Below are 576,716 nucleotides of genomic sequence, written 5' to 3' on the forward strand. Positions count from 1 at the left end.
ACCTTCGATGCAGTTTTTCCGCCCTTTTGCAACTATGTATACACATATATTTCTGTTTACCTAAGCGTCAAAATTGATTTAAGAGACACCTGACGGATAAAAATAGAAGAATAATTCCGTCGGTTTATCGATGAAGATATTGTCGATATAGACGGTACCTATTTTATTCACTGTAGGTATCCACGAATGTACCGACAGATTTGACATTTACTCCAACTTTATATGAAGCACGTTAGAATAATAATGAAAGATACATATATGTATATAACGGGATGTTGCACAGTTATGGTTAGAGCTTTCACTTTTGGACGGCATAAATCTTCCCCGATGATCTCGTGTCGCGATGACAGGGCCAGAAAACCTCCTTATTGTATCCGGAACAGAGCCATACTTGAGAAATACGCCTGACAAGTTATAATACTCATGTTAAATATGTAGTCTAATCAATGTGCCAATCAAGTTCGCGAAAACATATGTTATTTCGCAAATTACAGCATAACTACATCCTGAGACCTTCGAGAGATTCTAGATAAATTTGCACAACAGTTGTTTCATTGGTCAAAAAACTATTACACAGAAACGTATGATTCATAAACTCAGAATAAATTATCAAATTTTATATATGTATACATATAATTTATATGTATATAATTTATTAAAAAATATATATATATATAATTTTGGATATTAAGAGATATGACTGAAACCAAAAATAACACAGTGCGAGTGGTGTTTGTATCTTTGTTGCTGGATCTTCTAGCATTTACAATGATATTGCCACTGCTTCCAGCTTTATTGGATCATTACAAAGAGATAGAAAATGGACATGGATTATACTCTACTACCTTGAGTTATATAAAAAGCATACAAGTGTATTTTGATGCACCGGATAAAGTCAGTACAGTTCTTTATGGAGGTTGGTAAATATATGAAATTTTCATTCAGAAGTAATATTGCACATATATCTCCCTAAAAGATACATTTTTGTGTGAGATATTAAATATATGATATATGATACAGTGAAGATGATATAAATTTCATTACAGGTTTTCTAGGCTCTATGTATTCCTTCTTGCAGTTCCTTGGATCACCAATCATAGGAGCATTATCTGATATTTATGGACGAAAACCTCTAATGCTTTTATGTCTAACAGGCATTTCATTTTCATATCTTTTATGGACATTCTCCACAAATTTCGGTATATTTGTATTGGCAAGATTCATGGGTGGTATCAGTAAAGGAAACATCAGTTTATCAATGGCCATTATCAGCGATGTCACTTGTCCAAAAACAAGAGGAAAAGCAATGGTAAAAAATGAATAGATAAACATAAAATGTAAAATAAATATTTATTTAAATTTATTTACTATTTATTATTTATTTAAATTTTCTTTTACTTTTTACAGGCACTTGTGGGAATAGCCTTCTCCATAGGTTTTGTGGTAGGACCCATAATAGGAGCGTTTTTCGCTTGGATTTCGAGTGGTAATAGGGAAGGCACATGGTATGTGACACCTGCCTTGTTTGCCTTTTTCCTGGCTTCGAGTGACTTATTTTTTGTTACTTATTATCTCAAAGAGAGTCTACAATTAAAATACAGAGCAACTACTCTAGCGAAAGGATTATCTGGGGCAATTTCATACATTAATCCTATAGACCTTTTCCAATTTAATGGAGTGTCCAGCTTGAGTCAACAAGGTATATATTTCTGGTATAAAAAGTAATTTATATGCCTCATATATATTTTCAAAATATTAATATTTTTATAACAATTATCAAATTGTAACATTTATATGTTGAATCATAAATAGTACAAGAATTAGAATTTTAGTGAGCTTTAATAGTTATATATTATGTATTATGTTATTTTTTTAGACCAACAAGATTTAAAAATACTGGGTCGAGCATACTTTATTTATTTATTTATCTATAGCGGCTTAGAATTCACTCTGACATTTTTGACACACCACACATTCGGATTTACAAGTATGCAACAAGGCTGGATGTTCCTTGGAATTGGATTGATTATGGCAATCTTACAGGGTGGTTGGGTGCGACATATCCCACCAAATAGAACAAAAGCTATAAGTGAATTGGTAAAGACGCCTAATTCATATAATTTTTTTTTCTAAATTTTCCGGTTTTAAATATTATATATAAATATCTTGTTATTCCAAATCTTTTTTTGTTATTTTAGGGTTTATGGCTAATAATTCCTGCATTTATATGCATCGGTATCTCTACTGATGTATCGGTCTTGTCTGCCGGAATTTTTCTTTTCGCAGTTTGTGAGCATTATGTTTATTTATTTATTGTCGTGATATTATAAATTATTCGAGTTTATCGTTAAGCGATGTCAATATCCAATAACATCGTAATAACTATATTTTGTTATTTATTACAGCCACTGCCATGGTTGTTACTTGTATGATGACTCTAGTAACGCGTATTGGACCTGAACATCAAAAAGGCGTAATTACTGGTACATTTCGTTCCCTCGGTGCGTTGGCTCGCGCTTGTGGACCTATTGTTGCATCTTCAGGTATCAAAGTGAATCAAATTCGGGCAAAAATATTTTTATTTCTCGTTTTCTCGAATACATTTAAGTTTCTATTTCAGCATTTTGGTGCATTGGAAGTACTTCGACCTATTTAATTGGCGCTGTATTTCTCACGTTACCGCCACTTATTTTGCACGGTATGCGTGTTTTATAATATTTGATACAAAATATTATTTTTTGTTTTTTTTATTTTAATGACTACTTGATCAACTTTTTATATTTTTATTATATATTATTGCCTTTGCTGCCTTGTAAAGATAATATATTAGCTTTATATGTAATAGTAGTATATATAATAATGTAATAATTAGATAGTTTTTGGACATCACACTGGATATTATATTTATATTTTACATATTTTATTTTATGTACAAAATTTATATATTTCTACAGAGAAAGAGATGCTTATATATTTACATATATTATCTATATATATAATTTTATGTAAAGTTGTAAAAAATATTTTGCAAAATTTTTATATATAAATTATACATTCCCTAGACTGGTCTGTATATATTATTATATGTAAAAAGTTACATCCTTAATTCTAAATCTTTTCCCATTACTTATAGTTGTACTTTCTATATATTTTTCTGAAATCCAAAGACGGAAGACGGATATTTTTTAAATTAATTACGCAGAAGATTGGAATCCCGCTGTCGTGATTTATCAATGAATATTACGTCGATAATAAGTTGTCCTTATCTGAAATTTCTTAGCTCCTCTGCGCGCGCTGATAGTAACGCGACTTATTGTCAGAATGAGCTCTGTTTGAAGCTCTGGTTGAGCGCTGCGGAAGTTTCGAAGCGTTTAATTGACCAGTTAAGAAGGAAGGGGTAAAGAACTTTTTTTTCTCTCGCATTAATAAGCCAATCGAACGCTTCGAAACTTTGGTTGCGCGTTAAACGTAAACTCAGCCTCAGTTTTATGCGCAGAAAGAAATAAGAAGAACAAGGAGAGCGGCCGAGAGGAACTGACCTGTCGTCGCTGTTTATCGATAAATCACATCCGCGCGCCAAGTGCGCATGTTCTCGTAGATCACGTGGTCAACCCACTCCTCGATTACCCCTCCACCGGCGCCATTTACGGTAGTAGATTCCGGGAATTTCGTCCGCTCCGTTCATTTTGTCATCACCCACGTCGCCTGTCGGACGCAGCGCTATTTGCAAGCGTGAAAGACGATTGGAGAACGGGACGACAGGCATTGGAGGACCGACGTCGTGGTAAGGAACATTTTTAGGAGAAGGGATCAGTTTCCAACCACATTATTGATGAATGCTGATGAATGCGAGAATGACCGCCTCCTATAATTGCTAAACTAATCTGCCATCGTTTCGCGGTTAAATTTCGGGATCTTTGCCTAAGCACAGCAGTTCGTCGAAAACCGCAGTTATACGGATACCAGGAAAAACAAAGAGGAACAAGAAGACAACGACAGGAGGTGGTGATAACGACTTTGGAGACGGCAAAAGCGGACGACGTCAAGCGGCGGCGGCGGCGGCGGCGGCGGCGACAAACACGCAATTGTGCGTGTTACCTCTCCGCCGGAGAGTGTTACGAAATCGAAGGGAGAGAAGGTGAGCGGATAAAGTCCATCGACTTTTTTTTAAATAGTTGTCAGTTGTCAGTAGTCATCGCGAACTTTTTGCTCGCTGCGTCTTCTCCATCTTTCTTCTTTTTCCCTCCCCCTCCCCCGTCCCATCCCTCTTCCTTGTTTCCGCTTCGCTCCCTCTTATCTACGCGTTACGCAGCGTGATATATATATATATATATATATATATATATATATGTATTTTTTTTTTCTCTCAGGAAAAAGCGATTTCGCACGCGACATAATCATGCTCGATTGTTCCGCGAATTTACGCTTCCGCGCGAGCCTCTATCTTATCGCGCAAAATCCGTACGTGTATCAATTTTCACACCATTCTTTTCTCGAAGCAGGTACCTCGTACGCAGCAAGCTATCACGGGAGTTAAAGCGCCGACGTGCCTTCCTATAAGCGTGTCGGCATCTAGTAAGGCGGCAAATAGTAAAGCACGATTCATAAGACGTTTCATTGATACATTTTTTTTATTTTTTTCCTCTTTTTTTTTTTTTTTTTTTTTTTTTTAACGATGCTTTACTCGTAAAGGACCATTTCATGACAATTGAAATCTCGAAAAAATAATAGAATGGGAATCAATCAGTTTGAGTGCTTATCGATTCGAAATTTTTGTGGCCGGATTAATATTTCCAGGATTTTTAAAACTTGAAAACAAATTTTTTTTTAACATTTTATGAAAAGTCACTCCAGGAGGAACAACGAAACTGTCAAAAACTTCTGATTGATTGATCTCATTATACTTTTCCGAAATTCCGGTTTCCGATTGTCATGGGATGACATCTTAATTCCAAGGAGAATAAAAATTTTATTTATCTCATTGAATGAGATAATTATATATATTATGTAATATGTACAATAGTGTTTTTTACAATATTAAATCAAATTTTAAGGTCAATTTTTAACACCAATATTTTTGCTGGTGAATTGCAGTTCTTCAATGCTAATATAAACTCAGTTTGGACAGTGTTTGAGGCTTCCTTGTTGCAACTTTCAATCATTAAACACTATAAGAATACATTTGAATACATAATAAAAATTGATTATTTAATCATTGTAATATAATAGATATTTTTTTTTAAAGAGAGAATAACATCATTATAAAGTATGTCATTGTGGGCGAGAGCACAACAATTGCCAGAGGAGTTACTTGAAGAAGTACGCTCTGTGTATACAGACAGTACATTTCCGATTGAAGTGCGACATTTTTTATCAGTATGGATAGAAGACAAACTACTGTAAGTGTAACATATAAATATTAAATTTATATGTAGATGCAGAGTGTTTATTCTTTTGGAAAAACATGAAAAATTTGGAATTTTAAGTGACTTTTCTTGTATGTGAAAAAAATCAGGAAACACTTATGCAATTTTATTTATGCATTCAGGAAATTTAAAAAAAAATTCTCTGATTTCTTTGATCATTTTGCTCTTATATTGCAAGCAGTAGCTAACAATAAGTGAAAATTATGTTTAAAATATATATATCCAATATCTTAACAAAATATTAAATATGCATATTTATTTTACAAAAGCTAATTAGTTTTTTTTTTTTTTTCCAGTACATTTACAAATCTTAAAATTTTAAGTGGTTCTGTATTTCTGCTTTGTATCAGTGAAAAATATAAGAAATATAAAATATATTTCTAATATATTAAAATAATAAATATTAAATAGAATAAATATATATTATATTTTGGTATCTCATATATTTTTTAATATTAGTACAACTTACCACTATCAGTCCTAAAACAATAAATTATTTTATAAATAAAACAGTAAATTATTCTATTTAGTTTGCATTGTACATATAAATACATATACTTTTTAACATTTATTTTTATAAAATTTTTAAAAATTTTATTTCTTTCAATTAATACTTTAATTATATTCTAGGAATATTCTAGAATCAGATATACATAATGATCAGTATATAGCTGATCTTATGGGATCTCTGATACAAGAGTTAGAACTAAAAGCAAATAATATCTCACACAGTGGGGATCTATTTTTGATGAAATTAAAATTGATAGAGGCTGCTAAACTATTTCGTGTAAGTTATGCATGTTTCTTTTCATATCTTCTTATATTAATCGATTCTCATATTGTCTTGTATAATTTAATCGAATTAAGAGAATGCTTATATTCTTAAATGATTATTACATATATTATATATTTACATTACAGCAAAAATATGGTGAAGATCCACGGAGGTTGTTTCAAACAATTAGGTATTGCTTAGGAACGGAAATGAAACTTGTTGCACAATCTGAAAATTTAGGAAATCCATTTATGAATAACGACAAACTGAGTATAATAAACGATTCAGTCACGGAAATAAAACAACAGTTCGCAATTTTACGGCAAGATGTACTTGAAAATGCGAGTTATATACGAAGGATCGAAGAAGAACAAGAAGCTTTTGCTATCCTTTATCATGATTGTACAAAGGTGAATGTTCAGTTGCAAAATCTTCTCACTGCTGTTCAGGCACAGAATCACCAAGGTATAGAGGTGGAAAAAAAACTCAAAAGGTAAAATAATCCCAATATTAACTATCAAGGCAGATTTTATAAAATATTTGTTACAAATTTTGTTATTAGATATTTTATATAGATTTATAAATATTAAATACAAACAAAAGTTCAAATTACAGACAAAAAGAACAGGGGGAACAAAATTTGACTCACAAAATCACTAGTATATTCAACTTACGTGTGGAATCAATCGATAAACTGAAAGATACAATTCATAAGTTGAGTATATTACAATCGAGAATCCTTGATGAGGAACTTATCAGGTAAAATGTTGACATGTAGAACATATGTGTTTATATATATATATATATATATATATATATATATATATATATATATATATGTGTGTATTTTGTCAAACTATGATTCTAATATTTTGCTCAGTTGGAAGAGAGATCAACAGTTAGCAGGCAATGGAGCAACTTTCACCAGCAATTTGGACATCATTCAAAACTGGTGCGAGAGTCTCGCTGATATAATCTGGCAAACTCGACAACACGTTAAAGAAGGGGAACGTCTGAAGCAAAAGCTCCAAACATGTGAACCGCAGACGATGCTGCAAAATATTTTTCCAACTTTAAACTCCCAAATTACGCAACTACTTAGTTCATTGGTTACAAGTACTTTTATCATTGAGAAACAGCCGCCGCAAGTTATGAAGACCAATACCCGTTTCACGAGCACGGTACGTCTTCTCGTCGGCACTAAATTGAACGTTCACATGACACCACCGCAAGTAAGAGCGAGCATAATCAGTGAATCGCAAGCGAATGCTTTGTTGAAGAATGACAAAATGAAGCATGGAGAAGCTAGTGGCGAGATTTTAAATAACACTGGTTCCATGGAATTTCATCAGGTTTGCGGGAACATTTAATATTAATTTAAATAAATGTAATAACAGGATGTCTACTCCAACAGGAGACTTATAGTATATAATATTATACTATAAATGTAATAACAGGATGTTTCCTTGGAAAAACATGAAAAATTTGGAAAACTCAGATTTTTTTTGTAACTGAAAAAATCAAGGGATTCTCACGAAATTTTATTCGGAAACTTGGAGAATTTAAAATGAAAAATGTGAAAAATATTTGTCAAATTTTTTTTTTTTTTTCAGTGCATTTGCAAATTATAACACTTGAAATCTTAACGACTCTGCGTTTTTTCTTTATATGCGGGAAAAGCATTAGAAAATGCATATAATAAAAAAATTTTATTACATTTTGGAAAGTTGCACCAAAAACTCTAAAAATTCCTAGCGGGGATTAGCAATTTATAATATACATAACGTGAACTATAGATTTCCAATCTATTCTAGCTGAAAATTTAATATTCTCTTTATCTAGAATTTTGAATAAAAATACTTAAAAGATCAAGAAAATTTTTTACAAAATGTGAGTAGACACTCTGAATAATATAAGTATAAAATAGATAATTGAAAATACATATATCATAATACATCTTTATTCTATACGTAATGCTATTTTGTATAGACGGCTGGACAACTTTCGGTGAGCTTTCGCAACATGCAGTTGAAAAAGATTAAGAGAGCCGAGAAAAAAGGCACAGAATCCGTGATGGACGAGAAATTTTCGTTGCTGTTTCAATCGCAATTCACTGTCGGTGGCGGCGAATTAGTATTCCAAGTTTGGACCCTGAGTCTACCTGTAGTCGTAATTGTACACGGGAATCAAGAACCGCATGCTTGGGCTACAGTTACCTGGGACAATGCTTTTTCCGAAGCGGGTAGAGTGCCATTTCTTGTACCTGATAAAGTACTATGGCACCAAGTAGCGGACGCCCTAAATATAAAGTTTCGCTCGGCTACCGGTCGCGCTTTGAACTCGGAACATCTGAAATTTCTTGCGGAGAAAGCATTCCGCGGTACCTTACCGCAAGATTTTGCGAATGCACCGCTAAGTTGGGCACAATTCTGTAAAGAACCATTGCCCGAGAGAAGCTTTACTTTCTGGGAATGGTTCTATGCTATTATGAAATTGACCAGAGAACATTTGAAAAATCCGTGGATGGATGGATGTATTCTTGGATTTGTCCGAAAGAAGAAAGCGGAAGAGATACTGTCAACTTGTCCGGCAGGCACCTTTTTGATGCGATTTTCCGACTCTGAACTTGGTGGTATTACTATCGCATGGGTTGGAGGTAAAATATCGAAACAAATAGTATTACGTGTAATTTACATACTGATAGGGATGATCATTAATTTCTTGTATTTTAATGTTTTCCCAGAGCAAAAGGACCAAGTTTTCATGTTGCAGCCATTTACAGGCAAAGACTTCGCCATTCGTAACTTGGCTGATCGCGTTTTCGATTTACAACACTTGTTGTATCTCTATCCAAGTCTTACTAAAGATGCAGCTTTTGGCAAATATGTTACGCCAGCTAGTGGTAGGTGTCGAATTTTATAGTGATTCAAATTATCTAATTAATTATGGAGTGAACCAATCAATAATAATTGATTGATTTTGGCAGAACAAGCACCGAGTATGTCAAGCAACGGGTATGTCAAGCCACAGTTAGTAACGCAGGTTCCACTTTGGAGCACAGGTGGCTTCGGTGGTCAAACGCCATCTCATTCCTCCATAACTGGTGTAAATAACAACAGTCAAGCTGTACCAAGCGGAAGCTATCCCGCCACCCCGCAGACCATGTTTCAAACGCATAGTCCCGATCCTTCTCTAAGAGACACACCATCTGTAGCATCAAGGTCAGTCCCTTGGGTAATATCCAATCGACAATCTTGACTAAATTTTTCAAATTGACTCCAATTGATAATCTAATTGATACCAAGATAGATATCTAGATATGCATTGAAGTGCATTCATATCTCGTTATCTTCTTTAAAAAAACAAAAAAACAAAAAAAAAACGAATCTCAGACTGCACAATATTTAGTAATGAACAAAAGTACATATATAGTAGATTTTTTTAATTAAACGTGCAGTTTTCACATACACGAGAGAAATAATTTTTCTTCAGTTTTCTTTAGTCAGATAATAAGAAAGATATTCTGCATTTTTCTTTTTTGATAAATCTTTTCGCCGCTTGTAGCATGATTTCTCGGAAGCCTTGCATTATTTGTATTTTATGAATAATAATTTAAGATAGAGAAATTTGATATCTTTGAACTGCTGCTTCAAAAGTGCGCAGTTGTGTAATTAAATACGTATCATTGTTGAAATCTTGTTTGTGAATTGTTCTTGTTTTATTAACATAGAAGATTTCATTTTTTCGTTTTATTTTATTTTATTAAAAATTAAAGTGTATTTTATGTATACCAGAATATGCAAAATTCTATCGAATATCGAGGATAATGACATGTGTGTGTGAGCTTACTTCAAAATACATAATTACTAAATTCGCAGAAAACAAGAATTGTAAAACATTCCTTGCAACTAGCTCACACTTTGCATATATCTGGATCTCCTATTGCTACAAATAGAAACCATCAGTATTTCTTCTTTCTTTTTCCTTTTTTTCGTAAAGATTTTTTGACATAAAGCTTTGTAGAGAAATGTAGTGGTAATTACGCGCATGCGCGGATACTTATTTGTAGACATTTTTATGGTATATTTAGTTTTATATAATTCAGCTACGACAGAAGAAATCAATATGCATCGAAATATACAAGTCATATTTAATTGATTTTGTAAATTATATTATATTGGAACAAAACAAAAACGATACTGGATTTTTCCTTGCTAGTCTTATCAAAAGAACACAAATAACGATTATTCATCAAAATACAATGAATATAATTCGATCGTTCAATCATGTTAAAATTGTTACTAGTATTCATTTGTTTGACAATTACTAAGCGGCAAAAAGAGCCAAAAAACCATAATTAAGACTAACTAAATTTATTATAATTATAAATTATTTATATAGTATGCATATTAATTACATACGTTTGAATTGTAAAGAATTTAAAAAAAAATGGATCAAAAAACGATCCGAAACGTACATAATTAATGCATAGTATGTGAATAATTTACATTATAACAAATTCGCGCCCTAATTACCGCATCTTGATTTTTTATTCGTTCTTTCTGTCGCTTAATAATCGTTATCACTTTGAAACTTTATTAATTTTACTATTAATTTTTTCTTTTTATTGTTATTATTATTGTATCTTCTCACGATGCATATATTTATTATTCATGTTAGTATTTTTGTCCAATAATTACAGTAATTGGACCAATTATCTATAAATTTAGTATTAAAGGGCATTGTATTAGATATTAGATCAGTGGCACACACAAAAACGTTAACAGCAAGCCATAAACAATAAATAAATCGATTAATCAAGCAGTAATGTCAAACAAATCAAAAATTGAAAATCGGCTTGCTTATTGTTTATAACTTACTGGTGACGTTTTTGTATGTGCTACTGACCTTAATTAAATATTAATTTATCAAACAGACACTGTCGTAGTATTTGATCATAAGAGAGTGAATATATATATATATATATATATATATATATATATATATATATATATATATATATATATACATATATATTCTATGTAATATTACAAATAAGTGCCTTTATATACAATTATATTTTAATTTTAGATATTGTTAGCAGTTAATACATTAAGTTGTATAATTGGTATTAAAAGTTCGATCTCTGTTTTCTACTCGAATTTTTATTATTGTTTATTTTTTGACATTAATGTATATGAAATAACTATAAAATATCTATATTGTACGAGTAATTAGATTTATAACAGAAAACTCAAATTTCTAAATAAACTTATGTAAAAAAATGAGAGGCTCTAATAAATAATATAAAACAAAAAGGAAACAGATTACGGAGAATCAAACGTAGAAAACAAAATGCGAATAATTATCTTTAACAAATTCCTTTGACTATCCAGACGTAAATATTTCCGTCTTCTTTCGGATCATCATTAATAACTATTAACAAAATATAATACATTTTTTATACAGAGAAATGTTACAAAATTAAAAATTGAATACATTTATATATATATATATATAATATATTAAAAATCATCTGCTCGGACCTTTAAACAATCTTAATGATTCTGACAAAAAGTAGCACACAAAAACACGGTTTTTTTATCGGTTCCGTTTGGTGCAATATTTTACAATCGCAACTACCTACATGTGTGTGATCTGTTTATATATATTATATATATTGCTAATATATATAGTATGACAACTGTCATTAAGATGTCTTCGACAGTTGTGTTCTTATCTCTTTGCGTTTTTTTTTTCTTTTTATAAACATATTATGTCTTTAGCAAAATTTTTGCAATGGCTTACTGTTGTAATTGTGAAGTATTGTATTTAGTGACTAGTGATTTACCTTTACCATGTTTATTTTCTGTCAATGTCGTTGGAATTGCTTGAAGAACAGAGCACACAATTTTAAACAGATTACATATGTATTCAATTTTTAATTTTTTAACGTTTCTCTGTATAATATTATTTGGTTAAGTTGTTAAAAATTGTCTGAAAAAGAGGGCCGAAACATTATCTATATAACTAAAGAAGTTTGTTCAAGATAATTATTCTCGCCCTGTTCTCTACGCTTGACTCTTATTAGTTCGTTTTCTTCTTAAAATTATCATGAAGATAAATACTTCATTTTAACAGATGCCACTGACAATCGATTTTTTTCTCTCTTTCAGCAATCCTCTATTTTTTTATTACGGTCTTTTTTTTATGAATCAACCTTTTTTCTAAACTATATTCTCTTTTTTATACTGTTTTTTACTACAGATTTATTTTTGATCACATAAGTATGTTACATAACAGCATATTTAACGGCATTTTCATTTGTGTATCGTTAAAAGTGGCATCTGTGGGAATGTTTTAGAATAGAGGAAATGCTCAGTTTTGATAATACGTATGTATGTAGATAGAATAAAAAATCGATTGTATTTCTATTGTTGTTTGAAACATTTCTATCATACAATTGTATATCTCAATTGTGGACCAATCAGAAATATCATTAATGCGTAATTAATTTTTCGACTGCCAAGTATTTTTCTATGACTTTTCGAATGCAGTGACTTATCATATTATGACTTAATATATAATATATATATATATATATTATAGTTTTTGTATTACGAATTTTTGCGCATTATTAGTTCGTAGTGTGCATATAGATAGATAGCGTGTACGACCGTAAACGTTTGTGTGTTAAAAGAAATGCACATTTATCACGAATGGAATAGAGAATAGACGAATGTCACAATTTTAGTATAACAATTGTGTCCGAGAAAGCCGGAGCAAGCCGGTACAACACCAACGAAAAATTTTATACTATCCTGCGAAATACAGCTCCAATCACTCGCAGCTGGCAATTGAGTAAAGTCGTTATTTGAACTCATCGAAATATAACATGTATTGTCATTTTGTTGCCTCGTGCTATGCATGAGTCACAAGGGATTGATGGAAAAAAAAAAAAAACAAATTACTCGCACGACTTCCTCTTTTGCTTTTTTCAAAAACAAAGTGACCGATCTACCATCTACTTCGGTTCGAACGGGGCTCTGTTTGTCATTTGTATTCCCCTTTTTGCCGTGTTGTACCGGCTATACCGGCTATAATCGGTCATCTCTAAAAAAAAAAAAAAAAAGTAGTAGATAGAAGTATAAGCACTTATCTCGCAAAAAGAAAGAAAAAAAGGAAATATGACAGAGGGAAAGAGATTTTTAAATTTCTGATAATTTATTACCAGCGGATTGCCAGTGATTGGGGATGTGTTTTGATCTGTGATAGTTACACTCCGGGTTTCGGCCAGTCAAACATCGGACAACCAAGCTCGGACTTGGACATGGAACTGATGCAACCGATCGATGAAAATCTCAACCTGGACCAGTTGAATAGTTTCACCTTTGATGCTTTCATGTCATACAACGGTATGAAGCCGCAATAAGAGGTATGCGAAATATATCCTTATCGTTTGAGAAAGGTCCGACGAATGATGATTGTCATAAAGCGCGATATTGATCTTTACCTTTCTTCGATCTCTGTCTGTTACGTTGCTTTACACAAATGCAAGTAGTTTACACAAATTGATGAAACAATAGGATATATATATATATATATACAGTGATGCGTAAATTATTATTTAGTGCAGGGAGAGAATCAATGTATTATAAAGTAAAATATGTAAATTACGTTATTTTTTTCTCTTTTTTTATAATAATACATAATTCATACTCATAATCATACAACACACAGTCATAATTACGAAAAAATTGGTTTTCTTATATTTTTAAAAAATTGTAAACAAGAGTTATTAGAACCTTGCTATTCACAGTCATCTTCTTTATTCTGAATTTCACATTATTTTGAATCATTTGGAATTTCCCTCTTGCGCTGTTCTCCCACTACGCATTCGTCATCTAATTATGCGTAGAACGAGAAAGCGAGAGAAAGACAAAACGCGGAATGATATTTTCGTTCTTGCATATGTGCCATTAGAGTGGAAGAAAATTGAGGGAAGATTCCAAAATAAAAGAAAAATTCGATCATTCCAGAATTAGAAGGGTATTCTATTACATGCATATATTTATATCTATATATACAGTGGGAAGCTCTCAATTGTACGATTCTTCATTCAATTTGTTGTAAGCAAATAAGCCTCCGATTCTTGATTGACTGATTCTAAAACTTCAATCATCTATTTAAACGCTTAAACTTTGATGCTGACAATGAGTAATTCTTGGAAATTAAATAAATGGTGTCATATTAGTGAAGAATGATTGAGCAACGTGTGCTTACAATCGGGAATCACTGTATATATTTATATAAAATAGTAATATATGTATCTGTTGATTATGCACACAAATAAATCGGGAATAAATGTAATAAAGTCTAAGGGTCTCTGCAAAAAATATGCTGATATGCTGATTATGCATAAATGTACGAATATGTATATGTATATATATATATATATATATATATATATATATATATATATATATTCGTATTTATTTTTACACAATATTTTGTTGAGACGAAAATCTTGTGTAAATTTTTTTTCTTTTGTAAATATAACTTTCTAAATCGAAAAACGGAGGACCCCTCGACGTTTGGTCAATGCTTTCTTTTTATTTCTTCTAATCTTTTATTTGTTACATATTTACATATAATGAATTTATGCTAGTGAGAAAGCGACCAAAAATTACTTCTTTATCTTCGTGCTACAGTTGACGTTTTGATGATATATATTTTTTATTGAATCTTTGTTTTCTCTTAAGTTCTTCATGACACTTCCATTTATCATTTAATAACATTAGCTTAAATTCTTGTAGAATATAAAGAAATCTACGTACAAAAATTGTTATTATCTACGATACAAGCGTTAAGAGAGCTTGTGTAATTATAAATACAATATAATTGCACACTTATATATAAGAATAGCAATTTAATTAATATCTATACATTGTATGGCATATATATATATATAAATTTATGTACATACATATATATATATATATAAAAGAATTATTTTTATTAAATGCTTATATCGTTTTGTAGAAAAAATATTAGCGAATAATCTTTAAAATGTGCTCATATTTTCTTTTTTTAATAATAATTCATACAATGTTTGATAGTCGCAAATTAATTTTTTACACCTTTAGAGAACTATAGAAGAAAACAAAGTTATTGTTACCTTCAAATTTAAATATGTTTAAGAATTAGATGTAGAAGCTAGATATTCACCGAAGAGATTTTGAGAGTACAAGAAATGTTAATTAAAGAAATAGACAATCATCTTCACATATACATGATCGCATAGCCAAGTTACAATTGAATGTGTATTTTGAACTTTTGAAAAAGGGTATCGGATAAAACAAAAAAAATCCAGTTAAAAATCCCTGGTATGTAGATGCGTTCGATTTGAGTTTTAAAACGAAAAGATCAGATCAAATCGTGAAGAGTGCATTGTAATAATTAATAATGTACAATTTGATACGATCTTTTAAGTGCCTTACTTCTTGTAGTGCCTTAGTTCTTTAAACCTTGTATTCTTAAATTTTTCGGCAAATTCTAGCCGGTTTAAGAAAATAAGTTTTAACATTTTTTTTTTAATTAGTTTTTATTTTATCCTAAGCGTTATCCTCGTAATATTAGATTATTATATATACATATATGATTTTACCGAGAAGACGACTCTTCGCGGGGATTCATATGTACATTATTTAGCAGATAATCTAATTTTTAGAGGAGAAAGAGAGAACGTATAAAGAGTATGGAGATGTATACAGAACAGACCTAATTTTAGACACATGTATACATATATATATCGTAAGCTTAAAGTTAACTTACTATGATTTATTTTCTTCCCTATATATATATATATATATATATATATATATATATATATATATGTATATGCGTGTCTCATGCATTATTAGCAGAACATTTGTCAATTATTACATATGTATCCCTAATGTGAAACACGAATCCGTCGCGAATAGAAATTATACATTTACACACACATACACAACGTCATCCTTATATTATTATATGTGTGTGAAAAAAATGTGTGTTTCGAGTAAATATAGACATTATCATCGTCTATTGATCTTTTTATCGAAGATTAGAGTTTATTTTATTATCGAGAATGACTATTAAGCGAGAAATAACTATTATATTATTGCTATGCACATTTCTTTGTTTATTATATTACTATACGTAAATTTGACATAACATGCATGTTTACGCAATAAAGTACGTTGTAAATCAATATACCGATTATTTATTACGGCATATTTAGAATAGAATTTATATTTAATATATTTAATATTTAGAATTATATCACATATGATTCTCGAAAAGCAAAATGTATAAACGCTTAATCTTGCTTTTTTATTCGTTTCTGATGTTAAATCATTTGAATCTTTTTGACATACTATGTAAAGAATTTCAGTTAACAATTTTAAATAAAACAATTATATGTTTTTTTTTCTTCGGAAAACTTAGTATAATCACAGAGAACATATATAGATATTTTTTAGAAGATTTATAAAGAAATTTGATTTTTTGTTTTACTCTAAAGTAATTTTATCTAATATATAAAAATAATGTCTTTGTCCTGAAAATAGGTCGTTAATGAAAATGATGTCTAACATATCAGCAAATATATATTGTATGTAATTCAAGAGCGTTTAAGATTCTGCTTTTGCTGGAGTAGACGCAGAGATGTCATCTTGCTCGTCGATTGGACACAAACATTCTACACACGCATGGTCCTCGACATAGTGACCCGGTGCGGGATAACTCATGTGATAAATCGTATCGCTGACCATCGGATGTTTGGGCGGCTGATATTTACTTTTCCGGGCCCACGGAAGTTCTTCTTTAGATTTCGACGTCCACGTCTGATATGATAATTTAGTTATCGTTTCGTAATCTATCTTCATTTCTGGCCTGTGAACAAGTACAAGGTGCATTGTAAGATTGACGTGACAATTTGCATTTGAATTATAACAGGCTCAATATGTCGTAAGAACAGAGTTTAAATTAGACATCTGTTATTTTTTTTTTTTTTTTTTTCAAAAGATTTCTTTTCCTGAGAGGAAAGAGCTTCTCATTAAAAGTTCTTTTTTTTACATTCTAGACATAGTTTGTAATTGTTTTTCTTAACGGTTGTTTATATGCTTTATCTCTTTTCACACGTCTTCTTCTTACTTGCGGTATTGCATAACTGCGGGCTTGAAACTGTGAACAGGTTTTATTACGTCGCATTTCACATAAGACAATCCAGTAGTCGTATCTCCCTCAAACGGTACGTCGACTGTGTGGATATTATCACATGGGATGATGAGGTCCGGACGCGATGTCATTTTCGCTACATATTCACGACGAGTCGTCGTCTCTGATTGCATTTTAGCTGTTATACCCTTAGGGCGCGATGGCACAAACGGCCTCCGCCTCTCGGCCCAGACTCGTTGATAGCTAAGCTGCAAGGTGACTCGCTTATTAAGAAAGTCGCACCAGGATAAAAATTATTATTAAAAATTATTATTTGTAGACATAATCGGGGAAGGAAGGAATCACCTTGTTAGTCGTATCGGTAGACATCTTTATGTCGGGGATAGAAAGACTGCCGCAGGGAATAAACGGTTCCATGCGTTCCGCAACACCCGGCAGATAACTCTCCTTGTAGATAGTTTCATCCGCGAATTTGGCACCATAAGGCAATACATATGCTGCCGTAGGAAGAAAAGGTTTTTCCATGGGAATCACGTCGTTCTGCAGGTAGCTCTCGGAATAGGTGGTTTTGTCACACATTGTAATATTCGGCGGTCTTAATAAAAATACTCGAATTAATTATGTTAATATTGTTTTTTTTATATTATACAGACACGTGTACAAAAAGAGAGAAAAAAGAATGAACGTACAGATGGAATATATTTTTATATAATTATAATATTATTTCATAGAGAATTTAATTTTTATTACTTTATATGTATATTCTCAAGAGAGATTTATTGATATTAGATATGAAGTCAGATATATTTGAATCAATATTTTTTTTTATACACAGACATAAACACGTTATAAAGAATAATTTATATTATTAGAATGCGTTCCGTTATTAATTTATTATTATGCAACGTATCACAAAATGTATAATATTCAGATTTATGCGCGGTATATATACTTATATGCCAGTTTCTGCGCCCAGGGATAGAGTTCCCTCTTATCAACGACAAAAGGCTGATAGCTCAACTTCTGTGTCGTTTCACTGAGCAGCGGCTGGTTCGATGGACAATATTTTATTATCGGCTTGAAACTGATTGCAGGTTCAACAGGTCCAGGAGAAATATACGATAGTCTCGTCATCGTTCTGTCATCCAAAGGCGCTGAACTTGTACGGATACTTCCACAAGGTATAATCATCTCCGACTTCTCAACATACTTTGGCGTATAATCGTAACGAACCGTTGTTACAGTTTCCATTCTACCCGGAGCTATTGTTCTAATAAATAAAATATATTTATTGTATGAGTGTAATTTGTAAAGTTAAAAAATTCAATTAATAATTATTTTCCTTAATTTTTTTCTTTAAATATTATTAATGAATATTAACTACATAATTAATTTTCTAAATAATAATGAATAATAATTCTAAGTAAAAATGATAGCTAATGATAGATCAAACTAATAATCTAATTAACAATAACTTATAATAGTTAAATATTATAAGTTAATTCTAACATCAAGCTAAAAAAGTTATGAGATATAAAAATTATTAATACTTATTATTAAATATTATTACTAATTATTTATAATAATAATAATTAATATAAAAGTAATATAATTAATATAATGCAACAATAAAAATAATGGGTATACTGGTAAATTATTATTAATTATCATTAATTAAATAATTAATTTTACTATTAATTCTAATACAAGGATAAAATTTAAGAATTATAATGTTAACCACATGTTCTTCATTACCAATTTATCTGGTCTTTATATTGATATCAAAAGCAGTCATCAATACATATATATTTTAATTTCTCTTTGTTATCGTAGAAGCTTAGATAGAAGTGAAGAAAAAAATTATATGTTACTAATTATTATTAATATATATCTTTGTTGTTATATTGCAATTTATAATAATTATTATTAATTGTAAATATTAATTCTAATTATATTAATTGTAATTATTCATTATAATTAATAACTTAATATTAATTATACATCTTTTTTATATTTATCTATCTTTTTTTACATTTGTTTTATATTAGTTTGTATTTTAATATTAAAATTTATAAGTCTTAATTATTGTTATTATATATATATATATAAAGATAAAAACAAAGATTAATAATAATAATTTTACATGTACAATCTCTTTTCTTCAAGTTTAGTTATTTTAATAGATCAAATATGAGTTATCTTGAAGAGTAAAGATGGTGGGAGGCTTCTATGATAATAAAGTGAAACTGATGAAGTATGCATAATATATTGATACTTCTAGTATCAGTCCAGATATACTGATGTTGAAGAGCACATTATCAACATTGTAATTACTTATTTTTATTTTCATATTAAAGTTAATAATAATTACATAAATAATAATGAATAATAATTTACCATTAGACCCGGATAGAAACAAAAAGATTAAAGAAACAATTATTGAATATATTATTAATTATTATTAATTAAATGAATTTTTTAATTAACTTTATTACATTTATGCAATACTTATAATTATTTATTAGAATGATAGCGCTCCGAATATAATGGAAACTGTAACCAGTTCATCTTTATTTTTAATAAATTCTGCATTAATGATAAATATTATTGACTGGCATGTTATGTAAATATGTAATTATTGTTACATTAATTATTATTACTATTATATTAATCATATTACTAATATATTAATTATTATTATTCTAAATAATTAGTAATAATGATAAGTAGTAATAATTTTTGTCTTTCATCTCTATTTTTTTAGCATGATGTTAAAATTAACTTATAGTAATTAATTATTTATATGTTATTAACTATTGTTAATTAGATGTTTATTAGTTTGATTTATCATTAGCTATCATTTATTAGTTAGAATTATCATTCATTATTATTTAGAAAATTAATTATATAATTAATATTCATTAGTAATAATTAATGAGTATAAGTTATTAATTTTATTGTTATTTGATTGATAATTAGTTAATTATTTATAGTATTAATGTTAATTGGTAATAAATTTTATCTTTAATTTTAGTTTTTATATTGAAATTAATAATTTTTAACGTATATGTATTATAATGAAATAAAAACCAGATGCCTTCATAAGTAAAAAGTGTAAAAAAATACAATACAAAAAATATATAATGCAACTTTGATATTCTTATTCGATAGATACATTCATCACGTCAAAAGTAATTTCTTTTGCACTCTGCAAATATATCGACGACGTAAAAAGATACAAGACACGTTCATCCTTTTCTGTTACCTACCTACGTTTAGGTATAATAGGCTCCGCTTTAACGATCTGCCGTACAGGTCTATAGGATAATTGATTAGTCGTCTCGTCAACAAATTTTCCGGTACTTCTTTGAAGACTGTGGACGGGCCGAATCGGTTGTGGTCGTACACAACGCGGATCAACATTCACATACGACAAATGATAAGTTGTACTGGTCTCGAGTTGTTTCGACGGCACTTTGTACAATCTCTCCGGTGCAAAGGACTTTGCACGTGGAGGCTGCATGTATCTTTTGGCATACTGCATACGCATATAAATATTATATAATAATCATAAATATAAGATAAACGATTGAATATATATTACAATATTCAATAATATTAATTAGTAACAATTTTAAATTATGAATATATATTGATGACTTTCTTGGCTGGACAATTTATCAATTAAAAATTAAATTGTTATAATGAAAAGTTATTCAACCTTGTACACGAAATATTAGTAGTAATAATGAATTTCAGCATTGTGTATAAAAATCATAGAGTTTGTAAGAAATAATTAAGTTTGCAAGATGAGATAAACATTACTTTAGCCTTGCATGGACATGTTATTCTTTTGCCAGATGATAAGGCTTTCCTCTTCGAACAAGAGGGCTCAACAACCTCCATATTGCAGTTTTGGATTCTCCTTTTTTTACCGTATCATATATATTTATATTTATGCAATGCACAACAGCATTAATATTCTTGTGCGTAAAAACGATATTGTAATAAATATCAAAACATTTAAAATAATATTATATATCTTGTAGAATCAAAGTTTCATAACATTGTGTAAAAATCTAATAAAATACGTTTGACATACAATATAGTACAGAAACTAACTTCGTGATATTCTCGCCGGAAAAATATATCGTCGAGGTCGAGACTTTCCTCGAGATATCAATTAAGGGTCTGTTTTTTATTACTGAACTAGCTATACATTAGTTCAGAGTTCAGAGGGTATCTTTTTCCCTCCATATTGGAAAAAGGTTACCGTCTGAACCAGGGTAACTAGTTCAGCAATAAAAAAACAAGAACTTAAGATTCAAATCGTACATGATCGTGCATGATTCTTTTTCTCTTTTCTCTCGTAGATAAAACGACGTATGTAATACAAAAAAGAAAACAGACAAGAATACAATATCATAAAAGTTTCACTAGAAACTCTATTTCGTCCATGTATTTCAGTAGCAATTTAATTTGTACTTAATGGTTAGAGCGTTGTTATATAATAAGGTGGAATTTTTCCATTCACCAATACACGTGTGACACCGACGTGTGTCACGAAAGATCACAGTTAAACTTTAAAAAATTGTATACAGCGTTTTAAGTATCTAATAATCGACACCTCTTGTGTGTGACAAATTAACGTCACATTTTGACGCGAAAGATGAAAAAAAAAATATCGTATATCCTCAAATATAGAATATAGGATATTTTTATTTTATCTTTCGACTTCTCTAATCATAGCTGTATGACATTAGTCGTTCTCTAGGCGTTGATCTATGCACTCTTTTCATTAATTGGCACAAGCAATGATGTGTATGTGGAAGACACGAGAGATGTACTTCAAGCGTGCAACTTGGCTTATGCCTTGTTCGTGAATAATATATTATCTATACTTAAACTTTAAACGCGCCTAATTTACACTTTTTTCACACATTAAGCGCATTAAAAGAATCTGTGATTTAACATTATATATATATGTATTTACTGTATACAATATATAGGGGTTGTACGAATATCTTATATCTCAATTAAAAACTGAGAGAAAAAAAGAGATTATAAATACAAGACAGCCTAAAAATGATAACCATCTCCTCCTGATCGATCTGCAGTCGTACAGAAATAAAACTTAAGAAAGAGAGGTAGAAGTGTGTAATAAGATAAACTTAGAAAAATAATTAATTACACATTATTCGTATGACGGGCAGGAGTTCCATCATCTGACTGACACTGAATCACAAACACTTGAGTTAACTCTGATCTTCAACACCAAGAGAAGAACGGACTCTTATTTTGGAAGCGCTGAGTAAACGTGTCAGAGAACGAAAACAATCTGGGAGCGCCGTTTCCTTTGGCCCTAGAATAAAATAACGCGTGTGAAATTGTGCGAGACAAGTATATTATGCATCTAATATAATATAATATAATATATTATAAACCTAATATATATTATAATTTGTCATATTTTTTGATAAATATAAATAAGAATATATACTTTTCCACGATTACAGCCGGCATTTGTACCAATTGTACAGGACTCTTGGCATCTTTCAGGGCCTGTTGTAAGTTCAAGATCTGGCCACGCATCACACTCATTTGCCTATCATAGTGGTGTCGATCAAAACCCTTATCTTGCTGAAATAGATAAATAAATTATACTTATTGTTGTATATAAGTGAGAAATACACATACGATAGAATAATCTTTTCAAATAGTAAATGTAACTTACTTTGAATAATTGATATAGATCGTCGCAAAGATCCTGTACAAAATTCTGATCCGAAAGTTGCGGCAGGACTAGCTCTCTCGTGACTTCGCTAAACGGTTGTTTCGCCTGGGTCAACCATGCCCAATGATAAGGATACGCCCGCCAAGAGTCCGGATGCTTGAAAGGAAAGGCCAGGCCATTGTCGATCGCAGCGATCTTCACCTCACCCTGTTCGGATCCGTTTTTGCTGACGCTAGTATCATACTTGATCAGCCAATTGTCATTACCTACGAGAGCGAGATTATCCTGTCGTGTGTACAAATAACAAAATACGATATAACTTAAAAAACAGCTCAATCAGCTTTACCTCTGTCTGTATTTCTGATGATATAATCCAGAATGACTAAACGTTCAAATTGAAGTTGAAACTCTCGACTTAGACGTACAGGCATGGATTCGCTTTCCCATCGCCTCAGCCAATAGTCGGCGTCCTTGTAGCCGTCCACAAAGACTTGGAAGGAACCGACCTTTGGCGGCAAACCGATGCGATTGAAGTGTGATCCCACTGTAGGAAACTGGTCCATGATAGCCTGTTTCATGCGTGCCTTCTGACGATCCAGGCGTGGATAATTGAAAACCTCGCTGACGAGTTTCACTACTCTAGTGTTCGGTACGACGCCGAGGCCTAGTTTGCGATCGACCAGACTCGCGCCCGCCTCGCTTAGGTATCCCTGGTTCGGGATTAAACAGCTCCTGCCGAAACAGCAAGGACAGCAGAGCTTGTGCATCCATTTCGTCCACTTTGGATTCAGCCTGCCATAAGGTTCCTCATCCTTTGGCTTAAATACACCTATTATTTTCTGATGAGAACAGTACAAGATTAGTAACACTTGTGTATCACTGGCTCCGTTAGAAGCTATAATGGAGTTAATAAACTCCTTACTTTTGCAAGAAGATTAGAAAAATATATCTTACCCCCGCAGGATTTTTGACAAAGTAACTACCGCTAGAACCCTGGTATATCCTCTCTGGATAAACCCCATTGTCTATTGCACACTCAGCCTGCCACACCAGTTCCGTGAACTGTGGATCATCTACAATACATACAATATATGTAATGCAACACTATCACGATTCTCAGAACGTCACTAAATTATGAGTCACAAACGAGTATTAAAGGACAACATTGCTATTTGCTAACTCCGTTAGGAGACCCAAGAACGTAGTTCGACGAACCTGGAAATCTGTTGAACGTAACATCGAGCTCCAAGCGACCGAGGAGAGGCTGGCTCTCCCGGTCGATCCCGGAGGAATCTATGACTAGGGTTTGGTCGTTGCTCAGACCGGGAATGAACTCGACGTCGGGCAGGAGGTCCGCCGATGGTGGCGGCGGCTGCGGCACCGGCGACTGTCGCTCGTTCTGCGACGATAGGCGCTGATGGTGGTTGCTAATGGACAAATCCACCAGCGCATCGGTCTCTACGAGAGTGACCGGGGGACTGGTGTTGTTCTGACTGTGGTACTCTCGATAAGGCACGTGCAATTGCCGCTGTTCGGAGTCGCTCATCACAGATTGATCCGCGATCAAAGCGGTCTCGCTCTCTCGCGGTTTCAACCGTCGCCGAAGTCGAGGTTCTTAACCTTTCACTTTTCGTCTCGACGGAACCCTGTCTATACCTTGCGACATTCCCGCGAGTATCTCCCTCGTTTGTCAGCGACGCGTGCTCGTCCTCGGTTCTTCCTCGATGTTGTAGTATCTCGTGCTTGTGTCAACGTATGAGAAATGCATCAGGATTCTATGCGTCTATGCGTCATCCGTATCGTATATACGTAGCGTAGACTAGCAGCACACGCAACCTGTAGTCATCGATGGTGACAGAGAAGGGGGTACTCGCTGTAATCTAATCCGATTAACCAAAATCTGGTCCGTCATCCCAACGACGGGCGCTATCAGCTGATAGGATTACCGCCATACTTGCGCGACGCGTATGCACTTTTTTCTCTCTCTCTCTCTCTTTCTTTCTTCCTCATTTTTCCTCCACCTCCTTTTCTTACATTATACGTGTGCATGTGCAATAATACACTGCGGTATAATATTCGCGACGTCATTGCGAAATTGCGATTGATCTCTAACCGCGCGAATTTTTTTAATGTCAAAGAATAAAAGGCCCGAATCCCTGAATAACTTTGCGAGAAGTGCGAGCGCACTCTGAAACCTGAATAAGTCGAAGATTATCTTCCGATGGACATGTGTGTTGGAAATATTGGAAAGGTTAAGGTTCTACGTGATAATGATTTTTTTTTCTCGAAATAATAAAAGCTGCAGGAGTTGCAGAAGGTTTCCGAGCAATTTTACGAAATACAAGCTTAATCGTTATTTGTTTTCTTTCGTCTACATTATATGTAAGGAAAAAGCTTGCTGTGTGAAGATTAAAGTTTATGTTTCAAAACACATAACAGTGAAATAAATATATATATCTAATGAAATTGTATAATAATATCACGTATTACATATAAATATTTAAATTGATAATAAAGAACTAACTAAAATTGTCTATACTTTTAAAAATTTACGTTAGCATGCATTTTCTTTTCCAAATATTTTAGAATAATTGAAAATATATTTGATACTAATATTATAAATTCCAATTTTGCCGAACATCTGCATTCTGTTAATTTTCCGAATCAGAGGGTACATGCAACAAAGACGATGTAGCGGAATTAAAGAGATTTTTTACTCTTTCATCACATTTATGCGTTGTTACACATCCAGATATCAAGCGACGTTTTCTTGGTGTTAAATTTAATCCTTCGTAGCTCGTGCTCGAGCTATACAATATATTTTCTGAAAGCAAATATGCTAATTTAGTTTTAAATCGCCAATCAAAATTTCAGCATGTTAAAGTATCGAAAATTGCAGAGAACCTCTGGAACGTTTTAGATTCAATTTAGAACGATGTGGCAATTGAAAATACAAGGACGACAGTGGTTTTCCCTTCAACAAAATCTCACATTTCTTAGAATGTGCACGAGGAGACAGCCATCCACTCATACTGCTCCAAGAACTTCTGAAGTCTGATAATGCTGTAGGCGAGTCATGAGATAGATGATGTTTGCCTGCGTACCTTTTAAATAGATCCTTATGTTTGCCTGGAAATTGTTAACAATTTTGTGACAAATGTGGATGCTCAGTTTTGAGAAACGATAAGATTTTAACAAACAACACCTTTTTCACTCAAAGATGAGCACAATTTTTCATGGAAAAGATTATCATCCATATATTCTTTCAAATTAAAATTAATTTTGGGAGATTGCAATAATATCTTATAATTTTCAGGTTGTAATGATTTGCTGATTACATCAGAATTCGTGTAAGCGTTTTCATTTTTTTGATAATCATATTGTTCTTCTCTATGTAGACTGTCAATTCTAGTATTCAAAGCAATAAACAACGTATGTAGCAATTTCATTTCTTCGCAAGTATTTTGAATAAATAATAAGCATGATGATAAATCTGGGAAATCAGCAGCGTTTATGTGAAATAACATTTGTACAGATGTCAGATAGAGCAATGTAAGTAAAGTGGAGAATGAAATAACAAAGCCATCCGTGTTTAAATTGATGATTGTATGCTTAAATTTAAAAAAAAATTTATAATTAGTATAATTTAGATTTCTATATGATTTCTATCTTACCTCTAATAAGAAATTATTGCATTTAATTTTGGGAAACTTATTTGCATCAAGCACTTCAGAATTTGTATTTATCCTCAGGATAAGTTTGTACAAATAATTGCAAGATTCTTCTATATCATTGAATTCTTTATTCTTTCTAGATATATATTGCACTTTCTCAAGAATGTTTTTTTTCCATACTGCAATGTAAGAGAAAGAATATTGTAAAAATTATTAATAAGATTATCTCTATAGAAATGTTTATTGAAAACTAACAACTTATGATGTTCATATCCTCTACATCTGTTAATCGTTTTTGAATTAATGGATGAACTGATGAATTAAGAGCTAGTCTTTCTATGTTTTCCTTCCTATCAAAGATCTCTGATTTGCGCACATTTAATATTTCAATCTTGTTGCTGAAATATATAATAATGCAATTATTAATTATATAAGCTGATCATCCCTTCTATTCATCGTACAAATAAAAATAATAAAAATTACTTGAGAAAGCTACTTGCAGTATCATGAATTCTCTGTGTTTCCTTATGAGTCTCTGTTATAATACTGTTTTTTTTAGTAATTACATTATTAAAGTATGTTATAGTTAAATGATCCATGATTGGACTTGGACGAGGTGCATTGCACAAGTCTTCTTGAGCTGAAGAATTCAATAGATAAATTATGATTGTATCAAAATATAGAGAGAGCTATGGTTTTATATATATATATATATATATATTCATTGTCACTTACATTCTCTTTTAATATAAGTTTTAAGCGTAACTTGCGATAGCTTCCACATGATAAGTAAAAACTTGGTACCTCCCGATTGGATCAAATGGGACAGCAATATTGTTGGAAAATTAATGTCGAGATTATCACGCGATACAATGGAAAGAAAATTTTTCATCTCGGCGCGATACGTTACTTCATCCCTTTTACACAAGATCGGCCATTTGACCATTTGATTAAAAAGTGTCGCGTCGTATACGTTTGACAGATAATGAGATACATGCAAAAATCCGGCCGTATTGGGTTTATCGAACATACCCTTTCGAGAGAAAAAGGATGCCCGTATTAAAAATTTGTTTAACTTTATATAAAATTAATAGAAAGAAATAAAAATTTCTTTCTACCATGTATTTTTCTCTACCTGTCTAAAATGTTGCTGAAATTCGATGGACGGGGGTTGCATTTGCGTGAGCAAAAATACATTTTTGTAGAACGAGGATCCAATGGTTCTAATATGACTTTCTTCTAATTTGTTCATTATAATATTATATACGTACAGATGAAAATTCAATTCGACTGTGTTTCATCGACGATGTTTATTTACACTGCATCTATTTTATACTGAAAAAATACTACTGGTTGACCTATATAAATTATTTTATCTCGAAAAATGTATTTGTTTAGCGATAATAATGATTCTATTATTATACCTGTGCTATATGATTAAAAAAAAAAACAATAAATATAAATAACGTAAAAAATAAACTTTAAGCCGTGATTACACTATAGGTTGCGGTTGGGGTTACTATTGGACATTGGGAACCAACCAATCACAGCAAAGGTTGCTAATCCAACTCCAATAATTTTTAGCTCTTTTTTTTTATAATCTCAATTTGTTTTTTTAATCTAAAAATAATTACATATACGTTTGTCTTTCTCAATTGGCTTCATCAGAGTGTAAAAAACACAATGCATAATGCAATTTTTAAATAACAATCGTAACTTTGGAATCTCCCTATCAGCATACATGTTCAAAAGAAAATGTTTCTAAGAGATCCACAGGATATTAAACATTCTATGGATTTTTTAAAAACATCTTTTGAACATGTGTGCTGTTAGGACTATTATTATATATATAACAACAAATGTATTAAAATGAAAAAAGATTTATGGTCAGCTAAAATAATATGTAATGAAATATATTAATAAACCTATTATATTTTCAATCCTTTAATATTTTCATTTTTTTTTTCAAATACACAATTATGGATCTAGCACGGACATGAACCAACCGATTGTTTTACCGATAAATGCATCTAATCATATAGTTCGGCCACTTTAAAAACGAATCCAGATGGCGTTAGCGTACTGCAAGGAAAAGCGTTATGTCAAAAACGGCGTGGCCCCTCTCAGACTTCTCTCTATCTACCGTGATTTCAAGTGATCTACAATCTACACTACAATTTCTATGGGAGTTTGTTGTTATGACTGTCACTGGTCGCTGATTTGCATGTGAAGAAGCCGATAACTCGCCGAGCTTATGTGGTTTTATATCAATTTTTTACTGAACAACTGATAATAGATAATGGCGTCCGGATTAGAGAGCTACATGAATCGTATCCTTTTTATATTGTTTACTTTTCAAATACACAAGACGTATAAATGTATTAACCTAAACTTAAACACTATCTAGATACGGTTTCCATTATCACGTCGGACGGTAGGAATTTTATCGTAAGTACATGAATTTTAATAAAAATCACGCAAGAATACGAATTTACATAATAAATTTAATAATAAATAGTCTATAATTGCCTTGAGTTTCACATAGAGATATTAACTCTTGATTACAATGAGCATAGTGTAGACTACAATGTCATATTTACAATGTTCTCTTGCATATTTGCATTACTAAACTTAATAATTCTTTTTTAATCTTTTACTTTACAATTATTTTATATTTTAAGAATTTAATCAATTACACATATACACTCTATGTAAACGAAATTTGATTATAAAGATACTTCATCTTCCATGTAATTACTAATCTGGCTTAATTTTAAATCAAATCCTAATTTTATTTTAGGGTACATTAAAAGGTTTTGATCAGACTATCAATATAATTCTTGATGAATCACATGAACGAGTATATAGTACAACACAAGGAGTGGAACAAGTTGTTTTGGGTTTACATATTATCAGAGGCGATAATGTGTTAGTATAATCTCTCGAAATAATTGTACAAGCAATAGCTTCAATAATCATTTTATAACGTGATTGTTTCTTTTATTAATACACCAATATTCACAATATAAATAGAAAAATAATTTTATTTTGCATTATTGTTTGTAAGAAAATAAATAATAGACATAAACATATTTGTAAAAAATATTACTTAATTATAGTCTCCTTTTTTCAGAGCGATAGTGGGAGAATTAGATGACGAAATGGATGCACGATTGGATCTATCAGCGATACGTGCTGATCCTCTAAGTTCCATTATACATTGATAAATGTACCTGGAGTTGCAGTTAAAATCGCCACTCATTCTCATTCGAAGTTTAAAGTAAAAGCAATCGAGTGCGCTAGGAAAAAAAAAGAACATAACTCTTCATACAAGTTGTATATCTTATCAAAATTTTCCATTTCTCATATATATAAGATATATATATATATATATATATATATATATATATATATATATATAAACATATACATATATACATGTATCATATAATTGTATTTCAAAAAATGCATAGAGTTTATATAGTAGTATTTACATTATTAAGATAAAGCAACGAGAAATTGAAACAATTGTCATTTGTACAAAAATCTTACTATATAATAGCAAACTTTATTCTTTACAAATGTAATTTTACTCTTTATCATAATGTAGCAATAGATGAAAATATAATTGCATCATAGATTAACATTGAATAACATCTAAATAATTCAATAAAGATTTAAATATTTTGTATTTATTTCTAAATTTATCCTAAAGAAAATATACGTACAACCCTAGAAGAATTATTCTGCTTTCTCGCAGAATGATTCAGAATTTATCATTATTATTTAAAGCTACACGCAAGTTTTGTAAGAAGAATTTAATGGAGGCGCAAAGTAATAGTTTACGTCGGAGATGCGCGAGAACGAGCATTATATATTATTTGGAGCAGAAAGAGACAATACAAGAATTTATATGTTTACGCAATTTTTTTTGTTTTTTAAATGTAAAAAAGTATCTCGTGTTATATGCAGCAAAATCCCTCTCGCGCGTTATATATAATTTCTTTACAAAATATTGTAATTCACATTAGAGTCTCTACAACTCCACATAGTATGGGTATAGACGGTGCGAATGTCAATGTACGAGTCGCTTAGTTTGCGAGTCGTACAGAGACAATGTATATGCAAAAATCGCAAGCACTCAGCGTGCCATTTGCATGGAAGACAAAGAGACTATCAACATCTCTACCATCGCGTTTGCTCCTTTTGTTTACTTTCGAATTATTTCGGCATTACTTACATGCTAAGTGTCTTTTCTTCATAGAGCCTATATTTATAAACTATAATGGATACGCATTGAATATATCTATAGCTATTTTTTATTTGACGGATTATATATTTCACTACGTGTTGAGAATTGTTTATGCGACAAATTACAATTAGAGTGATGGATGTGTTCAATACGGTTTTGAATGTTTTAAGACGCGCAGATTACCACACAAGTAAAAAATCGCGTGTATGAGCATTATATACAGTAAAGTTTTTCCCGCTATATTTATTAAAGAATTACGTACGATGCGAGCTATTGATTTTCTCCATCACTAGTTCGCAAGTTGCCGATCATAATCATTATTAATAGACTATAATCATTAGAACTTTCTTGAATAATCGTTACAGATTTAACCCTATATAAACAAAAGATGAATATAAAGATGAGAATGAATATTTATATATAATTATATATATTTACATAAATATTTATGTAATTTAAGAATAAATCTGTAGCGATAATAAATCTATAAATTTCATTGACACCATCGAAATAAAGTGGAAAGACTTCATAGTCGAACATGTTGCATGACTGCGTATATATACATACATACATACATACATACATACATACATACATACATACATACATACATACATACATATATATATATATATGTATACACACACACGCGCGCGCGCACTCTCTCTCTCTCTCTCTCTCTCTCTCTCTCACACACACACACACACACACACACACACACACACACACACACACACACACACACACACACACACACACACACACACACACACACACACACACACACACACACACACACACACACACACACTCACTCACACACCCACTCACACCCACGCACGCACGCACACACACACACACACACACACACACACACTCACACACACAGCTCGTGAGAATTATTATCAGGTGCTCACAATTTATGTATGTATATTTATTTCTTCTTCTGTTGTTTCTTTCAATTATTAGTCACTATATTGGTCCTATTCCGATTCCTCCGGCGAATACGACCACCACGCTGTCTATTGTTGCCCGGACCCCAATCATCGCCTATCGGACCAAAATTTGGTCCGTTCGAGCCATTTGGATTGAATCCCATCATGCTAGACTCACCAGTTCCGCCACCGCCAGGTCCTCCAAAATTATTGTAGCTATTAGCACAAGGATAAGGAGGGCCTCCATCGTAAGAAGGAACGGGTGCGGGTCCCAATAATCCAGCTCCGTTATTACGTTGCACGTTGAAACGTGGATCAAAATTCATTTGATTCTGAGAAGGCATCGGAACGGGGCCATTCATACCCATTCCACCGCCACCATGCGGCATGCCCATGGGCGGCGGCATGGGGCCGGGGTTCATCATGGGCCTCATTGGGCCCATATTCATCGGGTAATTTGGACCCATTGGGCCCATCATACCTTGTGGTGGGCCCGGCATGCCACCAGATGGTGGTCCGGGCATACCAGGCGGTCCCACTTGCATGCCCGGACCGAGACCCATATTGGGTCCCATCGCTTCCATCGGTTGCGGTTGCATTCCCTTGGAAGCATTGATCGCGTTTTGCGAAGATGACTGCTGATTGGAAGCGGCTGCCTCGAGCGTTTTCCGTCGCGGATCTGTACGAACGGTGCACTGCGGTGGTGATTTTGGTATTTCCTGCTTCATCTGTGGCGGTGGCGACATCGGTGAATCGGCCAACTCGGGTTGGACAATGCGGAAAATCTTACGAAGACGTGGGTCATACTTGACCTGTGCATCTTCTTTCGTTAGTTTGAGACCAGTATAGTCTGGCCTGGGTATATCCACCACGTAAACTTTGTATGGCATCGGCGGATGCGACGCGATACTCGCGTCGATCTCCGTACATGGTTTGTGCGCGGGCGCTGGTTTAAATGGTAAGCTTAATATTTGTCGCAGGTCCACGTCAGATTTTACACGAAGATCCGTATCACCGAACTCGCTGGTCTGAAAACGCTGCCGAAAGTCCATGTCCTGCCGCCTGAGATCCTGATCTGCCCTCGTCCGGAGATCAGTGTCCATATTCGCGTCCATTGCAGTGATACCGGAACTATAGATGCTCGTTTCCAGCCTAAGAGGCTTCTGTGATTCTCTCTTAACATCGGATATACTCGGACTGCTCGGCTTCTGTTCTATTTCTCGACGCTGCCTGGGATCTCGAGACATTCGCGGATCTCTTGACACAGGTGCAGCAACCGAACTTGGTCCTGGTGATAGTCTCGGATTAGATGACACCTCGCTGTCTGACTTGGGATCTTGTGTCGATTTAGTTTTGGATGCGATTTGGCTCGAGTTAGTTGCTTGTTGCGTTTTGTTACTCGTTGAGCTTTGAGCTTTTATAGTGGATAACAGCTTAGACACTTCGGCACTAATGTCGAACTTGCTCAAGTCGCCTAATTTATCCACGATAGCAGCCGGTTGGGGCATGTTGGACGCGGGTGGCGGGGACGGAAACTCTTCCTTGACAACGACGTTCTGATTTTTCTCGATGGGCTCGATTTCATCCTTTGAACTGTCCACTATAGTAAGATTACCGTCTTCATCGTCATCGTCATCGTCGTCCTCGTCGTCCGAGTACCAATCCTCAATAATTTGATCAGTACGTGTGCTGGAATCGTTATCCATGTTTTTGAAACTGTCCTGTGCTGCGCGTTGCTGTTGCTGTATTCGCATGAATAGCTCTTGCGCCTTTTTCGGCAAATGAGGCGGCACTGTTTCTTGTTCATCCGTACAGGAAAAGTAAATGTCGTGAGCTTGATCTCCTATTTTAAATATAAGTATGTAATAATTATTCTGTGCAATTTTATTTTATATCATATGTTTGAATACGTTTTTTGATCATTTACATTTATATACATATTTTTTAAAATTATATAAATGAAAATAAAGAAACGTGATATAAAAAATAAAAAATATTTCTAAAGAAAAAACAAAATTGAGATATAGAATAATAATAAGTATAAAGTTATTTTTTTTATTTTAAATCCTTTAATAAAATCGAAAAAAAATATATGTTATATATATATATATATATATATATATATATATATATATATATCTCGAACATATAACTGAAGAAAGAAAAGGTCACGTAATGTAATTACTCTTACTTTGTTCGTTATCGAGATGCTTTTCTTTTTCCTTATCTTCATCTTCAGTCGGTACTTCGATAACGAGTTCCGCTTCTTCGTCTTGATCACTCTCGTCATCGAGTTTATTTTTCGTAAGACTTGCCACTTTGTCAGCTATACTATAAACAGGTGGTGGTTTCTTTGCGTTCAGTAATTGCCTTAAGTCAACGTCTTTTCTCTTTTTCGGCTGTAAATTTATAAATAAATTATAATATATTAAAATATTCCACTTTTAATTAAAATTGTCTAGTAAAATTTATTTTATATATATATATATATATATATATATATATAATACTTGTTAATAATATAAATTTATATATAATATTATACCTCATCTAATATATCATCTGCTCCTACATCCTTTGTAAAATCTTCATTCGTGTTTTCTACACTTTTATTTAATTCTATATTTCTTTCACTATAGAAATCTGGTGCAACAGATTGCTTTTGTGCTTGTTGCTGTGTGGCTAAACCTAATGCAGCATTTGGAATTTGAAGACCAAGTTCATTTGCTGATTGTAGTAGCATAATATGCTCATAGGGAACTCTATCCTCATCCGAACCCCATCTCGTCTTCTTTCCGGAAGGTTTCCTCTCCCTCATGTTGGCTTGTTTTTGTAGATTTATTTGTTCTTCTATTTAGTCAAATAATTTTAAATTTAAATATAAGGATCGATAAATAAATACCAAAGCAAAATTAAAAATTTTTAATGACAAAAAAATGTATTAATTTTTCCTTGTATATAGTTACCTTTGTCCTCTTTTTCATCAGTTTTTTCTGTAGGTGCTGATAGATTCAATTCGAAAAGACTGGGAATCTTTTGATTTGTTGTATCTTGACCTTGGGCTAACGAACGTGCTGTATTATTTATCATTAACATTGCACCCTCTCTACTTAATCTTGGGAAATCACCAAGAATTTCCTTTGGTGCAGTTTCCAAGTGTTTCAAAAGAATACCCTTTACCTGAAATATAATACGTTTAAATAAAATATAGCAATAAATTTAAGCACGACTTGTTTTATTTTCATTATTCAATTTTTATATACAATTTAAACGTGTTTATATATATATTACAATATTTTATTGTAAAAAGATATGATAACGTAAATTATATGCAATTATAAAATTACATAAAACATACCTGTTCATTCAAAGGTTGATGCGAGAATTTACAATTGTCTCCCTGATTACATTTCAGACCAGTATGGAAGAACTTGCAAGGAAAATCGTGATGCATATACAGACATTTGTCACGTTTAGCACAACAATCCATAAGATAAAATTTGCACAATTCCATTTTTCTGGGTGGTAAAGCGTTATGCGAATATGGACAATCGTCTCCCCTATGACACTTTCCTTGCATGTAGTATACACAGATAGTATCTACTTCCTGCCCATGATCATTATTCTGCTGCCGACGACTATTTCGATCGTTTCGGATTTGATTCCGAGTTTTGTTTTTACCACCACGTTCATTTTTGCCACCGCGACGTCCTGTCATATAAAAGTGTTAGAAACACAATCGAATATAATACATAAATTATAAATTAAATAAATTTATTTTATATAATAAAAATAAGAATACGTATAGCATAAAATTATATAAACATAATTGAGAAAAGTAAAAATTAAAACTCTCTTTGTATACCTCCACTTCCTCCTCCATTTCCTCCACCTCCACCTCCACCACCTCCTCCTCCTCCTCCACGTCCAGTGCCGCGTTTGCTATCATTTTCTCTATGTCGATTTATATTAGGTCTTTCTTCATAATCCGAATTGCTGTCAAAATTTTCGTGCTCGTTTGTACGTCTGGGAGAATTATTATTTTCTTGAGAATCTTTTCTGATGGGTGAGGCTCCTCGTACAAAAAGCATTTCATCTTCATCCTCGTTGGTGTTCTCGTCGTCACTCAATTTTCGCTTCTGCAAAATGTCAAAGAAAAAATAATTAAAATATAAAAAAATAAGTAAAATTATAAAACAGGGATAATACTGAGCTTACATAGTTAAAAAAAAAAAAATAATCTCAGCAAGTCACAAAAATAAAATTTAATGCATTCGTATAATAAAATATGTTATCTCGGGTGTTACATACCTTTTGATCTTTATTTCGATCCTCTTCTTTCTCATCACGAACTCTTTTCCGAACTTTATTCCTATTATTTTTGTTCTTTGCTTTGGGTTCCTGATTTCTTGCTCCATCTTCTTCCATTGCAGCCTTGATGGCTTTTTCAACATCTCCAGCCCAATCTTCGGTTGGACTCTTATATTTCAAAAAGTGCTTACTAGTTGTCTGTGCAGACTGCTGCTTTTTATTCTTGTTAAACTTTGCATCAAAGTTTTTATTCTTTGCAGGATCTGACTTCGGTGTTGGTTTACTAGCCTCTGATGCATCATTTGCTGCAGGGACGACTGATTCGTCGTCTTCATCTGATGGAATTTCTCCATCTTCCAAATCGTTATCATTATTGCTGTACACATTAAAAAAAATTATTTTTAGAGTTATAAAAGTATTATAGAAATTTTTTTAAGTTACTCTTTATATTAATTTTTATTAGTAATAATTATGTATTTGTTTACAAATTATAAATGAAATATTTATACAGTTAATATATTTTAGACAATTTATCATGTCTAATATAATCACATAATTATGTATAAATTTAAATAACAAAATGTTTGAATTCAATGACTGCAACGAAGACAATACCATTTTTACAATTAAAAATTTTTCGCTACTTTCAGTATTTTTTATTCTAACAATAAGAGATATCAAATTATATATTATCTTTTGTTATATCTAAAAAATGCAAGTTTATATAATATTGTAAATTACATTATTATTGAAATATAATCTCTGCAATATATACAGAATATAATTGTAATTTTTTTATGCATAATACATTATTAAACAAATATGTCTCCAACATAAAAGATGCAATATTTTTTATTATTGTATGGTTCAATATCATTATACGAAGTAAAGATGACCAAGATCTGATGATGTTTTATCGATCATAAATATATTTTAAAAAATATATTTCTCGATCATTATAAAGAAAAATTGAGATACGATAATTACGATTCTTCTGCATCGAATCGAATTTCCCACGATTCATGAAGATAAAAGAAATTCTAAATAAATAAAAGAAAGAAATTCTTTAAACGCATTATCTCGTTATAATTCATAATAGCTTGTGGAAATATCGTGCGTATTGTTTTATTAATGTTCTAAAAGTGATGCCGGAGGGAAAATCATGAGGAGGAGGGACTCGTCATTATCGTCAAGGACGAATTGATAGCGTATCAATTCAGACTATAGACATATAGTCGACGGACTATATACGTCGTATGGTAGAATATTCCCTCGAGAAGAGAAACTCGACTCAAGCGGACTATAACGTGACAGCGTCTGAAGCTACTGATCGTGTCGAAAACGTCGGTTTAAGGAGGGGGGAAAAAAAGAGTAACCGCATGCGTATCAGCTCGAAACAAATTTGTACACCCGATAGAAACCGATCGATGACAATCTCCGAGAAAACACGTAGCTACCTACATATATGTTTATGTAAAAACACCGAATGAATCATACTTTTATGTACACATATAATCCGGTCGTGAAAAACAGATTTAAAAAAAAAAAAAACGAAAACAGAATAACAGATATCCTTATCAGTATCAACGAATCCAAACTCCAACTGACAAGCTTTAATTAACATGCTAATAATCAAAGATGTAAAATCTAATATTCTATATAATCACGACAGTGAATTATCGAAAATGTCAAAAGTTTCTCTGCTCTAAATAAAAAAAAAAAAAAAAAAAAAAAAAAATTCCTCACGATGGAAGAAAATCTACTTCGATTAAAGTACTTAATCGAAAGTAGTATAATTTCATTATAAGAGTAGACAGATATATTTAAGAATACCATAAGTATATGAATACTTGTGCAAAAAATTACTCTTACTCGCGACAAACGAATTTGCTCGGTTTTTTTTTTCTCTCGCACATCTCGGAGATTGAACTCACAGAGATCATACCGTGCTCACGATTCCTCCTTAAAACATATAATTATAAAATCATTTGTTGATTATCGATTAATTAAACTGAATCTGAATTTCTGTACAGAGATACGTCGCCGCGCAAAAGTGGCGGATCTCAGAATGAAAATAAAAGATTACCTTACCGCATTTCATCGGGTCATCATTATCATTTTATAATTAGCATCAGATCATGATCATCATCATTATCTTTCGTCATTACGACGAATCGTCATAATTATCATAGTATTATGCATCAAACTATCACATTTCCAACATTGTTGTCGTTGCAGCATTGTCGAGTTAAGGGTGACATTAAAGCCGATGACGCTGAACGGGGTCATTACGTCCAAAAGTTCTTCGCGTGTCGACTCTCGTTCATTGAAGGGTTTTTCTCTCTCTCTTTCTGTCCATCGTGTATGCGTTGCGTGCACATGTGCGTGACGCGCGTGTCTCATGTGTCAAAGGGGAAAAGACTAAAGGTCTCGCGAGCGTCTGATTGTTCCGGCGTGGGGAGCGTATATACAGAGTGACTCAGATCTACTACGCTTCATTTTCGTGACCTTTGCGTAAAATTTTGTTTCATAAAGTGTCAATTTTTGCAATTGTATATAACTGTATAATATATATCTATGATTTCTCTTTTCTTCATTTAATGTAATTTACTGATAATAATGTATTATATGCGAGTTCGGAAAGAATGAATTAAAAAAATTCATTCTTTCCGACAAGAATAAGATTTTATTTATTTTAATTACGACTGAATTTTATTTTATATAAACGAAGCATTGATTCACGCGTTCTTAATTTTTTTCGATATTTTTCTCATCTAATTATCCTTTATTACCGATCGATTTTAACATCCAAAATTATATCGGTGTTTCTGTCTCTTATTCCTTTCAAGGAATAATTATTTATTTTAATCGGAAAATTTAAAGCAAAGCGCAGTAGATTCGAGGTACCTGGTGCATGACACATGTTACTAGAGGAAGAATTGAAGGATAGGTGCATTTTTCCGACCTGTGCTTAGATACATTTATCATATATGCATGTAATCAGTCTCTGTCGTAAAGGAGGGAAGAAAAGCCAAAGGTTCCTATCTCGACCGGAAATGGATCGATTGATATTTCTATTATTTGCGTGCAACTGCGAATCGAAAATTCAAATAGAGATGTAATTTTACAAATTACATCTCTACAGTCGAAGACTATATACATTCGCGATATAAGGTTCCAAGTGTATATCATATCGCTTTTTTTTTTTTTTTTTTTCATAAATATTTGTCGCGATCCGAACTCATCTATCGAAATTCCATCGGTTTCTCTCTTAAATCTCGTCCCAGTAATTTTCTATAAATAAAAAAAGAAGGAAAGAGCAGAATTGTGCGCGCGCACTGATGCGACTCGCCCACCTGTTTCTTTCTCTCTCGCCAAAACTGCATCCGCGATCCAATTCTGAAAATAATCCGCCGGGACTCCCGTGGAATCGACTCGGAAATAATCGCGGCGTCATTTCTCTCGAATTCGTCATGAGACAACAGCCTTGATCTCTGTTCATCTCACGTTCTCTGTTTGGGAATCGACTCGATAATGTCATGAGAGAAAATAAAATGCACGAAAAGAATAATAATATATATATATATATATATATATATATATATATATATATATATATATATCCATTCCATTTCGCTTACCCACTTACCCAAATGAAAAGCTACGAGATAACGAGAAGAAACGTTCGGAATGTGTGTCGAAATCGAAAGAATGTTTCTTTTTTCCCCAGGTCTTGTAAAATCGGTCGGAACAGTGAGAGGACAGAGGGGGAGAAGGAAGAAACCCGAGAAAGAACACTGGCGGGGGGGGGGGGGAGGGGCAAGGTGAATGAAAGAATGTGGTGGGGGAGGGGGAGCGAAGAGTTACGTGTAACGAACTTTTTGTATATACGTGTGCATATGTATACGTGTATCCGTTTTTCGTACGAATTGTCAATGATGATAGTCACTCGCGAAATACTCCTTTCTCGTTTTCCGTTCCATTGGCGGTAGCGAATAAAAAGAGATACGTGTAATATTGTACATAGTATGTAGGAAGGCAAACCTTTGGATTAGAGTCTCAGCCGCGGGAACACTCTCTACTGCCATTTTCGTTTTCAGTTCCGCAGATCGATCACGATCTGTGCGGCTCTCTCGCTCTCGCTCTCGGTACCCCGAAGTGAACAAGTGAGTCAGTTTTCCTATATCAGCACTGCGGCCTCCCGATCGGCCGGGACGGCGATCATACGATCGATTCGACCGACCACACTCGACAGGTCTTTGCTCTGGCGGAATAAACGCGCTGTCCGAATATGAATGCTAGCATTTGTGAGAGAGCTTAATAAACGCTCTTCGTGTAGAAACGTACTCTACGAAAGACTACGTCTCCTTTTCTCTCCCTTTCTCCGTCGTGTCTCCGTCTTTCGTTTTATCACGCGATTGACAACCGCAACCGATTTTTCTTTCTACGTATCCCGAAAAAACAGAGTTACGCCCTTGTTACGGTCGTTTCTTTTAATAGCTTTTTTTCTCTCTTTCTTTATCACAAAAGGACCTTGAAGTTCTCTCAGCGGGATATTTTTCCCGGAAAGTTTCTCCTACCGAACTGAATAAATACGAATATTTTGCACTTTTGGCTGGCTTTTACCCTTTTTCTCTCTCTCTCTCTCTCTCTCTCCCTCGCCGAGAGGGCGGCGGATACGATTTTCACTATAATGCGAGATCTCTCCCTTGCGCGAGCGATCTCGCGATCTCTCTCTCCCAAAAAAACCCGCAACAAGCAGAATAGAATTCGGTCAGATCGCGCGATCCTCCTTTTCTCGTCGCGAGAACGACGTCATTCTGGCTGACGTGGCATATGGCTGACCCAGGCGACGAACGCTCGTCGTGGGCGTCTCTCTCTCCCGTGTAGCGATTATCTTTTTACCTACCCACCCTATCTGCCTGGCTTGTCCGCCCCCCCGCGTCGTCCGTTTTGTGTGTCTGAGTGTTACGTCGTTGCGTGTGCGACCTCGTGTGCGCGCGCGACGGTTGCGGCGAGCCCGTCGTGTCCGAAACGGAAGTGCGACGCGATGAAAATGGGAACGCGCTCGCGCGTGCGTACTCCTTGGAGATCTCGTCGGGGAAAAAAAAAAGAAAAAAAAAGAAAGAAAATGCAACGCTCCGATCGGAGAGGGAGAAAGAGAGAGAGAGAGAGAGAGAGAGAGAGGGAGAGAGAGAGAGAAAGACAGGAGTCCTCTTTCGCTCCCTCTTATCCCCCCAAGCCCCCCTTGATAACGATGCTTTCACTCCTGCGATTTTAACCGCACGATTCTTCGGCAACGACGATGGTTCCCTCTCCTCGAATTTAACGACGAACGTTTATTTTTCAGAGCGAGACAGAGATAGGGAGCGACGGATGTTTCAATGCACGCGACCCTTGTCGAGAGATCGATGAACGAGCGGGGTGAACAAAAACGAAATTCTCATGAAATCAAATATAAGACGTTCTGCATATATCACGGATGATTATTCTCGAAAACGCACCCTCCCCCTGTCAATTAATCAAAACGCGACAACGACAAACAACGAACGCGTGCTTCTCTTTCTCGCACGCGTCCCCGCGTCGTTCGGAGATTTAGATCTCTCAGCAAGAGCGGTATAAACAACATATGGATGCAGCGAAAAAACTTTAAAATTATTGTAGCCGCAAGCAAAGACGAAGAGTACGCGATCGGTCTGATGCGTATTTACAATTCAGCAGGTAGTATAAAAATGTAGCAGTCTATGACGATGAGCGAAACTTCGGATATCAAACTAAACATGGCCACATCTGGAACTATTCTGAGCCTCTGAACCAGACGCCCGTCACGGAAACCTTTCGATGGCGGCGACGAACAAGCTAGCAGCGGCTCAGGAGGGATAAAATGACGTTAGTCGGCCAATCGCGCCCTCCGCCAGTCAGTCACGTGATCGCGCGCCTATCGTCCCGCGGCTATTTCTTCTTCCGCTCGTCCCGCATCTCGTCGCTTCCCCTTCCTTCTCTCTCTCTCTCTCTCTCTCTTTCTCGCGTGCGATCTGCGATTTCTCTCGCCGAGACTGAGCCGCACAAAAGATTTCTCGATATTCGCTGCGATATAGTAGGAATGCTGTTATGCGGAACTCGTGCGAAAGGTGATGCGGCGGCTACTAACGGAGTTGAAAACGTTCGGTCCGCTTTAAATGCGGATGCGCGATTTGACGTCTTCGAGCGCGCGCGGGATAATGTCTTCTGAATAATGTATGAAGCTTATGTACGACGTTTACTTGCCATTAAATTATTTTTAAATATTAGTATTGATTATATGACGATATTACCTATCATTTAAATAAATTTTGTATGTGTAGGTTTTCCTTTTATATAATTAAAAAGATTAGCAAAAGTGCCTTGTAATGATAAATTTGTTTTCTCTTTGATTAGATAAGGCATCTATACATACACACGTGTGCAATAAAAAAAACAGCATTATTAAACTGTAAAATTGATAAAAGGAACAATTGCCAGGAGAATTATAATTTTAATAATTTAGTAAATAAGTTATATCAGTTTTTATATTTATATAAATATAATTTATATTTATATAAATTAAATATTTATTCTTAATTTTTTAACATCCTAGGTATTTTATTATTTCTATAAAAATTTATTTACACATACCTAGAGACATTAAAAAATAGTTATTTAATAAATTGCTTTTTATATATGTAATTTATCTATTTTTTTAAACATATTAAATGAAAAAATTTATGCAAAACATGAGGCACATTTATATCACACCAGATACTGTATCTGCATTTTGAAGCAAAAATGAATCATTTTGTTTCAGAATATATTTAGCAAGTTTTCTGCAGTTGACAAAAATTACATATATAAAAAAAATATTGTTCTCTTCTGACAAAAAAAAATTTATATCATATATATTTGAATGTAAATCCATTCTCTCATATTTTTATTTTTGGGAAAGACGATTATTGTAGCTTAATTTTGTATAAAAATCTCGAAAAATTAAAATTTTTCGCAGTTACAACATTTAATGCTATCACATTAACAGCTCTGATGAAAAATATAAATTTATCAAAATACTGTTGTAAAATATATTCTGAAACAAAATGCTAATAAATTATTAATCGGATCGGAATTATTTTACGTGTTCATGTGAGCGATGATGAAAAACGAATGAAATACCGCTAACCCAACATTGTCGTAACGGTATGTCCGGTAAATGTCGCGGATTATGCGAATGTCGCCATTCGGATAGATCGGAATTGCAGTCGGATTGCTCCGGTGGTCCCTTCACTTCGATTCCATTCACGCAACGTTTACATTTGAACCTAAATAAATAATAATATTACGCTCTTATCGAGAATCATTCTAAAATATTTAAAATCATGTTTTTACACTTACTTGTCATGTGTATCTGAAACAGTATTTTCTTCTAATTTGAATAAGTCGCGAAGATCGTTTATAGTGAAATGCCTTGCTACATCATCCTCTTGATCAACTACTGTCGAACTCAATGCTTTTTTATGAGCTTGTCTCTGAAATATTTTCTCTTCTATCGTCCCAGTCTGAAAAAAAATATAAAATATATATAAAATTATTTATGTAGATTATGATTCAAAAATAATTTTAGAAATTTAGAAAATAATTTTATTAACTTATTGGCTACCAATGTATGTGTAATTTGTTATTACTGACAGAAAGAAAACGATAGACAAAGCACGGCTTCTTCTGGCCATCTCTCCAAACTCGGGCCATCGCTTGGTCGTCATTTGCAGGATTCCAATCCGGATCGAACATGACGAGACGATTTGCACCGATAAGATTCAAGCCGCATCCACCGGCTTTTGAGCTTAGCATGAAGATGAAATCGCTGCTGCTGTCGCTATTAAAATTATCGACTACTTTCGATCTCTTCTTGATAGTCATCGTACCGTCGAGTCTCACATAATTGTAGGAACGTTTACTGCACAGTTTCTCGAATAAATCGAGAGTCTGTGTATAGTTAGAAACTAGTACTATTTTGTCGTTTGTTGTGGTTTTAATCGATGCCAACAAACAATCCAGAACCATAAGTTTGCCTGATAATTCTGGTAACAGCTGCCTGTAACAAAGATTCTGTCATTAAATATAATTCCATGGTATATTTTCACTTATTTCATAGCACAGTAACATTTAATCTTACTTTGTGGAGTAATGTGGTGGCAACAATTGTGCAGCTTTCTCAAATCCCTCTGCCTTTTCCATTATTTTATCATATATCAAGTCGGGATGATTGCACAGCTTTTTTAAAAGAGTTATGGCAGCTAGAGCTGATAAACGGCTTCCATTCTTTGGATTATCACTCTCTAAAATGGACAAAGATATAAAAAAAAAATTTTGTATATTTTATTACGTGCTATGTGGAGCTATTGCTCTTTATCCTAAAATTGTCAATTAAATGATTTTAGAAACGTACCTTCCATAGATTTTTTTATACTATCGCTCTGTATAAAGTTCTTGTAGAGACGAGTTTGAAGCTCTCCCATTTTTATGCATACTACAAGTTCATGCTTCAGTGGTAGATATTTGGAAAGTAAAGCGCTGGTACGTCTAATGAGACATTTATTAACGACTGATACCAACTCAGCCAAACGTTCCTGGGCGAGTTGACGCTGCCCGTCTGTTGCATCTGCATCTTGGCCACGTAATATGGGTATCTCATACTTTCTCCGAAATTCCTGAAAAAATAATTGAAATGATAAAGTTAGAATATATATATATATATATTTTCTTTTTAAATAAATTACATGTCAACTTTTATCGATATATATTCTATTTACCTGTGCAGTTCCTAATAATCCTTGATTAACAAAGTGTACGAGGGAAAAATATTCCAGAAGATCATTTTGTATAGGCGTTCCACTGAGCAACACTCTTCTCTTAGCTTTCAAACCCATCAAGGATTGATAGGTTTGATTTTCACAATTCTTTAAGCGATGACCCTCATCGCATAATACAAGGCCTACTTCATCTTGATGTAATACATGTGCATGCAAGCGAAATGTTTCATAACTTATAATTAGAATAGGAGTTACACATCTACCGCCGTAAGTTTTCATGAATCTGATAAGTTTTGTGTCAATCTCTGCTTTCTTTCCTCCATCAATAGCAAGCGTATTAACTATATTATTTAACCATTTGTTAATTTCATTGTACCAATTTTTCACTAAAGAGCTGGGTGCAACAATAATTGCTTTGTCTATTAATGGTTTAGTTTCCGGTCCTGTAGAAACATTTCTTTAATTGTATTATTTTCACCTTTTTTATTAATTTTTAAGAAGCTTCATATAGATACATTACCTTGCTTCAATAATGTCCATAACAGTGTTATACACTGCAATGTCTTCCCAAGACCCATTTCATCTGCCATAATACACCCGTATGCATTTTCTATACGTTTACCCGTTACACATTCATACATAAATTTCACGCCTTCACGTTGATGCGGCCTTAATACATTGCACAATATAGGATCTACGACTACGTGTACAAGTTGTTTACATCTGCAAAAATTATATACATAATGTAATTGTAATTTTATTTTAATAATTATACATATTATAATGGTTTCAATAAGAATACTTGAACATATGCTATATTTAGAAATGCATGTATTTATACATACGGATCAATTTTTAGTCTTTCATGTTCAGATAATTCTGGTGGTGAATAAACGATTAGTGCATTGGGTTCATCAGGATCATGCAATGGTCTACGTGGTCCTGACAGACGTAATCCAAGAACTCGTCCTGATAATCGATAACCAGGTACTGGTATTTTAAAAGGTTTGCTAAGAAGTTTTCTCACTCTTTCTTCCTAATTAATATCAAATATATATCAGATTTTTCTAGCAAAAATCAAACAAATAAGATCTGTTACAAATAAATTTACATGTTCGGATACTATTTTTTGCATTGTGTGGATGCCATCATCGGATAGAAGAACAGCTTTACGTTCTGATATCTGTATGTCTTTGACATTTTTGGAAACCCTTCTTTTTGTCTCTGGCGGACAATTTTCAGACAAAGTTATTGTTGCAATATCCTCTGGTATATCCAATAGTAAAGGACGTTTTCCTCGTTGACTGGGTGCCAGTGACCGATTCTTGAAACACACATAAAGAAGGAATATTATATTGTATTTTAAACTTTTCGTACAAGACAAGTGAATACTTCAATCAATTTTCTTTGGTAAATTTAATTAAGTTCGTTTTTATAAATTATAAATACAATATAAACACACGTAATGTGAATGACAATTTGATACTCCATATGCTGAAAGAAATCATTTTTCAGAAGATAATACTAATAAATGAAACGAAAATGTTTCTATAATTATTACCATTTCACTTTCAAATATTCATTTTGTTGATAAATTAACAAAATATCTTGTAATTTGTTGTCGAATACGAATATGGCGCGAACCGCTAAATAAAACGAATAAAACTAACCTATTTAATTGTGATCATTAACTATAAAACGATGCTAGATGTGACACAGCGTTGTATTTTTTTGTACGCTAATGGCGCTACGATAGTCATTAAGCGCCAAATTCAAATCAAATTTGATGACATTTTCTCCTCCTTAGTCGTTTCGAGAAAATTTCTTTTTAATATGCTACTTTTATTTATTTCAATCAATAATAAATACATATTAAATGTAAAAATTAGATGCTATTAAATGAAAATCTTTTCTTTGTTTACAAAAATCTGCAACCTTGAAAAGAAAATATTAAAAATTGCAAAGTATAAAAAATTATAAAATTAATATATATGTAATATATAATAATATATAATATTAAAAATCACAAAGTATAAAAAAATTATAAAATTAACATATATGAAAAAAAGAGATTATCTAATATTCTAAAATAAGACAATTAATCAAACAAAATAATTCATGGTAATAGATTAAATAGCATCACTTAAACAAACAAAGCGCTTCAAACAACAATTCTTCTTTAATTTTCTATTTCTAACATGTACATTTTGCATCTCGCAAGAATAATACATGGCATTGTTTTGCTTAAAACATTCTCTAGAAGTAACTGTACATATTGTGTTAAACGTTTATTTTTTCTGTTTCAGTTGATTCATCAAACGCATAAAGAATCTTATATATGTGAATTTTTTTCAATGGAATGTAGGGAACGCAAAAGTATAACGTGATCGTATAGATGTACTTCTCCATGCTTTTTGTCTACATTAATACTGAATGATATATTACACTTTACAATGGTCGCTTGGTGTGAGTGAACACTGTCGCTTTAAGCACGAGAAATATATGCGTCAAATGTTGAAATAATATATATTCACAGTGTTTATTATCTTCATGATGAATAACATGCGTAGTTTTGGATCTGCGACTTGTACATTTGCACACGCAAGATTCCGTAATAAATCTGTTATAATTTTCAATTTACTTTACATATCAATATCATTTATGCTATTTACTTTACCTCTCATTGCACAACATCAAAAACGTGTACGATCCTTGTAAGCTTGTAACATTAATATTTATAGCGCGTAAATAAGACGCGCTATATTCTTCCATTGTTTTTCCTTTTATTCAAGTGCATATTACACTGCTAAATCATTCTCTTTAATTATTTTCTTGTCACATTGTATCAACCTTTTTTGTAAATACACGAGAATAGAGGTGTTTATATTTCAATTAATGTCAATGAAAAGATATATCGAGCTTATACGCGATCTTCATCATTTAATTAGTAATTTGAACAAGCTTACACGTAAGGCGAGACACATAAATAAAAAGGCGATTAATGACGGGAATCCCTCGGATAGAATTCCGCAAGGGTGCTGGCCGGAATTCGCTTAAGCATCTCCTTGGGGAAGATTCGCAACAGTTGCCAGCCGATATCTAACGATTCAAAGACCGTACGGTTTTCGTAGCTACCCTGTGAAATAAAGTTCTTCTCGAATTTCGACAAGAATTCCAAGTACAATAGATCATCTGGCGTCAATGCCTCCTCTCCTACGACGGCTTTCATTGCCTGGACATCCTTTCCAATGGCATAGCAAGCATACTGAAAAGATATATTTATATAATTGTACAAAAATTATATTTGAAAACGATATATTTTAATTTAAATTATATATACATTTAAATTATATATATATTTCTTTTTTAATTATAATTAAAAGTTTTAAAAGTAATTATAGAAAAAAAAAGAAAGTAGAATATAATGTATAAAAAAGAATATATTAAAATATATCAAAATTCAATTTCGCAATTTAATAAGTTTGTATTTTTTTACAATTTAATATGATAACTTACCAGTTGATTAGATACATCAGAGTGATCTTTTCGTGTCATGCCTTCGCCAATGGCAGACTTCATGAGACGCGACAAGGACGGTAGTACGTTCACAGGTGGATAGATTTGCCTGTTGTGCAGCTGACGATCTACGTAGATCTGACCCTCGGTGATGTAACCAGTGAGATCGGGTATCGGGTGAGTAATATCGTCGTTGGGCATAGTGAGAATCGGAATCTGCGTAATGGAGCCGTTGCGGCCCTCTACACGACCGGCACGCTCATAGATGGTAGCCAGATCGGTGTACATGTAACCGGGGAAACCACGTCTACCCGGTACTTCTTCACGAGCGGCCGATACCTCACGCAACGCTTCGGCGTAAGAGGACATGTCCGTGAGAATGACCAGCACGTGTTTTTCGCACTGATACGCCAGGAATTCAGCCGCCGTCAAGGCCAGACGCGGTGTAATAATTCTTTCAATCGTCGGATCGTTGGCCAAATTCAAAAACAAGCATACGTTCTCCATAGAACCGTTCTCTTCAAAGTCCTGTTTGAAGAAACGTGCAGTCTCCATGTTAACACCCATAGCCGCAAATACGATGGCAAAGTTGTCCTCGTGTGAGTCAAGAACGGATTTACCAGGTACCTTTACAAGACCTGCTTGACGGCAAATTTGCGCGGCGATCTGTCACAAAATAAAAATTGAAGAATAAAATTTTGATTAAAAATATCGAAAAAGGAAAACTTTTATTTTAGAGAGTAAGATTCTATTTAGATGATTGGAGAAACTAATTGTGCGCGTAATTTAAGTAATACTGCGATACCTCGTTATGTGGTAGACCAGCAGCAGAGAAGATGGGAATCTTCTGACCACGAGCAATAGAGTTCATCACGTCGATGGCTGATATTCCAGTTTGAATCATTTCCTCTGGATAAATACGAGACCATGGATTAATAGGCTGTCCTTGAATATCCAAATAATCTTCTGCTAGGATTGGTGGGCCTTTGTCGATCGGTTTTCCTGATCCATTGAATACACGACCCAACATGTCCTCAGACACTGGGGTCCGCAGGATGTCACCGGTGAATTCGCAATGAGTGTTCTTCGCATCAATGCCTGATGTGCCCTCAAAAACTTGAACCACAGCTTTGGAACCAGAGACCTCCAATACTTGTCCAGAACGTAGAGAGCCATCAGCGAGTTTCAGTTGTACAATTTCAGCATACTTTGGGAACTTTACTTCATCCAATATTACCAATGGACCATTTACTCCAGATACTGTCTTATAAGCTGGAAGAAGCAAACAATAGTGTATTAATTACTGATTAGAACTGATATGTTTTTTTTATATTAATGGTTTTTAAATAAAATAAAATTTTAAATATTTAAAATAAAAAAATAGGAATATGTTAAAGAATTATATATTTTATACTGACTGATTTTTTTAAAGCTGATAATATCTTGAAATATATAATATTATATTTGTACTTTTCAAAAGTATCGTTAATTTTTTTTTGTTTTTTTTATATATATAAATAAGGAAATTGAGATGGTATATACGTACACTTGAATGCAATAAAAAAATACACTATATATATATTTTCCATTTAACATTTACGTTAACAAAATAAATTTTGTAAGAATAATATTTATCTACTTTCATAACTTCTAAAAAAACTTACAGTACCAATTTAATATGGTCAAAATTTTAGACAAATTATAAGACAATCATATTGTTCATCATTTATATATCTTTTGCACTATGTTATGTCATAATCTTCCAGATATTGTCGACGCAGGTTACGCCCGTAGACGAGAATATCATCAAATATTTAAATAACTGAGTTTTAAAACATCTCAGTGTCATTTCTATAATTCTGAATATTAATCGAGAAGTCATTTCAATATTTTCTAGAAACCTATAAAAGCAAAATTGCGTGTTTGTGCAAACTATTCGAGCGAACACGAATCGTCGTCTGCAGTCACATGACAAGCTCGGTCTCGAGAGTGACAAGTTCGACGGGGAGGTTCTCGGGGGGACAGTTTTCCATTCCTCATCGAGAAAATTCACGAGAAAAGCAAGATAATAAATGTTATCAATCAAGATTCTTTGCATACGAAAAAATCACTGAGAATTTCGAGGATCAGCTGATGCAGTCAGGAGGATCGATCAGATGCTACGCCCAATTGAGCCCCGAGTTCTCATCACAGATCTTCGTCGTCGAGGGTTACTTACTGAGACGGGGCTGCGCGATGAAGTCCCGGGACACGGCGAGCACATGTTCCTGGTTTGCCTGGTGATTGCTGATGCCTTTAGAATACATCTCGACTTATGGTTCTTCCGACAGTTCGCACTCGCACGTTATCCACTACTGTCACTACTCGCTCCGACGAATAGCAGAGGATACTAGCTGCGTCGAGAGAGACAGAGAGATGTATCGAGGAGGACAACTGGCGGAGGAGGGATGATCCGGGCGGCCGAATATCCACGAGCGCGGAAAATAATACGCGCAGAACGTCAAATATATAATGCGAGATGAGAGAGAATATTTTTTCTCGACGAAAAATTGCGTCTTGGAAAAAGTTACGCGTTCCTTGAAACGGTTTGCGAAAAAATTACAACGCGCGCGGGACACGCGAGAGAGAGAGAGAGAAGGATGGAAGACGAGGCACGTGCAATCACGTGGATTGGACTACGTGAATCGTTGAACGTTTGCTTCGAACGAAGCTCGAGGGAGGGAGCTATATTCGGCGCGTGGATAAAAATACACGAAATTGAGAAAAGTCGACAGGCGACAGGATTATTCACACAAAATTCAGGGTAATGTTCGTAATTTCTCGATATTCCTCGACATTGAATAATGGAAGATGTCGGCTTCTTTAATACGTGGCGACAATGCATTTGATGACGTTTGTGTTAATTGCGGGATAATATCGTGGAGAGAAAACTGTTCTCTTGGCGTTTATCTCATGTAAGTATATAATTTATTTAATCAATATCTTGAATGTGTAAATCGTGTCGATAATTTCTAAAATTATTGTTTCTATTACATAATATATAAAAATCTATGTTTATTTTTATTAACGTTTTGATAAATGTTTGAAAAATATAGATGAAAACTATTGATATACATATATGTATATATACAAGAGATAAGAGATGCAAGAATTAACCTGCAGTAGCCAGCAGGTGGCGTGATTGCCACAAGAAGTCAGGCACAGATCACACGGTACGACGGCTACGTTCATGCGGCTTCGTCTTCGCCGGTGACAGTTGCTCTGACAAGCGCAGGCGGCGGGCGGTGGGGCAGTGGTCGGTCACGTTTTCTGCGGGTAGGACGGTTTTTCTTGGCGCGAATCAGTCCATCCATCCACAGCAAGTGTACGAGAGCGAGCTGTTAGACTGTTCGACACAAAAAGCGATGGCGGCCCTCAAACGAATCACCAGCCTAACCCGGGCGCTCGCGACGGCGACATCCGCGTCGCGGCCTTGCTTCCAGCACGCCTCGAGAAAGACCTACTTCACGTATGTGAATGAACCATCCATGCCGATCCCTAATAAAGAGCCCTGTTGGCTGAAGACCGCCGACGAGGCTATCGAACAGGCTGAACTCGACTCAGGTAAATCGATGATGGTCTTTCTCAGCAAATGGAGCGACGCGATATTTCGTGGCTCTACCGAGTTTTATGACGGTTAATCCCATCAATTATTTTAATATTACGTAAATTTTATTTCCGTATCATGTTTATCTTATAAGTAAGACTATAACATAAGGAGACAGCAAATCGCTGAATCAGCCTTGTGCATAACATTATTTGTTGACGCAACGAAACCTTGATCATGAGCCTTCGTGATGATTTAACCGTCTTATTAACGGTTATTATTTCGTTATTGTAATGTTAAGATAAGCGTTCAAAGTTTCTCAATTTGAATAAATCATATTTTACTTATTTTTTTTTTACTCTAATAGGATTACTTTTTTGTATAACATTTAAATTATATTGTTTATCATTATTAATTTTTTTCGGATATATTTCATCACAGTGAAATATAGCCTCGAGTTCTTAACGATGATTAATGTAAATGGGACGATGGTTCATGTAAATGTCAAAGCACATAGGTATACGCAGTTGATCGTCTATTTGCGAGAGTGATTTCTATTAAATTGCACTTCCTCCAAGCTGCTTATCGTCCGCAATTGCATTAGATAAAGGCAATGTATGATACGAGGTGCTCTGCAAAGTTTCTAACATTATATATATTCTAGTTTTTGTAAACATTTATACAAATTCTTGTTTTTTGACTCAGAATCAGATACAAATTTTACCCAAACATTTTACAATAAACATTTTTTATATAGAATAATGTTGGTTACACATAGAATTACGTAAATCTAATTTTTATATTTGTAATTATATTCTACATTTTTTATATAAAAAAAAACAAAATATTTAAATCTTATCGTGCGCAAAATAATATTTCAATCTTAAGATAGATAAATGATTTGTACGTCGGTACATTTAGCGTAAGATTTAGCGCAAGGTACTCTTTGCAAAACTTTCAGCCGATTGATTTATATGTGGCCAAATTTCGCGCCCCGTCAAGACCCCACTTGCGAGATAATCGATTGCCAGTACTATAATCAAGAATATACATATAGCCAAATTGCCTTGAATTTTCAGCATTATTTTCGTACAATTGTCACAGTGAATTATTCATAAGCGCGGTGACATAAGTATGCTTGATGTTTTTCTAGCGATGTTTTTTTTCACGCATCGATATTTTGCAATATGTTTTAAAAAATGCTGTTTAAATAACAAGGATAATGATATATGTGCTTTAGATTATTGTTTGCAAAGTTTTTCCGATTTATTCATAATTTATATGCTGGGTAACATCAATACTTCTTCATATTTCCAATATCGATTGCTGTTTGAGTGTTTGATAAGATCGATTCAACACATACGATTATCATGTACTTAATTCATACTTTATTTGTCATAAAGAGAATGTCATTATGAAAGTCATTAAAACACTTGCTGATAAAGAAAACTGATAATCAACCGACATTCTTTGTTATTAATAACACATAATTTAAGTGAAGAAAAATTAATTTTAGTCTCTATTTATATTATTTATTAATATATAAAATTTATTTATATATAATCTAATTTTTGGGAGAAAAGCTACAAAAAACTTTTCAAATAATATAAATTCAATTCAAGTTGTAAAGTTAATTCATATTTATCCATGACACCGGTTTTCGTCCTTGATATATGAAATGATGTTGTAAGATGTCCTTGTTACTCTTAATGTTTCGTTTGATTCCCGTTAAGCTAAATGAGCTTTCTAATCTTATCTTTACGTTTGTCTTCTGATGCTTCTCATCGCTAAATTTACAAACGACTTCCTTGTCTTGTTCGAGCATCACAGTTTTATAATAATTTTCTAATATATTATATACAAATATATTTCGGATAGGACTGATAAAAAACTTCACAGCTGACAGTTGTGCAAACGATATTGAACGAGTGAATATACTACCAACATTGACCTCGATATGCAAATCTACGTATATATATATATATATATATACATCCGAAGTCCAACTTCTGTTTAAATATAGTCCACCATTACCATCGACTAAAATTTTGCCAACATAATAAACTAGATTATTTTCGATGAAAATTTTCACGATGTAAACATCTTTCCGATTTTCTTGTGATATTTTTATAGGTTTTTTTTGTATTTAAAAAAATTGTATGCACTTTTTATAAACGAATTAATTTGTAATTTTTATTTTTAATTTTTCCAATTTTTTTTATGATTCTTCTAAACTCGTGTACTAATAATTGAAACATATTGAATAATATAGATATGAGAGATATATGAAATGTCATATGTGCGATATCACATAACATTGCGTGTAACGATCGCATTTCGATAAGATTCGCAAAGTAACAATATTTTCTATTATACGGGAAAATAAAAATGTCTACGCTTTATTATTTTGGACTTTTTGTGCTTTAAAAATGTTTTTTAGAACATATGAATATTATAATATTTATATAATATTTATATATTTCTCTTCAACTATATTTTTAGTTATATAATACAAATTGAAAAAGCTATAACATTACAGCTATTACATTACAGTTATAATACGAGTAATATAAAAATTGTTATTTTGATGATTAATTTGATTGTAGTAATAATAATTTTGTAATTTTATATATCTTTTAAGTGCATCGAATAGTAATAAATATAATAATGTTGTAGTAATTTATATCCTCGCATTTAATAAGAATTCCGATAAAATGCATGTGGTAAGAACACCTGCATTCGTTAATTAAAGCTTATTTGGAAATAGATATATTTCCTCGCACGTAGATAACTTTAACATTTCATAATACATATATACTGCGTTACTGCCTGTAAAATTTTTAGGAATCTTATTTTACAGGCTAGATGAAAATACTAAAACCAAAATGTACTAGTCCATAATAAATGAATGAGATAAATATTATACGATATAAATATTATGAAATGTATTTGTATTTACCAACATTTATATACAGAATCATTGTGATAAACTATATAAACATTAGGCAATGTATGCTGTTATCTGCAATATGTTTTTGTATGATACATACTACGAAGTACAAAGTACAAGGTCCCCGAACTGTGTAGCTTCCTATCAGTGTGATGAAAAATAATTTTCCTTCTTGACTTTTGTAATGGCATATGATTATATGCATTAATAGTATCTGACGATAATATGATGCATACAAACATAATAATAATTTGAAGAAAATGAATTACTATTCTTTATGATTTATCACAAGAAAAGTATTATATATGATAAACCGCTATCATTCATGTACAAATTGTAACACGATTACAATGTAAAACTATGTATAGTAAATTTGATAATTTTAAATCCTCATTATGTTCGAGTTGTTTTAAGATATATATAGATATATTAATAGCTTAAGAAAGACAAGAGAGAGAAAAGATCTGGATGTATTCCTATTGAAAAAAATTAAATTAGATTTTAAGTTAGAAATAAATGAAATAGGAAAGGTAGGAAAAAAAAATTGGAAAAACTTTTCTTCAAAAAGTTTAAACTTGACGTGTGTAAATAGATTGTACAATGTTTTTTAATATTTAATATTAATTTAATATCGAACAATTCTCATCTCGACAAAAAACCTTAAGTTTACAAAATACCCTGTAAAGATATTTTTTTAACTCTCGATTCATTACATATTTACAGATCAGCAGGTGTACATCCAGGGCGCGGCAGCAACACCCGTCGAATTGTTAAGAGCTATGACGGATTATGGAGTACGATGCGATGTGAGAAACGTTCGTTTATATCATATGCATCTCGAGGGTGCGGCTCCATTCGCTAAACCAGAAAACGCCAGTACGTCATGGTTTACACTTGATTTACAATCTTCTGTCTTTCAAAATATCTGAATAACAACTCGTCACACTTAGCACGTTGTCTTACTATTCGCGCTCTTTTGCAGTCGCATGACTCGCTACCTAGTTTTGTCTCTATTTTAAAAGTCTACTTTATATAGTTTCTTACCTGTAGAGAATTTATAATTTGTTATATTTAAAAGTTTAAACTTTTATTTTTTTTAGTTGTAAAAGTTTTTAATTTTAACAGAAGCTTAATTTGTGAGATAGATACTAAGACTTTCATAAGTTGAATGTGAATTATATGAAATAAAATTACATTTTTTTTATCTGCAAAAAATTAATTTTAAATTAGTTAAAAAAAAAAATCCAAGAAAAGCTTGTATTATTTAAGTTTGCTTTTATGAACGTGTGTATCTTATAATGTGTTTACGTATTTGTGCAGAACATTTTAGATCTGTCAGCTTGTTCATTGGCGGCAACGTACGGTCCGCGGTGAATGCAGGCACCGCCGACTGCATTCCCATCTTCCTGCACGAAATCCCGCGTCTCTTCAAAGAAGGCTACCTGAAACCCGATATTTCACTCATCCACGTATCTCCGCCAGACAAGAAGGGTTATTGTTCCCTTGGCACCAGCGTAGACTCCGTTCGGTCCGCCGTGAGTCATTCCAAACGTATCGTAGGTAAATCTCGGAAAAATTTCGCGAATACCTACATTCTTCTTTATATGAAGGCAGAATTTAAAGAAGGGTTAATTTTTCGCAGCTTTAGTCAATAAACATATGCCCAGGACCTTTGGCGACGCTATTATTCACGAAAGCCATCTGGACTTCGCTGTAGAACATCATCAACCGTTACCGGTTCACCCGGTGAGCCCACCGTCTAAAGCTGAACAGCAGATCGGCAAGAACATCGCGGAGAATCTAGTAGTTGATGGCGCTACGTTACAGCTGGGTATCGGCAGTATACCTGACGCCGTACTGTCGTTGTTGGGCAATCATAAAGATCTGGGAATTCATAGCGAAATGTTCAGCGACGGCGTGGTGGATCTTGTGAATAAGGGTTGTATCACGAACAATCAAAAGACGATGCATCGAGGTCGGATCGTTGGTTCCTTTTGTGTGGGCTCGGAGAAACTTTATGATTTCATGCACAACAATCCCTTTATAGGTACGTCCGCGTCTGCACATATTTGAAATTATTATTGATATCAATAGTTTTAAGTTTCAATGGCTTACTTTTTTTTTATTTGTTTTTTACAGAAATGTTGGTTGTGGATTACGTCAATGATCCTAGAATAGTTGCCAAGCAGCCAAAGATGACGGCCATTAACTCGTGTATAGAAGTGGACATCACTGGTCAGATCTGCTCGGACAGCATTGGCACAAGAATGTATTCCGGTTTCGGTGGACAACTAGATTTCATTACGGGTGCTGCGATGAGCGAGGATCGACAAGGAAAACCGATCATAGCTCTTCAGTCGGTGACTTCTAAGGGTCACAGCAAAATACAGCCGGTTCTAACATTAGGTAAGTGAATAGATCTGTCGAAATAATCTTTTTTTTTCATAATTTCATGAATTCCACAATTGAACGATTGATGCAATATGAAAATAATTATATAAATCTTCAAGTGAAATAATGTCATTATATCATAATCCTGTAACTTTTGAAATTACTGCTAATTATGCTAAAGTACATACGAAACCTATGATGTAGAGAATTATAATACATATTAGTGATTTAACGTATTATAAAACTGTACATTAAGTTTTTTAATTTATATTATATTTACTGAATTTAAATATATTTATTTAATTGATATTTAATTAATTAATTATTTATTTAATTTATTTTATATTTACATTATATTTACATAAATTTGCGCGCATCCCAAATCTGGTTTTGGGTTAATTCACTTCTGTATTGATCCAACACGCTTATATGTACGAATCGTTATTTCGTCACGTTACGTTAACAGGTGCTGGAGTAGTCACTAATAGAGCAGTGGCACGATACGTCGTGACCGAGCAAGGAATTGCCTGCCTGTTTGGCAAAAGTCTTCAACAACGGGCGTACGAGTTGATTCAGGTGGCTCATCCCGATCACAGAGAGGCGCTCGAAAAGGCGGCGTTCGAACGTTTGAAAATGATGCCTGCGCCATAAGCTTGAAAACAACGTGACGAGGCAGGAAAATCATATTCAATAGCATTTTATAATCGGTCGTTCGCGTGTTTTAGTCGCGCGTATAACGGCCAACAATCAGAGAGTCATGTGGTGTCTTCTTCTTGTATGATATACGCGCTCTCTTGCCGGAAGACAATTTGTCGGCTTCCTAAAGTAAACGACAGATGATAAATAATGTGCTAACTAGATCGAGAATTTAATATGCTATAAATTGTAACATTACACATATATATAAGAAGAGTCCGTAATACAAAAGATTGTGCTCGTATTCATATATATAGATACTAATTAGATCATACGTATGTTTTATATTGTCAGAGAGAAAGAGATGTTTGTGCTTTTGAACACACAAAAAAAATGGCATTATTTGTGCCATTCCGAAAATGTGTATTAAGCATTTTTTATAGTAAATCTATCAACGTTCCTTTGTATAATTTCTTGTATGTTACAACTGTAACGAATTCGAAATACGAATATACAAAAGAAAAAAAATATATATAAAAGATAACGCTAATTGTTGATATTTTATTGTGCACAATATCCTTAATATATTTTTCTTTATATTAAAAGAAATGAAATAGTTATAGTGATTTGTATTTCTATTTATATTTGAAATATATTCGAATTACAAAAATTCAAATAGATTTAGTGTATCCGCCAATTGTATAAAACATTATCTCGAAAAATCGAACGCCGCCCAATCAGATGTTCAAACAACGGTTTGTGGAGATGGTAACCGATTCGTATCGTATTTGACATATACGCAAGATCAGCAAGATTTCTTTTATATTATGTGTCGTGTAAATTTTTATACGATCGTTATACACATTTATTGTCGTATTATCCACGAGAGCTTGTCACATGTGATCAGTTTCGGAACGATGAAAAGATGTTCCGAAATCTGAGATTGATCTTTGGCAAAATTCGACAAAATACAACAAAACCTTTTCATTTATGCGGACAGCGGTATTTGCAAAGTTTGAGGGAACCTTCTCAACCGTTAAAGCGATGTCCAAAATGGGTTTGTATAGAAGACGCGGTAAAAATTATAAATTCAGGTATTTATTACAGTTATTATAATTTATAATAGACCGATATTTAAATTCTGTGCTTTTTTTTGAAAAAATATGATAATCGTTTTATAAATTTCTTAATCAATTCTCAAATTCATTAGGAAAGAAATAGAAAAAGAATATATAACATTTTTAACTTAACTCAATTTTTTCTATTTTTTTATTGTGTGAATGAATGATAGCTTGGAATTTTTTTTTTAAATATCGCACATAAGTCGGATATATCAGAAAATTTCAAAAAATAATTTTTTCCACTAAATATTCAATAAATGTAAATTATTATGATGAGTGTGTTATATTATCATAAAGCAGATTTTCTTTGCAAACCCAATCACTTATCTTTCCAGAACATTTGGTTTTCATACAAGGTGGTGCGGCCACGCCGATGGAGCTCGTGCGTGCCATGACTGAGCACGGGGTATGCAATAATTTGCGTGGAGTCAGGTTGGTGCATATGAGCCTCGAGGGAGATACACCGTTTGTCAATCCCGAATTTGAGAGTACGGTATTCGCGTAATAGTCGCAATCCCCATCCTAAACACAATGTTCGATGATGAAAAATAACAGCTTGCGACGATGTTACATTAAAGAGCACTTCAGGTCCATCAGCCTGTACGTGGGTAGTAATGTCAGGGAAGCGGTGAACGAGGGACGAGCAGACTGCATCCCGGTATTCCTCCACGAAGTTCCGAGGTTGTTCTACGAGAAGAGAATCGTGCCGGACATCGCGCTGATCCACGTGAGCATGCCAGACGCACGTGGATTCTGCTCGCTCGGAGTCAGTGCGGATTGCACCCGTGCCGCGATTTGCACCGCCAAAGTTCTCATCGGTATCATTAATCAGCGAATCATTAATTATAACAGCAACGATAGAATAAGATATGATAACAAGATGAAAGATATCCTATCCTGATCCATCTGTTGGTCAAGGAGCATTTTGAAGGCGTCAATTAAAAAAAAATAATTTCTTTTATGTATAATCGTTAACTGTAGTATTAAATTATTAAAAAGTTGTTTCTTCTTTTTCCAGCGCAAGTAAACGAGCACATGCCAAGGTCCTTCGGCGACACGGTGATCCATTCGAGCCATTTTGACTGGGCAGTAAGACACGATTGTCCTTTACCTTGCGTGGTTTGTCCACCGCCCAGCGATCTTGAGCTCGAAATTGGCAAGATCATCGCGCAGCGCTTGATCGAAGACGGAGCGACGTTGCAGGTCGGTATCGGTAATATTCCCGACGCGGTACTCTGCGCCCTGGTCAATCACAAAGATTTGGGAATACACTCGGAGATTCTTTGCGACGCGATGGTCGACCTCGTCGAGCATGGTAACATCACAAACAGGTGCAAGACCAAACATAGAGGACGTATGGTCGGTTCTTTCGGTATCGGCACAAAACGATTATACGACTTCCTGCATAACAATCCATTTATCGGTAATTATCATAATGGATTTACCTTGATTGAAAGAAGGTATGACTGTTATTTTGCAATTGTAATTGTACCGTCTCATCGCTAGAGATGCTAGCGATCAATTACGTGAACGATCCTCGGGTGATTTCAATGCAACCAAAGATGACAGCCATTAACTCTTGCATCGAGATGGATCTCACCGGCCAGGTGTGCTCGGACAGTTTAGGTTGTAAGATGTATTCCGGTTTCGGCGGTCAGTTGGATTTTCTTCGAGGTGCAGCGATTAGTCAGGATGTTCGTGGAAAAGCCATCGTTGCGTTCCCCTCAGTCACCAGCAAAGGGGACAGTAAAATACAACCAGTGCTTAAACTCGGTACAATCTAGATTAGATTTGATTAGAAATTATCGCTTTGAATAAACTTTATTTTAGTACATAATTTTATTTGATGAAATAAAATTATGTATTAAAATAATTTAGTACATAATTATTTGATAAAATTGTGATATTTTAGTATATCTTGACGAATCTATTACAGGAGCTGGAGTGGTAATTACGAGAGCTCATGCACACTACATAGTTACAGAACACGGAGTGGCGAACCTCTTTGGTAAAACCTTACGACAAAGAGCGAATGCATTGATTCAAATTGCGCATCCAGATCATAGAGAATGCCTCGAAAAGGCCGCGTTCGAGCGCTTGAAATCTAATCCAACAAAATATCTGTAACGCTTATAATATGTAAATATATTCAAATTATGTGACAGTTCAAGTCTTGTATAAGTACATATACAAAAAGGGCAGAAATTCAAGCACATGTGTCTTAATTTAAGTTTGAGTCAAAAGTAAATTAATGTCATAAATTACTTTAAATATATATATTAGTTTTTACAACAAATGAGCTAAAATAATAAATTATCTTTGAAATATAACAAAATGTCCTAAATTAAGTAAATTTATGAGACTAATAAATATTTTTTAAAAGACTTTTACTGCGTTATAATTTAATAAATTTTATTGTCTTAATGTATAAATAGATTTTTGTCCAAAAATTTATTAAAAATACTGCAATCAGAAATTTACATTACATATTACATGACTGCAATATATATATATATATTATCAAGACATTGCAGTCATGTAATATGTAATGTAAATTTCTGATTGCAGTATGTATTTTTAATAAATTTTTGGAAAAAACAAATATATATATATATATATATATATATATATATATACATATATATCTTATTTAGAAATAAAACTAAACACGTTAGAAGTCTATATCTTCTGGTAGAGTTCCTTCTTTTCTTCTCTTCTCGACGTTCTCGTAATATTCTGAGAAATTTACGTAAGGCTTAATTCTGGCATTTCGATCCGTTATTCTAGCACCAGGTGGATACACGTCCGATGTTGTTGATGTTTCTGTCGTCGACGTGTCAAAGTTTTCGTCGGTGATGCCAGTGCTAGTACTCGAGAGATCTTCGTTGTCTGGTATGCTGATAGGCGCGGTTTGCACCACGGGATTAAATCTGACAGACTGACTGGTGGGACTTTTCAGAGCGTGCGACAGTGGAAAGTTGAAATTTCGCACCAGAAGAGTTATGTCGTCGCGTTTACTGGTGGTATTTTGCGTGTTGCTCATGTTTACATCATGGTGGATTCTCACAACTTTGTCAACTACTGCCTGGGCGACACCGGTTAAAGTTGATTGTACTCGAAACTGAAACAAGCAAAAGAGAATTAAATTTTACATGTAAAAACTTATTAATCTAACATTATTTAGAATATAGATATACTACCTGTTCGACGGCTATCAAAGCTAATTCTTTATTGACTTGATCAGTACCGGTTGCTTCCTCCAACGACTTGTACAGGCCGCGCGACATGAGCAATAGAAATCTGCAGGAATCGTCCAGCTCTATACTACCGTGAATTTCCGGTTCAGCAATGATCGGTTCCGCCACGGAATTTGCTAGCTCCTCAAACTCTCTGTATCCTCCCTTAACAAGATAGTTGCCAAGGCAGCGTGTGTTCTCCTGATTTCCAAGATGAGAACCTGTAAGATATTCCTATTTAAAATCTTTCTGACAGGATAAATGTTAGTAGAATGAGATATACCTTGCTTGATTGATTCAATGTCCAAACCTAGTTGAGATAATCGTAAAAGCTCGTCCTCGTTTCTCAAGTCATGGTCTACGCTCAATTGTACAACTCGTAAAACTTGATTGCTATCTGTTTTACACAACAGTGCCCTGCTGTCGCCGATATTCGCGACGTACAGTCTTCCTTTATAAACTAAGGCAACCACAGCGCTGGTCCCAGCAGACAATTCGCAATTTATTGCATTTAGTTTGTCAACCTGAAAAAAAAATAGATTGTAAACATTTAAAAAGAAGTGTAGTTGTGTATTAAATATTATATAAATATTAAATATCATACAGCTAACCAGATCTGGAAATTTTTGATAAGTCTCATAAGAATTCAGTCCATCAGGTATGTCAAATTGTAGACTAGCCCGTTCTGCTAATAAATCACCAATTGATTCTAAATATCCTTTTTCAACTGCTATGAATGCCTGTCTATAAAATAAATATTTTTCATATATAATTTATATTTATAACTATGACATATATGTATATGTATATATATATATATATATATATATATATATATGTATATATAACTGTAATATATTTAGCAATGTTACATTAATGTATTTAAATTGCTTCAGCATAAAATATGTATAAAATTTACATCTTTAAATCTATTTTTTTATATTTTACATGAATAGGATTCTTACCGAAGAACTTCCTTTACTTCTTCATCACTTGATTTGCCATTCAATTGTCCAAGTAGGATTTCTGCAGCCACTCTTTGCATAGCAAAATTGGCTGCCTTAGTGCCTTCATGACCATCAAATACTGCGTAAAGAAATGTAGAATCGTCATATCTACAATGAAAACTACGATCCTCAAATGGATGCTCCTCTTGTCGATATCCATCTTCTCGATAGATCTGATTAGTGGAAAAACCAACTCCTGAAATATCATTGAATCTCAATAACTTTTCTTATACTATATTTGTGTCATTATAACTTAATATACATATTCATCAAATAATAATAAATTTCACAATGTAAACAAATAAAAAATTTATTAACAGACTTATTTTTAAAAGACTATTTATTACTGTAATTAATTAGAAATGTATGTTCTTTATTATATATATAAATATTTTTTCCAACAAATTAATTCTGTGCCGAATCAATATTTCTAATTATGAATATCGATTTTAGATCATTATTATCAAAACATAATCAACTATAAAAATGTACGAACCAGACTGTTTGCAGACTGGCAAATCATCCGTCCAATTATACTGACTGTCTTGAAAGAGCATCGAAGCTGGACGTTCTGCTCCTGTGGACATTATATTTTCTCACTTCAAGTAGTAATCAACAACACTTGATAGAAATTATTCCGCGTAATTTTGAGATGAGAACATCGAATGAATTTGAAGAAGCGAAGCTTGTCTAATTATTAAACCAATAAAATGATGCTATGCGGTTACTTCATTGGCTGAATAGAATCTTAAGGCGATCTTAAATACATATAAGATCGGACTATGAATACCGACCTTAAAAAAAGATAAAAGTTCTTTAGTGCCGAACTGACTGCACTAGATTGCGCTAGTCCAGAAGTTATCTTTCTTTTTCCATATTGGAAGGAGAAAGATACCCTCTGAACGAGTGCAGTCAGCGCAGTCAGTTCAGCTAAAAAGAACAGATGGCGCAAACAGCGTGACAGCAGTAAAGTCACTAGATAGTGACTTTAGACAGTAGGAGCTTCTTTTTCCACGGTTTCTGAATTTTTCTGCCGTCGAGAAAAACGCAGATTTTTATTGTCAAGAAATTGATAAACAATAAAAAAATCAGAGAGTAATCAATACTAAAAATTTGACTATTTGGTACTTGGTGAAAATAATAAAAGTCAATAGTTGTTGATCGATATTCCAATGGACAACAACGAGCCTCTGATAAAGGTTAGTTAACCTAAATACATGTTGTCAATTCAAATTTGTTTTCTTGTACTTTCTTATATATATTTTATTGTCCCGTTTATGAACGCGAACAATGCATTTTAAAATAATAGATTTTTATTGTTTACTACTGGTTTCCACTGGTGGAAGCTATACTTTTTTATGTGCCACTGATGTAAGAGGAGTAACATGATTTGATTATACTTATTAATTTTTTATTTTTACTAAAAATAACGAATGGGTTTGAAATTTTTAATATACTTAAATATATATATAATTTTCTTGTGATATCAATATATATCAAACAACTATTCTTGATACAGAAATATAGAAGGGAAGAGAAAGAGGATAGTCTTGATACAGATGATGATTATGTGCCATACATATCTGTTAAACACCGTAAAAAGCAATTGCTTGCAAAATTGGGTAAACTCGGAGAACTAAAAGAGGAAGGTACCAATGGTGTTGGAAAGAGTAGCAGTGAGAATGAAAAAGATGATGGTGATAATGATGACGGGCAAGTTTGGGGGAGAAAATCTAATATTTCTCTTCTTGATCAACATACTGAATTGAAAAAATTAGCTGAAGGTATGATATTTTCTATGAATAAAGCTCATATAAATAAAGAAGCAATATAACCTAATTTAGAAAAATTATTAATTTCTTATTGTAATATTTTAGCTAAGAAGGAGAGTGCTATGGAAAAGCAATTGAAGGAGGAAGAGAAAATTTTAGAAAGCGTTGCTGAGAATAAAGCTTTAATGGGTGTGGCTGAATTGGCCAAGGGTATTCAATATACAGATCCTATCAAGACCAATTGGCAACCTCCAAGAGTAATACTTAGCTTTGGCGAGGCACGTCATGAAAGAGTACGAAGAAAGCTTAGAATACTTGTAGAGGGTGATGAAGTACCGCCACCTTTAAAGACTTTTAAAGAAATGAAATTTCATAAAGGAATCTTGTATGGATTGGAACAAAAAGGCATTATCAAGCCAACTCCTATTCAAGTTCAAGGAATACCTACAGTGTTAGTTTTCATGGTTCAATTCGTTTGTTTACAATGATATTGATATTGTCATGTCAATGAGTTACATATATTGAGCAAAAAATAAAATGTTATATAATTACAGGTTGTCTGGTCGCGACATGATTGGCATAGCTTCCACTGGTAGTGGCAAAACATTGGTGTTTGTTTTACCTATCATTGAATTTTGTTTGGAACAAGAACTCGACATGCCATTCATTAAGAAAGAAGGACCTTATGGTAAATATTTATGACAGTAAATAGATAGAGTGATATTTAATTGATAAATATCAATATTTCATATATATTACAAATCATATCACATATATGTTTAAATAGTGTTTATATTAACATTAATGTCTTTTAATTCATAGGTTTGATAATATGTCCTTCGAGAGAATTAGCTAAGCAAACATATGACATTATTCGACACTATACCAATAGTTTAAGGCAAGTGGACTGCCCAGAAATACGTTGCTGTTTGGCGATTGGAGGTGTACCAGTTTCGGAATCGTTAGCTATAATTAACAAGTTAATATTTTTTATTGTTATTTAATTTTCGATATTTTTGTTTCTGAAATAATGTGCCATATAAACATATAATATATATAATTTAAATTTTATATTTGCAGAGGCGTGCACATAATGGTAGCGACACCGGGACGACTGATGGATATGTTACATAAAAAGATGGTCACTTTAAGCGTCTGCCGTTACCTTTGCATGGATGAGGCAGATCGCATGATAGATATGGGATTTGAAGAGGATGTACGAACGATATTTTCATTTTTCAGGGTAATTATTATTTATCTCAAAATATATATATGCAAAAAATGTATCATTTCTTATTTAGTGTTAAAATAATAACTGAAATAATAATTGTTTAATGTATTGTGTGTTACAGGGACAGAGGCAAACGCTCTTATTTTCCGCTACTATGCCAAAGAGAATTCAAAATTTTGCGCGTTCGGCGTTGGTAAAACCTGTGACAATAAACGTCGGTCGTGCCGGTGCTGCATCAATGAACGTGATACAAGAAGTAGAGTATGTCAAACAAGAGGCTAAAATTGTTTACCTCTTGGAATGCCTACAAAAGACTGCACCGCCAGTTTTAATATTCGCGGAGAAGAAGCGCGATGTGGATGCTATCCACGAATATCTGCTTATAAAAGGAGTGGAAGCTGTCGCGATACACGGAGGAATAGGTATAGTTTTAAATATATTTCACAAGTAAAGAATATTTTTTTTACATATTAAATATATTAATGTATTAAACATGTTATATATTAACATATTAACATTTATTTTGGTTTTATATAGTATAATGCAATATAATTTTATGCTGAAAAATACTCTAGATTTACAAATAAATTGAATTAGTAATTTCAGAGAGAATATTGTTAAATATTGTTAAAATGAATTAAATATATTATATTCATATTTTTTTTATTAAACTCTTAGATCAAGAAGAAAGATCACGTTCAGTGGAAGCGTTTCGTGCGGGTCGAAAAGATGTGCTTGTCGCAACAGATGTCGCATCGAAAGGTCTTGATTTTGCTGATGTGCAACATGTTGTCAATTATGATATGCCGGATGACGTAGAGAATTATGGTAATATATCATGATATGCAAAATTATATTTCCAGACAAGAAATATGAGATAAATATTTAATGTATTACATACTTTTAGTGCACAGGATAGGACGAACTGGCCGTTCCGGACGTACTGGTATAGCGACGACTTTTATCAATAAAGCGAATGATGAATCAGTACTGCTTGACCTTAAACATCTGTTGATGGAAGCAAAGCAGAAGGTACCGCCGTTCTTGCTGGAACTTTGTTCGGAGAATGAAAAATACCTCAATCTAGGAGGTAAGATACTACATAGTAGACAATTTATCTGTTTTTTTTTTAAGTTGGTGTTTACTTCTTCTCTCGTCATTATTTACGCTGTTCATAATCTCGCAAACTTAAATATTTTTCTTGCTTTATTGCAGACGAACGCGGATGCAGTTATTGCGGTGGACTCGGACACAGGATTACAGAGTGTCCGAAACTGGAGGCTGTGCAGAACAAGCAGGCGTCCAATATCGGGCGTCGCGATTATTTGGCCAGTAATGCTGCTGATTATTAAATGAATATTAAACATGTGTTAAACAACACTTTTTATATATTTATTGTAAATATATGTAAATATTTTTTTGTAATATACATATGTAAAAATTCATTTCTATGATAATAAATGTGTTTCAATTAAAATAGCCACAGTAAAAAAACGTATTAAATAAAAAATATCTTAATCACTATAAAAATTTAATTTTATTTGGTATAAAAATTGCAGAAAAAAAGATTCTCTCGCCACTTTCAGAGGTTTGTTTATTTCGACTTAAAATATTCTACTTATCGTTTGCAACACTCGCGAACATTTTCTGTCTTATTTCACTTTTAATGAACAACAAAGATGAAATAATCACGAACGTGCTGAATACTGCTAACGTTAAGTGAAACGTGCCTTTAATGAGATGCATTTCGCAAGAGCGAAACAAAAGCTGCTACATCTGTCACTGGTGACTTTTTCACATAAACCCTTCAGGCCCGATATAATTCAAAATTTCTGTTAATAATGGCGAATTAATCTACCCGGCCTTAATCAAGCGCCGGGCGTATTATCCAGAATGGGCTATTAACATAGCAAGTTTTTGAAACATGAAAACATATTGGATCCCTTATTTGAGCGCCAAGGAAAATCGTCGAAAAAGCTTATTCTTCAGAGATTTAAAAAAAAAGATTTTAAAGAGGTTCTTAATTTTTTAAGTGCTAATCATTTGTCCTAATGTCATTATTTATTTTTAATTATCTTTTGGAATAACATTAAGCTATCCGAGAAGTTATAGCGCAAAGTGTCATAAGCTTTTCACCGTTTCTATTGTTAATAGGTATCAATATAAAGTGCGTTCAATTTTCTACACCTATTCTTGATGTAACAAGCTACTTTGCAGCCAACAAAATTATCGTTGCATGAATATATTTATTAAGAAAAAAGTTGTTTAGTTAAAATCTTCCATCGACGAGGCTATGACGATTAATAGAGAGAACTGTAGCATCTATATATTATATTTTTATATTGTAAAATAAAATTTGAATAAATTTTTTTTAAATATATAAAATTAAAAATATAAAAAATAGTTATGTATTACGTATTAATTTTATCGAATGTCAAGAATTATCTAATACCGACGAGGATCGACGATGGCGAGCCGGCCGCGACTCACGAAGACTGAGGCACTACGACAGGCGAAGAGTGCCGCTTTGGTAAGGGAGTATGAGCGGAAACAGGAACCGAAAAGGCAGCCTGTCATAGATCCTAGCAGAAGACCTCGTGGATATACCCCGGCTGAACCGAAGAAGGTCGAGTTCACCAGGCCAACCGTAACGAAGGCGATGATGGCACGAGTGAAACAGGCGGAGAAGTTCAAACAGGAGTACGAACGTAAACGTGAAGAAACGATGTCGCGAAGCATGCCGAGGAGGACACCCGCGCCGATCGGCGGTGATCCTAGGTGAATTTTCAGAATTGCGTTATTTAAGAAGAACTTTAAAAGAGCGATTTGGGACGGTCGTTTTTTTTTTGCACGCTGTATAAACATGCCTGGAACAAATTTTTATTTATAAAAAAAATTTAATACCTTAAACATTCTACAATTTTTTTTTACATATTCGTACCTGCATAGGTTTGGAAGAGAGAGGATACGACCCGCGAGAGTGTCGCCTGTCAGACCGGCGAGGAGGCCTACGCCGCTGGAGAGGAGAGACGTGCCGGAAAGACGGGTACCAGAACCACTTCCGGCTATTCCGAAAAGAACCAGAGAATTGGCGAGGTCCATGAATGCCCAGGTGATCCAAGCCGAACCGGTTGGCGAGGGTCCGATCGACAGTGTCGTGATACCGCCGAGGTCGGTGAGTGAGAATCGCACCACTATCGTCAGTATCCCGCAACCATCTGGTGTCGAGGCGCCGGTGTCCGAAGTGGCGAACCATTCCGTCAAAGTGATTAGGTGACTTCATTTGCATATCAATTGAAAAGTTTTTGGATAACTTTTACTTTTTTTAATTTTAATATAAAGCTTCTGAAAAAAATAAAAGAATTTACTTTGACACATAATTGATTCTAAAACTTGCTAAAAAATTAATGTTACACATATTTAATTAGACTAATAAAAAACAAACGTCTTTGATGATGCTAAATCTTTGATTTAAACATAGAGAATTTTATTCTTTCCGCAATAAGTAATTTCTATATATTTTTTAAAATGTATCTATTTGAATTATATGAATTAATGATGCAATGTGTTAATGGCGAATACTATTCGGTAGTGAGAGCCTTGACGAGCAAGATGCAGCGGAAGCAACTACGGTGCAGGGCAAATTGGAGGATTTGCAACAAGCGAGACGGGACTTTGTGATGGCAGTGGCAAATGTCGGTAGTAATGCTGTGCAACTTGCGGAGGAAGAGAGGCCTAGATACATATACAGGTTAAAATATTATAATATTACATGCAATTAATATAAATCAACTTAATGGAAAATTGATGGAAAATTTCTCGAGTTTTTGCAAATATTGGCGTTCGATTGTCTTCTCTTTGTTAGATCTCTTCTCTTTTGCGGTTCTACAAAGATTGTTCCGATAGAATATAATATATCCGCAAGAAACAATTTTTAAAAAATCTCTTTAAGAGTTCAATCAACTTTAATACAATTTTAAAAGATGATGAATTTAGATTTAAAAAAATATATAAATTAAATATATAAAAGACATCTAGAATAAAAATGAATGGTGCCAAGGAATCCTATAATATGCAAATTAACGGATGAAAAACGAGAAAGAAAGAGAAATTTTCCGAAAATGTTTTATCGCTTTTTTATTAATTATTTTATTAATAATTAAGACTTATGGTTGAAAATAATATCCACGTTTAATGCAGAGTCCCCGACATTGAAAGCGAAATGTTCCGCATCGAATACGGCCGGGAACATCCAAGTGTTGTGGCGGCTCGCGAGTTCGCTCAAAGAAGTATGGCTGGTATCAGGGCGCGCGAGGCAGCTCGTAGGACCGAACAGGAGTTCGAGAGAAGAGCTAGAGAGCCGTTAACGGAGGATCTGCTCTTAGATGTGCCTTTCGAGGAGGAGTTCTTACGCGAAGGTGACATATCCTGGGAGGAGGAAGAGGACATACCAGTCGTGTCCAAGATAAAACCTACTATGCGTGACATACCGAGACGCGAGGTGTCATACAGATATCCCATCTTCGATCCGGAGGAGCTCGAGAGGTTCTTCGACGTAGAACAGTATCCACCAAGTCCTCCACGTGGACCGCCACCCGGTCGTGAGCATCTGCCGCCGGATCTCTGGGAGCTGGAGGATCCTTGGGCCACGTGTGGAATCTGCCCGCAGCAGGACGAATCTGATCTCATCCGTTTCGAGAGTCCTTAATCCTTCAGTCCGCATCTTCGTCTGTAAACCTTTGGATGTTTCCGCTTCCGAGATTCTGGGATGTTCGAGGGAAGAGAATGGTGCGGCCAAACTCTTAAATAGATTAAAAGAAATCTTTTTTTGCATATATATATTATATTCTATTGCAATGATTTTTTTGCAGAAATGGAAAAGAGAAGAAATTTAATGAGAAGAAGACAGCCAATAGCAAAACATTTACAAAAATTTGAAATTCTCCATCGTTCTCTATATCCTTTCTTTATATTTTTCTATCTATTCTAATACTTCTTCATATCATATATAATATTTTATTATTAAAATCATACTTGTACAATTCAAATACTCTGTATAATAATAATATTTTAAAATGAAGTATTATATACTACATGTCTTCTACGCGTAGAATTAATTTTTTTATAAGTAAATTTTACTTTTATATTCTGTTATTTTTCAATTTCAAAGAATATATATTCGACACACATCAGAATGTTTAAAATTGACTGGAAAACATTCCGCAAATAAAAAAGAGACAATTGTCATAAAACCAGAAGATCAACGCATGTTCTTACTTTTATTATTTTTACCTCAATTTTCTGCTTCATGTCACTTATTATTGTCACATGTCATTCTACAAAAATGCCCAACAGACTTGTTATTTCAGAAATGAGAAAAGTGACGGTTCAATTTTGAAGGGTAGGTACGTTCTATTATTGCTCAAATAATACATTGACATTGACGATGATATCCTATCATTCTTTTGCGATGCGACTTATATTCCGAAGAATCTGATAGCATGTGCGTAATATGTGTCATTATATGGCGGTCTTTACCCCAGGAAAGTTCATACGAACTTTTTGCGAGAGTACAATACAACCGAATATTAATCGACTATTTTTGTCAAGCACGGGTCTTTGACTCTTTCAAAATTATCATAAAATATTATCATATTATATTTTAACACGCTTGATTTAATTAGTCAAATAAAACAATGACAATTTTTTTATCTATAAATGATCATACAACTTTATGTAACATATTTTATGGACATACACACACAATATTATACATAGATATTTTTATTATTATGCGATCATTGGAATGACAGGCAAAGAATTTTTAAAGATTGATGTTAAACTTTGCATTACATATTTTATCGTTAAATTCAGTACTTCATACTTGTACGATAATTATATATTTAAATAATCAATATTGATATTTCTAAACATTACAATATATACTGTTAATATACATATGTGCATACTGTATCCGCGGATCCAAAATTTAATTAATTTTTTTATAAATAAATTTTACTTTTTTATTTTTCCGTGATTTCTCAGAGTTTTTTAAATAATACGCACGATTCCAAAATATTTTCAAGCACCAGAAGGTCGAGTGTGTATTTCCGAAGGAGTGAAAATACGAAAAGTAAGTAAGTACTTTGCGTGATCACTGATTGATGTACACTTTAGATCTAACAATATACATCAATCAGTGCTGCTTACTTTTTCACATTTTCACTCCTTCAGAAATACACAATCGGCTCCCAGAAATGCTTAAACTAGACTGGAAAATATTCTGCAAACAAAGGAGAGATAATCGTCATAAAGCCAGAAGAGCAGCTGTTGCAGATCACACGATGCTTATTACTATAACACACCATTCTATAACATCTCCAACAGACTTGCTATTTCAGAGATGAAAAAAGTAACGGTTCAGTTTTGATGGGAAGTACACTCTATTATTGGTGAAATAATACATTGACATTGACGATGCCTGACATCCTATGATTTCTTCTAGCGATGCGATTTATATTCCGAAGAATCTGATAGCATGTGCGTGATACGTGCCATTATATGGTGGTCTTTTGACCGGGAAATAAAGATTCATCATGCTAGCGAACTTTTCGCGAGAGTACAATATCAACCGGCTATTGTTGTCAAGTTCGGGTCTTTGGCCGTTTCAAAGTAGGTTCGCGAAAATTTCATTGCAGACCTTTTCCTTTTTTCTCATAATAAGTTACAGTCCGTTCGAGGTAATGCGATCAATAATATTTTAATCTAAGATTTTTAGTTATTTATAACTTTAAATTTTCTTCTTGCGCTATTATCTATTTGATATACAATATATATATATACATTATACATATATTATCGTGTGTGTATTTCTGTATCATGAAATATCACAACATATTTCTATCATAAAATATTATCACAGTATATTTTGACATGCTTGATTTAATTAATCAAATAAAATTAATAAAACAATTTTTTAAATATAATTGCTTTTATATGTATAATTTTATGTAATTGATCATATAATAATTTTATATATTGTAAAACATATTTTATGGATACACAAATATTATACATAGATATTATTATTATATGATCATTGGGGCGATGGGCAAATGATTTTTGAAGGCTTTTATCAAATTGCTAACTTGGCTGCTTTTTTCGTGAGGATAGCAAATTCGATTTTGCACCGAGACAAGGTATGACATTGTTAAAACTACAAAGTCATTTTAATTTTTTTTTAAATATTTTTTTTTGTGTCTAGTAAATTAAATCGATTTTTCATTTTTCTTATATTTTATATTTATTTTATTTAACTTTTATTATATATTTATGATCAGTTGCAACAATTATATGAGGCCATGGATGAACATTGGAACATATTTACGAACGAAATAGAAGTTCAAATTTTGAAAGAATATTCTATGCTGTCACGAAACTTTACGAAATATTATTCAAGTTAGTATATCATATGTGATAATATTCTTGGAACAATAATTTTTTGTCGATAGGAAATACATATAGTAAATGTAATAGTTTAAAAAGTTTCATCATTTTAATACAATAAATTATATTGTCTAAACAGATATTTCATACTGAAAATTGACATATTTTGAGATAAATATTTAATAAAATTAGTGACATACATCTCGTTCTAGTCTAGATAAGAAAATAAAGATAATTTATTTTATAAATAGATATCATATTGAATGAGCAACGTGTTTGTCTTATAATATTTCAGTGCTAATGTACGGATTAATGTCAGGATTTATAGTGATACCGTTAACACCAATATTTTTGGATATTGTGTTGCCTCTTAACGAATCGCGTCCACGATTTCTCGCAATTGAAGTTGAATTTAGGCTGAATAAGAATGAGTATTTTTTGCCACTTTTCTGTTACACCACGATTTTAATTTTAGTGGGTATGAATATTGTGGTGAGTGTTGATGCGATGCATGTTACATGCACCGCTCACGCATGCAGTTTATTTGCAGCTGTTGGGTAGGTATATCGCAAATATAATTTTACATACACACACACACACACACTTTATATATATAGTACTGAGCTAAATAATTAATTATATACGTTAATTAAATTTATTAATTATGTATATGAATTAGTTTTATTATTAATTATATACGTATATGTAACATGAAATTAATTTTTTAGTGTATTATTTAATTAAACTTTTACTTATAATTAGATATTTTTAATAAGCATATAAATATCTTTAATAATAATAATAATTCAATGTATAATTATAATAATATATAATGTAAATTATATGTATTACATAATAATATACAATACAATATAAACCTTTTACACAATAATTTTCATTATACAAGTATGTCAAAACATTCATAATTTGCAGTAAGCACATTGAAAGCATAATATTAAAAACGGATAATAGTGATACAATGAGAGAACGTGGATATTATATGAATACGACATTTGATACGTCAAGAGAGGAAATGATATATCAAGTATACATAACTTGTTTAAAGAAACATCAACTTGCTATAGAGTAAGCTAATATATTAGTAATAACATATTAGTATTAATATTTGTAGAAATTGAGAGAGAGAGAGAGAGAGAGAGAGAGAGAGAGAGAGAGAGAGAGAGAGAGTGTATTACTAATATTATTTCTATCCTACAGGTTTGTTGATTTACTAGAATCGACATATCAAGGACTTTCATTATTTATATTAATTAGTGGTACTGGAATTTTCACTCTAACTTCAGTTCGAGTAAGTATTAACAACAAGTATAAATTATTCATTTATATGGGTTCTCATAAAATATAAATAAACAATCATACAAGATAATAAATCAAGAGACACGGTAGTGTTTTGTACACGTGTTGCGTTTAATGTAATTTAAAAACTATAAAAAGAATGATATAAACTGGAAAGTCTTAATAGTGCAGCGTAAGGGACTCTGTTGTATTTTTTACGAGTTTACCACCTCTACTGTAGAATTCAGAGCTGTGAAAATATATCGTTTCGCCCATACACCAAAAAAAAGTTTGTACTTGATTAATAAAAGATATGTAAAATACAATAACATGACGCACGAATACGACGGTTGAATTATGTAATATCGCGAGACGCGTAAGCGTGAGTATACTTATCCTACGACATTTTTGGTCCGGAATCTTCCCCTTAAACCTCTGATCCTACGACAAAAATTTGAGAGTGGGGGTATAATTCCCCTTTCGCAATTGTAGCATGAGAGGTATTTTTTGTCGTAGGATAAGAGGTTTCGTAGCATAAGAGGTCCGACTGTACATGTTTTTCGATACGCTGCGGGGCCGTTATCCCTACTCATGTTACGGAGGCCGGACTTGGCGCGCATGGAAGGGATGTATTGCACTATTGAGAATTTCCAGGCTAATTCTTAAAAATTTATCTTAAACCAGTTGTAAAAAAACATGTATTTTAATTTTAAAAAATTGTAATGATTAAAAAAAATTATGAAAATTTCCTACAAAAGTAATGATATCAAAAGTTCTGTGCCAATCTTTGAATTTCTATAGTCAAAGGTAAATTAAGGCCAATTAAGAATAAAAACGTATGAAATTTAAATAAAAACATTTTGATTGAAAAACTATTATACAATAATGGATAAAATAATTTTAATATTTTAATTTCTTACAAAAATAATATTAAAAATTAAAAACTGTAAATTAATACAAAATTGTTTAAATTTTAATTGAAAATATTTGGCGCTGCTATTTTAAAATATATATTAAATCACATAAAAATATAATTTAATTTAAAACTAAATTTAGTTTAACCATATCAACAGCTGTAAAATAAAATATAAAAAAATTACGAAATTCAATTAGCATATTGTTGTTCAGTTTAGCAGCGCCAAATTTTTTAAATTAAAATTAAACAAGTTTTATTTGGTATTAATTTTCAGAGTTTTAAATTTTTGGATAAATTTTTAAAAAGGTAAGTTTTACAAGATTATTGTATAATATACTGCTTGCCTTTTATATTCTTTATTTTTCGAAAGTTAATTTGTCAATTTTTAACTTTTCAGTTTACATTCATATTCTAATGTCAACTTTTTTCAGTTAAACCAAACTAATTTTATTCTGATCTTAAATTAATAATACAAAATTTCAATTCCTGCAATAAGTATGTATTTATTATTGAATTAATCTTCTTAACAAATTTTTCAATGCTTATAAAAGATATATGTCGAGAATGTATAAGGTGTATTCTAAATAAAATCTTACTAATTTTTATTTTAATAAAATTAGCCTTTATAACTAAAAATGTAATTATTTTTTGGATAATTACATAATATTATTAATATGTTATAGATGGTTTATGTATTAGACCAACTAGGAGACGCAGCAAGATTCATGTTTGTCATTATGGGAGCATTGATGACTATGTTGATTGGATGTTATTCCGGTCAGATATTAATGGACGAAAGCCAGAACGTATTTTATCAAGCGTAATAATTATTTTATACCTTAGTTACTTATAGATAAATTAATACGCGCGTATAAAATTTTTCTTTTAGAACAGATAATCATATAAGTAAATGAGAATTTTTATTAGTCATATATAAGACATCTCGAATATAAAACTTAATTCAACTTTTATAATTGATTAGATATCTTTATTACTAACAATAAGTAATTTAAAATACAATTGATACAGAAATATAACTTAGTTAGCTTACTTTAATTTTTGAAAAAATTAATTTATAAAAAATTTACTCATATCTAGATCTATCTTATGCATGACGCAACAACTAATTAAACTGTTCGCTTAGATGTAAAATCATCCTTTTGAAAATCCAATTAAAATTACTTATGGGACTTTTGTTTATAGATATGCGACAAAATGGTACGATTTCTCGCCTAGACTAAAATCTCTACTGATTATAATTCTTTATAGAAGCAATGTGCCGTGCGGATTAAAAGCAGGTAATATAGTTCCACTATCGATAGCGACTTATGCGGCGGTAAGTATAAAATTGTAAATTTATTTGTAGTATATTTATTTTCTATTTTATAAACTGTCCATATATATAAAAAACAACTTACGTATCTATATATTCGATTTAAGGTGGTACGGATGGGTATGTCTTACTTTACAGCGTTTTTATCACTTAAAGATTGATTATCGAAAATTCAACTCACCAATTTGTCTTTGATCTCATTAATAATATCTATCAAAGACAATAAAATTTAGTAAAGACATTTGTAGCTTCATTACGACTTCGATGTCATTTTATTGAGACAGTCATTTTTCTGCTGCACTTTTTTATAAATTGTGCAAAAAATAAATATTCCGAAAATATTTGAATTACTAAATGTAACTCATTGTCAGATATTTTATATTGAATGTAATGTAGTGTTAAAAAAGAACCAAGATGTAAATAGTTTTGCGCTGTTTTTCTGTAACTTTTATTCCTTTGTTATTCAACCTGACTTACTTCGAGTCTGTGTTTGTGTCCTTCATAATATTTAATAAATATTATCGGTATTTGATAGATTATCGGTAATCAGTTAAGTTCAATTAAGTTATATAAACTCGAAAATTTTTTATCAAATTTTGCGGCAGTGCTTCAAACATTGCAAACTCTATACATAAATATGTTTTTCTTGTGTTAACAGCATAGAGAAATAGAATATGAAATACAGAATTGAATTATAAAACTCACCAATTTAAATCTTTTTCCTCTGCAGTATTCTGCAATCTTCTTTTTCTCCTTCTTCAAAAGTGGAGAAGCTTCATCTTAAATACAAAAAAAGAGAGTAAAAAAACATATTAAAGAAAAGTAGAATTTATTTCACTTTCAATTCTTGAACAATTGTATAGAATTGAGACCTGTTTTTTAAATTGTTCAAAAATATTGACGATATAAAATGTTCACATATTTTATAATTATTATATAATTTCTCCAGATGTTTATATGCATTTATTATAAAATTTATCCTAAATTTTGGAATATTCGAGAGTATTTCGGAGAGAATGATGCGGCTAATCTTTTAAACAGTTTAAAAAAATCTTTTTTGTGCAGATATATTCGATAGGAACATTTTTTGCAGAAACTCAAAAGAAAGAAAAATCTAATAAGGGGAAGACAGCCGAACGCCAAACGTTTGTAAAAATTCGAGAAATTTTTCACCATTCTCTACAGCCTCTCTTTATACGATACTTCTTTATATTATGGTTTCACATCATATGTAATATTTTATCATTAAAATCATACTTGTACAGTATATTCACATGCTCTGTACAACATTTTTAAATATTATATATTACATTATATATAGCACTTCCGCGTCTAAAATTTAATTTATTTTTTATAAGTAAATTTTTCTGTTTTATTCGGTTATTTCTCAATTTTAAATAATATACACGACTTCAAAAAATATTTTTGAGCACCAGAAATGCTTAAACTTGACTGGAAATATTCTATAAACAAAGCAAAGACAAGCATCATAAAACCAGAAAATCAGCTGCGGCATATCAAACTATACTCTTATTACTATAACATACCATTCTGTAACATGCCCAATTGACTCGCTATTTCAGAAATAAGATAAGTGACAGTTTAGTTTTGATGGGGAGGTACATTCTATTATCTGTGAAATGATACATTGACGCTGACGATGCCTGACATCCTATAATTCCTTTGTGATGCGATTTATATTCCGAAGAATCTGATAGCATGTGCGTGATACGTGCCATTATATGGTGGTCTTTTGACCGGGAAATAAAGATTCATCATGCTAGCGAACTTTTCGCGAGAGTACAATATCAACCGGCTATTGTTGTCAAGTTCGGGTCTTTGGCCGTTTCAAAATAGGTTCGCGAGAATTTCATTGCAGACCATTTCCTTTTTGGTCCTAATAAGTTATAGTCCGTTCCAGGTAATGCGATCGACAATATTTTAATCTGAGATTTTTAGTATTTATTACTTTAAATTTTCTTCTTGCGCTATTATCTATTTGATATACAATATATATACATTATACATATATTATCGTGTGTATTTCTGTATCATGAAATATCACAATATATTTCTATCATAGAACATTATCACAGTATATTTTGACCTGCTTGATTTAATTTATTAAATAGAATTGTGAGACAATTTTTTAATTTAAATATAATTTTTTTTTATAATAAGTAATCATATAATAATTTTATGTATTGCGTAAAGACATTTACGTTTTGTGTAAAACATATTTTATGGACACACAATATTATATATAGATATTATTGTTATACGATTATTGGGGTAACGGGCAAATGGTTTTTGAAGGCTGTTTTCAAATTGCTAACTGGGCTGCTTTTTTCGTGAGGATAGTAAATTCGTTTGTGCACTATGACAAGGTATGATTAGAACTGCAAAGTCATTTTTCAATTAAAAAAAAATGTTTTTCCGTGTTTAATAAACTAAATCAATTTTTTATTTTAATTTAATTTTATATTTATTTAACTGTTATTATATATTTATGATCAGTTGCAACAATTATATGAGACGATGGATGAACATTGGAACATATTTACGAACGAAATAGAAGTTCAAATTTTGAAAGACTACTCTGTGCTGTCACGAAACTTTACGAAATATTATTTGAGTGAGTGTATCATGTGTGATAATATTCTTAGAACAATGTATTATCTATTGATAGAAAATATAGCAAATATAATATTTTTAAAATACTCATCATTTTAATAAAATAAATTAAATTTTCTGGGCAGATATTTGATACCGAAAATTGACATATTTTGAAATAAATAATATTTAATAAAATTAGTGACATATATTTCGTCCAACTCTTAAGAAAACGATCATAGTTTCTTTTGTAAATTGATATTATATTGAATGAACAATGTATTTTTGTCATGATATTTCAGCAATAATGTATAGTGGAGTTATCTCGGGATTTATAGTGGTACCGTTAATACCAGTGTTTTTGGATATCGTGTTGCCTGTTAACGAATCACGTGCACGATTCCTCGCGATTGAAATTGATGAATACAGGCTGAACAAGGATGAGTACTTTTTACTATTTTTCTGTTACACTAACAGTGTAATTGTAATGGGTATAAATATTGTGGTGGGTGTTGATGCGATGCATATTACGTGCACTGCTCATGCATGCAGTTTATTTGCAGCTGTTAGGTAGGTATATTGCAAATATAATTTTACGTACACAGACTTTATATATATATATATATATATATATATATATAATTAATTATTTAGCGCACTTTAAATTTTTACTTATAATTAGATATCTTTAGTAACACATAATTCAATATACAATTAATAATACATAATATAAATTACATAATATATAATATAATAAAATATAAAGCTTTTACAAAATAATTTGCATTATATGAGTATATAAAACATTCATAATTTGCAGTAAGCATATTGAAAGTTTAGTATTGAAAATAAATAAAAGCAGTAAAATGAGAGAATCTGGATATTACATGAGTATGACGTTTGATACGTCAAACGAGGAACTGATATATCGAGAATACATAACGTGTTTAAAGAAACATCAAATTGCTATAGAGTAAGCTAATATTTTGTAATAATATATTGCTATTACTATTTGTAGAAGCTGAGAGAGAAAGATGTGCTAATATTACGTATAAAATACAGTTTTGTTGATTTATTAGACTCGACATATCAAGGACTTTCATTATTTATATTAATTAGTGGTACTGGAATTTTCACTTTAACTTCAATTCGAGTAAGTATTAACAATAAGTAAAATTATTCATTTAGGAGATCTCATAAAATATAAATAAATGATCATGAAAGAGATAATAAGTCAAAAGCTACGAGGTTGTTTCTTACACGCGCTGCGTTTAATGTAATTTAAAACTATAAGAAGAAAATAATATAATCCCTAAGAACTTTAAAAAAAAATAAAAAAAGGGTACAAGTACACACATTAGTTGTAAAAAACACATATTTTAATTTAAAAAAGTTATGCAAAATTTTCTACAAAAGTAATAAAAGTTATGTGCTAATTAAGAATAAAGATTTATGAAATTTAAATAAAAACATTCATTAAAAAAACTATTGTACAATAATTGATAAAATAATTGTTTTAATTTTCTATAAAAATAATAATATTATAAATGAAAAACTAATTCAAAAATTAAAAATTGTAAATTAATAAAAAATAAAAAAATTTATTTTATTTTTATTTGAAAATATTTGGCGCTGCTAAATTTCAAAATATATAGTAAGATAAAACTTAAATTAAATTTAAAATTAAATTTAGTTTAATTATAAATTTACTTTAATCACATCAACAGTTGTAAAATAAAGAATTGAAACGTTGAAATTTCATTAGCATATTGTTGTTCAGTTTAGTAGAACTAAATTTTTTAAAATTAAAATTAAAAAATTTTTATTTGGTATTAATTTTCAGAGTTTTAAATTTTTGGATAACTTTTTAAAAAGGTAAATTTTTCGAGATTATTGTATAATAGGTACAACTTGGTTTTGATATTCTTTATTTTCCGGGAGTTAACCTGTTCGTTTTTTATTTTTCTTCAGTTTACATTATTATTCTTATTTTTTTTCGATTAAACTAAACTAATTTTATTCTGACCTTAAATAAATAATACAAAATTCCAATTCGTGCAATAGGCATGCATTTATCATTGAATTAATTTTCTTAACAAACTTTTCAATGTTCATAAAAGTTATATGTCGAGAATATATAACGAGAATATATATGTATAAATCTTACTAATTTTAATTTTAGTAAAATTAACATTTTTAACTAAAATGTAGTTATTTTTTCGTACATAAATTATATAAAATTTTTAATATATTATAGATGGTTTATGTATTAGATCAACTGAACTGGCAGGAAATGGCAAAATTTATATTTATTATTATGGGAGCATTGTTGACTCTGTTCATTGGATGTTATTCCGGTCAAATATTAATGGACGAAAGCCAGAACGTATTTTCTCAAGCGTAATAATTATTTTATACCTTGCCTACTTATAGATAGATTGATGCACGCCTATAAAATTTTTCTTTTGCAACAGAAAGTCATGTACATAATTGTTAGTCATCTATAAAATGTCTCGAATATAAAACTTAATTTAATTTATATAATTGATTAGATATCTTTATTACTAAGTAATTCAAAGTACAATTGATATAGAAATTATTTATAAGTTAGAATTTATTTTAATTTGTGAAAATATTAACTTGTAAAATATTTATTCACATCTATATCTATATTGTATTTTATGCCTGATGTAACAAATGATTTAATTGTGCGCGTAGATGTAAAAAATAATCCTTTTAAAAACGCAACTAAAATCGATTATGGGACTTTTGTTTATAGATATGCGACAAAATGGTACGATTTCTCGCCTAGACTAAAATCTTTACTGATTATAATTCTGTACAGAAGTAATGTACCGTGCGAATTAAAAGCAGGTAATATAGTTCCGTTATCGATAATGACTTATGCAGGGGTAAGTACAACTGTAAATTTATTTGCCGTGTATTTATGTTCTATTTTCAACTATATAATATATATACAGAACAACTTACGCATTTATATATTTAATTTAAGGTGGTACGAATGGGTGTATCTTACTTGACAGCGTTTTTATCACTCAAAAATTGATTATCGAAATTTCACTTCATCGATATGTCTTCGTTTCATCTTATTATTTATAAAACACAGTAAAGATATTAACGACTTCATTATAGCTTCGATAATATAATTTTATTTGAACAGTCACTTTTTCTCTGCATTTTTTTACGATTTTTGTAAAAAAATAAATCTTCTCGAAATATTTGAATTACTAAATGTTAGCTTTTAGATATTTTATATAAAAAATTAACATACTGAAAGGGAAGTAAAATGTAAGTAGTTTTGCATTGTTTTTCTGTAACTATTATTCCTTCGTTATGCAACCCGTTTTACTTCGAGTCTATAAATGTTACCGGTATATGATCGATTATCGATAATCAGTCAAGTTCAAAATTACGTTGCATAAACTCCAATATTTTTTATTAAATTTGGCAGCATCACTTAATAATAAAACATTGCAAACTCTATACATAAATATATGTTTTTCGTGTGTCAGCAGCGGAAGAAAAAATATGAAATACAGAATTGAATTATAAAACTCACCAATTCAAATATTTTCCCTCCCCGCAGTCTTCTGCAATCTTTCCTTTTCGCCTTCGAAAGTGTAGAAGCTTCATTCTAAATGCCAAAAAAAAGAAAAGAGCGTAAAAGAAACCGGACAAAGAAAAGAAAGTAGAATTTATTTCACTTAGCTCTACTTTCAATACTATTCTATAATTTTCTTGAATTCTTTTTTTTTTTTTTTTTTTTTTTGTATTCTCTTAAAACAAGCGTTACCTCGTATTAAACGATGAGCGTAGAGTAGGAAGATGTCAGAGGAGAAAAAAGCAGACACAGCAAGCAAGACGAGTCGCACTGTCACACTGTCGCACTGTCACTGTCGCACCGTCGCACACGCACAGCTGGCCGCTATACGCTACAGACAGGCGCTTTGTCTGCGCGCGCATTCTTCAATGGCGATCGCAAGTCGTGGTGTGGATCTGTTCTTGTGCGGTGCTGCTGGTCCTACGATTGTCTCGACGTATAATCGTCGAATCCGAGGAACCGGGTGCACGGTCCGTGAGCACGACGATAAGAGTCGAGCTCGATTTTCGTCGAAAACGTACAGCACATAGCCGGCAAGACGAAGCTCAAAATGCCACTGGTGAGTCCTCCGTCCTGTGCTTTCTCTCGTTTGGAAGCTTCCCGTATCCTGGCTGTCAAGTCATCAACCCCGATAACGCTCTTTCTTCCGCTCTTCTTTTGACAATTCCTTCCTCGAAAATGTCTTTTCTTGTCCGTCGGTTCGGTCCTTAATTGATGAGCGAGAATGCGATTGTTTGTCTTCTCGATTTTCGAGGTGAGACCTGGGTGCGGTTTTGTGGTTAGTTACAAGCAAAATAAAAGGAAATATGAGACTTTTCAAGAGAGAACTTGTGTGTGAAGATCCATGCTTTAATATTAAGTTGTATTTTGTCTACAACAAGATTTAAAAAGATTGTTAGGAGTATAATTTAAATAGGTCAATAAAGATAGAAAAGTATGTCAATGTATGCAAGCTGATGCTAATGTCAAATGACTAGTATCTTTATCAGCAATATGTGTACAATTATTAATACTTATTAGTTGATAGAAGCTAATGTAAAAAAGATATCAAGCATATATCATGATATCTGTGGGAAAAAGAGAATAAATTAACAGAATTTTTAAACAAAAAGATTTAAAAATAGGTTGTACGATGCATCAATATTACATTTTATTTTATAGAGCGCAAGTTCGAAGAAGTCATTATGCGTACTGCCTGAAGATGTTATTCACGAGAGAAAAGTACGTTAGTGTACAAAAGAATCTAATATCAACGTTATTAACGTTATAATCAAAATTATAAATTATATTTAGTAACATTATTATTATCGATACAAAAAATAATATGCAGCATTATTTTTAATATTTATTATTTATTAATATGAATAAGAATAAAAATTTAATATATATATATATATATATATATATATATATATATGTTATAATATATATGAAATATATAAATAGTAGACTACAAATTAATACTTAAATATTGATTTAATTTTATATTTCTAACATAGGATAAAAATGAAAATGGCTATATTATGTTTTTCAGAGTAATCATGCTGCCCTCACACCATTGGAAGATATGTCTGCGGGACGAGGGCAAGCAGGTGGAGGGCCTCCTCAGAACTGTCAGAAAGTTTTTATACAGCGTGATTACAGCGAAGGAACGATGGTTAAATTTCAAACGCGATTTCCGACAGAACTGGAAAGTAGAGTGAGTATTTCAAATGATTCAAATGTTTCAATCTTTATAATTATATAATCTCTAGTAATGCTCTAGGATTATAATGAAACTTGAAAATAAAAAAAAAAAAAAAAGCTGATCGAGAAATATTTATTACAACATATCTTTCGATTTAGCTGGACAGACAGTTGTTCGAGTACACGATTAATCAGTTGAACAACTACTTCGCGGAAGCAGAGCGTGCTAGCTGTTCCACCTACTGCGAGAGCTGCCTATATTGTCTCACGGGTTATCTGATAAGCATCTGTACTGAGACACATTATGAGAAATGTCTACGTAAAGTTGCCAAATTTGTCAGCGAGCAGAATGATCGGGTATACAAGCCACGTGGCCTCCTACTGACGGATCCAACGACCCGCGGGCTAAGGCTAATAGAGATCTCGGTACTGGATAGACCTGCGTCGTGACTGCATATTAGCCGATCCAGGGAGTTCTTCATGTGACCCCCCGCGCAGCACTTTGGACATTACCTCGTCAGAATCACGGACATGCACGCGCTCGTGAGTGCCTGTCGGCATGATTACGGGGCATACCGGTTAGTTTGAGCCGGTTGCGCAGTGTGCAGGAATCCTGCAAGGCTGGAGGGATTCAATGATGATATCTTGCAGGTCGCAGGTCGCTTAGGTGCATCTTGCACATTTAATCTTGCCGAATACACGTGCAATGAGCTGAAACTCTCTTGCTATCGGGTCGAACTTAGTCGTACTTAGTCCTAAAAATAAAATATCGTAAATAAACGATAAAATATGTGTGTGGAAACTTACAGGAAACAAAAGTATGTATTGCGAATGATTTGTGGAGATTTCATTGTCGTAGATTTACCTGTCAATCTAATTAGAATAACATGCTTACACAAAGTTGGCCTAATTGTGACGAGAGAGTCTCGCGTTCATTGGCGTTCGTGATGTCTCGATCTTAAACGGCAGCTTCTCGAAGAAGAGAAAGCATGCATCGAAGCGCGTGGATGTAAAACGAAGCCGTGGCACTTCTATAAGTTCAATTTTTCTATATGCGTACAGAACATGTAACATACGAAAGTATATATGAAGTGTATGTGGCGAATCAAAGATTGCGGAGGTGGAAAAAATAATCTCGTTGTTTACATTGCTAGATGTGATTAAACAATCAAATTGTTTATCGTGAGCCGCTATATTGATTCGTCATGTATACAATGGGGTCTACATATTTTTTTACTGTTCATTTATGACTTTATCGTATCATCTGCATTTAATTAACGAGACGTGAATGAAATGTGTGTTTGCGTGAATTATTTAATGAAAAGATGGCATTCGAGTTTAACGTCTATGGTGCGTGCGTGTTGTTCAGAGAGAGAGAGTCCACCGAAAAACCTAACCGAGAACTTTAATAAGTTACACTTTCGATGAACGCTCAAACGAATGATAATTCTTCTCATCTTCCGCGATGTATCTTCCATTGCGTTTATGTATCCACATGCAAGAAAACAAGTCTCATTTCGCATACTTAATTATATACATATATCGGTTGTGGTGTTTCGGCGCGAATGGATATCTCTCGACAACAAAAGAAGATAGAATTTGTTTGATATTACAAGCACACGTTGCGCTATCAGGGAAATCCGAGGATTGGCTAAAGAAAAAAAAATGCATAAACGCAAAGAGTAAATTACGAATTCAAATCGATTGGCATTGTGATCAAGGATAAGCCGAAACCATTTGCGATGCAACGCGAGATATTTTGTACGTCACTTTAATCCGCTCTCTTAGTGGAAATTGAACGCCCGTTGGCTGTCGTCGCCGATCTCCGTTCGCGAGTCCTCGAGATCCGCTCGTGATATACTGAATGTTTTCTCTACTTTGTTAATTAGTTGTAAATGATGATCTCAAACGATACAACGACGCAACACCATATCTACATTTACTTTCTCTTATTCGCACTTCGGGAGCCTAAAGTGTCGGAGCAACAAGTGCCATCAAGAACAACATATTTTTCTTTGGCGTGGCATTACTTGGTCAATATTATTCGTATAGATCACGAATCGAGTTTAGGTTGCGATTCTCGATTTATGATATTATCGCGGTATCGCATACAAATGGTGAACGATCTCTCTCATTTTTGGTCACAATGCGCGCGGAGCGCCTGTCTGACGTTGTAATGCGACGTATTGTTAAAAGAAAAGAAAAATCTTGCCAAATCAACGTGTCACTGCCTCGGCGTACGATTTCCTAGCGCGGACGAGCGTGTAGAAGAAGAAACGTACGAATTAGAGAGCATCGAAGAGAGAAAGAGAGAGAGAGAGAGAGAGAGAGAGAGAGAGAGGAACGACTGAAGGAGATGGATTTTTCCAAACGAAAGAAAGACGATTTTTCAAACAGGAAGCGACATTAGGAAAAGGTTTTTTTTTTGTTGCCCAATTCTTTTGCACGTCGCAATATCACGTACACGGTGCTCTGACTACATGCAACATACGCATGTTTGCATATAATGTATATATAGCGGATTAATCGTCGACACACGGAGTATAAAAAAAAAGAAGCAAATCGTTGTTTATACTTAATTTAATTTAGTAGGACCAATATTGGATTGAGATGATCCGTAAAATGTAAAGGACACCATCGTGTTACGAATGTAATTTCTAAATGTTTTAATAATTAAAACGGCGTAAGAGCTCATATATATTTTGTTTTGGAGGCTGTCTTTTAAAAATTTAATTCCCTATCGATAATTTATATGCATAATTACAGACTATAATGTATATACATATGTATATACATATTTATATATATATATATATATATATATATATATATATATATATAAATTAAAGATATTTATATAACATGATCTATATCATATATATATAATATAGATCCTTTTATATATATATATATATATATAAAATATATAAGTCTATATATCATTATATAATTTATATTTATAGTGGCATATTTAAAAAACCCGCCTGCAGTATTTGCAAAATTTACAGTTCGCTACGCCCTCTTAAACATCGTGACCAATGGAGAAAGCAGGTGGAGGCGCTTCGATACTTCGAGAATCGCAAGCGTCACTTTCTCAACGAACTTCAAATCGTAATCAGTAACGGAACGGGTCGCGGCGGATCGCAACGGATCTGTACATTTTCCGCGATCGTTATCGCTTAAAAGTGAATGTCGCGCGCGAAGAATTATCGGGAGTGTTTTATAAAGCGTTTGTAATGCGCGATCGTTATTATATATCAGTATCGCGATCTCGGTAACGCGGCGATCCGCCTCGATGTCGCGTATCATCTCACTGCGTTATTTTCCCGCCAAAGTGCAGAAATATGCTTGGATCATCGTTAGGTAAAGTGCCTTTATATTAAGTTGTAATTATTATATTCTTTTTTAATGATTCATTATTTCAATTGTTGCGATCGATTCGCTTGAAATATTTTAACTGCCTCGATATTCCGAGAATTGCAATATCGAATTTTCCGTAGAATCTTCGATCTGACAGTTAATATGCATGAAATTACCTGCCGTGAAAACGCGCGTGATTATTCGCTTCGTACTTTCCTCACGATTGTTACTGTTTGAAAGAGGATCTCTACGCGCAAAAGATTATCAAATATTTCTCGTAAAATGTTTTGATTTCGGTATCGTGATTTCAGCATCGAAATCCGTTCCTGTGTGTCGTCCTGCATGGAGTTCGTCAAGGTTGCTCAAAGTCGTCTTCAAATCACTTTCCCGTCAAAGTGCAGCCAAAGCACAATGAATGCACCAGGTATGTGTTATATTTCGACTCATATGTATTAAATTTTTCCATTTTGCGTGGCGCCAAACTTGAGCAGATACCCATTATTATGATCGGTAATATCAATAAGTCTTCTTTTCTGCGAAAGAACAGAAAAAATATTTGATGGTTTAAAAACGAAATTTTTAATAATATTTTATCTTTAATGCTTAGTTATAAACCGGCTAATAAATCAAACTCTTGAGAGATTCATTAATTATAATGATGAATTATGATTGATTAAAAAAATTAACAATTACTTTTTCATAATGATTTTTAACAGTATTTTCTTCAGCTAGTAATATAATTAGTTTTTTTTATTAAAATGGTGACAATAGAAACAAATTAATATTCCTAAGATAAATATTTTTAAATAATTTTTTTAGATTTTGCAATATTAAAATATTGCGTTTTTATTAAAATAATTATTTTCGAATAATATTCTGCTCAAAACAAGACTTTTAATAAGAATATAGCGCGTATTTATACGCAAATTATATTTGATAAATATTTATATTTAAAAATCGTATTTTTTTTTAAATCTTATGTTACTGTGTTCTTGAGGGGTTTAAAATAATTTGGTATATTCGAGCAGTTGTTTGAGCACATCCAGATTTTATTTGACCGTGTGCAACAATTTCTGATAGGCATATTGATTCGCAGCTATATCAAAAGACTAGAAACCAGTCTCGTTTTCGTGTTGCTTAACTCTCAGACTCATCCAAAAACGCTTGAGAAATTCTGTAGGAAGTAACACCGATTTCGTACGCGCAAATTTTCATCCGAGATATCTGTCATTTAATTTAATCGATAATAAACAAAAAAAAAAGAGAAAAAATTTTACCACGCATTGAAATTGCTTTGAGATCGGAGTCGCTCTCCGATCAGATAACACGCGTAATAATGAAATAACGGAAATACAAACGAATGAGCGAACGTAATATTCGCGTTTGTCGCGATCTCCCGAAAGGTCAATGTACAAAACTCGAATTGGAAATAATCGCGGTGGACTCGCGTTCATGCTTGCGTCACAGATTACGCACGTTTGCATGCGTGCATGCGTGTACGATTTAATCCTATCATTGCCTCCGTTTACAAGCGCTGATTAACCGCGATACCAAAGTGCCGCCGCTCGCTATGTACTCATATATAATTCGTTATGTACATATATATATGACGAGAGTTAATGATGAATATGCGATCGTGTTTGCAACTATAAGCCAGCTACAAGTTCCATAAAAGAAGATAAAATTTTTTTATTTTCTCACATACGAAATTGAAAATGTTGCGCGCATGTGCTTATACTTTTTTTTTTTTTTTTAAATATATTCTCTTTATATACTTTTATAAAATTTAAAATCGTTGAAATTTTTACGCTTAGAGTTAAAATTCTTTATCTACACGATCTTAAAACATTTTAATTCTACTTACTTCAGATTGCGTTTTTACAAAATTGTAAATGCGAAACTTTGCTACTTATGGAATTTAAAATATTTTAAACGCATTTACTTGAGATTTTTTTATTTACAAAATTTAAAGTGTTTTAAACTTATTTATTTTGCTGAAAAAAATTTTAAATACTCGAATTGATTTAAATTAAGAAATCAATTTGAGCAATTTTTATTTCAACCGTATTAATTTAACTCTCATCTTCATTATCGCGGAGATCGCTTTGCGAGGAGAGATCTGAAATAACCAAAGCAATTAAAAATTGCACTTCTTTATAATTTGAATTGCATATCGTGGAGCAGCGTGTCCGCGAGTCCGACTTTGCACGTCCTCGATCTGCAAAGCATGTCATCGATCCCTTCGCCCGCCGAGCAATACATATAGCCTAGAATATCATCGAGATGCGATACAAAAAGATTGTCAAAATTGAATTCTTCATCATTATCATTCGACGATGCCCAATGTGTTCACATGCACACATACAGCACACTCCCTCGCGCTCTACGGGATTGCGATTATGAGCAATGTCGTTGTGAGGTGCAACGACCGACCGTCAAGTTCTCTAACTACCTAGCCATCGACTAAATGTACATACACGTTTACGTAATACCGTGTCTATGTATTATCGCCTTAAAATCTACGGGCAACAGTCTTCTCGAGATCCGACTTTTTGTGAGACATCACTTCGGATATTCTTCTCTTTCCTCTTTTCTGTGTGATATTTTTTTTCCTTTTCTCCTTTTTTACTTTTTACGTTTGGTTCGTTGATTTTGTACCGCGAAAGTTTATCATTATTATTATTACTGCGGATTTTGATTCGTCATTTTTTACCTTTTGCCGGATAATGGCATAGAGAAAAATACGTCATAGTCAATATAAGATATCTTCGAATATGTGTTTCCTTTCTCAGATTGTTAATATTATGCATTTGCCTGTTACGTAATCTTATCTCTTTTTTTTTTGCGTACTAAATTTCACTTAATATAATGTCGAGTTCTTTTCTGAATATTTTGATTTGAATTTGTGTTCAATTCAATAAAAAAAAAATAATATCAAGATATTTAAATCTCTTTATTTTCGTACATATCATGAAGCGAGCAATTATGAAACCAATTTTGTTTAAATTAGATTATTTTTTTCTCATAAAAAAAATTTAAATTGTCTTATTTATTTCGGTTAATTATTTTTTTTTAATTATCTTTTTTTAGACATTAATTCTTTGAGACTTGTTGCTACTTTTTTTTCAACAATATGTCATCAATTTTTTCGGATCTAATTAAACTCGTTTTTTTCATGTTTTTGATTTTTATAAGTTGCGAAACTTATATTATCTCTTTTCACTGCTGCTTCTCTCTATTTTCTTATTTTGATCAATTTTAATCAATTTTACTTATCAAAACAATCATTTTTAAATTGCAAATATTGTAGTCGTGTATGACAATTTCTACACATATCAATGTTTTTTTCTCTCCTGATAATTTCCGAAAAGGATTCATTTCCCATAAATATTTCGCCGCTGCAAAAGTAGCTTAAATGTTATTTTAAATAACTTTTTGGCATTATTCATTCATCGTGAGTAGTTCAATTACGTTATTAGAGCAGGTTATCTTCTTAAGAGCGATTTCTAAGAAGTTCATCTTGAAGCTCTTTTCTCGTGAAAGTTACATTCATCCACGGATTATCTGTCAAAGTGCGTTTAGCTTTCATAATGGCATCGGGAGATTTCATTTTCCACGATCTGGAAGCTGCGACGTGTATTGAAATATTCATTTCAAGATACATATCATAAACCGTTCGATACGGCATCATTCAGGAATGCTTTCGAGCGTCGTTGAAGTTAGCCGTCAAATGAGCAGGCACAGTTTGTTCCGATTCTTTCGTTCCGGGAGCAACGCTTTCGATTTGCCGGCGTCCTCTGAGCTGCTTCTAGCGTAGAGAGACCTGCTGATACGATGTCGAACTCCTTTGCTCAATGTACGTCCACCCTTCCTCAACGAGGCGAATCTACCGAGAGTCGACTTTTCCGGCACTTGTTCCTTTCTGTCGGCATGAGCGCAATTTAACGTTGTAACCGTGAACTCGATATCTCTAGGTTCGTAAGAGACGAATTCTTCCACTGGTTCCTCGATTGTGTCGCGATCGATCCACGTCAGTCCCATCTCGACTTTTTCCGCCAAGTCCTGCCAGTGTTTCCGGTTTTCGATGGTACCCTCGTGAAGTGGCTTTATCCACGGGAATGTCTCCGACATGACCTTGTAGAGCGGTAGGCAAATGACATCGATGAAACCGACTTGCATCTGTGGTAATTCATCTCGCCTCTCACGGTCCATCATCGCCACCGGCTGTTGGTTGAGCTGTAAACGTTCTAGATCGCCTTGGTCGAAAAACTCGTCGGCTACCAGCTTCGCCACGCGATGCTGCACATCCCAGGGCTTTGCTATCGCGCTCACGTCGCACGCCGTCATCATCATACCACATAGTACTACGAAAGAACAGTCAAAATTAATTAGTCATATTTGATAAAGAAAAAGGTGGCAAACAAGTGAAATGTAAAATAAAGTATCAAGTGATCTTACGTTCTTTTTTCTCTTCGCTCTGCCAATCGAATTCGCCTTCATCGATCACCTCCATGAAACGATTCCTCTTCTTGAAGTACATCGCCAGATCGGTCGATAGAATAGCGCTCTCCACGACTTTCATCACACGTCTGTAGTCCTCCATTGATAGACTTTGAAAGATATTGTTGCTGTCGGAATTTAGAATCATGACGCACTGATCGAAGTGATGATGTTCCATCGTGCTGGTCGAGTAGAGGATCGCCAGTGGAGATTCCGTTTTCGTTTGGAATGCGTTGTTGGTACCGCGATGGTCCAGATCGTGACAGAGACAAGCGACCAGAAGGCCGAGAATTTCCAAATCGGTCATGAATTGCTCCATTTTGCCAGTCTTCAGCATCGCGAACATCGTTTGCGCGACGTTCAGCGCGTGCCGCCAATTATGATACTTCACTGGCCTGTCAAAAATAATTTCTACTTTCACAATTCTATTTAAAATCGTGCGTTTAGTATCTCTAAAAACATTGTTTTCAACGGTAAAATTAAATTTAGCACTAAAACTAAATTGAAATATATATGTATATATATATATTCACCTGTAATTCTTCTTTACACTGAGTATCCATCTGCACAGGACGTCGTACGGTATATGAAACTTCTGTATGAGATCGCACTGTTTGAACATCCTGATGGTGGCACGACACGTGTCGTCGTCGGTGAGATCGAAATCGATGAACGTGAAACTGTAGAGATTATATGTTTCCGCGGACGGTATGGTATCGGAGACGAGTCGCAAAGCGTCTTCGTTGTTGGCGGTCGCGTGATAGCTCAGACACTCAAGGGCCACCTTTTGTTTCGCCATCAGTTTGCACGCAGACTCGTACATTTGCGTATTATGAATGCCGAGACCACAGAAGATGGCGAACGCCTCGAATATCGATACATCCGAGTCGGTGAAAGACGTGCCGTTATCCTGCAAGGAATTTTTTTCATTGTCAATAATCGCGCATTTGCGATGATTCTTTTATCAGTTTCATCTTATATGATACTTGTACATTTATATATAATATATATATATATATATATATATATATATATTTATAATACATTCTTGAAATAGGAATATATGGTTTTTTACGAATCTATTTGGCAATATTTATATTAATAGCATAAATAATTAAATTATATATTTTTATTAATATACATATATATGTATCTACATAATTCTTTTTAATTTTTATATAATTTCAATTGCACGCGAAAATATGGAGATATATGCAGAAATTGTCGCTGTTTCATATAGCGATTTGCACACTCAAGTAACATATTATTCTAAAAAAAACCAGCAATGTAATAATCGTGTATATAGCATACAGATTAAGAATTATTAAGGATTAAATGCAAAGTATCTATAATACATGCAAATTATCAACAACAGATTATAATAGATTATTCAAGATGATTGTGGAGTATTATTTAGAAATTGAGAAGGAGATTATCAATTCAGACCTTGTTGATCAATTGAGCAACTCCGATAACGATTCTCTGTCCGTTAACGATCGGCATGCACAGGATACTCCTAATGGGATTTTTCCTGCTCTCCATTACGTCTTTCTTCAACCACGTGGCGACGTCACCAATGTTGAGAATCTGACCCGTCGCGGCGACGTATCTCGCGATTTGTCCCAAGGGACTCGATAGGTCATTGTTGCTTGGTCGATAGACTCGTGCTTCCTGCGTTTCGTTCTCCATCTCGAAGACCATGGTGAATTTGGTGTCTTCCGTCTGAGAAAAATAGAGATGTAATATAATATAGCGTCTTATATAAAAAAGAATATCTACTAATATTTTTTATTATTAATTTTATTTATCTTTTTTTTATCTCTTAATTTTCAAGTTATTTCATGTAAATGTATTCTAAATTTTATAATAAATTGTATTTAGCGAGAAACAAAATTAAAACCTTAAAGATTTTCTCTCAGAAAAAAAATCTATATATTTTGTCTGCTATTAGAAAGATTCAATTCTTAAATGAATTCGATTAATGTCACGAAAGTAAAGCGAAGAAACGGTAAAATCCGTTTAGTTCATCGAAGAATGCTGGAAAATAACTGTAAAATTTTTATTTTTATTTATATATATATCCTGGTTTGAAAACTTGATCGGATTACTCACGTGCTGTTGAAAAATGTCCTCCATGTCGATGTTGTTACTCTGAGCCGCCAGGAAAGAGAAAAAGATCATCAGACTTACGAATTCGAGTAACACGTGACGGTGCCACTCACCTCTCTTCTCGACAACGGTTTTCTGCTCTCTTGCACTGATTTCCCAGGCCGTTCGACGATTTTCTCGAGATGCCCCTAGAACACGAGACTTACCCTTAGCATCTTTTACTCTAGTGCTCTTTAATAGTCGCACGAGACATTTGATTAATCGAATATTATGTTCAATTAAACGTGTCTGTTTCCATTACACACATGTAGGTATATGTAGTTTGGTTCGAGAATCATTTTCTAAATTTTCTAATAATTCTATTACGATTCCACAATGACAAATATATTCCACATGGATTTAAAATCTCTTTCGCAAATAGAAAACACACTTACTGCCTCGCCGCAATCCAAGTCAAGTAAATAAACGGCGCATCTCTCACACTTGAGGAGCTCCTTCGCCTCGGTCATGATCTTCGTGACGAGACACTCGAGATTGTTTTGCTCCTCGAATATGTTTCTCGCCAGATTGAGGAGTATCTGATTGCGTCGGTATTCCTGCACGGACAGCTCGAACAGTTGCGCGTTCTGTATGCCGATACCGCAGAACGTAAGGTATCTATGACAATCGATACGTTAGATAAAATTAGATGCTCGATTGTATTAATAAACTCATCGATCGCGCGCGACGCCGATTATAATTGCGTATACGGCAATTACAACATAGTCTTGTAACTGGCCTTGCGTTATGCAATCAGTTATGCGAAAACATCGCTTTAAACGACTCTGTTCAAATGTTTGATGCTTGTTATTACAAGGGCAGTTACATATTTTCCACGGGTAATTCACATCTCTCTCATTTACCTTTGAAACACTTCGACGTCTCTGTCAGTAAATTCGTTGCTACCGTTTGTCTTGTTAATGATTTGAGCAACTCCGATCACGTCGCCCTCGTAATTGCAAATCGGCATCGACAGGATTAACGTTGTTTTATATCCGGTTCGCATGTCGATAGTGCTGTTGAATCTCGGATCCTGATAAATGTCAACAGAAATCTCTATTTTAATCTCAACAACATCGAAGGTGTAGGACTCATCGATTAATTGGCTGTTAAACAGAATTATTCAGAGAATTAATTGCCTGAGAGATTCCTTTTTATCGCTTGTAAAAATTGTAAGATTGAATCAGAAGATTTTAGTGGCTCAGGGTGAATCGATTAAACTCGAAGAATACATAAGATGAATGTGCGTGAGAAACCTTATAAGCATCCTTGATGTTGATAATCTCCTTGGTCTGTGCCACATAACCGGCGATACCGACTCCGAACGGTATTTTGATCTCCTCGTTCTTCGCCCGTTGAATGGCTTCCTCGAGTTCGGTGTCTTGCCTGACGTCAAACAATTTTGCCACGAGATACCGATCGTCCAGAGGTCCCTTCGCCAAAAATAGACTGCCGCGATCGGCATGAGTAAGTAGGCCGACATTTACCAAGATCTTGTGGCAGAGGATGTTTATGTCCAGTTCGTTCGCCACATCTCTTATTAGCTCCATAAACAGATCGCTCTCGTCCAGTTTGCCGAGCTCCTCGCGACGACCCATTAGCGAGCTGTGAGTCCTATGAGAAAATGTAGTAGGTATGTGATTCGTATAATTGCAAAACGAGTCTTGCGATAGGAGAAATTTAAAGAAAGAAATTATTGTAATATTAAATAATTACTTAACAGATTATTTTAATATAATACGATTTGATTGTGTAAATACACGAAGGTGTGAGACATTAAATATTACGATACATTATTTGATTATTACGGGTTACCTATTGGGACTTCTGCTGCGCTTCGCGGGTGAGCTCGAGGCCAACCATGTTTGAAAGAGATCGGATGTAACGCTGTTGCGTTTGCCCCGATTAATAAGATTTTCTTCTTGCTGCACGCGCGGCGCATTTGGTGTTATCGTTTGCAGCATGCACGTGCTCTGCAATCGTTGCCGAAGCTGAAGGCTTGCTTTCTCCCGCAGCCACGTTTCGGCTAGAGCGGGATTCGCCTCTAGATACCTTTGCCATTCAAGAATTTAATTATATAATGTATGTGTGTGAATTTACCTAACATACGTAAGATCTTGCTAACTCGAATCTCTATTTTTTATATGATTACTTATTTTTTTTTAAATATATTATATTAATGATAATATGATATTAATCAATATTTCTGCATTAATAAAAAATGAAACCTAATATGTTGACAACACTTGGTACATCTTTAACGTTAACATTTTTTAGAAAGCTTTAGAAATAATTAATTTAATTATATTAATAATATGTAAAAATAATAATATTTAATTAAGTAATAATATTGTCATTAGAGGGAGGGAGAAGGCAAGAATAATTTAATATAAATTAAGTACCTCCCAACTCTATCCATGGTAAGGTTGTCGTCCTCGTCGTACTCGTGTATGGTGTCCTGACAGCTGACCTTCTTGCTTCTACACAGCTTGGCGATCTCAATCTCCTTCACGTCAGTCTTTGTGCTTGTACTTAGAGATACTTTTGATTTTGGTCGCGCGGACGTTTTTAACTTTCCGGGACTATCGTCGATAGAATCGACATCTTCCGATTGCTCGGGATTGAACGAGCGCACTAAAGGACAGTCGTTTTTCTCCGGCGTCCTCTCGGACACCGGTTTCGTAGAGATCTTCATTGTCTCAAAATTCTCAAGATTGTTGTTGTGGTTTGCCTACAAAAGAACGAAATTGTCTGGTCGTATACTATAATATTTACTTTTAATCTTTAACATATAGTTGATTTGTGATATAAAAAGTATAAAAAAACAAAAGCCCCGGTTTCATAAGATACTTTTCAAAGAATCAGTTTCAAAGATATTCCACAAGTCAGTTTTTTCTTTAATTATTTTCCTCCTTAATTCTAATTATTTGGATATTATTATTTTTGTACATAATTTTTAGTGTTTTACAATATCAGAGCTTTTTTAAATAAAATTTAAATAATTAAAAAAAAAATAGTAATTTATTTAAATATTTGATCTATTTTTGTACAAAGTAAAATACATATATTTAAAGCGATACTTAAATATTTCTACCTTTTTATATGTTTGTTTTGACAATTCTTAATTATTAAAATATTCGGGCTCTGAATGTCTTTACTCAAGTATCGTCAAAACACAATTATATGATTATGACGACAAAGATATTAATGTAATTTGTTTAATTACTTCCGTGTCGGCAGCCTCCGACAACTCGTCATCCACTTCGTCTTCCGCTTCCATATCACCTTGAGCTTAATGTGACGTGCATCGAGCGCAATAGGAACGTTCAGTTATGTTTGTCGCGAGAGCGGTGCTAGTGAAAAGGCTTCACATCTCATCGTTTTCCGACGTTATCTTTGCGGGTCTTGAAAATTCCAATCTGAAAGCAATTCGTGGTTTCTTCGTGATGTGAAGTATTTTTTTTTATTCTTCTATTCTTATATATTTTATTTTATAATATCGTAATAATATTATTTTTTGTGACTTATCAACAGACAGACATAAATCGAATAACGTGATTTAAATTAATTTAAATAAATAAATAATTGAATAAACAATTCGCTATATTACACGCGATAACAAAGATTCAACCTAACCACATGATTGTTGTTGTTATAGCGCAAAGCCGCTATTTTATTTATAGACGAATGCTCTTCAACAATTCGTATCGATTTTTAATATATGAATATGTGTACAGAGTAATAATATGTAGAGAACTTAATTTTTTTTTTCATATCGCTTTGCGTTTGTTAATTAACATAATTTACGCTGATGTAATTCGCGATTTCTCTTTTGCGATGTGTCACTTCGAATAATCTAGACAAAATTTTATACGACTGTTGGAAAAATGCTTTAACACTTTATGATTACGCAAATGTTTTGGAACGTCGTCGTTTACATATTTCAAGGACCGACAAGAAGCGATTATATATAAATTTCATATTTCATGTACGAAATTTTTTATTTTTGTAATCGTATATACGACTTCTCTCTCCCTCATTAAATCTCCTCCCTCGCGCATTTTCGTTCTCTTTTACTTTTCTCCCTCTCTCGCGGACGGGAGGGCGGGATCGAAGGCAACGACCCACTGGGGAAATCCACGTCTAATCACTGAATTATGAAATTATGCGATTTAATATTCATGAAGAAGCCGCCCAGTCGCCGCCACCGCTGCCGCCGTCGTCTGCAATTCTCAACGAGAATAACCGCTTCGCATTAAGTCCCTTGTTAATACGTTTCCTGTCGATGATTATCCTTCCCGCGCGCATCTCTCGCTCTCGTAACTCCGACATTTTATCCGCTAAATTGGAACCGAGACTGCGGATAATTGGAATATTATGGCGACATGTGGATATGTAATATTGCGAATTTGTTATTATGTTCAAGCACATTGTGCGTCGTGATTATTTTTCTTAAGAAACGCGTCATATGAAATCATATTACATTTATAAATGAGCCATTATTATAATAATTAAAGTATGTATTACATTTGAATGTGCTTTGAATTTATCAAACTGTTATTTAATTTAATTTTTGAAAAACAAAAATTCATATATTTTTATATTTATGTACATGTAGGTATTTCTTCAAATTATATTTAAATGAAATTAAATAGAGTAGTTCGTGGCTTATTTGCGTCATAAACTTTGATCTAATAAAAGCCCTTTACCTGTAGTAACTTATAACTTTCGAAAGCTATTAGCGGATCACGTGTTACTATGTACCTTATGTTTATTATAATATGGTATATATCTCTATTTAATATTATTATATATTGAAGGGGCTATCGCAAGTTAATTTTCTCAAATTAATTTCGCAAGAAATATATTAAATTAAATATATACGTAATATTTTTAGATATATTATGTACTTTTCATACATTTCATATATTTAAGAATTCGTGAGGGAGATGAATTTTTTAATACGCGAATTTAATTGCTTACTTACACAATACCAAGAGTAAATACGGCAACTCGACCAGCGCAAACACAGCCACCTGCATTGCTCACCTGCGGTAAACCGTTCGCGACGATCGTCTTATAAATGCAGCACACCCGCGTGTCTGGCCCGAAATAGCCATCACTCCTGCGAAATGTCACTTGTGGTTTCTCGCTATACGTGAAAGCCGCTCGTCCCTTTTCACGTACAATCGCAAGTCCTTTGTTGACAACCACGAATCCGTGGAAGAGACATTATTTCAACGGGCCACGAAAAGTTTCTCACAGAGAAATCCGTCACTATTTATCTTGAAAATAAACATTATCGAACGCACGAATGTACACGCAAGTCGCACGTTTTTCCATTTTTATTGAAAATCTCCTTTCGTATTTCTATCGCCGCGTCGATATCCTTCTTTGCAAGCGCAACAAAGATTCGGTCGACTATTGTTTGTGACGTTTCTCTTCTCGTGCTTGCATGCGTCGCGGACGCAACGTGCTTCCAAAAGCGTTCAATCGCGATCGACCGAACGAAAGCTCGTCGAATGAAAGTACGACTGTCTCGTCGTTTGGCAAAATTTGGAGACGCGAAACGTCGCCGCGCGATCACGCAGACGCATACTCGTGACTCGCGTATTTTTTTTCACGTTCAAGTTCGTCGCCATTCGATATATCTGTCACGGCGTGTTCTCCATCGTTTTTCATTTTCGTCCGCAAAATCGACAATAAACGCAATCAATTTACAATCTTCCTACTTTATTGCATTATCTGTCTCTCGCATTCTTAATTCCTTTCTTTTATTTCTGTATTAATTATTTTTTCCAAGCGTATTACGGTTACGCGCGAAACTAATCGGCTGATTAGAACCCCTTTTTATTCTTTGTCAAAGTAGCTCATCAGATAGGCTCAGTGGTGATCACGCGTGATCGGTGTGAGCTCTAAACGAGAGGATCTCCGACCGCTTCCGGGAACGAGATCATCGCCTCCTCCGCACGCGGCTTCGATCGTCCCCACGTCGTCGGCCTCACAAATAGAAAAGCCCTTCCCCCGCGCCTTCCTCACGAGTTATTTATCGTAGAATCGCTCCGATCTCTCGCGCGGGACAGGATCAAGGCGCAATTCGATGACGCGCGATCATGAGCACGAAACCGCATCTACCGGTACATCTTCTTCGCAAACTGGTCTTCCTCGTTCGCATCCTTCTCTCGTCCACGGAATTGTTTGCGTAAGTAAAGACGAAACTCTTGGATCTTTGCGCTGGTCGACTGACAACCGACGTCTAGTGACAAGTCGATCTCGACGAGGTCTTTAATTCGCTCGACGGAGCGAAACGACTCACAACATCATCTCCTCGAAGAATCACCCCCTTTTAACGTCACGCTTTCAAGATCAGCTCGCTGACAACCTTGGCAATTTCTCCTCGCTCGAGACACTATCAGATCTTCATTCTAATTTCAGAGGACTTGTCCGGAACTTTCTCGGATAAGATTTCACAGAACCGGGAGTCTGAGTCTTGGGAGGATATCCCGGTTCCGAGACGATCTCGCGCAGCGCTAATCGCGTGACACGGCTGCGTTTTCGCGCCGGGACGCGACACGACGGTCCGGTCGGCGACTACGTCGAATGGCGTGCGTACCGGTCGAAAGCTCCGAGCTTACTGAAGTCTCCCTCTCGGCTCTCGGCTCTCGGCTCTCGGCTCTCGGCTCTCGGCTCTCGGCTCTCTCGGGTCAGGCGGACGCGGGTAGCGGGTATTCGAGGAGGAGAGCGGCTGGCTACGCGTTCGAGCCTCCCACGGTTTCTCCGCTCCGCGCGCGTCGTCCGCCGACCGTCTTGGGGTGTCCTATCGTCGCATCGAGCGCGCATCCGAGTGTTATCTAGGCGAATATAGTAGACGTCCGTCTACTCGCGGCTATATATCTCTCTATTGAGACACGTGATGTTTATCGTCGTGCGTGTAATACATACTCGCGGCACATAGTCTACCTTCTCCGCGGCATTCTCCGCGAGCTCTCCGCAACATCCACGCTTATCGTCTTCGTAAGGTAGCCACGCTCGATGTGCGCGTGTGCGCGGATGCTCACGGACGCTTATCTTCCACCAGCTGGTGTAGGTGGGAAGCTGCGCGCGCGCGTACATACGCGTGTATATACATCTCTCCGTACGCTGTATGTGTGTGCGCGCACGTGCGGCTGGGATACCGAGGAGATGTCTTCTCTCTCTCGCGCGTGTTCTCAACCCTCCGGGAAAGATCGATAGCGGCTGGCGGAGAGAGAGTATCCCGGACAAGGCAGGCAGGCAGGCAGGCAGGCAGGCAAGCAGGCAGGCAGGCAGGAGGGCAGGCAAGCAAGCAAGCAAGCAAGCAAGCAGGCAAGCAGGCAAGCAGGCAGGCAGGCAGGCAAGCAAGCAGGCAGGCAGGCAGCCAGCCCAGGCAGGCAAGCAGGCAAACGGCCAGGCCAGACAAGCAGCATGCCCTGTCGCCCTGCACGCGAGAGATTTTCGGCTTCGGAATTTCGCGAGCGCCGGCCGGCGCGGTGATATGCCGATGATGCCGCGCTCGATCGATCGACCCGCTTCCTTCTCGCTTACCCGCGCGCGCTTTGCGGAAGCTAACGAGCGCGGAAGCCCCCGATAATCGAACACCTGTGCCTATATAATGCGTGTTTCGAGATATTTCAACACATATCGACGCTACGCGTCGCTATTAATGCGATTAACGCACACGGGTATGTTGGATTCCAACCCTTCAACATTGACGCGAGGAATGATGACCACTTGAATGATATATTTTTGTAAAATTCAACTGCAGTGGCCGCAGTTACTGCACGATATCGCGTATTAATATTCGAGTGTCAAAATTAATGAGATACTCCTCTACACACGTGTATGCCCTTTGATATTCCATGTAATAATTGTACAGATCCTCTGTAATAGTCTCTTGAATGTTAGTTGTTCGTTTATCAATTTGCGATAGAAAATTCCTAGGCTCAATATTTCATCTTGCATTTATTTACGATAGATATATATTTCGATGAGAATTTCTTTTTAATTATAAACAATTGAAAATATATGAACCGGAGAAAAATAGAAAGAAATTCTCAAAATCTAGTCTAATTGGTACGAATTGCGACGTTAAAAGTAAATCTCACAAATTACGAAATCTTAATTAGTCCCGGTATTGTCGACGGAATAAGCATTGGTATGTTCTTTGTACTTGTATTGACTAACGACTATTGTGTCTTTGTCGCTCTTGGTATCGAATAATCATCCGGTATTACATGTAAACCCTTATCAATGCTAATTGGCAATCGTTTCGCGTTAATGTTTCACGTTTCATTATGCAACATACGTGTACGTCCACTAGATGAAAGTAAAATCGGATTACGTCAATGTTTCATATATAAGGTGTGTCGCGCATTTTGCTTTGTACATTTTTCACGTTGCAGTTGCTACTTTTATCTTTCTTCCAATTGCAAAAAATAAATTGCAACTCACCGGCCAAAGCATTATAATTTTCGATATCGAATACTTTGGTAAAGAAATTTCAAATCAACTTTTTGTCGAACTTGTGTCAAAAGATTAAAATTATCTTTTACACCTACTTAAATGTATTTAAATAATACACACATATTTAGTTTTTAAATGTAAATACATTTTTTATCTTTTGTACATACTTTAATTTTATAGATTTCTCAAAGTTTATCGGAAGCGATATTGTTTATGCATTTTTCAGAAAATTCAATTATGAAAAAATGCTTTTTCCAACACTCTGTACATGATATATGGTGTCTGATCCTTTTTCGTTGATACAATACTGACGCTTAACCGAAAACAAGTGTTCTTTCTTGAAGCAATATTGCATAAAATGTAATAAAGATTACACAGTTAAACACTGTTGCATAGTCTGGTCTCTTATCGTCTATTATATTATTATTACTGTTATCGGCAAGTTAAAATTTTTATCCTCACAAAGGTTTTAAAGTAATTATAGCAAGTAATGTAACATATTTTGCTCGTTTCTTTACAAAAATAGCTCGATGCAACGATGTTTTAATATTGTATTTTACAAGCTTAGTTTTTGTTACACATGACGATGTTATGTGAGATCTGTGTAACATAATGTCGCCGTCGAAATCCATGTGTTATTACACGGTTACATCGTACGTCTGTTTATACGAAATGAGAGACTAAATTACGTTTTTCTGTACTCCCATTTCTCGAGATCCTTTTTAGGACAATGTCGCCGATTGACTGTCCCGATTTAAAGCGCGAGTCCTCGTGAATAACAGACACACCGAGGTCATTTAGCTATTACGAGTCTGTTTTTGTTTTCCTCTTTTTATTATCCGCGCAATTTGTCATAATTTGATTTTAATTTCGATTCTAATTTTCTACGTAATATACGGAATTAATGCAACGGGATTGGATTGCTCTTCGTCACGTTATGGAAATCAATAGATAGCACAGAAAGGCTCGACAAAGTGTTCGTTTTCCAAAAGTTTACAAAATTTGATTATTGCTTGCAAAAAAGTTATACCAAAATATGTACTATTATTATAAATATTAAAATAAAAAAATAGCTCTGTCCTTGTTTTGTGACAACGCTATAATCTAAAAGTCAGATTTAATATCGCGTGAGAACACTTTGTAATACAAGTGGTATTGCAAGAGGAATAAATGAATAAAAATATAAAAAACAACATTTTTTTTACTTTAGGTTTAATATTGCTCTTATTTTGCAAATACACAGATTTACTATCTGTGCGCTTGTTTAGTAACGATTAATTTTTGCGTTGACATTTAAACGTTTTGCTATATTACTTTTTATCAATGTATTCATTGAGTAAGAAAACAAAAGGAGATATTTAAGTTTTCTTATATGATATTTTCTGTATTTTTTTTAAAACCGAGTTACGTTTTAAGAATAAAGATTTAAGCGAAACATTTTAGTCACGAAAAAGCATTTACGTAATAACAAAAGGAAATATTCTGATTAATTTGAACAATTTTAAAATACCGATGTGACACAAGATTCATTATTATTAAAGATAATATAAAAATGTAAAAGAGCTTTCGATTTTTTTCTTACAAAATTCTTATATTTAATACCTAAAAACATAAGATTTTTTGGAATGAATTATGACGTTTCTATCAAAATAACGATTCAATCATCTGGAACAATGGAACATAATACACACCTTGTGTCTCCTTAGTATTTTCTCAGCCTTTCTTTGACGATGATACCAGAGGAAAATTTGATATCCGGAAGATTCCGACTTTAATTTCGATTTGTGCGTGTCGACCGATCGAACCTGCGAAGTCGCGTATCATGGTAAAATACATATATATGACATAGTCGATGTAGGTGGACAAAATGTCAGGGACACCGATATCGCGCAGAAATGAAGGCAGAAAGGTCTCGTCCCGTTGGATTCCCGCCAGGGTTATGGTTTCGAAAATGAGATGAAAACGGAGAGAGAGAGAGAGAGAGAGAGAGAGAGAGAGAGAGAGAGAGAGAGAGAGAGAGAGAGAGAGAGAGAGAGAGAGAGAGAGAAAGAAAAATAACCGGACGAAAAAAAAACTCTAGAAGGACCATCGAGATTTGATGGGCCCTGAATGACTCGTTAGTGATGACGAGGAGAAAAAAAAAGTCGAGAGTCGCGCGGGCGGAGGACGGACGGGCATTAAATTTCGCTCAGGGTCGACGACGAGGGCTCTGGCACGCTTTATCGCGGGTTTTACTCCGCGATCTTTCATGCAACGCCGCGCCACTAATCTCTGCCACATCACCGAATACAAAGATGGAGGACCGGAATTGGGGCAGCGTGCGAGAGAGGAATGGATGTTTAAAGCTTGAAAAGGCTCCTTTACTGAAGGAAAAGATAATGAAGACATCGTTCGCGAAGGTTAAACGAGTACGATACATGTATATAGGAATTTACGTCGCAAGAAAACGTATGAGAAAATAGTTTTAAATGAAATAGCTCTTAATTTAATTTTGAAGCAAATAATAAATACGAGAGAATTTTGTATACAAATTATTTATAAAAAAAAAAAATATTCTACCTACGTATTATTATTTAAATAATTGTCCCAAATAATATATATATTAAGAAAATTATACAGGAAAAAAAATCGTCGTCTCTCGTCTACGCGATGATTATATCTCACAATATTTACCTTACCACGTTATCTCGGTGTTACTCCGAGTTTTGCGTCACGAGGCCCATCAACGTTTCGTCGTGCAAAGGCGGACGAAAATTACCGGATCATCGTCATGCTCCTCCATTAAATATACGTGACGTTTTTTCGTCCTTTAAGTTGTTGACTTTTCTTTGCGGTTGTTTTTCTTTTATCACGGTTTTCTTTACCTATCTCACTGCTAATGACGCACTCACTCTGTGCGACGCACTTTGCCTGACGCGTTTTATTTCGTGCGGAATTAGAGTCGCCCAGACACGATACACTATCGATTTTCTATCTATAGGGTACAATTTAACCAGCCTTAATTATTGACTCGCTGCGACGTTCGGAGAACCAGACGGGATTTGACTTCTTCGGTCAATTAGGAAAGTATGTCTATTATCAACATTTTGTATATATATATATATATATATATATATATATATATATATATATATATATGTGTGTGTATGTGTGATTGTAAACAGAGCAAAGCGTCAGCTCTTAAACAGTAACTAACAATGAATGGAGAAATAAATATCTATTTTGTAATGAACATTTCTATTATCCTTGAAGGGAAATTTGATGTTACAACAAAAGTGAAAAGGATTGTGAATTTGCAGATAAAATAAGAATAAGATATGACTTATGTACATACTTTAAGAAAGAAGAGACAGAATTGTATTACATTAATTATTATCTTCTCAATCTTTGATACGCAACGTCTGATGCACGAAAATTATTTTTGTTTATATTGTTTTTATTAATAAAATTGCTAATCCGTTTTATTATCTATTTTACAACAGAAATAGACATTCGTTTTTCTGGACTAGAGAATGATTACGTTAAGGAGAATGCTTGTTGTAATGATATACAATTTCGTAATAATAACTCAATATTGATTAATTGATTAATTCTACGTTATTAATAATTTAATATACTCTCTCACAAATTAGTGTACAAAGTTTCCAAGGAGGGGAACACTTCATTTTTAGAAAGGTTCATGTGCATACGCACATACGTCGTTTGCGGGATCGCATTTGGCTTCCCTCACGGCAACGGCGGAGGCGGCAGCGCGATTAATTGACCACCCCTGCTAATGACGATCGGCGTTGTTCACCGAATAAACCCCAGGGCGCAAAGTTATGCCCCATTTCGTCTCTTCTCGCGTCTTGTTCCTCGTTTAGAATTCCACCGACCGCCCTGCTCTATTTATGTTACTGCCTCCGATTTTCTCGAGGAAAACAACGGGGATTTATCTATGTGTTAGAACGATCAATATTTACGTTCTTTTATCGGACAAACCGAAAAATTATTAAGCTGTTCGGATAATATTCCGTACTTTCGATATCAGAAAAATAAAATCCAATTCAATTTATATACTGACAATAGAGCGCAGTGTTTAAGTTCACGAACAATAAATAACAATAAACGAAAGAGCAAGTTTATATTTTATAACAAATAATTCTACATTATCCTTGGAGAAATCTTACATCAGAAAGAAAGTGTGTATGTATATAGGTACGTGTATATTTTATATAAAATGTTCTCTGTCTCTCTCTTACGTGAATGTTGCTGTACAAAAAAATTTCGCACGCGCAAGTAAAATTTTTATCGCAGCAGAATAATACTTGAAACTTAAGCAGAAAAAATTCAAATATTCAAAGTGTAAAAATTTTGTAGACTGTCTTTTATACTTTTGCAGATGCAAGTAAATTTTTTTATTTTTCGATTTGTCAAAATTCCGCGCCTGAATTGAATTCTTAGAGTCGTATCATTCGATTTTGGACACAGTGACTCGTGAGACGCGCATTTATGAAGTACTATTACGATCTACGTAAACTAATGACGGGTCTCAATGCCTGTGGCAGATGGCGAGACCGTTAATGCAACGTAAATCAATTTCGCTGTAGATTGAGTGCATTAATAAGCTTTCAGAGGACTGCGTGACGTTCGATCGATCGATCGTCGTTTCTCATTATCGAAAGCGCGCGATTCTTGTCCATCTCGTGTATTCGCTGTATCTTGAATTCAGCGGATTCCTACCCTTCCATCCGAGGAACGTCGCTGTATCACGAATGACGGTCTCGGGGATGCTGTTCCATCAATAATTCACTTGGTTTAGTTACGATGAGGAGCCGGTTCTGCATGACCCGCTTAATTGGAAACACAATAACATTAGTAGACGCTAGCTCGAAGTGTCTAAAAGATGATTTAACGATATTTAACGCCACGCGGTTGTATTGAAACGGGAATAATGGCTCGCGAATAATTAGTTAATGAGCAATAAACACGATAATTACTTTGAATACGAAGAATAGAATTTTAACATGTATTAAGATTTACGAAACTTTTTTTAGATATATAATTGTTGCTAAATGAGTAAATCGCATTTACCGTCAAAGATCGTCGTCGGAATCGTGAAATCTTTCGTACGACACGATGGACTTTTGAAACGTATCGTAATCCTTCTTTTCTTCTTTCTTGCTCAACAACTTTCTCCGTTTCAATGTGAGATATATCAGCAATGGACAGTACGCTATGTTCACGATGCCCACAACTCGCATTACCCATGGGAATCCGATAGCTTTGACCATTTCGCTGCCCACGATGGGCCCTTGAAAAAAGATTGCGGTTTATATATTGTACATTTTTTATAATATTCTGCTTTTAATTACAAATAGAATCTAGCACACGTAAAGGCAGTTTTACACCTTGTACACATCATGCCTCTTCTCTTTATTTATTTTAGTTTTATTTCTAATCGACAAACATATTAATATATTACTCTACCTAAGGAGTAAGCTAAACTGACAGCTACTTGTTGAATGGAGTAAACGGGTCCGTAATTGCCATTTCGGTCTACTAAACTAGCCAGCAACGGTACGAGAGCTGCATCGGCGACGCCGATGCCCAAACCCATTGCCAGATGCGGGAATATCAATTGCGACATTGTATTGGCTGACGGGATAAGAATGGCGCTAACGCCGACCACAAACACAGCCAGAATCGCCACTTTACTGCGCCCGTAACGATATGCTATCACGCCAAAGAAGTTGGTCCCGATTAAGTAGCCCACGCTGTCTGGTATGAATACTGTGCCCAATTGCCATTTCTGCAAAAGAAATTAATTAAAAAGTTAATATTCTTTTTTATGAAAATTTATGGAACCGATGGTGTCGGTTTTAATTATCAAACGGTTTAATTAATATTCCAACTTTCCCCTCGCTTAATTTCAAGTCAACGTTAATTAATTTTAATCGTTGCTTAACCATTGATCATATTAATAACTATGTTGTAGACAGTAATAAAGTATCAGCTATACGCGATGATTTATGATTTATTAATCGAGCTTGATAAAACTTTTTTTCCACACATTTTTATTTTATATTTTATAAAATAATATGTAATTGTTTTTTTTTTGTGATTGTTTATACAAACCTTGGGTCTTATGTGGGTCTGAAGCCAAATGGGCAGACAAGGCTCTAGTATCGCTATCGGTGATGTCGAACACCAGATTGCACCGGAGATGATGAGGATATGTGGATTAGATAATAAATACATCCACGCTCTTTGTTGCTCGTTTGGCTGATATGTACGGAATAGGAAAATATAATGAAACAATTTAATAATATGTTTTGATTAAATCATTATTTTGAATTTTTAGCGTATATCGTAATGGCAATATTATTGAATTTTATTAAGTGATAAAAATCTCATACTCACTTCAGCGGCTATTTGAACGTCTAACATCAAGATTTGCAAACCTGTGAAATTAACACACTCAACATCATCAACAGTTTATTATAATCTCGCTCATAAAGAAATTATCTTCTTATTAATTATAAAATTTCGGAAAATTACTTACAAATTATTACAACGATGAAGCAAGACACTAATAGGAAAGGTGCCATCTTTCCCTCGAGATCGTAAAGCACAGAACCGATCGGATAACCCAGGAGAACACCCAGAGCGATACTGCCGAGGACGAAACCCATAATTTTGGATCTTTCGTCCTCCTTGGAATATTGAGAGGCGACCAGAGACATGCCGGAGACTGCTATACATGCCGAGGCTATACCTTGAACACTTCGAGCCAAGAACAATATCTCGTACGTTTGTCCAAAGGCGAACACTGCGATAACAACGGAGATACAAATCTTTTTGTGTTAATTTTGCGCCTTTTAACTATTTTTACACGTTTAAGTAACCGATAACAACATAAACGAACAATTAAAAATAACTGCATAATAAATTAAATCCTTAAGACTTAATAGAAATACTTATGGCGTTTGATGAATCGATTAAGATGTAATAAATTTAAAATTTTATCTTTTATTTTGATAACATCTTGCTTGAAGCAGAAACGAGAAAAGACTCCGATTATTCATCGGATGAAGACGCAAGTAAAAGTGTCGTCCGCTACTTACGTAAAGCAGCCAACAAGAGGCTCAGATTTCCCAGGAACAAGGGTCTGGCGTAGCCCAGAGTGCCGGTGAGGGTGCCCACGGCAGGATTCAAAATTAATTGGACCAGAGCCTTCGAGCTTAATAGTAATCCCACCCGACCGTTTTCGTCCTTCTCTGCGTTCGCGGTCGTGTTCGCGTCGAGTGTGCACAGGTAATCGGGAATAATCGGCACTGAAACATGTCGGAATCAGCAAATTGTCTGGAGACTCGTCTTTCTTTTTTTCATCTTAATTACCAACTACCGTCAACAGGACATTATCCAGGAGGAGACTGAGATAGACTATCACGACGATGATCGCGCGATTGTTTTTCAGATCGCTCAACGTCATCCTTGATCATCGATCTCGATGGATAGAGCAAAGAGAGATCGAAGACCAGAAGCCACTATATTTCGGCGGAAAATTCGACCAGAAATCAAAGATCTATTTTTGATTTTTGAAAAATTTATGTGTCGTAATCTGTCAATTTTCGATAATAAGAGACTCGCCTTGGCACATAATATTATTAAAAGAGCGCGAAAGAATAAGATATAAATAAAAATTTCAATTTTTAATGACTTAATAATTATTAAATTTTGAATATAGATTTTACGAAAAGAGAAAGATCGAAATACAAATTAACCAAATAAGGCTCCGTTATTCCAGAAGACTATATATTTATAGCAGTCTATTTTTTAGCCTATCTATTTAGGACGAATCTCTTTTTCAAACATCGAAAAAACTTTCTTGATTGATCCTCTCTCTTTCTCTCTCTCTCTCTCTCTTCCTCTCTTTTTGTCGGCCTGATAAGCGCACGTAATTCAAGTAGCTCCCCTCGTATTTCTCTTTTCTTTTTCTTTTTCGTCACTTGAAAGAAGGCTCTAAACGTGACTGGAAAGCGGACGAGTCTCGTGCGGGCTTTTATAGCCGCTTGAAGCTTGTCCTTGCGCAGAAGCTTTTTCATGGGGGGCTACACGAAGATTGGTCCGGATGGCGCATCCTTTCACGAACCGATGCACTTTTCGATTTATCTCCATTATAGTGGCTTATCGGTCGTCGCCAGCCGGTCTGATTTTAGCGGTTTTCATGGTGGTCTCATGATGTGGAAATAAACCATGGCGCACGTGGTCGTAAACCGTCAAAGAACGTCATCAATAGGATCGGTGAAGGGGCTGCGCGCGTGTGATAGAATTTTCGAGAGAATTACGTTTTTTTTTTTTTTTCATATATTTTTTTACGTATGTGCGTAAAATACGCGATTGCTCTAGATTAAAATTATTTATTACAAATTATTTTTATATCTTAGTCATTGTAAATTTCTCTTGAAATAAAATTCTATGGAATGAAAATGTATATGCAAGCTAAATATTATTTAATTGCAGCTTTATTTATTTGTGAAACAGTTTAATTTTTTCTTTATTATAATCCCAATATTATTGAATTGGATATTTTATATAATCAAAATGTATACATATTTTTTAAATGTATGTATATATTTTATGGTATCAATATTAATATCAATATCAATATATATCTGTATACATATTTTTTATATTGATTTTGATATTTTACGTATAACATATCCAATTTATTATTAAAACTTGAAACATACATGTTGGGGTAATATATATGCAAATTTCTTTATAAGACAAAATACAAATTATTTTATATTTGACATTAAAAAAATAGAAAAAGGTATAATAATTCATCCAAACGGCAAATTTTTCTCTCATACGTCACACTGCGGTGAACGCAAACTTCATTTTCGCGAGTCCCTTTGTTGTGTGTCCGCTATCTCGCTATCTCGTCATCGATATTCCCGCGGAGCATACACCTGTGCCCTGCTTGCGAAATTACGATCGACCATAATGCAATTTTGGCGTTGAGGTACATGCCAAATTGATTCTGCGCCGCACACGGCGCAGCTTTCCACTCATGTCTCTCCTCGCTTAATGTAACGAGGAACTTCCGTCGTCGAATTGGTTAGCAAACTCATCAATAATTACTGTAAACTTAAGTGTTTAGATTTAAAGTTATTAGAGAGGCTTTCAATGAATAATAAAAGTCACATCCTACTCTTTATTTACTTATAACTTTAATTTTTTAGAATTTTTTAAGTCTCGCAATTATTTAACAAAAAATCTGATTTAAATATTTATTTATTTAATTTATAACAATTTATAAATCTGTATAAATTTTTCATATAGCGCATCGAGATAAACATTAAATGAATTTAGCTCTATTACATAATATATTTATCTCAAAGGCGAGTAATTCTGCTGAGATCTTCATTTTCCCTTCGATCCTTTTGGTCTTCCTCGTTTTCTTCGTCCTCGTTCTCGTCCTCTTCATCGATCCTTTGCTCCCTTATCATATTTGTTGGACTGGCGTATCTCATGGGATAAATTTCATTGTATATTCTGAGAGTAGGTGAGGAATTATTTCTATCACAAATGGTTTCTACGTTGCTTTCTTCTCCCAGAACTACTCTCTGCGATCTATAGATCCTTGGCTGCGCGTAGATAACGTCATTGGATGCTACTTCAAGATTTTTTAGAGACTGGAAATTTACAGGATTTTAAAAACCTCTTCTCTATATTTAAGTTTGTAATATTTTTATATATAACTCAATAATTAATTATATGTAATTGTGTATAAGTTATTATTTTTCAATATTTTACGCAGAGAGATTTCGCATTTTTAAACATGTTATAAGAAAACAATGTTTTATCTTGTTTATCAGTTACTTATGAAAAAAATACATATCCGATTAAATTACCGTAATTTAATGATTATTCATACATACACACATACCTCGACGTATATTCGTGGCGCGATATGAGCAACATCAATTTCCTTCATTTCCGTCTGAAATCCATAATTACCATATCCAGACATTTCACGGGTTACATATGGATCTTCGCATCGATCGAGATGTTTCAAGCTCGGATTTGAATTGTCATGATAATCTGAATTTGTTGACACCTGTAAAATCTGATTTTCTTGAAACGGATGAACGTAGTCGTAGGAGGAACGTGACTGTAAAGTGGGAATTCTTTTATTACTGATAAAAAATAAATTATTATTTAAAATTTGTCGCATTATATACATATAATTAACTGTAAAAAATTAATTCAGTTTTTAATTAAAAATAAAATTGATAGCCGACAATTCACATGATTAATCGCAAGTATAAGAAATAAATTTTTTTTGTTTTATTAATTATTTTCAAAAATTAATAAAAACGTGTAATATTTTAACCTGCTTGATGATCGAATCGGTCAGTAGATTGATAGAATTGAATCTTTTCTCGTGACCTTTCCTTCTAGGTGAATGTGTGATTATGTAATAAATTTTTGGTATTAAAATACCGAGGATTATGGAGTAAGCCGTACCAATAATACCAAAGGAAACAATTGTGTCACGATATTCCGGCTGCATCAGCAGAAAACAAATCAGCCATACTATCCATGTTACCAGCAGACCGATGGATGTGCCAAAGAAGCATTTTCCTTCATAATAGTTGCGTTGTATTTTGGTGATGAAGCACGAAGCGACGAATAATAAAATTAATAGAAATATGTCATAGCCTGAAAATATATTAGAGATTGATTTTAAATAATTTTAGTAGATTATTTTGTAATATATAAAATAAAATAAAATATCAAAATCTAAGAAGATATAAAATACTAACAATAAGATAAATCAAATTATATTGAATTAGTTTAAAAAAAAAAAAAAAACAGAATACAATTTATTAGAAACTTAGAATTTATTGTAATCTTTCGAATAATATCACGACTTATTTAGACTCAAGGATTATATATATTATTATATTTTAAAATCAATAAAAAACGTACCTAGCAACGCGATAAAGATAGGACTTCTGATAACCACAGCCGAGTTTTTCGTGTTTAGAACGAAAAATATGACAGACACAGCAACTTGCACGCTGGACATGAAGAATGCCATGAGACTATGCAAGTATCCGTTGATGTGAATGACGAAAACGTCACTCTTGGACAAGGCCAGAAAGAATGCTTTCGAGAGCACGATCGAGAACGTAAAGCCGAACGCGAGAGTGGTGTGGAGGATTTTTTGAGCATTCAGATTTTCCGTGCCGAAATAATCATCCGTCATGCAGAAGGGCAACGCCGTCCACAGGGTAAACATATTGGTCAGGACGAGGACGATCGTGAAGGTTGGATTGCCATCTAAAGTCTCTCCCGTCACGAAGCGACGAACGATGAAGACCACGATGACGCAGCACGCAAACGTGCCGCACACGACGGCGATTAGGAAAATAGAAACGTAAACACTATTCTTCAGGACGTTTTTACCGATGATGTCTGTTGGAATATTAGATTAATCTTCAAGTTTACTGTACATACATTAGAGACATGATTTAATATTTCTGACGACTACTAATGTTAAGTAGATCTGAATTATAATTAAATATTGCGTGAAATTGATCAAAGTGACACATTAGATCTCCTACTTTTCATAATTTATTAAAATTTTAATCAATTATGAAACGTATACAGGAGATCTAATATCTATAATGTGCACAGTTAATCTATAATTATGATTATTAAAATTTTTAAAAAATAGATATCATATAGCATCTTACAGATCCTACATTACTATAGATTGTTACATATAATTTACATTTTTTTCTCTCGTCTATTTTTTATATTTCTCTGACAGCTAAATGAGCATCTCGTGAATTTTGTACAAAGCTTAAAAAAATTCATATTATATTTACATCATTTTTACCTTTCGTCATAACTTTTTGTTCGTTGGATCGTTTCTGGAAATTCGTGCAATTCTCGCAATTCTCGACGCGCTCCTCCAGACAGAGCCCCGGCATTCCGGACGTCATTTTCGTTGGAAGTACGCGCAATTCGGACACTTCGATCTCGTAGAGAGCGACGTCGACGAGCTCGTGCTGTGTCTTTATTGCAACCACGTATCTCACCGAGTACGACCTCAGTTGCAAAGCCTTGTAGACATCAAAATCGCGTATTTTCCGCTGCAATTGCGAACGAAATTGTGTCATAATGCAGTTTTCTTCGTGGTTCCCGTCATCGTCATCGTCGGTAGTGCAATTTCTCTTTTGACCTTCCTGGAGAATATCCATTAATTCAACAATGGCCTTGCCAATACCAAGGAGATATGGTGAGTGGTTCATGGAGTCTTCGTTCTTCTCTAGATGTTCGTTCACGTTTGAAAATTCATCGAGATCAAAGCCAGATGTTTTCGGTTTGATGACGTACGATCCGGGTGGTATGAGATCTGGAAAGTTTAAGAGACGTCGCCGACTCTTAATTTCGAAATTTATCATCTTATAATTTCATTTCTGATATACATTAACATTTAACACGTAGTCTACTTTTAATGGTTTCAATCACATTTGTGAAAGAGTAAGCTAAATAAGAAAAAAATCGTAACCATGCATTCGATAAACTCATATACTCAAATTTTAGCTTAGACTTTCAGTATTCGAGTATAGGATAATAATTTTTATTAAATATAAAAAAAAAAATTTCTGGAAGAAAAGATCTATATAAAACATAAATTTTTTTTTCGACGTATATTTATTCATTTATTAAAAGTTGCTTGTCACCTAAGTTCAAATTCACGCAAATTAATCTACTTAATTGCTCTAGCAACATCGGTTTACTTTAATTATAGTTTAATCGTTTCGTTGTTCTCGACTTAGCTATAATTGTGGACGGAAATAAAGGGTCGTTCAAACTAAGGCTAAGAAGTTTAGCGGCAAGAAACTGCCCTCTTAACTCTCAACTACTACGGTTAAACTTGAATAACGTAACTATTGTTACGAACCTGATCTCCGACTCGGACATTTAAACGTAGCAGTTGTAATTCAGCCAATGGTCGGCTCCTACATTTACAACAAATAGATAGCCACTCTCGTAGAATTATAGAGGTGTCGGAAAATAAAATTTTCGTTCCAACAAAATAAGGAAGAAATATTACACTCTCGCTTTATAAAATATTCGTGTAAGGATCAAACTGTTTCGTGCTTGCAATATCTCTATCGTCTCGTCTGTCGATACGTAAAATTACTTGCCATCAATATCCGAGTTATCGAGCGGCAGCAGGAGCCACGTTTTCCTTCTAATATCCTTCGAGTCCTCGCTTTCTCCCAGCCATCGTTGTATATCATCTCTCTCGCCGATCGCAACTATCACCGCTTCCAGGACGTTCTCGTTCCTGTCATCGTCGATGCGTTTGTCATGTCGCTTTACGCACACACCAACGTCTCTGGTGACTTCCAAGAAACGCTCGAGAACTGAATTTACGTTGGCGTGGATCAAATCGATGATCTTGTACCTGGTGCTCAGATAGTGCGCCAAGATATCGATCGTGGGCATCGTGAAATTCCTTTCCCCATAAGTGACGATCGGCAGATCGTCGTAATCGTGAAAAAAATTCACCATGGAACTGTACTGAGAGGGCACCAGTACACCCATTTCATAGTTCAACGCGCAATTTTGCTCGAATATCACTCTCAAGACTTGTTTGAACACTATAATCTTGTCGTGACATGTATCGAGTACTCTTACTCCTGCATAAAGAGTTAACGTATTTATTTACAAGAACTTGTAAAAGTACCATAAGTTACTATGATTCTAAAATGTATGAATAAATTATATCATAATTTTATATTGACGTTATATTATATCGAAATTATTTTATAACTCAAATATAGTAAATTTTTCAATTTCAATTTTACTTATAAAATATACTATAAAGAATACTAGTATATTTGATAAATAAAATTGAATACTATATTACTATATTTCTTATAATTCAATTTCGATATACATTAACATTTAATATAATTTTTAATAGTTGCAATTACATTGAAAGAATAGATAAATGAGAAAAAAATCATAACAATGCATTCGGAAATTAATAAATTTTTATTAAAATTTAAAAGACATATATGTTATAATTATTATTAATTTTTTATATAATGAACTTTAATTGATTACTGATAATTTTAGATTACTATATACATCATACTCTTACATGTATATGCAATACTATTACAATTAATTAGTTATTGCTTGATATAATTTATTTTTATGAATAAATGCAAAATAATGTAGTTTACTTACCTAATTTCACTCCTGGTATGTGATTATATTTGTTCAAAGTTTGCACCACATGTAGTGCCGTTGAGATTTGTTGGAGACCTTTGGATGACGATATATTGCAATATTGTCCGTAATTGGCGTCCACAAAGACTGATCAAATGTTAATGATTGTCATTAAAAGTTAGAAAAATTGTGAAAGTTTTCTTTTCAATCATTCTTTGAGTAAAATAAAAAACGTTTAAACAAAATTTTTTTAAATTTAAAATTTTTTTAATATATAACACGTATAAAAATGTACAGTTTGAATTTAAAGAGTGAGATTCACGAATTTATTATAAAAAAATAATTATAGTTTTCATTGCACACAAATAATCGCCAAAATTATTTGCCATTTATTAAAAATTCTACTTAGATATGTACTATTCCTTATTGTTCAAAAATTATGCTATCTGCTGCAAATAGAAGACTAATTCCATTGTAAATATAAATTATGCATAATAATTTTTAGATTCTGCTCAAATTGATTGGAATCTTATTAATTAACGACTTACCGGTTAAAATAGCATCACCCATGGTCTCCAATAACGTATTATTTTCAGAGCATAGAATTTGCTCGTTCTTGCTCAAAGTTAACAAGACGATACTTAACGAGAACGAAATTTTGATCAGCATATTATTCGTCATTATTTAATTTAAGTATAATTAAATAATCTGTGTATAAATTTCAGCAAGCAGAATATGTATTCGACATTCGCTTTCATACTTGACACGTTTTATTATCATCATTAGTCATTATTATATTGTCGTACATTAATGGATTCCTCTTATCTTATATGATTTATATAAATAGCGTAGTTAATACATATTATAAATAACTGTTTTAAAAATTCTTAGATTTAGATGATTTTTCAATGAATTTATAGACTATTAAACTTAATTATATTAGTAGGATCTTCTCGTTTAGACTGATAAATAAAAATATTAATAATTTTATATCGATCTATAAGATTTAAAAAAAAATACTCAACACATTAATCCGATATTTATTTCTTTTATATTATTCTTTATATTTTTTATTAACGTTATTCTGTGAGTTGTGTAATTAATTATTATGATATAGACAGTAATCATGATTCTGAATGACGTCATGTCAGATCACAAAGCGTCGTTTAGCACGCAGAGCATTCTTCACGAAAGTCTCATCCGCTCTCCCGGCCATTAATTTTGGTGGCATTTATTAAATCGCGTGACAAGCGCCACTTCGATGTTTAACAATCGGTACGTAATACACGTTCCCCTCCTCTGTCACCTTTGCTGTTCCAATTTTTACGATTATCATTACGAGAACGTCAGATCTCGCGCTCGATGACGGATTTAAAGCACCAGAAGTCTTAAGTCCGTTATCGATCTTCCCTCGGACAAAATTTTGCCGCTCGGAAAAATTTTATCCCTCGTAAACGCGATTCTTGTTCAAGACACTTGTAACTAATTATTATCCTTCGAACGACATCGTTGAAAAGTTTCATCCCTTGAGAAGTTTCGGTGTTTCGAACAATTTCATTAATCGAATACACGTTTTTATTAATAATTCTCGACGCTTTTGTCGAAAAATTTTTCCCCAAACAATTTTGGTCTCCGGGTGAAGGTCGTCACGCAAGAGATCGTCACGCGATTTTTTTTTCCACAACGCGCGGAATAAAAGTCGCTGCGACACTGTGCGAAGTCGACGGAAGCCGTACCCTTGTCGGACTATTCCTATATTTTTTTAAACGAATTATGTGATCGGTCACGTTGCCGTTTGACGCGACGTATAATTGACAGTCGGCTTCTTTTGAGATGCGAAGCACGCGTGAAAAAAAGTAGAAGTAAATTTCAAGATGAAATTTACTAAGTTTAATTTTCTTGTTACTTAATTTCATTATTATTGGTCGATTATCTACTACAATATATTTATATAATAATTATTATTATGAATATTTTAGTAATGCAAATTATTTATTTACTCTACGATAATTTTTATCGTCAAAATATTATTTTACGCTATGTAACTTGTTGCGATTTAAACCATAACATTTTTTATTTTAAAATCGCAAGAAGCTACATAGCGTAAAATAATGTTTTGATGATCAAATTCAATATTTGACTTCTCAAACTTTGATTCAATTATATTTTAATTCATAAGATTGTTTGTAAAATCGAGTCTCGAGAAAGAATCTCGATACAATAGACTGAAAATTGGTGAAACTTAACTTAATTTTCGTAAATACATTTTACGATATCGTTTCTTCATGATTATGTATTTAGTTTGTCTGTATGGGACTATATTATGACGGTTATTATAAATATTCCCTTTCAAGAAAATCTGTTTTTTTATAGAATGTTTTCAAGGAAAGCGCTTCCTTCGAATTCAATTACGTATACCAAATAATAATGGTTTTATAGATGCGATGTTAGAAATTTGAAAATTTTAATTTTTTCGTGCGTGCGTCAGATAATCGCGAGATTATTATCATAAATCTTGGATACGCTTCATTATTTGAATGTCCCTAATCGTCTTATATCATCAATAACGGTAATATTGCGACACCCTATATATAGGAATGAAATACAGATACCCTAGCTATATACCTGCGTACGAACACCTGCGAACAGGTAGCAGATAGACATAGTACTCGAGCGTGATGTCATAACGTGACTCTATTCTAGACCCGGTTTAGAATGTGAGCTCGGAATCCTCGATGTACCTGCGATAGTCCTTTTCCTACGAATAATTAATGTCGCGAGATTAGGCAATTTTTCTCAAGTGAGTGCCCAAAAAGGGACAAAAGAGGATAAAACGCTCGTCGAACCTCGGGTCAAACCGTCCTTTTCGAAAATTCATCTATTCGTCTAGGAGCTCTTCAGGAGCTCATCGGTCGCTATCGCGGGAATCTAGAGCGACGAGCGGTTCCACGTTCGCGGCCGGAACGTCTATAAATTCGGTCCTAGACTCCAAAACTTGAGATTCCGTACGCGGCCAGCATATCTACCGAGGAGGTGGCCAGCCGACCGGAGCGGCAAGCAGCTTCGATCTGCACATCCGGTTGCTTTTCGCTAGGCGCGCAGGTCTAGACGCCTATGAAACCGCAGACCAGGCTAGTAATTATCCCTGGCCGCTCCACGGTGCTCTGTAATTATCCGAAAAGTCGCGTGAATGGAGACGATAGGATTTAGAAAGCCGGGAATTCAATGGGCACGAAGAGTGCCCCTTCAAAGATTTACCGTCATTGAAGCATCGTCGAAGAGTCTGATTTTGGTATGAATTAAAAAGAAACACATAATATATGTATGTAATATATTAAAGAAATTTAAAGATTTGAAAGACGTAAATTGTAAAATATTAAAGATTGAATAGTTTTTAAACGATCCTTTATGTGATTATTAATACATTTTTTTAAATGTTTCTTGCAGTTTGTAGAATAAAATTCTTTAGCGTTAATATATAAGATACAGTTAATTAATAAAATAAGATTAGATCCAAATCATTATTCCTAATAGTAGTTTAAAAATAAAATAACATAGTAAAGATTACTTTTGCTTTCTTTAAATTTGTAATCTCTTCTAGAAATATTTGTCATAGAATATATTATAACAATATACTGCACATTCCTAAATATAAATTTTCAACAATTTTAAAACAACACTCAGATTTTTCTTTCATCATTCCAAGAATAATTTTTTAAATCTCACGTGCTGTATCTTGCATATTGTTTAAAATCTGCTTAAATTCATTCATAAAAAATTTATATACATTGTAAAATTATTTATTAAATTCATAATGCGTTCTCGCTTTTTGTGCGTCGTATCCACGCAGTCAACGCCAGTATTAATCTCACCCCGCAGCTAGAAAAATCCCCGCAATCGTGCGCAGCGTGTCAAGGACGTCCCATTATGCAACTGTGGACAGTTGCAAAAGTTTCTGTGTAAAGCAGACGGCAGATCGCCGCGTTGTTATCGAACGACATTTCGCCAACTTTGAATTCGGGATTCACCGCGACCTGGAAGTAAGAAAACTCCCCTTCACGAAATTTTCCGAATTCATTTCCGAAGAGCTCGCGACTTTATTCGCAACTTGATTCGAGGGGAGGACGGCTGGGAAAATTCTCTTTCGTCTCGTGTGAAAATAGCTTTATCACAACTGTACCTTGAGCGTGTAATGTCCTGGCTCGAGCTCGGAAATATCCACCCACTGGCAGTCGATATTATGCTTGTAAATGTCACTGCAATTAACAGAAATACCTTGGTCCCCGTAATTGGCGCATTTGTATCTAAAATAGCAACGACGTTTCAAATTATAAATTTTATTAATAGATTCACGGTTACGTATAATTATATAATTACAAACTAAAAAAAAAAGTTGATAAAATGAAACAAATTAAATATATTACAAATTTTGCGTAACGTGAAAAAGAGAGGTATTATGGATCATACACCATCAGGATTCTCACCTGGGTTGAATACCGGGCATACATTGATTGTCCTCGAGGCAGAAGGACGCTTTGTGGCCTTCGGCTACTTTATTACCGCTTGAATCGATTACATCGAAAGTGGCAAATACTTCCATCGAGTGATAATGCCTATGAAATATATCACAGTTTATTTATTCCTCTCTCGTAAAATTTTTCTCGTTAATTATGAAAAATATCACTGTTGAATTTTTAATTTTAATATTTTAACTGATCGATAAACAATTTGATTTAAAAAAAAAGGTCATTTATTATGAGATTTTCTCATTTTTTGTATTTTATTTTAAACAGAATATTTTACATTTTTCTAAAAATCTAACTGTTATAAACTATTAGATACAAATAATAAAAATAATTTGAATTATTTATTTTAGAGAATTTTCTTTCTTTTAATCTATAAAAAAATTTTTTGATTCTAATAATTAATCTTCTCTTTGTTTGACTCACTCTTACTACTTGTTAATGAGTAAGACTACTTGGTTTATTGATCGAAGATGATAACGACGATCACCTCTCGATCTTCAGCCGTTATCAATGGCGTCACTCACATGTGACACATGTGCCATTCCCACAGGTGTTTAGGCACAGACGGACGGAAGTCTGCGGTGCCGGCGTTCAAAATCCTCGCCGTGAAACGCAATAATCGTCTCGTCTCCAGATGCCAATTCTCGGATTCCTGTTGCACTTTATAGGCCTGCGAGGCCACGCAATTCTCCTCCATCGCGCACTGCAGCCAGTAGAGCTGACGGTCTTCAAGATGCGCGGTGCGCATCAGTTCGATGTGATCGAACACGAGATCGGCCATCTCCCGATGGCATATCACTCCCGCCACATTCTCCACCGACCCTGAAAAGTCGTGATAACGTCATTTTACATTAATTTTCTCGATACCGTAATTAATACGAATACGATAAAGTACTCGCCCTATAAAATGACTGTGTGTGTCACGTTACTTTTTATCACAAACATATGTTGGTATTTACTATATATGGCATATATTTAGAAAGAAATATTTTATATGATACTAGAGATAAAGAAAGATCGAGACAAGGCTTATTTCCATAAGAGATGGATTACGACATAGATTGGAAGGGACAGTTTGTTTCGCTTTGTTTACAGATTCACATTTTTTTCTCGCTTCTGTCACAACTGATTTCTCTCACGTAAATCTGATAGCAAAGAATCGACCTTCGCAAACTTCTTTCATTTTTCTCTTATATATATTTATGAAATATATGTCTTTTATAATTGAAATCTATATACAAACTGCTACTTAATTTCTAGGAAAACGTTATACTGTCATGTTATAAATAAACATTTATGATAAACTCATTTCTCATCAATTCTCATAATAATGCTGTTATATGTATGTCTCATGAATATATTACTGGTAACATTTTATAAATATCTTGTCACACAAAAATTGTGTCAGAGGTACCTGGACAATCTACAATCTTGTCGTGCAGGCATTCAGCCAGATTTTCCTCGTTTCCATTGCACTGTATTCCGCTGATCAACATCGGCATCGCTTCCCGATTGTTGAAAAAATTAGTCTGAATCGCGTCGGAAGCGTAACCGAGGCCCAATTGACGGCAAACCACAGCGGCTTCGAGAATGGACCAACTGTCGCCGCAGACGGTACTCCAATCTGAAATCGAGCGGCCGCATCAACGTATATCTCGCAGAGATTTCCACATGTCGAGTTTATAATCTTGTCGATGACGTTTAAGAGTTGCAAAAATTTAGAAATATCACATATTCTTTTTCGTTTTATTTTGGTAATTTAATAACGCGGTTAAAAAGTGCGACAGCGGTTGTAACTTGCAGGGAAAAACTTTTTCTTCTCTTTCATTTATGTAACCTTATCTTTTTAATTAATTATCCTCTTTTCGCGTTTTATTCAAGAGTCTCGGAAACTTTATATAATAGGTAAAGAGAAAGAGATTACTTAAAAAATATAATTAGAATTAATTTTTCCTTCTTCGTGGTTGTAATATATTTAAAATGTATTTTGCCGCGTTTACCTCCACCGCCCAATTTAATTTCCACTTGACCCTCGGAATGCATACGCCCTCCAGATAAGCGTAACGCTATGCCTTGCTGATACGAGTCCTTTATTTTGACTTTCGGTGATTCCTCCCGCGAGATCGATGACGATGACGCTTCTTCTTTTTCGTCGTGCAAGCAAATGACACCGGCAGCTTCGTCACTACCGCAATCGGAGACACCCCATCCGTCGAAACGACATTTCGCGATTTCGTCCTCGGATCCGTCGCAGTAAACGTTGTCCATCCAGTATCTTCCTTTGAAGAGTTTTTATAAAAATATAAAAAAATAGAAAATAAATATAAAAAAATTGTGCATTTCCACATTAATACATGCTTTCATTTTTAATTACATACAAGGACAAATAAATAGAGTAGAGAATAAAATAAACTAAATGAAAATGAGGTATAATACGGATGACATTATTACTACGGATTTTCAGAGAATAAAAAGGTTAACGCTATAAAGTTAGCGTTCGTGAGCGTCTGCAGATAAATTAAAGTAAATGAACAGCTTGTTATACATAGATCGTATTGCTCGTCTGAGTGATACATGCGAATGATTGCACTCGACCATGAAATTGAAAGACGGCAGTTTAAGATGAAAAGACAATAATGTCTCGTCTCACTTCTGGCCTGACCAAAGTGGCCGTATGTCGTCGCTTTAATTGCACCGTTGAAGCCTAATTGCTTGCAAACCACACGTGCTTCCAAGTCGTCCCATTCGTCGTCGCATATACCGCCCCACTTTCCGTCGTGAAGTATTTCCACGTTTCCTGCGCATATATAGCAATAAAATCTCGTGCTTGCATTTTTCCTGTTGCGGCGACTCGACTCAACAAAGAGGAAATGATCGATTTACAAACTTCCGACTTGCGGAAAGCATTATATTCCGATAACACAATATCAAGATGACATTTATAAAACGTTTTTAATATCTCACTAAAAGAAAAATTACATTTTAAATAAAATGACATATATTTTGCACTTTATATTATATTATAACTTTATATAAATACGTAATTTATATGCATAAATTTAAACTGTATATTTCCCTCTTCCTTCTAATATTATTTACATATATAAAATTAAATTTATATATTAATATTAATTATAATTTTATATATTTTCTATTAAAATTACATTATACATTCATGCTTATATATAATTTTAATTAATACAAATTAATTAAAAAAAAGATTATATTTCTTAATATTTCTTACATGAATATATTTATATTGCTAGAAATAATTTTTTTAATGTACATCATTATCAATGATTTTTAAAATCACTATCATATCGTATTGATTTTAACACTGGTTGCAACAAACTTTAGCTATATATATATATATAATAATAACCACATCGTATACCGAGATATGTTTGACTTCATAAAAATCGCGTTACACGGGGAGAAAATTGTGCGGAAAAACGTGACGAGCGTGTGGCCTTCTATCTTAATAATAACAATATACGCGGAGTAAAGCGGCAAACCGATCAGCGTCGCGGATCGCGACCCTATTTTACAGTCTGGTTTTACGGTGACCGTGCCATCCGGCGACCGATTCCCGGTATCGCATATACGCGTTGACAAATGGTCGTTGACATAAATCTTCCTCGAGTTGACCCCTTTTTAATCGTCATCGTGCATACGCGCGCGCGCGAGCTTGCACAGCCGTGCGATAAAACTCGCGCTTCGTTCTTTATCTTCGCGCACCTAAGAGAGCAAGAGAGAGAGGTAGAGCGAGATTTATAACCCGTTTATATTGCAGTCGCGTTTTATCGCGGGGAAAATATCAACCCCGAACGAGAGTCGAGCTTTTATCCCGGCCGGATTTACGAGACGAGATGCGTCGAGGAGCGACGCGCCGGTTTGCGGCGCACTGGTTGCGGTACGCAATCGATACACTCGCCGCATCGGTCTGTAGTGGTAAGAAAGATCGAGAGGATGCTGTACGTAATTGATTGGCGCATCAATTGATCCGACTTGAACAAATAAAATTCTCTTGTTCCGCTTAACTTTATGCGACACACGATGAAGCTTTTTTTTTTGTTCATACGATAGACTCTTCTCTCTGTCACTTTATTATTATGCTATTACTATTTATTATTTATTATGCGCGCAATAAATTATTAATAAATTGTAAATTATTAACTCTTCTCTTAACGATATTTTTTGTTGTCATTTTATTTTTCAAATTTCAAGAAAAAAATTTCGTTTAAAAATAGTTAACGGCATACCTTCGTAATCGCCATTTTCGCCTCCTATCAGCTTTAATGCTCCCTCTTGTTTTTTCAATTTTCGAAAATCTTTCTTTAACTTCTTGATTATGCGTATCTTCCTGTCGCGGTTACCGATCGAAGTGTCGTTGTTGCTTATGCAAAACTCAAGTATGAATAATAGCACTATCAAACTAAACACAATTCTTATCCATTGTAGTTGCACTCTCATTTTTCTTGCTTTATGAAATTTTAATGTTTCCAACTATGAAAACTAAACACAATTACTGCAATTTTCTACTTTCAACGAAAAAAAATTAATGTAGAAGAATTGTTAAAATTTTTGACGTGCATCATTCTTTTCAATAAGTATATCTATCACGAAACGCGTTATACAGGATGATGAAAAGTTACATATATTTTGACATTTTACTGAGAGATTACAAGGAGAGTTTCCTTTTGTTAGTGATTTGTAATTTATTTAATTTCACTTGTATTTTATATTTTAAAAAAATTTTACTGTAAAAACTAAAAAAATGTAAAAGAGAAGATGACACACGTTAAACCATATTTTTATTAAAAAAAACAAATCAATCGCGAAAAATTGCACAAGTATAATTTGTCTAATATTTATAATTTTGTCTCTGCACTCTGTATGTGTGTGTGTGTGTGTGTGTGTGTGTGTGTGTATGTGTATTGTGTGCATGTGCACGAAGAATATTTCGCAAACACTTTAATCACAGACTGTTGTCTCCTTACGGATCTTCGACGAGCCAAAAAGACGCATCGTATCGAATTAATGCACGCACATTTCGCATACGATTCCGCGGGCTCTACTGATCGGGCGACAGGCACGCAATGCGATGACTTAACGCACATACCGCGTCGGCTTATAAGATCATCAGCGATCCAGATGGCGGATTGCTTCTTTTTTCCGCGTCGATCTCTTCCCGAACGATTCATTAGCCTCGATGACCCGCTTAAGTCGACGCGATTAGAATAGCCATGATGATATCCAACTTTCGAAAGAGGATAGAACTTTGAGAAGAGGAAAATATCTTTCTCACGGTTTTCGGATCATCTCATAATCTTTCTTTTCTTATTCTCGTTGACATCCGATTAACTTGTCATACAGAAAGATATTAAACCATCAAAAAAGTCTCAAATGCATAATGTAGTTTTCTTTTTTTTATTTCGTGAATGTATATCGGTAAATATATAAATAATATTAAATAATATTTCAAAGAAATGACCATATTTCTTATACCGATCGTTATTGAGATTAAATAGTAATGATTTTAAATATATATTACTGGAAAGTTTCTTTGAGGCATTGAATGTAACTGGGGAGCGAACTCGTTCAACGAGTTAAATTTGAACATCAGCAGAATTAAAACTGGTACGTTAAAATTATTTTTCTTCGTTCTACGAATCTCTATCAAATTTCATTTCAAAGGAAAAGGTCAGCGTTGTTTATTAATCGAAACATTTTTAGGATTTACCGTTTCATTATGCATCCACTTGCACGCTGACGGAAGTTGCTTCCACCGATCTTCCTAATGAATGATATGATCTACCGTGATGATTGATACTGGCTTGTGTGCGGTTCGAATCGGCCGTTTATAACGTTTCGGTTCTCGAGCTTTGCGGAAACGCGAGGCATATTGCTTCGTCGTGCTTGTAGATGAAAATCAACTAGTTTAACCCTCAATTGCTACGGTTAAATTTGGGTAACTATGATGAGGTCATTTTAATTTCAACAATAAATTACGCTAATAGCGTTTGTATGCGTGTGCGTGCGTGTGTGTGTTGTGTGTGTGTGTATGTTTGTGTGGAAAGCAATTTTAACTTTCATTACTTACCTTTGGCAGAAAGGCTTTATATCTTTTATAAGAAGGAAAAAGAAAAAAAATAATTATTCATTTTGATAATCTTTGCAAAATTTCGCAATAGCTTTGACCCCGTTATATAGTACTCGCAAGTCGACACGTTTATGTATGCACTTATATTGCAACGGCTTTTCAAGATAGGATCTTTTATATGCCGCAATTTATCATCGCTTCAGTTTGAAGAACATTAAAATTTATAGATAAAAGAAAAAGAAAAAAAAATTAGATAAATGTAATAATTTGTAAAGTAACAATGTAGATTCTTCTATGTATTGTATATTGTTATTTTCGACAATTAATCAAAATTTAATCTATATTTTAATGTCATATATTAATTATCTGTGTTTAATAATACAAATTTGTAGTTATTTATTTGTAGTTATTTGTAGTTATTTGTAGTTTCTTTCTATTTTTTATCATAAGAATTTTCTTTCTCGAATTATGCCATCTAATCTTCCGGTATCGAATATTCTTATCGTGGATAAACGTTTTCATTCTACCTGATTTTCATTATCAGCAGTGGACTTTTCTGATAATTCCGAGAAAGTGAATAAGTGTACTCATGGATTTTTTTTCCCGATTCTTTGTTCTCCGATAAATCGAACACGAATTCGAGTGTCATCATTTATTGTCGAATAGAGAGGTAGTTTGATCTCTGAGAAAAAGTAGTTTAGAAAGCCTTCGGTGAGACGTGGTTCCCGTTATTCGATACGTCGGCTCCGTATCATTTATAATCATTGCGCAAACATCATCGAATAACACATTTATATGTTACCACACACAAATGGACGCCGTCGCGGAAAAATCGAAAAATATGCTACTGAACTAATCTAATTAAATCCCTTTGAGACATTCTAGCACTTGATGCATCATAAATGATCTCTTCAAGTTTTATTATTAATTTTGAATTAAAAACATTTAAATTAAAACAATAATTCTTTTATATTAAATATATTGTAATATATTTTTATACTGTATAAAAATAAGCTTTATTGATTAATTAATTACATTTATAAATTTAAATTTTATTTTATTTTACATTACATTTGAGATTATTGTTTTTAAAAATATTTTATTATATTTTACATCATATATTTACTTATTCAAAATGTATATATAAAGAATATCAGTATCTATGTATCAGGCATGATAAATCGAACGCGGAAGCAGATATATCTAAGAATTTTTTTTTATCTATGTTTCTCAATTGATTGTGTGGCTTCATCATCGTCATTGACTCGAGGTCGAGGTAAAAAAAAAAAAAAAAAAAATACATATAATTCATGTAACAGCCTGTGCTTTTGACACGCTTCATTCCGTGGCGTAATCGCACGAACGAACGCGTGGCAAAGTAATTATCGTGTGCTATTAGCGAAAACGGCCCACGGCTAAATTCTTGACATACTTCTGTCATGAAACTCGCCTCTAACATGGAGGGATGAAGAAACGAGGGGACGTTATCTCAATGTAAACAGTTTCGTGCGATCAAAAAAAGATTTTTTTTTTCTCATGTAGCATAAAAATAGTACCTAATCGTTTTCATCGTCAAAAGCTTGTCATTAAATCATTCGTTTTTATTCGTTAATTTTCTGTTTGATTTTTTTCAACAGACGATAATTAATTGTCTGTATAAAACAAAATGTAAAAGGTTGTTACATATATAATTGTGATAAAAAGATTAATATAATTTGTAACAATAATAATTATTTTAATAATTATGAGATTATTTTATGTTTTTTTTATCAAATTTAAAATTCGATAGTTGGTTCTGTAAAATATATAATATTTAATAATATTGGACACATTACGTATTACAAAGAAAGCACGCACACATCGATATGTCATATCTTAAAACAAATATTTGATTTACAATTACATATATAACGATTATCTTTTTATATCTGTATTTTTTATACTAATTAAATAATACTATTTATAATATGAAATTTCTATTATTGATAAATTTGTTTCTCTTTTTCTTGTCAACATATATTCTTATAAATACTAGAATTAAATGCAGATTTATCATTCGACGAATCAAAGACGAGCGAAAAAGTGTCACAGTGATGAATAAGTAAAAGTTTACTATATCGGCGCTCCCTGGCTGAATTATTAATGTCCAATCGATACAGGCACGAGCCTATTCGGCTGGTGTGAGGGCAATGTTGTGTGTGAATATCGGGTTGATGTAACAAAGAGTTGAATATGGAGAAGCGAAAGTGGAGCGCTTTTTTGTCGCGCCCACGACGACAATATGGACATCATAAATCGTGTGTATATGCAACGGCACGGATGCAGGTGTGGATGCAACAAGATTGACGTTCACCTTCTAATCGCATCGTCTCGCCGATGCACTCGATTAAGCACGCGATTGTCGTTCAACAGCTCGCCGATGTTCGATTTGTCCACTTGACGAGTAATTAATCATTAATTTAATAATTGCGCTCGATACGATCGAGAACAGGCACATGAACTAAAAGAACAATTAAACAAATCTTTAACTTTAGCTAACTAATTATACAATTTATTTTTATTTAATAATTATTTTTTTCAAATTGAGATATTTATACTCATAATTTTAAATTCTTATCATTATATTAGAATCGTTAGATTATATAATGAGAATAATCTATTAATAAAAAGTTAAAATGCATTTAAAATACAATTAAATGATTAAAAAGTTTTTCAAAAATTTCAAAGTTTATTTATATCGCGCATAGATAATGAAGAATTTATTTCGTTATATAAATCTTTCTTACGTTATTTATTGCATTAACTTCATGCAATGAAAAAGTCATTTACTTAAATTGAAAAATTTACGTTAATTTATTTCGTTGCATAAATCTTCCTCTGCGTTTGTATATTTATATAGAAAGTATAGATATAATTCATAGTATTTTTTTACGTTGACGGTCTTTGAAATAAAATATATCATTTTTATGCATCGTTTTTTTTATTCATTATTTATGCACAAATATGTGTCTAGACATTTTTGTGCAGTATTTATTATGTCGAATAACCGTAATCGTCGTTTTAATATTTCGCGAGGCTCTTTGAAATGTGAGCGATTTTTCAAAACAGTTAGTTACTTGTCTTTCATTCCTTGAATTCGCTGAGAAACTTTGAGAAAGATCTTGATTTCTTCCAGACATTCCAAGCGATTTGTCGCGCAAGCATTCCTTACTTCGCATTTCTTACATATCATTGCAGCCTTTAGTGGCTGCCATTATAACATCCCTAGTTTTATATTAAATCTTTTCAGAGTAAATGTAATAATATAAACAATATTAAAAAATTTTTATTATTTTATTTATATTTTTTTATAAATACTTAGATTCCGTCAGAAAGTATACGTTTGTCCATATAATAATTATTATTATCATTATATTCCTGCGCACGCATTATAATATAAAATTGTAATTAAGAATTTATTATTATATTAGAAGACAAATAAAATAATTATTACTACTTTTCATATTAAATAAAAAAAAATTATGTAATCATTACGAAAAGTTGATCAAAGTTCTCTTATGACAGTATAAAAAACATTGAGAAATATATTTAAAAAACTCGATTGAGAAACAATTACATACATTATGAAACCGTCAGTTGCATCGTTTTTTAAACTCATCTTACGATTGAATTTCGCGCGTCAGCCGAGTGGCGAACAATGGCGGCAACATCGAGCCGGTCGATACGAGGACGAGTCTAGGGACTCTACCACACCCAATCGCAGCGACTTGCCCGTCGCGCCATGTATATCTCACTCCCGTCCGTGCGCGAATAGCAGGGTCCCTCTACGCCGCGCGCTACGCTCTCCTTTCTCTCCCCTCTCCATCCCACCCGACTCTTCCCCCACCACTCGTCCCGACCGCGGGTACTTTGCGCCACGGCGCGGAGCGGCAGTCAGTCGGTTCTCATCCATCGTGCGGTCGAGTAGAGCGCGGTGACTTGGCGCGCGAGAGAGCGACAGAGAACGCGAGTTTACGCGATCGGACACAGTGACGAGCCGTCGTGCCTCGCAAGGCGTTCGTTCTATCGGTATCTCGCGTATCTATTGTAATCATGCTCGTGTCGCGTTGCGATTGATAATATCGCGTCGTGTCCGCGCGTCCCGGAAAGGAAGAAAGGCGCGTGTCTCTCGTTCTCTCTCTTTCGTCAAGGGGAGAGCGGGAAGGAAGGAGAAGAAGCGCGCCTCGTGGACCCCGTGCGGCGGATCGTGACCGCGAGACCGGAGGTGCGCGGACGGCCATTGTGCTTTCTTCGTGTTTCGCTGATACGACCGCGCGATGCTCCGCTTATCAATCGGTGTGTTTCTGTGTGTTGGCTACATCGGGTGAAATCTACGAAAGATAGAGAGAGAGAGAGAGAGAGACGTACGCGCCGGCTACTGCTGTCGGAGCTTTGTTGCCGCCTCTGCTAAACGTAACCTCCTTCCTCCCCCCCCCCCACTCGTCATCATAGTTCTCTTCTACTGTCTGCCAACAGCGAGGTAAGTGAGACAGACGAAGATTCGGGAGATTTTACGCCCGTCCTTGCATTCGTGTTCTTCAGGAATGGAGTGCGACGCGAAACTCGATCGGTAACGCGATGCCATTTCCCCTCTCCCTCCCTCTCTCTCTCTCTCTCTCTGTCTCTCTCTCTCTCTCCGACGTCTGCGTTGTTTCTTACTCCTTTTGACATCGCGCGGATGACACATTTTTTTCGCGGTTCGCCGGGTCACGTTTACTCCGCTTTACTACGCATCCAAGATGTACGATTCGATCGCGATAGTCGGCGTGACAGATCCCGAACCGGCGTCGAAGATTAGAAGGGTTGAGGGAGAAGAGAGGAAGGGAGAATGAAAGTTTACGTTTCGATCACAAGGGCGACTTCGGAGTAGATCGCTCTCGCGTTTCCCACGACGTACGCACAGACGCACGTTTCCCAAGTTCACGGTTGTTGTGTGCAAGGTGTTTGTCTCGGAGAAGCGTGATGAGAGAGAGACAGAGAGAGAGAGAGAGAGAGAGAGAGAGAATTGCATGTTAATTTCTGAATACTGGCGTAAATATCACGATGTTAACTTTGCTGGCGCAAAGTCATTTTTATTTTAATTATTACATTGAATATTAAAATTGAATATACAACAGATTTTTTTCTAATACATATACGAGTATTTTATTTACATATTCTGACATTAATATTCAAAATTGTCCGACAACTTAAAATTATTTATTATTTTCGAATTTCACGTGAAAATTATTTAAAAGTGTAGGGATTCTGTATTTTTATTCGGCAATAATGTAGAAAATGAAATAATTTATTGAAATCGATATCTTTATTATCACGATAACTTTTACAAAAGGTCATGTATAAAGTATCTCATGAATATTATCTTTTACGTTATATAATTTCTTTGAAGATAAATTTAAAGATTTCTAATAAAAATGTCGAAGAAGATTATATGTTATCAAATTTTTTCAAAATTACATACACGCAAATATTTTTATATTAAACATCTGTATAATTAAATTAAAACTTTATTAGCCCAACAATAGCCAATTAATTGAAAAATAATTTACTATTTATTTCTTTTCTGAAGTTTAGTTTGCTACAAGTTTCTAATGATTAATTACTCCAAAATTAATTACTTTAATTATTAATTATATACAGATCTCTCAACATTTTGACAGGAAAAATCCATTTTAATTGATTGTAAAATACGTAATAAAAAGGACACGCAGTAATCGATAAACACGTATTCTTCGCGACACTTGAATTTTTCGGGGATTCAAAAGGGTTAAACGCGGCATGTGTTCGATTCATGTGCGCGTTTTCTCTTCTATTTGCCGCCGACGAGAGCAAATAGCAGGCGTATTAAGCTGTCATTAGATACGATTCCCCGAGTGTTTGCTACGTAAAGAGAGAATCTGGTCGGATCTTTAGAGCGCGCGAGTCGAGAGAGTCGAATATTTCGCCAGTTGATAATCCTATTTATTGGTCGTGATTGTGCGATTAATTCGTCGTTCCATCTTCATTTATCTATCCACTTTATGCTGATTTACTAAGCGCAGACACATGCATGTGCATTGAGTAGAGAAATCCGCATAAACATATTAAAGTACAACGCGAAAGCGAACATTTAACACACTTGACACACTTTTTTTGAGAATATATTTATAAGAATTTATGCAAGATGTGTATCCTATATGTATATAAATTTTTTTAGATATAAAATAAATTCAAAATAGCACGAAAATATATAGATCAGCTATCTATTAGCAAATTTTTTTCTCTAAAATGTTATATAAATTTTCTTATATTAAATATCATTACATTGTGCGAAAAGAAATTTATATTAAGCATATTTCGGTAGAAATTTTCAATTCTCGCTTTTTCATACTTACGAAAAAAATTTGTTCACGAACAACTGGTTCGTTGCAGTTGCAACGATTTAAATAATAAATAAAAGAGTTTCCAGAGTTAAGACTTATTTATCTTCGCTGCACCTTTGATGTTAAATACAATTGTCGTGTTACGATGATATTTTTCAGCGACCCGTTGTTTGTCTGTGACGTATGTACATTATGAAACACGAGACGAGAATCAAGCGGGCAAAATACATTATAAATCGTAGTGCCCGAATGTTGTACACAAATTTGACTTTTATTCGGTGAGAAAGAGAGAGAGAGAGGAACGTGGATGAATCGAGAGAGAAAAGCGAGCTTCAGGGTCATCGAACGAGGCTTCTCGGGCGACAAGTAGAATATATATATGTATATATGTATGTCTGGTTGATGTGATCGGCGCATGACATGCTGGTGAAGGGAAAGAAGGGTTGTGTCTGTGTGTGTGTGTGTGTGTGTGTGTGTGTGTGTGTGTGTGTGTGTGTGTGAGAGAGAGAGAGAGAGAGAGAGAGAAGAGACAGGAACTTGTAATATTCATTTACATCCCAAAGTCCGCTCGCCGTCGCGTGTAGTACGGAAAAGCGTACTATATGTATGTGCTTCCACGCGCACGTGCCGGCCAGCCGGCCAGTTGTCAATGCAGAAGTATTTACTCTCCTCTGCGAACACATTGATACGTCGGATCACGTATGGATACATACGAAGTAAATCCCCCCCCCCGCTCTCTCTCTCTCTCTCTCTCTCTCTCTCTCTCTCTCTCTCTCTCTCTCTCTTCCCTTCTTCCAGTTTTCACTTTAAAGAGCGCGTAATTTATGACAGAATTCCGAATAATTTGATATATTTGATAATGTAAAGCGCAGAGAAAACATTTTGAGGAAAACGGAATTATAAAAGAAAGAATACACGCTATAGATAACTCATAGATATAAATATTATAACGAATGATTCAAGAATTTAATTACAGACGTATCTTGTATGCATTTTATATTATGTCGTCGTTTTGCAATGTAAAATTTTTTCTCTTCATCGTTGTGAGAAAAAAATATCGTAATAAAGTAACCGGATCTTGAATTAAGTATCTTCGTAGCTACGTACCATATGTTATTTTTATTTCGTATGACGTGAATATTACGTATGTAAATTTAATATCGCTAAATGTCGAATCATAATCGGATACGCTAGATAAGCCGCAAATGAGGAAAATAATCTTTCATGATTATATATTCCATCACGACCGGTCTTCGTCGTAAATTGCCGCCGAGTATAACGCTAATTTTCTGAACAACGAAACAAATCGTTGCACGATAATATTATCGTCTGTAAAGTAACATCCTAATAAAGTCCCCTCATCGGATGGCAGATTGCAAATTACGGACTGAAATCTGAGATAGCGGAACTTGAAACTTTCGTGTGATACGACGCGTGATTGAAATTGAACGTAGTTACGGAATATCACACGAAAATCGATACTACTTTCTCGGACATTGCTAACTAACACCAAAGTTAAAATATCGATGTCACATATATCCGTTATTATATCTCGAATACTGTATTTCAATATCGGCAAAATGTTCTTAACTGTCCTTGCTAATATAAATTGCGTGATGTAAAAAACTTGTCAGACGGATCTTTTTTTTACTAAAACTGCCACTGCAACGTAGAGTGTATTTGCAAGTTTTTAAACTTTCTAATAATAATTACCAAAATATAATTAATAATTATATAATTTCGTAATTTATATTTAAATTTTTAAATGCAGATTAATTTTGTATACTAGCAATAAATAAAAATATTTTACTCTCCACGAAATTTTCCAAACAAAAATATGTAGATTGAGCTGAACATGAAAGAAAAGAATTGCTATTTAATCATGTTCATTTATGTTTTGCGTATATTTAACGCAACTGAAACACACAATTGCGTTATATCGTAATCCTCGGTTGTCGCTTCGCGTTGAAGCGTGCAACTTTCGTCTAGCTTAAACTAATTTTGTAACGCGCACGTTGGTATATATCGAGCACTTGTCAGCCGAAAATAAAATAAGCTACATCTCGCGCACAACAATAGCATTCATTCAATGATTTTATTATTACATCGAGACGGTTCTTGTTCTTATGTCAGTCTGATATTTATTTACTTTAGCCAATTTTGTCTATCCAGAAAAAAATCTATGAGATTATACTTATCGCGATCTCTAAAAATACATTGAATTAAAAAGCTTAATTATTTTCAAGTACGTTAAAGAGAGCTGTCGAAAAAAAAATGTAGACGTAGATTTAGATAAGATACATAGTAGCGCAAGTTTTTAATGAAACCATCGTCTTTGCATTTTTGAAAGTTTGAAACTATATCTTTATATCTCGTGAACATTTGATTAATAATGTGAAACATTGCGATAATTTAAAATGTTTGTAATTTTTGATGGCAAGAGTCCCATTTCGTGCCGTGTAAAATTTGTACAGATAAATTTCGACTACAGTGACAGTGAGTGCTGACAATTTATCTTACTAAAAAAGCTTCGCGAAAAATTCGGGAAAATTCATCTTCCACGTGTTACGAATTATATCGGCGCGTTTGGACCGATGAAAAGGAAAGAGAGAGGGATGGCCGAGGTAATCCATAATCCAGACGAGGAAGGATATTGAAATATCGTACCGAGTAAAGGCCCATTGTGCAAGGACCCTTGGTCCGCGCGCCCCAATTTCAAGCCGATCGTAAACGTTTATTATTATCGTCTTCTGCGGAGAAATGCACGGCGTTCCTTCCTGTCGGCCAATAGCCATTTGCGCTGATACGGCGGAATTGCCTTTTCCATCCCCCTCGAATCTTCCTCTCGCGCTCTCTCTTCCTTCCCTCTTTTTCTCTTACACAACCATACGCGACTATACAATACCTGCAAATGCATAACACACGTATCATACACGTACATATACACTTACATGGTGTCCCGGATCAATCATACAGCCATTGACAAAATTATTAGGCATTCTTAAATTTTCCGTATTTCTTTGTAAATACTAAAAAGATTAAAAAATTTTAAGAAACTATTCATAGCACTTTAAAGCTGAAATTTCAAGCTTTAAAATGTTTTTTTAACTTTTCGCCCAGTATCGACAACATGTCTGAAAAATACAGATTTAGTTTCAAAATTATGTATCTCGGGCAAAAAAAATTGTAGGAAAGTTTAAAACAAAGCATTTTGTACCCAAAATGTTGTAGTTTATGGAACTGGACTTAAATTTTTCGAGAGAAATTTTTTTATCGAGTTGCAGAGTGTCAAAGATACAATAAAATTTTAAGAAACAAAACAATGTTCTTTTTTAAAGCACAGAACAAGGAAAATACAAAAATTTTTTAATGTACTGATAACGCATTAAAGTTGCTATCGGTAATTTATAAAATTTTTACAAAATTTAAGAGTGCCTAATAATTTTGTCAATGGCTGTACTTCTTTCGGCCTGCGGATACTTGGGCCAATTTTAAGCTTATCGAGAATTTGACGGGGTCTCGTTCTTTTAATGACGTTTTAATCTCTGTAAACCAGACTTCAATTTTTTTTTGCTGAAATAAAATCGATTTGAGAGTGTCTGAAAATTATTTATAATTTTCGAAAAGTTATATGTCTTTAATCGTTCATTATTTAAAATCGACATTTTTTGTAAAAGAAATAATCCACCCGCGAAATTAAACCGAATGATGTTGAAAATAAATTCGCTTTATCTGGGACATCCTATATATATGTATGAACATATCCGTTGTATTGCCTATGATACTGTCAATCACGTATAAACTGCATTACTGATTGACACAATGCGAACGCCTCTAATGCATATCAACGTCAGTAGCGCGTATTGTTCCGTCGTCGCCGTTATTGGCAATTTCTATTTCGCTGTGTATATATATATATATATATATATATATATATATATATCGCGAATGGGGGTGCACGCGAGCGAAACGACTACATCATTCTCGTGGTTTTAGCAGGCACGAAGATTTCAAAGGCGGCGACTCGTCGTTTCACTCTCCCTCTCCCTCTCTCTCTCTCTCTTTCTCTCTGATTTTTTTCTCTCCTCTTCCTTTTTTCCACGTTGGAATCGTTTTATCGCTTTCGCGGTGTTCAAATTGATTTATCATACCGATATACGCGTGTTTCTCGCCATATTTCAACATGCAAGCGCATCGAATTGCATCTTTCCCTCCCTCTTTATTCCTTCGCTTTGCATTTTATATAAATAAAACAGATTAAGTTTGCTACACGATGGAAAATATGATTAAAACCGACGACGACGATTTTGACGTAAATAAGTAAAATGAAGTGTTAATTGTATAAAAAGACCTTTAAAAAAAACGGTTATAAATGTATACGGTATTGCCTTAAGGCGGTTTCTTCTTCGATGAAGCAAACAGCAGTGAAATGGAATTATGTTTGAAAAGGCAATTAAACGAAATTGCGTTATGGATTGAACGGTTCTGAAAGGGAATGCGATCGTGCGATTAATAGCGCGATACTACGTTAGCGTGGCCGGGAATCCAGACACGCTTGACACGTTGCATCGTCGCATCGTCAATTTACAGTCGCGTATCGCGTATCTCGAACAATAGCACGAAAACCGCATCGCATTCCAGTGCGTGCATCGCAAGTGGTTAACACTCTTTGCCATTCAAAAACTATTCCGCCAATCACACATTTCTTCAAAAACAATTCTTCTTGCAACACGTAACGTGTTAAAGCGCGACGAGCCAGCGGCACGTCGTATATCGTTTAATTCCGTCACATTTAATGACGTGACTTACAGCTACGTTACAATGACAGATGATAAAATGCCTCCCTTTATAAGAGAATATCAAAATGATAGATAAAATAATACAGTTGCATAAAATAGAAAAAAAATATATAAAATTAATAAGTAAATAATAACGAGGCTCTCTCATAGACAATAAAATAAATTAATAATAATGGCAGTAGAGAGCAAAAGAATATCTCGCAAAACTTATGATGTAACTGAAGGTAATGTGGATTTAAGAATAAATTAAAAAATTTTTTCCGATATAATAAACTAAATAATTTGATGCAAAATTAATAATATAAATTTTTCAATATAATAATTTGCAATTTATTTCCTTTTTTTTTTTATTTATGTATATGATAGAAAGATTTGCCGTACGATTTGAAAAGCTGCTGTTTACGCTCAATCGTTTACGGTGTTATCGTTTAATCGTTCTTATTCCGAGGTTAAAAGCTCCAATTTAGGAGCGTCGCAAATTCCCCGCCTTTCTCGGATATTCGTCTAGCTTCGGGCGATTCGTTACGCGAGAATTAATCGAACCGGCTTCCAGCGAGACGGGCGCGATATCGAGAGAATTAAAAGGAAGAGCGTGTCTCGTCGGCCGGTCGGCTCGCGGATTAATTGGAAAGGACGGCGCGAGTTCAATTTGCGGCAGCGAGAGTCCATCTAATTCCACGGCGTTCTAATCCCCGCGTTTCCGCGGTTACTCGGAATTTATATCCCCCGCGATGCATATGTGTTTGTCTGTATGCATATGTGCGTGCGTGTGTGTGTCTATGGAAGCGGATCGCCCATTAAAAGCCTCGGCCGGATATGAATACGTGGAAATAACGCGTGTTCTGCGCGATGCTTATTAGATTACCGTCGTCGCGTTAGCCGCATCGTTATCTCCGTCTCTCTTCTCTCTGTCCCCCCCTTCTCCTCCTCGATGCACCTGTCCGCTGGCATCACCATTCACGCGTACGCACATGTGCGTCAGTGACAGCGATATCGCGCTAATGAATGCGCACGTCGATATTCCTGAATATATGCATTAGTAGATACGCTTATGAAGTTTATATATATTTTTCAGAGAATATTTATCTTGCGGACTTGGATGATGAGATATGATCCGGTTTGTGTTCGCTTTTAAATGTTAATTAAGAATTATTTTTATGAAACGTCGGTATTTTATATATATATATATATATTTTTTTTTGTACGCTGTATTTTTGCAAATATTATTTTCCCCTAAATGTCACATTTTTCAACTTTAAATATTGATTTAAGCTTTCGTAGATAAAGTAATATTTTGTATATAAATAAATAATGCCATTTATGAAAATAAATAATAATGCCTGTTATATTTTTATGTAACACAAACGTAATACTAATAGTATAACAAATAAATCGTAATGAAAATCGCATTAATATATTATGATCGGTTTGACTTTGCCGTACAAAATCTCCGCGTTCTCACAATGTAGGAAGCAATCGAATCTGTGTGATTGTTTTTCAGCATGCACGTGCACGGGAGCGAATCCACGAGGCGATGCGCACGAGTAACGCGTCGGTGAACGCGCGAGAGAAATGAAATGCGCGAGAGGAGCCATTAGGAATCCGCCGCCCTCGGCGAATGTCATTCACCCTTGGTGCTCACTGTAAGAAGAAGAAGAAGAAGAAGAAGAAGAAGACGAAGAAAAGGAGAAGAAGGAGAGGGAGAAAGAATCGCCGCGAAAGAAGAGCGACCGAAGAAGTGAGTGAAATCGTGCACGCGAGATCGGCATTCCCGCGTAATTCGTCGTCGTCGTCGAATCTCCGTGTTTCGGCGACCATCCAGTCAGTCAGTTAGCCAGCTAGCCAGCCAGCCAGCCAGCCGTCCGTTTTGGAGCCAGCGCGCGTTTCGTCGTCAGAAAAGTGAAAGGTACTTCGCCACACGTGGCGCCTTTCTCGAGCGAGCGCATCCCGGAGTATTCGCGCGATATTTTTGCGAGGTCACGTTAAAGAAACACACACACACACACACACACACACACACACACACACACACACACTCTCAGAGTCTTCCCATCGTCCATTAACGTCTCGATATAGCGCGCGCGCCTCTTGTTCTGCATCTATTCTGTAAAAGATAGCCTCTTGCCTTTGCGTGGTGACGTTGTCTCGCTAATGGTCGCGAATCTGAACGCAAGAATTCAAGAATTACTCTCGATTGACCGTTGTTTCTTGTACTTGTTTATAGTGCGATTCTGACTGCAACTGCAGATTAGCGAGGACACATTCTATCTTGATGACGGCGGTGAAAGAGCACGCTTGTCGATGCTCGCGAGATAGTATCGCTGCTCGGGGGAGGAATTGATGGAATGTTGGATTGAGGAAGAATCGACGATTGTGAGGATCGGGACGATTGCGGCCGATCGTTAATCGCGGCTCGACAGCTAGGATGATCGCGCGGAATCCGCCGATGACGAGCATCGATTATGCGATCAACGCATGTGACCAATCTGAGCGTCGAACGATCTAATTCTGTCGAATTGGGATATTTACTGGATCTACAAACGGCAATAAAGCTTCTTCCGCAGCCGCACGCAAAGCTATTCGATCGATTGACTTCGCCTATTAAGAGATAGAAGAGATCCTAGACTGATAAAATATCTACCGACTGATTAAACAGGATCCATCGTGGCGTCGGATTTACTCTGACATCATCGATTCCAACATCCGCTTCAAGATTGCTTTAATCTTGATCGAAAATCAGCACAGCTTCGTCTTTTACAAGATACATCTAAACTATCGTCGGTGCTGTTTTTTCTTCCTTTAATAGATGCAATCGAGGACACACGTCATTCAAAGAATTCTCCCAGGAATTGGATAAACTCCAAATGAGTTGATCTTGACGATCGATCGAGCTAAAAATCTTCTAACAAGCAAGTGAAATTGAGTTTCTTGCGTTAAGGCTCGATTAGTGATAAAGTTGCAACAAAGGTTCGAATTGAGATATATCGAGACATAATCGACGTCAGCTCCTCGCTCGTTGGTCCTCGGTAAAAGGGGACCGATCGTGGACTCTGGTGGTGTCCCGGGGCAGATGGGAGCTGGTCTGCTAGAACCCGGCAGGGTGATCAACCCCGTGCAACAGCAGCGACGACAATTGTACGAGCTCCCCGTCGACGTCATCTGCCGACGTCGTCGTCCACCACGAGGACTCTTCTTCTCCCATCCGATTCGGTCACCCAAATCCGATCAAGCTGGAATTGATGGAGTTGGAGAACATCGTCGCGAACACTGTGTACCTGAAAGCGAGAGAAGGTGAGTCTTGCCTTTATTGTTATTTATTTTTATTGCTACGTTTCAGATTTTTTTTACTTATATATTTATCAGCGGGAAATAACGCTTCGACACATTGATGATTCCAATCTGAATTAATTATCCTAACTCTAAATAATTAATTGTGTTGACAATCTTATTTAAATTTTCTTTTTTAATAAATGTTTAATGAGCTATCCCATCTAATAAATTAATAAATAAATTATATTGAACAATATTGAAAATAGATAAATATTACATAATTGTGAAATTTGTGAAATTTTTATATAAATGTACTCTTCCTATGACATATTAATATAATTAGCGATATGCGATTTTATTTATAACGCGCATAATAACGCCGAAAACTCTTAACTCTTGACTTTAACCGATTACACACTGAATTTACGAGTGTTCTAAATTTTATCGTTTTATCGTTTGAGATTATCATTGAGGGTGACGACTATGGGTGTTTATTATGTAGCTGCAAGAATCGTTTTATGACGTGTAATAATTAATAGTACGTCGCTTACAATGTGCGTCAAAAGTAGTTACTGAGTTCGGTCGGTTAGTGCATGCTAAACATACAATTTCGGTATCGTATACTTGCGTATATATAGTTCTTTTCGAAACACCCTGTACAGCGTTATTACTGAGTGTTCGCTTGGACGACATTTATTATGAGCGTAAAATCGCTCCGCAATTTTCGCCGCGAGATTGACCGTTCGGTTCTATAATACGCAACATTCATTTTCAATCGTTACTTTTGCGTCGTTTAACGCATCAAACTGCTATTATTATGAAGATTAACCATTGAACGCGTAATTCAACGTAAACAAGAATAAACATAATATTTTTATAATCGTAATTACACTTCTCGAGCAGATTTAAATATAATTTACGTCCATGGATTAAAATTTGTTCTTTTCTCACTTATCACTTTTATACCCTTACGTCACCATTAAAATACTTTCAATCAACATTAGAATAGCGAAAGAAACTTAGGCGGTTGGTATTTTCTATATTTTCTATACAAGGATAATTTGGATTATTGTTATTGATAAAAAATCCCCTGGAGACATTTATAACGTCATTAGTTGAAAGATGACAAGATTAACCATTGAACGCGTAATTCAAACAAGAATAAACATAATATTTTCAAAATCGTAATTACACTTCTCGAGTAGATTTAAATATAATTTATGTCCATGAATTAAAATTTGTTCTTTTGTCACTTATCACTTTTATACCTTTATATGTCACCATTAAAATACTTTCAATCAACATTAGAATAGCGAAAGAAACTTAGGCGGTTGGTATTTTCTATATTTTCTATACATGGATAATTTAGATTATTGTTATTGATAAAAAATCCCCTGGAGACGTTTATAACGTCATTAGTTGAAAGATGGCAAGATTAACCATTGAACGCGTAATTCAAAGAATAAACATAATATTTTCAAAATCGTAATTACACTTCTCGAGTAGATTTAAATATAATTTACGTCCATGGATTAAAATTTGTTCTTTTGTCACTTATCACTTTTATACCCTTACGTCACCATTAAAATACTTTCAATCAACATTAGAATAGCGAAAGAAACTTAGGCGGTTGGTATTTTCTATATTTTCTATACATGGATAATTTAGATTATTGTTATTGATAAAAAATCCCCTGGAGACGTTTATAACGTCATTATTTGAAAGATGGCAAGTTTTTGCAGTTGTCATTGCACATGTTTAGACACGATGCATTGGATGGAAGAGTGTCTGTCCGGCGATGGCATTTATGACGGCTTAGTGTAGGTGTCCGTGTTTTAATGCGCGCGTAAAAACGATCATGATGCTCGCGTCGACAGCTTAAGCGTCGTAACGCGAGCGATAGATCGAAGTAAAAAATCTTTACGGTGAAAGAGAGAATATCGTTTTTTTCACTTTTGCGCGACGCGTTTTAGTACACCTATTTCTCGTCAGGCGCCGGTAAAACGCCGAAATAAAATAAACCGGTTCTTATTTCTCTTTATCCCCATCAAAATTAATTTGTGCACCTACGTACATTTTTTATTTCCTTTTTATGAATATATATATATATATATATATATAGGCCATATAAATGCTTAATTTTTTTCTTTCTCTGAAGCTTATACAACAGAAAAGATTTAAGAGTTAAAGAAGTAATGAAAAAAATAAAATAAAATAGGATTTACAGGAAATAAGAAATTTGGAAAGATAAAAAAAAATTATAAATTGCAACACAAAAAAAAACTATGAGATTTGAAAAATTGAATAAAAATAAGAGAAATATTATCTATTCAATTTTTTTGGGATACAAAATTTATTTGTAAAATAAAAAATACATGTGACATATGGCAATAGGATAAATATTTATTAATTACAAAACGCAAAAAATCAAAAGGAAGCGATCTCAAGAATACAAATATGTCGTACTTAATTTGAGAAACTCTATATTAGTGACGTCCATGACAAACACGCGCTTTAACGTTGGCAAACTAAAAAGAAATTACTGTTTTGCGCGAGTCGATATCACTCGTCGTATAGTCAGTACTTTGATATACAAAACGAAGAAGAAAGGGAGAAAAAGTAAATTATATATGAAATATGCTGGCGATATTTTAACCACGCGTGTTTGTTTCAAAGTTTTTGTAAGTACAACTTTTTTACATCTTTTTTTCTTTGATATCAAAAAGATATATTTATAGTTGTAAAACTTACATTATATGTGTGAAAAAAATTTAAATTAATCGGAAAACATTTTAAAATAGTATTAGTTGATTATTTTCTATTTTTATGTAATTACAATTTAATGTATAATTAGAATAATTAAGACGGTTTTCTAGGCAATATTTACATTTATTTATTTATAGGAAATCAAAGATATAATAATAATTTAAGAAAGCGTTAAACTATGTATTAAATGCTTTAACGCATTTGATATAAAAACGGATGTTATGAATGATAAATAACTATTATTAATTTGAAATTTTATAGAAATAACGTCATAAAACTCATTTATGCAATAAAAAATATCATAATTATCTTGTGACGCTGATTAAAATCACTTGTTTTAATATGTATCGCGTATGACTTTTGTAACGTGTTTGATTTTTGCACATCATCTCGACTCGTACGATTTTTTTTTTATAATTCTGTCATTATAAAAAATTCTACATGAACGGTCGGTTTTCTTTACAATTAACAACATTTCGCGATTACTTGAGAAACTCGAGCTGACGAAAATAGCATCTCCCGCGCACCTCTGACGTGTACTCTAAAAAGGTAGGGACTCAAGAGATTTTTTTACAGGGTCAAATACTCGATTCGATTCTGTTGCCGTCTATTTTTAGCCTCGTCACAGGGTACAATGAACTTTCTCGCTGACAGGGAAACGTGACGTTTCACCTCTCGTTATGCTTCGCGCGCGTAACCCATCCCGCAGGATATGTCATATAAGTATAGGCATTTCAAAATTTCCCACGCTTTTTTTTCACGTGAGAATTCATAATTTAATTTTTTCTCTAAGGATGATTTTTTTTCTTTATACCACGAAATTTTTGATTATTATGAAAAAATTTGATTTGCAAGAAAACACAATTTTTGACGATTTCATTTTGTGTTCGAACAATTTTGTATTTGAGAAAAAAAATCTTCCGTTGGAAGAGAAAATCCAAAACTTTTTTAAGATTAAATTTTAAAACACTTTAACGGTGTCGGCTTAATTAAAGGAATTTAAAAAATTCCAAGTTAAATTTCGAGGATGAAAATAGATAATGGATTAATTTTTTTTCTTTTTTTTTTAATCTTTAAATGGATTTTATTTCAACGGAATTTAATTCGAGAGACTGAAAGCCCGAAGTCTCCGGGAGTTTTCGAATAAAATTTGCATAGAAATCATGATTACGTTCTCCTAACTTGACTGAGTTCCGTCGATCACCACAAATTACGATTGGCTGGCAACCAGTCGAGGGTTACCACCACCGACCGGCATTTAATTAGTAAATTACGAACGACGTCCTGTCGAAGAGAGTGCGAGCGCGCCATAGTCGGAAAGTAGGTAAATGGATTCGCGTGATAGCGAGAGAACCAATGGCGACTACATCAATAGCTTTGTAATCGCATCGCCTTGATAAACTTTACAAATGAAAGCCCCAGCAGGAGCCCCGACAGAGCCGCGAATTACGTAAATATATAGGAGAGCCGATAGTTAGAGGGGTAACGGGTTAATTAGCGGTCTATCGTCCTACATCGTATTCGGCGATGTAATTAACGGGGCGCTCGATCGACAAATGACTGTAATCAATCTGTTGCGTCGGTGAAAAACTTTCGAGCTTACGAAATCCCAATTTATCGCGCGGTCTCTTGTTGCGTTTGCGAAGCCGTCACCTCGTAACGTTTGCGTGTCGGGAGGTATGTCCCCGATGTTGTTAATCCCGGATTAACCCTGCAGGACACGGTGCGCCAGTTTTGCATACGTAAAGCTCGCATGTCAAAGTCTGATGGTGCCAATTAGAGTTCCGGCTTTCTTTTCACAAACTCTATTGGGATGGACACCTATGAAATCGCATTTGAACGGAACACGTTAACGCGTCCAATATTAGTGAATCTAATTTTTATTCCGAAGAGTTTATTTTCTTTGTCAGACATATTTTACGATTCTTGACAATAGACAGTTTTAGCATATTGCAGAAAAAGGAAAAGTTCAAATTTAATTTTGTAGTCGAATAAATCTGACGATCAATCAATCTATAAATGTGTATTTATGAATTTTTCATTATTTCTATGAAAAAGCTTCAATACATACAACATCTCTACAATGATACAATAGAAATGACACTTATGATACTTATAGATAAAATGTAATATTAAATGACAAAGTATAAAGTAATGATGAGACGATACATACATATATTGTACGATTGTTTGCGGGAAGATGCGTTTCATAAAATGGATATACACATATCGACGTTTGTATAATCGAAAGTTACGTTTCGGGTCGAGTTCCGGGAACCCCAATTATCATAATGATAGCAAAGTAGATACGCGCAATGCAATTATCATAAATGAAGCTACGAGTGTAGCTATCGCATACTGACATAATTACGTGATGACGATGAGACATGAGAAAATTCCACAACCGGAATGCGAGTTGTCGCGAATAAATTACCAGCTCGCAGTAATAACAACAACTATTTTAAATTAAAACGTAATGATGTAAATCGTGCTTGTGCTTGGTCGCGAATGTTGATAAAATGTAAAGCGAATGAGTAAATACATATTGAGATTATTTGCTGATGATATATCGCATATATATATATATATATATATATATATATATATATATATATATATGCAAACAATATGCGTGACGCGACGCGCTTACGTATTTTCTGTTAAAAATTTCAGAAAATTATTTCAATTAAAGAGCTGAAGCGAAAAAATTAGAATAAAAATGGAGTAAGTTCTTGATCAGTTTATTTTAACTATTTACAGTATTGTAAAATATTCTAACATTAAGTATACTTAGAATTATTAGAATATTTTGCAACATTACTTTTGGTTATATAATTCCATCAGATATCTTTTTTTTCTTTAGATTTCTTGAAGATATGCGCAAATAATCATGTATTTTATCTTCTATTCTTATGCAATTAATCAAATCGAATGCGGTTTTTTATTTCGCGGTATTAACACACGTTTATACATTGGTTGGACAATAATTGTATAAGTTGATACATTGTGAAAAAATAATTGTTTGCTAGAAATACGAGATGAAAATTGAACGGTGTGTTTGTTCAACATTTAAAACAAATTTTCAAGTTTTTATAATAATTAATATTGAAATAATTCGGAAAAATTAAGTTTCTACTTTTAAGATATAATTCCACGAAATTCATTTGTTGTCCTATTTCGATATAAATAAATTTTAATGATGTATAAATAATTTTTTAATAAATTTAAAAAAAAATAAAAATAAAAGATTAAAATAAATTTTAAATAAAATCTTGATTTAATCATAAAAAAAGTATATTTCCTATCATAACTCACATACTATTTTCACGAGTACTTTTCACGGATCGCATTTAACGATTGATGGCAAGATACGACAGATTCGTTCTGTAGGCAGGATGCAGCGCGTGCATTGGACAGGTCCTCGTTCCGCGCAATGCAATTCACACGCATCGGAGCACTGCGCCGCGTTTCCTCCCCCGTTTTCCTCCCTTTTCCTCCACCGATGTGGAAGAGAAGGTGGAGCTACGCGACCCCCGACTTCCGCTCGTTGGGGATCGAACGAGCGGGCCCGTGGTACGTCGACAAAGTACAGGGTGTCTCGAGGAGAGAGCATAAAATGATATACCCGGACACTCTATTTAACTCTCTCGAGTCGACTCGATCTTAACGAATATTTATTCGAGGCTTTGAGTGTCACTTTTTTTTCTTCTCTCGATTATGAATAATTTATCGGTGTACAATTCAATCTTTCTTTTTTTTTTTTCTTTTTTATTTCATCAAAGTGAGAAAAGTATAACTTCATTGTATTGTTAATATTTCTCATGGATAATTCATCGAATAATAAAAGTAAATTGAATTGGAGTTGAGTTTAACGTGGTTTAGTGTTATTGTTTGAATTTTCTCTATTTGACATTTCCGTTTATTATTCGTCAAAGTTTTCAATATATGTATTGTTAACTTGCGGACAAAATACGAAGTTTTTATTGTGACATATGGCGCTCTATGTAAGTGACTTTCTGTCAGATAATCTATTGTCTCGGTACACAATAGAGATATAGTTTTCTTGGAGTGACCTATACAATGAGGTGTTCACGAAAGCGAAAAACTTGAGACCTAGTATCCATGCATTTCTCCCTCGTACTTTTCTCTCCCGTTTTCCGTGTGCTTTTCGTTTTTCCGCACGATCGATACCGCCGTCGTCGCGCGGGGAATTTTGCGGGTTCCGCGATGAAGACTACGACGTCTTTTTATTCGTAACCGGAATTCGTTTAAATAAATGTATATAAATGTATAGAGTGTTTGGAAATTTACATGTTTTCATTAATTTCTTTCATTCGCGTATTGTGCAAATAATTTGCAATCGAGCGTTCATTTTTAAGTATGTTTAAAATTATTTCTTAAATTTGGGACTCTAATCAAAACTCACTTGGGACTAGATAAATTTTTGTCGCCCATTTTCATTTTGGAAATTAAATTCTCTAGATTCCCATTTGCTTATATGTATGTATCTACGATAACAAATATAAAAAATATTATATTAATATTTCTATATTTTGTAAAAATAAATTGATTGTCTGTTGATTAAAGAGTCCGTATAGAGGAGGAAATGTCTGCAAATAGACATTTTATGCGTTATAAAACTGGTTATTCTAAGAATTTATAATTCTCGATAATAAATCTTCTTCAAATTTGTTATGCTGCTTTTGTATTAGCATGATTATTCGATAATAAATCTTGTAATTTAATGATATAAAAAATGGTCATTATTGCTGCATATATTAATGCGGAATGTCACGTAGATTGCGCGTATTGCGTTATCTAACGTTATGATGTTTACGTCGAAAATATTAACAGATTTCTGTTTAATGTGCACAATAGTATTTTGCTGTCAGAACTTTCCATTGTAAATAACATTTTGCATATGAGTTGATTCATAGTTATCCACGGTTGAAAGAGGATGAAATATATATGAGAAGTTTAGTTTGCCGAAAGTCATTTTTTTGCTCGTTCATAACTGGAATAATATTGTTTTCTCTCTCTCGAAATATTGTAGTTAAATTTTAGTTTCAAAAAATCAATTATATTATATAGAGTGATAACAGAGATTTATTTATCGTATTTATTAAACAAACTGTACTCTTATTAAATTAGAATATGTGTTAAGGAAAATAAATTTAAGAAAATATATTAAATACAATAATTTATAGTTAAATATTTTATATATAAGGTCCTGAATTTTAGTAATTTATTATGATCCATTAGTATCATTTTATTAGATATATACGTAAAAGTGGCAGAATTAATTTTGTTAAGAAATAAAATGTGAAATTTTATACCGCGCGGTTTAAATGAAGAAACTTTTTTCAAATGGTTTTCACTGAAGGAAACGTAAAAATTATTATGTGTTCCGGTGATAAATTACATGAACAGCAAAATGGAATAACTTTTTTCTCGTTTAGCTTCTACCCTGACGGATTTCGAATTTAATGTCGTTTCGAATTCTTCGAAGTGCCGGGATAAATCTCGTAATGCTGATCCAATATGCCGTTATCTCTGTCTGAGTGAATTCTGTAACTGCCGGCACTTTACAATCCGGTATTTCGCTGTCCATCCACCGTGAAGACGTTTGCGAAGCCAGCACCTGATTCAGAATCGAATGGACGTAAAGACTGCGTAAATTTTCTTCTTAAATGCGTTTTTACGTATTTTTCGAAATAATTTCAGCGTGTATGAATAATTGATTAACTTATATTAAAAAAGATATTGAAACATTAATATTTAATGTGGGCATATTTTTTGCAAATATGTTTGATATTACACACACGTGTTGTGTGCTATAATGTTAACGTCGAAAAATTTTTGGCAAAATTTTATTCTACAAAATATAGAACAAATTTTTTTTTAAATACACGATTGTTTTTCCAGATTCCTATATTATTGGACAAAAATTACGATGATAGCGAATAAAGCAATAATTTTAGTTTATTTTTAATCTTTGAACGCTCGGGATCTATCAATATAACATACATTGGGGATTATTACAAATTCCGCTCGACCTTTAATTAATGGCTATCATATTGGTAAACCATGCGCGTATTCGTTTTTAATTAACGTACAGCGGCGCGAACATGGAAATTGGAAAATTTTTCCTTTTATCTACGCGATGATAAAATTTCCGATGAAAAATTTGAAATAGCTCGCAGTGATGCAAAAAAAATTGGTAGTGTCAAGAAATGAAATAGGAAATAAAATAAAGTTGTTTGATGATAAGACTTATTATTTTGTGTATTTCGTGATGCTTATATATTTTTTTAAAGTTTCCGTGTTTCTTTCTGCATAGGCGGTGGTGACAGCAACAAGGGCAAGAGTAAGAAATGGCGGAAGATACTTCAGTTCCCACATATTTCCCAATGCATCGGCCTAAAAGATAAACTGGGTGAGTTTTTAAAAGCAAAAATTTAAGACCATAGAAATAAGAGAAATAAAAAAAAAATTTTAGAGAAAGCTATTTATCCAAATAATATTTTGTTTAAGCACGATTTTCGTGCTTAAACAAAAATAAAAACAAAAACAATAAAAATAAAAACATCTTGTGTTCAAAATTCACTTATGTAGTAGGCTCGTGATTATTGAATCTCGATATGCAACATATACTACGCAGTAAAATGTGAAAAAATTGCAAGGAAATGAGACAATCGTTCGTTGCGTGTCCCGTTAACCTACTCTGATAAGACCCTGCCGACTAATCGAAACTTGCGGATGAATGCATCTCTCTTATATTCATATATATGTAAATAAGCCACTATTCTAAAATATTCAAGAAATTATTTTTTTTATATCATTATTTTAAATTATCTGTAATATTATAAATCTTTGGCAAATTATTTTGTAATCGATTATTATTTTATTATAGAATGTCGATACTTTTTTAAACAGAATGTTATTATTTTTTTCAATTATGACACTTTTGTAATTTAAACTTGAAATAAAATTAAATATGTAAAATATTTTTTTACTGAAAATAGATCTGTATTACTTTATAATGTAAAACTTATTATATTTGAAATCAAATTGTGAATTAAACTGAAATAATCAAATTATATTCAAATTAAATACTTCAAAGGCATTCAAGTTAATTTGAAATTACTTTTTATTGAGTGCCATATCTAGAAATATATGTTTTCATCATACTTTTGAAAAAAGATAATATAAAATATAAATCTTATTTTGGAAACGAGTTCTGCAGATTTACGTAATTTGTTTTTAAAAAGACCAGTATCTAAATAAAAAGTATATATATATAAAGTACAAATTGATTTCGTCGAAAATATTATATTATATAACTTTTTATACATTCAGGAATTGACCTTAGAATATAATTATCATAATTCGATGTCGAACAGACATCAGGTACGGCTATGTGGTGGATCAGCAGCCGATCGGGCGGCTGCTCTTTCGACAGTTCTGCCAGGACAAGAAACCAGCCTACCATCGTTACAACCTGTTTCTCGACGCGATTGAGAAATACGAGATCGAGCTAGATGAAAACCGCATCGAGCTAGCGAAGGAGTTGTTCGAACAATATCTGAAGCGGGAGGGTTCGGAAGTGGTCGACATCCTGAACGACTCCCTGATCTCGCAATGCGAGGAACGGCTCAGCACCGGCGGTAAGGAGCTCTTCGTCGAGGTCGCGCAGACCGTGAAGAACTTTCTTGCTGGCGAACCATTCTCAGCCTTCCTCAGCAGTTTCTACTTCTATAGGTAACAGATTAATAAATATATATTTGTAATCAATGAATAAGATAAATTTCCTTCGATAAAACTTTAACTTTGAAGACGAAAGTTATGGATAATGTTAGAGATCGTAAGGAAAATTTTTGAGAATTTCGAAAAAGTTTCTACATTCTGGAAGCATCTTTTCTATATATCTTTTCAGGTATCTCCAATGGAAATGGCTGGAGGCACAACCGGTGACGTACAAGACCTTCCGAATGTATCGGGTGCTAGGCAAGGGCGGTTTCGGTGAAGTCTGTGCTTGCCAAGTGCGCGCCACCGGTAAGATGTACGCGTGCAAGAAGTTAGAAAAGAAGCGCATCAAGAAGCGGAAGGGCGAATCGATGGTGCTGATCGAGAAGAACATCCTGCAGAAGATCAACTCTAAATTTGTCGTCTCGCTCGCGTACGCGTACGAGACAAAAGATGCGCTCTGTCTCGTGTTGACAATCATGAATGGCGGCGATCTCAAGTTCCACATTTACAACATGGGCGGTGAACCAGGTTTCGATATAAATCGCGCCCGATTCTACGCAGCCGAAGTGGTATGTGGCCTGGAGCACCTTCATCTTCAGGGTATTGTCTACAGAGACTGTAAACCGGAAAACATACTGCTGGATGATCACGGTCACGTGAGGATATCCGATCTCGGTCTTGCGGTCGAGATTACCGAGGGTGATATGGTGCGGGGTAGAGTTGGCACGGTAGGTTATATGGCGCCCGAAGTAATCGACAATGAGAAATACACCTTTTCACCGGACTGGTTCAGCTTCGGTTGCCTGTTATACGAGATGATTGAGGGTCAGGCACCGTTTCGTGCCCGTAAGGAGAAGGTCAAGCGCGAGGAGGTCGACAGACGAGTCAAGGAGGATCAGGAGAGGTACTCGCCCAAGTTCAGCGAGGACGCCAAGAGTCTATGTCAGCAACTGTTGAAGAAGAGTCCGAAGAACAGACTCGGCTGCAAGTGTGGCCGGCACGGGGCGAAGGAGGTGAAGCTTCATGGTTTTTTTCAGTGTTTGAACTGGAAGAGGGTCGAGGCCGGTATGTGGGAACCGCCATTTGTGCCGGACGTAAGTAGGTGTTGTGATCGATCGTTTTATTGATGTCGAAACTTTGTTTGTTTTTTCTTTTGCTTTACTCTTGTTACGCACATTTTTGCGTTTAATTGTTAGTTTACTTATCGTATGAAAGTTTAATTTTGATAATTACGCCAAATCGATATAATAATATTTATGATTATATACGAAATGGTTTTCGCTGATAATATAAAAATACTGATAATTTAAAAATGAATCAAAATCATAATTATTTTGTGCGTTATTGTTACAGCCTCGCGCAGTTTACGCCAAAGACGTTCTGGATATTGAGCAGTTCTCCACGGTAAAAGGTGTCAATTTAGACGCCACAGACGATACCTTTTATAGCAAGTTCAACACCGGCAGTGTGTCCATTCCATGGCAAAATGAGGTAAGTGATGCATCGTAGACATCGCACATTCGTATTGTAATCATCGATTATGAGACACGTTGTGCCTCATGAAGGCCTTTGACTCTTCTCATAAAAATAATATTGGTTCTACGCGACAATCAGCAGACGATCGCTTAACAAGATCTTTATTATACCGTGAATGTAAATTATGTTCTTTACGATCGCCCATGCGTGAATTTTTTGACAAATTTAAAAGATTATTCTTTTCATCGAGAAAATTTTAAAGACGAACGACGTTCATATATGTTTTTGTGAGCTTCGAAATTAAATAAAATATCAAGTTGAAATTTAAAGAAAAAAATGAAATACATGTAAATTTAAAGTCGCACAATTATAAAGTTTTGTTATCTAATTGTTGCTTTAGAAGATTCTCTGATTGCTTGAGAAAAAAGAAGAGTTCGTTTTACTTTCCGAAAATATTATACGCATTGCAACATCTGGAAAACGATGCAAACACTTGGATCAAAAAAATACGTAGCTTATAGCAAAGTGTTTTCCTACGTCAGAGGTAACGCAAGAGGCACTCGTTATCACTGGCATTATTCAGACTGGATGTATTTAAAGCTACGATGTTGCGTAGACGCGTTACACACGAGCCACCTTTAGCTTCTGCCGATCTTAAATCATTCACCACGTACCTCGCGAACTGAGATCGTTGAGCTGCAACCTCTGACGTGTTCGTCTTCGTTTCCTTTGCTTGCAGATGATAGAGACTGAGTGTTTTAAGGAGCTGAACGTACTAGGTCCTAACAACACACCCACCCCAGATTTATTGGTAAATCATACTCCGCCCAACAATGAGGACAGAGGCTGTTTTCCCTTTCGAAGAAAGGTAACTTTGTGTTTTACGAACCTTTGCAAATTTTTTTTAAACTTTTTTAAATCTAATTTTAAATAAAAAGAACGCAAAAGACATTTAAAAAATATATTGAATATCTTTAAATGTTTGAAAATATTTAGATTATTTTAAGTTTTCTTTATATACTTTTTACAATTACAGAATACTGAAAAGATAACTGAGAAATTGCAATGTTCTTTAAACATTTGGGGAAAATCTACTTTTTCACGTCCTAATAAAATTAATTTTTTATAAGTGCTGTAAAAATTATTAAAATGTTATTACAATGATACATGTATTACAATTTTACGCAGAGAAAACAGAGCGCTCGTACCAGGGAAGTCCCACTGTCGGAATGCTATTTGCAAGAGTTGTCGCAGACACAGAGCTCAGAAATGCCAGCCAGCTGATCCAGGATGAATGCAAGTAACAACCTGAATCGATCGACGTCGTCGCCGTTTCGACACTGTTGCCGCGGCTGACGACGACGTGTGTCCAGACGCTGCTGTTGCCAGCGGCTGCTGTGATAAGAGCAAGCCGATCTCTCTGATTTTTCCTCTCGACGGCATCCGACTTCGCGGTAACTGTTTACGAGCACGGATACACGGTTCGCTTAATAGGAAAATATTGCGACTGCGAACTCGAAGTGTCATGATTTCCGACACATTCTCTTGGATTCACTAGGTCCCATCTGAGATCAGCGCGACAAGACTTCGCGCGATTCTATACGCATATACGTCTACGCATATACATAGTCATACACGACTCACGCCAGTATTGTATACAGTCAGGTGGTAGGTATATATATTCGTTACCAAGTATAATCTTTCTCGGGTAGGACGGGCGTACTTTTGTGCGTACATCGACCTACTTTATTAAGCCTCGATGTGTCTCGATTCATGAATCACGGAGGATTCAAGACGACATGTGCATAGATGGTTATCTTAATCGGCACAATGAGATATATGTCATTTTCCGAATATACAAGGAAAATCTAATTTAAAAAATATATATCTTATTTCTTATTAACCGCGAAATGCTTGAAATTTTCAATCTCGAGTTTCGGCTGTAAATTTTAATTTTAAATTGAGAAGCAACTTAGGAAGGATGAAAAGAGCAAATACATTTAGATGTACAAAAATGTAAGCGAATACGCAATCATTTGCGTATGTAAAAATTTTTTATATGTACTTACGAAATTTTTTTTTAAATTGAGACCGCGTATATATATATATATATATATATATATAAATAATATATAAAATTAATTTATATGATACATTAATTTTTTTAAAAAGCGTTTTTCTCATCGCACTTACACAATATAACTTTATTTATTTAAATCGTTTGAGATATTTTCCGAAAATCTCGAAATATAATCGCTCGATCTAGTTTTTGGTCGACCCCGATATGCAGTTTGTAAGCTCGTATTGTCGGAAGCGATTAAACTAGATGGCCAAGAACTTTGAGTCGTAAACTTCAGAATACGCACGAATAGCTTTTATGATTTGATGAATATCGCGCTCGATAGGATCTGTGATGAAATTCGCGCGTTGGCCGAAATAGAATAAGAGAAGTGCGTAGACGAGCGATAACGCGAACGCGCACGTGAAACCGACAGGTCGTAAAAGAGCACGTGACTCGGCGCTCGCTCGTTCCCGTGGTGTATCGCGACGTTAAGCTACCAGTAAACGGACACCCGATACCACCGTGGAGCAAATAAACGCTCGCGTACACGCTCGTCCGTTTATAAACGTTAACTCGATACGTATATCTAGAGGTTGAAGGCACGTGCGTTTAATGTGAAAGGGAATTGATGGCGCCGGGAACGATATATTGATGCAATATTGCCACAAATGGTGACACCGAATAAATTTAATAAAATGACGAATAAAAATAAACTTAATTAAATGTTTTCAGTTGTTTCACGTTTTCGTGAAATAACAAGAATAAATGGTGTCTGCTCGGATGCCTTTAGCATTGTACGACATTGGTTTAACCGCGTGAACGGATTGTTATCGCTAATTCACGTAAACGAACAAATGTCCAGACAACAAGGAATGAAAGGTAATAAATGAAAATTAGTATAGTTTCGAGCGTTATGATCGAGCAACATTTGATATCCTTTAACAGTGTCTTTTTAAAACGTAATTATATAACAGTCGCGTCATCATTTCTCAGTATCTTTATTTTTTCAGACTTATTTTATCTCTTGAAAAAAGACACGAAAAATCTCTCATGATGAGTTAATTCCTAGTATTCAGATTGACCTGGATATAATTTTAATTTAATAATAAAATAAAGATTCTGATCAATTTTAAAGGAAAGTCGACTCTTGATCTCTCGAAGAATTAAAATTAGATTAAAATCGAAGATATCGGGCCAGTCTACTTATCAAAAGAAGATACTATATTAGAATATACCAAAGTTTTATTTTTATTATAAAATATCTTAGATCTTGGCAATTTATTTTCTGTCGTGTGGCAGATAAATCCTTGCGATGCTTCGATAACGTTGTCTGAGAAACGAGCGAGATTTTGCGAATTGCGCGACAGATCGTATTAACGACACACTTTTGGACAGTTTGCGAGCACTTTGGACGTTCTCCAATCGTGATTCGTGTGCCAACGATTGAAGTTCTTCGGCCATTACATATCTGGCAGATAGTTGTCGTGAGCTACTGTGCCGAGAATGTCGGGTAGCTTTTCTTTTAATATATCTCGTAAACTCAAATGCAAATGTCGATGCATTTGAAATTGCGCTTCTCATCTACCAATCTCATTGAGAATCTCTGTTACAGGAATTGGTATCGCCAACAGATTTATAAAACACATATAAAAAAATCACATAAGAAAATAATGTCACAAAATTTGATCGATATTAAAAATAATAGTAAAAATAGATTAAACATTTTTTTTAATTTTTATTTTAACATTTTCTAAGCATGTGAAATGTATTTATTTAACACGATAACGAAATTCTGTCATTTACATTATGACATCAATATTACATATTGAAAGATTGATTCAATGATTGAACACATAGTAATTAGTCTTGAAAATTTGTTATCAAACGTTACAGCTTTTCGCCGAGGAGCTACAAAAAGATAATTAGGCGAAATTATTAAATTAAGATAAATGTTTGAAGAGCTCATTCTAGATTTACAAGTGGCACAAAAAAAGTGTATAAGTAATTTCTTGTTCTTTCTTTTTTATTTGTAAATGAATTATTATAGAAAGAAAAATTACACAAATGAGATCGCACAAACAGGCTCACGCACACATATGCAAATTAGTGTGAATTAATTAACGAAAGGTATATTTTCGAGAATCACAAATTGCATCTAGCAATCGCCGAACAACACCCCAAACAAACTTCTTTTCATGGCTCTATATTGTCACGATAATTACTCTTTATGATTATACGTTGAAATAAGTAAGACTAATTTGCCGAGACCGAGACTGATTGAAGAGTGGAGGTCAAGTGTCTCTCGGTTAAGTATTAGGAGAGTAAATCATTCCTCATTTTATGTTCAGATATTTTCTCTTGACATACATATGTCGGATTTATGATATATTAAACATACACATTTGAAGGAAACATATTAAATATGTATTAATATATCATGTTTTCCAAAAATATCGAGAAAGACGTTATTTTCAAGAGAAAATTTTCCCTCATTTTTTTTTTTTTTTTTTTTTTGTATATGCAGGTAATTTAAAACATTAGCTTAAAAGCTGTCCTTCTGCAAATAAAAAATTGGAGATTTTTTTCTCTCACAACCCAGGGCATTATTTTTGACACGGCTGATAATTGACGTCCATTTTTTAACACGTATGTAATAGCGGACATTGAAATGATAGGGTATGTACATCTAGCAGAGAACAATGACTAGAGTGATTTAAGTTAACCGCTAATTAAATTTTCCCAACGTCGATTCTTATCACTGATACATAATTTACGTGATAAACATGTTATTCTATCGCATACACTGTAATGATTATGTCAACCGACTCGAGATCGATGTATGATAAAGCAGGTGTATGAAAAACCCTTCCCGTCAGATAAATCGCGAAATACGCACTCGCTCATGACGTACTGTTATACGACAGTTCTCTCATCGTCGACGCGGACGTGAAAGCATTACTATTCATCGTAATATAAGAGAAAGAGAAAAATTCTTTTTTTTCTTTAAACTTTGTTTAAAAAAATCTTAAAAAGAACTAATCTAAAAATTAATTTGCAGATCGATATATTATTTGTACAATAAATTGTAAATTAATTATATTTTTAATTTTATACATAAGAAATGGATCTTTATTTACTTTTTTTGTGGCAGGAGATATTTAAATTAATTAATTTAAAGTTGCTAGATAAAAATTCAATTCAACAATGTTCAATTTGCAAGTTTTTACGTAAAGATACAATAAATTTGTAATTATTTTGATTCTCTCCGCGTCGGCAACACACAAGCTCACACTTTAGAGTAGAGAATCTCTCAACGTTATCTTTCAACTGTGATTTCTCCAAGTGTCTCCTGTTTAATCCCGCTACATTGTTAATTTATGCCGAATAGTTTAGAAATATATTTTAAGGAGACGGATAAAGAGATCCGCATTGCAAGATCTGTTACAATCTACAGTGATTGTAGATTATGCAGTGTTCGACTATTATACATATATTCACAAAATACCAAATTATTTAAGAATTTTTCTAAGTAAATAAGCGCGTAACTTATTCATATACATATATATATATATATATATATATATGTATATACATATACATGTATATTTTTGCTTATGTATGTAAAGTAGATATAAATAGGTGTATATATATATATACATATGATAGACTGCTGAATATACTTTTGCAAATAGCATTCGCTTCTCCTGTACAATTCGAATTTAAATTGTTGCGTAAACATTTCATCGACGCAATTATATTATATAGGATATGGATTAGGTATTCTGTAAATTAAATCTCATCGACAGAGGAAGAATCTTACTTTGAAAATATCAGATTATATATAGCTCTTGTTGCCTGTACATAATTACATTTGCACTCAACTCTCTCGTCGAGCAAGCTCGAGGCCAAATGTTCTCTAGTGATGATGGATTAATTAATGAATAATAATGGAAAAAAAATGTTTGACTTAAGAAGATGGATATATCCTCCGCGTTAATATTTGTCGTACTACACGTAACATTTGTTAGTTCCATTCCATTTTGTCACGCGAGTCTTCGTCCTTACCTTTACAGGATACTGAAAGGATCCTGGAAGGTTAATTAAATGATAGCTAAATACCTGAGCAGATACGTTGTTTGTGCCAGTTTGTCATGTCTGTTGTACAAGAGAAATTATATTTTAAAACAGGCTGAAAGTATTAGAAAGCTCGCACTCGTTTTCAAAGACGATCAAAATCGATCGCTGCGAATGTGTGAAAAGTGAATTTTGTTTTTAATCTCACACGAGATGAGTGAAATTATCGCAATGATATATTTTAATTAGATTTGTCCGTATTGTTGGTTATAATTTCGATGACAGACAATGACAGATTCAAGTACCATATGGTCTTCAATATGCCAGTATAATTTAAAACTGATCGATATAGGTAGACAACGTATAGAAACAGTTCTTTTATTACGTTAGATTATTTTTATATCACAATCTCTCGGATATATATATATATATATATATATATATATATATATATATATATATATATTATTTTTCCTGTAAGATCTGTCCTATAATTTTATATGCAATGCGACCCAGTGAATAAAAAATGTGGGATCCCAAATTAGTATAAAAATAATAAATTGTCAAGCTTCGAGAATAAATATTGCTCGCGATTTTTCCGAGAATTTACGAGGATTTTCTTCGCGCGAATGATGACTTTGAACGATGATTTCGTGCATGATTTTTCATTCGCGTCCATCGTCGAAGGATTTATATAGGGGATAATATATATGAATAGCATAATATGCGTGAGGAGTCCGACAATTCTCTGTGTAAATACGTCAGTGATAGTAATATCGATAGAAACTGATTAAGCACGGGACACACAGACTAGTAGATACTTGTATATATTATATTAATATAAGGAGCGAATAAGATAAGTCGCCTGTATTCGCGAAACGGAGTTTCGCGCCGAAGCGACACTTATCGCTCTATCTCGTCTCCTCATTCATTTTTCCTCTCTCATCCTCGGCCTGTTACCGTGTCAACATCACCTGTAATAAACGCCTCGCTGCTTCAGTTGTGACGTTGTATTCATCATGCCAAGATAACGGAGCACCACTTTAGCGTTGATTGACTTATCGCGGTGGCATTAACACGTGTAATAGTAGTTATAGTAGCAGTGTATATAAGTAGCTGGGAAGGGGCAATCATCAAAAGAGCAAATGCAACATGAGATAATTGTGACACCGTGATGTTTTACACAGTGATAAAAATTGATAATTATAATACTATTGGAAAAAATGGTAGCAATTTCGTATTAAAAGGAACCGTGTTGCGCGTATTTTAATTTTAATTAGCTAATTTTTTCGCAATGCAACGTCACGCCCGAAACAAGTTTAGATCTTTACCATTATACGATAGCGGTGTTATTGTATAACGGGAGATTATCGCAATCAATTCGCTACAGAATTAGTATGTAATTATTATCGCGACGTCGTCCCACTGTAGATCATAGCGTATATTTATATATTTTAACAAGGCGAGTTTCAATAAACTCGCACACATACACGAAGGCGCGTTAGAGGCGTCTAGTTTAATCATTAATCGCGAGTTTTTCGCGTAAGCCCGTCGACCGAAGGACAAACTGTAGCAATATGAAAGCCTAATTAAGCGTCTTAAATTATTAATTAATGATGTATGCGCGCGCATGATTATTTGTACGCTTTGTATTCTTCCGATTTATCCGAACCGGCAAAAAAAAAAAAAAAAAAAAGAAGAGTGTATCGGATGAATAAACGTTGGTCAGTGATTAATTAATAATTTGACAGGCCAGGTATTAATTCGTTTTTATATACGTATATAGCGAAATCTTCATGAGACAGATTTCAACATTTTTTTTTATTATTATTACTGTGCGATCTAGCGATGTAAACAATTTAATGTTTTAAACTCGGATTTTTATTAGGTTTTAAGTAGGCAAACGATTCGTTACGCAAACGGACAATCCTGGAAAGGGAATCGAACGAGATAATGTAAAATAGTATTCTGTTCTACAAACGGAGAGAGCCAAATGAATATTTTCGTTTTTTACAACTTCGGATACGTTGTACAACCGCGCTGCGGAAAAAGAAAGATTATATAAATATTATAAATATATACATATATATATTATCGTGTGTAAGTTATAAATACGCGCGGGCCTACTGTATTTATAACTTATATGTTTATACATGCAAAATATATAGATACGTATATAACCAGACTCGTGATGTTGTTGTTGATTTTTCTGTCTTTATTGTTTACTTTTGTTTTCTATAGTTAAACTATATACTCGCATTTGTGAGAAAATCAAAACGGCGGTACTTTTTGATGAGTCCGTTTATTTCTTCCAGTCACGAGTGTGAGAGGGATGCATATAATTGATACACAGTTTTGTACACAATATATATATATATATATATATATATATATATATATATATATATGTATATTGTCACAGTTTGCTCTTTATATATATTTATATATTTTTTTCCTCTTTCCAACTTTTTTACGTGCTCAGATCCTAAGCTACAGTTATTTGTTAAATTCGTAATGCATTATTCGAGGAAATGATGCATTACTTTACACAATTCATTGTTATAATCGATAGGTCAATCTCGATCTAGCAAAATCGACCTAAACGCACACTCGTATTACAGGCTTTAACTTAAAAATTAATATAAAAAATGCACTCACATATTAATAATATTTTTCCTCACCCCTCTCTTTCTCTCGCGCGCGCTTTCTTTCTCTCTTTTTTTCACTTAATTATACCATCGATTAATTCATTGATGCGTTATTGTCACGAGTCAGAATGCCTGCTGGTATGTATCTGTTAATATTTAATATTTTTATCAAAATCGTGTTTACAACGATTATTTACAATTTAATTAAAAGCGCTAAATTTATTTTAACATCTGTAAAATTATTATTCCTATTCTCATTAATAATAATATTCATATGCACACTTTTTAATACGATTTTCAGTAATAATTATTATTGCCTCAGTAAAGGACAATAAAAACTAGCACATAGTTTTAAATATTAAAAACATAATCAATGTTTATTTAAATATATTATAGCTAAGAAAGTCTAACAGTCTTTACGTTATGTTATTCTCTACCTACAGGCATCCTGAGAAGCGTTGATGAATGTTTGTGATTCTCGAAACATGTTCCATAAAAGTATAGCTAAATGACGAAGAATTATATAATTATCACTTGCGACCAGTAATATCAACGATCCGTCTTTCTATTATGAAGAAACGGTCCAATTTCACAAAAGAAAATTATTGTCTTGAATGTCTCGAGAAAGATTACGTTCATAATAGTTATTTATATGTTATATCGCAAAAAAAAATTATGGAACGGTGTAATAATTGTAGGAACGATTTTATTAATTTTTTTGAACGTCCAAATTTTAAAACAGACGAATCGTCGAGCTGCTCTCTTAAATATGATACTGCGGTAACTAAAACTATGTAGGAAGTTAGGATGGCTCTTTTCAATTAGGCGAGATCCCGTCTTAAGAACACCCTGTAGAGAAAGCTTGGTCCTAGAACAATTTTACTACGATATGTGCAACGGTATCGTTTCTTGCGCTTAGATAGATTACCTTTTGCTCTGAGAAACAAAGTTCTAAGGATAATTATAAGGATGCAAAGTATAGTGCATACAATACTATATCTAATAAAAAAAAATCTTTCACCGAAGAGAACAAAGTGCTATTAAGAATGAAAATAACTAATCGCGGCGAAGCAGTCAAAATCGAAATTTCATCCAATGAATTTTGCTCCCCGGACACTTTAAAGCGTTATTATTTTTTTTTTTTTTATACCAAAATCTCGAGACTTTATTTAAGTATAATTACGTTTTGAGAGGCACAAACGCGCCCAAAGATCGAGTATTATACAAATTTCCTGTCAACCAAAACACATTTTTTTGCAATCGATGGCTGGAGCGAAACTTCTCTTTCTCCTTTCCTTTTTTTTTCTTTAATTCCTTTGTAATTAATTTTGAAGTAGATGAGGATTTCAGTGATTCAACAAACAATATAATCATATCGTGATGGTGAACGTTCATAAGTTCATGCGATTGATAATAATTTATTTGAAAATAAAAAATATATCATAATTAAAAAAGTATATTTTTATTTATTATTGGGGTTTGTCAAAAGTACGCATGAACTTACAGATTCACTTAATAATTATCATTTCGTGTTACCTTTCTTACTTTTTCATTCACCAAATTGCCTGTGCAAACGTCACTATTTCACTTTAATATGTATACGTTTTTTTTTTTCAGAAAACATTTCCTTCTGTGTGTTTCATTTTATTAAAATTATCGCTATTTATTCCTCTTTTCAAATAGCAAAAGACTAATATTTTTTTTTATCCTTCTTTAATCCCCATTTATCTTTTTTCTCATGCATCGAACCGTGCCGACCGACTTTATTCGATTGATCCATGTATGTACGTTTGCATTGAGCACATATACACATACGCGCGCACATATTCGCACACACACGCATTTTATCACCAGTGGCAGTAAAATGTAAAACTATTATGCGACGTTGACAATCAAGTGTCAGCGCGTAACAAATGCACTTTTAACTCTTCCGTTTTATAGAACCGCGACGGATTATTACAGTTAAATTAAAATTAGGAATTAACTTACAAACGGAAAAGACGAAAATGCAAGCACGTGTTTTAAAAAAGTACGTTTTTGTTGAAACGAAGAATTAAGTCTCTTCCACGTATATGCTCACAGATTTCTCTCTCTATTAGGGATGCAAGATATATTAACGATATATCAAAATATTCTACATTTTTTGCAATAAGACACGAGGACATCTTTGCAACAGTTATCGCATTAAACCTTCTTTTTTTCTAAAGCAAATTAATTAAGTCGTTAAATAAATAAGTTTTGTCAGTAAAATTCATAAAACAACATTATAAATAGACACATTTTTTATAAAATTGTCAACAAAAAGGACAAAAATATGTCAGAGAAATAAAAATATAGTTATTAGCATCTATATATAATCACAGTTTTTTCACATTATTCTCTTTTTAATAATTTAATTCTTCTAAGGCTCTTTCTCTTAAGATTGAAATTCGCGGCATATTTCGGCTCTTTTATTAATTAAAAAAAAAAAAACACTAATTTCTGCAAATATATCTTCTACGAATCTTCTACGATTAATATCGAATATACGAATATATCGATATCGTTTTTGGATATTTGCATCCCTAGCTTGACTATAAAAATAAACGAATCAATATGTGAATATCCCGTAAATATGGAATGTTTGCCGAACGATGGTAGATAATAGATTTCAAATTACAATTGCGCACGAATGCCAGAAAGTAACAAAGTTGAGATAACGCGAGGATCGCGATACACGTATAGCAAACATCGCCTATCGAAGGAACGCTATCGGACTAAAACTAACAGCTTAAACAGCGCTTAATTAATTAATTACAATGACGTTTTAATCGTTATCTCAACTTTCTGGCGCGCGCTCTGATCGGACTCTCTACAATTCGGCTCTTCCGTTCTAGTTCTAATGCAGTTTATCTCACGGAGAGAGATATAATCGCGATGAGATCACAATCGATTTTTTTTCCCCCCTTTTACCTAGAACGATATGTGTCTCGCGCGTAAACTATTTTGAACTATACACGCATCTTATAAACTTGAATTTTTGAATTAATAATGTACATGTGTGTTACATCTGTGTCACGTGGTATAATTTAGAATATAGTCTTCTGCTCACTTTAATAATTAGTCTAATTTGAGGAAGAAGGCTTGTGTAATAAAAACACGTAATTCATACACGTGTTTCTTATTTAAAATTCATTAAAAAGTGATTTTTTAAATAGTTAATTAAGTTAAATAATAAATAATTTTTTAAATAACTATAATTTTTAGAATTTTTACTGATAACGTGACATCGGTATCTGTTAACGCGAAGGATCAATCATAACGTATCTCAAAAGATATTTGACGTACGGATCTCTAACATATCTGAATTAATTAATTATTTTTGTTCTTTGTAAGTCTGGTTCGTTACTCGAATGAACCTTTGAACGTTATCTATTGCTTAGAAAAGTAACATTTACGTTACGATATCGTATATCATCTGTTTCATATCGACAATTAATACAATCTAATGACGATGTTGAGATTATATAATTAACTTATCTTTACATCAAAGCTCGAAATATTCTGTCACTGCAAACTCTCAAGCAAAAATATTTAATTTAAAAGCGTGCAATGTCATAGTATCGCGTATATCTCTTCGCCGTGGAACGAGAGACAACAGCCTTATTTCAAAACTTTGTAATCGAGCGGGTGGATCCTGATAGGAGTCCGTCAACAACGAGATCTGGATCTAAACGAGCTATACTTCGCACATAAATTTTTGACATTTTTTTTTATTCTTTCGACGCCCTGACACAATATGGCTGTCTCTTGTTGCCTAGGACACCGTTCGTTCACCCTCGAAGAGTTGAGAGAAAAATATAATCGATCTGTCGAACCGAGATCCGTCACCGATTGCGGTTCGAAGATCGACGAGAATCCTCCTCGAGTTTTTGTTCCGAAGAGAGCTCGTCATCGTCCTTTCGATCTCGATTCAGCTCGTCTTGACTGATTAAACCTGAGCGGGTTTCGATTTGCCAACCACCAGCATTATCTTTTGCAGAAACTTCGTCACGCTTACTGGAACAAGATGAGAGCGATACAGTTACAAACAGATTTACGGTAATCTAAAATCTTTGGATGCAAGTGCGGTTTTAGCAAAGAATTGTAATTAATCGATAGTGCAATCTGTTATTAGTTTGCTGGATATTTGAGTTGTTACAGCTTTGAGGGAGATACAATTGAATATATGTGTTGGCGTGTTTGTGTCTCGGTGTGTGAGATATGCGAAATCAAATGTCAACAATGTCCTGGTCAACTCAAGTGATGATGATTACACAATTAAACTATAAAGGGCTAAAAAATTTTTTGCAAATAAAATTTACGCCGTTTTAATGTTGGCTCGTGAGAGTATTTTGGAAAACAATACCTTTTTTTTCAATTCAAAGAAACATATATAGTACAAGAATAATTTGATTGAATTTAAGAATCAGTATTTCCGGCAAAAAAAATATTTTTATGAATTTAATAATATTGAAAAAAAAAACTAGAGAATTTTGAAGAAGAAATTCTTTCATCATTTTTAAATTACTCAGAATTTATTTAAAAATTCGGAAAAGTGTTATATATAAGAGATGTTTTGTTTTAAACACCGGATTATTTGATTGAATAATATCGCAATGTATTAAAAAATTGAGTTGCATTCTAAATTGAAGAAATGAAAAGCGGGATGAATAGATGACAAGTAAATATATTCTCCGCAAAGTTTTTTTTTTAAATAATAAAAAGGTTAATATATATAATATATAAAATTGACGATGGAGATAAAGATATTGAGCAATAAAATGTACAAAGGCTTAGTATAACGAGAGAAAATAATTGTGATTGAAACGTGCAAGGTGTACGACAGTGATTTCGAAAGACGAGAGAGGAATAGTAAAGACGTTCTTGTTGGATAAGATGACAGTGCCTAGAAGCAACGAAAACGGATGAATGCTTAAGCATGCGTGACATATGACAAGAGTAAAATTATGTTACAGTGTGTTTTGAACCTTTGTCTTTTGTGGTCCCACGACTACCATTAGCTTCTGCAAAGTTTTGGTGGTGACGCCTGCGGGAATAAATTAATTAAACAAAAACATATAGAAAAATGAAAAATTGCAAAATCACAAACTCGGTGAAAAATTGTTTAATTCTACATTAAAATGTTACGAGAACAAAAGAGACATAATAGCAGATTAGATAGTTTTCCTTCTTCTATTTTTCTTTTTAAGAAGATCATCTGATATTTATTACTGTTTCCAAAATCTGAAAATTTCTGTTGAATATCGCGCGTCATTAATTTATTTTATATCATGCGATCATATTATGTTTCTTGAACTCACCGACTGCTTTCTGGAAGAATTTCGGCTTATTCTTCCACGCGATAAACGCGAAGTAGACAGGTACAGAGGAGAGTATCATCAGACAGCCGTACCCTGGAAGATAGAATCTGTTACGTCAGATTCGAGAAAGGACGAATCATATGAAAGACATGACTTATTCTCGAAACACAAGTCTGACTTTAAGTATTTTCGAGTCGAACTTTGTCTTAGAAAAGTCAACGACCGAGAAGGTTGATTTTACTAGGTTTTTAGTAAGCCATTCATTTGACGGCTTTTTCTTTGGTAAAAGAACTAAATTCCTGACGTAACAAATCATTTTCGCGACGCGATTCGTCGATGACAGATCTTTACCTGTTTCAATAGGACTGGCATACATTGGAACTATGGTAACGAAGAGCGTGGCCAGGATGTAGAAGAACGGAAAGATGAGGTTCACCTTGATCGGCCTCTGCAAGTTCGGTTGGCTCCATCTGAGCCACGGAAGGCATAACACAGACACGCCTATGCTGAGCTACAAATCAAGTTAGAAAGCTATCTTTTAAATTGAAAATTTTAGAGATTGAAGAATTTAAATAGTTGAACTATTAATAAAAAAAATCTATATTATTATAACAAAAAAGATATCTTAAATTGAAACTATTATGATTTCAATGATATAAATGATTAAACTTTTTGAAAAATAACTAATTGAAAATTCAATATATTTTGCAGTTAAATAATAATTCTTTGTAGGAGTCACAAATATCATTTTTTTAAGTATTCAAAATTTAATAATTTATAACATATATGTCAAGAGATAAAAGTTTATATTTAAAATAAAAATATGCGTAAGAAAATTATTGAAAAAAGTAAATATATTTTGCAGTTAAATAATAATTCTTTGTAGGAGTCACAAATATCATTTTTTTAAGTATTCAAAATTTAATAATTAATAATTATATATATATGTCAAGAGATAAAAGTTTATATTTAAAATAAAAATATGCGTAAGCAAATTATTGAAAAAAATAAATAAATACATTGTATAAAAATTAACTATATATATATATATATATATATATATATTTGGTGAGAAGATTATTGTGAAATATATCCATCGATAAATTTAGATCGGCATAGCATGGCGTTACAAAACAATTATATTTTAATGTGGAGAGGCTTTTATGTGTATACAATAAGATACCATTTTGACAGTGAGTCAAAGTCAATTATCCCGAGTAGTATGAGTCAATTGGAAAATTATTATTCGTCCGGTCGAGCTAATGTAATTTCGCTGCGGCCATCAGGTGCACAAATTCGCGGTGATCATGCGATCGTAACAATGCGAGTTGCATCCTTGTGACGAAACATCATTTGGAGCTTTGCACAATGACGCTGAGAAAAATTGACCTGCTGATTCGCGTTGACGTTTAATTAAAATTCGAACACACAAATCATAACCGCGATAAAATAGTCGTCTCTTGGAAAGTGAAATTATTTTTTGAGACTTTGTATGTTCACTGTTTTAAGAGATAAAGAATGTAATCAACGAAAATTATTGTACGTACCCAAGTGGCGAAGCCGACGTAATTGATGAGAGCGGAGATGTTGGAAGAACATAGATACAGCATGGAGAGCAGCGCCTAGAAAAGATTGCAAACGAGTTTGCAATTAACGCTGTTTAATGTCTGTATAGTGGTCGCTATCTTGAATTCTGATAGCATTGCTTTGGCCATTCAATAACAAGTTCTACTATGTTTTTCTACATTGTTTTTTTGTTTGTCGACTCTAGCAGCAATCATGTTGGTTAACAGACGAAAAAGTCTTCTTATAATTTACACATATATGCAAAAATTTATATGCGACACGAAATTTATATTATTTCATAATCTCAAGGCACAAAGAAGAATAGATTCAATGTATTAGTTTACAAATTAATGACATAATTTTCAACAAGAATTAACAATTTTCGCACTAAGTTTCTTGAAAAATGATTGAATTTCTGATCTAGCAAGACGAAAATTTATTTATTTCTATTATGTTACATTGTAAAAAAATACATTATTAATATATTATTAATCGACATGATTGCTAGGTCTTCGATCGATTTATATCTTAGTGTCAGCAAATTTTATCTATCTCAAAGACGGATAAATAAGATGATATTTATATTTATATTTATGATTAGAAAGACGGTCAATTTTTACCATGCACAGTACGGCGGGTGTAGGCGTGAGCCTGGAAATTTGGATCATCGTCAATATCTCCGGCATTTGACCTTCACAGGCACCCGCGTAGAAGAGCCGTGAAGACGTGAGTAAAATACCGTTGACCGCGCCGAACGTGGACAGAGCCACAAAAACCGGTATCGTCCAAGCCATTACACCGAACAATCTGTTTGCGTATGTCTGCGGACAATAAGAGAAGTTCAAGAATTTTGAAGAGTAAGAGAATTATTTGAAAAAATTACATCGATCTATATATTAGAGTTTTATATACTATAAAATAAATAATTAATTGATATAAAGTAAATAATAAATTAATATAAATAAAAAATAGAGAAATATTTGGTTTTAAGAAGAGAAGAAGAAAGATTATTAGATCATATTATCTATAATATATGGTTATTAAAATAGATTAATGAATTATTGTAATTAAAAAGTAAAATCTAGTTTCCTTTATACTTTATTTATTTTGATGAAAGTTGAGAGGTTTATTCGTCTCAAATTTATTAGAAAAGCATATTTGCGATTAATTACCACTGCTACAGCTTCGCTACCGAGCACTTCCACGGGACTTAACGTCGTATAGAAGGCCATGTTCGTGAAGACGTAGACAACCGTAACCAGAGTGCACGAAACGCCAATCGCTTTTGGCAGATTTCTAAATAGACACACAATTATATAATGATTTTGTAGCAGTTATTATATTGCTAAATTATTATTGTTTAATTATAATTTGCTTCGCGTATTTGTTCTGTACGATATTTTCGAAAATTATCTCTCACCTCACGGGATCCTTTAATTCCTCGATTATGAAATTCAAGTAGTTCCAGCCGTTGTAAGCGAACAAGCCTGAATAAAAACTAAGAGCTATAGATGTGACTTCCGTGTTCGTATTGTCGAACGTGAAATGTTGCGTGTGTCCTGAGAAAAAAAAACGAGAGAAGAATATAAATTATTGTTTCATTAATTAGAATGTAAATAAGCGGGATACATAATTATATATGTCTCATATTCTTTCACTGGGCATAAAAATATTAATATAACTATGACATTCGACTATTCATGAATTTATTTGTTGCGACAAAATGTTTTAATTGACATTTTATTTTTCTATTTTATCAAGTGTTTTAGGACAATTTTTCCAGAAAGAGCCTGAGTGAAATTGCTGACTAAAAGCGAATGCATCATTTTGCGCAAGGTCGGTGAAATGTTTCATCAGAATCGAGGTGATTGTCGTATACACGCCACGGTCAAGGAACCATTTGGTTCGCTGAATAGTCTCATTTAAGCTATTCCTTGCACGCACACCGACTATACGTCGCATCGCCTGCGTATTTAACCCACCTTTTTGATTGGGTAAATTGTCTCGTCCGGCACAATGTGCAATGCTGAAAAGACGTCCAACTTCCGGTTAGACGGTCGATTCCTATTCTCCAATTTCACTCACATAAACGGACAACAAAGTTTCGTTTCCCGAGTGATTCGAGATATTAATTCACTTTGAACGAAAATTGAAACTTGAAAATATATTTTTTACAAGAGATTGAAATATTTCTCCATTGATGAGAAAATATTCAATTTTGATTTCACATCCAACTAGTTTTCGACCGGTTTATATCATTGCCTTACCTTTGGATTACGATTGATTTTTACGCAATGTTACTGCGATAATAGAACGGTTCGTTTTCTTACTTCTTTTATGTCCTTCGTGATTTTATCTTTTAATGTAATCCAATGACATGGCAAGAATATGAAAGGAGAGATAAAAAATACTGTTGGAAAAAAGTTTGAACGATCAGAATAGATAATCCTTCTACGGAAAGAAAGTCCTTTCTGACGCAAGATTGATTTCTTTTACTTGATCGAAAGTAGGTACATGAAAACTTTGTTGGTGTTACATTTTGTGAAATCATTTGTTACGAAACGAGAAAAATTTATGGTACAAAACAAGTACAAAAAGTTTTCAATGCAATCATGCGATACGGTGCCGACTAACATTGATTATTTAGTTGAGATTGTTAGAAATCGCACGTAAACTGCACGCGATCCTCTTGTACATCGGTGTCATTAACCCTTAATCACGTGACCCACTCTAGGCAGCCTATCCGTTTTGTATAATTAAATTATCGCGTGTACGCTTCGGAAATACTAGGTTATTGAAAATGATATTTTCTGTCTTTATGAGAAGGTTTCGCATATAATACTACATGAAAATTGATACAACAACATTCTGTTCTGAAATATAATTCTTTGCGAGAGTGCGAAAAATTATGTATCGCATTCTTTTAAATTATTATTTTGCGTTATATCTATATTTTGACACATCCATTTTCTTGTACCAACATTTTTCCCTACTTTTATTAATATTTTAAAATATACAGTTTTTTTTATATTTTTTTTTTCCATTAGTTTCTTCATTTTTTCTCGAACGCTCGAAATAGATTTTGCGAAATTTCGTTCTTTTCTTTGTTGATATGATAATTTAGGAATTTTCATCATAACGCATCCGAGGAAGTAATCTACGTATAAAAATAATTATTGATCTTAATAAATTAATTATTATAAATATTAAAATTGGATAATAAAGTAAATCAGTAAATATAATAATTCTAAAAAATCTGAAAATAATAATTATACCATACTCTGATAAAAAAATTAATGTAAATCCCCCGCTAAAATATTCGATATTAAATCCAGAAACTAATTCTAATTCCCCTTCAGTAAAATCTATGGGTCTTCGATTTAATTCTGCTAAAATTCTAAAATATAATAAAAATAAAGGATATAAAATAATTAAATATCAAACATAAACTTGATATTTATAAAAATCTAAAAATGAATATCTTTCCCTTATGATTAACAATAAACTTACCAGTGCAAAGCTGATAGGCTCCTGTGAAGATTATGACAAAAAGCGCGAGAAGTTTCGCATACGTGAAAATATCCTGCACTGTCGTCGCCCATTTAACGTCCCAGCAATTTATGAAAGCGAGAATACCTATAACATGAGTAGAACATTGTTCATTATCGTGTAAAATTAGAAAAAATTTTATATATATATTTATTTATTTTATTTTGTAAAAAAGATACTCGCGATTTATGTAATTGTAACAAAGGTAAAATTTAATTTAAATTATATATTACATCAATAAGAGTTGTAGTATGTATATTGATCCATTTTTTGCATGAATGACATCAAGTCACTTTAATTAAAAATTATGGATATAGTTGCGCGTGTCACCGAGTCCCACCTAATCCTATGTGCATCGTTTATTTTGAAATGTGTCTTGACGTTTTGTCATAATTTTATGATAATTAGAGTCTGTTATAGACTTTTAATGTGCCGACTTTAATAGAACCGGTTCAACAGATTTTTTTCGTTTTAGTTCTAACTGACACTAATTCAACAATCTAAGTCATCATGACAAAGAGGATAGAAACGATTGATCGATCTCTAGAAGAAAAATGTAATTTACGAGAAAAGTTTATAATTTTAAATATGCGATAATCTCTTTTCCATTGAAAACTTTACGGAAATTAAAATTGTGATAATGATTACGTTAATAGTTTCATATTAACGTAATTCGATAATAGTAAAATTTAATAATGACTTTTATATATATGTATGTATATGAAATTTTACGTCGATAATGTAAAGTTTTCATAGAAAAATTGTAATACCTACTTTACGGCCGCATGAAGCCATAGTATATACATATTTTAATAGGATAATTTCTGGGAGCCAGCAATGGATTCTCTATACGTTTTCATTCATGTTATTTGTTGTTCTGGCATAATAATGACAGCAGAAAGTTAAGTAAAAATTATTATAAATGACTTTTATTCCGAAAAGTGGACAGGCTAAAATGATTTCAATGGAATCAATAAAATTATGCTAAACAAATATGTAAAATGTGATATTTTTGAAATTTTTGATATTTGTATTTATTAATTATTTACAATCTATTTTGAAGGAGAGCGATTGAAGAGTCAAACGCGGATGGTCATGCGTCGGTTTCGCAGAAATTAAATTTTTCTACGAAACTGATTGGTGCACAGAACACAAATTTTTCTACTTGGTATTTACCAAGACTAATATTTATTAATTCTCATATTCGAGAATTTTAATAAACTTTCTTTACTCTTTTAAAAAGACGTAGGTGAGAAAAATATCGAGGCGAATTTATTAATTATACTCGATATTAGTACTTATTAATTACACTTTTACAGGGGTGCTTCAATCAAGATAAACTTTGCAGAACTCGTTCCACGTTTTCTTTCATTGTCAATGCTAAGAACGTTTAGATATTGAGATTAGATTTTTTACAAAAGAAAAATATTCCAATTATTAACCTTCGACGCCGCGACGTCACTTCAGAGCTGTAGCCTTGATGGGAACAAAAAGAAAAAAAAAATCGAGATAAACAGAGAGAAATAGAAATAGATAGAAAGAGAAAAAGAGGGATTGAGATACTGATGCAATATCTTGCAGAAATATCGCGAGACTTTCCGAGACTTTACGCCCTTTCCCCTTTGCGTGTCTTCCTCAGATTTCTCCCTCTCCTCTTCTTTCTCCCTTCGTTCATTCGTTTTGTCTTCCTTTTCGCGTCGTCATTTCCCCCCTACCGGCGAATTATGCTGTTGTGGCCAATTGTCACGTTATTAAATTACATTTGTTCACAATGAGGCGTGATTGCCATCGGGCTTTTGACTCGCGGGACTCCTCGAGCGTCTCGCATCGACATTTCTAGTCTGTCTGTGTCGATTGTCACTTTCCACTGACCGTCCATGTGACGCATGGCCATCCATGTGATCACGTGTCGGGTAATGTATGCATCTCATATGCATATACATTTAAGCTTTTTTCAAATAAAGTGTAAAAACTATTTAAGTCGTTGCTCTTAAAATTGAAACATTTTTATAGATACAGATTTAAATTAGTATTGATTAAAAAATGACAATTATATGTGTTATAAAATTGTAATTAGCTGCGGAAGAATTTTGCGGCTTATTTGTTAATAACTAGAATAAAGAAAAATAATAATTAGTTACAAAATGCATCGCGGATCGCGTTGCATCCAATACGAATCGATAAAGAGAGAATTTGTTTATGAGCGCCCTGGTCGTTGATCTTTATCACTTGTTAAAGTGGAATGGAAACGAATTGTCACTGATTCATATGAGAAAGACAAAATTAAATCGAATATATATTCTACATAATTATGTATGGCAAGATTTTGCATATTAATTAATGAGCTTGTTAATAAATTCCTTAATTGAATATTTTGAATTAACGGAATATTTTTCACAACTCTGTTTTACTTTGATATATAGTCATCAATATTAAATGATTATATAACAATAAATGAATCGGAAGAAATTTATTTTTATTTTAAACATTGATAATACATTGAACGATTAGATAATAATAAATAAATCGAAATTTCAAGAAATTTCTTTCAAGAGATGGAGATTCGTAAATTAAAGGTTTTTTTAAGAAGTTGAAGTTTGCTATAATTATTATAATTTATAATCTTCTTCAAGCTAGACATCCGACAGATCTTGTCAGTAAATATATAAAACGCGAGGCTCATTTATTCGCAAATGACATTCTCATTGATCGAATGCGTTCGCGCTCCATTCCTTTGCAGGAAAACCTATTCCTGGTTTATCGAACGATTTATCGAAAGAAGCAAATGGGGCTCTATATGCACGGCAAAATCTTTCATCATAGATGAGTTTTATGAATTGTTACCGCTGTGACTATTCGCTTTGCGTCTCGCAGTATTTTTCTTGCGTCTTTTTAAAGACGCAAGACTAATTTAAAATGCAATTTGTTTCTTGTCAAACAAGAAAATTAGAGCTACTCGTTTACAACTAACGATCAATTAATTTTGCAATTGCTCGAAATGTTTTCTCGAAGATTGCAAAAATTCTAAAGGAATGTATGAGAATGTATTTCTTGCGTTACGATCCAATATTCCAGAACTGCATCGTGCTAATATCTTAACATGTGAATGATATTAGAATCTCGAGACGTGCATAAATACCTCACGTTAATTACTGCTACTGTAAATCGATTTTCGCGATTTGGCAAACGGATTTTATTTAAGTCATGCGTTACATCTAATGCTATGACAATATTTAATTCAAAAAAATTGACATAAATAATATATTTAATATTTAATTTTTATAATTATTCCATATTCGAGATTACTTTTTTACTGTACATTTTGCGGAAAAAAGAAGCGAAATCGTATCTCTTGAGTAAATATTGCGTAAATAGACGGTCAGTGCTTCGTCAATGGTTTCTTGAAAAAGAGGGTAACCGCTGAAATGCGGTTACGTTTGCGTGTTTGTAAAGCGATCCCTCAGACGCAGGAGTGATATCGAAGCAAAAAAAGTGCGCAGTTAAACCACAAGCAAGGCGATAAGACCTGCTCGTGGTCGCATCTTTGTCCGCAGTTTGGCATTTGTCAAATATAAACTTTCTTTCAGTCTCTTCACGCAACACATATTCATCTTACATAAAGCAATCGTATTTCTGATAATTAATACAATTTAAATAGCTTATTGATTAACATTGTTAGTTAATTATTTACTGGTATATGTTATTAATATTAAATTTTATCGAAATACATTAATGCAAACATTACATTATATATTAATATATTTTTTTATATTATTTCTCTTTTTGATGATATTTGAATATTTTATGAATATTTATAATGCTTAATTAAAATGCGCATTTTATCGCTGACGCGAACGAAAAAGCGACACACGTTACAAATGTTACATCGCGAAAAGCACGTGCAAAATTGCGTGCGTCCTCGAATTTCCACGAGAATACGCCCTGTCTCGTGACACGATTGCTAGCTATTTATTTCTATTGACGACCTTGAACGAATTTTTTTATCATTAACGTAGGCATTCAGTCGCGCAGAGATTTCTCCGGCTTCATAGGCCGGTGGATATTGAAAATCATAATACAAGTATAATCGTCTATAATTTTCTTGTTGTATAGATGAGAAAAAATGTGAAATGTTATTATAGTCACATCGATAAAAAACATCGACAAAATACTCGGAATACTCGAGCTATTCGTCACTAAAGAGCTACATATGTCGTGAAAATATATTGGATAAAATGCAACATCTATCTTATGAAAAATTATTAATTCCATTGCTTAAAAATCCGAAAAATTTTCGCGTCTTTTAATAATTGTTAACAATTATTTTTAATTTAATTTAATTTTATTTCTGTTTTTTTCCAGTTTCTTTTTTTATTATTATATTTCAAAAAAGAAGATTATTTCTCTTGGGAAGACTTGTTATTTTAATCATCTTATTAGTAACTTATTAGGTTAATAACTGTGATTTATGTCTTGTTTGCCGAAAGGAAAGAATAATTGAATCCTCTTCTAGAAGATTAGTACAAAGGGAGCAAAACGTCAAGAACAAAATGTGGAACAGGAAAGCTTGTGACTGTTACATTATTGTCGATCTTCCTGTTCTGGAAATTCCTTACATACAGTCTGACAAATGCAGCAGCTGCAGACGAACGCGAGGGATACTTCTGATAAGAAATTATTTTTCTTTCTGCTTAAGAAAGAGCACTTTTCTTGCAACAAAACGTTCAATCGCACTTGCTCGCAAAAGCTCTTGACTCTAGCGGAATCAAGAAAGGATTGCAGAGTCTGTAATTATTTTTATTTTCTACATTAATAATTAATCTTTGCATTATGAATATTCGTAATTTCTTTCTATATTTAATTAAAAAGTAAATTTTTAATACGGAGATGAGATATTTGATCTAACGTTCTGCTCTCTCTAACATTAAAATATCTGCCGCATCATTATCATCCCAAAGAATCATTAAGACAAGAGTCAAGCTCCTTAAAGAAATGATATTCTACAAGACACGATTGCTGTGAGAAAGACGAATTTTCTACATACGGGTCACCTTGTCGGCCCGTTTGAAATCGTTAGTGTATTATGAACGGGCAAGCTAATAAAGTTCAATTCTCTCGGTCTTGGTATTGTATCACGATTATTCGTTATAGAGGATTGTGACATTGGTCTTATTTGATTGCAATTGCGTACGATAAATGTCTCAATGGATATAAGCTTAATTGCTGTTACATTGTGTTCCTTTACATGCGGATCACAAAATCCTCTTACAATCGCGCGATCAACAAAACACTATGTCGATTAATACGTCAATCTTGCGGACAGAGAAAGTTTCTATATACGTGTCATACTCGATTTATACGCTAACAGATAATATTATAAATATTTTTCCATTTTGTCAAATATAAAAGAAAATAATTAATTTAATTTTATATTAAATAACTATACATAATTTAGGAAATATTTATTAATTTTACCTTGTGTAGAATATAGATTGAAATTTTTATTTAATTATCCTCCCACGAATTTATTATAAAGAGATATAATATTCTTATATATTTTACATGTTTTATTCTTTAGATACATCGCGATAGAGAGTTTTAGAATTCTAAAAAAAAAAAAAAAAAAAAAAGTTTTGAGTCGTCTATTCGATTCAACAAAAGATATGATTTTTTGTCATCTACTTACATATGCAACAGACGGCGAGCATTCTTACGGAGTCATCTGGCGGAGAGCAGTCAGGGAAGAGCGGTTTGAGGACGTAGATGCTGAAAGTCAAGGCTACGATGGCCTGGCTACAAGGACGCACTATCATACACTCAACCCATAGTCTAACGAACGCCAGGAAAGGCCCGAAGGTTTCCATGATATACGCATAATCTGCGCCCGACTTCCTGATCATGCAGCCGAGCTCGGCATAGCAGTAAGCTCCTATCTATCAAAAAGAGAGAAAAAATGCGGAATTAATATTTAAGCGTACAGATATTTGTTATATTAAAACATGTGTTTATCAAAAGATTATATTTAGTATTTATATTAATTACTATTTAATAATTAATTAGTATTTATATTAATTTGCATTTGTACGTCTCTCTTCAGTTTAATAGCTCGGGCAGAGATGTTCCGGATAATAAAAAAGGTAAAAAAAAATATGTTGCTTAAATTCCAAAATTCGGAGCTATTAATTTATTTATATCTTCGGTATAAACTTTTTGTATTTAAAAACCTGTTGCACAATTTTCAAAGCTTGGTTACATGCCTGGTATAATAATAAAATAAATTAAATTTCTTATAGTTTTTTTATATTATATATTTTATAAGAGAAAGAAATAGATAATCGGCAATAATCGGGAGGAAATTAACTTTTGAAATAACGAGAAAAAAAATTAAAGATACCATGGAGTAAATCCCAGACGCCGTCCATACGAGAAGACTCGCGTTCACACTTCCGGTATACTTGAGTACTCCTGTAGGACTGACAAAAATGCCGGATCCGATGATGGAACCGACGATGACGGTGACACCGTTGAGAAGCGACATTTTTGCCTCCAGCTTGATTTCGTCGTTACCCTTTTCACTGGTAGGAACCGGGTCGTAGGGACCCTTCTCGCCATCTTTGATGCTCCCTGACTTTGACATTTTTTCTGAAATGTGCAACAAATAGTAAATTATTATTAAAATAAAAATTTATTATTAATAAAATTTATTGTTTATAATTTATTATTAAAATAAAACAATTTATTATTAATTTATTAAATATTTTTTTAGATTTGTATTAATTTAAGTTTTTATATGCAACAACATGAGGAAAAATGTTGCATTATAATGTAATAAAATAAATGTTTTTGCTAAAATAAAACGGATGCTACTAATAATAAAATTGTCACATATAATGGTCGTTAAATCTTTATGATATCGTTATTAATTTGTAATTTATAATTATTAAGAGATATTTACGTTAGTTTTCCATATCCGACATTTTAATAAGATAAAATTTGTTATTAATTATTAAATTCGAATTTTACTTTTTTTTTAAATCAAAGATGATAATTTATGCTGGGAAACTATGATGTAGATATGCTTTCATTATTAATAATACGCTACTATTGTACTTTTTTGTTTGTACGAATAAATAAGAATATATAGACGATTGTACAATAATATATGATTCTACAATATACATATATATATATATATATATATATATATATATATATATATATATATATATATTCTCCACAGTAATATTCATATAACTCGAAAATGCTCAAATTTTACTTTCGTGTTTTCACCGTCGTATTCGTCCATTGCTTTTATTTTAGATATTTATTCGATGTACACATATATCGTCATTACTCGGCAAAAAATAAGGTTTAAGGTACCAAAGAAAATGATTTAAAAACTCAGAATCAATAAACATGTAGAAAAATTTATTCTATGAAATCAACATGGTTTTAATTTTGCTCATATAGTTTTAAAATAACAAAAAAATCAATATAAAAATAAAAATAAAAACGCTTTCCAAATCTTAAAGCCTCAAGGTCTTATGTATGTATTCTAAATAGCTGTTGTTATTAGAAAGATAAATGTAAATAAAGTATATAGCAATGTGTTTATATATACCCAACCATAGTGATGATATACACAGTCATATTTCTAGAATTGTTGGATGATATTGACCTTAATATGTTATTGTAAAAAAGTTCAAATTATAGATAACGAACGTTATACATATATATATTATATAACGAACTTGATTGCTTAATTAAATTAATAATATATAATTAAAAATGGACGACATTGAATTGGCTCAGATAAGTCGTTTGCCAGAAAATTATCTTGAGGTATGCTGGCGTTGTTCCGAGGGTATGTAGTTTCTTTTTACAAAAACTAATTTAAATTCTCTTTATAAAAATACTTGTGGATTAAAGCTTTGAAATCTGTGTTATGTATTTTGTATTGTAAACATTTATGTATAATAGATTGTATACATATATCTATATATATATATATTATTTAATTATCATATAATATCATATATGACTGTACTTGGTAAGACATGACCAGATATTGACAAAATCCATATATGGCTAACTTTTTTTCCCAGGTAGATATATGCAAATAATAATTAAAGCTTGATAATAGAATTTCATCATTCTTCGATTAGTTTATAATTTATCACAATTTATAAAGTAAAAAAATAATAAATAAGAATATATCAAGAAACAAATAAAAATATAATTTCAACAATGTTGTAAATTTCTGCATTTGATTTTAATTATGATAAGTTTCGTTAGAAATATTAATTTTTCATTAAACGTGCGTATATAATACTAATATTATAACAGTGTTGCAGAGACAGGAATAGACGCTTTATTTGTCGATAAGTTTGTGAAGAGTTTTTTAAAATAACTGCGTGGATAGGAGCTTTCTTATTTTGCTTGTATTTGGGTTATTTCTTGATGTTGGAAGATTTACCTTTAATACTATATACAAACGATAATTTCTGGAATTTCAGAACATGCATGAACATTTCGGTTGGCATTTGCTTTTTATTAGGTTGTTTTTACTCGATTTGTATGATGGTGTACGGAATAATTTACTGGAGTAGCACGTATGTTCAATTAATTAACTATTATAACTTTTTACATTCAGATTTTCAATTATTAAACATACATTCATGAAGAACTCAATTTCGATAAATTTTCTTATACAATTTTTAGATAATAATTTATAAATCTAATTTTAACGACAAAGATTCTGAGAAATCTGAGAGTTAATTTTTTTTTTAGCAAAATAAATAAAATTAATTATACTTGATCATAAATTGTGCCGGAATTGTAAATGATTGCGAGAACAGAGTTCTTAACAAAATAAATTTCACAAAAAATCGACTCTTTTAACTAATTTTAAATCTACTTTTATTATAATTTATCATTATTATATTAATTATTATTGAAATTAAGAATTTATTATAAGATTGATTATGAAAATATTTAATGTTAATAATTATAAAATAATAAATACATACAATTACTTATTTTAATATTTTTACTAAGGCAACTCCAAATTGATAAAAAAGAAGCCTTAGACATAAATACTGAGACACTTTATCTGCTATCACACACAATAAAACAATTATATTCATCAAACAAAAAATATTCTAATTTTAATTATAAAAATACTAAAATATTTTAATAAGAATATATAACAGCATTACATAATAATAAATATAATAAAATAAATTATACTTATTTTCCTTTTATCTGTGTTTATAGATTGTATACACTTTGTCATCAATGGTATAAAAGCGGTCAATTTAAACTGAAAAAATGACGAAATAATGTTCACATTTAATAAATTTAAGTGTAAGTAAAATTTTATTATTTTTTCTATATTTTTTTAAACTATATTTATAGACTTTTCTATATTTATAGATTATAATGCAGTTATTACAAAGAAGACATAGAAAAATCATTTTTCTAAGATATATTACATTTCGATGATACATTAAGACGATTCGTTTCATCTTTTTGGAAATAGATGAGCGTAATATATGCGAATCTAAATTACAAGATTTCATTTTGGACATTAAAAAAAGATAATTAATATTAATATTAATATAAAATTTAAATGAAAATTATATTATAACTTATAAAGTTATATTATATAACTTATGTAATATAACTTTATAAGTTATGATATAAATTTTTAATATTTATAATATTATAAACATAATATAAATTTAATAATATTATAAATTTATAATATTATAAATATATTAATTTTAATAATCAAAAATTGCTTATTTTTGTATTTTTAAATATACTCATGCAGTTTATTTTGAATACAAAGATAATTTTAAAAATTTCTCTTTATGCATACCCACAAAAAGAAGTTGCATCTTTGACATAATTTTTATAAATATGTATTTTGCGTATCTAATATTGTCATTTACTTTGTAATTATATAAATTTGTATGCTATATAAAATAATAAAAAATATATATTCTTTATGTTTCTAACGTTAAGCGATATAAATATATATTTTATTTTCACGATAATTCTACAAATAAATATTGTAATAAATAAATAATAAATATAAATGTAATATACATTATTGATATAATTTTCATTACATGTTTATTAAAATAAAAAACAAATACACACACACACACACACACACACACACACATACAATCTATTACACATAAATGTTTACAATACAAAATACATAACACAGATTTCAAAGTTTTAATCCACAAGTACCTTTATATAAAGAGAGTTCAAATTAGTTTGTAAAAAGAAAATACATACCCTTGTAACAATAGTAGCATAGAAATACCTTAGAAGAATTCTCTAACAAGTGGTTTCTCTCACAATCAATTTCCATTTTTAATTATATATTATTAATTTAATTGAGCAATCAAGTTCGTTATATATAACTTAAACTTTTTTGCGGTAAACGGGTCAATATATAATATAATTCTCCAATATTTTCTATTTATTTAATATTATTTTCATACAAGAAATATAAAAAACACATATAGAAAAAGATATTAATGAATAAACAAAATATTTATTTTTATTGCATTAAACAATTCTATGGTTACAAAAAATATAAAATTATAAAATATATATCTATGAAAATATAAAAATTTAAGTATATACAATTATTTAAATTATGTCTGTTATAAAAAACATGTGATCACGTAGTATATCACGATAAATTTGTTACATCGTTAATATAGTAAATGTAAAAAATTCATTTCCGTTATTTTGTTTAACATTAATGTGAATTTATTTACACACATCTCTATTCATTGAAATAATTATTTAATACATAAAAAAAACAAGTATTTTTTTAATATATGCCGATTGATGTGTGCGATTATAACTGTATGATTATAAAAATATAAAATTAAACAAGTTTTTTTATAATTTATAAATATATCACATTAGTCGTGAAATAAATACAAGAGTATGTATTATCATAAGTATGTATTATCATAAAAATAATCTTATGAAAGGACTTGGTGTTATGCTATCAATTTTATTGTATTCTCATAAGCGTCGTTTTATTACCGAATAATTATTTTGATGAAAATTTAGTTGTGTCGATATTCGATAGATTGATGTACAGTGGGTATATATATATACATATATATATATATATATATATATATATGTGTGTGTGTAATTTGAAAACCACTGTGGTGAAATAACCGCAACGTATTTATACTTGTGTATACGTTGTATCAACTCAACTTTGTCAATGTCATAGAAAAATAATTGTGCGAGAACATCACGTGTGTACGAAATATATGCATCTATATGATTATTTAGATATTTAGATTTGTGTGGTATTGTTACTGTTATTGAAATTCACCAAGAATAGTAAATTGATGATCATAATGAGGCAGTTACATCCAGTCACGCAACAGTCAAACGTAAACTTCTATAAAATTCTTCTTTTTTTCTTGAATATTTTTTGTATGTTTTTTTTATGACAATTTTTGTATATTTATATTATTCACTTTATAATAGATTTTGTATAGATCTTGCAATTATTATTGAAAGAAAGTTGTTTTGTCAAATATAAAAGGGTATACTTTTAATTATATTTAATGAATTTTTTTTTTTGGTTAATTGTTTCGTATTATAATATTCAAAGCTTCACCGTTAAATTCATGTTTAATTAAACTTAAAATTATATTTATTAAAGTCCATTTTAAGTTAGGCATAATATTAAATAAAATTTAATCTCTTGTTTTTTTCTACTTTCAAAATGTAATTCGTTACGATTGCTTAATTTTTAATATCAAATAATTATTATATAATAGAATCTCAGCAGATTTTAATTTTAATAAATAAAAATTAATTTTAATAAAAAAAGTAATTTAATAAAAAAAATGTTCGATACATCTTGTATCTAAAACTGTCATATTTGAAAATCAACAGGTTTTACAGAATTATTTGCGATTCTCACAAAATCAAAAGAACGCAATTTATGACGTTAATGCGGTCATAAAAGAGAGAAATTCTTTTTCTGCGTCCTCGCGTTTTCTCTCATCCGTTCTAAATGATACATAGACAAGAAAAGCAAAACGAATGTATATAAATCACTATTCTACGTTTCGTGGCCAACGTTCTCTCTCGAAGGACTTTTCTTATCTTGAATAATGCATTCGCACAATTGCGCAAAGTGAACGACTTTTCGCAGCTAACAACATTGATTTATTCTCAGGGGAAAAAGGTCTTTCCATTGCGGGGGTGTACGTAAGGATGCGGAGAAGAATTCTTGCGCGTAGGAGGAACATCCCTTTTACTTCTCATTTCTCAGAAAACTCTTATAGCTCTTACAGCATCAGATATTTGCAACAAGTTTTGTCTTGCAATAAAATTCGCTGGATTTTCTCATCAATATTATCGCCAGGCGAGCGATTGCTTCGTTATAACATAATTTGCCATTAAAAATGTGTCGTTAATCAGTCTTCATTAAACAATTATGAAAGAATTTATGATCTACGCGAATCAACATGCGAGAGACAAAGCTTATATTTAAAAAGAAGAACGAGAGAATTGTTGAAAACTAGATTTCGCTGCATAAAATAATACTTATATTATTCTACAAGTGTCAAAATATATGATATATTACTATTTCGTAATATTAATTATATACTATTTTGTAATAATATATAATTATAATTATAATGTTCTCGATAGTTTGTTATTATGTAACAGTGTTATTATTATTATATACGATATATTGAGTGATCATTATTGCTTACGAATCTTGCGTAACTCTGTATCACTACAAAAATTGATTGTATCGTTATCACACTTCGCTATGGATACAACTTTATCATTTATTTACATGCTCCATCTTGTTTAATCAGTCAAATCAATGCTATATGTCACGGACGCAGTTGAAAGACTAACAGGAAAAGTGAGTTTCGAAGATCGTGAATTAATTCGGATTCCGCGTCACGCTATCACAGTTTTTATCAAGGACATGATCTCAACCAATCATATGGTACGATCGACGATACACGCTTTGCAATCACCTGTCGAACGACACATTTCGAGACGATGACAGATCTGTCACCTAGTGCGCTCCTCTCGCGAGCTCTTTAATCGTTTCTTATTTAATAATAAAATATCAAAAATCGCGTTTATCTTTTACCTTGATTATCTGATTTATTGATTATTGATTATCGTGTTAAGCCTTCTATAATATTTTAGTTCACACCTTGAATCTTTATCGATTGCTCAATTCTCCTTGTTTGCTCTAAACTGTATTCACTAGGTATTCAGATAAAAACTTGATCAGTTTTAGATCTAATATATATTCTTAAGTTTTAAATAATCTAATAATTTATGAGAAATATTTATTTATGTTTTTATGTATTCTGTAAAACAGAAAACGTTTGAGCAAGTAAAACATAGAAAATACATATTAGTACACAAATACGTTAGATTATGACACAGGAAATTATAATTAGAATCCTGTTTTGAATATTAAACATGAAAACAAGAAAAAAAAACATTAAACGTTCCTTATTTACGTTGTACAAGAGAAAAATATAAAATTAATTTAATAATTAATATAGTTATGTTAACTATATTATTGTTTTCAATTTTTATCTATATGTTTTGTGTTCTAAAAATTATATTTTTCTCATCACTAATACTTATCAATTAACAATTGAAACAGATTCTCATGTTTTACAGGTTGGATACTATTCTACAAATGTGAGAAATAACTGTGGCTGCATGGATTTTAGCAGCTTTGAAAGATACATTGAACAAATTTACGTAGCGGAAATATGTCGACAGAGGATAAGGTTAAATTGCTAAAGCGAATAAAATAGCAGACCCGTGAAGAAGATTGCAAAGCAACTCTTTCCGTAGATCCAACATCTGTACGCGAGGTAAGAATATATATCGCATTTTATTTCCAGAATTCTCTAAGTATATATTTTTTAAAGTAAAATTATTTGAACGCAAATGTATCGATTAATTTATATAAACAATATGTAATATGTTATCTTGATATACAATATTCATTTTACATATAAATTGTTCAAGCAAGTTATTAACTTTCTCAATATGTATCCAATTTTCTCTCTTCTAAATAAAAAATGAGATTATAGAAAATTAATAAACAGATTATGGGAAAAAACTGAAGGTTTACTAATAGACTTATAATGATCACACACATTTTTTACAGGATCATGTCATTTAGATAAATATTTAGTCTTTTTTAAAGCAAAATTGATGACAATTACTTGATAAAAAAAACCGATTAGAACTTGGTTTTCAATAATATTATATTTTCAGAATTAATTTCAAACTCATTAACGCTTGTTCTAAAGTCACTACAGTCCTAATATATCAATAATGAAAATCAAATCAGCGAAACGATTTCTAATCTCTGACAAGCACGTGGCCGTATCCTTAATTACATCGCATTTTGTTTCACTCGCGATGTGATGTGTCTATCGTGTGTCGTATTCACCGTGTCGAGTGTCAGTTGCAAACAAATCTTGCAGAGGTTTGCACATATACATTCTGCATGCTTCATTTTTTTTTTAAGATAATGAAAAGATCGAACGTAAATATTACGAAAATAAAATATAATACCATAATAATAAAATTATGAAATATGATAGAAGAGATTTAAAGTCGACATTTGTGTCTAATTTTCCTGATAATAATTATATACGTTTCGCCAAATAAAATCACCGTTTAATTACGTTAATAATTTTTCCCACTAATAATAATGTTTTATTAACATCTGTAAAAAAAGAGTTTCGCTTTCGTTATATAAACATTTATCGGTGGCGCAATTTTTTTGCGTATATGAATTCTAGCACGATGTTTCTACGCATAAATTTTTTGCACCGTTAGGACCCCCTTAGTCCAAATTCCCCCTTTGAGTTAGTCTGGTATTTGCACCGCTTCAGCTGTCCGAAACACACATATAACATATATTGCGCATACATATACAAATTGTCTGCCGCAATTCCTGCGTCGTTTCTCACCTGTATATATGTATGAGTATTCACGAACAAACGTTCGAAAAGGCGCTTTGTCCATGCCTTATGTTAGAGAAGCATTCTTTAGAGCCCTTCTTTCAATATACCGGTTCCTAATACCTGCCGATTTAAACCAGACAACTACTAGTTCTACGAAAACCGTCGTCGTCATATACAATTTTTAGTTATCGAAAGCTTTGTCGTTTTCTTTTCCTAATATTCTAATTTTTTTAATTTATCAAAATTTAAAAAAATGTAAAATACAACAATAGTATGTAAGTTCTAATCGTCATATTCTTTTTATAGATATTCCCAATTTTATATAATATTAATATAATATTAATCTACTGTTTTTTATGCAATTTTATATTTGAAAGCTTTTAATTTGCATCGCAGGAAGAAGGGGAGAGGAAAAAAAATAAAGTCGCACGCGAATGGAAATATGATAAATAAGAATTGCGCACGTGTGGCTTTATCAAATACGCTATATCTCAATTGCAGTTTTGGCATATGCTAAGTTTGCGACGAGCAATCATGGTACGTCTCGCCCCATGAAAGTCTCGCCAATGTTGCATCATTGCTTTATATCGATCCTAAACCAACCTCCGTGTCTGCTTGCGTGTAAGTCTAAAGTGAACTGTATTTAACGGCACCTGCCGCAAGAGCAAAGACACTGATGCCATCGATTTACCTCGTATGAAAGAAAATGACATACCGGCATCGCGATTTGAAAATGATGAATCACCTTCGATCTCCATTAATTCACTTTTTATACCATCTTATATATCCTGATATTAGATATATGTAAAGAACCAAAAATAGCTCAACCATAATGTATGTATCGATTTTCGCAATTATTTTAGAAGTCATAAACGAAATAACTTAAAATAAGAAGATTAATTTTAATTTGATTCTCATTAAATTTTAGTCAATTAAAAATTTCTATTAAAAACGATTATAAATATTTTTTATTTTCAAAAATATTTTTAGATTATCTTTAAAAAAAATTCGTTATTATTCAGAAAGGATTTATAAATAAAAGTTTTATATATTGAAAGCGAGATATATTAATGCTTTTTCAATACGGGATTTATTTTTACAATTATTAACAAAGAGTGAGATTATTAGAAATAATTATAAAGTGTATTTTTAGAATTACATGATATGTATTTGTAATTATAAAATTATCAACAAAGTCTCTGCTCTTATAAAATTAAAACTTGAATTATCTCGCTATTAATAAATGTTAATATCTATATGTAATGCGTGAAAAGTAAATTAATTTAATTTTTGCCATTAGGAATATTTTATTAAATGTAACTCTGTCTCTTAGAAAAAAATTTTGGACCACCTTTATATATCGTAAAATCGCGATAAGATTCTGCAAGATTTAAAACAAGCTGACGGCTGTATTTGTCAGGGAAAATACGGGCATGAAATACAAGAAAGCCAGCAGTTTTCGCACAATTTAATAAGCGATATTAAACGCACGACTTCCTGCGTATCGTTTTTGCTTCTCGAATACCATCGAATTTCATATACTCGAATACGCAATATTCGCACGACGTTTAAACGAAAGGGCCAGTTTGCAGTAACGGTAGCGGCTGACGAGAAAATCAATAAACCACGTGGGTCGCTGACCGGGTTTTCCCAATTTTCGCCCCTGTGATAATATCGCAAGATAACCGCACCGAATCGACTAAATAGAAGAAAATGCCTATTATTCGTCTTTCTCGTTGTTATTTATGGCAATAGAAAACTCGTGATGTTACGTGTGGATATATTGCGAAAAGAATTGAATAATACATTTATGAAAAAAAACAGATTATTAAGAAATTTTTCGCGAATGATAAAAATTCGAGTTTGCGTCGCTTTTATCATTGTTTAACCAACTTTTAATTGACAAAAGATATAGCGAGATAAGTATGGTAAAATTACCCCTGAAGATAATCTAACGTAGCTATCTGAGAGTAACATATGAGTAAATGTGTTATGTAACGTTTTAACTTTCCACATATCTCCGTTAAAGAGGTGAGAAAATTAAAATATTTTATATCTCACGATCGTGGTTACAAATAATTGAACAAAAAAAATATGTATAATAAAATAAATATGTATAAACAGTTTATTTTCATATAGCTACTGCGTTAGATTATCTTCTACACTCTTTATCTTATTCTATATCTTTCATCTTTTCATTAGAAATTTGAATAATTTACTCTCTAAATATTTAAAAAAAAAAACATGTGTTTTTCTGAATTTAAAATTTATTTCCTTGTGGCACTCTAAACTTTTTTTAATTTTAAGATCGATAACTAGAAGAATCTTCGAATTAAGAACTCGTTAGTATGTTTATAAAAAAGAAATAATAAATAAAATTCTGGCTTAAGGTTTTAAAAGCAAAAAAATTGTAAATTTTAATAGAATAATATTTTGTAATAGAGTAATAATTATGTCATAATGAGCACTACATATTTTACCTCCGACGTAAGAGATTGTAAATATTTGACGCTGCCACTGCGAAGTTCACTATTTATAATATACGATCGATATAACGTAGTTAACACGTGTTTCATCGAAACAAGCCGGCTTACACAAATTTACGAAAATTATTCGCAATTTTTGAAAGTATTTCGTTTTATCAAATTTGAGTCAAAAATTTAGATACATTTTATGTTATTGTTTATTAAATTAACTAGATGACATCCATTTAATCGACATAAAACTGCAGAATTATTTAATTTTATTCTCTAATAATTATTTTTTAATAATGACTACATGTATTTCTAGATATATATGTGTTATGCCTTTGCAGTAAGTTTCCAGAAGATAATATTTATAAAAAAAAAATTAACTTATGCGACTTTAATTGATTCACAAAAATATTATTAAATTAAAATAAGTTTTATTTTAATTAATTTTCTTAATAAAAAATTTGTATTCGCGGCTTTTGCGTCTCGTACACATATACATTATCTACACGATATCACTTAGTCTGATCCAACAGGATTCACCCCTTAACTTTCCCCATTCAAGCACACATAAAATCCATCCCTTACAAAACGCGCCCTCCGAAGACGGCCATACTGCGTGAAGCATGGAAGCGTTGAACGCGATTGTCACGTCACATTTTCGTTCATATTCCACCGATTGAATATCGCGAATATTGTAACCGTATCCGCGTATCCTATCCTATAGTTCAACGTTTTTTCACGGTAGCGAGAGATTCCGTGAGACTTTTCATTCAACATCGGGGTGTGCGAAATACACGCGGCGCGATATGGTTCTGCGTTTGTCGCGGTGTCACTTCTCACCTGTTCCGCGATTCCTCGCAGCAAGATCGTCGATGTAGATAGAAAAAAAAAAACAAGGAAATTCGCGCGCGTGTCACTACGCACTCAGAGAATCGATCTCAAACGCCGGCCATGGCGCGAATTCCTCTTCCGGAGTCACTGTTTCCCTCTTTCTCTTTCCTTCCTCTCCGATTAGATTCTAGCACAACTGCGAATATATTGCTCCCCGTTATTATTTTATTGTTGTTTTAATAACGACCTGTTATGAAAGTGTGAACGAAACCGAGCCTAGGTGGAAGTGTGCACGGTACGCTAGTCGGACTCTGAATGACTGTCGCTCCTCGTTTGCTCCGATCCGTAGCCCCGCGAGTACTCGTCGAGAGTGTGTGTGTGTGTGTGTGCATGAGCGTGAGGGAAATCCAGACGGTGCCACCCCCGGACGATGTATCGAGCGGTCTATCAGCCGCCCCTGATGTGGCGTTCTCTCTCCCCCTGACTTTAGAAGTAACTAAGGAAAATAAATGAGTAAATGAGAAAAGGATGTAGGATAAAAAAATTAAAAATTTTCAAGAGATACCTTGTTAAGGTTGCTGTAATCAAAATAAATCAGAGAATTATATCATACCTTTTCAATTAAAGTCGTGTATCTTAAACTCTTAGTTAAAAGAAATTAATAAAATTTTTTATTTTGACAGTAGCAAATATTTTTTCCAACGACTATTCACGTTTGTGTTTTAATATTAAACCGATGATAGCATTTTATAATGCTAGTTGAAATTTAATAAAAACTAGAACGATAATAAAATTCGTTGTTTTATATATATATAAAATTTTGATTTATATATTTCAAGGAAAATCTTGACTGAAAATATATGCTGTTTTTAATGTTTCTGTACATTTAGTTAAATCTCTTTATCACCAGATTCTTTGCACAAGTCAGTTGTTTGTATTTCAATAAAATGTACGGTTGCAGTTATATATCCCATTTTTGTGACTTTGCGAGCAACAAGTACATTATGTACATATGTGACGTTAATAATGCATGCTTGATTGTGAAATCTGATAACATCTACATCAACATGATTATAAGACAAGAGTTGACAAGAGTCAATATATTTCGAAAACAAGATAATAATTAAGTAAAATAGCGTAATACACACAAAGACAAGTGGCTTCTTTTACAATTCGGTTTAATTTTATCTGTTGTACGATCAATTCTTTCACGCGCAGAGTAGGACTTATTTATACAATTTTCTCGTTGAAAACACCACACATTGGGTTTTTTTTTTTCAAAGATTTTTACGCTATTGTATTTTACTAACTTTTTTTTAGATAAAAGGTTATAATTTCATACGATTAAATGTATTTGTTATATATATATATTTTATATATTTTGGTTCTCGAAAAAAGTTCGTGTGCTTTAATAATTATACATAAAAATTAATATTTTATTCCTAAAGGAAGCATCTATTTTATTATTAAGATAAACTCTGAAAATAAAAAACAAGTCTTTACACAAAAACATATAATATAATAATGCTCACGTTTGTTCATGCTGCTCGTTCATTCAGATTTTTTACGTATGAATTAAAAATCGACTTGACAGGCGCCTATGAAAATTACAGTTAACTTGATTTATTTAACGCGAAGCTCAATGCGACAGCGAGCGTGTCGAGGAGTAGTCAACGTGCGTTTGCTTCTCTAGTTTAATGGTCCCTTCATAGTTCATTAACTCTATAGTTCATTAAATTCGTGTGTTCCGTTTCTTTAGAGATAAAACATGATGACGTAAATTCAAATTTTGGTATATCGAAAGAAAAGTAATTTACAAGCAAGCGTCATTCATATTTTGCTGTGTTGTTCGTTAGAAACTACATTAACACAATTTGCGAGTAACGAGACTGAAAATTTCTCGAGAGAAAAATCTAGGATTAACGTCATTACGGATAAACGATACGTACCTTTTTCTCGCGGGGAATCATTTCTTCGATTTCTTTTCTCTTTTTATAACTCCCGTTAAAACTGATTTCGCTCGATGATGAAATATGTATATTGTTGTGTTGTACTCTCTTGTTGCATATGATGCAATAAATATTGCGTTTCATAACATTCTAAATTATTTCTGTTAAGCATTTCACACTACACATTTCCAGTCATATAATATATGTCTGAAATAAAAATACACGCATTATGCGACTTTGACGAATATATGTATACATATATATTAGAATTGCAATTTTTTTTATTTTGGTATAATAAAATATGTCATTTTATTTTAATTGTGAGATAGAGTTAAAGAAAGATGTCAATTTTATTCGACTTTTTCCGAGACACGGTAGTAACTTTGTTTTTATTTTGACAGATGTACTGCTTTATATTTCTGCATAAAATCGTTTTATTTTATTATTAAATACGAATCGCACACAATTTTATTTTTACATAACATCTCTGCTCTTTGTTTTTGCAACAGTGATAAATCGCAAAGATTAAATTATTATCTTTACATATTAAGTATACTTTGTTGAGGCACCATAATTAACATAACAATAAAAAATTAAAAGATCGATTCCACTCGCTTACAGGGACATAATCGTTTTACCTTGCCGAGAAGCGATCCTTCTTCGTTCCGATCTTCGTACATAATCATTTACCTTTCTAATATATTCCGCCTTTACTTGCCGATTAAATAAACTGTCGGAGAGAATCAAGAGATGTCTATAGATCAAATGATTAAGAAACTCAGTACAGCGTGATGATCGAATAATAATCGTGAGCATAACCCACCGCCCTTATCGCGTCTCTCATGTCAAACAAATAAATTATTCACAAATTGCACAATTTCGTTCCATCAATTTCATCGTTCCATCATCAGTGATTCTTTTGCCCTTACAAATGTCAGCGAGATTTTACATTTTTTAAGAGAGTATAATAAGACTTAATATACATTTTTTTGGGATATTTTTGTTCAAGATATTGTTTCGCTTTCAAATATTATATAAATATTTTATGAAATGTATTTCGAAAAAAGACAGACAGAGAGAGAGAGAGAGAGAGAGAGAGAGAGAGAGAGAGAGAGAGAGAAAGAGAGAAAATTATATATCCCCTATTAATTATATAATATAGAAAGGTCAATCAATATTTTTCGAAACGGTGTAATATTTAATCCTTATAATTCAAATATTTTTCTTCTATTGCATTTTTAGCAAGTTTGCAATCAATAATTATATAAATTGTATAAATATAAATAAGCGAAATGAATGGTCTTAATGTAAAAAGGAATCTGTCATTATTAAAAAGTTGTTTGTTATTAATTATTTATAACAAAGGAAAAAATATATTTCATTACTTATTGCAGCAGTATTAAAAATTGTTTTTCAAATTAATTAAATGTGAAAGTTCACACATCTAAAATTAAGCTAGAAAATCATTAATAGGTAAACAAAGAGAAATGGAATGTTCCAGGGGAAAAAACATTTTAAAGAATTGCATTCATTATATTTTCCTGTCCCTTTTTCAACTTGAGCATTGTGTCAATTTTTATTTTTATATCGCCCCACAATTGTTTTATGACCGATAGTTGACAGTTTACAAATTATTTCTGCGTAATAAATTGTAAACTATCAATATGACAACTATATTGTCACATAGAGAGACGATTACAAAGTATGCCCATTCTCAAAAATTAATTATCGATATTACTTTTATGATATTAAAACAATTTAATATTTACACAAAAAAATAAATGATTAATTTGTAATTATTGAAATAATTATAAATTACACATGAAATTTCTAATGTAACTATTATGCAGTAGATTAATAAAAAAATTTTCTGACATACAAATTTTATTTTTTCTTGTGTTAGTGAGTTTTTTACTTTTTAATTCTATATTTTATTATTTGTTAAATTAAAAATATAATGCATAAGCAAAAGTGACTCGCTTTTTTTCGTTTCTATTATTGAACAGAGAGAATGTCTACAATGATCATAAACTAATATTGTTACAGCAATTGAATAAATTATACTTCGCAAGAAAATAAATCGAATGCATTACGATACATTGGATGACGAAATATTATTCAAAAATTCGTAAGATATAGAATAACAAGAAAGAACAAGATAAAATCGATAATAATAATAATGTAATTATCTGCTTCCTTCACATAGCAATAATGTAATGCTTGAGCAAATATAGTCGCTAAACATTATTATATCGTTTTTGCAAGTATTAGAACAGATCATTGAATATGGAAATATACACAGTGATGAAAGAAAAGAAATGTGATAATAAGTACTCTCGGAGGTACTTTGCCACTCGATCAGAAACGTATTATTACTATGTAAATTCTTATACACTGATTATATATTGATTAATTTTGTATCGTATAACAAATTTTGCCTCTCAGATATTGATATCTATGTTAGCGAGCACATAATAACCGATTTTACTAACAAGTTATTAAATTAAAAAAAAAAAAAAAACGAACGTGTCGAGCGTTCTAATAAAAGACATATGTAAATGTCCTTGATATCATGGTTTGAATATTTCGGAGCAATCTGATATATGCGAGAATGGAATTTAGAGTAACCCCTTGCAGAATTAAGGACTCCTGTTGCGTAGGATGTCCTTCAGTGACGTCAGAGAATCAATAGTAAAAGGCGGAGGCAAAATATACTTGCGTCATCGTGATGACATAGCATCTCTTTCTCTCTCTATCTCTTTCTTTCTTCTTTCAAGGAATGCAAATAAAAGGGAAAATCAGGTTATCGCGTCGATTGAAATTATTTCTCGGAAATGTGGTGCTTTAACTTGGAAAACTTATTTACCCATTATAATTAGTAAATTAATAACTCTAATAATAATATTTATGATAATCAATAAACTTTCAGAAAAGTAATCCATTTTTTAAAATTATTTTTAGAACTTTTTTTTTTATCTATTTAGAAATTGTCTAAATTATTTTTATTTGTGCGTTTGATGTATATGCAAGATTAGTGCAAATATAAATTAACAGACTTGAATGTTAATTGTAATAAATCTAATTGAAATATTTTTGATCAGCTTACATAACAGCTACCATCGTAACGTCATACTTTAAATTTAAACGGCGATAAACGGCAATCTTATAGTTACTTTTCGTCGATAATGAAATAAGTAAACGAACGCGAATTTACTCGCCATCCGGTGAGTTATAACTGGGCGTAAAAAAATAAGAAGAAATTTAGTCAATCTCATATATACACATCTATTGTGATGGATAATAAATAATTGCACAATAATTCGAGAGGTAAACAGCCGAGAGAGAAATCAACTGGTATTAGATAAATCTAATGATGGTTAAATGTTACAAATAAATTATATTAATTTTCGAATTGATTTAGATTGTACAAAATTGAGAAAAATTATTATTTTAATAAAGATTAATTAAATATAGAATGTAATCAATTGAAACCGCTAATTTTTGGATGGTTTATGTTTATAAAATAGGCAATATACTTGAGCGATTCTAGCTTTCCTCTTAACGCGACAATTTTCTAATTTACGGTAAAGGTTGAATTCTCTCAAATAGGGCCAGCAATGTAATTATGTCGTTATCATTAAATTACTGACGCGACATATGGTTACGCAAAGTATGAATGTAGAATTTCGCACATTTAAAAATGATAATTTTTATATTAAATATTATCAAAGATCATATATTTTTGATAAAAGTGCCTACCTAATTATTTTTATAATGTTGGAAAATCTCATCTTTACGGAAAATTAAAATTGTATTCTTCCTCGAAATATATTTAATCTTATTAATTAATATTTAATTGTTATTCTATATCTAAATTACTTTTAATTTTGTAATTTAATATGTATATTATATCTGCGAAAATTTAATATCTATATTAATATCTATATTTTTAACTTGTCTGTTAAATTTACACGTATTAAATATTAAATTTATATGTTTGATTTTAAAATTTATACAAACACAATAAAATTTTCTTTTTTATTTAAACTTTTATTAACGTAATTCAATAATGTATTCAATAATTTTTTTGTAATGCTTTGTGAAATAATATCAAGAAGCGGTAAACACTTACTTTATGAAATTGTATCTGTTATAACTTGCAGAAGAATATCCCTCGTGCGGTTGTTGACGCGGAAATTTAATGCATTATTCCCGCGCATTTTATCGTTTCTCGCACAAGGCTCGAAAAATTCGGTCGTCAGTCACTACCGCGTATGATAACTTTATTTATTTATGAGGTCGTTCCGGGATCAATGACATAATAGATTAAAATGTAACGAAAGATAAACTATATCTTCCATATTCGCATCTTGGCAAATTGATTAATTAAGGAATATATATTAATCGTAAATATTATTTATTAATTGTAATATACTTTTTAGTCGTATTGCTGACTTTTTTCTAACAGTAATATTATGTTTCTATATTTGTCATATATTTGTAATCATAAAGCTGATCAGTTTGATATACGCAAACACGCGAGATAGATTTATGTACACTCGACGTCACTTACGCTTTAATACATTTAATATCTTTTAACACAATTTAAATGCATGTCAAAGAGGATATATATGGAAAATGCAAATATACGTTGATACGTGCATACATTTATATTTCTGATGGCGAGTGTACAATTCATAAAATCAGCAAATTGTTTAAACTTAAACAATAGTTTGTTTTTCAAATTTATTTATTATGTACATATTATAATAATATAATTGTGAAAAAATAGCGTGAAATATCTTACCTTATAAGGAGTATCACTTCTTAATAAATACTTTGATATTCGCATCATTTGTTCACATTGTTTGATGAGAGATGAAAAAAAATTACACAGATAGTTGTTTAAAATGAAAGCACAATGAAGGTGACAATACTAAAGGCTGATACAAATATTGACTTGTAGCGACATCTGTGCGACGGTGTCAAAGTTATTAACTGAAAAGGTGGCGCTGATTTCAGTCATAATTTGACAGCTTGAACGTCGGCATACTTCTGACACCTTCTGAGTTTTAAGTGTGACGGTTGAAGGTAACAGGTTATGTAAATAATATAAAAAATATATATATTTAAATAAATAAGGAATTAAATATCAAAAGAGAGTAATTTTTATTATATAATCAAAGATTGTATATAATTCTAACGATATATTGTAATTCTGTGCAAAATTTATGTAAATGAACTTTTTTATTCTATTTTTCTGTTGAACACATCTATTTTTTCTTATATTCTGTATATTATATCCATAATAGCGGAACGATATTAATTTTAATTACTAATAATAATATAATACTATAATAATAATTACTTTACTTTGCAGTAAAGTTTTTAATGATATTTTAGTATGAGATTTAGTTAATAATTTGTGAATAAAACCAATTATTTCAAAATAATTATAAATACTATATTTAATCACTAATGATACATCTTTACATAAAATATAGCTTTTGTTTCTATGTAAAATGTATTTTTTATGATTAACACGGAAATTAGAGAGGTAATTTAAGTATTTCCTCTTTTCTTTTTTTATAATTATATTTATCAATTCAATTTGTTTCAACACTATCTTTCTTCGGTAACATACTTTCAAGTTCACCCGACTCCTCCATCTCTTTCACTATGTCCAATCCACCGATTAGTTCTCCATTTAGATACAATTGCGGATACGTTGGCCAATTACTAAATTTTTTAAGTCCTTCTCTAACATCATTATCTTGTAATATATCAAACGACTTATAATCTGTATTGTAATTGTCTAAGATGGAAACAATTGTTCTGGAGAAACCACATCGCGGATTCGCAGGATTTCCCTTCATGAAGAGCATGCAAGGGGCTTGATTTATCAATTTCTTCAGTCTTTCCTCGAGAGATTCCTTTGTCTTATCCAACAACGGAGCATCTTCGTTATTCAAATGACTCTTAATTTTCTCTGTCAAGGCGCCAGCGTTGACACCATCCACTCTATCTACAATGTCACTGTTCTTCAGTAAAAGAACGGTAGGTACAACAGCTACTCCAGACTTTAGAGACACTTCGGGCATGTTCTCAGCTTCAATTTTTGCAAACTTGACATCCTTATACTGTTCCAACTTGGTCATCTCGTCCAGCACATCGTTCACTTGAGAACATTGCTGCGCCCATTGTGCGTAAAAGTGAACGACGCTAAGTTCCTTGCACCTAGCGCAACAAAAATACACTTGTAAAATTCACATCAAAGAACATCTGTCACATATTGATAAAATAATTATGCAACAGTGAATATGAAAATATGCTGATATTGAACTTCGATAAAGATAAATGCACGGAGTAAAAAAAATTACAAAATATTGTGAAACATATATGAGCTCTTTTAACGATTAAAAATCTGTAAAAAAAACACTGCACGAAATGTAATATATTATTATTATTTTTAGCGGCAACGTGTGAAAGGAGGTTATAAACTTTCCCTTGGTATTCCCTATTACTCACTTGACAAAGTCATCGAATTCTTGCTGCGTGGTCAACTCGGTGACAGCCATCGCGTCACCCTTTCCTCGTGGACTGCTTCTACTGCGATATCAGGCTGAAAAATAATCAGCGACAGATTATCGTCACGCAGATACTTGGCGAATACTCGGCGTCTACGCGACCTCCGCTATCGCACTCATGGCTGCAGAATTTTTCCATCTCCTTCGCGCAGTCGCAGTTATCGGAGTCTCACGGAAGGAGATTTTGGATAGGAATATGAATCCCCCGAGATATGTGAAGGAATTTACATATTCATCATCTGTAAGAAATTCGCATGTACTAGATATAAAGTTTCGTTTAAATAGATTTTCTCAAGTGACAGGTTGTTTTGTCAGCCGAAAATTTTGGAGTAGAATAATAAATTTCTTTTTCATCTCTATATCGAGAGTTTTTTTGCAGTATATCAAAATGTATTTTATTTTCTTATTTGTAGTTTCACTTTATGGGCTTTTAATATAAAAGGCAAATGATATAGAATTATTTTTTGCACGAATATTTGATGACAATTTAAAAAATTACATAAACATATTGCTATAATAAAAGTAAATAATCCTTCTGAAACAAAATTCAATTTCTCGATCTTTCGACTCCACAATAAACTAACATTTCATCTATCTCATAATTAAATTCTATATCATATTTATATATAGTTCGATATCTCTATCAAGGGAAAAAAGTTGACTCATCCAAATCGGGTCAATATCTGTCATCGGAATTAAAGTCGCAATTCGTAGAATATCCTATACTATAAATCGTAAGAAAAATCAAACACGCATTTTTCAAATATTTCGTGCGAAATTTGCAACATTGACATCATTTTTGCAGGAATGTGAAACGTGAACTTTTTTTAATCCGAGACACGGACCTGGCGCGCAGGTGCGCCACGAGAAAGTGACCAATCACACGGATAGCCGTCAACTCTCGGGAGGGTGGTGGGTGGTAGCTGTCAGCCAGGAGGATGGGGGGCGCTGTCTGTCAGACGACTGGTGCGGTCGCAAAAACAGCCGATACCCGATACAGATGCTGCCAGACGGCGAACGTGCACGTGTGACGGTTTTTTTTTCTCTTTTTTTTTTCCTTCACGAGTGCGATGTCCAAAAAGTCGCGGAGTGAAGCCCTCGACGACATCTCCGTCTGGAACACGGAAAAGGTGCTGTGTCTGCTACGCAAGGTGAGCCAAGTTTGTAACATTGTGAATATCGTGAACGATGATTGCATCGTGACTTGTTGGCCCTTACGTACCTTGTCGTACTTTACAAAGGTACAAACATAATCAGGTATCCAGGCGTGAGACAAGCAATACATATATGTAAATAGAAATGCACGAAAAAAATGTGAAAGATGTAGAAATAAGTGTTGAACGTAAATAGGACCACTGACTGTCAAAGGTGCGCCGCCGTCAATCGCGAGGAATGCCTGGGAACACCTAGACACGGCACGAAAGAGACGCGAGACGCACGTGTGTTAGCGGTAAATTACGTGTGTATTTATAGCGCAACGCGCTGTAGCTTGGAGAACGTCGCTGACTAAAAAAGCGCAGGCGATTTCCAGGATTTCCAGCGAAACGAGAATTTTTTCTTCAACGATTGAATTTTCAGTTTTCCTATCGGTTCTTCTCACTTGCAGCCTTTCATTTTACTCTGCGGAACAATAACTTTTCTTTTTTACCTATTGTCAAAGCAAGAATCCATTTATTATCTGTACAATCCATTTATTTTGCGTACAGAAAATGTAAGAGCCGTGATTAATGATCAACTGAATGAAAATTTTAATATTTCTCTGTTTTTAACAAATAGTTGTAAAATGTAATGAAATATATTTTGAAATGCAAATAAGAACATTTTGTAATTTCTCTCTCGTTATAAAATAATATACATATAATTACAAAACAATTGTAAAATGTTTAATATAAAAATTTACAAAAATATAAAGATTATATTATAAAGACTTATCTAATATGTATAATAATTTCTTTTCGTATATTACATTTGACATAATGAAAGCAATTTATTTCGGATTATCGAGAGTTAAGAAGACTTATTTTCCAAGAACGCGGCCGGCGAAAGGGACGTTTGCATTTCTTCGTGTTCTGGATTCTACGTAACTTTCTCGAATTCTTCGCAATTAAATGACGCTCCGTCGTTTCTAAACTGTCATTTTATTTTCCTCATTAATTTCCGAGTCACGAGAGAAAAATGTTACATTAATCGAAATCTCTAAAATAAGCATTTATGCAACTGAAAGACTACTGTTTATTTATTTTATTAAATCTCTTTATCTCACTTTGTTACATCAAAAGAATATTATTTATAAACTCGACGAATAAATCATACATATACATATTTTTTGTGTTTAGATATTTTCTGCTGACACATCATCACTATAATAATAATAACTTTAGTTGTTTCCTTTTTTTTATTAATTGTCACGCATATTATTCTTTTTTGACGTAAGAGATACCAACTTCTTTATCGTATATGTATGTGTTTACTCGTTATCAGCGCACCATACACATATCCTGTCGACTGAAAATATTTCCTCGTTTTACAGAATGGACTAGAGGAATGTTGTAACGCGGTGGCGAAACGGCAAATCGACGGCGATGAGCTGCTAGTAAGTGAATTATTATTACGAAAACGTCGGAGCAAGCGATTTCCCGGTTATGTCTCATTTGTCAGCTCGCGAGATGCCTCACTGGTTTTCCTGTCGATGACCCCTGCGTAGCTCTGAATGTACAGGGTGTCCTAAAAATGGAGCTGTGCCTTGCAGTAAAATCTTGCGCTTCACGTCATTCATAATTTATTATAATCGATCAATTTTATTAATCAAGAAAGTTATATTAACAGTAGTTAAAATACATTTTTTCCGCTGTAAATAATACACGCGGTTTTTTGTACATTGATTATTATTGAGGACTGATTATTTAATTTTTTAAAATATATTTTGATCTAGATTTGATAGTGGATTTCTAAATTACTTATTTTATACACATATTTCCATTTTTATACTTTATTTATGTAAGGCATTCAGCAATTCTTTTAACGTGATTGAAAGAAATAAAATTTTTAAATATTAAAAGGCAATAGAATTTCAAAATTTGTTATTTAAAAGAGAGCTCTTCTTAACGTCTATCAAATAAAATTTTATCAAGTTACTAAACATATATTCTAAAAATATATATTTCTTGATGCGTTTCGAAATCACTGACAAGATACAAACCAGCAATAATTATCTACCACTTCCATTGATAACGCGCTGCTGGTTGCTTTTTTTCCGGCTGCTATATTTCGACAGCAATATTTCGAGACGACCGATAGTGGCGCGTGCGCTCTAAACCGTGCCTTAATTAATTGTAATTATTCCAGCACTTGACAGATGGGAAGCTGGCTCTTTGGAAGAGTGACCTCACGCGTCCGCTGATAGGGTGAGAGAACCAGCTTTATTTCTGTCCGCATTATACTATATATGAATTTCTTCTGTTCTCTCTATTCCTCTTCGTGGAATCATGTCTCGTGCTCTTCATAGCATGTTTTTATTAACGATATCTGATTATTCAGTGTACCAATAGCTCCTTGTTCGTGTATATCGAGTCAATGAAAAGTATCGCGTTATATAATAAAATAACAGACTTTTATAATTATATGTTATTGTTTTATTTTATCTCTTTACATTTTAAAAATCTATTAGTATTTCTTGAAATAAATTTCCGCTAAAGTAAAAAACTGCTGACATATGATGAGACCAAGAATATGTATTATGTGGCTAATAATTTGATGAACTTTGCATTTTATAGAGAATATACTGATATTGTAAGAGTTCTGTTTGCGAGAATATTCGTTTCGCGCGACTACTTAATTACTTGATGACTGCATGTCGTGCATAATTCTGCCGCGTAAGTCGCGTACGACCATTCTATAACCGCGTTATGATTTAACTTTATGCAACATCCTATTCCATGCAAAATATTAATTATTATATTTTATCTTTCTGTGTGTCATTAAAAAAAAGTTAACATTTGATTATAACATTAACACTTTATAATATAAAATGTTTTTGTTAATTATTAATATTGAAAATTGTTGCAGAAAATTGTGGACTTTTGTGCAAGAATTGAACAAATCTCCGGAAAAATATCTAACAAATAAAATTACAGAAGCACAACAGAATGATGATCATTTGAGCGACACCGGTTCCTGGGGAACTGATTTCGACGATGAGATGACGGAAGAAAACAATTCCTTGGACGATACGCAAGAGCTTGTAAAACCGAGTTTGATCAAGAACAAACAGACTTTGTTTTTGCAGAACAATAGGATACCAATTAGTAGGATACCGATGCGATCGTCGAAGAAAATAGCACAACCGAAGGAGGAAGAAACTTATGCCAACTGCGAATCTTCCTGTCAAGACAAAGAGGAAAATATATATGCGAATTCTCAGGAGACGAACTTACTGCCGACAAGAAATATCTCGAGGTTGCATAGCCAGATGGAGAAAAAAACTTTGGCCGAGAAACTGAAGGAAGAGTTACAACGCAGGAACGACCAGCCAGTAAAGAAACCGGTGATTGGTCCGAAATCGGAGGCATTGTTATCGCGAAAAATCCGGATTACAGCTTCTGACAATAGACTCCCGCAGAAATCCTTTCTACACAATGCGCCAAAGACACAGCAACACATTCCTAATGATCAAAGCAAAGTGCAAAGTTAGTTGATTAAATTAACGTGTCGCGTTTACATGTTAATCCTCTCGGCATAGTTTCGCGATTCTCTTATCGATAATAACACGATGTTAATAAATATTGCATTGCTCGAATTCCTTTGCAAAAGATTAAACAAATGGCGATATCTGAGTATATATTATTTTGTTTATATATTATGAATCATGTGTGTCTCTAGGAAGGATGGCTGTGCCACCGCCGCCGGAGCCCAAAAAAAACAAGGACTACACATCTGTAGAGAAAAAAGGATCTGACAAGGAGTTATCAAAACCACCACCGGCTACCATAAGAAATTTCGATCTAGTGGCGAATTTGCCAGCGCGAACGGAGGAGAGCGAGGATGAGTATGAAACGTTCGACGAGAACATTGTCGAGCAAATACAGCAGAAAAGCGAAATCTCGCGGGTCGACAGTAAGCAATCGTTGCACAGTGGTCGTCAGGGTTCGGTTGAGAGCGTTTATAAACCGCCCAGTCACGAGGAAGAGGAGGAGGACTACGAGATTTATGAGTCTATTACAGAAACGGTAAGTTTTTATCAATGAACATGAAACTCTTTGAAATCATAAAGAGACTTGGTGAATTATTTATGCCATCATTGCGTTTAGCCGGAAGACAACGGAGGTTATTTGAGCCCCATTCAAAGGACAAATCATACTCAACAAGAACCGCCTCCCTTACCCGCCAAACCGTCGCCGACCCCACCGTTCTCGATTCTTCCTAATAGAACCAAATCGGATAAGTACAAAGGTATGTGTAATTTTTGACATTATGGTAACTATCGGCTTGTAATCTGCCACGTACAATTATTCTAAAAATATTATATAGTATAATATTAATGTATAAAGATACAATCTTAATTATTGGATATGGATATTATGTTAGTTCATTAGATTAAATTCTTATAACTATCGATTTAATTCTAAAATCGATTGGAAAACTTTATTTTTACTGGCTGATACTCTGCTCAACGAAGGACGAAGTGAGAAGCGATTAGATTCAAAGTATTTGCGCGAACGTGATTCGTTCTGTTGCTACGTCAAACGGAACAGATGGAATATTTAAATGAAACTAGCAAAACGTTGTCGAACATGCGGTCGGATGAATGAAAAAAAGTACAAGCTACTGTGGGCTTATGACAAGAGCGCAGAATCATTCGTAGGAACTTCTCACCAACATATGTTTGGCAAATGCTGCTTATCTTTGGTTCTCATGCAACCTGATACGCATTGCCATTGCAATATCGCGTGTAGTTGCGTACCAGCCACCGTCATTGATGAACCTGATTCTTATAAATTGTACTATTTGTCATAAAATCGAACAGTGTTTCGTCGCTGTTGAAATATATCACTGGCACAATTTTTCACGATGCTCGCAGTATTTTTCATACATGGAAATTGGAGCGAGTCCTTTTCAGTCGCGGGAAATGTTCGACTCGAGTGAGAAGAAACAGGATTTCGGTGAAGTGTTACGGCAACGAAAAAAAATGAATATTGCATTCTGTCTTTCATGATTGGTGTAATACATTTGTAGATCTATAAAATTTTACGAGAATAGAAGACAAAACGCTAGGACAACCGATAAAGTGTAAATTAATTTTTTAGACTGGGTATATTATTTCTTAATCAACGATTCGGACATGTCAAAAGATAAAGCGTACGTGTAAAAAAACCATGATAACGTGATTATTAAAAGAACAATAGAGAACGAAATACCAGGTAATGGAATGTGTTCCTGTTTTTATTTACGACTGAGCAAACAGCTCCTCGGTGGTCTGGGTACGCGTCTAGTCGATGAGGTCGCCGATATGATGGTGCGAATCAAGAGAGGTCTGTCTACGTGTTGTTATTCGCAGCCACCTGAGCCTCCAGGTATAAAACGATTAAATCGCGCATTCTTCAACGATATAGTGTCATTTATGTACTCTGAAGGTATGCAATATATGTGACTCACCCGCGGTAATAGAACATCTGTTCTTTTTTTGCTCGTCGAAGGTCATTGAACTCGGTCGAGAGACAGAAATAGATTTGGGAAATGAATCCTTTGCTTTCTGCATATACATCAATATCGTATAATATATATTGCAATTTAATTTCTTAATATAAAGCTATTATCAAAATATCTAAAATGTTTGTACTAAAATATTTATTTAATAATAAATTAATGTTTTTTTTTTATAGAAATATGTACATGAAAAGATATAAATTTTATCTTAACTTATTGTTAGATATATGTATAAATTATATTCATTCTAAAAATATGATCTTTTTTGTTTTTTTTTGAAAATTAGTCATATTATTAACAATTGTGATTTTTGTTATTTTTGCTTATAAAGAATTTGTATAGTATATTCGTATATTTATATAAAAACATTAGGCTACTGAAAATTTCATCTTTCTTTTGTGAAAGACATTTTTTATCAGCTGTTCTTTGTTGCTTGTTAGAGATCATTGACCCTTTTGATCGGATTTACACGTCGGAAGATATTCTTAAATGCTATTCGGATGCATTTATGTCTCATGCCGAGAGACCAACGGATTGACCAACATTCTTCTTTTTTCGCGATGATTTAAAAGACTCGCCCCAGAGACTTAAATCTCAGTTTCGTCAGACTTCTTACGACGATCGCGTCGCGTTCCTGGTATTAGCGCGGCTCCAGAAACTCGCAACTGCGTGTTTTTTTAATGAGATCACGAGGGGAGGATAAACGTTGATTATTATATAACAAAAATACATTTACGTTCATTTGAGTCTTACTAATTGTAATATAATATTGTTGTCAGACAATTGGAAATATTAATTGTAAAAAGAAATCCGTGAACAAGACATATTTGTACTATTGATATAGACATACTCGTGATCCGCCGAGAAATACAAATTCGCGATAATGACAAGTTTAATGAACGATACAAAGCGGAATATATCACTGAATACGGCAGTACGCAGACAAGCAAGTCTTTCAGAATGTTTGACACAGGCGGCCCTTACGCAAGCTCGACTTAATTTAGCAAGTTAGTAATCGGATCGATTTGTGTGTTTATGAAAAAACATCTCTATACAACAATTTAGAATTCATTTTCTCTTATTTATAATATTGAATTTATATTTCTCTTTATATCAATTTGTAATATTATCTATATTGTGTTTTCATTAACTATAAAATGTCTAGACCTATTTTTTATTGTAACAAATGTAAAAACTTTTTGATGTATAGCTGTTGAAAAAAATTGTGTATATCAATTTATAACATTCTTGTATGATGATCTTGATTTTCTTATATATTTACAGAACGATCACCGGATAAAAAATCAGCCACATTACCTCATGCTGGCAGTAACACTTCATTGTCAACCGAGAGAGCCACGCGACCGCTACCACCGCCGCCTGACAAACAATCTTTTGTAGACAAACCGTGGTACCATAATGTAACGAGGGAACAAGCGGCTATACTCATCAAAGAACGTACGTATTAGATAATTTTTTTTTTATGTCATGATTATGGAATATATTTTGCATCTATATAAAATTACATTCATATAAAATTTGCATCTATATAAAATAAAATATTTATGTATATAAAATTATAAAATTATTTAGGGATCTATTCTATTTATTATTCTATACGTGACTTTTAACGATGTTGTTATGTATCTATCACTGCACAGGTTTTTTTGTAATATAGCTGTGATATCGTTAAAAATTATAGAATAGATCCTAGTTTAAATATGAGCATTATAAAAATAGAAATGTATTATCTCTTGTCAAGATATTTTTATTTGTCCCTTTAAAATCTTTTCATAATAAAAATATCTCTTGTCAAGAAACTCTATCCTACTTTTCTTTACGGAAAGATAAAGAAAAGGTCAAATATAATAAGACATTTGATATGAAAAACAACTGATAAATATATAATAATATATATTTTCAGAAGGTACTTATAGTAACCCGCAAGATGGATATTTTTTATTGAGACCATCAACGACGAATTTTGGCAATCCCTTAGCCTTAGTCCTTTGGTATAAAGACAGGGTTTACAATGTTCCAGTTAGGAAGAGAACCGATAATAGGTATTTTATTTTAGTTATTGAATTTAATTGCTTTGTTAAAATATCTTTTGTCTAACTCCCTTTTCCCCTTTAAATGATTTGATAAATTTGTATGTAACCAACATTTTATAGGAATAGAAAATTAATTCTTTGTTTTATTTTGTTAATAAAAAATAATTCGTATGCAAAGATAGTTTTCATTAATTCATCATTATTAACAAAGTTATAAAAAAATATTAATTAAATTAATATAGAAGAGTATTTGTTAAATTGTTTAGATACGCACTGGGCTCGGCGAAAGTGAACGAGCTGTCTTTTTTGACAGTCGAAGAGATCGTGGCGTTTTACATGAAGGAGGAACTGATGCTCCACAGCGGCGGTGTGCAGACCGGAAGCACTAGATTGACTGACACTCCACCAAAATAATTTCCGTTATGATCAAGCTTACTGGAAATGGGAAGGAGAATTATTTGTTAATAATCTCGATGTATATAATTTTACGTGACATATCAATACTGCCGAGCAAATATTTTTGCTAGATATTGCAGCAGTATCGAAATGCGTAAATAGGTAGATTAATGGACGAACAAAATTTTAAACAAGGTGCCTTGTCGGCTGTCTTTACATATATTTAAAATAATATGTATATATTTAAATCGACTATAATCACATTTTGCACAAGACATTATTACTCTTGCTAAGACAAATTTTCTGATTCGATTTCTAGTTCGTCTACGATTTTTTTTAACAATTACATGTGCCTTCGATAAAGTGATATAAGTAAGCTCGATTATTGAGCAATTACGGATCTCTTGGAATATATTATATACATATTTTTTAATATATATATCAATTTTTTTATTATTAGTATACAGTATATATTTAGGGCTGATTTAGACTTTTAAGAAAATAATCTTTATAGAATAGAGAATATTTCTTTAATATTTCTAAAGATACTGTTGTGTGTATTGTTACTTTTCGTATCAGTATTTATGTATTTTTCTACAAAAATTGTAGTTAATGTCTCGTTCTTTAATCTATGACATCAAAGTATCTAGTGATCCATCATTCATGTGGATTATTTCTATGAGTCTTTTGGCTCATCGGAAAGTTAATGTGATGACATATGTGGATATATCTCAAGACTTAATTAAATCTTTTTTAGGAAACAAGATTAGTTTTCTTTTACATGCCTATGAATGAAACACGAAATATTACGAGTCTTATCGCTTTTTTCTTATAGAACTGTTTATATTCCTCGCGCTTTTCTTCCTCTCCGTTGCGTTAATCACGTTTACACATGATGCAGTTTTGTAAACATGAATCATCGCGCGCGCACATATTGTGATATCACTGTTATCTTACACGCTGACGAGAATAGGAACGATAATGTCGACTGACCACACCGGCTAAATTGATAAATAATTTCCAAAGTCATGACCGCGAGGTCTTCAGCAATAGTGATATATGTGAATTCAATCTCTGTGCAAAAACAGTCTTACGATCGATCGAGCTTAGATTGTGTAATGTGCATATGTTATTTTCAAGATGATTTCGTGCAGTTACATATTGTGGACGCCCCTGAACTTTGAACTGTTCTAATTGATAAAATTAAAATCGAACATTCTTTGCGCAATATTGCGTATAACAAGTTAATCAATATAAAGTTTTCTCGATTTGTATTTTAATGCTGTCTTCAATAGGAAATGGCTCAATATATATTTAAAAATAAAGTTTTAATAAGCTCAAGAAGAAAATATTTACATTAAATGAACTGGATATGATACATCACAAAACATTTTTATTGCAAAATAATTATTGGAAAATATTTAATTGATTTCGAGTGACCGATTCGAGTGTCATACATATCACTTAAACGATAATAATTTTTGTTTGATAACAAATCGCAAAAAATCTAGCACTTGATATTATATCCACATTAAATTTATTTTTTTTTTATTTTTTTATTTATTTAATTTATTTATTTATTAAACGGGAAGCAAGTCCCTTCGATACAATAATATATGTAATACATCAAAGACAGAACAAAAAGAAAATAAAATACAAAGAGAAAAGAAAATAAGCTATTTAAGATATCAGCTTAACAATAGATTGCTTGAATGAGTTTAAATATGGGCTAAAGAAATCAATATAATTAGTTAGTTCACGCATAGCAAGAAGGTTTAGAGGTTTAAACCTAAATTATTACATACAGACATTACAATCTTAATTTAAAAATTAACAGAGTCTCTAATTAATTTATAATAGATTTTAACGAAAATATTGCATTTGTTGCAAATTTTCGACATTATATATAAAAACAAAGCTTTAAATAAAAAATTCAACAAAATTCCTGAAACTATATATAATTATCCGAAAAATAGTATTCAAAAACTATCGACGCTTCAATATTATTATTAAATAAAGCGAGAAATCGAATCGAAATTCATGGAATAATTAATCTATTCCGAAACGCGATTCAAAGATACGACGATACGCGCGGGGAATTCTCTCCGCGGTCACGTGGGCGGGAGAATATCGCGATCTCTAGTTACATCGCGGCCGTGGCGTCGTAGGTCGTAGTATCTTTCTCGTGGTAACAGAAAGTGACAAGAATGGCACGAGGGGGAAGGAGAGCCGGCGGGATGAACGGGTTTTACGACGGATTCGTACGCACAGCGCATCGTCAACTGTCGTCAATTGACCGAGCCGTCAATTGAACGCGATCCGGTGGTCACTTAAGGAGCTTTTGTACGCGCCGATCTTGGAAAGGGCGTTGGACCGTGGAGAGGAGGTCGCCGTTTGCGGGTGAGAGATGATGATGCCGTGGACGATAAATAGTCGCGACTCGGTCCCCAGACCAACTGTTCACAAATGCAGATAAACAATGTTTTGACGTGAGTCAACGGGAGCAAAAGCGCAATTTGTGGCGCTCGAGGAGCGGGTGCTCGGGAGTGCGCGTGCGAGAGAGAGAGAGAGAGAGAGATATAGGAGAACGATGTTACTCCGCCTGCGTTAGATAAGACGTGCTAATCGCCGTTGGTAAGAACACCACCCCAGGAGCAATGGACGATGAACAGTCGGCGAGGGAGGCCACCAAGATCTGCGGTGTCTGCGGAGACCGCGCGCTCGGCTTCAACTTCAACGCTATCTCCTGCGAAAGCTGCAAGGCCTTCTTCAGGAGAAACGCGCTGAAGAATAAGGTGAATTTTCACTTTTTTTTTTTTTTGTTTTTTTTTGCCAAAGATTTAAAGTCTCAACAGGTTGATTTACTCTTGGAAACAAACTTGAAGAGATTGATTAATTAATGTGTTGAAAAACCTTCAATTTATAAATATAATTTTTTTGAGTTCTTGCAGGAATGAATTAGATTGTTACACTGAACTTTAATCATTTTGTAACTTCTACGTTCTCCTCTGAAGAATCTCATCAATCTCAATCTTGTATCATCAGTCCTAATATCAAGAAATTTTGAAATTTGGATTGGACAATTGGATTCTTATAAAAATTCTCAAAAGGATGATTCTACTATTGTAGAAGTTTTTTATTATCTATGAATGATTGCTTTATTAAGTTTGAAAATAGTATCTCTATATATTGAAGTTTATTGATTGGACTGATTAAGAATGATAAGACACTGATTTAAAATCTAATTGAAGACTCTGATATCTAAAGTTACTAGTAGGGAAATTTGTCTTTGCCGAAGATTTCACTTTTTTTTAAGCACTTTATATTTATTTAATAGAAAAAATTCCAATTTATATGTAAGATTAATCAAATGTGTAAAAAAACAAAAATATTAATATAAAAAATTAATTTCTCTGATTTATGCAAGTTTTGAAATTTATAAGTATTGTCAATAAATATATAAAATTGCATGAATTTAATATTTAACTGACATTTAAAAAAGATATATTTTCTCTTTGCAGGACTTTAGATGCCCCTTCACACAAAATTGTAATATTACACCTGTAACTAGACGCTTTTGTCAAAAATGCCGTCTAGACAAATGCTTCAGTATTGGTATGCGCAAGGAACACATTATGTCTGAAGAGGACAAAGTCCTAAAGCGTAAGAAGATCGAGAAGAATCGCGCCAAGAAACGATCTCAATCCGATAATGTCAAAGCATCAAAGATTAAAAAGGATTGTGTGGATGACTCTACATTGTCAGACACGTCGATATCGGTCAATTCGGTCGCGTCAGAAACGTATTTTTGGGATTCCGAAAGAAAATATACAGATCTGGACGGTAACAGGCAGAATATCGTCGAGAGTATGAGTCCAGTGACAGCAGCTAGCGTACCGAGTCCCTCGAGTCCACCAGAAAGCATGAATATTGCTGAAACGAAGACGTTGGACATGTTGAAGGAGTCTGCTCATGGTTCAAGATCTAATCTTGCGAGGTATGATCAATCTATGTTTTTTATGTAAAGAATGAGATAGAATCAATAAAAATTGAATTGAAACTATTCATTTGTTCATAGCCACGCGAGATCATTCGCTGACTTCAATGTAGCACCTCCGGACACAAGAAAGAATAAGACTGCACTATCAAATTTAAGAGAATACGAACAGGATTCGCTGGAATTAAGTTCCGAGTTTGTAGCTGTTAATAGCGAACCGCCAAGTTACAGTCCTCCGTTCGACAAAAACGCGCCCAGTTACTCCAAATTTGAGCAAAGTAACGAGCCAAATTCCTTAGTGTACGTCGATTGTGTATCGAACAGCAGGACGAGTCTCAATTTGAGTTCACAAGCACAACTCATGAAAGGGGAAACGATATGTCAGAAGCCGAAGGAGACATGTTCGAGCGGAAGCAATCTAGTCGCCAAGTTCAAACAAAATCCCAATCTGTTCACAAAGTTCATCAACAATCCAAATTTAGTCACCAAGATACTTCAAGATCAAAGGGTAATAATGAAGATTATAACGGATCCCGATATGGCTACATACTTGGCGACGGATCCGCATATCACGCAGTTTTTAGAGGAGAATGGCGCCACTGATATGAGCGACGGGCGTGGCAATGACAACAAAACAGGAAGTCAGTCTCAGAAAGAAGTTCCGCGGAATAATAATAGCTCGAGTAGTATCAATAGATATACGCCAAAATCTTCAAAAACTCACGTCGAAAATCCGATCCTGACACATCTGATTACGAATTGTAACACAGAAGAGTACGAAAATCAAAATTTAGGACCTAGTATGAGCACAGGTTGGAGTAAAAATACAGCCGATGTTACGAGAGATATTCCTCAAGAGGTTCCAAGGTATAAAATTATATTCAGCATATATAAAAATTATATTTATCAATGCTATGAAATGCTATGAAATGCTATGAAATTCACTGACTATTGAAATTGGATATCTGTTTCAGGATACCTATCGCTGCCAACTCTATAAAGTCTATCTTATGGAAAGCCATCAAATTGGAATATTCAACATCTAATATTGGTGGTAACCAAAGGGAATTGAATGACGCCGAAAGAGCGAAATTAAACGAGCTGATAGTTGCCAATAAAGCGTTATTAGCTCCATTAGACGATGACTTAACAAATTTGGTTGGCGAGGAATGTAAATTTAAGGTATAATGTTGCTGAAACTTTATATCTTTTATATAGAAGTGCACTTGATAAAGATGAGTAAGGCATATAATAGAAAATATCTGTTTACAGAATAATTTCGGACAATCTGATCCTATGTTATTGGACGTTATAAATTTAACTTCGATAGCGATTAGACGCTTGATAAAAATGTCGAAGAAAATAAATGCCTTCAAAAATATGTGTCAAGAGGATCAGTTGGCTCTGCTGAAAGGTGGTTGCACAGAAATGATGATTCTAAGATCAGCCATTAATTATGATCCAGATAAAGATATGTGGAAAATACCTCATAGCCAAGAGAGCATGTCCAATATCAAGGTTGACGTTCTGAAGGAAGCAAAGGGAAATTTATACGCGGAACACGCGAGATTCGTCAGAACATTTGATTCCCGATGGCGGGATGAAAACATCATTTTAATTTTAAGCGCGATCGCTTTATTTACTCCCGACAGACCAAGAGTCGTACACGATGATATTATTAAATTGGAACAGGTTAGTAAAAATCTTTAAATTCTAAAATGCATTAATTTATAGTATGATTATTTATGGCAATATCTCATAATTATCAAAAATTATTTTTTTTTGACTCTTTTACAACTTTGAGACATTTATGTATATCACAATAAATATAATAGAATTAAAATAATAGTCAATAATCAGTTCTCATAAAATAATAATAGAATTTTCTTTTATATTTTTCTTAGGATATAAAACAAATTTTAAAAGATTTTCGCGTTTGTATCATATTTTTCATATATTTCTTTCTTCTAGAATTCATACTATTATCTTCTCAGACGTTATCTGGAAAGCGTTTATCCTGGCTGTGAGGCCAAGTCCATGTTTCTCAAGTTAATACAGAAGATTTCCGAACTCCATAAATTAAATGACGAGGTTGTGGGAGTTTACTTGAATGTCAATCCATCCAGCGTAGAACCACTACTTATAGAAATATTCGACTTAAAGCACTGATAATTAGCTTATAGAGCTACGCATTTTCATTTTATCTATATAATGATAAAAGAAATTAAGAAACCGCCGAATTTTCATGCTGGATACATTCGTAGTAGTATTCTAAGTCAAAGAAATCGATCATTGTTTCAGAAATACGCGAAAATCTGATTACGATAAGTAAAATTCAATTTCTCTCCATTGCCTCTTTGTATAAATACATATAGCAATACAACTTTAAATATCTCTGAATGACAGAATGAAGACTCTATACATATATAAAAGACATAGAATATAAAAATAGTTTGATATAATATCAAAAAGTATGTAGAACCTACAACAGGAGAAAGTCAAGCCAATGTACAATATAGGCATCCTGTATAACGATAAATGGAAGATATCTGTGACAATTTAGTAGTAGTTCTTATTGTGGATCAATTTGAACAAATAATGTTGATTGAACATTATGAATGGGATAAAAATATCATAATCAATGATAGCAATATTTCGCTTCGTAATAGATCTATAGTGTTATATCAGTAAATAAACATATTCACAGAATATCCTTTAAATTTTATATCATTCTCTTCGCGTATCGAGAGGGAGTGTACAACGACAGCATAATAATTCCTAGGTGGCTGTTTCAAGCATGTTTTTTCTCGGGGGATAGTTAAATCTATATTAAAAATATATATTTTTTTTAACAATGTCAAATTTTACATTTTAAATAATTATATGTTATTTATATGACAAGGCCTGTGGATTCTCACAAATCTATATTATATGTATATATAAGATAATAAGTGTTGTTAAAAGTTTGTGCTTCGGAGGATGTATTGAGAAAATGAGATTTCAATGGAAATATGAATATATGAATTGTGAATATCTGAATATAATTATATATAGTATATTTGTGCGCATGTGTGTACGCATGTTATTGTTGCAATGTACGTACATGAGATAAATATTGTGATACATCCTGATATAAATATATTTTTCAAAGATATGTTGTGTGCCATATGTAATTTCACGTTGACGATGAAGTCCTTAAGATGCCCAAATAAAGTTTTTCTCATATATATCTGTTTAATTTGCCAATGATAATTGTTACGTCACTTACCAGATAAGCGATACATCTTCGGTTTCGTTAATCATCTGCGTTCATCCGTTGGTAGGAGGTCAAGAGCGTGCAAAATGAGGATTACTAATGCTAAGGCACAACCTCCCATGATTATTAGGCTGAAGAGACATATAAGCAAATACAGTACAATTTTAAGGATTAGAAAGAGAATCCATGATACGCAACTCCATGCTATATCCCAGATTGCTTTCAATCCCATTCTTTCAACACTGAAGTTTTATGCACATTTTGAAAGGAAACAAAGAAAATGACAGATTCACACGTCTTGATTACACTATGTGTGAAAAAAATTATTTGTTTCTTTGCTTAATATAGAAAAATTTACATTCATGATTTTATTACATTATTTTCATAATTTATGTACATATTTAATCAATATGTTTATAAATCTGTTATTTTTATAACACGATACTGTTATTATTATATTTTTTGCAGATTTATCTAGTTTATCATTTATATATTTATCTGATATTTGTGTATATGCGTCTGTATATATGTGTGTATGTCTTATAATCGCCAATTAGGAATTTGGATTTTTTTAAATTATCAATCATTTAGAGATAATCTGTTTGTAATTTCTGTGCAATATTTGGAGATAAAGCTTCTTTTAGCACCGAGTAAAAGATGTTCTTTTACATGATATAAAGTATAGTAATCATATAAAGTATAGTAATCATTTAGAACTAATCTGTTTGTAATTTCTGTGCAATATTTGGAGATAAAGCTTCTTTTAGCACCGAGTAAAAGATGTTCTTTTACATGATATAAAGTATACTTATTTATTTACATTTTATCATGTACTCTCTCCGTGAACATGAACGTTATCGGAAACTAGTGTATGATTTTTTAATTCTGTTGTTCGTGTTTCCGGAAAATTATCGCGGTTATAATGAAAGAAGATTTCGACGTTGCTATCGTATGGTTTGATGAATGGACAATTAATTTTCTCCGCAGCCAGATAGCAGGCGCCCAACGCCGACGTTGTTGTCAGACGCAACAGGCTCAACTCGTCCACGACGCGCCTGTTGTGAATTTCATTCGCGAAACCATTCTTCATAAATTTCCATGATTCGAACACAGATCCGACGCAGATCACTTTTAATCCACCGTGAGCCAACTTAAGATCCTAACAAAAACAGTTTATGATGAAATTATTGTGAAATTTTATACATATGAAAAATAAATCATTTAATCGTTACTAAAGTACTAACGTTGTGCGCTTTTTTCGAGAGAGCAATAATGTGCTTCGCCAGTAAACATGCAGCTTCCTCGAAAATCTTCAGGCATAAGGGATCGTCTCTCTCGCAACCGGTCGCGAGCTCTTTGGTAAAATTGGCGATGAAACTCTTGTCAAAGTTCGCATAGAAATACGGCAATATACTGTTTCTGTCGCTCATGTTGAAGTAATTTCTCATCGCCGGCCATACGTAACTTATGGGTTCCGGTGCTTCCGTTAAACCGTCGATATCATCGAATACGTATTTGCAAGCACGATGAGCGATCCAGTAAGCTTGAAAAATTAACAAGAGAAAGCAATTAATTATAAAGAATTATAAGGAATTTAACTATAAATTTATCTAGATTTAGATCTAATTGTACGTATGACAATTTTTTATCTGTAATAGATTTAATTTAATTTATTATTATTATTATTATTAAATGTGATTTATTTACTTTGAAATTTTTTCAAATACAAGGCAATGCAATTATTAAATATTTACAAATAAAAAAGCAAGAAAAAAAGAAAGATAAACAAGTCTATTGTATATTGAAATGCAAAGTATGTGACAATAAATTTTATCAGTGAATCTTTTACACATACAATGTCTTTTATATGTATGTATATCTCTGTACATATGTAAAAGACATTGAGAGATAATGTATCAGAAAGTGTTTCAATTTTTCGAAAAAAGAGATAAAGATCTTTAAATCAGATAACTACCAATGTTAATTTAGATGGTAGTATTACGTTCGAACAAAAGAGAAAAAATTTATTTAAAGAATTTTTATCTAAATTCAGAGAAGTAAATTTTATTCAAAAATTTTATTTTTTTTTCGTTTAAAATAAAGATCAGTTAAAATGTTAAGACTATTTGCTAATTTGAAATTTTTGCGCTTAATTTAAAAATTTATTTTTCATATTCTTGTTCTTTTTGCAATAAGAAAAAAATACGTACCACCTCCCTCATCGCCCATGATGTAGCCCCATCCTCCGCATTTATGAGTCTCTCCGTCGGGATTGATGAGTAAAGCATTACTACCAGTTCCGGCAATCAGTACAATTCCGCCTGATTCCAAGCCAGTTCGTAGACTACCAAGAGTATCCGAACTGACTACGTAATCCCTGGCAGAGTTTGGATGCTTTTGCACCAAAGTTTCCATGAGCCGATGATTAGTGGTTTCCTCCTCGCAACCACTTAAACTGAGCCCCTGTCAATGAAAGAAATAATTTTAAACTTTCTCTCTTTTTTTTTCTTTCAAAGAGCAGTTCAATATTAAAGTAACGTCAATTTTAAGGATAATCAGATTTAAAACTTTAAAACAGAAGCTAAAAAGTTATTATAAAAATAAGCTACATCTCGTTTATTTGAAAATCATCATTCTTGGCATTTTTTGCATGCTTACTCCATTTTTACCATTTTATAATTCTATTCACAATTAAAAAATATATATTTTATATTAGCATAATGTGTATATGTATAATAAAAAATAATTATCTATACTCACAACGCAATCTAAAGGAACGGATTCTGGTATACCTAGGTCTTGTTTACCCTTCTCGATCATTGCGCTGATTCTAGCAGCTGTCTCATCCATACCGAGTAACTAGAAAAAGCAAATCTTTTAAGTGAACGATAGTTTTCTCTAGAAAGAACAAAATGGCATTTCTTTAATTATTCATATTCTTTTATCTTAAAAGCGCTGTGAATTTAGTTTCGAAAATTTTATAAAAATTTTTTTGTTATTTTTCGCGGTATTATCGAGATTCATAATGTATCGTTTAACTGGATTCTTGGCACTTTAAAGATATAATAAATTAGCTCATTTTATATAATTCTTTTTATTTGTAATCACCCAATGATTTGTGTGCGGGCCTTTAACTTCTGTAAGTCGCGTACCTTTTCCATCGAGTATTACAAGAGTAGAATGAGTAGCACCTCTGAAAATTAATTATTTTATAATTAGATCTCTGTACATAAACATCTTTTAAACATTAAATAGTTTAAAAATTAAATTATGCGAATCGTAATTAAATATATTTCACCAAATTTCACGATTATACTTTCTAAATCTCTCTTCCTTTTCTCTCTCACACACTCTCACTCTACTATACGTATGTACAGTGTGATCATTTACATAATCATTTATATTTTCTTCTGTTTAATGACTCTATTATTCCCAAAGAACAAAAGTATCAAGAGTTATCTCGCTTCAGTAAGAGACGCATATGTGACTTTTATCAAAGTCCTCGACTCAATGAGTGTTATTAATTATTGACTGTTATCAATATTGACTGCTGTTATAACTTTCTTAAATCCTATCTTATTTTAGAAAATATTATTATTTTATTTATTACCAAAGATTATGTAAAAATTATGGAATATTATATGTGTAACAAAATAAGAAATTTAAAAAATATATATTAATATATATATAAATATATATATTTTACTCGTTTAATATTAAAGTCAAATTCCTAATTTTAATGTAAAATATTATTTTATATTGAATGAGATAGAAAAAGATATCGATTTTGTACTTTATATTTTTTTAATATTTTGATATAATCGACATATTAATTTCGTTTCTTATTTTACAGCATCGCAAACTGGTTATATTTCGACTTTTATTTTAATACACATTGGAAAGTAATAATTTTCACAATGAAAACATATTTTATTGTGAATTAGAATATAAATATATGTATATGTTTTTCAATATTTCTCAAAACAAATGTTTGCTTTAAATTTGTGTAATTTTGCTTTTTGATAAGATAATTTCTCTGAATGCAAATTTGATGATAAAAATGACATCAAATTTATTTATCTTGATTAAAGAAAGATAAATTATAATACTTTTTAAATAAACGTTAGCCTTTACGTTTTACGTAAATGATCAGTCAATCAATTAAAGTAATTAAATTAAAGTAACGAAAAGCAGTATATACATCATTTATTATATTTGCATCAGCAATATATATCATCTTAATTAATAATTAATTTCAAATCTAAACAACAAAAAATAAATTCGGCAAAAATTTTATATTGTTTTAAATATGTCATAGTGATAATAATTTCATTTACTTTACACAATAATTCGTGCTCATTTTCTTACAAAAAGATCACCTTCTTAAGGTATTATTTATCTCTCAAGATTTATTCAATCAATATCCATATGAACAATTGACAAAATTATATTTTCGAATATATAATTCGTAAATATTTATTTTTAATTTTAATCGTATATTTATTCATTTATATTAAAATGCAGTACAATTCTTCACTTTTAAAATAAAATACAATATATGTACAAATTATATATTAGATATATTATAAAATTATATAACTCAACAGATACACCTGGAAAATTTATCCTGAAGGAAAAGCTAAGTACTCAAACGACTTGTGACAATGTTGTAAAAACATCGCAACCGATTTTAATAATCGAACTTTTAATAATTTTAATATGTCACAAATAATTGGTCGCATCTTCGCGATTTTTCAATTTTATTTTGATAAGCGGTTCAGGTTAAAATCGATTAAAATATAATTGTGATTTCCCGTTGAGAATAGAGTGGAATCGTCTTTGTTTAATTTTATCCCGGCTCTTATTGCATCAAGCATTATATGATGTCCTTATCACCTTATCATATACCTCTTCATGTGTGAGATAACTGAATATTTCACCTTTTTTTCAGATTTTGAAGATATAAGCTGTGAGAAAAGAGTCGTGGCGAATCGATCTTATCAATCGATATTTATATAGTATCGTTGCGTATTCATTTTTATCATAATTTAGAAATACCGTTTAGAATGTCACAAGTGTGTGAGTTTGAGGAGAGATTTAATTAATTTCAGGATGTCTTAGATATGTATTTATTAATATCTGATTGATTACAGAATCGGACTTACCCCTCTACACCACCGATTCTAATATCCTCAGAATACTGCGCCTCTTTCTGCGCAAGGACCGCAGTTTCCTGTGTTAGATCTGCGGGCTCCATCATCTTTGTCTGCTCCCTCAAATCTCTGCGTAATTGATATTCATCTATAATTTTCTTTTGCTTCTTCGTCTTCTTGGTCTTCCTTTTTCCTGCCATTTTTCAAAATTTTTTTTTCAGATTCGTGCGACGAGAGCTTTATTGAAATTGTTTTCGGACGTTTTGTAGGAATTCGACAGGATCTGGATGAAATAGGATTAGTATTACGAGATAATTTTCAAAAAATGTATAATTCGTGAAATTTATCACTAGTTAACAATTTTATAAATAATAAATTAATCGAACAATTAAAAAAAAAATAACGTTCTAAATAGCATAATTTAAGATATACTTGAAATCGATTTGAACTTTTAGCCATTTCAACTTTTCTATCATCTTCACTATTTAATTTTTATGGAATAAAATTCAAACTGCACTGTCTAATGTGCATTTTAATCCAGCAACATTAATTGTTTCTAGCAATATTACAATTAAATCTAATTGTTAAAATTTACTGATTTAATAACGTATTGTCATTCAATCTGGAAATCAACAAATATAGAAGAAAAGTAGAAAATTCTTGGAAAAGAAAAATTAACAGATACTGCCTCCACAGCGTATCATTATGACATGGAAGAGATTTAACTTATAGTGTTTGTGAAAGTATGTGTGTGGGATGAGGGATACCAAAAATAACGAAGCAAAATTTAAGAAAACTATTATACAAAGATAAATTCTATAATTATTATTACGCACACGTATCCAATTTTTACATTAAAATCTCATAGTTTAAAAAGTCTTTAATCAATCTTTTTGTCCACGTGGAATTCGCACGTGTGCAAATGTCAATATTTTGTGACTCTATCTGCACATGTGCGAGCGATAATTAAATTATCCCCGAATTTGATATAAGACTAACGAGAACTTAAGCACATCAAATTAATCTAAATTAATTTAAATGTTAGATATATAGAAAATTGTAGAAAAATATTATTAATCTATATAATTGATATTTTTAAATTTAAAAACAACTTTTGTCTAATTTTTAATTTTATTTTATATTAATTGAAATTTCTCACGTTGCATGTAGATATATACATATACATATATATATATATATATATATATATATATATATATGTGTGTGTGTGTGTGTGTGTGTGTTTTTATAAAAGAGAAAATATAATTAAAAGAAAATATAATAAGCAAGTTGTAGAATAAAATGTGTATCGATATAACTCGATATAACTTGAAATAGTTTTTTTGAAAATTTTTCCCCCGACTTATTTCAAGCTGAAACAGATCGGCCAGGCTTGGTGAAAGGTATTTAATAAAATATTTGAGAAAAATCGTGCATTATGCTTGAAACCAGTTTGCCCCGATCAAAAATCTCGCGAAGGACACGTTCGATCCTCTCGCTTTCAAGCAAGGATTTCGAGTTCGCTAACTTACTATGAAATTCCCGCTCTTCCTCGGTGCCGAAGGTACAGGTTGGAAAAATGTTCAGTGGTCGGCGTACGTGCCGATAGTGAAAATTATTTCACGCGATTTGCAAAAATTCCGTGAGAAATTCTCTCTGAACGGAGTATCCAGCTGTAGGAATATTGACAGAAATAATTGCCGATCGATTCACGGTATAAAAGAAAACGATTGATGCACCGCGCGACCTGTTATACACTGTGGCACCGTTATTCCTGTCACTACTTTAGATGATTTTTCCTCCACTCCACTCCTTTCTAACGCATGCTAGATGTCGCACGTTTCTTGTGAAATGTCAAGCTACCGACTGAGGGTTGTAAGAAGGGATTGTTCACTCAACGGAAGAATAGATATGTTTTTATACGAAGAATTACAGATTATAAAGGAACCTTTTATTTATATAAATAATTAATTGTCCTCATCTTAATTGTAATAAATGAAAAGTAATTTTAGGACAATTATATGTACAAGAAACTTTGACTTTTACCTTTCATGTAGTTAATCAATTATATAAATACCTTAAAATTCATATTTTTTTTTTTTTTATAGTTTTTGAACTTTGGATTTAATGTAATTTAAATTAAATAATTTTTACCTTTTTTTTTGTTTAGTATATATATATTTTTACCTTTTTTTTTGTTTAGTAGAATATATATTTGTATATTTGTTTATTTATATATATGCACATTGTTAATACACTCTGTCTAATCCTTCAACTTCTTTCTTTTCGTCAATGTTTCCATTTATATTTATGCAGTTTATTCGCAACATTGTATGCTGTATTCTGTAGACTGAAAGAAATTAAGCGTATTATAAGACAAATAAGATAGGTAGCGAAAAAGAAATTTCAATATTCTCAGTATCTTACAATTTATACGGCGATATTGTTTCCTTGGTCGAAACCTAAAGCGAGTTTTCGTGTGAGATAGAGTTTTTTCAATAACTGTCGCGTCGATCGAAATCAATTCTCTGTTTAAGATCGGCCTTCCTACAAGAGTGAAATCGGTGCTGCCAACGAGCAACACTTTTTCCAGCTTCAGACGATCGCCTATATTTGGTGGCCAGAATCCTTCAATGATGATTATGTCATTTTCTGTCACTTTAAACTGTTTTCCGCATACTTGCACAACCGCAAACAAACGACCAGTCCTATTTGTTGCTATTTGATTATTGATTTCATTTGTTACATCTATTGATAAAAGAAAATAAAATACATTCAATTAAAATTTATCCTAAAAAAATATAAAAAAGTATATAACAGTTATATAAGTTATATACAAATATGCATATATATAAAATAATTTCTGTTAACAACCAGCGCATATTTTATCTTTTTCTTCATCCCATTCCTGGATCTCTGTTTGATAATCTGGGATTTTTCTCATCCATGGTGGTTTAATGGTTGTCCGGTGGGTCCGGTAGTCTGCTACAGGTATCTCCCATAATCTTAACTCTAAAACAAAATATTTGAAAAATTTTTTTTATATAAGTTAGTAAACATTTATCTTCTTGTCAACTTTATACCATGCAAAATTTAACTGAAAACTTTTGTGTACTTCTTCTTTTATATAGAAATTTTAATATAATAAATTGTATTAAAATAAAGAGATACACGTCAATATTAATTTGCTATTAATCGAAATTCAGTTTTATAAAATATTATAGAGAATGAATGAGAGGAGAAAGGTTATGTTTACGTCTAAATCCGACTGTACCATTTCTGCAGAGTTGTCAGATATAATTGCATCGAAATTACATACCCGGATAATATTGCTTGCAAATTGCGATCGGTGTCACTCTTCTCAAACAATTACTCGCCGCGTAATTAAAAAGTCTTGAAAAACTAAGTAGAGTTGCCATAGCGCATACAGATTGTTCGATAGTGTAAATAATTCTTCTTTTTTCTCACGTTTTATTTACATATAAAAATATCAGTAATTGATCTCGTACATAACAGTTTCTTGTCCGCAAATTTAAATGAAAATTAATGGAAATTATCATAAATACATCAAATCAGTAAACACACTTTATTCGAGAGGAAATGCACTTCACGGATCGCGGATGTTAAAGCCAATTGGCGGGAATATTCGAACAATCGTAATAACAATTCTTCCGATTTTTCCAAAAGATGGATTCCCGTAAATTTTAACAATAAATTAATTAATTAGTAGTGACTAGTTAATAATAAAATATTGATATATAATATATTATAATTACACTTCTTTCCTTGTGTCATCCGAGTTGCTATTTTTTTACATCACGCATGACATGTGACATATCGTTTAAATTCACGTCGCCCGCTCGCGCACGCGCATTTGACAGAATGATAGCGTGGCGCATGGCCAGTTTCCGGTTTAGCGGAGACCGGGGCGCACAAAGATGTCGTACGTGTTAAAGTCACTAGTGTATGTATGTACGCGACGATGATTGCTTGTCTGTCGAAGGTATAGGCTGGTATTCTAAGGCTGATTACAGCTAAAATTACGAAAAAATCAATCAATAACGAGCGTCCATTGACAGCGACGCCATCAATGGACGCTCGTTATTGATTGATTTTTACGATTACAGCTAAAATTACGATTACAGAATTTACGTGTTTCTGGCTTAAAGATCGCGGCATAAACTGAACGACGGCAAATTCAAATTCCTACCACGTGACCGCGTCGCGCGCCGCATCGGCGAAACTCGGAATTAATCGATCACGTGATCGCGCCGCGCCGGCGAGAAGCGATCACGTGGTCGACGAACTTTATCTCAGAGTGTAGTTGCTTGTCATGTTTGACCGTATCATCGCCGTAGTTGTGTGTACGATCAGTACGATCCGGTGATAGTGTATCGTCGCGTATCCTCGCAGGTTTGACCGTCCGATTCCGTGGAGATTTTCTCGTGCGGTGCTGAAATAGCGCGCGCGCGCGTGCGAGACAGACAGTCCGCAGTTATGCAGTTCTACAAAGACAAGCTGCTGTCGCCCGGCCAGCTGAAACGGCTGAGCGAGCACAAGTACAGTTGTACGAGCAAGAGCATCCTCGACGGCCTCCTGCAGCCCTGGTGGGACTGGCTGGTCAGCCAGGTGCCCTTATGGCTCGCCCCCAACCTCATCACCGTGCTCGGGCTCATCGTCAACATTGCCACCACTCTGATCCTCGTATACTACAGTCCGGACGCGAGAGCCGAGGTAGGCCGAAGTAGAGCCTAACCTACTTAGTGTAAAGAAACCCTTTAGCTCAAGGGATACGCTTGACGGATAAAAAAAAGTTTCCTCCACTGCACCCAGTGTTCCGTCATGTCCTCTGAGCATTGTCCTTTTTTATAACGCGATACTTCAATTGTTATGTTATCGGGAGTTGTATATGTGTAAGAGCACTTTTAAAAAAATTTTTTTTTCTTCTATAGATTGATGTTAAATTTTATAAACATTTTATGGCATTAATAGTAATATTCTGAGTATATATTCAAAGGGTAGATTGTTCAATAAGGTCACCACACTCCATACCGTACATAGGGGAATCTTAATTTTTTCAATCGGAGATAGAAAAAAGAGATATAAATATGTTTTATTATGTTTATACAAAATTGGATTAATTTATATCTCTACAAGTTTTACATGAAACAATTTGTAACAATACCAATGTTCTAAGTCACTGTTATAAATGAATATGCAAAATGTAATGTATGTGAATATATAATGAATCATCAATTGTTATTGCAGTGGACATGTGTTTGTGGTTTGTTCTTATGTAACTATCTGACTATATGTTATACTATAATACTGACAATGAGTGTCATCCCTCCTTCTCTCTCTCTCTCTCTCTCTCTCTCTCTCTCTATATATATATATATATATATATATATATATATGAATATTTCTAAATATATTTTAATCTTAAAATCATTAAAAAAACATAAAATATGTAATAATTCATATAATGTACATCCAAAAAATACTTTGTAACAATAATTGACTGACATTGTATTATTTTTCTAGCCACCCAGATGGGCATGTTTTCTATGCGCACTTGGTCTATTTATATATCAGAGTTTAGATGCTATAGACGGTAAACAGGCTAGAAGAACTGGCACGTCTACGCCATTGGGTGAATTGTTTGATCATGGATGTGATTCGATATCAACAGGTAGACAATATTGTTACACTGTTTGATATTTTTACTTTATCTCAAATATTTAAATAAATAATATTTGTTATATTTTTTCAGTGTTTGTTGCTTTGTCAGCGTGTATAGCAGTACAATTAGGATACTACTCAACATGGATGTTTTTCCAGTGTTTCTGTGCAATGACACTGTTCTACTGTGCCCATTGGCAAACTTACGTTTCAGGTACTTAAAACAAAAATAATGCAACATAGTTATTAAAGCTTTTGCATAATGTATTCAGTTATGTAGTAAAACTTGTTGCTTTAAATAGGTTCCTTGAGATTCGGTAAGGTGGATGTAACGGAAGCACAATTTTCTATCATAGCTATTCATCTGATTTCCGCTATCTTTGGCCCTCAGATCTGGATGCTGGAGGTTGTATCATTTTTAATTATGCTTTCTATGGCAAGAATATCTTGTAGTTGGTACATCACATTTTGTGTAACTTTCTAACATGATTATAGCTTGTTAATCTATTCATTTTATATTTTGCCTCTTTTAAAGTATAAAAATCATAAAAATCATATTTTTCATACACTCGTAAATTTTACTAACACAAAGTATTTTTTCAACTTCTCACAATCACGCTTATTATAGCTGCTTGCAGTATATAGGACGATTCAGTTTCTACAAAAATTTGTTTAGTAGTATCTTTTGTCGAAAACATAATTGAATGGTTCTATATATTCTAATTTAAAAAGTGCAACTCATGATACATAATAAGAGTATAAAGTTTTAATTTTGTTTTATATATATGTATATGTATCATGAGTTCTTTATTCTTGGTAAGTAAGCTCTTAATAGTTTATATTGATGTTTATAAAATACTGATTTTATTATGGAATATGTATAAAACAAGTAAGAGTATACATAACTCTCCCAAAATTTTATTCTCTTAAATTTTTATTACATTTGTTGAGTCCATAGAAGTAGTATGAAAAATTATTTTTTCTACTTAATCTATTTATCTTTTCTCTATTAAAATATGTTAAAAATCTACAATGAAAAAAAAATTGCATTGTTTATAATAAGATTCTTTATATGCTCCGAGTTTGATCTTTTACAATTTACATCTTACAGTATCTTTTTTTCATACACAATACATCAAATTCAAACAGAATATCTTACTAAATATTGACAAATTATACTTTGCGCTACTTTAAAAAAAACTTTTTTTTTTAACCAAAAGATTTTGTTTTAAAACCTAATCTCCATGCACACATATACTAAAATTGTAATGAAATTGTTAGACATTATTTTTTTTTACACAAGTTTAATAAGGGTATTTTTTGCAGATACCATTCTTAGATGGTTTTATGTTTAAGTATTTATTAGGAGTTATGACAGTGGTCTGTGCACTGGCAAATTTGTATTCCATATTTTCGGTGATTTTCACCGGAGGAGTGGGCAAGAATGGTTCCACTGTGGCTGTAAGTTCGTTAATTAGATTGTTCTTTTGTTGAACATGCAGAAATGGGAGCAGCATGGCATGAGGAGCGGCGCTAAGATTCTTTACTGCAAAATATTTACTGATTTTTAACACGCATTTTTACTTCCGTATCCCTTACTAAATTACACTCCTTCTATACCCTCGTTTTTAATAGCCCCAACATTTCCTCAATTTTCATAACGGACTGTATGTGCCATTATATGACCGGTAATTATATTTATTTCATATGTAAATTCGCATTTCTAAAATTTTCAACAAATCATGTGTTGTACAAAAATATGGAACTGTAAAAATTTCCGATAATGTAAAGGCTTTTTATTTTTCAATGTAAAAAGTAGACTTAGTTCTCTGTGGTTATTTTGATGTTTTATTTACGATGAAAAATCTCTTATCAATAAATTTTTTTATAAATGCATAACACAATGCTCTTTTGAAACAATTTCAAAAATTACACTGAAAATATTTTTAGAAATTTTAGGAAAATTACAAATTTACATATAATTATAGTTAAAAGATTTATGGAACAAATTAATAAAACTGATTTTGCAATATTTATTATATGTGATTATGATAAATAATTATATATTTCTATATATAAAATATAATATTTGTTTGCACATTTAAACATCTTTTATTACAACGAATCAATTAATGAATAATATTTTTCATACATATATTATTCATTAATTGATGGTTGTAATAAAAAAAATGTTTAAATGCACACGAATATTCCGCAAAAAATTTTATATTTTCAATAATGATTTATAACAAATATACATTACATTTTTTTTCACATTGTACTATAAAAAAGTGTGGTAGTATATAAGCACATATTTCTATATATATACCTATAGATATACCTATACTATATACATATTTTTATACATGTATATAATATGTCTATAGATAATATATACTGAGCCTGTGAAACTTTTGTGCATTAGGTATAACACAAAGAAAGCTAGTTCTTTTTTATGACGTATACTGAATATAAAAAAACTAAACATGCGCATATTGAATATATAAAAAGTAAAATAATCTTCAACATTCGTGATTCATCGTGCAATAATCAGCTGCTCCCTCGTGCTACATAATCTTTTATAGCATTGATAAAGAAAAAGCATATTTTATTTATATATTACATGCAGTAAATACGACCACAGATAGAACTAAGCCCATTCATAGCAGTACTGCGGCAATGGTATCAAGAGATACAACTTATAAAGATTTACATAAAATAAGTATAATAATTATATACTTATATATGCATACACGAGAGAACAATGTAACAAACAACTTTCATCACGAACGAAGATCTTGTGGCTTTGTTTAGATCCCTGTGCTCGGTGTAGGCACACTCAATAACTACGTAGCAGTGCTCTTTTATGCAGGCTACGTTCAGGTGTTCCTTGAATTCTGTAAAGTCTTTGAATCTGGTGGGATTGGAAAAAATGGTTCCACAATTGCAGTAAGTCCCCAAAAAATGGCGTTCACAATATAGAGCAATACATTCTTATATCTTTTGCCATTTTATATACAGTAGAAATGTTGTCTGTTTCCTATATTTTATCTCTTCTTGCTTGCTGTCCTATCTATCGACTTTTTATATCTGGCAAACTTACACATCGGGTGTACGGTTATTACTAAAATAATATCGATGTATGCCCTACCCGCATATTAAGCTACCAGAATGATTACATTTCAATATCTTGCACAATTTATATAAACGCTTTTATTTGTCTAATATATCAAAAGCTTAACATAGATAACATATATAAACTCTTTAAATAATTTCTTATATTAAAAAAAAAATATATATATATATTTTGTTACCTTACTAATTTAGATAAAAATTATTGATTTGGAAAAATGTCAAGCTGCTAATTTTTATGAGATTTTACAACGCTATATTTAATTATATATACGTGACAGAGATTTTAAATCACTGATTTCAATGAGCAGATTAATTTTATCTAAATTAAAGAATTATATTGTTCACATATGTGCGAACAGTTCATTGGAACTTGCTATATGTAATTTGTTTTTTTTTTTTTTTTTTTTTTTTAATAATTTTTTTTTATTACGAAGAGTAGCGATGCCTGCAAAGAAACGTATAGTGTGTGTACATTATTTGTCAAACAAGAATATAGCAAACACATTTGTGTATGATCGAATGCCGCACAGTGGTAGAGTTTTTAATCTCTTTGATTCTCTTCTCGAATCACGCGCAAAATTCGGGTCTCACGTCACTGTATATTATTCCTCGCACTTATCACGTTTTACATATTCCTGAAACAACAGCGAATTTTTTCACTCGCATCTTTATTTTTTATAGAGAAACCTCTACAAAAAGATATTATTATTTTCTTTTCATATTATATTGAGAGAATTATACAAAAGACTATACCTCTTCTTATACATATAGCATATCCCTTAATATAACAGAAAGAAAATTCTTTTTAAACTATCATAAGTAAACTTGCCACAGAAGAAACCTATTACTATATTTTCTGAATAACAAATAAAAAGGAGAATACTTTATATGAACATTTGTACACACAAAACAAATACAAAGTAGAATTACAGAAACCATAAAAGCGACGAGGGTATATCGATATCAATTATGAATATATTCTAATATGAGATTTATAGAAATTTTAATTATTTGTTTAACATTGTACATATTCCTGTTGTGTTTTATGGTAACATAATAAATTGCGATTGATTAACAAGATATTTAAAAATAAAATATGAAATTGTTTCAAAAGCGACCAACATATAGTTCTTGATTTGTAACTTGATGAATATTAGTGATTAACATGTCAAGGATTATGCCGAGTATTAGAAAGTCCTTGGTATGAGGGTGGCCTCTTTGACAACTCTAATCAAAAGATCTTTCGTGTCGCTTATACAGTTGCCATACACTGGCACAGAGGTGAAGGTGTTTCCGTTATGGGCTGCTGTGGCCATCGCTATTTTACTTGCACAGAGCAGCATATCCGTCATTCTCGCCGGTGGTGTCGGAAAAAATGGCTCCACCGTCGCAGTAAGTCAGCTGAAAAAGTAGTGGGATCACATTGTGTAGTGCACTTTTTTGTTCAGTACGTGATTTAGGCCCATTTAAATTAATAATGTATTTTACACACATATATATATATATATATATGTATAATCCTTGATTAGTAGATGACAAATATTGTATGAAAATAATAGTAGAATTTCATTCCTGTAGACGTGTATCACGATGGGCCTAAATCTAACAGCGACGTATAAAATTATTTATCAAAATTATTTTTTTCACACTTACGTTGATATTTGTTATACCACATTCTTCCTCGCAAAAATCTCCACATATATCCCTATCTTTTCGCTCCCTTCATCATATTTTGCAGCTGTACCGGAATATATATATAATTTTTGAAATTTAATTATATTTCCAAGTTTTACTCTAGGCCCAATTCTCTTGCATGTATGTTACAAAGCTGTAGAAAAAAAAATAGATAAAACAATAATGAAAAGAGTGCCATGTATCGCTATGTGCTATAATATTAATCTTATAATACATATTTAGATATTGCAAGTTTGATTTTTAATGTATGTAGTATATTTAATGTATATTGCATGCATCGGATGAAACTAATATATATTTTATATTGTAATGATACTTGAAACTATGCTTGTCCTATGATAACATTTTTACTTAATTTATTTTTTTATATATTTATCTGGTTCAATAATTTGGGTAAATACTATATTAATTTCTACATATATATTTTTTTTTAATTTAACATTGCTTAACACATCTTTCTTCCCTTATATTTGCAATAATTTTTTTTCTTGTTGAATGCACATGCAATAGTAATGTATTTGTGTTGACAATATTATAACTTTATTAATTGTATAGTGTTACATTATATTTTTATAAAGAAATCTTTTTTGAATATAAAGTAATATTGTGTAGAAATATGTATACATTTCGATTAATACATTTTTACATTAAATATATTTAAGCAATGCATAAGAATGTATATATATTTTTCTCGATTAATACAATCAAATATGCATTTAAGTAAGATAATTTTAGTATATATTTATATATATTATATATAGAGATGTAGAGATAACATATATTATCAGCAAATATTAATTTTAAAGACCTTTTTAATTAACAAGCTTATTTGATCAAAAACACTGTACTTTTTCGTTATTTTTTTACAAATCTAAAATAATTTTTGTGTATAATCTGCTTTAGAATTTTTCTGCATAAGATTAATTTTGTTTCAGGGAACGTCTGTCTTATCGCCAATAATACCATTTAGTTTCGTGATAGTACCAGCTTTTATAATATATAGAAAGAGTGCTGAGCACGTTTATGAAAATCATCCAGCCTTGTACATACTTGCGTTTGGGATGGTTGCGGCGAAAGTTACCAACAGATTAGTGGTACACATATCAGTATTATATATCGATCTTTTGTAAGTATTCATATAAATGTCATGTGTCTCATATATCTTATTTTTTCATCAGGTTGCCCATATGACCAAAAATGAGATGCAATATTTGGACAGTTCCCTGATTGGTCCAGCTATGCTGTTCCTCAATCAATATTTCAATTTTTTCATCAAGGAGTATTACGTTCTTTGGCTGTGTTTCGTAAGTCTCGCGTTTCTCATATCTGTTAATGATTCGATCCTACATCTTGATTTTTAAATAACGTACTATAAAATATATGTTTAGATCTGGGTTACTCTGGATCTCTTCCGGTATAGTGCTCAAGTGTGTCTTGAAATATGTGATCACATGAAGATCAAGTTATTCAGGATACCATGCGATCATCATGCAAGCATTACCCAGATTTCTAACGCCGCCGAGAAAAATGGTACTAATAGGTCGCAACGTAACAGATTGCATAAGAAACATCACTAGAGTCAACTGGTGATAATGAATGCTCTGTATGATTCGTCTGACGCGTGTGAATTGTATAAAGAAATTGTATTGTAACAAAGTATAAACTAACAAAGTATAATTAATATTTGACAAGTTCCGTGTATATAGATATTCGAATAGTACAGTTCATTTATTATCACGTTAATTTATGATCTGTCGCGTTTCGCAGACTAGTATAAATAACATTTGTGATTTAAGTTTTGATTGAACTGATTAGAGCAATTATCATAAACTTTCAGTACAATGTACTGTTCGTCAAAATAAGAAAATGTTGCTCGATCGTGTAATAAGAATAGCATCTCCGTACTCATATAAGACAAATTATCTGTATAGGAAGAAAGGCACGATGTATACCTAGATGAGGATGTTATAAATTATTATTTTTTTTTTTTTTTTTTTATATCAATTGCATTATTACTTATTAATCGAAAATTTTTTTAATATAAATAATTTATCTCTGATTTTGATATATGTACCTTCTTCAAAAATTATTGCTGTAGAAGATATTTTTGTTAGAACATAATAGAAATTATACCACAAAAGATAAAGATCAAAATGAAGACATTATTCATAAATAACTCTAGTCGTTGGAAAATTAAAGTCAGAGTGTTTTTTGAGTGCTAGATCATTAATTCACATATATATTTTTCTTTTATAATATAATGAGTTTTATGGAATTATTTTCATCATTTAACAACAATTTTATATAATGCGTTTTTAAAGATATCTTGATAAATTTTTTTACATTAATTTATGAAAGAATGCAATTAATATATTTGGAAATATAAATTTATTTGTGTCAACAAAAGTTGTAGAGAATATAAAAAAAGAATTTTTTCTTCAAGATATGATGTTTACCAAATATAACAAACTGGATAAATAATTTTTTTTTTTTTTTTTTTTTTTTCAAAATCCGTCTTGATGATGTGGAATGTGTGTCATGAACATTTTCTATTTCTGCTTTCATGCGTGTGTCCGTGTATTTGATAAAAAGGACAATTTAAAACGAAGATAGGATAAACTGAATTGTGTGAAATAAGTCAGAATATATAAAGAGGCTAAAGACAGTTGTAGCTTTGCACTAGATACGTTTGTTTACTTCTATATCATATGACAATAGATATAATTAAGAACAAATATTTTATTAAGAGCTTCTTTACGTAAGTGTCACACACATTCTGAGAGGTGCGCGTATATATATATATATATATTTTAAATATATTACGTACATTTAACATTTTACATGAAATGTTACAAGCAAATGGCAGATACATGCTTAATTATTATTTGTACATTATATTATGTATATGTGTAATTTTATTAGAATAATATTTCCTCTTGTGCTAAATGATAAGTAATTAAATTTTTATAACACTATTAAATTTATTAGATATATATACTGCAAACACTTGATATATAATAGATATTCAGAGTGTTACTATTTATAATTTTTCTATTGTATTATTCTTAAAGGAATGTTGTTTTAGAAAAACATAATATGACACAAAAAAGGAAGCGTTTCCTTGTTGACAAAATATCTCAACTGCGATATAGCTTTTTTTGAGATACATTAAAATGTATGATTTCCATTCTTTTAAATTTAAACAAAATGCGCGGTCGAAAATAATTTCAAAATTATTGTCCATGTTAAAGAATTGTTATTATTGTAAATGGATGAAGTAGAGCAGACAAATGATTACTCTAATTATAATTATATTTCTTTGAAGACAGTACTGTAAACATTATGTTGAAATGTAAGTCTATCAAACTGTTCTGTATTTCTCGAGTTTTTGTTTCTTCATTGTATTATATATATTCTGGATAAATGAATTTACACTGTGAGATATATTATTTTTCATTCTAGTTTAACCAGACTCGTTGGAAGTTTTTTTAGAAGAATCAATTTATTTTTTTAAGTCTCACTTTTTGACAAATTCAATGTTGCATCGCATCATATTCGAAAATTATGTTAAAATAAATTGTTAAATTAATTCGATGAAAATGTATCGGAAAAAAATAATTTTACATTTTTGGTGCTTTAGAAAAAGAAAAAAATTAGTGAAAATAAAAGAAACAAATATAAAATTATTATTATTTACAAAATATCACACAAAAAAGTTATTGTGTGCATGTTTTCTGCTCTTCTGCTTCATCTAAAATCTTGTAAGTCTTATTACTTGTGCAAAACTCGCTTAAGACGTAACATGAAAAGGTAATGTGATTATAATTGTGAGAATCTATTTGGGGGATCGATCAATTAAAATATAAATGTTTTCTTCTATATATTAGGAAAATGCATCACTGATATAAATCTTATGTATATCAGTATAATTATCGCTATATATTATGTGTGCACGTTACGAACAGTGAACTCTTTATCAGCTTCTTGCATGTTTCCAAATTATTTGCATGTGCTGTTTAATATTTTTTATGTTTATTTCTGAAGGATTAGTTTCAGAAATAAAAGAAAATTTATTCGTACAACTGCAAGATTTTAGAATTAATGCGTACAGCTTATTTTTTATGTTTAATATACATTGATCATTTTCCAGTAGGAAAAAAAATACTAAAACAAATTGCAACTGTTGATAAATTTTATGTTTGTGACAGTCTTAATTTTAGTCAATGTATGTCAAGATGAACAATGTGTATGTGACAATTATTTTAAATGTGATTATACATACAATGATAATTATAGTGCACGATAAAGTTTCTTTTTTGCATGGAAAGTTCTTCAATCAGAAGAGACTTTCTTCTTCTAGTATTACTAACAAATTGTCTGCTTTGTGTAAAAATACACGAAGGACTTTTTTGCATGGCTTTTTAATTTTTGTAGTATATTATGTGTTTTTTGCATGTTTTTCTGCCTGCTGCTTGGATTTTGTCTGCAAGTTTATTGTAAGAACGATATATGAAAGATTCCAGAAGTAACGTATATTATTGATACAATAGTGTTTAATATTTCCGTGTTTTTTGCAAAGAAGTCGAACATTTGATTAGATGAACGTATCTAGGATTGATATAGAAGCATTTAAGAAAAGAAAGGAATTTATGTTCTCCGATTTCATTGTATTTAAATGTTCCTTTTTCATCTCTTCATTATTTATATTTTTCGCAAAAATCGAGCTACGTGTTTTATCATATCAGAAAAATGTTTACGTAAATTATTTAAATCTTTGCACGTGTGAAAGCAATTTTGCAGTTTTATCGCGACATGTGAAAAATGGAGAACGTGAGTTTCATTTCTATACGCTTCAATTCTATCTATGTGAATTTTCAAGTCAGCCAAAGGGATATGGACATTTTTATATGGAAGGCATTTTTTTTAGCGGTCATCGATCAAACATGGTTTTTTGTATAAGGGTTTAAAACAAATAAACAATTTATACATATGCTCTAAATCGCATCGAAGGGAAATTATTTAAGGCATTATATGTATAAACCATTTTTGTGTTAAGCTTTTTTACAAAAAAAAAAAGAAAAATCATGTTTGATCGATGGCCGCTATAAAAAAAATGTCAAAAGTGCCTATATTCCTTTAAATATCTGTCAAAAATACTGTCAAAGGTATTAGGTATAGAAAGCATTAGGATATATATATGTGTCGTATGTTTGTATTCGTTTGTATGCATGATAAGTTTTGTTCACAGTTCACATGATGGTGGAGGAAGAGCCGCTATTAGACGAGGAATATCATCACGGATCTGATACGACCGTCGACCTCTGATATAAGCATTAATATTAATATTGTTAATTAGCCCTACACCCTTAGCGCTCCACACACGACTTAAAACGCAATAACGTCAAATTGATTGTAATAGGCGGAATAATAAAGCGTCGCGCTTGATTATCGTTTGATAATATTGCAAACGATAATCGCGGAAATACACGTGGACGATACACGAGGAATGATTTATCTATCTCGTGTTACGAATGTACGAGGCATGGCTTGCATTTAAAAAAAGCTTGCGTGGAAAAAAAGAGAAAGAGATCTCTCGTATCCTTTTTATAACGCAAATATTTTGTACATTATTTCAATAATGCGGACGAATATATATATATATATGCAGAGATGGTAATGAAATTTTTTGATGAAAACAGTACAAAAATGTTAGCAATACAATTGAATCGCCGTCGATGATAACGATAGGATTTCGACGTGTTTGTAACAATTGTACCGAGCTGCATTTACGAGTAAAATCACTTTTTTTTAAATTATGTTTGCGCTGTTACATAAGTATTACTTAAAAAATATTACTTAAAGTTGTATAGGAGCGAAAAGATATATTTCGTGCTTTCAAATAGATGCAAACTTTGAAATAGCGAATCTGAAGACTTGTATAGTGACGGAAATGTATGAATGAATTGTCGCGTTGATAGTTTGTCCAAAAAAAAGGACCTTTTGAATGTTTGAGATAAAATAATAATGATATATTTGGTCTCTTAAGGAAATTAAGTCTGATGAAATACGGAACATAAGACTAGATTAGATGGAAATAGTATCTTGACTAAATATTAAAACAATATTTGATTTGTTCGTCGTTTTAATATGATCGCTCGTAACGCAGGATTAATCTTCTTTTATGCAACGATGTAGACAGATAGAATTGTTAGAGAACCAGACATATATTTTATACAAAAATAATATACATAAAAAAAGTAACTCTAAAAGTTTACAGGAGATCGTTAAATATATGTATAAGTAAAAAAATTAACGAACACTACAGTATTATGAATGTTAATTATAGTTCGTAAGTTCTTTTGTGAATCTTTCTCTATATATATATCTTAATTTTATTTGTATGTGAAAACTTTTGTTTTTAGTCACAAAACTTAAATCTGACGGACATTAGATCTTTACTTATTTCTCATGAATGTTTAAGAAAGATTATTATCCTTCATTGGAAAAACAATGAAATATTTATAATGAAATCTGTGGTGTTCGCGCACAGCGTAAGATAAGATTGCTATCATGCTGTAAATGCAGACACTTTAAGATATTAATTTTATCTTAACGCATCATAACTTATTATCCATACGCTATTTAATAAAATTTATACGAACGTAATAACGAATTTTCTTTTAAAGATTTTCCTAAAAAAATATCCCAAGTTTGTGTAAAGAGAGATAGCTGAAGAGTATATTAATTTTTTTATTATATAGTTTCCAGTATAATCTATCTCGATAAATTTTAAATCTGGTGTATAGAGAAAAATATTTTATTCTTGCGACATTTATATTTAATTTCTTTTTTTCATATCTTATGCGAATTATATATTCGAATATATTAAATTAAAACAGAATCGTCGAGATAAATACATGTTTACTAAATCGCGGTTTGTTATTATTCGTCCGCGTTATTTGCATAAACTGCGGCTTTCGAAAAGAGGCCAAGAACCGCTCTCGTCTACAACCCTCCTTCAAAGAATTTTCCACGTGGAGCATTCTGGATACCAGTCGAAAGCAAACGTCAAAGACGGCAACCTTGTCCTTCGTCCTGCCTTCGGTCGGTCGCTTCTACGTATCGTCGGACTCGACCTAGTCGACGACGGCTGCAAGGTTCCGGCCCTGTTTCCATCCCCGCCCCCCTCGTCCGCCACGCACCCCCAGACATTTAGCTGAACCTGACGGGACGTATTGATCCGGCTGGTGACGACGCGCGAGTACGCCAACCGGGCCAAGGGACGTATTTCTGGATACGCAGGGCCGAATTAAGAAGCTTTAAACTTTTAAGCTGTTATAATTAAAGAAATTTAAATCAATATATATCGGAAACCAATAGAGATGATGCGTTTCCCAACTTAATGAGGTTGCCACAGCCCTCTGACACGTGTAGCTTAAATTTTTTTTATCGATTGGATGGGATTTAACATAGATTTAAAGGATGATTTGAATACGTGGGAGAACGAAAAAAAATGACATGTCGATGATTTAGAAATCTGTCAATCTGTTAAAATGTCAAGTAGAAAGGCGATATGAAATATTAACTAGCAATATATAAGAAACACGAGAAATATAATAATTTGTCGACTTTATTTAATCTTACGATTGGATTGAGATGGAATGTTCCTATAATAAAAATAACAAGAATTACGAAAAGTGAGATTATATTTCTATTTTCTTGTAAAAATAATAAATTTAAATTATTCTATAATTTTGCATTATAATTAATTCTGCAACGGGTGATTATTTAATTTTCTTAAGATAATTATATTTAAATTAAATTAAAAACTAAAGATTTATTATACATACTAGAATCATATGACAAAGATTATTGTTAAAATTCTTGATGTCATCGTTAACAAATTAATCGTCACTTTATTTATATCTTTTATATGAAACAAAAATCAGTGTAATTAAAAATATATACAAGATTATTGACGTCCGTATTTTTCTATATTTTATACGAAGTAATATACCGTTTGCATATTATACATTCTATATATCCTATACGAAAAAATCAATATGGTCTAATACGGTCTATATATATGTGGAAGAGAGTTCAAGGCAAATTCAGAGCTGAAAGCGTTGGCTTGTGGCCAACGCGCCCTGTTCATTAATCAGACACGCTTCGACGAGCTCAGGTGACAAAACGGAAGAAGATGCGCGACGATAATGCGGTTCGACGGAAAAAAAGAAAAAAAAACGTGCACGGAAATTCAGTTTCGGAGGAGCGGAATCGGGTAGTTTAGCGCCGTTACTGGAGGCCCAAGACGTCTGCGCCTGCCTGGCGAACCATCTCTGGCGAACGATCGGCGACGGCGCCGACGTCGGGACGGCTGCGGGATCTCCGGGGCGCGTCGGCCAGTGCGATATCGCCATTCGGCTGATGCGGGCGGAACATCGTCGTCGGCCTGTCGTTCGCATGGCGATCGGACGAGGACGTGCGGTGGTTCTCCACGTTAACGTGCGCTGCAAAATGTAAGTGGAAGCGACGAGAGAGAAAACGTTCTCCTTTTTCGTTCTTTTTTTTTTCGCGTCCGCGATTTGCGGACGGGAAATTATTTTTTAGAAACGGAGCTCGATCTAACGCGGAGCAATCTTGAGTTACTTTTTCCTCCACGAATTTTTAATGCGTCTTTTTCTTTCTTTTTCGTATTTGAAATCGATTGAAATTTGTGTGAGTTTAAAGAGCTTTCCCGAGTATCGAAAAAATAAAAGTAGTTTTTTTGATAGAGCTCGTTTATTAGTTTTCTCGATTAGTTCTTCTAATTTATCGATGCGATATTGCGTGGTTTCCGCAAATCAACTTTCGCAAATAATTAATTGAATTTTATCTATTTCCGCGCAAGTGAGTTAATCTCTTCGAAACAATCGATGTGTTTTTTTTTTCTTTCTGGATCGCGAGGTAAGAAATTACACATTTTCCATTAAAATTGTGTAAAATCGCGGTATTAAAAGCTTTTCTTGCTCTATCAAAAATTAAAGCAGATTTTTCCAAATTAATTAATCGAATTTTCTCCATGATTTTAAAGTTATTAAGATCGATGCGTATTTCGAGTCGATATTACGATCGAATTCACTTCGGAGTAGCAGCTCGACAAGGTCAGTACTATCGTGTACGTCTTATCAAAACAGGTTGGCCACAGATGGTAAACCATGCATTTAATATCGCAGCTGAGTACAAAACTTTCCGATCTCCGAGAGAAAATAATTCGTTGTTATTATTCGTGTCTTTGCACCTCTCGGCAACTCCATTCGTATTTCAGAAACATTGCGTAATTGTAACTAAAATGCGCTCGAGAAGTTTAACAATTTTACATAATGTTTGCATAATGAATTGTTCACTGTGATATTTGATTTAATAACAAACTTTTCTAAGAGATTTTCCACCTCGATCAATTGTATAGTCAATTTTATTGCCGTATTAAAACATTTCCTTCGCGTCAATATATCGATTTCGCTTATAGAATTTTCCAACTTGCATAATCTTTTAGATTAATGTGCAAAAGCTTCTACTTTTAATTATGAAATTGGAAACCTTTTTAGTGCTATCGATTTCGAGTATCGCAAATAAATTTATATATATATATATATATATATATATATATATATACATGAAAGCTATATATGGATATCTCTTTAAAATTGAAAAATTTAATGTCTGATTTAATGACATGATTTAAACTTTAAAATTGACTTTTTTAATTTCTTCATCATTCAATGCATTATTCTAAAATTGAAGGATTTACTACGATGTAGTTCACTTTTAGGAAAAATTGATTTTTAAACCGAACTTTCTCAACTCTCTTAAAATATTACTCTTAAACTTTTCTCAAATTTTTCTCATATAAAGCAAAATTAATTCACTGAATTCTCAAATTGATCGCCTCTCGTGCATCAAGGCGAATATCAGAGAAACGTCTGAAAAACGTTTAAATAACGAGAAAAACGGAAAAGGATCTAATCATCTCTAGCGAGTTTTTCAGTCAAGTGTAAAACGCTCGGAAAAGCGGAAAAGTTCTTTAACGTCGATTTTGCGTTGTAAAAGGCTTTAACGAACGTCAAGTCCGCGTACTGTTCCTGCCGTTAATCGCCTGTCGTGTCGACAGTACGATGTAATCACACGGAAATACGTGGCTTCGTGTGCACACATGACGTTCGCTTCCTCGCGTTATGCGGCGCGAAATATGAGCTCGATATCGCGAGAGAATTAAACGGGGCACCGGTCGCCGCGCGCATGCAATACCCGCACTCGCTCTCGACACGGTGACACAGATATCCTTTTGGGTCTTCGGAATCATCGATCTCTCCGAGTTGTCGTTCCGACTGCTGTCCTACGGTCCCTTCATTCCTCTGCGTTCTTCCTCAAGCTCCGTTTTCCCCTTGTGTTTCGGAAAACTTTCCGTCATTAAGAAAGTTAATTTATAATAAACGTGTCCCGCAGTTCTGAAATAATTATCCTAATGTAATTATATAGTTTTTAATTAATCTCGACCTTATTTTAGGGACATTTTATATATTGTGAAATTTAATTGTCTAAAGATATAGGATAAACTCGGGTAGGATGGCCATGGTTTTTTAAAATGTAAAGAACATACTTTTATTTTTATTATTTTTTAATAGTGTTTGGCAAATTATTTTCACTGAAGCTTAAATTATGAAATATTATCGAAATTAAAAGGAAAATATTTAATAGAAATTTTATATTATCAAAATAGTACAACTTAAGCGTTGGCCATCTTACCAACTTTTAAAGAACAGATGACCATAGTGACGGAAAGATGGCCATAATATTTATAAAAAAATAGTGAAAACGAAAATAAAAATTATAGGTCAATATAACAATTTACATATCTTTATAATATATCTAACGTCGATTACGGTATAGCTTAACTGTAATTTATTCGACGTTGGAACAGTTTTTAGTGGACACATGAAAAACTTTGCAGGTAGTAAAAATATGTTATTAGATTCATAATATCGTTATTTCGAACAATGTATGCACATAAACTACTGTAAATATCGATTATCTTTGATAATGACTAAAAAAGCTCACTAGCGATTATTGGAAAAATTACAGCCTATGGCCATCATATCCTAATTTACCCTAAGTAATAATCACCGGAAAGACATTTTCCTAAGAAATTATTGTCACTTTACTCAAAAGGTCCACTATTAAAGATAATGAGATAAAAAAGTGGGATATCTCTGGTATAAATTTACACAGATATCCTTTTGGGTCTTCGGAATCATCGATCTCTCGGAGTTGTCATTCCGACTGCTGTCCTACGGTCCCTTCATTCCTCTGCGTTCTTCCTCAAGCTCCGTTTTCCCCTTGTGTTTCGGAAAACTTTCCGTCATTAAGAAAGTTAATTTATAATAAACGTGTCCCGCAGTTCTGAAATAATTATCCTAATGTAATTATATAGTTTTTAATTAATCTCGACCTTATTTTAAGGACATTTTATATATTGTGAAATTTAATTGTCTAAAGATAAAAGTAATAATCACCGGCAAGACATTTTCCTAAGAAATTATTGTCGAACTTTAGTCGAAAGATCCACCATTAAAGATAATGAGACAAAAAAGTAGGACACCTCTGGTATAAATTTAATTCTCCTCGGGGGTGACAAAAGTTTAATCGTTTGAAAATGTTTTACAAATAGGAGAAACGAGAGAGAGCGTTAATTAACTGTGTAAATACCCGATTTATTTATTCGCAGGTGAAATAAATAAACGAGATAATGGTACAATCATGATTCAAGTTGAAAACGATCCTGAAGAGAGTTCAGCGGCTCGGCTGTTCTGTATATATTGTGTACAGCGGTGACACAGCTGTATATATATATATACATATATATATATATATATAAATCACAATCATGGATATACAGAAGAAGTTTCTGTGTCCCCGTTTGGTGGATTATCTCGCTATTGTGGGGATCAGAACGCCTGCTGCCTCTCGTCAGCCCGTACAGGTATAGTACACTTGGAAATAAGCTTTGCAAAATTTTACATCTACAAAAAATCGCGATTAATGTATAAAGTAAATCTGTATATTTATTTTCTTAAAAACCTGAAATATAAAAGAGAAATTTGATTAAAAAGAAAAGATAATATATAACAATCTTTTACTGTTCGATAGGTCCCGGAATTGCTACGCAGATATCCGGTGGAGGATCACAAGGATTTTCCTCTGCCTTTGGATATGGTTTATTTCTGCCAACCGGAAGGTTGCAGTAGCGTGGGACCGAAACGCACGGCCTTACGAGAGGCGACATCCTTCACCTTTACTCTTACTGATAAAGATTCAGGTTCGACATCTCTTCCATACATGCATATATACGTTGCATATATAAAATTGTCAAAGTCTATACATAAAGATTATTTGGAAAAAATGCAGGAAGAACGCGCTACGGGATCTGCGTGAATTTTTATCGACCTATGGAGAGGGCGGGGGTCGTAGCTGGTGGAGGAATTTCGCTCAAGAGGGAAAAATACAACACCACGTTTCGAAGGGAGAGCTGGAGGAAAAGTATGGAGAGAAGCACAGATTCTGCTTTTTCTAGGTGAAATGGCTTATAATTATTTGCTCCTTCTCAGTTTAATCTCTTCAATCGACTAAAGAAAAAATTAAAAAAAAAGTATAAAATTATAAAATTAAATTATTAATTTAATTATAAAAATTAAATAGTTCTGTTATATATCTTTGACACGTAATAACACTAAAATAAACAACAAGAAAGCCTTCCTAAAACTTGTAATCTAAAATTTAAAAAAGTTTGCATATTTTAAAAACGATTTAAGTGACTCGCGTGTATAATATCGATAGTTCGAGCGTTTCGTTTATAAGACTGTATCTCTAGCCGTTCGTTATAGCGACTATAGGAGCAGTGCGGTAGGTCCTAGTGATTCTGAGAGAGATTGCTCCAGCAGCAGAAGGGATTCCGATACCCCGCAAGTCCCCCATGCTCCGAGATTGGAATTCATCGCACCGAGCGGAGACAGCGAGAGCGGCGGCAGTCATTCCCCATCGCCACGTGCTTCTCGAAGACGTCAGGTCGATATTTTTTATCATCCTTAATCGATTAATGTATCTTGCGCATGAAATAACTTTTATTATTAATGTTTTATAATTATATATTATAAAAAGTTTTATTTAGAAAAAATAATTATTATTATGAAGAATAATTTATTTAAAAATTCTATCGTCTTAAAACAATTAGAGACAAGTTTTTATTTTTTCTTTAACCGATGCTCACAGAGTATTTTATAATATTTTCGACAGAGGGTTCGCAATCATTCCTTGACCTCGCTCTGCATCATTTCGCATCATCCGTTCTTCTCAATGTTCCGGGAATGTCTTTTCGTTTTGAAGAAGATCATCGACGCGTGCAACGAGAGTTTCTCACCGCAAAAAGTGGGAGCTTCTCGACAGACCAACAGGTATATTAAGATCTCACCTTATATATATATATATATATATATATATATATATATTTTGTGAAAATATTTACAATCCATTAAACGCAAAATCCTTTCTTACAGAGACACGGTATGGAGCGTTCTTACAGGCCAAGCTCTGGGGGATACGCCGTCCATCGTGCTTCATGACGTTCGAGAGATCGAGACGTGGATATTACGCTTGCTCAGTAGCCCTGTTCCTGTTCCGGCGAAGACACGCGTCGAGGTCGAGATAATATCGCCCAACTTGCAGCCTCCGTTGTGCTTCGCCTTGCCAGATCACACCAGGTTCACCCTAGTCGACTTTCCTCTGCATCTACCGTTAGAGCTACTCGGCGTCGACATATGTCTGAAGGTTCTCACGCTGATCCTCTTGGAGAATAAGGTACACGAACATATATAAATAATGGGAAAACATGAAAGGCACAAAGAGCTAGATGAGGGAGCGCAAATAAAAACAACGTTTTGTAGTAAAACAATCAGACTTTATTTTCAATTATTTTCAATTGAAAATAAAGTTTGATTGTTTTACTACAAAACGTTGTTTTTATTTGCGCTCCCTCATCTGGCGCTTTCATGTTTTCCCGTAATTTTAATTTGTGAGCCTTTCAGCCTTTATTACATATAAATAAAATATAAAAAGAATAAATATATCATTAACGTTGAAAAAATATATCATTGACCGTCTAATAAAATATGTACTTTGACATTATTATATATATCTAGTGAACGGATGAAACTCGTAATTGAAATTTAATTTTCAGATCGTACTTCAGTCTCGAGATTACAACGCTCTGTCTATGTCAGTCATGGCATTCGTCACGATGATCTACCCGTTAGAATACATGTTTCCCGCGATACCCTTGTTACCCACGTGCATGAGTTGCGCGGAACAATTACTGCTCGCGCCGACACCCTTCGTGATTGGCATACCCGCGTCCTTCCTGCTGTATAAAAAGAACTTTAGGATGCCTGATGATATTTGGCTTGTGGATTTGGATAGCAATAAAATAACGGCACCGAGTGCTTTGAGCGAAGACAGTCTACCGCCGTTGCCGGAACCGGAGGGTACCATCTTGAAGAATCATCTGAAACAGGTAATACAAGATCGTCTGCAGCGACTGACGATATAAGCTCTCTTAAACTTTCATAACTATAAAATGAAAACGAATATTAAACGAAGAATGAAACGTGTTTAATGACTTATTACCCTCATCGCAGGCAATGCAACTGATGGATCAAGTTGGCTCTGGTGTAAATATTTATTACAATTCTCAGTCCGCTTAATGGCATATTCTTTATTTCGTAGTTAGCGGCATGCATGATGTTATCACGTAAGAGTCGAATCGACTCTAGTAGCGCCACACGCCTTTACCAAAGTACTAGAATAAAAATTATAAATAATAGCAAATAGAAATAGCAATCGTAGAAAAAAAGATTTGCAGTTTCTCTTTTCGTTAAAAGTCGAAAATTTTTAGTCAATATTAGATAAAAAACATTATTTCGTAAATCGCCCTCACCGCTTTTTGTTCGTAGACTAGGTGGTTTAGTGGAAGTAGATTTAGAAATAAAACCGCAATAGAACAATGAGCGTCGCAATAAGCCGCAAGCGTTAATTCAATTTATTCACCATTTAATTAAATTTCCAGGCGATGGCCAGTCTGACAGGCCCACCATTGCTCCCTCAGGACATCTCGTCACGTCTCTCTTTTCAGGCACCAAGTAGGAGAGAGAGCGTTGCATCGCACCAGTCCACTTTAAGGTACAATTTAATTTTCTCATCTATTTAAATAGATATTAATATCAGAGTAACAATAAGATTATTAACGATAGAGTAAGTCAAATTGTAACTGTCGACGAATTTCATCTTTTTTTTTTTAATACAAAATTGTTAATCTATATATATATATAAATTATCTTTTATTAATTGCTTGTTTGAACATTTTAATAAAATCGATTATCTTACAGTGTAGCTTCGACGAAGCACAGACCGAGCGTCGATCAGTGCATGCACATTCAGCACATCCCGCTGAATTCGCCGAGCGTGAGCTCTTCGTCGAGTCCTCCTCGTCGGCCGTCGATGTCGCAAACGGTCGGTGGATCCGGGCCGGCCGGCCCGTATCCGCTGAAGGCGGTCGGACAAAGTCCGGCGCCCTTCAATCCGTTCATCTACGGAAACGATGTGGACTCGGTGGACATTGCCACGCGGGTCGCCATGGTGCGATTCTTCAATTCGCAGAACCTGCTGGCCAACTTTACCGAGCATACGCGCACCCTGCGGCTGTACCCCCGGCCGGTGGTCGCCTTCCAGATCAACTCGTTCCTTCGCTCGCGACCCAGGAAGAGTAGTTTCCTCAACAAGTTTGCGCGCACACAGGCGGTCGAGTTCCTGGCCGAGTGGTCTCTCACCCCGAGCAACGTGGCTTTCCTCCGGGTGCAGACAGGGGTGTTCGATCCCGCGCAGATCGGCGACAAGCCGCGCTGGTACGCGACCAATCTCGAACCGATCTACTTTCCCGTCTGGGACTCCAGTAGCTCCCTGGCGAACGCCTTGAAGGCGATGAGGGAGCACGAAAGCCAACCTACGGACGAGAGCGGCTCCGACTCAGAGGGTGCCGAAAGCACGAGTTCCTCCTATTCCTCCTTGAGCGATTTACTCTCTGAAATGGCCTCGTCTGATCTATCGCCAGGCAAGTATTTTAGGATGAAAGAGAAAAGGTTCTACTTGTCCTGCAATAAAATTTATAAATGATTTTATAAATTTTAATATTATAATACTTTTTAAAATGTACCTGTTTTGTATTATTTCATTTTTTTATCATATCAATACATGTGATATTGTATTGATATAAATGTTTGAAAATTATGCGGTTAAATATTTGAATATAATTTAAGATTTAGTATCGTAATTATTTATTGTATTTTTAAATGTTTAATTTTTTTTTTTTTTACGTAGGTTACAATTGTCCACAAATGAGCCAACCCCAACAAATGTCACTCTCGGTGGATCCGAAGAACGTCTACAATCCTCCGAGTTCCCTACAATATCCAGGAGTGGAAGAAGATTCGCCAGTACGACCCGAGAGTCCACCGAGCACTTCTTCTAGTCACAGCGATCTGAGCAGTCCGAGCTTTAACAGGGATTCCGAGCTTGAATTAAATCCGAAAGTTCACGAAAGCTCGCAGTCTACTAACGTAAGTGTATAAGTGTTTTTTCGCAATCTCTTTTGTCTCTCTCTCTCTCTCTCTCTCTCTCTTTCCTTCGCTATATGCACTACTTTTTATATGTTAATGATACTTTAAGGATAACTTATATATATGTAATCACATTGTGCAATCATATATATATATACATATATATATATACACACACGCGACAAATCTAAAAATCTAAAAATTAAAAGCAATTGATTTTCTTGATTATTGTTATAAGAAACACATAACAGTAAAATTTTATATCATTAAAAATTTTTAAGATTGATAATATTCATCATAATTTACATCGAAAGTAATTGGTTTTCTTTTTATATTACTAACAATAAATATTTTTTTTGATATCGTTAAAATAATTGGTAAACTTTTTTTACATCGGCGCACGTGATAGGTGGTTCCTATATGAAACCGATAAAAAGAAAGACACTGAAAAAAAAAAATACGTTATGATGATTTATAAATTAATGTCGGATTAGTATGCTAACGAATTACTTGATCATAGGATAAAGAGGAGGGTGGTAGCTTTGAGTCAGACTCCGCGTCGACAATAACACCGCGCACAATCCTGAGCGCGCAAAGTTCGGTAGGACAGTTCACAGGGATGGGATCTTTAAGCACTCAATCTTCGCTCAACGAAACTGAACGTCCTGCCGCTCCTCACAGGACCTCGCGTGTCAGTAGATATGTCACCCCTGTGAGTCTCATCTCCATGTTACCTTTAACTACTCTGTCATTCGAATGTCTCTACGCTCGAGTTTAACACTTCGGGTTGATGCATGATAGATGGATTGAACGGGAGGAATTTGTGAAAGTATGTGGAATGCTTGTCCTCGTCATCTCCTCTTCTTCTTACCTATTTTTCGTCAAGGATATATATCTGTTTGAAGAGAATGTCAGCTTCTCCATTCTTGATTTCTGTTTTATATCCAAAATTCGAGAATCGTTTGTGACTTATTTTTACATTTCTTTCCTCTTTCTAGACACCTTTACTTTTTTTTTTTTTTTTTTTTTTTTGCTGCATGCTCATCTTTGAAGAAACGAACGTACAGATCCCATTCATATTTGGCACTAAATGTAGTTTCATAAATTTTTTTTCTCTGATTTCTAGTTTGTGTATCGCACCATTTTTTTTTATCAGCTTGAATACACGATTTATTATATTGCACATTATTTTCTCTTTATTTCTTCAAGATATATTATTGCATATTGAGATAGTCGTACAATATTACACGTTTTTTCACATAAATGTCATTTACATAAAATATACAGATACATTTACATACATATTTTCTCATCTCTCTTCTAACGACACAGGTTCACGAATTTTAACTGTTATGTGTAAATTTAATTATATTATGAGTTAAATAAGTTAAATTTTCAGAAACACAATCGATATTCTCAATACATACACATACAAATATGATGCACTATTTAAATCACAGTAAAAATAATGACTTTCTTTATAGATATAAGTTATATCGTTAAGTACAGTATATTTTTTATCTAAGCTTGTACGCTTTAACGTGACGTCTTGTATTGAAGCATGACTAAACCTTATTGTTCCGTATTTTAAATATTAAGATATTACATATAAGTATTTCATAAGTTATGTATCAATTAATAAGTAACGTTCTAGAGAAAGAAAAGAAGCATTTCTATTAAAATAATTTTCGAGCCTTTTAAAATCCTACGTTTCTAGTTAAAACATTTTCTATTATATATAACACATAGTTTATATATTGATATTATTAATTTATATTAATAACAAAATATTTAAGATGTTACATGTATATGTATTTTTTACCGTCTTGCATTCTCTTTCATGTTGACGATATAAAAATTTTCTAGCTACAGGTGAGAAGAGATTCGCGTATTCGATTTTTTGAGAGAAGAATGTTCGTTTCTTCAAGAGAATAAAGAATAGTTGTGAATGCTCGCGTACTTTTTTCCAGGTACCACCTACCGGGCCGGGTTTACAACGTCAGCCGAGCGTCGGCAACGTCCTGGCGAGGGCCTCCAGCTTCAGCACCACCGGCGGACCTCTTCTTCCGCGACAAATAAGCGCCGTCACCGATCATCATCACGAAGCGTCGATGACGCTTCAGCTTCAACGTCAGTCGTCGGCCGGATCGCCGATCTCGCAGAAACAGAACGACAGTAGCACGGTGCAACGGCAAAACAGCGGTGGCAGCAGCACCAGCACCAGCACCACCGCCACCGGAAACGGTGTTCTCCGACAGGGTTCGCAGGGCTCTCTGTTCGAGCAGATCGCCAGCCAAGCCAAGGACTTGGTACGCGAGACGACGAGACAGAGCAGTCAGGACGGTCTACTCGCACACATGGACAAGGTATTTACAAGGAAGGCGTTTCATGATGATGAGATATCCTGGTGCTAGTGTTCGTTTTTTAGAATACTTTGTATCATTGATGACTATATCATAGTTGGATTTTTCTTGATGATATTTGTTTATTCGATTTACTCTCCACCGTAGCTCAAGCATCAGGCGAAAGAAAAAATTACGGAGGCAGGCGAGGATAGTCTGTTCGCGCCGCTGGAACAAGTATGTTTTCTTGTAACATTCTCCTCTATACAACGTTGATAAAATTAATGTATGCTTAATCGCGAATTTTTTGACATTCCGATTAGTTAACTCAACAAACTAAGAAAGCGATGGGCGAGGCCACCAAATCGGTGCAAGAAGCGTCCAAGACCGCGCTAGAGGCCAGCAAAACTGCAGCGGGTGTCAGTAAAAATACTTTGGACGATTTAACGTATGTTGGCAAGAGCACATTGGGAGACTTGACAAAAAGTGCCAAAGAAGTCGCCGCGAAGAAGGGTTTGCTCAAGGTACAGAAAAAAAATCTAAAATTTTAGATTTGTAGACTTGCATTTTTAAATGATACCGTAAAAAGAAAAATCTATCCAAGACATCTGTCCATGTAATTTGTTTATATTTAGGGTCTCGGAGAATCGCAGCAACAATCGCCAGTACATGCACCACCGTCTCCCAATATGACGCAGCAGCGAAAGGATTCGGTCAGCAATCAGCTGGTCGCGTCGGACACGCGGACTGGTGTCGGGCGGGATTTTTTCAGCAATATTAGTAGCGATCTAAACGGATTTGCCGCGCAGACCAGCAGTATGTTTAGCGATCTGTTTGGTACGTTCATATTTTTCTATCGAGAATTATACGATTCATTAATAATTAATAATTAAGAATAATTCTAAATTTATAGTACCATATATATGTTATGTGATAAAATATGGGATCTAGAGGAGAAAATATATATTTTTCTATAAAAAAAATTTATGTTAATTTCTTTGACTTCCTCCGTGCGATATAAATTTTAGCGTTATATGGTAGTCATTAACGGTTTAGTGCATCGAGAAAGAAAAACAATAAAATTGTATCAAACTTACAGGTAGCAAAAATAATTCTAATCGAGGCAGTAGCTTCTTCCCGCAGAATCAGAAATCGAAAGAGAAGATAAATCCGATTCTTGCACCATTTCCTAAAGGTACGAATAATGACATTTTTACGATTAATTTTTCAAATCTGAAAATAAAGTTTGCATACAGCATAGTATAAATATGTATATTGACAGTTGCAGGAAAAACGGGATTAGTTGAACGTTCTTCGTTAATAAAACATTCGTCGCATAAAGTTAATCAGGAAGACGCGCAGAGAATGCAAAACGCGGAACGTTCTAGCACAAATAGCGACAATCAAGCCTTCTTGAATGATGTACGTATTTAAATATTAACTATCGCATAATCATTCTATTTAATTTTAATTCTTCCGACGAATCTCTTTCAGGTGGTGACACAAGTGTTGGCCGGCGAAGGTATTGGTTGGCTCAAATTGAACAGATTGAAGAAGCTAATGGAGGATGAAAATTATAGAGATTTGGTCGTGACGAAGTTGAATAAGGGTCTAAATAGAAAAATTAGTCCGGATGATCATATTGATGATGTGGTAAATTTTTCATTTAATTTTTTACTTTTCAGACATATAAATTATTTAAAAGAGTACATTATCATTTGCTAAATTTATTCTCATACATATTAAATACTATTTGCTTTGCTTTAATCTTTCACAGCCCATATCGAAACCCGTGTATAAGGGAATGTTAAAGTGCCTTCAAGCAGTAACGAATGGTCTTGCACACACCTATAATAATTTCGGATTAGGCGGGATGGCCTCTGTCTTCCAAATGATGGAAATCGCTCACACGCATTACTGGAGCAAAGATCTGTCTGAAAGTGGTTTCGACAGTTCTTTGATGTCGCAGGTATATTAATTTTCAATAGGCATATATTTTATCCGTCTATAAATTATGTGATGTAAAAGAATTTAAAATTTATATTTATTTAAATTTTTGCATATATATTTAATAATGAGAGAAAATACACACTTGTATTTTACAGGCATCTAGTCCGTTCGGCAGTAGAGAAAACTTGAAATCACCGCAATCTCCAAATCCACCTGATTTTACAGATAGTACGCAAAAATCGGGTATGTATCTCTCTTTCTAAATACATAAGAAAATTTGTATTAATTTTTATTGCACTACTATAAGTGAGATGAATTATTTATTTCTGTTAAACTTTAAGACGAACATCGAACTTGTCGATTTAAAAATGCTTGACACGTAAATAAATGCATATTATAAATTGATAATGTTTTTTGGGAAACATCAGAACTGCCGCAAGTACATTTGGACATGCCACAAGCACCGCCGACGGGAGACACGAGTCAATCGACTACGGACATGTTTCTAGACATGTTTACGAAGAAGGGGAAATTTCTAAGCAAACTCACTTCGTTTGATTCGGAGGTAGAAAGAATTTCCAGTTCATATCTCAAACTATATTCAGATAATATTATTTTAATATTTATTTTAAGCTCCAGTTTCAAGTTGATGGATAGTCTTTTTATATAACAGGTGTTGCAATAATACCGGAAAGGCGCAATTGTTGAAACTGATATTATACACGCCTCCATCCTAAAACAGACGAGAAGAGTAACTCTTTTTTTTTTTTTTTTTTTTTTTTAATAGATGTATACGCTATCGGCTTGACAGCTTCTTTAGTGTGGTTCCTCCTACAACCAGTAACGAAAAAAAAACATAATAAATGTTTGACGTTTGATTGTAACGTGCAACGCACACGTGTCATGTGTTTTTTAGAGTGGGCGGGGTGGTGGAACGGGAAGCAGCGAAGCTTTATCCACAGATGGAGGTAGCATTATCACTAATCCTGCTTTTCGGCAAGCGCACCAAGCTTCCTTCCGAAGCACCGTGTCAGATAGCGAGGTCGAGCAAGGCAATGTAAATTATCTACTGAATTAGTTTTACATATAGTTGTACATTTATATAATTGTTATATCTATATATATATATATATATATCACGTAGAGCGCAATGCAACACAACGCTAATAGCATCGTCCATTCTCGTAAAATTAATCGATGACAGAGTTCAACTCGATGCATATAATCATTATTCAGATCGTGTAACTTTCATGTGACATGTATGTTGTATATTAGCAAAATTAATGAATAGTATGACACTCGAATGCTTAAGCACTTCAGGAAATAAGTTTAGAGTTCCTTAAGTTCCTTTGACACTCGGCCTATTCGGATGTGTAGTTGAGACTTGACGCAACATGAGCTTCTTGTAGTTCCGAACACTCGAGTCGCACCAATACCTTTCATTCATTAGACAGGAACACGAATGGACGCTGATAGACCGCATAGAGAATTGTTATCGAAGGGTAATGGTGACGTATCTCTCACTGCAATTTAAATTACAATCATATTTGAAAATAAATTTTCTTACATACGTGATACGCAACCAAGTGTCTCCATACCTAATCAAGTTACCCTTTGACCGTAGAGAGATGGCATTATGTCGCAAATAGTTGTGAATAAATTTCTAGCTTGAATGCCAATCGATCAAAGAGGTCGAGCAAAGAGATATTCTCTCTTTTTGAAAAATATATGTATTATTGCTTCATTAAAATTTTTATAGATTTCGATTAGAATCTTTATCCTTGTGACGACAATTAATGTCGTTCTTAACCGATTCTGTGATTCTAGTTTCCTCGGCAAGGTAAGCAGCGTTCCGGCAGCGTTTGGTCCAGCAAATCATCTCTGAGTACCGGATTCCGTTACCACGGCGGAAGTTTGATACCTACCACAACCTTACCGAGTCCAGAAACTGCGAGAACATATCTCTTCGAAGGTATACATTCTTTTTACAACCGGATAAAAATATCCCAAATGACATAGCAATCACGATTGTTTGCGAATATTTACAAAGTTGATCACTTTCTCGCGTATTAATAAATTTTGAAATCGAAACGGTTATCGTAATTTTTTTTTAGGTCTGCTTGGGAAGGACAGATCGTCCCTGTGGGACGAAATGCAATTCTGGGAGGACGCCTTTTTAGACGCTGTGTCGCAGGAACGCGACATGATGGGCATGGACCAAGGGCCTGGAGAGATGGTGGAGAGGTAAAAAGAATATTCATAAAATATTCGAAAATAAGACAACACAAATTTTGAACAATAAATAATAAGATCACATTTTTAATTCAAAATTAAAAATTAGAAAAATATAGTAAACTTTGATTTTATTTCATTTATGTTATGATATATTATAATATAATAATGTGACCACAAAAAGATAAAAAATTTAATATAAAAATTATTAATATTTATATTGATATTAATTTATTAATATAAAAATATTATTAAAAAATATTACACGATACAGATACAAGAGTTTAAGTGATAGCGAAAGACGAAGGTTGGAACACGAGGAAGATAGACTCTTGTGCACTCTGCTGCATAATCTTACCGCCGTTCTGGTGATGTTGAACGTCGACAAAGGGGAATTAAAGCGAAAAGTGCGCAGATTATTGGGCAAGAGTCACATCGGCCTCATCTACAGTCAGGAATTGAATCTACTTCTGGATCAAATAAATAATCTCGTAAGTGTCCTGTAAGCAACTGTCAACGAACTGTAAGCGACCAACCCGCGTTCTTCTTTTTCTCCCAGCACGGAAATGACATCGACCTGAAGCCTCTGACGTCACGACAAATGCACCGACAATCGTTCACTGTACATTCGGGGGACGATGCTGAGGGTGACCTACGGTTCCTCGAGGTCCGCCACGATGGTCTCGTGCTGAGATCGGTAAACGGTGTGATAGTTGAGCGCTGGTGGTACGAACGGGTGGTCAATATGACATATAGCCCGAAGAATAAGGTTTTATGTTTGTGGAGGAGAAGCGGCAACGATACGGAATTACACAAATATTACACCAAGAAGGTATGTCTCTAAAAAGAAAAAAATTTTCTTTTATTCTATATATATATATAACATTTCTGAATAATTTTAAAACATTTATTATCTGAGAACAGAATAAAAACTTAAAAAAATGTGTAAAATAAATTAATTTTTTTAATGTAAATTTTATAAAATTCCAAATATGTATAATTTTATTTTTAAATATAGGTAGAAAAGAAAAAAAAAAATATATATATATATATATATATATATATATATATATATATATATAATACTTCAAATTAGACGAAAGAAGAAAATCTAAGGATTGCACCTAGATGCTGTCTAGAAAATATCAGACATGTAATGAAGATGTAACGATCATTTTTCAGTGTAAGGATGTGTACTATTGCATAAAGGACGCTATGGAAAAGGCGGCGGCTCGCGGACGAGGCGCGAACGTGGGTTACGAACTCGGCGGCGAGTTTCCGGTGCAGGACATGCGAACGGGCGAGGGTGGACTTCTGCAGGTTTGCATGGAAGGCGTCGGTCTTCTCTTCGCGAACAGCAAGGTATGACTCGCACATTCGTATAAAAGTCGCACATTCCTCTTACGGCTGTGATTGCGGTGAGAGAAGAATCGAAAGTTCGGTTCTCTCTCTTTCTCTCTCTTTCTCTCGAGGATTGTGCAAACTCATTTATAAATATATTTATATATATATAGTTCTTTTATATTTTACGTCCAATTGTTTGTGTCATGTTGAACCGCATTTGATATCATATATATTTATTTAGGACTTTGATTTGATAATTATTATCATCTTTCGCGCGTTATAAAATACCATATTTCTCGATTATATATATAATGTATCTTCTCTGGCCGATGCTATCGTTTTACTTCTTTTTATCAATGCGTATAATATAACATATTTATTTCAGCCAGATCAAATATATGTCAGAGAATATATTATGTTACCACGAGCTATGAGTTCGTTCAAAAAAAAAAAAAAAAAAAAAAAAAAAAGAGAGAAAAAAATGTTGTTTGTTTAAGTTTAATAAATGCAATCACGAGGTAGCATTAATAATACCTCGATATATAACATTGCTCGATGCTGAATAAATATTAAAAAATGGGACATTTTTTATTAAAGAGAAAAAGAAATGTACAAACACGCGACAACGTTAAATCTCGTCGTTTCTGTACCTATTTTTACCATTCATATTCTCTCGATCATCGAATATATATTCTCTCTCTGTGTTTTTTTTTCATTATTGCATTGATGCAAGGACCACTCAATATTATCTCCCACTGCTATCCACTACAATCTGCTTAATTAATTTATATCTTTGTACTGTGATTTATCACGTGGTCCGTGATAGGACAAATCGAGCTCGTCGAAAGGTAGTTTGCCCGGCAAAAATATTCACTTGATTTATTCTCAAATTCATTAAAAAAAAAAAGGTTTATGTATGATATCAGGATTTTTTTTTCTTTATACCTCACGAGGAAATAATCCGTGAAAATTACATACTTTACGCGTATTTCTAACATAAATTTATATCGGTACAATTAGAGTGACTATATAGAAAAAATAAGAAGATATCAATTTCTCACTTCAATAAGAGAAACAGACACTACAAACATAACTATGTGCGTATACACAGGATGTTGCAACGATCGCGTGTTTTCTTTTAATTACAACAGATTTTTTTAATCACTAAGTTCAATTAATTCTCTGATAAAAGTATATTCATGCACCGGTTTATTAATTATACACGCTGAAGATAATGAAATGGTTTCTGCAAATTAAATCTGAATGTATTAATATAATTTTTGGATGCATTTATATTATAAATATATAAAACACTATTTTCAAATCAATAATGTCAATATTGAGATATCTCTAGTTTGTCTTGAAAAAGAAGAGATTGTAAAAATAATAAAAAATTGTCTAAAAATTGTCAATAGAAATTGTCGAATGAAAAATTAATTCAAAATTAATCAAGAAAACTGTAGTTTTGAAAGAAAGCACACTTAATCTGAGACACTCTGTATACACACGTCATGGTACCTCACCCGAATATGGTCCACCTAAGCTTTGCGCATTTATTTTATTTGCTTTTAATAAAAATATTCAATAAATTATTTAATTCGGACAAAAAATATGCCCCAATGATTAGTTATCTCGTGGATGGCAGGACAATCACAAATAACAACGAGTGGGCCCTATTGGGAATAGGATGATCCATATATTTACACGCACATAACGCATTTCATACACATATGTAACTCCTTCTCAACCGGAAGAAAAGTTATACTTGTCGCTAAATATTTCGGAAATTCTGAATAATCTCTGATTAATTTCTCGCGATTGAAATCACGATACCGATATTCTCTCGGTTATTTTACTAGATAATATATTGTGTTCAGGCGTTATATAATCAATGTTTTCTTGCATGGAAGCTCGATGTGCAGTTGCAGACTCTTTTATCTGTATATTATATATATAATTATATATATTATATTACATTTATATATATCATATTATACATTTATATATATATATAGGAAATAAGGTATAGGGCGATATATATATAAGATTGTCTTTTTTGAACACTATACTCCTATATCTTATCATTTGTATTGAATGTTGGATGCTATTATATTTTTTCCATAAGTCTAACAACTCTTTTATCTGTCGTGGTCATATATACGCGAGGAAAGTCTATTCGTGGCTCGAGATGAGAAACAAAAAAAAAAAACAAAAAAAAAAAAAAAAAAAAAGAAGAAGAAGAGAAGAGAAGAAGATGTGTAAAGTGCGACAAAAAAAAATATCGCGACCATACACAAATCACTGTTTACTCCGGCTGCTTATTACTTTATCGCGACCGATAAACGGATCGCGGATATCTCATTCTATGTATATACAATATTGGCAGAATCTCGCGCGAATAACGAAATATCCATGGGATATTACGCGCTCGGGATTCCGTATATATATCCATTCTCTGGATGATCGGGATGATAGACTTTTCTCAGCTTGGGGAACTTTTGAGATGGTCCTTGAACAATGAATATATATATACCTTGCTGTTTATCCGATTGGCCATGACGTTAGGTGATAAAATGTAGCTGTAATATCATCGTGTACAGCTCTATCTATCTATTCTATCTCTATCTCTATACTACATATATATATATATATACTATATCTTAACTGAGTGGATAAATGCTGTTACCAAGGGTTTTAATTTTCTGTTTTTCTGTTTTCTGTTTTCTTGTCCCGTCCATCGACATTGCCCTGCGCGGCTGGGCAAACAGGATTTCGAGGTATCAAATCACAATATAAGTCATTGTTTGTTATATAAATTCAGTATATATGACTATATAATATACTCAATGTTGGCCGTGTTCCGGAGATGCTTATTTATTTTTACCATTACTTTTGGCCGTATATTATTATTATTATTATTATTATATACCATTATATACTATATATATCTACCTACATTCTTAAATTGCATTCGAATTCACTGATCTGCTCTGTCTATATCTTTACTGTTTTTTCTACGATCGATCGGTGTTAGTTGTAATATATATATATACGTATATGTATCTCCGTTACGATATATATATATAGCGTAAAGCGCTGATACCTAAATTCAGGTATTCAGTAATGATCAATGAAATGCAGAACAGTGTTTGCCGCATATATATCAAAAGTCCGACAACATACTTTATATATTGTATATCGTTTAGATGAAATATTTGTAAGTAGTGTTTAGTGCAACTTGTAGAGCGATGTTCGATTTGCACACACAATGCAACTATATATATATCTATATAGCCTAATCACTCGTACATGAAAGTATACACAGTATCATTACGTCACGATCATCATTACAGCTTTTACGTATATTTACACATCGTATTTTTCGGTAATCGCGGATTAATACGTCGAGAAAAAGAATCAATTCCAATTTTTCGTTATCATTATCGCTCGAGACGCGATAATATGATGATGTTTGTCACAATTTCATTCGAAAATCGATAATGTAAAAGTGTATCCTGATTTTCTATCAAATTTCTGAAAATAATTCTACTCCGCGAATCTTTGCTTTATTTTTCTTTTTTAATTTCGATTTTGAATTGAACACAAAAAAAAAAAAAAAAAAAAGGAATTAGCGAATTGTAGTTTGCAAATAAAACATAATGTGTGTAAAAGTCGATCTGTGTGTTTGTGAGGGCAAAAGTGTGTTGTAAAATTTATGGCTCATAAAAAGCCAACTCTTTGTGTAAAATTTCAGAGTGCAACTATAAACTATATACTTTATAGCAATATATATATATACTCGCGTAGTACCTTTCACAATCAGACGTCAACTGTCTCTTTCTTTTACGTCGACCAGTAAAATCGGGGGTGATATTTCTCAACAGATGAAATTAGATGGTGTTACGCAAAATTCAATTGACCCACATAATTAGAAGGAATGAATTAAACACATTATTCGAGTTACAAATAATTCTTCCATAACACTGAATAATTAATCGCGAGAGAATCTGCCGTGCTTCTTTGCAGATTTATATTAAATAAATACGGTTGTAGAAAACAGTAATAAATAAAAGATCTGAAAACGTAAACAGCTCTTTGAAACTTCAGATTTAAATATACGCGTATATTTATTCGAAATAAATAAGACACAGTCGTATAAAATGTGCTACCCGATTTATACGCGGTCATAACACACTCGTATATCGCTCGGAATTTACCTACACACTGCTAGTTATGTATAGTAGAGCAATAGTTTTTTCCTCGTGCTGTCTAGTGATCGTTCGACATCGTATCAAAGGGGATCATCTCCGAGATCATCGTGACGAAAAAGCTCGCGGTAGCCTCAACCTTGTCGCCACGATATATTATTATTACACTTTTCTGGCATGGCACTGCTAACATAATGTTCCTTGTTTACGACCTTGTTTACGATTGTAACCGAGATTCTCCGATATACATCCCCCCCCCCTGACAAGAGTGAACATTCGTTATCATGATATCATCCCCCGTCATTCCCTTTTCTCGATCTCTACTAACACCCTGACCCCCCCCCACCCCCCCCCCCCCACGATCGATATATGTATATCACGACCGTGCATCATTGTCGATCGAACCACGTCCACGTCGGTCTGTATTAGATGATACAATTGCACATTTAGCAAGTTATCGACGCTAAGCAATCAGTGACATTTTACGATTGAGTTTAGGCCATCTCCAGAGTTGCCTGCCGCTATATTTCGCTGATGCGCCTGCTGCTGCTGCTGCTGCTGCTGCTGCTGTTTGTCGTCGCTGCTGCTTTGCCGCTAGTCTCTCGCTTACAAATTGAGATTATGACTACTAAATAATGCATGATGTCTTTGATACATATTTAGTGGTAGAATAAATTTTAGATTGCTTATACGTCGCTTTGGCTTTTTCATTTTTACAAAACTCAGCAGTCACTTTTCTGGTAGATTTTAATTCTCTTGTAATATCAATCTGCTTCATTAATCTACAATTGACATAAAAATACACCTGTCTCAATATATTTTTATATGGCATGATTGCTGTGATTACTCTATTTTATGTAAAAAAAAACTTGAATTTTTAAATATATTTTTCTTCAAACTTGATTCTTTTTCAAATATCGCATGTTATACTAATTTTGTTCTAATAATATTTCATTTTTTTCCGTTTTATAATCCATAAAATCTATTTTTCGAAGATTTTTATGCAAAAGCTGAGTTTTGTGAGAAAATATTATTTATTGCTCACTGCTAAATTTGCGATTAAAATGTAGCGAGATTAAGCATGCTGTTACGAAGAGATTGTATTGCTATCAAAAAGAAATGTACATTTGCATGTAAAAAAAAAAAATTAAGATTTCAGTTATCTATACAATTTCATTTCTTTCTACAGTTTGCAAACTCGTACATTTTTACACGTGTAATGAATGACATGTTTCGATTTGAATATATTATGCATTAAATGTAACATATATATCATAAAACGATGTTTGTCACACGTGGCTGTAGTCGCAGCGAGATTATTTTTTAATGCAGTCTCCGTTTTTACAGAGATCTTTCATTCTCACGGAGATAGTTCGAAAAAACAAAATTATATATATGTATACTTGAAATCAAAGACGCGAATATCAAGATAATTTAAAAAATTACGCAAAAGTATAAAAATGTAAATTATTATTTTATTATTATAAATTATAAAATTATGCAAGAGTTTAAATTTATTTAAAACGAAACATCCATATATTTATTAGGAAAATGGAAGAAATATTATTTTTTCGCAATAATGCTGTACGAGTATTGCTTGGCATTTAATCTATGCAAGTCATAATTATACCTGTCTCATAAACGACGTATAATAATAATGATTATTACTATTCTAGATGTGCTACAACTAAAACTAACTCAACTAATAACTTTTTGTTCGATGTACATCACCGTACTTAATATCTTATTAATGATAAATAAAAAGATAATTTTAAATTTTATATTTAAAAAAAAAGAACTAGATACTAAATAAAAGATATAATTTTTCTAAATAAAGAAAATTATATACAAGAGAGCGATATGCAATTTTATTACTATATAATTATTTATGCGTAATTTTGTACGGTGACGTACATTAAATAAGGCAAACAATATAGGTGCGATAGTACGTGAAATACACTTTTTGTGTGCAACACCCATCGAATGCGTCTAAATTCTGAATAAAAAAATTATCCGAAATTAAATAATGAAGAAATTTGCAATCATAAAATTTATAAATTTACGAAATCAATTTTATATAAATAATTCATTCGTAAGATTAGCGCTCGAAGGGTGAAATAGACGTTTGTCGTCGAATGAGCTTATCGTCACAATCTCTACAATAATCGTCGTCACGCCTTTTAAAGAGCTGTCTGCACACACACACTCACATACAATTGATATCGTTAGATCGGCGCATAACAATAAATTAAGCCATAGAGAATCGTCAGAAGTGTGCATGATCGAGTAGATCCAGATCCGTAATGCGCGAGGCGCAGAACACTAACGTAAACCGATTGTTATTTGCAGTTTTTTGTAAGACTCGATCATATCCGCAAGTGCTTTACTCAAAAGGATGGAATCTTTGTTTTGGAAGAATTCAGTAAGTGACACATCGAATATTGCTTCGATTCACATACGCTTTTACATACGCCGTAGAGATACCTCGTGAAAAATAGAGATTCACGATAGCGATTCACGCTTCCGCAAATTAAATTGTAGCCTCGATACGTCGATATGTTATCAAGCACCTTTCTGTTTCAGATCCTAAAACTAGACAAGTAATTCAACGTAAATATAAGTCGCAAATGGTGAGTACATATTTCATAATTTTTTTCTTTTTTTTACATAAATATAGAATAATCGTTTCGGAATAAAGAGAAAAAGAAAGATACTTGTTCTTAGAGGAAATAAAGTAGAATAAAATGTCTGCGTTTTTATGAAAACAAAATTGTAATTTAATTCTATCAAAGTCACATTTATTTTATTAATCGTATATAATAATACTTTAGAATACTTATGTCAAAGAGCACTTAATAAATACATAAAATATGATTAAATTATGTACAAGTACATTTTTGAATTTTTAATTGATTGAACATATCCAAACATGAATAATCTCAAATTGCGTTAAAAAAGAGTTAAGAGATACACATTTTATGTTATCACTTTTAATTTTTTTTTCCGCTTTTACCACACATCTGTAGCTTTGTGTATTGTGTGACAGGCTGAAGAGGCGATTCGCTGCTTGCATAGAATATTTTCTGTTGCATTTACTCTTCATAAACTCCCGTTGGAGAGTCGTCACAAACATAAGCGCGAAACTGACACCTCATGAAGCTCTTATTCCTAAGTTATTTATCATTTCTTATACTTCACGTAAGTTCTTTTTCAATTGTTTTAAATAAACCTTTACATTTTAATTTGCAGTTTTCTAAATTACGTTGAGGAGAAATTTTTATAAATCAACTTTTATTTTTGGACAATAATTTGGAATAATTTAAAATTTCTTTCAAACTTGAATAATATATACATAAAATTTAATATATGTATTTCTATTAATTTTTCCGAAAATAAATTAGGTCCGCGAAATTTTTTACACATTTTTTATAAAGAAATTGCGAATAATTTGCGTAATATTTATATAACGACGTAAAATATTCCTCCATAGGCATCTGATATCTGCTATGCTGTTCTGTGCGTATTTTCTTACGTGGCGGCTGGTTCGGAGCAACGAAAGCAACAACAAGGCCAACAGCAACACACACAACGCCAACAACAACAACAACAACAACAACAACAACAGCAGCAGCAGCAGCAGCAGCAGCAGCAGCAGCAGCAGCAGCAGCAGCAGCAGCAGCAGCAGCAGCAGCACACTTTGCATCCGAATGATCAACGTCATCAACAGCAGCAGCAGCAGCAGCACCATCAAGCTCGGCATCCCCATCAACAACAGAGACAAGAGCAACCCCAATCGAGCAATGTAACAACCCAAATGCACAGAAATACACAGCTGGACCCTTATCCCCGTCAACACTGACGCCGGCAAAGACACTCGCTTCCCTTCATTAGCATCCACGACAAAAATAGTTGCGCCCCTTACGCCTGTTTACCCTGGGTATAAGTGCGCTATCCTTCTCACAATTAATTTGGAAATTCGATCGAATGTGGGCAAAATAATGGTAACATTCTACTTTCTCAAAGAAATATATTTTCTTCTACTTTTTCTTCTTCAAAAAGGCGCCATATCAACGCTCTTCCTTTCCGGAAGTGAAATCACTTCGTGAAAAATTGTAATAATTAAAAAAACGTGAAAAAAATCATATCTATTCTCAGTTCAATTCGTTAATATTAGACTTACGGCGCAAATTTTTATTCGGAGTTAGTCTTGCGTAGTTAATGTGATAACTATTCTATTCTTGTATTCATTCGCGTACACGTGGACACGCGTGTATGCGTCACCTAAAGCAATTAAATACAATAACTATTCGTAATTGGCGGTACAATTTTATATAATATACGCCGCATATAGAGATCGTAATTATAATCGTTTTGCGATGGTAAAAAAAATATTTATTTTAGCTCGTATCTTGAAGCAAGAGTGGTTGATGTCGAGTGACAAACGCCAAATCGTGCGATTAACTCGCAAACTTTTTAATTACCGCGTACGAAATTACTCTTGTCATTTTTAGATATTTAAACTTTGTGACTGAAATATTAGATAATGTCAAGTGACTTTTATCCGTTTTCGCTATCTTTCCTTTCTTTACGTTTCTAATCGAATTTTTAGGTGATTTATATTCCTTTCGTCGACTGTACTGAATAAAATATCGCAATGTTAGGGAAAATCTGTTGTGCGTAAGATGTGTAGAAAAACATACTTATATCGTTCTATATCTCGAATAACTTGCACGGTAGTCATTCTTTTGTACGGTTTCGAATATGGAAAAAAAAAAGAATTTCCCTCGACAGCTCGTAGAGCTCGTTTTAGGGTACATGTAATGTTCCCAAAGTTCTAGGCATTATATGTAATATAATGTAATTCTGTAAAAAAAAAAAAAAAAAAAAAATGTTTTCGAAACCTAAGATGACACATTTCTGATACCGTGAAGATTTACATTCTGTGTTTTCTTACGATTAGAATTGTTGTAATTAAGTATCGGAAACTGCGTTAGCAACGAAATCGCGATCGCGATAGTCAGAATCAACATTAAGAATGCGAAGATATGTTTCTCACGAAAATTAATACTGTCCTTCTTTCTTTGTCGCATTTTTCGATATTTGTTATGTTAAATATGTATACACGTAAAAAAAGAAACAATATAAAAAGAAACGACAGACCAGCTTAGGAAAGATATATATACACTAGTCGCGAACTCAGCGTGAAATAACTGTAGCGTACGTTACATACAGATATCAGAAGAAATGATATATTTTCTTGTAACGTATAAGAAGCGTATAGATATTTGTAAAAAGGTATAGGATTTGTAAATAATAATTGGCGATATAGTAAGCGGTACGACCAGCATCAATTTTTATTTCTCGTCTTTTAATACGATTATACATATTAGAGCTCGTTCATCAGCTGAGTTGGAGAGAAGTGCATTTCTAAGAATAAAAGAGAGCGAGAGAAAGAGAGAGGATATGTTCTCTTCTAAATATCTGAAAAAAGAAAAACATATATACACGATCCTTGGTACCAAATTTGTCTAAATCCCGGTGTTTAGAAGTTTCGTCGTCGATGCCACGTTTAAACGATACGTCGATCGATCATAGTCATTCCGAGATATTTCACGGTTGTAAAAGAACTTTAGACCTCTAGAAGAGAAATTAATACCTCGCATTGTATCCAGCATTCATCCATGTAGACGCCTTATACCCAAAATATACTTGTAGCCAAATCAATATTAACCGATATTTATATTTACCTTCACCTAACTGCGATTAATTTGAATTTTTAACATAAATATAAATTTCTTACGTAGAAGAGAGACTACGTTTGAAGATTAGATTCGATTTTAACTGAACGATGTCGCATCGTGTCATTCAATAAATTCCAACAGGCTACACATATGTGGACGCATGTAATCCAATAATTAATGTCGACATTAATCATTCGTTAAACTCAATTAATAAATGCACGTGGAACATGTGTAAAGCGATAGCAGGAAGCGTTTGCATTTGTTTAAATTATATTTGTATATCATTTGCGCAATAATTATCTTTGTGACGAATCTAATTAATATTTCTAACGATAAGGAAAAATTAATTCATACATACTTAATTAGTTGAGGAATTAATCTTTAAACTCGCTAACAAGCATATTAATAAATATAAATAGAGCTAAAAAAAGTTAGCCAATAAACTGACAAATATATCAATTTATAAAAAATTGTCGATATAAATAAATTAATTAATTAGTAACTAAGTTGAATAAAATTTTCATATACAAAGCATAACGTCAATATAATAGATATTTAATGGACAAATATATTTTTTAAAGTATAAAAATTAATTACTTATCTCTTGTGACAACATAAAACAAACTGATGACAAATCCAGTTTGTTCACAATCAGATCAAACTCTCGTTTTATGTTTCTTGTAATAGTATCTATTCAGTAATACTATCTGATCTTTTATATCATCGGAAAGATTGAGATTCAATCTAACAAACGGATATAATCGTATTTGATCGAGGCCACGATGCCAGTTGCAAGGATTATTGAATTTCATACCTTACCTGTTTTATTTTTTCACTGATGTCTGGAACACACAAGCGCGATCTTATTACTCGAGGCTTGTGGTCTGTAGTCACCTCTCGAATCTCGTTGCATGAGGATGGAGCGATGGATTGGAAAGGTGGCTGTGGTTACCGGAGCCAGTGCTGGAATCGGTGCAGCAATCGCTCGAAGTCTCGTTAAACAAGGTAAATAAAAGAATTTTATATTAATTTTACATTAGACAACATTGTAAACAATTATTTCAATAAAATTTATAACAAAAATAAAATAAAATAAAATAAAATTTATAAAATAATAAATAAAGTTAATAATAATAAAATAATAATAATAATTTTTTTAATAATTAATAATTAATAAAATTTATTTATTAATTTCATTTTAATAAAATTTATTTCAATCAAGAGACAAATTTCAATTTGCTTTACAATTTCATCTCAACTTGTCGGCGCGAGATAATTTGTCATTTGCTAATTGAAAAATAATCGCATTATACTCATATGAAAATAAAATCTAATATTATTCGTCCTATTTGAAAAATAATGCGTTAAAAAAATGTTAATTCGAAATTATATATATAAAAAAAAAGATGAATTTTCTTTGATTTTTTAAAACACTTTTATGTTTTATCGCTTTATTGTCTACAGGTATGATAGTGGCGGGCTTCGCGAGAAGAGTGGAGAGAATTAAGGAAATTGCTGACAACTTGGAGGACTCTTCGGGAAAGCTCTATGCCGTAGAATGCGATGTCACTAAGGAGGACAGCGTAATCGCGGCATTCGCGCGAGTAAAGGATGAAATCGGACCGCTAAGCGTTATCATAAATAGCGCCGGTGTCACTAAGGAATCTTCGCTTATAGGTACCTGACAAAAAATTTTACATTCGAAAATAATGTATCTTTAAAAAAAAAAAATTACGTTTACTTTTAACATAAAAGCTACTTTGTCCAACTAATAGATAAGAATATAATAATTATTTTTTAAAGATATTAAAAGAGTAATTAAAAAAATTTTTTCATCATATAATGTTAGATATATGTTCGCAATTGTCATTTTTTTTAACACGATAGAAAACATTAATATATTTTTTACAGGCGGCACTTTGGAAGAGTGGCAGTCTGTATTCGATGTGAATGTTTTGGGACTCTGTCTCTGCACGCGTGAGGCTATTCGTACGATTCGTGAAACGACTGCCGAGGATGCCGTGGTGATTCACGTGAACAGTTTAGCCGCCGAGAGGATACCCTTCATACCGGGATTTAGTGTGTATCCAGGATCGAAACGTGCTGTCACCGGTCTTGCTCAGACCTTACGACATGAGCTTGCAGGCACGCATATACGAGTCACGGTAGGACATTCGATATATTAATAATTCTATATTATTTACATATAATATAATTATACATTATTAACATATAATGTATTATTAACAGAGATGGGAAAGTTACTTTTAAAAAGTTACTTAAAAAAAGAAGTAACTCGTTACTTTTTTAATGTTAAAACGAGATCAGAAATTAAATAAAAAATATACTTTTATAATATATTTTATTAAAAAAAACATTAATAATTAAAATATCAATAAATTTTTTTAAATTTCTTCTTTTAAATTTGTAAAATCATAAATAATAAGGAAAAAATTTTTAAACACTCAAAGTATAAATAAAAAAATTTTGGTTTGCATTAAATTTATAAATATAGTCAAATACACGATATATTTTTTGTATTTTCATAATTTTCTTTCAAACCTTTAACATAATAATTTTAAATTTATAATATGAAGATCTGTTGATAATTGAATATATGAAAATAGAAAATATAATATGTCATAGGAAATAGGTTCCAGATATAAAAAGTAACGATAAAAGTAACTGTTAAATTTGTTACCGTTATATATTAAAAAAATGTAATTACGTTACCGCTACAGTTACAGAAAAAAAAATAGTAACGTTATTACTTATAACTTAAATCTTAAATTACAAAAAAGTAACTGTAACGACGTTACAAATAACGCGTTACTTCCCAAACCTGATTATTAATATATTATATATTAGATATATATAATAAATGTATGTTTAAGTATCTTAAAATACATCTTTATTTAAAGAAAATTAAATACAAATTTTTCTCTCTCTTTGGTTATACTTACAATTTTTTTTATTACAGACCATCAGTCCCGGTTTAGTCGCGACCGATTTCATGGCCTCTTACAGCATGTTCTCACCGGAAGCAATGGGGATGATGCCGACTTTGGACCCAGACGATGTCGCGGCAGCAGTGATCTACGTGCTATCCAATCCTCCTCACGTTCTAGTATGTTTTCTGTATACGTTTCTAAAATGTACATGTGTCTTTGCGCTCATATTGTGCAAAAAAAAAAAAAAGAATGATCTTCTTCCTGCAGATACAAGATATCGTGCTGAGACCTCTGGGTGAATCGTGGTAATCAATTTTCAAGCCAATTATATGGATTACAAAAATAATTTATATATAAAATATTATATAATTGTAATCTAATAATTTTCTTTCCTTTTTGCAAGAGTGTTAATAAAAGGAAGTGGATTTACATTTATTATGGCTTTACCTTTTCTATTTCAAATTGCATCAATTATCCTGTGAGTTAATTAAATATAATATAAGAGTCACAGAAGAAAAGAAAAATCTAAGAAAATTAAAGAGATTCGGAGAATTCTTAGAAAGATGATGTTGACTTACTTGAATTTCCTCATCGGCGCACGACGAACTACATCTAGTACTTAATATACAAAGATTTGCCGAAGGAATGAGTCGATCGATTGGGGTGAAAAGATCTCTCTCTCCCACGTTCCTATCTTCCTCTTTGAAAATTCTGATGCAACACTTTTAACGAAGATATCGACTTATCGTTTTCTGCGACCTAACTGCGCCTTCTTCGAAAATACTTCGCGCATTTTCGTCAGCATATTATTTTGTGTATCTCATTCTTTTTATGTTTAAATAGCTTTATATTAAAATTTGACATTCTAAACAATTGAGTCTGTTAAGTCTTAGCATTATTTTATTTTATTTTTAATTTTGTAATTCTAGTACCGACGCAAAGTATATCTACAATTATTATGTCAAGCAAACATACACGGTAAAAAACATTTTGTATTTTTGTTGAAATTTTCTCGTGTAGAAATTTTTGTGTTAAATTGTTAACATACTCTTATGTTAATATAATAACATACTGTCGTTATTTTAACTTTTCTGCATTGAGTTAATATTCACCTAAGAGTTAAAACAACACAGTAACAAGTAAATCTTACACTAATTCACATTTTTGTGTTAATTTTTTACATATTATATTTTCCTTCTGTTAAATTAACATTAAAATTAGAATGGATAAATTGGGACACGAGAAATGTGTGAAATTTAACACAAAATTTTTTAGCGTGTAGGATTAATATTCAATATATATCTTATTATAATTTTTGTCACAACTAGCTGATTATACGAAAATTTCTCCGATACACTTTTCGCCATTTAATATATTAATATAAAATAAAAAGAAAACCCGATATCTTTAGGTGATGTAATTATTTCACTCCATTGCATAAATTATACGTCGACAAACAATATCTTTTAATTAATCGTCTTTTTTAAATAATAATTTGTTTCCGCGAGAGAACTCGCGTTAACAACATCCACGATACGCATTATCTGTAAGCGAGCGCGTGGCGATAGTCTTAAATATCACCCAGAAACTTGCACATCGAAAAAACAAGCGGTAATATCAATAGACAAATAATATGCAATATTCGCGCGGGAATACATCATCCAGAAAATATTCAAAGAACACAATGAACTATCGAGACGTCTGGTAGATTATGCGCGACCCCTTAATCGAAGGCCAGCTTTTCGGCGTGGTATAAAAAGGTGTCGTGGATACGGATTGGCATGCAGAAGCTTTCCGCTTTCTAGTGTGAACAGTATTTTTTTCTTCCTTTTCTCTCGTGATTCTTGCAGTCAGTGCAAATCCTCAACATGAATTCTCTGTTGAACAAGACCGCTCTCATCACCGACGCCACCGATGGAATTGGTAAGGCGATCTTAGAAGAGCTGATGTCGAAGGGACTCAAAGTCATCGGTCTCGCTCGTGATATGAATCAGCTGAAGGTATATATTTTTTAAATAAGCTATTAACAATGAAAAATCACATGAAAATTTAATGGAGGGTTATTATATAGAAGCAATGAGTGTATAAAACTCTTGTTAATTTTGTAGCTGCTCGCGGAAGAACTGAAAGGCAAACCCGGCAAGTTGTATCCCCTTCAATGCGACTTGAGTCTTCAGAACGACATCGAGGGCGCGTTGGAATGGATAGAGAAGAATTTGGGATCTGTGGATATTCTAATAAATAACGCAGCTATCAATCTCGATTGGTCTATCATCACCGGCGGAATTGAGGAGCTTAAGAAAACTCTTGACATTAATATAATCGGTTTAATGTGTATCACTAAGGGAATTTTACAATTAATGAAGAACAAGGGTAAATTTTAATTGTTTTTAGAGAGAAGCACGCAGACACATATGATATTAAATAACTTAAAAAAATTATTTTTATATCATATATAAATTAAATAATTTTAGGTATCGATAATGGTATCATCATTAATATCAACGACATATGCAGTCTCAAGAGCTTGCCTCTTGCTAATGATCGTCCCATTTCTCCGGCGTATGCTTCTAGTAAGTCTGCGTTAATTACGTTGACCGAATCTCTTCGTTTGGAATTGGCGCAAAACGGGTCCAACATCAAAATAATCGTAAGTAACTTCGAAAATTACATAACAATATAATAAAAAAAAAAAATAAATTAAAATTTTCTAATTTTATTATACACCATTAAAATAGTTTGGAGAGACCAAATATAAAATTTTTAATTTTTAAAACAGAATATTACAAAAATCATTAGTTGATAATTATAACTTTTGAAATTTCTGTGAGAATAAAAAAAAAATACTTTGGAGAAAAAATTATATCAGACAAGGCAATTATTTCAGCATCTCTTTTCAATTGATATTCGTAACGGTTTTTTATTTTCTTTACGACAGACTATATCCCTGGGTTTGGTAGACACCGAGCTTACCCAGCAGTGGCTTAAAGAGAATTCACGATTGGCTCTGAAACCAAAGAACGTGGTAGATACTCTCCTCTTCTTGTTGCAAAATCCGGAGAACATGCTTATTCAGCATCTCATTATTACACCCATTCGAGAAATTATTTGAGCGAATATCGGATAAAATCATTGCATATGACAAATATTGTAATATTGACAATGAGTATACATATCATTGAGTGACAAATAAAGCGCTTGCATTTTTGCAAATATAAATAATGTAAATGAATTTATTATATTAATCCTCTTAATAGATTAATTTTATATAGAAAAAAATATACTTTTCTTTTGAGTATACATCATTATCAAATTTCTGATTATTAATACGTATGAATATCATTTTGAAAATTTCGTATAAATATAAATGTACGCTTTTTTGTAGCTTTACATTTTTAAGAAATTTATTGATAACGAGTCAAAAAATAAGCAATATAAATAATTAAAATTTAAGATTAAAACTATGCCATAATGTTTATTTGAAGACATTCATGATATGTCTTTTGTCCATGTAAAATCTATAAAAATAATTCATACTCTAAATGCGGGATGCTATGTTTGACTGAATAAATTTCTTACACATGTCCGAGAGAAGATATATGAATCGCGAAAGTTGTTTATTCACAAATGATTGAAGGTGGATTTATACAAAATAATGCCATGTGTTTACATTGACGTATTTATTTCCAATTATTCCATTTACCAGTCTAGTAACAAAATCTATTTTATTATGTTAAGAAAAGGATTGCAAAAAAGCGATATACTTTGGGATAGTTCTATTTAATGAAAGTGTGAAGCGATCGGTGTTATATTTAGTGCCTAATTGTGAAGAAATATATCCTGTATAACGTAGCACACTTAGGGGTACATGATTTTGTACGGAATAATAAATAAAATCAGCGGATGATAAATTTGTAATTATGTAATTAGGTAGATGTGTATAAGAATAAAGATAACAATAGGAATTGTTATCAATTTCGGCAATCGGGTATTTGTGGATATATACACACTATGCGAGAACGTTATAGATTCGACGCTGTATATATGTTTCCTTATTATATATTTCACATTTGTATAACAATTAAATATAGAAGAACGATATAACGTAAGGAAAATAAGAAAAGAAATATGTTAATTCAACAAAAAATGCAAAACTGTTATCAACTAGTTGTTGCTATTGTTACAAAATTTGTCTTGCGTTACACACGACGAATTTCATAACAATGTGCATGAAGCTGAACACAGAAAAGATCGATTATTAAATGCAAACATATTTAAGACTTTTTCGAGGCACAGGCGTGTTACTAAATTGCGTTTGACTTGTTGATGACAAAAATGAAAATACGAATATAAGAATATTTTCGAAGAGAGCATGCAGAGAAATAAATATCGATAGTATATCTCAGGTATAAAGATGCTGTTTACAAATACCTTATGGCAAGCCACATCATCACATCCACGTGATTCATCTCTCCGTGAGAAAAATGACACATCCAATCTATATCTTGTTTCCCCGCTAAACACGAGTCCAAATTCCGTATCCGACCTAGGAGAGAAATCCGTGAACCCTATGAAGCGCGAACGATATATCCAAATCCACATCCTTATCCATATTGCGCATATCGTTCATCTTAATGAATCCGAGTGATCCGCTCGATACAATCCGATGAATACAGTGTAGGAAATTCTTTTATCCTTATTCAAAAATATCCGTCCATGCATACTATAATTTATCCCGTTTCCGAATCCTGTCAGCATCCTAATCCGGACATAATCCGGAATCCTGTCCGTCGTACCATTCGTATTCGAGTTCCTCTAAAACTATGGAGCCAGTTTCCGTCAAGATGACAGAGAGTTTGCTTTATACTCAAACGCGAATCCATAATCATCCTCTTGTTTATGCCAGTTAAATCCTGAAGACTCGCACTGTGGTTTATAATGTATGCGACAAAAAGAAATACACTTAACGAACACGATCGGTCGGAAAAGCGGCCGTTATCGCGAGATACGTCTTTTCTCTGACAATTAAATTTTAAATCGCCGATATTATTAAATATATGATATTAGGCGTGCAATAGTCTTTTCAAAGAATCACTTCCACCTTTGAAATTAACACTAAATGCGAATTATTTTACATGCATACACAAAAAAAAAAAAAAAAAGAAAAAAAAAGAAGAAAAAACTTAAGAAAATTGAGTCTAGTATTGAAATTATCTGTTGCATCAATAAGAGGATAAACATCGAAAATCCATCTTCAATATGAGTGATCCGAAAAATTAATCTTCTCTCACCAAAGTTCAAGAAACTTTGAAACTATAAACAAAATCCTTCCAACAGAATCCAGTTGCAGTTGACAATCCATTACTAGTTTGACTGTTCATATTATAAATGAATTAATAAACGCGACATATTTATTTATATTAATTAACATTACGCAGAAATAATACGCGCTCGAAGCACTTTATCCGAATAAGCACATAATATAATGAGGAAGTCCCACTCCCGTTATGTTTCTCGTTTAAAACAGCGACACACAAAAATGTCGAGCTTCAAACTGGGATTCTACTAGTTTCAAAAAGAAATATTAATGATTTTTCGCCTCCTCGTAATGGACTTGCCAACGTTTCCTGATTTCCTGCTCCGGCAATCGAGAATCCTTGAACAAATCATTTTTTCATCTCACTCTCCAAAATTCTCTCCTGATCCTGAATTTCCTCTTGAAAGTATCCCGTTTCGCTATTCTCATTTTCATCTATGTCTTTTAATCCTTTTATAATTTATGCTCTCCAAAACGCAATCCATCTCATCCCAACGTCAAGCGAATGTGTATTATATCCATCCAAGAAGTAAGATCGTGTTGATTTCAGTTTTTCATTCATTGTGTTACAATCCAATCCAATATACAAAAGAAGAAAAAATACATTAGTTTCTTATAAAATGTAAATTATAATAATAGACATATACAATTTATCAATGCAAATTTAATCTTCGTGATGTGATTAATGAGATATATAATATGCACATTATATATATATATATATATATATATACGGTGTATATATATATATATATATATATATATATATATATATATATATATACTGTATATATAATATACACAGATTTTTATGACAGAAGATTTTAAACATTATCAAGGAATACATTTATGTAATTCATAAAAAGTTTAAAAAATAATGTACATATAATAAAACAAATCACAAGATTAATTTGCAAAAATAAAATATATGATGATCAAATGTTTTCCTTTCACAAATGTGCAACTTTAGAATATATGTAGAATAACAGTTTTTAAAAATACATTTCTAATTACATAGTTTTGAAATGTAGAAAGGAAAACACGCAAACAGAAAAATGCGAAAGACGATATATAAATTAATAATTATTTCATCGCAATTCATATATCCGACAAAGTTAAAGACTATAAAATATCCACAGAATAAAAATAAATGAGCTAATTGAAAGGTACAAAATAATTTTTTTTTCTTCCAATGTAACATTAATTGGTTATTGAAGAAATATAAAACTAATGTCAGACATGATATTCATAAAGAGACAAGAAAATAGTTTTAATCTTCAAATTTGCACGATGTATATAACAAGAGTAGAAAAGTTGTCTAATTGTAAAATTTAAAACTGACGCGTATTATTGATGTTATTTTAACGTCTAAAATGTTGGCAGATCTTATGTTTGTTTTTATCGTCATGTCATTGTTAATATCAAGTGATCTTTTATTTGATTAACCGACAATTATGTTTCAATTTTCTATGTTCTGCAAATTTAAATAACTATGGTCAGTCGTCTTCTTTTACAAATATGATTTTATTTTTTATTTATTTATTATTCTTAACTTCCATGCATTTTCTTTTTTAACGGCTGAAATCCACAGGAGAGATTTTTTGCATTTGTTATAGAAATTGCTGAAGATCACTTAAGAGCATAATACATGCTTCCATTCAATTTTATCTATGTACTTCTATCTTCTATGTGAATTCCATTTATGCCTTGTCTATGCTTTATCATATCATATATAGCCGCTACTGATGATTCTAAAAAGAGATTATAAAACTATAACTTTGACAATCAATTAATAAGTCACATATGAGAAAAATATTATTTTACGCCTTAATTACTGCGTTTGACATTCAATTAGCCCGTTTCTCCAATTCTGTAGATATCATATATCTGTCTTGTGTATTATTTGTTTTAATTTGGATTTATTGTTAATGTGTCCAGATTATATAATGGGTATATTATATCGTATGTTTTCACACTGACGCGTGTTAAAGAATTCTAGATGAGTTAGATTTTTTCTTCTAAGAAATAAGATTTAAAGTAATATAACGCAAAATATAAAAATGACCTATAACACATTATTAATTAAAGATCACTCGTGTATCAAATATGTGTGTTATTTATAAAGCGAATTAGATTGATAATGTGATATCATAGCGAGGAGAATTTTACGCCAATATAATTATGTATATATATATATATATAGTATATAATAATAAACTCTGTCACATGCTCATATATTTCATTGTAGAGTATGTATGCGCGATATATTGTCATCACTACGCGTATTCGATCCGGAATTATTTTGATTCAAATGATAAATTAAAAGTGTAAACAATTCTGAGGTATTTATTTTGCATTATACATACAGAAATTATCTATTAAAGTCAATAATGTCAAAATCATATATGACAAATACAGCATGTTGTTTCTTTAAATTTATATACTTTTGTTACTGCCAAAGGCGCGTGTAGATGAGATGTATCAAATCATCTTCTCGAGATTAGATTTGTCGATAAATTGAAGAATTGAGTTCACAATATGAAAAAAACTCTAAAGCCTTCAAACAATTTATAATTAAGAAATAGAATGCATAATTTCTGTAACTGCATATTAACAAGAATTATTTAACTACATATGTAATACTATGAGAATGCAAGCAATGTTAAATATATAATATTTGTTAGTTTAGCAATGTATAGTATAAAAACATAAACAATATTCTTTTTAGTATAATTATCGTTGTTATAATATTAATAATTTAAAAAAATTTATGACAAGAGAAAAGCATCTTTTTAGCAGAGCTAAAATATCTTAATTTAAGCCCTATTTTACATTATATGTAAATACACTTGCATGTGCAAAAAGTTTACTTGCAACATATTTTGTTCTTATATACGTTTGTTGTTGTATGATAAAATTTGATGTCTGTCTGATAATATCAGGCAAAATTTTCCAAATTAATCTATATCAAGATAAACTTGATAAGATTATAACAAAGATTGATAACTTTGATTATAAAAGGATGTTAGAAACATAGAGTGAAAATAAAGAAAAAGTATCATATAATACATATGCAGTAATTACAAAAGGTTACAGTTATAAATAAGAAAATCTTTGTTAGGCGAGTTTTAAAATATAATGTTTTACTATGTAAGCTTCGGGTTTTGTATCCAAATACACCAAGATATTTTACAGGATGTGCTGATTTCAATGGGATCAATCATAGTTATTATTTTGTATTATGTATCTTAGTGAAAAGTGGCTCAGAATATGTTATTGTCAATTAAAAATATTCACAATAGATGTCAATAACACTAGTACTGCTTATATTATAGCTAAGTCAAAATACGGTAGTAGGTATGTTAAAGCTTCAAATTTAGTATTTTGCCAAAAGTTTTTCATTAATAATACTTCAAAATTGTTACACATTTCACAAGTAGTGATGACAAAACCAGTTGGCAAATATGTGGAGGAATGTATTTTTAAATGTAAAAGAATAATTCTAACAGTTTGGAAATAACCAGTAAAATAAATAATTACTGTTCACAAGCATGATTATTTTTGTGCAGATAATAAAATTCAATAGAATTATTGTATTAGGTAATCAATTTTAAAAATTCAATGTTAGAAAATTTTTATTAAAATGATAACTAAAAAGTGAAATAATTAAATTAGCTTGCTTCTAAGGTATATGTATATTTTAAAAACAAGAAACAAATAATGGCATATATGTATATATAATATATATATATATATATATATATATATATATGTACATATATGCCACACATACCAATATGCTTTTTTTCTAATTATATATCAAATACAATTTAATGAATAATTAATTAATTTAAACAATACGAAGAAATTAATCTGAATTTTTTTTTACAAAATCTATTTGAATCGGAAGAAGAAATTCTCATCGAGTAGAATTTAAATCAGCAATAATGAAATATAGTAAAGAGCAAAGGTAAACCTGTACTTATCATGTGAAACACATACGTACACACTAGTCGTATGAGCGAGATCTGGAGCGAGATCTTGATCGCGAGTAATTACGCCGCAACGGCGAGTAAGTAGGAGAGCCACGACGCCGCGGGCTGTAGCTTCGAGAACGGCTACGACCTCTTTCTCTGTCTTCGCTGCGTCCTCTATCGCCACCGTTATGATCTTCCTTCACACGAATATAAGCTACTTCGCCCTAAATCATGTTAAATCAAACGGTCAAAGAATATTAAGAGAACAAAGTACAATAATAGATTATACAAACACATAAAGGCAAAGCATGAAAGCATTAAAAAAATATAACACATTTAATATATATATATACAGGGTGTTCTCAGGTTAAATGGCCAAACTTGAAATATGAATTTAGGACCTTAAAACAAAAAAAATTTCCTCTGGAAGTATGCTCGCAAACGGGCGAGCACACTTCCAGAGGAAATTTTTTTTGTTTTAAGGTCCTAAATTCATATTTCAAGTTTGGCCATTTAACCTGAGAACACCTATATATACTAAAAATATATGCGTATTAAAATCGCATATTTTATATATATATATATATATATATATATATATATATTTTACATACATATTATATATTACATCATCTATATATGAAAATTATCATTTCAATGTAAAAGCAGCGATAAAAATAAAATTAAAGATAACATCAGCAGATCGTACCTCGTGCGATCTAAACCGTGAATCGTCTAATTTCTTCACGGCATACTTCATGTCGTCGTGCCGTAGAAATTCAACGACACCAGTACCGTCTTTATAAACGTCGGCGAAGCATACGTCACCGGCTTCGCGCATATGATCCTTGAGATCTTGCCAGCTTCCGGTTGGTGGCAGACCACTTACAAGCACTCTATACTGTGATCGTCGCGCTGGAGGACCTCGACCGCGGGAATTGCTCATTTCACCCCGGCCACCTCTACCGCTATCCCCAGCTCCGCGTCCACCGCGAAAATTATTGCTGGGGCCGCCACCACGTGGAAACTCGACTCTTAATCTATAACCATCATAGTCGTAACCGTCTCTTGCGTGTACTGCGTCTTCCGCATCTCTGAAAAACATACATATGTGCTTAGAATTTTCTTCTATTAATAATAAAGCTATTACGTAACTCTTAAGAGATCGCATATTTGTAAATTTTTTCACAATATAGGAAAATTAATAATTATGATAAATATCATGTGTATATATATATATATATGTACAAAAGCAATTATATTTATACAAAATATCAGTTAAAATTATACTGCAATGAATCATAGAATTGTATTCTATGTACAGGAAGTAAAGCCGAGATAAAATTTGATATATGTTGAAGACTTTTTTAAACAGATATCCTTCTCTGGTAAATAATAAAAGAAAATATCTGGTATTTTTCTATGAAAGGAATCTTATATCCTAAAATAGAAATAATTCTATTAGGTTTATAAAAATAATCATTTTTATTATTTGTTAAATTGTATATATATATATATATATATATATATATATATATATATATTGTTCCATAAATAAGAAGTGGATTTTTATTGTTCTTTCTCTGCAATAAAAAGCATAATTTCAAATGCAATGTCGTACATATAAAACGGTGAATCAAATAGTAATAGGTAGTATAATAAAAAATATTCTAGACATTCATATGTGTAATCTATATGCATACATGGTATAAATACATATATTTGTGTGTGTGTGTGTGTGTGTGTGTGTGTGTGTGTGTGTGTGTGTGTGTATATACGTGAATTTTTGGCGTGCATAATTTTCGCTAGACACTTACCTAGGATCATCGAATTCAACGAAAGCGAACGGTGGTCCTCGGCGATTTTTCAGGTCAACGAAAGTAACTTTACCAAACTTGTAGAAAAGATCTTGGATGTCCTTCGTACGAATATCGGGTGGTAAATTTCCCACGTATATTCTACACTCGTTCCTACCGCCGTGAGACATATCTATTTTCTCGCCGTACTGTGGGAGTACGGTGCTCGAATGTACACGAATGTGCCCGAAAAGGAATTCTTGTAAAAAGTAACGTAATTTCGGAAACGGAGTAAGTAAAATCTCATCCAACTCTTCTGCGCGTTCAGAGAAACAAACAAGATGGAGACACCGGGTAGTAGCGTGACTGAGCGTGAAATCCGTTGGTTCTTTACATCCGTGAACAGAGAGACGCCTGAAGGGCCAAGCCGCCGCTTTTCCCACGCTTTTTTCTTCTAGTATACTAGCGCCACCTAGATACACTTTGAAAGGTCGAACTACATGACCGCAAATTTTATCATGGTAAAAACAACCGATTGGTTCATGTCCGTACTAGATCCAAGTACACGAAAATATTGAAATGAGTTTATTATTATATTACACATTACACATTATATTATATACACATACATATTATATTTAGCTACGCGTAATCTTTTTTTCATTGTAATACATTATGGATAACAAACTAGATATATATACATCCATATTATTCAAATAATTATATTTTAAATTATAATTTATTATAATACAATTATATATATATATATATATATATATATATATATATATATATATATATATATATATATATATTATGCGTAAATTATTATTATTATAACTACAATTATATATATATATATATATATATATATATAATTGTAGTTATAATAATAATAATTTACGCATAATATAGTTATAATTGAATTTAAATTATCTATTAAAGATTCACTTCTTTTTAACTGAAAAAATATTACATCTACTGCAATAACAAAATGTTTATGAAATTATGCATGCTTACACTGTGGATATATGAAATCATAAATTGCTTAGGCTACAAAAAAGTGGTACAAAAGAAGAAACAAAGTAGAAAAAGAGCTATTAAAAGATGTAAATTATTTTATTTATGATCTGTGTGTATAGATATCAATAAAATACATAAGCTTATAAATACAATAGATTCATTGCATTGCATGAGTTTGTTATAACTGTTAAAAAATTATATAAATATTATTTATTTTCATAATAATTTGTATAGTTATATATATAATTATAAATTCTACGTGATAAAAGTTATATTTACATGTGATAAAATTCTTTATTAATGATTCATATATTTAATAACTAGACAGAATATTTCTAGACATGTCTTATTTTAGATATTAACAAACTTTAAGCATATGTAAAACAAGAATAATTATATTTCAAGTTGATATGTCTTTATATATAGCACCAACTACAGGACCTTTGTGATGTATAATACACTGTCTGAAATTGATATAATAACACAATTAATGTAAAAATATTCATTGATATAAATTTTTGTCTTAAATTATCGATATCAAGAATCAATTTACCTGCTCTCGTTTTGAAGCGATATGATCGGTGCCTTAGATTTAGGTTCTAATTTTGCAACTAAACCCGATATAGCTGCTACTAATCCTGCACTGTCACTTGAAGCATCACCTTTAACTGCAAAAGTTTTTTTTTATAATCTTGCACTCTGATTTTGTGAATTTTATATTTATAATTTTCTACAATTTCTTTGATGTTATGTTTATATAATTTTGCACTTATAATTTTAATAACTTATTACCTCCTAAACAAAGACCAGAATGATCTACTAAAATACAGCCAATGATGCCTTCCTTAGTATACCTGAAGAATTAATATTTATAGATATAATATTTATATAAATTAAATGATCAAAAAACAATTTACAAAATTTATATTTTGTTAAAATTATTTTGTTAGTTTAATATACAAGTTATATATATTTATTTTAACATATATATATGTACACCTTACATGTCATCCAACGTTTTAACCAAATTTCGCTCCATTTTCAATACTTTATCTCGACACTTGTGAAAAAAGCTGTTTCTGTTAAAAATGAGTACGTTTAGTTGGAAAATAATTGCGTTATCTCACAGATCTCACTTCGAAGTCACTCGTTATTTACGTTTATATGTTCAGCTAACCTTCGATGACAGTTCGTGATACGTGTATCACAAATACACAAATATATACACACATATAAATGTACCACGTGATCAGTCTCAGGCAATTTTGTATACCCTGCGTCTTTAATAAAGGCTGTTATGTATGGTAATTTGAACTTTGCTCTTCTCTTCCGTTGTATTATAAAACGTATTGTACAAATAAATTATGCACGAACGTTGAATTAATTCCCAAACATTTAGAAGAGGAATTATATCGTTATAACACGGTAAATTTCGTTGTATTTGTATATCGTATTTTATTTCATATTCTTGTTGTGCTGCTTATTTTGACAGTCGGTTCAGAAAAATAAAACAAATCTGTTTATACAATTAAAAAGAAAGAAAATAAAAGTTTACGCGATAAAAATTGTCGAAAAGATCATATCGCGTACGATTACGTTATCATTGTGCGACGCAGATATTTACAGGACACTCGGTATAATTTGTTATATATACGTACCACGCAACGGGGCCGACGTGACTTGTTCAGTGACAATCATGGCTGGTAAGTGAGAAGATGTGAATTTATTTGTTGCTGTTATTTCGTTGAAAAAAACATAAACTATTGAAGAGGATAGGCTTATTATTGCGGCGTCATTATGTTAAATCGATTTTTTGCCATAAAAAATATTTATTTGCGCTTTTACACTAACGGTATTCGAATTTAATGGAATTAAATTTATGAATGTTCTAATTGATGATAAAAGTTGCAACATGTGTGTGTATATAAAAAAATATATACTTAATATTCAAAGAAATTTATTGTTTATTAAGTTTTGGAAATATTTCATAGCTTAAAAATATGAATTGTTATTTAAATATTTTATCGAAAATTAAATTTATATATGAATAATGTTTTAAAATGATCACAAAAATGTTGCAATATAAAAACATAAATTTCAAAATTAAAAAGTTTCTGTTCTCTCTGTGTAAATCTGTTATTTTTTTTAAGGTTTATTACATATATAATTGACATTTTTACCTATACCAAATAAATATTAAATATTAAATGCAACATTAAAATAAAAATTAAAAGCAAATACTTATATAGATATTTTAAATATATAAAATTTAATTTAATTTTTTTTAATTTAATAATATTTACTTTAATAAAAAAATTATATAATAGCATAATTGTATATTTCCTTTTATTTATTTTTTCTTAATAAAAAGCTAACAAATAATTTTTTGTTATTTTAGGAGTAAATCCTTATAAGCATCTGCTAAAATCTATTACAATTGGACAAAAAGAATGTCAATATTTTGATATTGGCAGTTTTGGCACAAAATATGGTAAGATAAATTTCTTATTTATTAGTTTGCTATGTTTTATATCTACTGAATAAATTATAATATTTAATTTCTGTTATATAGACAGGCTGCCATTTTCCATTCGAGTTCTCTTGGAAAGTACTGTGCGTAATTGTGATGATTTTCAAGTAATGCAAAGTGATGTTGAGAAAGTTTTGGATTGGGAAAAAAATCAAGCCCTTCAAGATGGAGCTGAAGTGGCTTTTAAGCCAGCAAGAGTTATATTACAAGTAAAAAGCAAAATTTTTAGATTTTATTTAGCAACACATATAAGAAATATACTTATTGTTACTTATTGTTACTTATTATTACAAAAAGGATTTTACTGGAGTACCAGCAGTTGTGGATTTTGCTGCGATGAGAGATGCTGTGAAGAGACTTGGCGGTAATCCTGATAAGATTAATCCAATCTGTCCATCAGATCTTGTAATTGATCATTCGATACAAGTTGATTTTATAAGGAGGTATGGTGCACTGCTCTATCAAATATGTTTTGATCATTTTGTCAATAACGTTTTCTACAAAAAATAAAAAAAAAGGTTATCATGTATAAGAGCTTAAAGGTTTAATATTTCCACAACATTACGTAAGTAAGAACGTTTTACATAATACATTTGATAATATTGCAAAAAATGGAAGTAAAAAGCAAGAATATTGAACTCTATAATACCATACGTCATTAGATAATGTGATCAAAATAAATCTGAACATTTTTGTATGTTTTAGCTCTGATGCCTTAAAGAAGAATGAAGAACTTGAATTTGAGAGAAACAAGGAACGTTTTCTGTTCCTCAAATGGGGTGCAAAGGCATTTGAAAATATGTTAATTGTACCTCCTGGAAGTGGCATCGTGCATCAAGTGAATTTGGAATATTTGGCAAGAGTAGTATTTGATTTCAACAATCTTCTGTATCCTGACAGCGTAGTCGGTACTGATTCTCACACTACTATGGTGAATGGTCTTGGTGTGCTTGGGTGGGGAGTTGGTGGAATTGAAGCAGAGGCTGTTATGCTTGGTCAAGCAATTTCTATGTTAATACCAAAAGTTGTAGGATATAAATTGGAGGGTAAATTGAGTCAATATGCTACATCCACTGATCTTGTTCTTACAATTACAAAAGTAAGATTTCCCTTCAGTTAGTTAAAAGTAGTTAATAATAGAATTTAAGCTAACTTAGCTAATAAATAGAATTTTTTGGTTTTAATATATTATAGTTACATTTTATATAACTTCATTAATATTTACAATATTATATATTATCTTACATATTACAATATAATTTAATATATTTAATGGAGTTTTAATAAATTTTTAATAGATTTTTAATGGTTTACAATGAATATTTAATATTAATGTCATGATGACAAAACAATTAAAATATGCATATAATATCTTTATACATACTTATAGAATCTGCGGCAAGTTGGAGTGGTCGGAAAATTTGTTGAATTCTTTGGGCCGGGAGTAACGCAATTAAGTATCGCGGATCGTGCTACTATATCTAATATGTGTCCAGAATATGGCGCAACTGTAGGCTTCTTTGCAGTAGACGAACAAAGTTTGGCATATCTCACACAAACAGGTAACGTTTTTTGTATCCATGAAAGACATATTGATACAAAACGATTATTCCTATAGAATATTTTCCGCGTTATCTACATGTATTTTCTCTACAACAGGTCGATCCGAAGAACATATTAATAGAATTAAGAAGTATCTTAGAAGCGTACGCATGCTAAGGAATTATGACGACGCCAGTCAAGATCCAATCTTCTCCGAAATAGTCACTTTAGATTTGAGCACCGTAGTTTCAAGCGTCAGCGGACCTAAAAGACCGCACGATAGAGTTTCAGTATCCGACATGCAAATAGACTTCAGAAATTGCCTCGTAAACAAGGTCAGTGTTCTTAAATATTCCTGCATGAAAATATATATTGCACTATCAATTTCTACCTCACAATTTTTGTTTACTTAATAAGTGATATATATATATATATATATATATATATATATATATATATATATATATCATTTGTGTGTATATATATATATATATACACACACACACACACACGACAATATTACAAACTATCGACGATGTAAAATTACATTTACCAATTATACGCTTAGGAAAGATGATTAATTAGTACATGCGAGGGACGAATATTACCCAGTGACAATAAATATAAGCCAAACTAGGTTATATTCATCTCACTCATTGTACCTTTGTTCTGTTGATTATAATGTGAACGCTAGTCTTTATTTTCTCTTATTAGAAAGAAAAACTTATAACGAAGAGAAAAATGCAGAGAATGATGAAACATTTACTGTGATATGATTACCTTATTTTAACATATCATAGTAAAAGTTCCTTTGAACTCTGTCATCTAAAAATGTAAAATTAATTACTCGCAAAACAATCTGTAGAACTAGTACGAATTCAATATAATCAAACGTGTTTGCTTTCACATGCTCATTTTGACAGGATATTAACAATTTTTATATATCAACTTATACAATAAACATATGTTAGTAATACAATAAAATAAACTCGCGATAAAGAGGTATATCACATACATCAATGGTATTAATATTAAATTGCTGCTGGAAACGCACGTTATTCACACAATCGAATAATATTCCTGTATCTTGAACATTTAAGCTTTGTTGATCTAGCTTTATGATTTTTTAATTATTCAGCATATAGTTAGATCACCAAAGATAATTGAACAAGACGTGAGGTATCTTCCGAACGATGATTCTTCAGGTGAGACGATATCTCTTGCCATTAAAGACGAGTATATGATCTAGTCACAAATTCTCTGTGTATACTAGACCTATATTCGTCCCCATGTCAAGAATTTTGAGAAATACGGATGAGATGCTCCAAGGAAGTATTAGGAATCCAATATTGGATGCAATCATCACCCGGTGAAGGTTTTATCGCATCTTTACCGGATATGATCACATCCAACAATAGATACACGGAGAAGGCTTTTCTTTCTTCTCGATCCACTTGAAAAAATATTTTAAACTGACACTTTACATACATACAATGAATTTTTGAATAGCACAAAATTATACGAATTTTTCATTAAATTCTCTTTATATAGGGCATGAAGAAATCACTGATTTGAAATTTATGCATATAACGATCGTTGAGAGATGTTATGTTTAGAGGCGTAAAATAAAATCCCGATAAACTACAATATTTTCTAGATAAGACTACTTCAAATCGATTTAAGAAAATTACAAAGATGTATAAACTTACTTCGACCTTAAGTACTGCTCGATGTGTTGGTGGACGATTCATCTGTTCAACTGCTCTTTTTATTACACTTCGGCCCTTTTATACCACTAGAATGGGTCCTTACCCCTACCAGAAAGGTAGGCTTTTGCAATCTCCAATGAGTGTTTGAAATTGATTACTCACCAAATTACTGACAATGAGAAATCTTTACTGAAAATTGGAAAAAATGATATACTTTAAAAGTTTAAATAAATTTGAAAATTATGTTAATATTATATATTATATATCTTGCGCGCGCACACTTTTTTGCAACATTATATGTTACACGTTTATGTGAATTATTTTTACATTTACTAGATTTTTCTAGACAAAGTATAAAAATACAAGTGCCAACGTAATGTATAGTTGTACTAAATATTATATACAAATTTATTATATTTACTTCGCGATCACAGATTGAAAAAGATAGTCTTGTTCAGATTGATGGTCTTGATCCAGTAGATGAACCACGACGAATGATCGTTTAACGAATGGAAACAATACGTGTTTACGAGTGTTTAAGAACGTGTCGATCGATTTCTATTCAAAATGTTCAACATTGGCGTCGCGTTACATGGCCTATGACAGTCAGAACACTTGCCGAAGAAACTCATCCACATGAATCATAAGGCTAATGCTTTCTCTATGTGAAATTTAATTCTCTTCTTCGCAGTTAGACTTAGCTATCGAAAACGAAATCGTAGTTGATTAAAATCGATAAGAAACATATTTATGTATACTCTTCACTAATACATGGAAATATGTTAGTACATTATGATATACAATAGAAATAATGACAAATTTTTAAATTGATTTTACCATATCAGATTCGTCGAATTTGAATTTAACTCGAAGAAAATTAAATTTTGAAAATTTATAATTTTCTAAACGTCAAAAATATTATTTGTTCCTCAGTTAAATTTTTTATTTAAAATTTTTAAGTTTTTTTTTCTTTTATTAAAAATTTTTAAACTTGTTGAGAGGATGACTTTCTTCAATATTAAATAAATTTGAATTAAATTCTATCAAAGGACACATATCAAAATTTGATTTATTTTCCCTGGTTACATGTTATATATACGTAACACATGTGATAAATATAAAGATAAAATAATATGTAAAAATTAATTTTAATATTTCTAAAGGCAACAGCCTCTTCGTGTGAAAATAAGAGAAGTGTAAAAATATTTTTAAAATATGAATTATGTGATTTCGTTCATGTGTGCTTTTATATGTTTTCATTATTAAAAAAAAAAAAGGAAGTTTTATTTCTTTTTATTTTGCAGCTTTAAAATATGATATTTTCATTTCAATCATTAGATATATGTCATTATTTCGCGATCATAATGACTTTCGACATACTTGGAACACGCATATACGGTAAAATTGATTAGCTATCATCAGCAGCGTCATCGTTGTTTTCTAAAATCAGTAGTTAAATTAAGAAGAAGAGAAATTACAAGATTTTTTTTTTCAATCAAAATCAGTAAAATTAATAAATATCAGGCTATGTTATATTTTTATTTGCGGATTTTAAGAATTTTCTACTATATTACGTTTATGAAAGAATAATTGCATGTGGCAGGATAAAATCAACTTGAATTTCAAATTGAAATTATCAATATTTTTAGTACAGATTGCTGGACTCTTCTTGACACGCTACTCTATTTTTACCCTTTGGAACGTAAGAGGATGTGCGAATGTGACACTTGACAATTTATGAGGGAAAAAATAATTCGTACACGTACCGTTGATCGATCGATCCGTCCGCTTCGTCGGAGAAGACAAAAGTCTTTGATCGCACTTCGCATAAGTTCTGGAAGACGTATATTCAGACTCGCGTTGAAATTGCTGATACAACATCCTACTACGTTCGTTTTGCAAAGCTCACACATTTCATTGCAAACGAGCCATCGTTTGACATGCATGCTGGTATATAGAGGTAGCTCGGATTTCTCATTAAAGCACAATACCTCTAGAACCGATAAAGAAAAAAGATACATTTACGAAAACCGAATTTCGTTTGACAGATAAATTTTTATAAAATTTAGTTAGACATTAATAAATGCGATATACTATAATAATTATTCGATATACATAATTATGAATTAAAACAAGACACAATATATTTGTTTACATACACAGAAAAAAAGAATATTCTTACTTTGACAATATCTTTAGTTTCAAGATGTAAATCTTGAAATGAGATTATATTGTGTTGAACAAAGAAAATTTGCTTGGATGAAGACATTTTATATAGTTCAACCAAGAAAAATATATTCTTGTTATTTAAGAATAATTTTCTTGAATGGAGAGGAAAAAAATTCTTCTAAGAAGATTATAAATTGTTGCGTATATATGAAACAATGAACGCGTTCATATGAGTATATAAGTTTTGATTTGACACTTACTATTTTTCTGTGTAATTACACAAACTTTTTAAATTTGTTATTAGTATCTATATAGTGTTATGTATAATATCTGCCTCAAAATATTCTAACATACGGTTGTTATCTTTTTAATATTTAATAACATTTTTTTTATTTATTATTTTTTTACATCTAAAAAATAAAAGTCATCGAAGATCGTCGTTATTGAATCGTTTACGTGTTAAATATGCATACGGTCGTAGACCTCGTAATTGCTGAAAGATTATTGCGAACCCATACTGCTTCTTCAGCAAATCGTTTACCGGACACTGGATTTCCATATCACGACATTAAGTTCGCTCATTGAACCCCACCAAATTTGTAAGGTGAAATCACCAAACTGGGAACAATAACATGCTAAATAACAAGAAGTATTACTCACTGTTATTATTAGCTTACAGTTGTTTATAAATTTCGTGGTTTCTTCAAAAATTCATTTTTAAGGAGAATAAATTAAGAAACAAGTACAAAAGAGCTACGTGATAGAATATTAAATACTTTTAATAATTTATATCTGCTACGATGTGTTTCCTATTTATAATATTTTTGTTTAAAAGATATATTTTTTATTTAATTAGCATTATTTAACAACCATTGCTTATATTATTTAACTTGAATTTATGAATATTTGCTTATAATTTAACACAGAGATATAATTTAGTACAATTTTAATAAAGTCCGAATTTTTTTATATACAATCTTTAATATCTTTTTTTTATTCAGCTAGACATTTCTTTTAAATTTAGACTACATTAGTTTAGACGTTAATGAGCTTTCCATTAGATAAATTGATAAAAAATTAAATATTATTGTTAACAAGTTAAAATGGATTTTTTATCTTAAAATGATTGCATACTTAAATATAATGAAATTCTTAAAATTTGAAAAAAATGCTTAAAGCGACTATTTTTTTTAAATTGCAGGTAAGTTTCAAGGGCTATGGTTTAACACCGGCAAAGGTGAATACTGTTGGAAAATTTCAATTTGAAGAAAAAGAATACGAGTTGAAACATGGCTCGGTGGTCATCGCGGCGATTACCAGTTGTACAAATACTAGCAACCCGAGTGTTATGCTTGGAGCAGGTACTGAATTTTATATAAATTCTATCAGAAAAATTTAACAGAAATATATAGAAAACATTAAATATAAAAATTTAATACGATTGATATATTAACATTTTATAATTTATTACGTTTTGTATATTCTATGTTATATTTTTTTCTCGAAAATATCACTTTATAGAACATTTAGAATAGAATGATAATAAACGAAAATTTTCTTATATATACGAGAAAGAATATTTACTTTATTAATGTATTTTACGTGAAAACTCATTAGTAGCAATATTATTTAATCATGAAAATCATTCTTTTATTAAGATTATATGTAAAATAAAAATACTTACGACTAAAATTTAACATAAAAAATTCACTATTACATATGAATTAGGATATATTTATTTGTGCAGGTCTTCTTGCTAAAAAGGCGGTGGAAGCTGGTTTAAATGTCGAGCCGTACATAAAAACATCATTATCACCTGGGTCTGGAGTTGTGACTTATTATCTCGAGGAAAGCGGAGTGATTCCGTATTTGACAAAGTTAGGATTCGATATCGTGGGGTATGGATGTATGACTTGTATCGGAAACAGCGGTCCGCTTCCTGACGCTATAATTGAAACTATTGAAAAGGTAAGATATTTGACATGAACATAATTTCGTTTATGTTCCACTTAAAAGTATCAAGTTGACAGTTCTTTTCTTTTTCAATGAAAAATAAAATTCCGAAAAATACAAATAATTTTATAATTGTCAAATGAAATCAAAGTCGTATTTAAAAATCGCAATTGTAAATTTAATGATTTATTCGATTTGAAAAGAATCTATGAAATCTGTACAATATCTCGTCAACTCAAATAATTTATTTTACAAGTTTTATATGCTTTTGTTAAATATTTGTTTTGTCTGCAGAAAGAACTAATCTGCTGTGGAGTTCTATCAGGTAACAGAAATTTTGAAGGCAGAGTCCATCCGAACACTCGGGCGAATTATCTAGCATCTCCGCTTTTGGTAATAGCATATGCTATTGCCGGTACTGTGGATTTCGATTTTGAAAAGCAACCATTAGGTAAATGTTTTCAGAAATTATAAAAATATATACAAGAAATTTCGAGGGAAGAGTACTTTACAGAGTGTATATTTATATGTATGTATATATGATACATGTATGCGTTTAAGGTCACAAGTCTAATGGTACTCCGATATATTTGCGAGACATCTGGCCAACTAGGACGGAAATTCAAGCTGTAGAACAAAAATATGTCATTCCGGCTATGTTCAAAGAAGTTTACAGTAGAATTGAACAAGGCAGCAGCAATTGGGCGAATTTGGTAGCGCCTAGTGGCAAATTGTACCCTTGGGATGTTAGTTCAACATATATTAAAAACCCACCTTATTTCAAGGATTTACAAAAGGTCATTATATAATTATATAATTTATTGCATAAGTTTAGTGTCCAATCCACTTTCTTCAAAAAATTTAAAAGGACTTAAATTTAGGTTTTTTTCAATTTTTTGAGCTAGCTTTTTTTATTTCTTAACAATCCTTGTATATCTGAAGCACTATTCAAATATCTAATGTTAGTGTAAAAACTATTGGGATCTGTACATTAATAATATATAGTTGTAGAAATTTTGAAGATCGTTTCCTTGATATTTCTGTGTACTGAAACAATTGCAATTTCTTATCTCCTTTGGGCACGTTCGGGGAGACACTATATAGCGCTACCAGTGTCGTTCTATCTTTGTTACTCATTAAAAGTTGAACAAAGATAGAACGAAAGCTGGTAGCGCTATATAGTGTCTCCCCGAACACGCCCTTTATAAAGTAAAAAATATATCATTTTACAGGAGCTGCCTTTAATAAAATCAATTACAAAAGCGCGAGTGCTTGTGAACCTTGGAGATTCCGTTACGACCGATCACATTAGTCCAGCGGGTAGTATCGCGCGTAATTCGCCAGCGGCGAGATATCTATCGAATCGTGGGTGAGTTTGATGTACGATGGACACGAAAGACGTTTGAAAATTAGTTCAAATTTCTTAATATCATGTCTTTACTTCCAGCTTGACTCCGAAAGATTTCAATTCTTACGGTTCGCGTAGAGGGAACGACGAAGTGATGGTACGGGGCACATTCGCTAACATTCGTCTGATGAACAAATTCATCGGTAAAGCGGGACCACGAACGATCTACATTCCAACTAAAGAAGAGGTACAGCTCTCTATTTAGTTTCAATAATTTTGCTCGATTATTTACACTGCAACGTCGTTCGTTTTTTAATGTGACAGAACGATGATACATAAGCGTTAAACAATTCAAATAAACGAGATATAATTCATTAGAATTCTTTAAAAATATTTTTTTTAATAATTTTAGAATATGTATTATATTAAACGTATATTTATGTAATTTTTAAAATACACACAAATGATTTATGGAGAATTTATGTTATTTAGATGGACATATTTGACGCAGCCGAGAGATATATCAAAGATGGAATACCTTTGATTGCTTTAGTTGGTAAGGAATACGGATCTGGCTCTTCCAGGGATTGGGCCGCTAAAGGACCATATTTGCTTGGTATTCGAGCGGTCATAGCTGAATCGTACGAAAGAATACATAGGCAAGTTTCCCCCGAATTATTATATTTTTCCGATGAAATTTAACTATATTTTCATCGACTTGTTAAATATATTCTTTTTTTTTTTTTTTTTTTTTTTTTTTTTTTTTTTAAGAAAATATTTTCCGTATCGTAAGCAATATAATATAATCATAAATAATACAGTTTCCAACTCCATAAAAAAAGAGATTTAGTTATTTTACTTAAACGGTTTTGTTTATTTAATTTAAAATCGTTTATTCATTCATTCATTTTTTACTTGATTAATTATTCATTCATGTTTATTTATAGATCCAATCTTGTGGGTATGGGCATTGTTCCACTGGAATATCTTCCTGGAGAAACTGCAGAGTCATTAGGTTTAACAGGCTATGAGCAATACGACATTGCGCTTCCTGAGAATTGTCAACCTGGAGAAAAGATTACTGTGAGCACTGACGATGGCAAGAAGTTCGAAGTGATCGCACGATTCGACACAGAAGTTGATTTGACTTACTTCAAACACGGTGGTATTCTCAATTACATGATTAGAATGATGCTTTGATGAGATTTTCAAAAGGGAATATAAAAATGGCTTTTTTTTTTTAAATTACTTAACAAGAGATACTTAATATATTGGTTTTGGGATATAAAATATATCTCTTTAAGGAAGATTAAGATTTCATAAATGTGCGAAAGAAACATAGATAAGTATGCAGTACTTTATAAATGCTATTCTAACAAATGCCTACTTTTTTTCATCCAAAACGATCAACGTAATTATATTATTTTTATATAACGTGGGTAATTAATATATTCATTTCATAACATCCTAAATTTTCATTAATACTAATTATTTTAATTGGTTTTAATATTCGCTTATGCGAAGTTTATTACAATCGTCTTTGAAAAAATCACTGTAAGCCACGTTGTTCGAAAAATGAGTTCTTTTTTTTTTATATTTTATATAATAGTTATAGTACATAAACATGGGAAAATTATTGTCTTCGCTTTTGTGTATGTATCACAATAGTAATAAATTGTTGCAAAATTGTTGCAGTATAATTGCTCTCCATTTTTTATTATAGATATATTACGAAAATACAAAATATATCATTACAAAACTTTATATCAGAAATGATATCACTTCTTTATATAATTTTTTTACAAGGTATATAATACACAATTTAATTTCTAGAGAGATAGAAAGATAGTTTCATTTGTTATATTTTCTATATCTCTTGCAAATAGTATGTAATAAAACAGTTATAATAATTAATTAATACAATTGTTTGTAATTACATCTCACGAATGGCTGGCCTGACGAGAAACTTAACTTGACTAAATCTCGGTCCAGAGCACAATACAGATGACTGCTATCAAATTGTAGAGAATAAATCGGGCTGTTTGACATTTGCGAATTCATATAATATAACTAGAAATTTTAAAGAAATTTGTAATGATAACATATAAAATGCAAAAGGTGTATAATTGCAGTTTAAAACAAATAAGAACCTGAACGAAATTACGCATCCTTTGATCCCACAGAACAGCCGCACCACAATGCTGTGTTCCTGTAATTATATTGTATTGATAATCGGATGAAATACAATATAATCCTGCATCATTTGGATCCGCCCATGAGCCAACGCATTTCTCGATTCTGAAATCGTAATTATTAACATTCAGACTCACATAATTGCGAATATAACGAGTCGAGTGATACACATATTACCTCAAATCCCATTTTCGGACACATGTATCATAGCCACAGGTGAATAAAGTCTGTGGATTATCCCACACCATATCTAATATTCCAGCACCGTGTCTCCATGGATATCGTATTTCATCGAACATCGCATAACTGAAATCTCTCTATTAGCTTGTTGCACATTGTTCACTACACACCAAAATCATATTCAATCATACATCTCATAACACGATCAATTAACTTGCTATATTAATTTAAAATATTACCGTTTCAGTGTTTCAATATTGATTAAATGAAGTGGTGGAATGTTAGTAGTTCCAGACGAGCCAACTGCGAATTGCATTCCCGTGGGATCAATCGCAAGTGACTGCACTCTATCTATTTTATTCATGAAATCTATGCTAATCTCATTTTTATCGAAATTACTTTCTTCAATATCTACATTTTTTTGTATCTAAACAGAAACAAACACATTATGTTATAAAGTATCATTGCATTATATAAGCAAATCATTCCTTCATCTTACCTTTATCATACCATCAACTGAACCTGATATAATATTTTGTGACGTTGCACCTATGCCATTAATATCGCAAGAATGAACACACTTCAATATCTTTACAACACATGGATAGCTTTTCTTTGGTTCTACCCAATACTGTATATCACCGTTGCTAAAAAGAGTTTTTGCAAAAAATGTTATTATCGAAAAAGACAAAGTGCAAACAGTAACTGGATACACACCTATGACCACTTATAATGAAATTTTCACAGAGGACAAATTTGCAAATATCTACTCCACGTATTTTATTATAATAATTATAAAAGACAATATTATGATTTGGTTCTACATTAACTTTGTTCTTAAAATGATTCAAATTGCGTTTAACACCATAAAGCTGACTACCACCACTCCACCAAAGAGTGTCATTTGTCATTTGCAACCATGGCATCACTTTTACTTTATTTGATATTACAATATACTTGTGATATCTTCCATATTGCCAATTGTAAGATACAAGCCACATAGTACGCGGAGATAATATTGGATTACATCTAAAAAACAAAATAATTATATTCTTTAAGATATCCTTATATAAAATTGTCACAAGGATTGTATCCTTCCAAATTGTAAATAAAATACTAAAATGCATCTTATAAATATTCAATTATCAATATATAATAAAAAAAGGAGCTTAATATCAATATGTTAAGAACAGTTATGTTAATAAGAACAACAAAAGGAATAACACATAATCAAACTTTAAATTAAAAAATTATGTATTTTATTTTATTGTTATTATTAATAAATGTTACTTCCAAGTAACATTTATTAATAACAATGCAATTTATTACTTTGTTTAAATTCATAACTCTAATAGAGAAAGTTTTGATTTAAATAAAGATATGTCAATTTAATTAATCTTTATTTAATTACTATCTCTGTTATTATGTCACGTATAACCTGTAAAACGCACCTCTGACGAAATCTTTCTGACGTTTGATTCGTGACAAACAATCCTCTATTTTTTTTTATCCAGGCTGCATCCGACTGTACAATCTCATAAAATCGCTTGCATACTTCGCTGAGTCGCACCAAATCGAAAGCATCGCAATAATCAAAGATCATTAGCAACACTTCGTACGGCAAGATGTCCAAATGCAAAGTATCTGTCATTTTTTTTATATTATACGTTTCCACTTCTGTCTTTTTTTATTGCATCCACATTAGGAAGAAGTGTCTGCGATTTAATTTAATTGTTTCACACTATAATGTCTTTTTCTTTTTTCTTAAATACCTCCAATACATTTCGTCACACTTGATTATGTTTGACCCAGCGCGTGAACTATATTCTCGACTCTCGAATCTTGATCTTGCTCTGTCACGTGGCATGTCATGGTACACGTGACAAAAGCGGCACATATTTCAAAAGACACACACATCACAGATATGTCACCTCTCTTTGGTGTGCTATTACATATTATTACATTATTGCTTAGCAATTTATACAACAAAATTATATGTTCCATAAAGTCTGTATATATATTTTAAAAAATTTATTTTTTGCATTCCTGAGCTTTTCTCACACAATTTCGATAAAAAGTGAGATATTAAAGATACATTTTTCTAATTTTTTAAACTAATTTAAAAATTAATAATCAAGTTAATGCATATATATGTATAATAATAGTTTTTTAGTATCGTCAATTAAATAAAAAATTAATTTTATTATTTTAAATAATAAATTTTTATAAGAACATTTACACATCATCTTAATAATTGTAGATCGTATATAAATATCGTTTGTATTAAGTATCCTAATTTATTAAGATATGTAGAAATAAAATATAAAAAAGTAAATTTAAACTTTATCTTAAGATATTATATAATATATATTATATATATATGTATTGTACATGTAAGAAAATAAAATTCTTATTTTTTTAATATTAAATATTTATAAAAAAGTTGTATAAAACATTATGTTTCTGCTACAACACAATGTCTCTGTGCATCATCAGGTTTTCTCCATTCAACATTATTTCGTGTGTCTGCAATAAAAAACAAGGGTCTTTTTTAGTTTTTTCACCATAATCTACAGAAGTTACATCTTGGCGATTTAAAAATGATTTGCAATTCTTTACCTGGTGTTTTATGTTTTAAGTACAGAATATGAAGAATGAGATACATTAATGCGGAAAATGCTGCGAGTACTGAAAATATTCTTAAAGTGATTGCACCACCGACTTTCTTGTAGAAGATACCTCCTATTAAACTACCAACCGCGAATCCTGAAAAAAATTCAAATATTTCAAGAATTTTTATTAATTGCAAAAATATAAATCTATACTATTTTTGCAAAACAATTTTTTTTTACAAAAAAATAATTTTCGATGTATAACTGTAACGAATTCTTACCGAAGCCATCGTCCATCCCTGCCACAATTCCTTGAACGGTTGCTGATGTGCCGGGTGGTGATACTGCGCTCGCGTATGCTACTATTGTCGTGTAGCAGAGCGCGTATGATGGTCCTTGCATGAAAAATTCTACCGGAAGTACCCACCATGGTGTTGGCGCGAAAGATATTAATCCTAGACGCAGTGCGTAGCATAAAAAGCAGAATGTAAAGGTGTAACCATATCCAAACTTCTTCAATATTTTACCTGGAGAAAGAAGAAATTTGAGATTATATTTATAAGCGTAAAATACTTTCAATTGTACACTTATTAATATTATTTATGTAATTCCTAAACTTTATGATACAGAAAAATTTTTTATGTGTACCAGAAAACGAGAAGAATATTATTTCGCCACCGAGAGTCTCTGCGGCTACTATTAGACCCTCTATTAACTTAATTTCACCCATATATCCGGTTGCCATAGCAAGATCTTCTAAATACCTAGTTAAAAAACATTAAATAATAATTCTATTTGTATTTCTATCGAATTATGGGAAAATGCCCAAAAATACAATAATAGAAATAAAAGTTTACCAAAATAAAAAGTAAATCATGAAGCTATCAAGAATACCAGCGAGGGTAGCAAAACATAGAAATATAACGATAGGTTTTAATTTCAAAAGAGCACATACATCCTTCATTATACTTTTCGAACTTGACATGAGTGGCAGCTGTAAGAAAAACATATAATAAGAGATGAAAATAATATAATATAAATAAGTAAATATAATATAAATAAAACTATAAATATATAAACATATATATCAAATAATAATGTATAAAAAAATATAATATAAACAAAACTGTCTCTCTCTTCTTATATTATTTTTGCCACTTTTTTTTTTCTTAATTCATAATACAATTACCTCTAGTTTTCTGCAGCAAATTAAATCGACACAAGTAAATGCAAACACGAGAAGAAATGCTGGCGTATAAGTCTTATAGATTCCTCCTTGCGACCACAAATCTACTGTGTAGCCGGATAGAAATGCTGCGATACCAAAACCAATCGTACCCCATACTCGTTGTCTACCGTACCCCATTTGTCCACCTTCACCTGAAAGGATAAATAAATAAGTTGAGAAAAGCATTTCTCCCTTTTTCATAATATTCATGTATAAAACTGGACAGCTAAATTATTGCAAAATTACTTCAAATTATATGCAAATAATATTTTTATAAATATATACAAAAACTCTTACCTAATATGTCAAAACAAATTGCATCGCTTATACAATTGGAAACATTAAAACCAATGTTGCCAAGAGACATTAAGAGGACAAATCCCCAGAAAGTAATAGAAGTATATATACAATGAGTATCGTCGAAATCATGGCAGGTAACATTGCAATTATTTATTATCTTTTGATGACACAATGACGTTTCATTATTATTTAATAGACATGTAGTATCTGGTGAAATGAATGCTTCTCCTTTAACTGCATGAAAAGACACTTGTGTGGAAAAATTCGTATCCTTGCATGTCCAATAACACGTAGTATCTTTTGTACCGTTACACGATGCCATTGCTGAGGTATGCTAAATAAATAATAAATAATTTAAAACGTAGCTAAAAATGTTTGAATAGATTTATAAAAATAAATATATAAATTCATGTAATATTGAAATTTTTACTAAATAATGTTTCTTATAAGAATTCTACTATTATTGCGTTATTAATAAAAAATTGTATTGTAAAAAAATAAAAATTTACATAGTCCATATCGCAAGACGGCAAAGATGAACATGATATGTTTTGAAACTGATGATTCGGTAGCATTGGACCCGGCAGTATTGGTAGAAAGTACATCAAAATGTAACAACCACTCGTTACAGTAAGCAATGTTATAAATATCACTTTTCTCCAAGCGCGAAAATAGTCTACGACAAAGCCGAATGCTGATTTTGCGATCAGAAATAGAATAGGCAAAACCGCGGTTATGGAACCCATAATTAATGGCGAGACACCCAGTTGCTTGCCATACACTGGTAGAAACGGTAAAATAGGGCCCATAGCTAAAATTAGAAAAATAATTATTATTATCTTCTTGCAATATATTTAAAATAATAATTTATCAAACTATTAATAATTAATGTTTAATATCTTTAACGTTATTATAATATATACATTTCATAAATATAATACATATTCTGTCTATAATAAGTATATGATATATAAGATATATTATGAAGATCTTGAGTGTATATTTTATATTTTCATATTTTGTATAGTTATATATATAAATATATTCTTCTCATTATATAAATATATGTATCTCTTTATATTTTGTCATGAAGAAGACATGAAAAAAGTTTTAAATTAGATAAGAATTCTCTTAGTGGTAGTATATATAAAAGAAATATATTTACCTGCCATAAAAAAGAAATAGTGCGCCTTTACAGGCAATTGCTTATAATTGATTTTCATGATATTCAGATAAAAAAATAGATACTGGTATATCCAAAAAATTTTGTATCCTTATACTTTACACTTTTATGCAGATAAAAATATTAAATTGATGCAATCATGTTTACAATTTAATAGTAAAATAATATTACTCATACAGCACATGTCCATAAAAGTCTAAAAGCGACTTAAAGCTGTTTTATCGATCTTTAAGATATCTTTTAGCCTTTTTTATGCTGCTTAGGTTACCTGCAAAAATATCGTGTAAAAGGTATTTCCACAAGTATATTACACATTTTAGCAGAATGTTATAAACACATTTGGCATTTCCGCGAAAATTATATTTCATATAAGATTATATATTTCATAGAATATCGCGTGTGCATTTGAATTTGAATCGCCATTTATATCGCGATTTATATTGGAACTTCAAAAACTACAAACTTCAAACGCTTCCAAAATGGCGCCGCACGATGCTGCGATCAGCTGTTTGTTGTCATATCATTGACACACGCATTTTACGCATGATTCAATGTTTTTTTTTTTTTATAAGCACTCGTTCGCTTGTCGTACACTGTTGCTTGTTGATCAATCGTTACTCGAATATCAGTCTCCAGCCAGAAAGCTGTTGTTCGTCATTCGATAAATTCACCGTATTTATGCTGCAATCCAGCGCATCCAGCGCAAGAAGTTTGCCCCCGACAATTTTTCAGGCCTCTTAATCGTTTAACGAGCTGCATGCTAAAAGTGATACGACTATTAAATCGGAGAGTACCTATATATATATGTGTGTGTGTGTGTGTGTGATCGAAAATACACGCGTTTCTGCTGTCGCCTCCCCAGTTACACTTCTCGCACTTTCGGTACGTAAAAGATGAGACACGTGTATATATATTCGTCCTTTGGCGAGATAAAGAGAAAAGATGCACGGAGCAGAAGGTGCAGTCTCAAGTAAGCTGATTCTCTCGTACTGCTTTAATTAAATGTCACAATTTTCACTAACACTTCTAAAATCAACACATTTCTCGCGTCTGAATACTTAAATGCGTTGTATCAAAAATATACGCTTCAATAGAGCGAGTGCTATTACATAACTATGTCGGCGGCAAAATGAACCATGCATATGTAGCGGGACAGTCTTCTAAAGTTCAATTTCGAAATTATTAAGTATCAGACACATCCGTCTCATTATATAAAATATTATCTTATTTCAGTAAATAATGCATTTGAATAATAAACTGCTCGACACCGCATTTTCGATTCACTAAACATTGCATGTTGCAAAGTTTAATAAAAATACGATAATGTCAAATGTGACTCGTTTAAATTTATTTTTTAATCTTTATGCATATATTCTTTGTACGCGAAGTTGCGAAATTATCATAAAAGACAAAGTTATAATAAAGATCAATTCTAGATTTTACAAAAAAGAACTACAACTGCGAAACGTTTACTCGTGACTGAAACACCTTATCCTATTATATCTGTGGCAACTGCTCTCGCGTCATTATCTCCGAGAGCACGATAACGATGCAAAGTTATCTCGTCGATAGTAATAGCGATTTTCTATACTTTATCTTGCACAATATTGAAAATCATGTAATTTAAATTTTAATATACATATATATATATATATATATATATATATATATATATGTATTAGACATACATGCTATAATTATCTATTTAATTATATATATTTATCATTTGCTGATTTATATCACAGCAATATCGCCGGAGAAATCTTCTCGTCTGATATCGATATTATTCTGTTTAATTATCGATAATGCGGTGGAAAATCAGTTTTTATAAATAAGGACAATAATCTAATTACATTTTTATATGTTCTATTATCTTGCCTCTAATTCACTTGAAGGCCTTTTTAATTTCCTCGTCAGGTCACGTTGCAACGTAGGAAAGTCCGACTCTCGTATTAAATATTTACGTTATCTTCGCGATGATTAGCGCAGAGAAACGCTTGAATAATAATATCTTGGAGTATACGATTATATTCTGAATTGAGATAGATGTTACTTGATGCTCAACTCTTTAACAATGCATAATATATTATCATATAAGAGCGTATGGATGTTCTAGTCATAAATCTTATTTTTTTCAAGCTTTATGATATATCAATCTCTTCACAAATAAAGTGCATTCGTATGCGTACAGAAGCTAATATCAGAATCAAGGACATCTTATCTCACTGCTAATTATCGTGACTCATCATTATAATTGTCATAATTTCCCGCCTACTTCTCTATACCCATAAATAATCGGTCTTTGCATATTGTCTTATACATATTGTTCTGTTCATCTTGTCTCATCTGTTGATTTAATAATTCAATTAATTTATGTTCAATTAATAAATTGTTATTTAAATAAAAACTAGAAAAAAACAAGAATAACATGTATATTTCTAATAAATTATAAAAATATTTGCTTTTGTAAATATTTGTTTTTTTTTAAATTTTTGTATAATTGGATAATTTTTCTAAATATATATGTAATATGTAATAAAAAAATTATTTTTGTTATAGTAAGATAGATAAGATTATGTTCGAAGCTTTCTAAATAAGACCGCATATTAAGTATGTATAAAATAATAATTGGACAAATCCAATTATTATTTTATACATACTTAAAATGCGGTCTTATTTAGAAAGCTTCGAACATAATCTTATTTATCTTACTATAACAAAAATAATTTTTTGAAAGGCATATTTTGTACATAAGCACGTTCTGTTTTATAAATATGAGTTTAAAAAGCGTTTATAGTTTATATAGAGACTCTTTTCGATTAATTTAGAAGTAGGATAACGCATGTTCTTTATCATTATGTTGTAAAATTATGAGAATTTATAAATTTCAAATGAGAATAATTCGCGATATTACTAATAAATAGTATGAATTATGTATATGAACTATAATTACATTACTATTAAATAAGCAGTCTCATCTATTGAAAAAAAATCCATTGAAAAAGTGTATAAGGAAATAGGTATAAATTACGTACTTTTATCAATTATAAATCAATCGTAACAAGAAAAATATGAAATAATTCTTTAACCAGAAGCTTTTGTCTTTTTTTGTAACATGAATTTTTTTTCTTATGATTTACTTAGATTCTGTCATTATGTTCCAAATTTAATTATCTTAAGTGATAAATCAATTCCTCATCAAGTCTGTGAATTAAATTTCTCATACTCTGACAATGTGATAATAGAATAAATAAATAATAACATTTATTAGTTCATCTCTAAGCTAATACGTGTTTTAAAAATTCATATTTTTAAAAGTATCATACGCGCGCGAAAATCAGAAAGAGTAAACATAACGATTATAAAAAAAAAAAAAAACGTTTTTATAATCTCTCAGAAATATATACATTAAAAAGCAAAAAAAAACATTCAAAAATATAAGCTTTAACTTTCAAAACACTTCCTGTAAACAGCGTTATTCTATCTTGGTCTCTCATAAGCAATGTCACTTTCATAATATAACACGCGTCGTACGCATTATATAGAAGTTTCCCATCTCGATCTCTTTCTCTCCCACCAGATGCGTTAATGTGATTCCAGTTTCTTACACACACGCATATACAGACACTTGACGAAATCAGTCGGATCGGTTAGCATCAGCTGTGTACCAAGTCGCCGGACAGTCGGAAGTTTCGATCGGTCGTCACTCGTATGTGTTGTGAATTTTAAAGTTCAATGCAAATTTTTTTCTGCGAATACTTGATTGCATTGAATAAAATTCTCAAAGTCGGATTATTTTCTACAACTTAACTGAACGTATCTCAACTATTTTTTTTTTTTTTCCAAGAACAAGCACGATGATGAGCAACTAAGACGAGTGAAAAATTGCCGCTACCACATGTATAAGGAGAATCTCGATATAAAGTATGCAATGAAAGAAACTGTGATCATTTGTAGCCGTCTCTTAGAACGAGCATCGTGCGACGTTTTTCAAAAATGTTTCAAAACATTTAATAATTATTTAACAGTAAATATTCAATAATTTAGACATTTTCGAATATATTTTCAGAAGCTTAGAAATTTCAATACACGTGTTTAGTGATATAATGCATAAATACACACTAGAATAAAATTATAACGAAGTAAGTTTTGACTTTGAATTATAACTGACTGCAAATTACACAAGCTTAGTAAAACTTATAGATCGGTTTGGCCAGTTGTACAATAAGATATTCTTTGTCTGCAAAAAAATTTCAAGGTTAAAAAGCGAAAGTATACGATTCGTCGAGATATTTGGCGTCGACAAAGTGCATGTTCTTGTATTAAAAATCACGCTATTGCTCTTACTTACTTTTCAAAAATTATTGTTAATATTTTTTAAAATAATAATAATTGTGTAATAATAATTTGGTTTTACAAAAGTACAAAATGTCTTTAACACGAATATATATATATATATATATATATATATCCTTAAGAAAAGGCACTTACAATGTTTTGAATCGAAAACTGTTCAAAATATAATAATAGTTATAAATTTATCACTTAGATAGTGTGGATACAGTCAAATCTTATTGAAAATTGATATTATATAGAACGAAATTATTTTTTGAAAAAATAATTTTTCTAAATATATATCATATTTAATATAAAAAATTATTTTTGTTATAGTAACATAAATAAGATTATTAAAAGTTTTCTAAATAAAATAATTTTAAGCATGCATAGAATAATAATTTGTTAGAATCTGTGACATTTCGAATGTATGCATGCTGATTCAGGAAAATAACTCGGCGATAAGTTTATCGTAGTAAAACGTGATTACTTTACAGTCAGCTTTTATATGATAGCAATATGAATCTGGCAAATGTACATTCGTTAATCAGAAAAAACCTCTGTTCAAAGAATTATGTAGTAAAAAGATTTACCTATTCTCAAAAGGAATGGCGCCAAATCCGAGATCGATCATAGTTTTCCGCATGTTTCATTGGTTTATTTTCACGCTTGTCATCTTTGGAAACATTCACGGATCTGTCAATATCAATAACAAATGTAAGTAAAATTTAAATCGTGATAATATATTATTAGACAATAATTTATTTTACTAAAAATTTTTTAAAAGTATTTTTTATCGACGTATAAAAAGAAAAATATATTTCGAAATAATAATAAAGAATAATAATAATAAATAAATAATAAAAATATTAATAATAAGAGTGTGCCACGAGAAAAAGATTGTCAGTGTCATTGTTCAGTTAAACTGTAAATTGTAAAACTGCTAATTACGTCAAGCGAGTTATCGTTTCGTCATAAAAGGAAGTTGGAAGGTCGTATGGTTAACTATATTAGTTGACGCTTTCCGCGTTTTTTTTCACAAAGCAATTGTCGAAACAAAAATATTTTTCTTCAAAAAAAAAAAAAAATCTTTTAAAAGTTTTTACATACTAGTAAAATTGTATGCAAAATATTAATTCATAGGAAAAAAATATATGTAGAAATATCTGTAAAATGAAAATAATATAATTTTTATTATTTCAAAAAATGATGGCATACTAAAGAATACATCGTAACATTTTAGGGAGACTATGCGTAGTAAAAACAGAACACAATTCAAAAAGAATTATTTCACTTTGTACAAAACTGACTGATGAGACTCCAATAGCATGTGTCATAGAAACCGATAGGTAAGTATTACATATATAAAATTTTTTTGAATTTTTAGTTTTAATATTTGAAAGTTCTCTTTCTCGAGAAAAAGCCATATCTCCGTTGTTCCTTTTCTTCATCTATCAAGAATAACGATGATTGATTCCAATAATATTTCTTCCAATTAAAAAATAACTGTAATATTATACATATATAATAAAAAATACACATTATATATATAATAATAATATATGTCTTATATAAAAAATAATAAAACATACACATGATATACATGAATAACGATTACATCATCGATAGTATTTTGGGAGAATTGCAATTTTTTTTTATTCCTACAGATTTTTACGGAGATGTGACCTTTTTTAGAAAGACTTATTTTATGGTTCGATTAATTTTATTTTTTTTTATACGAGCAGACTTTTCATATACAAAAAATAATTCTAATTTAGGTTCGGCTGTATACATCGTATAATCAAGGGTGATGTCGATTTCACTGTATTGGAGCCAGAAGAACTTGTAGCAGTAAAAAACTACTACTTGTACAAAGTTTTAGTCATAAATGAATTAAAACTCATCCAACACGGTAATTAAGATAAAATTGTATGCAGAGTGTTTTAATGCGTTAAATTTCAAAGATTGATCTTTTGACAAATTTTTCAAATTTATCTTTTTTTTAATGAAAATGTCGAATCTTATAATTTTTTAGTTTTAATTAAAATTTAAAAAATTTTTGTTAAAACATAAGATTTATTCAAATGTAATTAAGTTATACATATTCTTGTACGTATTTACTCTCACACATGTTGAAAAAATTAATTACTATGGCATTATTATGCAGATTATCATTTCTAAAAGTATCCATATTTTAAATAAAATAATCATATTTTCAAAAAAGAGTTAGCCGACATTAACTTAATGTCAAAGTACAACAACCTTTTAAGTGAGACGCTTTTCTTTCAGAAGCGGAGAGTTTTCAAATAGTGGCCATAGCGCATAAAAATGTGCAACGCATATGGGACATTCAAGGCAAGCGATTATGTCATCCTGGCTTTAATAATATGGATACAGTTTTTTCAACGGTTAGTGAGCATTTTTTTCTACAACGCGAGCACGTTAAAATTATTGCTCTTACCTGGTGTATTATCTATCATATATTTCAGTATCTTGAGAACTTATTAATTCATAAAGAATGCGATTCCAACATGACGTTATTCGAGAACAGAATACACGCTTTGTCCAAATTCTTCGAAATGGCTTGTATCGCTGGTCTATGGTCGTCGGATGCGATATTTGATTATCAATTGAGTACGTAATTCTAAAAATATAAATACATATATTAAACTGTGGAAAGTGTAATTTTTAATAATTTTTTCGTATACATATATAAAGTTTTATTACGGTTTACAGAATCGAAATACAAGAATCTCTGTGCTGCGTGCGAAAATCCTTCCAGTTGTTACAACACCGATAAATATTATGGACGACAAGGTGCTCTATTATGTCTCACCGATAACGTGGGGGACGTCGCTTGGGTCAGATTGGACGACGCTCGCGTACACTTTAAGGTAAAGATCAGCTTATCATCCATATTCGAGCTCATTGTTCTTGACTAAGAAAAGAAAAAAAAAAACAATTCGTGTAATAACTTGGAAAGAATCAATCACGTCTGCTGATCTAAAAGAAATCTACGACGGATTGTAGCGCGGATTTCTCTAACGCAATGGTATTAACATCAGCCGTGGCTTGATGCAGGCCGAAATGATCGATACGCAGGATTACAAGTTTCTGTGTCCGGATGGTACTACAAAACCGCTTAAATTCGATGAACCATGCGGTTGGATATCGAAACCGTGGCCGGTCGTCATAGCTACAATGTAAGTGCAATTTATGTTTTCCTAATTTTAATTCACTTTGACACTTTGATACGCGAGATTGAAGAATCAATTATCAGTTATTTTAATTAATTTTTTTTTTACTTAATTTTCGTTAGGAAAAGTGCCGCAATGATTGCCCGCACGATAAATTCCAACACGACAAACTGCTGGAAAAACAACCTGTTGCAGCTAATGGAAAGTTATTATATCACTTTGACCAATGTAGACACACTGGAAGTACCATCCGATTACTTATCCCGATGTAATGTATATATACATCGAATAAAATCTACAATTTTTGTGCTTCACATATTTGAATAATATCAGTTTTTTTCTCTCTCGTGCTTTAGATAACATATATTAAATTAATGTAAATTTTTTAAATGTAAGTTTTTTTTTCGAATTGCACAAACAAGATTAATTCTTATTATCATTAAGAATTTATTAACAATTTAAAGATAGTTAATTATTAATTTGTCGTTTATTAACTAAAATTTGAGAAATTTCAGTAGATTTAGAGAAATAGAAATTAATTGATCTCTATTTCTTTGAATCTATCTTTAATTAAAGAATATTTGAATTGATATAAGATTTTCTAAAAAAAAATATTTAGGAATATATATTTATTTAGAAAGAGATGTAAAATACCTGATATTGTTTTAACGTGACTCATATCTTCCGATTACAGTTCCAAATTTCATGAGCGCTTATGACCGATCGGGTTGTCGTCCTTCGAGAGAAGTTCGATGGTGCGTGGTATCCAATCTCGAATGGAATAAATGCGACTCGTTGAGAGCCGCGTCCATCGTTTATGGTGTGGAACCGGGAATTTACTGTTTCCAAGAAAAGAGTAGAGAATTTTGCTTGAAGGCCATACAAAACAATCTCATGGACATCTTTCTTGCACAACCTGAAGAACTTCTCGAGGCTAGGCTGTAAGTGGAGATCATCCATGGGGAAATATGATAGATGAAAAGGGAAATAGCGTTTTCCCTTCATTTTTAGATTGCTTTTCTTGTAGGAAAGGTTTGAAGCCTATCGTCCACGCGATGAGTAACACAAAAGAGGAAGTGAACAGAATCGTGGCAGTTGTAAAAGTTAATTCCGTATTTATGACCATAAAGGATCTCAAAGGTGCCACAGCGGCCTTCACGAACTACAGAAGCATCGGTGCGACTATAAATATATTTATATTTACATATATATATATATATATATATATATATATATAAATTAGAACATAATTTTATATTTGATGTCAACCGAATTATTTTTAATTGTTTAATTATTGATGTCTTATCAGGCTGGAACGCTTTTGTGACATTGATAAGAAACATGTCCGCCGAAAATTGGGATTGTTCAGATGCGCAGGTTGTTGCAAATTTCTTCAAGAACAGTTGTGTTCTCAATTCGAAAAGCAACAAAGAACTTCCAGCTAATTTGCACTCTTTATGCAAAAAAGGTAAGATATGATGGATACATAGTCGCAATTAAATATAAATGATTATCAGTCATAAAAATATAAAGATATATAATGTACAGAGACACGTGATAGATCATCATATCTAATTTTTGCATAATTTGCTAAAAATGACACGTAATGTATGAGAGATGTAAATCTCGTATGATAAAATTGACACTTTTCTCTGAAGTTAATAAATCCAGTGTAATCACATAAAAACGATTATATTATACACACACATGTGAATAACAGAGAATAGAATCAAGATTATATACGATTTTTTGCAGATATGAAGCAAGCGAACGACGATTTAGAAGCCTTCGATTATTTGACTTCGAATATAGTCGATGTTGCCTTCGTTAATCTCAAGAACATAAAAAGCAAGATAGAAGCTGGTAAGTTACACTGATTAGTTCAGCTTATATTGATGTTCTCTGTATTATTTCTATATTTAACACATACCTCTTTTATAATATCGCAGGTGATTTTTATCACGAGAAAATTGATCATAGAAACATCAATCGGAAGCCCAAGTATAGAATATTAGGTCCTTCGATAGACACTTTGCAAGGAATTCCGTACTTGCTCGCTTGGACAACTCTTGGTTCGGTATAGTTCTTTTTTCTTTAAGAGTAATTTAATATTAGATGCGTTCTTTTCTTTTCTCTCTTTTCTTGTAATTTTGCTCATTAATTCGTATTTCTTCTGTCTTGATAGATAGTATCAAATGAGAATATCACAGATCTAAGACGCCAGGAGATCTATTCCGTACTGTTTGAAATGGATAAGTTGTTTGGGAAGAAACACAATGGACAGACACCTGCGTTCTTGTTGTACGGGCCTTACAACGGCAATCGCAGCATTATCTTTCCCGTAAGTTAAATTCAAAACACTGGAAATATAAAATTACGTAATTTAATACAACAAAAAATTTAAAAAGGTAAAATTGAAGCAATGACATTGCCGTAAAAAAATCGACAAAATTGTTTCAAACTCTAAAGCTCGCTCTTATGCTTTAGATATTTAAAGACAATAAATAAGTTGAAGCAATAATTACAAGAATTATTTTCGCCAGAGATGTACCCATTGTAATTTGCTACGACTCTGACTTTGATTGAGATTTGATTGGTAGGGTTCTCTGCTTAACGTTTCGGCTAATCGGCATCTTCGCACATACAGTCTAATGGACGTTCGAGGACGTCGAGCTTCTCCGAAAATCTTTCATTTCTCGCGCATCCGTAATATACGTAGCCCTTGTTGCAATACGCCCAGGGAAAGTGAGCGCACTTGAAGGATACGGACGGTATTCCTTCAGCGGTCACCGCGATCACGCCCACGTCGGGTTTCGGTGAAGACACGCCGACCTTTTCCTCGAAATCCCGTAATACCGCAGTGATCGCTTCATCAATCGACCTTGTCTTGCATCGCAATCGCTGTAGGATTCGCTGTGCTGGCGCGTATTTGTAGATAGCTTTGTCGCAACCCGAGACGGACACCGAGCCACTCTGATCGACGTAAATGCCGCAACCGATGGCTGTGCCAGTCGCGCTCACGCTTCCATACAGCTTTCCGACTTCTCCGGCCGTCGAGGTCCCGCTGGCGAGATGCTTTTTACGATCGTATGCCACTGCTCCGACCGCGCCGAGCTAATAATGTTCTTTTCGATATCATGTCTCACGAATAGCATAATTATAAGGTGAAAATATTTCTGTGTAATTAGAATGAAACGGTCACAACACAAAAATATTTCAAGTCCATAATTTGTCTAAAGAGACCTGTCTAAATTTCATATTTAAATTATATATTTTATATTTAAAATAGACAGAGAAAAACTCTTTCTTTTAAATAAATTATACTTTAGACTTTATGATTTAGAACAAGAGCAGATTAAATTTTTATTTTAGCAAAGAGTATCATGTTAGATACAAATTTAAGATACCATAAATTTTTGAAATTTAAAAAGATTCTCTTTATTACTTTTGCTTGAATATCTTATATATCTATGAATTTTAAAAAAATTATGAATTGAGTAACTTGTAAAATATCAGGCTCGATCATCGGAGATTCGTCTGATTTGATGATTGCGACCTCCGAGGATAAGCTTTTTTCCTCTTCTCCGTGTCTTTCGATTACACATCCTGGTATACATTCCTTCGTATCAGATTGTTTTTGGCCGTCTTGTAACATCTCTTGTGTCTTTCTCGTATCGTTCAATGTTTCTTACATTCGATATCATCAATTTTACAATTAATATTTTTTATATAGTTATTATATTGTTCCATTGTTCTTTATTTTTACCTTTATCTCTTTCTTCATGTAACGAGGTCTTTGAATCAAATGTTACGACCAATTGACCAGGCGACAAAATAGGAAGATTTGATTCCAAGGCGAACTTTTGCGCTCCTTCCTCGACTATCAATACGTGTTCCGTTTGTTGCAGGACTAATTTGGCTGCAAAAACGTTGAGCGTTTTGGACAGATCACTTTAGAGAGATAAACATTGAATTGTTGTGACAGACCTAACGTTATAGGATGCGTTATATTTCGAACGGCGCCTACGCAACCCACGCGTAAATCGTTTGTCATTATCGCAGCGTCCATCACGACCTCGCCGTTAACGTCTAAGGAACCTCCATACGCGCAATTAAAATATTTTTTATTCTCCATGTGACAAATCGCATGCTCGACAGCGTCCAGCGAACAGCATCCTTTAATTAGATTGCGATACGCTGCCACAGCAGCATTTTTCACCTGCATTCATTTGCCGCGCGTATATTGTATTTTTTTAAAAATATTTTATAAAACTTTTTCACATTGTTCGTTAAAATAATTTAACCTCGTCGAGCATAAATTTCCGTGCGTATCCAGGAATTTTCCCGGCACCTCCATGAACAATGACAACTGGATCCACTCGCGGTAATATTTTTTTCTTCTTTTTAATCTGCGTCTCGGCATCAATTCTGGCTAAGATCTCACTAATCCAGGAACAATAATCGCACATTATGTCAGTAATGGGTCTGCAATTTCAGAATTTTTATCGCTTTCAAATTTTCTACGAAAGAGTGTTTCCTGAAGAGTGTTTATTAAATATGTGAGGCAAACACACTGATAAATTTTGTTTAAATTTGAGATACCAAAGAATGCATCTTTTTATATATATATATATATATGTGTGTCATTTGCGAGAAAAAAAATTGCCGATGTTATTTTATTTTTTTTTATAAATGATAAATTATAAATTTGTTGTTGCAGGATGATACACGCCATTTAGAATTACATGGTCGTCAGGTACTGAGAGGACGCAATTATGACGAAATAGTGGAAGAGTTCATGAACCAGGAAGTTTGTAGTGCCGCGAGTACATGGCTCTCTCATTTTCTGGTATCTTTTTCCCTAAATATAATTGTTGTCATAATTCTAAGTTGATATCTTTGTTGAACTGTGAACAATGAACTGTACGCTCTCTAGGAACAAACAATATAATACAGAAAAAACAAACATATAATACAGAATAATCTGTTCTTGATGGTACAATCGACAAAAGGTTAAATTTACAAAAAAGAATAGATTTTTTTCTACACAAAGTTTTATATTTGAGAAAATGAAATTTTAAAAATATCTTTCCTCTGTTTTAAGCTTGTATAATTTTTAATGATGCATGTCATGAGTCGACAGATTTAACAAAACGATTAATAAATATAAAATTTGTTCATCTAAAAAGAGAAAAAGTATATATTCTTTTAATCTCGATATTGTAAGACAACTTTTATAATTTATAAGTATATTCATTTTGTATAATACATTTATAAATATTTATATTTATAAATATATATATATATTTATATTTATAAATATATATATATATTTATATTTATAATATATTTATAAATATTTATAAATTATATATGTTTATATTAAAAAGTAGCCAAAAATTATTCAAGCTCAAAAATAATAAAAGATATTATTTACTAATAATTGTTCAATTTTTCAAATAAATTTCCTCAAGAATATGAAAAAATTTATTCTATTTTTATAAAAATCAACTCATTTTCAGCTTATTTTTAGATAAAACTATTACTTTTTTGGTAATATCATCAATAATAGATTCGTAATGAAAAAAATGTGACATTAAATCATTTAGATTTAGACTGTATGTATAAAATATTATAGGTATCTCAACAATCTTATTATTTCAGTTAACCTTTTTCTTATATTTATATATTTGTATACAATATATAAGATAAAATTTAATAATGTATAAATGTGTTATAAATACTATTATCTATATTAGACGGCATATTTTCTCTGGACGGAATTGCGATGAAGAAAGATGTGTGTGCAAAAATCTCACTCGCTATTCAATTAATCTCTGTAGAGTGTACAAAATTCTACTTATTTTCAAACGTGCTTCAATGCAAACATTAGAAAAATTTAATTTCGTTAAGAATTACCAAAGATGATTGTTAATAGATACTGTCTTGTAAAATAATTAATTCCGAAATATGCGAGATTGTCCCTTGTCAAGTTAAAAATATCATTAAAAATGCGAGTTTATTTCAACTTGCATCGAAACAATACTTACCAATTATCTAATATCTAAATCATCTACATTTTAAGTGCACATATATAGTGGAAGTATAAAATCCATGAATCTATCCAATTCTTCTATTAATAATAATTGAAATTCTAAATGATCTTTCTCTCTTATTAGTGCCTTTCTATATACTTCTTCTTTCATGAGTTCATATTTATCTTTTTATGGAACCGAGACATATCGCGAAAACACGTTCAATTCTTGTAAAAATTCTTCTTTTTTCGAATAGTAGAAATCTTTTTTCAGTTTGTGCACCTCTACGTTACCAGATTCCGTGCCAAGAGCCTAAAAAGACATATTTCAAAATGTAAAATAGTACAGAAATTTCTTTCGAGTATGAACTCTCTCTATTTAAATTCACCAAGTATTGATTCATCATATCTTGATCCATTATGCAAGGAGACAGCTGCATGCTGCTTATCTTTCCCTCCTTTTGAATAGACAATGTATATATAGGGCAGATGTCACTCTTACTCAAGTCCCATACATGAATTCTATTAGATTTATAGCTTTGTTTATCGCACTATCTTATTTATTCATCTGTAATCTATTTTTTTTATTTGTGAAAAGAACTTACCGAGAATTATTGTCTAAGATGTATATAGTTAGCGGCTTCGTCTTTGACCATTGCAAAGTTTTAATTTTGTCCGTATACTGTTCATTTTTCAGTTGTATGATTGGTCTCTCCGTATTCAAGTAATGAAGTCGAATCGTTCCGTCATTACAACCAATCTAATTAAAATAAAAATCAGATTAGATTAGATAAGAATCAAATAAACTTTCAAAACTATAAACAGCAAACTAATTCTTACCCAGAAAAATGATTGACCAAAAGGACAGACATCGATGCAAGTTGAAGTACCGCATTCACCTGTAATATTTAATTATGTAATTGATAATTTTATCATGTTTTATTCGATGTAATAACAAAACTGCAACTCACTTATTTCAGTTGGTTTGTACATTAATGGATTAGTTTTGTTACCGATACAAGTAGCATGCAAAACATTAGTGCTGTTAGTTACGACATAAATATTATTTGTACTCGCGCTGTCTACATGTATATCGATAAATGTATTCATTCTAAAAGAAAATTGGACAATTAGAAACTTTGGGTATATATACCGAAAGAAATTTGCATATTTATATTATATTTACATCTCCTTATTTCTTCCTATTAAAGACATTTTCTGATTTTTTACAAGTCTTATGTTACCCCAGTGAGACAGTCCCAAATCATCGATATTTATACCCATATTATGTACAATACTCCATATTATGAGGTAACCATCCTCGTCTAAGCTACATATCTGTTAAATTTGTTAAAATAAGCGAAAGTAATAGAACTACATTTTCTAAAACTGCGGTTAATGACAGAGTAATAATAACCTGGATAGGAACAAACTTATTGCTCCTTTCTTTGGCAGAAGTGGTCTCAATCTTAGATTGCACGCGTATCGCAACAACTTGCGACGTGTGTGCGTCTAACTCTGTAATTCCTGTTGTCGTATAAGTGGGAGTTCTTATCACCCAATCCAACTCGTTAGCTTTATCTGTAATCTTCTGATGCCACATCTCATCATCCTTCAGATCCCAGAGGCTCAGTGATCTAGTTTTATTTTTTCATTTTTAAATTAATATAAAAAAAAATGTAAAAGCTTAAAAAAAATCAAGCCGCATACCCATCCTCCAGTCCAGCGAACACCATGTCATAATTCGTTAAATGAAAACAACAAGCAGTAATGGAGCATTGCGAATAGAATAATTTCTTCGGCATCGAAGGTTCGGAAATGTTCCAAATACATCCGATACAACAATCGGTAATGTAATCCTGTTTGCTTCTGGTTTCTATCTCCTGTAAAAGAAAAAAAATTGTTTTAAATTAATTATTGTAACCCTAGTTATTGTTTTAAATTAATTATTGTAACCATAGTAAATAATCTCACTTACCTCTTCTACGGGAGCATGTATAGTGAGCAGAATCTTATTTGAAACGTTCGAATAGTGTATAATTTTGACCGGCCTAGTAGCTAAGAACGTCACTGAATCTAAAGAGAGCTTTACAAAACCATCACTAAACGATAATCCATCTGTATCATTTTGAAAAACGGTACCACCATGTTCTTTCTCTTCCAGTAACGATAACATGACTGCGCCTGCGTGATTAAGAAAATCGTTCAACTGCAATACGTCATACGATGGCCGTAATGTAAAATTTGTATCATCCGACTCGTCCAAATCATTTCCAACACCATTTTGTTCCTGCAAAGTTTAATGAAAAATTTCAAATAATTTCGTGTTATTGAATTTATAGCGAATTCTAAAAATAGCAGAGAATAAATTATTACCATTTTAAATAAATTTATATCCCGTTTGTCACGTAATTCTTTTCTACAGGTTACAGGGAATTGTGTCCATTTATTCTTACTATGTATTTCATCCGTTTGTATCTCGATGTCCATATTATCGTCACCAGTTTGAGTAAATACCTGGTAAAATATAATTCATATTATAATATGTATATAATATGTAACAAAATATCAATTATAGCACTATGTGTTACATACTTGTTGAGTATTTAATTTTCCATAATTTCTTATAAATTCATCGTAAGGTATGGGACTGCACTCTAAAAGCGACCATTCCATAAAATCTAGTTTTATCATTTCCAATAATTCCTCGCCTCTGCTTCGAGGCTTTCGTAAATTCTATAAAAGAAAATTTGTCAGAATTCAGAAGTATATCAGTAAATTGTACAATAAATTCTTATAAATGTAGATTACCTCTTCACGTTGATTTTCTTTCGGTTTACGAAAATCGATAAATGGTATTTGCGACAATGGCGGGGATCTAGTAAAATCCTCGGAATGGCTATCCTCGAAACCTTCATCGGTAGACGATGGCAAAGATTTATTTTCCATCGGTCTGTCATCACTGCTCGAAAAATAAATGCGAATGCGTTAAATTGACCATACGTTTTTATTTTTCTCAAAACAGAACGACTTAGAAAAACATGCAACAAAATGCTAACACACAATAAGAAGCAAATAATAATAAACTTGCATAAATATTCATTTATTTGTCTTGATATTTGATTTTAGTTATCACAAACCTAAATGTTTTGCCAACTGGCTCTCTTAATTCCGGTAACGGAGGCGTGTTAGATTGATTTACGAGCATAGATTCTACTCGTGCTGCCCGTTTTCTCGCTTCTGCGAGATCATAATGTCCCGAATCGAGCATATGTTCCTCTTCGACTTTCACATGTTCCGTGCTCTTCTGCAATATATTTTTTAAAAATTGTATATTCTAATATATATATATATATATATATATATATATATATATATAATGTTATATATATATAGTTCACACATAGTATTCATACCTTCTCTCGGGAACGCAGTTCAATGGGTTCTAGATGAGACCTGCTTCCACTGCTATCTGACTTTTCGCTAATTAATGAAGTATCACTATCAGTGCATTCTTGAAAGTCTGATTCATAATCCTGAAAGAGTAGTATGACTTTAGCCTCGTAATTCAGTTTCAAGTGAGTATCTTCAAATTTTTTGAGTAAATTAATATACAATTTTAAAAGATTATTAAAATTAAAATTCTTCTATACAATTCTTTTTTCTTTTTACATTTTTTTACCTCAAAATCGTCTTCGTAATCGTACTCTGCCTCGTCCGAATCTGCTTGTGCATCGGTTGATATATTTTTCTTCTGCTCTATTTTCTCCGCTTTCTCTGGTCTCTTTACAGCACTATGCAGCATTCTTATCTCACTGGGACTCAGTGTTCTGGATTTCCTACGGTCTCTGGATGACAGTTGTGGTTTAGCTTGATCAGATACAGAAGAGTCTTGTAATTTTTCTTTATCTCTCGACGTTCGATGAACAGTAGTCTTCTCGTTAGATTTAATATTAAGCTTGCTCGTGATTGGCTTTGGCATATAAACTGTACTGACACCTCTTTTTTCTGTATATCCTGTTTGTTCTCTAGATTTCCTTTTCTTGGTTGTACTATCGTCGCTCGATTTAATAGTATTTTCAGATTTCGTCTTGAAGTTTGTACTCTTTTTTAATAAATGACTAGATGAAGCATTACGTGGACTAGATTTCAAAATTGAGGATGAAGAACTTTGTTTAACAGTCTTAACCTGAGAAGATCCAATAGATGGCTTACTACTACTTCTAATTGATTGTGTTTTATTTGTTATAGAATTTTGTAACAGTTTTGATCTGTCCCCATCTCCTCTGTGTTCAACAATTTGAGATTTTCTTAAAAGATTAGACTCCAATTTTTTCGACGTTTCCGCATTGTCTTCCTTGCTTGATAAAACTTTTGATCTTGAGCGTATACGTGTCTTAACTTCATTTTTAAGTTCAGTTTTCTTAGTAGCTCCCTAAAAAAAATGAAGCATTATATTACAACGGACATTTTGTTACATTTTGGACAAAAAAAAAATTTATTTTTACTTCAAATATATATATGTATATATTTTATATATATTTGAAATGTGAAAAAGAATTGTAGAAACTATATAAATTTTTAGACATTAGTTTCTAGATAATTTTTACATCATTGATATTCATAAAAATGTCAAAACAATGAGTCATGCGTTATAGATAATGAAAAGGATGAGCATAGTAAAGTTTAAAATGACAGTAAATATGAATCTATATTCTGCCTTATTATAATAATATTCTGTCGACGTTTACATAGCAAGAAATATCAATAATTTCGAGGTTGATGTATGTGTAAAGAGAAGCCTTGACCGTAAAATGTCAAACTCGCGCGATCACGATTAATAAAAAACACACAAAAGAATGCAATTTTCCGCTGTGATCGAGAACGTATATGACTCGATAATTTTGTTAATTTCTAAGTTTTCGATGCACTCACTTTATTGGACATTATGCAAATTGATCGGAGTTGACAATTGCGGGAGATCGTAGGGCAACCATGATGTAAACTAAAGCGACTACAGTGCTTCGAGAGAAAATTTCCGCAACTATTGACAATTAGTGTGATACCGACAAGTGGTAAAAATAATGTTCTTATTCCTTGAACTCAAATGATAATAAATTTTTCTTCTATTATCCTCGTATAATGAAATATATAATTATTGATGATATTACGCGCCTTTTATATTTCATTTTTATATTTTTTCTCTCTTCTTTCTTGTCATATTTGTACATAATATTTGATGTAGAAAATGAAAGTAGATTGAAAATAGAGAGAAAAAAAGAGAATAACGCGATTTTGTGACTACGTCGTTATAATAATTTACAGACCTAAATTTTTTGGTTCTCTTTTTGCCGGATTCTTCGTATAAAATATATAATTTTTAATTTATTGCAATATTATATTTTTTATATTTGATCATGACCAGAGGTCGGAAACTTTATCATCCTGAAAGCCACAGCCATCGTATTAAATTCAATCATGGATCCAGGTCAATTGCCAAAACTGTTATATATAAAAAAATACATTAGATTAAGAAATATATTTGTTTAGAAAAATGCATTTGTTTTTCTCTTATATGACTGTTATACTAAATAAATAATTTTCTAATAATTCCTGGCATAGCATTGAATAGCTGTAAAATTAAACAAAAATTTAATAAATAATTTAAATTTATATTATCATTAAATAGATCAGCTGTCTCGGCACCAATCGGCGAAGAATGTTTTTCTCAACAAGATATTAAGAGGTCAACGGTATTTGATTTAGTGTATAGATATTTACACAAATGTGCTGACAAAGAGAGGAAATTGAAGCGGCGAAACTGCGCGTGCAATAAATTTTATAAACAACATGCAAGAAAAAAAAATATTCATGAACGAACTGCATCGACGCTTGGGACAAATTTCAAAGACGAAATCTTTGATGAGCAGTATCAACCGAATAAATTAAAATTACTTTATAAAAGGACATCTAGAAGCTCGCGTCGAAAGAATATATTGCCGATTACACGAAAGCTGTCCGCGATGGTATACATATAAATTTTATCTAAATTATTTAAGAAATATAATAAATATATTAAATATATATGTAATTATAAAATCTTTAATTTATCTATAATAACTGAATAATCTCTTTCTTTCTCTTTCTTATTAAAAGAGAATATAATTTTGTAAAATTAAATTTTCTAAAAAAATGAAGAAAAAAAAAAAGAAAATGTGTAGAAAAAATTTTGCTAGATTGTTTAATCATTAACAGAATGATTTTTTTGCTTAGGACGAAGGCACGCAAAATTCTACGTACAAGAAGCGCTTTTATATGGTTTACAATCTGGATTGTTAATTCCTATTGATCGACATAGGAACATATTGTGTGTTTCACAAAAGTTAGGTATTTTCCTACCGAAAAATGTAAAAGATCGCGATCAATGATACAAGTATATTGTACGAAATTGGTAAATTTGATTGTAATAAATTTAATTATCACAACTATAACGTTTATTATAATTTTTTTATAATAATATTAATTTTCTTAATATATGTGTGAATTATTAAATATAACAGAAATACCTTTTATTATATAAAATAGAAAAGATATATTTTTATATCTATTTTATTCAAAATTTATATTTTGTATTTTTTTATTATCCATTATTTTATATATAATAAATTATATATAATATTCAATATTTTATGTAAAATTAAAAATTCAAACAGTAGTCATATTTATTTATAAGAATGTGAAAATATGAGTGTCGCAAAGAATTATTTTTATATTAATTTTGAGTTGTGTCTTTAAAAAGTTATAGAGAAATAAATTTTCACACATACATATGGGGAAAATAATGTTTAGAGAAATTTTTCAAGCTCTTAGAAATATATTTGATTAATACTTAACTTTCATTAACGATTATCGCGCTCTTCGTTCGCATTCTTGTCGACAGCGTCGGATCCATCTTTTCAATTCTCGTTCGCGTGCCGCATTCCTTCTGCGAGGAATTCGCATATTTAATTCCCTGTACGCACTATCTTCTATATCTTCGTCATCCTCTTCTACTCTTTCTTCATCCTCTTCATCTTTTTCTTCATCGTTTTCGGGACGCTGTCCATTCCGTTGATTCCTGATAACTACGCGAGTACGGTTCACACGAGGCCGTCTCCTCGAATGCTCGTCTTGGGTAACCCGAGTCACTCCGTTGGTATCACAAGTGCAATCCATCTCTTCCTCCGTAGTAGTTTCTTCGTTATTTTCATCCACGCGTTGCACTATTCGATCTTTTAATCGTGTTTTTTTCGCTTTTCTGACTGGAGTTGGTGACAGAGCTCTTACTCTAGAAGGCCCAGGAATCGGCTCTGCAAGTTCATCGCGTCGTTCTATCTCGTGTATTCCGGTGATATCACGTTGGCGACGATCGTTTCGAATATCCGAAGTATCGTTGCAATCACAAGAGGGTAATAATTCTTCAGTATCAAATTCTGTATCTCGATAATCCGCGTTATTTCTCTCGTTGGCTGATATTCTGGTTGAATGAAATTTCGGTTCTGTTATTGAATCTTCATCGCGATCGACGATAAATGTTCTTCCAAGAGAATTTTCGCGTGACACTCTCGCATCCTGCGGTGGTCCGTTTCCCCTAAGAAATCGCTCACAACGACATATACCGTTTCTATGATTATTCAGACTTTTCCGTCGTCTTGATGTGTCGTCTATCGTCGTTGATATACGACCTTTACAATCCCAGGAACAACCAGTCGGCTTTATCGCACTAACGACAGGACCAACCAAGTAATACTCATTGTTGAATAATTCCATGACGTATCTGTTACGAAGTCATAATTATGTTAACTCATTTTGGACAAAGATATTGTTAATTACGCAATACTTCAAAGTATAGCAAAAAAAATATTTATATGTTTAAATTTTCATAATTTTGATCTTAAATGAATTAAAAAATTTTATAAATAAAAACAAGTTATTAATTATGATTGTAAACGCGAAAAAAAGAAAATAATAATTTTCGAACCTTATATATATTTAATAATTATATTTTTTTTATTAATATTATTAAAGCATATAATCCTTATAGCATTTTGCGCCACTATTTAATGAAATAGATTTTTATTGTAATTTTCTGTAATTGTATCTTTTGAGCATTAAATTTTGATAAAATAATTTTGCATCGCACGGTACGAGTTTGCTGTATGTAATTAGCGTCATAAACGAAATCGGTCGATAGATGCATAACCTGGAAACAAGATAGACTGCGCAATAGTAGGGTAATTGCCTTGAAACGCGATCGCGTCCTCAGCACGCGAGAGACGCATCCTCTCCGCCTTTCTGACCTTCGGCTTTGACGAAGTTAATTCGCGCCGAAAACTAACCCTTGAGAACAGACCTGTCTCAGCGCAGTCCGCACCTGAGCATAAAGATCGCCATCGTGGCGATAATTCGCCCGGATGTAATTGACAATGTCATCGACGCTGGACGTGAACGGCTGGTCCACATCGCGCTGCAATAAACGCATCGCCTCTAAAACACGCAGCGAAAATCTCGTCGAATTTTCTACACCGCACTTGCATTGTCGGGATATCTGTAGCAAAAGAAATGTTTATCCAACACTTGTAACTCATTATTTTCTGCATAAGTATATTTGTTTTATATTTTATAATTTTTTAAATAAATTTATAACTATTTTTATAATTTTGTAACTGAATATAATAAATTGGCACAATTTTGAATTGATTAATATAATTAAAAAATATGATAAAGTTATTAAATTATTACACACACACATTAAATCTTTCTAAATTTAATGTATCATTTAGCAACATATAAAAAATTAACAAAGATTTATCAATCTTTAAATTGTAATTTTTGATTAAATAAAGTCTTGATAATTATTATAATTGTATTAATATTATATAAATAAAATTTTGAGATTCAAATAATTATTAAGTATATGAATGAAAAGAGTTTTTGTAATTTACTTCTTTAGGTGTATCTGGTTCCTCGCAATCTCTTGGACAATTTCCAGATCCCGTCGCACTGAAATCATTTTCTTGGTCCTCGTCAAGAATTTCATCAACTATGGCGTTGACTTTTTGTTCCATTTTTTTAGTATTCTTCATCGTCGATTTAATTGTTATTCGAAAGATTAATGAAAAATGTCACTTTTACAGGTTGAGATGTCTACATAGCTGAAAATTGTTATAAGCGAACGTTGAAAAATATTTAACTTCAAATTATTCTACAATTTTTATCAAAGAAAATTTTAAAGACTATCTGCGAAAGTTTAAAATACCATCGTTTTTTAGTATGCACTACGAATATATGAACTATGCATGATGGGGTTAAGGATGTCATGCCAATACAAATGACGGTTTCACGTATGTTTCATTAAATTTGAAGGATTTCAAAAAAGCGCGAGGAGAGAGAAGAGAGCCGTCTTCCGTGACTCGCAATCCTGGTATCGATTTGTAATCGAAATAACGCCACAGAGAAAGGTGCTGCGAGGTCAAGGGGCGTAAATAGGCGTAGGTGTAGAGAGAAAAAATAGGAGGAGCACCTGGGCGGCAGGGACGAGTGCATACGTGAAATATTAATAAGATGAGCAGTCAGTGAACGCGTGACTGTACTATACACGGAAGTACTTTTACATTGTCGGTACCTCGGACGGCTTCCTCGACTAGAGACCCGACTTCTCGCATTGTGTACGAGTTATGATAAAATTATTGCCGCTCTATATACGTGCGAACGGCATAGACGCAATAGATAGCGCGCCGACAATAGATACGATAATAACAAAATTACACACACATTGCTTTTTCATAATAATGATAATATCTGTAAATCGTTCGCCACAAGTTTATGAAAAAAATTTCTTCCTCGCTCCATCGCACACAATCCACGTAGTGCATATTATTGTACCATCATCGCGGATATTCCTTTATAAAATATGCATTAGAGAAACGAAAGAATTAAAAAAAAATTGCGAAAGTAGACAAATCTCTTATATAATATTGTTTAGTTATTTTAAATTAATATTATTATAGATACTTATTTTTTATAAATTCTCACAGAAATCGCTGCAATAAATAAAATATGATAAAATAGAGGTTGGAAAGAGAGAGAGAAAGAGAGAGAGAATTCTGATTTCTGATTCACAGAAAATAGGCTTGTTGTGCCGTTTCTATAATTATTCTGATTCTCCATTCTGACGTATTACTAAAAGTTCACAAATTATTCCTTGCTAATGAGCTTTACTAATGTGCTTCGTAAAAGTAGCACGATAAAATAAGATTACGCGGCTAGGGCGGGCGGAGACGAATCAAAGAAGAGGTAAGAGCCAAACCGCGGCAAATGGCGCTCCAACAGGCACCACGCTCCACTTTTTCCACGTTCGGCCGACGGTGGTGTGGGCGATTTCGTTTTTTATTGTTTCGCGCCGTTTCCGATAAGAACGACGAGAAGCGGGGCCCGCCAAGAATTACCTGGACGAGGTGCGCGCGAGGATAAAAACCGGTGCCAGCGCGGTAAGCCACAATTTGCCGACGGCCTGGGAACTGAAGGGCTGTAGATGGTCTGGCGTGCTCCAACGGGGGCAAATAGTCTAAATGATTAAGCCTCTCCGATCCCTTTTCCCCTTCCTCTGGTGTGGCTATTGCTTGGAGTACGTCGTTCGCTTGTGAGCGGCGATTTCTTTCTCGTCCATTAGTGTACTCTTTCGTATCTGCTGATTTACACTCCACTCATTTTACGAATGCTTTCATCTAGAAAAGTTTTTCTTTTAGATGACGGAAGACTCTTTAAATTGTAAATCATATAGCTTTTATCTAGACTCTTACCAGTGAGACCGCGTCGCACTCCATTCTGTTTCACAAGCGTACTTCTTTCTTCGATCGCAGGTAAGGTGCTTGTGTTGAACGCCGGCATTAAAGTCTACTCGATGTTTAGTCGAGGTCTACCGGTTTTAACTTTGTGTCTCCGATATCACCTAAAATTACAATTAATAAAACAATTTTCTTTTTTATAAAAGAAAAACGAAAGAGTGACATCAAAATATCTTTTTGTCTAGTATATTTTTTTCGCATAGTTTTAATCGCTTAGATCTCTCTATAATAATATATATATCAATTTAATAGATCTCTCTCTGATAATATATTATTTTTTGCGTAATATTTATTGTTTTAAAAATTAAACGTCGCATTAGACATCAATCGAATCAACTAAACGTAATTATTTGGTATATAAGACAAAAAACATAAAACAACAAGGCGATGAATTTTTCCGCCGAAATGCCGCTAATTAGTTAAGCCCTGATAACGATTCTGCGGTTCTGAGAGGGCGCGGAGCGGCGCGAGATTATAAATACCTCGAGCCACAAAAGTAAGAAAAGTTTAATCAGGACTTGGAGCGGGAGAGAAGAGGGGTAAAAAAGAGGAAGGGAAGGAAAGGGCGTCCTCGTGACGACTTGATGAGATAACTTTGCCCAAGTTGTGAAACAACGGGCGTCACGATACGTGACTTTGTGCGAGGGTGAAAGGAGAATTCATACTTCCTGTAGAGGGAGAGGGTGAAGGGGGACGCGGCACCGGTGAAACGAGACTAAGGAGTAGACACGCGACCTTCTTGGATACCGTCCTGTCCTGTTCCGTGGTGTACAACGACCAACTCGGTGCGTGAGAGGTTGCCTCCTTTTCGTGCGAGAAAGAAGCGGCCGCATTTCCGCGTGCGAAAACGCTCGTTAACTCTTCAGGATTGATACGGGACGTTGGTAGTACTCTACGTTACATTTTTCTAAAGTTTAGACAGTATTATTGCAAACATTAACACATCAAGCTTTAATATAAGAGTGTTAAAATTAATGCAATACTCTTTTATGTAGTTTTTGAGGTATTTGACATGTAACAAATGGCTTATTTTATATATTTAGTATATACAGTTATACATATGTATATTGTATAATACATATAATATTATATATTAAAAAATGCGAATTTTCATATAAATTAATTGAATTATACTGTTTCTCTAGGCTGTATTAAAATGTAGAAAACAATTTTGTTCAGAAATTTTCTTATTAAAAATTATATTGCTTTATACATTATTGCTTGGTATAATGTATTTGTTAGAAATTTAAAAACTAGTAACTGTGTTAAAAATAGTTACTTATATTTTACCCCTCAATTATCATCATACTATATGAATTTTAATTGATGTTTACTAAAAATATAAATTAAAAATAACTTTATATAACATCTTTTCACGGTTAAATCGATAAATATCAGACAATACAAAATAAAATAATGATAATCCTTCAGCAGAAGAACATATTAACATTCCAAGTACACTTAAATAAATGGTCTTCGCGAAATGAAAAATTATCGCACACGTGAATCCTTTATACCTGTGCACAAGTCTCCGGGACGTCGATTAGACCGATTACCGTCAGGACGCATCATGGGGTCGTTGGGGGTAGGTCCGGGGGTGCGTTTGCCAGCTCGCCGGCTCATCACGTGACGTGATGTCACGTTACCTGCTGGTCGTCGACAGGTGTTCGGGTTCGCACGACCAGGTCCGATCCCAGAACAAGAACTGTGCGCGGAAGCGCGGACGGTGTTATCAGCACAAATCCAGCCACATAATGATAACGAACAGATCCGAATAGGTGGGTGACAAGAAGCACGCTCGTATAATGTATACATTTCGATCGATATCTCCGCAAGAGTTGAATTTTATAAATAGAAGAGCGCATATATTTTTTCAAATCCTTTTGAAAAGACTTGATTAGATATCTGAAAAAAGAAAAAACAAAAAATTAGAAATTTCTATAAACAATTTTGTATTAAAAAATGTATATGTATAAAGTAGAAAAATTAGTCAATTGTCTATATAGACTAAGAGAGAGGAAAAGAAAAAAGTAATCTAAACGCACATTTAATCTTTCACACATGCTGAATTTACGAGGAAGAGACATATCGTATTATTTCAAAAAGCACCTGTAATTATGACGTCGTGGGATCACAACCACGTGGTCTCTTCCGCTCAAAGCTTACCGCTCTTCTCTCTCTCTCACTCGCTCTCTTTTTCTCTCTCTGCAGTAAATTAGATATTACGATATTAAATGACGTTATTTAATGCCATATGTGACCCCTGCCCGGAGTTATGGTGAACTTATATTACATAAACGATGTATGTACTGATCGCTTGCGATTCTCAATTCTTTTCGTTATCGTTAATATTATATATATTTCTATTTAAAAAAATATAATTAACACTAAATAGAAAAAAACGACTTAAAAACCTAAAAAAAATGTTAAGTTTAGGATGTGTTTGATTCAAAAATAAGAATTTAAATCTTGGTAAATATGTGCCTTATGCACTTATCAATTTCGCAGAAAAATTATTTTCTGCGAAATCGACACATTCATATCCGCGTTTCGCTCTCAATCGTTCAGTTTTCTAAGTTGCTTGTCTTTATGACGTTTTTTTTAAAACTTGTCTGGATAACGCAAGAGATATAAGAGGTATAATATATCATTCATAAAAGCGATCGCGAAGGTCAAAGGACGTAAAGCACCTGGAACACATCCGTGCAATACGATCACAAACACAAAGGTAATCGATCTCTTGACCATTAATCGGGGACTAGAGGATAATTACAGGACGGATGAGTTGCAACATTAATGAGAACGGCGAGTGGGGAGGGGAAGGAGAGCGATCTAATACAGCACGCCGCCAGCTAATTTGCTTCATAATAATTACGGACGGCGCATTAAACATTCATACGTAGGTGGGTAACGTGAAAGTGTCAGGTGTTGACTGTCCCAGAGGCACATTAGAAGGCACCTACGTACATATCTACGTAGCATGCCTATGTGATGGTCTATGCGAGACTGCGAGACGTGTATATACGTATAAACGCGTTCTCCTCGCATGTGCAAGACTCGCACCTGCATCGCCGCCCGAAGTCTCCCAGAAGGACGGAGGAAGATCGTAATTTCTGAAAATAGAGCGGCCGAAGAATCGCGTTAACTCGCTCGCAAAAGTTTCTAAATTCCATACCGATTCGATCAAACTTATGCCGCTGGTTCGACCTCGCGGCTTTTCTTTCTTCTCAAATAGCATGGTCTCGAGATTTTCCTTCACAACAGGAAGAGAGATCAGGAAGAGAAATGCCGTTTATAATTGACAATAAAAGATTTCTTTATCTACAATATGTTGCTTTTCTCTCGTAATTTATATTAAATTTCTTAAAATCTTGTGTAGTGCGCGCCATGTAATGTGTAGTATATTGTATACAAGTGTATTTTTTTATTCCTGAGGAAATTTATTTTAGAAATATAAAATAAAAGCATTTCTCTCCCTTTTCATATTAAATATGATAAAATATACATATGTACGATGAAAAATAATAAGTGGCAAATGACTTTAAAAATTATACATGTCATAAGAATTACAGATCGAGGCCGTAGATGTGTACGTATGATAAGTGTTAGCGATCAGTCATCGTGAGGCCGCGACGTGTACCATCGAGCGATGAACCACATGAATCGCAGATAATACTGGCGTAATGATTGAAAGATCAAAATCTCTCCGGTTACCTGAAATTGCAGGAGTGATCGTTATTTTTTCGCGGCAATGAATATTTTATATTGCGCTATAGCGCACCAGTACGCCTTCCTTCATTACAAACTATTTTTATATAATCCGCGTAAAGCATGTTTGTTTTTTAAATACGATTTTATATTTCAAAGTGGATTTTAATTTATGGAGACTTGACTCATTGATAGAAAAAAATTGTATAATATAAATATTAATTTATATTGCATTTATATAATTATTATTTATAAATAAAATAAATATTTTTTATTTGTATATAAAATTTGTTTTTCAAATACTAAATCAATGAATCAAACTGAATCTTACGAATCACAGGTCTGATTGACTTTGAATGCTTCAACGTCTCTCAAGAATATACGAAATAAATGAGGAATAATAATATAATAAATTATATTGTTATAAAAATAATGCATTAATATTAACATTAATTGAGACACATAATGAGAAGGCATTACAAGCTGTTGTCAGCTATCTGTTCGATGCGTCTTTTCACACATTGTCAGGAATATTCACGTGACCTGTTACATATATGTGCTGCGGTTTGTAGATTGACTTCGCGATACTTACAATCACTTTAGGATCGTAGAGATGACACATTGCGATTGGTCAGACGACTCGCACCCGCGTTCTCCCTTGACCATCAAGAGTTACGTCTGGCTGGTTGCCGCTAATGACACGGCAGCGAATCAACCTACGGCGCAGTCAGTGCGCATGTACCTGGAGGCGGGATATTCGTCGTCCCTGACGAATGGAATAGTCTTCGCGCGCGTACGTGGTTTTCGCGATGCTGCAACATGTGATACACAATGCAACGCGTCAAGCAGTCGGACTGAGTTGTTAGCTGATCGCCGCAGCAACGTAATATTCTTCAAGAGTTCGGAGTTTTTTCGGAAAAGTTTGTCTGAATCTTCGCAAGGAATTCATAGTATCGATGAATATTAAATCTTAAACTTCTGTATTCTTTTTTGTAATATATTCTTTGATGCGACGCAATAAGTGATCTGTGAACATTGAAAATATAACTATAAAATGTAGAATTCAAAATTCTATCGTTAAATTTATTAAATTATGTTTAATCACGTGAAATTCTTATATATAAATAGTGAGATAATACAATTGCAAATACAGTTTGCCACAGAAGAAACTTTATCGATAAAAAATTATCAAAGATATATTCATTAAATCTAAAATCCAATATTATTTAATATTTTTCATGTATGTGTGAAATATATATATATATTATATATATATATATAAATAATGAAATAAATTATCAAATAAAGTTAGAAGGAAGAGAGTTGCTGAGAATAGGTCTTTTAGTGTCATGATTGAGTACGAATACAATTATTAAAAAAAAAACATCATCTTTTAAAAGATTTAATGAAAGATGCGTGGTCGGCAACTATGTCACAGCCTATGCCTGAACCGGTTCTCAAGGTTTAAAAAATTATTATTTACGATTTAAGCAAATGAGATATATAATCTGATGTTATAATGTTTATACATCTTTCGGAGAGTAATAAGAAGTATTCACTGTTTGATCGGAAAGATGTGTGGAGTTTACCTTGATTCTGAATATTGAAGAGAATATTTCTCGAGCAATGAGTTCACACTCTCATGCGAGAACGATGTGCACCGGAAACGCAGTCTCTGGCGCATTCTCTGCGTTGCATCTCTTGCGAAGTTACAGTCTCTTCGCTCCAAATTCAGGTGCGTAAAGCGTCTGTCCCTTGATTAAAAAACAAGTCTTCATGTGTTCTGTTCATCACAGAAGTTACGACAGTTCTAGAATATTCTGAAATTAAATATATTTTGAATTTTAGTTTTCATATATTGTATCAAATTAAACAAATATTTGCAGTGATAAATTAATAAGATTACATATTCTTTGTTTTTGTATTGTTTTTGTCGATAATTTTGGAATACCCTGTATATAGTTTATTAGAATTTTATTTGTAATTGCATATAAACATCATCTATGTATATATTAATAAACATCATCTACATTATTAATTTATTGTGTAAACAATTAATAGAAATAAAATAGTTTTATATTGCTACTTGTATTTTTTTTAAATAAATTAATTTATATTTTATATTCTATTTATATCATTGTTTTACTTTTTCATGCGAGATAGAAAAATATTTAAAATATAGTATCATGCATGATTTGTCGCTTGCTTGCTTTCGTTATGCATAAGTGAGCAAGTTGACTGACATCTGGATTGATCTACAATAATTTCCAGTCCTCTCTTAACTCCTCCAGTAGCCGTGATCGTCTAGTGGTTAGGACCCTACGTTGTGGCCGTAGTAACCCAGGTTCGAATCCTGGTCACGGCAATGCAAGAGCATTGTCACGGTGGAGGTTTTTTTTTAATTCAATTTCTTTATATTTATTGAAATTTATACGTCTGTATATAATCGCAATTTTTTTTAGTGATAATAAAATTTATCTTATAATAATCATGTTATTATAAAAGTGACATGATCATTGTAATTCATATACAATATCATTTATATGTATATACATATAGTTGTAATAATTGTGCTAAAATTTTCTCATTATAAGCCAGTTATATTACAGGCTATAAATAATATTATTTATATACTTACATTTAAAATATATATGTTGAAATATACAAGTTGCATTCGTCTCATCGCCTATTTGATTTTTATGAAGATTTAGTATTTCTCATTAGCAGTTGTCTCATTTATAGCATTACCATTACATCGATCTTATTCCCTAAAAAATGTAACTGCCGCTTAAGCAATTAACGTCTAAGCGAATTTTACGACTTAACTGTACCAACTGCGGCAATTTGTACAGACGTTTGCAGTTTCGCACGAATCTCGACAAGTCGTTGTATTATCACGACATTCGGATTCCCATGTTTCATAGTCCGGTAGCACATACACTCATGTATATAGCCAGGTAAAGTAAAAGTTTCAGTTCTCGCTGGCGAAATTTCCAAGTGTCAAATAAATTTTCCATCGATCAAGCGAGTGAGCAAACTGTATTTCGTATAAAGCTAATTAATCCTGAAAGAAAGAGAGGAATAAATGAACAGTTAGCACATGTGAAATTTAATTTTGACAAAATATTAATGTTATTTAAAAAATTAATAAATAAATAGAAAAGCGTATATATATTATATAAAAATTAATTCTCTAATTCATTCCCTATAGCAAGAAAATACTGTTGCAGAAATAGATATAATTTTTACGTCTTTATTTCTTTACTATAAATGTTTTTTTATAAATTAATAATTTATATTTTTATTTATCTTTTTTATCATGACAAAAAAATTAAATGTACCCCTGGTGGGACTCGAACCCACAATCCCCGGTTTAGGAGACCGATGCCTTATCCATTAGGCCACAGGGGCGGTCGATAGGACGTTAGCTAAACTTTCTAGTCTTTATTCCCAGTGAGTCGATTCTTTTTTTTACAATATTTAACAATATAAAATAAACGAATGCTTATAATTAATTAAATGCATAATACCTGAAGAAAATTGATAAAATTCTTGTCTTCATTAGGAGATCTGTGTAGGTACGAAGCGTACCCGTCTCGGGATTATAGTTTCGTCGAACCGGATATTTTATCGAATTCCGTGGCAGTGGACTCTTCATCCTCACCGTTAACATCCTCTTCTTTGTCGACAACATTCTCACTTCCAGGAACTTTGCTTCAACCACCTTTTCTAACGGCGATGCCACCCTTGATGCAATCTCTGAGCGTACCTCAACCTTTTTCGACTTCCTCTTCGGGTAAGTTTTGCTTTAGCACGTTTGGCGGTCCTCCTTTTAAATAATTTTTCAATATGTTAAATATTTACATAGAGAGACATTTACTATTTACTTATTGATTAAGCGTACTGAGTCAATCGCCTCGGTAGCGCAGTAGGCAGCGCGTAAGTCTCATAATCTTAAGGTCGTGAGTTCGATCCTCACCCGGGGCAAATTTTTTTTTCCCTTTACTTCGTTAAAAATTATATCGATTACATGAAACTAAAACCGTGTAATTTTATCACCGATAATGAAACAGGTCCCATGAACCGTCACTTCACTACAAACGGCATAAACAATCTCCACAGAAGACCCAGAAGCGAAAAGAAACCTATTCCGGACGAGCAAAAAGACGAAAAATATTTCGAGAGACGTAAACGGAATAACCAGGCAGCAAAGAAGTCGCGAGATGCCCGCAAGATCAGAGAAGATCACGTAAGAATAAAATGATTTTTTTTAACATAAAGAGAACAACATGTTTAAAATTAACAATACCGGACGCGACGTAATAATAATAAATTCAATATTTTCGATTGATGCAGTTTTTGTGTACAAATATATAGTTTCATTATATATATATATATACATCTTTTTTGTTATTAATAAATATATATATATTTTAATATTTTATTAAATATATATATATTAAATATTTATATTTAATATATATATATATATTAAATATTTATATATTTATTTATTTATTATTTTTATACTTACACAGATTGCTCTAAGGGCAACGATGCTGGAGCACGAGAATGCGATTCTTAAGGCGCAGGTAGTGACCCTTCGGGAGGAAGCGCAATCATTGAGACACATGTTGATCAAGCAACACGTCCCAGCGATACAATCCATCGAACGATCGCTCTCCTCGATAACACCCGTAACACTCTCTCCCTCACACACCACGGCGAGTTTAGACTGTTAATTCCGCAAGTTTTTTTCCAACAGAAATGTGCGTAGAAATGTTCATATTCGAGACGAAGAAATCCGTGTGCATGAAATTCCATTAGCTATAAACACGCGAAAATGATCCTTACGCTTTTATTCGCGACACACAATACGAGGATATATCAAAATTACAATGTTTGATTTAGAAATTGTATCTAATTACTAGATGTTTTCTGTTATGCAAAGAATAAAAACCAATTAGCGATGTTAAAGATCAGGATCTTATCTAAGGGCCACAGTGTTGGATTAAATTATGATTAACTTAATCGGCAATTAATTCAACTGCAGAACAGTGTAAAATGGCCTATAATAAAATTGTTATATAATTTATTTTCTTAATCTAATCTTCCTTTCCATATATGTCAAATAAGAAAAAAATTAATAATTTTATTCACAAAAATATTAATGAATAATATTGACGATATATATGTATATTACTCTTACAGGCGTTTTAACAGGTTAAACGCCGATTAAGTTAATCATAAGTTATTTAAAATGGCTTTAAGACTTCGATATGGAAGTTATTTCTTGTTAGAATTACTATTAGTTATAATAAATGTAATTATTGTTGCTTGAATATTAATAAAAGAAAGATAATTCAAGATACCTACGCGCTTTAGAAAAGTAGTATAAGTACTTTTATACGAATGCGAAATGATCCTAAAAGTTCATTATTTTCTCGAGAGACATCTAACGATGCAATGGAATATTAAAAACAAGAATCGGTAAGTAAGATAATTATTAACCGGCAATCGATAAGTATGTAAAAATGACATTTGAGAAACGTGTACATTTTTTTACATTTTACTTAAAATAAAAAATGTAACGCATGTTTTGAAAATAAAAAGATAAAAAATCATGACGATATAAACTATAAGTAATAAATATCTACAAGTTACATGCATTTTACAAAGAAATTATAAATTATAAATTGTTTGTAAAAATTTTTCACTTTTTAATATTACAAAATATAATAATTTCGATTAGTTTAAATAATCAAATATATTACGTTAAACTATTATTTAAAGTACGCTTGACAAAGTTAATGTTAAAAAAAGATTAAAAATTAAGAACATATATTTACATATTGTATCTATAATTAACTTTAATCAATTGTAATTTTTCAGGAATATAATTTGTTTTTGCAGCAATTATGGTAAATAAAATACTATTTTCTATATTTCTACATACTATTTTTGTTAAAAAAAAATACTGAAAATTTCCGTAAAGAACATACTCTATAGTGAAAATATGATAAATGATATTGTATAACATAGTAATGGTGTGTATGTATGTATATGAAGATATATATATATAGTTTATACTCTTTATGATGAGGATATATATAGTTTATACAGATGTACTAAAAAAATTAAACGTCGCGTCACGCATCTTTAGTCTTGTTTACCGTATAAAAAGTACTTTAATTACAATACAATAAGAAACATTGCGAGTACATTTGTTGAATTATGTATATATAAACCTTTTCTCGGTATATGTATTACACTAGACTACTTATCAGTACAGGCTACATCTATGAGGAGAATGTAGACAGAGACATATAGAGATGATATAGACGGTTCTAAATAGGTAGAAATAGGTTTCTACATTTATTGAAAAAAAAAAAAAAAATTAGAGAGAGATACTGTGTGTTTATGCCTATTTGCTCGTGATCACATACGCACATGTGTGGAGCGTAAATTTACTAACTTTTGCCAACGTAGAGCTCTTAGAGCTGCAAAAAACAAATGTGTGGCTTCTAGCAACATTTTTACGACATTTTTACGTTGAACTTTACAATCGCACTCATTATCATAAGTATTAGCGGGGCCGAATTTTTACAATTGTCATTAATATTATCTCGGGACAACTTAAAGCGACATCCCGCACGATAAACGACTCGTCGTTTCATCGTGAGAAAATTTGTTTTCTAATTACATTTATATAGTGATATACATATATAATAATAATGTCATTTGTATGTTCAATTATTACTCTGTCAAAAGTAATAATTTCTTCTTCGTTTTTTTTATTTAGAATCGCTAATGATTATATTTATCTACGAAGGCATTATACATCCGTTTTTTTTTTTTTTTTTTTTTGAAAACACAAAATCGTTCACAAAGCGACCGCGTCCAAAAGACTACGCATCGAACCATCGCAATGGCAGTAATCGCGCACTTTGGATGATAACGCGAGATTAATCGACAAATCAATTGGCCGCTATCACAGTGGCGGGACCGGTGGCGGTTGCCGCCGCCGATGATGACGACGACGATGACTTCTTTTTCAACACGATATCCTTGATATTGAGATTGACCTTCTCCTTGTGCGGTGGCGGCACGGATTGCTGGCAGAATCTCTTGAAGTCCTCCAATTCACGCTCAAAGTCGTCCATGTCCCCGTCCATATCTCCTATATCTTTGGGCGTGAATACGCTCTCTGTAAAAGATACGTTCTAAATACTGGATACAAAACCAATAGCTCACCTGCGAGAGCAGCAATGAGTGGCAAAAACTGCCATGCATTTCTCTTTTTTCTTTCTTTTATTTGTATGAGTATGAATAAAGAAATAACTATATATATACAAAGTGTTCCATTTGAAATGTTTTCATTTAAAATTATAATAATAAATGACACATTAATAATATACAGGGTGTCTCGTAATTATCGGAACAACGCTCGTGAGCAGGTAGAGCGCGGTAAACTAAACATAATATCATTCGCTAAACGTTTTTAATTAATAGTTTAATTATTGCGCAAATCGCAAAATGGTAGAGGACTTTTATGTCCAGTTTACCACGCTTTATCTGCTCACGAACGTTGGTCCGTTAATTACCGGATACCCTGTATATTATAAATACGTAATATATATTATAAATATGTATCACCAGTTTAAATTACAGCAATCATATGGGACACTGTATATAGAAAATTGCATATAGAAAATTGAGAAAAACGAGGGACGTTACATATTTCGAATATCATTCAAACGTGAGATACACGCATTTTTTCAAAATATGAATACAAGGAACACGTCATTTAAATTCTTTTAAATTCTTCTAGATATGAATAATCTGCATAAACAGTTACTATTATATAGTACAAAAATTGTTGTTAATATTACATTTTTCTCGAGTTTCTATTATTACACAATTAGTTATTTCCTAAAACAAATTAAACAAAAAATTTTTTTAACTCATAAGTCTCTCTAAGCTTATTACAGTTTGTCAACAGTAAAGTGATAGCAATTTTTGTCTACTGAAGAAAAGAAAAGAAGAAAGAAAACACGAGAATTATTATCACTCATGCAGCATCTCGGGAAGCGTTTATTCCGATAAAGGGAAAAAGAGAGTATAACATATTGAAAAAAGTAACTTACTTTTTTTATTTAATATTATCAACAGATTAAAAAATATCGTATTATAGTATCACACTTGTGTATGACCTATCATGATTAGACCTACGTAACGTTTTGTATGTCTCGTTGTCATGATTAATGTGTACCTAATGTTTTGTCCATTTACTTTTATCGAACGTTTAAGATATTATACATGTAGGAGCTTCTTCCAAAATCTTTCTCTCTCTCTTTCTCTCTCTCTCTCTCTCCCTCTCTCTCTCTCTTTTTCTCTCCCCCCCCCCCCCCCTCTCTCTCTCTCTCTCTCTCTCTCTCTCTCTCTCTCTGTTATCATACATTTCATTCGTCTTCGTATATTTACATAGCATTTATCAAGATAACATTGGTTCGCAATCTATATTCGCGTACAAAAAATCCAGATGTAAAAATTTCGACATTTAAATTTAGAGATTATTAGCTATCTTACATCTTCGAACCAACTCGTTTGTAATTAAAAATAAAAATAAAAAGAAAAAGAAAACATGGATCTAGTTGGAACAAACGAATCTGCGCGGATTACAAGTGCAAAAAACAATAAAAGTAAAAAAAAAGCTAGTGTACACTGATATTTTATATTGGTACATTTGTATTTTTTTCGCACTATATCTCCTAGAAAACTTGTGAAAACCAATTCATAAAGATATTTTTCTTTTTCAATATCTCTCTCTCACTTAGTTTTCCTCTCATTTTTTTGTATCCGGTAATTCCGTATTCGTTTGATAAATCTTTTTATTAGATCTATGCTGAGTCTGGGGTCTCCGTAATGTGCTAAGGCTGGTTGACAATGTAGAAAAAAAGAAAGTATTAGTATGAATTTATAAACGTCCAAAAGAAATATGTATAGTCACTGTCATGAAAAAAATTAAAAAAGAGAAAAAAAAATCTAATCGTTGAAAGCGTGAGAAACAACATGAAAATGTATGTAATGTGATCACATATCATGTACATGTTAAAGAGAAAACAAACAAAATGAAAGAAGCAAATTTACATGTTAAAGTCTGATTATTGTTGTTTCTCACCAACGAGGTTCCAGTCATCTCCGCATTGTCTCGTGCCATTTCCCCGTTTTTTCTTTTTCTTGCTCTTGCCGCCGCCGTTAGCACTTATCACCGCCTCCTTCACCGTGGCATTGTTCACCGATATCTGCCGCGCATCCTCCGTATTCGTCTCAGACCTCACCTTCGTCAGGGTGACGCTGGTACCTTTGAGATTGATGCCGTTCTCTGGTATCGGTTGGCCGTTCGTTACCTTGCTGATTTGGATGTTGGCAAGTCCGGATAAGGGCGACGCGCAGTCTATCGGTTGCGTGGTCAATCGGTTGCGCAATTCCGCCAGACTTGACGGGATAATGCCGTTCGCGTGTTTCATGTTCAACATGTTACAATCAGCTGTCGTCGTTGTCGTCGTTATTCTGCCTGTCGACGACGATGATGACGACAAATCACCTTTGACAATATAATCAGGTTTTGGTGGTGATGTCAGGCCTGCATTGATAGCCTGCTGAAGGGCCGGACTACGGATCGTCACCATGCCATTCTCCGACACTTTGATGATGGCCGCCTGTTGCGTCGGCGGCACTTTCATTGGTCCGAATGACGGATTCTTGATGGTCACCATGTTCGTGCCGGGATTGTGTAGTATTCTTGCAGGTTCATCTATCACATGATCACTAACAAACGCATCATTGTTTTGCACCGGTGGCGTCGTAGACGCCGTGCTTCCTGAATTGGCCGAATTTTTGTTTTTCTTTTTCTTCTTCTTGCTGGTACTTTGAGACTGTGAATCCTTCGACGAGTCTATGTGAAAAAATATTTAAAAAGCTTTTTATACATATAAATCATGATAATAATCAAGCAAGATGGATTGAAAGAAAACATATAAGTAAAAATTTTGCATTGAAAGAAACTTTTCATAATATTATTTTAATTTATAATTTTGATTAAAGAATTGTATTCATTGTTAATTCATTGTTAAGGTAATAAACAATTCTAATAGAATTATATCATATATTTTCTTTTTACTATCATTTATAATTAATGTATAATTAAGTGATACATTTACAATATTTCTAATTTCTACCTACCTTTCTCATTGCCTTTTGGCAGCAGATCTTGCTTAAGTTTGCCCGTGTCTACTACAATGACGTTTCCTCCGGCTTGCGGATTCGCATAGCTCGATTGAACACCGCTCATCGGTGTGGCAATAATAGTGGTTTGTTTGGGCGGACTCACTGGTTTTGGCAAAGGAGCCGTTTTTATCGGTAGTGGTTTTGGTGGCGCGTCGACTTTTGTGATCGTGATGCCCGGCGGTAACTTGAGGTTCTCGATGTTTATCTTGGAATTCGGTCCAATGTCTTTAAATTGGCTACTAAGCGACGGCGAGCTTACCCGTTCATTACATGTATTTTGAACCTCTGTAGGCACACGTTGTTGTTTGTTTGCGGTAGTTGGATTTGTTTTATTCACACTTTTTTGAGGTTCGCTCTTATTCGATACATTCCTATTATTGGCGTTATTACTATTAATATTTTTATTGCTTTTATTGGCGTTCGATTGTACATTTTTGTCTTGTTGTTGCTGTTGTTTTTTTATTTTTTTATTAATCGTGGATTCGTTTGTAATATTCTGATTCTGCTGATGCTGTTTCTGCGACACTGGCGTTTGAGGAGGTGTATTCGTTTTAATCTGTTTCTTGTTACTCGTGTTTTGTTGATTCTTACTCTTATTTACCGTATTTTGCTGTTGCAGCACGTTTTCTTTATTCTCTGTATTTCTTTTATCCTTCTTTGACTTGGAATTTTTAGCTTCATTGACATTTTGTTGTGGAACTTTTTTCTCGTCTGTTTGTTTGCCAGTTTTGGACTTGTCATTATTTGCTTGTTGCTTCAAATTTTTACTGTCGCAAGCCTTGGCCGACGTCTGTTGCTTCGAATTATTCTGTTGCAACTTATTTCCTTGCAGGGGATTACTATTATTATTCGTCTTGGCTTTCTTCTTTTTTCCGCCATTACTTTGGTTTTGTTCTTGTTCCGTCTTCTGAGGAGGCTCTTTAGTTTGTCCATTTACTAATGTAAATAGAACTTTATCCTCAGCCGGAGTCTGACCCTTCAGAGTAATTGTAACTGTAGGTTCAGCACTATTTGAATTTATTTCTCTTCTAATAGTAACTATTTGCGGTTGAGATTCCGTTTGTGTTACATTCTCAGGTTCTTTCGTCTTTGCTTCTTCCAACTTCTTCATTTCCTTTTTCAATTTCTTTCTTTCTTTCTTCGTCAACTTCTTGTCGATTAAGTCAACATCGGATAACTTATCTGTACTATTACTCGAATTATTGTTCTTCGTACATGTAGTATTAATACTCGCTAATGACTTGTTGCCCTTATTGCTTTCGACTTTATCATTTTTCGCATTATTTTTATTCCCTTGATTAGAACTCGCATTTCGTACTTCGCATTTTTCTGTACTATTAATACTCTTATGTTTCGCATTTGAATTCGCAGACGTTGTTTTTGTTTTGTTATTCAAATTAGTAATACTATTATTACCGCTGCTACTATTATTGCTACAAACCTCCTGCTTATCCCTTTTCCTATTGTTTAACTGTTTTATCGCGGATAAAGATATGGATGGCGATGTCGGCAAAATAGAAACTTCTGGTAAATTACATTGAGGTAATGGTCTTTGAGGTACAGGCTTTTGAGGATCGACAACAGTAATCGTAACTTCTGGTGTCTTTTTCTGCAACTCTATTAATTTCTGTCTCTCCGTTTCTTGCCTATCTTTCTTTAACTTTTCCTCAAGCTGTAAAAAAAAAAAAAAAAAAAAAAAAAAAAAAAAAAAAAATTAATTAATGCTATATCAAAGTAAAGACTATATAATAGTAGTAAAACTATATAACGTAATTTATAGTTATATTTTAACGAACCTTTCGTTGTTTCTGCCTCGCTTTCTTCTCGGCTTTCTTGTTATTGTCTTTTTTCCCGCTCTGATTGCCTTCAATAAACTCTAACAATTCCTCCAAATCTCGCTGATCTCGTTGATCGTGTTGAATTGTGGAAGTCGTCGAAATTGGAGTATTTGATCTAAGAACTGAACTCGTCAGGTTCTTGGATTCAAAATTGGTGTTTGGAATTGACGGTTCCGACGGACTTTTCGGCGGACTACATCCAGCTGTTACAGCTTTGCACTTTTTCGCTTTTTTCTTTGTCAGGAGTTGTCGCAATCGTTCCCGCATTTCCTTATAATTTCGACTTACTGGCGCTACTGACGGCTAAAAATGATGCATTTATCATAATCTTTTCAAAATTTCTATTATAATCTTCTTAATTTAAATATAAGTTTACGCGATTTCTTCTTTTTGTTTAAATAAAAGATTGTGATTAGAGATAGACTCACCATTCCATGGCCAAAGACCTCGCAATAGCAACAATCACAATGTCTCATATTGGTATCTCTCTGCACAGAGCTAGTGGTGGAGCACGAGTCCTCCTGGCTGCTCCCAGAATCCGAACAGTCTCCATCTCCGGAACTCACTAAAATCCCAAATTAATACGTAATAAAATGAGCAAATAATCAGCACAACTTTGAGATAATATACGTAATATAAGTATACTGACAATCGTTACACGATACTCTCTTGATGTGCTCGACATTGGCTTGCTTGTGACATGCGTGCGGTGTATGATTGAGCGAATGAAGTCTGGGATGAGATGGACCCGTGTTTTTCGCCAAATCTGGTAGTGGCCCATGAGCATGCGGATTACCTATTTTCGTGCAAAGAAAATATATACGTAAACATGCGTAGAATAATAAAGTTGGAGAAAAAAATCAATGTGATGTGACAAAGAAAATAATGAAAAAAAACTTGCTACTTACACTTACCGTGATGAATGTTGTGATTGTGATTTGCATTCGGTGTTTGCGTCATAGAATGCCTCGTTTGGGTCTGGGCGGATTGTGTGGAGCCAGTCTTTACAACGACTTTCTGGTTTGGTTCTGGATTAGCCTTCGTGACAGAAGTTGGTGATGTTGCTTTGGGACGACTATTCGTTACGGATGTTTCGGGTATAGCTGCTTTTGAAAAGTTATGCATTGATTAGCAGAATTTCAGTGTAATTAACTCTGAGCTAAATTAATAACCAAAAAATACAAGAAAACTTTTTCATACTTACATATAGGCAAGCAAGGACACATATCCCACTTGCGTCTCGAGTTCAGTAGACAAGGACAAGGTGGATTTTCCAGGATCTCCTTTTTTCTTTCCGCTATTTCTCGCGCGTGTTGATAAACGCATGAACAAGGCTCTAGTTCAGATGTCTTTGAAATGGTATCTTTGTGCAAAGCATTACGTGTAACTGACTCTTTCTTCCTCTTATTTTCATCATTTGAATTGTCTAGCTTCTTCTTATCTTGAATTGTTGTACAATTCGCAGGTTCATCTAAAAAGATGTTTACCTCTTCTTTATTTAACTCTCTCTATTTATTACTGATTCATCTCAATTACTTACCCATAAATCCATTGCTGGATAAGAATGAGTTTGTATCATTTTTTTCAACATTTTCTTTATATTGTGTACTCTAGAAAAATGTCATTAATAATGTCATAAATTACTAAAGAAAATTTTAATTTATTACACACAGAAACAATTATTAGTTCATTTTTTTTAACTTATATATCCTAAACTATGACTAAAATATATAATTTTTACTATATATATATATTAAATACTAAAAATTTAAAGAAACATTTTTTATCACTAAAATAAAATTTTTTTATAGATAATAAAATTTTTATTTTTTTTTTAAAATATGGGACATTGGTCACCATAATTTCGTAAGGTTAAAAATAAGGTTTTTTTTACCATATGGCCTACTCTTATTTCATTGCATGTATGACACAATTTTTTTCCATTCTCGAATCCATTTTCAATGTCGCTGTCATTACTGTGTCTCCTAAAACAAGTTAAATCGTTATTGTGTGAGTATTATAAAAATAAATAAAAATCCAAGTATATGGTTTTGTAGGTAACTGAAACAAAACATACCTGACTGATCTGATAGCATATTGCGCCAAACGACATGTTGCACGCGCGTAATCATAACAAATAGAATCGGCTGATCCAACCGCGTCTATTTCAGTAGCAGTCAATGCTCCGGCTATATCTGCCAACTTTTGATGCTGGGCCTTATTCCAATCGTCTAACAATATTTGAACTATCTCTATGCTTGACGGTATAGCTATTGAATCCGAATTAAGATCTAATATTGGGCTTAAAGGTCGACTATCACTTCCAGATGTATGTGCAATGAGTGAAGAAAACTGTCCATGAATTTCTCGCATATCACTGAAATGGTTATTGTAAATAGTTATTGTAACAAGTAAGAAACTTTTTTTATCAAACTTTTTCATCAAGATTTTTTGTATACTTACTTTCCGATATCTGGTGTCTTGCTCAACGTGCTATGTTCCATAAGTTTGCGTGTTGTTGTGAACAATTCCCAAGCTTCTCTAATCTGTCTAAGTCTTGTCATACGAACTGCTTGTTCTGCACTGAAACACACTTTGCTTATACAATCCTACTTCACAGTATTCCACAATTCAACTACATCGAATTATTCAGAATAATTGTGTGGGCAAAATAATTTTTTTTAACTTACTTGTAGTTATCCATCCATGGTTCCGTCTCAGGCCATAAATTACCAATTCTTGTCATCTCGTCGTCAAAAAATAAATATCTATGAACAAGATCTTGGTATTCGGAGCCTTTCAATGGTAAAAGTTTCCTCAACTGCAAATATAATATATACATTTGAATTTAGCAAGTTGTGAATTGTTTTCAATAAAGTATATTATTTTATTTTACCTGTCCAATAAACGTAGGTAAATTATTTTGCACCAAAGCATCATTATATACATAAAGCTGATATAACTTTTTAATAAAACAGTCCCATGTCAAGTTAAACTTGAAGAGGTATTCTTTTAACGGTTTTACTAACTCAGAAATCAGAATTGCTGTTGCTACAAGAGCATCATAGTCATCCAAAAGACCTACATTGTGAAAAATGAAGAGGTATAGATTTTATATCTCTATGTATATTTTTTTATAAAATTTTTATTTATCAATAGTACTAACCAGTTAGAAAAATTTCTGCTAAATTGTTTACACTATGATCGTGTAAAAGAACGAACAAACGAACTTTTACTTCTATCACAAATTCTTGCGCCTGGCTTACTAACCTCATGAACAACTGGTGAGGATCTCTTTTGCATAATCTTTAACAAAAAAAAAAAAAAAAAAAAAAAAAAAAAAAACCAATATTATATAATCAAATCATTCAATAATAACGGAGGAAAAAGGATGCAAAGTGATATTTTAAATAAATAAAAGTTTCTCTTACTGAATAACAATATCATGCATATCAATCGAAGGTAATCTGCTGAACTGAGACTGTGAAGAGTCGGACACACGAGCCGTATCCAGAGCGATGGTAAAGACAGCATATATATATTGCTGCAATTCAGACCATAGGTTCTGGAACTTCATGGCCTTCTGTAGCTCTTCTCTAAACATATCTCTATACCAAATTAATTTCCAATTAATATCACATCTTTATTTATTTATTTTTTTAAATTTGTAATCTTTGCCTTTACCTTTTAGCTTTATAAGAATCACAAGAGCAGGATTCTTTCCCATGATGGGACGAACTATCGACAGTTGCTGCAGAGGAATATAATTTGGCGAGTGCATCGGTGTTTACTCTAGGCGAGTTACGCCGAATTTCCTCAGCCGCTCTCACACCCCTAATAAACGAGTCGATCACACCCTGCTCTTTCGTTCTGAATGTGTCTCTATACATAATACAAACATTTTCAATTAATATTGTATCTTATGCTTCTTATATTTGATATATGCAATCAATGTTCTTACTGTTTAGCTTTATAAGAATCGCAAGAGTAAGATTCTTTCCCATAATGTGACGAACTGTCGACAGCTGTTGCAGAGGAATATAATTTGGCGAGTGCATCAGTGTTGACTCTAGGCGAGTTACGTCGATCTTCTTCAGCTGCTCTTGCGCCCCTAATAAACGCATCGATCACACACTGCTCTGTTGTTCTGGATGTGTCTCTATACATAATACAAACATTTTCAATTAATATTGTGTCTATGCTTCTTATACTTGATATATGTAATCAATGTTCTTACTGTTTAGCTTTATAAGAATCGCAAGAATAAGATTCTTTCCCATAATGTGACGAACTGTCGGCAGCTGTTGCAGAGGAATACAATTTGGCGAGTGCATCAGTGTTGACTCTAGGCGAGTTACGTCGATCTTCTTCAGCTGGTTTTGCACCCCTAATAAACGCGTCGATGACATCCTGCTCCGTTGTTCTAGATGTGTCTCTATACATAATACAAACATTTTCAATTAATATTGTATCTATGCTTCTTATACTTAATATATGCAATCAATGTTCTTACTGTTTAGCTTTGTGAGAATCGCAAGAGTAAGATTCTTTCCCATAATGTGACGAACTGTCGACAGCTGTTGCAGAGGAATATAATTTGGCGAGTGCATCAGTGTTGACTTTAGGAGAGTTACGTCGATCTTCTTCAGCTGCTCTTGCACCTCTAATAAACGCGTCAATTACGCCTTGATCGGTTGTACCATACTACAAAGATTAAAATATCTGTTTAAATAAATTCATCTTATATTATAAAAAATTTGTATCTATAAATATACATAAATGATATGAGAGTTGATTCTTTAATCTAAGAAATTGCCTAAAGTTCATGGTTTTAAAATGAGAAAGTTTAGGATAGTAGTTAGGATCTCAATTCAAAAATTACTGAATAGATTGAGTTTAGACATGTTTCACATCATTGTAGAGATGTAAACCGAATCTATTTTTTTCTATAGCATATATGTAAAAATAATTTGAAAACAATATCATAATAGTTATATATATTTCTATCATTTAAATAAGGTAGCTCTTCAGTTAATTTATTGCTATAAGTGTCATTCATCTTTTATTCCTCTTCAACTATTCCTGAAGCATTTTAATTTTATCTAATATAATAACAAATAATAACACAATAAAATCTACTATGTTAACAGTCTAACATTGTCAAAATAAGCGTATACTTTGACAAATCTGTGTACATCTCTAGAATACAAATAAACAATCATGTTCTGCACAATGATAACTATACAATGATATTAATTATTAGTACATAGTGAAAAACCCATAACGTCATTATAAGTCTTTCACAAATATACAATAGAGCCTTCTAAATTATTGTAGACATATTTAGTCTACGATTGAATCTTAGTTTCAGATAAATGAATAGCGAATTCGCTCATTTTGGTATTGCCTCCTATTATTCTCTCACAGAGAAAACTTCAATCTTTCATTGTAATGATTATTTTATCAGCCGCGCGTCGATAAGAAGCGTAGATGGAAAACGTACTTTGGCGAGATCGAAGTCTTTGACGTGCGTTTTCCCGGGGAACACGCGCGTTTTCTCGGCTTCGTGGTCGTTCGCGTCGCAGAGCGTCCGCGTGGTATCATCCCGTCTGCCGTCATCGTGTTTGCGGCGGTTGACGAAGGGCGGTAAAAGCGCATTGCTGAGTTTCACCGTTGGTGTCAGGTCATCCTGATCTATCACAACTTTGTCCTTTTTCCCGGTGGCGGTGGCGGTGGCGGTGATACTGCTGGTGCTGGTGCTGGTGCTCCTCTCGCGTCGACCCTCTTCGCCGTTGCTGTCACTCATGTCAGCACTACGCGTCAAATACCATATACGTGTCACGATTGCACGTGTCAGCGATTAAAGAATCAACGATTTGCAGTCACGATTTTTGCTCCGGAATCGTGTAAACACCTACTAGGCCGCGCATTCGGTCAACATTCGCAACCTCTTCTCTCAACACTTCAATATGGCGTCTCGCGTGCAATCGTCCCGTCCGACCACGGCTCGACGCAGTTGGACACAGTGGCGTAACGCGTAACTGCAGTTGGCTACTTGGCTACAAACCGCGTCGCTGAGCCGGTTGACAAGTCTGTTCCTTTTAGCTGCACCCGCAGTTACGTTCCGAAATTTACTCCTCGAAGTGGAGTAATATTGGATTGACTAATCAGGTAAGAGAAATTTTTGCTTCTAACGTGCTGATTGGTTGATACTATTATAATATTATTATCAAAAACATTGAACTATAATACATATGTTTTATGAATTGAAGAAAAATAAATAATTCATAACCAAAAAGTGTCTAGTTTACTGTTTAAATTGATAAATAAAATCCAAATATTTCTCGGTGTAGCGCTTTTATTGTTAAACATCTGATAAGAAATGTTTTTAGCTCAGATATAATGTAAAAAGAGAGAGAAATTTAAAAAAAAAAGATACATCTTTCTTTTCTGGCTCCGATTTTCTACAAGAAAGGCTTGCCATAATATATATAGATGTGTAAGGTTAGGTTAGGTTAAGTCGGGAAAATTCTTCCGTCTGACATTACTGCTCAACTTTCGAGACGCGAAGGTACAGATGACGCCGAACACATACATACGTGATGAGATTGGCGGTGCATAGTGTATGTAAATTACATTTATATTCGCAGGTAAAGAGTACGATAACGCTACGAGACGACATTGACAGGATTATTGGACTCAACCGGGGTATTGTTTACATATTATCATTTTATATAACGATGAAAATCAGTCATCAAAACGAAATGATCACGAGGCAAGGTGTGACGGCAAAGTGCGACTCGTGGTAGTTTTAGAAGGACTCTTGTTTGTGTTTTTTGACAGTTCTCATCCGGGAAGACCGTGAGCAAGAATGTTCAAGTATCTCTGGTCTCTGGTGTACTGGTACTTTAGGCCTTTCATAAAATGGTTCCTGCGTCAAACCACGCAAATGTGCGAACTCCAGAGGATCTGTTACGGACAGCCGTCCGGGGCGCCGCGAGCCTTCGCCATCGAGGAGTCCCTTAAACTGTCTCGCAACACGAATATTAGGACTCTCGTTGCGTATCTAAACGACGTCGCCGATCAACGGAAGATAACTATAAAAACAGAGCGTAAGATCTTGGAGGACGCTATCAAGACTGTTCTGGTGACCAAGAACATCAATCCCACGGCGCATCCAACCTTCGCCAAATCTTTCGGCAAGTGCGTGGAGCTGATCTGGGGTTATCGTCAGCTGTGCGTCGAGTGCGAGGAGCTCAGGAAGACGCCGTACAGCACGGAGAATCTGGATCATGAGCAGTTGCTGCTGAAATTATGGAGTCTGTTAATGCCGCACGAATCCCTGGACGCGAGAGTGACCAAGCAATGGCAAAAGATCGGCTTTCAAGGGGACGATCCAAAGACAGATTTTCGCGGAATGGGAATTTTGGGACTGGAGAATCTCGTTTACTTTGCTCAAGAGTACCCTAGCACCGCCACACATGTGTTGTCTCATTCTAATCATCCACGTTACGGTTACGCGTTCGCTATTGTCGGTATAAATCTCACGAGCATGGCTCTGAAATTACTAAGAGATGGTAGCGCTAAGACTCACATATATAATTCCTCGAAAACTCTGCCGATAATTCGTGCCTTTCATCAGTTTTACTGTTATTTGTTTTATCAATTTGATGGATTTTGGATCGACTCTAAACCTAGTAATATGATGGAATTTTCATCGATACAGGAGAAATTTGAAAATAGCATCAGAATGGCATTAGCTAATCCATCAACTGTTTTTAGGATAAATGTGGCAGTTGACAATATTTAATGCAAATACAAATGCCTTTTACACGTAAGACAAGACCAAAACAGGTATATAAATGATAAGTACAATTTATTTGAGCTAGCATATATACAACTTATTTTTTATTATGTATTTTCACAATATCTCAGCTTTGTTGTGATATTAAAATGGCATTTAAACGAATAGATAGATTTCTGTATTATAAAACTATTGGTAGTATAATTGAGTTAAAATATCTTGATGTCATATGTGTTTCCTTATAATTTTACTGCATTTTTCACATATGACTACACAAGTTTAGCTTTTTTCTCGAATTTATGTAACTTTATACATAGGAGTATAAGAAATAGTTTTTATTTGTGAAAACAAATAGTATAGTTTACACTTCTGTTTAGTTTAACTGCATATCATAAATTTAGAGAGCTACTATGTATCTAATGCATAGTTTTAAAATGCATTGATTTATATAATTTTATTCAATATTTTTATTGATGAATCCATTATGAAGTATGCTAGTAAAGCTTAAGCTTTAAAGTTCTGGAGATACCAAGAAGTTCCACATATACATAATTATATGTACTGATATATAATCACTTTTCTCAAACTAATATTTTTCGTTTTGTCATCTACTTTAATATTTGTTAATTATTTTTTAAAGAATCATGTAATTAAAATAATTGAAAATTTGTTTATTAATCTCTATGTGCCATTACTTGTATTTATTTTAAATAATGGTTTTTTGTTTTTTATGTTTATCTCTTATTCACATACAAATAAACATTTGTTGTATATTTCAAAATTAAATTGTGCAGAAATATTGGCTTTAAGGTTATTGAAAAGATAGAGACCTGCCACGGAATATCTTGATAATTTTATGAGCATTATCAACATTGTGCCTCATATATTTTATTCGCTAATAATTCGAAGCATATTTACATTCAGAGAATTTCTTATATATTTAAAGAAAATATATTGAAAACAGATCATTATAAAAGAAAGAAGAATGTCGATTTTATAAATGATTAGGTTTATATGGAACATATGTGCATTGTATGGGTAATGTTTAAAGAAAATGTTAGTAAATACTTTCTCTGAAAGTAAATACTTTCTCTCTCGGATAATTATGAAAGTGCAAATGATTGTCAGATATTGTCGATATAAAAATGTCTGATAAAACTTACTTATTATTATTGCATCAGGAATTGATGAACTTGATTAAGTTTATATTTAAATACAAAGATCGAAATCTTATTGACAGCAAGTTTCCTGCATTAAAGATATATTACTGTAAAAAATTTATACATATAACACATTGCACTACATTCCAATTCTATGTTTCTTTATTTTTCTTATTTTCTTCTTAATGAAATATAATTTATTTACAACTTCTGCTCATGTGAAAAAATTGGCTTAATAAAAAGCAACAATAATATTTGGAGTAGAGATAATATAATATCATATACACAAATGATGGAATGTATCATGTGTAGCTTGACAATAAAAGTCTTTTCTTGACAAAGCAGATTATTTATGCGTTGTTAAATAACTTTTTAACATAATACTGCTTTGTCTTTTTTTTTGTTATTACATAAACATACTCTACATCATTATTTACTATTTGCGCAGATATAGTGAGCCTTGAGTAAAAAATATATCTATTTTCTTGTGCCAGAATTAGTACAAATATTTGTACATTAAATTGTTATACATTATTAAATATTAATTTTTTATTATTAATATTTAGAAAAAAATTAAATATGTACTTAATTTTGTAATATATATATATATATATATATAATATATTAATATATTATATATATAATATATTAATATATTATATATATTAATATATTAATTGTATATATATTTTTTTAAAAATATATTTAGATAAAATAATTGAATTTCTTAATTATTTTAATCAAATTTCTTGCAATTTAAAAATAGAGAAACTTTGAAAAAGATAGAGATCTGTAAAGATATGCACACTATTAAATTTAAAGTTATGCATTTTACATGACGTATGTAATAACACCTCATGTATAATCAAAAACTACTTTTAACATTGTAGATGATAATCGAAATAGAGAAACATCCATATATCTTTGATAAATCAAACACTTATTTTTCCTTTTTTTGTGGAGTTTCAGGTTTATGTTTAAATTTAGACACGGCTGTAATAACAACTAGTATTCCAATACAAATGCTAGTTAGCTTCAGTATCCATGGATTATCATGGAGTAGGTTTGCAACCATTTGTGTGAAATTATCACTGAAAAAAACATACAATTATTAATGTATAAACTTATGAATAAGTTAATTTTGAAATACTACTTTAAACTTACAAAGGACTTTGAGGTACAGGCACTTTTTCTGCTCTTACATTTTTATACCATTCTTTGGCAAATGACACAAGGGAATTAATATCATATCTTCCTGTATCATAACGGTACATTTTGCCATGTCTGAAGCTATATAAGTACAAAAAAGTATGTGTTATATCAGATTATTTTTTAAATTTGCATTTATCTTTTACACACACACATATGTGCATTTTATAATGTTATAAATATTATTTATAAAATATTGGTTTATATCTTACAATATAAATTGCGGAGTATCGTAAACCTTGAATCTCCTGGCTGTGGAAACCCCAGTTGTGGATTTATTAATAAGTGCTACATTTATTCTCTGCTTGAGCTTTGCACCAACTGTTTCCCATCTTGCGACCATACGCAAGCATTGCACACAATCTGTACTATAACTGATATTTGACACAATTACAATGGATTGCCATTTATTTATAAAAAAAGTATTGTAAATCACAAGTAGAACTAAGACTTACAACATAACAAACCAGTCGCCAGTTGTAGCACCACTACTTGCTTGCGTCAAGTGCTCAAATGTATCGTCTGTAAGTTCCTTTACTGCAGGTACTTTATTCTCCGTAAACATAGTTAATATCTCTTCGTCGTTTAAACGTCCTAGGAAGGAAAGATACAACGTAAATCATAGTACAATTATAAATTTATAAGCACACATTTGACAAATAGAAATATATTTAGTGATACATTACAATGTATGTGGGATGAAACATAATGTATTGTCACAGAGTAATTAAATATAATCGAAACATATCTATGCATAATTTATTTCTTTTTAAATCCATACCATCATACAGCAGAGGAAGCCCATGTCGGAAGAATAGTAGAACTGGTTCTTTATCAGTACTATATAATTGAAGTAATTGACTATCCACACTCTTAACAATCCATGCAGATAAGGAATCAACTAAATCCTCACGCAATTGAATCAGTTCAGCTTCATAATTGTCGCATTCCACACAATCTTTCTTTGCTATAGAATAAAATAAAAAGCATTAGTAATCACAAGATATAATAATATAAAGACTAAGTTAAACAAATTTTCTGTATCGTTAAAAATTTGTAATCGCATTAAAAGAAATATAAAAACTATAGCATAAAACTTGTGTAGCTCACATTTATAAAAAAAATAGTCAAAATAATATATATAATCTTATTAAAAAATTAACTATATCAAAATTATAGAATTACATATTGCCTAAAATAAACTATACTAAAATTGCAATAAGGAATAAAATTTTAAAGAGAAACACACCTCTTATATAATTTTTAATACATAAAAGAATAAATTATATGTAATTAATATGTAATCTCTCGCCTTTTATTGATTTATAATATTATTCCACTTTTTTTTCGTTTTTTTTAAAATTCAGATAAGTGAAGAGAAAAAAAAACAAACTTACTAAATAGAACGACCACATATTTTTCAGTCTTTATAAGATTCAGGAGCTCTTCATCGTGAACTGTTTCAAGATTCGCGGCGTGTACGCCAGAAAAAATACATATCGCGATTAAAAACGTTAGCATTGTTAATTCGCGTAAAAAGATTGATGATACATGAAAAATATTCATTCATGCACCGGCAACCTGTACACGTCAAACTAGGTTCACGAATAAATGGGAATAATGTAGATGTAGAGAGGAAACTCTCATCTGTGACAGTTCACGATCGACGTGTGACAGTTGGCCACATTGCAAATAACTAGGTTCAATATCTAGTTGCTTTTATTTTTTTCGCGTTTGCATAACTTAAATATTCATATGCGCACAGTTGGTAGCCCTTCAATTCAATTATTAACTTATGCAACCGGAAATTATGTTGTTCTTTTTCATTCCGTACGCGGGTCGGTAAGCATTATTTTACATTTTAATCCTTTTATAATATACATTTTAATAATGTAAAGATGAAAATGTGCGCATGTAGAAAGGGTAGAATTTTACTTTTTACATATACATAGCTTTATAATAAATTGCTGACGAAACACGATTTAGTAATATCGTTCACAGATTAAATAAGAGTTAATAAAATTGGAAATAGGTACGCGCGCGCATTTGATACAATAGCATGTTTACGTTTTATATGATGATTCATCAATAGTCCACTAAACTTTCGGTACAAAAAACATCGTACCAATGATATGTAGTCAATAGATTTTGATAACAATCTCGTTCGTGTAGAATTTTGTAGATTGCTGGGAATATAAAAATATAAAAAATGGCTTGTCTGCAGTAGCAATTTTTTATCCTTTCAATATGAAATTATATTTTACAAGTCATGAAATTTTATAAATGGACCACATATATATAATATCGTTTGAGTCTCTAAATCAGTAATTCTTATTATTTTAGCAATAGATTTATATATGTTCACAAATTATATATATATATATATATATATATATATATATATATATATATACATATATATTGGGTAAAGATTTTTAATTTATTTTTTATATTTTATAACTGATTTTTCTGGAGATATACGTGTTGCTGATGTGATAAATGCAAAATCAGATAATGAAGAATTTGTTGTTTGTTGGAATTTTTATATGTATGTTACCTTTGAGAATCTAGATCGATATAATGTATCTCGAGCCGTATTAGATTATGTAACAGATTACGTAAATTTATCTGGAATATTGCGACGCTTTTGGTATAAATTTTCAAAATCACCAAGATACGTACAATATATAATAAAAATAGCAATAGAAAATCTATGCACACACACACACACAAAATTTATCAATATTAGTAATTATTTTGCACTAAATTTATAAAGTATAAATATAAAAATATTCCGTATGTGATTCAAGCCGCAAGCATTGTTTATCTTTTCTTAACAATCGTTTCGATGATTACAGCTTGCAACTTCCCTTCGCGCATCGAGGAACATTTCCGATAATCCGCGAGCATCGCGTCGATTGTTCGGGGGCAATCTGGTGGCTATTACGTTCCTGATTGGAGGTCGGAAGTCGAAGGTTGAAAGGCATATAACGGTGTAGAGATAATACCCGCATACACCATATATACACCCACACACACAGGTTACGTGGCTATTCGTAGCTCGAAAATCGTGCGCCGGTATGTCGGCGAACTCCGGGACGTCGGCGACTACCGCAACCCCCGTGAAGCCCCCGACGAAGGCGCGGATTCACGAGAGAGTCGGCAGTCGCGTGCTCCCGTCGTCAAAGAAGCATTATAGGAACGTAATCGCGGCTCGCGGCAAAGTATTTATCAGCTCGCACGTTCCATAGTTCTCCGCATCATTGTCTCGTCGCGATGATGGCACGCGAGAAACCATAATGTCGTGAGTACGTATACGAGATAGCTAGATGCAAGTAAAGTATATCTCTATTTTATCCGGCACCTTTACGATGCCGTAATCGGGGACGACATCCAGTGCCGATCGACCGGTACCGCTCGTAAAAACTTACGAATCGATTTACTTTCACATGTCAGCCGCACTACGGTTCTGTCAGTTTCGTCTCCTTATTGACCACAAGACAAGGTATTGATCGGCTTCTTCGTCGAATGACACGCATTATATGTACCTGGTAGCGAAATAAAATCTCTCCCGATCTCTTCCAATTTTATCTCATGCGAGACGATATCAAATTTATATACTTCATCGCTACGTGACATTTGGTGACGAATCTTCTCGAATCTCCATTCTGCTTTTTGCCCGATTCAATTTTATTATTACACAACTTACCGAGTTTAAATTAAACTCTAATAACAACATAGCAATAAAAAAACGTTCCTTTTCTAAAAAAAATCTTTTGCTGTCAATAACGATTTAAAAAATTAAATCGGGTACATTTTTAGCATCCTTGTAATTTTTCACTTGATATCTTGTATTTTTTATGCTTCACTTTTTGCACAGATGCCTGCAAATGAAAAGAAGCATAGTTATATATACATGTATTTAAATAGAATTACGGTTTCAATATTCTAAAATTGATTAGTTTTTTTTATAAAAATCTTTTTATACTTAAATTTCATCTTTTTTTTTATTGCTGAAAAATAGCATCGTTACTTTATAAAACGGAAAGTCTAGAAATAAAAGACTAATAAATGTAAAATAAAAACTCGAAAGATTGCAAGATCGCTATGTGGCTCAGGATACAGGTTTAACTGAATATTAACTAGAACAAAGAGTGTGTCGTATCATTATTGTACTAGTGTTATTTGCAGAGAGAGAACAATCCATGTGTGTTTTTCTAAAAATCCTGCAACTTTTTTTACATGGTAATCTCGAATGTAACCAATGGCATTCGGAGGTTCGCATCCAAGAGTCGGCTTTACGGTCAATTGTACCACTGAGTGCATTCTCGCGGCTTATTTATGAGTCGCGGGAAGTGTGTAGCGCATCGCGCTTGTATTCATGAATTTATAGATCGCTATCTAAATGCACGGATCACAAAATAAAGCGTTACAATTCTGTACAACTCTTTTACAATCTAGTAGTTTGTAATTCGAGTTTTTTTATTTCCAAATAAATTAATGCAAGTATTAAATTTATTAATATATAAGTTGAATTTAGACTGTATGAGGTTCTAAATTTACCTCTTTATTTATTGATATTTCATTTTAATAATCCAAAATTTATTTTATTTAAAATTAAAATTATCTGTTTATAAATTTTATAATAAGCAGTCTTTTCTCTCTCTCTCTCCCTCTTTAAATTAATTCGTATACTTATAAAAACTCTATTTAAAAATGAAAAATTTTTTACATTATTAATGCTAAATGCAATAATGTAATGATTAGTAAATATAACTTTAGTAATTATGTGACAAGATGCACTTATTTTGAAATAAATCACTACATAATTATTAAAGTTGTGTTTAACAATAACAGGACGGTTAGTAATAAATAAACTTTTTCATACAAATCATATAAAACTTTTCCAATTACACAGATCGAGAATTATTCTTTTTTATTATTATACAATACATATATACGATTATACAATCTAGCAACAATTATTTAGTAATCTAGGTTAATCTAGACTATTAATTATATAAATTGACTTGCTTGATAAAACATAAATTTACAGATCACAGTAGATTTTGTGATTCTTGGTATTTTGGTCATTGTATTTGTAAACGTTTATTGTATAATTTATATGTGCAATTTTAATCAAAATATAATTGTGCGGACTAAACTGTATTTGACACGTTGGATAATTTGATATTTTAAAGTCCAAGAATAGCACATTATTTAAGAAATACATGTGAAAGTAAGGAAATACGTTTTACGTTTATTGTAGTGTAGATATCAATCTGATGTGCACGACGAAGCAATAAAATATACAATAAAAGTTATATAACGGTTGTATTCGTGTGACAGATAAAAGTGATTTATCAAACGCGATCTGAATATAAAGTCGGCGAATGTTATTTATAACAGTCCAATTCAATAAGGTTGTGCTTTTCAATTGCATATTCTGCATCTTTTTCTGTTTTTTTTTCCTGTTTTTTTTTCCTTCAAATAATAAAAATTTCAAAATATATATCAATATAAATGTAAAATATTAAATGTTAAATGTAAATTGTCAAAATGTATGTTATATAATTTTTTGGCATATGGAAGAATAAAAACAAATCCTATTGAAAAACATAACATTTAATACGATTTAATACATTTGTAATTCAAATGTCGGTTCTAATTTATAATTATATTTATATCTTGCTTTTTCCATAATTATGCTTTACAGCGGAATATGTGAAATTAAATCATAAGCTCGAAGAAACCGAATGAATCAAACACGAAGCGGACAGAACGGAGCTGGAGGTGAGTTTGCGATTCGTTTCTATATCGGGAAACGATATATAAAACCGAATGTCTCGCGATTACAACATTGGTGTCCCAGCATTGGCACTTCTATTACACCGTCGACTACGTGCAACGACGGCGTGTCTCCCGAGAGAGAAGAGCAATATCCTGTTAAATCGATAACGAATGATGACAGAACCCACGTGCTGCGGCATGCGACTTGTACCAAGACGCTCCCGTCTTTATTTTAGCATTCGATATATTCAAAGTGACATGTTTTTAAGGAATCAGTTCGCCTCGCATCGCTATTGTCGTGATCATGCACAGTCGCTGTGTACACCTTTGTTCCATTCTTCTTTTTCTCTTTTTCCATCAGGCTGGTGGGCACGGTACGTAAATGGCGCAGGAAATTCCTGAGACGACGTACGAGCCGGAAGTCGAAGAGGACGCGAGAAGAAAGCGCGAGCACCGGGTCGTTCAGGAAGGTACGGCGTTATGGAGGCGACGGAAGGAGGAGCTGCAACGTCAAAAGCATCGTGAACAACGTGAGGTATGTGTCATAAATGGGCGTTCTCTGACTTGCTACCACGTTGCTGCCGTTTATGTCACTTGCCCTGGAGGCAACCGCCCCTTAACATCATTGTCTCGCGCTTGCCATTGTTACCGATCGGATAAAGGTCAACCGTGAGAGAGATACGATCCTAATGTATATTCGGTGAACCGGAACGTCATTAGGGCGAAGATGTCCAGATTTTGAAATTTCATCCTTTTGCAGAGATAAAAGCTGGATTATTCAAAATTCTCAATGTTACGTTTAATTCTGGAAGTGCTCTCGCTAAGTATAGAATTTTATTTTTATATCACAAAGCTTATATTCCTGATACATAACGTAATAATGGGATAAATAAGGACTGTAATTGAAGTATATTTAACTAAGGTCAAAAACATAAATTTTAGAAACAAATAAATATGTAAAATGTAATCAATAATACTTAACACACGGAGAAGATTATTTTAAAATGATACTTTTGAAATGAAAGTTATTCGAGAACATTAAAAATCACAATAAAATATTACATCAGATGATCTTCATGCTTAAAGGCGTTTTAAACATAGATTTTTATTCTATTATGTGATTGACCTAGTTGTACTTATTTCAATGTTTTAAGTGGCATGTCGTTGAATTTGGAACAAGGAATTATGTACAAGCGAACAGTAATAAAGCTACCCATTAAAGTGGATTTGCATAATCTCCACCTAACTATCCTAAGAAACAACCCGCGAAAGATAACCCAATAATCTATCACGGTCTCTATCGTTGCGCTTTACATAAACTTCACGCTCTTGTCTTCCCGTGCTTGTTACAAACTTGTTATAACAAACATTGTACAACCCGTTAAAGTGTGCATTGAGGTCGCGTCTTGATTGTAATTTTCGGAAGCGATTGCAAATATAAGTCGCGACTGAAGATAAGATGTTTGAATTACAAGACATCTACACAAATTTTTAAAAAATTTGCATGCACCGTTGAACTTCAAAATGAGATGTACATACATATTTTTTGTCTATATCATCTCAATGTTAGTTTCATTCTAGAGAGAAAGACAGAGTATTTTTCAATTTTATAAAGTAAAAAATCCAAAAATTTTTGGAATTGTTTTTATATATTTTTTTAAATACTGATTTTCACGTTAACTTTATTTGGCATTTAAAATTTCGCTACCTTATTTTACTTTGATATTGACGTAACATAACGATGATGCACAATCATCACCGCAGCGGTGGTCCTAAATATTTGCAGAACACACGCTCGTTACATTCATTACTGTCCTTTGTGAAAATAACAATTCATATGGAATATAATGTAAAAATACACGAGATTCAATTTGGCGTAACGCACATCGCACATATATATTTTGTTCACCGCCCCCAATCACTCAAAATATACGTTGAAATTATGCCGATGAAAATCCCGGTGTAATTATTGCTTCGGTGATTATTTCGTATCGCGTTAATATACACACATCGACCGCATTTAAATTGTATTTACTGCATGTGGATAGGGAGATTTACTGCCGCAACCGGCATGCTAATAATGACAGGCGAGGGATTATTCGCGGTCCTATCCTCTCTTATTACATGGGAATCTGGTGTAGTCGTGGTCTGGTGCAAGTGCATGCGGTCGACTGTAAGTGCGTTGGCGATATTACCAAGGAGGACCGATATGCTCAGGGCTAATTCCATCTCTATCCGTCGAGTTCATGCAGTATAAGCACACTAACGCAAGTTTTAAACTATTTTTATTTAGAATTTTTATTTAGAAAAAGGATTGAATTACAATACTTTCTTTTTTTAAGAGTCATTTCTAATTTGTAGCATTATATAAGACATCATATTTAACCCTCAAACTGAACACGTGGGTCTTTCGTGTCCGTGCCATTTTTAATCCATTGTTTTAAAAAAATATTAATAAAATCTCATGGTTGGAAACTTATCTAAAAACAAGTGTCAAAAGGGACTTATAACTGAAAGGACAATTTAAACAGTTTATTCAGTGTAAAGTGTGTTGGCGAATCTAAATCTGAAGCGGATACAAATGACCCACGTATTCGCTTTACGTATATTAAATAAGAAAAGGTGAATAAGTAAATTTTTTTTTAAATATTGTTTTTTGCTGTTGATCGTTGTTTATAAAAATAAGTTATAAATTTACAATGATAATCTCTCTAAAAAAGAAACAAATTGCTTTAATTTCTATTGTGTTCATTTATTTTCATAAAAAGTAATCTTTAAGTATCCTAAAAGTATCTTTTGTTAATGAAAACGAGCAACAAACAGGAATTGTATTAATCAATTTTTATACTGTATTGTAATGTAAATTACATTTTGTTTTCACTTTTCTTTTAAATAAATTACCTGAAGATTAAAAAAAATTTTTCTTCAGAAAAAACACATTTTTTTATACCTGAAAATTACTTATTTTCCATCATTCAAATAATTATATTTTTTTAAAGCCGTGGACATATAGTATTTTTTTTCGTAAACTTTGAACTTTGAACTAAAAATTCCTGGAAGCCTTATTGTTCAAAATTATTTTGTCAAATTTTTATCAATTTTTATATAAAACATCTATTTCAAATCTTGATCTAACAAATGACAAAAATATAGTGTTTAAAAATATTTTTTTTAACTCTACTACATAAGCTTTTAGTTTAAACTTAAAAGATGATGTGTACATTTAAAAAAAAATTTTTTAAATAAATTGGAGAGTACAAAAATTAACTCGGACTTTAGTTACCCACGTGTTCAGGATTACGGTGTCAAAAAAACGTGTTCAATTTGAGGGTTAAATATCTCGGGCAAAATCGTACCTTTTTTTATTCCTTTTCCATCTATATATAAGTTACGTAATGTTCTCGTGTACGAAATTTTTAAAAATTGTAATATAAATTTGAGTAAAAAGGAACTTGATATTTTATTACAATATACGTATTATCTGTACGCAACGAACAATTTAACAAAAAGTATCAAATATACATAACTTACACGAGGCAGCCTGGTGATGGCAGTCTGACTTAACTGCGGTAGCTCGACTTATACAGCGACTTTATATTTAAAATTTTTTTTCTTTGCAGTTGCAGAAAATTCTGGCTAGTTACTCGCCGTGGGGTAAACCAGGTGGCGGCGCGCCCTGTGCAGCGACTTTAAGGAAGAAAAACGTACCTCTGGAGCCGCCTGAGCTGCCGAGAAGATGTCACAGTTACGGTCAGGTAAAACCACTCGGGACAGACTGTTGTGTCTGTAGCCGTCATTTTTCTCTTCATTCAAACTATCGGCGCATCTTGCCGCCAAACTTTGCCCCGTAAAAAGTGCAACTCGACCGTAAACGACGATCGCATGCACGTTACTGAAAACTTTCAGGTTTATTGCTTACGCATGTCGCGCTGATGCATGTGAAAACGGTGTTACACGTGCAGTAAGATTTGTTACCGCGTTTTTAATGCTTCCGCTCTATGCATCAGTTCTTGAGCCGACAATTTCCTGGAAGTAAAATGAGAGTTAAATAGCTTGAGAGAAGTCAAAGTTTAAGCTGGTCGTGTCACGTAAGCGAACAGATCTATTTGTCACCATGGACTTTTTCAATATGCAAATTAAAATGAGATAGAAAAAGGGACAAAAGTTACATTATAATTTCGCAATGCAAAATTTTTTGATATCTAGATTAAATTCTGGGCGAAAAAAAAGAACTTGAAAAAAACCTATTTTCTGTAGAAAAATAATTATAGAAATTATATGTAACCGGAAAAATTATATATCTTAAATTCCAACGCACCTCGGCTGTAGAGCCGAGGATACAGTCGAGGATATGGTACAAATCGAGTTATTAAATTCGTGCACGTGTACGTAAACATGTGCCATGCGTATGAACGCACACAAGCACCAGGAAATAATATCACACAACACTGTGTACCGCACAAAATTTTCAAGCAGCACACAGGTTGTACAACATTGCGTTGAAACACATATTAGAATATTCCCTGTCTAACATTAGCTTTAAAGAATAGCTACAAAGCGGCAGTTTCACATTACTCGACTCATTTACACCAAAAATATATGTTAATGATTCTTTTACTCTTCTGATTTTTTTTATTATGTATAAAAGTTAATATTTAATAACACAAATATATATTGCATATATATTTGTATTATTAAATATATATTGAATATATTGAGGTAAATTCTACTGCAAATATGCATTGCAGTTGGTATACATTATCACTTTAGTAATTATTAAAAGATATAAATTCTGTTAATTTCTAAATTTTTAATTAACTAAAATATAAAATTGAATGACTTTATTTAGATATTCTACTAATTTTTCAACTCAAAGTAATTGTTTAAATTGAAATCTGTCATTGTGAAAATTATTTAGCGACGCATCTATAAACAAGGTGTGACTTGGTAAATATTTGCAGAATCTTGAGAAGCTTTCTTAGCATAATTAAATTTATCTGTATTATTATCTATCTCGAACTCATGTAAATAACGACTATTATTATGCAACATTCTCTGAAACCACGACGAAATTTTCTTCAGCTCCATGTTTTCAATGTTCATATTCATCATTGGAATAACAACTTGATACAATTACACTCAGAATGATTATTCTTAATGCATCAAATGGTAAATTTGCGCGAATTACGTTATAAATTATTACTCTCTCAGTCGGAGACAAATGATGATATATTTCCTAGAATTAAACTTTTACTACATATTTATTTATATGCAATAATGTAAATCTTTATCCATCTTTTTCACAGTTCATGTATATATTACAGACTATATAACATTATTCAAATTTAAGATTTTTTATTTTATTTTTTTTACGATAAGTATTGCTAGAGTGTCATTGGATGATAATATTTTATTGTTTGCTTAAAAAAATTTCAGAAAATTTTATTTTATAAATATTTTGTTAAATATTTTATGTTTACGTAATATGTTATGTTTTATTTGATATTTTTAATTTTCAATTCTTATATGATATAAACGAGACAGAATATCAAATTAGTTATACATTATATTGTGCAATTTTTTTTGCACTAATTTGATGTCTTGTCTTGTTTATATCGTATAATAATAATCATATACAGGAATATTAAATCACAATAAAAAATAAACTACTCAGACATTAATTATCAAATTATGACTGCAACGAGATTAAGAACAGTCCAAATCATTATAAAACAAATTGCTTTATAAAGTGGATATCTCATTTTATGTAGTTTTGGTCAAAAGCACAGATTGGAATTCTTATTTTATCAAAAAGATAGAATTAGAAAAAAATTTACGATTTTTGTTAGTTTCAAATTAAAAAAAAATTTTCTAAACGAGATTTTAATTTAGGGATTTAGCACAATTGGGTCATAATTTAGCAAAATTGGGCAAATTAACCATGTTTGAGCAACTTTTTTTCGTTTTACGTAAATATAGAAAAGATTGAATATAAAACCAAAAATGAGAAATTTAAAACCAAATATTATTTTTAAAATAGCAATAGTAGTAGTAACATAGTTTATTTTGTTCTAAGAACGATGAGATAGTACAATCCGTTTGAAACATTGAGGAAAAGATTTTATTTCCTATGGTGTTATCTTGGTTCTTAAGAAAATTATTACTATAAAATATAAGAGAGATAAAAATATCACTGTTACGTTAAGTCGGTAACCATTATCAGCCATTTTTCCAACTAATGTCTGTGTATATGTGTATGATAACTTGAGTTTTGCTTTTTATTGCGATTATTTTTGAAATTATTATATTTTAGTAATTACCGCAATTTTTCTGATATCTTTTAATCGTTCTCTCAGTGCATAAAATCATTCCTAATCGCTTATATAAAATCCCTTTTTCGTTTTTACATCAGGGAAAGAGTTTAAAAAATTTTCATAATGAAACTATGCACTATATATGCTTGAATAAAAAGTGCAATTATATCCTGTAATTATACTCGAACTATTTTTGAATCCACATCTTAAAAGTTAACAAGTCATTTATGTATTACACTCATATATTACATAGATGGACAACGTAGATATAGACAGAATTAATCTCTGACAGAACAAAGCAAAAATGGAATTCCATGGAATTCACCTCGCTTGTTGTTTTGATTAAACGAGCTTCGTATTTCCATGCAAATTTCCATACCTTTTCTTTACCGCGACATGAATGTACGACCGTACAATTTTTTTGCTCGGTATACACATTTATCAAAAAGATGAAAGATATATTTATATATTTCCCTGATTTCTTAAGCATACGTTAAATGAAAGTAAGTGTTATCTACAAGTGCATAAAATATATTTTCCAATAAATTTAATTATTTTGAATTTATATTATTAATATTTTCTTTATCTTTTTTTTATTTTAAAGGATCGTTAAAATATTAATAGATATTATAATATAAATATGGATTTAACAGATGTGTAAAGCCTTACTACTTTTCGTTACCAATTTTAGGAATTGTCGTTATATTTGAAATGTGCAAAATTCAATCATGAATTGAATTGAATTATTGTCAAGATACTTGATTTGACAGAGAAATTCGTATGTACGATATTTGCTATAATTGTTTTACAATTTTAACATTGTTTCAGACAATTTATAATTAGGAAAAAAAAATTTATTTGTTTGATACCAAGTAATGTATATATATATGTGTATGTACAAAAAACATCAGGATATATACACATATGAAATATATTTAAAAAATATATTTTCGTCTCGAATTTTTTCGTTAATTATGGTCTAAAGTGAACTTAACTGAATGCATTAATATTTCAATGGATATATCTTGAGACATTTTTTCCGATGGATAAAAGCAAGAAAAAGCTTGCTTCATTTTAGACGTACAATTGGAAATAGAACGGCGGCAGTCGGTCCATTAGTTTTGCTTTTATAGAAACTCGCCTTAAACGTTTTCTACCACATAACTGGAAAGAGCTTTTTGCTTGCTTATGTATGCATCGCCAATTAGAGTTGCATCTTGATACGCTTATGATCGTTATAATACCGCGTAATATCGTCAGTACAGGAATTTATCGCTATATAAGAGAGGCATACTTCCATACAATTTTGTACAAAGGCAAATTACTTACATACGGCTACCCCCGATTCACGACGATACAATCCATCTCGTAGATGTTGCATTGAGAATAGCATAATGGTACCGGAAGTCACCTGTATTATTGCCTTGAATATTGCAAAAGCGGCACGTATGGGGTTTCCGGCTTCTAGGTCGGAGGAATGGATGAAAGGGGTGAACGCCCGATGTTAAGTCGATCCTATCGTCGCAGTTAAGGACCAAAGTAGAATCGAGAAATGGTGACAAAGATTCCGATAAGATTTACTTTAGCCGGAGATTAATAAATTTACTTTCTTTGTCTATACTAAATAGAGTTACAATCTGAAAGAAGACAGTCACAAATGATAATTTAATTAGTTTAATTATTGATGAAATTTAGAGAATTATTCCGGAAGTTTCTATAAAAAATTGCAAAAGATATTATAAATATATATATGATAGAATAAGGATAAGGAATCATATATTTATCTATGATGGTGAAGTCTAATGGAATCGAGATAATTTAATTAGAACTGCATTTGTGAGTGTTTCTTGAATTTTAGTTTTTTGAAAAGTTATAGATAAATTTACAATAAGCTTAAAATAATTACATTGACACTGATTAACGTATTGATGGAAAAGTAACTGCGACTTATATACATTGTAATTTATGCAATTTTTATTCACAAACGATTCATAATTTTGTCGTCCTCGACATGTCAGTCGAATGTGACGATATCACCGCCGGAAGTTTTCATTAATATCTCATCTTCGACCTTCGTACACGATACCTTTTCAATACCACAAACACAAAGTTTGTATTGCAATGTCATCGCGTGAATGTCGGACACGCGATGATGCGTGTGGAACTTATTTTAGTCTTGCTCTGTACAGAGACGGGAAAAAATTTGGAGACTGTTAATTCATAAGACATGTCAAAAATTATTATTTTTTTCGAATGATTTTGATATTTTAAATATCATTATTGTGAATAAAATTTTTAAATATCATTTAAATATACATTTAATAAAGAGCAACTACTTTAGCACTTTATAATAAAAAAATAATATAAAAAATAATTTCTTTTTAATTAAAATAAATTTCAGCTTTTAATGACTTTTGATTTAATTAAATGTAAATTTTCTTATACCCGCAAATAATCCATTAGCTTTCTTAATTAGACTAAGAAAATATTCGAAACGGATAAATCTATAGAAAACGATAGACGGCGATTCTTTTATCGAGTTGCATTCAAATGAGTTAAGCTTTATTGTCGGACACGGTATCGACTCGTCATGCCAGCAAATACGAGAAATCTCGTAATGGACTTTCCTTGTATGTTGGACACGAGGCATTTTTCTCGTGGCAATAATTTCGAGAGAGCGGCTGTGCCGCCGGGGCCGAACACGTCGTATCCGCTCGAACTCTCGAGACGTATAGTCGATTTCTCCGATCACGTAGAACTAGAAACGCTACTTCCACAAAGTCGATTCTTCTATAGCGCCTACAGGTTCGTCGCCGTGGAATTTTTGACGCTCTGTGTAGTTGCGAACGGAAACGTTTTAACGACACCGTCCAGCATCGTGCGCAAAAATGGATTTTTCATTTATTTCAATGAAAAATTGATAGGCAAGTCTTTTTCAAGCTCTAACAGAGAGAAGATGGATTTGAATGTTTTATATTTTTATTACAATAAATTTTCAAAATACATTCATTGAAAGATGAAATTTAATGTGCTGTTTATAATATAATAAATTGATATATGTTAAGTATAGATATTGAATTATCGATTTATTTTCAAATTAAAATTAAATATTGCAGTTATACTTGCAACTAGTCTGTGCAAATATAGTTGAAGCAGATATTTCGAGAAGATGTGAACTTATGAAATATTAAATTCGCATTATTATTTTATTTAAACTGACCGGGCACGTGGAAATCAATCTCATGTTTCATGAATTGGGAAGATAGGATTAGTTCGCGAGATTGGTACAATAGCTACCGCATGTACAAACATGCGCAAACACACCGTGTGCTGCCGCTCTTCCTCGCGGTGTAATTTTCAAGATTACGTGTCGGGGTTGTAGAAATTAGACTACGCCACTAATCGGATGCATATGAGGTTCTAACGCGAAATTCCGCGGGCGTCTTAGAATCCCTGTTGAATCCCGTATATGATGACAGAGCAGGGGAACCGTATAGGGATAAGCGAGCGCGAGTGGGCACGTGTTCGAATACGTCGCGACGAAGCCGCGTACACGTAGATGGAGGAAACAAGCCTTGGAAACTGCTTAATATGCGACGACACCGTGTGCTTAGCTGGTGCATCCTACGCCGTGGGGACGTCCTGGTCCTGGCGGAGCTCCTTGGAGGGATCCCAAGTTGCTGGGCGCGCGCTTCCTCGAATCCATGGTACGCATATCTATCTAGTCGCGTTAACCGTATACACTACGAGGATACTTAGATGGCGGGTGCCTCGTGTTGCGCATCCGCTAATTACAGAAAGGGAATCCTTAATCATCGGTGAGGGGGAGGAACCGCTTCGCGATCTCAAAGCGCCGACTGGTTCTTTGTGCGCGCGATACTTCAGAAACTGCTCGCTAGAAGTGTCGTAAAGTCAGTTTAATTATACAGAGACGGTGCGAAACATTAATTGAAGCGTTAGCTATCGAAAAATCAACTCCGTAGGTCTTTAGGGACTTCCTTTTCTCCAAATTTAATCCTACAATGAGAAAACAGCATCTAGAGAGTATTCTATACTTTTTATGGTGTAAAATAAAATATTTAGACGCATTTATTATGAAAACGGTTCTCGAATTACGAATTGATTGCCGTTGAGATTATACTATATAATTATTTTGCGATTACATTTATATATTGCATATTATAACATACCTCATTGAAGATTTTTTTTTCTTCTATTTAGATCAATAAGATCTGAACCAATTTGTAGAAATTTCATGTTGGATACATGCGATAATATAGCGTGACAGGGATACGTTTCAACGTTAACATAATATATTGCGATGTCTACGTTAGCAATGTATAATTTAGCAGAATTATACTATAATTTAGTATCGTCACTCAATGTGCTGACCATACTCGAAAACTATTAAATTATTACTTGGGTTAACTATTTGTACTTGTATGAACTTCCGACAAATAAATTATCTTGCTTTATAAAAAATTGATTCTTTATCTACAAAAAGTATATTAATACAGAAAAATAATTAATATAGAAAAAAAACGTGTGACTAACCTAACTTTTAATAGTATCCCCAGACACATATACACATACATGCATAAAAGATAATATTTGAAAAAATTATTTTTATAAAAACAAAATATGCATAAAAGATAATATTTGAAAAAATTAATATTATAAAAACAAAATACTAATAATATAACATTGTATATATATATATATATATATATATATATTACTCTTTTAGCGTAGTTTAGTTGATGGGAACGAGACTATTCTCTCATATCTTCTTTGATAAAATTTTCGAAACGGGAAAGAGAGATAGGTATGCTTCATTGTAGTTCCGAGAACTGATTCCTACGTAATTGCACGTTTAAGCAACTAGCTCGCGCTGAGAAACCAATTGGAACGATAACGAAATTACATTGTCACAGCAAATGGGAGTAGTCTCGCGTCAGCCTCTGTACTGGCAACTTTGCATCAAAACTTTCCACCGCTGCTCGAGTAACCCTGTTAGATTGACGAACATCGGCCCTGAGGGATCGCAAACTATAGACGTCGCGGTAATTGAAGGGTTCACTGCAAAAGAAAAAGGGACAGAGCTCAAGAGAGATATAAGTCCATTTTGATATATTTTTCCAAGATTATATAAGAAGTTACTTTCTATAAATCTCCTTATTATGTTAAATAGACAAGTTCAAATCGCGCTTATCGCAATTTCCAGTAAATATAACATATATTTGACGAATAAGATGATATCTCGTTGAAAACTGAAATAACATTTCCACAGACAAAGTTTAATTAGACCGAGTTATTTCTTTGCAAGAGCTTTCTGTACTATTAATATAAAAAATATTTTGATCTCAGATCGAGATCTTGGTCATTTAAAGTTCATCTAAAAGTAATCAAAGGAGGAGATTTTAGCCGTTTATTTGCAGCGCGTTACATCTTAATTCGTTAGCTTAAATCCAATTACTTTTCCTCATGCTTCTAAAATTATTCATGTCGCGACGCACATTTCCTTGGAAAAGACAAATTATTTAAATTGTCGGCGGTCACGTACAACAGATACGCTTATTTTGGTAAATTTGTATAAATTGTGTGCGCACCTTTTTATAGTTACACGAAAAAAAAGGCTATTTAGGGATTGAAAATTTAGTGCGTTGTTGCACGAAACTCCTCAATAATTTCTTTCATTCGGTCGTGATCTGTTTCCATCGCTAGGTCACGTACGCACCGCCACAGGTAAATGATTTACCTGTGGCGGGAAAATTATTGATTCTTTACGTCATCAAGAATGAAAAAGTATCAATCCAATGGGCGAAGTGAGTAATGGGGGAGAAGGCGATACAAGGTACGAAAACCATGAACGGGTGCGCGATATATATTTATGTGAGAGAACAAAAACGCGCGATATTTGTTGTTCGATGTATGTTCTCGTTAAAACGGAAAAGTTATCTACCTTCACGCTGAATTGCTGCACAATTAATCCAGAGGCGGGACGCGCAAGTAAATTGCGGTTCGTAATTTTTTTTTTTTTTTTTTTTTTTGTGCGTTGTAATTTAACCGCGTAAAGAGATATCGCGGAAGGAAGATACGTAAAATGAAGGGAGAGATGCGCTTTTGCTAAGAAATTAAATTGTGTCCAAATCTCTCGCGGGGAAATGCGCCACCGAATCGTGTAGTTCATGCAATTTTTTTACCGCACGCATGTGGCGGTAAATGCAATAAATTGGCCGACGGGGAGGAGTTACGTATTTATTTATATATATCGCATGACGGATGCGGCTACCGTAAAGCTCGGCGTGGATGAAGAGAAAAAAAGTTTTTACGCCGGTAGAAAATTCCGGGGAGATTATTCTACTGTGTTCTCTTCGCTTTTTGGCTTCTCTTTTCCAAAAAGTACCGTAGAAACGTCATGTTGTATCTTTCAATTATTCGACAAACCGCGCTGGTGATATTCCCTGAAATATCAATAGCGATTCTAATCACTGATGCGGCGACGATTATTTCCCGAATAATTAGTATAATATAAACAGCATTTCAGATGTGTGGAAGCTTTTGGAATTACCAGTCGGTTTTGGCCATTGACAATTCCGTTTGAATATAAATTTATCGAAATGATTGGCATTCGAGATCGCATATATAACTCCCGTGCAATCGCGCATTTGTCGAAATGTTACCAATATAGTTTGTGATATTATTGGAGAATTTATCATCTCGTATAAGTTTAATTAACTATCTTAGCGTGTATGATAACGTGCGAGACGGAAATTATGATCGCGCTTAAACATAAGATCGAAGTAAGTTAATCGAAACTGCAACGGGCTAAACTGCGCGTTGAAACATTCATTCGTCTGAAATTGATATATAATTTCGAGTATCTTTGTTTTTCTTTGAGGAAACCATAACGCGAACGGGGTAACTAAATACTCTCCCCCCGCTGCATATAATGTACACGCATAAATCTAAAGTTTCTTCCACGTTCATAGGATTCTGGCGGGTGATTTGTAGAAATCGTTATAAGTTTTTGCAATAATGACATTGCATAGTCAAAGTTGTGTAATTCGTGGAAATCGTGCAAGCGCCCGCATCGGGGGCGTAATCGATAACTGCAACGACTTTTCCAACCATGGATTTATTTCGCGAAGCGGAACACGATCGCGCTCCACGTGATACGAAAGCGTGGCGTTATCAATTAAATGCAATCGGTAGTACGATAATTCATTCGTTTCGCAAATATAAATCTGCCTTCGAAAGTGCACGGTATACCGAAAATATATCAAAAGTCAGTCACTTATAGCGTGATAATTGGTATCGTAATAATTTTATTATTTTTTTATTTATTTTTTTTTTTCCTTCAGCTTTTGCAATTTTTGACGTGACTTCCAGATTTTCTCTAGAGGAGTATGTGACTTTCAACTTTTAATTAACTGCTTCTCTACATGTATAACCGCGACGCGTTACCAGTTAATTGAACGATCCTCCGGGCGCCTTCCCAAGCGCACGACCGGAAAGTTTAAACTAAAATTTATTAACGCAACCCACTTGGGCTAAGTTACCTTCTTATTACGCACAAGCTCCTTCACATACCATGTTTATCCTGGGGGATTAGGTCAGGTCTCCACATTCGTATTTTCCTCTCGATGCGCGCGCCTATCTCTCTTTCTGTCTCTCGTTGCCGTGTATCTGTCGGCGAGTATGGATTTATGATGGGCGAATTTATAGCGTGGTTTTTTTTCCCTATAATAAGCTGAGGGGCTTCGTTGAAACTAGTCGGCTAACGAGACCGACATTGATGAATGAACGCGCGACTTGGTTCACGTCGGATCAAAACCGTTAGTATACTACTAATTACAAAGCACCGGATCTGTCGGTGAATGAAGCGTTGATCTTTTGATTTAATTTTACGTTTTCTTCGTGTTCCCTGCATCTCCCTTGATGTATTATTATTGAAATGACGTGTTAATTATATCTTGCTAGAGTGTTTTGAGATTATGAAATTTTTATAGAGTATATAAATGGTTACTCGTAAGAGAGATTTTCCAGAAATAAAAATGAGTCTAGAAAGAAAAAAAGTTATCCCAAGCAAGAATAGAATAAAATTTTAAACCGCTACTTTACCTTTTCTAAAATATTATATTTAGAGAGAACTTGTTTACACCACACATGTAATTTTATAAAATGCCATTAATTGTATTTTTACTCATGCAAGAGACATTTAAAATGTATATTAAATTTCACAAGATTTCTATAAAAAACAACAATATTTTTAGTTTAATAAAATGAAACACACACACAAATTTACTTGAACAATTGCCAAAGGATAAATACAATAGTTTAAAATAAAAGGTAATTGTAAAATTTGCTGTTTAATAGACTTAAATATAATCGATAAAAAAAAAAGAGAAAGCAACATTTAAAATCAGTAGCTTCAACTTGCTTCAGGGTTGGACGAACAATTCGATAATTGACAGGCTATACAAGAGAAAGTTGAATCCACTGGCTGTTGCGGACATGAATAAATTCTATGATGACAGGGCGACGCCAGGTAAATAGTAGAATTTGCTATTTGCTTCTCTTCGGTGCTGATGCTAGAATCTCGTTTCCGGCCTGGTCTTTTGCTCTACAGGCATTGCATCGGAAACACAGCCGTTGCAGGACTCGAGAAATCTCTACAAGGAGGAGGTTCAGGTGTACGAACTCACGGGCGGTGTCGAATTGGTACCTTTGTTAACCAGCCAACGCTATCAATCGCACCCGCAGACCACACGTTACCTTGTTACAGATGCCACTCGTCCTGGATACACGATAGAATCGTAAGTACGAACATTTGCAATGATTGTTTGAATAATATTAGCGTGTTTATTCAAATTGATTGGCCGCTAATTGATGAGAATAACATTTCTAAACGTGCATAAAAAAGTCCAGGCTTTAACGTTCTTGTATAATCTCGCTTGATATTTAAATATAATTGTAGTAGTTAATGAATGTGTATTATTTGCTTATATACGCTTTCATGTTAATATACTTGGTGTAATATGTTTTATAACATGCTCCAACCGCGTTTATGTATATCATGCAAACATGAAACTAAACATTGAAGATTATATATGTGATGAGAATAATCGATAAACGGTACGGTGTAGATGCATAAGTTGTAATCACGTGCATTTACTCATTACTGTAATTGATATTAAAAGCACTTACTGTTGTCCGGTAATTTCCTCGATGAAAACGTATTATTGATCACTCATTTAGTTTAAACAACTAAAGCATTTAGTGTTTCACGTTCCTCCATTAGAAAAGAAAGGTTTAGATCGAAATATTAAAACTGCAATTAATTTTCCTAAATGTTATTTTACGCACACAAATAAACTGGACATACACATAAATATATTTGTTGTATTTTTATTGTATGTATATTATATTTTATACGTTGTTATATATTTTTGATACACACTGTGTGGCGTTGATTTTATAATATTCTTATTTATTTTCTCTCTTTTTTTTTATAATTCTTGACGTATTCCTTTTTTATTAATTATGACACTCCGATATAAAAATCTGACAAGTTCATATAAAAAGTATGCAAGAAGAAAGATATATTGCAAGTGATTAAAACGAGAGTAGAAAATTTGACTTTGCATGTTTCAATATGAAAAGCGACACATTAAGTCGACCCGCTAGCAGGTCGCTAGTAGCAGATATTTTCAGAATTCGTCTTTTGTTATTATAGTCAATGTCTGATGTCTGACAATACCGCTGTATACATGTGTATGTACAATTAATTTTTTACTTGCATCTACTCACAAGTATGGTTAGTACGACGAAACACGGCGGCAACTGTAGAATTGGTTAGTAGTGATACGACACTCGAGGGATGTAACTACATTACAGGTAATCAACCAATTGACCTGGATGCACTCGACCTCGACCATTTCACCTGTCTGTTCCTGGTCAATCTCACCCTCATTTTCCTCCCTTGTACGCTAACGTCGCTCTAAATATTCATCAGCGTAATTTTCCCTCGTCATCGTCGTAAAAGAATATTTTTTTTTTTTTTTTACGGAGAATACATTTTCTTCCAGAGAATGCAAAATATTCTCTCTAAAAAATGCTTGATTGAGAGAGGACTCTTACATAAACCTGCTACAAAATATATTGCAGGTTGACGTTTCACAAATATGTTTTAAAATATCTCGAGAAAAAGTTAAAACATCAATATTTTATTTTCCAAGAAAGTATTATCTTTGTATATATATATAATTTTTTATTATTTATTATGAAAAATTTGATTTAAAAAAAATAATACAATTTTGTTTACATATAATATCTCACTTTCTATTTTTGGAAAATTCTTTGGAACGCATATGTATATCAATTACAATCATTAAGTAAAAATATTAATATTTTATTTTAACTAGAAATAAATATGCATTTTATATAGAAAGATAAGAATCTGTAAAACAATCAAGTATAAATCATAAATAATAATAAATTTTTTTCATATATGCAAGTGTAACGTAGTTTTAAATTATATTATAGATATATGATATGATTGAGATGTCATGATTTGAATGATTACCTTTTTTCCTAAAAATATTTTTGTTTAAAGCTTGTTAAATTGATGAAGTAATTACTATAACTTTTCTTCGACTTTGCATTCGATAGCATAATATCGATTAATCGCTCGATAATGTCCTGCATGTAAACGGTCACCGGATACAGATAGAAGCACCAATCTGTCATGTAACAAGATACTTTGATAACGCTTAATGGAATAGTATATGAAAGTTATGAAGGAAGTGTCGCGTTGTTTATAACGCAGTCGGCCAGCATCCAAACGCTATGCAATGCTTGTAGCAGTAATTAATCACCTCGATTACCGTGCGGTGACAACCTGCGAAAAAAAAAAAAAAAAAAAAATACAACGATATAAGCCTGGAGTATATTATTCAGCATTTTTGTACAATTTTTATTTCAATTTATTTTTTTTTACGACGAAATAGCACGCATAAAACGCGAGCAAGTATTTAATTAGTGATATACGAAGACTGATGTAGAACGATTGACGTACGCTTTTTTTGAACGCCCTATGCGAGATATTTGCAGTTATCAGCACAGAGTCGTTAAAGATTATTCAGAATAGCATAGAAAATATCGGCAACTAGAACCATTCGAGCGAAAAAGCTCTTTCTTTCACACCTCCTGCTAGCGGATGGACTTAATTTGTCGCTTTTAATATTGAAACATGCAAAGTCAAATATTCTACTCTCGTTTTAATCACTTGCAATATTTGTAGTTTACAAATAAAGGTGAATATAATTTATGTCAATTATATCTATTGGTTTAATTTGTACTGTTTTTAATCATTTTCTTGAATTATTTATTGAAGGATGGAATACAATAGAAAACAAAACAGAGGGAATTTTTTAAAAAAATAGAAAAATTATATAAGCACAAACTGATGAAAATGAAAGATAAATTAAACGCTTTTGCATATTAATATGTAACAGTATTTTTAAAAATACGTATTAATATATATGTAACTATTTATATATTATTTTAGCGGAGTTGTTGCAAATTTTACAATTTCTCTTTTCGATCGTGAGTATAAAAATGTTTAACTGAAATAATGTAATCTGAAATATTTTACGTCTAATATTGAATTTTTCTGTTCATATCCAAATCCACACATGAATACATATCCGTTAATCATTCATTTTGCCATTCTATTTAATATCCCTTTGCGATATTAAATAGTTCGTTTGAGAGGAAATACGATACGATTCGTTCGTGTTACACCTCTCAAATCTTTATTTCCCCGTATAATCCGTTCTTCGACGCATGTGGCTTCATCATTTCCATGGGAGGCGTCGCCGCGTTCATCAAAGAAAGGATATGAAAGCTGATGAGAGCGTCTCTCTTTCTTTTATAGGCTTCGCGCGCTTGACGTCGGCAATCGAGAATACATCGCGGATCTCGCCGAGCAGATACGACGTAAACGGGACAGAGCGCTGGTAAGTGCCGTATGATCGATGATGATTGCACGACGTCGAAACGCTAATTCAGAACAGGATTAATTGTGTCGATCTCGCGCCAATCTCGCCGGACCGTCTGTTATTGAATCGAATTGGCTACGCGAGCGCGGACGAACGCTGTAGATAAAATGAAATTAAACGATCCATAAGGATCATATTTGCTAACTCCGAAGGGAGCCAAACATAAAAGCGATCCAAAAGCTCTCTGTTCCTCTCCTAAATTGATTCTATTTCGCGGGAAAGATTCGTTATAATAGCAGATACGTAGCGGATGTAATAAACAAAAATCAATAAAAAGGTAGTAAAAAATATATAAAAAAAACACAATTTTTGAGATAACGTCATTAACAATTGATTCGTAAATATTTCATTTCAGGGCAAATACAAATATACGTAAATTATAGATTAACGAAATAATATTAAGATAATAGAGTTATAAAATTCGCAAAACGCCAAAGTAAATAAATTATTATAATAAAAAATAAAAATGATATTTAAAAAAATCATCTTGTTGTAAATATTTTTTTATATATTATTAATTTTTTTGTACGCGATGTTTGACGATATTATTTCGTTTGATTACATTTGATTACTTTTGCATGGAATATTTTTCTTTTTCAGCCTCGTCGAAAATTACAAATCATTTTCGTACCTCGATCTCGTTTCAGGAGGAACGGCGGATCGAACAAGAGAGTTGTCGCAGACACTTCGATACTTGGAAAAGGCTATGGGGTAGACCAGGTCACGGTGCCCCCATAGATCACGCCCAACGGAACAATCTCTATAACATCCTCCATCGCTCGGCTATCTATTGAATTTTCGTAAAACGTTTCGTCTTTGGTATAAAAGCGGAAAAGCCCCCGTTTCTGTAATATTGCATTTTATTGTACGAAACGAATAAGAAGATGGCTATTAGATACCGATGACGCGAATACAAGATCGGTCGGTTCTGAAGGAATGATAGCTAGAACATGTAAATATACTTCTTCATTATCTCGGAAGTAAGTACACGTGACGTGTATAATAACATCATCGGTATGTGCGAGCTGCTTTTGAAGTCATGTCAATCAGGTACTGTAACGTATAATGCATTTAAAATATAAATGCAATTTGCTTGATTAAAGTCTTAATAAATTTCAACAAACGTAAATTATATTATTTTCGGAGTAAGCTATTTATGGATGATGGAGTGATGTGTTATAAGATATATTCTTAAATTGAATGAAAAACGTCATAAACGCTTGCGCATTTATAATTGAGAATATTTTCCAACGTTGCTAAAATCAAATCTCGAATGAAATTAAATGAAAGAGACAGTAAAAAATTATATGAAAACAGAACAGAGAATTAGGATAAAAATATGTTAGCATCGGCGCTCTATGTTTTTTCACGAAACGACTTGACATGAAAAAATGAAGAGCATATCGGATAACTCATTAAATTTCATGAAAGCCTTGCAAGAGAGAGAGAGAGTGAAGGGCAGCTTGATAAACCAGGACTATGAGTGACGCCGCGATTGACCAGGCCTCAAAGGAACAATCTCGTGAGAACCTAGTTGCCATACGGGTCGATAGGTTTTAAATTTCATGAACACCAAGGAACGGTCATTTGAATATATGTATGTATAGGTACATGTGATATAACGTACGGTACCGTGAAAAGAAACGTTTCTCATCAGTCATCGTGTCGTCTCGATACATTTTGTGCTTCACTTTTTTATCCCTCTATAAAGTTCATGTATAATTTAAACTTTATTTCGGATGCTTCTGAAACGATAAACAAAGCAATGTCAGACTTTTTTAAGTTTGGAGCAAAATATATATGTATCCTTTTTATGTAAAGGATACTAAAATATTTTATTATATATTATTTCAATCTATTTTGAGTTTATCTACACATCTCTGGTAACTTGAAATAACATATTTAAAGAGTTTCAAATAATTTAATTACATATACAAACAATTAATATTTAATAATTTATTGTTTTGTTACATACATCCCTGTTTAATTACTTTGGCATTATTAAATGCGTCACTTATTATAGAGCAATGTAAATTATATTTTGTGAATTTAATATAACGCAAAGTATTGATTTTATATATATATATATATTAATAAGCTTTCTAAAACAGAATTTATATATCTTAGACGCTATTTCGAAAGTGACCTAAAATCAATTTCTAGAACGATTAATTTTTTTATCTTTTAGCACACTTTAACGTTAAAATATTTTTTTCACTTTATTATTAATGTATAATATTAAAATTATTTATTTTCACAGCTGAAATGCGAATCTATTCGGAGACGATAGAATAACAGTCTGTTACCTGAAATATTTTCCTAAAAGTCAACGCTAAAAATATCTTTCGCGATACATAAGAATTATCTGTCTGAGAATCGTCAGAGCAAATGTAGTTTGGAATAGTGTTTAACTTTATCTATTACTGAATGCGATCTCTGCTTTCCAACTTAGACGCAAATAGCACCGTACATTTCGGACGTGAATCGTAAATTATGAAACTGCGCGACAAGTCCCCCGCGGTTATATCAGCCGATTTGCGTAACACGTTAATTAGACATTAAGTGCTTGGTAACGTGCGGGGTAACAAAGCTGGAAGAGTAACGGCAACGCCTTTAATGGATGTGGGTTATTTAATTTGCGCGGCTGCTGTTTGGCGGTGCGCCTCGGCGCGGTTTGTACGCGGAAAGGCGCACCTTCATCCTGTTTCCGTCTGGAGAGCGTAGTTTCAGTTTTCCCATCCTTCCTTCGTTCCCGACCAGTCCCTTCGCTCCCTTCATCGCCTATCCACCCTCGGCTAACGTCGAGAGAAACGACCCACGAAATCTTCTACCTTCGTCGTGCGCGCATCTCTCGATCCCTCTTCGGTCCATCCACCCCCCCCCCCGCTATTCCTTCCCCTTCCTTCTCCTCTCTCTCTCTCTCTTTGTCCCCTATCCATCCCTTTTCGCTAGCTACCAACCACTCGCGCTTTTGCTATTGTCTGACTATTGTGCCGCTGTTACCGCGGTGTGTCGGTCCGCTTGTATAAGGGTGATTCATTTTCTGGGAAATATCAGTTCCTGCGCGCCGCATGAATTTCGACTCACGCGAGCGCGTAAAACCGCGCGTTCTGTGTACCCCGGCTCCCCCTTCGTCCACCCACCCCTATCTCTCTAGCCCTTTCTCTCTGACCCTCCTTCTCCTTCTCTCGGCCCGTCGTCGTCGGGAGCGAATTAAGCCTTCCACGGACTTTCCTAGGCAAATATATATGCATATTCACCTCCCGGAGACGTTATTTCACTTGGGAGCAGTGCTTTATTTTCGGGTGAGCATATTCCCGCGGGAGTAGTTTCGTAAATGAAAATCACGTCGTTGGTACTTTGTTATCGTCTCTCTCTCTCTCTCTCTCTCTCTCGTAATTTTCGTGGTTTCTTTGTTTATGTCTTCTGTTTGACAAGACAGCTGATTGAGAACCCTCGCTATTCTATAATAGAGAGAAAACGCAAATGAGGGGCGAAATGAATTATAATCGACAGGCGAAATGCGCGAGCGAGACCGTCGCGATTTTCCTTCGCATTTAACGCGTAAATATAAATAACCGGTGGCGCTCATAAATGTACCCCACTAAATTGCGGAACTTCCTTTCTCCCCCCCCCCCTCCCCCAGTATTCACATCTACTGCAGCTCGGCGATAAAACGGCATCCCGCCTCCTGCATCTCCATTTTCTCAACCCGGCCCGTGTTTGTTTGCCTGCGTCTCGCTCGCACGATGTGCACGCCAGTGCTCGCTGGTCGGGATGCATTGTTACGAAATTAGGTCATCCGCTTATGAGATACCGCGGTTCGTCCCGGTGTCGCGCGCTATGAAAATTGGTCGCACGGCGACCCCCTTCCCCTCGTTCCTTCCTATCTCGCGAAAGAAGTCCTCGGGCAAGTTGCGAGGAAATATCGAGACTGGTAATCCTGCAGTACCAGGGAGGGGGGGGGGGTGCTGAAGAAAGTTCTGATTAAAGATGCCGGGAAGATATCGAAAAATGACGCGAATACTATCTCTCAGTTGAAATTGTAATAATAAATTAAAAGTATGACATTAAGGGAGATGTATCTCTCATGTAACAATTGTCGATTAAATACATGCACATATGTATATTAGCTGCAAAAGTATTTCTTAGAGCGCGTGAAAAGTGTTTTATAATTAGAAATTTATTTAGAATATACCTTGAAGCCTAGGAACGAGGCTCGCTCTATTATGCACCGAGCTCGTACCTTTTGCGTATTAAGAAACACTCTGTATAATTGCTTTTCGTAATATCGCAGATTGTTATTATCCGATCGGTGGCAATTATTACAATATTACAATTATTGCAATAATGTAGATTGCAATCGATCGAATAATATTCGTAAAATACTGCGATCAGAATGCATTCTGGGCTTTGTTCCGCGAACACGCAAAACTCTATACTCGCGCAATATAATAGTCTAATAATATAAATTATTATTTATTTTCGAAAACCGAAACTGAATAAACGCGGGTGTGTCTCAAAGAATCGATATTTTTTCAATTAATCTGATCGTAAATATTCATCTCTATACATTATTTCTACGCAAAGTTAATTATAATAAATCACGTATATTTGATTGTACTGAAAAGCGAAAATTATATTTTATGTAAATGAGAGATATATGTCCACGGTACGTTGAGCAATTTCATGAACGAAATAAATCCACAGGAAGAATGTCACTTATGCAAGAGGTTGATTAACGAGCCAACTCTAATAGACACTTGAGTTGTACTTAATTAGAAATCGCATAATTTATTCGGCAAACGAATGGAATATGAGTCGTCTCTTTGCGCCTCTTTATACGATTTTCATAGAAAGACACACACACACACACACACACACATTTTGCATTTTTATCCACAATTCCTGCTAATTTTATTTTCAAGTTCACCTTTGTTAACAATCAATTCTTCACATTTAAGAATTACGTCATATGTAATTTATGCGAGATAACAAGATAATGAAGTTTCTTACAAAGATATTCGTTACAATCAGGATTTCAATTATTTTAATCAAGACTCTCCGTCAATTATCTTCAACAACAGGAGATGATGAATGAAAATCTTCCTTGCATATATATCGGTTTAAAGCTAAACTCGAGGCGTTCCGTCTGATAGATCTCGTCTTAAACGAAATAAATAGCATCATTTTTCACGATTCCCACGATCACGATAAAAGCCCGTAGACTAAGATTAATTCGATGAAGCGTCGCAAGTACAGTGTTAGGATTTTAGCTATACCGCGATGAATCCATTGTGTACACTTTACTTACGTTGAAGCGCCCTTCGCTGCGATTCAGTGAGTAATTCCTGTAAAAGCTGCTGTAGTGACTTTACTCGATAAAGTGGCCCCCAGCAGCAGCAGTCGGCGCTATGTTTCCGTGCTTTAATAATATAAATATAAACTGTGAAATGTAAATCGTGCGTATATCGTGTACAAAACGCATCGAATTTTATTTAATGAAACAAACTATATAGGATGCTGCGGTAGTTTATCTCGATGAATCCAATGAATTTCACCCTCGTAAATTTCTATTAAACGTATCTTTTCTCACGTGTATAAATACATAAAATACGACATACGTGAAATATTTGAGTAATATACGGCAGAAAATACGTCTCGTTTGTAAAATATTCTTTGAAAAATTGTCGAATAGGAAATCTAATATAAAAAAATTGATGCAATAATCCTACGCGATTGAGAGTCGTCGATTTAATACTATATCTTTACTACTGTGCACAGTGATAAAGATATCGTCATGCACAGACAATGTTCAACTCGTTGTCAGTATAATGACTTTTTATCGAATTTTATTCTTTCGCGTGTACGCAAATTATTTATTTAAAAAAATTATTGTTGTTATTTTCACATCAATTCCATTATATTAGGTTTATTTGTTATATAATTTGCATATATGCATTAAAAGTAATAAAAAGTAATCATAAAGCATAAAAACACATATTGTTAATGTGATTGCATAAATATATACATTGTATATAATTGCTCTATTTCATTTATAATTATATCATAATTGGATATATTTTCAACTCTTTGTTAACTTTTAACAATGTTTTTATTTAAAAGTTCTTGTTTTATTGATTGCGTATTATAGGATTTTTGCAGCCAGTTTTCTTAAGGAATCTCTTGGTACATTAGATAATAATTCGCTAATGGAGTAATACATTTCTATTACGTCACACAGAGCACAAAGACAGAGCGCATCTGTCACATTTGTGGCAGATATTTTGTACATGATATATATACATATATATATATATATATGTAGTAAGTAATGTGAATAATATTTTAAGATACACCGCGCTAGTAGATGTGACAGATATTCATTATACAATAACATCTTCAATAGATAAGATACGACATGAAGATTTGCGCGTATAATTAATACACTGATAACGTATTCCCGAGTTATCCCATATTGTGTATCGCGAGCAGTAAAAATAAATCGATTCTTGTATGTAGCCATTCATTCCCTTGTCGAAATCTTTCGAGATCGCTTTCCCTGGCCTGGACCCTACGCCAAGGTCGATAATTTATTTTGCAACTTCGTTTGCTCGTGACTCGTTTCCGATACGTTTGTGAATTGAATTTTATTTTTTTTTTTTACAATTTGTGGTACCCACATGTACTTATACATATATATAGATACGTACACACCTGCTAATTATATGAAATATTAAATTAATGTTATTTTTGATTTATAAATTTCATCAAAATACAATATCGTGAAACATTTATATTTTATCATCAAAGCTTTTTGAAATTTGTTGTTTTAATGCAACAGATTACAATTGATTCTCTTGTTAAAAATTTTTACAAAGAAAAGGTTAGTTTCAAAGAATGTCTTGAAATTTCGATAAATCTCCAAGACATTCTGTATCATACTATTTCTTTTTTTTTGCAGAGGTTTATTAATACATGTATTAGAATGAACTTTTCTTTATATTTGATGCTTTTTGTTCAAGACTTGTAGATGTAATGTCGAAAGAAAATGCCATATTGTGTATTCATATGTATGACGGTATTCGGTTATGTTAATAAAACGGATATTACAATGTTACCACATTGCGAATACAATATCAGTTATCGACGCATGAAACGTGTCATGACAACATATTACATTATTATTACGAGATACGGGCTCGATATCGATATTAAACAGCTGTGACTACGTTACATATTCATTGTAAAACGAATGTAAATGATATGCATGTGTAATATTAATCAGGATTGCAGTGCAATATTAATCATCGATAATAATAACATATCAGGCATAACGACCAACTTCTATAATTTCCCGCAAGATTCACGTAAATGTGTTGTCGTGTTTCTGAAAGTAGCGAAAAGTATTACATTCAACACAGGGTCTATTTCGCACTCTTACAAGCCGTAAAGTTTATGACGCTATAATCGTACGATATCATGTATTAAAATATATACGACTAGCCTGCTGAAAGGAGCGTAGCAGCGAGGAATAAATTTCGATTCAACTTAAGTTGGAACAGATACACGAGGATCGTAGTTCAACGAGGTGCACGAACGATCGAAGAGAGAGAGAGAAAAAAGAGAGAAAACACCGCGATGCTCCGATGGAAACGTTCTGGCACGAGAAATAATATTTGTTCGTTGTTTCATGTAGCGATGTAGGTACGTGACGCAAAGACGATACATATATGTCTTCTTCAAGAGCGGAACGACCGAAATCTGAATTTCAGCGAGCACGAACCGTTTGTTTTAACATTTTGCTCGATAAAGCTTTAAATTATGCTATGACAAAATGAGAAAATAAAAAAAAAAAAAAACAATCCATACAATTGACTTGACGTAAGTAATATGTGACGAAATATTTGAAACTATAATGCATACTAATGTGCTGTTTGAAAAGTGATAAATTTAGGTAATCAAAAATAGTTACATTTTATAGACATCGTGGTGCGTTAAGCATTCTTTCCATTTTTTCCAATAATAGTAAATTGATGAGCGCATATTTAAAATTTACCCGATTTAAAATATTTTAAAACTGTCACTCGAAGAGTCAATTATATACATGTACTGGTTTGATATATAGAATATACAGACGGACGTGGCAAAAATATACGCAAATTTTTCACTCTACGAAACGCAAGTTCAAAATTCTATCTTGTTCCAGCGCGATTTATTGGACGCGCTATACAAGCATGTTTTGCGCTGTACGTCGGTTTTAATGAATGCTGCATTGTAAAAAAAAGAAAAAAAAAGAAAAAAGAGAAACATTATAAATATTTCAACCATATTCGGACGCGATGTATGTACACATTTTCATGTCAATTCGAATCTCAGAAAAAATGCCAGTTATCACGTGGAATTCGATAGCCGGCGCCTCCGACGCATTTCAGATTCCGGCGATCCGATCGTTTATAAATGATTAAATATTCGGCAATTAGCCGCGTGTATGCGAGAGCGGTATATTTTTTTCTCCCTGTACCCGATCCTTTCTCTGTAATCAACAGCCGTGCGCGGCTGTTCTCTCCCATATCCCTCCTCCCTTGCTTCGACCCTGGAAATACCGCTTTTAATCGGTCCCTCGTATATCGCTGCACTTTAACGCTACATCTGTTAATTGCGTCGGTAATAGCGTTTCTCCGGATTCGGCGCAAATTTGTTCGATCGTCCGTGCGATTTTGGAAAATCGTCGCGTGAATACTTGATAAGCCATACTCCGGTCGCATTATCGCGAGGGGCGCGCACGCGCAATACACCCACATACATACACGCACACACACGTTTGCGTGCGCACGATATAATCGTCGATCCGCTTGTAATTCGTGATCCAGGAATCGTCGAATATTTTCAGCAGCCTTTGCAAGAATTATCGTCGAGAGAGATTAGTCTTTTTCCCTAGGGTACGACGTAAAAATGAATGGAGCGCGATTATTTTGCACACAATTTAATGTAACGTCCAACTATGACAGAAAGAGAGAGAGAGAGAGAGAGGATCCTGTCGACATTTATATATAACTGTCGAGCAAGTCTGAAAATTATGCAGCTTGCCGTGCGCGGACTCCGTATACACCTAATATTCAAATCGATTATCGAATATACAATACAATATTACGATACGAGCTCGTTATTTCGCAATTTGCTCATCCTGGTAATTAATTATCTGCACGATGTTGCAACCATTATCATTAGCGATATCATTGCATCACCCTTCGTGCTAATACAATATCGTGCTACTTCTCTCCTCGTATATATCGCACCGTTATTGCGATCGAATTATAAAATTTTTGTAATCCTTTTAATCTTTTTTCTTCTCTTATGCAAATTCTTAGCATAATGGACCGAGATGTGCGGACGTAATTATGAAATCAAATTCATACCTTTTTATAATTTTTTTTTTTACGTGTAATGCTAGAGAGAGACGCGGCTTACCTTAAGCCTGAAAGCTACTTCAAGCGGAAACTTTTTTCATTTCTCCAAAATTATTTTGGAGTATCATAGTTTCAGGATTATCCTTTTTTTTTTTTTTTTTTTTTTTTTTATCTTCTCGTATCAACTCATACATGTGCAGAGATAACTTAACTTCAACTTGCATTTCAACGCTTTTATAAATATTTCAACAAATTTTTTTTTATTAAACGCAGGCGGTATTGTGATGAGTCGCAATATAAAATGCACTTTTTCGTTGCGTTTGTTCTTAAATTATAATTTCTTCTACTCGTAAAAAAAGAGAAATTTACAGTTATCGTCCTATTGTAATGTTCTAAAATAATTTGAGAGAAATGGAAAAAAAAAAACTTTTGCTAAAAGTGAATTTCGGGTACAAACTCTAGTATTCGCATGTAAAAGATTGTATTACAAACAAGAAAAATGATTAAATTTTATCAAAAAATTTATATATTTTATTTAATATAAAAATAATAATGATTAATATTCTTCAAATTATTTGATTACACTTTTAATCTATCTTTTCCTCTTCCCAGAGAATTTTGATACGCTTGCTGAAAGGAGATGAAAACAAATTATTTACAGTTTATTAGAGTGACACGTTGTAGATGGGGCTCGCATTTCGTCGATAATCTGGCTGTAATAATCTCGGCGCGGACACTTCCGAGGTGTCCCTAGGCGTTAGGCTAGAATCGGGCGCTTCGAAATGCATGGAAATAGGAAATCTCACGATTCGCCCGCAATAAGGTCTGCACGTGATCGCTACGGCAGCCTCCGTAGAATTGGCTGCAGACCAAACCGGAGTAGCGGCTCTTATCGTATTTCGTTCTGGCGTTTTTCTCCCGCCTTATTTACGTTTTTCGGCCCCCCTTTTTTTTCTTCTCACCCCATCCGTATATACATCCCCGTCGTCGCGCGGCATCGACGTCGTCGATGGCCCGTTGTGTGCAGACGACGCTGAATTATTTACAAACTTTAAAGCGAGCGGAGAGAGAGATGAGATCAAACCGACCGGCGGATGATTCTGCTCCATTTTCAGTAAATGTTCATAGTTTACAGTTTCATGCTTTGCGACATCCTTCGGGCGAAGTAACATCCGCCGCATTATAACACACGTCATGAAAGATAGATGCATAGATTCTATCTTAAGATAATTTTCTTGACTACATGCAATTGCATAATATCAGTAGTATGCATGATAAATTAAAAATGCAATGAAATGTCACTTGTAAAAAATTGCATCGCGATTATATTAGACAAATGCGTGGGAAAATGAATATCCTGGAATTATGAAAATTAAGAAAAATGATAGAGATCGAAGGACTATCGTTATTATTACGCTTAAAGCAATCTACGGTGTCCGTAATTTTCCGTCTATCGTCGTTGCACCTGCATTATGAAGCACTCGCACCGCCACCCTCGTAACTCACTCAGGCGTGTCATTAATATCTGGGCATTCGCCGTACGCTATCACGCGGTATTGTACGGTAGATCGATCCCATTTTAGATCCCGGTTCGGCCAGAGCAAAATCCGACCTCCGGGAGATTTTTGTCGGTGAACGCTAAGCCGCTCGGAAGATGAGCTCCCGCCCATTCAACGCCTTCGTCTTTTCTTTCGATTCTTTCGCGAACAATAGATGCGAAAGATGCTGCCGAATTTCCCCGGAGGGAATCTGTCAGATCTTGGGTATGTTATTCTCGTGATTTTATGTAGAAAGATCGTACGCGCATGGACGTAGATTCGATTCGATGCGGCTGCGAAATTACGCGGAATATTAATAAGAACTTGAATATGTGTTAGGAAATCGAACGGAGATTGAATGAATCTATACATATATTTATTGACATTTCGTAATATTACTATTCAAACGACATCGCGTTACTATGACATTATTATGACATAAAAAAAGATTGAATTAAGGGAATCCAAAAGCTGTTCTATATTATCGACCAAAATTTAACCCAACATGACAATATACAATATTTGATTAATATAAAGGTTTTGTAATTTATACACACAAAATAAGATAGGTTTCTGCTAGGAATTGCATGAAGGAATATTTGGCAATTTTTAGAAATGACGTCTGACGTGAGTTTGTGTTTCAATCTCGCACACTCATAAATGCACGAGAGTAATTTTTTACAGATTTTGAAAATCTTTTTTACTAGGCTTCTAAAAGTCATTTCCAAAAGTTTACTAATATTCTGTTATATTATTTCAAACGCGGACGCTATATCTCTTGCACGAACATACCGTAGAATTTTTTATATTAAATAAATATTGTTTACGACGTAACTGTCATTTTTTAATTCTTCATTATTTTTATATGAAATTATTAGCCCCTGCGTGTTGTTTTTATAAGTACTTTAATTGTGGAGTAGGATTTATTAATCCTTGTAGCCAAAAAAAGAGATTTTCTAAATCTGTAAATTCACGTTCTGCCGGTAATTTTAATCTTCAAATGTGAAAAAGGACCAGACGTTGCAAAATTTTGTAATTAAATAATAAAAGTGTAAAAAGTGTAGCTTGATAGATTAAATTAAAACAAATTGTATAGTTAATTTCAGACTTGAAATGTATGAGAATCTTTTCCTAAGGAATGTTTTGGAAGTCTGTTACATCTTTTTCCTGAGATATTTTATATTCTTAAGCGTCGCGTGTCTTTCGCATGAGAAGAAGTTTTAGCAACGACTCGCGTCTTTGTCGCATGAGAGGAAATCAACGCCGAATACTCTACTAGTTTTCCTCTCTCACTGCTAAATCTTATTTTCCTAAAAGTCAAAGAGAGACGCAGGCAGCAGCCGCACTGAGGCAACGCTTCAGACGGCATCAGAAGCTCTTTGATCTTTAAAATCTTTGACTGCTTTCAGTTTTCGATAGTATGGCCTTTGCGGCGTACAATGACTCGGTTTAAATCGACAGGGTAAAAGGATGCAAGAGAAATTATGTATTATAATTATATTCGCTCTCGAGGGGTGTAAGTGGACGTTAAAAAAAATGTCAAAAATCACTCGCGAGCGAAGGAGACATTTTCCTTTTGGTCTGGTAATTTGTCGAGAAAGGCAGATTTTTCGCAACCCAGACAGAAAAAGTTCGATGAAAAAGAACTGTTGGAAACGTTGGGGGGTGAGATTTTTGAAGGTGGTAATGCGAGATTGATGTCGGCGCCTTAGTTTTTTCTGTATAAACTTTCTGCAACTAAACTTTGTGAGTTCGAACGGAATCGAGTTAACAGAAATGCGCATGTCGCGTCATGTGTGCTACAAAGTCGACGAGTGATAAAAGAACAAACTTCTCGTCGCGTTTTTATCCCAAGTAACAACGAGGAGCATAACAATAGAGGTTGGTGGAAATGCGCTTTGCCCGAGAAAACCCGTCATTTGGCAGAATTATATATTTCTGACGATGTCGTCGTGCGCGCAAATTCGCCTCTGATTAAAACGAATTATTTCCCGGTATTTGGGTCATCGCAAGATCGCGCGATTCTCAGCTTCCGGCGATGCGTTTGGAATTAAGCGCCTTGTGCCTCGTTGTTTTAGGATTTCTACCTTATGCGACGTATTACCGATGTTATAGAATCCTCTCTTTCTCTCTCTCTCTCTCTCTCTTTCGTATTCTGCACGCGTGCGCGCGTTTCCTTTAACAACCATCCTCTCTCCTGAGAGCTTTACCGTATACACCGCAAAACCGCTTACCGCGAATTGCAGTCTCGGCGTTACTCAACAAAAGCTTCTTCGCGCAGCATACGCCACGAAATCGGGCGATATGCATACTTTATGAAACAATGAGGGCATATTGATTCATTCGTGCGTGAATGTTTGCAAACGGTTGGTGCAAAAATAAACAAAACAGATGATCAAACATGGCGAATTGACAGACAAAGATAAGACGTTTTTCCCGGCGATGTATATATAAAAAGAAGAAAAGAGGATGTGTAATAACGGTGCATGCGAAATTATTTAAACGCAGTCGGATTGAAACTTGGAGAGCATGAATCGAGAATGAAGTTCCGCAAAAAGGCGCGCACGGCGTAGCTTTAGAGGAATGCCCGACAATTGCGAGACTTAATTTTTCATCATTATTCCATATTGATGTTGGAGTTTCGAAATTAAACACCAAAAGGAAGGAAATTTAAAACCAAATTTTCTCAACTCAATTCAGAATATCAACACGGTAGTCACAAGTCCTGATTACTCATTTAATATTTATTAATTTTATGCATTAGTTCGTGGAGTGTTAAGTTTATGGAAACAATAATTTTCAGCTTTTGTGTTGAAATACGTGACATTATTACTTACGTGCTTGATTCGTTCCTGCTAAAGCAAATAAAGTTTTTTCTGAGCACACCCAGTAATCAAATAAAGTCGACGAGCCCGATTTTCAGAGGAAACAGAAAAACGGTCGCGTCAACATCTCGACTGTCCCAGTTTGCACTATTTGCTTGTGCTCGACTTTGTATACGCTTTGCGAGCAATAGAAAATATAAGAATCCTTCTCGCGACACAGATCCCGTCTTAACTTTATTACGAAATTCTTGTAGGTTTTTTCTACCTTTAGTTTTTTTTTTTTTTTTTTTTTTTTTTTTTTTTTTTTTATTTCATTTTTATCAAGTTTTAGCGAAACTTTTTCGTGCGAATTTATATACGCATCACTGATTTATAGCGAAAAACTTTCTCGAGTTTGTAAACACATTCTACTGCTACTAAACGTTTAGTTTGACTTATTTTCATAATATCATAAACACAGCAAGCTCGACGTTGCGAGAAGATTGGCTATAAAACGATTGCCAGCGACGTCGTTTGTCTGTATTGGATTTGCTGCCAATCTCGATTGCATACAAAACCTATTTTTACTCCACAATAAATAATAATACAAAATACGAATGTGCGTACAAATATTATTGTATGATTTTATTGCGCATCACACAGTATCATATCACTGATATAAAAGAGGAAAGTCGTCTTGTACACATGCACGTTGTTGCATGCATAATAATATTACGGACGTCAAAAAATTAAAAAAATTGTAGTAATATTCGATTTTATTATATGTACATGGCATACATGACAATATCGCGCATATAAAGTAAGAAAATGATATTAACGTTTTATACACAGATTTTTATTGCATACATCTACGCGAGCATGCAAAGTTTCTCTTTTATTATTGTACTTACAAATTTAACATTCCGTTCGTCCGTTTACGAATGACTGCCGTCTCGGTGTAGTTTGTCGTTTGATATTCTTAATATTCTATCTATCGTGACCTTGCCCCACTCGATGTTTTTCTTTTTTCAAAATATTGAGTGGGGCAAGGACACGAGATAGATTCGAGCATTGAGTGGAACATGAATACAAAAACAAAGATATTTTCGATATTTTACGTTTCATGAGTTTAATGTACAAGATGTTATTTTCTAACTATTTCAATAAAAAGTTCAACAGGTTTTTGATCATAAACAATGCGTATAGTAGAAATTTATTCTTAACTTTATGTAAACTTTACTTTAGCAAACTTTTAATTGGAGCGTCAATTATCAAGATGTTTAATATTCAAATGAAAAAAGCTGCAATAAAATAAAGTTTTGCTTTTGTAAGAAATTAAAATTTTGTTAAAAAGAAATTGATTTTAATTTCATTAGTTGGTATTCTGTGAGAATACTGATAATTTAATATCATATTATACATATATTCATATGTTTGACTCTACAGAAAATAAAAATTGATGTTAAAGGAAAAATACTTAAATTTAGCTTTTTAATTTTGCATTGCAGAAATGAATGACATTTATAGAATAATTTAAAAATTTGTGTAACAAGCTACAAGTATTGTCATGTATTTTTATTCTCCATCAATATTCCAGATCATTTGTTTTCACATTCGTTCTATGCAATATTTCTTTTTCTCTTCGATAAATGGAGTGATTAAGTGCAGTACTTAGTGGACAGGAAATAATATTATCTGAATATCGTTGAACGATGTACACGCTTATTCTTCTTCGCACGAGATGCACTCTGGAAAAATTTCAGATTCCTGCAGATATGTAAGTGTGTGTATGTATATATGTGCGTATGTATGCGTGTGTATAAAATGGTGGATGCAACGATCGATGCAATTATATGCTCGAGTTGTTCGTAGTAGAGACGTACGTACCAGAAAAAATTACGATAAATTACGGATAAAACAAGTTTAAAAAAATTACATTTAAATATCACAGATGTCTAACTTAATTGGATTAATGTTTTTTTTTATTCTTTATATTTGATAATAATTATATCTAAGATGTTTTTAATATTCGATACGTTTCTATTTAATAAAAATGTTAACAATATGAATAACACGAATATCTTTTATACGGGAAGTATTAAGACGTAATTATTCTGTAAAACACCAGCATTACGCTGGTCTGACAAAAGTTGGACACTGAATATGTTCACAAAAATGCAGAAAAACTAACTTTTCCATTTTACCCCATTAAACAGAATGAAAACACAAACGAGTTATTTTAATTACAGTATAATACAACCGCTTGACAAATGAATAATAAATGTGATTTATAAGCAATATACGAATAAATAATACATATTTTTTGCCGATTATTGAACGAATATTGAATGTAGAGTGAAAAATGCAATAAAGGCACGAAATTTTAGTTAAATGTGCTGCGAGCATAATAATGTCATAAATTATATTGTACATCATATTGTACATTAAATTTGGAATGTAATAAGCTCACTTTTAGCAATTTCGAATTTTATTGCTCATTAAGACATACATACATATATACATATATACATATATACATGTAAGTTATATAATTCCTGAAGCTATATGTATTGCTGTTATACTCGTAAATTATCTGTTTCGGATAAATTCTATCAATTGTTCAATAAAAAGCTTCGAATAATGGCCAGATATCAAGCAAAATTGCAAAGCTTGAAAGACAATCGATACCATTTTATTTCTTCTGGCCGTAGAAGAAAATGTAATATGTACCAATATAGCTTATCGATATTTCTATCGAAACACAGAGAATTTCTCATTGGTTATATGTACATATATATTCTTTTTTATTTTCCGATATTAACAATAAAATTTTCGACTTTTTTCACAAATTTAACTAACAGATAAAAAAGTTGTAGAATATTTGCACAACTATCAATTTCTCCAGAACCTTCGTTCAATATTTTACTTTGTAATAGATATTAGAAGAATTAAAAAAAATTTTATTATTTTGAAAACAAATAAAGAGACAGCGTAAAAATAAGCGCGATACTTCTGAAAATTTTGTATCCGTCTGTCTGCAAAATATTTTAGACACTTTTCATTAAGTGGAAAGTGTCAAATAGGAAACTTGGTAGCGACCGGAAAGTATTTTTTTTAAGCTGTCTCTTTTTGCGCTCGGTAATGTGTAGACAGATAGCACGAGAGCATGCAATAACTCACGGTTCTTAATGTTTAAGTATCCTGTATCATCCTGTTTAATATCCTTTTTTTGGATACGTAACACCGATAAATAACACTCGAGAACATCTGCCGCGGATACGAAGAATAGTTTTTCGTTGAATCGCGAAAAAATATATCCTCGTAAATTGCATTCAGAATAAAGGGGATCAAACACAATGATATCTATATACCAGCAATCGTCTTTTTAGCTAATCGAATTATTTGCTCTCGAAAACTGCACGGCTGGTTGACTGTTCGTCGATCGAATAATGTCAGTATATACTCGGACCGACCGACCCCCGTGAGTCTCTTTTGTGTAATCGGCTAGGCTGATTACGAATTTCCGCGTCGAGTTAATTAATTAGCCGGCATTAATTACAGCCATACAAGAATAATTGTTTTTTCCCTGCGCCGACATAATAGCGCAGAATCGTCCATCCTGGGGCTCCCTGCGCAACCGCCGTTCCCGGCCCCGTCGACGGCACTACCCGCGTGTTCTTAACGGTGAGTTTCAATTTCCTGGCCACGGGTCACCGCCCTTGCAATTCCGGAAGAACGAAACCGGGACGCGCTCAGCCTGCCGGAGCGCGCGCGAGCCCAGGAACAAATGAAATATGCAGAACGCTTCTGCTTCGCGATCCGCAGCTCACGGTGATGGCGATGGGCGCGCGGGGTGCGGAACCGGTAAGGAGGGGTTAATTGCAAGGAAATAAGATAAAACAGACGGGAAGCGTTTCGTCGAGACGCTGGAAAATTTATACGAGACGTAGGGACGTAGGGACGTAGGGTTTTAAAGAGACACCTCTGAGTTCGTATCCCGGCGGGACGGACGTCGAAATAAATGAGGATACGCCGCATACTTTACAAATTCCGAATTACCACCCTCGGGAGTAAAACCTGTGGTTAAATTCTCGTGACCTCCGTTATTCTTGGAAATATCTTGACATTTCATCTCGCCGTGTGTCCCTTGGAATCGATCTCGTTGGAGACATATGAACGATTCGCTTCCGATGCTATTTAAGTGTTTGGAGATTGACGTTAATGATGGTTTTTCAAGAGCGTCGAGTGTTATAATTTTGTCCTATAAACGACAAATTAAAGTTTGCTTTTTTTTTACAAAATTTTATTAAATTCTTTAATAGAAGCTATTGAGATATAATTATTTTAAAATATAAATAATTAAAGAAATGTCGAGACTATTTTTTCAATTTTAATCTCATCTCGATCAGAGCTTGCATAATACATAAAACCTTTCTCTCTTTGAAAAAAAATATTCTGTGTGTTATCTTGCGATATTCTTATATCACTGATTCATCAGCTTATCCTTTGAAGGTACACCGATTGAAAAAAAAGTTGATATAAAAAGCAATAAAAAATTCCACAAAGCTTACCGTTAATAAGTTATCCTCATCCTGTGCGTTCTTTGTGATAGCAAGCCAGTAGCGATAGAGATTGCCTCGTATATTCCGTGTCTACCGTAAAGCTGTCAATTTATATCCATCGTCTGTCGGCGTGTCTGTCTGTGCGCGATTGCGAATTTGATAGAGCTCGTCAAATTCCGATATCGTCGATTGAAATTAATATATTCTGAAATTCTGTTTTCGATATAAGCCGCACCTCTATTGGAAGTCGTACAACTTATTATAATGCAACATAGGTGTATAATCCAACGTGCGTTTGATATACACGTATGCAACTGTAAAATCGGTGACAATGGAAATAAAGGGGCTGCGATACGACAGCACTTCTCTTCCGCATATGCGTAAGGTACGTAAGAAAAACTGTAGCCGGTTATGGTTCAATCACGTCGCTTCGACGATATCAGACCGGATTAATACGTCCCGTCGGTTCCCGTACGCACGGCAGGTGTGCTGGAGATGAAAAACACTTGATTACAAAAGAATTTGCATTTTTATTACAGTGACGTACGTATATGTTACAGTACACAGTGTGTAACGACACGCATATACATAGACCTCGCACCGCGTTCGAGAGCTCTCGTTCCATCTTTTTTCCTTGGCCGGGAAGGCCAAGTTGCCTTCTTCTCAGAAGCGTCGTTTCGGTAATGCGATAATGAACCATCACATCGGATACGTCGAGCTTACGTTCTCGCAGCTCATTGTTTTGTAATGATTTTTCCTAACGAGCTCGCTGGATATCGCATTGCCTCGATCATTATATGTCATCCTTGTCGAAGCGCATCACGTTGAATCATCGAACTCTCGCGAGTCGAGTTAAAAATTCCTCCGCAGTAAACGCGATATTTCGTTGCGATATTGCGGCAACGCAACTTCAATAATCGCATTGGCCATTGGCGATATCGAGCGAGTATCAATCTATGTCGACCTACATGGAATTTCGAGAAAAAAAAAAAAAAAAAAACAAGATACTCCATCCACGCGTTATTCATCGTTAATGCGAAATGCGTCGTTATCGATACAACGATAAAAGTTCTGATAGACCCATCTCGTTGGGGTTCTCCTTGGAAAATCGGGGAGAAAATCGTCGCGCCGATGCTAATTCAACTACTATTGTTTCGCTATTTATAAGAGATCATCAGAATTTTCACGATAATAAATCTGTGACATCCTTAACCACAGATTATATGTATATAATTTCTCGATACGTATGTATCTATGTATATACAATTGTCACGTATTTCACGCATATTTATAGATTCTAAACGATCCTCCGTCAATGGAACGTCACCTTGAAACTTCCAATAATTCTTCAGTGAAGGCTAGCATTCAGAGACAAATATTTGACCCAGAAAGCAAAGGTAAAAGTTCGTACTCCCTACACACAATCTGGTGTTTAATTTTATATCCGACCTATTTGCGCGCTTATCTTCTGCAAGCATTAACAAAATATGTATTTTTGTATTTTTAACTAAACGTGTTACCTCCGCGTTGAAAATGCCAAGAATTCATTTACATTCATCGCAAATAATTAATAATAAAAGGATCGTTGCTTTTAACGACGCGTTGTAACTAGTTCGCCCTTTAGTGCGTCAAAATGCTAATTCGCAAGAGTGGGAAATATCTTTTCTGAAAAATTTACATTTTTTTTTTTTTACATCTTTTACCCCCTCGTCGCTGAAGAATCCGGAAGTCGTGCCATCGATCGTACACGAAGAGGTGAACAATTTTTCCCGTCCCTTCATCTTCCTGACGATTCGCGTCAGCCCAATCGGAAATTGATGGTACCGTCATCGCGAGCGTTTATCGCGAAATGGTATGCCATTTCGCGAGATCGGCTTGTGGTGACGTTCTAAACGCGCGTGGTTTGCCGAGCCATTAAGAAAACACAATAGCCACTTCATACCCTTGCCCGTCACACCATTCCCATCTCCATCCGGTGACTGGATGATATGTAATAACGCAAGTGTTCAATCGTAAATCGTTCGGCAAATGCGCGTCACCTGTATATTATACACGGAAACGAAAGTCTACATATGGTTTTACATGGTCGTTTTACAGTCTTTTGGGAGCACGCGAAATCGTGGGCTTCATATATATATATATATATACACTCTTGAAAATTTCATATTTCTTGAAAAAGACAGAGCATTATTCTACAAAGATGCGCGAAGGGGGCTTTCCTCCTTCGATGTACTGTTCATCGTCCGTAAACTGGATCGATTTTTCGCTAGATGAAATGGTATTCGTATTTTCATATTCAAGCTAGTCTCTTGTATTTATTTGACGTCGATATATTTTATGTATATTTTTCACATTTTCATTTTCTCGACGCGCAGCTTTGACTCATAGAGATCGCGCGTATTGATTTTGACATTCTACATATATTATTTTGAAAATACCAATTTAACAGAAAGAAATTTCTTCAAGCAGAATTCGATCATGCTTGGCTGAACTTATTGTAATTCAATTCTCGATATACGATATATATGGAGAGGTACTTTAATACATCTTGTCTTGTTCAAAATTTATAAGATTTTTTTTTTTTTCCGAGTATACACGAGAGAGATAGAAAATTGTGCACATTTATGGTTTACATCACTTGTACGTTAACGAAACCAATTTCCTGTTTGATGTACAACACACTCACATCCGTCCGATTGCGCGCGCTCGTCCAATATGACGTCTCGACGTGAAATGATTAAAACTACTTGGAACGAAATTCAGACTCGTAGAAAATTGCTTTATAAAATGCTCCGTTTGCTTAATAAAGATCTCATTCGCGCGCGCATTCTCACGTACATGCTCACTCACTGTTGCGGATTCGCCTCAACTCTCTTCGTTGCCGTTAACTTGATTTGCAGTAATAATGTTTCTCGGGAATAAAACGGCCGAACGCGCTTCTCTCAAGCATTCTATATAGTTTAGCACCCTCTCGGTGCGTATCACTTGAGCGCACAACACCACTAATCGCGAATAGTTGCTCAAATTTCGTAAAACAGTTCGGCGTCGTGTCGAAAATTCGACACACAGTTTGAGATCATTTGGCGTGTAAACTCGAAACTTCCGCGAGTCGGGGAGCCCTTCGAACCAGCAAACACGCTCGAATCCATCGATTATTGCTCACACGTTCGAAACCTCCACGAGTCGGGAGTTCCGTGGCTTTTCTCATACGTTTAACGTAGTATTGCTGATAAAGTTGGGATGTTGGCCATCCTGGCTAGTTTGCCTGGCAGCGGCGTGACCGGCTTCGCCGCTTTGTATGCTAAAGTGCCGATACGATATGTATTCGGGCGGTATCGGCTGTTGCTCTCTCTTGACTGCCTCTCGTTGTTTTTTCACCTTGAGATAGCCCAGCACGGACACCAGTAGAAGGAAGACGACGAAGCCCATGCAACAGCCGACTATCAAGCCGAGCCGTCTCGTGAGGAAACTGCTGACGCTACCGACATCGCCCATAGCCGAGCCGTCGCTGCTAATTATCGCATCCGGCGCGTCCAACGTCTTCACCTCGGTACAACGGCTAGTCGTGGAATCCTTCATCTGCGGGCTCGGCGTCGACGCGAGTATCTCGATCTGCGTGAAATTCAGCTGCTCGATCGGCCCGTCCTCCGTCCGCGACGTCATCCAATTACCGAGACCGAACACGCAGATCAAGTAACGAGTGTTCGACGACAGCTTCGACAGTTTCACCGAGCGTGCGCTGGGCTCGAGTATTTTGGCACGTACCTGTGGAATTTAGGGCAGTCAAAATCATGCCCGTGTCTTTGACATTTTTTTCAATAAAGTAAATTAAATGATAACATTTTTATATTAATAAATATTAATAAATAATATTCATCAATTATTTATACGAGTCTTTAGCTTTACCTCTCTTTATATCATCATTTAGCACATTAACGTTTTTCTCAACTACTTTGACGAAAATATTTTTATATATCGCCCTGTTGAAATAATGAAAGCTAAATTCTTTCTCGCGAGATAACGAGCGCGTAGAGATTGCCAGTGTGTCGCTATTATCCGGCAATTAATAAAAATGGATAAATTCGCGCATTTTCTTCGAAATGGTGAAAATACTTAATCCGGAACGTTGCGCCAGTTTTTTGCACGGTCGCGCGCGCGCGCGCGCGATCGATCAGCCGGGACGGTGTCGGATGTGACGACACGTTTTTGCAAGGGATGAGTTAGAGCCTCGTCGAGGGAGGCGGAGAGCGAGAGAGCATCCAGGCTTTTACTATCGATTGAATCAAGCCGTTTTACACTTTACACGCGCCCGCTCCACCCTCTCGATTTATGCCTCCCTCTTCCGCTTTGTATCTCACGTTCGCTTTTTAGCGACGGCATCGCCGCGATACACAATGAGAGAGAGTGTCTGCGTATTCTAGTACCTCGTCAACATTGTCCAGGGCGTGATAGGCCACCTGATAGCCGCGCAAGCTGGAGTGATTCCTGCTCTGCCACGACACCAGTACGGAGAATGGCTGGATGTCCTGAATCGCCAATTTCAATATCAAAGGCGCGGAGCAGAAGGCGCGCGGGTCCAAATCCAGGAATACAAGTCCACGTAGCTCCGGCGGCTGCTCGCATCTCAACAGACCACTGTCCACGTCGTTCATTCTCAGTCCGCCACCGCGATTCCGGCCCATCCCGCCGCCGACCAGCTTCTGATGATCGCGCAGCCATTCCCACAGTTCCTGGGAGTCGCAGTCGCAATGCAGCGGATTTTCTATACGCGAATTTAATGACCATAATTATCTTGGAAAAGAGAGTTTTACGATGTCTACAAGTGGCATATTACAGTCTTTAAGCGATCGTTAGCGCGAGTATATTTGGGATTTAAAAAAAAAAAAAAAAAAGTTTTTCACGTTAAGTCACGAGAGTTTTGATGGTTATAAAGATCAAACATTTGAATTTGCCGTAAATATCCCGACTTTTATTACAATGTGAATTATACCGCGATGTTATAGTCGTCTCTACGACGTCTCTAGGACGTTTTGTAACGTGGCTTTGTGTGGTCTTATCGTGTCCTCGACATCGAGGAGTTCCGCGAGTATAACTACCTGCGCGATTATTTTCAACCGAATCAAACTCGCTCGCATGCGAAGACACATCGGAGAATTTTGCATGCAACCAATCATCTTACCGGCTGTGATTGTTATTGTCGAGTAAAAGATAACATGATCCATGTGAATGGCACATGTGGTATACATGAATAATATTGTTGAACGTAAAGAAACTTTTCCGTGTTAACTCAAGAAACAGCCATATAACGCAATCTCTCCAAGTGTGTATGCAAATATTTTAAATGTCAAAAAACTTGCCTTCACGTTATCTTCTAAAAAATAAGAAAATAAAAATTATATATTGTACATAAAAGAAAATACATCGTATACATTTTAAAAATACTGTATATAATTTTTCGTAATTATCTTTGATAATTAAAACGTCAGCTTAAGGTAGAGTTTCACAAAAGTAACGGATTAAAATCGCTCGGGGCACTTAAATAAAGTAATAAATCGTACTCACCCTCGGCCCGTAAACTCCGTATTTGCGTTTCGAGAGGTCGAAAGGCATTCAGTGGTAAGTTTGCTAAGTAGTTTCTACTTAGATCTAAAATCCTGAGCTTTTTCAGCGGCTTGAATGCGTCCGGCGAGATGGACGATATCCAGTTTCCATAGAGGTGCAACTCGGCTAGACTCTCCAGATGCTGAAACGTGCTCCTTCCCACTCCGCTTATCTGATTGTACGAGAGATCGAGCACTTGCAAAGCCTTCAGGTCAGGCGGGAAGTCTTCGAGCTCTTTCAAATGATTGTGCGTGAGATTCAGAAGTCTGAGGTGTTCCAGTCCCCTCAGTCTTTCCTGCGGCAGCAGCTCAAGCTCGTTGACACTGAGATCCAACGTCAATAAATTCGGAAGATTTCGAAACGCGCTGGGCGACACCCTGGCTATCATATTGCTACCCATAAAGAGATGCATCAACGCGGGAAATGCCTCAAAGTCCTGGCTAGTAACTATAGTTAAATTTGTCCCGGAGATATGAATTTCTTGTAGTGCCGGATACTTCGCCTCTGAGCTAATCTCGTGTATTCTCACAAGAGGATTAGCCGTGACGTTCAGCCAGGCTAAACTGGGTAGATTTTGCGCCGTAAGCGCTACGGCGGGTATTTGCCGGAACTTATTAGCCGCCAGCTCGATTTTCCGCAGCATATTTGAACGCGCAAAAAAATTGGCCGGAAGAGCCTTTAGATGATTGTGGCTCAGATCGACGGATATTAAACGAGAGAAATTAACGGCAGCGAAGCCATTGAGTGACGTGATATAATTGCCGCGTAAATCGAGCTCCCGTAAACTGATCAATCCGTTCAGTCGCGACATATCCACGTGAGAAAGAACGTTGTTGGCTAGAGAAAGAAATTCTATCGTGGTAGCGTTCGCGAACACATCGTACGGTACTTCTTGGAATCTGTTGCCGTCGAGTTTGACTTCCTTGAGAGCTTCCAGGCCCAAGAACAACGTCGCTGGTAGTAACTTAAGTAGATTGTTACTGAGCAATAGCTTTCCTAGATTCTTGTTCTTCGAGAATATCTCGGCCGATATTATGTCTATCTGCGACGACTCCATCGCCAGATGCTGAAGAGACGGTAAACCGTCCAAGGAATTCGCGTTGATTTGACTGAAATTGTTGTACGAGATTCTTAACACTCTTAATCCTGGTATATCTAGGCGATCTAACGCCATGGCAGTGAAATGATTGTGTTCGAGATTCAGCTCGTAGAGATTGTTCAATCCGCGAAAGGCACCGCTCTCGATCACGCTGACGGTGCAATTCTTCAGGTTGAGCGTTCTAATCGGTAGCCCCTCCTGGAAGATCTTGTCGTGCAACACGTTAAGATGATTATTAGCCAGATCGAGGACTCGCAGTCTTTTAAGAGCCGTCAAGGCGTAAGGATCCAGGCGACGTAGACCATTGTCTTGCAGATAGAGCTCCTCGAGTTCGTGGAGCTCCGAGAATGTTTTTACCGTCACGTGACTCAGCCGATTCATACTGAGCTCGAGGAACTTGAGAGCCTGCATCGGTTTGAAGGCGGTGTCTTCGATTCGCGAGATGGAATTGTTTGTGAGATACAGGCGCTCGACTAGCAACAGGTCCCGAAATAATGGAGCTTGAAGACGCGTCAGCCTATTGTGTCCGAGCCACATGATCCTGACCGAGGCCTGACCTCGTAACGAATCGTTGTGTAAGACGCCGAGTCCATTGTTGTCCAGTTGAATGGAAACCAAGGAGCTACCGCTGTTTTCACCGACGTCGTTTGACACTTGAAACACATCGCCAAGCACCGCTAGAAGATTACCCTGCAGATTCACGTGTTGCAGACTGTGCAAGGATCTCAGTGCGCCCGTCTCCATGTCCGTGATGGCGTTGTTTTGTAGATGCAGTTCGAGAAGCGAGGGTAACGGCGCGAATACGCCGCGCCTCACCTCGGTGATCTGATTATCTTGCAGTCGTAATTCGCGCAGCTGCTTCGCCTTGGCAAATGTGCCTACTTCGAGTTCGCGGATATTGTTGCCGTCCAACGAGAGCGTCGAGAGATTCTCGCAATGTTCGAGAAAGTCACGCGGCACCTTCTCGATGTAATTTCCGCTCAGATGTAGCTGCGCTAATTGACCAAGCGTCACCAGACCACGCGCATCGATCCTTCTAATGGCATTTTGTTGAAGATAAACGACCGAGAGACTCGTACTACCGGCGAACGTCTCCGCCGGTATCTCAAGAATGTTGTTTTCCGCGAGGAAGAGTTCCTTCAGTTCCGGCAATCTTGAGAATACCCCCCTGATATAGTGTATGTGATTGTGGCTGAGATCGATCGACCTTAGCTTTTGATTGGCACGGAAGGTAGCCACATCAAGAAACACGATTTTGTTGTGGCTGAGATCTATCGACTCGAGACCGATCAACGATATAAAGGCATCCTTGTCGACCGACTCGACCGCGTTGTAATAAAGGGAGAGTGTCTTTAAGGACGGACAGCAGCGAAAGCAATTGAGCGGAATGTCCTTGAAATTGTTGCTACTGAGATCGAGGAAGTTTAAGGCGATTAGCCTGGAATAGCCGTCCTCCGGGAGCTGAGATATCTCATTCCACGCGAGCCTCAAGGACGTGAGATGCTCTAATCTTCTTAAGGAGGTCATAGGGAACACTCTGATCTTGTTCTCCGCCAGATCTAAATCCTTTAAAGTAGTCTCGAGACCGGCAAAGGCGTATTCCGAAATTTTCATGATTTGATTACCCTTCAGGTTTAGTTTAATTAACGAGAGCCCATAGAAACTGAAGCTAGGTAGCTCGTAAACAAGGTTAGCCTCCAGATCCAATGCTTTGAGTAGGCGCAGTATGGCTATAGCCTTTTGAGGTACGTGAGGTAGTCGGCCGGATACGAGTGCCAAGGATTCCAGGCTTTTGCTCAGTCGTTCGAAAGCATCCTCGCTTATTTCGCGGATCGCGGAATGTGATATTTGCAAATGCCTAATTTGCGAGCCCGCTGGGAAAGCCGCGCATCGTAATTCCTCCACTTTTCGATCCAATTCGTACACGCTCAATGATTGAACGAGCGCTCCTGAAAAAAATCATCCAATACTTTGCTTAAAGTCATTAATATAAATTTTAAATATATACCTACATGAGAATAAAAACTAAAATTCTTTTTTATTACTTACATTAGCTTACTTTTTTATCAGATATAAAATACTTGATCGACTATGTGTCGATAAAAAATGATTAAATAATTCCTTTATTTTTAAATATTTAAATATTTATGCAATGAGAATTCTTGTGTTATTAAAAATAGAACAAAATCTGTAATATTTAAAAACGTAATCGAATTGAATACATTTATATATGATAAGTCAATATTTCAATGTAAGATCGAAGAAATTGATAAATGATTTAATAAAAGATTAAAGAAATTAATATATGAGAGAATTTAAGAAATTAATGTAGTCGGATTAATTAAAAATATTTTCTACTTTAATTGACACTATATATATATATATATATTTAAACTATAATTAAAAATTCTCCAGAATATTTATATATTCTTTTAAATTCAAGAATGTGTAAATGTGAAAATATACATATAATTACATTTTACAAGATATATATTAAATTATAAAATTTTTGGATATATTCAAAGTCAAATTTGAAGCTACCTGTTGTGATTTAAGGGGTAAAAAAAATAAAAGTTAAGAATATATCAGTTCATTGACCATTTGCACGGAATACTGAATGGTCTCTCGTGTTTTGTCCTTTTTATTTGGAGAGCCACAGCTGTTTTCTGCTAGTACACTGTTACTGCAATCTACGGACAGTAGCTGTTTCTACTTATGTATGCGGAAGGGGAATACATGTTCTCCGGTGATCCCCGCTTTTTGCGTGTTGTATAGTGGACGGTTACCTTCCTCGCCAGCGGCATGTATCACGCCGGACAAAGCGTTCCTGAGGGACTCCTCGGTAGCACCTGCGCACTCCAGGAACAGACCGCCGTTTTCAAAGTTGTAACACGGGCAGCCGGGTATTGTATCTGGTGGCGGACACTTGGCGGCCCTCGCTTCCTGCGCTGCCATACAGGCCGCCAATATCACCGAGTAGATGATGCGGAAACTGTCCCGACGGTGATTCCGCCGATTGTCACGTTCTCTGCACGATGGGGTCGACGTTTGTCGCCACTTTCGTCTCGTTCGCGGCCTCGTCGTCCACATATTATTATTATCGCACCGCTTCGTTCCCGGCTCGTCCCGATTCGTTCATCGTTTCTCGCACCGACACTCACGGATTTCACCGCCGCGGATACACTGCGAACAATGCGAAAAAATTTAATTACAACAGACACGAGAACAAAAAAATTTGTTATCTTTTTCGTGTATGTACGATTCAATTTTCTTTCATATTCGAATATTAATATCCTCGAAATTCATATTCAGAAGATTAACTAGAAATGCGTTTGATAATTTGGACAGTACAATTTAATCTGAATTTTTATCAATGTAAGGCAGATTTTAAATTTAAACTACGTATATATCAACTTTAATGTCAGTTACATCTTGTACCAATTCTCGACAGTAATCTTATGAACTGGAAAAATGACTAAGAATACTGGTAGAGAGAAAAAGATCTATAAAACGTGGATAAAAAAAAAATTAATATTTTATTTTTGTTAAATATATATTTTTTATATCAATTAATAAAAATATTAATATATATTCAAATATTTAAAAATTTATAATTTTCAAACTCGTTTGACCGATCTTTCAAATATCAAAATAATATTATATTTAAATTATTTATTAAAAACCTGTTACCGTTCCTTCAAATAAATAGCTGTAGCAGATTTATCTCTTTTTTTATTCAATTATTATAAAAAAAGATTATAAATTCTAGTTTTACGTGTTTTCTTTTTAGTTAAAAGTGCAAACGCCGTAACTTGTGCTTTGCGTATATTTTGTTCTACGGGAAAATATGATCATACGATTTTCAACGAACGACAAAATATATACATGTACGCGTACTTCTCAGACAAACCTCAATTTACAGCAAGGGGGAAGGTCAGATCCCGCGAGACCCGAAAAGCCGACGGGTAACATTCTTATATAGAAAAAAAAAGTCAACAGGGTCGTTGGTCAACCGGGCTAGTCTCAATGTCTCGTTCAAGGGATACCGATTCCGAAGATCATCCTGCGACGGTCGTAATTTAATGTCCCCAGTAAATCTTCGTGGCTCGGGGATGCTGTCGCATACCCGCGTGACCCGTTACGAGATCGGAAAAATATGACCGGATTGGACTGTTGCCAGATGGTGTCTTAAGATGCTTGGTTGCGACAAGGGGGAAGGAAGGTTACGTATATAGGGGACATGATCGGGGAATACGAAGTGGTAAATGGGCGTCGATTTCCTTGGTGTACTACACCGCGTGCACAAGCCCGTCATTCTTCGAATAACTTTGTTAGGGTCGTGCTTACAGCACGAGGGGTAACGTTAGGTCAATGGCTGCATCGAAGTAGAAAAATCAATATGCTTGCAACTCCTGTATGTCAGGGGGGGATTTTATTTTTTAATCTGTTTGCGCTTATCGTTGTCTCTACTTAGGTATACCTTGTAAAATTCCATCCGTTCTAGGGATCGTTGGATATTTTCTCGTTCGCATCCTCATTAATTAATTCGCCAGATTTTCACGGCAGATATGCAACGCATTATTTCTGTTGAAATTAAGGTAGTTAATTAAATTCTGTACTAATTAGGTGACAGGCTAATTACCGTTTATATTACTTTGTTAAATGATATAAAGCTCTAGTTCCTAGTTGTTGAAAAAAAAAAAAAAACAATAAATATGAAAAAGTAGTCGAGTTGCAAAATGTCACTAATGTTAATATATATGTATTTTATATTATTATTAAAAATATTTTATATTAACAATATATAATATATTGTAAATATATTACATGTAAAATATATATTTAACTGAAAACTATTTTAGGGATTAAATCTCATTACTTAGGAATTAGATCTCAAAGTTAAGGTATTATATCCTCTGGCAATTTGTAATGCGAGTAACACAGTCGGTTGATAAAGGCTTGAATTTGCTTTGCCATGAAAATAGGACAGAGTTTAATTACGCGTTACGTAAAGTCTTAATTTACGAAAAACTTGCAAGTGATAATAGAAAGAGAGGCACGAAATAAAATGCTTGCTGCGCTATTACTTTGAAACTAGGTGAGCTTACGTGTCATTATAAATTCCAAGGGGTACGCATATTTTTGCGTAATATATTGGATTGGATCGTAAAGTCGAACTTTGTCGTTTGCAAGCACGAAAGTTGTTCCGCGCTATAACTCCGAGAAGCTTCTGCCGTTGCTCTTGTTTCTGAACCGAGAAATCTTTCGTGCACTCGACATTTTACTCTCGAAAGACTGGCGCAATATTTGCATAGTGTTACGTAATGGTTCGACAGGTTTGAAAATCTATTGAAGAAACAGGTGCAGCTACTTTCCTTCCATTACATGTCAGGAATGTATTTTAAAAATTACTTTTATCAATAGAGTATATACGCGTTTATAAAATAAATCTGTAATATACTGCATCTACCATATAAATTTTTCTTCATATTTTAAATAAAAATTTCTATTTCATTATACACTTTAACTATATTTACATATATATATATATATATATATATATATATATCGCGCTTTCTGTAAATTCAAAATTAGCTTTAAAGTACTAAAGCTGAAATATATTGCGACTAGTATTGCGATGTAAAGTACTTGTTAAAGTTGTTGATAAAATAATTTTAAATATTAAATTCGAATAAAAGTTTCCACAATTTATATCCGTGCGCTTGCATAATTATAAATTTCAAATCGGATCCACAAAGTTTTCGCAAAAGCTGTAAAAGAGATTTATATTTGAATTCTCGCGATGCTTTCAAAGTTTTTCGAGAAACACCTCGGAAGGCTTTCTCTCCTTTTACGCACGTCGTTCGCACGTCGTCGCACGCACGGCTGGGCATTTCCGCCCTCGATTCGTTCGCTTACTCGAACGTTGTCCCGAAACGTTGTGAAGCGGTTACGTCGCGTCGCGTCGCCACTTCGGAATCGGCGCCGGCGTTACGTTCCAACAGATTCCGCATCGGGGAGATGCAACGAGTCGAGCGGCGTTTCCGGCGCGGCCGTTCGAGAGACGCGGCCCTAACGTTTCCCAGGCCGGAACGTTCTGGTCCATTACCGCCACAACGAAATTGAATTTCCTCGGGACGGCGGTGCGGCTTGACGCCGCGCGCAAGCCCGGATTAAATCGTTGCGGCTGCCGAGCAAACCGCGGCCACTAATGAAGCGTACCGCGTTGAATTTAAAAGATTTTCCTCCACCCCCCCTCCCCCCCTCCCCCCGCGCTGTGAGGTCGAGGGCAACGAGAATTCGCGTCCTCGCGCGAAATTGCAGTCAAGCGACTCTTTCCTCTTTCATTTCCCCCCTTCGTTTCTCTCTCTTTTCTGGACTACGTCTTAAAGAGAGAAGGCGAGGGGGTGAAAGAAGCGTGGTTGGCAAGGGATGTACCTATGCGTACGGCTCTCTTCGTACCCCTCTCTCTCTTTCTCTCTCTCTCTCTCTCTCTCGCCCACTTAGGAGAGGACGCCTAACGAGCTTCCCGACCACCGGAGTGCTTTGCAGTTGTTCACCTATTTAAATAAGAACCGCCGATGGTAATGAGAATGCAAATAGCGCGACACACCCTTACGCGAGCTTCGTCTCACACGCCGTGGAATAATAAAAAGGTAAGCGTCGCGGTGAGTATACTTGTATCGCAAGCTTCAACCACCCTTATATAAGATCGTATATGGATACGTCTGCAGCGTCAGTTGCGAGCGTCGCGTTTTCTTGCTTGTTGAATTATCCGGAATCTACAGTCTAAAATTAAAGCACGAGATAGAGAATATTTAATAAGTTTGCTCGATTGAGAGATATATTTCTGTGTGGATGTATTACAAAGATAGACGTTGCACGTTCATTATTAAAAAAATAATATCGCGTTCGGTAACGCATCTTTACGATTTCTCTGTTTTCGAGAGAAACGTCAAAATTTCCGTCGTCAGATCAAAAAATAAATTTAAAAAAATGAAACTATAGATTTACGGTCGTAGAGAGCTTGACGTAATAATAACGCGAAAGATTTTCAAAAAGAGTCACAAGAAAGTTTTTCAAAATGCCATGTCGCGCACGTAATTGATATTAATAGAATAGATTTTTTTTAGACTTTAATTTTTTTTATCACAAAAAAAATTTTATCTCGATTTTTTTCTCTTACACAAGATGGTTGTTTCTTTCTTAATGTTTGATATATTATTTGTTATTTTCCATTTTTTGTTATTCTATTTCTACTCGAAATTTGTTTTCAAGTTTGTAATTAAATTTCTACGTGAATTTTGTATTTCTATCTGTGTCTGTAATATTAATAAGTAGATCTCATTTTATAGAAAGAGAAAGAAAAAAATCGCAATAATAATTCATGTACTGCGCCAGCTATAAAATTCTAAATAATTCTATTTCTACTTGAAATTCCTGTAATCTCCTTTCTGTAATTCTGTAAATCTTGTTATATTTCTGTTTTTTTTTTTTCCTATAATATCAATCCGTAAATCTGGTTTTATAAAGAAAAAAAAAAGAAAAGAAGATGATTTAAGTGGCTAATAAATAATGTGCTATTTCTAGAGATATATTTTCCTCCATGCAATCGTAGTTTTGTTCATGTTTTCGAAGGGACAGCCAGGAATTATCTTATCTAGTAACGTAAAAGTAAACTTACGTAACTGAAAACGCGAAGCCGTGATACACCGACGAAAGCGCGACGAAGTAGATCCGTTTTATGAGTTCTAGGGTCATCATGAAATAACATCGTTGAGATCGTTTAATAACTTGTACTTCACCGAGTTCTGTTCCACCGGCGGGGCGCATCGAGGCAATATCGTGCAATTTCTGCCCGCGGAAATAAAATGCTTCCCTTCCGAGAGCTTACCGACTTTAATCGTGCTTCTGTGTCGATCACGCTCCGTAATCTGTGTGATGGAAATCCTTCCGAAACGACCGACGTTAAATCTCTAATTTATCGATCTATCGTTAAAAATAGAGTCGCGTACGTATACGGAACGTAGGAGAGATGCAGACCTATTTACGTGCCTCACATAAACTTACGTTTTATCTCGAAATCACGTGTAACGAATAGCGTATAATAAACAGTGCTGCCGAAAACATCTGACAAGTTTTGCCGAGCAGAAGGTTTTTAAGCGCAAGACGTTTTAACGTCAATCTGCTTTTATTTCTAGGGAACGATAATCTATGATAAACTTGGCTCTTAAAGAAATCAAGTGCTAATGCTAATTGTTTCAAGTTAAAGACAAACTTTCTGCCGATCGGTTTTATATCGACTTTAGATTAACATTAATTTTGTCTGAAACTTTTTAGTCGTAACGTAATATTGCAAAGTGAAAAGATATCTCCTGTAAACAAAAATTGGATTTTATATATTCTGGAAAATGTAAAATATCTTAGAAAATATAAAACTAATCTGCGTAAAATAATACAAATAATTCAAATTATTCAAATATTATAGATCTGTTATCTTACATAACGCAAATAAGTTTTCCATTAATTTTGTTGCATCAATGCAAATTTTATCTTAATTCTATGAAACATTATGCGATACTTTTTTTTTATCTGGAATATAGAGCGATAACATTGCGATACAAAAATATTATTTTTCTGTTTTACATTTTTAGAACATAACACACTTTTAGTATAATTTTTTTTTCATAGCTAATCGATATACAATATTTAATACAACAACACTAGCATAGATTGATATTTGAGTGCATACGTTATATCGAAAGCGTATTTTTAAGTTGAAAAACACTATTGTTGATTTAACCTCTTTGGTTAAACGAATCAGAGAAATCCTTGCAAAATTGCGCGAAACGATAATCCTTTTTTTCAATCAAATTTCATTTCGGATTTCAAACTTGGTGAATTTTCCGTTAAACCGCGTCCCTCAATTAAGAAGTCCATCATGAATTTCTGACGAGGTAATTTATTTCGAGTGGAAAATATAAGTGACGTCGAAAATAATTTACTTCGAGGAATTCACGGCTAATGTAAGTAAGAGTTAAAGTTTGAATGGTCCTCACGCAGCTGGTATTTCGGTTGATCGCTGCCACTTGTCATTTTTTCCTCAAAAAAAAAAAAAGAAACAAAAAAAATTACGTATACCATAGTCACATACATTGCATCGAATTCATCGTATTTCAGTGCAAATATGTTAAAGAATTTTTAACAAACGACACCTACCTAGTTTTTGTCTCGAGAAATTGTGTCTGAGATCTTTTCCCCACAATCGACGAAAGGATTGAAGATCAACGGTACGTCCTCGAGTCCGGTCACGAATACGATAGATGGACTTTCAGTGGGAAATAAAAGTGCGGAAAACGTTAAATCGCGACACGTCGTAATCCGTTACGGGCTGCTGGTTTTAAGGCGTTCACAAACCTGCTTGGAGTACAAAACAGCGGGCAAAACATCAACAGCGTATAGTCCCGAACAGACTCCTTTGCGGTATCGCTCTCGAGATAAGATGACATGCAACTAAAACGCATAACAGCATGAAACGTTGGATGCATCTTCAAAGGAAACTTAACCTTGTTGACCTGACAAAAAACTTCTTGACGGTATAATTAGTACATGGCGCGTGAAACAGCTCTTAGCAGAGCATCCGGACTGCAGATAAGATTTCATTAGCCGTAATTAGCTTTACAAGCTTTAAAGGCTAATTACCATAAGGATTAAACGACAAACCTTTTCTTGTTCTATTTGCCGATATGTAAATATATCGGGGAGCTTGTATATACTTCGAGCGAGAAAAAGAGAGAAGGAGAGTACGACAAAAATATTTTATAATATTATACAAATATATTATTGTAATATATTCGCGCGATATGTCTATCGACATTTATAATGAACGTTTTTATATTTCTCCCAATCCAAAATCTTATATAAATTAAATTTTATACAAACCTTTATACTTGTAATACAGCTTCAATTATATTTTTCCTTATTTAATCATTTTTTATGATTAAATAAGGAAAAATATGAACAAACATGAAAAAAATGTATATTTTTCTGTAAAGTGGTTATTAGCGATATCTCTTTGTGCATTCACACACATAACAAAAAGATGCGACAAAAAGGCATAAAGTTATATCTCTGGCTCTTGCGAATGAGAAAATTTAAATCGGAACATTTTATCTCACATGCTTCTTCTTGGCGTATAAACGCCATGCACTGTTGAAAATTTTGAAATAGTCCGTGAGAAATACGTAAATAGTACTTTCGAGATTTATATTCATGAAATAAACTAGTAGAGACATATAGGATACAGGCGCTAAATCATTGTAAAATGTAAAATGTAACAGAAAAAGGAGCTTTTTATCAATTTTTCTTGTATTATTATCAACTTATAAACTTGATAGAATTTTATATATTTGTTCTAAATAAATTTATAATTTAAAGTATAACTTTAAATGTAATTGATTTTAAATATTCTTTTAAATCTTCTTTTTTAAATTACTCTTATTTTCCTATAGTGTCGATATTATAAATATTATTATTAAATTATTAAATACTATTTTGCTCCTAATATAAAGTATTTATAAAATATAAATTTAGAATAATTAAAAAAGAATAAATATTTTTATTTTACATTATATTGCAATATACATCACATTCTACTAAAATAAATTCTAGAGAAATTCCTTTTTGTGTGTTTCTCTTATACAAGAATTATTTTTATTTTTACATCAAAATAACGGATGAGTTCATGTCCGAGTAAGACAAATGAGAATATGCTGAAAGGCAAAGAAACATCAGACATATTGTCTATAATGTTGAACATACATTTCAAGATGTAGTTCTTAAAAAAGCTTTATTTACGTCACGTATAAAATGTAAAAAGTTTAGAGTTAATATTTTTGATGACGTAAACTTTCCAAAACTTTATAAATATATCATTACACATTTATACAAATAACTGATATTTTTGCATTCATGATCCATTTGCATTTGCCAAAATAATGATATAAGTAGCATACAACTGTATTGTAGATATTCCTTTCTAATTGTTTTCTTTTTTTATTAAAAATTAATTCCGCATCATGATATATAACTATTATCATAAAAGATAATAACATCATACGATTGTATATATATATATATATGTGTATAATGTCGCGAAAAGAAAAATTTCTGTATCTTGTCATATCTTGCTGCCATCCTCGTCTACCTATTAAACCTTGATACTTATCAATAATAAAAAGCGGTTATCAGGATGCGATATATTAAATTATCTATGAGTATATTTATATAATAATCACGCCAACAATATTGCTTGTATAATGTATATAAAAATATTTTAATCACGGTAAAATTGCATCAATAATCCTAAATCTTTTTAATATATTTTATACATATTTTACATTATGATATTGCAATATTCCTACCGGATATCAATTATCATAAATCATAATTGTTACTATTTATGACATCAACAATAAAACCAACGACACAATGAAACAGTGACTTACATATTAATATAGCGATAATATTAACGTACATAGGGATTGAGATACAATATTTCTAAGCTTTACTTTAAAGCGCGATACATTCAGATAAGTTAAACATGCAGCGACATCATTTCCCTTCATATTCGTCGGATGCAGTAATTACTACGTAGTGTAATCAAAGCGGTCATCTTCGAGATTACTCGTATACTTGTACTTTCCCATGAGTAGGAAATGAAAGCACGTCTCTGTTGATCGAGGAAAGTTCGGATACGAGTTAAATCGAGAGAACATACACGGATATACATATAGAGAGACTGGGCGATCGCGCAATATAATCCGGTAAGCGGTGAGTTTTATTAAGCGGTATAACTTTCGCGTTTCATCGTTATATATCAGATGTGAGCGCATGGGATGAGCGAAATTCGGTTTAGGAAAAGAGGTTCGGTGCGAATTTCGCGATTCCGATCGGGCATGAAAGCCGGCCGATGCGATGGCGATGGGACGATCCAATCTGCTTGTAAAAGCAGAAACGCCGCGAGGTCCGGTTCTCTCTCGTAAATCCGAGTCGGAGCCGGAGCCGGAGCCGGAGCCGCAATCTCGATGGATTACGTACACTCCGCTGCTATTTTACAATGCGATAGGGAGGTGAACTCGAAAAGGGATACCCTTGCGACTGGCTAAGTCTATGGACGTATGTGTGAACCTTTCTCGCCTTCGTCACCGTCGTGTCTTGACAATAAATTTCAAACCTCCTGACGGCCGTCGAAAACATATTTCCCTCGCTAGCCCGCAACGTTAACCGCGAAACCGTGGCAAGGGTGACGATCGCTTTCCCAACGCGAGCACGTAATGCGGATATAAAGTTGTCGCGGAGTTAATAAGACGTCGGAGATAATAACACGTGTGTCGGACGAGAATTTCGCCACGGAATAGCTGGGCACGTTACGTTAAGACGCGCGTTAATGCAGAAACGACAAACGCTCCTCGCAAGCACAAGAGCTTCGTTTTACCATGTTTTCGGTATGTTACTCCGAGTGTCGCACTCTGTTTCGGAACTTTTACCTTTGTGTCTGGCTGAAATTCGGTTTTGTCGCGAAAAAAGAACTCGTTCCGTGAGTGATTGTAATAAAAGTCTGTGTGACGTGGTGTAGCTCGCGTCTCTCGACAATGAGATGACAAGGCTCTACATGTGAGCCCATTGTTATTACAGGAATATACGTTTTCCTGTTTATGTGTCGCGCATCAAGGAGTGCGGAGAATTTAAATTTGTATTTAAGAACCTTTTGTTTAAAATTATTATGAAAAAATATGATAAATCGAAAAAAATTTTTATTTCTTAGTTATAAATTTTTTCTCTATTTTTTCGAATATTTTTCTAGAAATAGTTAACATATTAAACGCAATATAATCACTTATTTTTTTTAATGATATACATTTTGTAATAGTTTCTAAAAACAGTCTGTACACTTTTATTTTTATTGCCCGAATTCATAAGCACTATCTCGATAATTTATTAGAAATAAAAATTTGGTTTTAAAAATTATTTTATTTGCTTGTACACAGAAATGAGTTGATAATTTCGCTGTTTCACGGTGTTACTGTGTAGAAATCATCCCTTTCAGAAAACTTTATAATCCAATTGAAAAGTTTTCCATTGATATAACCGCGAAAAAAAGCGCTTTTCACAAGGATTTGAATGACGTCCATAACTATAGAAAGTTTTATCTTGTTAGAGAAAATTTGTCGTAGTTGTCGCGACACTAAAAAAAAAAAAAAAGATTACATTCTTGCAACAAATTTAAATCACATATGTATATGTACGCGTAGTTTCAAATTATTCATTTACTTAAAACAAAATTGAAGACTCTAATAATGTCAACGGTAGGAAATCGGATTAAATAAAAGCCGTAATGAGAGTGTGGTAAATAAATTCTTTATTTTTAGTATGACTTTATTGATAATTCAGTCTCATAATTAATTAAATTAAGACCAACTTACTTGCTGATCATGATCTAAATCAGAGACCAAAACTGAATTATTAATAAAGTCATTAAAAAAAGAAAGATTTTGCGTTCTTTAAGCGCGCTTCTTCATTTAGTCCGTACTATTGTCTGATTTATGTAAACTTGTATAAATTTATCAATTACATAAGAAATTTTACGGAATATATTAGTTCCAAATTAAGTATTAAAAATGATCTGTATATTATAATCTTTTTTCAATTTATATTAGTCAAAAATTATCTATTAAACGTTGTCATAAAAAACAAATTTATCTGGAATTATTATGATTGGATTTGTTATTTCTATACAAATTCATCGTTGAATATATTCTGCTTCTTGTTCTCGATATAGGAATGTAATTATTTTCTGAAACGCATTATTGCAATAATAATACTTCACAAAAATATTTAATTGGTTAATAAACTTAACCTGGTAATAATAAGCCAACTGGATTACTAATTTATAATATTATTGTTGTAAATTAAATTAGAGTTTCATTAAATTTCAATTACATTCATATGATATTTCGTAGGCGATATCTCTTTTAAGCGGCTTCCACTCGTACATCATCGAGATCAGACACAAGTCGCTTGAAAATTTGCAGCCGAAAAGCGGTAATCTCTACGGTATAGAACTTGGTGTTGATAAAACATGAAGATGAAAACATGTTATATCGCAAGAGAAATCAGGCGTTTCACGCGAAAGAGACGCTCATACGATGGTGCGCATGTTAAAAACTGTGCTGTCACATGGTTCACGGATTTTTCTGTGTGACTTCTATTCCGGGAGGAAGAGTTTAAAGGCCAACCAACCACCCGCGGTGTATTACCGTAGGCCAAGCACTCGGCCTTGAGTGAGCGTTTTTCTAAAAGACCTTCCACCGGAGAGCTTGATGCGGGATGGCTTGCCGTCGAGATAACCACTGAATCAGGAAACAACTGATAGTGGCAGACCCGACGGAGAGCGCAGTTATATACATTTATCGTAACCTAAATCTGAAATGGAGGTGACTTTTCGCGACAACTGGGACTGGTTTATTTTTTTTCCCGCCAATATTGTCGGCGTGGAGTACCGTCAAGTGAGATCCCCGTGTTTCGAATCGGCCGAAGTACTCGTCCGTCTCTTGCAAACAAACGAGTGGACGCGTAGGCGAGTCGGGGAAAAAAAAAAAAAGATAATCAAACTTCGACTCAATTTGCTGCCGTTCAGGATCGAGGCGGCTGGATTTTCATTTTCGTTGCGACCTTTTCGATGCGGGTATCTGTTAAATGGCAGGACAGGGATTAATTACTTTTCCCTTTGCTGGCGTGTTCCTGACGCCTCGTTGAAGTGAAAATCTATGTTGCTTCTCTTCTATTTCATTGTTTTTCAAACGCTTTATTTTCCAGATTGTAGTTTTTAAATCTAGAAAATGTTTTTTCGTGAATAAAATGCACTTTCACGTGAAAGTTGAATAAAAATACGAGGAGATTATAATTTGGTGTATCATCCATCATCGAAGCAATTTAATTTTCAATTTCAAAAATTGATAACTAAAAGTAGTCCGCGTAATTTATACATTACAATCCTAAATTTGTATATTTAAATATATATATATATATATATATATATTTTAAGAGAACTGAAATTCTTCCAATTACATCATCTCGTCTATAATTTCTTGATCGATAAATGTGAATAACATTCTATATCAGAAATACAACTGATCTATATTTCAAATAAGATCGTAGATATCTAGGCGATTAGCTTCATAACGATGTACATTTCTTGTGCATTTGCGGAAGCGTTCGAGAACATTACCGGTAATAATTTCCACTATTATACGAGACATGTACTTTAGACGCTAGAGGGTTTCCTAATGATAGTGTTTAACAAACTGATTTCAAAGCATTCAACTTTAATTTCTTTGTTATTACCTTTAATCGTGGCGGAATCGTAATGGTTCTCAACTAGCAATTTTCCAAATAATATTTATGATGATAACGCTTACTAGATCGATTTTGCTATGAAAGTGATGAGGGACTACTCATCTTCCTCATTCATTTCCAAGTTTTAAATAATTTCACTTGGAGAGTCTCTGAGAAACTTTTATCTACCTTTCTTATAAATTTTTCAACCCGTTGAGTTTATCATCAGTACGATGCGATCAAAGATAAAATAGAAAATAATGAAAATGCCGCTTATTTAAAATAGTCCAGCTTAACTTCAAGGAAACCTTATTTTAATTTTACTGCCCTGGGTTTATGACATCTACATCGACTTGGATAGATTCATATATTTATCTTCTTATACATTACAGACATAATGTTAGTAATCTAACGTGTAATAGAGATGATTTATAGTTAATCGCAGTATCTCGTGTACGATTACATGGCTCGTATTTCGCTCTTCCTATTAAAGAATGTCAGTAACTAAAATGTAAGAGGCAGATTCAACGATATTTTAGTTTCCTTGGGAATTGGAAATTCATAGATTGGAATTGGCTTTTTCTCCTTGTGCCGTAACTCAGTCGAGGTTTGTAATTTCAAACAGGGAGCAGATTGGTTAATCCCCTGGGGGATGGGTGGTATTTCGCGTTATTATTTATTTGGCGTGCAGAATACAGCTTTTTTAGCCGATAAAACGTTCGAGATAAATATGTGAAACCGGTGCAAATCGAAATAAAGATAAATGCCTGAATAAAAATAGAATTACATCAACCACCATGTATTTGCGTGTGTATGATTTAATTCTTAAAGAATATGTTCTGTATATAACAAAAAAAAAAAAAAAAAACACAATAATTATGTGTACTTTTATAATAAAATAATTTCAATTTTTCACATTTTTTCATGTACATATTTATAAGAGGATTTCGAAATACGTCAGGATTTTCTCCTTTTTTTCTGAAATAAATACAAACAATAAAAAATTGAAAACTTTAGTTTCAGTGAAATAAAATAATATTAGGATTAATCAAGTTTGAAATATTTGAAATTAACATTATTTATTATTGAAATATATTTGAAAGAAAACTCTTTGAGAGGCAGTGCACTAAATAAATTGATCCGTTTTAGAAATATGGTACCACGGTGGTTCGTATTACGGACCAACTGGTCGATGATGCCCACCAGGCTATACATCAGCCTTATACGAAGTCCGAAACCCGCGCGTTCGCCTTCTCGTCACGTAACACTGCCCGATACGAACGAAATAAGTTATCGCGCGGAGCGTGTAAACACACACTCCTGCGGCAGCGAGTAAAAATACAATCCGCTATCAATGCCATATGTTCCTCGCGGAAAATGCAAATTTCTCCCGCCGCCGCCGCCGCCGTGGCTCTACGTGAACGGCGTCGCGGAGATACGCACCCGCCGCGACGGCGAAGAGTGCGCACCCCTTACCCGACGTTCGCCGTGGGGTTTGATTTATATGCGAGCCACGACGCGGGGGTGTGCGCTCTATGATTTATACGTGCCGCGGTGCGCTGGAAAGTGGCGAAGTCGGGAAATTGTGGGTAGAACGCCTTCCCCGGCGGGAGACGCGGTCCGGCGGGTCGATTAATTAATTAATTCTGGCGCGAAGAAGCACGCGCGCGCGCGACCGGCGTAGCAACGTGACGCACATGATGCCGACAGGGATGCTGCGTGTATTTTCGAAAGATTGAAGCTCCCGTCGATGTCACATATTATCGTACGATCTAGACTCCTTTGTTGAGTATCGAAAGGAACATTTGACTCTCTTTCTTAAATTTATTATATGAATTATTTATAAGCGTAAAATTTTTCGCTGAAAATTAATCGCTGTATTTATTCAACAAAACGTTGTAACACAAAATGTGTCATGTAGAATATGTCATGTAAAAAATAGAAATTTTCATTTTAGAATTTAATTCTAAAAATATTTAATTTAGCAAGAATTTCGATAACTGAGAGAAAAGTTATCTAAAAAAATTGCCACAATCTGCTAGAATTAATATTTTTTAATCACTTTCACATTTTTTTATTAATTTTATTTTATAACACACATCTATATGTATATATTATTCTAAAAATATAATTACGGAAAATATAATTACAAAGCGAGCAACTGATTTTCAATTAACTATTTCCTCTGGTCACTCGATTAGAGAGAATTGTTTATGTTTTATTACACATATACTTGTATCAAAAAGGTTGAAATTTAATTTTGTCTGACATTTTAATTATTAGGAAAACACATTGTCATTATTTTACGCTGTTGCAAGGTATAACAAATATTTTGACGGAAATATTGTACATATCAAAATATCAAATATTGGCATGTTTAACGGTATATATTAATTTTTAGTTATTATCTTTACAAAATTTGCTTTGTTTAAAAAGTATTTATGTAGAAGCATGTCAAAAAAAAGATATTTCTTTTCTGTTTATAACGCGACATGTACTCGTATGCATGCACATGCATTGGATTATTTCTATAGAAAATGGTTGCAGTTTTGTTGCAGTTATTATAATATTGAAAAACCTCTTAAAAATCACAACTATATCTTGTTAGAGTCAACAGAAAAAACACAAGTTTGGTCACATGATACTAGATAAACGAATTAGCAAATGTTTTCAACCGTATATGTGTGTCGCTAATGATAATTAAATTAAATAAATTCATTATTTCCGTTTTTTTTTGAATGATTCATTTAATGCTCAATTATTCATTTCCGCAAGTCCCACGTTACGAGATCGAATCTCGAAATGCTGCTGATAAATCGTGATTAATCCGCCCGTGGATAACGATATTTTAGACTTTTATCAAGATTTGATAAAATTTGTCGCAAAAAATATCTCGCGGAAAAACACATATATGATAAACACAGTTTAATTACTCAAGTGGAAGGTAAAAAATAAAATACCGTATGGAACTGTTAAACGATCGAATTTCAATTGATATTATAGTTGAATATATGAACAAATGAATGTGTGTGTAGTAAATTCTCCCTGCACATATTCCATTGCGCATGACGTATCGAATATTGACGAATCAATCTTAGCATTGTAACTTACGTATTGTGCTAGTGTTGCCGGGTTGATTGTGCCTCTTTTAGTCATTGTACGTTTGCACTTTGCGCACGACGCGTACACGATGCGCGCTATTGTTACATCTCAACGTCACTTTAGCGAACGAACAATAGTCCCGTTAAAGCTGATGTTCGTTTCCCACTAATTACGGATTGTGTATTGGTGTTGGCTCTAAAACAATTCACCAAATCCTGACACTTTAGATTGCATTGTAAGGCACGCTTGATATTGTGTTGATGCGATACAATTGTAATACGGTTTCATTTATTTGTTTATACAATCGATAGAAGATGATGTGCGAAAACATCATCTCGTTATAAATCACTGAAAAAAATATTTTGCTAATAAATAGATTTCTGGATGTCTTAATTAAAATGTATTGCTACTTTTTGTATTTGTCAGAATATTGTTTGCCACGTATGCTATAGAATTTATAGCAGCAATATTCTAACAATATCTCTAGAAAATTTAGATGCCATTGCCAAATATTACGTAAATATTAAAAAATTTTTTCAGATACTAGATCACGCGTTGCAAGTTTATATGCTTTATATATAAAAAGTTTAAATAATTGCGCTAATTTTATAAAATTTTAAAAATTAATTATCTGAAAGCTTTTGAAAGTATTTTATTAACGTTAAAGATAATACGTTAAAGCCGAGAATAACTTGAGATAACTCTTTGAAACTCGTTGAAATCTTTTTAATGTTATCAGGTAGATTGTATCTTTTTTTGATGGGGGCAAAAATCTTCAAAAGCTTGGCCATGCTCTGCGGCAAAAAATTGTGGATTTTTATTCACTAAAATCCTTTCCTTTGTCACCTAGTGCGACTAGGAAATCCCGTGAGCCACGCGAGCATAACATTCAGAAAGCAGATTGTATCTATGTAAGAGAAAGCAAAGCTTCGCCATATGCGGGTTCGACGGACAAACTCTTTTAATTTTGTTCACTATCTCTTGAAAACTTTTTGTGTCCGTCCCTGTACACTTTGTCACTCGAATCCGCTGAAACTGATCCTCTGCGAGATGCCACATGTTGATACAGGTTATACAATATTGTAACCCGCAAAGGGGATGTTATCGAATCGAAAATTCTCACTCATTGTCAGCAAATGTTTGGTTAATATTTTAATCATTTTACTATTGTTTATAAAATTTTATGTTTAAGCAATGTGTATGTACATATACATGTTCAGTAAGTATTTAATTGTGTGTAATTATATTTATAATTCAGGATAATTCATATCTCCTTTTGAAAAAAAAAAAAAAAAAAAATAATTACAAATAAAAAATTAAACAAAATAAAAAATTACATAGATACTATAAATTTGTACAATAAGGAATATTTTCTTAAAGAAAATATTCTTTAATTGAAACGTGCGTGGGGAGGACTCTATATATAAATCACTAATATGAATCACTTCTAAGTTAACTCGCGAAAATGATAATAATACCGAGAATTTCCCAACATATAAGCATGCCCTTCTGTGAATTATAGATGGTACCGCAAACTACCTAAAGTAACTCCATAAACACCTAACTATTGTAATCCAAAATTATTGGTGACATTAAGCCGTGCAAATACTTTAGTGTTTTTAACATTGCTATATTAAATATTTCTCAGGATATAAAATTACTGCTTACATATGTTACATATGAAATAACTGTCGCGATCACTTTTTCAGGTAAATTAAAATAACAATTTAAAGTTTCGCGGATTATTAGAGTCAGACGCGGATGATAGTACGTCAGTTTTATAGAAAAATTAATTTTCTAGTAATTAAAACATAATGTTAAAAAAAAAGTTCTTTTTTTTTATCGATCAATTATATTTTTTGCTGAACTTTTGTGCACGCATATAACATTTTCTCTCATAACTTCCGTGTTGCATTAACGATGCGGTTGAGTAAAGTAACGATTGTTGCATCGCGGATAGCGTGGCTGTTGAGTGCACACATAAATGGAAAATATGCGAATAATTTAAACTTTGAATATATAACGTATATATGTGGAGCGTACACGCAAATGTATGTATTAAATGCCTCTGACCTCTCTCACGCAGGTACGCTATGTATTAAATTCCTCTGATCTCTCTCTCTCTCTCTCACACACACACACACACACACACACACAAACAGAGTATTTCTTAAAAACTGATAAGTGCGATTTATAAAAGGAGGATGAAATGTGTATTACACTTTCTTCATATTACCACATAAGAGGTTTACCGAAAGAAGGAAAAACTGTTATGACATTTCCGCGTGTTTTCCGCATGAAAGTTTTTATTTACCGCAATCTGTTGTGCCCGAATACACCGAGATCTCACCGCTAAATCTCGCTAACACGCGGGAAAAAGATTGAAGACATTTTGCTTCGCAATATTAGAGAAATTAGATTTTTGCCTCTCACTTCGTTACACGTCGGAGAGATCGCTACGTTCTTATAGGAAATTATTTGGTGGTTGCGGGGATGATTTAAAGCGTTTAAAGTTTAAATCATGCGATTCTGGCATTTAAATAATGCAATTTCTGGGTATTACTTGGGGCTTACAGTCGGCTGAAAATAATCCCCGCGTGCGGATAAAATCTCGCTTCGGAAACGATACATACGAAACGAAACGGATGTCAGGGTTTTCGCGATTTTTACATTTACCCTTCTTTTTACATTTAATGCGCTAAAGTGAGATTACGCCGTATTATCAATTCTTTGTTCAAGCGGGGAAATGCAAACGTTCGCGCATACTATCGCCTTTTTATCTCGCTTTATGTATACCGTGTCCTATAGTACTGTTTTGCGTGCGTGTTTCTTTTTTTCTTTTATCCGTACGATAATCGCATTATTTTTAAGAACCCTTTTCATTTGCGGCGGTACTAATAACAAGTCTATAGCTATTCCATTAGTCGTCAAATGAGTCTGCTTCAAAGCATGTCGCAATTTTGTGGAGCTTACTAATGTTAATAAAAATAGATTTCGATGCACTTTTTTAAATAGAATCAGTACTGATAAGTGGTGATTACAATTATAAATATAATTGTACAAATAGCGAAATTTTAATGAGAAAAATCAGTAATGGTTTGATTTTTTAGTAAAACCTTACTGCCATAAATCAGTGAAACGCAAACCGAAGGAATAAAGAATGAAAATTTTTATCGAAATATTCTGATTTTTTGAAATCTTGTCATTTTTTGACTTTTCAGTAACATTTTCACTGATTTTAATATTTATTTAATTAGCAGAATATACATATAAGACATACATTTTAACATTGAAATATTTAATAAGCAAGAATTTTTGATAATAATTTTTTCAACATAACAAATTGTGTGCAAAAAATTTGTAAAAATAAGAAATTTATAAAATATTATTTTTCTATTTAAAATATTATTAGAACACATAGCGGAAGATTCTGTTTATTAAAATCTAATAATTATTAAATTTGTCTATATATTTCGCTACATTGTCTTAAAGTTTACTACGATTGTAGATTCATAATCGTTATAATTTGCATACACGTCACGCTGCATTTTCGCGTATTATTTCCGGTCCCGTAAACAGCGTTGGATTTTATTACACTTTGTTCTACTTTCTGTAACATTCTGATATATTCGTCTCACTGAGAAAAATGTCCGAGTAACAATAAGAAAGTTTGCGGAAATCATAGTTTTCACTTATTCGAGCTCGTATCTCTTGTTTTAATGATGCAAGAAGAAAGTTACTTACTATACAAACTATGCATATACTTTTTCTTTGTTTCTTTATGCAATGCCTTATAATTTAACACTTTATATGCTGTCTGTTTTTAAATAATTAATTTGAAAATAATAAATTATACATATTGAACATTATGTCAATAATGTATTGGAAAACACATATAAGAGACATAAAGCTCAATAACAGTTAGCTTAAAGTTAAAAAAACTAGGTCATTTATAAAATTATACAAAAAACACATGCAGGGTCATACACGCGCGTACTTACATACACACACACATGCATATGCACAGATATTTATCAATATAAGATCAACTTAAAGATTACGTGACATTTCCATTAACCTACTGTTTCATATATGCAGATTTCAACATCATTGTGAGCTTCGTATTTCATGTAGTCGTGACATATTGTTGCGCGACAGTTTATCCTTGAATATATTCAAATATTACTCATGATAAAATTAGGATATTAGAGTTGGCCCAATAAATTTAATGAAGAAATGGAGATTTTCTGCATGACATATATAAATATGTGTCAGATTATATATAAACAATATGTAACACAAAATTTTATTTTAGAAAGAAAATTAATTAAAATAACACATATTTTTTGCATATATTTTCAAGTTTAAAGGTTGAATTATTTATGCTTTACATTTGTTAAGCTAATATATCTTTATAAATTTTAATTGTTATTATATTTTCCTAAGATTATATATTTTTAAGATTAGTTAGAAATAATTGTATTTTAATAACAGGCTAATTAGTTGTAAATAATGCTTTATATATATATATATATATATACATTATTGTATCTATACATTATTATTTATTCATTTAATGAACAAGATATCGATAAAAAAATTAATACGTTTCATTATTTATTTTGAAATCACAAAATGTGAAAAGTATGTTTTACGCCTCTTTCTTATAAAGTCTAATTAAAACCACTTTACTACTAAAATGCTAGTCTCAGCGTAAAGAGACGGTCGATCAGATTATAGGCTATACTTTAAGCACCGTCTAAGCAGTAATTTAGCTCGACATCACTTTAAGTTTTGCGGAGCAGAAGAAGTATAATCAGATTTTAACTCGTGCATCTTACCAGCTATAAGAGCTATTTAAAATTGCGTTTTCTTTTCGACAAGAAGAACCACCGCTACCGTGCGCGTTAATTACCGCGAGATAAGGTGGGAAAACGAATTTTGTTTTTATCATAATGCACCTGTACATTTTGTAGCAATTTTCACTATCTTCACTAATGCAATCAAATATAAAAGTCACATTAATATTAGAAATTAGATTAAAACAAGATAAAATATAATGTAAAGTATCCATTATATATTTATCAAATGAAATATAAAATATTGTAGTTAATTATTATTTATAGATCTGTGAAAACAAAAAATGTTGTGGTTGTGATTATATATTTATTTATAAAAATATGTATTTTTTTATCTGTATGTAGAACAAACACCACATGCATATCCATTGTTCGTGCGATTATAAACATATACACAATTTTTTATAATATTTATATATATATATATATTTCTAATCATAGAAAAATAAAGAACGCACTTAGAACCCTTTTTCACAATCAGAGCTTAATAAGTAAAATTCAATATCAAGTTGAATTTAAAAGTTGAATGAGCTCTTAATGCTCATGATCGTTTTATTCTTACCCTGCGAGAAAGGAATTCTTTCCATCCAATCAATCTTAAAGAGATTAACTCTTAGGAGAACTTCTTGCCGTTTCCTTAGGGTAATATCCGGTTAAGTCATCTCGGTTGTTAATTATGGCAATTTCCAGTTATCAGTTATCAGTTCCCCAACATGTCATTAGTTTAAGTCAAGATATGTTTGTTCCCCATGTTGGAATATTCATTTCATCAAAAGCCAGCTATTCGAAAGCCTATATTTGTAGTATTTAAAATTTTACCTAATTTTACAATTTATATTTCTATTCTACTTTTATTTACTTTGTAATTAATATTCAAATTTCATCATAGTTATTATTACTTAGTTTATTTTTTATTCCGTTCTTATCTATTATTATTAGCTTGGTATCTAAAATTATAAGTAGAGAACTGTCTTGTTTTTACAAGGCTAATTACACGTTAATAATTCGACAATATGTTTACGTATGCCTTACAATAACGCAACATGCCTATATGCTTTGCGCTTGTAGACCGACATGCTTCTCTAATAATGTGTATGTACTAGAACCACCTGAATGCTTGCGTATTACTGGAATGTTAGCCATTCAATACCAGTGGATATGTAGTTGGCAATACCGTGTTGTTTATATAATATACGCATATAATATTGATAAATCAAATCTATAATATATATATATTTATAAAGAGAGATCAAATTTCATGGGACTATAAAATAAAAATTTTGAAAAATTCTACAACTTAAATAAAAAGTACATCTCGGCCTCGCGGTATCATATGTTGAGCAGATACTAATTATTAAAATATAATAAACTATGGAAAATAGAAAACATTTAATTACATTAATGTATTAATAATATAAAATCAATTTTGTTATAATTTACGCCTTAAAAGCAACTGTATATTAATATAAAATAATAAATTAATATGATAATTATTAATCTCATATTACAATTTATTCAAATTGTGAAATTTTTATTTTCGAAAATTTGTGAATGAAATTTTGATTGCAGCTAATATGATTGTTTAATCTCAGCGAATAGGTGCGTAATATCAGTGAGTGTTTGATAAAGGAGCTTAATATCGGGTATTAATAACTGTGTGTATACGAGAATTATTCGATTTAGATGACGGGTGTGCTGTTAAAGCCGATAAAGAATACTTGATAACAAGATAATAAATGTTATGTCCCATTTACACCTTTACACCGTAACCAATCTGTTGATTAACTTTAATAATTTTAATTTAATTATAAACTCTTATAAAAGTATAGCAGCATATTTTCTAAATCTAATTATAATTTTAAATTCTCATTAATATAATAATATTTTATACACTCGGACAATATGTACATACAAAAACAATGGCGTTAAATGAAAAGTTAGTAAATGATTACGACAATATGATATCGATCGTAATATAACGCAGCATTAATTACTAATCAGCTATTATACGCGTCTTTCGATAGGCATAAATTCGCGGCGAGGTAACCGCGTAGCGTTGGAGAATTCATCGTTATTCATTTTAGGTCAATAGAAATAATCCTCTTAAGGTTGCACGTGGAGGATCGGATACGTAATGATCTGATGGTGCGCATACACCCTCGTGTCCATAGAAACTCATTTTCCGATCCCCGATGCGTACTTGGAAACGCCGCGCCGATCGGTGCCGATCGCAAAAGTAACGGCGCGCTGCACATATCCTTCCTCTCGCCAATCATCTCGGTTATTTGAATCACATCCGCGTAATTATCGGCGCATCCACGCGAGTGAAACCGGGAGGCAACGATCGATGATGACACAGATTGGAGAACGTTTCTGTCGGCGCATAAGCGTATCGGTTCCGACCATCCGCGCCCGGTCCGCCCGGTTGCGGGCAAACATTTTCGATACATCGATCATTGGTTTTTTTTTCACCCCACCCACCCGTCCCGTTTCCCATACACCATCCACGTGTATTCATCCCCTGTGTATGTGTATGTAGCTAGACTACACGCCGACTAAACCCGGTCTGTGCGTGCGTCACATGCCGTCGGTATCGCTAATTGCGCCACCCATTAAGGATCCTCCAATTTGCACAATGCACGCTCGTTACGATTAGCAGCGTGGCTGACTGTCGGCGTATATTTAAAGTGTCGTATATATATATATATATATATATACCGGCTCCCCGCGTATTGTGTTTACGAAGCTTCCTTCTCTTTTGCGCGACGACGGTCAATCGACGGACACGCGCCGATTAAATGCACTCGACTGCCGAATTCAATTTATCACGCTGTTTCGTGCTACGACTGATGAATTATTTCTCTGCGTCGGCGAACGTGTACTTGTAGAGACGCGAGATGATCATTCCTATTCTGTCAGACTTTTACGTCGCGTCGGTTCCCCAATTTTTTTTCCCTCGTATTGCAGCACCGGGATACCGAGATAAATTTTATATATCGATATATCACAGTGCAATTGCATATTGAATAACAACATAACATGTTTATTACAAGCTTTAAGATTTAATATTTTATATTTCGCAATATTTAAAAAATATGTTTAATTGCGAATCGATTTTGTTCGTTATCGTTTTTTTTCCCCACATTAAAATGATCAGTTTAATTGGTAAAATTCGAAATATTTTCGGTTTTATTACGAAAAAAATAAATAACGTCATCGAACATTGTTCAAGCATAACTTTTTAATTAAAAATCGCTCTCTAAAAATTATTAGAAAACTCACGCGGATGGAAGAAAAGGAGATTAACAAGGTAACAAGGAGTAACAAGAAGTATTCGACGAGATTGCAAGTCGCTACTGACGCATTTGCCGAGTGCTAAAAGTGCGTGCAACGCGCTGACAATAAGTATGCGGGTAGAATTAGAACGAGCTGCGTGTATTACTACTGCCATGCGTTTTAATTATGGTCATCCAAGTTCGCACGTTTTCGCTCTCGAGTACGGCAGCACGCTATTTCGCTCGAGATTATTCCTCCTAATTATTTTAATTGCTCATGCTTATGGGACGCATTGCTAAAGGCGAACATAGTCCGAAGCGAAAGTATGTTACGAGAGACATGATTATCTCTAAAAGAGATATTCACGGATATCGACTGCTGTATTTTGACGTTATACTCTTTGCATAATTAAACATCTGTGTGGGAAGAGGTTTCTTTAATAAATTAGTTATGTACTACTAACGTTACCACTACTACTCGCTGATCGTGGTAAATAGCGGTTTATCGATTCACGCAAACGCGAAAGCATCCTTAGCTAATACAAACTTCAGTAAAGAAGAAACAAATTTATCGGTAATAATATCGATCGTGAGGATGATAGGTAGCCAATAAAATCCTCAACATCTCCAATATCCGCGGCAATAAAGATGTGCGTCGTGAATATAATAAAAAGCGGTAAAAAAGATAACATTTCTCTCTCTCCAATTGTATCGATGTACGAAGTTGTCTTTTATTATCCCGCGCCTCGTCTTAAAAAGCCAACGGTAATGTAAAAGAAATATTTTCCCTTTAGCTTTCCGGGCGCGTCCGACCGTGTATTTTATCGTTGGTTGGTACGTGTAGCTGCATCGCGCGGAATATCGCGCAAGGTATCGCCTCTCGAGAGCACTTTATTCATCCCTTCGATCCTTATACGCGGCGACGCGACGCGTAATGAAATGCTCGGATTCATATAATAACGCCCCGCTCCTGGGCGCGCGTCCGGAAATCGTCTCATCGATGAGAAGCACGTGCGACTGCTATTCTCTTGCCGCAAATTCTCGTTTGCCTGCACGCGCGGGATAAGCGAGTCGGTGGTCGGTGCGTGAACGGATCGCGTGCACGCGCGATTCCCCCGAGGATTCGTGAAACATTTTTCGCCGTCGCTGTCGGCTCATAAATATCGCGCGCCCCTCGCGCTTTTACTCTCTACTTCTTTCCTCTTCCTGAACCGATCGAATGCAGAGACATCGAAGTGGGAATCGAGAGACGGCAGATCGGGAGATTTAAAACACGATTTTTCGTCTTGGTTCGATTCATGAAGAGGATGGCTCCTGGTGATTTTATATCCACGAGTATGAGTATACTCTCTTTCGTATCATCGGATGTGAAAGATACCTTCCCATTACCCCGGAGGTATAAATTATAAATACGAGGCTATTTAGAGTTCTATTCGTCACGGGAAATGTATATATATATATATATATATATATATCGGGGTTATTCCTCTCCGTTCGTCGTTATCGAACGGGAGAAATCCATCGTCGAAGTGACCCTCCCTTGCACAATGTTGTTACTTCGCCGTAACTACCGGAAGCGTAAAGCACGCGACAAGCCAAAGTGCGCACCACTAATGAGGGTTAAAGTATCGCGTTCTGTGGATCGGTAATTTCAAGTAAACTTCGTGAAACATTAATGAAATTCGTTATACTGATTAATGGTATCTTTTCAATTATTGTGAGTAAAGTAAGTTGATAAGTCGGTCGAAACTTTGTAGAGTATTTTTTCGTTGATGATCGTCAATTATCATACATGGTTAAGTTACAAAGTAAACTTTAATATAAATCGGAAATTTTTTTAGTACATGACATTGTAGAAAGTGTAATAAATAAAACTTGAGGGACAAAAAAGACGAGTAAGAAAATTTTTTAAATTCAACGCAAAATTCAAACAAATATTTTGCTAATGTAGATAGATTTCTAGATTCTCTCAATTAAAATTTATCGCTACTTTTTGTATTTGTTAAAATATTGTTTGTCACGTATAGAATTTATAGCAGCAATATTCTAGCAATACTTCTAGAAAATTTAGATCCCATTGCCAAATATTAATTACAAATATAATTGTCCTTGACAATAGAGATTGACCTTAAAGATAGGCATCGCAGAAAAATTTTCTGTCTAAATTACACTAATAATACAAATATAAATTCTGTCTCTATCATTTAAATTGATTAAGTGCAAAATATATGCAGTATCACGGTATTTGCTAATAATTTATTTGTTTCACTTAATTTTTTACGCCTAGAAAATTTTTGTTGAAGTTGCAAGGTCATTTTTTTGAGTGTAGAGAAATTACCTTTTAAATCGCTGTTTTTATAGAATTTTCTAAGCAAATCAGGGATAAAGAAAATTTAATCAAGTACTATTATTAAATACTATTTAAATTATACTTTTAATTTAATATATACTTTTATAACTATCCTTGATTTACCCTGCTTGCAAAATTCATTGTTTCCTATATAGCTCATCTATCTATTATTTCCGTATGTCGACAATAGAATATCTCGCAGATTGTTATTATTCTCTTCCTATCCTTCCAACTCCGCCACTTTATGTGCGATGAGTGTTATCTTAAAATTACAATATATTCGACGCGTATTACCTTAGTTTTGCGAAATCAGTTTTTCCGTCCGTTCGCCGGAAGTTTCTCTGCAGCGCGACACGGAGAGCCTTTCGCGGCCTATCCCGTCTGTCGTCTCACCTCTCCATTTCGCGCAAGTTTCCGGCTTTCCTTTGCAGCGAGACGGCCGCGTGCAATAGTCGTGTAATGAGGTGCCAGACAGCGCCTCGCGAAGTCGTTTATATCGAGACTCGACAAAGTTTCCGAAAGGAAGGTCGCCGACCGACCGAGGAGCGTTCCCGGATTTCACGGCCGGAGAGAGACGACGACCGGTCTGCACTCTTTGTGTTCGCATAATTATAAAAAAAAGGGTAGAAACGAATGAAAGATCCCCCTCTCTTTTCCTTTGCGAACTTGATCCGCGGCTTTGAATTACGGTTGCTATGCATTTCTACCGAGACATCGTCCAGCTGCGCAAAGTTTTGAAGAGAGCTACGAGAGCTGTAGACATATATATATATATATATACAAATATATATATATATATATATATATATATATATATATGTACACATATATAGTTGTATACACAGTGAGAGAGCCGATCGCAAAGTCACGTCTGGCTTTATAGCGGACATGAGCAGAAATCAGAAATATCCCTTTTTAACTCTCGGTTCAGTTCTCTTTTAACCCTTTGCGCTCAATGTTAGCTTTCTGTCGTAATATCGCCGTGCATTACATTACGAAATTAAATTCGAATTTTTCAGGATACTCTCAAGTTTTCAAAACAACAGTAAAAAGTAATAAAACAATAGTAAAAAATATGATACATAGTAAAAATGTATGCTTTCTAATGTTTACACAAAAACAAAATTAGTTTGTTAATTTTCAGATAAATAATATAAAAAAAGCATTATGTTATTGCATACAAAATAAATAAAAGACTGAAAAAAATTTAAATGTGTTATTACCATAAGTGGATTGCATTTACAAATTTTCTTTGTATTAAAGTTATTTATACACATAAAAGCGTTTTAATATATATATGTATATATGTGTATTTTTATAGTATATTTCAGTAATAATTTTTGTAATTGTATTGTACACTTAATTCTTTGAAAAACAATAATAATAATAAAGTTAATGCCATTTCTCTTGTTGAATAAAAATATAAAATATGTTTGGCATATTTCATGGAAATATTATCTGATTAATTAGTATGAAATTACAATTCGCACATTTAACAAAGATAATAACGTTAGCTTTGTTGTTTGTTCTCGTTATCATTCAAAGGAAGTATGCATTTGTTTAATTGAGTAACGCAACCATAACATTTATTATTATTTACCATATGTTATCGAAATTTTACACAAATGTATATACATGTATTTTATCGATATATATATATTTTACAAAAGATAGAATGTGCGTTTAATTCATACAATTAAAGCTATAAAAAATAATACAATTATCTTCAAATTTATTTATTTTGTTTTTTTGAAAAGTCAGTAATATAGAATGTGAAAGAGACACGTGCGAAAGTAGTCCCTCAAGTTATGCTAAAATGTTCGAGTAGTTTTACTCGGAGTTTATTCAAAGTTGGACGGTGGAGTATTCTTCGGTGAAATCTAGATACGAAAGTTCGCGCTGCAAATGGAAGGAATGTCATGAATTTTAGAAGAATGTGTTACATGTCGACGATTGTCTAAGAGACGCAACAGATGACGTCTATCGCCAACGATAACAAGATACTATACTTCCCTAGATAAGATCTAAGAGCTTTTAATAACACTGAAAACTTTTTGCTAGATATACGTGCATTTCAATTTTCAAAAAAAAAATCTGCTAATTTATCACGATTGTACCAATTGAGATGTATATCTGGATCTAATCTCCAGAGTTTCAAGAGTACAAGAGTTATTTGTTTCCTACAGTGTGCTGATATATTTTTCTTGCTTTTTTTTCTCTCTTCTCGCGCAACGTTGGATGATTATACGACGACTTCCGCGCTTCGGACTTTCAACAACTTCTAAAAACATTTCTTCGCAAAAGTTTACGAGATAAACTTGCCGATGTAGCCGGATGGAGCCTGTTGGTCTCGGCCGAGTTGCGCGAAGGACCGTCGGAACCGAGTCCTGGAGTAGCACATGCCGCAGCCACGAACGAGGGCTAATAACCTGGGAAGTTAATTACTGCCGTAAACTGCGAGGAGGGTTGTTTGCTTACCCTATCACGCCGTCGAGGGTAACTGACATACATAAGGTAGCCTCGTTACACCAAACTCCCGTTTATGTTCGTCGGTCCATCGAAGTGGATCGCGCATCGTGAAAAGCTTTCTCGCAGCGAAAATTGACTTAATGCCACGTCACCGTGTCCGAAAACTACGCGGAAAATCAAGCACATGTCCGATAACACGAGCCCGCTTTAATTAGATGATAGCAATTCGCGTGACGGAAATTGGCTCTTGTCACGAGAGGACGCGATTGCGAACGAACAGCATTTTTAAGATCGAGAGAAATGATCGTGTTCTGATTTTCTTTTATTAATTCGTACTTGACGCGTTTCATAATTTGCATCATGAACTTTTTATTCTATTAATACTTATAGTCTTTTAATATACACATATATGTAACGTGTGTTTATTTCTCTATGAGATTATAGTGTGAAATTGTATATATTTATAAATTTTGAATATTTTAATATTTTTGTCGCAAAATACTTGGATACGTGTTAATATTTCATCAACTTCCATTAAAAATTATTACATTTTGAAGATTAAATCCATTTATAACAAAAATGATACAAAAATGAGTACATCTTATGAAAAAATAATTGCATAGAATAATGATGTGACTATATTTTTTAAATAATTTTAGTTGAAAATAACGTAATATATTCTATCATCAAATATGTACATATCTAAACAAATTTATCAAATAAAATAATGACGTGTAATCTAATAAAAAAGAATAAAAATAAAATATATATGTCAATATATATTTTTCTATCTCCGCAAGATATATTAAAATATGCTAGCGGAAACGTCAAATAATACCGTGAGAGACAAAACAAAATTTGACAAATTCAAACGTCAGAGACAGTCAACAGGGGGAATAACGCTATTAATAAAAATGATGCATCATCTATGGAAAATTGTCTTTATCGTCCGTCTAGATAATGAATGAATTAAGTTGGCCATAAGCCATGAAGAAAATTACCTGTATAAATAACACCCGGAGACAAAACTTTACAGCCGTGGTGAGCCGTATGAGAATTCTTGCTGACGGTAATATTTTCTGACCACCTCGCTGCATTCGTAACCGTAAATTATTCCGCAAAACGCAAAACGTTTTTGTGGGTTATGTTCTTTAAAGTCCCTGTGCTTTTAATCCGCGGTCAATTTACACGTTGTCGCCTTTATTTTTCCTATCCATATAGCTCGCGCGATTTCTCTTTGTTGCTTTAATGTTTTTAGTCGCGATGTTATCTGATTTTTATACGATTAGGATAAAGTACAGGTTCTCTGAAAACATCTAGACGCGATATTATATAAAACTGCATCTCTATTACTTGGATTTACAGATAATTTATCCCGTAGATAAACTTATATTCTCTTTCTTCGCGTTATTGGCTCTTTAAGAGAGCTATTTATTTAATGCAGAAAAATGATTAAGTGAATGAATAAATATTCATTCATTCTTCTCTACAACTCATCATTAGTTGTCTCTTTTCTTAACTTTTTATAGTGACTTTTTATCTTTTATTTCACTGATATATGTTATGTTTAAGTTATATCAAAAAGAAAAATGTGCATTTTTTTTTCATTGAGAAGTACAACACTAGCATTTTACTTCAAACGCGAACGTTGCGAACATATCAAAGAATCGCAAAGTGCAAGCCGCTTTTCCGGAGTGAATGTTTCCAAGGAATCCGGCAGAGCTGAGAATAAGAGCAAAGGAAAGTAAAAATATAAAGGGCTGTTTCTATCAAGACTTTTTCCATTTATCAGACAATTTTCCAAAGAGACATGTAAAAAGACAGATGGCAGATATATTCATAGCAAGAATTATTATGCAACTTTAGTCATAAGACCATTCGAGTTTCGTGTGCAACAATGTGTGTCACATTTTATATAAAGAAGGTAAAACTTTCTATTGATGTACTTTTCGCGGTATGAGAATGAGAAAAAACTGCATATTGTAAGACCGTCATAAATAATATTATTTTATGAATTGAGACCGCGATCGATTTATGTAAAAGTGTTGCTTCGCAACCTCTTGATTTATTTCTCTCTTTTTTTTCTTTTTTTTTTTTTTTGTGGAAATTATTCTCTTGCCGATTGTATCGTTGGTATATGATTTTTACTGCATCTTTTATATTACAACTTTTACCCGAAAAATGGCACTTTATTATATTACAGAACGAAGTTTACCTCAAAGGATATCATCATTGAATTTTAAAGGTAGAAGCGAAATTTTCATACCCCCTTTGAATACTCAACATACGTAAGGTAATGAAAAATGAATCTTCGATGTGGAGAAAAAATTTGCAACGATGTTCACGATATTTCGCGGTAATAGTAAATTTATTCTCGGTAGAAAGCTCAACGGCCGTGCAAAGGTTAAATTGACCCTCGCGACGGTGTCGTAAAAGAAAGTAAGAAATGCAGGGGGTAGCGAGTCACCTGTATAATTAGGCGTAGGACGCGATAGCAGTTACGAGACCAACACGCATAAACGCCTCGCACACGCGAGATGGTGCGGCTTCTGGATGTTCGCCATTTTTCAAACGGCTGAGGGTCGAAAAATCTTATCGCCTACTGCAAGCCGACGTTATAACCGGCGCGCAATGTTACGAGGTCGGCACTTTTCGCAGGAAACTGCAAATCTCTTCCTGTCTAAGAACGAGTTATAATAATGCATTTGGCTGTGTGTGGTTTCGCGTATTGCAAAAGTGCCCAGCGAAATCGATTCTCGCGCATGTCGATGCACATGTCAGTGCGTTTTGCCCCGGGGATTTTGGTGAAATCTCGTGACGCGTAGGATTATTTTGAAATCTAAAATGCGAAATTGTGTTATCAACGGTATATCACGAAACGTAGCGTATGTGAAATATTTTATGAAAAATATCTAATGTACCGATTATCTTCAATTACGTTCAAGCGACAATACTTGAGCAAATGTTGTTTGTATCAATTTATCATCATTTTTAGATTAAATAAATCGTCGTGGCAATGAAATAATTTTATATATATTGAATAACAGACAAACAAGTTGTTGAAAGTTTACGCCTGATACAAATACATGTAGGAGCGAAATTTTTTACCGTGTGAAAATAATAATAATCGAATTAAACACCGGTCGAAGAAGCTTGTTTGTCAAAATATTAGGTAGGTTAAACACAAAAATAAAAGAAACTTCTAGATCAACGTATCCGTTATTTTTCCAATGAAAATAAGAGACGATAAAGGAGCAGGCGAACAAGGTCGAGATCTATTGTGCGCTCGTCTCTTGTATCATTTAAATTGTTTAATTTTAACCTAAATATATATACATTTTGTTACCGATTTTTAAATTATATATTTTTAACTGTTGCTGTGCTAAACAATAGCGTGATAGTTGCAATAATTACGTTATATAGTGTAAAAACAGAGCAGTCCATAAATTATTTGATAACATTTGACACTAACTTATTCGGAAAAATTTGCCTCACTGTCAATTGATGAGATAAGACTTAGATAAGACCAAATACAACTACAAGCTGATACTTATTATCGTAATCAAAACGATAATAGGACAAGACATACATATCTATTGTGTATGTGGCGAATTTTTTACAAGTGCATTACATGATATAAAAGTGTAGAGAAAACAGTCCAGACAAACAGTCACTATGTTTCGCTCGTGCATCTTCATTGCAGCGTTTATCGCTCTCACTGTCTCGGCTTCGATCCAGAAAGCGGGTAAAGATTGGTACAAGAACAGTCTGATATACCAGATTTATCCCAGAAGTTACAAGGACAGTAATGGAGACGGTATAGGCGATTTGAATGGTATCACCAGCAAATTAGAACATATCGCAGATATCGGCGTCGACGCGTTATGGTTATCACCAATCTACACCAGCCCGCAGGTAGATTTTGGCTACGACATTGCCAATTTTACTAATATTAACGAAGAATATGGTACCTTAGCCGACTTTGACAGACTGGTGGCGAAAGCAAAGTCTCTCGGACTGAAAGTACTCCTTGATTTCGTACCGAATCACAGCTCTCACGAGCATGAATGGTTCAAGAAGAGTATCCTACGGATCAAGCCCTACGACGAGTATTATGTCTGGCGTGACGCGAAGATAGTAAACGGCATCAGGAAACCGCCCAACAACTGGTTGAGCGTCTTCCAAGGTTCTGCTTGGGAATGGAACGGAATACGGAGGCAATATTATCTGCATCAGTTTGCCGTCGGACAGCCGGATCTCAATTATCATAATGCTGAATTACAAGAAGAAATGAAGAACGTACTGAAATTCTGGATGGATCGTGGTGTGGAAGGTTTTCGCATCGACGCCATCAACCACATATACGAGGATAGCCGTTTTCTGGATGAGCCCCGGTTAAACGTATCCGGATTACCGGACGATGACTATGATACCCTGGACCACATTTATACAAAGAATCTTCTCGAGACTTACGAAGTTCTCAACTCCTGGAGACAGGTGTTGGACGATCATTCCAAGACTGCCGATACAAAAATGATCCTGACCGAGGCCTACACAGATTTTGATCTCACCATATTGTACTATACATCAGGCTCGACTGTGCCTTTCAACTTTATGTTTATTTCTGACCTAAACAATAAATCCAGCGCGCCTGACTTTAAGCGTCTCATCGATCGTTGGATGAATAATATACCTAATAATCCGTCTTACGTCGCGAACTGGGTGGAGGGAAATCACGACAATCATCGCGCGGCTTCTAGATTTGGTGAGAAACGAGCTGATCAACTTTCCATGCTGGTGACTATTTTACCCGGCGTAAGCGTTATTTACAACGGCGACGAGATTGGCATGCTCGACAGAAATTTTACGTATGAGGAAACCAAGGATCCCAGCGGATGCAATGCTGGACCCGACAGGTACTGATACAAGTTGAGATGCATCTCAATCCTATTACATAATACATAGCAAATTTAAAATAGAATCCATAAATGCATCCTTGTATATTTGCAATTCATATGTTTCTTTATACCTTGTGTAATACCATTTTGAATATAATAATATAATAAAAAAAGGAATAGATTAATTAAATTAAGCATACTATTGCAAAGATTATTGTTTAAAGTTTTTATCAATTTTTGTACTAATATATTTATATTTTGAGATTTTCACAAATAAAATTAATAATAGTTAAATTAATCAATTTAAATTAATTGCCTTGGAATTAATTTAATTTTGGTCATAGCGTTTATATTAAAATTATCAAGTTGACTTTTCTATTTATAACACGTGTATTAAAATATATGTATGTGTTATATTTTGATAATTATAAGCAATAAAATTATTTAGGATCCTTTTTTTAGGAACAAATTTCATTTAATATATATAAATTTATTTTATATAACTCAATTTATTTTAGTTCTATTTTTTACTTTTATTTTTATTTATTTAAATTTAGAAAATAACCTTTTACACGAACGCTAAATAATTTAATTAATTTCAACATTATCACATTTTTAGGTATCATCTGAAATCGCGGGATCCGGAAAGAACGCCTTTCCAATGGGACAATAGTACCAGCGCCGGTTTTTCTACGAGCAGCGAAACGTGGCTTCCCGTGAACAGCAATTACAGAACTCTCAATTTAGCGGCGCAAAAAATCGCGACTGTGTCTCACTACAAAGTATTCAAGTCTCTAGCGCAATTGAAAAAGAAGCCCGTCATCGAGCTAGGCTCTCTAGAGAGCGTGTTGGTAACCGAGAAAATTCTAGGAGTCGTACGACGACTTGACGCATCCGTCGTAGCGCTTTTGGTTAACTTTGCCGATACCCCGGTCACTGTCGACGCTAGGACCTGGATGAATATCCCGGAGCAGATGATCGTCTATGCACCTAGCGTGCACTCTAAGATAGTTGTAGGATCACGCGTTGACACGACTCGTATCACTGTGCCTGGCTTAGCCTCCGTCGTGCTCACTACAGCAGATTTGATTTAGCAAATTGCTGCTTATCTCATACTCACGGATAACTCTCTAGTAAAGCCAAGTTTCGGTTATATATGCATGTAGATGTATGTTTATACACCCAAATCACTTTCTTTGATAAGCAGATCATCTTGTATTAATCTGAGAGAAAGATGTTCGAAGTAAATTCTTTTTTATTTCATTGAGACATTATTGAATTAATTTTACTTGTTACTAATTATTGTAACAATATCTCAATTAATAATGAGCTCATTCTTCTGTGAATATACAAAAAAATATGTATTTTATTAAATAGAATAAATTTTATTGAAACTGAAATGAGATAATTCTTTAATTATGTAATTAATATAAAATATAAATTCACATTAAAACAAAATTATTAAATTTTTAATTCTTGGTTACTTTTTAACTTTATTTTATTATATAGTTAACTTTTTATATATTTGTATGATTAATTTTTTCAAATTAATTTATTTATATAATTAATAATTAATTCTTCTTGATTGTTATTTCAACATAAGTTTATTCTTTAATTTCTACTTTTTTGTTTAATATATTTAGTTTAGTACATTTTTCTATCAATTTTTTCCTGTTTATATCTTACTTTTAATCGTGTGGAATTGCATAAATGGCGATAACGTAAAAATGTTTTTATATAATCGCATGATAATTATTACTAGTAATATTTCCAGATAATACAAAAACAGCATACATATATGAAACTGTATATATGTATATATAATATGAATATATATATCGTTATCAATTAAAGTAATTCCTTCAATTTAGATATAACAAGCTTATCAATTAATCAATCGATATGTCGAGTTTATCAATTAAAAAAGGAAGATATTTCAACAATATTATCTCTCTCTTTTTTTTTCTTCTCTTTCTTTCTCTCTATATTGTTAGAAATTTTTCTTTAACAATTTCTTGCACAGTATAAAAGCACATCGCAATCGACAATTGTGTTAGTCATTATGTTCCGCTTATATATTTTCATCACAGTATTGATTGCTCCAACTATCTCGATATCGATAGAGAAAACGGGCAAAAATTGGTATAAAAACAGTCTAGTGTACCATATCTATCCGAGAAGTTTCAAAGACAGTAATGGGGACGGCATAGGAGATCTGAATGGCATCACAAGCAAGTTGGAACACATCGCAGACATCGGCGCGGATGCATTATGGCTGTCACCGATCTATACTAGTCCGCAGTTTGATTTCGGCTATGACGTCGCTAATTATACCGATGTCGACAAGGACTATGGTACTTTGGCTGACTTCGACAAGCTCGTAGCGAAAGCCAAACTCCTCGGGCTGAAAGTAATTCTCGATTTCGTGCCGAATCACAACTCTTACGAGCACGAATGGTTTAAAAAGAGTGTCCAACGCATCAAGCCATATGACGAGTATTATGTCTGGCGTGACGCGAAAATAGTAAACGGCATTAGAAAGCCACCGAACAACTGGTTGAGTGTTGTTCAAGGATCCGCTTGGGAATGGAACGAGGCACGGAAACAATATTACCTACATCAATTCAACATTCCTCAAGCGGATCTCAATTATCGTAGCGCCGCATTGCAGCAAGAAATGAAGAGTGTACTGAATTTTTGGCTGAATCGAGATGTGGACGGTTTTCGTATTGATACCATTAGCCACTTATTTGAGGATGTCCGTTTTCTGGACGAACCGCAAAGAAACATCTCCGACTTACCAGAAGATGATTACGAAACTTTGGACCATATTTATACGAGAAATCTTCCCGAAATATATGGTGTTCTCAAATCTTGGAGGGAACTGATGGACAATCATTCTAAGACTGCTGACACAAAAATGATTTTAACTGAGGCGGACACAGACTTCGCGCTATATTACGAATCGGGCTCGAACGTGCCGTTCAATTTTATGTTTATTCTTGATTTAAATAACAAATCGAGCGCCGCTGATTTTAAGCGTCTCATTGATCATTGGATGAACAATCTACCTGATAATCCAGCGTATGTCGCGAACTGGGTGGTGGGTAATCACGATAATCCTCGCACCGCTTCTAGATTCGGTGAGAAACGGGCAGATCAACTTTCTATGCTGGCGATCGTTTTACCCGGTGTAAGCGTGATTTACAATGGCGACGAGATTGGCATGCTCGACAGGAATTTTACGTATGAGGAAACCAAGGATCCTATCGGATGCATAGCTGGACCCAATAGGTATTACAAAAAAAAAAAAAAAAAAAGATAAATCCGAATAGAATTGTTACATAGCACAAGAACGATAAATTCGAATAGAATCGTTTAACAATAATTTTAAAATACAATCCAATAACGCATTATTTTTCTTGCAAGTTTATTTATTTTATTACTAAATTTATTTAATTTATTTTATTATTACTTTTAATTACTAAATTAATTGGGATATTTATAAAAATAATAACAAGCAAGTCTGAGAAAAGTATCGGAAAAATATGTTCCGATGCAGACGTTACAAGTACTTGTTAGAAAAACAGAGATATTACTCAGAGACAGATGTATGTTGTATTTTTCTTAACATCGTTATATCAGATTACAAAATATACTTCCTGCTGTAAAATTACGTAAATGTAAAACTGTTATTACTAAAATTTTCAATGCACTTTTTTATTTTAGAATTATCCAGATTAATCAACTCGAATTTTTAGATTACTTTTCATTAATAAAAAGTGTTAAATGTGTTAAATTGATAATATTATTATTAATGTATTATTTTTTTAAATTGTATTAATATTAATATTAATAGTAATATATTAATATTATTATTAATAGTATTATTTATTTTAATAATGCTGAGTAATATTAATAAAGAATTACAGCACATTTATGTTTCTAAAAAAATGACATTTTTTTATCTAAATCTTTAAAAATCTAATATTTATATCTCAATTTAAATCAGTACTTTATCAGTTATTTTACCAATTGAATTATTTAATTAATTTAGATACTTTATCGCGTTTTCAGATATCATTTAAAATCACGAGATCCAGAAAGAACGCCATTTCAATGGGAGAATAGTACCAGCGCCGGCTTCTCAACTAGCAATCGGACGTGGCTTCCGGTGAACAGCAATTACGAGACCATAAATTTGGCGACGCAGAGAATTACAGCCGTGTCTCATTACAAAGTATTTAAATTGTTGTCGCGATTGAAAAGAAAGCCCGTTATCGAGCAAGGTACTCTGCAGACCGTGTTGGTCACCGAGGACATGCTCGGAATTATACGACGACATGGAACATCCGTCGTGGCTCTCATGATTAACTTTGCTGACACGTCGGTCACCGCCGATGCTAGGACTTGGATGAATATTCCAGAGCAGTTGATCGTTTATGCGTCCAGCGTGCATTCCAAGCTGTTGGTAGGATCGCGAATTGACACAACTCGCATCACTGTGCCCGGTTCGGCCTCTGTTGTACTCACCACAGCAGATTTGGTTTAGTGAATTCCTGCTTATATAGCTTACTCAGGGATAATTCTCTTCGTAAAACAAAGTTTTGGTATATAAAATGCATGCATATGTATATAAGCCACAACAGAAACATCAAACAATTGCACATGTGCATTCTGTGTGTGAGCGTATATTTTTATTTATACATAACTAATGTATATTAAAATTTTTTTTATTTTTATTGTATATATTATAATAATATTTAAGTAGATAAATTAAAAATGTATGCACGAGAGCAGTATGCACATATGCAGTTGTAATATATCTTTATTTTAAAGTTTCGTGTGTACATTTTTTCTTATATAAATTTTACAATAATTGCTATTTTTAAATACTTTCAGTAATAACTAAAGTGCAATAAGAATGATGTAATTTTCATAAATTATGAAATATATACAATTAATTGAATTTTTTAATATCATATAAGGCGATTTGTAAATACTTAATACATGTACGTTTATACACAAATATGCATATCTGAAACTTTTACGAGAAAGTTACCTATAAGTATCTATATTAAACAGGAATTCAATTAATATTGATATATATATATATATATATATATATATATATATATATATTAATAATGTTTATATATGTATATATAAAAAGATCAATTATACATATATCAATTCATACAAAAATGAATATAACAATAATTAATTATTCTTTTTTTTTGTTTATCATTTACTTAAATAATAACATATATGCAATTCAATAGCGTGTTATGTAATGACGTGCGATGTTATGATGACTGTAATGGTAACGCGAGAGTGAGTTTTCCATATAAATATTAGTTTTTAATAAATGATTGTATTTTAATCACTCCGATGTATATTACAACTTGTGAGCGTTTTGTTGTTTACATCTATGCGAATAAACCAGTAACTTTTAACACGCCGATTTTATTATTCGTTATATTGGAAATCTCTCTGTAAAATCCCAATACAAATTCGTTTTGTTATTCGGTAAATTTAACAAGACAAGCAAAATTCGGACGTCTGTATGATTTATGATTTTATTTAAAGCGGCTTAACGAAATAACACACTGGGTATTACAAAAGTAATTAAAACAATAGGCAGCAGGAAATATAATTAAAAAAATTCTTTGTCAATATATCATTCAAATTAACTTTCAGGATAAATCCGTGTGAATTGTATTCTCCTTAATCAATATTATTGATATGTCGTGTGAAAATTCTTTCGCCATTTTTTCTAGCCGTACATGAAATATTGTTGTGACAAAAGTATAAAAATTTTCGATCCACACTTGACCAATACGAACGCGTACTGATACTTGTATATATTTTTCGCTGTACACTGGAAATGGAAGAGCAGAGTATGCAAAAGAAAACAGATGGATCTACTATAGGAAAGCCGATAGTTTCGATCGCGATGGCTAAGACCTCTGAGAGGCAGGTTTATAAGCACGTCTTCGGCTGTGCGCACATGAGTAGAGTTGGGAGAATTCTCGAGTTTTCATGCCGACAGCCGGCACTATGCACCGGCGCGCGGCACCAATCACGCTGAGTGCACATTCTTCAACCTCCTCTGTCTCGCGGTCCTCTCTGTCTGTCTGTCTGTCTCTCTCTCTCGTCCCCGAGACAGCTAGAAGAGATGCACTCGCATTTTCGCACCACGGCGTTTTTCGTTTGTATATCGCGCATGTATATCATGTGCATGTGTCACGATTCGCGGTGCGCGATGCGGTGGTGCGGCTTGTATTTTCAACCCCGTGAGCTCTATCTTTCTTCCGACTTTCTTTCCATCTGGTTCGCGCGACCGCGTATTCGGTGCCGTGAACCTCGACGGCTGCCGCATCTTGTTTGCTGACTGCTAACTCACCAACTCTTAATTAATTCGCGTGCCCCCGCCCCCTTCCCCCCTCCCCCCCGGCTGCTGCCTGATGCTCTCTGCTCATTCTTTTCTATGGGTTCTTCTTGTTCCTCTTCTTTATTCTCTTTTTTTTTAGCTTTGTACAGATAATGGACGTCCAAGCACATGAATTGGTACGCGATACCAAGCAGTCGTGGAGAATAGCGTTCTTTTTCCATCTCTTTCTTCCACGTATATACGCACACGTATATACGTTCTTTGATATTTAAGAGTATTCGACTAAATGAAAAATGTTTGCTTGCACGTCGTGCGTATTGTAGTACAAAGCAACTGCTAGTGGTACCTTGCAGACGCGGAAAATTGTTTCGCATTTCGCTTAATAATGCAACAAGACGTACGAATGCAATTTGCGACGTTAAAGATCAGCTTTTTTTTGCAAACATAAAAACCCGGTGTAAGATCCTTTTCGAGAACAACAAAGGAACTAGCAAACAATAGATAAAACAATTATTAAAAATTCTTTGAATAAAGAACAAAATTTTAAATAGTTAAAAATGTATAGCGTAGACACGAGAGTTTACATTCATATAAAAATATGAAAAATAATAAAAATTAAATTGTATTAATAAATAAACATATTCCGTATATGTTAATATTGTATTAATAAACGTAATGTAAATAAAGAATAATGATAATGCCGAATGTATTGATAAACGTAATGTAAATAAAAGAATGATGAGTTATATGGATTATGTTCTACTCTGCGTTAAGAGGGTTGCGAGTTTAGTGAAAGATTATAATTTCATACTAATGTTATTTTGCGATATAGACAACTATTAATATCGCGCTATCCACGGCTGGTGTTTGCGCTATATAGGATCGATTTACAACACGAGCCATAGAGCCGAGCATAAAATAATCTCTGTCCGAGCATTAGCCCGCCTTTCCCACCCTACCCTTTTTATGTGCATGTACCGCGACTACGCTTACTGAATAGGCGCTATATACTAAGTGGATTTTATGCACGCCCTGAATCCAATTATCCTGAATAATTTATCGTCGAATCGTAGACGTTAATGACATCAGACTGAATTAGGCAAGCTTTTCATAATGGTCCTATAAAAATACGGCGCATATGGCCCGTTCACCTTTTACCCCGTTAATGAATCATCACTGTCAGTGGCGTAAATGGAGCTGATAATTACATTGTCCCGAATCATTGATCGGTCGCGAAAATGGGGCTCTGTTTTGCGTATCTCATTGACATATTAATTAGCTTTACCATGAAATAATAATATGTTCAATCCAGGTGCAGAGAGGCTAACGGTTTTTCCGTCCGCGTGTAATGCAGCTAAATTATTAATTATATAAAAGAACGGAAAGCAGAGCGAGGATATTGATCGACCATCTAAGAAGCGTGTCTTTCTACAAAGAAATTAAAAAATCCAATCGAGTGGTCTTATAAATTTTCAAAACCCACACATTTTTTTTCCCCCACACACGTTTAGTCGTATGTACGTTTGATAGTAATCGTGAATTTTAAAAGTTTTATCGCTTTGCGATATGTCCGAGGAGCTGAACATGACATATTTATTAATAATACAATTCTCTTTCATGGGAAAGTACACATGGATTTGTGCGTGACATTAATTAAATTTTATTTTCATTGTTTTTGACGCTGTTACTCCCGTATTATAGACTGAATTTTTGGCGTATGATAACGTGATCGCTTTTTCCATTTCCATTTATAAATATCTATTTCGAGCTTTTAGCACGTTCGTTGAACATTGGCACGCATGTGTCCGACGACATGAACGGAAATAAATGCGGAAAAAAGGGATAGTCAAATGGATACGTGCAATGCAGCGCGTATCGGATACTCTTTTGAAACACACATTTCTATATTCGTGCAGTTTTGCAATAAGAGTCATCTGGCTGGTGGTCGATTTGTATTCAGGCTGTGTAAAGAGAAACTATCTCGACATCAGATTAATTGGATAAAAAAAAAAACAATTAAATTGTTCGACCGATTTCATATGTTACGTAATTCGAAATATCAATCCTCGATATTCTCATTGTGCTTTGCAAAAATAATATTGTATCTAAGAGACGACGTCATGAGAACTAAAAGACCCTCTAATCTCTCAGACGTTAGACGTCTTTTAGATATAAGCTGTAAGCTTTTGTGTTATTTCGTACATCGCTATCCGTATTTTACGCTGTCCATATTTTCTCTTATTACAAGAATTTAAGGTACTTAAATCATCAATGTTAACAGTGATATAAATATATTATTTTAGATAGTTTTCTAAAGAAAATTGTTTTTAATAACGTAATAAATTGCAGCTTCACTTTAAATATTCGTGTGCTTACATTCGTAAGACTTTATGTCTGTCCTTTATTACAGACACGTAATTACACGGTCGTAGTGACCGCAGCGTAAAATCACAGTCTATACCACATTTAACAGTCAAGGTACACTAAGCTGGTATGCTAAGCCGGCGTAAAGTGGGTCGTGTAAACGTTGTCATTGACGTGCAATACTGTGCCACATTCTGGACGTCGTATTGCGTTTCGCGACAAAGCCTTGATTTGTCCCAGTGTTTATGTGACAAACAGAATAGCGTTAATCTAAATGTTCTGATAAATAAATAATTATAGCGGTGTTAAATGCGACATTGGATAGAAACAGAGAACGAAAAATACAATCTATTTAATTATTAACAAATTACCATAGTCTTTCATTCCACTGACATCGTGGTAAAATATTCTGAACTATAACACATCTTTTACGTGTCTGTAGAAAAGTCATGATGGTTGTGCGAATGAAATGCCATGATGGTTGCAAGAATGTTTTTTTTTTTTTTTTTTTTTTTTTTTAAATCTGCATACATCCATTGTACTCAAAAATGCTACAACGTCGATTTTGAAAATGCTTGACGTGCAATAATAATATTTTATAGTATTGAACGTGAAATATATTTCTTGCCACTTACATACGTTCTTCACCTGTCATAAAGTATAATCTTTTTCTGGAACTTTCAACTTTTATATTTCGAAAAATTGCCAAAAAAAAATTTACACTTACTATTTCAATGAGATAATTTAATATTAATTTAATTTAATAAATTATATATATATATATATATATACATATATATAAATTTGAACAGTAGTTTAAGAAATTGTAATTTAAAAAATTCTATATAATAGTAGTAAAAAAATATACATCAAAAATATTAATAGCATAATAAGCAGTTTATTGAACATTTAATTTTTTTAAATAAAATTTTATGCGTTCTATTTTAAAGAGTTTAAATGTGGAAAGTGTTAAGCGCTGGAAATAGCACACAATTGCATCAACTTTTTTAAATAACATTCTTTCATTCCTTTCCATTCTATCGTTCGTTCATTCATGATTATTCTAAAAGGATTTTTCTAAGGAAATGATGCTCCCACATCGTCGCGATAAGGAACGCGAGAATGCCGCCGTGAGCGTTCCCGTGGAAGAAAATGTCATCCGTTCGCAATGAAGCAGAATTTTTCGCCTCACTTCTCTTAACGGTAAGTTAGAATTTCTCTCAAGAACGCGAAACTAAGCGAGCCCGAAATTCTCACAGACGTAAGTGTACTCGGTGCACTTGTGCCACGGAAAGGGAGAACGCGAAGAAGCATTAAGAACTATTTATCAGTTGACTTTCCATTCCTCGTGTATTCCCTTCGAGGAAAGAAATAGTGCTTGGTCAAGGAAAAAGACCGCGAGTTACATTACACACAAGTCGATTTGCGGAACAAGAAGTTGGTGAAAAAATAAAAACTATAGAAAGAAACTCTTGATCTTAACGTGCGAGAATTGCATTTGCGAGAGCTCGTCATTTCAGAGTAAATGGCGTGCTCTGGAAAATTAGCTTGCTTAATTTATTTATTTGCCAAGTTACTTTATCTTTTGAGGAAAATAAATTTTCATTAAACTCGAGTCAATAGCAATCGATGTAAGAATATATAGAAAATTGGCAATATAGTTTGTTACGTATGTGTATATTATACACATGTTTATAGCTTGTAATGAAACGGGACGCAAATATTACTTTTCAAGCAATAATTATCAAATTGTTCAGTGACAGATTTACTTACCTCGTTTTAGACGCCCTTATTCGAAAGTTACCGGCATGCGTTACGCAGGATACTTATGTTGCAGCCTCATTTTGCCGAGATCAACATATTCTGTAGACAAAAGAAATAAGGTCAGTTTCTAACTCTTTTTGATTTGCAAAATTCTTATTTATTATAACATATTTGAAAGAGAGAAAGAGTAATAAAATAAACATCACAAATTCTTTAACGAGATAGTGATGTATGTATGTATAAACATTGGATATGAAATTCCACTCTGGGTTTTAGATCGCTGTTGTGTGCTTTTCTCTCGGATTAATATTTACGCGAAAACATTTGCAGCTACAGAATTGGCAGGTTTTGTAAAAGCAAATAGATTAAAGTACTTGATACATTGAAAAATTACAAAGTAATTTTAAATGAAGAGTCATCACACGTTTATACTCAAGAGTAATAGAAGATAAAAAAAAGAGAAAAATAAGAAAAAAATATCTCTCGAGACGTAAAACTTGTAGGTCACGCGCAGAGTTCAAGTTGTTGCACACGATCTTCAATATTTGAAACCACATTAATTCACGAAAAAAAAAAAATGCTTTATATTCGCGATTTAACTCTGCCTGTTCGACGTCGTGATATATCAGACGCGTACGTAGCCCGCAACGCAGACGTAGGTAACTGCATTAGTCCCCTTCGTGACGGTCGGTAGGGTCCTTTGAGGGTGGCATGGGTGCCGAATACCAATCAGTTATGTCAATTGGCCCCAACAAAGTAATGAATGGTAATTGCAAGCCGCGCCGGCCTCGCACCGTGTCCATCGTCTCTCCTCCCCAACAAACGCTATCCGCCCCTCGGCCGATTTCAAACACGCTTCCCTCTCCCGAACTGCCCACCACCAACTGGCATCCATCGCGAGTGGATCCCGTATACCGATCACCATCGATTTTAAACCGTCTAATCGGATTTTCGCGCGGGACACAGACAGGCGAGGCGTGGGTAATCATCGACGGATTCACGCGAATTAATGCACATATCGGAGTCTGCGAGTCTCTCTCGTGCGTCATTCAAAGAGTTTTCGATTTACTAGTGAAACACGAACGGATAATTGGCTATATTTCTTTCAAAGAGGATTAAAATGTTTTAATTACAGTAGAATATTTTAATCGCATTTATACAAATTGTCTAACAAGATACATAGTATATAAAATGTCAGATAAATAAACAGATATGTAAGTTAATGTCAAAGAATATAATTGAAATACAGATTAGTGTTAAATAGGAAATGTCAAAACTTTAATATTATTTAAATATTTTAAACGTCACGTTAGTCATAATTTTTTAATATAGATTTCGTTATTTTAATTAATTTTAAAATTCTGGTTACACACATTTTTTTTTTTTCATTGCGTCGATAAATATTTTGATCAAAATTTCATAAATTTAAAATATAATTATAAAGCAACGTAATGAGCGGCTCAAAATTTTCTCTGCTAACGTTTCTGCCATTTAAAAATTTCCTTAGCAAAGTGCCCTCTTTTTTACCATGCCGGAAGATTTAAAGGAGCGGCATGTGGCTTTGCACCCAATGACGCGGCACGTTTTCCAGACATGTGGCGAAAGAAAAACAAGGCAGCCGTCTGCCTATCTGTTATCTGCTAATTACGCGACGTAATTACGAATCCTTGCATGTGACCAGGTCGGCTGACCACAGTCGGAAAAATAGGACTTACCCACTAAGTGATTATGTTTTGCATTTCCATGTGCAATTACGCTTGATTGCCGGTAAGTTTTGCTACGCGTAAAGGTTTTTTCGCGAAAAAACATCCGGTTCTTTTTGTGGAAGCATTCGCGTTCGTTCCGGTGACGGTTGAAGAAACGTTAAAGCGTAGCCTCGTATCTTTATTACCGTTACTCAGTCGACGTAGTACAAAAGGAGATCCCTTGGAATTAAACTTCGCGCTTGTTTCCATGCCATTCGTTAACGTTTATCGTCTTTGAAGGAGTCGTGACGTAGTTCGCGAGTGTATTCGCAGTTTACAGTGCGACGCGGTAAAATTGCTACTGTATCGTACCTCCATTTCCTTTTCTCCACGATAAAACTTATTATTAACCGTAACTTATTATTAACGCATAGTTGTACGCAAAAGAGATACTTCTACTACGCTTAAATGTCAAATACCATTGGTTAATAAAGAAGCTCTACCATAAAATTATAAATTTGTAAATTTACACGATTCAAAGTAAATTCTATATATAAATGTTTTACTTTTTTTCTTTGTCCTGGCATAGAAAATGAAAATTATATTGTATTTCAAGAGTAATTTCGTGATATTGATTAATAATTTTCGTTATGTAATAATCTTAAATAACGCTTTATACTGGATCATATGTGAATTAAATAAATATTGACGTGAAGAAGGAAAATTTCATGTAAAACTTATTAAAATCATAGTTTATCCTATCAATTGATTTTAAAAAAATATGTAGCAAGCACACGATGAGCTTCTGGCGTATCTGGTGTGTTTACCGAGTTGAAATTATATCTGACAGAATTGGGGTGCTAGTGTAATAATACGCATACCGACATGCTTGTATTAATTTGCGATGATAATGAAACGATTGTTTACCGAAAATTTCCTTCGTGCGATTCTATCACTGTTTATGATTGAAATCGATTTATTTGTGCATTACCGAGAGCACATTCGTCACGCGCAAACACCACGTGCGAATTCGTGATACTGAAACGGAGAGATATATCTGGTAAACATTGATCGACTCATGAAATTGAAATTCAACGGCATATCATTGTTTATCCATTGTACTCGAGCGCTTCCATAATCAATTGCGGAAGATTCGCGTGTATTCCGCCGCATTCGATGTAGTCCTTTAGCTTATTTTTCTTCGCCAGATATGATTGATCATTGTTATACTTGGCGCTAACAAACACTTGAATACATACTGTAATATTGCATGTATAATATTTTGTGTGTATTGTGTGTATGTGCGCACGGATGTAATAAAACATATATACAAATCTTATCTTTTCATCTGAAGTCCGACTAAATCTTGAAGAGAACGACGACAATGTGTAGTAAGTGCAGTCCTTCGCTTACAATGCCCATGCAGTAATAAGGTTCGTGTAAAGTGCTCGCAAATCAGACTCGATAAAATGGTAATCGTACCTCGAGGTTCGCTCAAACGTCCATAAGAGTGAGGAAAAAAAAAAAAAAAAGAAAAAAAAGCAAAGTCCTCTTATTCGCTGACAGTTCCAATGTGCTGCCAATCAATGCTAGTGGTGATGTTTTTGCTTCTAAATATGACGTAAAATGCACGAAAGAATTGATAGATCGTATTCATCAAGCGTGATATGTAATTTAGACTTGGAAAAGTACACGTAGGAAATAGAAAAAAATATATATATATAAATATGTCATATTAAGATTTATATGTTGAACATGTCGAAAATATCTTGGTGAGAAAAGATGGTAACAAAAAATTTATTGCAACTAATAAACGTGTTATCGCTGAAAACACAAATTTTTACGTGAGAATTTTCATGTAAAACAGGCGGATTTCGTGCGTTCGTCCAAGTCGGAAAATGCCTTTATCCTCGCTGAGCGTCGGAGGAAAGAGTTGAATGAACTTTTAAGAAAGTTTTTTTCGGTGATTTATTCGTGTCGTACGGTCCTAAGGATTTACATGCGCGTTCGTTTTCCTTTTACTGGTTCCGCTAGAAAAGCTACTTTTGCTCCGAGAAACGGTGTACCGAGATAGAAATTCTGTTTCGTCTCTATTCTGACCTGAGTTGTACAACTCTGGTATATGAATACGGAAATATAGATTCACATTTTAACAGCTTGCTATAGATGTGCCGTTTATACTTGGCTAATAAAGGTTCATGACATAATATGAAGTTAACTCATTATTTATTAAGAATATGATTGCAAGTAATATTGTAGCTTAGGTTCTCTACCGATTTCTGTGCCAACCACTTTGTATCTTTGAGCATATATTTAATATTACTCAATCTCGACGAATAGATTATATATAATCAATTCTTTATTTACGTACGCAAAATATTATGCATGTAATATTCCCAGGAAATACAATCATTTTCTATTTAATTTACACTGATAAAATTTTAAATACGTCATTAAAAATTTTTATTAAATATATTAGTCGTACCACAGAAAAATTTCCTTTATATTCCCAAATACCCCATTTAACAAACCTATTTACTGAATAATCTATCAATACACATATGTACAATTAATTTCTAGTTACTATATAATAATCATCGCCGTACTGTATGTGACAGGAAACGGATGTGGGTGTGACGGCTAATTTCTAGATTGTTAGGCAAGTTCTATTAGCATTAGAGCAAATGGATTCTATCTCTCATATGTGATATAACAAAGTCATTGTTTAATTATAATAACAACATATATGTAAGTCACAAATAATGTATGCAATTAGTTCTTTTCTTGATTTTCAAAAAACTATCACATCCTACTTTGAAAATACATCATTATGTATATTTTAGCAAAATTAGACCTTAAAATGCTCCTTTATTTGACAGAAATAAATGAAACGTCAGTTAAATAATGCGAAAAGAAAAAAATGTAGGTACGGAATTTTTATATAGCTAGCAATAGTAATTAAACGTCATATACATATCGACAAACAGTTGATCTGATTTTACCCAGTAACTAACTTGATACATAAAAGTCGATTTAACATTATTAGTTGTATCTTGCAGACTTGAGATTAAATAGTTCTTTTCTTGATTTTTAGAAAACTATCACATCTTACTTTGAAAATACATCATTATGTATATTTTAGCAAAATTAGGCCTTAAAATGTTCCTTTATTTGACAGAAATAAATGAAACGTCAGTTAAATAATACGAAAAGAAAAAATGTAGGTACAGAATTTTTATATAGCTAGCAATAGTAATTAAACGTCATATATATCGACAAGCAGTTGATCTGATTTTACCCAGTAACTAACTTGATACATAAAAGTCGATCTAACATTATTACTTTGTATCTTGCAGACCAAACTTGAGATCAAACAGAAAGAGTCTGTAGGATTTCTTCGTTACGCGTTCAAAAAAACAAAGAGATCGTTAGGACATTTATACGGTACATTATATCAATAACTCAAGCGAAAGCTTCTTAGCTTCTCCACGCTACAGTCGGCGAAATGCGCCAATCGATGCGGTTGTGTGTCACCGACATCTGTGCCTTATATCGACTGATGCAGCATAAGCTTTGTCTTGCCTTTCTACGAATATTTCGGAAGATATTTCGTCTCTGGCTTCATATATTCCGAGGCAAAGCTCAGATCTATTGGTTTGGCATTCGAATATTCTCTCTTCTCCTTCCTCTTCCTACAACACAAACTATTTGTATGTCAAAGAATCAATTTCGCTTCATGGAATATCTTCTCGTCATATATCGTGTAATTTCAGTGTAACTATTATTTATATCAAATATAATCTTTTACGTTTAAAGGTTCTTCTTTCTCTAATACTTCACTTTTATTTTTCCGAGAATTTTCAACCGAATGAAACCACAATATATTATACCATAAATCTCATAATACGAATATCATAAATAAAAAAGAATTGCTGTTATCAAAGGCGCGCACTTTTTTATAATATGCCATGAAATATGTTGAGGAAATTTATTGTATAACTAGAATGTATACGTTACATTTGAGAATACGAAGAAAAGCATACTGCAGCACACTAAAATAGCAAAATTGACAAGAGCTTCTACACGATTATGGCTTTCCTTGATAACCAATATCCGGTGTGCAAGCTCCTATTGCTGGGCGCATGCAAGCTAGATGACAAATATGCTCTTACTACGCCTACGGCGAATATATTATTTATACCGCTATTATCATAACGCAATGTCGACTGGTTTACGAAGCAAAGATGCTATTTTCGATAGTTGGAAAGTGCTCCAGAACAAAGAGTAACTGGAGCGACCACATGATTGTGATCCCGGTTCTCGATTTAACGAGACAAACAACGGTTTTTACGCATTTCCGGAATTTTTTTTCTTCGAAATACTCCAACGCTAATTCAAGAGCTACGTGTTGTTTTACATAATAAATTCAGCTACGTGTTGCCTGTGCAACTATGTAATAAACCCGGGTGTTTTACGCGCGCAATCTACGTTCATAACAGAGATAATAATTATCGGAACAGTTTTAATGTCACATAATGCTTGCATATATAAAGAGACATAAAGAGACCCTACGCTTGGCCAACATGTCGGGATGATTTAACGCAACGATAGCATGGATCTCGACTTGCATCGTATTTCATGAGCTGTGATCATGCAGTGGCATGGATGGACGCGGCCGCTTTTGCCGGATGAACCGAGAGGAAGTATCCGTCGGTGAAATGAGACTAATGTACTTGGAGCACGTGCGCCAATGATGACACATCGTTTATGTGCTCGGTACATATAAGGCGACATATGACACTAAAGCAGCTTCGTTACGGAAAAAGAGTAGGTGACAAATATTTGTCCAGCCAGATTTTAAAATGTATTCGAAAAACGTTACCAATAATCTAACTAAAAACCTTCGCAAATAAAAATGTAATATTTATCAAATACTTCTTTTACTTAACTTATTTATTTTTTGTGTAAATATTTTATGTATTTAATTTTATAAATACATTATTAAATAAAATTATTATATATATATTTATATATGTTTTTTATAAATTATAAAAGATTTAAAATAACCCGATTTTTAATGCGTAAGTCTCACATTTTTTTTATTTAAAAAGCGTGTGTAAAATGGATTTTAAAAATAATAAATTTTTATATCCGTTATATATTGTTAAAATATTAAACATGTTAAATATGAGAATTAGAGAAGATTTTTCTACTTCTCATGTGTGTTAAACTTGCAATACGAAAACTACTCGTAAACAAGTTTTTATCTACAGGAAATGTTACAAACAAAATACATGTATATTATTTGTAATATTTTTTCCACAATAGACGTAGCTACGTTTTTACTTTATGTAATTGCTTAAATCATATATTAAGTTACAAAGCTATTGTCACTAATAACAAAAACATGGATTGGAAACATGGATGGCAAACCAGAAGTACACGTACATATGTATATATATAGATGTATGTAGTATTGATTTTTAAACAGCTTTTGAAACTAAAATTATTTTAAATGTTATCATAAAATTACGTTATATTCGAATGCTTTTTGCTTCAAATTCAATTTTTATATTGTTTATTTAATTTTAATATTATATATTTCAAACTTGTAAAACATATTAATCTATAAAATTTAATTTTCAAAAATTTATTAAATACTATACCATATATTTTACACTCCCAATGTAAATCTCAATATATAATACGTATATATATATATATATATATATATATATATATATATATATATGTAAGTATATACGAAATCGTAAAGCTATCTTTAGATTTAAATGGATGATTATCTAATTAATAAAAAATTCAACTCAATAGAAAATGTACATAAATATAATCTAGCTAATTCATTAACATATTTTCGATTATCAAGTTTCCAATAATTTTCTCGCTCGCGAAATAGGATTAATTTAATAATTATACTAATAAAAAATTTAACGAAGAAAATGTTTGGGAGTTAAAATAAATTATAATTAATGTTATTTAAAAAAAATTGAATTGATTCATTTAATTACATGAAAATGTAATTTACTCTTTAATTAGGTTGTAAGTTTTTGTAACGTTTTTTAGAAATTTTATCGAAATTTAACAAAAATATATACTTTACTGAGACTGGTAATAATAAATAAAATATGACTCAATTATAATATCACCAACATTAGGGAATGGAAACGCAAAAATATATTAAAAATTGTACTTATGTATGTATAATTTGTTCTTTGAATATTTTATAAGACATAAGATAACGATTCTGTCTTCTTTCTTCGCTCCGATATTATAGCTTTGAGAATTAATCTATAAATCTAGCAAATATAAATCCGATTAAGTATAATGACTTTATGCGGTTTTAAATCTTAATGCGGAATCAATCCGCTTTGCTTTCCGACTTTTCGGAATAAAAGTCAGACAAATTCGATTGAGAAAGTGTGAGTGAGATTCATTGGGGTAGACGCTAAGTTTATTACTTGCGACTTTTCGGGCAGTAAAAGTAGAGTTCCAAGCGTGCTCAAGAGACTAAAAGAAAGATATTCCACAGGATCGTTACCCGACATTTGGCTCAGATATTGAATGAAAGTTCGACGAACTTGAATTAACAGAAAATACTAAAAGATTAAGTAGGAAAGAAATAGAGTTCACGATAGTGTAATAATAATATCTCCTCAATATTACTTTATTTATGATTATATCGTTCAATTCATTTGGTATCAAATAAATTGAAAGTTTCAACGCCGCAAAATAAAAATCATAGTTATTTCTGCCCGCGCAAAACGATGTAACGAGAAAGATCAAATAATTCCAATTTGCATGTTTACATGATAACTGTGTGTATATCAGATCAAAAATTGAACGCCAGGATCGTATTAACTCATTCAATACCATGTATATATATTCCTGATATTTCTAAATATCAATATCTTAATTAAAAATATCATATATTTTACTTTAACTGACAATTATATTTAATAAAATATTTGTTTCACGATATACCAGTAATTCTCGCTCCCGATTGTTTACTATTATTGCTTTCATCCTCCAAACTCAAATGTTTCATTGTAATATGTGTTGGATGAGTGAAACTTTTAACGATTTTGTGTGCACAAAGTATGTAAATTGTTGTTAGTTTTTGAGCCTCGTCCTGTCCAGATTAATTGCGTATGTATCGCTACAATTTTTCAGTAGTTCTTGCGATATATCTCATGCAAGACTGGCACGACGCAAATTCTAATACAAACGAGACGATAAGATCGTCGCCCATAGATATAATTACTTGCGCGCTGCCCGGACACAGATAGGAAATTAGTTTGTTCTCGCTAATCGCGGCTTGTGGTTTACGTGTATGTTGCAGAGCTACGGCTCTGCCCTAGGTAGATTTTGCTATCTTGTATGGTCTATCTGGAATCTGGACAGTGACACATTGTTGCTATGCCGGATATTTCTGTAACAATGAAGATCTGTCGCGATGTGTCTCATCATCCGTATGACGTGCACGCGTATGACGAGGCGTATGCTACGTGGTTTTAGAATTAAATCGTATTATCGTTTATGTATTAAATTTATAATTGTGAGATAATAGAATCATGTGTTACACTAGAGACGATATAATTTGATAATGTAGTAAAATTTTGTATTAAATTTCCCCTTTTTTTGGATAAAAAACTTTTTAAATTTACTAAATAGCTAATAAAAAAAATAGTAAAACGATTCCTTCTTATTTTTCTTATTATAAAGGAAGAAGCAATCTCAGTTTCGCATTCTCAATTCGTCGTTATTGACCTTTTGTAATAATAATACTCATAAGTATTATATGTTCAAAAAAAGAAAATGCTAAATGAAGATGTATTGTGTACCTCGTTAAAAAGAGATTCCGAGTCTCTGCAAATCTCACGTTTACTTCTCGATTGCGTTATGTTTCCTGTAATGAGAAAAAAAATTGAATAAGATAAAAAATGAAAGAAATAAAAAATAATTTACGCGTTAATCCTACGCACCTATCGCATGGATATTCGTTATTTGATGCTAATTTTTTCTGTTTATTTGAAAAATTTCACAAAGAAGATCCTTTTGCGCACACGGATAAATCGCGAAAAGGCACTCGATCGCGCGCGCAAATTTACATCCGCGTGATACACGAGTTAATTACATTTCCGGCGCGCAATTACTTTTTACACACACGTTTACGACGCGAAAAAAACCAACTTGATTAATTCTGGTATTAAAATCGCCATCGATGAATCACGTATGATTGCGTGTCGCGTCACCAGAAAATCGACGAGAAACTTGACAAGAAAATTGGCGGGCTAATGATTCACATTCCCGCCAAACCTCAGATTATTTCCCGCGCTTTATAACGTTCTCTAGTTGTTAAAGACGGAGATGCCGAGTCAAATTTTATTGCTAAAATAGTATATCGAGTACTTACTTGGATTACGACGTAATTACGAAATATTTCTCAATTTAACAGATTTATTATTCGGTCGTGATTAAATATGATTAATCGATAATGCGGCTAATCGCGTCATCTTTCGTCGGACACCTGCCTATACTCTATACTAATCATCAAGTATTATTCTATCTATAAAATAGATGGCATAACCGTATGATTAAGTTCAACAAAATTGGCCAATCATGCGTTTAATGTATAGACCGCCATATTGTTACTACTTTTCGTACTAGCTACACCATTGGTTGATTTTTCTACGTCTATACATTAGACGTCTATGTTGTCGTCTATGCTTGACATATTCGCGTTGAATTGGCGGCAAAAGCTCAGATGAACTTGTGCCGCGGATTTCTCCGTTAATCCCGTTTCTTCTAGTCGGCAAATAGTAACCGTCGAGTTTCGGGAGTGTCGAGCAAAAAATCGGATAATCGTCGCGCTAATATCGAAAAGCTCGCAAACGAAAATGATGGAGGTGAACCGCGGACGCCGTCCGAGATTTCCGCGTCGAGTGACAAGAGGCCTTTTTTCGTCGCCGAACAGCGGTTAGGGTTACGCGTACACGGATTTCGAGAATCTATCGGACGATCGGATAACCGGCTAAATTAGACTTCAGGAGTATGCGAACAAAGTGTCGGGCGATCGTGGTTGAAAGTAGTATAGTATTTCACGAGTGATAGCCATCGACGTTTAATCGATGCGCCGTGAATCGCGATTAACGAACGTTCGAGATTTTTATCAGTGACGTTAGAACAAGTGGCGAGAATGCGAGAGCTCCTTCAGTACAATCGCGCACTTATTTTAGTCGTCGAATGGCCGCTACACGGATTTCGCGATTGCCGAGAGGAATATCTAACTAAGACGATCCATGTGAATTCTTCACACGTCTCTGCGTGTCCGCTATCACGTGTATACGATTATGTGAGTGTCATCAAGACAAACTACCGGCGCGGCAGTCATCGAATCGAAATGATCGTGAAAACACGCGAATTTCCTGAGTGTCGAGAGTGTGGAGAGAAAAAAAAGTATTAGCCGACAGAACCGCGCGATTGCGTCGTGTTGTGACATAAGAGTGCCGCGAGTGACGGTGAATAACGCGATATATAGTGTGTTGAATTATTATAGTAATGTGATACGCGAATGTGAGTAATTGATAAATCGATGTCGTGCAAAAGTATAAATTTCGCGATAAAAGTTCGCTATCATCGCGAGTGTCAGTGGTTGATTGACTGACTCGATAAATGTGCGATGGATCGTGGACCGATGATCGCAGCTTCTCCGATGGATCAGGAAACAACGAGAAAGAGATAAGTAGAATATGAGATTTCTTCTTGTATGTTTATAATTATGATCATAATTAATTACCCAGGTTAGGTGGCAAGCACGTGTCATTTTGACGTGTCGATAACTGCGGTCGTTTCTGATTCAATGAGTCATAATAATCGTGATTCTTAAGTCATTATTATAAATCGCTCAAGTATTGCTATTGTTTAACTAAAAATTCATTTAATTTTTTATAACATCTTAAATTATTAAAACAATTTTTTAACCTAGGACTTAATCATGACATTTGATCATGAACCTTTTCCTCTAGCGTAAACTCGTGAAAAGTTTCATTGACGAATTCAATATTTGTGAATGAATTTTTCATTTTTTACGAGTTTACGCTAGAGGAAAAGATTCATAATCAAATGTCATTAAAACGTCACTAACAGATCTTTTTAACGTCTTGAAATGTTGTCATCGGTCTGTGATATTAGTCCATCATTTTTTCATCATTTTTACGTCATTGCATCACGTCATATTTGGTTCGAACTGACCATATTTTGATACGTCAAAATGTCGTCTGCTTGCTACCTGGATAGATACATCTAAATCGAAATAGTTCATGCAGTTTGATAAATATCCATGAATTTTAATTCGTGAATTTTGATAAATATTTAATACGGAATCGTATGAATTATTTATTTACTATTCAATCGTGTACAACATTAAATTGTAACTTTGAAAAATGAAATAATTCCGATATATTCTTTGGCCGATCCACTCGCGCACATTATTACGGCGATGTTTGATAAAGCGCACGAACAGCAGCTGGAACAAATGATAGCGAACAAAGCAACGATGGGAGAAAGATTGCCGCGTATTCCTGAAGCAATTCTAGCGCACATACCCTTTCCCCCTGGGGCAGCAACTTTCTAGATAAATCAAATATGTAGTAGAATGCAGTGCAAAGTAGAAAAGAGGGGGAGGGGAGCAGGAGAGAACGGAAATAGACCTCGGGCTAGACGCGGCAGGTAAAATCCTCTTCGTCGAAGCCTCCAAACTTGTCGAAATCTAGGAACGCGATAACATCGCGCGTAATTAATTCACCGTTACAGTTACATTTACCCCCCCCCTCCCCCTCTCTTCTCTCTCTCTCTCTCTCTCTCTCTCTCTCTCTCTCTCTCTCTCTCTCTTTTCTCTATCCAACTTCTTTAACTGTCGCTTAACTTGCCTGGAGATGTGTTGGCTGTTTGTAAATAACTCTAACACGAATATCGTTGCATCGAGCATGAAAATTAAGCCTCCTAATTCGCGATGTACATACGTTTCACTACTCGTCGTAATGTAGAGATGCCATTTGTGACTATAATATTAAGCACAGTACATCTCCGATTTAGATATATTTGTCGACGTAACAAACACACATGAATGCTTTTATATATACCTTTTATGTATAATATATATATAATTTTTGATGCATATATAATACACACACACACATATATATATATATATATATATATATGAAGCAGATAATAAATAAATTATAAATAATATGTTGAAGATAACTTACTGAACAATAGCATGTAAAAAAGAATATCATGAATACATTTAGATAAAAATATTTTAAATATTAAATTTTTTATGCAACCTACATTTTTAAAATGCATTTAAATAATACAATATAGTATTATCACGTCTTTCTTACGAGAAGAAATTTCAGACTTTATAAAGTTTAACATGCAAACGATGGAGTATAGTAACTTTTCAATTATATATCCATTGATAATTTTGTACATATATATATATATATATATATGCTACATTATAATTAATACAAACGGTTGCCTGCTTTCCTTTGTAAATTGATACAGTACTAAATACGATAATATATAATATAGTATAATTGAACATTTACCGAAAAGACAGTTCAAAAAAATAGAAGAACATAAAGATAGAATATAAATGTACGCAATATACGCATATGTAATTTTTGAATAAAAAATTCTATTTGAAAAATATATTATTAACTTTTTTATTAAATAATAATAATGCATTCTGTTTGTATAATATTATTTTATTTCTATTGTATTGTATTATATTTTTATGAAATAGTGATATTATGTTTTCTACATGTTATAATATTTTAGTAACGTTTGATGGAAAATAGGTTAAAAAGCACGTAAATAAAATAAAAAAGTACGTGCAAGTCTTGATTAAAAAAATTTTTGTATTTTTTTATAAAATAGTAATATTATTTTCTGCATGTTATAATATTTTAATGACGTTTTTAAAAAATATAACATAGTCTGTAAGCATATAAATAAAATAAAGGAGTGCAAATCTTGACTAAAAATATATATTATAATCTTTTATAAAATAGTAATATTGATTTCTGAACTTTATTAATTTTTATTATATTTTATTATATTATTTTCTTTTATTAAGTAGTAATTGCTTTTTCTGCATGTTTTTGTAACGTTTGATAAAATACAGTTTGGAAGCACGTAGATAAAATAAAAGAGTACGTGCAATTCCTGACTAAAAAATATATTTTATTAATTCGTTTATGAAATACTAATAATGTTTATTGCATTTTATTATATTAATTTTTTAAAATAATAATATTACTTTCTTCATTTTATAATATTTTTCACAATTCATGAAAAAGAGACTAAAGCACGTAGATAAATTAAAAGAGTACGTGCAAGTCTTGGTTAAAAAATATTGCATTAATTTTTTATTAAATAGTAACATTTATTTCTGCATGCTATTAATTTTCTATTGTAGTAATATTTTTTTAAGTAGTATATATTATATTAGTTTCTGTATGTTCCATTTTATAAAAGCACGTAGATAAATTAAAAGAGTACGTGCAAGTCTTGGTTAAAAAATATTGCATTAATTTTTCATTAAATAGTAACATTTATTTCTGCATGCTATTAATTTTCTATTGTAGTAATATTTTTTTAAGTAGTATATATTATATTAGTTTCTGTATGTTCCATTTTATAAAAGCACGTAGATAAATTAAAAGAGTACGTGCAAGTCTTGGTTAAAAAATATTGCATTAATTTTTCATTAAATAGTAACATTTATTTCTGCATGCTATTAATTTTCTATTGTAGTAATATTTTTTTAAGTAGTATATATTATATTAGTTTCTGTATGTTCCATTTTATAAAAGCACGTAGATAAATTAAAAGAGTACGTGCAAGTCTTGGTTAAAAAATATATTTTATTAATTCGTTTATGAAATACTAATAATGTTTATTGCATTTTATTATATTAATTTTTTAAAATAATAATATTACTTTCTTCATTTTATAATATTTTTCACAATTCATGAAAAAGAGACTAAAGCACGTAGATAAATTAAAAGAGTACGTGCAAGTCTTGGTTAAAAAATATTGCATTAATTTTTCATTAAGTAATATTATTTATTTCTGCATGCTATTAATTTTCTATTGTAGTTTTTTTTTTGTTAAATAGTATATAACATTAGTTTCTGCATGTTCTCTATTTTATAAAAGCACGTAGATAAATTAAAAGAGTACGTGCAAGTCTTGGTTAAAAAATATTGCATTAATTTTTCATTAAATAGTAACATTTATTTCTGCATGCTATTAATTTTCTATTGTAGTAATATTTTTTTAAGTAGTATATATTATATTAGTTTCTGTATGTTCCATTTTATAAAAGCACGTAGATAAATTAAAAGAGTACGTGCAAGTCTTGGTTAAAAAATATATTTTATTAATTCGTTTATGAAATACTAATAATGTTTATTGCATTTTATTATATTAATTTTTTAAAATAATAATATTACTTTCTTCATTTTATAATATTTTTCACAATTCATGAAAAAGAGACTAAAGCACGTAGATAAATTAAAAGAGTACGTGCAAGTCTTGGTTAAAAAATATTGCATTAATTTTTCATTAAGTAATATTATTTATTTCTGCATGCTATTAATTTTCTATTGTAGTTTTTTTTTTGTTAAATAGTATATAACATTAGTTTCTGCATGTTCTCTATTTTATAAAAGCACGTAGATAAACTAAAAGAGTACGTGCAAGTCTTGGTTAAAAAATATTGCATTAATTTTTCATTAAATAGTAACATTTATTTCTGCATGCTATTAATTTTCTATTGTAGTAATATTTTTTTAAGTAGTATATATTATATTAGTTTCTGTATGTTCCATTTTATAAAAGCACGTAGATAAATTAAAAGAGTACGTGCAAGTCTTGGTTAAAAAATATATTTTATTAATTCGTTTATGAAATACTAATAATGTTTATTGCATTTTATTATATTAATTTTTTAAAATAATAATATTACTTTCTTCATTTTATAATATTTTTCACAATTCATGAAAAAGAGACTAAAGCACGTAGATAAATTAAAAGAGTACGTGCAAGTCTTGGTTAAAAAATATTGCATTAATTTTTCATTAAGTAATATTATTTATTTCTGCATGCTATTAATTTTCTATTGTAGTTTTTTTTTGTTAAATAGTATATAACATTAGTTTCTGCATGTTCTCTATTTTATAAAAGCACGTAGATAAACTAAAAGAGTACGTGCAAGTCTTGGTTAAAAAATATTGCATTAATTTTTCATTAAATAGTAACATTTATTTCTGCATGCTATTAATTTTCTATTGTAGTAATATTTTTTTAAGTAGTATATATTATATTAGTTTCTGTATGTTCCATTTTATAAAAGCACGTAGATAAATTAAAAGAGTACGTGCAAGTCTTGGTTAAAAAATATATTTTATTAATTCGTTTATGAAATACTAATAATGTTTATTGCATTTTATTATATTAATTTTTTAAAATAATAATATTACTTTCTTCATTTTATAATATTTTTCACAATTCATGAAAAAGAGACTAAAGCACGTAGATAAATTAAAAGAGTACGTGCAAGTCTTGGTTAAAAAATATTGCATTAATTTTTCATTAAGTAATATTATTTATTTCTGCATGCTATTAATTTTCTATTGTAGTTTTTTTTTTTGTTAAATAGTATATAACATTAGTTTCTGCATGTTCTCTATTTTATAAAAGCACGTAGATAAACTAAAAGAGTACGTGCAAGTCTTGATTAAAAAATATTGCATTAATTTTTCATTAAATAGTAACATTTATTTCTGCATGCTATTAATTTTCTATTGTAGTAATATTTTTTTAAGTAGTATATATTATATTAGTTTCTGTATGTTCCATTTTATAAAAGCACGTAGATAAATTAAAAGAGTACGTGCAAGTCTTGGTTAAAAAATATTGCATTAATTTTTCATTAAATAGTAACATTTATTTCTGCATGCTATTAATTTTCTATTGTAGTAATATTTTTTTAAGTAGCATATATTATATTAGTTTCTGTATGTTCCATTTTATAAAAGCACGTAAATAAATTAAAAAAGTACGTGCAAGTCTTGATTTAAAATATTGCATTAATTTTTCATTAAGTAATATTATTTATTTCTGCATGCTATTAATTTTCTATTGTAGTTTTTTTTTGTTAAATAGTATATAACATTAGTTTCTGCATGTTTTCTATTTTATAAAAGCACGTAGATAAACTAAAAGAGTACGTGCAAGTCTTGGTTAAAAAATATTGTATTAATTTTTTGATTAAATACTAACATTTATTTCTGCATGCTATTAATTTTCTATTGTAGTAATATTTTTTTAAGTAGTATATATTATATTAGTTTCTGTATGTTCCATTTTATAAAAGCACGTAGATAAATTAAAAGAGTACGTGCAAGTCTTGGTTAAAAAATATTGCATTAATTTTTCATTAAATAGTAACATTTATTTCTGCATGCTATTAATTTTCTATTGTAGTAATATTTTTTTAAGTAGCATATATTATATTAGTTTCTGTATGTTCCATTTTATAAAAGCACGTAAATAAATTAAAAAAGTACGTGCAAGTCTTGATTTAAAATATTGCATTAATTTTTCATTAAGTAATATTATTTATTTCTGCATGCTATTAATTTTCTATTGTAGTTTTTTTTTGTTAAATAGTATATAACATTAGTTTCTGCATGTTCTCTATTTTATAAAAGCACGTAGATAAACTAAAATAGTACGTGCAAGTCTTGGTTAAAAAATATTGTATTAATTTTTTGATTAAATACTAACATTTATTTCTGCATGCTATTAATTTTCTATTGTAGTAATATTTTTTTAAGTAGTATATATTATATTAGTTTCTGTATGTTCCATTTTATAAAAGCACGTAGATAAACTAAAAGAGTACGTGCAAGTCTTGGTTAAAAAATATTGCATTAATTTTTCATTAAATAGTAACATTTATTTCTGCATGCTATTAATTTTCTATTGTAGTAATATTTTTTTAAGTAATATATATTATATTAGTTTCTGTATGTTCCATTTTATAAAAGCACGTAGATAAACTAAAAGAGTACGTGCAAGTCTTGATTTAAAATATTGCATTAATTTTTAATTAAGTAATATTATTTATTTCTGCATGCTATTAATTTTCTATTGTAGTTTTTTTTTTTTATATAGTATATAACATTAGTTTCTGCATGTTCTCTATTTTATAATATTTTAGTGACGTTTGCTAAAAATAAAACAGTCTGAAAATACGTAGATGAAATAATATTATGCAAAATAAAACTATACAGACAATTCCTGATTAAAAACTTATATTGTATGAATTTTCTATGAAATCATAATGTCGTTTTATGCATATTATTTTCGTAATATTTGATGAAAGTTATAAAATAGCTTTTTTCATGTGTGTTTTTTCGATAATCTCTTTGTATTGTATCCCGATATCTACGTTTCTTCGCTAATATTGTTGTATTTTTGATAAAAAATTCATATTTTTTTCAGATATCACAATTGCCTTGAGATAACAGCGTATATTCGGTATCGCAATATTCACGTATTTATTAATAAATTCACGTAATGCCGCATTACGTTTATACCCTGATTTAACATTGCACGTACTGCAAATATATTGCAGAATGTTACTCGCAATTCGCAATCCGTGCAATGATATGCGAGATCGCGGTCGCGCTTTTGTTTCTGTAACAAACATGTGCGTTGCTTCCGTATCCGGAGAGACATGTGGTGATAGCGGTGATACAAATCGATTCTTCCTCTTTCTCTTGCTTGTTTCTCGGTCAAACGTTTTAATGAAATCGGAAACTAATTTTATCGGTCGCCAGGTCGGTTATCATCGACATGGTGGCGCGAAACTTAAGCTGCGTTGACTCTCATTATGTCGCGCAAAAGCACGATCGACCGCACGCGGGGTTTGTTGCTGGTTTCGAAATGAAATTTGACGGATATCTCACTATCGGGCAATAATATGCTCTCTACGCATCTATCGTTTTTAAGCCTATGTCTCGGAATAAACTGGTGAATGAAGTTGTGAATTATTGTAGTACGCGACACTTAATATTTTAAAATGAAACCCGCGCCATTTCCATCAACATCTCCATTGTGTAAATCATTCCGCTGGTTTATTGGAATTTTCTTTCCTATCGTTTGAAAGCAAATGAGAGAAAGGTCCGTTAGCTACGTTTGTGAGATTTTCTCTCTTTTCCATCGCAAAGTATCGTGCGCCTTTGAGTGGCGGCCAAAGAGGTTGCGAAACGAAGTAATTAATGCGTCGCGTGTTTCTCACGCGGTTTCAAGCTCGCTATTTTTCGAGTTTTGCGCGAATGATGCAAATTACTTGATATATCTCACGAGTGAATTTTATTGGGAATTAAGAAGAGACAAAAGAGATATGAGATCTGTTTCTGGCTCATAAAATTAAGTGTTTAAAATTTTGTCCATTATACATCCAGATATATTATATTATATTTCAAAAATTATATTACATTAGTTTATTTATTAGTATTTATATTTCAAAAGTTTCAAAACTCTCTCTGAGATATATCTACATATTTCATAAAAATATAAACATCATAGTTAAGCTTAATTTTTTTATCTTTATATTCACATATTTTTCTGCTACGACATTTATATAATTTTTATAAGAATAAAAATAGAAGCGAATAAAGTTAGTGATTTTCTTGGGTAAAACAATATTTCTGCTTAATAAATACGCGATCGCCGCTCAAAATAAGAATTTAATACCAAAAGACATATTTATATAGCAAGGATGGTTTTTGTACATACACATAGGAAATGCGACTTTGATTAGAATTAATACAAAGACTTTGTGTTAATAACTGGTTAATTAATTTTAATTAAATACAAAAGTAATTATAAGTGCACAGACTGCACGATTAATTTGTTGGAACGCTTACGTATCTCTAATTGATTTTAACAGCCCAAATGCATTGTTTTATTCGGTGATTTAGCAAGTAACGCGGTTACCCAACACGAATGTGCGATACCATCGATAACATGGCATATCAATATTACGCGGCTACGTATCGTAATCTGCGCGTGTAGCGGAAAGCTCTCCTGTAATCCGATCAGCCGTAACGCTCGTGGAAATATATTTTTGCACCCTTTCGCCTCTCTTTTTCCAGGGAAAAAATTTTGGCGCAGCGACGGCTATATGTTTAACAATGCGATTACGAGACGCTCCCTGGAAGACCTGCGCTCCTAATTAATGAGCCAGCATATCATTACCGTCGCAGGTATGTAAATGTCATGTATGTCTAAACGTTGATTAAAATTGAATATCCTTCTTTTTTTAATGAGTTTGCTCGTTGAGGATTATGAAAATTTTATAAATAGGAGTAAGTAAAATAACGAGGTTGCTAACAAAAAAGTACATTAACATTAGCAAATTAATGTACTGGCGCGCAATTGGACATGCCAAGGCGTGTGAGTGGCAGCGAACGCAGTTCAAGTTAATATAAAAATGTGTTAATATGTACGTTGTCATTTGCATTACCGTTATGCAATCCTATGATGTGATTATCACATTACGTATTACATTTTATCTTATAATTTTCTAGTTCATTAGTCGATACTATTCGACGTCGATTAACAGGATAAAACTCATTCTAATAGAATTTTCATTTATTTAATCGTACAGACTTATGTATTATTTTAATTATCGAAACAAGATCAAATTTATACATTTACATTTATACACATTAATTTACAATAAAATATTTTTAATTTGTTTTTCTATTCCACAAACGCTAAGAATAAAAGTGTAACGTATTAGCGGGCATAAAAATGCATTTAATTCGTTTAAATTAATATACTTAATAAATATATTAATATCAGTAAAATAGCTTAATCTTTAATAACTAAAGTTTCCTTTCTCGTTTATGAAAATGTATTTCTCTAATCCCGATGGGTTTCGCAATTTACGTCTTTGTTTACAGTCTTGTCTAACAATGCTCTTTGCGCAGTAGTTACTAGTGTTGTTTTCATTCTCCCTCGACAGCATTTATGCACCAAACTGCACCTGCAGTATTCAAGGATAAGTTCAAAAGTGTGTTACGTGTTAACATACACATATATGTATAGTTCATTATATGTAAATTTTGCGATGTTATTTTCATATTTTTCCTTTTAAATTTAATACGCTATACACAATACGGTCGCTATTTTCAGCCAGAAAATTGCGAGAGAATTATTTATTGTGCTTCCGTAATCTTCTAGAACAATGGTTTTTAATCTTATGGCGGCTGACATTCCTTGCATTTTTCTTAGAATGTGTTTTAAATTCTTTTGTAAAAAATTTAACTTTCTGACTCGAAATATTAAAGCACTCGTAATGGAAGTTGACGAATTTTTGTTGTGTTTGCGGTCATTCAAATAGAGTTATTCGCATCGCATAACAGTGTTAAATTCACGATCGATCCGTTATGTAGTGCAATACATCTGCTGAACGTACTGTATATTCACTGTATTTTTTTTTCATGCGAATTTTTCAACCAATTCCAATTTGTCTTTAGTGAAAATTTGATTCAACAAAAATCCTTTCTCTTCTTTTAATTTTTTATCGTTAAAATATCTCTTTTTTAAATTAAAATCTAAAGTAATATCGATTTAAGATTAAAGAAAGAATAACATTACGTTATCTCTAAAATGTATCTCGCTGATATTTGAATCGCAAAATTCTTTCGATTTTCATTCATTTATGATGAAAAGATTATTTGTGCTATTCCATTTTGCTATATAGAAAATCTAAAATGCATAAGTTACATCATCAGTCTGTAAGTCTTCGGAGTGTAACTATCAAACATGATGTTGACGCACACTCGTTGCTATACTTGACAGCGTTTCACGGAAGGCGTGAAAGGAAATTATCACGTTACTTGCAGCGCCTCGTGGGCGTTTAGATTTTATCCGCGTCGATACGATAGGGGCGTACGAAGCTGATGGAAAATCGAAGCCTTCCAGCTATGATGAAACTTTCTTAATTACCGATAGCGAGCGTTATGCGAATAGTGTTATTCTCATGAGGGGCAGGGGGAAAGGAATATGTTGAAAAATTGCAGACCGTTGTCAGCTCAGCCTATTCGCACTCATTATTATTAGGCCTATCAATAATGTGGATATATAATAATTAGTCAAATTCGAGTACGAGCACGTTTCGATATTTTCTTTCGAATCTCACAATCAACTCTATAGTATGTAATGTTGTGATGTAAAAAATAGGAAAAACATTTAAATTTTCAACGTTAACTAAAATTGATACAATCATTCTTTGTTCTACGTTTTTGTCAGCCATTTCTTGCATATGATTTCGTCGTCTCGCGCTTCCTCGAGCATGAAAGAAAAAGCGAAACGGACGATGATAAAAGCTGACAGAAGAAAGAGCATAAAAAGAGAGCAAAGAGAGTGAAGCGCGATCTGACGATAGTCAGCATCCAACGCGCGCCACACATGAACGAATCGACGAAGGGGATATTATAATGAAATCGGTTTTCGCTTAGCACGCTCTCTCAAGCGGCCTTTATTAAATCTGCGATTTCGTCGCCTCTTTCTCTTTCTCTCTCTCTCTCTTCTTTTTTATTATTATTCACAGTTTGCGAACCTTGCAGCCCTATTCTCGACCGGCGACCGAAGGTGAAGCTGTCTATTGCTCCCCTTCTCTCTTTTCTGTTTTTTTTTTTTTTCGCCTCTTACCTTGCCTTCTTGAACGAACTTACAATGATGACAGTACTGCCTTTACTGTTTGATAATCTTGTCCATCGTTGTAGATTGAGAGGAAATAAAATTGTAATACCTATGAAGCACATAACGAATCATAGCTCGATATATTAATTTATACTCTAGTTTTATGACGTAGAGTATTCTCCTTTATCATCTGTACTTGTGATATTTTGTATACAGTGAATCAAAGAAACCTGACAATTTTTAAAATAAAATAAAAAAAAATGAAATATAACTTAAATATTTATTTTTTGTCAGATAACAATAGGATATGGAATGCCATGTGAGTATGCTTGATCTCTCTTATTCAATTTTGAAAATTAAAAAAAAATTTTCACATTTATATCTTTTGCATTTATCCTACATTGCCCTAGTTTATTATGCAGATTCGCATCGGTATTTGTACTATGTTGTCTGTTATATAACTACAATTTTTTCCTGTATATTGGCCTTGGATTCGTTAATATACAGGAAAAAGTTAAGGTTATACCAGGCAATATGGTGCAAACAGCGATGCAAACTTACATGGTAGATTAGAGCAATGTAAGATAAATGTAGAGGACATTTGATAAATATGAAAATTTTTTTTTAATTTTAAAAATTGAATAAGAGATCAAGTAATATTACTCACATGGGATTTTATATTCTATTGTTATCTAAAAAGGAATAAATATTTAAGTTATATTTCATTTTTTTATTTTATTTTGAAAATTGTCAGGTTCCTTTAACTCACTATATAAAAAAAGTTTAATTCAATTGAAATATCCTGCTTTTCAGATTTTTTCTCAAATGTTTCGCAAATATAAGTTGAGTTATATAAAAAAGCATTTCTTGATTTTCCATGAAAATATAATAAAAATATATTAGTCTAGTTCTTTTTTTATTTTTCTCTCTTTTTTCATACGCGGATGAAACTGCAATATTATCATCGTGCAACGTGATAAAACATTTTAAAGTTTAACAGATTTTAAGTGAGATAACAGTATAATTATTTCAACGTAAAATAAACCGCTATAATCATAAATATAATTTAGATTTCTTTTAAATTTAGTTAAGAATTTTAGTCAATTATATATCGAATATATATTGAAACATTAACTATTTCGAGTTTTAATTAATGTGAAATTTCAAGAGAAGAGAATCTTCGAACGAAATTATTAGGAATAATTTCGATACTTTTATATTTTATTTCTACCTTCCTTTTTTTGTTTTTTTTTTTTTTTAAAGAATGTGCGGAAAATGTTTCTTTCCTGATGCAATAGAAAAACTAATTTTCGGCGTGATCTGGGTTTCATCGCTGGCGCTGGAAACACGGAGAACGGAATTAGGAGAACGCTGTTAGCCGCCGGGTAAAATGGGCTTCGGGTCTCGCTTTGGTCGCGCAGTTAATTTTAGTTTCGTTTGGAACATTTTGTGTCGGCGATAGCCGCAGGCAATTCTCTTATGTTGTTCGTCGCGCATATAAAAAATGTCTCGACGTAAAAATTGCTATTTTAAACAATATTTCACTTGATCAATCAATCATTGGGTATATTTACCTTGTCGGCAATTATCAATCTGCATATTTGGTGAATTTCTGTTTCTGTTACAATGAATACTAGTATCGGAATATATTGTAAAAATATGTAATGATATTGAAATTCATAATTGAAACAATCTACAAATAAATACAAATATATGTTGTATGCTTGCCGCTTGAGTAAATTTGTAGAGAAAATTTGTTTTGAAACGATGTTTGCAAATCACAAAATTAAACCCATATTATTGAAGAAAATTATGGTTTAACTTAAATAAAATATTTTATCAAAAGCATTTCTTTCTGCATTAAACGGTCGATTAAAAATGGAGAATAGTCTTACACAATAGATAAACTGTATAGTCATCGATAATGCATATTACACAATAAATGAGCTATACATATACATGAGAGAAGAGATACCGATTATTAATACTCTGTGTATATAATACTTTTAAACAGCTTTTATATACATATAATATATTTTTTCCAATATATTTTTTCGATTATGTTAAACGCTTTAACGTTCGTGACGTGAGTTAAGATCGCGTGCACAAACTATTAATAGCCTAATAAAAAGGTCGTTGCACGATATGTAGAATTCTAGAATTTCTTTGAAAAATTGTGATATATATATATATATATATATATATATACATTTATATTAACAATAAAAAATAATTATAGATTTTTATAAGGCACACATACCAACAGTTCATATATTATTATTTATTGAAAAATAGATCTCTCGATCTTTGAAGCACTCTTAAGCTGGCAGAACCAAATCAGCAAAATCAAATGGGATCTAATGGATTATTTAGTACTTATTTTGTACTATTTTGTACCACCAAAAATAATTTTGTACCCCATGCTAATTCAGAAAAAAATCGTGGCGCTGCTAACTTAATATTAAGCTAGCAGGACCACAATTTTTTTTAATTGGCACGGGGTACAAATTTATTTTCAGTGGTACAAAATTATTTTCGGTGGTACAAATTAGTACAAATGCTGTGTTAATCAGATCAATTTTTATTTTTCATTTTTTAATGATTTTTATTACGATAGTTGAATATTAAGTTAGCAGAACCACAATTTTTTTTTAATTTGCACGGAGTACAAATTTATTTTCGGTGGTACAAATTAGTACAAATTCAGTATCAATTGTATTTGTTTTATTTATTTTTTAAATTTTTTCTTTTGTCCTGCTAGTTTAATATTAAGTTAGCAGCGCCACGATTTTTTCTGAATTGGCATGGGGTACAAAATTATTTTTGGTGGTACAAAATAGTACAAAATAAGTACTAAATAATCCATTAGGTCCCATTTGATTTTGCTGATTTGGTCCTGCCAGTTTAAGAGAGCTGATATTCTTACGTGTAGTTTATCATAAGAGTTAATCAATTATGTTAACAATTGCTAATTATAAAGATTATAATTAGCTAATCGTATTTTAAAGAATAATACGGTATATACGAAGTACGCATACCTATTCCTTCGAATGTCGCCGTACATGTGACAAGAGCAACAGCGCGCTACGTCTGTAAAGGTCGAACGCCGAACACTGTGTGACGATGTAAGATAACAAATTCCTTATGTCTATAAAATAATACGTATTCGACATATGTATGTCGAATACGTACTTGTTAACTCTCGCGAGCGTTGGCTGAACAATAATAATTTTTTCGTCTCTCTGCTTTCTGCGCGACGCGGCGGTCCTTTCCCCCACTATGTCCTACGCCCTGTCTTCCTACGTCACGCATACCAAGGATACAAACAAGGACGCGTCACTATTTTTTACAAACGCTATTCGGCATACCTACGTATATTATTTTATAGGCATAAGGAATTTGTTATCTTACATCGTCACACAGTGTTCGGCGCTCGACCTTTACAGACGTAGCGCGCTGTTGCTCTTGTCATATGTACGGCGACACTCGAAAGAATAGGTATGCGTACTTGGTATATACCGTATTATATCTAAATAGAGAACGCATATAATAAAATTACACGAAAGAATGATATACGTATATTGCAGACGCGTAAAGGATTTATCAAATCTGATTTGTGTTAGTTTATATTTTGTCAGATCGCATTCACAAGTGCAAATATAGTTATTACCATGTGTGTGAAGCTGGTGTCTTACTTCGTTGGTTAATATATATTAAATCATAAATCATATATCAGAATACACGCAGAGAGGAAAGACAGGATATAAAAATTGCAAATAGAAATCTATCTTGAGTTTTGTAGCGAATTATATGTGCATGATTGTAAGAATATCTAATTATCTAAAATGCGACACAGTGATACAATTACGCGAAGATAAATAAATAGGTAAATATAAATGTGAGGGAGCACACGCGTGAAATGCGTCGAATCATCGAGAAACAGCCGTGAAGAAAAAAAATCTTCGCATTATATATAAAGAAAATGAGGCTCGAGAGCAATACTTATTTCCTCGATCAGTTTACCTGAAAAAGTGATAGACTAGAACGATATATATCCACATATAATACGTTCAACTATAATATAAAATTCTAGTTTAGCTCGTCGCTCAAACCTCGCTTTCTTATCTGCGTTTCATACGCTTCAGGTTTTTTCCTGGAAGAGATGCGCTTGATTTTTTCCTGGAAGAGATGCGCTCCGTTTTTTCCTGGAAGAGGCGTGTTTGTTATCTGTGAGCAATGCCGTGCATGTGGAGGAGATGGCTGCTGCACATGCAAGCTCCATATCGTGTATGTCAAACACACCTAAGTACGTAGCTTGATGTGTATGGGAGTTTATCCTTTCCACGCATTACAGAGGTCTGTTTCTAACATTATTACCGACCAGCGGCGAACAGTTCGGTGAAACATTATCTAACCTTACGTTTCTACCCTTGTTTATCGTCCGATTCAATTGGTCTATCGCTGCATTGTACATAAGTGCTGTAGGCGCTAGATCGGCTTAGTCAGAACAAGGATTTCGTTATTTGCTCGCGCTCGATCTAAAGTACCTCCACCAGTTTGAACGCAGTCGTCAATTTTTCATCGTTTCGGTTATGTTTAATCTAATGTCTTAAAGATGTTCGTCCTGTGTTCTTTGCGTCTCTTTATCGGTCGAAAAAGTGAAAATCACGCGCGGACGAATGTCAGAGTACCGAATTGAATAACGAGCGATTATTTCTGTAAATTGATTCTCGATCAAAATGCGCGTTAAAGAGTTTAGGCGATTATTATCGGGAGTGTCGTACAAAATGTCACTCGAGCGTTATATTCGTAATTAGTACATTCACAATAATTAAGCGCGAATATTTTATGAGTATTTCGAAGATGCATCAGCAAAGGATTAAAAGAGGATGAGCAGACCTGGGATGGTATCGGGTTTTGTCGAAGCAATCATGAGGTAATTTACGTATCATTCGTGGAATTAATTTTTTTGTCGCGATAATCGATGCGTATTTCGTGCAATTCCATTTGTGTAAAGCTGGCGTCTCGCTTCGTGGAAATTTATTAACAGTTGAGTTCTGACTTTATTTTTAATAGTTATAGAATTTTTAACAGATTAAAGAAGACAAATATTTCTGATTATTAAACAAAGAAGAGAAAGAACAGGAGACTTCATGTTCATACTGCGTCTCACTTTATCCTTCAATCCTTCTGTCTTTCGATTTTTTTTACCATTTCTACGTAGAAATTATTGTACTAGAATATTAATTAAAAAAAAAAAAAAATTAATCGCTTCGAGATGTCGTTATTGAGGTGAGATGCTTGTCGTATTTCGATAGCTCTATCGATTTTAAATGAGAGATTTTATGTCAGTCTGTAATCAGTTTTAATTTCTAGAGAGAGTTATGTGCGTGGAAATTATTAGAATATTAAACAAATCAGATTGTCCGAGACACCGGAAATATAAGTACCGAGGTAAACGCTGTCGTATTTCGATAGTTATGTCAATTTTAAATGAGATTTTAAATAATTATTACTGGAACTCTATCTGGAAGTGAAAATTGATTGCGAAATCTCATTTAAAGTCAATAGAACTATCGAAATACGACCAGCGTCTCTCAGTATTTTTACGTCCGGCGTCTCTTTATGTATCGGGCGATATAATTTGTTTAATAAATATAGTAATTTTTACGCATGTAATTTTTTCTAGAAATTAAGAGTGATTGTAGATTAACACGAAATCTCATTTAAAGTTGATAGAACTATCGAAATACGCTCATCTTACCTCAGTACTTATTGTTAAACGTCTGGCAAAAGGTCGGACGATCTAATTTATTTAATAAATATTCCAATAATTTTTACGCATAGAATTTTTTGTAGAACTATTGTAAAATTCTCAAGTGCTTACAATTTTTACAAGAAACGCTAAAAAAAAATTATGGAAGAATAAAGTAAGACGCAGCGTAAACTTGGTGTCTCAATTTGCCCTGAGTCATTTTTTTGATTTAACGATTAAAATTATTTAATCTATCAAGAGAATTCCAGAATTATTAAAAATAAAGTCAGAATTCTCAACACTTATCGAGTTGTCCAGTTGAGAGATCCACGAAGTGAGACGTCAGTTTCACACATACACGTTACTATTGTGTAATTTTATATACAAGGAGAAATAGTCTCGTATTTTTTATATTTTAGCAATTTACAAATATTTATTTTATTATTCTTTCCAATTAACTGATTTTTAGTCTCACCAAAATTTTAGAAATGCATATCATGTGCACGTATATAATCCTAGAAATCGATTTTGTCCGAATTGTTTCCGACATATCTATAAAACTATTTGGAAAAGATATTTTGTCGTACAAAGAGGCTTAACGAACGAACTTTTATTAAAATCGAATTAGAGGTTGCTCACGTGTTAGACGGTTAGAAACGAACCAATAAACTTTGTGTGTCCAGCGTGACAGCGAAAATATGCATGGGCATGAAACTAAATTATTCGCATTAAGAATTGAAAGTGGTTAAAAAACCTTTTATCAACAAATGTGTATCAAAATTAATTTATGATATATTTTTTTACTAACATTCAAAAATATTTATCTTGTTCAACCAATAATTATATATATGTATGTATAACGCGTTGACATACGTATGACATATATATCAAGTTATTTTTTGCGATAATTTATCAACGCACCAATAATTTGATAGAAAACGAAATTTTGTTATCGCGTTTTTATTAAACATTTTTTACATATATTAATATAAAAAGAAAAATTTAAGGCTATACATATATGTTGTGTCAAGCAAAATATTTTGATTTATATTTTGAGACAGAAACTGGAAAGTGTGTATATCAAAGCATCAGTTAGTTTTATTAGTAAAACGTTTTATTCTATAATGAAAAACATAATGCTAATTGAAATACGATACTTAATACTCAACAAGAGTATAATGGAATAATAATACAAGAGCCCAGAAAGAATGTACTTTACATTGTGTAATATTTATTAATTAAAAACATTCATCAATATTATTTGGATCCAAGAGTTTGAAGCAAAGTGATAATTAGTGAGATAACCTGGTACATGTGAAATCCCTATCTGACATTACGTCGCGGATATAGGAGTGCCCGTTTTTCATATCGTGATAAATAACAGATACGCATGAAACAGAATGAAACATTGAAAAATAATGATGTAGATATAATAGCGGAATAACGTTGATACGTATAGAGAAATTGTATAATGACACTTTGCTTCTAGTATTGATAAATTACATCGAAATCGCTCAGATCGAACAGTTATTTAGTGTGCGTTTTCGATGAAAATTGCTATGGAAAATAAAAACGTAGAGCTATACAAAATAATTATAATACACAATAAAACCAAAATTATAAAAAACTTTGCTACAGATATTAATTTTAAATTTTACTACTTTCGGTTTTCTATCTTTTCTCAGATTTTTATATTTTTACTTATTGTTAGATCTATCATAATTATGCATAATATTATATATTGACGATTTTGGAAACGAAAATATACATAGAGCTTGGGAAAATTTCACAACAGTCATATATTAAAATTATATTTGCTTCATTACTAAATTTAAAAATATATAGCTTCTCTGTTTCACTCTCTCTCTCTCTCTCTCTCTCTCTCTCTCTCTCTCTCTCTCTCTCTCTCTCTCTCTCTCTCTCTCTCTCTCTCTCGCAGGCGAGAATGAGGGGAATTTTCTTGTTCATCTATTGCCATATATTACAACCAAGAATCGATAACTTATTCGAGCGCAGTTGCAATCCTCTGAAGCATTAACTATCTACATTTCTTCAGCATCTCATCAATTTATTATGCATGCCGTAAAACAAACTCATATAAAAGCGAGCCATAAAGGCCCCAGGTAGGTCAGCGAGCAACTCCGCAACGTCCCGTGTAATCGATGCCCTCTCGAAAGTAGGGGCGAGGCGTTGTAATATCGTGTTACTGCAGGTATGCCCGGCGCGGGAATCTACTCAGGGAATTGCATATGTCGTCATTGCGTTGTCAAATATTCAAGTCAATCTAAAGTGTTCGTGGCTCTCGCGGTTAATTATATCCCAGACTAATCTAATCAGCTCGTGAGCAATTGAGCAGCAAAATTTGGAAAACGCGTTATATTCGGATGTTGGTTAGCCGTAACGTGCATCATGGTTATTGATTGAGATTTAAATCACGAGAGTTGCTTGATTTAAATTTGTTAATAATACAAAATCTCTATCACGACAAAGATTTATGAGCTTCAGTTCAGTTGCTTGAACAAGCTATTAATTATATGATAAAATATTAATGATGGAAACCAATTTCATGATATAGAATTTCGTAAGTAATATAATTGCGTATCGTAATTGCCAAATATCAGAATATAATTTTTGCGTCACGTTTCAAGTGGATCGATATTTAAAAAATGAATGATCATAAAAAAATAATGCGTCTCAAATTCAACGACTATAACAACATTGTAAAATAATTAAAATTTATAGCTGGTTTTAATAAAAATATTATATTGATATTTCATTTACGTTATCCTTATTAAAGAAAATATTTCATTTGCCGCATTCATAGTACAATAGTAAAAATTTATTTATAAAAATATAAGAATTTATTCACACTCATCAATTATGTCAATAAATAAAAATCATCCTTATTGTTAGATTTGAGAGAAGATATTTTTTTCCTTGAAAAATTTATGAAATGGCTGTGTTCAAAGAGAAAGAAAGAGCAAGAAAGATAGAGGGAATAATATTAATTATACATATGATTTTTGTGATAAAATAAAAGTTTTTTTTAATATAAGAGCTATAATATCTTGTTATATATTACACCAATAAAATTCTAGGACCACATGATTTATGCAGAATGCACATTGCACGCGTGATATAACTTTAACTGGGATTGCTTGTTGATTCACAGTGGTCACGAGTTGGACTTGGTATTTAGATAAAAGGGGTTAATTTTATATACTTTGCGTGCGCAAAAGCGAATAGGGGATATATACAAACATATACATCAGTATATGTAAAGTAAATAAATTTTTCTTTCCGTTACATCTAGCATAGCTCAATAATGGAAAGTTTAAATTTATTTTTTTTCTTTTTTATAAAAATCAAGTAGTACTATTTGTGCTTGCTTCTAAGATAAAATTTAAAAATTTAATTTGATTTGATCCGATTCCAGTAACTAGTAATGCGAATTTCTATACATATGTCTAACAAACTGCAAATGCATGTGAATTTTACGTAAAGCGCGTTTGAGGTAAAACTATCTCTCATATGTAATTTCATTTCATTTAACTCTAAAAGTAACGAAACATTATCAAAATCCGTTTATACATATTCGGTGAATTGCTGCAGATCAAAGTGCAAATATAACGTTAATGCACAATTTAACTACAAAGTAATAGACGTAAAATAGTTAATCATTACGCGTATGCTGTATAGAATATTTGTAACTTCAGTATTGCAGAGTAATTTATACTTTCATATTTAGAGAGCTTCAATTATGTTTCATATATTTGTATTATATATCATTACCTTTCAAATAGATTTCAATCCTTTGATATTACATAATGTGTACGTAATCGATATATATTATAGTAATACAATAGAATAATATAGAATTATATTAAATAAATCGACTATAATACATTTTTGATTTTCGCAAACAAATAAATTAATTTTAAAAAATTAATAAAAAAATCTTTCTTACATGCGATACATGTATGTGTATCTACATGTATCTATATTAATGATATAAAATGAAAAGAGCTGAAAAAATGTAAAATCATTATTTCACGATAATAAAACTTTCTGATAATCAAATTTTACTTAAGTGTTCTCAATAATTATTCTTTGTCCGGACAATGACACATCGCTTGACATTATCAAAGAATAGTAGCTGTCAGCAAAAGTGCATTTTACTGCGCGGTTGTGTTCCGCGACATTAAAAAAAAAAAAAAATGCTCTAATGATCTAATTAATTACGCGAGGAAAAAAACTTTAGTCCGGTAAGTTTGAAAGTCTAGAGGAAGTGACCGCGTGTGAGAGAGAAAGGCATCTCTTTATTGTATGTACGCTCGGCACAAGTTTCGTGAGACCCTGGAACACGATATCGAGCTTGGTCGAGCTTTTTCGACGGCGTGCGAGGTCACATAAACAGTACGATGCAGCTTAAAGAGGAGCTTACGGAGAAATACGTTCGCGAACAGGCGCGCGTTGCTTGAATTACGGAGAAACGCGTACCCCGCTGCCGCAATCTCGGCGAGATTTTTCTCATTATTTATTAATCCTTGAACAGCGTGCCAGAGGTTCAACGGACCTCACCACTTTCTCGCTTTACTAGACCTGTCGTATAACAGAGTGCATGTAACCATGTACTTTCTATGAAAATGTAAAAAAATTTCAAATTTTTAAAATCATGTGTTTTTTTTTTTTTTTTTTGTCTCGACAAAATGCAATTTTAATTAAGAGTAATTTCTACAATTTATAATGTTACTGTCAGTAATATCAATTTGGATAGATTGATTATAATAATTTGTCAAAGTCACATTTCTATTTAAATATTATATCGAAATGAACTATCTCATTAATTACAATATTTGTCAATATTTATAAATTATATCTTACTTGTTTAGTGTTGAAAAAAGTATATATTATCATGTTATTATTATTTTCATAACTCGTAACTCAACTACATATGTATATAATCTGAATTTATATAATTTGAAAACTTATAATTAGAATCAATTCTCTACATTATAGAATTATGATCTAACTGGATAGCATATGGAACTTGTAATCCTACATTAGTTAAATCAGACTGCTCTAAACCGGGTTTGCGATTTTACAAACACATTCAGGTTTCACTTTACTTATGCGATCAATGTACTACATAAATATAAAATGTTTGTATAAAACGAGTTTGCGGAAAGTCTTAATAACGCAAACATAAAAATTTCAAATACAATCGTAGAAAGGGTCGGAAATATAACAAAGCACATTCAAAATTCGATTTTATTCAGGAAATAAGTTGAGTATCTTTATTTTTGGACAATGCTAGAGTACGGTGCGCGTTCCTAATACCTCCCCGTTATGTTACATTGGAAAATCTCCATGATGGAAGACTATATAATGCGAAGACCGACACGTGTTATTGTTCACGAAATCCGCGGAACTATTCGAAGGCAACCGCTTTAAGGTTGAACCTTTATCCTTCGATATAACGCGCGCGTGCGCGCATGTGCTGATACTATTCTCCAAGGTACTGCAAATGAAATTCTATCTGGATATCCTTTTGCTAGCGAAACCTCAAGGTCTTTCCGCGAAAACATATCCTTTATGACGGGTCCTCTCTCGAGCGAGGCAGAGCGAAGGTGCTAGTTTTGAATTTTCCGGGTGTGGCGTAATGGAAGCTCGCGTGTATTCGCGGGCATACACGCGACACGGTTATGCACGCCAATATTCCCCCTTCGATCGGCAGCGAATAAAGTAAGCTCGTGTCGGCCTCATATTTTTACATTCACCAATAGTCGTCGTGCTGCGGTAAAGTAGACGGTTATCAAACAGAACTCGCTCGCATCGACCAAATGGCCTCTGTAATTTGCACGGACTTTTATTTACTTTATCACACATATGGTAATAAACTCGCTTTTTCGGATGTATGCTATTAGATTTTCATTAGCGTACTGCGCATTTTAGTTCCGCAAAAGTTTGTCTGTTTGCATTTCTGTTTGACTTTTGTCCATAATTTTTTTTCAATCGATACCGTAAAATTATAAAAATCCGAGCGCACGTTGATCGATAAATAATTTTGTCGGAAAAACATGTTTAATTTTCATCACTTTGAATTTCTCATGGGAATCTTATACAAAATAAAATCACAGTGTGTTTTCCGCTTCGAAGAAGGCACTAATTAGTTGGCGAGTTCAAAAAATATTGTGAAAAAAAAACAATTTTCAATTTTGGTTTATTTCTAGGAGGAAACGACGTAACTAAACTAATATTAATTATTTTTAGATTAAATATTTTACATCATATTTTTTTGCTCGATAAAAATATTCAATATCGGATATTTCATAAAAAGAGATTTTATTCGAAAAATTCTTAATTTGTTAATTTTTGTAAAACTACTGAAACGGGATACTTAAAATAACTGTGCATCATGATGTACATAATCTGGATAATGGCATCACTGTTGCGTGTGCACTATACGAGTAAAACGAGCAATAAACTTTTTGATTATTATAAAGCATTTAACAACTTGTTGCTACTCTTCAAAAAAATATTATCGCATAAGATATACATCTTTATCTCTGATCATTAACACGCTCGAAAAATTGCTTTTTTTTACGGATTAAATAGATACGAATTTAAATTTATGTCGTTTAGTGCGTGCCTGTAAGACATTACCAAATATGTTAATTCAACACTTTTTTTTCTTTAAACAAATTATCATAGAAATAGTGGCTGCAAAATATCTCTGTAGAAAGAAATTTCGCTTTTAAAAATTATCATTTAAATTGGCATTGCTCAGTATAATACTTCTCTCCGACATTATTTGTATCCGTTTCTTTTCGCCTTTGTATTCAGCTGCCCGGTAATAGTTCTTCATCTTGTCGGATTAGATATTGTACTGGCTTGAATTTATTGCCCGTTGTATTTTCTGCGCGAAAAATATAAATCTCGCGCAACTTTAAGCGCTGAACGCCACGATGCGGGATAAACCGCTTTTATAGTGTCATGCTGTTCGATTAGCCGATTCGCAATTATTGGAGAACGTTTCGCGGTAACACCTTGATAATACGGTGCCGCCGCATTTACACATAAATTATCTACTAGTAATGTATCAGTTGAATCAGCAAAATTACAATTTTCTGTCAAAAATTGGAACCAATTACAAATGTAATTGGAAAATATCGGATTAATTTTAAATTCAGTTTATTTTTTAAATAAGTCATCAATTATTCACTCTTTTTTGACACTCGTAACAAGAGAATGTCAAATAAAATTTATAATAAAATATATCGTAAAATGTATTAAGAAATTAAATGATCAGTGAGGAAAAGATTTTTCTATTTTAATCATGAAAATAAATTTGTAAACGTCAGTAATACATATATGTATATTATTAATTGCATAATTTACGATTTATCTAAACGATTTATGTAACGTACAATCTCATCCCCTGAACTGGGCTAATTATAACTCTAAATCAACCTGACCCTTACCTCAGCAGCCACGTGATATATAGAATTGAATCCACGAAGCGTTTAGCGTTCTCCGTTTGCTATTTGATTTTCACATTCATTTCCAATTCGCATTCGAAAAGTATCTTTGCATTTAAATTTTATCCTGTCTAGAAATCATTTATTTGTAATTACATTCACCAAATTATACGAACTACAAATAACATATGGAAATACAATCCTGTGGTAATGTTATTTGAATATAAAAGAAGTATTTTAATGTTTTGCAAGAATTACATTATAATGTTTTCAGAATTTTTTTATTTTATGTGACAACGCATAATGTCTCAAATATAATAAAAGAACAAAATGGCATATTATGATATCATGCATATATAATTTCACAGATGATAGAGTAATCGAAAGTATCGTTTAATATGGATTTTCAATATTTCGTCTTGCATGTGGCATAAGATTGTTTTAACAGCAATTTCCTATTGATTCTCAGAAATATCCGATTGCTGAGATGAATACAGCACTTGTAGTCGACAGATCGAATAAAAATTATAGTCGATACTGACTATATAAGAGTGTACAGTAGTTTGCAGAAACTCGAGGTCAGGTGTACATAAAAGTTGCTTGTGTCTGAGGACCCTGAAAGAACATACGACCTTCTTCTTACTTGTATAGCTATGTATCGATTTCGGTGCAGACGTCGTGTCCGACAGGGATAGAAATGCTATCAGAACACACAGTTGCATGCTTTGGTATTTTTATTTTTGGCTGACACGATATGCTGTAATAGCTACACAGATTGAACTGTAAGCGCGCGCGCACATACACACACACACACACTTACGACGCTAATCCTCTATTCGCGACTTTCACATTGAGTTTCATCGTGATTGCGTTATCACTATTCCGTTTATTTTTAATCTCCCTTTTTCTTCTTCTTCTTCTTCATCTCCTTCTTCTGTTATGAAAAAATTCCCTTTCGATTTCTCATAAAAGTTAAGCAAATTTTTGTTACTAAAGTTTTGATGGATATGTGAAATATGTATATATGTATATATGTATGTGCTGCATTCAGCTTAATTTGTCAAGGATTCTTTTTATGTCAACTTACTTGAGAATGAGTGGAAAAATGTGTTCATATTATCTTCGTCGATAGTCTACGGAACTTTCGACAGAACTTTTTAACTTGAAACTTCCCGTGTTTGACGTTACTAGAGTGTCGTCAAGATTATGCATTTTCATGAGCAAGTTGCTCATACATTTACTACCAAAGACGTTCGAGAAGGGCACGGATCGGTAGCAAGGATCTATTCTCGGGAGGGTTTAAAATCAAATCTGCGGTTGAAAGCACACTCAATGATTCGGAAACGTTCCACGTATAGAAATACTGATACGGTTTAAGAAACTTTATAGTAGCAGATACGTTGATTTATAGAGTCATAAAGTATTTTCCCCATACGTTTTGATCTCGTTTTCAACAAAATTAAAAGCTCTTTTCCTTCCGTTTTTCTTGCTTTACAATAGAGCTACTAACAATAAGATCTATATAGCACTGCTAAATTGTTTGACATGTTTCGTGGTTCTAGAGTAACTAAGTTTGCGCTTGTTTCCTGGATTCTGGCATGCCCCACGGCAAGAGTATCTGTCTAGAATTTAATTGTATCGAAATGCCAAATTATCAACGGTTCTTCTTTAAAAAAATTATTGAACATTTTTTTTTTTTTTTTTTTTATTTCGTGGTAACCCAAGGAATTCGCGTTCTGTCGTTTATTATCCCGAACAGTTTCACTGTATGTAACATAACATACATCTATGTATTTATTTTTGCGTCATATTTCTTTCTATGTTAGCCTAGCAGTAGTTTTGTATTATACAAGCAAAGAAAATATTTTTGACTATCAAAAAAAATTCGTAAAAAATACTTGGAAAATAAATATAAACGAGAATCGCCGTGCGCGTTATACGAAAAGGAACGGTTTAACTGTTTGTGTTATATTTTTCTACGTGCTATAACGCGCACGTAGAAGTATCACAACTCAGTTCCTATATAATAAATTTCTTTCCTTTTATAAATTGATATTAATAACCTTTCCGTAATCAATCTTTAGTTTTACCGCGCTGTAAATAATGATCAAACTAATATCAGTAGTAATGAAAGCTGACTTGACTGAAGCTAGAAGATTTCAGGCGGCTCCCTTTTGTTCTCATTTCCTTGACGCGCTTTGCTGTATTTCAAGGGAAATTTACCGCAATGACGTAATTAATAGAATCTAAAGAGATTTAAGTTTCGTCTCCCTTCTTACTAGAACAGCGCGTTGTTACCGTACGCGAATATCTTTGTTAGGGAAATCGAGTCATGATTTCGAGTTGAACGCAAAGTTTTGCTAGGCTGGCTTTATTACGTAAGTTCATTTTGTCACGCCGAATGACGGATCGCGAGAGAAATTGGCACTTTTTGAGAGAAATGAAGGAAGACGGATTGGCTGTTAATATCCGACTACAATTTCTCCACATAGCTATATCCTTCCGACGAGTATTTGACTAAATGCTCATGCAAGGATGTTCTCGATAATATCGCTTATTCGCTAGCCAATTGTCGAGAACAAATACCGTTAATAGCACGCCTCGTGCATTGTATGCGATGCACGCGTACAGAATGCCCAAATCGAAAGTCACGCGCGTATTTGAATACCTGTATTTGGGATTGCCTCGGTCAGTATAATAACGAGCGAGAAGTAACCTCATGGGGATTCAAACTAATTTGACCCTTCTGTTTAATCTACGATGAGAGGAGGATATGAAACTCAAAATCCACATACTGTTTAAATTTCAAATAATCCTACGAAGTTTTGAAAGCGTATTTATGCATATAGTCTAAATTGTGCTTGCATTCTCGAATTTAAACTCGAATATAGATGTAATAGCGCTTGGGCCATCTCTGACTAGAATGATGAAAAATTGGGAGTTGCGCGAGAATTTATGGTGAACATTAGAGGTAGAAATGTGGGCTTCTACTATTTCTCTCAGTATTTGAATTCGAGGAAATGGTGCGATATCGGCATGCGGATCCTTTAAAATTATAGTTATTATGACATATAGGAACATCTTCAAGTTATCTCAAAGTACGAGATGGAACATAAGCGGATCCTTTTAAATACAAATCATGATTGTCTTAAATCGAAACAAAGTAATCGATGCAAAGTATAACCGAATCTTAACGTTTCCGAAGAAAATGTTACAATTTCTGAAAATATAGAAATTTTATAAATAATTTATAGAATTTATTTATACAATTTAATTATAGATTTAAATGATTATTATTAGATTATTTAGATGTAAACTTTAATTCATTTTATTTATTTTAATTAACTTTTACAATTTATAAACTGTAATATGAGTAAATTATTAATCCAAACTAATATGTATGAAGAAGCTATTAATCAAATTGTGCTATATAATGCATGTAAATAATATCAATTAATCATATTAAATATTAAAGCAATATGTTTAATATAGATCGTTTAATGTAAGATGGTTTAATATCATTTCGGAAATAGTATCTTTTTTGCACGATTATATTAAAAAGCTTGATTCATCTTTTATTCAATTCATGATAATATTATTTATAAAAAACGAAAGTCTGCAAAAATATATGGCATTGAAATACTTGTCGCATAAAGTGGTCGAGTTCTATTAAAATAATTTAATATGATTTGTAGCAAGTCAATGCAACTGATAATTATTGTTGAAAATTTTTATTTATTTCAATAAGACATGAATATCACCTTAAATATTCAGAGTCTGAGAATCAGCTAATTATTAATTACAACTCAAAAACAGTGCCAATGTTCTATATTTAATACAATAAAATAGACATCAGATTTTGAAGAGAATTTCTATTTTTTGATTAACGTACTTTTTTATCCTTTGTGCTATACGATTGAACATTCAATAAAGGAAAGTTCAATTTGTTTTTCAATTTACGTATTCTTTTTCAGCAGAATGAATTATCACACTATAGAGATGGGTAAACTAGTTTTTGTAATTCCTATTATGGTGGGAAAATATAGATTATTGTTTTTTTATGAATCTTAATAAGAAAATACACTTAATATGCGCATATTGCAAATATCAAGTTTTAAATATCAATAATAGCTGAATGAAAAAGCTCTTCCGTCACTCTTGCTTAATAACTAGTGATGCAATTTGTTACGTTAGAGAGAATTATTTAATATCTCCTGTGCATTTTAAATTTAATCCAATCGTAACGTAATCCTGCGCGAGTGTCAGATTTAATCTTAAGAATCAACCAAGACCACGTCTTTAAAGACTCTCTCATTTTTATGGATGGAAATGTTGGTTTATCTTGGATTTAAAAAAATATATAATTATCTCTTTTTCTACTTCCTTTTTAAATTTTTTCAGAAATCTCAATATTTGTTGAAGTTAAAAATGATTTAAAATCGTCTTATGATTTCACGTATAGTGTAGAGAAAAATATGAAACTTTTGTTTACTTGGGAAAATGTGCTTTTTCATTTTTCCTGCATTTTTACAATAAAGTAGACCAATCTAAGAAAAACCGATGTAACATTAACAAAAACTTTGTTCTTTCGTTATACTAAACAAAACACTTGAAAGGGGTTTTTAAATAATCACATTATCTCCGAGATAGCATTAGAATTATTATAATATTCTTTGTGGGATATAAAACTTAACTTTCTTGAGTCACTAAGGGATATGTATTATTATTTAATGGCATTTTCCATTTTTCATGCGTGCTGCAAAGGAAAAACTGTCGTAACCTATCTGCGAGCGGGATCATGAAAAATAATATCTGTCATACACGACACACTCGACTCGTTAATTCAATGCACAAGGTGCGCGACCGACTTTGTTCCAAAGCTCATGGCGTCAAACATCGATCATCGATTCGTAACACACATTCGTGACACACGCCGTGTCGGAATATACTGCGATATGCAGTGAGAGCGTAACTCGCAAAAGTCGTAGAGTGCCGTCTTTGTAAACGTCACTGAAGTCGACGAGATTCAAGAAGTAGAGCGATAATAAATCAAAATCACAGGATAATATCACAAAAAAATACAATCACTCGAACAGAGACGTTACCTCATGCTTATGCAATCATAGATCATCGATAGATCCCTCCGTGTTGCTCGACGCACTGTATCACACACACACTACTTACTGAGAGTAAGCGTCTGTCACCACTACGTTTTTTTTCGCGTTTTTTCGGTCCGATCACATGTGGTAAATAATCACTGAGGTGACGCGTATGACTGAGGCTGTATATATAACCGGAATAAAAAAAGATTGTACGTAATTATGCCGTATGAAAACATTGAATCGGAGCACACGTGGTACCGCGACGTGCGTCCACGGTAGACTGGCGCCTGCTTGTTCGTCTGGCTCGTCCCTGACTCTCCCTACTGCCTGCCTGGTTGGCTGAATGGGGCGCCTGGCGGGGCGGCTGACTGGATGACAGCGAGCGTACCCCTTACCCAAGTGTCAAAGTGACCTTTCTTAGCGATGCTTAGCAGCGAGTGTTTACGATGTGTTCGCGATGTAATTTGTTCTTTTTATGTACATCGGGTTTTTCGCAAGATTTGCATCATTTCAGATACGTGTTCTCCGGTGAATGTACGCGGACCATTTTTTGTCGATAAGAGAAAAGTTAAATATCAAGGGTGGGAGGGTTTCTTCGCTTCACATTATTGAGTTTTTAGCATTAAAAATGCGTTTTCGCTCGAAAGCTTTAATTTTAAATTCTTTATACGTAAAATATGTGTTTAATTAATTACGTAAAATATCTTCTTGTATCTTAGTTATGTCTAGTAGTTAATTAATTGTTAATTCATTACATATTTTTTTATTTATTTGTATTTTTTAAGCTTAGGTCACGCTCTAAGATGTTTAATTAAATTAATATTAAATAATTCCGTAAATATGGCTCATATAAATTAAGTTCTCATAAAGAAAAGATCTCAAAGTCAATAAATATACTCTTAAAGTTTATTTTATTACACTTTATAAGTTTATTCCTGATAAAATATATACTTAATTATTTTTCTTTTCTAGAAAATGGAAACACAATTTTTTTTTTAAACAGAAATATTAAATTTAGCAAATTAAAATTGTATAACAAAGCATAAGATTTTTGTAGAAAAGTTTTAATAGAAGAGTTCGATTGAAATATTATAGTGACTTGATTTCTTATTTTTTAAATTGAATTGGGAGATTTGTGTGTCTGTCGTGGTACGAGAATTGGATTTGAGATTAAAAGAGGAAGTTTGCTGCATAATGAGATAAAATTTTTCACTTTTTCTCAATGCTTAATTTATCATTATTTTTAAATAAAAAACAGAAAATATAAAATAGATTCATATTTTTGCTAATAATGCTATAATATGTAAGATCGGAAATTATGCCAGCAGTTAATTACAATTCTTCATAATATACGCTTACGTTGCTCGGTTCACAACTCGCGCTAATTTTTCAACTTGAACAAGGTATTTAGCTGTCTGTCTCGCGTCAGTCAAACTCCTCGTTACACCGTTATCCCTTGATAGCTGCGCCTTCATTACTGTGATAAGCTTTGTTGGGGGGTCCGTGCATGATCATTTCGAAATACTTTGCCTTCAACTCGCGAGGATATTACCTTTTCGAATGAAAGTGGTCGAGCATATATATAAGGTAAAATAGTATATCGATTACAAAGAATTGCTGTCGCATTGCCGCATTATATGATTTCATGTGTTCTTTTCATCTCAACTATTGAAAAACTTAATAAAATTAATTTAATACGTAACGCGACCAATATAATTCCTATCACTTGAACATTTATATATATATATATATATTATTATTATTATTATTATTATTATTATTTACATCAATTTTGGTACACTTTCAACTTGTACGTTTTACTATCTAATATTTTAATTGATTTTATTATTTATTTCTTAAATTTAATATCACACTTTCAGCAATGTAACAAACGATCGAATTAGCTTTAAATTGTTAACTACATAAAATGAAAAGGATTCAAACATGACTTTTAAAACGCGTGTATAAATTAAAATCTTATGTGTTAAAGTTTAAAGTGCACTTTTCGAAATTTAACGGCATATTAATAAATCATTTAGGAATTGAACTACTGAACGCGCGACTTAGGGCTTTTATTACTTTCAAAAGTAATCAAGACGAAAAGTACGACTGTGTTATTTAGAAAGTTCGACTCTAGTGAAAACTAAAGCCTTTCGTCGTTAATATTGAATCTTGTGCAGCAAACGAGAGTTGAATATCTCTTTTTAATGCTTTGTTATTTATTTTGTTCAAATAAAATTCTACATAGTAATAAAACTTTTATATTTGAAAAGTAATTTTTATTGAATTGTTATTTTCATTATATTCGTAAATATTTTAAATTTATATCATTAATTATATTATTATTAGAGCTTTTCCTAAAAGTTGTGTAAAATTCAATCTAAAAATAAGATTTTGCATTAATAAGTATGTAATAAACTGTATAAAGCCACGATTATCATAAAATTCTAGAGTTTTTATAGTATAATATTTTAATTATAGCATAATCTTTGCTAACAAAGTAAAGTTTTGAACTAATCTAGAGCTCTCTCTCTCTCTCTCTCTCTCTCTCTCTCTCTCTCTCTCTCTACTCACAGTCTTTTAGAAGTTGATTGGGCTTGTAAATCGTATCGTTCATATCGTCAAATCAGTGCAAAGTGCTCAAGTTGTGTTCATTCCGGAACGCTCCGCCTTTCACTAGCAAAGCTGCAATGCTATGCTTTGGAAACGTTTCGACTGCTCGTGTTCTGCTCTAGTTCGATTTCACGTGATACATTATCGCCCTAAGACACGCTTTAGCAAAACGCAGATTCCACATCGTACACACACTTGCAAGATTCTGTTTCTACATATACATATATCCTCTTAAAGTCATGACACTGAATGAAAAAAAAAGTGAATTCTGTTTCTCTAACAAGACGTATTTATGTATATCGTCTATATCTTATAAAATCAATAATTCGAATGTTATAAAGTTAATATAAATTCTTCAACAGCTTGATCAAACTAAATATTTATTAAGTACTTTAATTAAATACATATTTATGAAATACTTTGTGTATGAACGCTTGACACATATCCGACGTTGTTTTTGAATAAACAGAGAAACAGGCTGCTTTTAAGTATCCTCTTAAATATGTAAATATATTCCACTTTCAAAGTTACTCGCATCATACCGTTCAGAAGAATATGAATATGGCAAAGTAGGCTATAAGTTGGATTATGTTTAAAATTATCTCCACATTTATGCTAATATTTGTGAAGTGTTATACAGCCTTGCATCGCAAGTATACTCGTGTAGATAAATAGATTATACAATATAAAAGAGTATCGTGAAATTAAACGCTTTCTAAACTTTGTTGTGTGCTGCATGTTTGATAAGAGCATATTTTACATATTCTGCATATATCACGTCTTGTAGAATGCAACAGTGAATCACGTAATTCTCTGTCGGACATGCCGCCATTTATCTGGAGTATGGCGTTATGGTAATTCTAGTGATGTGCAGATCAGTGCTTGTTGAGACGTTGAATGAGCTTTCAACAGGAATCAAATAGTTCCGTACAAATGTTCTGTCCTTTAATAATTTAATCCAATTATTAGGAGTTTGAGGAACTTTAGTCAACCAAAACTATTTTACAACTGTACGAGTGCAAATTGTTTATATGAGTTCGAATTTGTACGTAATATATATAAAAAAAATATTCAGATATAAAACATAAAAATATCTATAAAATCATCTTTATAATCTGTTGCATAAAGCATTCGCCTGGCATGCTAATTTTCTTTTTATTTTTTACGGTACTTGAATTGTCATTTTCACTTTGTACTTTGTAGGTACCTCTTCAGGAAAGTCTGTAAGCGAAATCGTATTTTCAGACAAAAGTAGTACGATACTATTGATCTTTTAAACAAAGTTTTCCGCCACGATATATAAAACTTATTTAACAGTTTTCTTATTTAACATAATTGTTAAATATAATTTTTCTTATGTAACATAATTGCTACGTGCATACTACGCCAATCCTTTGCAATTATCAGTATTCTCTTCGACATGCTTCTTAGACATGTGTTGAGTCTCTACGTTAAATATGTAGATAGCTCCAGTCTATATCTGTCACGCGTATCTGTCTAGACACAAATACACATTATACGCAATATCTGTTCTTTTAAACTAAAGTATTGAAATATATCGTGGCACAAAAATAAAGATTTTTAGTGTTATCAAATTATTGCACATCAATAATTGCAAATATTGCAAAAATGAAAAATATAAGCTTTTATTACTTTTCAATTGCATATAGAGATTTTTGTAAAGAGAGATTAATGAAATATTGTTCTACGTGAATCATCTGTAATAATTAATTAAATCTCATACTTTGGGTGATTCATGCCATTACTGATGAATATGTGAAACAAAGTTGACAGTATACAGAAATGCGAATTATGGGGCAGCACTTGAATAAAACGATAAACGGAATGAATTCACATTTCAAATCTGACAGATAAGCATTAATATAGAAGCGGATTGTGAAAATGTGCGTCAACGTTGGGTGGAAATTAAGCGACGGAAAGATCTGTAAGCTAAACGCGGTGGCAATATTTTTCTGCGATACGCACACTCATACGTCACGAATACGTGGATGTGTCGCGCGCGCGATTCGCATTCCGCCGCCATATATTTTCGAGTGTAACGTACGCGCGCGAGTTACACACGCGCACAAATATCATCCGCAAGGACTCCCATTAATTGTGCCCCGGCTATCATCGTCATTCGAACGTGCTCACGCTGTTCGATCGCCTATTTGTCACCCGCCGATTTGCGAAAATGATCGAAATCTGCTGCGCGCAAGCTTGTCAACTGCGATTTTCAATAGCGTGCTTTTGCAAAGAGCGAAAAAACAATGTTCGCTTATAGTGCAGAAAAAAATTTAATTCGCATTTGAACTCGCTCTTTTTTTTTCCCCCACGAGGTTACCCTAAGTGTCGGCGTGCGGAAATTTCGCTGACGTTATTGTTTGAAGCGGCAGTTGAAATCAACGAAATGTAATATGCATGCTAATCGCGAATACGATATTCCGTGTGCACCATCAAGGCAGAACGTGCGGATATGTTGCCATAATTAAACATTAGAATTATGTAATAAGTAACATTCTCTCTCTCTCTCTTTTTCTCTCTTTTTTCTTTTTTTCTTTTCTTTATATTAAATTAAATTAACCGAACTGCTATATATTTTTTTTACAGAATTGATAACTCAAAAAAGATGTGTGTACTCCAAAATATTTGAATCTTGATATGTTAAGAAAATGATGAAAAATAGTATTCAGAAAATTATTGAATCTAATAGTTATTTATAAGTAACAAGAACAGATACAAGATATTGATTATTATTTTTTTAATTATTTTTAATTTAATTAAATTTTCGATTGGAGGCAATTTTTGTATTAAGACTATTGTATCTTAAATTCCTTATTTAAAATTTATAATACTTATTTAGTAATATGTATTTATTAAATATTATTTATTAAATTATTAATTATTAATTATTTTTATTAATTTTGCCTACCTTAATATGCAAATACTATATTATGTTATGAAAGATAATTTTAATTTGCTAACTTTACATAACATACGCTGCGCGGTGATAGATATTTCATTAATATTAATTGTTGTTGCGTGCGATGTTATAGCACTAATATATTTCCTTCAAAACTGAAATTGATATTTGATATTTAAGCGCGTTACCAGAAATTGTGCCCTGTTTGTTGGTTCAAATATTAATACTCGTTTCCAGCAGCGATCAATATCGACTAGTTATTTTCTTCACATATTATTTTCTTCATGCATAAACTAGCAATCAATTAATAAATTATCTATCCGTTAAAATTGTCTATCCATTATTAGATATATTTCATAATTTATTTATTTTTTTTTTTTCACAAATATTTTGTATAAGCAGAAATTCATCGTTTACATGTGTATTTGTAAAGTTAGAGCTATAAATACTTAAAGAAGTATATAATTACCCTGTAGACATCTCTTTAAATTGAAGAATCTTTTGGTTGACGTGTGAGTTTTCTTCAATTTGTTCTTTGTGAACATTACTCTCTTTTATATATATAAAGCTATTAAGTCTTTTGCGTATATTGAATACGAGGCGGTTTGCATACTTTAGAATACGAAAGAGAGAAGCAAATAATAGAACTATGACTATATTACAGCACGAAGAAAATAAGAAAAGAACACGGGAACAGGAAAGCTTGTACTTAAGCACTGTACTATCTGCTCTTTCAACTTGGTTGTCGCCTTTTCTTTTTCTCTTTGCTACAAGCAACTGACTGTGTAATTTTGCGATCGCATCGTAGCGCGCTACACGTCGCGCTACGCTGAGAACTGTAGAATATTTACGAAAATAGTCTTGCGAATAAACACATAATATTGCCCGCTAAATTTTTAAAATTTTACTTAATAGATAGAAATAATAATAAAGTAGGGAGATAAGGCAATCTTGAAATAACACAAAAGTCTTGATAATTTTTATTTTTGTGAAACAATAAATATCTCGCGAAAATTTTTCATTGTCAGATTTATTATTTAAATATTGATCTTTTTTGTATTTCTATAAATTTAAATATAAGTAGATTGACAATTACATTATGAAATGACTATTTCTTATTCGTGAAGGTATTTAATTTCTCTGAAGAAGCTATCGAAAATTATATTTAAATTTATAATTGAGAACTCTATGATAGTAGATATGAATGTACATACATGATAGTAAAATCAGATAACTTTTTTATTAAACGTTAATCTTTTTTGAAAGAAAGGAAAGCGTCTCATTTACAAATGAAAAAAATAGCAAATCACGATCTTATGTTCGATCGATGATATTGATGTTCTTTGTCGATTCCGTATGCAGAGGGTAAACAACAGATATAGAGCACTATTTTAATAGTATTCCTGGAATGAAATTAAGCTAAATCTTTTATCATTTTATTCTCGATGAATAATTATCAAGAGATTAAAGATTAAGGATTGAAAATTTTTAATCTTTAATTTATGATATCTTTATAATTATTATTCGTCGAAAAAAAAAAAACTAAACTACTAAAGAATTTTTCGGCCCGATTTAATTCTAGAAATACTTTATATGAATAGTAGTGCTCTAACTTTTGTTTACACCTTGCATGCGATAATTCTAGTAAATTGCGCGAAACGGATCGCATATAACGCATTACATGGCATGGCCGGCGGGCAGTGAACGACTGAAATCCCAGCGTCGATAACACATGTACGCATATCTCCAACCTGCACGCGTTTGCATCAACATTTTGGGGGCGATGTTTCCGGTTCGCTCTTACCCTCCCCCCCCTTCCCTCCCCTCCCCCCCAGCTCGACTCCTGGATATGCATGAGAGAGTTCACCCGGGGTGAAATTTCGGCAAGACTTAAGTACTCGGTGCGCAATCTCTGTGTTGTACAGTCTCGAGGGTTACGTATAATCGCCGCCTATCTGCACGTTCCCCCCTGCGCCCCTCTCTCTCCCCCGCTAATTTTAGGTCATCCGCCACCGGCGCCCGGTCGTCCTCCTTCCATCCATTTATTTACCCTTCCGTTGTCTCTTCTTCTATCCGCCGTTTCCACATTTCCGTCCCTCCTTTCTTACATCGTGGGATAATACGATATGCGCACAGACACGTTGAGCGCCGTTAAATTTGCATTCTAGCAATGAAATATGCATTTCCTGTCTTCGCACGACGACGACTCGCGCATTCGGCGCATTACGTCAGCTGCTTTCTATTAATTAGCGTTGCGAACGGTGCATTCCGTTAGGAAAGGCGCTTGTTATAGCACGTGACGCAGCTTGCCGTCATTTTGAACGTAAGAACGAGAGAATAGGTCGTACGGAATTGTCGTTATCCACTCTGGCCGGATTAAATAAATTACGAGCGAGGATCGTTGAACGTTTCCGTCGTGCCTACGTGTAGTGGAGAAACGTCTACCACTTTGCTGCGGTTAGGGTACGAAATGGTCGCCGTTAATGGCGGTTAAGTAACGTTCGTGGTGAGTCTCCGTTTAGTGAGAGAGGAAAAAGCGATGCCGCTAGCAGATTAGCTAGCTTGACTTTCTCTTTATATCTTTAAAATTTTCAATGATGACATATAACATTAAAAGACTTAGATTATTATAAGACTTCTCTTTAAATCGATATAATTACAAAGTTTTTCGATCAATTTTATCGTATGAATTTTCATAAATTTTTTTACACGTTGAAAATGTTTTTATGGAAATATCAATTTAAAGAATTTTAGACAAATATATTTTTCTCTGTGTATGTTTTTGCTCTAATTTATTTTATACAATATTTTATGAGATCCAATTAATTAGATAACAATTAACAAAGGGGACTGAAAAATAATATTCCAAATCGATATCAGTTGCAACAAGTAAAATAAAATCCCGCGACGTATATCGCGTACAAAACACTAGAAACCGTAATGGGGCGAATGTTTTCCTACGACGATGCAATTTTTTTATGACGGGATAAACGAACTTTCGTACAATGTCTACGTCGACTAACTTCCCGGCGACTCGTTTACAACGGGCGGAAAGTTTTCGCTCGCGTCTGCGAAAGTGTCTGCTTCGAAAATTCGTACGGCGAACGAGCCTCGCACTTTCCAACGGGATCTGATTTTCCGACGTGGTCAGACCAAGTTCGTGGATGGCATCTCAAAGGGACACCTAACTCATTCTCGCTTGCGCGTCCACCCGCGCTTAGAACTCTGTCACTTACGAGTTTAAGATAGACTAGTTTGTGCCGTACCAACGATCTGCTCGGTTGGCAGGATTCGTGATGAATGACGATGTGCTTCCAGTTTTATTAGATACACTCGTGAAACACGATACTGGGTCGCTCGTTAATTGTCTCTGGTTATTGCCTTTATATTAGATTATGACGTCAAAAGCGAGAATTCTCTCTCTAAAACTATTACTTCTGATATTATACATCGAAATTGATATGTTACTTCGCGCTCTGCCTGTATAATGATTTTTATCCTCGTGTGTAATCACATTTACACAACAAAGATGCATAATGTGGAACATTTATTGCGAAGAAGCCAGTGGTGATGTAATAAAATATTTCAAAGTAAAAGAGAATTTTTTATTAAAAATTAATAAATTAAAACAGTAAATTAAATGATTAATGAAAGAGGTAGTTACATTAAATTTTAACACACATTTCGACACTACGTCTCTTTTTTCGTTTATTTCCATTTATATTAACATAAAAGATATTATGTTAACCTTTAATATTGCTTTCAATACTGTTATTCGAATGAATAAATGTTAAATTAGAATGCTGTCCTTTATTTTGCAATATTTTTGGTTTTTATATTCGTTTATAACAAACTTTTAATTTGTTAACTTTTAGTAAAAAAAAAAAGTAGTAACGTTAAAAGAAATAAAAATATATAGGAACCAATTATATATTAATTAATAATAATTACTAATATAATTAATTATAAATTAAATAAAATATTACATTCTTCAAATTGATTTCGCATAATTTATTTGACGAATACAGAAAAAATTATTTTGTTTTTTTATAATCTAAGATTTCTTATAATACACATACTTATTTTCTGTTTTAATTTATTATTTAGAAAATCTTGTCAGTTGATAAATGATGTTGCAAAAAGATTTCCGTAAAAATTATTGCCCCGGTAGTACGATACGACACGGGATTATCATCGTTTCGAGTAGACGTTCTCTTTCGTTACGTGCGCATCGCGATACGAGCGTCATATTCAGTGAGATGGGGTGCCGTCGCCTTCACCTTTATATTATCCTAGTTTTCGGCCTCCTGTCAAGTAGTTCGTGCGCTCGCTGTCGTCGCCTGTTGGGCCCGAGAATTTTACGAGGTAACGTCACTACCACCACAAGGAAGCCGGGATTATGGAATGCAGTCGTGAGATTTAGCGATGCCAAGTATACGTACGTGCATGTGCCACGTATAGCCTGGTTGTTAAGTCCCATGGGGGGATGCCACGAAGTGACAGCTTCAGACCGCAATTTGCTTTAGACATGACGAAATAAAGTATAAGAGCACATATATGGAATTTTAGTTTTATTTTTATGTCTCATTAATTTTTCAGTTTTGCGATTATATTTGTGATTTTAGCGATATTAGTGACTCTTAAGTTATAATTAAGTTATAATTATGTTTTCTACTTTAGATCTTGAATATATTATGAGACAAAAATCTAGAGTGAACTAAGATTACAATTAATTAAACCAACAAAAGTTTGAAGAAATCTTAATCTTCTGATTAAATAAAGAGATTTATTTTTCACATGCATCATGAGAACACTCCGATAATTTTATATCGATTCTGGAAGTTGATGTTATATAAGATCTACCTTAAATTAAAGAGGAGAAAAGTATAATTATTTCCTACTTCTTATATTACTATTATGAGTGTTACAATTTACATAAATAATTGATCCACGTAAATAATAAAATATAATTTATGCACGTTGTACAAATCATGACCTGATCATATATTTGGCTATATAATTATATGATCTTATATCCATTTTTTCTCGATGCAATTACCTTTGCAATTTTAGTGATATTAATGACTTTTAAATTATAATTGATTGTTTTCTTTTTTAGGGCCTGCGTACGAGTATTTTCCGAGGGGAAAAATGGGTACGTAATTATTATTTTGATTTGATTTAATAAGTAGTAAGTAAAAATTCTGTTTTTAAAAACATATATTGCGGTGTGTTACACAAACTTTATTTGTTGTTGCTAGATAGGCTAAATTATCAATTTTTAAATTGCCTGTAAAATTAGCAGTCAGACATCTTAGCTCTTAACTTGTATAATCTAATTCTAAATTATTAATATCATATTTACAAATAATAAATAAATTAATAAATAGATATGTTAAAAGTGTTATATCACACAAAACTCATATCAATTTATTACGATACATATAATAGTATCTGCATATTTTATTTTCTCTCTTCTGATCAAATGCAATTACATATTGATTATTTTGCACATAAAGAGATATTTTCGAGCTTTTAATAATAAAACAGATATATGCATATATATCGATAATTTACAATATTATATACATAAATAACTATTATAAAATTTTACTGAATGTTCCTCTTTAATTAAAATTAATAAGGTACATTTGTATGATATTTTCGGTTTTATTTTGAAAATACTATAGAGCAGTTAATTATTGTACAAAAATCATAAATTTATATTGGAATTTTTGATGGATGTATAATTTGAGAATTCGTATTATTACGTATAATTTATAATATTTATTTTTATTATTTACATATCTGTCCTAAATTAAAATATGATATATTATATGTATTTTATTAATTAAAAAGATATATATATATATATATATATATATATACATATATACATATATATAATTATAAAAATAAATTAATTATTAATATTTGCATAAGTATATCCGTATGTCATGAAATGCGATTCAATAACGTATTAAATTTTAATAATCATATTTGATGTTGCATATAAGTTTGAAATAGAAAAGAATAAAATATTATATTAATCTATATTTAATAATAATAATAATTTTTTTATGCATTTTATGTGATATAATGCTTTCTATTCATCTTATTATTTGTTAAAGAAGAAATTAGTTAAAAAGTAAAAAAAAAAAAAAAAAGCAGTTCTTTGTGTCTATCTTGACATTTATTTCTTCGATAAAAATTAGCACCTTCTCAAAAATTACAATCATTAATGGATCCAATTACCATTATGAATAGTCTATTCGTAAATACTCAACAGGGCATCGATTTAACTGCATCTTTTACGATTTGCAATTAAAGAAATCTCCGAATGCTTAACATTGTCTCGATGCCACTTTATTGGATAATTTTCGAATTTTACTGTCCATCGCTGCGAGTTTAAAATAAATAAAGATCTGTAGAATAATTCACGAGTGTCGTAAAAATGGCGCTACATTAAAAGGCTGCTTCAGTATATCTATATGCGCCAGTTGCCATGAATAATTGAAAAGTTACGTTAGAGTACATCGCGCGGCGAGATGCATCGCTCCTGATGACAAATTAGTCGGCTCCCTCTCTGGGCATTCTGCCCACCCTCCGACAAAAATGGCCGAATGTTTCGTAGCAACGCCGCGAGCGTCGTAATTCACCGTACTATTTGATGATCCTTTTGTAACGTTGCGACTTTCTTAGAGAATGGAGCGTATATACGAGAGAAAGAGAGAGAGAGAGAGAGAGAGAGAGAGAGAGAGAGAGAGAGAGAGAGAGAGAGAGAGAGAGATAGAGAGAGACCAGATCTGACTTTCAGATCTTCTCTCCGAGAGGGGGCGGCGCGCGAGCTTAACCATCCTGCCATAAATTACTGACCTTGATACATTACCACATGGTTGCTCCACTGAGCTCTGCATCTACCATCGTCTTTGATATATGTATATACTGTATCCTCGCGCAACCGCATGCATGTGCATGTATGTGCAACATGTACGCGCGCCTAATGTGCACGTTTATGTGCGATAATATTAATATTTCTAAAGACAAACTCTATCCGAACTCCTGTAAAACTGTCCGCGAACGTTAGAAACTATTGGATGTTGACGTTTACGATGTTACATATAATGCAGGATACTTTAATTGATGACCAAGCGCGATTATGTTTCACGCGTCGTAAGAACTTTTCATATTAATAATTTAACAATACTTGCGATTTGATTTTTTGCAACGATCAGTAAGAGAAAAATGGAATAAATGCGCCCGTGCGTGTGTACGAATTCATAATTATTTCCTTTTGTTCTTTTTATATATAAAATGAGGAGTAAAAACTACCATAAAAAATTATGATATGAAAAGTTTAATATTGCAAAAATATGAGAGTCTAAAAAGATTTTCAATGTGTTTTTATTAAATATATATTATATAATTTTAAAGTTTATTATTATATGAGAAAAGAGAGATTTTCTAACGAAATTTTCCATTGAGTCGATCTGAGAAATATATCAACTTTTCCTTTTAGTATAAAAAATAAATTGAATTAAAACTTAGAAAAGAGAGAGAGAAAGAGCAAAGAGGATACAGTGATAAACCGCATCAATAATGAAATCAATGATATTAAAGGGAAAATAAATATGCCAAGTTTATTGTACGGATATTTCCAATCTTTCAATGAATGAGCAATTAATGAAACATCAAATGCTTCGTTGCAAATAATTTACCGCGCTAAATTAACAGTTATATAAAGACTAATATCCATATAGAGACTGTAATATTACATTTGAAATTATCTTGCTGTGCGTGACGTAAAGAAAATTCGCATGCAATATATATACATAATAATTTGTGCGCCGCACAAATGTAATTATAGTAATGGATAAACTCATGAGTAGAATGCGCGTGATTTTGTGTGTAGCTTGGTAACATGGTTTGCACTGAAGCGAATTTGAAAATTCTGGTACCGTAAAAAAATGCGGTAGAACATGTCGGAAAAATTTTACGCAAACGTAGGCTAAACTCGGGTGTAACGAAACGTGACGCGTTTACGATGCAACTACGACTTGATATACGTCACCTCTATTTTGTACGTGGGTATTGTAGAAATGTGTGTTACTTGATATTTTACAGTACGTATGCACGTACATCGCGCGAAAATAGTATTTTGCATGAGCATAACTGCGGGAGCCTCGAGGGCAGTTAAAAAAACACATCTAGATTCTGACACTCCAGGGGATGATGGCCTGAATCAATTTCTGTTTTAAATTACAAAACTGTCTGCCCGCGAGGATTCAAACAATCCTATACTATAGACAAAAAGTGCATATGTTGAATAATACGAGTGGAGAGGGAAATATATGTAATAATAACGTTCTTTTTTTTTTTTTAGATTATATAAAGTGCCATGAATTTCAAAGAACCGATATTGCATTTATGAGGCTAAAAAAATATCAATATTCTTTTTGCATCTTATATTCGGGATAAACACATCTCAAGATTTTCGGCGTAAATTATGTTCAAATATTTAGAAAGAGTAAAGTTTTGCAGAAAAGTAACTGATGCGTTGATATATATTTTGACGCGAAAAGATAGAAATCTTCGAAACTAATACAGTAGGCATCAGGCTTCGTATGTATACCGTACTTCGGATATATATATATATATATATATATATATATATATATATATATATATATATATATATATATATATATATATATATATATAGAAAACAACATATGCGCGCAGATTCACAAATGTGTCAGGCGCACGTATGCATATACATATGTCGCGAGTGGCCATGTGTGTGGCTGCGAATTTCCATCCCAACGATTCAATTTCTCGACGATAGCGTCGCCGTCTACCATTGATGCTTCACTGCGCGCTGAAAAAAGTACTCGTGTATATATATTTATGTGCAGGTGTATATGTGAAGGTTTTATACGCATCCAAACCCGTCGCTACTTTGCATCTCGCCCTACAAAATGAGTACAGATTAGCGATATTAATAATTATTATTAATATCGACGATATTAATAGTTGATCGATATTATAAGAAATGAATAATTTATTTCTATTTGCGAGGCAGTCTATATTTCAGATTGATATCGTTATACTTGGCACGTAGTAATAGTGCTATGTAAAATAATATATTTTTTTATTAAGTTTTCATTTTTAATTATTTTTTAAACGTCCAAACTAAAATTTCGCTAAAGTAATTATATTATTTAAGTTGCTATATATTTAATTCTGGAAAAGATTAAAAATTTATTAAAAATATCTTATTGATTGAATATAATTTACGTTTATAGTGTCCAACTAATATAAAATGTCAAGCTGTTATTGAATATTATTAATAAACTTTGTGATAAGATAAAAATTATTATATAAATAATTTTTAATTTATCCATTTATGAACGTTTCACAAAAGCCACCCTCTGCTTGGCAACTTTCGACGGTCCTGATCGTATCAACGCATTCGTGCATACGTGTATTAGTGCGCGAGGGGAGAAGAAACAGTTTTAAATTAAACTACGGCCAATTCCAATTTGATCTCGGACCCGCGGATTAGCAGACGCCTGTCGAATGCAAGGACGTTTACAGGAGATAGAGGATGATTACTGCTCTCTCGCGTCCCTCCCTTCGTGTCGACCGACGTCCCGCATAGGAACTGTTTTGCGAATCGAAAGGATATTAACAGTATGTGTTGTGTCTGCTGGAAATTATGTCGTTAGTCGTGTTACGTATCGCAAAAACGTCGTTTCTTTTTTTATCATTTATATCGTATCGGAAACATTAATACAGTTGATACAGAAGCAGCCATTAATTAAATCCAGAAAATCTTTAATTACGGTGAGTTGATTTTCCACAAAGATACGGAACAAATATAATTACGGATAGAGTAAGAATCGCGTATTTTTCATAAATATATCCACGCGATACAGGATTTAATAGAAAAATCATAATCGTGTGCGTAGGATTATTTTTTGTTTATATGACGATGGAAAATAGTAAGATTTATGCTTTATGCTTTGCGCTTGAAAATGATGCTTCAATTAATAATTCGCTGCTGAGAGTTGTAATTAAACTAATTTTGATTAATTTCTCGCAATGTTGAAACTTCTCGAGATTAGAGTTTGCTTTCATATCAAGCTTGTTTATATGAGACGGAGGTGTTTGAATAATAAATGAAAAGTATACTTTCTAATATTATTTAAACACAACTGTCATAATTACTTTCATCATTTCTTTATCAGAAATTATTTTATCAGATTGTAACAAAGCATTACAATAATGCATTTGTTTCATATTTTACGTCGATAATATATATAAATAAAATTAATAATAAGAAAAAAAATATTATTAAAAAAGAACTATATACAGCTGTCAAAAGTTAATACATCTAATATATTTCGAAATTTTATTATAAATTTGATATTGTGTACAGCATTCTTTTAACCTTTTAAAATATAAAATTTAATAATTAATTTATAAGTTAAAGTAAAGATTTATTCTGTAGAATTAAAATTTTTATGTATAATCGCTATAAAATTTTTTTGTGGCACAGTAATTATAAAAAAAGTTAGTTCGATATAATATTTACGACATGGAGATATTTTATAGGGCAAAACTTTACTTTAACTTAAAAATTAATTGTATTAATTTTATTTTTAAAGTACTAAAAATGCTTTGTGTGCAGTATTAACCTTTGACGTAGCTGATTGGTATAGTTCCTCCTTGAATTTTGAATAGAATAATTATAAATCATATCTAATATGAATAAGTCGCGAAATCTATATTTAAAATAAAATTTAGTCTTGACAGTAACATTACACATTTAAAACGTCTAGACATTTGTTGCATGATATCCATTATAAATCGAATTGCCGATCGCACTTTACTTTAGATATAGGTGCAATTTAGTCGACATTACTTATTTCGTAGGCAGGTATACGAGGCAGCTGTTTCACCGTCGCAGAGCAGTGCACTGCCGACATTTTCTCTGAATAGCCGCCTATCCATTCGGCCGTAAGTTTAGATTTATGTAGTAGCGGTATGCTAAATGGAAAGTCGGATGAAGATTTGCCTCGTGATATATGACAAAAACCTGATTTCTCATTCACATACGCCGATATATGATACAATACAGAAATTATAATCTTTTGCATAATAAATTATAATTGATAATTTATATGATATAGAATTCTACTTTAATTAATGAAATAAATTAATTTTATTGGAAATGTGTATGTGTGTGTGTATATTTGTGCGTGTGATTAATCTGTGATAAACCATATTTCATTATACATAACAGCAGTAACATTATTACTGTTACTGCATTCGCTGCGCGGTCTCGCTACTGCATTGTTATTTCATCAGGATTATTAACAGCAAGAAGGATTATAGGGAATTACACTAACAATAAGAGAGACGCGTACGAACTCCATTCGATTGAGCAATTCGCCCGATATGATTCACATTCGCACTCGGTTCACGAAAAAAAAAAAAAAAAAAAAAAAAAAGAAAAAAGAAAAAAGAAAAGAGTGGGTTTTGTCGCAGTTAATAATAAGTCCACGTGCGCTGGGCTTATTGATACGTTAAGGGCGGTGGCCGTTACAAGTATCACGGCCCGAACGCACCTCGTAGAAAGCAATAACCGCTACCAACTTTTATTTCGCAGCCGCAATTCAGAAGGCGCAATAGGGCATACGGCCGGACAGCCGGACAAAGCGGAGTACACCGTACAATTTTCTCGAAACGAATGCGTCGGCAACGGAGGCGACTTCTTTTGTGCCTGGGTAACCGGTAGCCGGCGTGAATCACATTAACACGGTATTTCGCATCGGGTCGATGCAACTTCCTGCTCTCTTCTCTCTCTCTCTCTCTCTGTCTCTCTCTCTCTCTCTCTCTCTCTCTCTGTCTCTTTCTCTCTCGCTGCTCAGTCAACATCCGGTGGCTGAGGTGGTGGCCCTCCCCTCCCCCCGTCAGCGAATCGCTTTGCTCCCGTCGTTGCGTTCCTATCGCGTCCTCCCGGTGCAATTTTAACGGCGGACGTGCGCCATCGTCGGCCAAAGGATTTTCGAGTCAGTCTTTTGCATCTTCGAAAAAGATCGTGCATCCGCACTTTAATGAAAAACAGCTTTTTACATATCACGGCACAGCTCGAGACAGCGAGCTGTCATCCCACCCCCATCCCTTCGCGCCGCTTCTTTTTCTTCGGTGCTCGTGCAGATCAGGTGCATCGATTCAGTGGAGCGCTACACCTATATTCGAGCGCTATATTGTATAATGCAATAGCGAGCTAGACGATCCGACGTACCCTTTTTATGGGTTCGTTTGACAATCCTTTATCTTTGCGAGAGCCTCTCTCTATACAAGGCTCGCGCCGCCCTCTCTATACAAGGCAGTTAATAAAAATGCATGTAACGTTCTCTCGTTCTCGCGAGAACAACGACTATACAGTAATTGTGTCGTGGACGAGCAAGAGGACACAAAACAGAGTGGATACTCCCCAGGTTTTTCTGGTAACAGGATTTTATTGAATCCGAACTATTTGAGCCTTTAATTAATAGGTACGATCACTGTAGGCTGGAATACCTCGTTATTAAATTGACTCTGTACTACCTAGATGTTGTAGTTATTGATTTGCGTTATTAGTTTGCGAACGTATACTAAAGAACATACGATCAATATATTATCCAGGCAACTTGTACTTTTAATTAGTTTATTTTAGTACACTCAAAAAAATGATCTTACAACTTCAACAAAAATTTTCCAAGTGTAAAAAATTAACTGAAACAGATAAATTATTAACAAATACTGTGATACTGCATATATTTTGCACTTAATCAATTTGAATGACAGAGACAGAATTTATATCTGTACTATTAGTGTAATTTAGACGGAAAATTTTTCTATTGTCAAGGACAAGTATATTTGTGATTAATATTTGGCAATGAGATCTAAATTTTCTAGAGCTATTGCTAGAATATTGCTGCTATAAATTCTATTTTGTGACAAACTGTATTCTAACAAATACAAAAAGTAGCGATAAATTTTAATTAAGACATCTAGAAATCTATCTTCATTAGCAAAATATTTTTTTGAGTGTACATATATTTAAATTACATCGAAGGTACGGCACGATTAATTATCATTTTTTTCAAGAATGTTTTGATATATTGAATTATTCTCTTATTGAATATGACCGTATTTGATATAAAATCTACATACATAATACATATATACATTTTGAAATATGAATTTAAAAATATGTAATATGCTAAATTTAAACGTCTCGCTTTGACGTGTTTGCCATGTAATTAGATACGCGTGAATGATATTATCAATGTTATCTTGAGAAAGACTTTGCACGACTGAGGGAGTCTCATTTCAAACGACCCTACCGCATTTCTGACGCGGCTCATTCGCGCAATGAGTTGAAAGCGTTATTAGTCCGCCCCGAGAAACACGTGAAAGGATACAATTCAACCGTGATTCATGAATAGGAAAATCGGTGGAAACGTCTCGATGGTATAGAGCACTAGTGGTTTCCTGTCCGTACCATGTCGCTTGCGGTAGTAATACGCGGCAGACATCCGTGTCGCTCGAAGGAAGATGTACGATATGGAGCTCTTACTACGAGCGCGTGGCGTTGTAACCTCTGGTAAAACGGATAGTAATAACGAATACGGAGAACTATAATAATTTCCTTCAAGCGTCGTCGTATGCTGTTACAACAGTCTTTGCAAAGAATCGTTGAGATTTACATTTTATCCATTAAATTTTTATCATCAAAGGAATAATGATATTATCCGCCAGCAGTTCTCTCTCTGTACGCATTAATTTCAAATAAATATATTTTATTGTCATTTTTTTTAATAACTTTAATTTTAATTTTAATTTTTCTCGTTTTTATCATCTCGTTTTTATTTTTTAAATTAATTTTGACCTAAATTTTAATAATTTTCTTCTCGGTTTTTTAAATATTTATATTAATTTTAATTTTAATTTAAAAAATTCTTCCTTTTTATATATTAAAACTTGTATGTGAAATTAGCGTATATTTTAGATTCGATTAATTTATGTTGTATTACATTATATTGTAAGCATTTTTATTAAAAAATATTTTTCGTTCAAAATATAAAAATATACATTCAAGATCTTTACTCGATTGCTCATTAATGTGACATACGATAATGCAAAAAATCATTCCATTTATTACAACTTTTTTATACAATTATGCGTTCTAAATCATATCGCACGTACGTTATATCATTCCGGATACGTTATCGGTTTGCTTTTGCTAGAGCACATAACTAGAACGGTAATGTTACCGTCGGTGCTGGTCGGGCGGTCCTAGCAAGACAAATCAGGGAACGGATTGCCATAGAGAGGGTTCAGGAGTTGGCCGGTTGTCACAAAGCACACCGAGTGATCTATAGCTCTAATTAATGGCAATCTCCGGAGGGTCTCCTAGCTTTCCACGTGGATTTCAATTATCTCGCATCGGTCCGCCTGGGTAGTCCAGTAAACCGATTAAAGTTTTTGCGATCGGGAGCTACGAGCGCACTCCATTCGCTTTCATCTCCATTTCTCCTCCACCTACATTTCGTGCTCTCCGCTGGTATAATACTATTAAAATCCCACGTACTGCGCGTATATATGTTATATTTATATATAGCGGCTGCATAAAAAGTTTAATTAAATCCTTGCGCATTCCTCTCCTGCAGACATGATTGTCACATAAAATATTTCTTCCCTGCGACTTTTTAAGATATGAATTATATATGTTATACAATATTATTACCTCGCGTAAGAGTTTATTCTCTCGGATATATTAATCTGAAAATAGGAAAGACATCATGCATTCTAGTTGCGTTAAATTAACTTTTTTTTTTTGTTTTTCTTTTTAATAATAAAAAGTTGTTATTTGCAATTCGCATTTTTTAATATATTAAATGATGGTAGTTTTGGAGATGGGTTTTAGAAAATAATATAAAGTATTTTTCGGATTCATGTTGATATTTCAACAAGTATGATTGCCGACGCAACTACAAATGCGTCCGGACATTATTTGCGTCTACTTCTGTGACAATCCTCTTAGGGAACATTTCGCGCGTTTGCCTTACGAAGAAGAAACGATGCTGACGGGACGGAGATTATCGCTGGAGAGTTTGCAAGGCGGCCAAACATCCTCTTTAAGATCTTTGTCGAGATCTCCGAGGTGTATTTGCACTGTTGTGTGAGAGACATTCAGCTTTGTTGCCACTTTACAGTTGTATTACTAAGACACCGGCGTAAAACGTCGATGTCTATTTCAATACGACAGTCCCCCCGCAGTACGAGCGTCGAGTTTAAGTTGACTCTTCCTGAGTTCAGTTCAGAAATTATATGAACATATACTATAACTTTTGTAAACTTTGTGAAAAATATATATTTTCATGTGTATGAGTTGAGAAAATAAGACAAGTAATTGCTGTCTATGTTCTTTATTATGTATCTGCCACTGCGCTGTGCAGTAAATACATATGTATACGTCGACAGTGCGAAATGAAATGACAAACAATTGTCGCGTTCTATTAATTAGCACGTACCATCGTAATTAATGGAATTTTTCGAAATGAGCGTACATCTGCAATGAAAAACGCTGCCGAGCAATTGTGCATCGAAAATGCAGCGAACTACAATTTAGGAGTAAATATATGTGGCTAATTTCATCGATCATTGTCAAATTTTCGTTAACGAATGGTAGGTTGATATCTCATCTATATTTATGATAGAAATGTTAGAAAAATAAAAGTTATTTTTAACACACTTAAATTAGGCAAATAAATTGCAAGAACTTTGCAACTTAGAGACTATATACGACGTAGAAAAATTAATGAAATTAATTATTATTAGGGTTTATGTTTGCAACATTTAACTATTTTACAAATATTTTATAAATCTATTTATAAATACGATTCTCTCTTATTTATTAAATACGATTTTACACTAGATTATTTTATTTTGTGAGGTACTATATTCTGTATAGATATTTTTACTTGTTTTCTTTGAAATTCTATCAATCATAGATTTTAAATTTCTGAAAATAAGATAATTTTATTAATTTTTTATTATCGCATCCTTTGTTATTAATAATATGTGTATAGTAAATGTGTATATAGTATTAAGTTCAAAAATATAAACTTTAAAATAGTTATTTTATTTTATTTAAATCTCAAAAATAAAATTAACTTTTAATGACAAATTCATTTTATTCAATAAAAGTAGTAAAAAGTATCTTTTTATTTTTCCCTATTGAACAAAATTTTGTCTACATACAATTGAATATTCATATTTATATTCATCTTGTACATACATACAAAGTTGAATGCATGATATAAAGAACGAATTATATTTTGATTATTCTTCTGCCTCGATTTTCTATTTATCGATCGATGGCACTGCTTCAGTAAAACCAACAACATTCAATATTTGCTCGTGTACGCAAGAGATGCTTCTTTTATTTCCCTTCTGGATTACTGTTCATAGAAACCACGTAGAATACACATACGTGAAAGTATTTCATTCAATTGAATCTTGTCTTAATGATTGTCAAATATGGACTTGACTAAACGATGTTATTTAACATTGTTGCCGACAATTTTCTACTTGCATTTACAGAAATTTTATTAATGTTATATTGTTGTTTTAGAGAGGCGGGGGGGGGGGGGAAGAGAGAAAGAGAGAGAAAAAAGTATTAACAAACTAAACAAATGGAATTCTATTCTATTTTTGAAAACTCGCGAATTGTGATTTTAGAAAATCAAGTATTCATATAACAGGAAACATATATGTATCATGAATATTATATGACGGATATAAATACATGTGAATGTATATTTTTGTGTCTAAGAAATTAAAATATTTTTTTTTATAGAAAAAAATTCAGTTTATATACATTTTTTTTGGTTTTACGTTCAATATGTTTATTAACAATAAATCCGATGGAAAATACTACTAGTATGTTTAAAATACAAATGTGTGTGATTTATTTACCGTTTCAACAATCCTAAAATTTTTATGGCTAAAATGAGAGCATCAATAGCTCGTTCCATAAGCTAATTTTAGTTTCAACAAACAACAAATATTGACGTGATTAATCAGATAAGTGTCACATGCCATTTCTATCCGCACGTGTAATCATGTGAAAATGTTTAATTCATCAGAAAGCTTTTGACGAGAGAAAAAGCGAGGGACTAGAATAAATCAATGAAGGAGGCACTTCTAGTTTTAAAAAGATTTAAAGCTCCCAAGACGACTGTATCCGCGTGGTTGCGCCGATATGTTCGCCAATAATAACGGCAAGTGGATTTGTGCGTGAAACTGTCGATCCGGCTCGGAGGGATTCGTCATCAATCATGCGCGGAGCGATGTTCGTATAAGTATACACGGGTCATCCCATTCGATATGCTCGTGCGTATACTATCCCGTTTCTGCATTCGTGCACCTCTCGCATCGACGACACCCAGGTCGCCTGTTTGATAGACGGCTCTAATCGCTATCGATCATTATTATACGTGCGCGTGTAATACATGGTGGGACCCGCGTCTCTCCTCCCACGCCAACTGCGTGTATTATATCGGCGCGTGTATAAAATATAGGGAATCGTGATGTGTGAGTGATACTCGACGTCGCGTCGTCGTGAATGATCGATCGACCGGACAGGTAGATGATAGACAACGTCGTCGTTGAAAATTCTTAACCGTCTCTCGGGGAAACACTTCTTTCCTTTTTTTTTTTCCTTGGAATAAAATTCAAGCGGAGGGTTCTTTATTTTCCGGCTGTGATAACTCCTATTTGCTAAATATTTAGCGGAACTTGTAACGGAAGATATTTCTAACGATCCGTTTACGTAAAATATAATATAAAACATTAATAGAACAGAAATAAGTATTTTAAAACGAGAAAGAAGTGAGAAAACAAAGTTCGAAAATTCAATCATATACATATTTTCCGTCTTTTATTGTTAGATAATATCAGGAAGATATTTCTAATTGCAACATTACCAGTTGCAATTTTAAAGTAAGTAAGTGAATCATAATATCCTGTAAATTTGCACGTCAAACTTCATGATCCCGAAAATTACTCTCTATACTTTGAGACTTGTCAATGTCTCAATGATATGCTTGAACTCCGTACAGCGCGAAAAGTTTAATGAATTTCGACGTAAGGAAAATTTAGCGTCGATCCAAATTGAAGCGAATAATCAGATAATTGGAGCGCTTGAAATCGCATTTGTGTCAATCTATTCGTTTAAAAGAGATTCTCGACGCTGTAAATTCAATTCAACTTTTCTGTCTGTTTGAATAATTCAAGCAGAAGTAATTTGTTTAGTGTAGTCAAATTTTGAGAAAATATATTTTTAATTTTTTTATATAAATTATTTTTATATAAAAAATTTTCTCTTTTATGCACATTTTTTATGCAACATTTTTTCTTCTTTGAGAAATAATGGAAAAATCAATATGACTTCCTCGAAAATCATTATCGTGCAACTTTTGTAAAGGTTGACGCGTGCGCGATTTAATACCAACGTCGAGTACTTCCGCGCGATAATTACTGCGAAGTATGAAGGACTTTTACACCGTGCTTTTTTTCCAACAAGGCGCGATGAGAATTCTCAGCCGCGATAAGATGAAAAGTTGCTAGTCATGCGTTTTTTTTTATATTCATAAACTCTTGTTATGTTGATTCGTCTCCTATAAAAAATATATACATAGTAGAATTAATTTACATAACATCTGACTCGATCAAAAACAGCGATTTGATTTCTTGAGATGTCTTACAAAAATTTTCAAATATATATCAAAACATTGTTAAAACGCTGAATCGCACAAAATGTGCAAACAACTCGACGGAACAAACCAATTAATTTCTGCGAAAGAATGTGGATTATGTTTATTGTCAACAAAGTTGCCTATAAAATATCTATTATCAAGAATTATTAAATCTTACGGTCGTGAATACATACGCTGGAAAAGCTACGGAAAGATCCCGGGACAAACAAAAATAGGAACTCTTATTGGCGTGACGCAGCTGCAACTGTATGACGGTCTCCGTCCTCGTGCTGACCCTTCCTGCTCGTTGGCCACGCGAACAATTTTTCTTCCAGCGTGTTACCGCGCGTTTCATTTTTTTCTTCTGTTCTTTTTCTCTTTTTCTTTTTTTTTTTTTTTTTTTTAGGAGATCGCTTTTCCGGCCACTCGCGCCCATAAAACCAAAAGCGTGTTGCATGCATACGCAGAAGGGCGAAATGGGGTTGGGCTGCTGTGCGGTGGTTTGCACGGCCATTTTGATCGCGCCAACTGTCTAAATCCTCTGGCATTGTTTGCGATGCTTTGTGCTGTTCCGTGGAGGCACTCGCCACTCTCCTCTGCAACGACTCGTTCTCTTAGTCTCGCGACTCTCTTTCAACCCTCCTCGTATACCATAACGGTTGCTTTTGGGTCGCGGTTCTCTATCACTCTACGTATCCTATGGCATAGCTAAACAACGTAATGCAAACGAGAGGACAAGTAACTGAAGGGTGTTTTGATGCCGTTGGTAGATGAGCGATAGGAATGATATAAAGAGGGGGGGGGGGATAGACGAGTAAAATGAGGAGAAGGATGGAAAGGGAGTCAGAAAGTGGCGTTCAGGATAATTTCGCGGTCGGATAATCGCGCATTGGCTCTTCCCTTTTACATAAGGGAAGACAGAGAGAGAGAGAGAGAGAGAGAGATTGAAAGAGAAACGTAACGGCGTCCTCTCACGCGCTTTATGTATCCTAATATCGTAGGGTAGAATAAATATAGGCAGATATCTTTTAAGCTATTTAAGAACGAATGTTTAGCTCGACATTGATCATACGCCTCAGATGAAAATACTCTTGGAATGTGTAAATACAGTATTTTGTGTATTTTTATAACGAACAAATTTATCTTTAGCGAAAAGATACAGCAATGTTTATAGAAAAATTTAATGTTTGAAGAAGATTAATTTCAGTCAAATATTCTAACAAAATCTCGTTATTAAAAGAAATGTCTCGCAGTTTGTCACGCTGTATTTTTCAAGCCAACATATATACCTGTATAAATATATGATATGAAAGATACTTATTAAACTTTTCAAACATACATTTTTCTCGAATATTTTTTTATTCAAGAGTCACTTTACTATAAATCTGACTCGAGAGAATTGTTTATACATTTTTTTTTTTTTTTTTTTTTTTAAGAAAAAGAGAAAAATAAATGTCTGTTGAAATATTACTCGATATAAAGTATGATAAATATCAAGCAATGTTGTTAATTGTTTCATTTGAAAAAGATGTACAATATCTAGTTTAGCTTCAACCTGCGATGCCACGTGCGACGCGAATAAAAATTCACATATACTCGACTGTATCGGGCTTGAAATATGCAGGATGCAGGAGCAAAGCGTTCAGAGGAAACTCTCTTTTTATCGTTCTTTCTCGCTTAAGCTTCTCCCAATCCTACTCGACGTGTCACTTCCTTCCATTCATCGTCAATCCCTTTTGCGGGTAACGAGTCACGTTCGGAGCTACCGCAGACACGACGAGATACATGCATGAGCGAGCATATATACGTATGTACACATATACACACACACATATACATACATCCATACATGCTGCATCTCGAAGGCGAGATCGGCTTACGTGTTGCAACTTAGAAGCAGTTTACTGCTATAAACCATATACACTGTATGTGTACAGCGAAAAGACGTTTTCGGAAAAGACACACTTACTCACTCAAAACTGCACATAAAGGATTCGCAATCGCGAATACCAAAAGTTCTATGTCATACGTCATTTTTGGAAAAAATGTCACACGTCTTCGTCTATATACGTATATAGACGAAGATCGCTATACGTGTCAGAAAAATGTATCTTATTCAAAGTTATAAAATTTTTAGCCGTAAAAACATTTTTTAAATATAATTTTATGCTAGTGTGTGCTATTATGTGACATTTAAATGCCGATTTGCGAATAATGTCTTATATCATTATAGAAAGTCGATTTTTATTATGCAAATACGTTTCTCATCTAACCAGCAGTGGTTAAATTATTTAAACACTACACATATTTCCTACTGTTCACATTTACCTTTTAATAATTATAATCGGTTCGTTAATCTGTTATGTTTCATCATACACGAAATTTTCGCAAATTTAATGTAATTGATTCTTCGATTATGGAATTATATAATGTCAATTAATCGAAGCAAAAAACGAGAACAAATAATTAATGAAATAATACCGTTTTTAATGAAATAATGGTATGGTATTTACGAAAAATCAGTTAATTTAAATTTGTTAAATATTTAATTAATTTTAATCTATATAATTTTACTTTCTCTCTCTTTCTTATGATTTATCATTATCGCGCAACGCTGTATTATGAATCAAGCTCTCTACTCCTGATTTATTCATGGATTTTAGTATTATCTTTAATTATCGTTAGAGTGGACTCCTTTAAACCTTCATGCGGCCGACTAGTAAGTCAGCTTTCTTTTTAGCGGTGCGGTATTAATAATTCAGTCCCATAAGGCTAATAAAGTTCGTCGTCGGAAGTTTAGTTTCCTTCCACGCTTGTCCCTCCGGTTTATCGGCCTCGTTTATCATCGCCCCTACTTTATTCCGTACCACCGCTAACAACACCTCTCTTTACCGCGTTTCATACTAAATATCAAGGGAGTATAGATAGGAAAATAATCGAAACCTCGCAGTGTTTACCTCGGTGTATGTATACACGTGCACATTGCGTGCACGAATATACCGGCGGCCACAGGAAGGCACGTACGACTCATAAATACCCTATAAACACTGTAGAGGGAAAACGGGAAATCATTAGAGCGCGGCTCAATTTGCGGTACACCCTCGAAAAGGATGAACTCAATTTGGCGAATGCAGCTGGGTTTCTAGTTGCGAAAAAGTCGAATGCACTGTATGTACGGGCTATTCTGCACTTTGCAATAACGTGAATTTGGTCTGGTTCCGATAACGGTTGGAGAAGAAACAACATAGACCATGGATAGAGCAGAGGAAACGAGCACAGTTGCCATGGCTTGTGAATAATTAGGTTTAGTTTGGAAAGTACGTAAGTTAGCAGTCGCGCAGAGTTTCGCAATTACTGAAATGTGTACGTCTTTTACATTGATCTTGCTCCACTCTTATTACAACTGTAACTATGCCCTATATAATTTTTTTTACATATATTTACTTATAAATATAGATAATTATACACTACTTATGTAGATACCTCGAAAGACATTTATAGAGGCAACTTACTCTTCCTATACAATATTTATCCTAGACTTACTGTTACATACAAAAAATAATATGATATTTTATTAGCGATTTAGTTGGCTAAAAATTTATTTAAGATAATTTCTACATGTACATTTTTACATGTAAAAAAATTTAAAGTAAAATTATGTTTACTTATTTACAATTAAATCATTAATAAAGTGTAACAAATATTATCTTTTATCAATTATTATTATCATTTTAAATATCGCATAAATAAATACATATAAGAAAAAAAAAGTTGCTTTTAAATCTTTGAAAATGCTTATGATCGAGATTTTAGAAGAAAGTCTATTTTTGACAGTCTCTATATACAGTGTCGCGAATAACGATGGAAAAAACTGATAAGGATAATGATGAACCGTCGATAGCCTGTCAACTATCGATATTTCTACACGTGAGCGACTAGATCCTTACGCGCTCGCGTAGCAAAAGTATGCTCGATAGGAAAATCTGGCGAGGCTACGTGATACAGGATCGGGGGAGAGAGAGAGAGAGAGAGAGAGAGAGAGAGAGAGAGAGAGAGAGAGAGAGGCAGTATCGTACACGTCTCGATATCCCATACATATAGCAGGTATCGTACATATTTACGTAGCTCGCACGTGCAAGCCGCACTTACGTATATGCCGCTCGGAAGCAGCAGCAGCAGCAGCCGATGCAGCGAGCATACTTCCCTCTCCATATCTCGTGAATTGAATTTTCATATATCCCGTCTCGTGCGATACGTCAACCGGTTGTCACGCCAGGCGCAGCTCGCGCGCGATCGCTATCTCCAATTTCCCTGATCGCTTTACCGCGACCATGAATAAAATATCGCGCGTCATTTATCCCTCTGATGCGATTCGCGAGGTCAAAGTAATCCCTGTATGTCTCATATAATTTTGTCATCACGTATAAGCCTCGGAGATATTAATACGTATTTGGAACGTTTTCCAGATCTTTTTTTCTTTCTTTATATTCACGCGAGCATAAGTTTAAATTTATAGATCTTTTTTTTTTGAAAAGTTCTACTTTATTATTTAGCTATTTAAATAATTCATATGCTTTTACTGCCATATATGTCAAAGGTTACGGTCTACGTTTAGCTCTACGATATAGTCTCCTGCAACATCTACATGCATTCTCGCTTTGCGACGCTTTGCATACGCTCGGTATTTTGACAGCGCATGTACGTTCGTAGAAACGTGCAATTCGTACGTAGAACGTAAGCGTTTGTGCATTAACGCTTTGCAGTTCTCTGCGTTTTCGGATGTCTGGATGCGCAGAAGACTTTGGGGTCAATTGTAACAAGGGACAGTTGTAATATTCCTGTTATGATAATTTGAGTTGACAGTACAATCTATGAGAAAAGCAGCGGAGCTACATATATATCAAACATCAGTACGCGCTAATATAGACGTCACAGACAGTGGTTATGTAGATATGGTATAAATATTTTTATGTAATCTTATTTTTGTATAAAATATCTTAGATATCTTTTTTGCTAAATATATCCTCTCATCTCTAAAGACCTGAACATTTTATTTTATCAGAAATTTTAAAACATTTTTACAATCGTAATTATTTGACAAAAGTTATTAAATTATATACTCGATACACGATGCTGCATATTTAAAATATAATATTTTTCACATTCCTCTTTACTGAACGCAAAGTAATAATTTTAATATTTAATTAATTTTGTTTACACAATCTTATTGTAAAATTTATTAGAATGACACATATAAATCTTTTGTCGGTGATGTATGAGCAGCAATCCCGCAACTTTGGTTCAACAAACTTAATATCGTAAAAATCCATATCGCGCAATTCTAAACCCTTCGGATGCTTCTTAATTAAGTTCTCTCGAAATATTAATTGCGAAATGAATTATCGGTTCGCGCGGTCTAATAGCGATGCGATGCCACTCTCGCCGACCTATCTTTTCCCCGCGGAAACGATGTCTTCCCAAATAGGAGGGTTGAGGGGAGAGGAGACGTGCGCCGCGACGATAATATATTCCCTCCCTCTCCTTCTCTCTTCTCCTGCTTTTCATTACTACAGCCGGTTATCGCGTCTCGTTCCCTTCGTCGCTCCGGTAATCTACCGTAGACTCTCGGCCCACCGTTGAAGTTACGTAAAAGCGTTTCCCATAAATAGGCGCTTAATAGAGCAAATGGTAATTTTACCGTGCCAAAAGAGACGGTTTGACGTTACCCCTGGTTGACCCGAAACGAATGGCTTTATTAATTTTGCTCGAAAACTGTGCTCGGGACATTTTATGCGCGCATGCACCTATAAACCTGGAACGAACCGACAGAAATATTTGTTCATTGTACTTAACACGGTGAAATCATATAGACAGACTTATGGTGCACATGCAGTGGCAGCGCGACAAAAGGGTTGTAATAATGAGCGCTCCCACCTCGACATGTAGGCCAAGCACTGACGCGTGCTTGCATCACGTGCATATTGCGTAGACAAAGCCGTATACGATGACTTATCTCATTAAAGTGCAAACAATTGAGAAGAAGTAACGCTTGGGTGAGCATATACATTTCGCGAAAGGAATTTACATTCTCACGAGGAATGATAAGACTCGAAGAATGCAGCATCGTGTTTCTCCTTATGAGACTACTATATTGCGTTTTTTAGAGGCAATAAAATACTTCAACAGAATAAATGTAGAAGAAGACTGAATTATCTCTCGAGTTTGCAATTTTGTCTAAATTTACTTTTATTAAATTTATATTGCAGTCAGTGATTTTATAATATTAATTTAGCTTAACTGAGGAGGAAATAAAATTGTATATAACATTTTTGTTGCTTTTTAAGATGTTTTTTTTTTTTTTTTTTTTTTTTGTATTATTTTAACTCTACCAATTATTTTGTCTTTGTAGTATAAATTCTGTTCGGTCTGGAAACTAAATTTCTTCATTTTACTGCAACATGCTATCAATAGTTATATGATATTTTTTTTGCTTTAAAGAATATGAAATATTTCTATTATCGCTAATATTAATATTAATAAGAACAGGAGAATAATATTCACGGGAAACCTGTATTAACCAGAGAGTATCTGCTCTCTCTCTGGAAAATTTGGAATTCTTAGGGATTTTTTGTATCTAAAAAAGGAAAGTATCATGAAATTTTATTGGAATTCAGGGAATTTTTTTGAAAATTTTCATTTTGATAATTTTGCTGTCACATTGTAAACAGTCGTGTGTGTCAGACTTTTGATTTTGTGGAGACTCATTGTTGAGAGTTTTGGCTTTATTTTTAATAGTTCTAGAATTCTTGATAGATTAAACTAATAATTCTGGCTATTAAAAAAAATGGTTTAGAACAAACTGAGATGGCAAATTCACGTTGCTTATTTTTTCCGCCGATTTTTTAAGGATTTTTTAATCAGATTTTAAGCGAATGAAAATTCTACTTTAATAATTCTACAAACAATTTTATGTAAAAATGATTAGAATATTAATTAAACAAATTAAATCGTGCAAGATGTCGGACATGTATCTCCGCTCGTCTGTAATAAATTAATAGTGCATATGTACGGGAAGCATCATTAATGTTTTTACAAATGAATCGATGCACATATATTTATTTGCATAAAGGCGATGTTATGTTTAAGCAATGTTTTTTTGAATAAGTTATTTTGTGACTATTTTGTGCACTTGTGCGATATGCAAGTTACTGAAGATTATTAGTGCTTACATGGCAAGGTACGTTTGATTACAAATGCTCTAATTAACGACAAAGCGTATCGCGGCCATTGATTTATTAGAGAGAAGGAACATTGAACAACGTATATGCGCAAAGGCAATTCTAGGTCTGTCATTAGTTCATGCAGGCAAATAGTCCAAGGATTAATAGGAGGTTGATTATGTTGTACAATTTATAGTTCCGTCTCTGGCAATACACCTATTTGTACTTAAACGAGATGTCACGCAGATTATCTTCAAAATAAGCAGTTTCTTAATAAAGCAATCAGAGGAAAACAGTGTGTAATTAATTAATTGCATGCTTTTTATTCTATTAGAATAAAAAATTTAATATTTAGACCGAAGATACTTTTGTAAGGTGTAAAGAAAGATGATAAGCTGATAGAAAGGGTGTTTTACAAAAAGGCACAAAAATTAAATGCTAATTATTTTATTTAACTTTTAAAGCCAAATTAAATTATATGTTTCATTAAAATATTTATAGTACAGATGCGTACCAAAAATAACGATCTTCAGAGCTAGTTTAAACATTTTTAGCTCGAATTCCAACTAATTACATTACATACTTTAGAGAGAAATGGGAGAAAGGAGAGACGGGAAAGAGAGAGTATAGTTAATCTTTTAGAATTTATATATCTAGTTAAGCGTGTAGAAAATAATTAGATATTGTTTGCACTGACTTTATATAATATTAAATTAAATATTATTTATTTATTTGTTTAGAAAAAAATTAAAGACAGACATTTTTCATACGTATTCTATATATTCTTTTAAATATTTTCATATAAATTGCATGATTTTTTATATAATATCATATCAAATAAGTTTGACGTGATATTAGTATATTTAGCTATCAAGCAGTGATGGTATTAAAAATTCTCAGATAAAAATTACAATTAATTAAGCTTGAAATTTTCAAATCGACTGTCTCCGCGAGAATTCAGTGGCAAAGTAAATTCCGCGCCGCGTATGATCGAACGATTCCGATTTCTACTCGTTAAACTACGAGCGTTCGCCGGTATTACTTCAAAGGAGATAATCGCCGGGGGATTTATCGGGACTCGAAATGGGAATATCTTTCTCGTTTTGAACAGAGATGCGCGAGATGCGAACCTAGTTTCAGATCTGGTTGCATAGCCAGACTTCGAATCATCGTGCATTTAAACGAGCCTGTAAGTTAGGAAACAGAAGCAGAAGGGGGAAGGGCTCGAAATGGAACTTCTAGAACTCGCGGAGACGGATTACGGTAGAATGAATGAATGATGCGTATCGGCTCGATTTTGCAGGATGACAGACCTCATGCTCGTTAAAGTGCGAACGCTTCAAAGAGCTCTTTGAAAGGAGGATAGTCGCACTGAGTAGCGAAAGCACGTTATTGAGCTGGGCACTGCTAGAAAGCCCGGATACGAAGTTTAATTTTGCAAGTAAAAGATGCATTGTCGATTCAAGCTTCCATATTGAGCAATCGTTTCAAATTCATAATTCTGTCATGTTGACCTGACACCCATTTATACATATTTATATTTTTGGTTTTTAAACATTGATTAATTTGATAAACAATTACAAAACTACGTGTAGATATTTTTCTTTCAAACAAATATCGTGTATAATATGTATTTAAGATTTATAATTATATAAATTATATTATTTGTAAGAAATTTAGACGAACAAAAATATTATACACACAATTATATATACAAATATATACAAATGGTTAAATATTTTATTATCAATATTTTAAATACATATTTTATAAAATATATAAAATTTAAAGTGATTTATTAAAATATATTATACCGTGATGTGAAGTAAATTACATTACCGCAGAGATAAATTACGCACAATTACTTTCGCAAATAATAAGTAATTAATTATATAAGTTAAGTACTCATTTTATAGATGATCCGCTGTCGCTTTATCCTTAGATCCTCGTCCTCTATTGTTTGCCTCTTACCGCTTCTTTATGGCACTCAAACCACACTCACTCACGAAAACACGGTTAATTATGATCACGTATATTAATTAAAATACGATAAAGAATAACGCGGCATAATTTAATTGACATTATTATCGCGCGTACACAACAGAATTTATTTTATTACAACGGAAAAATGTAAAAACTACGCGCAAAAAGTTACGATCGGTTTGACGTTTGAATTCGTAATTACATCTGCTACTGATAAACAATTATCAATCGTGCAAATCATAATAAAATGATAATATATAATTATTATTTTCTATTATTACGATTTCTCTAATAGAAACGTATTATATGTTGCATGGAATATCATGGAGTTTCCATAAATATGTAGTTTGTTACTTCCATAAGTTCATAGGTTGTTAATTACAGAATTAAATTGTTTGCACCAGTTGATAATTGTCAATTGTAGGAAATAATCGCATTTGGAGAAATAATACAACGACATGCAAAGCGTCTTATGATGTTACCTACTCGACTGTTGCGCGAGTGATACGTAAATGCACCGATAATATGCACACACACACACACACACGCACACGCACACGCACACACACACACACACACACACACATATATATCGATACTTATTTATGAAATATTTATCGTAATATAACATAAGTTCTCAAACGGAATATATACATTTATAATTTTTTTTTTAATTTAAAACTTTTAATAAACGTAATTAATTGTATTCATTTTCCTATACTTGTAACGTAATTATTACGTAATTCGTTTTATTATTATATATTGCACATTTTCCGAAAATAAATGAACAAATTTTACTTTAAATCTAATTTTTATTTGAAGTGACATTTATTCTTGAGTTGAGAGAGAGGGACTGAGAAAGATATATGTAGTGTATTCGTCTGTGTATATGTAAAATATAAAGTAATAAATTAATATTTGTTATTATCGTTTTTTCAAATTTTTGTGTTTCGGAAAAAGTAAAATTGCATGACTCGAATAAATCAATAAAACATTGCGGTTTTAATAAATTATTTAAAATAATAAACCAATGAGAGATATATAAATGATATGATATCATTTGCTTATCAATCCATGACTGTGAATAAATCTTTGTTAATACGTATACTTTATAGCAATAAATTATAACTTCTCCGTCGGCTATCAACAAATATAACCGTTTTTTTACGGAACGTATGGGTACATAAATTTAACAAGGACACTATTTATAGCTGACCAATGCCCGGACCAATAAATTGAAATGTTCGAAACAGTTCATAGCGTTAGTCGATTCCCTTTCAGTTCGAAGAATCGATATTAATGCATTATATTATTTCTCCTGTCGATAACGAAACAATTTGATCAATTTTAGATTGTTTCAAACGTATTACTCAAGTTATCATAATCTTTTTTTCTTTTAAATAAGGATATATATAAATATATATTTATATATGTATAAAGAAAATATTTAAATATATAAATATATAAAGTGAAATATGTGCAATTATAAATTTAGTTGTAATAGATCAATTTTAATTAATATGTACTGTGTATCACGAAGGGTTTGTCTTATCATAAAACATTATATCGCGGAAAGTTAAAAGCGCAAACGTTTATTCGGCGTATTCGTATAAATATTCCACTATCGCCATGTAAACTACGAAACTAAATTTCGTTCAGCACTTGCTCGCAGCGCAGCATGAATGTCACATATGCCTTGCGGCGAGTTATTATTCTGGTCATTTGCTTAACAGAATTATGCAAAATCGTGGAGATTCGGAACCCTTATCATAGAAGTGACATGTGTGTGACTGCATTCCGTTGTAATATATATTCATAAACGTTTAAAAAAAACCTTCCAAATCTCCCTGCAATTCTTTTAAACCTTGAACGATCACGTTTCTGTGCTTTATGTTGTAATCTAATACAAGAGCAATTTTAGACACAAAGAAGTAATAAAATAGCTTACTGTGGAAATAACGTCTGAAAAATGAGATACGTAAAGTTTAATATTTCAATATCTTGAAATTTTATAATATTATTAACTATTGATTGAATTATAACAGGTTGTTATGATCATTTTAATTTTTTGTTTAACGTTTAAAATATGACTGATTTTTTATTTTGTATGTAATGATAATTTAATTATCCGAATGAAAAAGCGCAAAATATCAAATAATTTTATTATAAATATTATTTATTTATTTACTTACTTTCTTTTTTAGAAAAAAGTAGTAATTATAATACTCAACAATATTTATATTTAGTAGATAACAATAATTATATTTATTGTCAGTACATTGATCTTGTAAAATGTATCCTTAAAATTTACAAAGAAAAATAATAAGATTTCTTAATTAAATATAAAATTTTCAAAAAAACTTACAATATATATGTATGTGTGCATGTGTGTGTATGATGTACAATTAACTGAATTTATTGAAAATTTTAAGGTAAAAAAAGTTATAAAATATTTTGCATGAATTTATGTTGCATTGTGTAAAATATTTTGTGATGGCAATGAATAGTTATTGTATATACGCATATATGTTTAACCATAGCGACAGCAATGTGTGTACATACTACACATCATTGTTTACATGCCGTCATTCACGCGACAACAATTGAATGAGCAAATAAAGTTGTAAGACACTCCATATTCATATTACTTCTCGAAACGCAATCATTTTCTACAATTAGCGATTATCAATCAGCGCAAATAATTTGATCTCGTAATTAATAACTTGTGAACATGTCGAAGTGATGATTATTTATCGAAATGGATATTCCACACTGCATACGATATACAATATATCTTTAGTAGAGAAATTGCAGCGACAAAAATAATAATTACAAATTATTGTTTTATTATATATATGTATACAAAGAATTTGTCTGTAGAAAATTTATCACAAGTTAAAGCTTATATTAAAATAACGGTATGATTTTGGAATTCGTATATCCAGTGATATCGCAGCATGCAACGTGCGTGTTGCAATGCCATTTTTCATTGGGAATATGATGGACGCGAAGCGATGTTATTTTAGCTCGAAAGTAATTACTTCAGTTATTTTAGTATATATATATATAATCTATGATTGCTACCGTTAAAATCGATCTGTACAAAAATATAGATGGTAATTACAAGCACTCTCTTCGTGAAACAAACGGCGATATTGATTCAACTACATATTGTTGTTATGGAAATATGTACAATTTCGTAAAAAGATCACTAATAGGATAATATTTCCTATAATTTACCGAATATTTGATGAACAAATTTATTTCTGTGCATTTTCTCTTTATCAACGAAATCTTGGGAGATTTTAATTTTGTTCCGAAGGATCGAAAATGTGCTAGAGATTAAGTAGCTTTAATTCTATTTTATCGCGAGCATATTCAGTCTTTTTGAAAATATGATAATCTGTGAATAGTAAAGAAATAATAATATTTATTGGATTAACGATTTTATTGAGATAAAAATATATTTTACAGAATTAAAGATAACGTATATTTAAAATATTTTTATGTCATATATTTTATATCTAATAGAAGTTTCTCTATAACCGCAATTCTGTAAATTATCCATAGTTTTCTGAAGGATTTTGCAGAAATGAAAATTTATGCGTCATCTGACATATGTTGCAGCACTTCTGTCAGAATCTCCCAAAGTTTATTACATCTTCGTGATGAAAGAGATTTTAAATTGCCATGAAGAAGTTCAGATTTGATCTGTGTCGAGAACTTACTCGCGGATTGAACGAATTTACGATCTGCAAAGAGATCTGCGTAAGCGAGATTGCTTTCGCGTATTTTCTTGTCGGTGACAATTCCGCAAGATAATCTCCTGGCGATGATTGAATTTTGTTGCAAACTTCTAGCGTAGGAATTAGATGCTTTCGTTACATGTAACCGATTTGTGGACAATCTCAATCAACAATATATAATATCTATATTTATAGCACTTTTCTAATCTCAATTATAGACCCGGTTTTACTCTTGAGCTAGAAATTTTTATCGCCATAGGCTATTTTTCCAGTCCGGCTTAATCAAATATTTTTTGTATCTGCTATTCTTCACGTGCGCCAACCCATTGTTTCAGCTTAAGTCTTTGAAGTTGACGCAATGAAGTTCACATGCAGCTGTAATTATCATAAGGGTATTTTCACGCTTTACAAAAGGGAGGAAGTCTTGTTAATACGTAATTTGCCTAATGTTTTTTCGTTCCGCGTATTGAACGCAATTCTGTAAAAAAGAAAAAAAAGAGTAGAAAATTTGTATCTAATTATGCTAGTTTTGCAGTTACAAAATATTTATTATAAGTAAGAAAAAAAAGTGAAAATAACTATCTCACATTCTTTACATTCATGTATTTTAGTAAAAATTTAGTCACGTATAGTTGCATTGTCTACGTATTAACTGTAATCGAATTTCATCAATTTTCACATATTTAAATATAATTATTTTGCGTGTAACGCTTAAATTTAACTTCGATGATTACGCACATTTATAGAATTAAATAATTTAATAATAGCAAGAATCGATTCAATGATTAATGCGTGAGTACGTGCCACTGATTATAATATTACATCAATGATTATGGTATCAAGTTATTTAATGCGATACGTGTGGAATGCATACTGTAAACGACAGTTCTGTCAATATAATGTTATGCTTGAACATGAAAGGAATCGCGTAATGTTATCGTTGCACCATATACATGCGATTAAATTTTAAACTCAAATGAAATCATTGCTAATTGTTATTACCTTCTATAAGCTTATACTATAATTGTCTGTAATTTTAAATACAGACTTTATTACAATTTGTACATTGATATATTTTACAACAAATTTGAATACTTTTATATATTTGCACAAACGACATTTTTTCAAAAAACTGTTTCTCTTGTCAAAAAATTGTGCCTTGGAATATTTCAATTTGTAAAAAGGTATAATTAATAGATACATATACGTAGAAAATTTAATTTTGTTTTATAATGAAACGCCGAATCAAATGCATTTCTTTAATTGTAAAATTAATACATTAATGCAATTTATTTCCTTTACGAATTGTTTGTAAATTCACGATTTGTTAAAGAATTGATTGTAAAATGCGTTCGTAAATTTAACTATAAGGATTATTAACGTAAAATAATATAACACCGTAGAACATTTTTTGAGAAAGATGTAAATGGAGGCACACTATGTAAATCATAGCTGCATACGTCGTTTAAGTAAGTACATGCCGTACGTATCGCATGGTAAATAATAGGGACATTTGACCTGCAATAAAATTGGATGGTAACTCGAGCACAGGCTATGTGGTTGCTTCATCACTATGGCAGCATTATATGGAAACAACTTAATGACGAGCAAACAATTATTCGAATGTACGACAATTATTCTTTTCCTGTCAACCACTGTGCCGATTATCTTACGATGCGAGATTGTAATTTTCGTATAAAATATAAAATCCGTGATTTAATCACTGTGTCTAAAAAAATCTTAAAAACATTTTTCATATTTGTAAAATACTTATACTCGACAAAAATGAATTTACGTAATTATATATAATAATGTATGAGATTAGATTTGTTTTCATATATAGGTCCCACGGACATAATTATAGATCTAGTCGAATATAAATAAGATTATATAACGCTCTAAATTTTGGATATTAATGATCGTATAAAATTATACATGTTATTAGATCTCTTAAAAACTAATTATATATATATATATATATATATATATATATATATATATATATATATCTACACCAACAGATATTTAATAAATAATTAAGAATTTTTTTTGTATATACATATATGTATGTTATCATTAAACAAAGGTACAAGATAAAAAATAATAATTCATAATTTAGTTATTCATTATCTCGACTACTACTGTTTCAAACATGAAAATTATAATCTTATAGTAGGAGTTTGCAACACTGTACCTCGTTATTAAAAGGTTAATGAACTTGCCCAAGAGTAGAATATCTTCTTATTAAAATAGTAATGTATATGTAAAAATATGTAGATATTCGAATTCAATGATTAAATTATAATCATTTATATATAAATATAAATTTATTATACAAGTCTTTTTATGGAAGTATTTTACACAAAGGGAAAAAAAAAGATATCATTTAATTCATGAAAAATCTTAAAAAGATTAGTTTCTATGGATTAAATTATCCGCGATTTAACTCGAATTTTGGAATCAATTTATGAAAACATGATTCTCTAATAAATCTTGAAATGTCTTATATTTTCATCCAGGAAAAATTCAGATCACCCTTTCTATGAATAAAGGCTCGAGTCTGAAGGTATTCAACGACACCAGACTATAATATATATTCGCAATTATAAAGCTGCAACTTCCCAAGCGGCATTTCTGTCCTCATCGTTCAAGCCCAAACTGAGATTCGAATGTCAGATAGATTGCATTTTGTCCAGCGATTTATCACCGTTAGTTGCACTTGTAGCGAAAGTAATTCGTCCACGAAAGATTTGCATGCCGATGGACTGCCTCGCGAGGATACACGGCCTATAGGGGACGGGCGTGTGTCGCGCGTGTGAGGGAAATAAATCAAACGATGGCGCAACGAACAATTAACGTGTCGGGAGCTGCGCGCGGCTTTGTTATGGCAAACAAATCGCGTGAAGCCGCGCAGGCTTCGCTGGCAATTTTCTTCTATTCGCTGCCGCGACCTCGAGCTGGTGCTCGATTTAAGCTTGCCACGTTCGACGGTAACGAGAAGGAAATACTGTGGCATCCTGACGCTCGAGAGTCAGGATATTCCATTAAAGGACGAAGAGAGGCGGAGTCAGAAATGACAGCGGATCTTGAAAAAAAAAAGAAAAATAGAGAACGTTGGAGATATATCGATCGGCAGAAATATGAGATGCGGATATAGTACAGAAAGAGCCACATCATCGCATATAGGGCATCTTATCCTTATGAATCTCTTTGCAACTGTTACGCGTAAAATTGAAGCTTTTATATATATATTTTTTTATAAACATCCCCCCTGAGTGTCCTTTGTATTGTAAAAAGATTGAAGTCGTAGATTTTTCCTGAGGGCGGGAAAGAGGAGTATTTTTCTCATCGAGATGTGCCTCTGGGAATTCTTTAATATTCGCGCGATACTGCTCGTACGACCTACTGCTTGCATTATTTATGACATATGCGTGAGAAGCATTTAAAAGAACCGCATTTATACTTCCCTTTTTTAAGCTGGAGGAAATGACTTACTTTGTTTGAGAATATTATAGCTTATACTTGTGTTTTTTTAACATATTTTAACAGTTAAATAATTTAACAGTTAAAAGGAAGAAAAAGAATATAAAATCTAAAATTTTTTTCAAAATTAACAATAATAAATTGTGTTATTAATAAATTGTGTTATTAATTTATTAGCATAATTAGTAGTAATTGAACGCTTTGAAAACTATAAAAGATATAGAGCATACATATATGTACAATTATGTACGAATATATCAGATAATAATTTAGAGATTTTCGCAATTTAGCCATATTAGCCGGTTCTTTAGAATGTATATATATATATATTATTTTATAAAAGTATCTATTGTCTACTCAGGCTATATATAACAATGAGAAGTTGCTTGCTATTATACGGAAGAAATGGAAATTGAAGTCACGATGTACAATGGGCGGGAAAATCGTGGAGAGATAACATTTCCACAGTGCGGTATATTAATGGCGCTGGTTTTTCCGTATATCCACGGTTAACGCGCGACCGATGAAAATAAAGTTCGCGGTGCTGTCATCAAATTAGTGCGCGTGCGGAGTCGTTTTCACTCGAACGGACGCAACAATGAGAGCGGAAATGGATATTCGATGTAAATGTCAACGTAGCGCAGTTCCGCGATAGCTTTATCGGTTTGCGTACTATTCTGTATCGCGGGATGATCGGAAACTTAATATATTAATAATTTATTAGGTATTACTTCTCTCCCTCTCTCTCTCTCTCTCTCTCTCTCTCTCTCTCTTTCAGCATGCACTTTTGTCAACCCCGCCGGTTTATATTCGATTCTATTATGTATTATACGCGAATTGTATGGCAATTTTCGTACGTGATTGAATGTAACTTTAACCGGTCAATGATTGAGAAATTTATAACTAAACTTTACTTTTTTTCTAAAAAAAAAACTTTTGTAAACTTGCGATACTGTATTCCAAATTGTTCAATAATTCTTAAATATATTGTGTACTTGAAAAGAAAAAAAAATTAATATAATTAAAAGTTTATATTTATTTTAAAAGATATATTTTTTTAAATTTATATATTATGTAAAATATACATGCGGTATCTTATTAAAATAATTAAAATTTGAAACGTGGCTTTATTTATATTAAATGAAAAATTTAATTACTGCCATCTTGTTTCCATAATGTTATCAAATAATTTTGTACTTGGGATTCAGTTTCAATATTTCTTTTTCTCTCAATTCAATTTCAATTTATTTTTAGATGAAAAAATGTGCAAAAATTCATTGGGGAATATAACCTTATCATCATCGTTTTGGGATGGTGAACGAAATTGCATTTCGTTGCAAAACCACAAACTTCTTTGAAAGTTGAAAAGAAAGGATAGGAGAAGATAGATATTTGGAAAGGCGAGACAAGGAAAATAATTTTCTATTTCTTTCGAATTGTTGTTTCTTCGTGAGAGTGCGTGTAGTTTAGCGGTTAAAGACAGTACGTGAGTGTCGCATTGCGGTGCTCTCACCCCTGAAATTGGAACTTGTACGTAGTACAAACCGTTATGCCTGGCGATATTGTTAGACCACGGCAATAGAAACCGATAGTGTGACATAGCCGGAGGTCTCGTTGAATTTATTCACAGCACCGTGGAATATTTATACGCGCTCTGTATCATGCATAGAATCGCCGGCGACGTTATCCGATAGATTACCGCAACGGGGTTAAAGTTAATTATCATTGAGATCGATGCGAATGCGTGGGCGCGTGAAATATTATTTCAGTGTATCATTCGAAATAATTAATATTATTTACCCGACCATTTTTAATGATCTTTTCGAAAACAATAGTTAATAGAGTTATTTCAACAATTTTTTTTTTATTTTTAATACTTTTTGTGAATAAATAATGAAAGCAGAACTCTCTGGTAGGATTTTTATATGTGCGTCAGCAACAACACGATCGAAATGTAATTAAAATTACGGTGACTTTTTTTTCATGTTTTACTTCGTTATCTTTATACTGTGTTATGTATATTTAATTTTTCTAAATTAGATATTTGAACTATAATCATTATATGGTATAATTGACATTTGTTAATTAAAAAATGTAAAACATATGAAAAAATGATTTATTTTATAAACCATGATTGACTTTGTGAAATTTCTAGATTATAGTTCAAAATTCATAGGACAAAGAATCAATCTGTGTTTGTTATACATATGTATAGATACGTTATAGATACGATTAATTAATTGTAACAATTAAATTCCTCATGATATATATCGGGCATATTTCTGTTTTCCTGATTTGTTTCGTACTTTGTTTATGCGTTATACGTAATTATAATCGAGGAAACAAAGAAACTCATTTGCCCGTCAAAAGCGACGCGTCAGTCTCTCGGTTGCGTGTCTGTTGTGCGGCACAAAGAAGCGTAATTAATTAATTCTACCTTTGACCCTATCGAGACATGGCCTTCATTCGCTTTGTATTTGACAAATTGAAAGAAACACACGCCTATGTAGCAGAGAGGAGTGTCAAATGTTAATCGTTATAGCTCGTACTCAAAGCCGTTGTTTAGCCATATGTTGTTTACGCTTTAAAAGTTTTTGCACCATAATTAGTCTCAATTTATGTATCGCATCCTCGGTTATCATAATACGGAATTTATAAATGTGAGAGATAAAAATCTCGTATTTAAATTAAAATGTCTGCTCAGCTTTTAAAATCTCTCGGTTTTACAAAAAATAAGATTGCATTAATACAAATTTTTTTTTTTTTTTTTACTTATACATATTTATAATAATCTCTTTTGTGTACTTGTGCTATATGGATTTAGTTACGTATTTACTGCGTAGAAAATGCATGTGCACATAAACGTAAACATTCTCGCGATATAAGATAATCTAACACGTTGTTAATTCTATATTATCTCTCTCTAGTATTACTTGTGCAAAGTTAACTTCCGCACGTAAATCGTTTCCGTTGTGCTGCTCCTTGATAGTTTCCGCGATCGTAATTTTATGCATCATAAATTCGGCTTATGCAGAGATGTCCCCGCGAGAAGACAGAAAATTTATGTCGTTTTAACAATGCACTTTCAACCGCGAAAATCGAAAATGCAAACTGTGGCGTGGCTCATAATTTCGTTCTCCATTGATTCCGGTCTATTATCGGAAGTGAATGCGAGTTACATCAATACGATATCTCCAGACGATGTTTCGAATTGACTTGCTGATGTTTATGACGCGATCCACCGCAAACTAGAAGGGTAACTCACCGAGTCGATTCTTGTCGACGACGTCGAGAGGGGAAGAGAAGGGTGATAAGCAGGGGCGTTCCATTGTTGTTCGGTATCTTTGACCAGGCTGCGCGAGGAAAGTAGCTTTTCGATGTCGATATGACGACGGTGCCATGAGAGACCGAACCTAAACCTTATCTCGGTTCTCGAGGGACGTTACCGTATTGAAGAAACCGTCAGTACATTTCTCCACCCTCTGCCGTGCCCCCGTCACTGCAAAGGGCTGTTTTACGTTTATGGCCTGCTTGTGGTATCTAATGGATCCTGAAAACGTCCAAGTACCCTTTACCAACTCGTGCACGCGTTTACTCGCGGGCGCTTGGTGTCGTACTCTATTTTTGCACATATCACTTACAAGAAATATCCGCGAGATCGTTCACATACCCAGTTGTTTTCGTAAAAGTTTACGAGAAGCATAGAGCAATCTCGAATAAGGAATGTTCACATTCACATGTTTGAAATGGCAAATGTGTGCTTTAAGGTTTTTTTTCTTTATTTACTATTCTATGGTCAATAACAATAATAATAATAATATTTATATATTTTATCGCCAAAGTATTGCGTTACTTCTGAGAATGAACGGAAATAAGAAGTATATGATGTATTTTAAATGTATCTGCTGCGATTATGATATTAAAAATTTACGTATAAATAACTTAAATATTTAGAGTTTAACTGTTCATAAGGAAAAGTAAAAATTTAAATAAACGGAAAGCACGTATATATAATTGAATAAATGCGAAGCTGTAAAATCTATTTATTTGTTGTATGCGAATATGAAATTTATTAATTAAATTAAATTTATTTACGTATCAAGCAAATGGTCACGTAAATTATTATAATGTATTCTGAAGAAAAATAACTTTTGCTCATTTTCATAGGACTATACTATATATACAATCTCGTAATCTACAAAGCGTCATTACAGATTGAACAATGATTATAAAGCTTCTGTTTTAAAATCTTCGTTTTGCGTGAGATTGCTTGACGAGAAGGCCATTTTGATAATAATCTACATTACAGTGAAGGAAGACCTCATTAGTCGGACTTCCCTCTCCCCTCAATCGATTATTATTTTATGTATTGCGATGTTTAGGCTTTAATATTATTCTTTTAAGGTCTTCTATGAACTTACAATAACTTATTAGTAGAGCAGAATAGATTTATTTTAAATTACGCTTTTGCAAATATTCTAAGCTATATATTTGAGTGACATATATACATTTAATTACATTAGGCAATTAAAGTAAATAGGATAATAAAGATTTGTATGTGTGAGCAGAAATTTCTATTTTATAAAATTTTATCGATTGTTTTACTATAATCCTATTAAGATTACGTTTTTAATTCGTTTGAAATTTATTCGAATAAAGAGGGGTTATTTTTTATTCAGCCAGAGACAACAAATCGTTAAGTCAAACTCATTTAACTTTAATATGATCGCATCTTTCCTTTTTTATCCGTCGTGCTTAATCTTAATCTTTTTAATTAATAAAATGTAATTATGTAACAAGATTACTTTTTTCGAATTAAAATCTATTGCTATTTTGTCACTCGCGTGTATCAGATAAAAGGGGTCGACATATTTTTTTGTATGTTCTTGTTTAGAGAGAGAGAGAGAGAGAGAGGGAAGGGGGGGGGAGAATGGGAGGAAGAAAAAGAAACGCTTGCATTCTCCGCGAAGGGATGTCACGGCCTCCAAAGGTATCGATTAGTCTTAGGAACTCGGGTGCCACGAAAGTAGTACATTCCACTACTTGCATTGTACTTTTATCACTTCACAGTCGAGAATATAAACACGGAGGTCAGGTTGAGTTACATTGTAACAATAGAACACCAGCAGATCAGATGGCTCGACGTTACGTAAAACAACGCGACATCCGCGGATGGGCGGGCGTCATTAAATGAATCACTATTATCGACATATAAATACGTATTGTTTCCTCGATGCATCATTGCCGTTCTATCGACATTCGCTGTGCTTTACGCCACCGTTCGTCTGGAAAATGAACGGCTGCGCCTTCTCAAAATGTATTATACATTTCCTCGCTGTCGGCGGGCGCGACGCGGCCAATATTTCCCGCGCAATAAATCAAACGCCTCGGGCGGCGCGCATTCTGCGATGCACGGCCCTCGAAAGAAGTCGATCGTAGTATCAGGAACGTGATCTGGCGATGAGACGATGAGATATCTAAATAGGGTAAACTCGGGTAAGATGGCCATAATTTTTTCAAATGCAAAAAACATAATTTTATTTTTGTTATTTTTTAATAGCGTTTGACATATCACACATCTTCCCTGAAGTTTAAATTACGTAATATTATAGAAATTAAAAGGAAAATATTTAATAGAAATATTATATTATCAAAATAGTACAACATAAGCATTGGCCATCTTACCCAACTTTTAAGGAAAAGATGACCATAATATTTATTAAAAAAAATAGTGAAAACGAAAATAAAAATTATAGATCATATAACGATTTACATATCTTTATAATATGTCTAACGTCGATTACGATGGCTTAACTGTAATTTATTCGACGTTATAACAGGTTTTAGTGGACAAGTGAAAAACTTTTCAGGTATGCACATAAACTACTGTAAATATCGATTATTATTTTTGATAATGACTAAGAAAGCGCATTATGTAGCGATTATTGAAAAAATTACAGGCTATGGCCATCTTTTCCTGGTTTACCCTATACGAAGATCGAAAACTGCTAAATTAAAAAAACTTATAGGCTATACTGAATGAATTTTGCGGTCGCGATTAATTCGCGTGTAATTCACTGTTGTAGCCTGCAAGATTGAGCATCGGCCGAGCTTTACCCTCGTTATTCTCGAATGAGGCCGTTCGATCGGTTCGGGCACACGCGTGTTGCATGCCTCTTGATTTATTTCTGCTCCCGATACATATATGCATCAGCGGTCCTGAATCGCGAACGGAAAGGATACGATGCCGAGGACGGATAAGGGAGGATAAAGATTGGACAGGACGAGATGCAGAGGCGTTCAGTGAACGGATCGTGATGATCGAATTCGTGCACTTTGTGCGGAAGGATCGGCGATCTCATTCGAAAAAGTCCCTACGAACGAGTTGCATAGAAGAAGCACGTATTCAGGACACTGTACACCTAAAAAAAGGTAGATGAAGTCTTTTATCATATCTAACAATAAAGATACTTATTTAAGATAATATATTTCACGTCACGGTTAAAAATGCTTGCAACAGCGTTCTCTAATAAACTTGGAACGTGATAGTAAAGTGGCTCTCGATAGGATTAACGGCTCGAAATAAGTTTGGACGTCTTTTTTACAATGTCTTTTTTTTATATAGGCTTGACATTGTTCGGGAATGAACGTAACTTTTGTTAGGTGTTAGATAAAGGAAGCGAAAGTGGAATGTGCAGTACTTTCTCACAATCAGTCAATAATTGCATCGCTATTATGCGACCCTGTATTTGCCGTAGACTTTTAAATGGCAATGCTGGCTATTCGATTGCAATCGTTTATTTAAGAGAGACTACAGGCGTTTGCAAATACGACGCGCTTTTCGTTCAACGCTGTATAAAGTGTACATTTTTTTGAAGAAGCTATTTGATTGATGTCAGGACGATTATATGCGCACAGATCGATCTCTGTGAATGCGCGATGTTTTCTTTCAGTCATTTTAAAAGCCACGCTTACAATTCTATTGTGATTCATTGCGAGAAAAAGTACAAAAAATATACGTTCACCTTTCTTTATTACAATTCGATATATATATATATATATATACTTTTCGTTTCTTTTCATATCATCCTTTCTCGGTTTCTTTACATTTTTCGCGTTATACTTTTTACATTACTATTATGTATTTACTCATAACTATACGTTTTGCTTTATCGCTACATTTTCGCATTATACAATTGCTTTGTGGAATGGGTACAATTTTGGAACAGCGAGTTGGGAAGCGAGCAAATTTGTTGGTAAAGTGATTAGTCTCCATGAAACTGTCGTCTTCCTCCGCACTCTACTTCATTGTAGACTACATAAAATGAAGTAACAAACGGGCCGGCAGTTGCTATCCCGAGGGTTGGGTGCCTCCCAGCTTCTCCCCTAAGTACAATTTAAGCGCACAATTACAACAAATAATGAACCTTTGAAAGAATCAGCATTTAGATAAAGTATTAAGTCGCAAAAGTCTCTGGTTAGACCCTTTCTTTAAATATCTTGCTGACGTGAGTTCACCACTTGCGATGGCAATTCTCACAAGATGATTCCATTGGTGCATCTCATCAAGATTTCTTCGGATTAGAAAATTCTAGAAAAATTCCAAAAGAAAGAAAAAAAAAAGAAAAAATTTCACTCGAGTATTAGACGCGGCCGATAATCGATCGCGCACACCTAACACATAATTGACTCGCGGTGTTCTATTGCCGAGTTACGATCGCGTCCGGTCAATTTCCGGAAACACGCCGAAAAGTCGAACTTGTTACGAACACGCGACCGTCGTAGAAATCAATCGCGGTTATACGCGTCGGTCGGCGCGACGGAAATGAAATTGAAACAGCGTCGGTGGGTATGTACTTTGGTACGGAACCTCGCAAAGCGGAGGTTCTGGCGCCACTGAACGATATTCACGAACGATTCATTTTAACGTTTCTCTCTCCTCTCGGTTCCCCATCGTTACCACTGCGTCCAGCTGTTATGTCGGGGTACGTTGGGGTCCAACAGTGTAAGGGTGGGTGGTCGTAAGCCTCTCGCGCTCGTACCTCACCGCACTAAAGCACACTTAGTCTGACACAGTGAAATCCTAGGATTTCATAAAGCATATCACGTACAAGTGCGCCGTAAATATGTATTACATTACAGAAGAGGGGGGGGGAAGTGGCAGGGGGTGCGAGAGGAGCGCCCTTAACGACATATGTGCGCGCGTGGAGCGAGCATTAAGCTCGCGCGTTCGTGCGGTCTGCGTTTCTTGCAATTAGGCTGAAAGGGGGTCGATTCACGAATTAACGCGATAAGACGAACACGGTATAGCGCGCATGGTCTGTTTTTAATAAGTAATAATTTTAGGCTTAGATTATACTAGTGCTCATATCTAATTTGCAACGGAAAATGGGATCTATTATCTCGAACCGATAAGAAACTCGAACGACATTCACCGAGCATTTTATATTTTTGATAATGGTTATCGATAAGCAAACGGACCACGGAACTCGCTCACGATACATTTTCATTTTCTAGTATATTGTACATAAGAGTACTGTTTAATATTTATGTTTGAAAAAAATTGCTGACTTGAAATATTTTTATACGGAGGGATAATTCCTTAGTTTGACCTAAATCTTGTATTGCAGAAAATTGCAATATATAATCATATATATGTATATATTTTATTGTTCTCTCAATGTTTCTATATATGATTATTTTTTTTTAAACTGAGAAAGAAAGGTCACACACAGAGAATTTTTAATATTTTATAAATTATATATACAGCAGTCATATTAACATATTAACGTATTAACGTGATGTGTGCCTACAAATTTTAATTTAAATATAATTTAATTATATAATTTTGCTTAATTTTATTTAAGGTAGTAACGATATCACGCTGTCGTATATTAAATGCAATATTTTGCCAAAGTGACGTTGCACTGCAATCGTTATAATTTGCCAAAATGATCGTGCGCCGCTTCGTGTCGCCAATTTCGTGACAATCCATCGTATGAGCGCGTTGCCGCGAGGCGCGTGAGTTTCGTTTCGGCTGCTGGATTTTCGGTGATTATCGTGAAACTCAGGTACCCAGCTCTACCTACTTGTTACGAGAAAGTCGAACAGTCAGTCGGGATATTCACGAGAGCGTGCAGCTTTTCGCGATTATGAGACCGAGGTTGTTATCGTTGACTACATGAGATCCACTGACACCAGTAAAACTGAAAGCGCAAATGCGAACCGCAGAAAGCTATTCAAACAGGCATCAGTGGCAGACAAATTCCAAGCAAAATTAAATATAGTGCTCGGATGGCGGGTCACAAGATCTCGTACATCTACCGCGAAATTGATGCTATTCTCTAATAAAAAAAAAAAAGAAAAAAAACATAAAAAAACTTTCGAGTTTATTTTATCGTTAGAATAGATGAGTAATAGATGCAGCAACAAAACAATCTCTTTCGTTATCATTTTTTCTTTTTGTGGCACTTTTCTTAATTTAAATACTTTATAATAATTATACAATGTTTATTATCATTGCACGTGAAGCGAAATGCAAATTCTGTATTTAATTCTGTATATACTTGATGCTATAATTTTGTAATTATAAATTATGGAACTCGTTACTTGATATTGCAGAATAATATTTTTTTCGTCGCGTTTGATCCTTTTTTCTGGCGTTTATAATAGATCGCTGTGTCGAAGTTTAATATATAATGATAATATCCAACGATGATAATGTATGGTAAACTCAAAACGACTGATGTCGTTGTTAATGCATGAGAAGCATCGCGCTTTTGGTTAATGAAATATTAACGAGATGTTCAGTTATTGAATATTTTTAAGCGATTTTCGTGAGTGCACTACTTCGATTAGCTGCTCGCAAATATGTATTTATCTCGATTAACGAGAAAACTCTAAAAAATAAAAAAAAAATATTCATTCCATAAACCGTATGTTGACGATTTAAAGTACATTCGATGGATATTTTATGGACAATAGTTAAAAAATGAGATTTCACGAAATCAATGTAAAAAATAGCAATCTTTTTATATATATTATTTATACTACTTGTATTCGTATATTATGTAAAAACTTGTATAAAATTAGATCAATCATATTAATTGGTAATTACTTTTACATCCGTTTGTTTATTAAAATTTGTTATTATTTTAGAAATTTATATTAAACAGAAAATCAATATGATGAATCTTTACGATGCGTTTTATATTTTATTATTGATCCACATAAAAAAAACTTAAATGCATTAGTACTTTTTCGCTTTACAAGTCGCGTTAAATACATAGTAGGTCGTTTAAAAATAAATCAATATTATGATGATAGTGATACACTTTCGCGTTATTAATCTCTCTCGGTTATTAACGAAAACATTTAAGAGCGTGCCTTATCGTACTCCATCGTCCTTCCTTGAGCAGATTTCATTCTGCATATTTTGCTATTAGTACAACTATGAGAATACAAAAAGGGGCAAACACCGTTCTGTTTCAGACTTCGCACCCTGCCTGGGACAAAGTTTGAGCAAAAAAAAAAAAAAAAAAACCGAGAAACGTGCGGTTGCACGCGGGCGGATCAACGATACGATAGCAATAATTTATCGGCCAATTTGCCGGCATTGATATCTCACGATTAAACGCTCTATGTTCGACGATAGTCGAAACTTTTCTGCTGTCCAGTTCAAATTGTTCAAACGCGACGAGCTTGGCGCGCAATATCAATGTATTTGTACGACCGTCGTGCACAGCTCGACGAAATATCGTTTTAAAAATTCATAGCGTTATAGAGGCATGAAATATCTACAACGCCGAAAAAAGAGGCTGATGGCGCGATGTTGAGTTTAAACTTTACGTGAAAATATACGCTCGATAGCTAAGAGGATTACAAAATATACTAATCTTTGCCGTTCGACATGTTCAGTTGTGTATGAATCTGTTTGTATTGTGTACGAGGTAGAGAAACGTCACAGATGCGATATTTCCCAGACAATCAAATTGTATGATTGCCGTTAATTGAATTCAATTACTTTTACAACGTTTTTCGGTTAAACACGGTATTGATGTAACGATCGAAAAATATTTTCAACGAATGTTATACAAAAAGTCAATCGGCATGAAATCGAATAAATCGCATGCATGGCAAAAAATAATTTTATTACAAAATAGGAAAGAAAGATGATTTTTTAAGTATGTTAATACGCTTTTTCAGTTTTTTTTTTTTTCAATTTTTAATAAATACATTCGGTATCACATCGGCAATGGAGGATTTTAACCGAGTTGTATATATGTAATAGAAGTTTGTATAAAGTTACAGCAATGATGCATGATAAAGTAATAATTATATCGCGGCTAATATTGTTAAAATTATTCGTGCGCAAAATGCTGGCAATATAAATACATCATTTTATTAATGCGCGATTTATTATCATGGTAGAATTTATTAATTAATTCCAATGTGCGGGTTCAAGATGCGGGTCGTTATTATAGCAGATTTACGCATGCACAGTAAAATTTTGTAAAGCGAGTTTTATATTTATGTATTCGATTATTCGTTAAAAATAATAACGCGTAATTCATATTATGTATTTTCTATTGTTTCCCATTATCATAGGCAGAATTGATTTTACGATCGTTTTCGCTTCTAAAGCAAATATTGTTGGCTATATATGTTATAAATGCAATTATATGTACATATCCAGAACTTTATAGAGAGGTACGATAAATACAAAATATACTATATATATGTTTATACAAAACATTATGAAGTATACAAATGTAAATAACTCTATGTAGCAACTATAAAAACAGCTTAAGAAGAAAGATGTATATATTTAGAAAATTTATACTTGAGATCCATGCTCGACATAAAGAAAGCGAGCTATGTTATATGATGAGACAGGTTGCCGTTAAGACAGGAAAATTCGATATAAGTCGCCACGGAGTTTACAGTGCACTCTTCGGACGCACTTTATGAAATTTACACTAACTGCATTACTGTCTTCCATGCCCAGCTGAATGCAATTTCGCGAAAAATATAAGCTGGAGCGACGTTACACCCGCTCTCTCTCTCCCCTCTATATATCATTCTCGGATTGAAAAATTTTTTGTGACAAATTCATTTTTTGTATGTACAAAAATGCAATTTGGCTTTTTTTTTATAATATTGTACGTGTAATTATGAAATACTAGATATGATAGACTTGTATTTTCCGATATCAACGTTGCAAATTGAACGAAATATCGTTTAATAACCATGTTTGCAATAATGTCTTTAATTTCATCTCATTTAAACATATAATTATTACGTGTGTAAATTTTACATTTTTTTTTTTTATTATAATTATATCTATGTTTTTTGTAAAGATTTAAAATCAGCTCATTTAAGATATTTGTACAGCTGTATTTACGGAGACTTAAGACGCGCGTATCGATTAAATCTGCTAGATGAGTTGGGGAAACGCTTTTATGTTGTGTCGTCCCCGAATTCTTTCAGAATAAGTTAATTGGAAAACTTTCTATAGTAGTTCTCTGGGTTTTGTTCTGTTCTTCCGTTCTTTCTAAAAGTACACGGATCGCTTGCTTTGGAGATTTCCGTAATGCTGAATCAGCATCTTCCGACTACATCGAGCTTACATGTGTAAGTTGAAGGTTTTGTTGTATAGAGCAGATTCTGTTATGTCGAGAGAAATAGCTTACGTTCGCCAATGCTTGATATCTTCCGAGATTAGAATATGCTGATAAAGTTGCAAAACGAGTATACTACTTTTCGAAAAGTCACACGAAACGACGCGACGACAGATCGCTAACTTGACGAGAACGTGCCTAATGCAAAGTAGCAAAGTTTTACCCCTTAAGCGAGGCATCGATTTTTTATGAGTTACCCCACGAAGATGCCGGCGTAGTAGTACAAGCACACGGTGACAGACTTGATGTAAGAAAAGTCAAGCTTTCCTCATCAACGCTAGCTTGCGGAAGAAGCTTGTTTTTCGTAGCATTATTCATAATGCATTCGAGATCGTTCAATATGCAGCTGCACATTATTTCTTCTCGTGTTACATAGAAGGCAGCAAATTAGGAATTAAATTATTACAAGCTTGTAATCAAACATTATGAAAATATAACGTGACATATAAAGAATAATGTATAAAATACCTAATTTTTAATTATATTATTTGTACGAATTTAATAGCAGCGTATAATGCACGTGTCTCTAATTTATTAATATTGTATGTATCATCTGTTTTAAAGTAATATTATATAAAATAAGATGTGTTATGAGATTTTAAATTTCTCGAAAATAATTTAAATCTTTAAAACATCTTATATTACATTAGATCACGCAGAGATTCCCATCTATTGTATATACAATATTTTACGACTAATATACGAAAGAGATCTTCGATTGTCTTGAATATATACATATGTAATTCAGAATGGCGATAATTCACTCCTTCATTTGGCAGGAAAGCTCGTACACCTTCATCACGTGATATCGGAGATCGGATAATTGCTATCCGTAAATAATCCGCGTGTAACCTTATCACGCAAATGACCAACCGGCTATTCCATCCTTCCTGAATGGTCAGTATCAGCCGATAGTGTCGAATCTACAGACAAACGCGTACTGCAGAATCGCTCTTCTTCGTAGCCGCGAATTACTTCACGGGTGTCATTGGTATTTCTATCGGAATTTCCGATAAAATGGAATTTCGTATGACCTTGGTGCGTAGAATGTCCCGAGAGAAGTTTGATATTCGAGGCACGTAATCATCCGGACATTCCTTCCTTTGCATCTGAATTATGTGTTATTGCACACAGTGCAAGCATATTAAAAATTCATAGCAGAATATTGAACGCATCGCGAACCTTATATTAAAGGTTCTTTCTTCTTATATATACATACTATAATTGACCATCGCAACGCGATGGTATATGTTACACATTGATTTGCTTTAATATTATAATCAATAATAATTTTTAATTCTTTTTTTCCTTAAGATTTAAATAAATATTTATTATAAATATCTTAATATATAAAAATTAAAGTTAATAAAACATAAAATAAAATAAACTAAATATTAAAATTATTATTTTAATATTTATTTTATTTTATTTTTTATTAACTTTAATTTTAATAATAAAAAATACTCGCATTTTGTATAAAATTTTAGTGAAATCTTTTATAATTTTATAATCTTAAATATTTTCAATGTTATTTTTTATTAAATTAATTTCTACTTATCACGTGGTAAATCTATGAATCTGTAAATTTTTGATTACACGATTGTTAATCTTTTTTATCTGTAAATATCTATTTTAGTTAATTAACATTAATGTGTCGAATTCATAATTCATATACTGAAGCAGGTGGTACGCAAAGCGTAATCGGAAATATTCCAGTAACGTGACAGCAGAACCGTTAGACGCAAAATGAAAGTACGAAATTCCGCGGCGGTATTTAGTCGAAAAGTTACAGAGACCCCACTGGTTCGGAAATCACGATCGGTACAAAGACGCTTTACGGGGTGAAGTTTTACGCCGCTAAAGTATCGGCGACCTTTTTGTGCAGACGCAATCTCGAATATTGTCCTGCGCCAAATTGGATTTGGCCAGTCGGGGAATTGCGGCGTTTTTCGCGCCCGCGCCGAACAGCCCGCCCTTGCTAAAGAGAATAGACGGCGGGGGTGTAAAATTATGAAACGAGATCCGCGACGCGTTAGAGGGAGAGAAACCAATGGCGTCGTACGTGCTTGCGAAAGTTTGAGAGGCGGTCTGGGTTCGTCGTCGTCCTCGTCGTCGTCGTAGTAGTCGAGGGTTACTCACGTCGGCGCTCACTTTCAGACCGATAGAGTGCACGCTCTACAGACTTGTTGATGCATATCTTCCCGCGGAAGCATTTTCGCGTGCGACATTATGCAACTTTCGAGAGGTCGTGCACGTATTATTGCGCCAGGAGTGTAATATATGCGCGTACGAGATATCTCGACGCATATATTTCATACTCCTCTCTCGCCCGAGTTACTCTATTGTAAGTCATCGTTTGTACATCTTCGACCTATTGTCGATTTCATCACTGATAGTTACAGTGATTGTATTTGTTATATTTTTCATTTAGCGCTTGTGACTGGAAAAAAAAATTGTGCTTGAATAATATTGATTTTGTACGTTAACGTAACAAACGTATTATTTAACGTGCAATTTATTTTATCTGTATGTTTTTATATTTATGATATTTAAGCAACTTTCAAAAGATATTAAATCCAATTTAAATATATTACAATTGATATAGGTATAAAATATTTTAAAATAAAGGAAGAAGAAAAGAAGTAGTTCTTTAGTACATGCTATCACATTCACGTATATTTGATTTATTCAAAGGGATATTATTTGTTCAAAATTATATGAAATTCGTAGCAATAAATATTTTGTATTCTGTTATCTCGAAGAGTTATATGTTGTTTTAAACTACGAGTTATATATTTTTATAAAGGAAATACAACGCTATCGTATTATATACATTTAAACCTGTTTTACAATAAATTGTATGTTGGAGTCGGATGTTTGATGAACGCGTAGTGCCTTCGTTATCGTAAAGTTGTCGTAAGACGCCTGTCACAGTCGGAACGAAAGAATGTCAACTCCTACCTTTTCCGATTTTTATTACAACTAGATATAATATAACCTTTGTTTTACATGATTTATTTTTTATAATGTGCATCCAAATTGATAACATGTCTATTTAAATAAATTTTCAACGTCCTAGTTTCAATTGCTATGTACATTTAATATTGATTCCGCGACATGCAATTCAATTGTAAAATGACAAGTCATATTCGGATTTGACATTCAACGATAAACGACACGTGGCATCTGACTCTGACTTACAAGAGAACCTCGTGAATCTGAAAATTCAGATTTTGATGAAACTTTACACATCTAAAAGGGATAAATAAATAAATTTAAAAATTTTTAGTTGCCGAAAAATGAAATCATATGTAGACCGGTATTTTACTTTCCTGGATATATCATGAAAATTATTGAAGCTAACAAAAAATGTTTTATACAAAAGTTTTATTATATAAACACTTCTATTTAACAACATTAATAAAGTTTTGAAAAAATAATTTGTAGAAAAAGCTTTTTTAAAAATCTTTGAAAAAAAATTATGTTTTCTAAATTCTATTAATATATTTAAATGAGAGATGTTACCATGAAATTTTTTTATAAAACATTTTCATATCTCAAATAATTTCGAAATATTCCAAAAAAAGCAGAAAGCTCTGCTCTACATATGAGGGGTGATTTTATTCCTGAGAATTATTTTTGGGTTACAACTGAAAATTATTTAAATCCATCTATTTATGCCCTCTACATGTGTAAAATGTCATTGTAAAAACACATCTTTTTAAAAACGTATTATAATAAATAAGAACGATTTAATACAATTTTAAATTTCCGAGTTTGCGAGGTTTCCTCGTTAGTATAGAACGGGTCTTACCGTATCTTGCGTTTGATCGTTATTGATGGTGACTTGAGTGGCTACGAAACTTTGTAGTTTCATTACGTAAACTTTGTAACGTCGCATCGCCATTCGCGTGAATCCGAATGTGACGGTTTTGAATATAGGGTGGAAAGTTTCGCATTGTGTGCTCTCTTCTTCTTGTGCGCACGGTACCGGTACTCGTTAACTTTTCTGCGGCACACCATTTAAAGTAACTTCTATATGCTATATTATCTTGCAAAACAATCGCTACTTTGTTGTACATCGTATTGTATTACCACCTGGTATATCCAACTTGTAAACTGCAAATGTAAATGGTTGTTTTGTTGATGTCAAGTCTCCAATCGTCTCGCTACACACACACACACACACACACACACACACATAAATTTCTACTTATGAATTATTTCTATTATATCCATTGCCAAGTTTTGAAGAATGTGTCATGATTTTAATATAAATTTAATTATTTTTTATATTTATTTTGAATTGCGTGTCTGATTTAAAATATTGAAATCTAAACATAATCCTTTTATTGTATCTTTTGAAAAATACACCGTTGAAAACAATTTGCAGAAATATAGGCAATTTAAAACATTTATTTATTATTTATTAATTCGTCATTTTATTAATTCATAAGCTATTACAATTATAAATCGTTACAATAACGTTTATTATTGTTATTGTAAGCATAAATGTAACGAGGATGTGGTAATTGTGATTGCGCTATTAGACGTGTGTGTGCGTGTGTGTGTATGTGTATCGTCCACACACACACATACACGCGCGCACACGCACACACACGCACACGCACACGCACACACGCACACACGCACACACGCACACACGCACACACGCACACACACACACACACACAGACGTATACATATATCATATATTATCAATGTAATTTGGTTCTTAATTGCAAGCGCAGTTTGTTTAATAATGCATGATCTTCACAATTGTCTATATTATTGATACTGCTTTTGTTTACCTACCTACAACATTTACTACATGTCGTATCTTTAAAATATTAAGATGCGACATAAATATATTGAAAATTATAATGAAAATTATAAAATGTATTTCTCTAAAAGTTGTGGCCAAAAATAAATTGTTTTCAAAGTCATCATACTTTTTTATATCTGAATAAAAAAGTATGTTATATTTGTATGAAATATATATTTATCCAATATATAATCGATTTTCCTTATCGTTATCCAGTTAAAAAAATTTAAGCAACAAATTTATCTAGACTTAACAAAAATTGAAGTTTAAATTATTTTATTTACGAAAATAGGTTAAATTATATTTTGTCTTGATTGACATCTTTACTGATATAAATTTAGACTAATAAAGAAGTTTGAGAGACGAAACGTAATATTTCTAAAACTGACAGCTATATAAATAGCTTTGGACTGTCTGAGAAAGAAATTGATTAACGAATAACAGTCGGTTTTAATGCAGCTTTCAAAAGATGCTTTTATACAATGTGACACCGCGGAATGTGAAAGAAATAAAAATACAAAAGAATCGTAATCAGTAAAAGTATCAATTATCTATAAAATTTTTTCTACATTAATAAGAATACCTCTCATACGTGTGTATAAAATTACTTTAACATAAAAATTACGCAAAAAATATATGATAAAAAATTAAAGCTAGAAATCAAGTCAATGATATAATACCGGAGAAAGAAGAAACAGCATAAAATATATCGTTTTAATATTATACTTTCATAATATAAAATTTTACCTTTGACGTATTATTTTTAAATATCATTAATAATACTGTAAAATGTTATTTTTTTAATATTACATTTAAAATAAAAATATATTATTATGGTGCATATTTACTGCAAGTTATTTATCAATTATAATGTAATGAATCGTAATCAAAAATATTTAAATGAGATAATTATGTTACATATAATTAAGTAGTTTTGTATCATTTTAGAATGAAAAAATGTTATCGCGATGTGCAAACTATAATGTTTCACATATAAAGGTTTATAATAAACTTCTGACAATGCACTCGATTAAACTATTTATCACTCGAATTCGTCACTACGCAGTAATCGATCGATTATTCTTTCAGTTGGATGAAAAGATGTACTGTGTGAAATACAAGCTTTTACATAAGATGCACATCTGTCATCCTCCGATTTTTTTTCACAATATTCAGTTTTCTCACGTGTCCCCGTTTTCCTTTTTATAGGAGTTTCGGGTGAGAATGAGAGCTCGATTCCGAAGTTATCTGCGGAAATGGGTGCGGGCGGCTCGTCGATCATCGCTGTAGGTCAGTGCAGTCGATTCATCTTTGTAAAGCAACTCTTGTCGATGGTGGTACTGTCACGAACTCCTGTTTATCTCCCATAGGAATACGCATCATGAATTCCCGCGACAAGGTAAACTCGCATGTTTTTGGCGCAAATTGACAGATTGCAACGTCGCGCCGGCGATATTCTCACGGCGCGTTGTGAATTTGATTTGTCTGACTGTTTGTCGACATAGGGAAATATATATACGTATATAAAGATTTTTATTTAGATATATGTGTACATATTTTTTTATATATTATTTATAAAAAAAAAAACCTATAAAATGTCCTATCATATTTAACAATATATATAATCAGCAAATATATTAAGAAAAAAATTTGTGCAATATACTCTTATTAACTATTATTATATTATTTATTATAAAATTTTGAAACTTGTTGCGTACGCATAAAGTTTAATGCACTTGTACAATGTGCACATATGCCGAGTATACTATAGTAATAATTCAGAGATAAAACGGGATCTGAAAATATATCTGGATTTTATCGATATGAGTGTTTTTAGCTGACGCTTTCCAAGAAATTTGTATCCAATAAATCCGGATTTGTGCAGAACATTTGCTCCGGGCTATCTCGGCAATACAGCACAGACGGATTTCAAGCGAGCTAACAGGTATAAGAGACCGCCATCTTGATATTGATCTTGTACCGGTTCCTTGGCATTTCTGGCTCTACGTGATGTTAGAACTATGTTAGCTGTTCTGAATAGAAATTTGGCGCTAACTACAAGTGCTCCCATGATCACGGGTAGCAGAGCGTTACTAATGTCATGTTTCTGAAAGTCTTACATATAATAAGGATGTAATATGCGCGGAACTATCGTTGCGTAACGCTAATACTGACTTTAATCTTTAATAGAAGATTATCATGTCGAGATTAATATCTCTTTGTAGAAGGAAGATGTAGATGCAAGGAAACATTTTAAATTATCTTTGCGATATTAATGAGCTGATATATATGTTGCGTGATATCTCTCTTAAATAGAATATTCTAAAATTATTTTGCTGTTTCCTCTACTTAAAACTAATTGAGTAAATTAAAGTTAATATAATTAAAATTTTTAATTTCTAATGTCACCTCTTTTTATAATATTTAATTATTACAATATTCAAGATAAATATCTGTTGAAAAAAATAGATTGGAAAAATTAATCACACAAAGAATATATAATTATATTTTATAAAGCTATAGTTCCGGGTTTTTTTTTTATATTAAATATCATCCTGTTAATAACTGAATTGTATTGAAATATTATTATGAAAGATTTTATATGTTAATAAAATAATAGCACGTGGAGAAATACGAATTATCACGTTTAAGATAAATTTGTAGGCCAAATTTTTTTTGATCGTGTTTCACTGTAGCCACGCTAAAGCTAACGTGACGAAACAGCCTTGGTAAGTGTCGAGAGTTCTTGCTCGTTTACATGCAGATTAGGTATATTTCACTCTAAGATAGATGATATGGAACTTTACACGTTCGAAACACGCGTTCGACTCAATGTCAGGGCCGATATATCGAAACTTTGAGGCAAATGCAACACGAAACAGATTTGCAATGTGCAATAAGATTCATAAAACTTATCTCAGTATATAATTTACTTTAATAGTACAAATGCAACGCGAGACAGATTTTCAATGTGTAATAAGATTCATAAAACTTATCCCACTATATCATTTACTTTAATAGTACAATATCACTTATTTTTAATAATGCAATAAAATCTTCTTTTTATTTATTTTTTAATATCTAAGATATTAACTGTCCCTTTCTCTCTAAACTGATATTAAAAAATCGTAGACTTACACAATATACATAGAATATGGCAAACAGAAATATTGATAATATTTCAATTGTATATTTTATTTGCCAAGTTTTCATCTTTGCAAAAACGTACTCGATCACGTAAATATTTTTTTATACAGCTACAAACATTTTTGATCTTCCAGTGAAAGAATTATAAAAATCATTGATATTGAAATAGAAATAGCATTCAAGATATTTTTTAGAACTTTTTGCTCGATGATAAAAGCAAAAAAAATATATATGTCACGCGGTTTGTATAATCAATATAGTCATATAAATTCATTTTAAATGTTTCATTCTCTTCAGTTATAAGCAGCTTATGTCGCGAATGAGGGATATCGAGGTAACTTTATATCGATAATACCGCAGCCGTTTAGAACCAAGTTAGATGAAACCTACACCATTACTTACATATTATACTGATATTATTGAAGTTTGTAGCGCAAGTAATGGCATGTCGTAGATGATGTAAACAGCTTTGCAATAATCGGCTGCTACAGGAACCTCTTTGTCACATGGCAACACTTATGTCGATATATACATACATATATTCTCCCAAATTCGATTTACCGTATGCGCGGTATGTAACCGCTTTATGGCTCGCGCATTACACACTTATGTTTGCTGAAATTGTGTTTATATATATATATATATATATATATATATATATATATATATGTATATATTCTGTTAGAGATGCGCGTTCTATGGTCCATACCGCATACCTCGAATAATCGTTTATCCCTATAGCCTTATTACAATTGTCGCAGTATGTCGCAGTCTGCATATTTGCGGAGAATTGTTTCGCAATGTCTGTAAAATATTTCGTACAACTGTAGGAAGACAGAGAGAGAGAGAGAGAGAGAGAGAGAGATGAAAACATGGAGCACGTTGTTCTACATTGCTCCAATTTTATTTTTAGACATGAGTATTTGGCATACATTTTAACGTTATTTACATTTATATCTTTTTTAATGCAAATTCTAATCTGTAGAAGATGCACTCAATTTTACATTTTATCGGTAAATTTTTTCAAAGCAGATTACGTAATCAAATAATTTCGAGGATTTCGTGCCCGTATTAAATTGCATGCCAACTTGCGGCTTCAACACCGCCTTCTCTCAACGTGAAATTGAATTGCGGGACTTTGGGTACCATTTCATACGATTCCTTCCACCTTCGATGACAAAATCTACCTCGTTTGTTCTCACGATCCGAGGGTGAATCTGATTATTTCCTTTCTCACTCTGTGTGCTTTTATATCTTGATATATATGCATACGGATATTCTCGGAATGGCTCGATGATCGGAAATAAAGTTTTTTGCTTCTCTCACATTATAATAACTAACGAGTATTAATTATGATAGTTAAAAACTTGTTTCAATGGTATACGTATGTATGTATATGTTTTTAAATGGAAAAATCAAATTATAATAATTATAACAATCCAAATTAGAATTATAAATTTCTAAGATATATATACATTAAATACTATAAACATTTTGTTGTTAAAAGTTTTTTTACGAGAATTATATAAATTGATTAGGATGATTGATAATTCTTTCTCTACTATATTTTTGCCGTTATTGCGATTTGTGTTCGAGAAGTGATACCATAATTCCTCGTACCAAACGAAGTAATATTGGAAATCACTAATCTTGAAGAATATATATAAAACAAAAGTTGCACAGACCCTAAAGGAGCAAGGAAGAAGTTCAGGTTTTTAGAAACACCGTCGTTCTTTCTTTCACAAAATTGGAAAACTGCAATAGAGTACCGTTATCCGGGTGCGCCACTCTTGATTGACCTCAATCGAATATCCAATAGTTTGCCGTTGAGTAGATGTGAAGCACTATACAACGAATAGTACGCGAGCGTTCAGGCGGCAAGACATATTTATACAGCACGGTTCGAATTTATTCAAATTTCTCGTAAATCACTTTGCTGCCATCTCTGATATATCACAAACTCGTCAAATTTTGGAGACTGTAAATACAATTCGATATAAATGTAAGAGAGATGAGCGGATTTTAGCGTGAAAATTATTTATGAAAAAATGTTTAATTTAAAAATTATATACGAAAATAATTTTTTGATGATAAATACATATTATTTATTCCAGAAATTGTTAAATAAAATATTAAAGAAAATATACAAATCTTAAATTATAGATTATACGTAATTTTTCGTGGCGTTAACATTATGTTTTTTCTTTTAATAATTATTATATTTTATCATAATTTTTAATTATAATAATAAAGAAAACGCTTATTTTTTTTTATCAGTTTACAGTCGGCGATTTGTCGAATATTCCACGCGCAAGTAAAATCTATCGACGTCAACGTCTTACCAAATAGTCTTAATATTTTATGTCAATACCTTTGTCTCGGTAAGAGAGAAAAAACTTGGACGAGACCAGTCTCGTCTCGATTCGACGCGTTCGCTCATGTGAGTAACTGATAAATCATATTTTACGAATTGTAGCGAATCGAGATGTGAATGTCGACATCATAGGGTAGGGAAACCGAGAAATAGGAGGAAAAAGAATAAAGCTTGAGCAAAAAGCGTAGACTGGAAGTTTATGATATTCTGTTTTACTCTCGCGACAGACGCGTTTTCATAAAAATCTCTCTATTATGTGCCCGCTTTAATTTACCCGTTTCGCGCAGAACTGAGATGTAACTGAGACAAACGAAAGACTACGACGGGTTTTATTCCATTCGGAGCAAGCGAGTGCGTAATAATGTCTTTATGTAAACGCACAAGGAGACGAGGGTTCGTACCGCTACGAGGTAATGAAACGACGCGGCTCGTGAAAACTTTTCCGCCGCTGGTAACTTCCACTCTTTTCCAACATTAAGCGCGATAGTAAAACTGAATCGAAATGTCTGACGATCCTTTTTGACCGCGACAGATAGATGCATTGCCCAACGGATTGGAAGAGGAGAAGCTGAAACTTGTGTTTTGAATACTCTCGCTGAGAGTTGGCGGATTCATGAGAGTTTACCTCGGCATGCGCGAATGGCCGTTCTGATTACAAGTTAAAGGGTTTAGGAGAATCTACTTAAACCATGAAATATTTTAAATGCGCGCTTGGAGTTCTCATGAATGTCATAACTTGCCTCTCTTACCCTCTTCCTTCCTCGACATAGTTACATTACTGCGACGTGTCGAAAAATTGCTTTTTTAAGTAGAGAAATGCAAGGGATTTGAGAAGGAGAACGACGGAGCGTTTAAATTTCCACAGAGAATTCAGTGGATCCTAAATCACATTTTAGTCTGCACATTAGTCCGCAATTTGTACAATTTCCACAGAGTAGTAGCATATTTTAACTACTGTAATTTGTCGTCATCCGTTTATATGTATATTATTATCAATCAATGTTTGTTAATATGTTATAATACCAATTTATAATAACAATATTTTTCAAATATTTATCAATATCATACTGACATACTTTTCATTGTAATTTTTTTAAAGATGCGTCTATTCTTAGTAGTATCGAAGGGTGTTGCAGCAACGCGACAGACATTTATCTGTAGCATTACGCTACGCTGATAGATTTCTGGCGATTCATCATGCTGCTGGCTGCAAAACGCTTCGTGCGACATATGCGATTCGTAGCGAACAAACTCCTGATCAAGCGTCGAGTCTCATTTTTCATCAGAGTCTCGCGTGCGCGGAGGAAAATTCACGTAGTGTGCCTCGAGATGCCGCGAAGTGTTATGCGAGGCGCGAGGTTACCTGCGAGGATTCCCGCAGGTAAAACGCATAAGAGCACTTTGTGTACTCCGAGGTGCCTGAAAAGTTTTCCCATTTCCGTGGTGCAGTACTATCGCGCTCGAGCACTGCGCTGCTGCCGAGAATATGCCGTGGCATTGCTCGGCAAGCACGCCTATCAGACGAGTGGTTTAGCTCTTGGCCCGGATTGCCTCAGCCTTTCGAGGAGAATTCATACAGCTTCCTGAGAGAAGGCTCGAACCGGATCGCGAAGGCGAGAAAGACATACGGGGTAAAAGAGGGGTAGAAAGAAGGGCGAAAAGGTAAAAAGAACGCACAGAAAATAGATCAAAGAGTGCCGTATATAGGAAGCATTATATGTCATCGAATTCTCGGAATTTCTGATTTGTAGATGCTAGTATCTCATATCGTAATTTTTTTTTTTTTTTTTTTTTTTTTTTCCCCTCGGAATTCTTCATCTCGAGCAGTGAAGGTAAAACTTGTGGTTAATCAGATACAAAATTTTGCGGTTTAAAAGAGGAATTACTTGTTTACGAAAATACGACACAATTTCGAAAGATATGACACAAAAATGTGTATTTTTTTTTTATTACTTAAATTTAAAAAATATATATTTGTTATGTCATTATAATTATTGCTTAATATTATCCTTTTTTTTAAAGGAATAATAAAATTTGATAAAATCAATTGGAATGTGTTGCTTTACGATATCTGATCTTAAAGCTGTACAAGAGATCAAAGTAGTACAAGAACTTTGCTTGTCTCGTTGCGTAACGTGCAAGATTACATTGAATGTCACGATACCCGAGAGGGATTTAATAAAATCATCTTGTTTTATAAGAGCGAGAAAGACGAAGAGATGGAAAGAAAACTTGTTACAGCAACCGTCAAGCTGTATATGGAAGGAAATGTTTTGTAGAAATATGAGAGTGCGATGGTTGCACACCTAGTGGTGATGAAATGTTTTCTTTATGAGACTTAAATGTCTTATTCTAGAATAAACGCAGGTGAAACAAATTTAAGATATATTTGTTTTCTTTTTTTAAATAGCTAGAATATATTCCAGTATTTTTATTAAATATTTTTTTGTAATAGTTATTGTCATAAATATACGTGTATTTAATGTTACATACTGATTTTAGTAACGCGTTAGTACTATTATATTGGTCAGTTAATTTCAGTCTTAAATAATAGTTTTATTTTGAAACAATTTTATTATTTTAAAATATTTATTTTAATATAATTTAATTTTAAATAGAAATATTTATTATAATTTTAGCACTCGATTTAAAAAAAAACATTCTAAAGTTTAAAACTCAAAGTTTAAAAATAAAAAAAACAAGATGTCATAAATAAAAGCATTTCTATATTTTCAAATGTTACGTATATTGGATGTTTCATCGAATATCAAATTCCAATCCGTTTTGTGTAAATTCAGTGAACTGTTTTGAAGCAGGAAAATTCCATGTTTCCTAACTCTTTAATATGCCTGAAATCTACAAATCAGCTTAGCGGTGCTGATAAAACAAAAATATGTTTCGGAAAATCTCTTGATACATTTTTTTCTATATATCATGTAAATGTTTATGCGAATGACATTAAAAATTGTTTTCAAAAATTTTAAACACTTTTATTTAAACAAAAAATTGTCGTGTATACACAACAAAAGTAGCATCTGGCCCGCAGGTAGAAAAATGTTTCGACAAGCGTACGTAATCCGATGTAACCGTACGAAAGGGAAGCAATATGAATAAAATTTGTAACAATGTAATATATTGTAGAGTTAATCATTTTTTTTTTTTTAGTTTTGTTCTCCAAACACAATCGGTTTTATGATTAACCGTGTGTGATTCAATTGCACACATTCAATTCCTTTGTGCCTGTTTCGGTCCGTTCGGGGTGGCTAGCGGGCTAACGGAAATTGCTGGACTCGCGTTTATATTACAAATCACTGATTTCTATATAAATGGCGATATATAATATATTAGCGGCGAGAAAATCCGGGTGAGTTGGTATTACATCGTCATATTCCGGAAAAGCAAGAAATAAATAATAGATGTGTAAGAGAGATAATTGATACGTACAGAATTGATTTACAGAAAGTATGAAAAATCTTTTTTACGATAATAATCATCAAAGGGCGAATAGTATAATAGAAATCATCTTTTCATACGTGTATACGAATACCAACTATTTTTTTCTTCCGCCATTTAGATCCAGTATCACTTTTGCAGCCGATCTTTATAAATGTTGATAATCTCTGATGTGTTAGGTATATATAGAAGCTTGTATCGCAAATACTGTCAAACAAATACGGATAAATCGCGAACGCGTAATGAGGCCCGACAGCCTTTTCTCTCTCTCTCTCTCTCTCTCTCTGGAAACGAGGCGTGACGATCGGGGATGGATATTTCTCCCGATGTAATTCATCCTTGTCCCTTTTTCGATCGGCAAACGACTGAATTATCCACGTGAGGTTCCGGTTTAACCACATACGCGGATGGATTACGCGGCGCACGTATCGCACGGGGAATTCGGTAATGAAATGTCCAGCCTGTCGGGATAGCAATTTGCGTTTCCGAGATGAAAAGTCGGATATTTGCCAATCCGCCGCCGTGCGAATTTTCGGCCAAGCGTAAACGCGCACACTGACGTATATGCCGGAATTTTAATCGCGAAACATTTTCGCAGCCCCCGCCATTAATTTAACTGTTGTTAATGTTGACAATTAGCTCCGCGTGCGTCGGTTGCAAAGTATCGGTATGTTTCATTGAATTCCGTTGTTTACCGCGTCATTTTGCGTTTTCCGCAGTATATATACTTCTGCAACACGATGTATCGCGCTCATTGTTGTTCTCGGCGTGTAAATTAGCATTCCGAGTAACTACGTATAAACACTTCAAGTCAGACATTTAGTGTGGCTGGTCGTAAACGGTTTCATGGAAACGTCAGACGACCGGTTAACTGACTTTGTGGAGGCAGCCCGATACAAACTACTAGGGAGCAATCAAAAGTTCCATGACCTACGACCGGCAACTTGTTGTTAGTCGCGTGGAAAGAAGTACTTATTCTTTAACTAGAAAATTCAGTCCGAAAAAAACCCCGATGTTACATAATGCTCCAAAGTTCGAATGCAAACTCAGCCGTCATAGGATGACGAGAAGGAATGGAATTTCCGCGTCTTGATCTTCCGTCCCTCGTCGCGCTGCACAAATTTCACTCTCTTCTTCGCGGGAGGGAAGTTTCAATCGTTGGAATTACAATTTCGATCTTCAAATAACCGCTCAAACCCCTCCGGGTTAATATTTCATTCCTACTAGTCTTTAAACAGGCGAATCGATTCCTCAGATATCGAATTCCAGGCCCGCATTATATTCAGTCGGATCGGAACCAATTTAACCGGTGGACACACAGTCGTGCTCCTGGTACCGATTCGCTGAGATGAGAATTAAAGCGATTTCCATAGTCGTCGAAGATCGAATTTCATCACTTTTCGATGTAATGAATTTTTTCTCATTTTCTTACAGAATAACGTATTCGGAATTTTTTGAATTAATTTTATTATTATATTAATCGACATGCTATTCTGCGTATAATAAAAAATGTAAAATGTATGCATATTTGCATTTTAAAATCAAATTGCATACATTAGCGACATATTTTCATTAATAATTTTTGTCGTGCAAATATACACGTGAATCAATAAGTAAAGCAAGATTTATTTCATTCCGTCTCTCTCTCTCTCTCTCTCTCTCTCTCTCTCTCTCTCTCTCTCTCTCTCTCTCTCTGTCAATAAATACTCTGATTTGATGTATTTCTAAATGCGCGTGTATTTTAGGGAAGACATACAACTATGTCGTGTTGTTAAAAGCAACATTGTTTGCTCGTGTTTGAAATGATCTTTATTCGACGCGATAACAATGCTAACAAAGTTTAGAATATCGCGATACTGTGGCACTCCTGTCTTAATTGACCGATGTAGAACGCGATATACAAAGGAAGCTTAATTTCGCGCGAAAGTCTCAACCGCGGAGAAAAGTTTCTCGGCTATTTGTTTTCAAAATTAAATGTCCACAGCCTACATTGTCAAGATGAAAAGCAATTTATACGGCGATGCCGCCACCCTCGAGAGCTATGTTAACACGAAGGCTGCCTTTGAAATCGCGAGTTGTCGCCGACCGACCTAAACTTTCGCAAATTGAAGCCGGAACGGAATATTCCGTCCGGTAGTCAATGGACGACTTACAACGGTTCGCACACACAGATTTACCTCCGTTCTCCCTCCGGTTCCGTTCATCGCGCCGAATACTCTGGAGATCGTTATACGAAAACGGATTCGCGGTATTATAAGGACTTGATTCTCGTAGAAATGGTTATGGAGAGTACTGTAGTCAAAGACGTACCGGAAACAACGGTTTTCCCTGAATATCGGGCAAACCGAATTTCGAAAGCTCTTTTGTTTCTCCACATGGAGCTTGTGCCGAATATTCCACAAAGCGTTTCGCTTCGATTACCCTGCTGTAATAAGGAGTTTTCGATGTTTTTGAAGGAAATTCAAGTATACTTTTTAGAATAAAGAGAAAAAAAAGAAAAAAAAAAGAGAATAGTTTTGAGACAGGTATAGAAACGATAAACGGATGCAGGAAGAAGAGTGTAAATTGCTTTGATCAGTTTCTTTTTTTGATCTCGGAGCGGAAAATGCATCTCGATAGGATTACGTTTCTGGCCCGACCTCGTTAGCAATATTTTCTTTTTTTTTCTTTTTTTTTTTTTTTTTTTTTTTCACAACGACAAATTGAAGTTTCCCACATACATAACGGCGGTCAAAAATTTCTTTACTCATATAATATTTTTCATTTCAATCTGTAACGTTGTATGTTGTATGTATAATTTCGCCGGTTGTCGAGTGGCACCGGTGACGTGCTGGCCGCCCTCGTGAATATTAATTGAATTTCTACGGGTGACAGGTGACTGATCGATATGTACGGCCGGTCGACCACCGCGTTCTGTACGCTCTCGTTAAGCCGCGATGAAAGTTGATAGGATAAACGCAAGCTTGACAAATAAGAGGTGACCGGCACGCGTCGCGCAGCTCCAAAAAGCATCCTGCTAGATCATGCGAGTACTTACCTAGTTTTCCAATTACGTCACACTGTTGTCCTTTACACGATTTTTTTTTTCTTTTTTGCGATCGATTACTTGTCACTTGATAAAAATATCCACAAAATTTATATTTTATCAAACATACACAGAAAAAAATTGACAGTTTATCAGAATATAGAATTATCAAGATAAATTTCTCGTAATTAATACGATTACGCATATAAAGTTGGATCCTTACGATCGATCTCAGATCGATGTTCACGTCTCGATCCAGTTTGTCATTCAAGAAAGTATCGGGGTCAGTATGTCGAATCAGGTTACACACTCGCGCCACTGTAATGATTACATTGCGGGGACGATTCGCGTTACGTTGCCGTGACGGCGACTAACTCTCTCTCAAGGTTCTCGAGCACGCGACTCGAGCTTACAACGCGCAATTGCTTTGCGCATTGGAAAGCACGCCGGGCCGCGCACCAACGGAAGCTGAGATTTTGCCGTTCGATGCCTTGCGATGGAAATCGGTCATTCGTCCCAACCATTCGTCATACCAGATATTCCGCGACTTAACTTCTCATCTCTAATTCTCAGCTAAAAATATCAATTTTTTATCCAAGTATTTTTAAAAAATTGCTCAACTTTGAATAATTTTTATTAATCGAAGACGCGTATGATGATATATTTTTTATTTATTAATTATGTAGAATTGTACAGTTCTCTCTTCTGCTGTACGCATACAATCTACGAGCGTTAAGATGTAGGATTTACGATGTTAGAGATTTACGTCGGGCGATGGAAAACTTACGTTCTTCATGCTAGACTCTCGCCAGCTTTTGTTCATACAATTCAATGTATTGATTTATCGAAGAATGTGACCTGCAGCTCTCGCCTTCTTTAGAAAAACCGTGGAAATTTAGTTAAGCAGTTATGAAAAAAATTAATCCCCAATTCTTCTCTCACGGAGTTTTACTTTTGCATCTTTTTAATCCTGTAAATCACATATTCGTTTAATCGGAAGACGGAACTGTTCGAATGCGATGTATGATGCGCGTGTATGACGCTCGCGATAAAATGTTGCCGGTACACTAGTGGCCCGCTTCTCGCGTATTAGAGTTCTTCGAAGGAGAGGGCTCTGCCGGAGGGTTTACACAGGATTTTCAGGGATTCGAACGTCGAGCTGTCAGTGCGGCGGAAAAGTTAGCCGACGTGCGCCGTCGTTTGGCTTCCGTTTCTCGCGACGGGGATTTCTCAAATGTAAATTTAAAGTCGCGTCTACAGACGGTGCAAATTTCATCGCTTCCGGAAGCGTGTGACACTTGGCCGTCACATTATACATGCATATTACATCTCGAACGAAAAACTTTCAAGTTGCCCTGCATTAATTATGCGGCGTTATTTTAATCACCCGCTATTCATTAATTATGCATAGTAACAATGTAAAGTTTCATTAAGATTTCTTCAGATTAAGATTTTTATTGCGCACACTCCTCTTTTCTCAGCTATTTTATTAACAGGTTAATGTTAATAAAAAGTATTTATACTTTTTACACAAATTTATGTAAATTATTCAGAAGTTAGCTCTCTCTCTCTCTCTCTTTGTTTTTCTCTTCTAAATTCTAATATAATAATTTCTATATTTTATAATTTAATATACATATAATATGAAAATAATTGTAATAGTTACTTTGTCACTTTTATTTCTCATGAACATATTTCCACTATATTTACTCAATAGTTTCAGACTAATTATATTCTCATTTTATGTAGTAGTAAATTCTTTTTCCGTTTTGTATAATAAAATTTTTCATTATATTGTTACAATATAAATTTTTAATTTTATTTCACATTATTTTATTCACAATAAATTCATTTACGGCACATTAGGCAAATATATATTACATATTTTGAAACTTTACAAAAGAAAAAAATTGTTGAAAAAAATTTCCTGCTAACAAATTTGCTTGTTGAGTTGTTGCGTAGAAAGGCAAAATGTGCACATTTGTAGTTTATCCAATGTTGTTTGATATGGATTCTAAATGCTTACAAGGTGGAATTTTCATTTCATAAAGTGACGATATTGCTTACTCGTACAAACGTGTTCATACGAGTCTCCGTCGCGACACGAAGACACGCGTAAGCTCGGCATAAACGTATGCATGAGCACGTAAAGCACACGTTTGCGCTTGTATCTACGTACGTATCGTATCGTTGGGAGAAAAAGAAGTAGTGTAGGGATAGGGCTGTAATAAATGCGAACGCGGAAAGTGGTGAATAGTCGGAATTCCCCTGCCAACCCAGCGCGCGCTCTTCCGCCTTCTCGTTGTCGTTTGCTTCATTATTTCCACGCTGGAGTTTCGTCCAGGGTTTTCCTCTTCAGAGGATGAATGTGGAAAAGGACGTGACTGTCGCGTGCTGCTAGTTAGCTCCGAATTGCAACGGAGCGAGAAGGAAGGACGTGCGGCATCCCGATCTTTCAAAGTCGCGGGAGTACATCCGCTTTAATGCGACGGTCTTGGCCGGCCCCCTTTCAGCGGTTTTCATCCAAATTGGCGGTTTTTGTTTCGGCATGACTGACGCTCGCATTAGAGATTTTCGCGGCCGGGTGTCTCGTAGCAGTAACTAATTATAGCGGCAAACTAATCCGGCGACCGCTGCGCGATGTATCGTGCTAGGAGAAAAATAATTTCACGTTGAGTAGCATCATTTATAAACAAGAATTTTATCTTTATTTTCTGTCTTCTTCTCGCAGACGTTTTAAAATTTACTCCATTAGTTATATACTTTTTGCAGTCAGACGTTAAAAAAATGTTTTCGTCCCTGAGAAGCGGGATATTATATTTGCATAAGAAATAAATTATATATATATATATATATAGCAATCTTTGATTATTCTTAGATTGCAGAATGCGTTAAAATTGTTTACAATAATTATTAATAAATATTAGGGTAAACTCGGGTAAGATGGCCATAGTTTTTTTAATAATGTTTGACATATTATATCTTCCCTGAAGCTTAAATTACGTAATATTATCGAAATTGAAAGGAAAATATTTCATAGAAATTTTATATTATCAAAATAGTACAACATAAGCATTGGCCATCTTGCCCAACTTTTAAGGAAAAGATGACCATAGTGACGGAAAGATGGCCCCATAATATTTATAAAAAAACACGTGAAAAACTTTGCAGCTAGTCAAAAGTAAAGATATGATATAAGGATACACAATATCGTTTTTTCGAATAAAGTATGCACATAAACTACTGTAAATATCGATTATTATCGTTGATAATGACTAAAAAAATGCACTATGTAGCGATTATTGAAAAAATTACAGTCTATGACCATCACACCCTAGTTTACTAATTAATAAATATTAAAAAGTACCTAATTAAAAGTTATCTAATTAATAAATATTAAAAAATTTATGTTAGGTTTTGTATTATTATTGCATTTAAAAAAGACACTTTATCTTACATTGCGCGTTTGAAACATAAAAGAGAGTGAGATCAGCATAAAGCAAACAGTTTGTACACCTGAGATAGCACACGATATATGAAACCTTTGTGAATATCAATCTCGTTCGCTTTACACAAGTAGCTTGCAGTAATATTTCACGATGCAATCAATCGAAGATCATAAACCACCGCGCTCTTTTATCGTTTGTATCGTTCCGAAAAATCGATCGTGCGGCACGAAAGACAAAAGTGGACGGGATTCAATGGTAGATATCGAGCAAGGTATGCTAGGGCTTGGAGAACTATGCATACCATCAATCTCACCTGATCGTCAAGCGTCTCTGCGTGCAGATGTGTGTGCATCGGTCAGATATTGCGAATCATGACGCCTAGAATACGCCCTTCTGCACTCAGTCAGTTGGTTACGAGAGAGCGAATACGACGATAGTTACTGTTCCATTGGATAGGAGCGGGTCTTCGCTCTCGTGAACGATGGGATATTAGACGCGGTAGTTATCGTCTACTCGAAGAAGATTGACGATCCGTCGAGAACGCGACGGGAATATAAGCTTGGACCCCTACAGGGTGTAGTGTAATGTATAGTAGCATAACCCCTACACAACGGGCTGTATAACGTACAATCTATTGTACCGTGAACAATCCTGACAATCCTTCCGGTGCGTGCATTCCGCAACATGTTAGGCATTATGTGGCACAGATGTTACAATCCCTTGATATATACATCAGGCTATTATTATCTTTCGAGAAAAATGAATTAAACAGTTGCATGAGCTCGAGGGGAAACATAACAGAAATCTACAGAAAATTTTTTAATACTGCGTACACGCAAAAACATTTCAGAGTATTAATTAAATTTTTTTTTCCTTCAGAGAAATAATGCATAATATGTTTGTAAATCACACATTTCAAACGCTCTTACATATATGTTTATCATAAATATTATGTATTATATTCGTTTCCAAATATAACAATGTAATGTAGCGCTATATACAATGCATGCGAATTTCTCTTTAACGTTCTGATACAGACGTTCTACAATCGCGCGTATTAATTACCGAACGCATAAAGCAATTATATGCAACGTTAGCTCCGGGACGATCCTATTAATTTAAAATTCTTAATAATCATTTATGTTGAGATAATTGACCTATCGCCGTTGCTGATTAATGGCTGTCATTGCTACATTGCTCCTATTCGAGAAATGAACAGGTACGAATCTGAATTCATAGAGTTATATTCATAGAGTTAAATTTTCATGGTTTTGCTATTATGTTACGTCGTAACGTTTCTAAAGAGGTACATTAAATTTCACTCGAAATTTCATTTGTACATATACTTAATTAATGTATTGATTCATGCTTTTGTTATTAGCTCTTATGAATTAATATTAGGTATAATGATTAAAAGTAAAATATAGTTAATTATTAATGAAATATTACAATTTGTTTCTATTAATTTATTAGCAATATATTATATTATACGTATAAGTAAATTATTTTACATAAGTAAAATAATTTTTTCTAATAATATACATTTTTAAATACATATACAATAAAATAGAGAGAAGGCGAAAGTTTTGTAAAAAAGCAAATTCTTGTTGTACAATTTGTTGTTTTCAACTTTATTTCTAATGCTGGATATATTTTTTTTTCTTTGTTTCTATTATATTAAATAAATGTATAAAAGTTTTACATTTTCAATTTTTATATTTTTATATAGATAGTTAATTGCAATACTAAAGAAGAATATAAAAAAATTGTCGATTTAATTTTTATTTTGTACAAACGTATTATTATATAAAAATGTCTCTTAAGAAATTAATCGGTTTCGTGAGATACGATCTGTTTTATAAATCAATTCCATATCGATGGCCTCTAGCGCAGCAGTATTAACAGTCCTCGATATCGCAACGTTCTCGTCCGATTATTCGAATCGTATGCAATCTGGACGACTTCGATACACCACCAATATTATTCATAGGAAAGACATATCAGACTGATTGAATTCCAAATAGCTATAGAGAAAGGTAGGAGGATTGAGAAAGGCACAAGAAAGTCGGAGTCCTTCGGGGACCGATTTTGTGTTGTCAAACACAGGATCAGTGACGAGTAAAAACTCGATGATAGTGATGGCGAGCGTATGCGTAAACGCGCGTGTCGTCGACGCGAAGGGCTCTATTCCATGAAGGAAGACTGGTTCTCTTTGCAATTCAATCTGATCGACGATTTTCGTAAAATCCGTCGGTGTTTGCAAACGGCGAAAAAGGGATTGTCGCGTACATATGAACGTCAAACGCCGCGCGTTTTCGAGAAAGAATTTCTTCTCTTCGAACCCTGTAGAAAAATATTTGTTTCATGCGATCGACAACACAATGGCTCGCGTCGTCTGTACCCGACGATTTGACTTACGGAAAGAGCGCGCGGAGAGATAAGTGTGCGCGACTATCGTTTTGATGATTTACGTCCATGTGAAAGGACCATTTTCGGATCTACCCGTGTGCGAAGCATTACCAGTATATATATATATATATATATGATCCGGCTATAATATTCTACTTCATACAGCACCGTGTGATTTTAGGAATTTATAAATGAAAGATATAACATGACCAATTCGTCACGTGTGATTAAATTAAATTGTTCGCAAGTAAATTTAACGGACACTAAGTACGTCACATAAAGATTCTGTCAATTATTCAGAGAGCTTTTTTTCCAGAAATACCGATTAAGGTATCAATTATTATTTCTGTCGTCTAAAAATTTTAAATTATTCCATTTTGGTATGAAACTTATTAAATTCCAAGAGAAAGATATGACTTTCAAGGAAAATTAAAAAATTTTAAATATAGCTAACATATTTATCAGTATGATACACAGGATTAATTTATGATTAATGCATATGTACACACACACACACATATATATATATATATATATATATATATATATATATATATATATATACATAGCCAAATCGATTCATTTGTATCACTATGATTTTCATGAGACAGAATTTACAGGAGACATCGGCTTTCATCGCGTAAGGCTGTATATGATCGATGGCCTTTAGCCTAGCGATAATTACTGGCATTATGAAGCGTTATCAAGCTGGTTCATGGGAATCGAATGCCGGTTCGATTTCGGCTGTTCCTATATCAGGAATTATGATGCTCGGATGAGGGTGTTGATTGCATTATGCGCTAATCAACTTGACGTTGTGTAACCAAATTCAGTATCGGCTGACGACCTTCGTATGACAAATCCGATAGAGCGCATAATTTGCCAACAGATATATAGATATCGATATAAATATTGTCTTTGTTTAAATGAATTACTTACTGACGGAAAGATATGAGACATTTTTACAAATGTGCCGAAAGAATAAATGATTTTCTTTTACCGAAATATTTTTTTCATTAAATAAGAAAGATGTAAAGATATATGGCGTGATCGAAAAATCGTATTTAATTATTGTGAAATAAAATACATTTTTAATAAACTTTTTCTTCCTACATTTTGCAAGCAAATTTATTCATTTTTAATGTCAACCTAAATTGTTATAATTTATAGAAAAATGTGTACATGAAAAGGTAAAAATACACATAAAATTTAACGTTTTATGTTAACGAGATTGAAACTGTGTAATTAAAACTGCATAATTTGTGAAGATGTAAGATGATAAGATACACAGAGGCTGGAAATTGCTTCACGTTATCTGTGAAATATTTTATCACATCATTTTATATCGAAACCCAATTAACTATTAACGCGCTTTCGTAACGCGTATAATAAACTAGCTGCAAACTTGTTCCATCGATAAGCCGCAAGTACACGCTATCAGTTTAATAGCTAAACATTCCTCGGCGGCAACAGATGAGCTACAAATAATGGTTCAAAGGATGAGAGGACTCTGCGTACGAGATAGAAAAAGAAGAAGAAATGGCGCATGAAGTGCCTCGCAAACTGGCCGAATTTCTCGTTTTCGTCGGCGGTGAAGTATTGCCTGGGCTCGCTACGTGTCCCGAATGCCTTCCGCGTGGCCCTTCCTCGCGGCCCTTCCGCGACTCAGAAAGTGCGATACGATCGTAAGACCAGGCCTTAGCTGCTTTGCACATTGGTATTCCCGCTATTTCCAACTTGGCGGACCGGTGTGTCTACCAGAGCGCAATTTCGCCCGTATTTTTCTCGATCGTCTTTTTCTCCTATCCTCCCCTTCGTCTCCTCCTCGAAGCTCTAAGCAGTCATCCTCCTGCGCGCGTGAGCACTTTTTGTTGTACATAAATTGTATTCGCCACGCGATCGCCGCGATTCTTTTTTTGCGATAGCGCGAACAGTTTCCGGAAAGTAGTTCACGGAATGGTACTGCAGTCGAGAGGCTTTTTCTTCGCATTTACGGGGTAAGGGACGATCGAAAGTCGAGGGGATACCTTCTGCCATGAATTAAAAAGTTAAACGTACCACGAGGAACTCCGCGAGCGCGAAGTTACTACTTGCTGTTGTAGAGGTTTTCCATTTCGTGTTTATTATATAAATACGTATAATCGATATGCAGATTTTTTTCAGTATCCATTTGGAAAAATATTGCTTACCTAAATCATTTATTAAGGAAAATTATTGACCCTACTCTAGTCACATTAAACAGTTTGTTTAGTCTGCGTCAAACAATATTATATACAAACATTCTTACTTATGTTAATAAAATAAATATTTGCTGAACCTTTGAAGAAAATATATTAAAATTCATATATTAAAAACAATTTATCTGGTATAGTTTAGGGAATTGATAAACATGTAAAAAAATTTGAAAAACTGATTTGAGATATCGAGTTATTCATTCTGCAGTTTTGTGGTATCGACGTGATAGAGGCTGTCGTTCGATTTCCCAAAATACTCTTTTTATTAAAACACAATAGATAATACATTTTAATGCAGCATAGACAATTTACATACAATCGCTACATATCGATCTAAATTTAGTTTACTCGATAGACGCATGCATGATTCTATTTTGATATTCTGATCAATAGAATCATTTTAAAATTAATTTTTAAACAATCGAAACGTTTATGTTATCAACAATAATATTGTCTCATATTTATATCGTAGCAAACATTGATTTTGTCACGTTAAACGTGATCTTGCCATATAACACGGTTAGAAACAGTTTTACATTTTTTTATCAGATCTACGAATTCACGGCTAGTCACTTTCAGCACGAGTGCATCCTGAGAAATCTGCTCGTGCATAGAAATTCAACGGGATGCAGTAACGTTTCGCTACATTCGCGTAGAGCGTAGAATATCGAAAAAACCATACGCATCGACGCTTCATGTGTCCTCGCGGGTGAAAAAAAAAAAAGACGTCAAAAGATGACGGTGATACCGGTTACACGATCCAATTCTCGATGCCCGGATGCCTCTAGCTAGACGAAAATGTCATGCGCTCGCTCTGGAATCCGTTACAATCCCTAACTTCGCGCGCGCGTAACCCGCGGCGATATTCGATTGTTGCAACCTAGGATCGTCTCATGAATTTTACATTGCGCGGCGACGAACTATTATCAAATTCCGATAGACAATTGGCGTTCTCAGGAGCGAAGGTTAACGGGATTGCGGCGCCGCCAACCGATGAAAGGAGGGGGTAAAAGGGCTACGGAGGTTACGGGAAACGCGCTGTGTACGGGGATGCGAGTCATCGTTTCTGAGGGGTAGGTTTAAGGTGATTTCCTCCTCTTACCGTCTCAACGATAGAAGGGCGACCTTAACCGGACGCGGTTGAGCAGGGTACTGCTAACGTGTACTGCCTCGATAATCGATGTAGCGTGCATCCACCTGAGTCCGATGCCAGCAATTCAGAGACCCGAGAGAAATTTCTATTTCGAGGTATCGTGCCGTCGCAGTAGAACCGACGCGAGGGGTGCACCCTGCTTTGTGTCGGGAAAAACATAATCGCGAGGCTCGATGGAATTCTAATCGGGACTTCTCGCGTGTGAGAATCTCGGCGAACTCATTTCGCGAACATTTTTTGAAGGCCAACGACGACAGGCGAACGCGTGCTACTTCGAAGGCGAAGTATTTTGAAGAAGAACGATTTTGTTGGAAAAAAATATAAAAATTAAATTTCAGAATATATAAGGATTGATTATAGGAATAGAGAAATGAGAGAGAACTTATGTCTTGAATTTATATAATAAAAATACACACGCTCTTAAGCGGGATGCTAACAAAATAAATGTAACAAATTTAAATTTTATTTATATATTGTATATAACTCTTTAGAGATGTTATAAATCAGTTATCTTAAGACGACATAATACAAATTATTTATTACATATTATTTATTATTTACAAATATAATTTATAAAAAGATTTAGTGAAAAACTTCATCTCGCGTAAACTTTTATGTAACATCATTGATAATTCTGCATAAACGAAGAATTTTAGTGAATACTTTACCCTCTTTAAAATATAAAATTATGCATACGAGATAGGAGAGTTAACTAATATATGTTTCTTATTCTTCATAATATTTCCCGCAAGTAAATTAATTAAGTTATCTGAGAATAATATTGATGAAGAGAGTTTGCCAGTGTGCAACATTTCCCAGCCGATGCATTCAACGCCGAATATTTTACACCACTTAGTCTCGAGTCAGTTTACGTTACAAATTATGAATATCTCGCGTCTGGCAAATGCGCATATTCGAGATGGTAACTAAAAGTGTTCTCACTGTACTTTCAACTTTTCTTTTTCGTCCGATTTCATCCGATGTGCTTATGTACACAGAGAGATTTTATTCAAACTCGCTGCTTTAAATTTCTGAGAGAGCTTGCCAATCAAATAAGATTGCCTAAATCAAAGTGACTCGAGAAGTCAGTGCCTGCGGCAAATAGTTTTCTTTTCATCAGTCTAGTAACCGATGAATCAAGACACGGTGGATGGCTTCGCTTCTCTCGTGTATCTTTTAATAATTCACAAACGGCGAGTGAAAATGTAACTATTTATCAATATATTTCGCGCACTCGTTCATTTCTGTTTTATATTCGTAATAGAAATAACAAATTTTTTTAATTCTTTCCCTTTATCTTAATATTGCAAGAAGTAAAATATATTCAAGCGTTGTAGTTGCTATACTTTTTATGCTTTACATAGACTACATTAATTCTCAAAAATTGTGCGTATATTCGCGTAATACGTCTCGCAACGTGGCTCGTAAAATTCAGCATTTTCGTAATGCTGCATAATAACATGATTCTATATCGATCCTCTGGGATCTCCGAGGAGTGCATTAGACGTTATTCTTCATTCACTTTAATGATACTGGGGACTCAAATATGTCGTGCCACCTCTCATCGTCCATTCACGATCGCCAGTAAGAACGACTGCCGCGATCGATGGCTTTACCGAGAAAAATGAGCCGCGCGAGACGATTACTTCAGGCATGCCTGTATTACGGAAGTGAACCGCCGGTAACTGCCGCGAAACACGAGAAAACTGAAGGAAACTCGGCCGACTAACTGCGTGAGGAAAATCAACGATATGCAGCGATGCAGCGTTGTCAGACAATGATAAAATCACACGCGTACGGGACAATGTAGTTCTACTCAAGGCAAATTATCATAAATTATGGTAAATATCAATATTTTGTGTTTTTTACTAAAAAGATAACGCTCAAAAAAATATTTTGCTAACGTAGATAGATTTCTAGATGTCTCAATTAAAATTTATCGCTACTTTTTCTATCTGTTAGAATATTGTTTGTCACGTACAGAATTTATAGCAGCAATATTCTAGCGATACCTCTAGAAAATTTACATCCCATTGGCAAATATAATTGTCCTTGATAATAGGCCTTAAAGATAGGCATCGCAGAAAAATTCTCGGTCTAAATTACACTAATAGTACAGATATAAATTTTGTCTCTGTCATTTAAATTGATTAAGTACAAAGTATATGCAGTATCACGGTACTTGCTAATAATTTATCTGTTTTAGTTAATTTTTTACACCTAGAAAATTTTTGTTCAAGTTGCAAGACCTCTAATTATCACGCTATTATATTAAGTAGAACCTTAAAATACGATAAAAAATAGAGTTTGTACTACAGAGCAACAAACAGCATATGTTGAACCGTATTAAATCTTGCGTGTCGTTTTCGCATTAATTCGAAAGCCAGTTTTAGAGGAGACGTTCGTCAAGAAATTCTCTCGAGTTTTTGTTAAAGAAACTTCACGTTTGCTATTCGCATAGACAGCTATGAACAGCCTCGACACGGTTGCGAGTTGCATCCGAAACTCGCGAGTCACTTACAACTTATAGGTTAAAAGAGGAAGTGTGGCCTCGGAACCGAAGTGTTTAGTTAAGTTGAAAAACAGACTTTTAAAGGAGTTTTTGGCACGTGTTCATGTACACAAAGTCCATATGTAAAGAAATACATACACAGGGAATTGGCGTATCGAATGTACATGTGAGAGCATACGAGTCTACCCTTTACCGGGTGGTAAAGGGTGGTGCAGGGTAACGTACGACCCGATCGTACGTTTTCACACATATTGAGGCGAGTATATTTTAGCTACAGAAACGCACGCACACATATAGAGAAGCGGTGCCCGGGATACCCAGTTACTGGAAGCCTTCCAACTGGTACGAAAAACTAAAACGGTTCGCAAAGTCGGCAGAAATATGGCAACCGTATAGCCCCGGTCTCGTACATCAAATATTACTGCGAGAGACCGGCCCGCGATGGTTCCGCGCCCTTTTACGATGTATGTAGAACGCGCGGGTTTAGCCTCTAGCTGAGCCAGGGATACTCGTGATAACGCATATTTTCAAATTCGCTACGCAAGACGGACATAATGCCGCGAATTGTGAATGTCAGTCATACTCGACCGGAATATGATAATCCGAGAAAAGGCGGATCGCGACATTTTTCTATCGCAGTCCCTGTTTCAAGCTCGCCAGCAGAGATATTGCCGTTTATATTTTGAAAGACATATAAATAAAATATATGTATATATATATATATATATATATATATATATATATATATATATAAAATAAAAATATATAATCAAATATACAGAAATGCATCTTTTATTACACATTACAGTCTTTTATTATACATTAAAATTCTATTTATAATTATACAGAAATAAAGTTTCGTTATATAACAGCTGTGAAGTATTTGCTTATTGCGAGTAACGTGAATAAAATGTACAAGAGGAAAGAAAAAGAAAGAGAAGAAAATTGTATTTTCTTTAATAAAATAAAAATTTTTCGGATGCACATCATTAGAAGTAGCACGTAGAAAATGTACTTTCCGAGGGCTGTTGAGCAGCTAGAAAAAGTACCGAAAAACGAAGACGAAAGCTTTTCGCAGACTCCATTTACGCAATGGATGTCCAAGAGGTCAGCTGTATCTACAGCGATGATTGAAGGTTATAGAGGGCAGACGTCTTCTACAAAGTTTGAGTTGAAGTAGAGCAATCTCGACCTAGTCAGCAGATTCACCGTAGATTTCTCAAAGTTGTGATGAAATCTACTCGTGATAATGATACGTATGACTAGAATAAACAAAATCCCTTGTAATAATATAAGACAGACTCGTATACAATAAATATCCAACTAAAAGTTAAAACATTTCCAAGTGTGAAAATTAACTTATTAATTTTATGCAATAATAATACGATATGTTTGTAATAACAAAATATATTATAAATTTGCTCATAAATAAAATTTTAAACTCACATACTATAACAATGACATAAATTAAATCTAGGAAAAGTTGTACTTATGATTACAATTTTATTACAAAATGAGTTTAAAACTTTCTGAATTGATGTAATATTCCTTTGAAATTTTATTGCTTTACACTTTTATGTTTTACATAATAAATTGATGAACGGGCAAGCTCGCTTTTATATATATATATATATGTATATATATTGAAATGCACTTTACGATCGATATTAATATCACATTTATTTTTTTTATATATAGCACGAAGATCATAAAAGATTGTATGTTGTCGTACATTGGTTGTTCTTTCCCTTTATATAGCGCTGCACGCGTATATCGATGTTGCGCAAAGATTATTTATGTACCGTGACCAGGTACGGTATATCGATTTGAGGTTTGCTTCCGAATATTCGGGACGCGGAATGAAAATTAAGGGACATCACGAAATTCTATTAGTACAGTAATGTACAGCTTACAATTGCATAAAAGGAATGTTAATATACGGACAATAATTTTACAATATTCGATAATATTATATTTGCAGTATGTATATACGTATGCAAATTAATATTTTTTACATGAATATATTGTATTATATTTTTTAATATTTTCTATCTAAATAAGGATACACACACAATTTTTTGGCATGAATTAGGAAGTAAATGTTTTTAGAGCAACAACATTTTTCTAACAAAATATAAATATACATACACTATTAAAATCTTGTGCCTCTCTAGTATTTCTGGCAAACAGTTGGGATTATCCTTAGCCATAATAATGTACATAATACAAACTTCAGGAAGCATTCAAGCAATTTACATTTGGGAACCCGTTCTCCGCCCTGTATTAACTGTGATATACGTGCGGCGACTAAACATTCGAAACTATTTAGAAATTTTGAGCAGGCAGAATAGTTATATTCCAACCGCATAAATTTGATGCGGAAAGTCATCTTTATGTAAATTATCATAATAGATATTTGTTTTTCAAACTTATACAATACATAAACAGTGAAATAACTGTTTGCAAAAAATATCTATACTCTCGTATTTTTAGCATAAAATTATTTTAATATATTTATCATACAATTTATTTTTTGAATGTTAAACAGTCTTTGTAATTTCGTTCCGACCTTATTTTAGCGATATTTTTGTCAAAGTTAATGCGAATTTAGAATCACTCTATTATTTTTACATACGCGAGAGTACACGATATATGCACAGCGAACCTAAATTGCGCTTGTGAACAAGCTTCCCGTGGCCAAACAATGTTTGTCACTTTTATCTACGTCAAAATGATATAGCGACACGCCCGACGAAATTTCACCATCGTTCCCTCTTTATATCGCGAATATACCGCTTGTTTTTCGTGAACGTGGGACCAGGCTTATTCGATGGAATTCTAACTGAGTTCAAACTGATTATAATGAAAATTGAAGCTGCTATTGTGGCGCGGCCCAGATTCCGGCGTGTTCTCGGAAAATTGAATTGCACGGCAGAGAACTGTCCGGGGAGCGAAGCACGAGGAATCCTCCATGGAAAACAGATAGGTGGGACTAATTTTCAATTTAACTGTTCATCAGAATGACACACCGCACCGTGAATAAACTCGCTTCGCGTTCGTTGTTTCTGCGCTCGGCAGATTTATTACCGGCATTCTTTGGTAAACTGTCTCCGTTACTTGAAGGATTACGTTTGTAAATGATTACGATACGCTGGGCAGACCATTAGGTATACAGTCATTGAATTATTTGTACGAAACAAATCTTTTATTTCTGTTACTAAACGTTATTTAATTTTATTACATTGCGTAAGCAAGATTTATGTAACTCTTAGGTTTTAACTCTGACTCGTTCGAAAACGCGCTTGTTCCTTTTCCCTTCTTTATCAAACTTTTCGAGTCTCTACGTTGCACACATATCGATTATTTCATATAAGACTGAATATTGAATATGGAAATTGGCGACGCAATCTCAGGGTTATGAAACGAAAAATCATAATTACGCGCGTGAAATAATGGCATAATGACGTAGATGGTAATACGATGTAAAGTTGCACGCGTATCGATAAAAAAGCTAAGGGTTGGTAATTTAATTTGCATAACGCCACAACATCATAACGTATTCGTAACTCTTGATTCGATTGATGGAATTTTCGGAAAATCTTTAGTAATAATTTCGTTACGACTGTACAGAGGGATGCATTTTGATACAGTTATCTTTGTTATCATCTCACTGTGTTCCATTGGTCAATTGCATCCAAGAGGAGTGACTTTAGTCGCATCTGCATACGGCATAAATCACAACCTCTGGTATTCCGAATACATGCTGGACGTGCATAATCGTGAAATGGGATGTGTTTGTGTTGTTGCACGCGACATCCCGCTAATCGCTTAATACAATAATATGATTTTGCGTTTCTAGTTCGCAGACAAGATAAATATATATATATATATATATATGTTTATCATACATTTGCGCGGCCACATGCGCGCGATGTTAATTGCGTGTCAACATGACTAGTTAATATTGTTCTCCAATGTCCGACGTTCTTTGTAAAATCATTGAATACGGATATATGTAAAATAATAGGTAAGATTATCAAACGGTGGAATTTCCATATAAACTTGTTCCATTTGAAATTGTGAAATTGCATAATGCTCTATATTACACTGTACACTATATGTATTCTTAATCCTTTCTGTGCGATTAAAGTTAAAAGTCATCGTTTCCTTATTAAATCGTCATCAAAATTCCATGAATAATGAATATTTATCTCGATATTTACCTCATAAATCTGTTGAAAAAACCATGGTTTTTCCTTGATTATTTCATGGAGAATCCGAGTTGAGCTAACGTTTAATCGTTTGACCTGAGAGTCACAGTATCGTATTTTCTCGATACGATACTCGTTAACTTTAAATGACATATCGTTCATAGGAAAGGGTCAGTCGTGTTCACGCAGTCTTCTTTTTGGTTATAGCAAAAACTGGCGGCTGTCAAATCGCGAAAAATGCATATTCCGTGAAATTCTGGCGTTAGCCAGACGCAATTCCGATGGAAATAAGTTTAAACTCGATAATACCTGATATTTTTTTTATCCGAAATATTCATGCGTAGCCAATGTGGGAGAGAATATGGAAAGTTAGAGATCGATAGCAGATATGCTCATACATGTATATATTTTATATTTATATATATATATATATATATATATACATACACATATGTGTGTGTATGTATATTTTACTCGAATATATGACGTTATCGTATCGCGTGACGTTCAACGAAAAATGGTGACGTATTACGTCCGCAATACTGTACAACATGTGTCAACAAGCGTGTAATTCGGTGGTCGTACTTTCCAATCCGCGGATTGAGATGATTCTCTTATTATTTATACATACAACGTTAAAATATTACGATTCAAACGATTGTTCACATTGCACGCAGTAGATACAGATTTCGCGCATTGCATTGTATTTACGAATGCAGGAGATCATCTTATAGACGTAATGAATATTCAGAGACGTTTGTACCTGCACAGTAGCTTTCGTGCGCGTTTTCGAGATGCTGTAACTGATTATCAAACGTTGATCATCACGTACTTCTATACACAATGTATCGATATGCGGGGACACAACTCGTACAGATTTACCCTCCGCTAAATCTCGCACGCGAAATCCTTCTCGAGTATCCTTACTCCAAATCCGCATACAAAGTTCTAGCACATGGCTAATTGTTTACTATTTGCACAGTGTCTGAGCAAGCTAAGGATAGCAGCTTCTCCGACAAAACCCTTTGGCTGCCCCGTTATCA

At 33.0% G+C, this 576,716-nt stretch overlaps 49 protein-coding genes, 3 long non-coding RNA genes and 3 other non-coding genes across 104 annotated transcripts; 28 read left to right on the top strand and 27 right to left on the bottom strand.

The window, feature by feature from the left end:
• The first annotated feature begins 250 nt into the window (after positions 1-250).
• Positions 251-5,380, top strand: Rtet (major facilitator superfamily domain-containing protein rtet). Of its 3 annotated transcripts, none has more exons than XM_072904004.1 (10): positions 251-916; positions 1,047-1,309; positions 1,408-1,699; positions 1,877-2,097; positions 2,199-2,289; positions 2,406-2,543; positions 2,621-2,698; positions 3,485-3,784; positions 3,932-4,138; positions 5,246-5,380. In XM_072904004.1, the coding sequence occupies exons 1-10, from the start codon at positions 697-699 to the stop codon at positions 5,263-5,265; spliced, it is 1,830 nt and encodes a 609-aa protein (XP_072760105.1). In that variant the 5' UTR covers positions 251-696; the 3' UTR covers positions 5,266-5,380. The 3 variants fall into 3 exon arrangements, with proteins under 3 accessions (XP_072760105.1, XP_072760106.1, XP_072760107.1); XM_072904005.1 differs by having other exon boundaries at positions 3,497-3,784; XM_072904006.1 differs by lacking the exons at positions 3,485-3,784; positions 3,932-4,138; positions 5,246-5,380 and adding an exon at positions 3,281-3,351.
• Stat92e (Signal transducer and transcription activator Stat92E) lies at positions 5,267-18,657 on the top strand. 3 transcript variants are annotated; one of them, XM_072904002.1, is made up of 10 exons: positions 5,267-5,399; positions 6,057-6,213; positions 6,348-6,694; positions 6,805-6,960; positions 7,082-7,553; positions 8,191-8,857; positions 8,945-9,103; positions 9,188-9,422; positions 13,477-13,636; positions 18,519-18,657. In XM_072904002.1, the coding sequence occupies exons 1-9, from the start codon at positions 5,269-5,271 to the stop codon at positions 13,631-13,633; spliced, it is 2,481 nt and encodes an 826-aa protein (XP_072760103.1). In that variant the 5' UTR covers positions 5,267-5,268; the 3' UTR covers positions 13,634-13,636; positions 18,519-18,657. The 3 variants fall into 3 exon arrangements, with proteins under 3 accessions (XP_072760103.1, XP_072760102.1, XP_072760104.1); XM_072904001.1 differs by lacking the exon at positions 18,519-18,657 and having other exon boundaries at positions 13,477-16,456; XM_072904003.1 differs by lacking the exon at positions 18,519-18,657 and having other exon boundaries at positions 6,817-6,960; positions 13,477-16,456.
• LOC140672140 (uncharacterized) lies at positions 16,664-21,191 on the bottom strand. The gene is made up of 5 exons (XM_072904010.1): positions 20,694-21,191; positions 18,377-18,694; positions 17,770-18,019; positions 17,401-17,672; positions 16,664-17,139 (listed from the first exon to the last, which is right to left on the bottom strand). The coding sequence occupies exons 1-5, from the start codon at positions 20,972-20,974 to the stop codon at positions 16,878-16,880; spliced, it is 1,383 nt and encodes a 460-aa protein (XP_072760111.1). The 5' UTR covers positions 20,975-21,191; the 3' UTR covers positions 16,664-16,877.
• A 1,080-nt stretch (positions 21,192-22,271) lies between these two features.
• On the bottom strand, positions 22,272-25,487 carry LOC140672139 (phosphatidylinositol 4-kinase type 2-alpha-like). The gene is made up of 6 exons (XM_072904009.1): positions 24,374-25,487; positions 24,113-24,231; positions 23,505-23,997; positions 23,159-23,424; positions 22,925-23,064; positions 22,272-22,786 (listed from the first exon to the last, which is right to left on the bottom strand). Exons 1-6 carry the CDS (start codon positions 24,702-24,704, stop codon positions 22,693-22,695), a joined length of 1,443 nt encoding a protein of 480 aa, XP_072760110.1. The 5' UTR covers positions 24,705-25,487; the 3' UTR covers positions 22,272-22,692.
• A 251-nt stretch (positions 25,488-25,738) lies between these two features.
• Positions 25,739-28,322, bottom strand: LOC140672138 (uncharacterized). The gene is given in 8 exon segments (XM_072904007.1): positions 25,739-25,982; positions 26,063-26,287; positions 26,364-26,769; positions 26,833-27,011; positions 27,088-27,230; positions 27,316-27,472; positions 27,568-27,865; positions 27,968-28,322. Coding segments are annotated over 8 exon segments (1,734 nt in total). The 5' UTR covers positions 28,085-28,322; the 3' UTR covers positions 25,739-25,773.
• Positions 28,323-29,002: 680 nt separating this feature from the next.
• LOC140671542 (U6 snRNA-associated Sm-like protein LSm8) lies at positions 29,003-30,219 on the top strand. The gene is made up of 4 exons (XM_072902890.1): positions 29,003-29,162; positions 29,240-29,280; positions 29,633-29,760; positions 29,966-30,219. The coding sequence occupies exons 1-4, from the start codon at positions 29,132-29,134 to the stop codon at positions 30,054-30,056; spliced, it is 291 nt and encodes a 96-aa protein (XP_072758991.1). The 5' UTR covers positions 29,003-29,131; the 3' UTR covers positions 30,057-30,219.
• A 1,693-nt stretch (positions 30,220-31,912) lies between these two features.
• On the bottom strand, positions 31,913-40,509 carry Su(sable) (suppressor of sable). 2 transcript variants are annotated; one of them, XM_072902886.1, is made up of 8 exons: positions 38,623-39,912; positions 36,331-36,706; positions 35,885-36,158; positions 35,378-35,730; positions 34,986-35,199; positions 34,565-34,869; positions 34,211-34,418; positions 31,913-33,862 (listed from the first exon to the last, which is right to left on the bottom strand). In XM_072902886.1, the coding sequence occupies exons 1-8, from the start codon at positions 38,709-38,711 to the stop codon at positions 32,043-32,045; spliced, it is 3,639 nt and encodes a 1,212-aa protein (XP_072758987.1). In that variant the 5' UTR covers positions 38,712-39,912; the 3' UTR covers positions 31,913-32,042. The 2 variants fall into 2 exon arrangements, with proteins under 2 accessions (XP_072758987.1, XP_072758989.1); XM_072902888.1 differs by lacking the exon at positions 38,623-39,912 and adding an exon at positions 40,375-40,509 and having other exon boundaries at positions 31,914-33,862.
• Positions 40,405-41,960, top strand: LOC140671543 (uncharacterized). Its single transcript, XR_012047761.1, has 2 exons — positions 40,405-40,496; positions 41,681-41,960. It is a non-coding gene; the product is annotated as an uncharacterized lncRNA (long non-coding RNA).
• On the bottom strand, positions 40,958-46,853 carry Okr (DNA repair and recombination protein RAD54-like okr). Its single transcript, XM_072902889.1, has 10 exons — positions 46,711-46,853; positions 46,261-46,473; positions 45,995-46,185; positions 45,670-45,872; positions 45,150-45,592; positions 44,786-45,047; positions 44,513-44,675; positions 44,026-44,431; positions 43,732-43,895; positions 40,958-43,658 (listed from the first exon to the last, which is right to left on the bottom strand). Exons 1-10 carry the CDS (start codon positions 46,711-46,713, stop codon positions 43,466-43,468), a joined length of 2,241 nt encoding a protein of 746 aa, XP_072758990.1. The 5' UTR covers positions 46,714-46,853; the 3' UTR covers positions 40,958-43,465.
• Positions 46,854-47,309: 456 nt separating this feature from the next.
• Vha55 (V-type proton ATPase subunit Vha55) lies at positions 47,310-51,288 on the bottom strand. The gene is made up of 4 exons (XM_072903991.1): positions 50,884-51,288; positions 49,471-49,937; positions 48,666-49,331; positions 47,310-48,414 (listed from the first exon to the last, which is right to left on the bottom strand). Exons 1-4 carry the CDS (start codon positions 50,969-50,971, stop codon positions 48,148-48,150), a joined length of 1,488 nt encoding a protein of 495 aa, XP_072760092.1. The 5' UTR covers positions 50,972-51,288; the 3' UTR covers positions 47,310-48,147.
• A 588-nt stretch (positions 51,289-51,876) lies between these two features.
• LOC140672126 (succinyl-CoA:acetate/propanoyl-CoA:succinate CoA transferase) lies at positions 51,877-58,433 on the top strand. The gene is made up of 6 exons (XM_072903992.1): positions 51,877-52,268; positions 55,925-56,077; positions 56,522-56,761; positions 56,844-57,248; positions 57,341-57,607; positions 58,059-58,433. Exons 1-6 carry the CDS (start codon positions 52,070-52,072, stop codon positions 58,241-58,243), a joined length of 1,449 nt encoding a protein of 482 aa, XP_072760093.1. The 5' UTR covers positions 51,877-52,069; the 3' UTR covers positions 58,244-58,433.
• Positions 58,434-58,963: 530 nt separating this feature from the next.
• Positions 58,964-61,476, top strand: LOC140672132 (succinyl-CoA:acetate/propanoyl-CoA:succinate CoA transferase). The gene is made up of 6 exons (XM_072903999.1): positions 58,964-59,322; positions 59,685-59,837; positions 59,928-60,167; positions 60,368-60,772; positions 60,856-61,122; positions 61,286-61,476. The coding sequence occupies exons 1-6, from the start codon at positions 59,154-59,156 to the stop codon at positions 61,474-61,476; spliced, it is 1,425 nt and encodes a 474-aa protein (XP_072760100.1). The 5' UTR covers positions 58,964-59,153.
• A 529-nt stretch (positions 61,477-62,005) lies between these two features.
• On the bottom strand, positions 62,006-64,179 carry LOC140672128 (TGF-beta-activated kinase 1 and MAP3K7-binding protein 1). The gene is made up of 6 exons (XM_072903993.1): positions 64,089-64,179; positions 63,551-63,788; positions 63,197-63,329; positions 62,869-63,109; positions 62,550-62,806; positions 62,006-62,470 (listed from the first exon to the last, which is right to left on the bottom strand). Exons 1-6 carry the CDS (start codon positions 64,177-64,179, stop codon positions 62,021-62,023), a joined length of 1,410 nt encoding a protein of 469 aa, XP_072760094.1. The 3' UTR covers positions 62,006-62,020.
• Positions 64,180-64,584: 405 nt separating this feature from the next.
• Abs (ATP-dependent RNA helicase abstrakt) lies at positions 64,585-68,100 on the top strand. Its single transcript, XM_072903990.1, has 10 exons — positions 64,585-64,791; positions 65,112-65,376; positions 65,470-65,815; positions 65,919-66,052; positions 66,187-66,343; positions 66,445-66,607; positions 66,717-67,017; positions 67,274-67,423; positions 67,503-67,685; positions 67,811-68,100. Exons 1-10 carry the CDS (start codon positions 64,765-64,767, stop codon positions 67,945-67,947), a joined length of 1,863 nt encoding a protein of 620 aa, XP_072760091.1. The 5' UTR covers positions 64,585-64,764; the 3' UTR covers positions 67,948-68,100.
• A 962-nt stretch (positions 68,101-69,062) lies between these two features.
• Positions 69,063-71,303, top strand: LOC140672133 (uncharacterized). Its single transcript, XM_072904000.1, has 4 exons — positions 69,063-69,373; positions 69,545-69,868; positions 70,188-70,346; positions 70,796-71,303. Exons 1-4 carry the CDS (start codon positions 69,063-69,065, stop codon positions 71,301-71,303), a joined length of 1,302 nt encoding a protein of 433 aa, XP_072760101.1.
• Positions 69,995-84,167, bottom strand: LOC140672134 (uncharacterized). The gene is made up of 4 exons (XR_012047834.1): positions 84,014-84,167; positions 83,780-83,854; positions 78,292-78,365; positions 69,995-71,396 (listed from the first exon to the last, which is right to left on the bottom strand). It is a non-coding gene; the product is annotated as an uncharacterized lncRNA (long non-coding RNA).
• LOC140672130 (odorant receptor 42b-like) lies at positions 73,153-78,287 on the top strand. 2 transcript variants are annotated; one of them, XM_072903995.1, is made up of 9 exons: positions 73,153-73,335; positions 73,675-73,794; positions 73,936-74,053; positions 74,337-74,598; positions 74,975-75,127; positions 75,260-75,350; positions 76,937-77,073; positions 77,457-77,589; positions 77,694-78,287. In XM_072903995.1, exons 1-9 carry the CDS (start codon positions 73,192-73,194, stop codon positions 77,745-77,747), a joined length of 1,212 nt encoding a protein of 403 aa, XP_072760096.1. In that variant the 5' UTR covers positions 73,153-73,191; the 3' UTR covers positions 77,748-78,287. The 2 variants fall into 2 exon arrangements, with proteins under 2 accessions (XP_072760096.1, XP_072760098.1); XM_072903997.1 differs by having other exon boundaries at positions 73,308-73,335; positions 73,724-73,794.
• Positions 78,958-83,412, top strand: LOC140672129 (uncharacterized). Its single transcript, XM_072903994.1, has 9 exons — positions 78,958-79,507; positions 79,854-79,973; positions 80,104-80,221; positions 80,502-80,769; positions 81,020-81,172; positions 81,262-81,352; positions 82,457-82,599; positions 82,979-83,111; positions 83,213-83,412. Exons 1-9 carry the CDS (start codon positions 79,364-79,366, stop codon positions 83,264-83,266), a joined length of 1,224 nt encoding a protein of 407 aa, XP_072760095.1. The 5' UTR covers positions 78,958-79,363; the 3' UTR covers positions 83,267-83,412.
• Positions 84,168-84,197: 30 nt separating the features above from the next.
• On the top strand, positions 84,198-88,203 carry LOC140672131 (golgin subfamily A member 7). The gene is made up of 4 exons (XM_072903998.1): positions 84,198-84,380; positions 84,983-85,042; positions 85,356-85,520; positions 85,667-88,203. Exons 1-4 carry the CDS (start codon positions 84,372-84,374, stop codon positions 85,955-85,957), a joined length of 525 nt encoding a protein of 174 aa, XP_072760099.1. The 5' UTR covers positions 84,198-84,371; the 3' UTR covers positions 85,958-88,203.
• Positions 88,204-89,197: 994 nt separating this feature from the next.
• Positions 89,198-160,519, top strand: Gprk2 (G protein-coupled receptor kinase 2). 6 transcript variants are annotated; one of them, XM_072902894.1, is made up of 10 exons: positions 132,803-133,397; positions 141,154-141,195; positions 141,580-141,984; positions 142,303-143,369; positions 152,455-152,550; positions 153,518-153,875; positions 154,051-154,957; positions 155,217-155,354; positions 156,079-156,207; positions 156,528-160,519. In XM_072902894.1, exons 4-10 carry the CDS (start codon positions 143,318-143,320, stop codon positions 156,621-156,623), a joined length of 1,776 nt encoding a protein of 591 aa, XP_072758995.1. In that variant the 5' UTR covers positions 132,803-133,397; positions 141,154-141,195; positions 141,580-141,984; positions 142,303-143,317; the 3' UTR covers positions 156,624-160,519. The 6 variants fall into 6 exon arrangements, with proteins under 6 accessions (XP_072759000.1, XP_072758995.1, XP_072758999.1 ...); XM_072902898.1 differs by having other exon boundaries at positions 132,803-133,213; XM_072902899.1 differs by lacking the exons at positions 132,803-133,397; positions 141,154-141,195 and adding an exon at positions 89,198-89,291.
• Positions 89,896-101,261, bottom strand: Pde6 (phosphodiesterase 6). Of its 3 annotated transcripts, none has more exons than XM_072903103.1 (13): positions 100,565-101,261; positions 98,742-98,934; positions 97,918-98,246; positions 97,331-97,567; positions 96,772-97,129; positions 96,379-96,548; positions 95,911-96,133; positions 95,589-95,664; positions 95,480-95,526; positions 94,814-95,089; positions 93,901-94,277; positions 93,326-93,762; positions 89,896-93,231 (listed from the first exon to the last, which is right to left on the bottom strand). In XM_072903103.1, the coding sequence occupies exons 2-13, from the start codon at positions 98,793-98,795 to the stop codon at positions 92,594-92,596; spliced, it is 3,222 nt and encodes a 1,073-aa protein (XP_072759204.1). In that variant the 5' UTR covers positions 98,796-98,934; positions 100,565-101,261; the 3' UTR covers positions 89,896-92,593. The 3 variants fall into 3 exon arrangements, with proteins under 3 accessions (XP_072759204.1, XP_072759205.1, XP_072759203.1); XM_072903104.1 differs by having other exon boundaries at positions 95,480-95,518; positions 95,590-95,664; positions 100,503-101,261; XM_072903102.1 differs by having other exon boundaries at positions 100,503-101,261.
• Positions 108,205-111,934, bottom strand: LOC140671638 (synaptic vesicular amine transporter). The gene is made up of 8 exons (XM_072903105.1): positions 111,377-111,934; positions 111,103-111,312; positions 110,541-110,807; positions 110,399-110,439; positions 110,114-110,260; positions 109,466-109,787; positions 109,070-109,289; positions 108,205-108,828 (listed from the first exon to the last, which is right to left on the bottom strand). The coding sequence occupies exons 1-7, from the start codon at positions 111,468-111,470 to the stop codon at positions 109,072-109,074; spliced, it is 1,299 nt and encodes a 432-aa protein (XP_072759206.1). The 5' UTR covers positions 111,471-111,934; the 3' UTR covers positions 108,205-108,828; positions 109,070-109,071.
• Positions 113,207-119,197, bottom strand: Boss (G protein coupled receptor bride of sevenless). Its single transcript, XM_072902892.1, has 8 exons — positions 118,798-119,197; positions 118,268-118,396; positions 117,214-117,711; positions 115,896-116,414; positions 114,980-115,468; positions 114,381-114,709; positions 113,934-114,158; positions 113,207-113,679 (listed from the first exon to the last, which is right to left on the bottom strand). Exons 1-8 carry the CDS (start codon positions 118,928-118,930, stop codon positions 113,380-113,382), a joined length of 2,622 nt encoding a protein of 873 aa, XP_072758993.1. The 5' UTR covers positions 118,931-119,197; the 3' UTR covers positions 113,207-113,379.
• LOC140671546 (lysyl oxidase homolog 2) lies at positions 121,818-128,140 on the bottom strand. Of its 6 annotated transcripts, none has more exons than XM_072902901.1 (9): positions 127,776-128,139; positions 127,038-127,281; positions 125,426-125,572; positions 124,776-125,054; positions 124,190-124,399; positions 123,300-123,597; positions 122,734-122,862; positions 122,430-122,553; positions 121,818-122,182 (listed from the first exon to the last, which is right to left on the bottom strand). In XM_072902901.1, the coding sequence occupies exons 1-9, from the start codon at positions 127,977-127,979 to the stop codon at positions 122,129-122,131; spliced, it is 1,689 nt and encodes a 562-aa protein (XP_072759002.1). In that variant the 5' UTR covers positions 127,980-128,139; the 3' UTR covers positions 121,818-122,128. The 6 variants fall into 6 exon arrangements, with proteins under 6 accessions (XP_072759002.1, XP_072759001.1, XP_072759003.1 ...); XM_072902900.1 differs by having other exon boundaries at positions 121,824-122,283; positions 127,776-128,140; XM_072902902.1 differs by having other exon boundaries at positions 121,826-122,283; positions 127,762-127,899.
• A 6,748-nt stretch (positions 160,520-167,267) lies between the features above and the next one.
• Positions 167,268-195,068, bottom strand: LOC140671551 (Y+L amino acid transporter 2). 5 transcript variants are annotated; one of them, XM_072902922.1, is made up of 13 exons: positions 194,873-195,065; positions 192,933-193,419; positions 180,975-181,222; positions 180,267-180,513; positions 174,542-174,667; positions 172,452-172,590; positions 172,204-172,327; positions 171,652-171,852; positions 171,013-171,087; positions 169,817-169,976; positions 169,466-169,558; positions 169,133-169,191; positions 167,268-168,161 (listed from the first exon to the last, which is right to left on the bottom strand). In XM_072902922.1, the coding sequence occupies exons 3-13, from the start codon at positions 181,215-181,217 to the stop codon at positions 168,159-168,161; spliced, it is 1,470 nt and encodes a 489-aa protein (XP_072759023.1). In that variant the 5' UTR covers positions 181,218-181,222; positions 192,933-193,419; positions 194,873-195,065; the 3' UTR covers positions 167,268-168,158. The 5 variants fall into 5 exon arrangements, with proteins under 5 accessions (XP_072759023.1, XP_072759021.1, XP_072759018.1 ...); XM_072902920.1 differs by lacking the exon at positions 169,133-169,191 and having other exon boundaries at positions 194,873-195,068; XM_072902917.1 differs by lacking the exon at positions 167,268-168,161 and having other exon boundaries at positions 168,761-169,191; positions 194,873-195,067.
• Positions 182,192-184,174, top strand: LOC140671791 (uncharacterized). The gene is made up of 4 exons (XR_012047791.1): positions 182,192-182,444; positions 182,927-183,192; positions 183,857-183,946; positions 184,016-184,174. It is a non-coding gene; the product is annotated as an uncharacterized lncRNA (long non-coding RNA).
• Positions 195,069-200,311: 5,243 nt separating the features above from the next.
• Positions 200,312-201,684, bottom strand: Grx3 (Glutaredoxin 3). The gene is made up of 2 exons (XM_072902933.1): positions 201,401-201,684; positions 200,312-201,109 (listed from the first exon to the last, which is right to left on the bottom strand). The coding sequence occupies exons 1-2, from the start codon at positions 201,448-201,450 to the stop codon at positions 200,479-200,481; spliced, it is 681 nt and encodes a 226-aa protein (XP_072759034.1). The 5' UTR covers positions 201,451-201,684; the 3' UTR covers positions 200,312-200,478.
• A 604-nt stretch (positions 201,685-202,288) lies between these two features.
• Positions 202,289-211,375, top strand: LOC140671550 (uncharacterized). Of its 2 annotated transcripts, none has more exons than XM_072902915.1 (9): positions 202,289-202,610; positions 203,990-204,052; positions 204,805-204,863; positions 205,525-206,144; positions 206,338-206,684; positions 206,766-206,907; positions 209,446-209,619; positions 210,086-210,224; positions 210,482-211,375. In XM_072902915.1, the coding sequence occupies exons 1-9, from the start codon at positions 202,530-202,532 to the stop codon at positions 210,627-210,629; spliced, it is 1,773 nt and encodes a 590-aa protein (XP_072759016.1). In that variant the 5' UTR covers positions 202,289-202,529; the 3' UTR covers positions 210,630-211,375. The 2 variants fall into 2 exon arrangements, with proteins under 2 accessions (XP_072759016.1, XP_072759017.1); XM_072902916.1 differs by having other exon boundaries at positions 202,312-202,610; positions 210,089-210,224.
• A 1,526-nt stretch (positions 211,376-212,901) lies between these two features.
• On the top strand, positions 212,902-217,835 carry Hr96 (Nuclear hormone receptor HR96). Its single transcript, XM_072902914.1, has 6 exons — positions 212,902-213,406; positions 214,133-214,608; positions 214,690-215,475; positions 215,583-215,790; positions 215,881-216,300; positions 216,580-217,835. The coding sequence occupies exons 1-6, from the start codon at positions 213,269-213,271 to the stop codon at positions 216,775-216,777; spliced, it is 2,226 nt and encodes a 741-aa protein (XP_072759015.1). The 5' UTR covers positions 212,902-213,268; the 3' UTR covers positions 216,778-217,835.
• A 471-nt stretch (positions 217,836-218,306) lies between these two features.
• On the bottom strand, positions 218,307-224,983 carry Nagk (N-acetylglucosamine kinase). 2 transcript variants are annotated; one of them, XM_072902928.1, is made up of 7 exons: positions 224,550-224,983; positions 223,030-223,300; positions 220,973-221,057; positions 220,625-220,723; positions 220,075-220,327; positions 219,109-219,407; positions 218,307-219,023 (listed from the first exon to the last, which is right to left on the bottom strand). In XM_072902928.1, the coding sequence occupies exons 2-7, from the start codon at positions 223,215-223,217 to the stop codon at positions 218,691-218,693; spliced, it is 1,257 nt and encodes a 418-aa protein (XP_072759029.1). In that variant the 5' UTR covers positions 223,218-223,300; positions 224,550-224,983; the 3' UTR covers positions 218,307-218,690. The 2 variants fall into 2 exon arrangements, with proteins under 2 accessions (XP_072759029.1, XP_072759030.1); XM_072902929.1 differs by having other exon boundaries at positions 218,312-219,023; positions 223,030-223,210; positions 224,550-224,979.
• A 231-nt stretch (positions 224,984-225,214) lies between these two features.
• On the bottom strand, positions 225,215-226,647 carry Mrpl21 (mitochondrial ribosomal protein L21). The gene is made up of 4 exons (XM_072902934.1): positions 226,337-226,647; positions 225,892-226,029; positions 225,445-225,765; positions 225,215-225,367 (listed from the first exon to the last, which is right to left on the bottom strand). The coding sequence occupies exons 1-4, from the start codon at positions 226,434-226,436 to the stop codon at positions 225,267-225,269; spliced, it is 660 nt and encodes a 219-aa protein (XP_072759035.1). The 5' UTR covers positions 226,437-226,647; the 3' UTR covers positions 225,215-225,266.
• Positions 226,648-227,313: 666 nt separating this feature from the next.
• On the top strand, positions 227,314-240,198 carry Bbc (choline/ethanolaminephosphotransferase 1 bbc). Of its 5 annotated transcripts, XM_072902927.1 has the most exons (11): positions 227,430-227,751; positions 228,562-228,709; positions 228,791-228,913; positions 229,002-229,105; positions 230,026-230,160; positions 231,514-231,648; positions 233,095-233,226; positions 234,465-234,623; positions 234,708-234,833; positions 234,918-235,059; positions 238,778-240,198. In XM_072902927.1, the coding sequence occupies exons 1-11, from the start codon at positions 227,515-227,517 to the stop codon at positions 238,852-238,854; spliced, it is 1,518 nt and encodes a 505-aa protein (XP_072759028.1). In that variant the 5' UTR covers positions 227,430-227,514; the 3' UTR covers positions 238,855-240,198. The 5 variants fall into 5 exon arrangements, with proteins under 5 accessions (XP_072759024.1, XP_072759027.1, XP_072759026.1 ...); XM_072902923.1 differs by lacking the exon at positions 230,026-230,160 and having other exon boundaries at positions 227,314-227,751; XM_072902926.1 differs by lacking the exons at positions 230,026-230,160; positions 231,514-231,648 and having other exon boundaries at positions 227,316-227,751.
• A 1,705-nt stretch (positions 240,199-241,903) lies between these two features.
• On the top strand, positions 241,904-267,527 carry Rab3-gef (Rab3 GDP-GTP exchange factor). 7 transcript variants are annotated; one of them, XM_072902913.1, is made up of 34 exons: positions 241,904-242,048; positions 245,294-245,548; positions 245,716-245,884; positions 245,974-246,139; positions 246,450-246,630; positions 246,859-247,016; positions 247,119-247,419; positions 247,799-248,131; positions 248,256-248,288; positions 248,684-248,796; positions 249,003-249,724; positions 249,991-250,229; positions 250,750-250,941; positions 252,200-252,595; positions 252,740-252,808; positions 252,895-253,095; positions 253,207-253,408; positions 253,671-253,766; positions 253,854-253,993; positions 254,066-254,224; positions 254,349-254,540; positions 254,677-254,764; positions 254,950-255,086; positions 255,438-255,578; positions 256,349-256,493; positions 256,636-256,765; positions 257,028-257,244; positions 257,313-257,585; positions 257,936-258,115; positions 260,866-260,874; positions 264,655-264,727; positions 264,889-264,935; positions 265,352-265,503; positions 265,796-265,907. In XM_072902913.1, the coding sequence occupies exons 2-33, from the start codon at positions 245,453-245,455 to the stop codon at positions 265,460-265,462; spliced, it is 5,709 nt and encodes a 1,902-aa protein (XP_072759014.1). In that variant the 5' UTR covers positions 241,904-242,048; positions 245,294-245,452; the 3' UTR covers positions 265,463-265,503; positions 265,796-265,907. The 7 variants fall into 7 exon arrangements, with proteins under 7 accessions (XP_072759014.1, XP_072759007.1, XP_072759009.1 ...); XM_072902906.1 differs by lacking the exon at positions 265,352-265,503 and having other exon boundaries at positions 241,905-242,048; positions 265,796-267,527; XM_072902908.1 differs by lacking the exon at positions 265,352-265,503 and having other exon boundaries at positions 241,905-242,048; positions 246,459-246,630; positions 265,796-267,527.
• Positions 267,528-268,691: 1,164 nt separating this feature from the next.
• On the top strand, positions 268,692-271,887 carry LOC140671554 (farnesol dehydrogenase-like). Its single transcript, XM_072902931.1, has 5 exons — positions 268,692-269,051; positions 269,511-269,723; positions 269,958-270,211; positions 271,027-271,173; positions 271,265-271,887. Exons 1-5 carry the CDS (start codon positions 268,958-268,960, stop codon positions 271,304-271,306), a joined length of 750 nt encoding a protein of 249 aa, XP_072759032.1. The 5' UTR covers positions 268,692-268,957; the 3' UTR covers positions 271,307-271,887.
• A 505-nt stretch (positions 271,888-272,392) lies between these two features.
• On the top strand, positions 272,393-274,219 carry LOC140671555 (farnesol dehydrogenase-like). The gene is made up of 4 exons (XM_072902932.1): positions 272,393-272,997; positions 273,106-273,370; positions 273,472-273,647; positions 273,936-274,219. The coding sequence occupies exons 1-4, from the start codon at positions 272,866-272,868 to the stop codon at positions 274,107-274,109; spliced, it is 747 nt and encodes a 248-aa protein (XP_072759033.1). The 5' UTR covers positions 272,393-272,865; the 3' UTR covers positions 274,110-274,219.
• Positions 274,220-277,286: 3,067 nt separating this feature from the next.
• Positions 277,287-282,484, bottom strand: Sf2 (splicing factor 2). Of its 2 annotated transcripts, XM_072903906.1 has the most exons (4): positions 282,109-282,484; positions 281,001-281,385; positions 280,321-280,515; positions 277,287-278,065 (listed from the first exon to the last, which is right to left on the bottom strand). In XM_072903906.1, the coding sequence occupies exons 1-3, from the start codon at positions 282,276-282,278 to the stop codon at positions 280,324-280,326; spliced, it is 747 nt and encodes a 248-aa protein (XP_072760007.1). In that variant the 5' UTR covers positions 282,279-282,484; the 3' UTR covers positions 277,287-278,065; positions 280,321-280,323. The 2 variants fall into 2 exon arrangements, with proteins under 2 accessions (XP_072760007.1, XP_072760006.1); XM_072903905.1 differs by lacking the exon at positions 277,287-278,065 and having other exon boundaries at positions 278,759-280,515; positions 282,109-282,483.
• Positions 282,485-283,222: 738 nt separating this feature from the next.
• Lamtor5 (Late endosomal/lysosomal adaptor, MAPK and MTOR activator 5) lies at positions 283,223-284,421 on the bottom strand. 2 transcript variants are annotated; one of them, XM_072903910.1, is made up of 5 exons: positions 284,288-284,421; positions 284,115-284,189; positions 283,903-283,964; positions 283,664-283,778; positions 283,223-283,574 (listed from the first exon to the last, which is right to left on the bottom strand). In XM_072903910.1, the coding sequence occupies exons 2-5, from the start codon at positions 284,147-284,149 to the stop codon at positions 283,511-283,513; spliced, it is 276 nt and encodes a 91-aa protein (XP_072760011.1). In that variant the 5' UTR covers positions 284,150-284,189; positions 284,288-284,421; the 3' UTR covers positions 283,223-283,510. The 2 variants fall into 2 exon arrangements, with proteins under 2 accessions (XP_072760011.1, XP_072760010.1); XM_072903909.1 differs by having other exon boundaries at positions 284,269-284,387.
• A 235-nt stretch (positions 284,422-284,656) lies between these two features.
• On the top strand, positions 284,657-296,061 carry LOC140672069 (cytoplasmic aconitate hydratase). Of its 2 annotated transcripts, none has more exons than XM_072903899.1 (15): positions 284,657-284,813; positions 285,509-285,601; positions 285,683-285,849; positions 285,938-286,083; positions 286,346-286,739; positions 287,031-287,202; positions 287,300-287,517; positions 292,262-292,421; positions 292,808-293,028; positions 293,308-293,464; positions 293,575-293,810; positions 294,246-294,382; positions 294,461-294,608; positions 294,854-295,020; positions 295,309-296,061. In XM_072903899.1, the coding sequence occupies exons 1-15, from the start codon at positions 284,807-284,809 to the stop codon at positions 295,559-295,561; spliced, it is 2,676 nt and encodes an 891-aa protein (XP_072760000.1). In that variant the 5' UTR covers positions 284,657-284,806; the 3' UTR covers positions 295,562-296,061. The 2 variants fall into 2 exon arrangements, with proteins under 2 accessions (XP_072760000.1, XP_072759999.1); XM_072903898.1 differs by lacking the exon at positions 284,657-284,813 and adding an exon at positions 284,845-284,962.
• Positions 296,062-296,261: 200 nt separating this feature from the next.
• LOC140672072 (F-box/WD repeat-containing protein 4) lies at positions 296,262-298,786 on the bottom strand. Its single transcript, XM_072903903.1, has 7 exons — positions 298,186-298,786; positions 297,452-297,763; positions 297,234-297,381; positions 296,974-297,161; positions 296,732-296,860; positions 296,512-296,659; positions 296,262-296,431 (listed from the first exon to the last, which is right to left on the bottom strand). Exons 1-7 carry the CDS (start codon positions 298,383-298,385, stop codon positions 296,276-296,278), a joined length of 1,281 nt encoding a protein of 426 aa, XP_072760004.1. The 5' UTR covers positions 298,386-298,786; the 3' UTR covers positions 296,262-296,275.
• A 220-nt stretch (positions 298,787-299,006) lies between these two features.
• Positions 299,007-302,660, bottom strand: LOC140672071 (major facilitator superfamily domain-containing protein 6). Its single transcript, XM_072903902.1, has 10 exons — positions 302,521-302,660; positions 302,040-302,325; positions 301,384-301,685; positions 300,872-301,208; positions 300,536-300,726; positions 300,204-300,340; positions 299,995-300,110; positions 299,628-299,873; positions 299,354-299,500; positions 299,007-299,260 (listed from the first exon to the last, which is right to left on the bottom strand). Exons 2-10 carry the CDS (start codon positions 302,095-302,097, stop codon positions 299,190-299,192), a joined length of 1,605 nt encoding a protein of 534 aa, XP_072760003.1. The 5' UTR covers positions 302,098-302,325; positions 302,521-302,660; the 3' UTR covers positions 299,007-299,189.
• A 237-nt stretch (positions 302,661-302,897) lies between these two features.
• Positions 302,898-314,752, top strand: Tsf3 (Transferrin 3). 2 transcript variants are annotated; one of them, XM_072903900.1, is made up of 16 exons: positions 302,898-303,027; positions 306,999-307,109; positions 307,636-307,741; positions 308,171-308,304; positions 308,682-308,800; positions 308,882-309,026; positions 309,129-309,286; positions 309,474-309,595; positions 309,712-309,857; positions 310,284-310,530; positions 310,617-310,765; positions 310,899-311,057; positions 311,345-311,452; positions 311,539-311,666; positions 311,775-311,930; positions 314,310-314,752. In XM_072903900.1, exons 1-16 carry the CDS (start codon positions 303,000-303,002, stop codon positions 314,481-314,483), a joined length of 2,190 nt encoding a protein of 729 aa, XP_072760001.1. In that variant the 5' UTR covers positions 302,898-302,999; the 3' UTR covers positions 314,484-314,752. The 2 variants fall into 2 exon arrangements, with proteins under 2 accessions (XP_072760001.1, XP_072760002.1); XM_072903901.1 differs by lacking the exon at positions 302,898-303,027 and adding an exon at positions 305,953-305,981.
• Positions 312,573-314,316, bottom strand: LOC140672074 (isoaspartyl peptidase/L-asparaginase). 2 transcript variants are annotated; one of them, XM_072903908.1, is made up of 4 exons: positions 313,894-314,316; positions 313,577-313,808; positions 313,356-313,508; positions 313,086-313,257 (listed from the first exon to the last, which is right to left on the bottom strand). In XM_072903908.1, exons 1-4 carry the CDS (start codon positions 314,056-314,058, stop codon positions 313,187-313,189), a joined length of 621 nt encoding a protein of 206 aa, XP_072760009.1. In that variant the 5' UTR covers positions 314,059-314,316; the 3' UTR covers positions 313,086-313,186. The 2 variants fall into 2 exon arrangements, with proteins under 2 accessions (XP_072760008.1, XP_072760009.1); XM_072903907.1 differs by having other exon boundaries at positions 312,573-313,276; positions 313,577-313,946.
• Positions 314,753-315,241: 489 nt separating the features above from the next.
• LOC140672068 (cytoplasmic dynein 2 intermediate chain 1) lies at positions 315,242-320,746 on the bottom strand. The gene is made up of 16 exons (XM_072903897.1): positions 320,559-320,746; positions 319,306-320,058; positions 319,040-319,159; positions 318,764-318,930; positions 318,435-318,585; positions 318,219-318,359; positions 318,000-318,140; positions 317,602-317,913; positions 317,334-317,506; positions 317,041-317,260; positions 316,810-316,961; positions 316,595-316,734; positions 316,464-316,522; positions 316,229-316,383; positions 316,013-316,145; positions 315,242-315,936 (listed from the first exon to the last, which is right to left on the bottom strand). Exons 1-16 carry the CDS (start codon positions 320,568-320,570, stop codon positions 315,814-315,816), a joined length of 2,952 nt encoding a protein of 983 aa, XP_072759998.1. The 5' UTR covers positions 320,571-320,746; the 3' UTR covers positions 315,242-315,813.
• A 1,672-nt stretch (positions 320,747-322,418) lies between these two features.
• Positions 322,419-331,897, bottom strand: LOC140671930 (uncharacterized). The gene is made up of 9 exons (XM_072903661.1): positions 331,807-331,897; positions 330,810-331,243; positions 328,027-328,414; positions 327,245-327,416; positions 326,465-326,613; positions 326,111-326,389; positions 324,608-324,817; positions 324,002-324,210; positions 322,419-323,439 (listed from the first exon to the last, which is right to left on the bottom strand). Exons 7-9 carry the CDS (start codon positions 324,746-324,748, stop codon positions 322,530-322,532), a joined length of 1,260 nt encoding a protein of 419 aa, XP_072759762.1. The 5' UTR covers positions 324,749-324,817; positions 326,111-326,389; positions 326,465-326,613; positions 327,245-327,416; positions 328,027-328,414; positions 330,810-331,243; positions 331,807-331,897; the 3' UTR covers positions 322,419-322,529.
• On the top strand, positions 331,844-334,959 carry LOC140671929 (uncharacterized). Its single transcript, XM_072903660.1, has 4 exons — positions 331,844-331,952; positions 333,783-334,013; positions 334,291-334,466; positions 334,756-334,959. Exons 1-4 carry the CDS (start codon positions 331,844-331,846, stop codon positions 334,957-334,959), a joined length of 720 nt encoding a protein of 239 aa, XP_072759761.1.
• Trnah-gug (transfer RNA histidin (anticodon GUG)) lies at positions 332,511-332,582 on the top strand. Its single transcript has one exon. It is a non-coding gene; the product is annotated as a tRNA-His (tRNA).
• Positions 333,556-333,628, bottom strand: Trnar-ccu (transfer RNA arginine (anticodon CCU)). The gene has a single exon. It is a non-coding gene; the product is annotated as a tRNA-Arg (tRNA).
• On the top strand, positions 334,132-334,204 carry Trnam-cau (transfer RNA methionine (anticodon CAU)). Its single transcript has one exon. It is a non-coding gene; the product is annotated as a tRNA-Met (tRNA).
• Positions 334,960-336,295: 1,336 nt separating the features above from the next.
• Positions 336,296-348,384, bottom strand: LOC140671579 (uncharacterized). 3 transcript variants are annotated; one of them, XM_072902985.1, is made up of 21 exons: positions 347,849-348,384; positions 346,859-347,049; positions 346,583-346,780; positions 346,307-346,504; positions 346,030-346,227; positions 345,777-345,953; positions 345,512-345,651; positions 345,242-345,426; positions 345,036-345,166; positions 344,809-344,928; positions 344,423-344,722; positions 344,240-344,330; positions 343,886-343,955; positions 343,550-343,816; positions 343,260-343,448; positions 342,995-343,141; positions 342,774-342,910; positions 342,304-342,648; positions 340,463-342,179; positions 339,399-340,175; positions 336,296-337,424 (listed from the first exon to the last, which is right to left on the bottom strand). In XM_072902985.1, exons 1-21 carry the CDS (start codon positions 348,149-348,151, stop codon positions 337,195-337,197), a joined length of 6,111 nt encoding a protein of 2,036 aa, XP_072759086.1. In that variant the 5' UTR covers positions 348,152-348,384; the 3' UTR covers positions 336,296-337,194. The 3 variants fall into 3 exon arrangements, with proteins under 3 accessions (XP_072759086.1, XP_072759085.1, XP_072759084.1); XM_072902984.1 differs by having other exon boundaries at positions 343,254-343,448; XM_072902983.1 differs by having other exon boundaries at positions 343,254-343,451.
• A 251-nt stretch (positions 348,385-348,635) lies between these two features.
• On the top strand, positions 348,636-351,677 carry LOC140671580 (ELMO domain-containing protein 2). 2 transcript variants are annotated; one of them, XM_072902986.1, is made up of 3 exons: positions 348,636-348,916; positions 348,996-349,053; positions 349,189-351,677. In XM_072902986.1, the coding sequence occupies exon 3, from the start codon at positions 349,217-349,219 to the stop codon at positions 350,153-350,155; it is 939 nt and encodes a 312-aa protein (XP_072759087.1). In that variant the 5' UTR covers positions 348,636-348,916; positions 348,996-349,053; positions 349,189-349,216; the 3' UTR covers positions 350,156-351,677. The 2 variants fall into 2 exon arrangements, with proteins under 2 accessions (XP_072759087.1, XP_072759088.1); XM_072902987.1 differs by lacking the exon at positions 348,996-349,053 and having other exon boundaries at positions 348,636-348,968.
• A 376-nt stretch (positions 351,678-352,053) lies between these two features.
• Positions 352,054-354,134, bottom strand: LOC140671582 (uncharacterized). The gene is made up of 6 exons (XM_072902988.1): positions 353,916-354,134; positions 353,300-353,485; positions 352,974-353,112; positions 352,731-352,892; positions 352,474-352,599; positions 352,054-352,400 (listed from the first exon to the last, which is right to left on the bottom strand). Exons 1-6 carry the CDS (start codon positions 354,082-354,084, stop codon positions 352,250-352,252), a joined length of 933 nt encoding a protein of 310 aa, XP_072759089.1. The 5' UTR covers positions 354,085-354,134; the 3' UTR covers positions 352,054-352,249.
• A 1,247-nt stretch (positions 354,135-355,381) lies between these two features.
• On the top strand, positions 355,382-378,448 carry LOC140671983 (uncharacterized). Of its 4 annotated transcripts, XM_072903774.1 has the most exons (8): positions 355,382-355,826; positions 358,670-358,843; positions 361,929-362,063; positions 368,237-368,329; positions 373,071-373,173; positions 373,255-373,441; positions 376,564-376,645; positions 377,335-378,448. In XM_072903774.1, the coding sequence occupies exons 2-8, from the start codon at positions 358,691-358,693 to the stop codon at positions 377,479-377,481; spliced, it is 900 nt and encodes a 299-aa protein (XP_072759875.1). In that variant the 5' UTR covers positions 355,382-355,826; positions 358,670-358,690; the 3' UTR covers positions 377,482-378,448. The 4 variants fall into 4 exon arrangements, with proteins under 4 accessions (XP_072759875.1, XP_072759871.1, XP_072759872.1 ...); XM_072903770.1 differs by lacking the exon at positions 368,237-368,329; XM_072903771.1 differs by lacking the exon at positions 368,237-368,329 and having other exon boundaries at positions 355,382-355,822.
• Positions 378,449-393,018: 14,570 nt separating this feature from the next.
• On the bottom strand, positions 393,019-560,058 carry LOC140671980 (uncharacterized). 5 transcript variants are annotated; one of them, XM_072903763.1, is made up of 7 exons: positions 489,419-490,114; positions 448,582-448,671; positions 420,209-420,394; positions 404,488-404,884; positions 400,564-403,650; positions 399,426-399,763; positions 393,019-398,766 (listed from the first exon to the last, which is right to left on the bottom strand). In XM_072903763.1, exons 4-7 carry the CDS (start codon positions 404,789-404,791, stop codon positions 398,206-398,208), a joined length of 4,290 nt encoding a protein of 1,429 aa, XP_072759864.1. In that variant the 5' UTR covers positions 404,792-404,884; positions 420,209-420,394; positions 448,582-448,671; positions 489,419-490,114; the 3' UTR covers positions 393,019-398,205. The 5 variants fall into 5 exon arrangements, with proteins under 5 accessions (XP_072759864.1, XP_072759866.1, XP_072759867.1 ...); XM_072903765.1 differs by lacking the exon at positions 420,209-420,394 and adding an exon at positions 458,120-458,184; XM_072903766.1 differs by lacking the exons at positions 420,209-420,394; positions 489,419-490,114 and adding an exon at positions 559,718-560,058.
• Positions 436,433-439,446, top strand: Hbg2 (alpha-glucosidase). The gene is made up of 2 exons (XM_072903768.1): positions 436,433-438,068; positions 438,670-439,446. Exons 1-2 carry the CDS (start codon positions 436,828-436,830, stop codon positions 439,142-439,144), a joined length of 1,716 nt encoding a protein of 571 aa, XP_072759869.1. The 5' UTR covers positions 436,433-436,827; the 3' UTR covers positions 439,145-439,446.
• On the top strand, positions 439,673-443,506 carry LOC140671982 (maltase 1-like). The gene is made up of 2 exons (XM_072903769.1): positions 439,673-441,344; positions 442,128-443,506. Exons 1-2 carry the CDS (start codon positions 440,113-440,115, stop codon positions 442,600-442,602), a joined length of 1,707 nt encoding a protein of 568 aa, XP_072759870.1. The 5' UTR covers positions 439,673-440,112; the 3' UTR covers positions 442,603-443,506.
• Positions 560,059-576,716: the final 16,658 nt, after the last annotated feature.

This window comes from Anoplolepis gracilipes, chromosome 12 (assembly GCF_047496725.1).
Source record: "Anoplolepis gracilipes chromosome 12, ASM4749672v1, whole genome shotgun sequence".
Lineage (NCBI taxonomy): Eukaryota > Metazoa > Arthropoda > Insecta > Hymenoptera > Formicidae > Anoplolepis > Anoplolepis gracilipes.

What these genes read in the sequence shown, in the direction of transcription:
- LOC140671582 (XM_072902988.1), bottom strand. Translation starts at nt 354,084, where the DNA reads ATGAATATTTTTCATGTATCATCAATCTTTTTACGCGAATTAACAATG. An exon ending in GCTTCCTCTGCTGTATGATG is followed by an intron (nt 353,113 to 353,299) that starts GTATGGATTTAA and finishes TTTCCTTCCTAG; the next exon opens with GACGTTTAAACGACGAAGAG. An exon ending in GGCGACTGGTTTGTTATGTT is followed by an intron (nt 352,893 to 352,973) that starts GTAAGTCTTAGT and finishes GTCAAATATCAG; the next exon opens with TTATAGTACAGATTGTGTGC.
- LOC140672133 (XM_072904000.1), top strand. Translation starts at nt 69,063, where the DNA reads ATGGCGAGCCGGCCGCGACTCACGAAGACTGAGGCACTACGACAGGCG. An exon ending in CCGATCGGCGGTGATCCTAG is followed by an intron (nt 69,374 to 69,544) that starts GTGAATTTTCAG and finishes GTACCTGCATAG; the next exon opens with GTTTGGAAGAGAGAGGATAC. An exon ending in CATTCCGTCAAAGTGATTAG is followed by an intron (nt 69,869 to 70,187) that starts GTGACTTCATTT and finishes ACTATTCGGTAG; the next exon opens with TGAGAGCCTTGACGAGCAAG.
- LOC140672128 (XM_072903993.1), bottom strand. Translation starts at nt 64,179, where the DNA reads ATGTCCACAGGAGCAGAACGTCCAGCTTCGATGCTCTTTCAAGACAGT. An exon ending in GCCAGTCTGCAAACAGTCTG is followed by an intron (nt 63,789 to 64,088) that starts GTTCGTACATTT and finishes ATGATATTTCAG; the next exon opens with GAGTTGGTTTTTCCACTAAT. An exon ending in CATTGAATCAATCAAGCAAG is followed by an intron (nt 62,807 to 62,868) that starts GTATATCTCATT and finishes AATATCTTACAG; the next exon opens with GTTCTCATCTTGGAAATCAG.
- LOC140672071 (XM_072903902.1), bottom strand. Translation starts at nt 302,097, where the DNA reads ATGAAAATCAATTATAAGCAATTGCCTGTAAAGGCGCACTATTTCTTT. An exon ending in CGTCTTGCGATATGGACTAT is followed by an intron (nt 301,209 to 301,383) that starts GTAAATTTTTAT and finishes TTATTTATTTAG; the next exon opens with CATACCTCAGCAATGGCATC. An exon ending in AATTTGTTTTGACATATTAG is followed by an intron (nt 300,727 to 300,871) that starts GTAAGAGTTTTT and finishes TTATCCTTTCAG; the next exon opens with GTGAAGGTGGACAAATGGGG.
- LOC140672074 (XM_072903908.1), bottom strand. Translation starts at nt 314,058, where the DNA reads ATGTGCGATTATTGTTCCTGGATTAGTGAGATCTTAGCCAGAATTGAT. An exon ending in GGAAATTTATGCTCGACGAG is followed by an intron (nt 313,809 to 313,893) that starts GTTAAATTATTT and finishes AAATGAATGCAG; the next exon opens with GTGAAAAATGCTGCTGTGGC. An exon ending in AACGCATCCTATAACGTTAG is followed by an intron (nt 313,509 to 313,576) that starts GTCTGTCACAAC and finishes ACGTTTTTGCAG; the next exon opens with CCAAATTAGTCCTGCAACAA.
- LOC140672068 (XM_072903897.1), bottom strand. An exon ending in AAGAAAATCAACGTGAAGAG is followed by an intron (nt 318,360 to 318,434) that starts GTAATCTACATT and finishes TTTCTTTTATAG; the next exon opens with AATTTACGAAAGCCTCGAAG. An exon ending in TTCGCTGGACTGGAGGATGG is followed by an intron (nt 317,261 to 317,333) that starts GTATGCGGCTTG and finishes AAATAAAACTAG; the next exon opens with ATCACTGAGCCTCTGGGATC.
- LOC140672131 (XM_072903998.1), top strand. An exon ending in ATGTTATTCACGAGAGAAAA is followed by an intron (nt 85,043 to 85,355) that starts GTACGTTAGTGT and finishes TATGTTTTTCAG; the next exon opens with AGTAATCATGCTGCCCTCAC. An exon ending in CGACAGAACTGGAAAGTAGA is followed by an intron (nt 85,521 to 85,666) that starts GTGAGTATTTCA and finishes CTTTCGATTTAG; the next exon opens with CTGGACAGACAGTTGTTCGA.
- LOC140672140 (XM_072904010.1), bottom strand. Translation starts at nt 20,974, where the DNA reads ATGCGTATGCAGTATGCCAAAAGATACATGCAGCCTCCACGTGCAAAG. An exon ending in CCTATTATACCTAAACGTAG is followed by an intron (nt 18,695 to 20,693) that starts GTAGGTAACAGA and finishes TTTATTTATTAG; the next exon opens with AACAATAGCTCCGGGTAGAA. An exon ending in GCGCAGAAACTGGCATATAA is followed by an intron (nt 18,020 to 18,376) that starts GTATATATACCG and finishes ATTTTTATTAAG; the next exon opens with ACCGCCGAATATTACAATGT.
- Abs (XM_072903990.1), top strand. Translation starts at nt 64,765, where the DNA reads ATGGACAACAACGAGCCTCTGATAAAG. An exon ending in TCGTTAGCTATAATTAACAA is followed by an intron (nt 66,344 to 66,444) that starts GTTAATATTTTT and finishes TTATATTTGCAG; the next exon opens with AGGCGTGCACATAATGGTAG. An exon ending in GGATGACGTAGAGAATTATG is followed by an intron (nt 67,424 to 67,502) that starts GTAATATATCAT and finishes ACATACTTTTAG; the next exon opens with TGCACAGGATAGGACGAACT.
- LOC140671579 (XM_072902983.1), bottom strand. Translation starts at nt 348,151, where the DNA reads ATGAGTGACAGCAACGGCGAAGAGGGTCGACGCGAGAGGAGCACCAGC. An exon ending in GATTCTTATAAAGCTAAAAG is followed by an intron (nt 345,954 to 346,029) that starts GTAAAGGCAAAG and finishes AATTTGGTATAG; the next exon opens with AGATATGTTTAGAGAAGAGC. An exon ending in CGAGGCAGAAACAACGAAAG is followed by an intron (nt 342,180 to 342,303) that starts GTTCGTTAAAAT and finishes TTTTTTTTACAG; the next exon opens with CTTGAGGAAAAGTTAAAGAA.
- LOC140671551 (XM_072902917.1), bottom strand. Translation starts at nt 181,217, where the DNA reads ATGTCAAAGTCAGGGAGCATCAAAGATGGCGAGAAGGGTCCCTACGAC. An exon ending in AGCCTATCAGCTTTGCACTG is followed by an intron (nt 172,591 to 174,541) that starts GTAAGTTTATTG and finishes TTTTTTTCTCAG; the next exon opens with GACACACGCAACATTTCACG. An exon ending in GAATTAAAGGATCCCGTGAG is followed by an intron (nt 172,328 to 172,451) that starts GTGAGAGATAAT and finishes GTGTCTATTTAG; the next exon opens with AAATCTGCCAAAAGCGATTG.
- Rtet (XM_072904004.1), top strand. Translation starts at nt 697, where the DNA reads ATGACTGAAACCAAAAATAACACAGTGCGAGTGGTGTTTGTATCTTTG. An exon ending in CAGTACAGTTCTTTATGGAG is followed by an intron (nt 917 to 1,046) that starts GTTGGTAAATAT and finishes ATTTCATTACAG; the next exon opens with GTTTTCTAGGCTCTATGTAT. An exon ending in ACCTATTGTTGCATCTTCAG is followed by an intron (nt 2,544 to 2,620) that starts GTATCAAAGTGA and finishes TTTCTATTTCAG; the next exon opens with CATTTTGGTGCATTGGAAGT.
- LOC140672072 (XM_072903903.1), bottom strand. Translation starts at nt 298,385, where the DNA reads ATGACAGATACTTTGCATTTGGACATCTTGCCGTACGAAGTGTTGCTA. An exon ending in TTCATTATAAGTGGTCATAG is followed by an intron (nt 297,382 to 297,451) that starts GTGTGTATCCAG and finishes AACTCTTTTTAG; the next exon opens with CAACGGTGATATACAGTATT. An exon ending in AATATTGAAACACTGAAACG is followed by an intron (nt 296,861 to 296,973) that starts GTAATATTTTAA and finishes GAGAGATTTCAG; the next exon opens with TTATGCGATGTTCGATGAAA.
- Boss (XM_072902892.1), bottom strand. Translation starts at nt 118,930, where the DNA reads ATGACGAATAATATGCTGATCAAAATTTCGTTCTCGTTAAGTATCGTC. An exon ending in TATCTTTATCGCGTTGCTAG is followed by an intron (nt 114,710 to 114,979) that starts GTACGTTTTTTA and finishes ATATATTTTCAG; the next exon opens with GCTATGACATATTTCTATTA. An exon ending in CGCCACGAATATACGTCGAG is followed by an intron (nt 113,680 to 113,933) that starts GTATGTGTGTAT and finishes GTAAATTTCCAG; the next exon opens with TCTCTAAAAAATCTTGAAGT.
- Bbc (XM_072902927.1), top strand. Translation starts at nt 227,515, where the DNA reads ATGCAGTTCTACAAAGACAAGCTGCTGTCGCCCGGCCAGCTGAAACGG. An exon ending in GTCCGGACGCGAGAGCCGAG is followed by an intron (nt 227,752 to 228,561) that starts GTAGGCCGAAGT and finishes TTATTTTTCTAG; the next exon opens with CCACCCAGATGGGCATGTTT. An exon ending in AAAATGGTTCCACAATTGCA is followed by an intron (nt 231,649 to 233,094) that starts GTAAGTCCCCAA and finishes TCGCTTATACAG; the next exon opens with TTGCCATACACTGGCACAGA.
- Hr96 (XM_072902914.1), top strand. Translation starts at nt 213,269, where the DNA reads ATGGACGATGAACAGTCGGCGAGGGAGGCCACCAAGATCTGCGGTGTC. An exon ending in ATTCCTCAAGAGGTTCCAAG is followed by an intron (nt 215,476 to 215,582) that starts GTATAAAATTAT and finishes TATCTGTTTCAG; the next exon opens with GATACCTATCGCTGCCAACT. An exon ending in ATATTATTAAATTGGAACAG is followed by an intron (nt 216,301 to 216,579) that starts GTTAGTAAAAAT and finishes TCTTTCTTCTAG; the next exon opens with AATTCATACTATTATCTTCT.
- LOC140671580 (XM_072902987.1), top strand. Translation starts at nt 349,217, where the DNA reads ATGTTCAAGTATCTCTGGTCTCTGGTGTACTGGTACTTTAGGCCTTTC.
- Okr (XM_072902889.1), bottom strand. An exon ending in GAAAGACTAAAAATTGATCC is followed by an intron (nt 45,873 to 45,994) that starts GTATGTATAAAT and finishes TAATTTTTGCAG; the next exon opens with ATGTAAACAACTTGTACACG. An exon ending in GATTATTAGGAACTGCACAG is followed by an intron (nt 45,048 to 45,149) that starts GTAAATAGAATA and finishes TTATTTTTTCAG; the next exon opens with GAATTTCGGAGAAAGTATGA.
- LOC140671546 (XM_072902900.1), bottom strand. Translation starts at nt 127,979, where the DNA reads ATGAATCGTTCGGGAAGAGATCGACGCGGAAAAAAGAAGCAATCCGCC. An exon ending in GAATGGCACATGTGTCACAT is followed by an intron (nt 122,863 to 123,299) that starts GTGAGTGACGCC and finishes TATATTTCATAG; the next exon opens with GCATTATCACTCGATGGAAG. An exon ending in ATGCCCGGTATTCAACCCAG is followed by an intron (nt 122,554 to 122,733) that starts GTGAGAATCCTG and finishes TTGCTATTTTAG; the next exon opens with ATACAAATGCGCCAATTACG.
- Tsf3 (XM_072903900.1), top strand. Translation starts at nt 303,000, where the DNA reads ATGCACGGAGCAGAAGGTGCAGTCTCAA. An exon ending in GAACTTCTCGAGGCTAGGCT is followed by an intron (nt 310,531 to 310,616) that starts GTAAGTGGAGAT and finishes CTTTTCTTGTAG; the next exon opens with GAAAGGTTTGAAGCCTATCG. An exon ending in CACGAACTACAGAAGCATCG is followed by an intron (nt 310,766 to 310,898) that starts GTGCGACTATAA and finishes ATGTCTTATCAG; the next exon opens with GCTGGAACGCTTTTGTGACA.
- LOC140671930 (XM_072903661.1), bottom strand. Translation starts at nt 324,748, where the DNA reads ATGAAGAATACTAAAAAAATGGAACAAAAAGTCAACGCCATAGTTGAT. An exon ending in AACCAGATACACCTAAAGAA is followed by an intron (nt 324,211 to 324,607) that starts GTAAATTACAAA and finishes CTTTTGCTACAG; the next exon opens with ATATCCCGACAATGCAAGTG. An exon ending in AGACAGGTCTGTTCTCAAGG is followed by an intron (nt 323,440 to 324,001) that starts GTTAGTTTTCGG and finishes ACTTCGTAACAG; the next exon opens with ATACGTCATGGAATTATTCA.
- LOC140671542 (XM_072902890.1), top strand. Translation starts at nt 29,132, where the DNA reads ATGGCGTCCGGATTAGAGAGCTACATGAATC. An exon ending in ATTAGAGAGCTACATGAATC is followed by an intron (nt 29,163 to 29,239) that starts GTATCCTTTTTA and finishes AACACTATCTAG; the next exon opens with ATACGGTTTCCATTATCACG. An exon ending in ATTATCAGAGGCGATAATGT is followed by an intron (nt 29,761 to 29,965) that starts GTTAGTATAATC and finishes TCCTTTTTTCAG; the next exon opens with AGCGATAGTGGGAGAATTAG.
- Stat92e (XM_072904002.1), top strand. Translation starts at nt 5,269, where the DNA reads ATGTCATTGTGGGCGAGAGCACAACAATTGCCAGAGGAGTTACTTGAA. An exon ending in AGGCTGCTAAACTATTTCGT is followed by an intron (nt 6,214 to 6,347) that starts GTAAGTTATGCA and finishes TTTACATTACAG; the next exon opens with CAAAAATATGGTGAAGATCC. An exon ending in GTGGAAAAAAAACTCAAAAG is followed by an intron (nt 6,695 to 6,804) that starts GTAAAATAATCC and finishes TACAAACAAAAG; the next exon opens with TTCAAATTACAGACAAAAAG.
- Nagk (XM_072902928.1), bottom strand. Translation starts at nt 223,217, where the DNA reads ATGGCAGGAAAAAGGAAGACCAAGAAGACGAAGAAGCAAAAGAAAATT. An exon ending in GCCCGCACACAAATCATTGG is followed by an intron (nt 220,724 to 220,972) that starts GTGATTACAAAT and finishes TGCTTTTTCTAG; the next exon opens with TTACTCGGTATGGATGAGAC. An exon ending in TCTCGAAAAAAGCGCACAAC is followed by an intron (nt 219,024 to 219,108) that starts GTTAGTACTTTA and finishes TGTTTTTGTTAG; the next exon opens with GATCTTAAGTTGGCTCACGG.
- LOC140671980 (XM_072903766.1), bottom strand. Translation starts at nt 404,791, where the DNA reads ATGTGGACGACGAGGCCGCGAACGAGACGAAAGTGGCGACAAACGTCG. An exon ending in ACGGAGTTTACGGGCCGAGG is followed by an intron (nt 399,764 to 400,563) that starts GTGAGTACGATT and finishes ATTCGCGTATAG; the next exon opens with AAAATCCGCTGCATTGCGAC. An exon ending in CCCTGGACAATGTTGACGAG is followed by an intron (nt 398,767 to 399,425) that starts GTACTAGAATAC and finishes TAAATTCCACAG; the next exon opens with GTACGTGCCAAAATACTCGA.
- Vha55 (XM_072903991.1), bottom strand. Translation starts at nt 50,971, where the DNA reads ATGTATTCTAAAGGCATCAGCAATCACCAGGCAAACCAGGAACATGTG. An exon ending in CTGGTCTACCACATAACGAG is followed by an intron (nt 49,332 to 49,470) that starts GTATCGCAGTAT and finishes ATTTTGTGACAG; the next exon opens with ATCGCCGCGCAAATTTGCCG. An exon ending in CTGATGTATCTAATCAACTG is followed by an intron (nt 48,415 to 48,665) that starts GTAAGTTATCAT and finishes ATATCTTTTCAG; the next exon opens with TATGCTTGCTATGCCATTGG.
- LOC140672139 (XM_072904009.1), bottom strand. Translation starts at nt 24,704, where the DNA reads ATGAGCGACTCCGAACAGCGGCAATTGCACGTGCCTTATCGAGAGTAC. An exon ending in TTGTCAAAAATCCTGCGGGG is followed by an intron (nt 23,998 to 24,112) that starts GTAAGATATATT and finishes TGTTCTCATCAG; the next exon opens with AAAATAATAGGTGTATTTAA. An exon ending in CATCAGAAATACAGACAGAG is followed by an intron (nt 23,425 to 23,504) that starts GTAAAGCTGATT and finishes TCGCTCTCGTAG; the next exon opens with GTAATGACAATTGGCTGATC.
- LOC140671555 (XM_072902932.1), top strand. Translation starts at nt 272,866, where the DNA reads ATGAATTCTCTGTTGAACAAGACCGCTCTCATCACCGACGCCACCGAT. An exon ending in GTGATATGAATCAGCTGAAG is followed by an intron (nt 272,998 to 273,105) that starts GTATATATTTTT and finishes TTAATTTTGTAG; the next exon opens with CTGCTCGCGGAAGAACTGAA. An exon ending in ACAATTAATGAAGAACAAGG is followed by an intron (nt 273,371 to 273,471) that starts GTAAATTTTAAT and finishes AAATAATTTTAG; the next exon opens with GTATCGATAATGGTATCATC.
- Sf2 (XM_072903906.1), bottom strand. Translation starts at nt 282,278, where the DNA reads ATGTCTCACGGCGGTAGGAACGAGTGTAGAATATACGTGGGAAATTTA. An exon ending in GTTGAATTCGATGATCCTAG is followed by an intron (nt 281,386 to 282,108) that starts GTAAGTGTCTAG and finishes TATGTTTTTCAG; the next exon opens with AGATGCGGAAGACGCAGTAC. An exon ending in CACGGTTTAGATCGCACGAG is followed by an intron (nt 280,516 to 281,000) that starts GTACGATCTGCT and finishes AACATGATTTAG; the next exon opens with GGCGAAGTAGCTTATATTCG.
- Hbg2 (XM_072903768.1), top strand. Translation starts at nt 436,828, where the DNA reads ATGTTTCGCTCGTGCATCTTCATTGCAGCGTTTATCGCTCTCACTGTC. An exon ending in TGCAATGCTGGACCCGACAG is followed by an intron (nt 438,069 to 438,669) that starts GTACTGATACAA and finishes TCACATTTTTAG; the next exon opens with GTATCATCTGAAATCGCGGG.
- LOC140671638 (XM_072903105.1), bottom strand. Translation starts at nt 111,470, where the DNA reads ATGACGTTGAGCGATCTGAAAAACAATCGCGCGATCATCGTCGTGATA. An exon ending in ACGTTCAAATAGCCGCTGAA is followed by an intron (nt 110,261 to 110,398) that starts GTGAGTATGAGA and finishes CGTACATATCAG; the next exon opens with CCAAACGAGCAACAAAGAGC. An exon ending in AGACCCACATAAGACCCAAG is followed by an intron (nt 109,788 to 110,113) that starts GTTTGTATAAAC and finishes TTTCTTTTGCAG; the next exon opens with AAATGGCAATTGGGCACAGT.
- LOC140671929 (XM_072903660.1), top strand. Translation starts at nt 331,844, where the DNA reads ATGAGTTCACACTCTCATGCGAGAACGATGTGCACCGGAAACGCAGTC. An exon ending in TTTTTCGACTTCCTCTTCGG is followed by an intron (nt 334,014 to 334,290) that starts GTAAGTTTTGCT and finishes ATAATGAAACAG; the next exon opens with GTCCCATGAACCGTCACTTC. An exon ending in GCAAGATCAGAGAAGATCAC is followed by an intron (nt 334,467 to 334,755) that starts GTAAGAATAAAA and finishes ATACTTACACAG; the next exon opens with ATTGCTCTAAGGGCAACGAT.
- LOC140671983 (XM_072903774.1), top strand. Translation starts at nt 358,691, where the DNA reads ATGGCGCAGGAAATTCCTGAGACGACGTACGAGCCGGAAGTCGAAGAG. An exon ending in AGCATCGTGAACAACGTGAG is followed by an intron (nt 358,844 to 361,928) that starts GTATGTGTCATA and finishes TTTTCTTTGCAG; the next exon opens with TTGCAGAAAATTCTGGCTAG. An exon ending in CCTGGATACACGATAGAATC is followed by an intron (nt 373,442 to 376,563) that starts GTAAGTACGAAC and finishes TTTCTTTTATAG; the next exon opens with GCTTCGCGCGCTTGACGTCG.
- LOC140672069 (XM_072903898.1), top strand. Translation starts at nt 284,908, where the DNA reads ATGTTAAATCGATTTTTTGCCATAAAAAATATTTATTTGCGCTTTTAC. An exon ending in CAAGTTGATTTTATAAGGAG is followed by an intron (nt 286,084 to 286,345) that starts GTATGGTGCACT and finishes TGTATGTTTTAG; the next exon opens with CTCTGATGCCTTAAAGAAGA. An exon ending in TAATTGAAACTATTGAAAAG is followed by an intron (nt 293,029 to 293,307) that starts GTAAGATATTTG and finishes TTTTGTCTGCAG; the next exon opens with AAAGAACTAATCTGCTGTGG.
- Mrpl21 (XM_072902934.1), bottom strand. Translation starts at nt 226,436, where the DNA reads ATGGCAACTCTACTTAGTTTTTCAAGACTTTTTAATTACGCGGCGAGT. An exon ending in AAAAGATAAAATATGCGCTG is followed by an intron (nt 225,766 to 225,891) that starts GTTGTTAACAGA and finishes TTTTATCAATAG; the next exon opens with ATGTAACAAATGAAATCAAT. An exon ending in ACAATATCGCCGTATAAATT is followed by an intron (nt 225,368 to 225,444) that starts GTAAGATACTGA and finishes AATTTCTTTCAG; the next exon opens with TCTACAGAATACAGCATACA.
- LOC140672132 (XM_072903999.1), top strand. Translation starts at nt 59,154, where the DNA reads ATGTTCCGAAATCTGAGATTGATCTTTGGCAAAATTCGACAAAATACA. An exon ending in GGTAAAAATTATAAATTCAG is followed by an intron (nt 59,323 to 59,684) that starts GTATTTATTACA and finishes TTATCTTTCCAG; the next exon opens with AACATTTGGTTTTCATACAA. An exon ending in GCATAACAATCCATTTATCG is followed by an intron (nt 60,773 to 60,855) that starts GTAATTATCATA and finishes TCTCATCGCTAG; the next exon opens with AGATGCTAGCGATCAATTAC.
- LOC140671550 (XM_072902915.1), top strand. Translation starts at nt 202,530, where the DNA reads ATGTCCAAAAAGTCGCGGAGTGAAGCCCTCGACGACATCTCCGTCTGG. An exon ending in TGCTGTGTCTGCTACGCAAG is followed by an intron (nt 202,611 to 203,989) that starts GTGAGCCAAGTT and finishes CTCGTTTTACAG; the next exon opens with AATGGACTAGAGGAATGTTG. An exon ending in TGATCAAAGCAAAGTGCAAA is followed by an intron (nt 206,145 to 206,337) that starts GTTAGTTGATTA and finishes GTGTGTCTCTAG; the next exon opens with GAAGGATGGCTGTGCCACCG.
- LOC140672126 (XM_072903992.1), top strand. Translation starts at nt 52,070, where the DNA reads ATGGCGGCCCTCAAACGAATCACCAGCCTAACCCGGGCGCTCGCGACG. An exon ending in ACAGGCTGAACTCGACTCAG is followed by an intron (nt 52,269 to 55,924) that starts GTAAATCGATGA and finishes ACATATTTACAG; the next exon opens with ATCAGCAGGTGTACATCCAG. An exon ending in ACAGCCGGTTCTAACATTAG is followed by an intron (nt 57,608 to 58,058) that starts GTAAGTGAATAG and finishes TTACGTTAACAG; the next exon opens with GTGCTGGAGTAGTCACTAAT.
- LOC140671982 (XM_072903769.1), top strand. Translation starts at nt 440,113, where the DNA reads ATGTTCCGCTTATATATTTTCATCACAGTATTGATTGCTCCAACTATC. An exon ending in TGCATAGCTGGACCCAATAG is followed by an intron (nt 441,345 to 442,127) that starts GTATTACAAAAA and finishes TCGCGTTTTCAG; the next exon opens with ATATCATTTAAAATCACGAG.
- LOC140671554 (XM_072902931.1), top strand. Translation starts at nt 268,958, where the DNA reads ATGAGGATGGAGCGATGGATTGGAAAGGTGGCTGTGGTTACCGGAGCC. An exon ending in TCGAAGTCTCGTTAAACAAG is followed by an intron (nt 269,052 to 269,510) that starts GTAAATAAAAGA and finishes TATTGTCTACAG; the next exon opens with GTATGATAGTGGCGGGCTTC. An exon ending in CCAATCCTCCTCACGTTCTA is followed by an intron (nt 271,174 to 271,264) that starts GTATGTTTTCTG and finishes TTCTTCCTGCAG; the next exon opens with ATACAAGATATCGTGCTGAG.
- Pde6 (XM_072903103.1), bottom strand. Translation starts at nt 98,795, where the DNA reads ATGGAAGCGGAAGACGAAGTGGATGACGAGTTGTCGGAGGCTGCCGAC. An exon ending in ACCGTTGTCGAGAAGAGAGG is followed by an intron (nt 95,527 to 95,588) that starts TGAGTGGCACCG and finishes TCTCTTTCCTGG; the next exon opens with CGGCTCAGAGTAACAACATC. An exon ending in GAGCGAAGAGAAAAAAGAAC is followed by an intron (nt 93,232 to 93,325) that starts GTAAGATCACTT and finishes GTTCTTTCGTAG; the next exon opens with TACTATGTGGTATGATGATG.
- LOC140672129 (XM_072903994.1), top strand. Translation starts at nt 79,364, where the DNA reads ATGCTAGCGAACTTTTCGCGAGAGTACAATATCAACCGGCTATTGTTG. An exon ending in CTTTACGAAATATTATTTGA is followed by an intron (nt 80,222 to 80,501) that starts GTGAGTGTATCA and finishes ATGATATTTCAG; the next exon opens with CAATAATGTATAGTGGAGTT. An exon ending in AGTTTATTTGCAGCTGTTAG is followed by an intron (nt 80,770 to 81,019) that starts GTAGGTATATTG and finishes CATAATTTGCAG; the next exon opens with TAAGCATATTGAAAGTTTAG.
- Grx3 (XM_072902933.1), bottom strand. Translation starts at nt 201,450, where the DNA reads ATGGCTGTCACCGAGTTGACCACGCAGCAAGAATTCGATGACTTTGTC. An exon ending in GAATTCGATGACTTTGTCAA is followed by an intron (nt 201,110 to 201,400) that starts GTGAGTAATAGG and finishes TTGTTGCGCTAG; the next exon opens with GTGCAAGGAACTTAGCGTCG.
- Lamtor5 (XM_072903910.1), bottom strand. Translation starts at nt 284,149, where the DNA reads ATGGAGCGAAATTTGGTTAAAACGTTGGATGACAT. An exon ending in TTCTGGTCTTTGTTTAGGAG is followed by an intron (nt 283,779 to 283,902) that starts GTAATAAGTTAT and finishes AAACTTTTGCAG; the next exon opens with TTAAAGGTGATGCTTCAAGT. An exon ending in TCGCTTCAAAACGAGAGCAG is followed by an intron (nt 283,575 to 283,663) that starts GTAAATTGATTC and finishes TATCAATTTCAG; the next exon opens with ACAGTGTATTATACATCACA.
- LOC140672130 (XM_072903995.1), top strand. Translation starts at nt 73,192, where the DNA reads ATGCTAGCGAACTTTTCGCGAGAGTACAATATCAACCGGCTATTGTTG. An exon ending in CTTTACGAAATATTATTCAA is followed by an intron (nt 74,054 to 74,336) that starts GTTAGTATATCA and finishes ATAATATTTCAG; the next exon opens with TGCTAATGTACGGATTAATG. An exon ending in CAGAACGTATTTTATCAAGC is followed by an intron (nt 77,074 to 77,456) that starts GTAATAATTATT and finishes TTTTGTTTATAG; the next exon opens with ATATGCGACAAAATGGTACG.
- Rab3-gef (XM_072902906.1), top strand. Translation starts at nt 245,453, where the DNA reads ATGGATATACAGAAGAAGTTTCTGTGTCCCCGTTTGGTGGATTATCTC. An exon ending in TCGCACCAGTCCACTTTAAG is followed by an intron (nt 248,797 to 249,002) that starts GTACAATTTAAT and finishes ATTATCTTACAG; the next exon opens with TGTAGCTTCGACGAAGCACA. An exon ending in ACAAATATTACACCAAGAAG is followed by an intron (nt 257,586 to 257,935) that starts GTATGTCTCTAA and finishes ATCATTTTTCAG; the next exon opens with TGTAAGGATGTGTACTATTG.
- Gprk2 (XM_072902899.1), top strand. Translation starts at nt 143,318, where the DNA reads ATGGAGTTGGAGAACATCGTCGCGAACACTGTGTACCTGAAAGCGAGA. An exon ending in CGGCCTAAAAGATAAACTGG is followed by an intron (nt 152,551 to 153,517) that starts GTGAGTTTTTAA and finishes GATGTCGAACAG; the next exon opens with ACATCAGGTACGGCTATGTG. An exon ending in CCATTCCATGGCAAAATGAG is followed by an intron (nt 155,355 to 156,078) that starts GTAAGTGATGCA and finishes CTTTGCTTGCAG; the next exon opens with ATGATAGAGACTGAGTGTTT.